The sequence below is a fragment of the Sminthopsis crassicaudata genome, chromosome 4 (assembly GCF_048593235.1).
Source record: "Sminthopsis crassicaudata isolate SCR6 chromosome 4, ASM4859323v1, whole genome shotgun sequence".
Taxonomy (NCBI): Eukaryota; Metazoa; Chordata; class Mammalia; order Dasyuromorphia; family Dasyuridae; genus Sminthopsis; species Sminthopsis crassicaudata.
Window position 1 is genome coordinate 188,783,796 of NC_133620.1, and position 576,716 is coordinate 189,360,511.

The 576,716-nt window shown below is 33.6% G+C and overlaps 2 protein-coding genes, 2 long non-coding RNA genes and 1 other non-coding gene across 7 annotated transcripts; 2 read left to right on the forward strand and 3 right to left on the reverse strand.

Moving 5' to 3' along the window:
* The first annotated feature begins 69,270 nt into the window (after window positions 1–69,270).
* HS3ST5 (heparan sulfate-glucosamine 3-sulfotransferase 5) lies at window positions 69,271–370,389 on the forward strand. 3 transcript variants are annotated; one of them, XM_074310054.1, is made up of 4 exons: window positions 69,271–70,190; window positions 200,873–201,067; window positions 363,550–363,688; window positions 368,619–370,389. In XM_074310054.1, exons 3-4 carry the CDS (start codon window positions 363,582–363,584, stop codon window positions 369,547–369,549), a joined length of 1,038 nt encoding a protein of 345 aa, XP_074166155.1. In that variant the 5' UTR covers window positions 69,271–70,190; window positions 200,873–201,067; window positions 363,550–363,581; the 3' UTR covers window positions 369,550–370,389. The 3 variants fall into 3 exon arrangements, with proteins under 3 accessions (XP_074166155.1, XP_074166156.1, XP_074166157.1); XM_074310055.1 differs by lacking the exon at window positions 69,271–70,190 and adding an exon at window positions 185,314–186,990; XM_074310056.1 differs by lacking the exons at window positions 69,271–70,190; window positions 200,873–201,067 and adding an exon at window positions 356,830–357,057.
* On the reverse strand, window positions 327,270–350,043 carry LOC141566050 (uncharacterized). Its single transcript, XR_012489222.1, has 3 exons — window positions 348,940–350,043; window positions 345,766–345,849; window positions 327,270–327,840 (listed from the first exon to the last, which is right to left on the reverse strand). It is a non-coding gene; the product is annotated as an uncharacterized LOC141566050 (long non-coding RNA).
* Window positions 370,390–505,199: 134,810 nt separating the features above from the next.
* On the reverse strand, window positions 505,200–505,304 carry LOC141541982 (U6 spliceosomal RNA). The gene has a single exon (XR_012481993.1). It is a non-coding gene; the product is annotated as a U6 spliceosomal RNA (small nuclear RNA).
* Window positions 505,305–510,093: 4,789 nt separating this feature from the next.
* Window positions 510,094–563,036, forward strand: HDAC2 (histone deacetylase 2). The gene is made up of 14 exons (XM_074310057.1): window positions 510,094–510,444; window positions 528,488–528,600; window positions 531,219–531,336; window positions 533,872–533,946; window positions 535,169–535,307; window positions 536,089–536,230; window positions 545,157–545,249; window positions 545,337–545,445; window positions 554,968–555,108; window positions 558,044–558,152; window positions 560,411–560,541; window positions 561,335–561,490; window positions 562,240–562,297; window positions 562,650–563,036. Exons 1-14 carry the CDS (start codon window positions 510,393–510,395, stop codon window positions 562,678–562,680), a joined length of 1,467 nt encoding a protein of 488 aa, XP_074166158.1. The 5' UTR covers window positions 510,094–510,392; the 3' UTR covers window positions 562,681–563,036.
* Window positions 563,037–565,686: 2,650 nt separating this feature from the next.
* Window positions 565,687–576,553, reverse strand: LOC141566052 (uncharacterized). The gene is made up of 2 exons (XR_012489223.1): window positions 576,230–576,553; window positions 565,687–566,626 (listed from the first exon to the last, which is right to left on the reverse strand). It is a non-coding gene; the product is annotated as an uncharacterized LOC141566052 (long non-coding RNA).
* Window positions 576,554–576,716: the final 163 nt, after the last annotated feature.

Here is a 576,716-nt window from a genome sequence, read left to right on the forward strand (position 1 = left end):
ATAACCTAAAGAAGGAAATTATGGCTGTATTTTTAGATATGGGAAATAGGAGTTAAGTCCTTTGTGTAGAAATGATTATTTAAAACCAAGAGTTGAATGAAATCACCAAGAGTAGACAAGAAATAATGGGACAAAAGAACCTATGCTTAAGGGCTAATGTAAGTATTATGCTTATTCTATAGTTGACTAATGATTTTAGATGGACTAAATAAGTTGTGGCATATAAATGTAATGGGAAATTATTTTCTATACAAAATGATGAACAGGCTGATTTCAGAAAAACTGGGAGAGACTTACATGAACTGATGCTAAATTAAGTGAGGAGAAGAACTCACAAGAGTACACAGCAATAAGATTATGTGATGATCAATGGTAATGGACTTGGCTCTTTTCAACAATGAGGTGATTCAAGGAAATTACAATAGATATGATGGACCATGGAGACAATGCGGATCACAACATAATATTTTCAACTTTGTTGTTTGCTTATTTTTTTTCTTTCTCATTTTTTGATCTGATTTTTCTTGAGCATAATAATATATGTGGAAATATGTTTAGAAAAATTACATTTACGCTACATCAGACTACATGATGTCTAGGGGAGGGAGAAGGAAAGGTGAAAATTTTGAAACAAGATTTTTCAAGGGTGAATGTTGAAAACTATCTTTGCATGTATTTTGAAAAATAAAAAAACTATTTATTATTATTGTTATGAAAATTTAGATGGGTTAAAAAGCCAAATTGAATATATTTTCTTCCTAATGTATCTAGAGCTAACAGTTTCAGAAAGCAAGAGTTAATTGGCTCCTTATAATTCCTTTTGTCCATATACATTTTAACCTTAAATTGAAAATTCTCTGTCCTCATTTATGATAGAGCTATTTAGGAATCCTTAGACCCTATATAGGTGTTAGATTCTCCTGTTACACATTCTAGAGGTATTCAGCTGTTAAAGAAAAGATTCCTTAGTTTCTTTAAAAAGGACAGTAGGATAGGAGTCAGTACAGTAATAAGATTTTGGAATTTTAAATGGTCCTTGTTCATGGGTCAAATATCACATGGATTTTAATGGTCAAAAGAGAGTTTGTACGCGTGACATCATATATCTTCAATTTGGGGGGTAGTATTTTTTAGTTAAAATATCAAACTCTCAGAAATCTAAACATATTCCTTATTCTTTTCTCTCCTTCCCCTCAAAAAATATAAAATATATATAGTTCTGCTATTGAAACTAAATTCATTACCCTAAAAAAAGTGCCTACCGAATTGCTAAAATCAGTGCACAAATCCTATGAGTAACTTCAAAAGAGAAATCAAAAATAATATTCCTAAATTAATTTGATCCTTCTAAATATTTTCTTCCATGAGAATATAAAATTTTTAGGTACAAGAATTATTTTGGTTTTGGTTTTTTATCCCTGTTACTTAGCCCACTATCTGAAATATGTTAGGCAGTCATTAAATGTTTTTTGAATTAAGTTGAATTGAATTGAATTCATTTGACAGGCAATGTACTATGGTTCTGTCTTTTAATCAGAAAGCTTTAATTTAAGATCAAGCTCTGATATGTGCTAGTTGTTTGAGTCTGAGCATCACTGAATTTCTCTGTGCCTCAGTTTCTTCATCTGTAAAATTGGAATTATGATAATCATTTTGTTACCTTTAGGTTGCATAAAAGGATTACCATAATTCCAATTTTCAGAAAGTCATCTCTGGGCATCAGTTCTTCAACTGTAAAATGAGATGGTTGGACTAAATGGTCTCTAAAGCACCATCCAGCTCTGAATCCATGAAAAATGCTTTGTAAATCTTTTAAGTGTTATATAGAAATATGAATATTGCTAATAATAATAAATCATGACTAGTTATCTTTTGAACAAGGTCATGAATATCTGTCCTCTTTGATATAAGACCTAAAATGATTTTATGCAATATCCATGCATTTTGTTCCAGATTTGAGCAATATATCACAGGAAAAACAAGAGAGACTCTTCCAAAGCATGGAGAAAAGTGGAATGAGATTGTTCATGTAACTTGCAGGTAATTACATCAGCTAACACCCTATACATCCCTATGGAATTTATGGTATGGAGAGCAGCTGGTCACTATTCCCAATGAGGATAGGACAAGGGGAAAATAGGTGTAAATTTCACTAGGAACAATTTAAAGTCAATATTAAGAAGAGTAAATAAAAAAGCTTGGTAATGAACTTACTGATATCTACACAGATGAAAGATTAAGATTCATTCCCAAGTAAGTATGAGAAATATCTTCTAAAAGGACATTGTTGTTGTTGTTATTGTTGTCATCATTGCTGTTGTTAAGAATAGATTAGACAATTTTTCTGGAGTTATTTAAGTACATGACTGCCTAGAAATGTTAGAAATTAAAGGATCTTGATGATTCACTGGTGAGGTGAGACAAAAAAGCTGAAAATTACTCCATTCACATATAGAAATATCATGGCAGTTGCCAGAATAAACTGGAAATTGACACATTGTATGTATTTTGAGCTTTTTAAAAATCTATATTGATATTTACTGGTTTTTTCTTTTTTTTGTCTTTGAAAATATTTTTGTTAAATAGGATGATTTTTATAACAGTTAAAATTTTGGGAATATGTAAAATAAAATGTATTCAAAATTTTAACAAGAAGGTAAATTATTTCCTAAACATTTGCTAGAGGTAGAAATTGATTTCATGAGTAGATGATGTCATTTGACATTTTTTAGATACATATTTCTGGCATTTATACATTTTTACCCACTAATGCTTTTCCTTTCACGTTAATTTTTCATAGCTCAATGTGATAGTATTGCTCATTGGGGCCAAAATATGAATCTAATGTACCATATATCTACAGTTCTGAGATCCGTGAGATATAAGCCACTTTTTCTTGCCTCTTTAGACACAAAGTGTCCTTTGTTAATCTACTTTTGTAATTTAGTAACGGTAATGGTTTTTATAGCACTGTCATAAGTACTATAAAGAATATTAAAAACAATTAGCAGTTACTTCCTGTATGACCTTTAGGCAGGTCACCAGTTCTCTGGACCTCAGTTTCCTCATCTGCAAAATGAGAGGTTTGGAGATGATCTCTGAATTCCTTCCTAAGTCTAAATCTTGTGATCCTATGTAGTAATATAAAATCCATAGAATGTTAGACCTACAGAGAACCTTAAAAATCATCAAATACAAGCCCCTCCTTTTATATTTAATAGTTCATATTCCTATAGTACTTTGTTTCATAAAGCACTTTTCCGATAACAATCCAATAAAGAGCATTTCTTTATCACTTAATAATTAATAATTATACATATGACATATAGTACATGCTTAAGAGAAACATGTCAGTTGATTAAAGGAAATTTAAGTTGTTCTATACCCATTTTATTGTTGATGAAATTAAATCTGAAGTAGGAAAAAAGTATTTTCCCAAGGACACAAGGAGGTTAGTGATGTAGTGAAGACTAGTAAAATTTATATCTTATGAAACCTTGTCCATAGATTTTTCCCGTCATTCCTGCAGACATTCCTTAGAAGCCACAATAACAAAAGACCTTAAGTATTAGTGGCCATGGTAAAGCACTGGGTTTAAACCAAACTTTACCTTGTCAATACTTGTCCATGGCTCTGTAACAAAACAAAGAAAAGGAAGACTCAGGGACCCTTTATTTCTTTGAGAACCATTCAACTTTTCTAATTTTCACATTAGTCAGAATTCACAAACAGCTTGTTTGCATTAAAGGAAAAAACCTGTTTTTATCTGACATAATTTAAAACTGGTTACCCCTGTCTGAATTGATAGCTTGTATCTAATCTGGGGGGGGGGGTTGGTCTCCTTTACATTTTAGTACATTTGTGTCTCATTACCTAAGTAATATTCTGTTTCACTGTCTAATGTAATATGATATGACTATGGTAAACTTGAGAAAAGAAACCATTTGTCATAAAAGGCATCTACTTTTAATGTGGGTACGTGGTATCGCCTATACCAACTGCATGCAACAGTGCCACAGCCAAAGTCAACATCTCTTTTGGAGAGCTTTTTCCTAGAGTTGATGGCTTAGTCTAACAAAATAATAATAATTCTGAACAGCTTGGCACATCACTTTCCACTCCAAAAGTATGACATATGATGTTTTATAGCTTCCAATTTGCTTGGAAAGTCTGTGTTTTTCTTGTGTATCATCTTTTTCTGCCTTGTTTATACACTTTACCACCTACATGGATTCACATAAAAACATCATAGGATTCCTTTTTTTTTTTCCTTTTTTTGTCCTTAATTAAGGCAAACTATAGTCATAAATAACAGTTGCTGGTGGGGGAAGGAGGAAAAGGGGACTTCTGAACTTAGTACTTTCTGAGATGACAGAGGTTGAGAAAAGAATTCTGGTAGGAGGCAGCTTAATTCCCCTCAGTATTTAAATCTAATAATTGAACATTTCTAGCCCCAAGTAACAGAATGTCCATGAATTGCCAAGAACAAAATAAGCCTTTGAGTTACATAGCTGTGCTTGGTGGGATAGAAAGTGGGGGAGGATACAAATCACTATATTTAGAGATATCTTTATATAATTTTGTAACATAAAATGGGAAGATTATAAATCTGTTTTCTGAAGCTTTCAAAAATCTCCAAAAAACAATTCAGTGTTAATTTTATATCATGAGACCAAGGAGAACAATTTCATTATTAAGATATCTAATTATACAGTCTTCATCATTGCTATTTTCTTTGCTATTAGTATTACTATACATTATTTTAATTTGTAATGATTCATTTAGAGTAGAAATGAAGAAGGCTGAGATCAAGTATCCTTTCTAGTAAAAACAATAAATATGTGAAATTCAGAGAAGCTGGGAAAACTTTTGAGAACTGATGCAGTGATGAAAGAACCAGAAAAATAATCAACAATTACTTTTGATCCATTAGTGAGGGTCATTAGTACAGAAGAACTTGTGAAGAAATTCCCTTTATCGTGTCAACATTTAACTAGTTAATTGAGGGTACATTATGCTTCAATATGTGTAAGAATTGTGACTTTAACTTGGGTCTTCCTGATTTGAAAATAAGTTCTATTGGCATTACTGCAAGCTATTTCTCACATGATAATACTATAAACAGAAAGAACAATAAAATGAAGCCAAATGCCATAAAACTACATAATTATATGGATCAAGTTTTGGCAATAATAAATATATGAGAAAAATGTACCTTCCTTCATTGAAGAGATTCAGTACTATGGATGATGAATATTGATCTTTTGTTAGTTTTACCTAAGCATTTTTCTTTGTTACAAGAAAAGGCTCACTGAATAAGGAAGAAGCAAGATATGGAGGGAGAGGAATGTGAAATAAAAATAAAAATTATCAAAAAAATTTAACAACTTAGAAAAAATTAAATAGTCTTTCTCATAGGAGTTGGTAACTATAGATAGTAATAAAAGTGTTTAGAAGAAAACAACATCTCCCCCCCAAAAAAAAAACATCATTTATAAGTCAAAATGTTGATATGACCAATATGTAACTTACAAAATAAGTGAAATAATTTTGAATCTTAACTTGTTCAGTGGCTAAGAGCAATAGGTCATAGGGGAATATTCCTACCTGGTGGTCCCTATAAATAATTATAATGGTGTTCCACTTCCTAAATTAAATGTCATTCACTCTATTATTGATTTACATAGAGTGGAAAAGTGATTTCCATATGGTTAGTAGAAAAAAATTAAATAGATAGATAGATTAATGAATTAAATAAATAACAGCAACAGATATTCTAATGGAACTTTTGTAGAAAAGTTGCTCCATCTCTTTAGCTAAGTATAATTTATATGTCAGAGAGAAACATAAAATAACATATAATACCTAACCTATGAACTATAAAACCATTAGTTTCAATAATTTGGATAACAGTAGGGAAAAGTGATAGGAAAAGTAATAGATGCTTTGAAGTTTTCTTTTGTATTACCCTATAAAATGTTTTTATTTTTTAAATCATTTTAAGAATATTCCTCTTTTTCTGAATCCTCTCTTCCACTGATTCATAAAGTGAAAAGGCCAAGAAATCTAATGAGAGGTGCTGAACCTCCTAAAAACCTACTTGTGTTTTAGGAACTATAAGAATGGGGGGGCTAGAATGTGTACTTTTTATCTATTTATGATCATGTATCTGTAATAGCAAGTTGATGATCAAAAACTTGGGGGCCTATAAAACTATTGATACATTCAAAAATAAGAAAGTTTTTTATTATTTTAAGTATACAGTATAGGAAATCATGCAAAATTTTGCATAATTTGAAAGATATTGATAATTATTATGAATGACACAATCAGAAGTTAAATCTGTTCACTTTTCAAAATTCATTTTTCATGACAGATTTTTTTCACCCTACTATTTCTTTTAAATATTTGCATATTTTTAAACCTATTCCACTCACTACCTTATCTTCTATCACCCCCCCCACTTTCTTAGTAGTGTTTTTTTAACCCATTCCACTCACTATCTTAACTTCTATCAAGCCTTATCTCCTTTTCTTACCTGTTTCTTTAGTGTTTCTACACTCCTTTCTATCCTGCCTCTCCTTTTTCTTTTCCTCTTTTTCCTCCTACTTCTTTTTTTTTTAATTCCAATCCTAATTTTTTATATATTTTAATAGCTTTTTATTTACAAGATATATGCATGGGTAATTTTTCAGCATTGACAGTTGCAAAACCTTTTGTTCTAATTTTTCCCCTCCCCCCCACCAGATGTCAGGTTGACCAATACATGTTAAATATGTTAAAGTATAAATTAAATACAATATATGTATATATGTCCAAACAGTTGTTTTGCTGTACAAAAAGAATCAGACTTTGAAATAGTGTACAATCAAAAATGCAGGCAGACAAAATTAGAGGGATTGGGAATTCTATGCAGTGGTTCGTGGCCATCTCCTAGAGTTCTTTTGCTGGATGTAGCTGGTTCAGTTCATTACTGCTCTATTGGAACTGATTTGATTCATCTCATTGTTGAAAATGGCCACATCTATCAGAATTGATCATCATATAGTATTGTTGTTGAAGTGTAGTTGTGTTGAAAGACCTCTTGGTCCTGCTCATTTCACTCAGCATCAGTTCATGTAAGTCTCTCTAGGTTTTTCTGAAATCATCCTGCTGATCATTTCTTACAGAACAATAATATTCCATAATATTCATATACCACAATTTATTTAGCCAATCTCCAATTGATGGGCATCCATGTAATTTCCAGTTTCTGGCCACCACAAAGATGGCTGCCACAAACATTCTTGCATATACAGGTCCTTTAAGATCTCTTTGGGATATAAACCCCAGTAGTAACACTGCTGGGTCAAAAGGTATGTACAGTTTGATAACTTTTTGAGCATAGTTCCAAATTGCTCTCCAGAATGGCTGGATGTATTCACAGTTTCACCAACAATGTATCAGTGTCCCTGTTTTCCCACATCCCCTCCAACATTCTGCATTATCTTTCCCTGTCATTCTAGCCAATCTGACAGGTGTATAGTCTCCTCCTACTTCTTTATAGGGTTAGATAACTTTCTATACCCAACCAAATTGATTAAGTTGTTCCCTTTTAGAGCTCAAACTGATGAAATCAAGCTTCAGACAATGCTCATAGCCCTCCCTTCCTTCCCTTAATTGTAAAAGGTCTTTTATGTAACAGGTCACAGATAATGGGTATTCTACTGGAACTCTGTTGATGTGTCTGGTTTGGCTCCCCATCCGGGCTAAGGGTGTTTGTGACTTTCTGAGAAGTCAGGAGGTGTGACAACCTGTCTTGTAATTTCAGAGTTATACTAAACTGGCAAAAAAACATCAGTACAAAATAACAAGTTGTCTATATGGTCCCACATGCACAGTATCCTACAGTTAGCACATGTGCAGTGTGCTATAGTTAGGTAAGTATATTAGGCTGAGAAAAATTTGAATAAACAAACTTCTGTTTGACCATCTTCATGAGTTCTGCCCCTTCATATCTCACACATGATCAGGATTTGGTCTGGTAATGAAATCCTCTAGTGAACAGGTTTGGACACTTTTGTACCTCTTCATGTGAACTAATTTTCCCATTATACTTCCTCCTTCCTCTTTTTCCAGTACAGATCTTTTTCCACTCCTTAATATCTTTTTCTCTGATGTCATCACATCACATTACATCCATTCAAAAGCACACCCTCAGTCCATGTGATGCCTCCCTCTGTCTGCCCCAGTGACAGATACAGTTCTCAAGAACTGCAGATATCATTTTATCATTTGGTGATATAAAGAATTTATTTTTGAATAATATGTAGTTTTCTACTGCTTACCTTTCTATATTTCTCTCAAGTTCTGTGTTTTTAGATTACATTTTCTGTTTAGTTCTGGTTTTTTCAATATAAATGTTTGAAAGTCTCTTACTTCATTGAAACTCCATTGCCTCCCCTGAAATATGATGCTGAATCTTGCTGGGTAGTTAATTCCTGGTTGTAACTTTAAGTTTTTAGCTTCTATAATATGGTATTATATAACATGATCCTTAATTATAATATGATACTTCATTATAGAAGCTGCCAGATCCTGGGTAATCCTGACTGTTCTTCCTTGCCTTGATATTTAAATTGTTTTTATCTGGCAGCTTGCAGTATTTTTTCCTTGAGATTGTAGTTTTGGAATTTCGTAGCAGTGTTCCTTCAGATTTTCTTTGTGGGATTTCTTTCCAGAGGTGATCAATGGATTCTTTCAATAGTATTTTCCCTTCTGTTTCTAAAATATTGAGGCAATTTTCTTAATGATCTCTTGTAGAATGCTATCCAGACTCTTCTTTTTAGTCTGACCTTCAGGTAGGCCAATAATTTTTAAATTGTCTCTTCTGAATCTATTTTCCATGTTGGCTGTTTTGTCAATGACATTTCAGATTTTCTTCCATTTTTCCATTCCTTTTAATTTGACTGATTCTTGCTGTCTCACAAAGTCATTAGCTTGCATTTGCCTTGTTCTTATTTTTAATTTGTGATTTTCTTCAGTTAGTTTTTTTTCTTTCTTTTTACAAACTGTTGACTCTCTCATGCTTACCTCTCATTTCTTTTCTCATTATTTATTCTATCTCTATTATTTGCCTTTTAAAGTCTTATATGAGCACTTCCAAGGAGCCTCTTTGGGTTTGAGACCAATTCATATCACTCTTTGAGATTTCCTTGGGGGGGAAGGGGCGGAGCTAAGATGGCAGAGAAGATACACCCGAATTTCTCAGCTCTCTTACCCTCAATACTAACTATTTAATTCAGCCTCAAAAATAATGCTGGATTGGTAAAAATCATGAAGATTAGAAACGCAACTTACCAGCCGAAAAGAATCTGGAATTTTGTCAGAAAAGGTCAGTACTGACAGGTGGAGAAAAAGACCAGCAGCAGGCAGTGATAGACTAAAGGCTAGCATATTGTGCTGATCGGGCTGGGGACGCCTCTGGGGTTAGAAAAGCTACCGAGACAGAGGACTCTGGCATAGGCTGATAGCTCTACTCTGCTTGCAAAATAGCAGATCAGCAAAGAAATCAAGCCACTTAAAAAAAAAATACCACCAGAAACTGTCTATAGCTACCCCAAACCAGAAGTGACTCAGCACAGATCATAGCACTTCTGTGCCTTCTGCTGTCCAGGGATTTTCCTTGGGGCAGTTAAGAACCTGCAAGGCAGTAGGGGGAATACAACCCAGGGCAGCCTCTAATCTCTCAGTGGGGGGCTCGGCCTGAGGCAGTGGAACTTCCACAGCAGCGACTGTGCTTCCCGGGGCAGAGACACTTCCAGTCTGTGTGGCAGGGCTATTCCCTGGTCAGCTGCTAATATCCACGGCCCCACAGGGGGCTTTGGCCTGGGGTTGTGACACTTGCACTGTTCAGCCTCTAGTCTCATGGTAGTAGCTAGGCCACACAGTGGGGGTTCTTCACTGGGCACTCCCACAGCCCAGCCATGCTAACCAACTCTGAATCACTTCTGGTAGAGGGGAAAACTCTCTCCCAGAGCAACTTCGTATTTTCACAGCCTTTACACAAGACAGCTGCCTTCAAAATCATTTCTGTTCTGCAGAGGAAGCTGGCAATTTCCATAGCCTGAAGGTAGACCCCATAGGTTTTTAAAAATGAATAAACAATTGAAGAGAATGATTGACAGCTTCTATACAGAAAAAGAGCGGGTTTCCAAATCCAAGGAGGGTAAGAGCAGACACTCACCAAATAATACCTTGAAGGGGAATGTTACCTGGCCCCCATCACATAACTCTCTCCTAGAAGAAACTATTAAAGACAAAGAAAGAGAGTTAGAAGATAAATGGGCAAAGGAAAGAGAAGAGTTAGAGAGTAACAACATTCTGAAATTTGAATTGGAAAAGATAAAGAATTCACAGAAAGTGCAGGGAAACAAAATTTGTGAATTGGAAAAGGTTTAAAAAAATCACAGGAAAACTAGGATTTATGAATTGGAAAAATAAAATAACTCATTAAAAATTAGTGAAATGGAAAAAAATTTCATAGAGCAAAATAACTCATTTAAAAACTCAACTGGACATATACAAAAAGAAATAAAAAGCAAATGAAGAAAATAACTCATTAAAAATCAGGACTGAACAAATAGAAATGAATGATTCATTGAGACACCAAGAATCAATCAAACAAAACCAAAAAAAAAAAAAAAATGAAAAACTGGAGAATAACATCAAATATTTACTGGGAAAATTGACAGACCTGGAAAATAGATATAGGAGAGATAATCTGAGTATCATTGGACTTCCCAAAAATTATGATGAAAAATGAGCCTACATTCTATTTTACAGGAAAACATCAAAGAGAACTGTCCAGAGGTAATAGAACCAGAAAGTAAAATAGGCATTGAAAGAATTCATCAAACACCTTTTGAAAAAGACCCTAAAAAACAAAGAAACAGACAAAAAAACTCCATGGAATATTGTGGCCAAGCTGCAGAACTATCAGACTAAAGAAAAAATATTGCAAGCAGCCAAGGGAAAAAAAAATTCAAATACCGAGGTGCCACAGTAAGGGTCACTCAAGATCTGGCTGCATCCACGTTCAAGGATTGAAGGACCTGGAATCTGATATTCCAAAAGGCAAAAGAACTTGGAATGCAGCCAAGAATAAACTACCCAGCTAAGTTTAGCATTTTCTTCCATGGAAGAAGATGGACATTTAATGAAACAGATGAATTCCATGTATTTCTAAGAAAAAAAAAAAACAGATCTAAACAAAAAATTTGATCTCCAACTACAAGACTCAAGAGAAGCAGAAAAAGGTAAAAGAAACTCTTGAGAACTAAATTTCTGTTGTGGATATCTAGAAAGTCCACATGTATAACCTGATCTTACTGATATAACATAAGAAAGGGAAGTAGAAATGGAAAGGGGATACTGTCAGAAAATGATAAAAGGGGAGATAAAAAGAGGGAAACTATGTACCAGGAAGAGGCAAAGAAAATTTATCATATCTGAGGGAATTTAGAGAGGGGAGGAAGATTGTGCAAATCTTACTCTCATCAGAGTTGTCTTGAAGAATAAATAATTGACATATTTGTTTTTCAGAGAATTCTCTCTCACCTCATTATAAGGGGGGAGAGGAAAAGGGAAAAGGAAAGGAGTAATAAGGGAAGGGTACAAGAAAGTGGAAGGAAATTAAAAGGAGGGGGAAGGGATACTAAAAAGAGAGGGCTGCGTGACACAAGTGGGGCCCATAAGTTTAATACTGGGGAAGGGGTTCAGGGGGAACAAGGGGAAAACATAATCTGGGGATAATATGATGACAGGAAATACAGAATTAGTCATTTTAATTGTAAATGTGAATGGGATGAACTCTCCCATTAAATGGAGGCAGATAGAAGACTGGATCAAAAGACAGAACCCTACAATATATTGCTTACAAGAAACACACTTAAAGCAGGGAGATACTTACAGAGTAAAGGTAAAAGGCTGCATCAGAATCTATTATGCTTCAAGTGAAGTCAAAAAAGCAGGGGTAGCCATCCTTATCTCAGATCAAGCAAAAGCAAAAATTGATCTAATTAAAAGAGATAAGGAAGGAAACTATATCCTGCTAAAAGGTAGCATAGACAGTAAAACCATATCAATACTAAGCATATATGCACCAAATGGTATAGCACCTAACTTCCTAAAGGAAAAGTTAAAAGAGGTGCAAGAAGAAATAGACAGCAAAAGTATAATAGTGGGAGAACTCAACTTTGCACTCTCAGAATTAGATAAATCAAACTACAAAACAAATAAGAAAGAAATTAAAGAGGCAAATAGAATATTAGAAAAATTAGGCATGATAGATCTTTGGAGAAAACTGAATGGTGATAGAAAGAAGTATACTTTTTTTTCAGCAGTTCATGGAAGCTTTACAAAAATTGACCATATATTGGAACATCTCAAAATTAAATGTAGGAAGACAGAAATAGTAAATGCTTAGTTCTCAGTTCACTATGCAATAAAAACTACATTCAACAAGAAGTTAGGGGGTAATAGACAAAAAAGTAATTGGAAAGTAAATAATCTCATCTTAAAGAATGATTGGGTGAAATAGCAAATTGTAGAAACAATTAATAATTTCAACCAAGATAATGACAACAATTAGACATCATACCAAAATTTGTGGGATGCAGCTAAAGTGGTAATAAAGGAAAATTTTATATCTTTAGAGGCTTACTTGAATAAAATAGAGAAAGACAAGATCAGTCAATTGGGATTGCAACTTAAAAAGCTAAAAAAAAAGACCAAATTAAAATCCCCCAACCAAATACTAAACTTGAAATACTAAAATTAAAAGGAGAAATTAATAATATTGAAAGTAAAAAAAACTATTGAATGAATAAATAAAACTAAGAGTTGGTTCTATGAAAAAACCAATAAAATAAATAAACCTTTGGTAAATTTGATCAGAAAAAGGAAAGAGGAATATCAAATTGTTAATCTTAAAAATGAAAAGGGAGAACTTTTCAACAATGAAGAGGAAATTAGAGCAATAATAAGGAGTTACTTTCCCCAACTTTATGCCATTAAATTTGATAACTTAAGTGAAATGTATGAGTACCTCCAAAAATATAGGCTTCCCAGATTAACAGAGGAGGAAGTAAATTGCTTAAATAGTCCCATTTCAGAAAAAGAAATAGAACAAGCTATTAATCAGTTCCCTAAGAAAAAATCCCCAGGACCGGATGGACTTACATATGAATTCTGCCAAACATTTAAAGAACAATTAGCCCCAATGTTATATAAACTATTTGAAAAAATAGGGAATGAAGGAGTCTTACCAGGTAGGTTGAAAACTGAGAAAGAAATCTATAGACCAATCTCCTTAATGAATATTGATGCTAAAATCTTAAATAAGATATTAGCAAAAAGACTACAGAAAATCATCCCCAGGACAATACACTATGATAAAGTAGGATTTATACCAGGAATGCAGGGCTGGTTTAATATTAAGAAAACTATTAGTATAATTGACCATATTAATAATCAAATTAACAAAAACCATATGATCATCTCAATAGATGCAGAAAAAGCATTTGATAAAATACAACATCCATGCCTACTAAAAACACTTGAGAGTATAGGAATAAATGGACTATTCCTTAAAATAGTCAGGAACATATATTTAAAACTAACAGTAAGCATCATATGTAATGGGGATAAACTGGAACCTTTTCCAGTAATATCAGGAGTGAAACAAGATTTCCCACTATCACCATTACTATTCAATATTGTATTAGAAATGCTAGCCTCGGCAGTAAGAGTAAAGACAGAGATTAAAGGAATTAGAGTAGGTAATAAGGAAATCAAACTATCACTATTTGCAGATGATATGATGGTATACTTAGGGAACCCCAGAAATTCTAATAAAGAGTTATTAGAAATAATTCACAATTTTACCTAAGTTGCTGGATACAAAATAAATCCACATAAATCCTCCGAATTTTTATACATCACCTACAAAATGCAACAGCAAGAGATAAAAAGAGAAATTCCATTCAAAACAACTGTCAAGAATATAAAATATTTGGGAATCCATCTACCAAAGAAAAGTCAGGAATTATATGAGCAAAATTATAAAACATTTGCCACAAAAGTAAAGTCAGATTTAAATAATTGGAAAGAGATTAAGTGCTCTTGGATAGGCCAAGGAAATATAATAAAGATTACAATACTCTCTAAGCTAATCTATTTATTTAGTGCTCTACTAATCAAACTCCCAAGAAGCTATTTTAATGACCTAGAAAATATAACAACAAAATTCATATAGAAGAACAAAAGGTTGAGAATTTCAAGGGAATTAATGAAAAAAAATATCAAATGAAGGTGGCCTAGCTGTACCTGATCTAAAACTATATTATCAGTCACCAAAACCATTTGGTATTGGGTAAGAAACAGACTAGTTGATCAGTGGAACAGGTTAGGTTCACAGGACAAAATAGTGTACAACTATAGCAGTCTAGTTTATGACAAACCCAAAGATCCCAACTTTCGGGATAAGAATTCATTATAAAAAAAAAAAAAAAAAAAAAAAAAAAAAACAATGGGAACACTGGAAATTAGTATGGGCAGAAATTAGATATGGACCCACACTTAACCCCCATATACCAAGATAAGATCAAAATGGGTCCATGATTTAGGCATAAAGAACGAGATCATAAATAGATTAGAGGAACATAGGATAGTTTACCTCTCAGACTTGTGGAGGAGGAAGGAGTTTGTGACCAAAGGAGAACTAGAAATGATTATTGATCACAAAATAGAAAATTTTGATTATATCAAATCAAAAAGGTTTTGTACAAGAAGGGAAGTAACAAATTGGGAAAACATTTTTACAGTTAAAGGTTCAGTTAAAGACCTCATCTCCAAAATATACAGAGAATTGACTTTAATTTATAAGAAATCAAGCCATTCTCCAATTGATAAATGGTCAAAGGATATGAACAGACAATTTTCAGATGATGAAATTGAAACTATATCCACTCACATGAAAGAGTGTTCCAAATCACTATTGATCAGAGAAATGCAAATTAAGACAACTCTGAGATACCACTACACACCTGTCAGATTGGCTAAGATGACAGGAAAAAATAATGATAAATTTTGGAGGGGATGTGGGAAAACTGGGACAACTAATACATTGTTGGTGGAGTTGTGAAAGAATACAGCCATTCTGGAGAGCAATTTGGAACTATGCCCAAAAAGTTATCAAACTGTGCATACCCTTTGATCCAGAAGTGCTACTACTGGACTTATATCCCAAAGAAATACTAAAGAAGGGAAAGGGACCTTTATGTGCCAAAATGTTTGAGGCAGCTCTTTTTGTAGTGGCTAGAAACTGGAAAATGAATGGATGCCCATCAATTGGAGAATGGTTGGGCAAATTATGGTTTATGAATGTTATGGAATATTATTGCTCTGTAAGAAATGACCAGCAAGATGAATACAGAGGCTTGGAGAGACCTATATGGACTGATGCTGAATGAAATGAGCAGAACCAGGAGATTATTATACACTTCAACAACAATACTGTATGAAGATGTATTCTGATTGAAGTGGATATCTTCAACATAGAGAAGATCTAATTCAGTTCCAGTTGATCAATGATGGACAGAATCAGCTACACCCAAAGAAGGAATACTGGGAATTAAGTGTAAACTGTTTGCACTATTGTCTTTCTACCCAGGTTACTTTTACTTTCTGAATCCAATTCTTACCATGCAACAAGAAACTCAGTTTTACCTACATATATTGTATCTAGAATATACTGTAACACATGTAACATGTATGGGATTGCCTGTCATCTAGGGGAGGCGGTAGAGGGAAGGAGGGGAAAATTTGGAAAAGAAGTGAGTACAAGGGATAATGCTGTAAAAAAATTACCTATGCATATGTAATGTCAAAAATTATAATTATAAAATTAATTAAAATTTTTTTAAAAAGAGAGATTTCCTCTGTGGTCATTCTGTCCTCATCTGAGTTTGTGTTTTGGTTTCCCCTGTCATCATAGTAGCTTTCTATGGTCAAGGTCCTTCTCTGTTTCTTGCTCATTTTCTTTTCTTTTCCTTTGTTATTTCCTCTTTTTTACTTTTATGATTGACCTCTGATGTTAAAGTAAAGGGAGAACTGTCCCAAGCTTCCTGTGCAGTTCTGACCCTTGGCTTTGAGCAGAGGTGCCTCTTGTGTTTGTAGGGGGTAGTTTTGCCATCTCTTTTCAGGAAACAGGCTTGGTTTCCCAAGGTTTTCTTTTAAGCTGGGACTTAAAGCTACCCACTTATTTGCTTCTCTACTGAGCCAGGACTAAGGGTCTTAGTTGCTGATTTGCTATGTTTTTTTACTTTCCCAGAATCTAGGTGAGCTGAACTGAACACCTTTTCCCACCCCAGTGAAACTGATTTTTATAGAAGTTTTTTTTTTTCAGTCTGTCTTGAGCTGCAGAGTGGGTTCATTCTGTCTGACTCAGTTCAGAAACTTGGTTTTATGTGGTTTTCAAGAGAAACTGGGAGAGCTCAAGCAATTTCCCGATTTTACCCCGCCATCTTGGCCACCCCCAGATGAACATTTTGATATAAAGTAATGCTTGCAGAAAATTTAAAATAACTTCTTTATTGATATGCCTCCTCAATGATTTGTTAAAAAAGAAAACATAGTTCATATTGAGAAGCATCAGCTTTTATAAAACAGCAATTTTTCTGCTTATAAAAATGACCTTTTCCAGGTAGTAGCAGTTATGGCAATATGCAGTAAATACATGATATTTTACTACCTAAGTAAGTAAAGACCTTTCTGGGCTGTCAGGTTCACTCTACACTACTTTACTAAATTATTACCAGAAAAGAAGTTTATGGTGTTGTTGCAGGAGAATTGAACACTACTCCAAATCATTTCATTCTAAGATACTGAATATGTAATATGTTCTCATGTCATGCTGTTTCATGGTTTAAGTTTCTCTAAATGAAAGAAGTCACTAGTTTTGCCTCATTTTAAACACTAGCATTACTTTCAAGCACAACTTACTGATTTAAGTTTGAAAGAATCCAAAGATAACTTATTCCAACTCCTTTTTAGTATAGATGAGTGAACTTTATAAAGCTCATAGAGGAGAAACATCTTGGACAATATAATCCTTAACATCTCTCTAATCTTAAATGTCTATGAAAAGTGATATACAGAAAAGAGTGCCAATGTTGGAATCAGAATATATATTCAAATCCTCATTGTGCTATTTGCTAGTCTTGTGTTTTGGGGCAACTGTCTTTTCCTCTCTGGCCCTCAGTTTCTTTATCTGTAAAATTAAGAAGTCAGTCTGAATTGTTAAAGTCTATCCTTGATCTAAATCTATGTTCCTATAATTATAGATAAGATAAAATATTTTATGCACCCACATATGCACAAAATTATATGTACTTAAATTGGAAACTAGAATAGATTCCATTATGATTGGAAATAGCTTTATAAAGTTACTCAGTAAACATTAGAACAGTTTTTTTCACTGACTTAGATCATTCTCCAATTCAGCATTCTATTTGACAACAGAAGAGCCCTTTATTATTTTACTTTGGGATTCATCAAAGAGATGAAGGATTTATTTTTAAATGGTGCTAAATCTATAAGTGACTAATATTTCATACCCAAAATATGCTAGCTGAAGGAGGAAAGGGGGGAAAACATCTGTAATTTAGAAAGAACAGTCTGCAATCAAGATACGCGGCAGACTTTTCTTTAGTCCATGCTATATGAGGAACAGTTGACAAGATTGAAGTTCTTTCCTACAATGATAGAAATACAGTTAAATCAAGCAGAATGTTAAAATGAAGTCTTCTTTCTGACTTCAAAAAGGTGTGTGTGTGTGTGTGTGTGTGTGTGTGTGTGTGTGTGTGTGTGTGTGTAGAAATCTAATTTCCTTACAGTCATCTAAAACCTATAAGGAATTAAAACAGAGCTGTTAGATTTAGTCTTCCCCAAGAGATTAGTGGTCAAATAACAGTAACAATTTTAAGGATAAATGTATGCTATCAACAACTATATACATACATACATATATGTGTATATATATATATACATATACATATATATATATCAACAACTATGCATATTTTAAATTCCCCAAACTACTACTAATAAAAAAGAAATACAAATTAAAATAGCTCTGAGATTTCAATACATGTCTGCATAATTGCAAAAGATGAAAATAGTGTTAGGGCAACTATGGTAATATCTAATATAATGTTGATAGAGCTGTGAATTTGTCCATCATATCATTTCACTTGTACAATTCTTTGTTGGTGATTCATTGCAATCCTTTTGATGACAACCATGCATCTCTCTCTTGCTCATTTGGTGAACTTCAAATTCACTTCTTTGGAGAGTTTTAGACATACACCATCATTGGAAGAATATTGACATTAAAAAGATTTCTTTCAGGAACTAAAAGAACTTTGCAATTCCCAAAGAAATACTATATTCCCTCTTTTTGTTTGTTCTAGACTGAGACCATCATACATTCTACATATATAAATTGGGATTTCAGAAATACATATAAAATATAGATCTAATAATTATGTATCTCAATATGTAGTTCATACATGAGATATTTAAATGGATGATTATGTAAATAGAAATATTTCTGATATATAATTTGGTAGTCACTATAAATCAACTATATACACCTAAATATAAATGATAAAAATAGAGATGGATTATAAATTCTAATTGCTTATTATAATTTATATAGTAGGCATTCTTCATCCATTTAGTTTTTCTTTGTAGTTAGTCCAAGCCATTTTGGTGGATTATTGTCATAATTTAAAAGATTTTCCAACATTTGGAGACATTGCAGTCAACACCAAATTATCAACAAGTAGGAGAATCTAGAGATCTTTGCTATTTATAAGGAATCACTATCCTATTTGGATTTTGTCTTGAACATTCTTCTTGAGTGTGGCAAATCCTTTTGATGAACATATATATATCTCGCCATTTTATACTTTCGTTGTTGTTGTTCAACTTGTTTTTCAGTCATGTCTAATTCTTCATAATCACATTTGGTACTCCTGTGATTGTAGATGAGATTGTAAAATATTATATATATGTATATACATACATACATACATACATATATATACACATAAATGCACACAACTATATATACTTGAATTGGAAAATAGAAAAGGCTTCATTATTATTGGAAATAGCTTTGTTAAGTTACTCAGTAAGCATTAGAATATTTTCTTTCTTTGACATGGCTTATTCTCCAATTCCATACTCCATTTGGGCACAGAAGAGCCTTTCATTATTTTGTTTTCAGACTCATCAAAGACATGAAGGATTTATTTGGTGTTTTCTTGGAAAAAATAATGAAGTGGTTTGCCATTGCCTTTTCCATTTCATTTTACAGATGAAAAGCTGAGGCAAATAGGGTTGAATTACTAGCCCAGGGCCACATGGCTAGAAAGTGTCTGAAGCCAGATTTGTACATAGAAAGATGAGTCTTCCTTATTCTAACTTTCCACTAAATCTACTACACCACCTAGCTGCCTCATTTTATACTTACCCTAATACTAATTAATTAAAGGTTAATTGAGTAAAATTATCTCCCTATTGTCCTGTGAAAGAATATCACATCATCTTAATGTACCTATGAAAGATACCTTATTGCAAGAGAGTATGCTAACTAAAAATAAATAATAAAATAAAATAAACATAGTATGATCTGGTATTTTCCACATATTATCATAAATTGTTTGTAAATATGTGATCCATTATGGATTATTGTTCATAAAATCCTGCCTCTTTCCTTCTAATAACATCTCAAGTATTCTCTAGATTATTTAGGTATATGAATTTCACAATTACCTGATTTCTATACATGTATATATTATATGAAAGTTGAACTATAAATTTATAGTTCCTGAAGTCCTCTTGGTCACATTTTATCAATAGAAAGGCATGAGGTTTGGGGATTTTTTTCCCATTCCTTTGGTATTTTTATTTCATTCAATTGAGAATCTCAGTATTATATTACTTCCAACATAGAGCTCATCTATAAATTAGACTAGTAAGATTTCTTTTCCTATATTTCCTTTGTTAGTGATGTTTTACTTCCTCTACAATCCCATTTTATACTGCTATCTAAATGAAATTGTTCCCCTGTCTTTTATTGAGAAAGAAGTTCTCACATTTTTATAGATATTTCCAATTTTTCATTGGTTTTCCTCTTTCTAGTTCTGCCCACTAATGCCCCTTAGGAATGACTTTGCTTACAAATCTGTGAATTTATTTTTTTCAACTATTTATCACTATTTGATGAAGTAATAATTCTTAAAATCCAAACATGTTTGTGCTCTAAACCAATTTGCCTTTGAATACCAGTTCTCTCACTGGGTAAATAGACCAGGAGTTTGCTGACTAAAGTATTTTGTGGTCTTTTTTTTATCTTTTTCCTATGGCATTTGATTTATATTACTTATACTTTCATACAAAATTGTTATAATTTGTATAAAAGTTATTTATTCAATATTTCTCATTTTAAAATTAATAATTTAAATAGGTCAGAAATGTTTTCATTCTATACATTTTTTTAATTTTTATTTTCTTATGGTTCCATATAAAATTTAAACTCCACCTGAAATATCAATGTTATGAATTACAAATATAGCTAATAATAGCTAGTTTTTATATAACACTTCAAGTTTGCAAAGCACTTTGTATATGTTAATTTGAATGTATACAGATGGTTGATTCAGGAATAATTCCTATATCAGTTAACGAGCTGCTGCTTGTCTATTAACATTTAACAAATTTTATTTCTTATAGGTTTATCATTTTCCTTATATATAGTATTCATTGAACATAGATAGAAATTGAGATTCTATATACTCTACAAATCTTTGACTACCTTCCTTATTCCTAAACCTATTTTATAGGGTTGGTTTTCTTTTTTTTTCCTATTCTCACCTATGCTGACCTTTTTTATTGAAAATTCCAATTGCCTAAGTATTTTTCCAGTTCAATTTTGATGATTTTATTGAGTTCTTCATAGAATTTCTCTACCTCTTTATCATTTGCATTAAATATTTCAATTATTTTCATGAATGTCATTTTCAAAATCCTTATCCTGAACACTGTAACGCAAGGTGATTAAATGTCACTTGAAATGATATTAGAATCATTTAATGATTGTTGCCTTTGGTCACAAAAGAAAAACCAATTCTACCAATTACTTTGTTTCTCATAAAACCTATCCTATTTAACAATTTCTTTTTGTCTTCTGGTGTCATTTTTAATAAAAATGTCAAAATTAAAATAACAACTCTTTCATTAGTAGGTCTACATTTTGGTGATTGAATAAGAATATTACAGCTAAAATATCAATAGCTAAGTTAGCAATTATCAAAGGCCCAGTCTAAAATTTACCTCTTGTATCTATTGTCTTCTTTTCTATTATTCGTACTGTATTTGAAGACAATTATGAAGGATTTATGAAAGTGTATTTTTTGGCTTCACAAGTTTCCTTTGGCCAGCTTGCTGATAATAAACTTCTACATACTTACTTAGGTTAGTCCATAGAAAAAAGCTGTTGGTTTCAGGAAACATATGACATGCATTTCCACTATGTCAATAATAAATAATACATAAAAATTGTCAAGACAAGTCTTCTATATCAAACATCTTAAAGGTGGTATATATGAAAATCCCAGGTTACAGATAGCAAGCTTTTTAATAGCCTTCTCAGTTTCAGATTAGCAAGATTATGTTAATTGAAACATAATGTCTTACTCTGATGTTTGGTTTAGATATGGCTTGGATGTGATCCTAGGTACTTGAAGGTTATGCCAACAAAGCACAAATTCTGGAAGAGTCTACAATTTAACTCTCTCTTGTTAGACTATCATCTCATTGAGAGCAGGAACTATCTTCTCCCTTTCTTTACAATACCAGAGCGTGTCATAATGCTTGTCACATCTAAGGTGGGCTAATATGTTATACAAAAACTCATTCTTCCTTCCTTCTGAAACCAAGAGTTCTCCAAGTGCAACATATAATTGGTTGTTAGCTTCAATAAGTAAAGTAATCTGCTGAATGAGGTACTCACTATTGACCTTGTATATCCCTTATTAATGATGAGAGGTACTTTCAATCCCTGTCGAATAATGGCTGTAAGTTTAAACTGATTATTTCATCATGTAAGGCAACACTGTATAGTATATAGAGTGTTGTTCTTGGTATAATAAAGACGGGATCAAATTCTACATCTGATATGTATTATTTTGTATTATCTTTGACCAGTCACTTGTTCTCTATAAATCTCAGTCATTTATCTAGGACTTATATAATGTCTAAAAGTCTGTCATAGCTAAAGTGGCTCCTTATATTCTTAAAGTTATAAATTATTCAGTTACTTTTTAAAAATATTTCATGGTCTACCTTGATTTAAAAATATTCACACTTGTTTATAAAGAACTTATAATTTCATGGGAAAAATAAGGTTAGCAACAGTAAGCTATGCAATCATTACAGACAGATATAACAAAATGATAGATTTCTGACCTTGTTTACAGATGCAATTTCAGTCATTATGGACATAGAGAACTTGATGAAAGTAAGAACTAAGTCATAGCATAGATAGCATTTAGACAGTAAAATCTTCCAGGTAAAGGAAGTACCATATGTCCCTGGACAATGAAACCAGTATGACTAGAGGAAGAGTAATTTAAATAGTAATGGGAAATGTTTTGATGGGGACAAATTACAAAATGCCTTAAAAGTAAAATCCAAAAGTTTAATTTTGATGAAGAGGCAATGGTGAATCATCAAAGGTTTTTGAGCACATGATGAAAATAGTATTTAATTTACTGTGACATTTATTACAAGACACAATGCAGAGAGCAGTCTGATAGTACAGAGAAGCCAGCTGGTAAATTGTTCACTCAATTTTAAAATATTTATTTAATGTCTACTATGTTTTAAGCATTGTGAGATATAGGAAATACAGAACAAAAATAAAAGCATTCTCTGCTCTTAAGGAACTTGCATTCTTCTGGAATTGTTGTAATAATACAATTATGAAGTTAGGATACCTTGCTCTAGAAAGTCAATGATAGTGAAGCTCAGAAAGAAAAGAATGGTTAGGATATATGTTTGTGGGGCAGGGAAGAAATGATGGATTAATATAAAACAGAAAGATAAAGAATTTTAGGAAAGTAAGATAAATTATTATGTGTACTCGGTTGAGAATCATCAGACAAAGGGGTGTACCTCTGCCATTAAATATCTATGTAATTTCAAGTGGACACTGGCCCTCAATTTCCTCATCTATAAAATGAATGATTAGGTCTAAAAATTGTCTAAGATCCTTTCCAGCTGTAAACTTCTGGTCTATAGTTTCTAACTGGACATACATTAAATTTTTCAAATTATATTTAAAATACAGAAATGAAACAAATTCAGCAGAATTTTCACTATTTAAAAAAAAATCATTTTCAGTTTTTTCCCCCTCCCCAGACAACATAATTCATTAAGCAAATTACACCCACAAAAAGAAAGACAAATTTGTTATAAGTGACCACAAGAAGTGTACTCACCAAGAATGTGACCTAGTGCTTCAGTAATGGAGCAACCTCTTTGGGACTTGCAAGGGTTGGCATTTATAATGAGACTAATTAGATTGTGAAAATGCTTGGCTACCTCTTCAGCATACAATCTGAAGATATAAACAAGAATACAAACCATCTCTTTTCTCAGTTTTCAAAGACATCCTAGTCTAAGGGTGATGGTAAAGTTCCATAGTTTAAAAAAAAGAAAAAGAAAAGAAAAAAGAAAAGTCAGAATAATAATAACTCATAAAATAGTGAGTTTAAGTAGTTTTTTCCCCTAAGGTCACATGACTACTGAGTGTCTGAAGGAAGATTTGAATTTTCCAAACTTAAAATCTGACACTCATTATTAATCTATCATAATAACTTTGACCTTTGGGGGATTGGCGAGGGGGAGATAGAATGGGCACTTCCAGCATTTATCCTTTTGAATAATATAGCATTCCCTGATATTAAAAAAAAAAGAAAAAAAAAAAGAAAAAAGTCATGACTATGTCTGTGTGTGTGTGTGTGTGTGTGTGTTAAAAATATAATTTATTATCCTTTCTGTGTTGTACTGGGAAAAGGGCAAGGTAACAACTTGAATTTATGAAGCATTTTTTTAATTACAGTGATTTTAAAAGTACTTCATATGTATCATTGTGTTTGTTTTTATAATGCTTACAGGTTTTTCTGTTTTTTTGTTTTTGTTTTTGTTTTTAGGGGGAGGATAACAATATTCTTGAGTACTGTTTCTGGTTTGCATACTAACCATGTTGGTTCTGAATATTTTTTTTGGTTTTGTTTTGTTTTGTTTTGTTTTTTAAAGAGGGAGGATGACAATATTCTTGAGTACTATTGTTTCTATCTCGCATACTAACTAAGTTAGTGATTTTCAAATTTTTTTTCACCTCACTTCACTGCAAAACATTCTTTGACCGGAGTAATTGTGACACATTGAATATTGAAATTGGCAATATAAGGCATGTGGTAGGAAAAATTCCTTGCTTGAATAGGAGGAGGGATTAGAATATTATTCCTCACTCTAAGTGCACTGACCAGGAGGCAGTGGAGAGAATTAGGGGCCCCTACAGCAACGATAAATAATGGTCAGTGGGAAGAGATGGACACCAGTGAGAGTGCAAAGCAAATCAGCTCTCAACAGCAATGGCAGTCCAATGACAAAAGAGTGGACACTAGTGTGTATAGTGGCAAAAACTAAGCCCACTGTCCCCTACTGGTTACTGTAACTTAAGCATTACATTAGATTACCCATTTACTTATCCATACTGGTGACAATACAATATCCAGTAATCATTGCACAACCTGCATGAAGAAAGAGGATGGAGTACCAACAGTTGACAATGTTGGAAAAGAACTTGCCAAAGAATGGTACTCACAGCACCCCAACACCCACAAAAGAAAAGGGGTACCTAAGTAAATTCTCAAGGGGCAAATATTTTTCTTTTGCAAAATCACAAGTTCCTAGAGACTCTCAGAGAGAGAGAGGTCTTGATGATGATCCAGGAAATATTAAATGGGTTGTGATACAAGGCAATTCTCCCTAACTTGTGATGAAAAAAATGTTCTGAGTCTTCACCTTTTTTTGTATCCCTGATGCTCTTGATGCTGTTCCTGCTTATAGTCAGCTTTTTTGCATTGAGCCATCCACTCTGAATGGCAAAGATTTGATATTACTCATCACATTTGCCTCATAATTTGGACCTAAGACTTGGTTATTTCTGCAATTCTGTAAGATTCAGTTGTTTTTATCCATTCTTAACAACAACCCTGATATCAAAGAGGTGGTGCCCTGACAAACAAGTGAATTGAATTTAAGTGAAGGAGGGTTATGTAAAGTCACGAGCCTCATTTTCTCCTCCAAAGCCATTTGAGTCCAGTGGCAAGATATAAATCAGAAACATTGGAAATGGTCCTCAATGCAGTAAAAGACCTTGATCTTTTTTAAGAACAATTATTTAATAAGTCTCAGTTTTGGGGCAGCTAGGTGACACAGTGAATAGAGCACCAGCCCTAAAGTCAAGAAAACTTGAGTTCAAATTTGGCCTCAGACACTTAACTCTTCCTAGCTGTGTGACCCTGGCAAGTGGCAAGTCACTTAACCCCAATTGCCTCAGAAAAAAAAAAAAAAGTCTCAGTTTGATTGAGACAAGACCCAATTGGTAATTAAGGCTAGATAAAAATTGAGACAGAAAATGATCTTTTACTTTGTCAAAAAAAAAAAAAAAATCAATCTGGCTTTCTGGCCAAAATAGAATCAATTACTATTTACATTCAACCTGAGTCAATCAGGACCCAAACAATGATCACGAAGAGCTTACTCTGGGTTGCAATGGTTTTATATATATATATATAACACAAGAAGATAAAATCATTCATTTGATAAATTAACTTATTTGTTGTTACTTGGTATTAGCATATTGCTATTTGAGTGTTTTTGTTGTTGTTTTGTTTTGTTTTTTTCTTTAGTGATGCCTTTATCAGACTTTTTGAATACCAGGGGTCAGGGTTGCCTGTACTAGACCTAAAGTTACATAAATGATAGAAAGTCCCCTAGTAAACTTTAAGGACCTTATACCCAAGGTATGGAATGTGGTAGGAATAATATCCTAATCTTCTGCAATTAAGATAACTTTTGTTTAAAAGATATGAAACATTTTTTGATACTTGGTTGGTTTAAAGAGGTTAGGGCTCATCTGCATCCAGAAAGAAAACTATGGAGAGTTAATGTAAATCAACACATACTATGTTCATTTTTTCTTTTTTTTTTTTTTTGTTTTTTTCTCTTATAATTTTTCTCTTTCATTCTGATTTTTCTCTTTCAACATAATTCATAAAGAAATATATATTTAAAAAATTAATGTACATACATAACTGGAAAAAATAAAACAAATTTTAAAGAGAGATTAGGGCTCACTCTATGCATATCACTTTTTTTACTAGATAAGTGCAAAGAAGCCATGCGGAATTGAAGAATCTCTCAAATGCTTGGCTGCTAATCATAATGGGAGCCTCACTCAGCTGAGTCAACTCAAAGAGTTTTCAATATCTATCCCACAATGACTAATCAAATCTTTTTTTTTTGTTTACTATTGAATGACCCACGAATATTTCATTTTGTTCCAATACTGGAATAAATAGGTACAAATTAGCAAACATTAGAGCTGTGTCTTTGAAAGGGCAGATTGTGGGGGTTATCACATTTCTCTTTCTCTTCTTTTTTCATGTTATTCCTTATCTTTAAATATATAAACATTCCAAGCTATTAATCTTTCTTCTGACTCCTTTCCATTCCTTTTTTTTTTTGGTTGTTTATAAATGTATTACATTGTTATCTTGAGTCTTTGCAAAATAATTGTATCAAGTTATCAACTACAAAACTGAACCCTGCTTCATGACAAAAACAATTAAAGTATAAACATCCAATACACTGACAGCATTTTGGGATGTGTGTCATATAATCTATCCTAGCAGCCCTCTACCTCTTTATATGGAATAGGGTAGGTTTCATTTTCAGTGGTTTTTCCATTACTTAAAATTTTACTTCTTTTTTGTAAATGGACCTTTCAATTTTAACTGAACATTGCAAATGTCTCACTCCAAAATGATCCTTTCTGTAACTGGGTCACAAGAAAACAGATGTCATAAATGTTTAGCCTATAAGTGGCAACACTTGTACTTTTAGTTTTTTGGCTCAGTCCTTTAATTGCATGAGGGAGCAATTATCATTATTATTATTATTTATTTATGAATGCAACTATACTGTTACAGAGAAGAGATAATAATTCAGATTTATATAGCATTTTGAGATTTACAAAATCTTTCCATCACAATAACCTTGTGAAATAGTCAGCACATCTATTTTTTCTGTATTTTCCACATTAGGAAACTGAAGTTCAGAATTCTAAGTGACATACCCACAGTCACATAGCAACTAGAGTCAGGGCTTCAAGTTCTTTTTTCTACCTCTAAGACCAATGCTCTTTGCATTACATTCTAGAGATTCATATCTAATAAGGAATTCCCAAACATAAATAAAGCATTCTCTATGTATGAGGCACTGTACTAGCTCCTAAGAATTCAGACAAAAAAAGGAACAATCCTTTGATTAAGGAGCTTACTGTTGGGGGAGTCAAGAGTCTCTGTCTCTGTCTCTCTCTGTTTCTCTCTGTCTCTTTGTTTCTGTCTGTCTCTGTCTCTCTCTCTGTATATATGTGTATGTATAGTTATAAACACATGCATATACTGTATGTCACGTTATTAATTTCATAGCATTTTAAGAGAGAGAGATACCAGTAACTGAGTGTTCAGGAAAGTTGACACTTGAGCTAAACTTTGAAGAAATTAAGTATTCTAAGAGCAGAGGCAGAAATTAATGAGAAACTAGAGCATTCCACACAAGGGAGATTCTTATGCAAAGAAGGAAAGTTATATGTGAAGCACAGGAAGGTCAATTTGGTTGGACTGGACAGAGTGAAAGAAAGTAAGTAATGGGGTTGGAGAGGCAGGATGGATACAGATTGTGAAAGGTTTCAGTACTAAACTGAGTGGCTTGTATTTAATCCTTGAAGTGATAGAAATTGATTAAACAGGGAAATGCATATGTATAGAAATATAATGGTGGTAGGTATGTGGAAAATAAAATGGAGAGGGGAAAGGAAGAGAGATCAATTTGAAGGTCTTTGTAGAAATCCAAGTAAAAATTCATAATGGGTAATTTCATTTATAGAAGACCTCCATGAGATCCTAGTATTCTGCAGAAAAGAATTTGAAAATAGCCCAAGTTACACTGGAGCAGGTTGGGCTTTTGTTTCCATTATCCTAAATAGAACCAAAGAAAACATTGAATGTTACATCTAGGCATTACATTTTAATTCATGTACTCAGTATGTCTGTGTAAATTCCTTTGTAACTACAAAAACATATATTGATTCGAGACAAAAGCTGGGAATCATTTGTGAACTGCTGCCAAGGAGCTAAGGTGTTAAAGAGAGGTTAATTTGGAAGAATCCAGGTGAATCTATGAGGATATTCCAAGGAAGAATAATCTGCATTTTCCCCCTACTTAGGTTAAATTTCCATAGATTCTATATATGTATCACTGCAAAGAATGAAAACATATCTAAAAATTTTTATTTGCATATTAAGGATGGTTTTGTTTTGTTTTGTCTTTTCACTTTGGAGACAATAACTATTAGGGGAACCATAAAAGGAAGAATTAAGGAAAATGAGCTTACAGAATATTTGCCATGCTGTTCCCATTTCATCATAAAAGACAAATATTCACTCTGGTCTTCCAATGAGATTTTACATTTTCTCATTTGGATTACATTGTTTCTATCCATTCTTTTAAAACAAACTGAGAAATGTCTTTATGCTGTAAAGAGAATAAGACAAAGTCAAAATTGTATTCCTCTCATTTTTCAATATCTTTGAAATTTATTTTAAGTTTTCTAAAATTATCCATTCATTTCTGCCAATGTCATTTTCCTGTGAATTTTATATTTCTCATACTCAGCTTTTCTAACTCCATAGATTTAGATATTTCAAAAATTTACTCAGTTTGGAAGGAACAGTCCTTGATAGGATGTCAATGTACCACCCAAATGATATTTATCCTTTGTAGCCAGAAATATTACAATGAAATTGTCTCTACTCGTGATCTCCTATTATAGAGAGTTCTGTAGCTCTGACAACTCATGACATTATGATATACTCCTGTTACATGGTTAAGGCAGACAGAGAGTGCAGAGTTCTCAGCAGAGCATAAGTAAAGATTTATAGACATGGCGAAAGAACACTTTGCTTGCTCCCTTCTTTAAATAATTATGACTTTCCATGAATCTCTTTCTAAATCAACTGCAGAATGACAAATATCTGGGCAAAGAAAAGGCCACAAAAATATCACTTACAATAAGCAGCAGGGAAGATTTTAGAATTCTCCTATTGAAGTATCTGTTGAACATTCTATATATGATTCATTGCAGAGAAGACCCTGTACTTCTTCATGTATTGTATATTTCTTCCATTATCATTCAGAAGGCCAAAAAAATTCTCCCTTTTCTATCAAGCTTTTTTCTCTTCCCAAAAATGGAGTAAGGAAAGAAATCTTTTTCAGTTTATATTTGAACAAGTTATTAGAATATTATTATTGTGTGTTATAATATTATAGTGGGATTTGCAAGTTGGAAACAAGAAATTTTTACCACTCTCCTCAAAAAAGAATTCTAGAGAATTACTAGGTGGAAGAAGAAGAGGACATTGCTTATTTCCTATGGGAGAGCTGTTCCACTTAGCTGAGATTGTTTGAAGAAAGGAGATACTTTTAGACAATAAATAAATAAATGCCTTCTTTTAACTGTGTGCTATGTACTAAATAAAAAATGGAACCTGTCCCTGACCTTCCCTCACCTCCCCAGACCTGTGATTTTATCAGCAAAGGAAATCCACTACAAAGGAAAATTGACAACTTCTCAGCAATTAATAGTATTAGAAAGAAATCTAGTATGAAAGGCAGGGAGGACTCTGACCTAGCACAGTCTGCTAAGTTAACAATGTCTCATTACAGATATTATATTGTTTATGTATAGATGGGCAACAAAGTGGCACAGTAGATAAGAGTGTTACACTTGAAGTCAAGAAATCTAGATTCAAATCTTGTCTTGGACATTTACTATCTTTGTGACACTGGACAAAATTACTTGATCTTTCTCAGTTTCCTAAAGCATAAAAGCATCTTTTTGTATGTATTCATATATATATATATATATATATATATATATATATCCACATGTATATGTATTATATAATTTATAGAAAAATGGAGATAATAACTTGCCTCACTGAATTATTGTTAGTAGCAAGTGAAGTTAACACATGTAGAGTGCTCTGTAAAACTTAAAAACATATAAATGATACAGGTTATGGATAGTTCTTGTACTTATTTTATCATTGACTCCCTCTCAATTTTTTCCCTTTCAATTTTTAAAGCATAATTTTCTTTACCTGAAAGACTTTCTGGGCCAGTGTAGAAACAAATTTCAAAATAGCAGACGGATTCTTTAAAAGGAGATGAAATCTAGATTCTGCATTTTATAAGAAATAGGGCAGCTTTGTAGATTTTCTTTTTGTGTCTATTTATCTAACTCTTAGGCATCAATGGTGTTATCCTGTGAGGCAAAACTTCAGATTCCATAGGCCAACAATAAATTGGATCTTGTGACACTAGCTGCCATGTGAAGTTCACCTTTATGTAGCCTAAGGACTATAAAGATTATGCTGGATCAGTAACAACGATTACCTGATTCAAGCACAGAAAAACCTTTTATGACAGTTGCAATCCCAAACATAAAAAAAAAAAAATCTGTGACCTCAATTAAGGGGTAACAGAGTGCCTCACAGTGGACAATCCTCTTCCTTATAATAATTCTTAATAAGACTAGGTTGGGGGCATTTAGAAAGAATATTTGAATTTACTCTGCATTTGGTTTAAATCTAGTCTCCTTTTTCTTACTCTTTGTAGGGACATACAAGCATTGTACCATATATTTTGTTTAAATAAAAAAGAAAGTGAGAAATTTATAGCATTGCTCTCTCCAAATTTCATCCTCAGACTCTGATCTTCAAGAATTTAAGGGCATTTATTAAATGCTAGCTGTGTGCAATACTACTGTCCTCAATACTACTAATGCAAAAATTAAAATTGACATCCTCTCTTCAAAAGAAATTTATCTAATAACCAAATGCACCCAAATATATGCACAAAAAGTAATAAAACAAGGCAGAAAGAAATGGAGCAAAAGAGTAATCCAAACATGTTTTAAAATGTAGATCACTTACAGCTGGGACTGGGAATATTACTTTACAGATGAAATATGACACAGAATATGGATAGAGGGAATAATGTGAATTGTAGGGGAAAATTTTAATGATGCCTAAATTATGGTATCATTAACTTATTTAATCTTAAAATTGGAAGCAGCCTTCAAATTCATCTTGCCCAATCCCTTAATTTTACATATGAGGAAATAAAGGGACAGAAAATTTAAGAAGCTTATCTAAGGTCACTTAGATTTTAAATGTAAAAATCAGGAATGGAATCACTTTACCCTGACTCTCAGTTTTGTATTCCCTTTTATGCATACTCTCAACTTGAAAAAAACATTTAAAATGGTAAAAAAAAATGTTGTTATTTAGTGGGGAAATAGAAAAGAATTGACTGTTTTAGTAAATCCTCTGAATTTATTATTCTGGGTCTATTTCCTAATTCACAAAGTGTATTTATTATTACCTATAGCAGTTAACCTCTGAGAAGGCAGCTACTAATAAACTGATGGAGAGGTGTGGATTAGATAATAATACAGAAATTTAAAGAAATAGCAGAAGTAAAGGTACAAAGAAGAAATGAGCCATCACCAATAGAATCCCTAAATCTTGTACATATAAATTGTTGTATTTTGTAGGACAAAAATCACCAAGTGGGAGGGTGCATAAATGGGAAGAGTAGAGGTAGAAGACAGAAGGGAATATGTGATGTTATCTTATCTAGTTCATAGATGGATGGCAAGGAAATACGAAATCCTGTAACCTTACAGCAATAAGAAGTGTTGTAATAAGAAGGTAAATGAAAGAAGTCACAGAAAAGATGAGCCAAAACCAGGGAAATCAAAGGGAAAATGTATCATCCCAGCAGGGTGGGATACTATTTTGATGGAGGAAGCACTTTGATGGAAGAGGAAATATATGCTGATAATAGGAAATTAGGATTTTATAAAGGATTCAATCTGAGGCAGGTTGATACAGTGGGAGATTACCCTCTTTGAGAGGGTGAATTATTTCCTTGAACAACATATACCAGGAAAAAAAAGGATATGAAAGCTCATAGAAGAATCTGGCCATATGTTGGGGACTATGAAAGGAGTGGGGTGTAGTTAGGAATAGAAAAACAGTAACATAGAATCAGAGGCAAAATTTCACAATCAGTAGGAAGGAGACTAATCTTGGGAAAGATAGAAAGTCATTTAGTAGATATAATTTGTACCATGAGAAACTGCTTTTATATATATATATATATATATATATATATATATATATATATATTACTTCTTTCATGAATTGATTCTTCTTTAAATTAGGCACAAAAGAAAATAAAAGGACAATGAGAATAAGATCTACAAAAGCAATAATTCAGAAAAAAATGGTTACAGAAGTCTGTTTAGTTAGAAAAAATATGAGTCATAGCACAAAAATTGGAAGTTGAAATCACCCAAACCAGGGATTAAGAAGTTTTAGATCCATGAGGAATATAGAGATTAAAGAAAGAATAAATAAAAATATAGACCAAAAATCAGATAATTGGTCTCAAGAAAGAAGGAAAACTTGAGTATAAAGCAAATAAATTCTTATAAAAAAAGTACTAACAAGCAAAATAAGTTGAGAGGGAGAGAAAGAATGATTTTGAACTAATCACTTAAGTGAGAGAGGGGAAAGAAGGAAAGATAAAACAAAAATATGGATTAGTGAATAAATAAAAGATAGGGGGAATTAATAATATAAGCAAAATCCCCCAAATAAGAGGAAAGTTGAAATGGGAATGGAGAGTTAGGGAAGAGAACCTGTAGGAATAGTTACATCCAAATAGTTTAAGCAAAAATTATCATGAGGACAAAGCATTTACTTTATTTTGTGTAATTCAATTTTATTTTATTTTCAGTTTAGATAATTCCTCTTTCTTTGCCCCTTTCCCCACTCATTGAGAAGGCAAGAAATACAAAGTTTATTACAAATACAAGGGTATGTGAAAGAAACTTCCACATACTCCATTCTATCATCAACCCTTCCCCCCCCCAAAAAAAAAGAGAAAATAAAATATGCTTCATTCTTATTCTGAGTCCATCAGTTTAGAGAGGAATCAAATTTTTCATCATAAGACCTTTTGAATTATGATAGATCATCTAGGGTCATTGAATCTTTCACAGTTAATTATCTTCACAATATTGTAGCTATTGTCTAAATTGTTCTAATTCTTCTTACTTTATTTTGCATTAGTTGATCTAAATCTTCCAGGTTTTCTTATGACTTGATAGCATTTCATTATATTCATATAACATTAGTTATTCATACATTCCCAATTGGTGGGCATATTCTCAGTTTTTAATTTTTGCTACCACAGAAAGAACAGCTATAAATATTTTTGTACATATAGACTTTGTTCCTTTTTCTTTGATTTCTTTAGGAGTATAGACTTAGTAGTAGTGTTGCTGGCCCAAAAGTATGTACAGTTTGCTAGTGAAGCATTTACTTTAAAAAAAAAAAAGCAATCTTTAAAAGCAATACTAAAGATACAAGTACAAGGAAAAAATTAAATGAAATTTCATAATGTTAAGTGTAAATGGACAAAATAATCCAATATGATAGAAAAGAGTGGCTGGGTAAACAAGAATACAAAAATGTATAATTTTCTTTTTTTCTATAGCTTTAGAATGAGCTGAGGCAATCTCTTGACATTTTCTGGTTCTTTGGAATGGTAACCCAAATCTACCCAATTTATAAGAAGCACATTTGAAAAACAAAAACATATGTATCATCAATGTGAGAAATTGAGGGGAAAAAGTAGCTACATCCAAAAAAGCAAGAGTTGTAATTGTATTATCAGATTAAGAAAAAAATATATAATATCAATTTAGGAATCATAGATGATGGCTAAAAATGAATAGAATGATGACAGGGAATAATAAGTAGACCTATGATTTCTCTGGGATATGAAATTCCTAGGTAAGAAATCCATTATTCTATTCTCCCTAGTCTGTAAATGTCAATATTTTAATTAAGTCTTGACAATAAAATTATATTATCCAGATAGTAAAGCAATTAACCTATAAAGGAAAAAATTAACTTACTAAAGAGAGAGAGAGAGAGATAGCAAGATCATTACAGAATCAGATGGATTGGAACTAGTTAAATGACCTGATTCAAAGTTATTAAAGAAAATATGTAAAATGTTAGGACATTTCCAGAAGATGACCCCATAGATCTCTACTTGGTCCTATATTATTTAATATTATTTCCAGTGACTTAAGACATAGTTTTGGTTTGGTTTGGTTTGGTTTCCCTGAGCCTGACATACCAGTCTCCTGGGGAATTTATGTTCAATATTGGAATGAAATTAAACACTTGGAGTTCATTTAACATTTAAAAACAGAGGATTACTTAGTCTTAAAAGAAGAAAGATATCAATAAGGATATAGCTTGTTAAACTGAATCAACTAAGAGTAGCTACTTTGCCAGAGTTGCCTATCACAAAACATCTGAATATGCCTGGAAATTTTCTGGACTGTATTATAAGTCAGGTGACCAGGAAGTGATGTCAATAATGCTTAAACAAATCAAACATCCTTTGTTTCTTTAAGCCCTCCCTAAGGAGAAGTTACATAGTGATTGCTTTTTTTTTTTTTTTTTTTTTTTTTTTTTGAGGCAATTGGAGTTAAGTGACTTGCCCAGAGTGCCACACACAGCCAGGAAATGTTAAATGACTAAGGCCACATTTGAACTCAGGTCCTTCTGACTTTAGAGATGGTGCTCTATCCACTACACCAACTATCTGCCCCTACACAGTGATAGCAAAGGTCTACAATAGGCCTTCATTTGTCCTCCCTACACATTAGTTCCCACTGGCCTGCCACTGTTACCTTGAGCAACTTATTCTATTTCTTTGTCTCTGAAGCCTATGTTTTGACCACTGTTTTCCAGCCACTGTCATTGAGGTCCACAATACTGCCTCACACTTTTAGAGTTAACTGCTACCTGGTACCAGGGGCTGAATTTGACCTCAGTTGCTATCACTGCTCCCCATGCCAATGCAAAACTACCACTTTTGAGGTCGGAGCTTTGCTGCCTTTTGATGACCTCAGAATTTTCCCCTATGCTGGGGATTGATTCTTTTCCTTATTTTGGGATGTAGTGTTGCTGTACATCTGCACTGCAAGTTCTGGGTTCTGACTCCATCTCCTATATCAGAACTGATACCAACTCTGTGTGAGTCATTTCTGAGGGCCTTCACTGCCTCTGTCCTTTTGCTGGACAAGAGTTCTGAGCATTTTATCTGCTGCTTACCTTCCCAAGATGAAGTTGGGTGCTATAAAGTACTGTTCCTGAGATCAGGAACTGCCACAAGAGATAGCTCAAGCAACTCCAAAGGATTATAGTCCATTGTATGAGATCCATCTTTCAGTAACCTCGCCAGAGCAGGAATTTATTCCTTCTGCAGTTAGTTCCCAGTGCCAGACCCACAAACTATTGAAATTTTGAGCTCACAAAACTAACACTAATATTAGGAGTGTACCACTCAAAATGATCCATCTAGGCTCAAGAGGGAAAAAAATGAGTTAGCACATACACATGCAAACAAATCTAGAGATGATTCTAAGCTAATAAATGAGTTCTGTTTCCCTATTTCTATTAGTGGGGAGAAAGGTTGCCTGGGTCCCGAGTTCTACAGGGACTTCCTCACTGGAAGTTCAGAGATAAGAATTCACAGTTCACAGCTTGTGAATATGATTCCCCACTTATTGGCATTCCCCTATGACTTGCACCAAAGAATCACAAAAATATATATATGACCAATTCAAATTTATCTCTTAAATATAATTTTTAAAAAGCTGAACTCATTCATTCTCTTAGCACTGTCCCAAAGATTTGGTTTTTCTTGGTTTGCTTTCTTTCACTAAAAGTACCTCAGATTTCACTTCTTAATGAGCTGGCTATCTTCATATAGAGTTATAGCTATTAGATGTTAAACTCCTTGAGGTCAGGGATTATCATTTAACTCTTTTAGTATCTCTAGTGCTCAGTATAGTACCTGTAACATAGTATATGTTTAATAGGTTTATTGATTTATTATAGGGCTGAGGAAGGTTTGTTCAACTGCATTATCATTTCTAAAAAATCTTCAAATCAAAACAGTTATTTCTCCATTCACATGCAAATATGACTCCCTTAAAATCTAGAGAAGGCAATTTTTTTTCAGTAAATCTCCTCTAATGAAACCAGGTGATGATGCCCATCAGCAATACAAAGGCATCCAACCCAATCAAAGGCAAACCATGCCTCATTTTTTTTGGTATTTGTCCTTTTCTAGTGAGAAGAAAATCACTTTCAGCCCCACTAAATTAAATCCATTCATTTTCTTTGGTGTAAACTGAACTCTTAAAAAAAAATCCCAAAGTACAATTTAGAACAGGCTTAAATTACCGGTCTGGAAGACCCAGGGACACCACATAAATGGGCATAAAAGATCATTTACTACAATTATCTTTATGGCATAATTCTTAAATATATAGAACTGATTCACATAATTCTGTCTTTTCTGACTAGTCACAGGCCATTTGCTCTCCAATCTTCCATGAGTCAGAGGTCTTGAGACTCTGGATATCTTAGAATCAGCCAGAGTTAGGATAAGCAAAAGTCTTTATTCTTGGTCTTTTGGGATCCCCTTCAGGAGATTAGATATAGGAATCTCCACACCTCCTTCCTCTCTCTCCACTACCAAAAGAATGATCCTCCTACTCCTACTCCACCAGCTGATCGATCTCTCCTCCCTTCTCTCATCACACCCACAGATAGAGCTAACATAGATTTGAGTAGGGTTATCCTCCAAAAATGTTAATTGAGAATTGTCCAATTGATAATTAGCCTTAAGTGCTAGGTTAAGTGCATCTGCTCAATTCTAGCCTTTTACACAGAGGTACTTCAATAAGCTACCATCATCTTTTGAGGCATCACCAAAGCATTGCCAAAAGGGTGAAAGTCAATTCAAGCTCACCTCTGTCTACATTGCCCATACCCTACTCCAAAAAGATCATTCATTTCTTATTCTACATAGTTACAAGTTTTTCTGTGCTAGGTCAGATGAGTCCCCTGGTAGTTTATTTTCAATATTGAAATAAAATAAGGTATCCACAGGTCAACCAATTGGCATTAATTAAAAATGACACTCACTTTATGACAGAAACTATGCTATTCAACATTTTAAAAAAGAAGATTTATTTAGTCATGGAAAAAGATCTTTAACAAGGATATATGTTGAGGACACTATGAGTTATTTCAGTTATGTATAGCTCCAGTGATAGAGTTGTTCATTGCTTACCAATGCTTCCCACCCAAGCATTGAAGAATTCTTGGAGCTCCTCAAAACTGTTCTATACTCAGAAAATGATGTCAACAGTCTGAGCCTTTAATCTCTGGAGCCAATAAAGTTTTTTAGAATATTTCTAATATATTTTGAAAAAAGAACTAACAACTCTCATAGAATTACAGGTTAAGATGTTGCTCCTACCATATCAAAGATATGATCATCCAATTTGCAAATGAAACAAAACCAACCAAGCTAACATGCCATGTGATTGAGTCAGGATTCAAAATAATCTTGACTAAATCATTAGCCTGAGTCTAATTTTAACAGACATAAATGTAAAGTCTTATACTGGGATATGAAAATCAACTTCATGAGCATAAAATGAAAGAGGTGTTGTTAGACAGCAGTAGATCCAAAAAGATCTGTGAATTTCAGTGAACCTCAAGCTCAATTTGAGCCAGCAGCATGTTGTGGCAGCCAAAATAATTAACACAAACTGAAACTGCATCATAAGGGACATGGCTTACAGGAAAGAAGAAGTAATGATTTTACTATATGCTTTTCTTATCTTACTTGATTTGAAGTATTCTGTTTGGTTTCAGGACATCATGATTTCAAGAAAGACACTAGTAAGCTGGAGAATATCCAAAGGAAGGCAAACAAAATAATGAAGAGCCTTAATTTGATGCCTTATGAAGTCCATTTGAAGGAACTGCAAATGTTTTGCCAAAAGAAAAGACTCATAGAAGGAGATGGAGAAGGAATATGTTAGTTGTCTTCAAGTAATTGGTTAACCATCATGTAGGAAAGAGAAAAAGGTTTTTTTATTTGTTTTGTTTTTGTTTTTGTTTTTGTTTTGTTTTTCCCTGTTTATTTACAAACGATAGAACCAGGAGAATGTATAGAAGGTACAAGAAAGTGGTTTAGGCTTAATGTTAGGAAAAAATTCCCAACTCTTAGTTGTCCAAAAGCAATATGGGCTTCCTTGAGAGTTGGTAGGATCTCCTTTCAAGTCTTCAGGCACAAACTAAGCAACCACTTTAGAAATATGTTATAAGGGGGTTTTCTTTCACATATTGGTTGAATTAAATGGCTACTGATGTACTTTCTAAATATCAAATTTTAAAATTCTATAACTATCAGTTTTTTGATTTATATCACCCATGCTTAGGATAGTATTTGGCATGTAGATAGCAATGTTTTATTTTTTTTTCTTTCATTCACAAAATTATTATACGGCTCAAATTAGATAAATTATGTGAGGTATTATATAAACTTTGAAGTCATATACAAATCTAGTATTCATTAAAATTGTAATTTGTTAGAATTGAAACAATTCAGTACTAGTATTGAACTTTTATGAAATAGCTCTTTAAACTTACATAGTTTAATCCTTTTATAACAGATACACCATCTATCCTTTGATCCACACTGAAAGATATTTTCACATAGTATGACTTGTCAAAGTTAATTCTCCACTTTGGCATGAGAAGGCTTTATGAAGAGTTTCAGTGGGAACAGACCCTTCTATACTGTAATTTTTTTTCTTAGAGTGTTCTTTATAAATGAATGTCACTTCAAATGCTGGAGGGGATGTGGGGAAATTGGGACACTGATACATTGCTGGTGGAGTTGTGAAAGAATCCAGCCATTCTGGAGAGCAATCTGGAATTATGCCCAAAAAGTTATCAAACTGTGCATACCCTTTGACCCAACAGCGCTACTACTGGGATTATATCCCAAAGAAATACTAAAGAGCGGAAAGAGACATATATGTGCCAAAATGTTTGTAGCAGCTCTTTTTGTTGTAGCTAGAAACTGGAAGATGAATGGATGTCCATCAGTTGGAGAATGGTTGGGTAAATTGTGGTATATGAAGGTTATGGAATATTATTGCTCTGTAAGAAATGACCAGCAGGAGGAATACAGAGAGGCCTGGAGAGACTTAGGTCAACTGATGCTGAGTGAAATGAGCAGAACCAGAAGATCACTGTATACTTCAACAACAATACTGTATGAGGATGTATTCTGATGGAAGTGGAAATCTTCAACATAAAGAAGATCCAACTCACTTCCAGTTGATCAATGATGGACAGAAATAACTATACCCAGAGAAGGAACACTGGGAAGCGAATGTAAATTGTTAGCACTAATATCTGTCTGCCCAGGTTGCATGTACCTTCGGATTCTAATGTTTATTGTGCAACAAGAAAATGATATTCACACACATGTATTGTACCTAGACTATATTGTAACACATGTAAAATGTATGGTATTGCCTGTCGTCGGGGGGAGGGAATAGAGGGAGGGGGGGCAATTTGGAAAAATGAATACAAGGGATAATATTATAAAATATATATATAATAAAAAAAAAAGAATTAATAATTAAAAATTAAAAAAAAAAATAAAAAAAAATAAATGAATGTCACTTAAAGAATATTGAGAAATTATAATTACCTTCTGTATGGCAGTTAGAATGTATAAAAGTGTCACAAGAATTACTGTCCATTACATAAGTCCAAAACGTCCCCTTCCATTTCTCAGAGGAGTGGTATGATATAAATATTATAATTCTTACTCATGTCTTTCCCTTGTGGTTTATTCTGATAGAAAATCCCCGGCCTGTTTGCATACAAATGATGTTTTCGATAAATGCTCTCATGCTTATGTTCTCTCTGTCCCTCCTCTCTCCTCCTCTCTCTTCCTTTCTTCTCTCATGCACACTCTCTCATGCTCTCTCTCTGTGTCTCTCTCTGTCTCTCCCTCTCTCCCCTCTCTCTTTCCCCCCTCTCTCCCTCCTCTCTCTATCTTGTGTCTCTCTCTCTTTCTGTGTCTTTCTCTCATGCACACTCTCTCATGCTCTCTCTCTCTCTCTCTCTCTCTCTCTCTCTCTCTCTCTCTCTCTCTCTCTCTCTCTCTCTCTCTCTCTCTTTCTCTCCCCTCTCTTTCCCCCCTCTCTGTCCCTCCTCTCTCTGTCTTGTGTCTCTATCTCTCTCTTTCTGTGTCTTTCTCTCATGCTCTCTCTCTCTCTGTCTCTCTCTGTCTCTCTCTGTCTCTCTCTCTGTCTCTCTCTCTCTGTCTCTCTCTCTCTCTGTCTCTCTCTCTCTCTCTCTCTCTCTCGTAATTTTCTCCAATATTCAGAACTTAAGGACTAATTCATAGGCAAGTGCCATGGAAATGTGATTATTCCACAAGATTTTCCTCCTTAATAGGAGGACTCTCTGCTAGAGAACAATTTATTTCACATAATCATGGACTTGAATAACTGCTGTGCTGACACAGTCCATAGCTCAGTCACACTTTAGTAAAACTTCTGTTGTCAAATAGAAAAGAAAAATCACCTGATATCCAAACCTATGGTGCAAAGTTTCTCCAAACTTAGCTAAGCTAGTTCTATATGACAAAATACACATGCCAATTATATTCCTAAAGGACAGGATATATATTGTCTGATATATTCTTAAATTCCAATGGATCCCTATTGCTTTTAGGTCAGGAGCTTTTATCCTATGATTTATAACTCTCCCAAAAGTCCATGGATAGAGGTGGAGTTTGTAAATATATAGGAAAAATATATCTATATTTCAGTATAATTGGTTTCCTTTGTCATCCTACATATTTTATTTTATGCATTTAAAAGTATTTTCTAAGAAAAGGTCCAACTTGCTTCACCAGTTTGTCATGGATTCATTACACAAAAATGGTTAAGAAGCTATACTCTATGATCAAATACAACTTTTTTGGCATTTAAAGCTTTTTACAATGCTACTCTATCCTGTATTTCCAAGCTTATTATACTCACCTTCATATATTCTATGGTCCAGACATAGTTGTTTTCCTATTATTACTCAAGGACACTATTTCATCCCAACTGCATATTTGTCCTGGTTTCTACTACTTTAGCATCTAAATTGACTGGTTACTAGAGACTAGGCCTAAGAAGTCCAAGAGAACCTAAGCCATTGTGCCCCATTCTCTGATCTGAGACTTTATTTTCTCTTTCTGTGCTGCTGCTTAATGTATCTCCCTATCCACATCCCCACCATTTTTTTCATCTTTTGCTTTAAGAATTATCATCAAATCAACACTACCTCTGCCTTTAGAAACATTATCAATCAACTTCCCTATTGTTTCACTCACCATCCCTGTGACTTTCCAATCCAAAAAACATTCCCTGGTTACCATTAACCTCCTACATGTGTTGTCTCTCCGTTACAAAGTAAGCTTTTAGAGGCAGCTAGATAGTGCATTAGATAGAATATTTGCCCTGAAGTCAAGGGCTCCTGACTTCAAATTTGACCTCAGACACTTTCTTAGCTGTGTGACCTTAGGCAAGTCACTTAACCTTCATTGCCTCACCAAAAGAAAAAGAAATAAGCTTTTTAATAGAAAAAAACATCTGGCATTTCTTTTTTATGTTAAACACAATGCTCAGCTCATAGCAAATACTTAATATATCATTGTTGATTGAATGATTGTTGACCCTGTGCTTTTTACATTTCCAACTTGGTAGAAACTTGCCAGAATTTGAATCCTATTCACATATGTTTGAGAATCCACAATCATTTCCACATCACAATGTAATAGGTAAAATTCTACTGAAGATAATTTAGATACTAGAATTTAATTATTATGCTAAAAATAATCTTGTATTCAAAAAGTATTGTTCATCTGAAAAATTAACCTATATTTCCATGCATAATTTGATTTTGTTGATAGTGCTGATATTGCATTATTTCTGTATCTACTATGATCAGCAATTTCAGTTCCTAAAAATTAAGTGTTTTAGGATTATAAAATCATATATTTAGAGTTGGATGGAAATCATCAAGTTATTTTAAAGAATTTTTTAACAGATCAGAAAAATTATGTACAAAGAGATTAAAAAGGGTTATACAGTGAGAAAATGTTTTGGTAGGATTTGAACCCAAGTTTTCTTGATTCCACATCCAGTATCTTATCCAATGAAATGAGAATCAACTATAGCACCATTATTAGGTGATTGACTATTAGGTTTTGAGATAGAAAGCAATTGAAAATTCATCTATCTGGCCATTTCAACATTCACATTTTATAAAACAAGCTGAGAGATCTACTGATTTATTCAAATCTGTGATAACTGAGTTAAACGTCACCTCAAGCCTTGTCTCCAAATTCAATGCTCTTCCCAATACACCTGAGTAGTATTATTTCTAATCTTTTTTTTAAGCCTATTAATCAAAATCAATTTGGTACTTAGTTTGGAGAAGCTCCCAAAATGTCATTGTCATTAATAATTGGTCATGCAAGGAATACTGAATATAGAATACATAAATCACTTATGGCAAAATAATGCTATAATGCAAAATAATACAATAATAATGTATTGCATATATGTATGAAGGTTTAGAACCAGTAATGGCAGGAAAGGGTTGAAAGTTACAACAGATGAATAGACTGTTAGAAGTTGGTTCATTGGTTATTGTCCTTCATTTTCAAAGAGGACCAAAATGACTTCCCTATGTCAGATTCGAGTTTCACTATGTCAGATTCAAATTACACTGTGTCCAATTGTGGCTGATCAGACCAATATGAGCTCAGAGTGCTCTGTCACAGATTGGACACAAATAGTCCATATGAACATTTGGAGTACATTCTTTAAATCGTGCATCTCATCTTTCTTTTGAGCTACTCCAGTTCTGCTTTGCTCATAGAATACATACCCTTCTTTGATGCAGATATGTCACATTGTGCCATCCTTTGTCAATGTCTCTATAAAGTTAAAAGAAATAGATTGTTCTGTGACACTCACAGGGTGTCTCTCTTAGTCATCACTGGCAAAATTTTTGCTAGAATTCTTCTAAATAGGCTGATTCTTCACCTAGCAGATGGTCATCTACCTGAAGCCTTCAGAAAGGGTCAAAAACCAGTTAATATAATGTTTGCTTCCTGACAACTTTAGGACAAATGCCAGGAGCAGAACAATCTAACCAAGGCCTTTGATTTTGCCTGTCATAAAGGCTTATGGAAAATTATATCAAGATTTGGTTATCCAGAAAAGCTTATCAGATTGTGTGTCAGTATTTAGTAAGTATCAGTATTTAGTAAATATCAGTATTTAGAAAGAAGTAGGATGGATATTGAAGTTAGAGAGAATGCTCCTGTGAATCATTTGGGTTAGAAAATGAGTTATATCTCTCTCAAACATTAAATACTAGCAGACTCCCTAAACCTTCTATCAGTAGAAGTAAATATGTTCAGTTATCTAAAGAGGACTAAGAAATAAGAAACAGAACAGCATGTATATCCTGGAATCAGAGAAGGCTGTAGAAAAAAATATGGATTCACTTCTAAAGATACTCTGATTCAAAATATTCATAAGAGAAGATATGACCAAGAGCTTGTGTACAGTAGTGGCTTATGTTGGAAGAACAGGAACTATCTAGTAAAGTCTCACACCTGCAAGAGAGAAAACAAAAGTAAAGATAGGAAGCCAGACTAACCATGATAGCATCTCATTCAACTGACACACCTCCATCTCCAGTCCTAGTTAAACTTTAATGAGGAGCCTTTGGTTCCCTTGAGAACCAAAGTCTATCTTAGCAAAACATGTCACTTGACATCCCTTTATTTCCATTTCTCCATCTTCAAGATGAGAGTCATGATACCTCATGGGAACAGTTCAAAGGATATTTGTAAAGTGGCTTGAGACTCTCTGATGAGAGCTAGTATATAAAATAAAGAAGAAGTGGTATGATCTAACTTCCTTGCAACTTCCTGTAACTTTCATTGTTTCTTAAAATTCAGCTATCGGGGTTGACCTTGCTTAGCTTGCAATATAGCATTAGTTCAGCCCTTCTATTAATAATTTACTCATTTCTCATTTACATTCTGTTATGTTTGTTTTCTTAAGGAAGCAAAAGTATTGATTTTAATTCCCACACTATGAAGCAAATTATTTCTGACCTCTGTATTTACAGAAAATATGCACTTAGGTTGAAACTCTTATTGAACAATAAAATAAAGGATTTAGCACACCACTGAATAATGACTAATAAGAAGATAATTTCCCACCTTTATTCTAAATACCTACATTTCTAATTCCTAAAATTAGAAAAAAAGAAAATTAATTTATTTTGATGGGACCATCCAGGTATTGGAATCTGAGTCCAGGGGAAAGTAAAGTTTGTTAAAAACAAACAAACAACAACAAAAAAAACCCTCCATATTCTTGTCTTAATTGTGACTTTAAAAGGACTGAAATATCAATGATGTGTTTTTCAGGTCTTTAAAGAGACCACGAAGATCTAATATAATATGATGCTGCGGCAAACTAAAATTAATAAGCTTCTCTGAGCTTTGTTTTTATTTTGCTTTTGTTTTGTTTTCTTAGGAGAGATCAGGTTTTCCTTTTAAGCCTCCAATTATAAGTTTCTGCATAGTGACATCCATTCCCTAAGAACTGTAAAATCTTGTTATTGGATTGCTTCTCCTGGAAAGTTTAACTAATAGGAATAAATACAAAGGGATTTTATTGCTGGAAATGATTATTATGACATATTTGTGTAATGAGATTTTTTACTAAAAATTATGGCATCCCAACAGTTATTTAAGAGTTATCCTGAAAAAAAAAAAAAACTTCCTAGAGCTCATTTTAACTTTTATATCACCCAAATACTATCATTTATGTGTTTTTACACATAAGTTTCTTTTAAAGACAAAGTTTTTAAATTTCACTTATTTTGATACTTGAAAACATAATTAGTTTCTTGTAGAAGGAAATATAAATGAGTCTTGAAAAAGTAGGACCAAAGTATCAAGTCCTGCTTTTCTGCCTGTAGCTCCATCAAAACCATAGATAAATAATTCACTAGTCACAAAGAAGACACTTGATATAGATTTATAGCTCTCTGTTAGCTGTTAGGCATTATAGTTGCAGATGAAATAACCACTATCACCTGTTTGCTAACACATTGATCATTCAAATCTTTCTCTAACGTTTCTTAATTAAGCAATGATGTATTTCTTAAGCACTTACACTGGCAGGCACTGATAATCCTTAGACACAAAGACAAAAGTAAGATAATTACTTGGCTTTAAACAGCTTGCATTCTATTTGAGAAATACAACTTTTTTTGGGGGGGAAGTAAATATAAGCTATTACAAAAACATTTTTTTAAAATTTTGCTTAGTTCTTTGAGACAATACCAAACAATTTGGCCTTTTTATACTACTGAGGAGTAATGGCATATTTCTTTTTGTTGGCTCACAGAATCCACTAAAATAGCTTTTATATATGCACATATAAATATATAATATATACAATGCTTTAAGGATTACAAGATATACAGTCCTAGGACACTCTAGTAGTCCAATAAAAACTTGCTGAGTGGTATTATTTATCAGAAAATTAAAACTTAGATTTTACATAGATCAACATAGATTATCTATTTGTACTGGGTTTGAACAGCTTATTTCAGAAACTAGAGAATTCTTCATTTCATTCTTCAATTCTTCAGTCTTTCCTATTCATTTGAAAACAATAAGCAGCAGAAGTTCTCTAAATGGATAGTTATGTGACAAGTGATCCCATTGCCCCACTAAGAAGAAAAAGTAGAGCCTAATTAATGACATAAATATTCAAGTTGGATTTATTAAAGAATAAAGCATCACTGGCTAGATTCCAATGTTACATAGAAGCATGTTAGAATAGACCTATCTCATCCACTCCTATGTCTATGAAGGGCAGGTAGCAATGCCACTAAGAAGTTCATCTTCAACAAAGTAAAATTTCAGTAGAATTCAACTTGAAGTTTGTCCCCTTATTTATATAGCAAATAAGTTTGACTTAAAATATGTTATCAAATAATTTTTATTTTTGATCTGATTTTGAAGATTTAGAAAATAGTGATCTATGAACTATGCCTGGACTCATGAAAAATCTGGAAATTCATGTTTAGTCTTTTGGGTAAGTTAGGTTTCACAGTGGATCAACTCTTTTTTTTAAAGATTTTTTTTCTTTATTAAAGCTTTTTATTTTTCAAAAATATGCATGGATAATTTTCAACATTAACTTTGCAAAATGTTGTGTTCCAATTTCTCCCCCTTTCTCCACCCTTTCCCTAGATGGCAAGTAGTCCAATATATGTTAAACATGATAGGAATATATGTTAAATCCAATATATGCATACATATTTATACAGTTATTGTACTCTATTAGAAAAAAAACAAATCAAATAAAAACAAAAGAAAGAAAGGAAGAAAGAAAAAAGAAAATCAAATGCAAGCAAACAACAAAAAGCATGAAGGTGCTATGTTGTGAACTACACTTAGTTCCCACAGTCCTTTCTCTGAGTGTAGATGGCTCTCTTCATCACTGAACAATTGGAATTGGTCTGAATCATCCCATTGTTGAAGGGAGCCACATGCATTAAAATTTATCATCGCATAATCTTGTTGTTGACTTGTACAATGATCTCCTGATTCTGCTCATTTCATTTAGCATCAGTTCGTATAAGTCTCTCCAGGCCTTTCTGAAATCATCCTGTTAGTCATTTCTTACAGAACAATAATATTCCATAACATTCATATACCATAACTTATTCAGCCATTCTCCAACTGGTGGGCATCCACTCAGTTTCCACTTTCTTGCCACTAAAAAAAAGGGTTGCCACAAACATTTTTGCTCATATGAGTTCCTTTCCCTCCTTTAAGATCTCTTTGGGATATAAGGCCAGTAGAAACACTGCTTGATCAAAGGCTATGCACAGTTTAATAACTTTTTGGGTGTAGTTCCAAATTATTCTCCAGAATAGTTGGATCCATTCACAATTCCACCAACAATATATTAGTGTCTCAGTTTTCTTACAATCCCTCAAACATTCGTCATTATCTTTTCCTGTCATCTTAACCAATCTGAGAGATATGTAGTGGTTGAATCAACCTTTTAGGAAGACCCAAATTCAAATCTGTTTGCAGACATTTAATTGGGTGTGTGACTCTGGGCAAATCATTTAACCTCTATCTTCCTCAGTTTCCTCAAGTGTATGATAGAATGATAATAGCAGCGCACCTACTTCCCAGGGTTATTGTAAGGATCAAGTAAGATAATATTTGCAAATGATTTAGCAAAATACCTGGAATGTGGTGGGTGATTAATTAATGGTGTTTTCTTTCCTTCACTTCTTTTAGACAATTTTAGCCTTGGCATATAATCAACCCTCTCAGTAGCTTAGACACAATTTAACTATTATTTAAATAGTTCTATATAAAACAATTTCTGAAATTTTACCTAAGAATAACAATTTGTAAATCTTAAGGGAAAGCTCCTATTTTGGGGGAGGTACCTGAGGCATTCAAGTACTAATTAGTACACTGATACTTGCAAAAGGCTATAGCTATGGGAACATTCAGGAGAAAAGGGAAATGACAAAGTCTGAGCAATAACATTTCACAAAGGCTGATAACTGTGAAAGGAAATCACTAACATATAAATAAAAAGTTACAATGCATTCTATGAAACAAGAATGTTTCATTTTGTTATGAAGGAAACCTTCCCTAATAATGTTTTATTTGTTTTTTCATCACATAATAAGCAATACATGAATTCAATTCCATGAAGTTGCTTAGAATACCATTTAATTGTGACCATAAATTGATAATCATTGGTAACTTGAAGGTAAAATGGTCTATACCAGTGACATAAGATATTGGTCAAGAAAAACTCTACCTGTCATATAATTTCTCATCTGTTTTCTTAAAAGCTCATAATATTTTATTATATAAAATATAGTGAAACTATAGTGAAACAGAAACCTGCTTTTTATCCTATCCACAATTTATACTTGGAAAGAATATTTGATTATAGGAATATGGTTATAAACATTAAATATATGTTTCTGCATTTCCTTTTGTTTCTTCATATCAGATCCACTTATGAAACTATTAGAAAGTGTATTGGCCTTGTAGGTCAATATCCACAAGTGTCCTGATACTGGCTCTCCAGTCCTGCACACTACCACTATTAAGAATACCATTTGAACCATTATCTGAAGACTGTGTGTGATGCCTCCACAACAATAAAGCAGAAATCAAATTCCAGCAAACAAGATAGCACCAAGAGTTGCCAATTTCTTGGCATCATTGTCTAATATGTGATTTCACAGTTAAGGGTCCTCTTCCAGTTGGTCATTAATACAGGCTTTGTGAGGTCTAATTAGTTTCCAAATCTAAACAATTTGTACCATATGGCTTACAAATACCCATAACCTTGACAAATTAAATTTTCAGAGACAGGGCATTGACCAAAATAGCTTTAAATATTATGATAGTTATTCTTTTGAAAAATTTCATTTGATGGTTGTAAATGAGGGGGTGAATCAATACATAGTTAAAATAAATAGCATCATTAATACACAGGCCTAACAAATTGTGTTTTCTGCCTACTCAAGCTCTTGACAAGAAGATAGCCCTTTTTGCATTATCAATGTTAATTTTTTTTTACTTCCTAGAGGTGAAACTATACAAAGAATTATGTCATAATCAATCAAGTAAGATAAGAAAAATATATTAAGTCTGGGCTATGAAGGAAAATCTTTTATGTGCTTATGATCCACCTCCATTTAGACTTACTGATATATAATAGATATCAAGTACTTCTAAATGGTTGCCTGGTGTTAATAATTACATTTGGGGGCTATACTTTATCAAATTGATGCTCTACATAAGAATTTTACTACCCAAAAGACAGCATTATAACTGGCACTTCTCTTCCAACCAAAGACATTCTATTAAATATACCATGATCAAAATTTCAGCTCTTCCTGAAATAATGTTAAGGACATTTTGGGGGAGGAGATGGGTAAGTGTTTCAAATATAATTAGAATTTTAATATTCACCCTTTCATAGAAAGAAAGTGAAATGGTAGATATATCTCAAAAAATGAGTATATTTCCTTAGGATATTTTTAATGTCTTATGCCTTATTCCATCTGTGTGAATACTGTAATATCCAGCATGTGATGCAGGGTCAGGGAAAATGTACAATCCTTTTTCTCCTCCACTCTATATTACATTTACACCACATGCCTCCCCCAGATTTTGTATAATTAAACTTGCTACTTTTGACACTCAAGCAGAAACCATTCAAAAAGTGATGGTAACTGTTGTGTGAATGGAAAAGGGCTATTTGTCACCATTCATTATGTCAATTCAGCCATGATAAATTAACACGAAGGGAGCATTTGCCATATTTTTTACTCTGACTTCACTTTAGCTGTACGGTGAGCATGTTGAAAGGCTGTACTCTTTAGGGAAATGGTGTGCATAATGTGGGAATACTTAAAAGCACTTTGCAGTCTGGAGCCAGAATGGCAATGATCTGACTCATCTCGATGTCAAGTTTGTTTGGCATTTGGCTAATATGTAATTTTGTTTTGACATGAATCAGTGCAAAGTTACACCTGTTAAACTAAATATTTGGACCGTACATGAAAATATTTTTTCATTCTGAAATATGATCTTAAATCCTTTTTTGAAAGTTCTTTGACTAAACACAAAATTAATTTTAGATACTGGCATCAGAAATTCCCAATCACTCTTCGTTGATGAGGTTGGCTATGCTGACATTGTATGCTGACACATTCGTGTTTTGTTTGCAACTGGGGTGAGGAACTTTTTTTCCTGCCAAGGACCATTTGGACATTTATAACATCATTCACTGGCCATACAAAATTATCAATTTAAAGAGTTCAAACAGTAGAAGGTTGTTGTCACCTGTGATTTCTTCAGCAAGATTAAACCAAATGATTCTATGGGCCTTATATGGTGGATGTTCCCCTTCCCTGGTTTACAACATAATCAGAACTCTTCCAAGGTGGACAAGGTTTACACAGAATAAAGTAAATTAGAAAGTTAGCATTTATTTGATGAATTCAATCAGTTTAGGGAATTTGAGAAAATTTGAGAAAATTCTGACCTGAAATTTAATCAAAGTTCTATTTCCTAATCTTTATTCAAATAATTTCCTGGAGTCTCTATGTTATCTATATGTATTATCAACCATTTTCTTTGTCAAGTCTAACTAATATTGATTAGGGAAATGTAAAGATTGAAATTCTAATTTGTAAGTTTTTATGAAAATACTGACAATGATATGGGGAAAAGGTATAATGACCTCTGATTACTTTCCACATAAATCAGTAAGATATTGGCAAGAGCTTTATAAATATAAAAACACTCTACAAATGGTAATTGTGATTATTATTATTATTACTACTTATGAAGAATATTGTGAATAAAGAGGTGATCTGCTTACTTACAGAAAATGTTAAATGCAGTAGCTTTTCAGTCAAGTTAGTTCACAATTCTAAATTCCAGACATTACATATCAAATCAAATTGGGCTCAATCTTATTCCATGGTTGATATTATTAAGGGAGGAATTCTTTATATATTATTCTATTTTATTTGACTATGACATCTTACTTTGAACTGGGAATAGATCATAGATCAGAGCTAAAAAAGATTTTTAGAGGTCAAGTCCTACACCTTCCATTTCACAGGTGAATGATTGAGAAGAGTGTGTGTAAGTAACTTGCACAAATCCACACATACAGAATTGGGAAATAAAAAACAGGTTTTTTGATTCCAAATCCAGATGATTTCTCACAGTACTAATATTTCATCCTTTGATAGGCTGTCCCAATTACATTATTAGAGACACGTGTCCATTTTAAATTATCACAATGTAAATAAAAACAAGAATTTATTTCATGACAAACACATAAATGTTTTACATTTATGGAGATCAGGACTAGAGTGAGATATTAGATTATATAAGTTAGAAAGGGGAAAGGATTCAGTATTAAATCTGTTCTATAAATGATAGTAATTTTAATTGTTTGTAACTTTTATCTCTACAACTCTGAGTAAGCAAATTTGAATTATTTTTTCATATTAAAGGAGGAAAATAAAGAATGAGTAAAGAGAGGAAGAGGGGAAGGAATATTGTATTCACAGTTGTTTGGCAAGTTCACTACTGGTGAAAGGAATGAGTTCAGAAAGTGTAATCATGGTTTACAAGATGACGAAAACCTTTTCCCCTGACAGCTGCTCAATTCCCTCCTGCAGAGATGATTTTTTAAAATGTGCCCTTTTGCACTAAATTGACCTTTTCCCTGGATAGGTCAGCCAGGTGCAGAGCCACCAGATGTGGCCTTCTATAGCCTTATAAGCCTCAGGAGGTTGTTTATCTGGTTTATTAGATAGGGCTCAACATAAATAAGAAAAAAAATATGAAACCATATTTTATTTATAGACTTTCCTTATTTTATATTTTTTACCCTAATAGAAAAAGTACCCTTGAACATAACAGTCATGTATCAAAGTATGATAGTAAGACCCCAACTTATTTGACCTTACTTCTTTTGTCTAAATAAAAAGTTCAGTATTTGATGAGAATTATGAACAAAAAGTCCAAATTTCTTAAAATATACATATTTACATGACATTATTTTCTTCTTTGCTATTCCCTAGATTTTCACCTTTTTTTCCCCCATATTAAAAGCAAAGAAGAAAAGAAATTTTAATTATCCAAGTGGACACTAGAAAAGGCAATCAACAAAATTCAAAACATTTTCTTAAATCACTAGAAATTTTGATGAAATATAGGGTCAAACTTGGACAAAAAGTCCATCAGATACATTCGATTCTTACTCTTTCTTCAGGGTTCACTCTAGGCTTCAGTCTACTGATCAGAAGCTTTGTTCCTTTATAACACCTTTGTTACTTCCCACCCAGTCCTGGACAAACTCTCCCCCCACACACAATGAATTTACCCACAGTAATACCTCATCCTTCCCTGGGGCCTCTATGTGTTTTGAAGTTAATCTGATAAACTGATCCCTGCTAATGTGCTTGAGGGTCTGCTTCTAGGTAACATATGGGCAATTGAACCTTCTGGGGATAGTGTCCCAGGCTTTGTTGTCTAGCCCATTAATGACTTTATTGGTGAGGATTTCAGGCTATAGTAGGCTTCTTAGTAAGATAGTCAAGGGTTGGAAAGTTCAACCCCACAAATTGTACCAGGATGAAACTTATGACTATGCATATTCTAGGACCAATCTTTCTAAACAACATTGGAGAGCAGGATTAAAAGTAAGAGAATAACATTTACCTGTCAGTTATTCTAAAGGCCAAATTATATAAGAATTCTTTTGTCACTCAGCACAAGAGTCCCCACCAGATAAAGTTAATTCTAGAATATTGTACCTTTCAAGGAATGTGGACTCGGAAGGGCATTTTCATTTGGAAGAACCAGGAAATGTACATACTACATTGAAAAATTACTAAAGCAAAGCCACTTCTCAGGTGAAACATAATAGCTATTTAATAGTACAGCAAATCATTAAGTGACATAGTGGATGGCAAGAGAGTAGAAAAAAAAATAGGCTCATTAAAAACACAACTAATGACCTAAGTTAGAACCTGGTTCATTTGCTACCATGAGAGGAAAATGTACATACTAGTTATAATAAGCTCAGCAAAAGACCTGATATTCACAGCTTCTTCTCTCCTATCAACCAAAATACCTTTTTTATAACCTTTAGAAATCTTTTCTACAAATTACCAGCTGTGTAACCTTGGGAAAGTTATTTCAACTCTCCATACCTTGGTTTCTCCATCTTAGACTATGCAATCTTTAAGATCCCTTGCAATTCTAAATTCTATTAGAACTTCATAGAAAAGTTTAACAATTCAGTGTATCTTAAAATTCTCTTGACAGAGTTATGTCCCAATACAGAAAGAAGGCATTGCAAATATCTAAGTTTCTTAACTTAGGATACAAGGAAATACTAAAGAAGGGAAAGGGACCTTTATGTGCCAAAATGTTTGTAGCAGCCCTTTTTGTAGTGCTTATAAACTGGAAGATGAATGGATGTCCATCAATTGGAGAATGGTTGGGTAAATTATGGTATAAGAATGTTATGGAATATTATTGTTCTGTAAGAAATGACCAACAGGAGGAATACAGAGAGGCTTGGAGAGACTTACATCAACTGATGCTGAATGAAATGAGCAAAAATAGATCATTATATACTTCAACACTGTATGATACTGTAGGAGGATGTATTCTGATGGAAGTGGATATCTTCAACATAGAGAAGAGCTAATCCAATTCCATTTGATCAATGATGGACAGAATCAGCTACAACCAGAGAAGGAACACTGGGAAATGAGTGTAAACTGTTAGAATTTTTTTGTTTTTCTCCCCAGATTATTTTTACCTTCCGAATACAATTCTTCCTTTGCAACAACAACAACAACAAAATTCGGTTCTGCACATATATATTGTACCTTGGATATACTATAAGATATTTAATATATATGGGAATGCTTGCCATCTAGGGGAGGGAGTGGAGGGAAGGAGGGGAAAAATTCGGAACAAAAGGGAGTACAAGGGATAATGTAAAAAAAAAATTATCTATGCATATGTACTTTAAAAAATGTTATAATTATAAAATTTTTAAAAATCAAAAAAAAAAAAAAAAGACCTTAGGATAAATATAAGTTGAGTGATTTCTCATTGCCTAGAAGAGTGAATAGGCCTGGGTTACCAGTCAGTGAGTTGCGGAAGAATAAAGCAACCTTGTGTCCTTCTGCAATAACAGCAACTATACAGACAAATCATGCAAGTACCTCATTTGGATTATCATAAAAAACCTTCTATTCTATGCCACATGATATTTTTATAGCTGGAAATGACATTTTTCCTATTCCTTAGGTTCTTCTTGTCTCACTAGACTTCCCTCCTTTTAAATTATTGTAAACGAAATATTTCATAGTAAGCATTTAATAAAAGCTTTTTTCATTCATTTTTCTCATTTATTAACACATTCTTGAAATAACAATCTCATCTTCAGTGTAGCCCAGGATCCCAGGTATGAGTTCACATGGATTACATCCAATCTTAGGGAGTTTCCCACAAATCATCTTTTTGGCTATGTTCCAACCCTAGGTTTCTATGGGAAGCTATTAATATTGTTCATTTTAACCTCTCTCAGGATCTGTCCTAAGAATGAACATAAGAAAATAACTTGAGTTTGGATTTCTATAGATGACATTGAAAAGAACTCGGTTCTTAGGGAAGTACTAAAGCTAATAATACACATTGGCTATAGGACAAGCTTTATTTTACCCTTCAGAGAAGTGAAAAAACAGTCAAGAGCCATTATATTTCCTTCTCTGTGGTATCTTCCCACCCCAGGGAAACATATATAGTCCTTCAAATTTATAAAGCCATATTGTTACTCTGTGGTTGATACTCTTCTGTCACAGAAATGCACTTGTGGTTAATACAATGACATCCCTTATTCTCCAGTGAATTTTCTCTCCTAATAACCATCCTCAAAAGCTATGGTTCTAAATCAGAAATCTTAGAATTTGAATAAAAGAAATTTTGTAGTTGGGTTGCTGAATCATCAAATCCCTTTCCTGTGGAACTTAAATAGACCCCACAATTCACTGTAATAGTAAAAGACAAGGTCTCTATCTGTTCTTCAACATCACCTGTTTGCTGCTTCTTGTGCTCTGGGAACACATGCTTAGTCCTGACCTTTCATGGAGTCTAGATCTAGGAATTCACAATTGTCACATAAAATCCCCACTTTTTGCCCTTCACCTAGGGGTTTGGTGGAACAACTTGTACTTCCTGATACTGTGTCTCCATAAATACAATCTCTAGGGCTGTTTCATCTATTATATCTAAATACCTGAGATTTTTGAAGCTGAGAAGTTCTATATATGGTGTTGTTAAGGCACTGGATTAATTTTCACTATCACTCTACCAGGTCTTCTATCCTCTTCTCTGGGAGTGTGTTCTCAGCCAAGCTCCAAGCTGATTCTTTATTCTTTCTGCCAGAAAAGTTACTAAATACCATGGGCTCTACTCAATTCTGAATAACAGTGACTCAAATCAATTGTTTTTAAAAGGCAGAACTCAAAAATACTATCAACATGGTATTTTTTTAAATGTCTACAAATTCCACAGTGAAATGTTTATAATGAAGAAACAAAGGCCTAATCTTTTAACTTTATCAAATCAACCAAGATACTTATTTATACACCATTGAAAGATAATCAATCATCTCAGTGCAAATTTCTATACTCTGTATAAGAGCATGTCTTCATTTCACTTTGATGTAAATAATGATTACAATTATTTTTGATGAAATTGGATTCCAATTTATAGTAAATACTTTCCTAAATTCATAAATATTATATATCTTTAAAAATGTGGTTTTTTTCTGATTCAGGAGGAAAGACAATCTATCAACTCTATTCTCCTAATAAAACTGTGTTTTAGTAGACTGTGGAATTATTTGGTGGTATGGTAAATGTTGGGGCAGCTGGGAGCAGTGACTAGTGTGCTGAAGTTGGAATCAGGAAGGCTTAAGTTCAAATTCAGCCTGAGATGCTTACTAGCTATGTGACCTGGGCAAAATCATTTAACCCTGTCTGCCTTTATTTCCTCATCTAGAAAATGAACTGGAGAAGCAACATATCAGAAAAGAAAAATCAGAACACAAGAGAAAAAGTGTGAGAAAGAAAAAAAAAATAAGGAAAAAAGAAAAGAAAAAAAAAGGGTGAAAATAGTGTGCTTTGATCCTCATTCAGTCTTCATAGTTCCTTTTCTGGCTATAAGTGGCATTTTCCATCCCAAGTTTATTGGAATTTCCTTAGACCACTGAATTGCTGAGAAGAGCTAAGTCATCAATAGCTGTTCATCATACAGTCTTGCTGTTGTTGTGCACAATATTTTCATGTGCACAACAGTTCATGTAAGCAAAATATTATATTTCAAGGAATCAATATAAAGCAATAAAAATAAAAATAATTCCGTGGTTGCCTCTTTAAAAAAATAAACTAAAATGAAAACTTCCAATATGCCAAAATCTTAAGCATTCAAAAGGCAAAAAAAAAAAAAAAAAAAATACTTCAAGCAACCAGAAAGCATGAATCCAAGTATTGAGTCATAATCAGGATTATACATGATTTAATAGCTAGCAATCCAAGAGAGGAAAGTTTGGAATGTGATATTTTATAAGGCAAAGATCAAGAATGATTTACCCAGAAAAATAAGTATAATCCTGAAGAGGGAAACTGAATCTTTAATAAAATAGAGTACTTCCAAGCATCCCTGCAGATAAGATGAGAGATATGGAGTAACTTTGAAGTTCATGCTTAAGAGTAAAGAAAAACATAAAAAACTAAACACAAATGAACAAGGTGAAAAGTACTAAACAGGAATAAACTAATAATATTCTAATGGGGAGAAATGATACATGTGTTCATTCTGAACCCCGATCATCATCTAAAATAACTGAAGGAAGCTAATTAGATAGAAGGACTAGAACTGGTTCTGTTGTTATGATCTTAAATAAGTACAGAAATGGCGAAAAAGAGTAATACATTAGAGAGGAGTAGGAAAAAGTAAGGTTAGAAGAAATTACCTTATATAATTTAAGAGTACAAATAGATATCTATACAAACAAGTTGGAAGAGGTAATGGGAACAACTGACTTTCGAACCTCATTTTCATATGAATTAGTCAAAGGAGGGAAGAATTGTGTGTGTGTGTGTGTGTGTGTGTGTGTGTGTTTCATTTGGGTATAAAAATACATTTCACTCACCAGGGAAATAAGGATGAAAAGGATAAAAGGAAAAAAGAAAAATTGGAGTCTTGAGTTCAAGTCATTTAATCCAGATAAGTTAAATTTTCAAGTGTGGGAAGAACTAATGAATGGGATATTTGTTGAAGCATAATCAGAGATATTTGAAAATTTATGGGGAACAAGAGAAATACCACAGAATTTAAAAGGCCAAAGGCTCTTATCTCCCATCCCACCCCAAAATGAAGAAAATGAAATTTGCCAACCAAAGGCAAATAGACTTTAATTCCTAGTAAATTCCAGAGTGCAGCACTAGAACTATATGTGAGAAGGAGCTTCAGGACTTCAGGGATACAAATATCTTCATAGAATCCTAGAGAATTTGGTCTTTGTCATATGTTGTAGCACTTGAATACTACTAGATGCTGCTCCAGTTGGTGCAGATTCAACATTTTCTCCAGTCCTCATTGTCTTCAGCTTTAATATGATAGCTGACATAATGGCCTAGGACATAGTTACAGAATTTTTGAAAGAACTGGACCCTACACCCTAAGACCAATGGTAGTCTTTGCTCATCTCTTGAGCCAAGTTATTGCTCCAGAGAACTCTAGCCAACTCAATCCTTATAGTTTCTAAACCTTGATGATAATCACATGATAATGATCAACAAGATCATCTCTTTTTCCTTTAAGTACCCTAATTCCCATTAACCCACAATTACTAAGAAAGGTGATTTCATTGTCTTTACAATGATTCCTGGTCTTTTCATATGTAAATAGAACAAGTAATCAATATTTTAGACCCTTCCCAAATAGGAGAATAAGTCATTCATAATAAGTAGGAAAATTCATGATGTATTATTATCAAACTCCTTGGCCTGGCATTCAAAGCCATCTACAATCTGGAAACTCCTTTACCCCTTTAGCTTTGTCTCTTAAATTACTTTCCAGAATTAATGGACTGCACTATCAGTTTTAAATATATCTGTATTTTCCTGTTTTTATACTACACATTTATTTCTGTTATTCTGGTGTCTTGATTTTCTCAGTCTTTATACTTCTTGCTATTTCTGTAGTCTTAGACATTTTTTAACATCTTTTAATTATATGTATATATATATATATACATATATATATATGTGTGTGTGTGTATGTGTAATGTATGTATGTATTTATACACAAAAATATATACATACATACATGCATATCTAATCTCAGCTTTTTAACTCTATTTTCCTCTAGGTCCCCTAAGGCCTATTTGACTTCTAAATATCCTTTCTTATTATATCATCCCTGCTTTGTTAATTACTGTATATGTCCAGAGATCTTTATCATTGATCCTCTTCAGTTTTTTTATGCTTATTTCATCGGCTCCTGTGTATTCATTTGAATTCAGGTTTTCCTGACTCCAGGAGGGCCAACACTCCATTCACTGTGTCCCAGATATTCTTATGATTTTTATATAGATGACTCCAAAATTAATCATCAAGTACTTGTATGACCACCTTCAGGATTATCAGGATGTTCCAAGAGTTAGAGTATCTTCTCAAAGGATTTTTATTCAATAATTCATTCTGGCACATTCTCTTCAATATCAACTGCCAACAACTGGTAGCCCAATTTAATTTAAACAATTAACATCAAATAACTTTTACAAATGGATATGTATTCAGCAAGAAGAGAAACAGACATTTCTCCATAGCAGTTAGAGGTACACTCTCCTCTAGACCACTCAGTCTTTGGGAGTATGAGTTTAAAATTAAAGCTGCTGTTTTTTATATATATATACATATATATATATGTGTATTTTTTTTTTACCATCACCAAATTCACTTCCAAATTCAGCCATATACATCAGTGTCCTATCTTAGCTACTGCTGGACACAGATCCTACTGCTTAAGGCTACACTGATGCCTTGACTTACAACAAACTCTGATCTTGACCTCCATCACCAGAATTGCTCTCCCAACTTTTAGGAGCTCACAAAGATAAAGCCATATCCAGTACTCCCTCACCTAAAAGTGGAAGACAGAGCAGTGGAAATAAAGCACATATAAAGAGGGAAAAAAGAAAGGCCATTCATGGGCTTAGATGGGTAGATTAAGACTTAAGGCTTTTCTCTTCCCACCTAGAGGCATTCAAAAGCATATCTTCCCTCACTTACAACCAAGCAAAGGGAAAAGAAAATTAAACACAAAAACCATCTTTGTCAGTTAGTGCCTTGTGAATGCATTTTCTGTTCCAGTTCAGTAGCTCCTCTTTTTAATATATCAGAAACAATAGGAATTGATTCAATCAAGCATGATGTATATGCTCACAAAAGCTGAGATAGGCCAGACACTCTATATACACCATATGTATATATTCACATAAGTATATATTGTCTCTCTCATTAGAATATAAATTCCTTAAGAATAGAGTCTATTTATCACTTTTTTATCCATCAGTTAGGACAGAACTTCACATATAGTAAATATTAATAACTTGTTAATGATTGATTAGTTTGATAATAGGACAGTCAGGAAAGGTGGTTATCTCTGAAACCAATGGAGGAGAATCTATGCAATGTAGTGAATTGATTGATCAACAGTGTCAAATACTGCAAAACAGTCCATTAGAATAAAGACTGAGAAAAAAAAAAAAAAGGTCACCGAATTTTATGATTAGAGAGGCATGGGAAAGATAGCAAAGTATCAGGAAAAAACACACCCAAGATTTATCCCACAACTCCTCCATACAAATCTAGAAAATGTGCCAGATGATGTTCTGATTAGGAAATTAAAGAAAAAAAATCACAGTGATCCATTCTTCCACTCTAGGTGAGCCAAGGGGAAACAGAGAGATCAGTGAACACTGGAGATGGTGTATAGCCAAGAACAGATTTGTTATAATGTAGGGAAAAAATGGAAGGAGAAAAGTATGGGAGATTATTGGGGAGAGAAGGATGGGAAGATAATCGGAGGGGAGAAGGAAAAGTCTCTAATCCAACACAAAGGACACAAATTTCTTCAGGGTATATGAATAGATGCCAATTGGCATGTCTGTTCCTCTTTACCCAGTTCCCAGTCACAGATTCAGGGTAAACTAAGGAGGGGAATTGCGCTGATGGTAGCATTCCAAAATAAGGAGGCCTTAGACTATGCACGAAGCAGTAAACAAATTCAGAAACAAGCAACGGCTATTTGGCTCTAATCTGAGGAGTGAGGCCTCAGGAGACTTCAAGAGGGTTTTACTTCTGGCCCACAAATTATTCTGAATTCTACAACAGAATAAATAATGTTATAATACAAGACCAAAGGGAATCTGCATTGTCAAGAGATTGTTTCTTTGCAAAATAATTTTTATACATTTGTTTTTTAAATTTTTGAATTCTAGGTTCTCTCCCTTGCCCCCACCAACAATTCAGAAATCACCTGTGAATTTATCCAAAACATTTCCATAAAACTCAAGTTGTGAAAGAAAATATAGATCTTCCATCCTAATGAAAATAAAAACCCTCAAGAAAAATTAAGTTAAAATTTATAGAAAGGAATAGAGAATGTTTCAGTTTCTATTCAGACACAATCAGCTCCTTCTCTGGGTATGTATAGGATTTTACATAAGTACTTCAGAGTAGTTGTGGATGATTATACTACTAAGAATAATAAGGTCATTTGCAGCTGGTCATCCCAGAACATTGCTATTATTTTCTATACAGTATAATTCACTTTGTTCATGGAGGACTTTCCAGGTTGTTTTTTGTTTTGTTTTGTTTTGTTTTGTTTTTTTCCCCTGAGAGCATCTTGCTCATTGTTTCCCAGAGAACAATAATATTCCATCAGAGAAACTTGCTTCATTTTTTTTTTTTTTACTGTCAAGAGATTTCTTGCTGGTTAATGGTGGTTGATAGTGGAAGACTTCTAAGAGAGCTCTAAATAAGGAAAAGACAACAGATATTTTGTTTAGACCAAAATCCAGGTCAGAAACTTTCAGATCCAGATCAAGGGATTAGTGATAAAACTTTTTCTCTAAATCAAACTATTTTAGAAGCATTTAAAGTCTACAAATCCCCCAGCCTGAACTGTCCTAGAGATGTTAGAATAACAAAACACACTTTTGAGAAAACACTGTTTTCAGAGTAGGCACAAGACTCAACACAGAAACCCCCAAAAAAGAAAACCACTTAAAAGTATCTACAAAGCCTGAAAGAAAAATGTAGAGGGAATGATAATTAAAATGGACCAAATAGAAGATAATAGCTTCATGAGAACAAGAAATATTAAAAGCTAAGCCAGAAAACAGGAAACTAAAAGAAAATATTGAGTATATCATAGTAAATACAAGTGATCTGAAAACATATTGAGAATAAAAATGTAAGAATCATTGGACCATCTATTCTAATAATCAGAAAGACAGAATTTAAGTCATGATTACACATGATTTAGCAGTCACCAATCAACATTTAAGTGCCTAATACATGTTAGACATTGTGGTAAGCACTTTGTCTAAAAAAAAGGCAAAAGACATCCCCTGATCTCAAGGAAGTCATGGTCTGATAAGAGAGAAACATGCAAACAGCTATGTACAATTAAATTTTCTACAATATAAATTTATAATACCAACAAAGGAACAGCACAATAATGATCATAGGGAGGGCAGAAGGTAGAATTTCATTTGAGACTTGGAGAAAGCTGGGTAAGTAAGTATTAAAAAGTGGAAAATTTAGAATATGTTATTCCAAAAGACTAAGGATATGGGCTTAAAGTCAAGAATAACACCAAGCAAAACTGAATATAATTATAAAGACTAAAAAGTCTGAGAGTTGTAATTCTGATTAACACAACAAATAATTATGATTCCAGAGAACTTGTGACAAAACATGTTCCCCATCTGATAATAGAGAACTGGACTCAGAGTACCTGTTCTTTGATTATAAGGAATGGGGATTGAGACCTGTTCTTTGATTATAAGGAATGGGGAAACTTGTTGTGTTTAAGTATAAGTGCTTTTTATAAGAAATTTTGTTTTATATATTGTATCTAGGTTATATTGTAACATATGTAAAATGTATGGGATTGCCTGTCATCAAGGGGAGGGAGTAGGGGGAGAGAGGGGATAATTTGGAAAAATGAATACAAAGGATAATATTTTTAAAACAATTACTCATGCATATATACTGTGAAAAAAATTATAAATAAAAAAAATAGGCATTGTAGTGTTAAAAAAAAAGAATTTTTGTTTTTCTTTTTTTCTCATTTGGGTCAGAAAATTGTTGATTAAAAAAAAAATTCATTTTGAGGAGCAGCTAGCTGGCACCACAGTGGCTAGAGTATTGGCCCTAGAGTCAGAAGGATATGAGTTCAAATACAATTTTAGACACTTGGCACTTACTAGCTGTGTGATCCTGAAGTCACTTATCTCTGTTTTGTAAAAATAATGATTGTCATTGATCCTTTGAAAAATTAGTTTCATTATAGTAATGAAGGCTACTCAAGGATTTTCTCAAGGATTTAAGAAAATGAATCATACAAAAGTGGTAGTTTTAGGCCCTATTTCCTGAGATTTCATATAAAAGGCAGGGGAAAAAAAAGGATGATAAGTTAATAGTGTCAAAGAATGCTGTTCTCTACTTATCTTCATGCTTTGTCTCCTCTGAGAGACACAGCTTCTATACTAGATTGGTCCAAATTAGCTAAGTTCTCCATTAGCTTGTCAGTTCCAGACCTACCATGCTACCTAAAGCTCTCTAGGCCATCTTCATTCAATGTCATATGTCATCATCTGTAGCTCTTTAAATATTAAACCATTCTTTAAAAGTTCATTCAACTAATTGCCCTATTGTTGCATTTGCTATCTAATGAATTCCTAAACTGAATGATTATACTCTTTTTTGAATTTTGAATTCCAACTCTTTCCCTCTCAATCCTCCCCTACCCACTGAAAAAGCAAGTAAAATTATATCCATTATATCTGGAAAACCATCAAAATATATTTCCACATTAACCATGTCACAGAAAGAGAGGGGAAGGGGGAAAGGGGAGGGAAAAAAGAAAGAAGGAAGAAAGGAAGGAAGGAAGGAAGGAAAGAGAAAGAAAGAAAAAAGAAAGAAAAAAGAAACTAAGAAACAAAGAAAGAAAAACTATACTTCAATTTGCATTCAGATTTCATCTCTTCTTTCTTTGAAAGTGGATAGCATTTCTTCATCATGAGTCCCTTGGAAATGTCTTGGATCATTGTATTGATCAGAGTAGCCAATTCTTTCACAGTTTCATCATTACAACTTTGCTGCCACTGTGTTGGTGTACTTCAATCTCCTGGTTCTTCTCACTTCTTTGTGTTGGTTCATTTTGTTCTTGTCATGGCTTTTCTGAAACCACCCACTCTTCATTTCTTATAGCACAATAATATTCTAATACAATCTTATGACACAACTTGTTCATTCATTTCCCCATTGATGAACATCCCTTCAATTTCCAATTCTTTGTCACCACAAAAAAAAAAAAAAAGTGATTTTTTTTTGTACATTTAGTTGTTTTTTTTTTTCTTTTTCTTTTATGTCTCTGGGGTACAGATCTACTAGTGATATTTCTGTATCAAAAGATATGCACAATTTGATAGTCCTTTGAACATAATTCCAAATTGTTTTCCAGAATGGTTGAGCCAATTCACTGTTCAACCAACAGTTAATTAGAGGAACTATTTTTCCTCATCCCCTCCAGCATTTAACATTTCTGATAGGTCCTCGAGGTAGTACCCTATATTTTTAATTTGCCTTTCTCTAATCAATAGTGATTTAGAATATTTTATGACTATAGATGGCTTTGATTTATTCTTCTAAAAACTATCTGTTAATATGCTTTGACCATCAATTGAGTAATGATTCTTTACTTTTATAAACTTGACTCAGTTCTATTTATATGAGTATATGAATATACACACACAATGATTTACATGTATGAGAAATAATGTCATCACAGAAACTTACTATAACAATTTTGATATTACTATGGTATCTTTTAGCAAAATGTAGTTTCCTGATTATCTCTTTAAATTAGATCTATTTTTGATTTGTCTGAGATCATTTTTTATTTTAGTAAAATAATAGATTCTCTTCATAGCTCTGTGGAATGAAATCCCTTTATTTGAACTCCATGTGTCTTTCTGTTTCAGGTTATGACTTAAAAACAACATATTGTTGAATTCTGATTTCTACTTCATTCTACTACTTTCTTTTGTTTTATGGATGAGCTCATTCCATTCATATTATCTTCTGTTTATTCGTCTCTCTAACTACTGCCTTTCTTTTATTATCCCTTCCCCATCCCACCCCATCTACATACCCCAACCCATGATGCCCTATTTATCTCTTATCCATTCCCCTCCTATTTCCCTACTGAGCAAGATAGTTTTTTATACCCAACTGAGTGTTTGTGTGTGTGTGTGTGTTCTATTTTCTTTGATCCAATTCCTCTGAGAGCAAAATTCAAGCATTCTCTACCACCCTACCATTTTCTTCTTCACTAAAAAAAGCTTTTCCTTGCACTCCACTTTTATGTGAGAAAATTTTTCCTATTCCACAATTCTCTTCCCCTTTCTCCTAGTATAACCCTCTTTCTCACATCTTCATTGTTTTAGGTCATTCCAACATAATGATCTCATACTCATGCACTTGCCTCTGTAGATTCCTTCTAAATTCCCTAAAGTTCTTTGGAATTACATGTAGCATCTCCTCATACAGAATGTAAGTAGTTTTCTTTCATGTTTACCTTTTTATGTTTTTCCTAAGTCTTGTGTTTGTCAAATTTTTGTTCATTTCTGGTTTTTTCATCAGAATATTTCTATTTCATTAAATTCTTTTTTTAATTAAAAATCAATTTCCTCCCTAAAAAATTCTATTCAGTTTTGATAGGTAGATTATTTTTGGCTGGGATACTAGTTCCCTCTGAAATATCATATTCTAAATCTTTCACTCTTTTAACCGGAAAACTGCTAAATCTTCTGTGATCTTGACAGTAGCACCATGATATTATAATTATTTTCTTTCTGGATGAATGAAATATTTTCTCCCTGACTGGGAGCTTTGGAATTTGACTATAATTTTTCTGGAAATTTTCATTTTGGATTTTATTGCCACAATATTTCTTGCATTTAACTCCTCTTTATTCAGACAGCCTCCACTTTACTTCAGATCCTTATCACCTTTCATACAAGTTGCTGAAACTGCTTCCTAATTGGTCTCTCTGATTCATCTATTCTCACTTCACTTTGTCTTCTACTCAGCTCCTTAAGTCTTTCTTTTCTTTAAATGCAGCCTGGCCATGCTACTTCCCTATTCAAGAAACTCTAGTGTCTTTCTGTTGTCTCTAGGTAAAATATAAATTCTGTTTAGCTATTAAGGCCATTCACAACCTTGACCTATTTTTTATCCCCATTACACATTACTTCCTTTCCACACCCTGCAATCTAACTGAATTGACCTCTGTTTCTTCACACAAAGAACTCAATCTCCAATCTCTGCTTTTCACTGACCATCAACCTCCCATTCTTGGAATGTGTCCTCTCCTTATCTCTACTTCATAAAATTCCCTTCTTAGGTCAAATCAGAGTATCCAAACAATTTCAATAACATGCATTTTCACCTAACTGCTAGTCCACTCTTATTTATAACTGTTTTGCATTTGGCTACTTTATATTTATTTGAAGTCCTTTTTAAGATTTATTCAGTACATACACAGACACACACACATATATACCCAAATATATATCAATGCATGGTTTTTTTTAATTTTCTCATTGATTTTGTGAATGAAATAATTGAACAACTTGTAGTTATTTTCTAAGTTATATTTTTAAAAAATTAAGGATTCTTTTGAAAAATTAAGTTGGGTAGTGATTTTCTCTTGTATTTGTTTTTCTTTAGCTTATATACTTAATATTTCTGTAGTGAGAACAAACTTGTTAAAAATAAAAAATGTAAGGACATCAAGCATATTCTAAAATATCCCAATTCTAGGAGTTGACAAAGAATTGTACCCTCAAAATCATCTATATCATTGATCAGAGGAATTGGGGACAAAAGACTAGGTTGGGGGAAGGGAATGAGACAATTGTTTTTAAGTACTTGAAGAGTTATCATATGGAACATGGTTTTCCTTTTCCTAGTTGGTTCCCCTGGGAAGAACTGGGAGCAATGGATGGAAGAACCAAAGAGGCCTATTTAAGAATAAGGTAAGGAAAGATATCTTACTAGTTAGTACATATACAAAAGCAGAATGAATGGCTTTAGAAAGTTCTCTCTCACTGGAATTCATCACACAAGTCTTCAATTTGTTACTTAGTAGTCGGATATGTTGTAGGAACAATTTTTATGTATGTACAGTTTGGACTAGGTGGCCACTTCTGTCCTTTTCAATGAGGATATTCTGTGATTGATACTACTCTTAGACACAAAAGTGAAGTAATACCTTACACATGGTAAATGCATCACCAGGCCAATGAAACCCACAGAAATGTGATCCAGGGGTGGTTAATCCAAGAATTAACACAACCATGACCATATTGCTTTCTACCAGCTATATTTCAGGGGATTCTCTTCAGCTCAGTTTGCTGAGGAAGCACAGGCTATTATCAATGCTTCAGCAACTGATTCTCCAACTTAACATCAACTTGATGGTGTAGGGGAATATATAAGAAAGCTCACCTTCCCATTTCTAGCCCTCAATAATTTTCCAGGCACAAGAGCAGGGGAAGAATTCAATAAAAACAATATAAATAAATATTTAAAATAAGATTTATTGGTGAAAAGGACTGATAATTTAAGTAATATATATTTCATAAATCATTGTTATGCCTTTGTGGACTTTTTTTTTTCCATGAGAAAATGAATAGCAACATTTGTTCAGAAAAAAAGCAAAATGTGTTCTTTCCTTCCTTATTACTTTTATTGTTCAAAGCTTCTTTTAGACTATAATGTGGCATTGTGTATTTGAGTTGGGGGAAAAAAATCACTTGTCTTTCAAACATAAGAATGTGATTGTATACTATTGTTGCCAACAATGAGCTAAAGAGGTTAATGGATCACATATCTGGCAAACAGCCACTCTGCCTCCTGCTCAATATATTAAACAATACACATTTTGTTGTGGCTGAGCTCACTATTCTATTTGAATAGTTAGTAAATAACTTTAGTTAAATTTCTAAGTTCTTCCAGAAGCCCCAACAGTTTTGTTTGTTTGTTTGTTTGTTTGTTTTGTCATTAATTGTCATTAACTATTGGAGACTTAATTTTAAAATCTTGGGGACTGAGAAGTTAGGGATAGACTACAATGGAGTGGGGAGGAGTGGGTTTTGGTAGGGGTTGAGTGACGTGTTTGCACTGTATACTAAACAATTCCTTTACAGCATGTTTGCAGATCTTTGGTTTTCTACGTGTCTAGTTTCACTTGGTATGTTACTTTTTTTTTTTTTTCCCTTGAAATTACCGGGGTTTTTTTTTTGTTTGTTTGTTTTTTTGTTTTTTTGAGGGGAGGGGGAGCGAAGCCAAGACCAAAGGACTGGAGAAAATATGCGGTCCTAAAAAGGCTCTAACAAAACACTGATTTAACAACCTAATCCTTCCTGAAGTCACAATTCGATTCCCCTTTGCATTGTTTGACCACTTTTTTTTTTTTTTTTTTTTTTTTTTTTTAAGATAATCAAGCAATGGAGTGATTCCTGCCCTACAGGGTTCTTTCTATATTGCAAGTGTACTATGGAAAGTTAGCTAGAGACCATTAAAAGCGCATTCCGTTGCCTGCAATAGATGTGTGTGAATTTTTTATTTAATTTTATTTTTAAGCAGAATTCCCCCTCCTCCCCCAAGAGACAGCGTTACAAATGATATGCTACTAATGTTGTTTTCAGAGAAACTTTGGTTGGAGATCAGCAGTAGTGACTACGGGCTGAAAGAGGTAGGAGCCTTACAGATGGGGAAAGGAGATCAGCAATAGAAAAGTCTCCCTGGAATCATTTAAATCTGTCAGCGAGTAAATTAAATAACACACCGACACCGTTTCGCGGAAGAAACGAGGTGGAGATAAAGGGGATGCACAGAGGCCAACTGAATTAGAAACGTGAGCTAATCTCTCTGATTAGGCATTTTGGAGGGGTTAGGAGAAGACAAATCCTTCCTAGAGGGGTCGCTTCCCCACAGTGTCGGCAGTGATCGCCCCCTACAATTCCCGCTGAGCACCGCAGGGGATCTGAGGACAGATTCAGGCAGTCATTGCAGCAGCCGGGGAGCGCTCAGCGTTCTCTGCTACCACAGTCCGGCACTCCGATGATGCCCTCCACTTGCAGTTTTGCTTCTACCTTCTTCCCCCCCCCCCCCACACACAAAATGAAGTGACTTCAACTCCTCAGTGATCTGGTCCCCTCGGACTTTTAGCTTTTCGGGGCCGTTGACTGCTAGGATTCACGCACCTCCTCACCCCGCCCGGTAATCTCCATGCCCCCAAAGAATCCTGCTTTGCCCTCAGATCTCCCCACTGGTAGCTCACCGGCTGCTCCCTGGAGCTTGGCGGGCAGCGCCCAGGGTAGAGGACGCGATGTAGCTCCGCAGCCTCAGGTCCTCTGTGGCGGCTGCCGCCTCCTCCTGGTAAATTCTCCTCCTCCTTCTCCTCCTCCCAGGGCCCTGCCCTCCCCCTGCAGCAAGCTGCTCTTTCGGTGTCTCGGTGTGCCTGTGTCTCTCTACTGGAGACACCTGCGCTTCCCAGCCCTTCTCCTGCTGCTTCTCCTCCGCCCTTTTTTGCTATTACCGAGTCGCTGTCTTTGGGGACCAAGGAGTCGTAGCAGCAGGAGAAGAGGGAAGAGGAGGGTTGGGGGCGGGGTGGGTGGGGAAAGACTTAGGAAGGGGTGTGGACAGCAGCCACTCTGCAGCTGGCCGCCTGGGACCCCGCTTCCCTCGTGTGCCCCTCCGAGTGATGGAGAGGAAGAGACTCGCTTAGACACGCACGCAGCTGGGCGCCTCTCCGGGAGGCGATGGTGGCGGCGGCCGCAGCTGCTCTGCTTACAAGAGGGAGCGGGCGGCGCCTGATTCAGCTCGGCTCTGGCTGTGCCACGGGGAGTGCCCCGTAAGCCTAGAGCTGGCTGAGTGGCTCTCGGGCGCCGGCTACAAGCGAGAAGAAAACCACCCAGAAGCTGCTTTGGCTGTTGCTCTTTTTTTGAGAGGGTGGAGGCGAGATCTGGGAGGGCGCTCCTTCAGCTGTCACTGCGGAACAGGGTCTTATCCCCTCCTAGCGCAGGGTCTGGGGACAGCGCAGGGTACATATGCGGAGATGAGAATGCGCACCTTCTCTGGCGCACAGTCACAAGGCATTGGGAGAACTGGAATTGGGACTCAGGAGCCAGCTTTTGCCGTGTTCTAGCCGCGGTAACGCGCCCAGCTGCACCTGGCCTCTGCCTCTCTGGGAAGTGCAGGAAACGCATCCTAAACTCCACTACTTTCCTCCTCCCGCTCCTCCCACCTTCACTCCTCCCTCCTTTCCGCCTCCCTCCCTCCCCAATATTTCTCTGCCTGCGTGTCTCTCCCTGCTCATACATACACACATCACCACTCGGTCACTCACTGACTCACTCTCTCAGTCTCGCGCTCTGATGAACTGAATTCCCAATCTCAGAAACAAGGCACCAACTTAGGAGCCTGGCCACAAAAGCCACATATTTGCCCTCCACCCAGACGGCCACAGCATTAGTGAGTCCTTCGCCCGCCTGCCTGTCCGCCTGCCCGCCTTCACCTCGGATTTCCTTCAGCGGCAGTGGCTCAGGATGCCCGGTAAGTGAGTCAGGCTGAGACCACTAAGTCTCTGCCAAGCAGTAGCTAGCTAGGCTGGGTCGGCTAGTTACACCATTCACCATCCCTTTGAAATTGGGGAAAGGTACAGCAAGGAGGGAATAGTGACCAAGAAAAATCCCGAGAGATGAAGGGGTCTTGCAGACTTTAATTCCGCGGCCCCTTTCTGGGGGCTGGTTTCCGGGGGCGCTGCCCAGGAGAGGACTTTTAGGCAGGTTTCTCTGTGGCTCGAGTAACACAAGTGCAAGAGAGAAGGGCGTTACGCTGTGTACAGAAGGTACTGTTTGCTAGGTTTGGGGTTGTTTGAGGAAAGGTTTGCTTGGAGACTGATGTAAAAGCGTGATACCCCAATCACAGTTGGAACCTTTGTGGGTTGTTTGCTCAATATTATTGCAGAGGAGTTTCGACTTCGGTTCTTTAGGGAAGAAGTGAATTCTCAGCTTTGAGATAGAGGACAGGCAGAGGGCAGAAAAAAGAGGCAAATATCTTCACCCTCACACACATATCCACGCAACCACTGTCCATAACCCCCAATCTCCCCTAGAGACTGGATTGATGGCTGAAGAAATACCATTGCATTTTATTATTCCTGTCCTCATGAAGGCTTTGGGAAGAGTTGATTGAAAAGAGCACTAGGGCTCTGGCTCCTGTGACCTGAGGGAACAGCCTTGCTTAAGGTTTGTAGTGGAAGATGTAGAAAAGGGAACACCGAGTCTTGGATGTGTATGCATTTACCTGAGGATTCCCACTGAAACTTCCCAGTTTGGCGGGCAAGTGCTTCTTCATCAACTCAGGAGCCATCTGACCCTAGTTGTCCCTACACTCTGGCAGCTCGCTCTCTGCAAGTCAGCCAGACATCTGCTGTTCAATGGAGGATGCTCCACTACCCTCGAGAGCCTTTACTCTCTCCTTTTAAACATAATAATAATAATAATAACAATGCCAGTTTCTCAGTAGAAAATATTGATCCCTTAAGGGTAGCTTTAATATTTGCAAAGTGCTTTAAATCAAATTACATCAAGAATACATTTAATTGCGCTGTAACTCCTCTCTGATTTATGTGAACTCTACTGAGTAAATATCAGAAGGGACAAGTTGGGGGCAGGGACTAAGGCTACAGTAGGATAGGTCTCTTTTTGTGAAGGTTGTCCTTTATAAACTACTCTACTTGATTTGTTGGCAGTAATCTAAAGCTAGTGATTGCTGTTGATTCTAAAATGGCTTTGCTCAGCAGTTTTAGTATTTTTCAGGGCTTATGGGGAACAACTGAGAAATGTTATCCAAGTTACAAATTAGTTCAAACATGATTCCTTTTGAAAAGAATAGAAGATGAAAAAATTAGAAGACATTTACTGATACTGGGTAACAAAAGTTTTTGGCTTTGTTTTGTTTTGTTTTGTTTTTTTCCCCTTGTATTAAAAAAAAAAAGGTCTATTGGATATCAACTGTCTCTTTGCCAAATTTCATTTTAGTTATCCAAATATTTCTTCCCTGTGACTCATTAAAGAAGACAAAGTCCCAAATATATACTCTTCCTTTCCTCAATTGTTTCTAAGATGCCCCATGTTTCAATTAATTATGGATTACCAGAGTAATCATCTGGTGCTTTTCCATTAAGAAGTTATAAGTTGGTTATTCAAGGTACTAGAAGATATTGTCAAGAAATCTGAGTTGTTGGTTGAACTTTAAGACAAGTTAGTTTGGAGAGCCTTAAAAGAGATCGAAAACTCTACTGGTATCTTTGAAGTTACATGTGGACAAATTTACAGGACTCTTTTTCAATATGTATACAAATGAAACATAATGTTGCTTATTAATAATTTAAAGGAATCTTTTCAAATAGACTACTAAGCAGATTTCATGGAAAATTGTGAGGGTTATAGTAAATGGAGGTTCACAGCTTGAGCTCAGATTACAGTTTTTTTCTAGGTCAAGTATGACCTCAGTATTTAAATTTAATGTCTTCAACTAGAATGATCTGTTTATAGTGTTTTTAATATGTGTGAATGAGAGTCATAGTTGCTAATAACACTACTTAGTTACTTTTGAATGAACCATCTTATTATTGCTCCCTGAATTTTTATTCATTCAATGATTTTTTAAAGTATCTACTATATAGAAAGCACTATTCAGGGTGCTGTGAGAGAAACATTAAAAGTTTTAAAAGATGGAAGTTTTAAAAAAAATCTCTAGCCCTTTTCTCACTGAAAAATGCCTGAAAATGGATTATTAACATTATAATAGATACACTACTTTGGGGAAAAAATCCTCAAACATTCCCCTGACTATTAAACACAGTAACTGTCCTTTACTAAGTGATTAAATGTTGAATGAATGAATACAAATCATTCCTGACAGATCCTGTTCAATTTTGTTTTCAATATTAAATACATGTTATCATTCTAAACTTATACTATATGTGATTCAGTTTCAGAAAATTAATTATATTTCTTTGAAATTCATGTTTGTGCTCATTTTTTATTCAAATAAATCAAAATTAAATTATCATGTATTAAATTCTTATTTAACATTAAAATATTTAATACTAAACATTTACATACAAACAGCTTAAGCTGGTACCCATAAACCCTATTCTGAACTGCCACTGATCCAAATGTGTCAATTGTTCTCATTTATGAATAAATTTGTGTTCTAGTTGCATTGAAAAATGAAGCTCTAAAGTTGAAAAAATTACTCCTTGTCTTTTCTCATCTCTCGGCAATTTCAGAATGTGCATGTTTCCGTAAGATTTTAAAGGTTATGCAATTATATGCTAATGAGTAATCTGATTTAATGGGTATTGTTTAGTATTTGTTAGAGGAGGAAGTACTTACAGAAAACTAATTGAAGAGTCTTTGGAATCTTTCTTTACATCTTGCCTGTCAGGATTGGCTCTATTCTAAGAATATCATTCATGAATAAAATTACTCCTCAGGGTAACATGAAAGTAAGAAGCACCTGCAGAATAGTTTCTTCCTTATTAGTATATATTAGGAACTTGGGGGAGAGGAAGGTATGGTGATGGTTTGTAACAATTATTTTTCAATTACTCCTTATATACTATAAATAACAATCCTAGTATTGGAACCTAGAACTGAAGTTATAATACAGTTATAGATATACCACTGATTTGTTTTTCATCTTTTATAATTGGGTTTCTTCACAAAATTTTATTCTAGAAACTTCTAAAATTAAGTGATCACAATTTCATTAGGATTAGTATGATTTAGTATGAATGGGGTTTTCTTTAAACTTTTATTATTATTGTTTGTACCTGCTGTTATTAATTTTAAGGAAATGTAAGTACTTTCAGAAGAGAGAACTTATAAATTAAAAGTTGTAAGAAAAGTATTCATTACAAATCAACCCTTTCCTAACTCATGGCCTGCCTTGTTAAAAGGGGAAAGAGAAGGTTTAAAAGTTTGTTTTAATTATATGCTAATTTGTGACAAACTGAGAAACTCTGATATTGTAGTTTCCAGATTATAAAGCCACTACAGATAGCCAAAGTTCAATCACTCTTTAACAGGAATCTAGTACACAAATCTTTGTGGACAAATTTTGCTGACTCTTGTTCTCATCCTTGTTAGGATCAATCTTTGTTTCTATGGATTATGATGATACCTTAACCTTTAGGGCAGAAGCTCAATAAAAACAAGTTATTAAAAACCACATTTGGAAATCACTGATCTAAGGACAAAGATTTTAGAGTAGATAAAACTCATCAAAAACATTGTATTGTCAATTGTGGGCTCCATGGTAAATAAAATTGTCTGGATTTCTACATAATGCACAAGCAGAAGTTCAACAAAACAAAAGAAGATTGCAAATCCAATTTGCTGTTCAATTGAAGGGTTATTTTAGCAATGTTATTGTTGTTTAACATTTGATAACGTGTTAATTTTCCATTATTTATAAAAGGGCTCTAAACAAAGGAAAGACTGAATCATGGAATGGCAATGCTAGAAGGGAATTTAGAGATAACCTAGTTCAGAGACGGCAAACATGGACTTATGTGCTACTGCCACATCTGTAGTACCAAGAACCAGATCAAAATGTAATTGGGAAATATTGAACAAAATAAATTGAGTATAACAGAACATAGATAATGTTAAAATGTAGTTTTCTAAGTCAATCTGCATCCTGCAAGGATCTTTACATATTTTTTGGTTTTATCCCTCCCTTGTGTGTGCAGTGTTTAGAGATGACATACCTCTGGTGTGAGGGCATTTTTCAGGATTATTTATCCACCTTTAATGTCTACCTGGCACTCAATTCTCACCTGCAGTTCCAAACCACGGATGTGCTGCATCCACCACACCTAGGTAAAATCATCTTAGCAGATAGGCTAAAGCAGGTTGACATAGCCAACGGGCCTTAAAAACTACTGGTGAATCATGGGGATGTCTATTCTGGCAGAATAAGGCAACAAGTACAATTTGTTCCAGCAGCCATAAAGGTGGCTAAAGTAGGCAGCTTAATCAGACATCAAAGAAGATAAGGTCACCCACTGAACCCCAGTCTGTCACCAATTGTCCTAAGTTTTGTCTTGGCCAGTGACTCTGGAATAGAGAGGGAAAAATGATGACTTTTTCAACTCTACCTCACTTAAATCCATATGTGATGTTCTTGGTCTTCTTTAAATATGCAGGACAAACAATAATCCCTCCCCACTTCATTTCTATTTAAATTTAACGGCATCGAATTTTAGTATGATTCTCTCATTTCATTAAGAAAGAAGCTGAAGCTAAGATCAAAGGATTTTTGCCTGTGACAAGTTAGTGAGAAAATAAAAGCAAACTGATTTGAAAACCTTTTCTTGAGTACCCACTATATGTTAGATATTTGTGCTGAGGCAATAAAGGAAAAAAAATCATAGCACATGTTCTCTTGGAGCTTACTTTATACTGGAAGGGTGTGGTGAAGAAGACATTAAGCACACAGATAAGATATGCAAAGTTTAAATCAAGTATCCTTCCTGCCTCCCTTCCCCCTCTCTCCCCCCTCTCTCCCTCCTTCCTTTCCTTTCCTTTCCTTTCCTTTTTCCTTTCCTTTCCTTTCCTTTCCTTTCCTTTCCTTTCCTTTCCTTTCCTTTCCTTTCCTTTCCTTTCCTTTCCTTTCCTTTCCTTTCCTTTCCTTTCCTTTCCTTTCCTTTCCTTTCCTTTCCTTTCCTTTCCTTTCCTTTCCTTTCCTTTCCTTTCCTTTCCTTTCCTTTCCTTTCCTTTCCTTTCCTTTCCCTTTCCTTTCCTTTCCTTCCTTTCTTTCCTTCCTTCCTTCCTTTCTTCCTTTCCTTCCTTCCTTCCTTCCTTCCTTTCCTTCCTTTCTTTCCTTCCTTTCTTTCTCTTTCTTTCTTTCCTTTCTTTCTTCCTTTCCTCCCTTTCTTCCTTTTTTTCCTTCCTTCCTTCCTTCCTTTCCTTCCTTCCTTTCCTTCCTTCCTTTCCTTCCTTTCCTCCTTTCCTTCCTTCCTTTCTTCCTTCCTTCCTTCCTTCCTTTCCTTCCTTTCTTTCTTGCTCTTTCTTTCCTCTTTCCTTTCCTTTCTCTCCTTCCTTCCTTCCTTTCTTCTCTTCTCCCTTCCATCCTTTCCTTTCCTTTCCTTTCCCTTTCCTTTCCTTTCCTTTCCTTTCCTTTCCTTTCCTTTCCTTTCCTTTCCTTTCCTTTCCTTTCCTTTCCTTTCCTTTCCTTTCCTTTCCTTTCCTTTCCTTTCCTTTCCTTTCCTTTCCTTTCCTTTCCTTTCCTTTCCTTTCCTTTCCTTTCCTTTCCTTTCCTTTCCTTCCCTTTCCCTTTCCCTTTCCTTTCCTTTCCTTTCCCTTTCCCTTCCTTTCCCTTTCCCTTTCCCTTCCTTTCCTTTCCTTCCTCTTTCCCTTCCCCTTTCCCTTCCTCTTTCCAATATTATAGTAACAGCAATCAAAGCTTTCTTACAACATGATTGTGGCACTAGTTACAATTCTAAAAAAAAGCTCTTACCTTTTGTTGTGAACATTTGACTACCTTTAACAGTAAATATTTGGGCTGTACATGAGTTTGGGAACTCAAAAAGTATGGGGGAGATGAGGAAGGAGTATGCTAACTTTTAATTTCCAAAGAACTGAGGTGGCTGATCTTTTAGCCTATAATGAGGTTTTTATAGACGACTCATAATGAAGAAATGACATTAGTAACTAAGAATGAATAGAAGGCAGTAATCCTATAACAATGTAATCTTTAATGTACTATACTATAGATAATTTCCTAAGGTTCAACTTCAAGTTTTAACTTTAAGGACTGGTCCCATTTAGTAATTGTTTAATAGTCTAGAATCTTAAATAGTTAAGTGATATAGGATATTTTACATTCCCAATAATATCCTCATAATGCATAATTTTCACTGGGTCATAACATATAATAATAATTCATCTATAATAAAAGTACTTGCTGAGAAAATTTGCTGTGTCACAAATTAAGATAGAACATTTACCCTCACCTTATGTTGTTGGTATCGCTAAACATTTCCAATCAAGGTGAGAAAAGCTCAAATTGCTATGTAATGGTACAGGCTTTCAGATTTGGCTTATATTCAAATGAGCACATTCCTTTAAATTGTGGTCATATCATTATGTAGTTAAACTCTACAAGGATAACATTTTATGAGTTAGAGGGCCTAGACATAGATGAGAGGTGGGGAATGAAGAGAGACTGAATAAAATGATGAAAAATTTTAAATTTAGAAGTTAGTAGCAAGAAGACTGCTCCTAATTATGGTTTTTGGTTTTTTTTTTTTTTTTTAAATCATATGAAGAAATAATTAACATTAAGTAACTGAATCTTTTAAATACTAATGAGAAAAAAACAACTGTGCTGTCATAAATATTAACAATACTGCTATATGAGTACAGTTTGCAGAATCTATTTGGGTGGCTGTTAGAATGTCACTGTAATGCTTTTTATTGTAATTCTAAATGACTCCAACTAACTAATTCAAGTTAATTAGAAGTTTCCAATAATTCTGGATGTGGATCTACCAAACAAAAAAGTTTAAAAAATGTGCCATGAATCTTTAATCAGGACTGTTAGTTCTACAATTATAAAATTAATTTATTGGAAATTATTACAACTAGGAGGAAAAAAAATGTTTTTTAAATTTCTTCCAGATTAGAACTTAGTAAAACAAGAAACTGGTGTTATATCTAAATTCTTACACTAAACATTAGAGTGTATTAGTTATTCTGGATATTTAAAAACAAATCTATAAAAAACCTGAACCATACTCTCATCTAATAACTGATTATATTCTCAAATAAAATCTCATTGTAGTCATTTTGGGGTTCTCAGATGAATTCTCAGTGAATTTCAAGTGCTTATGGTATCAGACAAGCTAGAAAGATTGAATATAGGCCCAGTGATGGGTCATACATCTGTTATGTGAGAACTAGCATATATATGTTTGGAGAGACTAGATGCAAAGTTCTGAATGTTTTGGCCATAGCAACTCTTGAAGACCATCTGCTAAGTTAAAAAGGAGTTCCAGTCTACATCAATAGAGGGAGTACTGGCACTGATGAAATGGCATCCATAAAAAGTAGCATGTTATATTGAAAAGAGATCAGATATTTACTAGCTCTATGATCCTGGAAAAGTCACTTATCCTCTCAAATTTCTTTACCATATAAAGGGGGGCTGTTTATAAGAGTAGTGTTATTTTAAGGATTAAGTGCTATTTTTGCAAGCTTTACAATGAACTATTATGATTAATATGTTAATTGAAAGTTCTCAGATGGAATTTGAAGAAAGAAGGATCTGAAAATAAGCAAAAAAGTTAATATTTGAATCTTACATTTAAATTTAAATGAGTTTTGGACAAGTATTCTGGCTATATTTTTCTAACATTTTAATTTTCTCATATAAAATAGAAGAAAGTTGTCTAGTTTAAATGTCTTACTCTGCTTCTAGTAGAAAATCAAACTCACTGGAATTAAACAATGGCAATTTAAGTCAGAAATTCAAGTTTCCTGTAGAATTCATTTTTCTAAAGTCCCCCCCAAATGAATAAACATATAAAACAATAGGTAGCCAAGCTATTTTCATCACTTTTGAAAAAATTGCTCTTGTGTTTTTATACATGATTTTTTCAACTTCAAAGAGTTGACCTTTGTACTGTGATATTCCCTTGTATGCTACCTGTGGCAATAATCTCTTGTCATGAGAAAAATGCTTCTTAGCAGAAAAGTGAAACTATAATTTGTTTTGACAGTTTATTTAAAGGTTAAATATTGATTAAATTGAATTAATAAAGTTGAAGAAAGACAAGAGATTACTTTTAAATGAGTTGCTGATCCCTTTTAAAGGGAAGGACATGATAACGTTTAATCGATTTCATATATGAATTATTAGTTTACTCTGATCAGTCATTTTGATTTTAATATAATTTTCTCATTTAATGAAATTTTATCCAGTGTTCTGAGATGCCAAATTGTCCTATTTTCTCAGAGCTGAAATATGTTCAATAGGACAATAGGTCAAAGAAAATTGTTATTCCCAAGAATGCTTTAGATCACAAATCTTAACTTTCATCTAGTTTAATCAATTCATTTTCAAGATGAGGAAACTGAGACTTAAGTGACTTATACAAGAGCACACAGATAATAATTTTCAGTGCTTAGAATTTAAACCTACTCAGGATCTCTAACTTTTATGACTTCAGAGCCTGTGCTTTTTGAACTACTGAAGCCAGTTTCTATTTCAGGGAAACAGAAACATTGAATGCAAAAGAATGAAATATTTCCATAGATCCTTGAAAATACTCATGCCCATCTTTTGTTTGTTTGTTTTTTTCATAGACTTTATCCAACTAGAATCCCTTTGCTGGCATTTTCTTCTTCCCCTACATCTTGGTTAGGCTAAGATTTCTTAGGCAAAAAGGAGTTGCGAGTGGGGAAAGTTTAAGTAACTGGGAAACTGAAGAAACTAGAGGTTAGATGTTCAATCTCTCTTATATTTCAGGAGAGAGGTGATAAGAGTCTGGAAAAGGGTTTTGGTTATTTGAATGGTGAGAATAACAGGGGTAGAGGAAGAACTATTATGGAGAAAAAATTGGTAAGGCTTGGTAATTGGTTGGATAGATGGAATGTGTGACAGTGAGAAGTCAAGATTACTCCAAGATTACAAAGGATGACTGGTCCCTTAAGAGAAATTAGAGGAGGATTTGAGGTAGGGGAAAAGGGAGAGGGCTCAGATAAAGCTAATAGTATTTTTTTTTTGGACATGTTAATTTTGAGCCTTTAGGACATTCAGATAGAAATGTCAAATAAGTAGATTTTGAAGTAGGATTGGAGCTCTGGAGCTTGAGAGGTCATAGAGCTTGATATACAGACCTGAATCAAAATGATAATTAAACTCATGGGACTTAATAAGATCATATAGAGAGATTATATAAAACAAAAAGAAGAGGACCAAGGACAAAGCCCTGAGGAACAATCATGTTTAGGGAGTGGGATTGGGTTGACGCTCCAGCAAAGAAAGACTAAGGGAAGGACTAAGGAAAAAACTCAGAGAAGAAAGTCTCCAAAAGAAGAGGGTAGTCAGTAGTACCAAATCTTTCAATCAGGTCATTGAATGCTTTCTCTACATTTTTCCCCACCACCCAACCATTTTTGAGTTATTTTTAATCACTCCCCTCATCCCTTCTCCTTGTTTGATCTTCTTTCTTTAATTCTCTTTCTCCTCTCCTTTTCTCCTTTTTCTATAGGCCTATTACTAAGCATAGATTGAGCAACTTGAGTCAGGCCAAGATATGCATGTAGATTAAGTGACATGCCCAGAATCACACAGTTTCTGAGACTATATTTAAACTCAGGAAGATGGGTTTTCCTGACTATGAACCCAACATTATCTACTATGCACTTGAAGAACAAGAATGTAGCTTTCATTTATACATCAAGAACAATTCCCCAGGAAAATGAGCCAGAGAAAAATATTAATTTAGTTTATCATTTAACAACCCAATTAATTTGATTCATTCTAATTATTCATATTAAAAACTGAGATTGTTGTAAAAAATTGTTATCTCGAACTTCAATGAACTATAAAAGGGAAAAAACAGTACGTAATTTATACCAAAATCCTCACATTGGAAAAGCCTAGATGTCTCTAGAAATTAAAGTACTCATGAACCACTAGAATTAATACTTTAGCAATTGGAGATAGATTTTTTTCTATGTAGAGGAAAGATATGTTTTAATGTAGGAATATTCACCTAATTTAAAAAATATATTTATTTTGATTCATGACCTTTAAACAAAGATAAATTATTATAAATAAGATAACTTTATCAAAGTATTCATGAAATTGACACTTAAATAACACTATTTTGTTTTTAATGCTATATTAAATCTTGGCTTTAAAAAATTCCAAACTCAGTGTATGATAGATTTTATTAAATATTATTGGCTGCTTATCCTTTTAATTGGGATACCTGTCTCTTTCAGTTGGCTGGGGAGGAGAAGGAACTAATTTAACATCATAATGTATTATTCATTGTTTCTTTTTCAAAGTACTTTAGAGGAATTAACTAACATTCCATGTTAAAGTATACATTTCTATATCCATTTCATAAATAATAAACTAAAAATTAAGCCAGGAATAGTCAAAGCCAGAGTCAATTCTTGCTCCTTTCAGTCCCACTCTGAATTGAATTTCTTATATTGCACAAAAAATTGACTATATCATGTATTTTTTAGATTTCAGACAAGCCCTTGAAAGTGAGTTTACATTTTATATCTGGTTCCACATGAGTCTCAGTAGCTTTACCTTCTTTTCGCTAACATTAGTACCATTATAGTTTCCTAATTTCCTATTTTTAAATTAAAATATGTCTGTTGGTCCTTATTTTCTTTCTAATTCATCCCTAATCCATTGCTACTCTGGCTTATATGTGACTTCTTGATTTTTCACTTTATATAATCTGTTTAATGAGGAGCTTCTTGTCTCTTGTAGCTGATATTTATTGAGATGCTTAAGCACTTGAAAATTCCACAAATATCATCATATTTAATAGAGCATGGAATGTATGTACATTGACATGCTTTGGAAATAGTCACTATTCTTTTCATTATGATGAAAAGAGAGAAGAATGTTAATTTTGTTCATTCCTCCCCCTACAATACCTTTATTTACCTTCACAGAGAACAAGGAGAAAAAAAGAATGCATAAGCTAATAATGTTCTTTTCTCCCTATTTATTTACAAGGCAAGATTAAGAAACACATTCTCTAATTTTAAAATTATTGTGCATTTGAAAAATGCTTTTCAGTCATGAGCTAGCAAATCATTAATTCTACTTAGGCAGTAGTATTCAGAAGAATAACTGCCAAATTTGTTGGGTCCTCTAACAAGATAATTAATTATCAGGTAATAGGAGGACCATTGGAGTGTCTGATGTAAAACAGATGGTGGGGGAAGAAAGATGAGGCAGTTAGAATGTTCTGAGGGGTGTGATAAGTCTTTTTAGCCAGTGCAATGAAAAACCACTGGTATGTCCAATCTCCCATGCTTTCCATAGGTGGTCACTGCCTGTTAGTGTTTCACTCGATCTTAAGTGTGCTGGGTTCCACCTCACTAAGCCTATCTTCCTGCTCCTGCTCTTCTTCCTCTTCCTCTTCATTCTCCTACTGAGGCACCTTTTCCTTCTCTTTCATCTCAAATGTTAACTGAAATAAATGAAAGGAAGTGGATAAAAGTCTCCTCTCATTAGACACTAAAAGTAATATCTGCATCTGGGGCTGGAAAAGTTGCCTTTCCCCTGAAGAAAATTCAACTAGTTGTATTTTTATTTTTGACATTGCTTACAACAGATGCATATACCATTCTTACAAGCATTGGCTTTCGTTTCAGATAGAGCTAAATGTAACGAACTGTTACAAGAAAAAATGAATAATTTCATTTGTAAATTTAAGAAATTTAAATTGAGATCCAAAAATCACTCCACTAGGAAGAAAACTTTGCTGAATCATTAACAAAAGAGTCAAAAAACAATGTTCTCTTTAGTCATCTTTTCTTCCTTTCAAAAGGAATCAATATTTGATCTCTCTCTCTCTCTCTCTCTCTCTCTCTCTCTCTCTCTCTCTCTCTCTCTCTCTCTCTCTCTCTCTCTCTCTCTCTCTCTCTCTCTCTCTCTCTCTCTCTCTCTCTCTCTCTCTCTCTCTCTCTCTCTCTCTCTCTCTCTCTCTCTCTCTCACTAATCTCCTACATCCTACATATATGAATCCAACATTGTGGTTTAAAGAAAATTTTTAAGGAAGCAGAGTCCAGGTTTTGTAAAAAGAAAAGTATCTAAATTTTAAAAAGATAAGATACTCATTTGCTTTGCACACTTAGTGAGCTATAGCTTTCAATGAGAAATCAGAAAAACTAAATGAGCATCACGCCTATTCTAAGAAAAGGCAGACTGGCTCAATTTGGATGTGGTGACTGTACCACTGAATAGTGAACTTTCTTGTTTATCTCAAATCTGGCAAGTATTTGCTCTAAAGAAGTAAGCAGTCACCTTTTCTATCCCACCCTCTCGGTATCAGGCCCATCTTTTCTCATTTAAAGTAGTGTTCCCTAAAATAGATTACACTGACAAGTAGTAATTACTGACAGCTGCATCTAATTAGCAAAGAAGATTCCTGCTCATGACAATAAAGTATTATTACATGTTTAGCATTAACACTGGCAGTAAGAGAGGTGACTTTGATAACAGAAAATCACAAGTGTAAAACTTACATTTCCACAAATCCACTGGAATAGGAATTGAACTTGTTTTGTGTGAAACATCTATGGTTTTCCAAAAAGGAAAAAGGGGTCACTACCAGAATGTTTTTCAGGAAAGCACTAATTCAGGAAACTAAAAATGTTGTAGTTCAATTAAAAAAAACTGATTTAATATTAGGGGGTGTGTGCACATGTGTGTACATATGTATGTGCCCATGCAAGCATTTACGTGTATGTATCCAAAAGAGTGCTACAAAAGATCTGCATTTGACAAAACAGGTTATCAATCTAGCATCTCATTGTTAAATAAAAATGTAATTTTAAGTTACATTAAGTATTCTAACACTGCTTTCTCCTTCCTTACTTTTTTTTTTTTTATTACATTCTACAATGCTTTCTTGTCTAATAGACATCAAAGTCCATCTCTGAAGAATAACATTTCCTTTTCTATTTTTAAAATCATTTTATAGTAAGCATGAACCAAAGCCTCTACTAGAGTTCTTAAAAAGCTCTATCTCCACTTTTGGCAAGTCTTGGACTGATAGTTCTAGTTATTGGCTCCATTACAAATATATTAATTTCATTTGGCTAACTGCAGTGTTGGCCTATTATTTTTCAATTCAAGAAGTTGCTGCTGTGTGTATGTTTTTTCTTACTCTCATAAAAATATACTCTTTTATCCACTAGATAGTAGCTATGTTTTTATTTTCAAGTTGTTGTAATATTTTATTTATTTATATCCTATGTTAAACTGATTCCTTTTGCCTTCTATGCTTGATAAATTTGGTTCAACTAGACAAAGATTTATAGAGTATATATTGCATGGGCACTATTGAAGAGTCCAATAGGCAAAAGGTTGAAGCAGACTCCTTTGTGTCCCAATCTCCCTCCCCCTTCTATTCCTGTGTTCTCCTAAACTATTAGACAATCCCAAGCAAAGTAGGAAATCCTCAAAGACAAAAATATATTACTGTGAGATCAGCCACTAAATTTCTTTCTCACACTCCATTCAAACCAGTCCACAATCTAAGTACTCACTGTGCCTACTTCTGGCAACTTTTGACATGAATAATATATAGTTACATAACATTTATGTAACATATTAAGGTTTACAAAACACTTTACAAATATTGTATCATCCGATCCTTACAGCAACCCTGAAGGATAAGTGCTATTATTTATTATCCCCATTTTACAAATGAAGAAACTGAGGCAGAAAGGTTAAGTGACTTGCCCAGGGTCATGGAGCTAGTAAGTATATGGGACCAGATCTGAACTCATCTTCCTAAGTATAGGCCCAACATTTTATCCTTTTCTCAAAACTAGATTATTTCTGCCTGTGGGATATTTATTTCCTCTGAAGAATACAAATAAATGAAATATGTTTGGAACGAAGAAAAATATTTTTCTATTAAGTTTTTTAAATTATTGACTAAAAGTCAAATAACAAAACATGTAGAGAAAAACTTGAGACTAACATGGATTAGTAAAACATCCTAAAGTATCAGAAGTTATGTTAAATTTTATGACTTTACACAATGACATTTGCTAATGGTCAAAAGTGACTGTGTATTATAAATGAAGGAGAGGGGAAGGGGAATGATATTGCTTCTATAGAACTTCCTTATTAGACAAATACTTAGTTTGACTGACTTCATATTTGCTCTCTTAATGATCTGGAAGTCATTTGTTTTGCAAATATGTGAAAATAAACTCAATATAATATAATGTCATCCTCTAGCTTGCTCTATCCCTAAATGTCAACTTCCTAGTAACCAGGGTAACATGGGCACAAGGATAAGGTGTATAAAGAAATTCAGTCAGTCCTTTAACTTCCTCCCTCCCTCTACCAAGTACCATTCAGCAAATCTCTTTGATTCACACAATATAAGAGAACTTGGAGAACATCCAATTCAACCCTTTCATTTGACAGATAAGGACACTTAGTACCTGTTAAACTTCTTTACTTTATTTTTTTTTCTACTGTGATGACTTTCCCCTCCCCTGTTCCTCCTCTACTGGACACACTAAAGAATAGTGAAGTATTCAAGAGTGGAGTCAGAGAATAGAGAAGGCACAAAGAATAGAGATAATTCATAAAATGGATTGTCAATGGCAAAATATTTATTGAGCACTCACTATATAAAATATACTGAACTGTGTGCTAAGGGACTTATGATATGTGGGAGAGAGGATCTCAGAACTTAAGGTACTTTCATTTCAGTAGGGAGCTTGTAGGAAGGACTTAGAACAAGTTTTGTGTTACTTTCTTTTGAAAGTTTATTTTAAAATTATACTAATAAAATATCTATAGAAACAATTGTAGAAATGCTTAACTTACTATTTGGTCTCAATCCCATAACAATTGTTTTGCTTTTAGTAATTTGCCAATTAAACCTGGTTTTTAAAAGTCTATTCTGTCTAAAAAACTATTATGCTACCTTACTAATTAAGTAATGATTCAATATGTGTGTGTGTATATATATGCATATAGGTTTATTTTATTTTATATTTTGAGACCCAATTCTGGAATAGAACAATTTACTCCTCTTCCTAGCAAAAAAAAAAAAATTAGTATCATTAATAAAAAGGTTGTTATTAGGTGATTGTGTTCAGCCATAGAAACTAATGAAACTCACTTAACTAAAACACAGAAGATTTGTAGTATTCTGAGCACCATGATCTTCCTTTCTCAACCCCTACTTCCAAGTTCCTTAATTTATGAATGAAAGAAAAGATGGTAATTGAATCTAACACAAAACCTGGAAGTGGGGATTGGAGGAGGAAAAGCATCATGATAGTTATCTATAGATTTAAAAAAAAAATCTATGTTGAAGAATGATCAAACTTATGCTTCTTGTTTTTAAAGGGAAGATAAAAAGCACAGAAAAAACTCTCTCATCTCATAGCATAGACTTCCTGAGAAAGTCACGAGAGACAGCATGGATATAGAGTGGTGGATTTGTAGTCTTAATGAAAAGGTTTCAAATCCTACGTCAGACATTTATTACTGTGTGAGCCTAGGTAAATTGCTTAAAAAATTCTCTTTGCCTCAGTTTTCTTATTTACAAATAAGGATGCTGGCCTGAGGTGTCCTGAGGTTTCTTCCAGTTCTATATTTATGAATAGACTTTTAAGCAAAAGTTGAAGAACTACTTGTTAGTACTATTATAAAGGAATTCCCTTTTTTTCAGGAAGGTGATCTCTGAAGTCCTTCTATAATACAAGCACCATGCATAGGATACATATTTATGGACAAATGATATCATATAGTGCCAAATGCTTGATTTTCTCAAGACAATACTTGTTGAGATTTCTTACAAATTAAAGTTTCACCATTATTCAGCTACAAATATTTAGCCTTCAAATCTTTAGCTTTCATCAAAAAGTTTGTGATGGAAATGGGTCCTGTTCGGTGCTTTGGGGTTCCAGGGTCATATTTTTCTATAGTAGTGTGGTGGCAGTAATAAGGTACAACAAGAAGATTAGTTTCACCAGAATATATGTAACTATGTAAAGTTCTTGAGTGACATGATCTTAATCTCTCAAGCTAGGAAACCATGAAGAAATTCCTCTTTTCCAACAGCTGGATATTAGTGAAAACTAGATGTTTTGTGAGATTTTACCATGCTGGAAGAGCTGTCAGTGTTGCTGATACAACACCTTTTCAAATTCAAGCTAAGATGACAATATAAACCAATATTTTTTGACACTAGAGATATTTCAATTGAATTATTTCCACTAGCAAAACCTCAAGGTATATGGTGAGTAGGTCTAGCATGGTGACTTTACATGCTAAAAAGTAGCATCCCAGGGCAAAAGCCAAAATTTTTAAGTAACTTGATCAAAAGGTCTCAGGAGCTGGTAAGGCTCATGAGAATGTAGCTCAGAAAAAAATCCATAAAATTCAAATCATTGAAATGCACTATATTTTCTTTCTTTAAGTTTGCAATTTTTTTGAAGAGGTGGGGAAGTATGATTGTGGAATATTGGCCTGACTTTCCATGATCAGATATGGTCAGTATTTTGGTTTTGTTTAACTTTTTTAAAATATTATTTTATGGGAAAAGGTGATATGAGCTGAGAAGATAACCTAAAGAGTAAAGTACCAGGAAATGGCTATGATATTAAAAACAATAAAATCTTCTTCTTTCTTTTTATTGTAAATTGCAATGCCACACTGCCCTCCACATAGAAGCAAAATATTAATTTTCTCTCTTGATTGGGTCATATAGTAGGTTTTTCCATTTGCAAAAGCTCTAACTTTACTGGTATATTTTGATTTTTTATTTGGTGTGAAATATTGTTAATATCATTTGAGTAATTGATCTGTGGGTTAGAAAGAAGAAGTTACTGCCAGTAAATCTAACATTGGAGTCAGCATCTTTTCCTCTTTGAGACTGCCTTTAGGTAGCTTATAAAAACAGAGGCTTGGCTTCTGGACTAGTTAGGCTAGTCTGATACAGGAGTAGTGTTTTGAAAGAGCAGTACTGTTCTCAGAAGGCTGGTTACTTGAGTCATTTTAACCTAACTAGTCTTGATTTATGTTCTCCCATTGTGTGTCTCTGGGGAAGATCTCTCTCGTGCAATGGGTTGTAAGTTACTCGATGTCCTGGCCACACAAAACACTAAAGAGCTGTATAGTAATGATTATGTGATGTCACTAGGTTAGAGACCTGGTGCTATGTTGTTGATAACATCTTCTTAGTTCTCTCTACCTTCAGAGTACCTGTGTCAGAGGCCATGGAGCTCTGACACTTGGAATGTTTCAGTCTCTTAGTAAGATTAATCTTTTCTGTAACAAGTGAAAAAAATCCTTAGAGAGAGAAAAAAAAGTTGATGGATAAAGGTTTTTCTCCAGTGTTCTTCCAGCCACTAGAAGTGGCCTCTAGTCATACCTGTCTTTTCAAAAGCAAACTATTTTCAGAAGCAATTCTAATTTTTTAAAGTAAATTGCCATCAATATCATCAACTGGAATTTATAAAAATAACATTATGGTTACAATATTGCTTTCAGAACAATAAGAGCTAATTTGGAATTTGGAATCATCTTCTTTAAATAATGTCAATTCCACAGTTGAATAGATGCAGATAATAACTTGAAGCACAGAACAAGAATGAAAGCAGAAAGACCATCTGTCTCTTTCAAACTTGATTAGGAAAAGTCACACAAGCAATATTTTTAGTATGGTCTTAAAATTAAGGTTAAGCTGCTCAAATTCCAGTTTACTACAAACAGCAGATATATTCATTTTCTAAGTTAGGAAAAAGCATAGTAGAAACATATGTTTTCTAAAAGGAATATACTGCTACTTGTGAACCACATTTATTCTTTTGACAAATGAAATCTACTTTTAAAAGTATGGGTCTTTTCATTTTGCTAATACTGGTGATCATGCTTTTCAATTGGTTAAAAAACATCAGCCTGTCATTGAAAATATTAAATAATCCTAACAAGAATCAAACATGTTATTGGGGAAATGCCTACATACTTGATTAAGCACTGTAAAAGTGCATAAAATTCTGTTACATCAATCTAGAATGACACTGATATAAGGAAATAGAGTGTGAAGGTTGGAACACATGAAAACTTAATTATGTGAAAAAGTTGGATTTCATAAATTACCCTGAATGATTTGTTTGCCAATCCATGAAATTATTTTTAGTTGTACTAGTAGGATAGCAATCTTCATCATTAGAAGGAATATTTATACTAGTTAATTTTAATAAAAATAATAAAAATGATAACTTACATATATAAAGCATGTAATATGTAATATTTCATATACATTATCCTATTTATTTAGATTACATATATATGCTACAATAAATTTAATCATCAAGTTATTCATTCAATATACATTAATTATCTGATATCGGTAGAGAGGGACAGCTATGTGGTATAAAAAAAGTGCTGGGCCTGGAATCAGGAAGATTTATCTTCCTAAGTTTAAATGTGGCCTTATACACTTATTAGGTGTGTGACACTGGGCATTTCATTTTACCCTGTTTGCCTCAGTTTTCTCATCTATAAAATGGGCTAGAGAAAGAAATAGCACACAACTCCAGTATCTTCGCCAAGAAAATTCTATTTGGGGTTGCAAAGAGTTGGACATGATTGAAACAATTGAACAATAAGGCAGCAGGAGTAGTGGGGAGAGAAAACTGTTCTAGGGGCTTGGAGAGATATAAATATTAGAAAGATATTGTTTCTTGCCTTCATAGGCTTAGAATCTAGTAGGGCTGGGCTATAAGGTATGAAAACAGATAACTATTTTACACAATACCAAGCAAGTGTACTAGATTGCTAATTAAATAGTTTCTTTCTGTTTTGGAGTTTTGATTTTTAACTGTAAGATTATCTATTTTAATTCTGATATTTTAGAAAAGAAGAAAGTGATGACTGAAAAGATAAATGACCTCTCTAAGGTCATAAAGCAAGAATGAGAGCTAGGATTAAATGGAAGTCCTTTGATTAAAAATTCTACATTATTTCCAATTCACCATGCTACCTTCCAGCAAATTGAGTGCTTTTGAGGTTCATTATGTCCTTGTGAATTGGTAATACAAGGATTAATCCCAGATAATCCTAAATAAAAGAAAACGAAAACTATAAATATAAATGACTCTTCCATGATCATTTAGAAAATGATAGAAATAGTAATTGAAATTTAACTCTTCAGATTCTAAAATCAATTGTCTTTTCATTATATCATACCATCATATGGTATAACAAAGGAGATTAATTTAATTAAATGTGAAAAAATGGAAAAAAGTAAAAGTGGGTTTCACAAACTTTCAAATATTTCATTGTAATAAAAGAATATGTACCAAATGAACATAAATTCAATTATCCTCTAGATAAGATTAATTAAAGTTACATATTCATAATATAATAGATCATTTCTGTTTTATCTAATTGAAATGTAGCACATATATTTAATATTATATTACTATTTTGAAATGGCTAGATAGTCATTAATTCATAATGTATGAATTAAATTTGTTCTATTTTCAGAGAATCATTGAGGAAACAGTGATGAGTTATCCTTTGCCTCAAATGTTAATAAACCTAATAAAGGACTTAAAGATTTAAAGTGCCAAGTAAATATACTACAAAAAGTAATCAATGAGTGCAATAACAGTGAATATATAAAGAATGCTACAGTAGTTCAGAGGGTACAGGGATAAAATATCTTTGGGTGATATGATCTAGGGAAGCTTCATAAAAGCAAATACATCTCACCTGGATGCTGAAAGATCAATACCATTCCCCGAGGCAGAGAGAGTGGTAAAAGCATTTCAAGTCAAGGTGATGAAATGAACAAAACATCAGAAAGAAGGAAAGATAACTTGTATGATGAGACTAGTTTGTTAAATAGTCTAATTTGTTTAGATTATGTACTCATATGTTAAAAAAAATTGGTTGACCATGGTTGGTTGGTCTTTGTTCTTGATGAGAACTAAAATGGCATCAGGATATTGGAGTCAAGGTATGGTGTGTCCAACTGTGGTTTATCAGACCAATAGGAGCTTAGAAGATTCTGTCACAGTTTGGGCACAAATAGCTCTGGATTTGAAGTGGAGATGTCTCTAAATTTGCACATTTCTTATTTCTTTTGAGCTACTGCAATGCTGTTTTACTCAGTATCTTCTTTGTCCCTTGCTAATGTCTCCCATGTCGCACCATGGAACCCAGAATTTTTCAAAGAGAACTTGAAAATGTCCTGTATCGTTTCTTCTGACCACCATGTAAGCTTCTTCCTTGTATGAGTTCTCCATAAAATAGTCCTTATGTAAATGTACCTTTGGCTTTGAAAACACTATATTAACATGTAAGAAGATTTAAGAAGACCTTGAGATCAGGCTAAAGACTAGTTTATTAATCAGTAATATGAATGAAAAGGAATTTATTAACCATTTACTACATGTTAACTATTGTGTTATATGCTAGAGATACCAATCCAAAAGCAAATATTCCCTACCTCTTGGAGCTTATATGCCAATAGCAAAAGAAAACATATATATGGAATGAGTAGTAAAGGAGGAATATTAAGGTTTGGAAAGGAGATGCTGGAGCCAGCTCACATACTGTAAAATTTTCAGCATGAGCATGTAAACCCCCCAAAATGGCAAATGCCATAAACTAAGGACTTCTCTTAATGATTGTTGACTCTAGTCTTAGCTTATTGTTGGATAGAATGTTCATAATTCAAATTAAATTTTTATTTAAGGAAAGTCAGTTGTTAAATATTTATGAGCACACTCTTGCTTACAGAAATGGTTAATGGAGCCATTGGATAATAGAATGACATGCCTTTTCAAGAAATTTCAGTTTGAATTTTAGTATGGTTTTAGAGTTAGGAATTTCTAAAAAAAGGATGGGAGGAGAGCTGCTGAGAAGATGGCTTGGGAGGTAAGTGAAACATGGATGAGGCTAGCCTAATATAATAGGCGAAATGAGACAAATCACCACTCAGACCAGTAGCAAAAGTTGTAGACCTGAAAGTATTATGTATTTTGGGTATGAACTTATATGGTTTGCCTTTAATAAATGGAAAACTTTAAAGTTTATAGACTGCTCTGTGTGTGTGTGTGTGTCTGTGTGTGTGTATGTGTGTGTGTGTGAGAGAGAGAGAGAGAGAGAGAGAGAGAGAGAGAAAGAGAGAGAGAGAGAGAGAGAGAGAGAGAGAAGAGAGAGAGAGAGAGAGAAGAGAGAGAGAAAGAGAGAGAGAGAGAGAGAGAGAGAGAGAGAGAGAGAAGAGAGAGAGAGAGAGAGAGAGAGAGAGAGAGAGAGAGAGAGAGAGAGAGAGAGAGAGAGAGAGAGAGAGAGAGAGAGAGAGAGAAGGAAAAAGTGTGTACCAGGTATACATACCTAGTGAAGTAAGTTTTGTTATCATTATTTTACAGCTGAGGAAACAGATTCAGAGAAATATAGTGTGGACTCACTGGCAATCCAACTAAGAGTCTAAGAAAGGAGAAATTAAAACCATATGTCTCCTGACTCTCAGTCTAGTTCTGCCACTGTACCACACTGCCTCTCTAGATAATGAGAAGCCATCTTTTTTTTTTCTTTTTTGATTTTTGACTTGGAGATGTCATGGGAAAAGATATTTAGAAAGAGGAACCTATTACACTGTGTATCCATTTAACAAATGCTAATGACTTACTCTGTACAAAACTTTGAATAGATGCTATTGTGGATATAAAGGAGTAAAATACAAAAGTCTTACCAAAAGTTAATTGTCTAATTGGGAGATTATACTGTGAGCTCCTTAAAATCAGTAACCAATTTTTTCCCCTTTTCTTTGTATCCCTAGTGCTTAGCACACTCTATAGAAAACAGTAGGTTTTAAAATAAATGATTATTGATTAATTAATATTGTCTCCACATGTATAGGTCTGATCTTTGCAATACACATCTTACCTAAGGAAGGTAAGATGTATGAACATGAAAACAATATTAGTAGATGAAATTCCTCTTTTTTTTTTCAGTTGGAACTATATAGATAGTATGTATGAGTTCAAAGAAGAGAGAGCAATATGATATGGGAGGGTGAAGGAATGCTTCTGGAAGATGTGAAATTTGATCTGAACTTTACAAAATGGTTAGATAAGAAACATAAAAGTGGATTGTACTTAAGATATGAGCAAATTTAAAAGTGCAGGAAATCCTGTGGGGAAAGGGAGTGTAAAATGAAGTTAGTCTATAGCTGACATGGAAGATTTCTAGAGGTAATAGTAAAATTTAAAGACAAGAAAAAAGAATCAATTTATGGGATACTTTGAAGACCAGACTAATGGACTTTATCTCATATGTAAGAGAATGCAATCAAAATATTGCTTTAAATAAATTTAAAAAACATACATTAAATACCTATTACATTAAGTACTATGTTAGTTGCTAAGAATAGGAAGACAAAAATGATACATTTGCTGCCTGCAGGGATATTTGTATACAAATTAAATTAGTATGGAGGATATGCAAAGCCCTTACAATATTTGAAGGGGGAGACAGTTCCAAAAACTGGGAGAATCACAGTGGTTTTGTGTAGATGACAGTTGAGCTGTGCTTTGAAGAAAGCTAGGAATTATCTGAATTCAGGAAGGAAGAAATGGGATATTTCAGATTTGGGGAGAGGAATGGTATCAGATGATAAATTATGATGTACTGGAAACAGTTGCCAAGTCTATTTGTAACAAAGAATGTACTATGAAAGTATTAATATGAAATAACAGTTTAAAAGTAAATGCAAGCCATGTTTTTCTTTAAACATGAGACTGAAGAGTTTGCATTTTTTACTAAAACTAAGAGGAATTCATTGATATTTTTAATAAAAGAATGATGACAGAGGTGGTATGATTGAAAGAAAGAGACTAATTAGGATATTGCAATGGTCTCAGTCAGAGGTAATGAAGATCTAATGTATGATAGAGACTATGGTCAGGGAATAAATGCAAGAGATATTACAATAATAGACATGGTGATATCTGTCAATTGGTTGGATATTGGCAGTAAGATGGTTGCAAGATTATGAAACTAGGTGACTTTAACAGATGGAGAAGTTAAAGGAAATGAATATTGGGAGAAATATAATGAGTTCTGAACATCATATTTTGGTCATAATGACTTTGAAATGCCTATATGACCTTCAGTTAAGCTTGTTTATGAAAAATATTTTGAATAAAGAAGAAACAATATTTAATAAAATTTAGTGACTGGGTATAGTAGCCAAGGAAGAAGATAAAATTAATTTTTAAATATTCTTAATGCAACTATCTTAGCTTAGATCATTATCACATTTACTTGGTGTGTTATAATAATGCTCTAATTGGTGTCCCTGGTTTCATCCCCTCTTTCATGTAATTTATCATGTACACTGTAGCCAGATTGCTATCTTGAGAAGTCTTTGAAATCTTTCTCAAGAACAGCAACTCCTCTGCTAAAAATTAAAACAAAAGTAAATTAATGATATTTCATGGTTTACATTTCAAATACTTCAGTCTTATATAAAAAACCTCCATAATGGGACTTCAACTTCCCTTTAGCCTTGTCTTTAAATATTCTCTTACTATTTCACTAACCCAACTAAACCAAACTACATCAATAATCCTCCCATAAACCCTGCATTTTCTCACCTTTGATTATCCCATATATTATATCCATGAATGGAAGGCCTTACTCTTTGTTGCATTTCTGCCTGTTGAAACTCTTAAAATACTTAAAGGTCCACCTGAAATGTCTAATCCTTCATGAAATTTTCCTCTTCTAACAATCATGATCTCTTCTTCATCTGACTTTTAAAATATTTTAGCATTACTATAAGAAAAAAAAACAAACAAATAATCAGCATCATGGCCAGAGGTAACAAGAGGCAAATTCAGCACCAATGCTAGGAAAGCTGAAGAGTATGTTACCATTAGGATAGTTGTTGCAACATGTGGCAGAGATATTTGAGGACAAAGAAGAATTATTTCCAATTGTTGTATTTAATTATATTGGAAATTTTTGCTTTCTTTATATTGCTTAAAAGAGTGAGAATCCAATCTTGCTGAGCCCCTGAGACTTAGGAAAAGGTGTCTGGTGTAGGGCTTCTGAAAAGATTCCCTATCAAAAGTACATTCTATATATATATATATATATTTTTTTTACAAAGAGTGAATGAATGGGAATCTATTTGAGAATGAGTGAAGAAGCAAGGAGAATGTATGATTTTGTGTGTCCCTTTGTGGGAGATCCCATGTCTCATGGCATAGAATAGACTATGATGATTAGGTCATTAAGTAACATCTCCAGCTATCTGACAAATGTCTGATATGTTAAGATGTACTTAAAATCCAGAATGAAACATTTGGCTTATACATTTTTATTTACTTATGTAATATCATGTATTACGGTTATTTGTGTGCACATTTAATATTCCCTATTAGACTATAAACCCTTAAAGATGAAGATTCTTGCAATATTTCCAATACTTTATGTTCATTTTTTTTGCCAATAATATACCTTCCACATAGTGGCTAGGCAATAAGTATTTGGTAAATGAGTTAATTAATTAAGTGAATGTAAAGAAAGAAGAATCCATGTAGAACAGTGATAAGACAATTTTTGAATTAGAAGACTTGAATTCAAGTTCTGCCTCTATCACTTTCTCCCCATGTAGCTCCCCCCCCCCCCCCCCGGGGTTAAGTGACTTGCCCAGGGTCACAAAGCTAGAAAGTATTAAGTATCTGAGGCCATATTTGAACCCAGGTCCTCCTGACTTCAGGATTGGTGCTCTATCTACTACACTAACTAGCTGCCCTGCCCTTAGGCAATGGTCCTTAACAACTCATGATGAAAAATGTTATCCTTATCCAAGGACAGAACTAGAGCATGAATGCAGATGGAAACATACTATTTTTCATTTTATTTTTCTTGTGATATTTTTGTTGTTATTTATTTTTGGGCTTTTTTTTTGTCTGTCTTTTTTCACCAGACAAATATAAAATTATGTTTTGTGTGGCTAGATATGTTTAACCTATATCAAATTGCTTTCCATCTCAGGTAGGATAAGAAGAGGAAGAGATGTAATTTAAAAATTTTAAAGTGTTAAAATTGTTTTTATATGTAATCAGGAAAGAGAAAATATTGTTTAAAAAAGAAAAATAAGAGAGATGAGCTAGATGGTTTCAAAAAATCCTTCAGATTTAAATCTATAATCCTATCATCGTAAATGTAGGAAGATGCATTCAATGCAATAAACACATTTGATTAATTATGAAAAAGAAAATAGAAAATTAGCATTTGTATTTCCTGTGTAGATATATTTATTGATAGTTATTGTAATTCTGCACTGTAAATTAATTATTTGCATTGGTGATTAAGGTCAATTAAATTAATTTTCTGATAACTGAATAATGGTTTAAAATCTCTAAATTAAAACAATGTCATTGTTACACTAAAATTTGCCAATTTTTCTTTTTTTCTAAATTGTTTTAATAAGCTTATGTTGTAATATTCATATCAATTTCATTTATATTTGATATATCTAACATTTTATGCATAGCTAAGATAAATTATTCACATGCAAACGTGTGTATGTGCATTTGTGCATATGTACATGTATCTCTATGCATTCTTTTGTTGTTGTACTAGACCTGTGATTTCATTGGTTTAGAAAAATTCCAGTATGGAACTTCTTTCATTAATACAGGCCAATAAGTTGCTTTTGTTATTACCTTTTTGTTCTTTAAAAGCACTGCTTTTAATATCAGTCTTCTTGTAATTCAATATGGTTTCAGTACAAATGTACATTATACCAGTCATGAAACAGAGGATGCAGGAATGTTGTATATAGATTGTTAGCAAATTTTAGTATCTTATGCAAATAGAAGTTCATTTTAAATGCATATAAATAAATATATGAATTTATAAGTTAATAATTAGAATATGCATGCACATAATTTTATTACATATTAAATATAGTTTATATATTTTACAATATGTAAATTAACAAGTTTATGCTATTTCATCTTATTTTTTCCTTTATGATGAGATACCTTTTTATTTACGGGACCTATACATTCATAAGAGTCTGATTTTTTTTTTTTTTGCCAATCACATCCAAAGAGAGAACTATGGAGATTGATGGTGGGTTGCAACATAGCATTTTCCCTTTTTGTTTCTTTTTTTCTTTTGATCTAATTTTTCTTGCATAATGTGACAAATATGGAAATATTTTTAAAAGGATAGAACATGTTTAACCTAGTAGATTACTTGCTATCTTGGGAAAGAGGGAGGTGAGGGAGTGAAGGAGAAAATTTTGAAACACAATGTTTTACAAAAATTAATGTTGAAAACTATCTCTATATGTATTTGGGAAAATAAAATACTATTGAGAAAAAATGCAAAAAAGAATTTTAATTAAATAATATCTATAATAAATAAAAGAAATTGATTTTCAAGGACGTTGTACTTTTAAATTAATATGTATAGCTTTGGTTTTAAAAAGTCATAGTATCTGAGTTCTGGCCAAAGATGTATATGTATCACATAGCTATAATAAAATGGGCTTAATTATAAATAGCACCATCATACTACTATTTGGGGTTCATAAATTAGAAGGTAATACAACACCTGGTATAACGATCACTTAGGATCATTAGAAATGTCATTAGCCCTTTCTGATATATTCTGCATAATTTTTCTAATGACTAGGGTATTTTGTACATAAGAACCATAGTAGCTTAAAAGAATGAATACATCCATAAACTATCCAACTCTTAATAATAATAATAATAGGATGGTTGTATTTAGAGGTAGAAAGACCCTTAGAGATCATTTAATCAGTCCTCTCTCTCTCTCTTTTTTTTTTCTTATTAGTAAAGAACAGACTCTATTTCACTTCACAGAAAATTCAGAAGACCCAAGGGATGCAGGGGAGCTATGAATAGAAACTAAAAACACATAAAGCATTCCCAGTGCTTCCTAAGCTCCCCTTGGATGCATTTGGGGCTGCTAAACACAACACAAGCCTGCCCTGCTGCCCTCTGGTCTCTCATCTGAACAAGAAAAGTCAAAGAGGAGTTCACAAAGTGAACACTCTCATTTCACAGATGAAGGAACTGAAACTCAGTATTTACACGACTTGTTCAAGGTCGTTAAGTGGCAGAGAAGAGATTTAAGCCCATGTCTTCTGCCTCTAAATCTAATACTCTTTCAATTGCACTACTCAGCCTTTCTCCAGCAGCAATGATATAATGTGGGTAATGCTTTTCAGTTTACAAAATGCTTTCCAAGACATTGTCTCAGTTGATCTTCAGTAATATTCCCATGAGTTAGGCAGAAATGAGGACATGTAACTTAACTAAGGTCATTTAGTTAATAAATCATGGTCAGGATTTAAACTATTTCTCCTGACTCAGTTCTTTTTACCAGACCTTATTCATTGATAAATATATAGCCTTTTTTTTCTGAGTATGTATAAATAGCAAATTTTTCTTGGAAAATGGATACTTTGGAAACAATTTACATTATGTTAGCATCAGTTTCAAAGTACAGTAACACTTCATTCATAAATGTGTGTGTGTATATATATATACATACACACACACACACACACACACACATATATATATATAATTTAGACAGAACACTCAAATGAGAAGTGTATTGCTTTCTTAGCAGCCTCCCAATTTTCCTTCAAAGGGAAGCTTATGAACTCCTGTTGCGTGTACATACATACACATATTTAAACAACAAAGTGTTCCACAAGAAGTAGTTCTTTGAATGTAGCAGGGCATGGACAGACACGTACTCATAGGATTAATTTGGACAAGCCTTCTGTGAACTACTGTTCTCAAGACAAAGTGTGAAATTTCCTGTACAAGATATATTCTGATCTGTGAATTTTCCTTGTTATGTGTAGTTATGGCCTTTTGTTGTTTAATAAAGTTACTCATAATGGCTAAAAGAGTTCTGTACTTGAGCAGGGTTAGACCTTTAAAAGGAGAGCACTCACTGAAAAGGAAAAGAGGCTAAGGGAAATATATGCTTCCACTCCCTGGAAGAGAAGGGATTTTCATAGTCGGGGAAACAAAGATCCTTCCATAAGAAAAAGAAATAGAATAAGAGTGTGGCACCATACTCAGAAAAAGCAAAAGACCCAGACCAGACCCACAGACAAGGAATGGAGATACTACAATAAAAGGGGAAATATAAGGCACAAAATCAAAATGGACTGGATTCCTCAAAGAGAGAGACTTGTATACTCTTGTAGGTATTGGAGGACAAGAAGAACCGAGTTTTCCAGGAGGAGCAATCTTAATCTATCCCTCTGCTGAGACTGTGGGTTGTATGTTCTGTATAGGTCTCTGGAGAAAGAGAAACCATAGATATTTATCTTAATGTTTTATGAGCTTAAATTTAGTTCTTTTGAATTTTCTGCATTATCCTGTCCTGAGTATTGAGTTTCTTTAAGTCCCTGCATTGCAACTCAGGGCCTTTTTCCATCTCCTTTCCCCTTTTTCTCCCCATGAGGCAATCCTGGATACAACCATGAACCAGAATTACTTATAGCTATTCATAGAGAAACCTACGGGAATGAATTTGTTCCATGTGATCTCCAAACAGAATTATATTTATGAACAATAAGTACTAAAAAATTGCCAAGTGATAAAATTGGCCATTTTAATCATTTTTATGAAAGTATTTCCAAAATTGCACATATCTTAGTCATATCAATTAGATTATGCTAAACTTAATTTAACTTTTCTTTGCCATTATGCTTCTATTAATATTTTTCTCCAATTCTTGATCATGATGTGAAAGCAATTTTCTGGCTTCTCAAAGGCATAACCTCTAAAAAAGAAAGAACTGAGAACATATAACTTAACCAAACACTAAACAAGAAAAGCTTCAAGTATAGGCCAAATGGTAAATAGTGTGCCTATAACCAGAAAATCAATCAATCACAAGGCTAATCACTAAAAGTTTAGCTAGAAGAATGATTAGAAAAATATATAATCTGTGAAATCATCCAACAAAATTTTTAAGACACTACCACACAGGTGTTTGAGAAATAAAATTAGCCTAATCCCTCCCCATAAGATAGGCATTGATAATACAATTATATGTTGAATGATAATATTATGAATTTTATATTTCTTAATGAAGAAAATATTTGCCTAAAATATATTTTCAAAAATTTATCACTTCCCTTTAGTATTTTTCTGAAATTTTTAAAGAAAAATTTCTATAGTTTCAATAGAAATATTTTTTAAAGTTGTATCAACATATTTGGATTTTACATTACATTTACCAAGCATTGCACTTCTCTGGAGTTTTCACAAAATGAGACACTTTAGTAAAATTAATAATGCAATTACTTTATCTGAAAGTGGAGATAACATTTAACATCTGTAGCTCTTTTGCTCCTTCTCTATCAAAAACAGATTTAAAAAATGCTGGCTCCTCTCTTTCCCATCACTCCACCTCACGGGGGGGAGGGGGGAAGGGGGGAAAACAATTCTTGTACTAAAGATTCATGGTCAAGTGAAACAAGTTTCATCAGTAGCTGAATTATGTACCCTAAACCTGTCAATTGTCTGTCACAAATAGGATATTTTATCATCTATCTTTTGGAATCATGAATGGTTGTCGTATTGGTTATAGTTCCTGTATCTTTCAAAATTCTTTGGTTTTTTTCATTGTTGCTAATGTATAAATTGCTTCTATTCATTTTATTCTCCATCAATATATAAAAGTCCTCAAAATTGTCCGTATTTACAATATTAACATTACAACACAAATTTTTCTTTGGGTTCTGCTTACTTCACTCTATTTCAGTTCATATAGTCTCCTTTTAGTATTTTGTTAATTTAATGGAAATTGAACCAAATCTCCAATTAAGTGAGAGACTAATGAAACCATTCTTCTTTTGTTCAAGAAGCATATGGAATCCAAACATCATACATTTTGTGGCTATGTCTGTTGTTCAAAATGGTAACTGTTAAGACTCTCTTCTAGAATGGCTTTCACAACTAGTTTTAGCCACACAAGAAAAATAGTTTTTATAATTGTTTATGAAGTATGAATATACTTGCTCTCATACCACATTCTGTTGTGTCCTGCTTTCTAGAGCCCCCACATTGGGTGACAAAATGTACCACTGCTTTCTAGAGCCCCCACACTGGGGTGATTGAAATATCCCTTCCTAGTGGAGAAGTGATGAGGCAGGACTCCTGAGGATGGTGGAAAAATGGAGTCCATTTATTTCAAGGACTTTCCCCTTCTTACTGGGACCAGTATTATATGACTCAATCACAATGAATAAAATAATTTCCAGAACCTAGATGTTCTGTCAAAGGGGGACACTAATAGCAAAGATGACTTGAAGTTAGATCATTACTCTACACCTTAAGAGATCCATATATCATGCCTGCCTAGAGGTCAAGTTGATCCTGGAATCTGTAACAGGATAGAATTTAACCTATAGGTGTTGATTAAGTGACTACAAATGGAGAAATGTCAGTTTAGGAAAACAAAGATTGAACTAATAAAATATCTTTAAAAGTATTCTAAAAGAAAGATTCCAAAAGTATGAATAATGACAACATAATCTTGAAAAAGATGAGTATGTTGATGGGAATAACATTTTTGCATATATTTATTCTGGAACTTTATTTTTGATGAAATCAATCTTATTACTTAATAGTTATACTTCAGTCAATTAAGCTAAAGACTGATTACAAACACCGTTTTGCCTCATTCATTCATTTTAACAAGTGATATGAAATGCCTCTGTGTTTATCTCTCTTAAGATTTGGAAGTAGCCAACAACCACATCAGTCATTTCTGTTAGCGATTTTCTCCTTTCAGAAAATTTTTTATTTTCAAGTATATTTTGACCTTTTGTGTATGTAAAAAATTAAAGAGTGAATTTAATATTCTTTCTCTTCCTTAATCTTCTGAAAAAGATATTGGGCTTGACTAAGTCAGAGGCAAAAGCACTTAACATCATCCTACATTTTTTTTCTGAGGCCATTGGGGCTAAGTGAGTTGCCATGGGGCACACAATCAAAAGTCTTAAAGAACTTTTCCAACTTAAGGAAATATTGAAAGTTTTATGGTAATTATTTAGAAAATTATATAACAATGATTATGGTTTAGAAGGAACAAACAAGAAGCAATTGAAGAAGAACATTCAAGAGTTGAGATAATCTGAGATTTCTCCAATATCAGATCTAATATCTTTGGTAATTTCACTGAAATCATTCAAAGAATACTTAGGATATGAAAGAACTGGGAAATCTCATTGCTAAACTACTGCCATTAATTTTTAAAGATCGTGGAGAATTTGAAAAATATCCATTGGAAAAGGGCAAAATGTCTTAAATTTTTTTTAAAGGGAAGAACAAAGGAGCCTCCAAACTATAGCCTATTTCGTTTGACATTAATTTCACACACACACACACACACACACACACACACACACACATTCAAAAGAGGGTGATGTTAAAGAATTATTATGCCTTGTCAAGAACAAATCATGCCAAACTAATCTGATTTCCATTTCCTACAGGAAATTAATCAAGAAACTGCAGTAATCAGTTAATAAATATTTGGTAAGGGCATACTGTATGTCAAGTACCATGTCGACCACTGGGCATACAAAGAAAGGAAAAAGATGTTGTGAGTTCTCAAGTGGTTCACTAATAGGGCAGATGGCATGCACATAGCTAGACATAAACAAGCTCTATACATACACACATGTTATAAATTGAAAATAATGAACAAAGGTAGGGAATTAGAATTAAGCAAGATCAGGAAGGGCTAATTTTAGTAAGTGGAATTTTAGCTGGGACTTGAAAGAAGTCAGGAGATGGGGGAAATAGAGAATTCCAGGCATGGAAGAAAGTGCTTGATATTGGGAGATGGTGTGAATTATACAAAGAAAAGAAATACAAAGAAAATGAAATAGATAAAGGGCAGGTTATTAAGTGTTGGAATACACGGGAGAGGTGCTAGAATACATGGGAGCCACCTGACAGTGACTGCTGGAGATCCAACCCAGAATGGATCTCTTCTTGTGAAAAAGATGATACAAGGAGACTGAGAGGCAGTTGCTGTTCTCTGACCTCTCTCCTCTTCCCTGTGCCTCCAGTTTATCTCATTCTCAGTCCACAACACCTGTGTCAGCAAAAGCTGCCCTGCATCTCCTTCAGATGTTATGATCCACAGCTGTGGATGCTCTCAGAGAATTGACCTGTTCCTTAACAATTAAGGACTTTAAAAGCCAGACAGGATTTTATACTTATTCCTATACATGATATGAAGAGAATAACATAGACCTGTGTTTTAGGAAGATGATTGACTATTAAAAGAAGGGTGGCCTGGAGTACATACTCTTGTGACTGGGAAATCAATTTACCAGCTGTTACAATAGTCCAGATGGATCAGGATGATGACAGTATCAGAGGAGAGAAGGGATGTTGTACAGGTAAAATCTACGGATCTTGACAATAGATTGAATAGAGGGGGTGAGAGAGTCAGAAATTGAGGATGACACCAAGGTTTCAAACCTCAGAGGCTTGGTAAGTGGTATCTTAGTAACAAAGAAGTTAGGAAGAGGAGAGGATTTGGGAAGGAAAGACAATAAGTTCAATTTTGGACATAATGAGTTGAAGATATTTGCAAGACATCCTGTTAAAAATGGAGATAAGAGTGGAGAGTAGCAGAGAGCCTGAGGTGGATAAGGAAATATAGATTATCTAAGTCAAAGTAAAATATTTAATAAAAGCTTTCTTTTTTTTTGTAGAAAAGATGGAGAAATTTAAATTAAATGATAGTCCAATTAGACATGAGTAAGAACTGTTTGAACATTGTAATTTCCACTTGAATAAAATTTTCTAGTGGTATGTTCCAGGGATGTGGCCTTGGCCTTGTACTTTTAACATTTTTTTGTCAATGACATACAGAACAAATGGGACACTTATCAACTTTTCAGATGAAGCAAAACTAAAAGAGAGAACTAATAAACTGTAAGACAGTCACAATTCAAAAATAGTTTGACAGACTAGTACACTGCTTCCAGTCAAATTAGATGAAATTTAGTAGGGAAATGTAAAATCTTATACTTGCAAAGCCAATTTTGACTTTTATACCAAGAACAAGAGAGGAAAAACATAAGTAGACAACAGTTATGGGGAAAAATCTGAGTCTTGTAGACGACAAGCTCAGAATATGTCAAAAATGCAATAACCCAATCAAGAAAACTAATATAATCCTATGTTGTTGATGGGTATGTTACCCCAAGGTGGGGAGATGATGATAATCCTGCTAGATTCTGCCAGGGTCAGACCATTTCTAGTGTACTATTTTCAGTTTTGAACACTATGTTAAGGAAGACATTAAAAACTGGGGAACTTTCAGAGGGAAAAAAAACCAGGATGATGAAGGACCTGAAGAACAGGACATATAAGAATTAGTTAAGAGAACTAGAACGTTTTTTCAAGCATGTAAAGGACTGCCACATTGAAAAAAAAAAAAAAAAAGAGTAAGACAGCTGAGTGAGGAGTACTGCTTTGAAATTAAAATGGAAAAATTTAACTTAATATAAAGAAAAAGTATTCCCTAATTATTGGTTATATTCAAAATAGAAGTCAACTCTTCCCTACTGATGGTATTCAACTGGAAGTTTGATAATCAACAGTTGTACTAGAAGCCCTTTGAGATCCCTTCAATCTCTTATCTATGATTCTAAGTGATTTTTCAATGGATTTTTCAAAGAGATCTGATTAAGTATGCCAAATAGAAAAAGCTGCATGTAAAAGGTAACAAATTATTTTTGACCTAGAATATTGGTATAGCTAGTTATAACTAGAAAAGAGAAGTCCCTAATTTCCAAGAGTAAAGGATAAGAGGTACAAAAGAAACAACAGAAATATATATTGTCTCAGGGGAGGGTCAGGTCAGTGGCCCATATACAACCAAATTGACTAGTTTTTTCCAACTTTTATAATCATGACAAAATAGAATATTTTAGTCAAAGAACTGTTTTCTTGTTGAACCTCAGATGATAATGTGGAGGTGGGGGGCAAAAGGAAAAGGATAGGGAAAAAGAAAGGGAGTGAAAGAGGAAAAGGGAGAAGAAAGAAGAGAGAGACCTTTCAAGAAGAGGATATAGGATTGAATTTAAACAACTGAAAGTTTCTTGTTGGTTGGTGTATGCTCAGTATTTGTCCTTATATTACAAACTATGATTAAATTTAAGCAAGTATTAGCATACTTCTTGTTTTTGGTTCAGAGAAGATAGTCATAAGTAATAAAGCTATTAAAAGATCAGAATTAATGTGTCCTGGCAGACTACCATGGGGATATGCTTCTGTGACAGTTTGTAGTATATATATACATACACATGTAGGTATACATATGTGTGTGCATGCATTATGCACATTTGTGACCTAAAATATATGTACTAATAGTACAAACTCGGTCTAATTTTCATAAGAAGCACTTAATCATGTTCCTGAGTATTAAAATGGTTTCATTTAAATAATAATTAGTTGTTTGTACAACTCTTACAGTTTGGTTATTTTTATCGGAATTAACTATAATTTGTAACAGAGTCAGTTTTTCCTCTTTGTGCATAGGTTTTTGTGTCATGTATATTTCTCAGACTTTGAAATCTGAGAATCTCCACTATAGGATTAATAAATATGAATTCCTTGTCATATTGAATGCAGTATATTTCAAATGCAATGTCATCAGCTTATATAATGTCAAACTTGCCTGTCAATAAATAAGAATAATTTTTTATATTGTGTTGAACATATATATCTATATCTATGTGTATATGTATACATATGTATGTATACACAAATAAATGCACACATGCACAAACATTATATATGAATAAAAATATTAATATATACAAATATATTGTCATTCATTATATTTAAATACTTGAGTCTAAATTCTGTAGGAAGATACATTTTTTTCCTGAAACTATTTATTAAACATTAACCCAGATGCTGAAGAATTAGTTATTTTATTTTGAAGCAGAGGCTAAAATGTGTTAACATTATAAATATGCCATTTGTAAACATGAATACCAAGCTAAAATTTTAACATGACATATTCTAAGAGTTTTATTTCCCTAAAAAAATGCATTATTAGTTTTTACTCTAAAACAATAAAGTTGAATATAAGCTTGAAAAAGAAAAAAAAGTGTTTACCAAAAGTTTGCTATATTTATTTAGTGCCATTAAAATCAAGTAATGATTCATTTATATGCTTTCTCTCCATGTAAAATGAACATATCCTATTGTGTTTTCCCTTGTATCATTCATTGGACAACATTTTAAGGAAGTTAATAATGTCGAGAAAAAGAGAGGCTAGAGGTGAGGAGGTGATTTATTTTTTTATGTAATCAAAGCTCACAAATACATTGAGTTGTCATGACACAGCAGTGGCTCTGAACACGTTAATCTAGCACAAGTTGACCTTTTCCTAACAGTATTTAACCTACCTACAACACACAGCAGCAGTATTATTTAGAATTTTCAGGTCAGATCAATGTCATAATCTAGCACATGTAATGTGAATTACTGCTACTTTGAAAACCTTTGCTTTTATGTTGGTTTAGCTCCTTCATTTACCTTTTTAACTCAAATATCTTGGAAGATATCACTGTGTTTCTTAATTCTTTTCCAGCCTCCAGAACACCTCCCCTGTCCTCCCAAAAAGAAAAAAAAATGCTCTCAATTTAATTTCAATGGTCATCTGATATGTGATAAAATAAACAAAGCTGGATGAATCCCAGGTTCACTAAAGAGTTAATGCCATCCCTTCTTCAACAGATGGCCAGTGTACGGTGTTTTTAATAAGTCTGTAGCTCTTTTCGGTTTGCCATATCATTGCTTCATTTCAACTAGTAGTATGATGGTTTGAAAAGTAATTTCCACAAGCAAATGAAAAAAATTGTGTTTTACATAAATAATTGTCTGTGTACAAGTAAATTAGTGAATTTTTAAAAATTACTTGAATAAAAGTAACTTATTGAGTATGGGTTGCTTGTTTACTGATGGCCATATTTATTTTGTATTACAATAAATTCAATAATTGTTAATAGAAGAAGTCACATGTTTGCTTCCATTTATCTTAATGGCATTGCAACATTAGATTGCTGCATGAATGAAATGATGTGTGTTTTCTAAGCCTTGGAAGCCTGCAGTGACCTTCAGGAGAAATGAAATGCTCTGCTGGCTAGGGAAACAATCGAGCTGAAACCAGTGAGGCGCAGGAAACTCTGAGATAGACTTTCCAAATTAAAAGCTGTTAGCAACAGCTCAAACAAGTAGAGAAAGAAAAGAACATCTCTTTACAGGGTGATTTTATGTAAAGATTAAAATAGGAGAAAAAGAAGAATGTTCAGATAAGAGAAAATCTGCATTATGTATCAAAGAATGGAAAGATATCTACTACATCTTATGAAGAAATACATTGTACAAAGTTCATAACCTGTTGGAAAAAAAATACAGCAATAAATATAGGCCATAGACCTTTTAATGCATTGTGGCACCAAGTATATTAGCAATGGCCATAATTTTTATAATCAAAATGTTTTCCATGCAACTTTAAGTTGCATAATATATCAGTCAAGAGCACTTATATATTTGATATTTGAACTAGCCTTTTGACATTTTTATTATTATATGTGAATACTAAATCTGCTCCTTAAATCAGCACATTGTGAAGTGTCATGATCATTTGCGAATATTTTTCACAAAAAATGCCCAAAAATGACCTTGTCAAATGATCTAATAGAAATAAGAGGTCTAGAACTCTAAGTACTTAGGTACTGAATAATGAAGATGATTGAAAAGACAATTGGTATCTTTGTTGTTATTGTTCAGTTGTTTTCAGTCATGTCTGACTGGTCACCCCATTTAGGATTTTATTGACAAAAATAACAGAATAATTTGCCATTTTTTTCTCCAGCTCATTTTATAGATGAGGAAACTGAGGCAAGCAGGGTTAAGTGATTTGCCCAGAATAAGTATTGTCTAGTAAGTATCTGAGACTAGATTTGAACTGATTAAGATGAGTCTTTCTGATTCCAAACCCAATGCTCCATTCACTGTGTCATCTAGCTATCCCGATTGTTATTAAGATAAAGCAATAACAAAAAGAAAAGTGATGGAGTTGAGGAAAAGAAGACCATCTTCTAATACTGCTGTGTGTTTATTGCATATAAAGTATATGCAAAATATGCATATCTATCAGGACTGTGGTAGAGAAAATCTTTTTTTTTTAATTTTTGAGTTTAATAATTTGGCCCTCAGGGTCTTTCTATATTTAATATTCTATGATCCTGTGCTCATAATGAATGCTAGCTCTAATATGTTTTAAAGGCAGGCCTGATTCAATCTAGTACCACTTGTTCAGTTTCAATGTTGTAATGAAATAAGATACTTTTAGACCATTCAGTAATTAATAAGAGATTTACTTAGCCATACCATTAAAAAAAATTTACTTAGGATATTCCAGTATTTGGCTTAGATAGATGCAATACATCTATCGTACTTTATCTCCATATAGAAATATGTCTGGTCATCAGGATAGGGTATGTTGACTTGTATATACTCCTGAAATGTCCACTATGTCTGAAGGGTCCTGACTTTACCTGGTTGGGCCTCTAGGTGATCAGGAAGCCAAATCAATATACCTTAAGGCTTTTAGAAAACCATAAAAAGAAGTGAAGCTTCAATCTAGTCCTCTAAGCTAACCAAATCTCAGGGATAGCGCTATTATTTTTAAAGAAAAGTATTTTTACATGCATTGAAGAACAGGTTAGGATATTTCTCCCAACACATAATTATTAAATAATATTATAATTTTAATAACTATATATATGTACTTTTTACACATGAAAAATTAAAGAGAGAAATCATTACCTTGATTTATATAAAAATAGCTATCTCAGAAGCATACATATTTACATATTTGGTCAATAGATCACTGAAGTTAGAAAACATAATTATTGTTTTAAGATTAGTTTTTCTTACTTTCATAAAATGGTCCCATTCATGATGCTTTTTGTAAGTTAGAATGACATAAAATGAACATCCCATATGTTTGTGTTCATATTTTTTTTTTAAATTAGACTTCCAGACCACTAACCCGAAGCTTTCAAAATAAAACTACATTGAAACATTTACCCAAGAAACTCCTTTAATACTTCTTCATCATTGTTAGTGACTTCCATGACCCTAGTCTTAAACTTAATTGTTCAATGTGCTCACCATGAAGAAATAATATAAGTTTAAGATTATAATACACCAATTTACCTTATGCATAAGAAAAAGAAATGTTGCTAGAGAGATGAGAACTTGAAAATATAGACTAGGGGTTTTATATTATTCTTTTGAGATACAAAATACAAAGAAATAATGGAACATATATAAAAATAAAATATATCAAACATTTGATGCCATGCCCAGGAAACTGAATAATTAAGGTTCACATGTATTAAAATACTTTTGTCTTTAACATTTAGTTCTGTACCATACCACAATACTTCTATCTGTAGAATAATCAAAACAGTTATGCCTAACCTCTTATTTTCAGCTGCAGTTCTATTTATTTTTATCTAAGGAACTAATTTATTTCTCTTCCTTAAAATTAATATTCACTCTTATCTTGAGATACTTTATACCAATGTTTCCATTACCAATTAAGTCTCTTTTTCATTTCTCTCCTTAGATTTTTGGTCAGAGGTTCCATTAGACTTTCTTCTCAATGTTTCTGCCCAACACATCTCATTAGCTTATATGAATATTAAGAAAGAATCGAATTGTTCCTAGGGAATCTATGCATAATCTACACATAATAATGTTTTGCCTAAGCATCTAGTAGAACAAAAAGGAAACTCTTCATATGAAAAGATACTTGACTAGAGAGGTAAAACTAAGGAGCATAGTAAATGCCAATAGATTATGTTCCACATTCATACTCATATTTAAAATATCACAAATAATGGGTTTATTTGTTTACATGTCTATTAGTATAAATCCTATTTTCATGAAATGGACTCCTGTGTAAATGTTAGTGGGTTGATTTTAGAGTCTAAATTTCTACTCTGCAATGTTGAATGCCATAAAGGGTAAGAAGAGCTATTAATATATTAAGAGTTCAGCTAGACACTTGGGTGAAAAAATCTGTTTAGTAAGAGGTACTTAGCATTGTTGGCTTCTTGTAGGAATTGAGAAGTTCCCTTTTGGGGATGAAAAGTTATCTTATTTCACAGACATTTCATTTGTAGTTATTTTAACACTATGGTTTCAATCCATTAATTTTTAGTTTAATAAATATTTGATATGTTGTAACTGTTTTAAATAATTGTCATCAGTAGCTTTTATTAGGCAGCCTCTGATAAAGGCTTAAGTCTCATTTTGAAATTATGATAAGAAATATTTATCAAAAGAAAGAGATTTTTAACTCTAATCTTTTGAAAAGTAATTTTATTTGAAATCTGTCCTTCCATGGGAATCTAGAGCTATAACTAGTATAATAGACAATATCCAGAGAAGTATCCATCTTTCCTGTGATAATTTCCCATCTCCATAATTATTTTCCCACTTCTTTCATTCCCCCATGCACTATATGATATAGTACCACTCATCACAGGTCCCTTGCTTTGGTGCCCCTCCTGGGAGCCCATTTTTGCTTAAAAGTCACTTTGCAAAGGAGGAAGTTATATGACACAGTGGACAGAGCACCACCCCTGAATTTAGGAGGACCTAAGTTTAAATGTGGTCTCAGCCATTTAACATGTACTAGATGTGTGACCTTCAGCAAATCACTTAACCCCACTTGCCTCAGGAAAAAAAAAATCACTATGCAAGTGACTCCCTCTTCTTAAGTGACTAAAATCTCAACTTATATCTCCCTAGTTCAAGTATTTTTATGTTTTTTATTGTTTTTTTTTCTGGTTTTACATGTACATTAACTTTTTAATGCAATTTTTAAATTAAAACTCTTTTTTTGAATATATAGATGAATAATTTTTGACATTCACTTCTACAAAGCCCTGTATTCTAGTTTTTCCCTTCCTTCCTCCCAATCATCAAGTGATTCAATACATGTTAAACATGTACAACTCCTTTATACATATTTCCACAAATATCATGCTGGACAAGAAAAATCAGATCAAAAAGGAAAAAAATGAAAAAGAAAACAAAATGCAAGCAAACAACAACAAAAAGAGTAAAAATACTATGTTGTGATTTACATTCAGTTCTCACTGTCCTCTCTCTGGGTGCAGATGGCTTTCTTCATCACAAGACCATTGGAAGTGGTCTGAATCACCTCATTGTTGATGAGAGCTATAACCATCAGAATTGATCAGCACATAATCTTGTTGTTGCCATATATAATGATCTCCTGGTTCTGCTCATTTCACTTAGCATCAGTTCATGTAAGTCTCTCCAGGCCTCTCTGAAATCATCCTGCTAATCATTTCTTATACAACAATAATATTCCATAACATTCATATACCATAACTTGTTTAGCCATTCTCCAACTGATAGACATGCACTCATTTTCCAGTTTCTTGCCAGTACCAAAAGACCTACCATAAACATTTTTACACATGTGGATCCTTTTCCCTCCTTTATGATCTCTTTAGGATACAAGCCCAGTAGAAATTCTGCTGGATCAAAGGGTATATATAGTTTGATAGCCCTTGGGCATAGATCCCAATTGTTCTCCAGATTGGTTGAATCAGTTCACAACTCCACCACCAATGTATTAGTGTCCCAGTTTTCCCACATCCCCTCCCACATTCATAGTTATTTTTGCCTATCACTTTAAGTAATGGTACCTCAATTAATGTCTTAACTGGTATTTCTCTGTTCAATGATTTAGAACACCTTTTCATATGATCAGAAATAGTTTTAATTTCTTCATCTGAAAATTGCCTATCCATATCCTTTGACCATTTAAAAATTAGAGAATGGCTTGAATTCTTATAAATCTGAGTCATTTCTTTATATATTTTAGAAATGAGGCCTTTATCAGAACCCTTGAATGTAAATGTTTTTCCAGCTTATTGCTTCCCTTCTAATTGTGTCTACATTGGTTTTGTTTGTACAAAAACTTTTTAACTGAATGTAATCAAAATTATCCATTTTGCATTCAATAATGTGCTCAAGTTATCTTTAGCTATGAATTCTTTCCTTCACAGATCTGAGAGGTAAATTATCCTTTGTTCTTCTAATGTGCTTATAATATTCTTTATGTCTAAATCATGGGCCCATTTCAACCTTATCTTGGTATAGGATGCTAAGTATGGGTCAATGCCTAGTTTCTGCCATACTAACTTTCAATTTTCCTAGCAGTTTTTGTCAAATAGTGAGTTCTTATCCCAAAAGTTAGGGATTTGGGTTTGTCAAACACTAGATTACTATAGCCATTGACTATTTTTTCCTATGAACCTAGCCTATTCCACTTAGCGACTATTCTATTTCTTAGCCAATACCAAATGGTTTTGAAGACTACTGCTTTATAATACAGTTTTAGGTCTGGTACAATTAGACCACCTTTATTTGCATTTTATTTAATTAATTCCCCTGAAATTCTTGACCTTTTGTTCTTCCAGATGAATTTTGTTATCATTCTTTCTAATTCTGCGAAGTAATTTCTTAGGAGTTTGGTTGGTATGGCACTAAATAAGTATTTTTTATATAATTTAGGTATTATTATTTTTTTATTATATTAGCTCGGCCTATTCATGAGCACTTGATATTTTTTTCCAAGAAATTAGATCTGATTTTATTTGTGTGAAAAGTGTTTTGTAATTGTGTTCAAATAATTCTTGACTTGCCTTGGCAGGTAGATTTCCAAATTTTTTATATTATCTACAGTTATTTAATAGAATTTCTCTTTGTATCTCTTACTGAAGAATGCTGTTGGTAATATACAAAAATGCTGATGATTTGTGTGGATTTGTTTTGTATCCTGCAGCTTTGCTAAAGTTGTAAATTTTAGTTAATTCTCTAGGATTCTCTAAGTATACAATCATATCATCTGCAAAGAGTGAAAATTTGGTTTCCTACTCACCTATTTTATTACCTTTTGTCTTTTTTTTCCCTTCTCTTATTGCCAAAGCTAACTTTTTTTATACAATTTTGAATAGTAATGGTGAATAGTGGGCAATTTTGTTTCACCACTGATCTTATTGGGAATGGTTCTACTTTAACACCATTATATTTGATGCTTGCTGATAGCTTTAAATAAATGCTATCATTGTAAGGAAAACTCCATTTATTTCTATGCTCTCTAGTGTTTTTAATAGAAATAGATGTTGGATTTTACCAAGTGCTTTTTCTGCATTTATTGAGATAATCACTATTTTTGTTATTAGGTTATTGATATAGTTGATTATGCTAATGGTTTTCCTAATATTGAATCAAATTATACCTGCACTCTTAACAGAGACATAGTTCTTAAGAGTTTTTTATTTTCATCTTTTTATGTTCCCCTTGAGTTCTATATTTGGAGATCAAAATTTTGTTCAACTCTGGTCTTTTCATCAGAAAAAAATGAAATTCACCTGTGTCATTGAATGTCCATCTTCTTCCCTAAAAGATCTTGCTCAGTTTAGCTGGATACTTGATGCTTGGCTTCAATCCAAGTTTCTTTACCCTTTGGAACATCAGATTGCAGGCCCTTGATTCTTTAAGGTGGAAGCTGCTAGGTCCTTGGTAATCCTGATTTTGACTCCTTGATATTTGAATTGTTTATTTCTGCTGCTTGCAATATTTTTTCTTAGGTCTAATAATTCCAAAATTTAGCTACAATATTCCTTGGAGTTTTCATTTTGTGGTCTCTTTCAAAAGATAATCGGTGAATTCTTTCAATGGCTATTTTACCTTCTATTTTTAGGATATTGGGGCACTTTTTCTTGATGATTTCCTGAAAGATAAAGTCAAGCCTTTTTTTTTTTTTTTTCATCATGGTTTTCAGGAAGTCCAATAATCCTTAGATCGTCTCTCTTAGATCTATTTTTTTCAGGTCAGTTCCTTTTCCAAATAGGTATTTTACATTTTCTTCCATTTTTTTTTCATTTTTGGAGAATTTGTTTGACAGATTCTTGATGTGTCAGTGAGTCATTCATCTCCATTTTTTCAATTCTAATTTTTAGTGAATTATTTTCTTCAATTTTAAGCTCCTTTTGTATTTGGCCAATTAAATTTTTAAATGAGTTGTTTTGTTAAATGGATTTTTTTCCATTTCACAAATTCCATTTTTCAAGGAATTGTTTTCTTTTTCCATTTTGTCAAATTTATTTTGTAAGAAGTTACATGCTTTTACCATTTCATCAAGTCTATTTTGTAAGGAGTTATTTGCTTTTTCCAGTTCACTAAGTTTATTTTTAAGGAGTTTTTCTTCAGATAATTTCTGTTTCCTTTTCCAAATCCTCTTGTAATGTTCTCATTCCCTTCCCTAATTTTTCTTCTAACTCACTTTTTAAGATCCTTTTTGAATTATTTCAAGAGAGCCTTGTGAGATGAGGACCAATTCATATCACCCTTGGGGGGCTTCATCTGGGGATGCTCTGCTTTTTGTATCTTCAGGATTTGAAATCTGTTCTTCTCTTTCTCCATTAAAAACTATATATGGTCAAAGTTCTTTTCTGCTTTTTTGCTCATTTTTTTAAATGTTGAGGTCTGTTTTTAGGGTAAAGGGGAGAATGTTTAAGTTTCCTCTACAGATAACAGTGGCTGTGCTGGGTTGGTGCTAATTTCTTGTGCTGGATAGATGTGACCTGATCCCACATTATTCTGGTGTTTAGGAGCTCACCATTTTCCTTTTGTATTTGTTTGGATATCTTGCAGCTAATCTGCTGATCTACTGGTTTGCAACCAGGACAGAGTAACCAACACTGCTTTCCTCTAGTTATATTTCCTAGCTTATGGCCCTGGGTCCCTGTGTTTCCCTGCACTGTCTCTCCTTCCATGCCTGATTGAAACAGACATTTTCTGAAGTTCTTACGAAATATCTTCTGCTAGAAATTTGTTACCCTTCAAATATTTGTGGGTTCTGTCACTCCAAAATCAGTTTAGAAGCTTGATTTGTTATTGATTTGAGTGATATCAGGGAGAACTCAGATAAAGACATATCTTCCCTCTGCCATTTTGGCTCCACCTCATTATTTAATACAAATTCTTTATGAATCTTTTATGAATCATGTTGGGAGAGAAAAATCAGAATAAAAAGGAAAAAAACTGAGAGAGAAAAAAAAAGGAAAAAAAGAAAAAAAGTAAACATAGCATGTGTTGATTTACATTTAACTTCCATAGTTCTATTTCTGTAGGTAGATGGTGTTTTTTATCCTAAGTGTATTGGGATTGTCTTGGGTCAATGAACCATTGATGAGAACCAAGTCTCTCATAGTTAATCATCATATAATCTTGCTGTTACTATGTACATTTTTCTGGTTCTGCTTTGTTTCACTAAGCATCAGTTTGTCTAAATCTTTCTAGGCTGTTCTAAAATCGGCTTGTTCATTCTTTTTTATAAAACAATAAAATTATATTACCTTCATATACCATAACTTATTTAGCTTTTCTTAAATTGATGGGTATCTAATCATTTTCCAATTCTTTGCCACCACAAAAAGAGTCCAGCTTTAATATTTTTAACCTAAGTGTGGGTATGTATGTGTTGGCCCTGGCAAGTCACTTAACCTTGTTTGCCTTAATCTACTGGAAAAGGAAATAGCAAGTAACTTCTATGTCTTGGCCAAAAAAAACCAGTATGATCTATAGTGATGAAGAGTTAGACACAACTGAATAACAACAACCTAGGAAAGCCAGAATTTTGGAGTAAATCTCTATCTGTGTCTAAATATCTATCTATCATCTTTCATTTATTCTTTTAAATAAATTTTCAGTAATTCAAGATTATTCTTATGTGTGAATTTATGAACATCAACCCAGAGACTTTGGTAAAAGGAATGATCAACTGTATAAGTAAACATGGAAAGTGTATTTTTCTTCTTTTTTTTTAATATAAGAAGCAGAATGGTGTAATGATTAAGAAGAGAGTGAGATATCCTTGAAGCCAAGAAAAATTATATTCAAGTATTCCTTTAATACATACTGGCTATATGATCTGGTTAAGTGGGTTTACCTTTCAGTGTTCTGGACAATTCTGTATGTTGCAGGGGAGATAGTACTATATGGCTTCTCAAAGGCTATATCAATAAAAATTCAATTCTGCAGCATCCTCAAGGCTTCTGGGAATCAAGAACAATCTTAGTTGACAACAGTGTGTTTGGTATTCTAAACAAGGTTCATCCTCGTATCCAAGTTTAGGAAAAATTTTGTCCACCATATCTACTGTAACATAAAGTGGTTATAAGATTTACTTGATAGGAAAAAATACTCATGCCAACAGAATCATCTATCTTTAAAAATGTTAAATGCATTTCACAAGGGGAAGATATTTAAAGATTTTTATATGAATTCCAATGTATAGGCTATATAATATTTTAAAATAGGCAATGTTACATTATTAAATAATATTTTGATAGGTTATTGCCAAGCATTCAATCTAGGTTCTGAATTTTTAATCTCATAGAAAATTTAAAATTTCTACATTATCAAGTATATTATAATCTTGAATTATGTTAAGCACATTGTTTTTAATAGTAGCTGAACGTACTTTGTGCTTTTTCTGTATATCGACCACGGAATCAAATCTATTCTCTGTTCCCTAGAAAAATCTGCGGTTTTAATTCTATGGTAAAGAAATGGAGTAAAGTATATATACAAGAAGCCTCTGTTCATTCCTACTTGGAGAAAGGCCATCATCTGAAATTTTATTATGATATCTAGTCATCAAAAATATCAATGTTGATTTCAAATGTACCCCCAACCCCTTTCATAGAGTATAATGAAAGAATTATCTTTACAATACCATTTCCTCTAAAGTACTTTTCAATCCTAGATCTTTGATCCTTTGAAAAAGAGTACATGGTATTAGACTAGGTAATTCATTCCTTCCCTACTTAATCCTAGCTTATGTATCTTTTTTCATAGAATCATAAATCCAGAGCTGGAAGGGAATCTAGAAGTCATCTAGATCAAATTTCTAATTTTACAGACAAGAAACTGAGGCTCAAGTGAGTTTTAGATAGTGATAGTTTTTCCTGTCCCTTCACATCAGTGTTTTTCCTCTAAAATTATCTTCAATTTATCCTCCATATAGTCTGTTTATACACAATTTTCTGCATATTGATTATGAACTCTTTAATAACAAAGATTTTTAAACAATTTATTTCTATCTGCCTGGCACATAGTAAGAGCTTAATAAATATTTTCCAACTTCTCTTGAATTCCTGGGGAAAATCAGAAGAATGCCAATACAAACAAAAAAAGTAATGCATAGGGAAGGAACTCTTCTTCTCCAAGATGCTTAGGTAAATATACAGTAGACCTTGATAGTAGTTGATGTTGGATTCAGCCTATTCCCTGTTAAAGTTATCATGGCCAAAAAAAAAAAAAAAAAAAAACCCACAAAACACAAACCCTTTCCTTATTAGAAAACTACATAGTGATAAGTCACTCTGTACATTACTAGATTGGCCTACAATTAATAGAGTTATTTGAGTCTATGCTGAGCTGACGTGATTTTCAAGAATCCAGGATCAGCTCCATGACATGATGAGGTATCAGATTAGTATGTTTTAATTAAGTTCCTACTATGTGTTGGACATTGTGGTAAGGATACAAATACTAAAGTGAGACAGTTCCAGCCCACAAAGAATTTACACTTTAGTTATCTTTTTAAAAGTGAAAGACAATATTTACAATACAATGATATCCAGTCTTCTAAAGCTGAGTGAATTAATTTGTTGGGGAGGGAGTTGCCTTGGTTCTTTCTGTTAGTGCATATTTCAATCTATAGGCTGTTATTCCACAAAACTGCAACAGAGATTTCATTCAATCAATTAATAATGTGATAGAAATTGTGCTGGCACATATTTGTGTCTGCATGGGCATGTATACATGTCTGCACACATAATCGTGTGTATGTTGTGTGTGCCTGTATACATGCATATAAATATAGATAATTTATTAAGTGCTTACTTATGTCACTATGCTAAGTTTTGGCAATACAACAAAAGCAAGACTGTTCCTTCCCTCAAGGAATTTATATAAATAACATGTAACGGAATCGTGGAAAGGGGGAGGGGATCAATAAGTGTATGGTATATGAGTTTGGAGATAAGGAATTAGAAAAGTACATGAAAATCTGGGAAAGATAAGGTAAATTTCATCTATTAAAATAAAACATACTAAGAATAAAATAATCTTTCCTATTAGGAAATTTACATTCTAATATAAAAGACATGTACATATATAAATCTGTATAGCATAAACATAAGGTAAATAAATACACACTATATGGATATAGATAGTTGTTAAATACAATGTAAATTAGGAAGGAAAGCTAATAATGTTCTTTTGAAAGGAACATTAAAGGCTTTAGGTAGAAGATGGCACTTGAGCCATGTCTTAATGAATGATGGGATCTCTGAGGCAAAGATAAAGAGGGAGATTATTCTTAATGCACTGGCAGTCTTTCTCTAGGTGTTCAGGGACCTTTTTACATTGAATACCTAAGCTATTTTTATGTTATTCCTTGTTCCCTCTGAACTACAGAGAAGCTTGGACTTGTTAAAATGATTGTACAATTTCCCTTCTTTCTTCCTTTTCAATTTTGGGCTTAAGTGATTATCCATTCACAATCCCTGTCCACATATGGACAATGCACTCATAAACACACACTTGCATATACACATATAGAAAACACGTACACTATGAACTTGTCATCTAGGTGGGTGTCATAAGCTGAAAAATGGGAGGCTTCATCCTCCCCATGGGGGGTATTTTTTTCTATAAGTATTGTTTGGTCAAACTCTTTTAAATACCTAACAATGAAGAGTTTTAACAATATTATCATTCAAAAATTTCCCTGTTCTATTCGAACTTATGTATTTTTTACTTGACATTATCAACCACCTTTAGTGAGCATACAACATTTTCTTTTACATGTTGCTTGATATTAATAATTGGAGGTTCTTTAAATACAATTTTCTCTGTTTTTAAATTTATTGGTGAATCTTGTACATTGTAAACATATGCATGAGAAATTGATGTCTTAGTAGTAGAGATCCTTTAAAGCTATCTGTATCGTATGTAATGCTGTATGTATATAATGTATGTTTAAATCAACAACTAACATTGTATGGTCTTATAGTCTCTGCCCCTTTGTATCATTTGTGTAAATTTAAATATGTAGATCCTTGTAGAAAACTGTTTTCACAAGCTTAGTCATTCTCTTATCATTCCATCAAATATACCTGCAATATGGATGCCAAACAGTCTCATAAAGATTTTCTGAAGATCAGAAAGTAGGTATATCACTCAGTGGTTAATAATATCCCCCCAAACCCACTGAGAGAATATCAATATCACTCATAATATTTTTTCCATTCTTTGGGTATCTTCCTTTCACTGAGATGTTTTACAAATAAATATGCTAATCTATCAAAATTATGTCAAATCCATCACAGAAGTTTGATAAATGTCATTACAAAATTATATTTGTCAGTGCAACCATATATTTGTGTACCCCCTCCCGACAAATAGATACAATAAAATTAACTGAACAGTGACCCATGTTCTAAAGAATATGAAAAGCATGTAGTAAGATAGGCATATGGTACTCTTTTTATTCCTTTGTTCATCTTTTATTTAAGCGCACTTTACAAATTTATCACAATTCTTTTGGAATATTAATTGAAACTATCCTACTTCAAGTTCAGTCAATGAATACTGTAGTTGTCTTTCAAATAAATTGTTTTACAATTCACTTCTAATATTATTTCTTCACATTCATCACGTGCATATTCCTTTTCTTACTGGAATTTCAGCTATGCTTGATACGAGGCATTAGCTGATTCATTTAGAGTTTGGATTTTGTCACTTATTGATAGTATATAACCTGATATAATTAAAACAGATTATTCTACTTGAAAATAATATAGGGACTAGTAAAGTAGGATGCTTATAATTAAAAATAAATTCAAATTCATCTCACATTGTTATTAATTAAAATGGTAGTTTCTGCAATTTTCTCCCTTATGTCGGCATCAATATTTTATTATCTGTTTAAAGGAAAGTAAGTCACCTCTCACAAGTAAATGCCAATTCATCTCTTTTTTAAATTTAAATGCAAATTCTTTGTACCTTTTACCTTTTACATAGAGATAACAAGACAAAGTAGAATCTGTCTATGATTTGTATTGGTTAACAAAACTCTTCAAAGCTTAAATTATTTTATCACTATTGTCTAAAAAAAACCTTCTTTTATACTTAATATCAGCAAATCCATATTTTAACTTTATTTTGGGCTTTATATTTCATTATGAGTACTGTGAAGTTCTTCATTCTGTGTAGCTTTTTGAATTTTTTCTTCTTTTACTGAATAGGAGTTATTCTGGTTGTTATGAAATCCTATGTATTCTTCATGAAGCAGATTTCAATTAAGAAAGAATGAGAATATTTGTTAATACATTATTACATTATAGAGGAAGCTTGCTGGCACAGTGACTAGAGCAATGGAATTGGAGTCTATTCTTGCCTTAGACACTTACTAGCTGTGTGGCCCTAAGTCTCTGGCACATAGTAGGTACTTGATAAATATTTATTGACTAACAAGTTCTGTCTGCCTTAGTTTCTTCATCTATAAAATGGTATAAATCATTAAGAGAAGCACTGAACATCAATGAGCCCCTTCCTACCTGATCAAATCACATCTCATTATAACATTGTTTTCCTAGATTCAACATGGCATTTCTTTCACATTCCCATCCTAGTATGTTAGGGATATCAGAGGAGATAGTGACAGCAACATAAGAAGATCCATCAGGGAAAATTGGATACCTTTCAATGGAAAGAACTTATTTATACAAACAAGCAGGAGACACAGGGCTCCCAAAACATTTATAGGTAATCCCCATGACTCTATGACCGGTAGCACACATTTGAAAAATTCTATAAAATGAGATTATTATGATAGCACCTATCTTTCATGTGTTTTGTGAAGATGAAATATGATTAAATTATTAGTAAAGCATTTTGCCAACCTTAAAATGTTGTATTTAAAATATAGAAGGTTTTCATATTTGTTGTACAAGAAATGCTATCTGTAATAACTACTTATGATTACGTAGCACTTTAGAAGTGATTTTTCTCATGGTAATATTGCTACTTGATCATGTAGCTATAATTATCCCTATGATACACATGAAATAAATTGAGTCTGAGAAAATAAGGGAATTGCTCAAAGGCACATTACTACTAAGTGATAACAGAACTGAGACTTAGACCCAGATATTGACTATTCTTTCCTCTGCATCTCTTGCCTTCCCTGTGTAGTATTAAGCCATTAAAATATCATATGTATAATCAACACAAGGTTCTTATTTGTATGTATGTAATGAACCATGGATTTGTCATTTAAAGTTTAGTGATATTCTTCATGACTATAAATTCAAGAAATAACCTTTCTCTTAGGAGCTTCTTTAATACCAAATATGTTTCTAATTCCCATCAATATAGTGAAATAGAAAGAGCTCTAATTTGGGAATTAGGATCTCTGGGTTCTGATCTTGAACAAATCACCTCCCTGCTCTAGGATTCGTTTTCTTTATGAGTAAAATTGGAAGATTAAACCAGTGATCACTGTGGTCTCCTCTACATCCAGCACTTTTATTTGTCTATTAATCCAAATCCCACATTTCCTTAAAATGCAACTCTTAGATCATAGGGACACCCATGGATGTTTTCCTTGATGGGTTTCCTTATGTTGCTGTTACTATCTCTCCTGAGATCCTTAGGATGTGATGCCTAGACCACATCCCATTATAGGATAGGGATGTGAAACAAATTTCATAATGGGTCTTGGGAAACAATACTATAACAAGATGCGGTTTGATCAGGTGGGAAGGAGCTCATTGATGTTCATTCTCTTAGTCACTTAGCAGGGTACAAAGAGGGTTAACCTGTTTCTCTTCTCAAAATGTATCAGGTACATGGGGTTCCTGGATTGCCAAGTGCTTTAATACTCTTTCATTTGACTTAGGTACAGAAATAGCATCTCTCTAATAAAGCTATTTTTATAGCATCCACACCTGCAGCTGGTAGAGCCATTTCTTTTCATATTTAGGTCTTTTTTTCTGAACTCAGATTTATAAATGAATTGAGTTTTTAGTAAATAATCACACTGATGAGCAAAAATTGTACATTGTAATATAGTACATTGAAGGATTATAGATGTAAAATTTGGGACTAAAATAATCTAATGAGTTTCAGAAATATGGCAATATAAAAATGAATTTGAGTTGTAGTTTACCATGCTATTAATGTGTAGGCAGAAATTATGTATCCCTTCTATAATTTTGAGTCAAAATATGTCTGTGCTTTTGGATCAATCATGTTATGATTCATATGTATATATGCATATACACATAAATATATATACATATGTGTGTATACACATATGCATATGTGTATGTGTATATATTCCTCTTTGAGCAGTTATTCAACTAAGAAAGCAAAAATGTCAAGGCAAACCTTTTTAAAAAATCATAAAAGGATTATTCAAAACATTGACATCCTTTTCATTCTTAATAAATCATAATCTTTCAAAGTTCACTAAATTTTCTGATTAAAAAGTACAATAGGGCTTTGGAATTTTCCGTTACCATTAGGCTAAAAAGACCTAAGTAAACTCAAAATAAAGTTTTAAAGATTCTACTTTAGCCACTAGAGGGAGCTTTTATTTTGTGGAAAGGTAAAATGAAAAACTATTATTAAAAATTTACATGGGGCAAAAATGAATTGTAAACATTGACTCTGTCATTAAATGTAAAATTTCCAAAAAAAAATCACAAGTTTCTGGATAGCTTATTTCTCTTCTAACCCTTTTAAATGGTTTAATTCTACTATAGCTTTAAAGTTTTCTATTCCTAGAATATTTATGAAAAAACATGTTTAGATTCTTAAATGTTAGCCAAATACTGAATATTGTAAAGAAAATATTTTATATTCTTCCCCTAAATCAGTATAAATTACAACTCTTAGAATAGAATTCTTTTCCCAATGTGCTTTAAAATAATTATTATTATTGATATATAAAATATCTGTTTGTTATTTATATTTATTGACTTCTTTTATTAGTCTGTATCACTTTCATGGAAATGGCTGTGCATATGAAGCAAAGACTAAAGCTTATCATTCTTCTTCTCTTTTCTAAGGTTCACAAAGAAATGATATTGTAAGAATGACCAGGCATTCCTGTGTTTCATGCTGTTTCCTGCAATGAGATCAGTATTTTATAATAAGTGTTAAGCCTCTGTCTTGTCTTCTTGCAGTTTTGATGGAGAGGACTATATATCCTAACTGTTGAGAGAGAGATGCATGTGTTCAATAGCTATAGCTACTGAACTCTTTTTTGCAATGACTATATAAACAATTGGATATGCAGCTCTTAACATACCAGCATGAACCACAAGCAATGGAAAAACTAAAATTTGTTGCCCCTGAATTCAGTGTATCTTTTTAGCCCCCCTTTTTTTTTCAGTGTGCCACATAGGCCAATTGTCTATCTGTCATTGCATAGTCATTTTGCAAGATTTATGGGTGTGATGAACTCTGATTTGGGGAGGGGGAAATAAGACTCACATATGAAAAGATTCATCTTCATCTGAGTGTTTCCTTCTCAAGGATGCTATTCCCAATTTGTTTTTCTCTTAAACCAACAGGAAGCCCTGTGGGAACTGACCTATTCAGGGTTCTCGTTTTGTGGATAAGAATCTAGGAATAATACTCATCAATCATCCTATTTATATCGGTATCAACAAAAACATTCTTAAATATCCTTAAAGACCTCTAGTGGCAGGTACAAAATCTATGTGTCTTTCAGTGAAATGTGATAGGGATCAAATCTGTTAGAAATCATGTGTCTGTGTACTGGGGTCAACAGCTAAAACTCCAGATTGAGGCTTAGTTATTTGTATTATTTGTGGCCATACTTCCTATGGCACACTAAGGTCACTATTCATGGAATTACTGAGTTCATTAAGTATGCAAAGGCCAACTAAACTTCCAGTTTTTCTATGCTGATTTAAAGCATCAAAACTTAGCTCAAGAACTAATTGCTAATAAATAAATAAATAAATAAATAAATAAATAAATAAATAAATAAATAAATAAATAAATAAATAAAACAAGATAGGAAGAGAGAATACATCTTGGCCAAGTTCAAGTTTTCTTATGTCTTCAGTTATGCATGCTTAACATGCTTCTAAACTATGAGCAGTAGGAGAGAAAATGAATGATAGATTATATCCCTTCATTCTCCTGGAAATTTACCATAGATATTTCCATGGATAATGGAAAATTCCACATGTATTTAAGGAAAAAAAATTACTGTTGCTTACAGAGAAATTATCTAATTATAATTTGTTGATTGCAGAGATAAGTATATTATGACACAGAATTATGTCTATACTATGGCCATCTACAATTCCAATATATTTGTGAAGGAGAAAGCCATCTGCATCTACATAGAGGACCATGGGTCTGAATGTGGATCATCACAATGTAGTATTTCCATCTTTTTGTTGTTGTTTGCTTGATTTTTTCTCATTTCTTTCTTTTTTGAGCTGATTTTTCTTGTACAACATGATAAATGTGGAAATATGTATAGAAGAATTGCATATGTTTAACATATATTGGATTACTTGCTGTCCAGGGAAGGGGATGGAGGAAAAGAGGAAAAAATTTGGAACACAAGATTTTGCAAGGGTGGATGTTGAAAACTATCTTTGCATGTATTTTGAAAATAAAAGGCTATTATAAATAAATATACTATGGCTGTCTGGATTCTTTTTATCCAATTTAGAGACACATGGCATATTATATAGAGTGTTGGATGGCATGTGTGTCAAATTCTGCCTCTGACACTTATCAGTTGTATGACTTAGTTTCCTCATCAATAAAAATGAGGATAATAAATGTATTGCTTTCATTAATACATTGTTTTATGACTCAAATGGTATAATGCATGTAAAGTGTTTTGCAAATTTTAAAGCATCATAAATATATCAGCAGTAATTGCTATTAATCAAAACAAGCTATAGTACTCATGAAACCTTTCATGACCTTCAATTCAAGAAAAAACATTTAAGCTTTCTACTGTTAAGTAATGAGGCTAAAAAGAAAATTCATTAGTCACTGCTCTCAAAGAGTTTGCATTTCATTGTAGGGGGGAGAATATGTATACATATAATAAGCAAAAACAAAATTTACATGAGGTAAATACAAAGTATTAGAAAGAGGAGAGAAAGGATCATGGTAGATGTTATAGAAAATGGAAAATGAACCAAAACTTAAAGGAATGATAAAAGTGGTGGTGAAAACATGACTAATGTGGAAATATGTTTAATATGATTTACATGTATAACATCAGTGGTACTGAGGAGTAAAGGACAAAGGAGGAAAAAATGAAAATCAAAATCTTATAAAGTAAGTTTACTTGTTATTGGAAAAAACCAAAATACTATTAATTGAAAAAAAAAGTTGTAGTAAAGAAGAAGAGCATCCCAGACAAAGGAGCAATCTCTACAAAGGCTCAGTGGTGGGAAATGAATGTCAGGTACAGAAAATAACAAGTTGACCAATTTGATTGAATTGTATTATGGTAGTGCTGTATCAGTTTGGAAAAGTAGGTTGGAAATGGTGAAATAAAGCAGTTTTCATTTGATGTTACTAATCCCTTAAGCTTTGTATACTGTGAAGTGACATAAAGTCGTCCAGTATGGTAGATATGTATATGTCTGTATAGATAGATAGAAGTCAGATATAATATGTATATGTATATTTGTATAATTATGTATAATCATGAGAATTCTAGAAAAGCATTCACATAATGGTTGGCAAAATTACTTTGGTACTCAGTGATTACGACTAACCATTTAAATGTTGGGTATTGATTTGGTATTCAAAGGGATTTTATGTATATTCAGTGCACTTTCTTTTTAGTTACTATATGTTAAATACATTAATTAAAGGGGATTTATATGTGATAAATTAGGAAAAACAATGAGTTTTCAATGCTTTGTTCTCTACTTCTGATTCAGCTTCAGCATTTTGAGGAAAATGTAACCTAGGTTATGAAAAATTCTATATATACATATATTCATATGTATACCTACATATATGTATATGAACTGTGGAACATCATTCATTATTTAACTTCAGTCTAATTTTTATACTACAATAATAAACTTAACCTACTATTGGCATGGCAATTGCTTCCATTCAATCTGTGTTCAATTTGTTTGATTCGAGTATAACCCATTAATTAATCAAGGATTTTTCGATCATTTTCAAATGTTCTAAACATTAATATTTTATATAAAGCAATCAGAGTAAGAAAACATCAGCACCATCCAGGACAAAGATTTGCTTTATTCCATTAAATTTCCTGCAGAAGGAATATAATAAATCATAGACAATTTAATGTAGAGGTTCATAAAATGATGTTCTAGCTGCTACTCCCATAGAAATGTGCTAGATGTCTATAGCATTTCTTTTCTGTATCACTAATTTCATCACTTAATGTTGTCATTGATACTTTTTCTTGTTCTAGTATAGTTGAAAGAATGCTAAAGTCAAAGGAGAAGAAATTTAAAACCCTGGATCTCTAGTTCCTGAATGTATGACTTTTTCAAGTTATATAACCTCTGTGAGCCCTCATTTTCTTTCTTTACATGTATATGTATACACACACACACACACACACACATACATATATAGATATATATTTGTAGTATTCCAAAAGTCCCAGTGCAGTTTTAATTCTTTATAACTTGACAACTATAAGTGCTAGGAATTTTAAATGTTAATTATATATATTTTTTAAATATTGATTTTTTAAAATTAAAATTCAATATGGCAACTGTCTTGTGCTATACATTGTCCTTGTCAATTTTCAAACTCTAAGAATTTCATCAGCTTCTGCTCAGTGACTTAAAGAATTGCTTTGGTAATCCTAGCCTTAAAATGATCCAAAAAAGCAGACTCTTGTGACCCACAAAACTAAATAAGGGGACAAGAAATACAAATAATTAAAATTTTAATAATATTTTATTTGTTTTTAGAATTTATAGTCCTGAAGTTATGAAAGCTTAAAACTGAACCAGAAATTTTGGGGGAATACACACACATACAAATAACACACACACACACATATGTGTGTGTGTGTGTGTGTGTGTATATATGTATATATATATATATATATATGTATACACACATATATATATATACACACATATATATATATATACTACATAAATATATGTGTGTACATTTATAAGAGAGAGAAAGAAAGAGTGAGAGTATAAATTGAGATTGGCCCCTATGGTGGAAAGCAGGCTTTTCATGCAGCCTATATTCTACCACTCTGCTGCAGCTACTTCTCCTTCTGACTCAGCTTTTTTCATCTCCCACTGATGAGTTTCTCCTGGTATCTCTATTTTGAAGAATTTTCCCAAGATTTGCTCTCTAAACTTTGCCACTACAGATCAATGATGCTTTTTCCTCCAACCCTGTTCCATCATTCTCTCATTTTCAAGCCTCTTTTATACGTTGTTTTTTTCCACATTAGAATGTAAGTTCTTTGAGGCAGGGAATGTCTCCACCAAAGACATAGTTAAGCAATTAAAAAATGTCTCTTGGCATGATTTAATTGTGATTGTTTATTAACTAGGGAACCAATATAGAATTTTGGAGATAAAAAGGATTTGTGAGAACTAAATAATTTAGAATGAACAAATTAACATGCTATAGTATTTCTCTCCTTTAATAGAAACAATAAGCATAAACTTTATAGAAGTTGCTGAGGATAGATAGTATTAAGCAGTTCCTAATAACAATATGCACTATAGCATCCAGTAAAACAGTAGGGTGTATATCTCAGTAAATACAAGTTATGATAACTAATTAGGTCTATGGCACATGATTGGCAAGCTAGTTGATATAAGTATAGTTGACAATGAGTCACATTTACTGTGAATTCAGTAGAGTGTGAAAGTCTTCCCTTAAGCAGTGATAGGAAAGAAATGTTAAAGTAGTTCATAAACAGTAAAATAATTTATTGTTGTCCATGCTTTCTAAAACCAAAATTAGGAATTAAAAGTTCATGAATGGTGCTTTTCCATCAAGGGCAGCCTGCTTTGAAGAGATTTACTCTGCCTCTGTGTGAGAGTGCACACACACACACACACACACACACACACCCCATTGCTGACTTCATCAAGACTATCTGCATGGCTAGCTACATGGAACACTGAGAGACAAGAAAAGTAAGACCTATATCTAACAAAGCTACATGATAGATGCACACACATGAGGCTTTCTAAATAATTTAGCTCATCTTTATTTATTCCTTTCATTCTTATATGGTCAGTGAAAGAAGCACATGATTAAGTTTTAGCAGTCTCTGTGCAATTATTTTTACTTTTTGTAGAAAACTACCTTTGGAAAGAATTAAAGAACACTTTTCCTAAAATTATTGAAGGTTCAGGTAATAGTTGCTCATATGTCTTTTTTGGGTTATTCTTTTTCCTTCTTAATTATACATCTTACTTTTTATGTTCAGAAGTGTCGAAATAAAACTCTAATCCTAACCTTAACCCTTTTTTATACTTACATATTTAAGGTTGTATATGTGTATATAATCAACACATAAGCTTCCAGTAAGTCATCATGTGATTATTAGAAGCCTTAATGAGTATACAAATGAGCTACATGTCCTCATAGAAGCAATAAAAAAACAAGAGCAACTTTTCCATTCATATTTTTCTCTGGAATAAAGTTACCTTGCTTTTTGAGAATCACCAGTAGGCGGAATAAAGTTACCCTGCTTTTGAGAGTCACCAGTAGGTGGTATAAAGTTACCCTGCTTTTGAGTATCAACAATAGGTGATGATTTAGCTGAACTACTCAATTATATTCAAAGCATGTTCAAAAGATTATGTTCAGTTCTGGAAGCCCACATATGAGGAAAGACATAGATTAGTGAGAGAACATCTAGAGGAGTGCTTCAAATTTATGTTATATGGGTCTAGATTGAAGAGACTGACTGGTTATGTTTATCCTGGAGAACAGATGACTTAGGGGAAATATAATAGCTTCAATTAAACAAGCTTATATTAAGCCTCAACTATATGTCAAGCACTATGCTAGGATTGCAAAATACAAATACTTTCACCCTCCAAATACCTACCCAAAGCAAAAAAGGAAACAATTCCTGCCTACAAGAAAGCTATATTCTAGTAGGGAAAAATAATTTACACATATAAGTAAATATAAAATATTTATAAATTAAATGTGAATAAATGTAAATGTAATTACCTAGGAGGAAAAGGAAACAAACAACTGTAGGAAACTGAGTAGACATCATGTGCCTCCTCAAAAAGTAGAGGAATTCCCATTTTTTGAATGTTTTTAAGCAAGGGCAAAATGACTGCTTGCATATGAGAGATGGTACTTGAATGGAATCTGGAAAGAAACTAGGAATTCATAACATGACTCAAGAGGGCTCAATTCTAACTTGTACAAAAGACTAGAGGTTTAGAGAGGCAGGCAATCAAATGTAAAAAAAAAATCTATTATCTACATATTATAAATATCTATCGAAGAAAGATAGTCAGATAGATAGATAAGGAATAATAAGAATGCTTACTTGTCTAGACTGTAGGATGTGTGAAGGAGATTTTAATGTGAAAGCCAAACTATGAAGAGTTTTAAATACCTGTGGAGTTTTAATTTTGCTCTGGAGGTGATAGAAAACTAGTGAAATTTATTGATTCAAGTGATCAATGGAACAATATAGTCAGACTTTTGCCTTAATAATATAAACAGTACATTTGAGTAGAGGATAGATTATAGAAAGAGAAACTGGAGGGAGGAAGACCATTTCAGAGGTTTCAATAGTACTCCACTTAAGAGCCTGAACTAGGGTAGAAGCAGTGCAAATTGAGAGAAGAAAGAAAAAGGAAAAATGGTGCAAAGCTAGTATTGACAAGATTGGCAAATTATTAGATTGGAAAGGGAACAAAAGTGAATTTGAGCAACTGAAAGGATGACAATATCCATACTAAGAATGTAGAATTTAGGTAAAGTGATAGGTTTCACTATGGACACATTAAATATATATCAATGAAGCATGTAAGGTGCACGGGAGGGAGATGAGAAAAGGATGTATGTGTTTGAGAATCATCTTCAAATGATCATTGAACTCATGAGGGCCATTGTGAAGGAAAACAAATGCTAAGATAAAGTTTTGATTTCCATCCACACATGAGGAATATGACTCAGATAATTATTTGGCAAATGAGACTGAGAAGTATGAAGATAAAAATGCAGAACCAGGAGAGGTGTGTTACAAAACCCAAGGAGGAAATCATGTCCAGGAGGTGGAGGCAGTAGCCAGTATGCAGCATTGTATAGATTTAAAAGACTCAGCAAATCAGCTAGGAATTAAAAGTTAAGATACATTTACAAATTTGGAGAGACCAATTTCAATCACATTGTGGAATCTGATTATTTCTCTTGGAATTTTTCCCCCCAAAAAATAAAAACTATTCTCAGTTATCATACAGATTTGAGGAAGACTATTTTTGGACTTAGAAAAGAGGTTCTTAATGTTTTCTTTTCTCACTGCCTTATTAATTATATGATCCTGGCTCTTAACATATAAATATTTATTCATGGGATTAAGCTTCTCTAACCAACAGGAGCACTATAATCCTTTAGCATACAGAGGCATTAACCCTCAGGTACCAGGTTGATACTAGGAGAAAAACTGAGAGCCTTAAAGAGACATATGCTGTTAATGAAGAGCTTCAGAAAAATAACATCATTAAAAATTTTATACAATATCACTAAGTTTAATACCACAATAATGTATTGCATCAAAATCATCTTGCAGTTATTATTCTTTTATCAAATAGAAATAATGCTTCAGTACTTACTAAGTTTAAAAAATGTACGTTCAAAACCATCAGAGACTCATCAAATTTTGATTGCTGAAGATCATTTACTCCAATATACCCCCCAAAGGCATCAATCTTCTCTCCAACTTCTTTGTTTGCACATCATCTAGTTAGTCTCTACTTGAACAATTGCAGAAACATTTTGGAGTTCTGCAAAGTTCAGCACTTTATGACGCATGATATTTCATTGTTGGGTAATTCTAATTAGTCAAAATTCTCTAATTAGCCAAAGTTGTGTACATGTAACTTTCACACCCTCATTTTGCTTCCTAGAACCACAAAAATTCATTTTTAAAGCTTTTGTAAATATTAAAAGAATTATCATTTCTATCCTTTCACTTTTGTAAATGTTTATTTCTTCAACCATAACTCAAGTGATAAGATTTTTAGACATCTTGATATCCTAGTCATCTTCCTTAGAATACTTGATTTTGTCAGTCTTTCTTTAAAAAAAAATAACGTTCAGAAGCGGACACAATACTCCAAATGCAATCTGGACAGTATAGCACAGTGTATTTGCTTCCTTTCTTGATATGAACAATGGATTTCTATTATTGTAACTTAAGATTATCTTAGGGTTGTTGCAGTTGTTTTAAGCAGCCATATTGGAGTATTAACTCATATTTTAGTAGTAGTCAACTTGAATCCTCAGCTTTGTTTATTGCATAACCTACTGTAAAGGCAGATCTGCCCGTTCCATATTATGTATAATCATTCTTGAGTTTTAGTTTTATCCCAATTAAATTTTATCTTACATTTTCTTTCTGCCATTCCTACCTATTAAGGCCTTTTTGAGGTTTGTTTTTGCCATTCAGTGTATTAATTATCCCATGAATCTGTATATCATGATACCACTTTTCAGATCTAGAGGGTCAACAAACTATAAACTTATCTGCCTGTATTATGATTTTCATTATGCTTTCTCCATCTTTTCCAGATGGATATAATGAGAGATTTTATCTAATTTTGTGTTAACATCAGGATATACTATGAATCCAGCAGTATCTAGTAGTATAGAAATAAATATTGAACCTCTGAGTTCATTGAATAAGGAAGTCCCAAGGAAGGAAATCCCTCTTCTAATGCTAATCAAGGATTTCTCTACAACTTAGTCTTAGAGAGTTTTGTTAGAGCTCTGAGAAAATTAAGTGATTTGCAAAGGGTCACCCTGTCAATATGGGCCAGAGGTTAACTCAAGGCTTCTAGCTTCCAAATCACTTTCCTCTCCATCACACCATACTGCCTTTTTTCTAACTGTATTCAGAGAAAATGAAATGTGCTTTATTAAGTATGACTTATTTATTATTAAGTCTTTATTTATTGATTGATGTCAAATAGAATAAATGCTAAGTATGATTTTATAATATGTTCCTAAATTTAACCTTTTTCCATATTATTTAATAAGGCATGTTTCTTAGGCAATAATAATGATCATTCATAATTATAATAATAATAATAGATATTTGTATAATGGTTTAAGATTTGCAAAGCACTGTTATATCTATCATTCCATTTGATCACTTCAAGAATCCAAGAGATTAAGTATAGAGATAAGTATCCCAATATTACACAACTCTTACATGAGATTAGCTGATAATGTGGAATCAAAGTAGGAAGCTGGGTGGTACAATAGATAGAGTAATGGACTTAGAATTAGAAAGACTCATCTTTGTGAGTTCAAATTTAGTTTCAGACACTTTTAGTACTGTATGATCCTGAGCAAGTCACTTAACCCTTTTTGCCTTAGTTTCCTCATTTGTAAAATGAACTGGAGAAGGAAATAGTCAATCATTCCAGTATATTTGCCAAGAAAAGTTTAGATGGTGGCACTATGTCAGACATGACTGAAAAATAACAATATCATAAAGAATCAAAGAGCTAATAAGTATTAAAAGTGACAATCAAACTCTGGACTTGTTAGCTCTGGTTTTATAAGTATAATCACTACAATGACATGTACCTGAATTTGCATAGCAATAACAACAACTCTTTTTCATTTAGTTGGTATTTCCAGTGGCAGTTAGCTATTAGCTCATTTGGCAGCTGATTAGTGAATGTGCCACATAACTGTGAGAAATTAGACTAGACCCAGCTATTTTGGAAATGTTTTTCTATGTTGGTGAAAAGTCCCTATGCACTAGAAGAAAATGATCTCTGTTCTAACTCCCCTAGAGGGTGAGCTGAGAGTGAGATTTCAAAACACGATGAAAAAAAATAATAGGTATATGGCTGCAACCTACATGATAATCAGGAAGGAAAAGTAAGAAAATATTAAAACCAGTGGCAAAAATCTTTTGTGAAATATTCTCATATTCTCTCTCTCTCACACACACACATACATACACACATACATTTACAACAGCTTCATTTGTGACATTTTATGCATAGAGGCAAGTAATTTTTTTATTTTTAAAAAACCACATATATCTCCTGTTTTAAAAAAAAATTTCCTATCATATTATCTTTTATGCAAAGGCTTTGACAGTACCAGAAGAAGAAAGAGCACTTAGTAATTACAAATAGTTATTTTAGAAATAAAAATACATTCCCAATGAGCTTACATGACAAAAGGAAGATTTAGCAGCAACAGATATATACCATCTGGTATTCCAATCTCCTTGAGGAAAAAAATAATGTGTGTAGTAGTATGAATTCTCCTAGGATTTCACTGGGTGAAAAATAGAGCTATAGAAGTCCACAACCTTGAAGAAAATATAATCTCTTTCAGTATTGCATTTTCTTGTGTGTTATCTTCCATTTAGAACAGTCTTCCAACGTTAACCTGATCTTGGATAGAAATGCATCATTTGTTAAAGGAGCTTCAGAATAGAACTTCATTCAGTTAATGTTTTCACAATAGTATCTTTAAAAAGCTTCCCATCCACCCTTTAAACCTAATCAACTGCTAATTATTCCAGAGCTCCCAAAAAAGAACAATGGTTTGAACTATTTGTCTTCTTAAGCTTGCCATACTGAATGCAATAGTCATTCTCTTTGGTACAGTGCACACTTTAAAAGCTGATTCATGCTGAGTTTAATGTGGCTTTCAAAAGACTGCTTTTGGCATGTTAATTAGATTCTAAAAATGTAACTCCAAAAGAGTTTTTTTTAAACCTTCATATTCAGTTTATATGTTTTACTTAATCATTTCAAAATTGTACATAAGAAGGAAACTTCCACAAAACCTCATGTAAAATGAAGTGTGGCATTCCATCAACTCTGGAGAATAGCAGTTGCTAAAATAACCCAAAGCTGCCAGTCTTCTGCTACAAAGAACTTATATGATTGTGACTAGTTAAAGAGATCGGTTACTTGTTATTGTCACTTTTAAAAAGCATCCTTGCTGAAGTGTTAACTAGTATTGCACTAGTTTCAAGCTAGCAAGTATAATTTTAAAGTTTATGTAAAGTAGACCTTTCAAAGGATTTCTTGTTTCAGTGATAAAAACTGATCCTATTGATTTTTCTCAAGCACTAAAACAATGATATAGACTTGGTAACCAGAACCATGAGAATAATTGACACAATAACAACAGCATTGCAAAGACAAAAAACTTTAAAAGATTTAAGAACTCCAAATAATGACCACTGATGAGGATTCAAGGGAAGTGATGATAAAACATGCTCTCCATATTTCCTGACAGAGAGGTGATAGACTGAGTTCATGATGAGACAACTATAGTTTTGGACACGACCAATGTTGGAATTTGTTTTCCTTGTTTTGTGCATATTTGTTTTAAGAATTTAGTTTTTCTTTATTTTATTTTTCCAATAAGAGTGGAGAGGGGGTGGGAAGTAAAGAAAATAGATCTTTGTCAATTTTTTAAAATTAAATAAAATCTTAAAAAGAAAAATATGGACTTGAATTCATAGACCATATTTCTAAAAGAAGCTTAGAGGATTTTGTTCATATGAAAAACATTTATAACAAGTGATAGTATCCTCAATTGATGTATAATAAAATTAAAACACTGGTTTGACTTATAATTTGATAAAGTGGAAAAGGGGGCAGCCAGGTGGCACAGCAAATAGAACTGGGACTGGAATGAGGAAGACTCATTTTCTTTCATGAGTTTGGCCTTAGACACCTATTGACCTAAGTCTCTAGTTCTTCATCTGCAAAATGAACTGGAGAAGGAAATGGCCCCCAGTTCTAGTATCTCTGCCAAGAAAATCCTCCAAAATGGGGTCAGAAACAACTGAAATGACTGACCAAAAACAAAAATTGGAGAGATCACTGGCTTTGGAATGAGAGGGTCAGGGTTCAAATGCTACTTTGGGTGTTTAATACATACTAATTTTGAAAGACATTTTACTTCTATGGACTTCACTCTTATCTGGAAAATGAAGGACTGAACTATATGACTTCTAAATTCTCTTCCAGCCACAAATCTATGATTTTATAGATTTTGCACAAGGTCTCAGCATTTCTATGTGTAAAACAGATGTCAGAAATAGTTTCTGTCTTGCTTGGAATGGGGAAGGGGAAAGAGAAGGAATTGGGAGAGAAACAAGAAATCAGTGAAATAGGCATTTGCCTACTATTTCTCAAAATAGCATGAGGCTATGTGAGGTGATAGAATAAGTTTAAAATTTTAACTGTTTCTTCTCAGAGAGAAAGGTGTTCAAGTTTCTTGGGTTTACTGACTTTTACTCTATTATTTCTTGTACTTGAAGCTATTTTAATACTTTTTTTCTGCCCAAAGAACAGTTTATAAAAAGCCCTGGTTAGTATCCAGTTTTTCTAAACTGATGAATGAATCATCTCTTGGGAGGATTCTTCATTAGTGAAAAATTTGTGATTTTTACATTGGATTGTAAATTCTGTGATGTCATTTTAAATATATTTAAAGGCTGAACTATTGTGGTAATGGAAATGATGGATTTAAGAAATGAAATAACTGAAAAAAAAATGAAAAGCATTTATTGAGTGCTTTCTGTATACCAAGCATTATACTGAGTATTAGTGATACAAATATTTAAAAAGACTGTCTCTATTTTTAAACAACTAACTTGCTAAAGAGAAGACAATATATAGGGGAATAATAGCCATGGAAGGGAGATTTGGACTAAGTCATCAAGATGACAATTAAAACTATAGGGCAATCTATTGATTTACCCTTTCCAGAGAGAATAGATGTGTTAAATTAATTTTAGCTCTCAAAGGTAATTCAACATAATTCCAATAGACTTGTGATGAAAAGAGCCATCCATATCCAGAGAGAACTAAACCAAGCTTGGTTGTTGTTTTTTGTTTCTTTTTGATCTGATTTTTCTTGCATATCATGATGAATATGGAAATATGTTTAGAAAAATTGAACCTGTTTTAACTTATACTGGATTGCTTGCTGTTTAGGGGAGAGGGGAAAAAGGAGAGGGGGAGAAAAAATTGGAACACATGGTTTTGCAGAGGTGAATGTTGAAAATTATCTTTTCATGTATTACTATTACTTTTGTTAAAAAAAAAAAAAAAGAATTTGGCTCATAGAGTAAAAGGTGGAAAGGGGGGTGGAGGAGATAGTGTATGCTCTTAACAAATTAAAGAAAGATGAATATTCATGGCTCTAAGATATACAAAGTCCAGTGACTTATGTCCTCTTAACTATAGTCTATGGTGATAGAAGTTAGAGATTTAAGCCCTGTTCATTACAAATATTATTTCATTTGACCTTCACAACAACCCTCAGAAGTAGCTGCTATCATTATCCCTATTTTATATTTGAGGAAACTGAGGCATACAGATATTGTAACTTGTCCAGGGTTGCACAGTTGCTAAATGTATGAAACTTGATTTGAATTCAAGTCTTCCTCACTCTAAGTGCTTTATTCACTGCATCACTTGTTTACCCAAGAGATGCATCCTCTAAGTAAATAAAGAAAGAATGCCATATTGGGGGGGAGGTGAAGTCTTAGACTTAATAAAGAAGAAAAAAGAGAGAGAATGACTGAGAGAATACAAATAATTGCCAATCCATACACTCAGTTTCCAAACTATGTAAAATATTTGTGAGAATACTATATAAAAACCCAATGAAGGCATTCTTGATATTGATGTTAGAAGAAAACAGACAAGCACTCAAAATCACTAATCCACAATAGATGATATATTTACAATTTCATAATTTCTAAAAGGTAAAGAAATTAGAAGATCCCACTGAGATTATTGTTTATAGACTATAAAAATTAGATTCAGTAAGGCAGTATGCCTTAAACATGTATAAGACATTTAATAATTGTTGAGTTGCTGAATTGTAAGATAATGAAACCTATTAAGTTATTTCAATCCAATATCATAAAGCCTCTGGTCAAAATGAATTAAGTTCTATTTATCCTTCTTAATTTTCTCACATCTACCTTTTCCTTTCTACTCCTCTTATACCACATAGTTACAATTTTTATTATGTCGTTCTTAGATTATTGCAGTATGCTTCTCATGAAGCTCTTTCACTCATCTGTTTTTCAAACCATCATGTCAAATTTATCTTCCTAAATCAGTTTGCATTATTTCACTCCTTTCCCTAAAACTTTCAATGTCTCTGTAATAACCTACAGATTAAAGTTAAACTTTTTAAGCCTGGCATTCAAGGTCCTTCACAATCTGACCCCCATCTTCTTCTTTCAATTTAAGCTATCCAGAATCTCAAGTCAGGCTGACCACACACCATAGTCTCACTCCAGTCATTGTAATGTCCGAGCTAACTTTTTTGAGGATCTCTGGACGGGCCTTGTTCTTAGCAGGAGAGTCATCATGAGGATGGTCAAGGTCTGAGCTCCAGCTTACACACACTCGAGTCTGCTTATTTCAAGTCCTCTCAGCCCTTAAATCCCTTAATACAATTATATCACTACAGCACACTGAGCATGTGCCAACTGTAGAAACATTGCATCACCATACAAAGCACTAAGTATATGTGAACTAGAGAATCATTATCTCATCAATCACATTGAGTAAACACCCTGCTGTAAGTATTTTTACTTCAAATATACTTTTCTCAGAGTTCCCCAATATCTGCATGACTCTACAAGTCATGACTTTTTGCTCCTGCCTGAGGTAACTCCATAAATCAACATCTTGATCCCCCTACCCTAACATTATTCCACAATCTGGTTTCTGATGAGCTTGCACTAAACAATATAGTTGAGACAAATTTAACCTAAAGCTAAGTCTTTTCAAAATTGCCCCTAAAGCTTGAAGGTGCAAAAAGGAACATGTATATGCCAAGAAGTCTCCCATTTAGTAACATAACTACAGAAATTTCTTTTGACTTCCTTTCCACTTGAACCAAAAGCTCCTTTTCTAATCTCCAAGATTACATCATTTCTTGTACCACCACCCCAAAACAAAATTGTTTTTAAGCCAAAAATAGCTAATCTTTCATTTCCCTTACTCTTTCTCCTTCAGTTCTTTTTGGATAACTATCACTGCTTCAGAGAGTTTGAAGCTAGCAATAAATCACAACACTCAGGATACAATTACTTGTCTCTCCCCCAACTTCTTATTATGTGGATTTTTATTGATGTATTAGACCCTGCTCAGACCATATTCCTCCATGAAATATTCTCCAGTCACTGTTTCCCATAGTGATCTCTCCTTTATCCAAATCTCTTTGTGTCTCTTATTTGATAATTAACATAGTCTGTTTTTTTGCTTTTCATTTTTAATATTTATGCACTTTATTTAACCATCCAGATTGTAAACTCTGAGGGCAGAAACTGTTTTATCTTTATTCCACTAATGGAGTCTGGCAGATTGCCTTTTAACAAGTAAACTTAATTAATAATTTTGAATAGGTGAATTAATTAAATCAGTAATACTTATTTTAGTAATACAAGGAAGGGAGAGGAAGAATAGAATAAGCATTTATTAAGCACCTACTATGTTTCAGGCATCATACTAAGCACTTTCAAAATATATCATTTGATCTAACAGATATTTTCTGAAACAGATTATAATATCATCCACAAACAATAAACTTTATGATAGATAACATAAAACAGCAAACCTACAGTCTACTACTGGATCTGTCCTTGCAGTTTTTTCATTATGATAAGATTTGCCAAACATTACATTGTTCTGACATGAATTTTGAGAACTTGGAGATATATCCATGACTTGATGAGGCATCAGAACAGGATTTCAGAAAAGATGCATGCTGTTATCACTAAAAAATTACTAGAAGCATACATTGAAGAATTTATTTTGAAAACTTTTCATTTGACTTGTTTATACCAACAGAAAGGAGTTCATACATTATTCCTTTCAAGAATAAATATAATCTGTTATTAATTATACTAGCATCATTAATAAGTAAGTATCTACATATCCTAGATAGGTATCCTTTGAGAATGAAGTGGACTTTAAGTTCTATATAGACATACTGACTTCTCAAATTTCTCATATTGTTATTGTCTTTTATTTTTATTACTTTTTATTGTCAGGATGTATTGAAGCATATTTTAATGGCTACCTTACCCCGATCCCTCAATTCTCCTTCTCCTTTGTTTTGGTTCATTTTTTAAAATTTTATCATTTTTTCTTTCCTTCAGTACATCATCTTCAGCCATCATAAGACTCCTCAATGCTTATAATGAAAATAGCAGTTTCTATTTTAGTATTCATGTTTAAAAGTGCATTCGCAGAATACTGGAATGATGCAAGGAAAAGGAAAATTGTTAATTTAATAAATACATCTATATGAATACAACAGAAATCTGAGACATTATAGAGTATCCATGATCTATATATAACTGGAGTACCTACTCATTTTGTCTGGATGGATAACTTTCTCTGAAGCCATGGTTTTGTGAGGTAGGGAAAAGATAAGATCACAGATGAATCAGACAGAAGTTGGAAGCATCACTGTTCTTTTTCCAGGAATCCTAGAAGGAGATGTGAAGATACCAAAAAGCATTTAAAATGTCAGCAACTACTACCGTGGTTAGAGAATTCTTGCTTTAATTCATATTTATCAATTTTAGATCCAAATAATTCAGATTATCTATGAAAAATAAAAGAATTATTTCCTGGCATATGAGAAATAGTAAATATTCCTTCTTTCTGCAGTTAAAGCAATCTAGGAATTCGTTTTTAAAAGTATTTTTTAATTGTCTCATTTCCAAAAGTTGCATCATCTTTTAAAATAAGTTGAATTCTCCTTATCTAGCAGTTATTAATTCATTTGGGATTTCCATGAATTCCATGTCATCAATGTCCATATTTGACATCACCTCCCATCCCTGTTTTTTTGTGACAAAGTAAATATGAAAAGTGGTGACATTGAGTTGATCTGATTTGCATCATGGGTATCAATATTTTATTGGACACCTAGGTTTTATATGACAATAAATATGCAAAATAATGGCATTGAATTGATTCTCTGATTTACATTTTAGGGCAGAATGTGCAGTGAGGAGACAAGTCCCTGAAAGCAGTTTTGTGATCTGATAATTACTATTTGGTTACATTTAAGAATTATAGTGAATATAAAATGTAAGAATAGAAAGACCCCTTGGAGAATGTATTATTGAAGTTTCTCATTGGAAAAGGGGTGAAATTCCAGACAGAGCACGCCTTTTATCATATGTTGTTAATGGAAAAAAGAACTATTTCAACCTAATTTGGCCCTGGAACTCCCCATTACATATTGTTAGGCAAACCATTTAAATTATTGACATTAATTAATATAGATGTTTATAATTTGCAGTAGGCATGGTCATAAAATTATGTGTTTCAATAAGCTACACATGAAACTATTCGTGCTTTATAATCATTGTATGTATGTATGTGTTTTAAAATAATTCCTTAGTCTCAGTAGGAAAAAATGTTAAGGATTATTCCTTCTAATATTTTCAGGTAGATAAAGATGAGAAACTGGGCAGAGGAGAAAATTTCATGCTATTTTGCTGTGTCACACAATTAGGTACTTTATGGGGGGTTTTATGTTTTTTGCTAAGAGAGCCAAGATTGGACCTTCTCAAAAACAGGCTATTGTACTGTTCAGATCATTGGTCTGTTCTGCTATGGTAATTTCAATGTGTCTAAAGTGTGTAGTGTGAGTTTTGTTGTAGAGTTTGAATTTGAAAAAATGTCATAAATAGATTGCATTCTCAGCTTTGCTTTCTTGAATCCTACCATGCCACATACAGCTATCTAAGAATCTTTTAACTTTTAAGAGAAGACATCCTTTTAAAAACCATAATAGTGTTTCAGAAGCCCCTTGGGTCTTAACAGACACAGTACAATTCTTAATTATACTTAAAATTATTTGATTTTTTAAAAAAAGATTCTTATTCCAAACTCTTAAAGTGATGCAAAGTACATGCAAATAGAGTTTATATTTATCTCAAATTTAAGCACTCATAATTTACCAATAGGACAAAATTATATCTAATTATGAATAATATTACCTGCTTTAGAAATGATCAGAGTTGTGACTTGCCCAAGGTCATATTAGCTAGCACGTGTCTGAGATTGGATATGAGCTTAAGTTCTCCTGATTCCAGGACTAGTGTTCTGCCCACTGAACTACCTAGCTCTTCCAGTAACTTTACTTTTTGATATTATCTTGGAAGAAAGGCATGCTATTCAAATTTTTATTTTTGAGTATAAATTGATGATGTACTCTACAAATTTTATTAAAGGAAAAATTTCCCTTTTTTGTATATTCATGGATGAAAAGATATGCTGCTTTTCTTCCTTTGACTCTTTTTCTAGAAAATTGTGTTTATGTGTTTTTGTTTTATATTACAAAACTATACAGATAATTTCCATTTTATGGGAGGTTTCTTATAATAAAATTAAACTGTTAAGCAAAACTAATAATATATTAACCATATTTTAAAGAGTATGAAACATTTCAGTTATGTAGTATTTCTTCCACATATCTATTTAAAAGCAGAAATTAATAGAAATCTATTTTCTTTCCTCCCAAACCTCACACCACTTAAAAAAGAAAAATATATATATTTCTTATAACACGCATATATGTAAATGCAAAATAGATTCCCTCAATTCAAATGAATGTAAAAAATATTTCTCATTCTGTATTCTAAGTTTGTCTCATTATAATAATATATACTAATTGATTAGATTACATATTTCATCATCAGTTATTTGGAAACATGAATAGCCATCATATGACCATTGTTCTTAAAGTTTTAAGAGTTATTTTATAGTGTTATTATATAAATTATTCTCTGAGTTTTGCTCATTTCATTATTAATTAGTTTATAAACTTTCCCCAAATTGTTCAATATTGATGTCAAAGTAAAAATTGCTCTCCTGATTCTACTTATTTCATTCTGCCTCAGGGTATGTCTTCCTCAATTCTTATAATACCATGGTCCTTAGTCATTTTCATATATTACAATTTATTCAGCATATTCTTTACCTGGGCATTGACTTAGTATTCAGTAGTTTTTTGTTGTTGTTTGTTTTTTTAGGGAGGGTCCACCACAAAAAGAACTGTTCTCTGTGTGTGTGTGTATGTGTGTGTGTGTGTGTATGTATGTATGTGTGATTTTATACACAAAAGACTTTTTCCAATTTCTTTGATCTGTTTTGTCCTACTCTCAAAAATGGTTCAGTGGGACCAAATGGAACACACTGTTTAGTAACATTTTTGTATATAATTCCAAATTGCTTTCCATAATTGTTGTACTCATTTGAGTTCACAAAAAATGAATCAGTAGTGTGCCTGTTATCTTGTAGCCTCTCTAACAATTTCTCATTCTTATTTTGTTTTTATAACTATTGCCACTTTGATGGATATGAAGTAAAATTTAAGAAATGCTTTACTTTGCATATCTCAAAGTTATGTGCAGCAGTTTTTCATTTAGCAATAAATAGCCTTGGTTTCTTCTCTTGAGAACTAACTGTTCATATCCTTAGATCATTTGTAAAATACCCGCAGAAAGAGAGAAATTTCATTTAAAATTATTGTGGAATAAATAAAATACTTGGGAATCTACCTTCCATAATACATTCAAGAACTAAAAGAATACAGCTATACAGAGCTGGTTTTAAAAAAGTTTATTAAAGCTTTTTATTTTCAAAGCATATGCATAGATAATTTTCAACATTCACTTTTGCGGAACTTTGTGTTCCAAAATTTCCCTTTCCTTACTCCACCCTCTCTTCTAGACAGCAATTAATCCAATATATGTTTAAAATGTGCAATTCTTCTATATGTATTTCCACAATTATCATGCTGCACAAGAAAAATCAAATAAAGTAGGAAAAATGAGAAAGAAAACAAAATTTAAGCAAACAACAGTTTTTTTAAAAACTGAAAATACTATTTTGTGATCTACATTCAGTCCTCTAGTTCTCTCTCTGGGTACAGATGGCTCTCTTCATTACAAGACCGTTGGAACTGGCCTGTATCACCTCACAGTTCAAAAGAGTCATGTGCATCAGAATTAATCATCATATAATCTTGCTGTTGCTGTATACACAGCTCTTTACAGAAATAAGTGGGATCTAACTAGGAAAATAATAATTGCTCATGGGTTGGATGAACCAATATGATAAAATGACAGTACTGCCTAAATTAATGTATTTATGTAGGGCCATACTAATCAAATTACCAAAGGATTACTTTATAGAATTAGAAAAACAACCAAATTTATATGGAGGAAAAAAGGGTCAAGAGTATTAAGAGAAATCAGAAAAACAAGTATGAATGAAAAGAGTCTAACTGCCAAATCTCAATGTATGCAATAAAGCTATAATTATTGAAACAAATTGTACTGGTTAAAAAATAAGTGTCAATAAATAGAACAGATTAAGTGTACAACATACAGAATCAAATGCATTATTTTGTTTTTGTTTTTGTTTTTGTTTTTATCAGTAAACATAAAGTCCCAAACTTCCAGTACTATTTGTCATTATTTGATAAAATCTCCTGGAAATATTGGGCAGCAATATGGATAAAATTAGATTTAGACCCTCACCTCACATTTTAAACAAAGATAAGCCCCAAATAGGTATGTGATCTGGATTTTAAAATTCACATAATAAACAAATTAAAGAAATATATTGGGAAATACCCTATCAGTCTATGGATAGAAGAAAAAGTTCATAACCAAACAAGATATAGAAATCACTGAAAATAAACTGTTCATTTTGATTACATACATTTCTTTTAACAATATATAGATTTTATGTAAATAAATGTGATAAAGCTAATATTAAAATGTGTAGCCAGTTTCTCTAATAAAGTTCATTTGGCAGAAGGCCAGTTTTTCTAATAAAGTTCATTTGGCAGAAGGGGGAAAAGGAGGAGAATAAATTAGGGGAAAATTTGTAGCCAGTTTCTCTAATAAAGATTTCATTTTCAAGATATAGAGGAACCAATTCATATTTATAAGAAAAAGAGTTTTTATTCTTTGTTAATAGCAAATAGCATTTATATGATTCTTTCTATGTGCCAAACATTGAAGTAAGCACTTTACCCTTATTATCTCATTTGAGATAATCCTCAAAACAATGCTGAGAGATTGATGCATTGTTATCACTTTATTACAGATGAGGAAATTGAGATTAACAGACATGATTTAAATTTTTCAGGATCACACAGCTGATCGGATTTGAACTCAGGCCTGCCTACCTCAACACCCAGATGCTCTAAGCTACCCCAATTAAAAGTAATTATGGGGAAGTTTTAGAGCCACATGGCTCAGCACTCCTTGGAAGTATATAGCTTATTCTTACCCTTTCCACGCTCAGATTTCTGCTTTTTTTCTTTCTTGCCCTGAGAATTGTATTCATATCAATACTATCACAACATATATACCTTGACCTAGATGTTGTGATGTCATTTTGCTTTTCTCTGAATATGAAGGACAATCATCATTGCTTCTGAAAAGAATATGTCAATTGACAATCCTCAAGCTCCTCTCACTTTATAATTTGTCTGACCATATAACATCCTTCTCTAGACTCCATTCCACTATGTAAAAGATATGTTTAGCCCCATTAAAATGTAGGTTGTTTAAAAGCAAGAAGTTTCTTGCTTTTTTATTTTAATCCCCAGCAATGACACACAGTGATTAATAAATACTTCTCATTTTTTCATTCATTAATTCTTCTTCAGTCTCCTCATTTTATAAATGAAGAAACTCAGGCCCATGAAAGTTTAATGACTCTACCAATGCTACAAAGTGCTTTAGAAAGGCAATTAAGACTAGAAACCAAATTTATTGGTCACTAGACCTGCTCAATTCTTTAACCCATAGAAAACCTGTTGGGGGAAGAATTATTTCACAATTTGATCCTGATAAGGAAAAAGAAAATTTATTTTTATAAAAAGACAACCATAAAAAACATTTCTAACTAAAACCCTTAAAATCCCTACATTTAACAGGAAGATTTTAATATTTTTTTCCATTTTCAAATTTCAAAATTACTGAGAAATAAAATATATTTTTAATAAAGTATATCTTGCTAGGATAGAGAAAGAGGGATTTAAAATATTAAATTTTAAAGTCCTTCTAGCTTGGGGGGGTACTTGATTATGTAACCAGAATCATTAGATCCTTCAAAGGAACAATCTAGATTTTTCACAGAGGTTCAGTTTGTAAGAACAGATCATTGGAACTATACAAGTATTTACTTTTTCACAATACAAATTTGGCTTCCTATACTTAGACATGTTCACCCAGCCTGAGAAGTACCCTTTTTTCAAACTTGTTAAGAACCTGGAATAACTTGATTTTATGTGCAAAGCCATTTTCTATCTCTTTTATTCTTATTTTCTGAGCATCCCAGTTTAATTTCCAATAAAATATCAGGAAATAAGATGTACATTTCTCAGAAGTCCCAACATGTTGTGGAAAAGATTTGTATAGTCAGTCTTTTTAAGATACTTTGGTAACCTTAGGTTCTTTTTTCCTATTATCCCCCTTCTAAAGCAGATGATTAATTTGTAGAAAAAGTTTTTAGAAGGCAAAAGAACTCAAATGTAGGTTATAAATCTTGTCTTTGAGTCAAAATGGAAAAAAATCTGAGAGCCTTCCAGAAGTGCTGTTAGTAAATAGATCCATAACACAAAGGTAGCATTCTATGATGTGTAGTCTTAATGCTAAGCCATTATGAGTATCTGAAGGAGACACTAATAAAAAGACAATTTGACAATAAGGGGAAATGAGAGAATTTCCATTTTAGATGTATGCTTAAAAATTCAAGGCCTTAAATTTTGGGTGTGTAAACATAATAGGTCATTAAGCTGCATTCATATAGATTGCAACTCTTAGTAAAGATGATGCAGAAGGAATTTTTCTGATTTCTCCTCATTTATACTTTGGATTTGAAAAATACTTTAAAAAAAATCCCTCACTCTACAGAGATTCTAGTGACCAGAATACCCAGAACACTCTGCAGAAAGGCCTTTTAAAAAATGAGTTTGAGTTGAGGAACCCATAGAGATTGCATTGCATTTGCGTGACTTCACCTGAATAGACTGTAACAAGTCAGCTGTGCCATGTTTCATCAGTGGCAGAAAGTCTAGAGAAAAACAATTTGCTCTTAGAATAAGGCTTTTGCTTGCCACCCAGAAGGATGGGGGTAGGAAGGCAGAGAAAGAAAGAGAAGAGACAAGGGTGGTGAGACACCGGGCCCAGGTGCTCTCCAGCCAGCCAAGCAAAACAGATACAGACAGTTTATTAACATGGGCTTGAATAATTCAAACTTCTAAACCACAAGAAGAGGCTTTCCGGTGGGAGAAAAAGTCCCCATAATTAAAGCTGCTAGGCTACACAGAGGCAGCTGTATCCTCCGACAGACTGAGAAAATTGGACATGGCCTAACAGCCTTTGAGAACAATGATGCTAGAGTGGATGGAGACTTGTTTGAGAAGTGGTAGGTTTACATTGGTGTTCTCCAATTATAAAATCAACTCTCCAGATACCAGCTCCTTTTACATATTAATGGTCTCACCCTTGGCATATGGCAGAAAGACAGGGTTCAACTAAGAGATTGGTTATATAAGCAAGAAAAGGAAGGAAGGAAATAAAAAGGAAGAAAGAAAAAACTGGGAGATTTTAGCTACCAGGTAGTTGCATTTTGAATGATTATCTTTTATAATAAAGATATTTGTTTTTTACATATTTTCTACATTGATATGCAAGTATACTTAGCAAATGAATCTTTTTAAAGCTATACCACAGTTTCTGGTATATTAAGCACAATGGATAAAGTGATGAATCTAGAATCAGGAAGATCTGAGTTCAAATTCAGTTGCAGACACTTACTAGGAAAGTCACTTAACTTCAATCTGCTTCAATTTCTTTATCTGCAAAATGAGGCTATAATAGCACTTAATATTGTTAGGATCAGATGGGATAATATTTGTAAAGTACTTTACAGAACTTAAAGTTAATATTTTAAGAAATGAAAATGTTCTTATTTAAAATGTAACCCTAAAAGAAGGAAGAGCAGCTGTCTGTTTGCAGTTGGGACTGTTAATGTTAAAGATTTCTCCAAATATGCCTTTCTCTGCCCACCTCTTAAAATGTTCAGAAAGCTCATTTCATTTTAATGTATTCTAATGCCAAAACTCTTCAGTACCTTCTCTTATAAATGATATTTTTTCCTCCTCTCTATTGCATATACTTCATATTATTTCCTGCCTTTCCCCAGTTTCATCAGGGAGGAAACTAATTGGCACGCTTGTTTTCCAGGCTTTTATTCCAGCAAAGTGGCGTATCTGTAATCAACAATTCAATGTATCACTAGAGGCTTTGTCAGACATAGAGGAACTGAAACGTATTGTTGAGGTCCCCCTTGGGCATTTTATAACACGCCTAGTCTGAGGAAGGTAGAAGAACACAATGGGATCAGCAGTAATTCTTGCTTTTCTTGCTTTTTGCTATCAGCAGAGTTAAAAGTTTACCTGTGTCTCCAGTGGTTTTGATTATTTCCTAACCCCACCCCCAACATCAAAATGAATTTGAGCTGTTTTTCAAATGATAACAAGGAATAGAAAAATCAAGATGAAAAAGAATCTATTTTCCTGAAAGGAAAAAGAAAAGTTTAATGTGTTCACCATTTTGAAAGCTGGTCAGACAACAGCATGTCTTTTCAAAGAAACGATATGCCACTTTGATGACATCTTTTAAAAACAATCTTGTGATGCAAAACTATATACAACCTATGAGGCAATGAGATGCAAAGCTGCAGCACAATACTTCTTTAAAGCATAAATTTAGGATTCATTTCAGGTCACTGAACTTTGATTCAGGAATACCTTAATTCAAACCCAAATTCTTCCTGGCTGTGTGTCCCTAGACGAGTTCCTTAAGCTATGTTTGACTCAATTTTTTATCTATAAAATAGATAAAGAGGTGTTGTGAGAATAAAATGAGATGTTTGTAGAGAACTTTGTAAACCTTAAGGTACTATATAAATGTTTGCTATTATTGCTATTATTCACAGTTAATAACTGTGTGAGATTGGATAAATTGTTTACTCTCTCTAAACATTAATTTCTCACAGGGAAAATAATGGGTATCTCACTCCTATTACCTATCCAACTGTTTTGGTATTAGGAAAATGCATTATAAATCTTAAATATAAGCTGTTTATGATGCTATGGTAATTCCATTCATCAAATAATTGAGAGCCTACTATTTGTCCGTCATTACTAATGAAAGATTCCTTAAGAATTAAAGTGAGAAATTAATATATGCTTGAAAATAGTGCTAGAGTGAAGGTGTAATAGGATGTGGTGCAGTAGAAAGAGTGCCAAGGTCTGGCACAAGGGATAGGGTGCTGCCAATCCTGAATGAGGAGGACTCCAAATCTAGCTTCACACACTAGTGTGAAAGAAAGTCACTTAATCCTGTTTGCCTCAGTTTCCTTATCTGTAAAATGAGCTGGAGGGAAAAAATGACAAAAATCCCTATAACTTTGCCAAGAAAACCCCAATTGGGGTCAAGAGTCAGACATGATTGAAACAACTGAACAACAAACATAGTAAGAGGACTGAAAACTTGAGATAAGGCCAAGATTTTTATCCATTCTCTTAATCCTTGTGTGACCCTGAACATATATTTAATTTCCCTGAACCTCAGTTTTTTCATCTATAAAAAAGAGGATTTGAATTAGGATGGTCTCTGGAGTCCTTTCTGCCTCTAAGATCCTATCTGTATTCCTTGTATTGAGTGTTCAAATTTGGGATTAATACTATTGTTCTGAGAACAATTAGACACTTTCTGATTTTATAATAGATTAGATCCTTGTTTTGTTTTCTCTTAAAGTCGTGGCCAACCCTGTGATATGCCATCAACTGCTTTTAATTCTTTATTGAGCAATAAAACAAACAGTTTGACTTTGCACAGTGTTCCCCACAAATGGAATATAGCTTCCTTCTAGGGTGATCTCAGATTATAACTTCTAATTTGAAGCAATTATATGGCAGAATAGGTGGTAGACCTGTGCTCAGGAAGCCCTAAGAACAAAGTGGATTTCAGACCCTAGTTGAAATCATCTTTTCCATGCCTTCTAATGCAAAATTCTAGGGTCTCAAATGATTATTTGTCTAAGCACATGCATATATTCCAGGCCCTCTTTGAGGAAAAAAAGGTGGTCCTAACTCTAGGTACCTCCAAGCCATCTCCATTGAGATATGAATCTATAATTTTAGCTCTTGATGAGGTTAAAAGAGATAGCTCCAGACACAAATGATTAACAGGAAATTCCTGTCTTAGAAGAGGTTAAAGGAGATAACCTGAGACACAAATGAATTAATAGAATTTTACATCCTTAAGAGAAATTCTTGTCTTATTTACAAATCTCTACAGAACCTCTTTGATAGCATCTCTATATCCAAAGGACAAACTTTGTTTTATGACCCTGATTGTGTATAAAATGAATCTCCAAAATTCTATTCCTTGCACTTAATTTTTCCTTGCCTTGTGCCTGCCGACTTGGCTGTGGCATCCCTGTCCCCTTTCAGGAAGTCTGGCCTTTCTCCCTGGAGGCCAATTGCCTGCCTATCCCTTTACCATCAATAAAGATTTTGTTTTAACAAAACATTGAGAGGCAAATTAATTCCCTAAATGGACCCAGCCTTGATACTTAGGAGGAGAAGGAAGCATTGAGCCATCTTTCCCTTTGAGCCTCAGATTCGTCCTCATCTGCTCCTATATCTCATTCATGTCCAAATGTGGTATCCAATATTCTTACTAATCCATATCTGAATCATATAGGTCCTTCCTTACTTAGGTCTAAAGAATATTGGCATTTTCTCAGAGATTCCAATCACACAATCCCTGTGTATTATGCAAAATGCATACTGCAAAAGACTTGCTCAAAACATATTCAGTCTATTAGACAGATAATGGTGTAATAGATATGTTGACTAATGTTCTTCAAAATTCTAGAAGTTGATCCCCTTCATTCCATTGAATTCCTTCATCAAAGAAACTATACCAAGCCCATTTTAGTTTAGTTCTCCACCAGAACTACTTCCTTAAGTGTTCATGTTAAGGCCTTATTTTTTGTATAGTTGATGGTAAGAGCTTCACTTAAGCACATTTCTATGAAATCATAATAAAAGATATTACCCATTATCTTTGGAACTCACAGTTTAATGGAGAAGACTAGATGCTAATAACGATCTATCAACAAGTTACATACCAAGATAAATTATAAACAATCTCTAAAGAAAAAACAATAGAATTAAGAGGGAACAATAAAGGTTTCCTTCAGAAGGTAAGATTTTAGTTGGTACTTGAAGGATGCCAAGGAAGTTAAGAGATAGAAATGAAGAAAAAAAGCTTTCCAGGAATGAGGGACCGCTATTGAAAATCCTCAGAATTTGGAGATGGAGTGTGACATTTATATAGTTCTCACTGTGTGCCAAAGCACTGTGCTAAATGCTTTAGAGCTATTATCTCATTTGAACTTCACAACACCCTGAAAGGTAGGAGTTGGCTGTTATTATCTCAATTTTACAGATGAGGTAACTAAGGCAAACAGGTTAAGTGATTTGCTCAGGTTATACAACTAGGATGTATCTGAGGCTAAATCTGAAATCAGCTGTCCGTGTTCCAGGAATAGTTCTCTATCCACTAAGCCAGTGAGGGAAGACACAGGGATGTTTGTTGGCAATAAGAAAGCACCTAGTAGACAGGGACAGATCAAAGCCAAGGACTTCAAAGGGATGCTCTATAAAACCAACAGCACTTTAAAAGGTGTTATATGTCTATATCTATATTTCAACTTAATTATATTTGATTGAAACTTTAAAATTTTGATGTAAAAAAGGTAAATGAGAGAGTAGGAATGATATAAGGGACAAACTGCTGGAAGATAATGAGATGTAATTGGATCATTTGGATAGATAGGTAGCTAGTAAATCACTAAGTGAAATAGTATAAAAAAGAGAAGAAGGTCCAGAACAAAACTCTATGGGACATCTATTGTTGCTGGTGTAACCTAGTGAAGATATAAAGGAAACCAAGGAGTAGTTAGATAGATGTGAAAAGAATCAAGAACAGTATTATCATGAATACTTAAGAGAGTATGTCAAGGAGAAGAACATGATCAACAGTATCACAAGCTTCAAAGACTTCAAGAAAGATAAGGATTGAGAAAAGGTCATTAGATTTGGCAGTGTAAGAGATCATTTGTAACTGTGGAGAAAGAGCAGTTTCAGTTGATTGATGAGATTAAAAGCCAGATTTTTGACAGTAAAGATAAGTGAAAGGAAAGGAAGTAGGGTTACACATGAAAGATGGCCTTATCAAGAGATTTAAGCCTAAGGAGAGGAAAGATATGGATGATAACTAGTTAGGATGGATGGATTGATCACTTGTACATACAGAGGTTTCCTCTGATTCAGCACTAAGGAAAAGAAAAGGTTTTCTTTCCAAATGAACACAAGAACTTTCTCTTATTGGATCATAAGGATTACATAATTCTATATGTTTCCCCTTTTATTGTCACAATCTGAACATACAGAGCTAAATTCAGTGCACAACTCCAATAAATCCACCCCAGACAATTAAAACAAATAAGAATAGCATATATTTGCAACATATTTTATCTAAATCTACTGGAGGGAAAATATTTATTGACTCATTTTATTTACAAGATATTCCATAGATATTAAAAAAGGTTACCCCTATAGATAGAATTAGAAGCATTTATTTTATCTATTTTATTTTTAGATATTTTATCTAAATATCTAAAAGTAGATATTTTACCTAAATCTACTGGAGGAAAAAAGAGTTATTGACTCACAAGCAATTACCATTTTACTTACAAGATATTCTATAGATATTAAAAATTAATTAACAGCTACCTTTTATAGGTATTAGTGAGTTTTTTGTTCTTTTATTTGTAATTGTCCTATTTTATTGAGAAATCACTTTGTAAGTGGCCTCAAATCTTTCTCAGCAATAGACAGGTAAAATTGCTGGATGGATACCAAGTCAAGAATATGACTAGGAGCCAGAAAATGATTAAAATAATCTTGTGAGCAATCAAAATAGGTATCCCAAAGTCATTGCACCATAAGCATTCTCTATTCTCAGGAGCCTTCCATCAAAATCTATTCGTTATTTGTTATACATAGGGATAGGGGCAAGGTCTGGATTTGTATTTTCATTAAAAGATGTGAGGAAACTCTATCAATGCATATTGGCACATTTAAAAAGTTACTTTTTGTCCTAGCTGCCTAGAATACCAGGATAATTGAAGACTTACCCAGGATTATCTGAGGTGGTGACTTCCTGACTTCAAGACCACTTCTCTATCCACTTTACCAGGATGTCTCTTAACTCATTCAAGATTTTAGTATGTATTTAAGGTGGGGTGCAAATTTAAGTTTTCCTGACTCTAAAATTGTTAAAATGAAAAACAAAATACTGGGATAAAAGAGATAAACTTTATCTTTAAAAAATACATTTATCCATAATGATAATCCCTGAGGATTTTGGTTAAATGAATTATTTCAATTCTAAGTTCTGGTGAATTAAATATTTGTAGCTGTATTTGCCCATCTTATCATAATTCTTTATATTATTTCTATGAGAAATGTATTCCATTTTGGTCAATGAAAAGAGAGTAAATGAGAAATGTCATATTTTGTTTTCTTTCTTTGCATTTCTAGAGACCTACAGTTAGTGAGAGAAGAGAATACTGTGGATCAATAAACACTTCTAATTCTATCTATAGGAGTAACCTTCTTTTTTAATATCTATGGAATATCTTGTAAGTAAAATGGTAGTTGCTAGTGAGTCAATAAGTCTTTTTTTTTCCTTCAGTAGATTTAGGTAAAATATGTTACAAATATAATGCTATTCTTACTTGTCTTTATTAAATATTTTGACCACTTTCAATGGTAGGTTTTATTTAATCATTTGTATTTTTATCCACAGTGCCTAGAGTAATGTTTGGAAAATAGTAGGTATCTAATAAATGAGTATTGATTTATTAATTGACAATGAGAACAATGGACATTTTAAAGGAAGATAGATGCTGCTGATTGCTTATGGCTTGGAGATCGTGGCATGGTTGTTAATTTAATGGAATTGGAGTCAGAAAAACTTGAATTTGCATTCCACCTTAGAAACATTCTAAAATCTTAATGAGACAGGTTACCTCTCTGATCCTCAATTTCCTCAAATGTAAAAGGGGGAAGGGAATAAACATTGATTAAATGCTTACTATGTTCCAGGCAACGTGCTAAGTGCTTTACAAATATCATCTCATTTGATGAGGGATAAAATTGAGTTCATGATAGTATCTACCTCATAGGGTCATATGAAGATCAAATGAGATAATGTATATAAAATGCTTTGCAAACCATAAACTGCTATATAAATCTGAGCCATTATCATTATTGATCCTCTTGAGGAGTATCCCAGTTCCTAGAACATAAAAGAGCTGAGCCCCATCATGGTTTTGACCCTTGGTAACTTGTTTTCCATTCAGTTTTACACTTTTAAACCCAAGTTGTTCTCAATTCACACAATGCAGCACCCAGACTAGTTTTCAGAACACAATTTCAGCTACAGTTTAATGAAGAATTTGTCTCAAGAGAATAGTCAGTTGTCCTTTTTTACTGTAATCAATACAAAACAATCCTGAAGGTACCTTTGCCAATATTATCATGTGCAAAGTTAGCATTTAAGTCCCTACACTGAATGAAAGGATAACTTAATATAATTTAGAGGGAAGAGCCTGCTGATATAGCATCTAGCTAAAATCCTGATTCCTCAGTTTCAAGCCTGCCCTCCTTTAAAAGGGAAGAGAAGCAGGTCAGAATGAGAAAAGCGCTGAAAATAGACTAAAACAGGGATACTTTGAGGCTCCAACCAGAACATAAAAAATTCTCAGAATAGAGGGCATCACTGCCTGATGTTTAGAACATCTTCTAAATCTCACTTCAGTCTGAATCTGGGGCAGCTCCTTTCCACATTGTCATTGCACATTCTACATTTAGAAACTTGGATAACTTCCAACGGAAGCACAGATTTCACCTATTTTTCCCTAAATAGAATGAACAGGTTAGAGTTAGAGCTGAAATTATGCTTTCATTGCAGGACCCCATAGAGCAATTTTCTGTAGCTTCTTGGATTTTTCTGTTCCACATTACTAGGTTAAGAAGAAGCATGGCTTATGTTGTCCTTCCTGAAGCAGCACTTTCATATTTTAACTCTATCACATGTAGATTCTTCCTTCCAATTGTGCTGACAGGAAAGGAATGTTAACAGCTTCATAAACTACAACGTTTTACTCACAAATTCATACCACTAAAAAGTAACAAAGATGGGTTGTTTTCTTTTTCCCAAGGAAATGAATGCTGATCCAAAAGATGCCTATGGTTTTAACACGTTTAATTATTTTAAATACTTTTTAATTGATAAAAGAGAATGTCTGTTGCTTATTAAAATTGCATTCCGCTCATTGGAACCTCTACTTAGTAGAGTCTCCATATAGTGGAGTCTACTATATGGAACTGTTTTCTTCCTCTAGATTGAATCAATGTGCTGAAAGTAGGCTATGAGTAGCCAAACTTAATTTGGAACCTTTAAGCTCTATATAAACATGAATTATTGGAGTAATGCTTCATTCTTTCTCAAGATCTAGAATTTTGTGTTTTTTCCCTACATTGCTGAATATTTCTCTTTCTTATGTCTGTCATACTTTGTGAAGAATATTTCCATCTAGATTTCAAATGGAATCTTTTTAAGGAGTGGGTGTGTGAGTGAAGTGTGTGTGTGTGTGTGTGTGTGTGTGTGTGTGTTTGTGATTTTTTTACATAAGAAAATGTTTTAAATTTTCCAGTCTTTGTCTTTTGTATGCAATATCTTTTAGAGGTCCATATTAAGGTCCATATTAATTTTACATCTACTATTCATTCTCCCTTAGAGTGGTATTTTGTCAAGACTTGCTGTACTCATTCTGAATTGTATGGAATTAGTGCAGGAGTTCTCAAACTACAGCCCCGCAGGCCAGATGCGGCCCACTGAGGACGTTTATGTGGCCAGCCAGTTATGGCAAATGGCGGAGACAGAGTGTGAGGTTTTGTTTTTACTATAGTCCAGCCCTCCAACCGTCTGAGGGACAGTGAACTGGCCCCCTATTTAAAAAGCTTGAGGACCACTGCAGTGTATCAGCTTTTGACTTCAGAGTTTCAACAATTAAAACTTCAGAGATTTAGCTTAAACATCTCTGTTCTCACCGGGTTAAGAAAGGTTCACAGTTATTAAATGGGCAAAACATCCACAAACTGCCTGCATTGTGCAGTGGTTATGAGAAAAGCCTTTTGCAAACTGCATAGCACTATATGAATGTAATTATTATTCTTGGGTTCAAGGATATAAAAGTGTTGAATTTTCAAATGAATGTAGAAGATTTGGCATTTTTAAAAAATAACTAAAACCATCTCAACTTCTACACCAAAACATTTTTCTTCATTTTTTTTTTTTTTGGTTTTTGTATTTTTGGACCAGTGACTTTGCAGGACTGTTAAGCTTGAAAGTAGAATTCCATATAAAATGTAATAACCTAAACCAGAAAAATTAGCAATAATGACAAGGAAAAAGAATAATGCTTTAAATTGCCTACATTCAAATTCAAATAGTATGAGAATTGAACAGCAAGGGTTCTTATTGATTTTGGCATTTATTTTTTTATTGCAGCATGGTGTTCATTTATGGAGCTATATAAATCTCATAAGAATAATTGCATAGTGCAGTGTAAATCTGCTACCTTGCCCCTTTTAGGTTTCTTCTCTCATGACTTACCATGAGTGTTAGAAAGCAAATAGCATTCATAGGCGACTATTTAGAATATTATTTCTCCCACTAACCTACCACCCTCTCAACTCACCACCAATTGGCTTTCACCAAAGTTAGACAAAAGGACCCATGCAAGTCTATCATTACTGAGGAACAAAAGAAGCAATTTCCATGTTCAAGGAATTTTTTTTTAGATATTTAAAATACTAGTTATAAAATAAAATGCTATTGAACCATTTTAGTTTCAATGTACACATTTTAATCATGACAAAATTGCTTAGGAATGTTCTATAGGATTCAGTCTCTGAAAAAAATACCTTCATTTTTTATTAAATCCATAAATATCATCATAACTTCTTATTGAAGTCAATTAAATTTCCATGTGTGTGTTCAATCATAGAACAGTTTATAATGTATTTTCTTATCAACAACTATTTCCTGCTTTCCTTTTCCTTAGAAGACCATGAATCATTTTTTGGAACAATAAACATCACAGTTCAGAAACACATCTATTTATTGATTAGCAGTGATTAAATTACAATAACAAATAAGAAGGAGGAGGACTTTATTTTACACAGTTTTATTATCTGAAAAGTTATTTTACCTTCTGTTAGTAGCTGTAAGAAGGGAAAGGATGGTTAATTCATATTTTTTTCAGTTGGTAGAGTTTTCTATCAACCAAACTGTAATTCATCTTTATGTTGCTTTATATATATATATACATATATATATATACATATATATATATATTTTTGGTATATTTCTATAGAAAAGGAGTTTCTCTTTAAATCTTTAGGAAAGGAAAATTTGTTTAAAAAAAAAAAAAAAAAAAGAGTCCCAGGCCTCTAGTAGGTGGAAAAGAACTCATAATCAGATATCATATGATAGGGTGTCAGGTGAGCAAGATCATGGATCATTCCTATGTCATTGACTACATGGTTCAGAGAAGTACCCAGTAAATTTTCAAATCCATTTATTGGAGAACTTTTGTAACAGAAACTTTGCTTTATATTGTTGGACATTCCCCTGATATGTTGGTCCTTAGAACCAGTTTGTGTGTGTGTGTGTGTGTGTGTGTGTGTGTGTGTGTGTGTGTGTGTGTGTGTATGATACTCAGCACTTAGCCCAGTATGTGGCACATAATAAGTATTTAATAAATGTTGAATGATTGGTTTCTAAACTGCTATTATCATAGTGTCTCCTGAGTCTATACTCTTGCACAGACCATCCCATGTACCTAAAACCCATGGACTTCTCGCTTTTCCCTCTGACACTTCCCTTGCTCCTTTCAGAATTCGACTTGTCACCTCTACATGAGGCCTTTGCTGATATTCTTAGTTGCTAATGCCATTCCCCTCTATATTTCTTTGTATTTACTTTGTGTGTGTATATATGTATATATGTTTATATGTATGTCTTAAATTTATGCATATCATATTATAAGAGATAGACATACATGTTATATTTTATGTGTGTTGTTTTCTTCCAATAAAATATATGCTTCTTGAGGGAAACCATTGTTTTATTTGTTTTTGCATCAGCAATGACTAACACTAATCTAAGCTTAGTAACATTTTCTATGACCCAGAAGAAAGTCACTTTGAGATAGTAAAGAGGAGGAAATTTCATTACTTCCCTTTATATAGTGCTATCATTTAGCCTCTGAAATGCAAGATTTGTCCAAATATAGTCAAAGGATCATGTCTTATAATAAAATCCAAGAGAGCATGAGAGTGAATGTTGTTCCCTTGACTTATTTCTCTCTCAAGTAAATAGTAAGAAATAGATAGGAGCAAAAAGATCTATTCAAAGTAAATTAAAAGCAAAAGATCAAGGAGAGGCAAGTGAACAAATGCATATATTTGGAAAATAGGACTTTCTGTGTCCATTAGTATCTGATTTTAGTTCTAGAATTGGCACTTTATTTTATGAAAGATTGATAGTCAAGGGAAAAAAAATAAGAGAAAATCCAGTGCTGGTGCCTTCTAATGTATTTCACCTGGCAACTTTTCCAGCAATATTTCTTTCTTTATTTTGCAAATCTAGTTATCACCTACCACAGGATAACTCATCTAAATGGAATTTGTATCAGGATAAAAATGAATGTTGTTGTTTTAAACCTCTCATAGAAAGTCAGAAAAAGACTTCTATACTATATAAAAATAGAAGTTATTTATTGGGTTTGATGATTATTTAGCCTTTTTTAAAGTTGAAGGTTTTGTTGTTGTTGTTGTTGTTGTTTTGTTTTGTTTGCTTGTTTGTTGCTAAGGCAATTGGGATTAAGTGATTTGCCCAGGGTGACACAACTAGGAATTGTTAAGTGTCTGAGACCATATTTGAACTTGGGTCTTCCTGACTTGAGGACTGGTGCTCTATCCACTGCGCCACCTAGCTGCCCAAAGTTGTCTTAACATTAAGATAAAATACTACATGTTTAGTAACATTATCCTAGTTTCTATTTTTTTTTTTTTTAATACTTCATTTGTAAGATAATGTGTTTTATTGGGGGGGGAACTAGATTTGAATTTAGATAATGAGTTCAAATTCTGGCTTGCCAGTAACTAGCTTTGTGATATTGGGTAAATCAGTTTGTTTTTTTTTTGTTTTTTTTTTTCCTTAGAACCTTAGTTTACATGTCTCTAAATGAAAGGTTGCAGTTGATGATCTCTGAAGTTTCTTACAGTACATTCGGTTTTCTTGTATGATCCTATGATTCCTTAATTAAGTGTAAATAAAGATGTCCAAAGTGCTGCATTAGAAACTCAAAAAGACTGCTTTAAATATGGAAAAAAAAATGTTGAGCAATGGGAAACAGCAATTGTTTCTGACCCTCAGTTATATAGCTTTAATTGTATTCCATTCTCATCAGGAATCAATATTCTAGTAACAAACAGAACTTCTCTATAACTATGTTTTATAACCACAGAGACTTCTTTAGACATTCTTGCATACATTCACCTTGAATGTAGTCCTTGGTACTGATGAAGAAGATGGGAATCACAATGCTGAAGCTTGTGGATTATATGAATTCAGCAATTCAGAATTTTAGGAGGTCTAAAGCCATTGGAGTGACCTCACCAAGTCCAGCACCAATATGGGGAATCCCTGAGATCCGAGGTCCCCCAGGTTGCCTAAAGAAGATCAAAATAGCTCAACTCAAAAACAGAGTGTGTCAAAGCTTCTTTATTTGAACATCACTGTGGTCACGCTATGAATGGCCACTGTACATCCTTCCTTTGAGAAAGAAGACACAATCTCAAAAATTAAAAAAATTAAAAACTAATAGAAATCACTGTGTAGTACAGTTAATATTATGCAAAGGTTCCAAAAGCTTACAAACTCAAGGAAAATGAAAACAACACATTATCACATATTAGTCCCTGGCATATATTTAGAACATTCTTTCCCTGGAATTATAGCTAAGGCGTGACAATTTGAAAGAAAATAGAGAACCCTTGAATTTTTTACACTAAAACTTACATGTTTTATGTGGTCATCATCCTTATTGGAGCAATACTGGACTATTAATCAACCAGAATTTATTATAATTGGATACTATATGCTAGATATTATGTTAGGAGAGATAAGTGAAAACAAGCATTTATTAAGCATCTACTATATGATAGATGTTTTACAAATGTTATTTCATTTGATCTGAGGACACTGAGTAAGACAAAGCTTGATTTATTTGCCCAGGTTTACATAGCTAGTAAGTGTCTAAGATCAAAATCTTCTTGACATATTATATATGTGTGTGTATACATATATATATATATATATATATATATATATATATATATATATATGCATTCTGTTCAAGACCACTGAATTAAGGAAGGCAATTGAACAATGACTCTTCCTCTGATCTAATCTAGAAGTAAAATATCTTGTCCTTTAAAGATCTTCCAGGCTCTGTCTCACAGTTTGAATTATCCAAGGGAAATTGGGCTGACTCTAGTTTAAAAAAATTCATTTGACCCAGCTTTCCATCAAAGAAATACAGATAACCCTCCATGGGTCTATTCTCTGATCAGAGTTTTATTCTGCTGTGCTTGTGAAAGCCTTCCCTGTATTCTGGGCCCACCTAGGATTCTAAACTATCTAGTATCTTGTCTCATGTATTCTGAATAGCCTGATGGTCTTTCTTGCCTATAAAGGATGGGGATTAGGAGACTGTCTCTGTCTCCTGATTTTTATATCTTGTCTTATGTTTAATCTTCCTTCTCCCAAATTGGCCATGCCCTATAGGGCCAAGCCCTATGTTGAGCTCTTCAATATACATAACAAGCCCCCAGTGGCTATTTTCACATAAAGCTTTATCCCACTAACACTTGAGTCTTGCTGAAATTTTCTCCTCCCAACTAATTCAACATAGACATACAATTAGACATAGACATTCAACATAGCAAATCCTTGATTAGAGTAATTAGTGCATCAAATGAGTTAACATTTGTAAAGTGCTTTATAAATCTTAAAGAACAATATAAATGCTATTATTATTATTATTCAAATATACTAAGTAAAATTCAAACATTTTTATTTACTAATACTTCTAATTAAGGCAAATTCAATTAAATAATTTCATTAACAATCTCTAAATGTAATTAAAATACTTGGGTTTATTCTGTCTTTGTCAATTTGGGAAGGTAAGTTTCTTAGCTATGAGGCAAAACAATTATCTAGCATTAATTTAAGGACAAAAATTATAGCATTTTTACTAACAATTATTCTTTTTCCCTTATGCTCTCTAATATTTAGCTCTCCATCAACAAACTTTTAAAAATATTTTTCAGGAAGTGAATAATTTTTTGCTGAATACCTATAAAATTTGAAGTTAAACCATGTACAACCTAGAGATAATCATTTTTTTAACATCACTTCAGAGGGAAGGACTAAAGTTATAAGAAAACAAATTCTAGTTCAAATCATTCTGTCCAAAAATGTAATGTGCTGCTTTGTAAGATATTGGGTTCCTCATCATTGAATGTGTTTAAGAAGGAATTGAAAGGTAATTCTTGTACTGAGTAAAAAATTTGATTAAATGACCCTTAAGCTTTTCTGATAAGCAGCCATAATATAACCTCATGGAGTATGATACTTAGTTATTTTTCTGTGTTCATAGATTCTTAGAATCCCAGAAGGTTAATATTTGATGGAAATTTAACTTAGCTACATCATTTTATAGAATAGGATGTGCTGGTGCCTCACCTATAACTGAATTACTATTTCTACATTTTCTAATTTAGCCTCCAGGTAAGGATACCCCATACTATTATTTTGAATGTCACTGATTTTCTGAATATAATTTTTTTTTTATTATCTGATACAAGCACACTGATTCACATTGTTCTAAAATGGATTTTTTATAATGCAGTCTTAAATTTCATTTTCTTTTTTAAAATCTAACATAATAGTAGCTCAAAGGGCTTTACATGGGAATTTTAAAAAATGTTTTTACTTTTATCAATGAAATTGAAATCAACAGAATCATTAGACTTTCAAATAATGGTGTGGGTAGAATTGTTTCCATCTCTAATAGAGTCTAATTAAATTACTGATGTTATCATTGTAACAGGATTCATATTAACAAAACTGACAAACTCAGATTCATTTAGTTGCTTTAGTGAAGCCTGTCTTATTTCTTCTGACTTACTAATTCGATATATCAGAAACAAAATCATTATTTGAAATCTTCCTGATGTCATCCACAGAGCTTCCTGGTGCCAGGTAACTGTGGTGCCACCTTCTAATTTATGATCTGATTATAAAATTGATATACACAGATAAAAATCTGGCTAGACAAGAGCCAACATTTCAATGTGAAGCCATTGTTTGAGTGTGATCATCAAGGTTCTCAAGCAGTTTTCTCATCTATAAAATTATAGTTTTGGACTGGAAGATCTCCATTCTAATTCAGTATTCTGCATGTGCAATAGTCCATAGTCCCTGGCAAGTAGCCAGCTAGTTAAACACAGCTGATGAATAGCTCAGTTCAAAACCAAAAATGAAACTTTTCTGCATGACTAAGTCTTTATCTTAAAAGAGCATTGAAATGGAGCTGTAGTGAAGCACTACCCACAGCTAGCATCTCTAAAATGTATTCTATTAAGTTGCATTGCTATTTAACTCCTTACTTCTAAAGTTTCTACCTCTAGTCATCTATCATGTGAATGTAGTGATCATGATCTTGTGACTTTGGGGAGTTAACATATTTGATTTCTTTTTAGCTCTATCGGTGGGTACTCTGTACCTAATGCATGTTTTATAATTTCAGTTGTTCTTGTTCAGTCATTTTTTTTTTCTTTCTTGTTTTTTGTATGACTCTTCCTGACCCCATTTAGAGTGTTCTTGACAAAGAAACTGGAATAGTTTGCCATTTCTTCTCCAGTTCATTTTATACATTGAGGAGATTGTGGTAAACAGGATCAAGTGACTTGCCTAGAATCACACAGCTAGTGATTGTGTATTGGCAGATTTGAACTCAGAGAGGTGAGAATTTCCTCATCCAGGCCTGGAACTCAATCCACCCTTTTATAAATTGAATTTATTCAAGTTGGGGCCAGTGAATGTCAAGTATGCTAGACCAGGGATGACCAGGACCAAGAGAATATACAGACCACAAGCATGGAGCTGGTAAACCCCAAATATCTTAGGAATAGACTAAAAGGAAATCTAGACCATAGTTTGGAGTACTAGGAAAATGAATAGCCAGCAATATAGGTTAATCTAAGCAGATATAGTTGATCTCAAGGGAGGTTTAATGATGATTAAAAATGGAATGACTCAGAACAGACAGATAAATCACTGTATTCAGTGCAGAGCAGAGATTCAAGCAGGTCAGTTGCAGTCTACTAGAGTTTGGAGAACCAACCACAAAGGCTAGGGCTTTTGATAGGATTTCAACAGGGAAGAACAAAGCAAAGGCTTAATCCTAGCCTGTGTGAAATGAGGAAAAAGGATGAATAAAAGATTAATGGCTAAGGACAGAGTTTGTTCTAAATCCTTTGGTCAAGTCAAGGCTGTTGGTAGAATTAAGACCCCTTCTCTGTCTTAATGGTTTTGTGAGCAATCAGCGAAACCAGTCCTCCTATGGATGATTATTCTGGGGGAAATGGTGATAAGGAAAATTGTCCAATAGGATTTTCCAGAGCTCACATCAGGATTTATCTACTATCTTTCCTTTTATACAATTTTGCTTCATGATTTTCTCTCATCAATCTTGTGACCTGCTTACTTGATCAGCATAACATTTATCACCAATGTGGAAAAGAGCAAGTAAACAGACATATCTAGGGGTGGGCTGAAGACAATTTCATGAGTGCTATAGCTTATGAAGGCCAACTTTTAAATTTTCAATGTATCTATGCCTCAGAAATGAGCAAATTCTACAAATCAGGATTTGATTTGTTAATTTTTTGGTTGTCTTTATTTTTTTAAAAAGTGGATAGAGAAAACTGTTAATACTGCAAATTAAACTTCAAAGATATCCATATATACATTTCCTTCAGAAAGTCACTTATTAAACATTTACCAGCACACCCTGCCTATACTGAAATGGTGAAATGCAGTTTCGTCACTACTCCTCTGTCTTTAATCTGTTCAAGCTACTGCTCTTCTTCTCCTCAGAACTCCTTATCATGGATTCCTTCAGAGCCAGGTAGTGTTACATATATCTTACTTCTTCCTTGCCTTGCAACCATTGAAGTTTATCCATTCTGTGTCCCATTGATAGAGAACATTGTACATCACTAGAAACTAAGCATGTATATATTAGCTCAAATTATTTAATCCTTTCCATCTAACATTAGAGTTTAATCAACTGTCTCCAATGATTATAAGTCTAAAAAGTGAATAATCATGAAAAAAATCAAGAGCTAAGGACAATTGTGGAGATATATATGCTTAAGGCCTATTTTCTGATATCTAGGGACAAAAAGATAGAGGGGGAATGGTTCCTATAGGAAATTCAGTTTAAGATGTTCAAGAAACAATTGGTAAAACAAAACTGGAGCTCAGCAGAGACACTTGAGCTGGAAATACAGTACTGGGAATCTCCTGCATATAGAAGTTAATTGAACTCATGGGAGCTGATGAGATCACCAAGTGAGATAGCATAGAATAAAAAGAGAAGGGGGCCTTAGACAGGACCTTGGGGGATACTCATGCTTAGTGAACATGACGTGAATGAATAACTGAAAGCTGAAAAGAACAGTTAAACAGATATGAGGAAAACCAGGTGTGAATTGCCATGAAAAGCCAGAAAGGAGAGGAAAACTAAGAGGAGATTGTGCTCAACAGTATCATATGTTGCAGAGTGATAAAGGAAAATCAGAATTGAGAAAAGGCCATTAAATACAACAATTAAGAGAACATTTGGTATTTTAGATTGCAGATGCTTTAGAAGAGAGTGAAAGACAAGTAAATGGAGGCACCAGTTCTAAATGGCTTTTTCAAGGAGTTTAGTCACAAAGGGAAATATAGGTTAATTGCTAGTGAAGATGATGATATCAAGTGAGATTTTTAAAGGGTGAAGAAAATATGGGAATGTTTGTAGGTAGCTAGGAAGGGAAGCTTATAGAAGGAGATATTGAAGAAAAGAAAGAGAATGGGAATGATAAAGGATAACATTTACTGAATAACTTATTCAGTATTAACTTATATTGGGTGGGTTGAGATTGAGTATTTAGAGAAGTTTTGATTTGATAAAGAGAAAGCCTGCTTCTTCATGAATGATGAGCTAAAGATGGATATAATGGACAAAGGTATGTAACTAATATGATTAAGAGGAGGAGAGAAAAGAGAACTCTTGGAAAATAGTCCCTTTTTTTTCAATGAAATGATATGGAAAGTTGAAAAGGAAAAAAGTTTTTGAATAAGCACTATGGGGACTAGGATAGCAAGTCAAAAAGGGAAAGAGGATGTTTACCTTGCTATAGAGATAAGCTAGTTGAATTTATATTATGTAAATTTATAAATTTATGTCATATATTATATATATATGTAAATAAGATTTCATGATTTCCTTCAGCATCATCAAGCAATGCATGAATAGGAGTGAAGGATGTAGATCATGACAAAAGTCCACAGTTGGATTTTGACAAGATGCAGTCTTCTTCCTATTCCTCATATACAGCACATTTCCCATTACCATGGCCTAGCATTGGGTATCCCCTAATGTCTGGGATATATTTCTTTCTTACCTCCATATTTTAAAATCCTTTACTTCTTTCAAGATTCAAATCAAGAATTACCTTTCATATGAAGCTTATTCTTATCTGCCAAATTGCTACTTCTATACCACTCAAAATTACCTTTTGTTCATTTTTGTTAATATTCTGTATTTAGCAATATTTAAGTTGCTCATCCATTTGGAGCTATGGTAGATGTGAGATTCTCTTCTGAAGCTATTTTCTGCCAAATTTCATTTCTTCTAGTTCTTCTTGAGTAGAAAATCCTTCTGAAAACTTAAGACTGAAAATATATACCAGGATCTTCTATGTCTGATAGATCTCTTTCAGAACCATCTTCCTGAACTTTTAAAGTTTTAAAGAACCTTTAATGCTGGAAATTTTGTAAGACCTTATACTAGATTGGTTTATTTTACCTCTTAGTCTCCACTTATATGTAAAAATACTAACATAATTATGTGACTATAAGATTTCAAGCTAGATGGGGTTTTAGAGAATGAATCCCATTCGACAGAACTGGAAACTAAGGAAGCCCATGGAAGATAAATGACCTGACCTGTTCAAAGTCACCCTGATAATGAGTGGCAGAACCACAGTTTAAATCCTGACTTCAAATTCCAATGTTCTTGATATTTTACTGCATGCTATCTAATTGTTGCCCATTCAAGTGATAAATGTGGGGTTCAAGCTAGTGCTTATCCTTTCAGACCAAATTATTTTGGTATGCAGTTACTAATAATCGAGATCCTGTGATAAAACCACATGCATGTATATAATGATGATGATAGCTAGCATTTATATAGTGCCTACTATGGTTCAGGAACTGGGTTAAATGTTTTACACAAATATTTTTCCTTTGATCTTCACAATAACCCTGAGATATCAGTGCAATTTTTTTTGGCCATGTGTACAGTTGAGGAAACCGAAACAGAGGCTAAATGACTTTGCCTAAGGTCACACAACTACTTTGTGTCTGAGGCAGCATTTGAACTGAGTTCTTCCTGACTCCAAGTCCTTGCGATCCATGATTGCACTAGCTGCCAACATATGCCAGCATTTTCTGGGCACTCGTAGAAATCAAACAATTTCTGGATCCTAAAAAACCCATAATGAAAACAAGCAAGCAGAGATATTGATCTCACTTAGAGCTTAGAATTTTGATACTTCTATCACCTTTACAATCTACTATATTAATTAGAAGAAAAGTGAGTCAACATATTATCCCTAATTTACATAAGTTATGATGTCTTCTAAGTCCAACCATTTACATTCTCTGTTAGTATAAGTATTTTTTTTTGCTCGTTTAAACTGTTTCTTATCATTTGTCTAATTTGGAACATTGCTTGTTTTCCCTTAGCAAATATATACCACACAGCTACTGTGTACATGCTTTGTTAGTCATCTGCTTTATTTCTAATTTGTATGTTTTATATTTTTTGTTCCTTTTGATCAATAGAAATTGTAGCAGAGGTTTTCTGAGGAAACAGATCTTATTTGTCTCCTTGCTATAAATATCTCCTTTCTAGTTATTCTCAGCTAGCTGTGAATGCATTGACTTTTATAAAGTATTCCACATGACTGTATAACACAGGTATTGATAAATTACTCTTCTAGAAACTGTATAATTTCAAGCATTGGATAGGCTCAAATAAATTGGTGTGCTTCTGAAAAAGAAAGCCAATCACTGCATTTGAAAATGAAAAACCATGCTAATAGGAATTCACTGTTTCACACATCTCCTCATGGACCATCTTAACTTTTAACTAATTCATGCAGGATGTGTGAAGCACTGTGAATGCCCATTAGCATTCATTTTCATTTTCAAATGACACTTCAATGTGAAGTGTCATGATGCCAGTGTCCTAGATCACCTAGTGGTCCCCTACCCCCCAACCCCTCATATTCTTCTTCTGAAACAAAAGCCAGGAACAGCTCAGATACCCATGATTCAGATACTCTACAATGGATAGAATCTGATCTTAAGCCTTTCTTTACTGCTCACTCCATACTAGCATATGGTATATGAGGAAGATCTGCCACTAGATCACAAGGTCCTATTTCTGCAAAAAGCTGTAAGTAGCCATTTCTATACCTTATGAATGTTGATGGGAAAAGGGGAAGGAGAAGGAAAAACATGAGGAATGGGGGGGGGGTGTATCAGCTCCTCTGAGTTCTAATGAAGAAGGAAGTTTCTTGGGAAGAGACTGCCTTTGTTAGGAATAAAGCAATCAAGGAAGGAAGCCAAAGGGGCCTCCTCCTGTTCTCTGAATTTACAAAGTCATCTTCCACTTCCATGTTTTTCCATAGTCTACCACTTATGCTGGAATTTTTTTTTCACTTCAGCTTATTAGAATCCCTGGCATCTAGCTATCAAGGCTCAGCTCAGGGGTACTATTCTCCCATGCAAAACCTTTCTTCTAAATATTTTTGTTCTCTTTCTTCCCTTAAACTTATTCAATCTATCTATGTTATATTTTGAATTCTTCTTGTACAATTCAATTAAAAAATATTAAACACATACCATGTGCTAAGTGTTGATAAGCAATGGCTAAAACAAAACAGTCCCCAATTTCAAGGAGCTTAAAGTCCACTGAGAAAATATAACATGTGTACATGTATAAATATAAAGTTTATACAAAGTAATCATGGGGACAGGAGTTTAAATTTAGTCAAGTAGAACAGTAATTTTCTGTCCATATCATTTGAGTTTTGTGAGGATCACTAAACTCATTATATTTCCCTATTTACTTTTTAAAAATTTCTTTCTGTGTCATAAGCTCTTAGCTAGTCATCTATATTGAAGATTCTGATGTTTTCTTTGATTCTTCCCTTTCTTTCTTCTATTGTATGCTACCAGTAGAAAAGCACTGTTGGTTCACCTCTTTAGCTTTCTCTCCTTTCTTCTCCATCTCCCCTCCTCTCCATTTCTTTCAGTTTCTACTTTTCCTCCTCTTCCTCCTTTTCCTGCTCCTCCTCCTTCTCCTCCTTCTCCTCCTTCTTCTCCTCCTTCTTCTCTTCCTATTTCTCCTCCTCCTCCTTCTTTTCCTTCTCCTCCTCCACCTTCTTTTTGTCTTATTCTTCTTTTTGTTCTTCTTTTCCTCCTCCTCCTCCTTCTTCCTTCTTATTCTTGTTCTTCTCCTTCCTCTTCTCCTCCTTCTTCTCTCCTCTCCTCTCTTCTCCTCCTTTTCCTTCTTTACTCTCCTGGTTTTGTTCACTTCACTATGCATCAATTCATGTAAATCTCCAGATTTTTCTGATGTCATTGTCTTTTTTCATTTCTTATATATCACAGTAGTATTCCATTACAATCATATACCACAGCTTATTTAGTCATTCACCAATTGAAAGGAATCACTTTGATTTCTAATTCTTAACCAACACAAAAATAACTGGGGGTAGAAGAGAGACAGAGAAAGATCCCAAGAGATAGAGAGAAGGAGGAGGAAGAAAGGGAAGAGGGAAGGAGAAGAGAAGATAGGGCAGGACAGGAAAGCACAGAATAGGAGAAATAAGAAATGAATATATCAAAATGCTTTTAAGACTAGTTCAAAAGATTTTTGATATAAAAGCAGTAAGAAACAATGGTTAACAGGAACTAAAATATATACTAGTTCTACCTTTTCCACTAACTAGTAATGTGCCATTGGGGAAGCTATTTTATTTTCCTAGGTGTCACTTTCTTCAACTGTAAAATAGAAATCATAATAGTTGTGATGCATAATTTACATTATTCATTGAGAGAATAAAATGAAATCCCATATATTTAATGCTTTATAATCTTTAAAGTCATATATAAGAATCAGCTATTATGATAACGATTAACTCTACAGCTTCTTCTGGTTATATAATTATATTGCCCCATCAATCAGTCAACAAGCATTTATTAAATGATTGTGTCCCAGGCAGTATGCTAGGGACTGGAAATAGAAATAGTTCCATGCATCTTTATGTAAGAGCTTGATGACTATTGGTATTTGTGGTCATGTGATATCTTCAGGTTAGTTTCCAGAGAAAATTGGGTCATATTTATTTTGTGCTACTTTTTTTTTTGTTTCTATTGCAAGAACTACAAATGACTTTCTGTATCCATTCACAAGGGTTTAGCTTTTAAAATGTTATCTTAATGTACAAATCATCCAACTAAGCAGACTTCTTTTATTATAGAAGAAACTCTTGCTCAAAACTAAAAACAGCATTAATTTTTAAGAAATTCTTGAGGAATATGTACAGATATAGATTCTAATAAATATTAATGCTTTTTGCTCCATGGACTGTCATATTGCCCATATGAGACATTGGAATTATTCATTAGACTACATACTTTAATGGGTATTATAAACAACTTTCAACTTTCAAGTTTTGCAGTTATTATTTCTTGCAGTCTTTTTATGACAGCATGTTATAATCATAAATGTAAATAGAGCAATTATATTTTCAAAACATTAAAACTACTTTTCTAATAGTGGTAATAATAGAAATAATAACATCTCCATTCCTGACCTGTTCTGATCATTTGGGTTGTGGGGATTTCATCAGATCCTGGTCAGAGATGATAGTAGAACCCAATCTCTGGAAGGTCCTTCCAAACTGGACGGGGTTTGAGTGTATGATGAGCTAACTATGTGGTAGCTATTGCAGTTATATTTTCAAAACAATAAATCTATTTTTTCTAATAGAAATAATAACATCTCCATTCAAGACCTGCTCTGATCATTTGGGGTGTAGGGATTTTATCAGAATCGAGGAAGGGATGATAATAGAATTTATCTACTGGAAGGGCCTTTCAAGCTGGACAAGTTTTTAGTGTATGATAAGGGAGTATATATTAGCTATCATAACTTAACCAGAGACTGACTGATGCCAGATGATAATTTATTTTAATCATTGCTCCTTACAGGGATTAATTAGTAATGTGTAGAGGGACTGCCATCTCTACTGATTTTGCCACACTAATAAAATTTTGCCTCTTTGAAGTAAACATACTAATTCAACTTAATAATTATGCCTATGCATATATATATGCTCATAGAATTTAGGAAAGGAAAAGACATAATAGATTATCTAGTAATGTGAATTTCTTTTGCTTTGAGGGGAAAATAGATTTAAAAAAGAAAAGAAAAGCAGTCTGCCATGATCACATTTGATCCTCAGAACAATCTTATATATGCCACAGAAGCTGCTATTTAGAACATAGAACATTCTCTTTTCTTTATATAAATAATCTTACATATTTTCTGAATGTGTTTTGCAAAAATGTGGTTTTTTTCTATGAAAAATCAGAAGGAAATATAAGACTATATCTCTCTCCACAAGAAGTTTATAGTCTATAGAGAGATAACATATACTTGCAAAATTCTAATAATAGGAGGCAATAAATTGGATATTTTAGATATGCCAAGTGACTGATTTTATGGAACATTAACATGTATAGATTAATATATAGTTCAATGTCTGCTATATTCTAGAAAGGCAAAATGGCAGGGCAGATAACTAACTTAATGAGTTCAACAAGACCCAAAAAGATCCTGATAATGCTACATATCTAGATTCAATTTAGGATTAAATATAAAATCTTATAACTGGGTTCAAAAATTAAAATAGAAGATTGGGGGGGAGGGAAATGGCCATACAAAATTTAGTCTGTAAAACAGCTGGGATTAGGAATGTGTAGTCATGAATTGTAAATTTTGTGTAAATCAACAATTTGTGATGCAGCAATCAAAAAAGCTGACCAATCATAGGCTATAATAAAAAGAGAGCCATAGCTAGAGTGAGGGAGGTGATAGTGTTATTTTTTTCTTCTGCTACAATCAGACCACATCTAAAGTATTACATTTATCTCCAAATATCTCATTTTAGAAAGGGTACTGATAAACGGGTGGACATATATAAGCAGATTAAAAGAATGATGAAGGTCCTAAAGATTATTCTATATAAGTATCAGTTGCAGAAATGTTGTTTGGAAAAGAGAAGATCCATGAGAAAGGGGGCATGATCATTTTTTAAAAGTATTTAAAAGACTATCATGTGGAAAAGGGATTAGAGAATTGCAATTACTAGTAGTTTCAGTTTTGTCTTAATTTAAGGAAAACTTCTTAGTGACTACAATAATTTAAAATTAATAGAAAGGGAATGAAATAAGGTTGCCCACTATCACCATTATTATTCAATATTGTACTAGAAACGCTAGCCTCGGCAATAAGAGCCAAGAAAGAGATTCAAGGAATTAGAGTAGGTAATGAGGAAATCAAACTATCACTTTTTGCAGATGACATGATGGTATACTTAGAGAACCCCAAAGACTCTGCTAAAAAGCTATTAGAAATAATTCAGAACTTTAGCAAAGTTGCAGGACACAAAATAAATCCACATAAATCCTCAGCATTTTTATACATTACCAACACAATCCAACAGCAAGAGATACAAAGAAAAATTCCATTCAAAATAATAGTCGATAGTATAAAATATTTGGGAATATATCTACCAAAGTGCTCTTGGATAGGCTGAGGGAATATAATCAAGATGACAATACTCCCTAAACTAATCTATTTATTTAGTGCTATACCAATCAGACTCCCAAGAAACTATTTTAATGACCTAGAAAAAATAACAACAAAATTCATATGGAAGAACAAAAGGTCGAGAATTTCAAGGGAAGTAATGAAAAAACCATCAAATGAAGGTGGTCTAGCTGTATCTGATCTAGAACTATATTATAAAGCAGCAGTTACCAAAACCATTTGGTATTGGCTAAGAAATAGACTAGTTGATCAGTGGAATAGGTTAGCTTCACAGGGCAAGATTGGCTATGATGACAGGAACAAATAATGATGAATGTTGGAGGGGATGTGGAAAAAACTGGGACACTGATGCATTGTTGGTGGAGTTGTGAAAGAATCCAACCATTCTGGAGAGCAATCTGGAATTATGCCCAAAAAGTTATCAAACTGTGCATACCCTTTGATCCAGTAGTGCTACTGCTGGGCTTATATCCCAAGGAAATACTAAAGAAGGGAAAGGGACCTGTATGTGCCAAAATGTTTGTGGCAGCCCTTTTTGCAGTGTCTAGAAAATGAATGGATGCCCATCAATTGGAGAATAGTTGGGTAAATTACGGTATATGAATGTTATGGAATATTATTGTTCTGTAAGAAATGATCAACAGGATGAATACAGAGAGGCTTGGAGAGACATCAACTGATGCTGAGTGAAATGAGCAGAACTAGGAGAGCACCATACACTTCAACAATGATACTGTATGGGAATGTATTCTGGTGGAAGTGGATATCTTCAACATAGAGAAGATCTAATCCAATTCTAATTGATCAATGATGGACAGAATCAGCTACACCCAAAAAAGGAACACTGGGAAATGAGTGTAAACTGTTAGCATTTTTTGTTTTTCTCCCCAGATTATTTTTACCTTCTGAATCCAATTCTTCCTTTGTAACAACAACAACAACAACAAAATTTGGTTCTGCACATATATTGTACCTAGGATATACTATAACATATTTAATATGTATGGGAATGCCTGTGATCTAGGAGAGGAGGTGGAGGGAAGGAGGGGAAAATTTCGGAACAGAAGGGAGTACAAGGGATAATGTTGTAAAAAAAAATACCTATGCATCTGTATTGCCAAAAAAAATGTTATAATTATGAAATTAATTTTTAAAAAAAGAAAAAAAGGTAAAATTAATAGAAAGGGTTGATTTGGAGATAATAGGTTCCCACAATCCAAGCAAAGGCTGCATGACAACTTGTTTTGAACATAGTAAAGGCATGTCTTTAAAGTCCAAGATGGCTTTTAAAGTCCTTTCCAAATATGTGATTCTGTACATGTTATTGAAATTAAGAAGAGGAGCAGAGGATTATAGAGCTGAAAAGACCTTTATAAACATCTAGACCAATTTTCTCCTTGTGCAGATAAGGGAACTGAGTTTCACATGTTATGATATAATGGCATACACTTGGTATCCCAAAAGTCCTCAAAAATTTTAAGCTATTAACTATGTGTAGGCTTTGATAATATCCTGCAGAGAATAAGTAGCAAAACCAGTATTTGATCCTAGATTCTCCAATTCCAAGCCTGAAGCCCTTTCAATTACATCTTTTATATAGGAAAGGTAGTAGAATAAATAATGGGTAGAAATAATAAAATATAGATTAATAATATATAAAAGAATAATGTATGGAACTTATTTTTTGCAACTGATATTTATATGACATGGTCTCCAGGATCTTCATGATCCTTTTTATCTGCCTCTATTTGCCCTCCATTTTATCAATGCCTTTCCTACAATGGGATGTCTAGAGATGAGTGATATATTCTAGATGTGCTCTGATTAGTATAGAGTACTTTTTCTGGATATCATATGATCAATAACTAAAATATCACTTGGGATTTTGAAACTAAGTATCCTAAGAAAAATTAGGGAGGAAGAGAATACTTTCAAATGGTGAAGAGGAATCAGGAAGAACCTGAGAAGAACCTTGAAGCTAAAGATGATAAAAACTTAAGATGAAAAGAATGAATTCCATCAATGGAGGACAACCAGGCACAGATTGTCAGAGATACTGGGTCAAGTTCAGATTAGTAGGTGTTTTCCTATTGAATAGAATATAGGGAATATGTTTCTTTAAAAGAATATATGGAATTTGACAGAACATAATGAAAAGCAATATTGATGAGATAAACTGTACCTAAGTTACAGAGGACCTTAAATACTCTACTGAAAAATTTGTGTTTTCATCCTGGAGACAATAGGGAATCACTGAACTTGTTTAAGTGAGTGAAGCACAAAAGTAGTACAGTGGATGGAGTGATGACCCTGAAATCAGGAATGGAGTTCAAAGCTGATTTCAGATGTTAACTAGCTGTATGGCCACAGACAAGATACTTAATAATACCTACTCTCCAAAATTGTGATGGGAGAATAAAATGAGATAGTATTTATAAAAGATAAGGAAAAAGGGAGAGAATGTCTGTATCCCAACTTGCATTCCAACTTTCTAAGTGAGCCACTTTTATTTATGTATCAGAATATAATTTCCCCAATTGAAAAGAATGAATGCAAAAAAGATAAGGAATCAATACATGAAAATTCAGATTTCAGATTAGTATTGATCTATGTTCAGCATTACTTATGCTGTATTTGATTCTGTGTACATAGTTAATAGAATTTAGCTTAATCAGAATGCAAGTTTCATGAAAGCTCTCAACCTCCAGAAAGAAAATCTCTTTGTAGTATGGAGTAACGACAGCATACCTGAGGAATAGCAAAGATTTAACTTAGGTACTCCCTCACACACTGTTTGCCACTTGAACTAATTATTTCTAATAACATTGAATGCATGATTGAGTAAAATAATAGACATTTGTTGATACAGTAAAAGTACAAGTAATAGGTTGTTGATAGACTAGTAGAAACATGTAAGAGGCTTCCCACAGTGTCTAAAAATTTAATTATTGAGTAGTGGTATGCTTAGAGAATAGCAAGAAAGTCCTAGAAATCTAGCAGGGGATTTCTAAAATTTGATATTCAAATAAGAGATATCATTTCTGAAGTAGGAGGAACAAAATAACAAGGAAAATTACAAGGAAATGACTTCATGTGTTTCACTGTTTAAATGGGCAAGTCTTGGCAAGACTGTTGAAAAGCAGGATAAGATTCCTGCTGCTATCAGCAGGGATCACTCTAAGCATCACAAATGTCATCATATATTATGTCTAAGAGAAACAACAAAAAGGAGTCAAACACTGAATAAACATTGCCGTTAAAGGCAAGCTTCAAAGCCAGTAAACTTGAGTGTTTGGTAATAGAGTATAAATCCCATTTGCAGTATTATATCTTAAATATTCTCACAATTATACCTTTTATCCCCAAGATCCATTAAATTCCTTATGTTTTCAATGTACTTATGATCCTGCAATAATGTATTTCCAATAGTTGGTCCAAAACAGGATGGCAAAGCAGAGTTATCTATACACTGTATAATTTAATCAATTTCAGCAAAAAATATATATTAAGTAACTGCTATGTGCAAGACATTACATTAGGTTGGGGGGCTACAAATACTTCAAAAGCAACTGTTTCTTCTTTGGAAGGGATTATAATCAAATTGTTATTGTTGATCAGTTGTTTCAATTATATTCAACACTTTGTGGCCCTATTTTGAGGGTTTTTTGGGGCAAAGACACTAGAGTACTTTGCAATCTCCTACATTAGAAACTGGGGCAAAACGAGCTTAATAACTTGACTGAGACCACACAGTTAGTAAATGTCTAAGGCCAAATTTGAATTTGGTCATACTTGACTTTATATCTCTATCCACTGTTCCATCCAGCTGTTTCTCAAGATAAATATAAAGATCCAGGCAGTGGGCTGTGACAATTTTGAGAAAGGAAAGTTCACTTTCATTGTTCAGAATGAAGAAAGTTAGGGAAAGCTTCCTGGGGAAGGGTACATATCAGCTGGGTCCTAAAGGATTTGAGGGATATCAACAAGGAGGGAAAAGGATTTTGATGGAGAAAAAAAGAGGAGAGTTCGATTTAGCACAGATGACAGCATGTAAAGGCATTCAGATGGAAGAGAACAAAAGAATAAGAGGAAGAGATTCTATTTTGACTAAAACTTAGACTATGTGAGTTCATCCTTGAACCCTCAGTCTTTCTATAACATCACCAACAAATGTGGAGGAATTCTCTTTACAACTTATTCCCATTGTTCCTCATTCTTTCCTGGAAGACAAACCAGAATAAAAAATGATCCTTCTTTCACATTTTAGTCCTTTCAATACTTGAAGGTAGCCAACATTATTTCATTATCTTCCACTCTCATCCCCACACATAAATCAGGAAGATCTGAGTTTAAATGTGACTTCAAATACTTCCTAGCTATGTGATCTTGGGCAAGTCATATAACTTTTATCTACCTGTTTCCTCAGCTGTAAAATGAGTATACCTTTCAGGATTATTGTGAGAATAAAATGGGATAATATTTGTAAAATCCTTAGCACAGTGCCTGGCATATTTTGTTGTTATTGTTGGGTCATTAAGTTGTCTTTGACTCTTCATGCCATGGACTATAGCACACCAAGACTTGTCCATAAGATTTTCTTGGCAAAAATAGTGGAGTGGTTTGTCATTTCCTTCTCTGATTAAGGCAAACTGAAGTTAAGTGACTTGTTCAGGGTCACACAGCTAGGAAGAGCCTGAGGCTACATTTAAACTGAGGTCTCCCTGATTGATAGTTCTCTAGCAACTGAGTCACCTTGCTGCCCCTAACAGCCTAATGCATATTTAATGAATATTTCTTCCCTTATTTCCTTCTCTACAGCATCTTTAAATCATATAGTTTCATTTTAATTCAGTTTAATAACTAAGAGTTAGAAGTGCCAGGCATTGTGCTAACCACCATTGATACAAAGACAAAAATTATAACAATTCCTGCTTGCAAGTAACTTAAATTCTGTTAGAGAGGGGAAATCATAAATACAGATTAATGAATTCAATTATTTACAAAGTGATTTCCAGTAAGGTAATGGGATATTAGCACCTGAGGTGGGGGAGAGGAAAAGTCTCATGCAGAAGATGGCCCTTGAACTGAGACCTGACTAAAGACAAAGATTCTGGGAGGTGGAAGCAAAGAAATATGGGGATAACCTGAAAAAGATAGGAGATGTAATGCTATAACAACAAGTGAGTGGAATATGGTGAAGAAGAAAAAAGTTCAATAAATACGAAAAGGTGAATTGGGGCCAGATCTGAAGAGCTAAAGAGAAGAATTTGCATTTCATTCTAGAGGCAGCTGGAGTTTCTTGGGTAAGAAAGTGACATAATCAGACTTGTACTTTAGGAATATTAATTTTGGAGCCATATGGAACATTATTCAAGGAGAGAGGGAGGGATAGAGAGTGAAGGTAGAAGAGAAAAAAGAATGAGGGAATGGGGGAAGGAAATCTAAAAGGAAGCTATTGAAAAAGACATTTATTGGGAAATGGGAAAACAAACTGGTAACGTTAATGTGATAAATTAAGCTTGTGTCATAAGAAATGATGAATATGAAGGAGTTAGAGGTGCATAGAAAGACATAGAATCTGAACCAGAGTGAAATAAATAGTATTCAGGAAACAGTATATGAAATGACTACAAATGGAAAAACAACAAAAAAAGTGAAACTGAATACTGCATAATTATAATCACCAAACCACCCAGAAGAATTGCAAATGATTTCCATCTTTGCCGAGGTGGGAAACCATGGGTATAAAATATTTTATATACTGTGAGACTTTGTTAACATGTTGGTTGGTTTTGTGAAATTATTTTTTTTCTTTTTCTTTTTAAAAGTCCTTGGCTTGCTGGGTCAAGGAGTATGGATATTTGGAAATGAAGGAGATTTAAAAACACATGAGTAAAAATTGTAAAAAAAGATATTATTGCATTAGTTCAGGTGAGAAGTGATGAGGAGTTTACTAAGATGTGAAAGCTGTGTAATAGAGAGAAAGAAACAGATGTGAAAGATTTTTGAAGACAGAATCTGCAAAAAGTGGCAACTAATTGGATATAAAGGGTGAGAGAAATTGAAAAGTCAAGGACAATGCTCACTGAAAATCTGAGGTGACAAAACTAGGTGCCTAACAAAAAACAGGAATGTGAAGAAGAGAAGAAAGGAGATAAGATTCTGTTTTCTACAATCTAAGCATTGTTAATTTTTAAAATAATTGTTACATACCATATTTTCTCATCTTTTCCCCATCCTGGTTGTCTTTTGGAGAGATTAGCTTATCTTTTAATTTCCTACAATATGTTGCTCCAGATTTGAGCAAAATATACCAGTTGTGCCTTTCAATGCAACCTAGATGATGTTAGCCTTTTGGACTACTATGTCATTTGCAAATCTCACATGAAATATGTCCTCCAATCCAAATCATTGATTAAAGCATTGAACAGTTACCTTATTAGCATATTCTTAGGAAATAAAAGACTTCAACCCAACAAACCTAGATAAGGGTTTTGACCATAGATTAGGTAACTTTCATTTTAAAATTATTTGTCATAGGTAACAAAGGCTAACTCTGTACATATTCAATTTATGTAATTGTTGGAAGATTCAATAAATATTGAATTTTTTTATTAATCTTAAAATGCTTAGGTTAAAAAAGTCTTCTAAATTGATAAATTTCAGTTGTTAAAAATGTCTGTTGCAATGAGGTGATTCAGGATGATTGCAATAGACTTGTGATGGAGAGAGCTATCTGCACCCAGAGAGAAGATTGTGGGGATTGATTATGGATCACAACATAGTATTTTCACCTTTTTGTTGTTATTTGCTTGCCTTTTTTTCTTATTTTTTTTCTTTTTGATCTGATTTTTCTCGTGCAGCATGATAAATGTGAAAATATGTATAGAAGAATCGCACATATTTAGCATATATTGGCTTACTTGATATCTGGGGGAGGGGTGAGTGGGAAGGTAGGGAGAAAAATTTGGAACACAAGATTTTACAAGGGTGAATGTTGAAAACAATTTTTGCCTATATTTTGAAAATAGATATTATTTTTAAAAAATCATTAACTTCAGTAAAAAAAAAGTCTGTTGAATCAAAAATTTTCTCTAGATTAATAAGACATAGTCTTATAATTTAAATATATATATCACGCCTAAGACAAGTTTCAAACTGTGAACAAATATTTATTGAGGCAGCTAGATGGCTCAGTGGATAGATGCCTGGGCTGAGCCTTAGAAAGAATTGAGTGCAATGTAGCTTCAGATAGAGCTAGTCTGAACCCTGAGCAAGTCACTGAATCTCAGTTTGCCTCAGTTTATTCAAATGCAAAATGGGAATGATGATACAAACTACCTCTCTAGGTTGTTGTGTGGATCTTATACCATATTAATAAAGCTCTTAGCCAAGCACAACATATTGTAGGCACTATATAAATGCTTATTGCCTTTCTCCCCTTCATGTTCTATCAGACTCCATTAACAAATGTATAAAATTGAAGGCATGTAAACATGAAATACATGATAGGGGTAATGAAATTAAAATAAGGGTAACAGTATGGATTAGGGAAGTCATATGAACACTAAGTATACATCCTTACATGTCAAAAAGCTTAACAAAGTTTGTTTTTGTTGTTGTTGTTATTTAGCTAATAGTCTCTCCATATTACAAAACTGAAATGAGGATTCAAGGAATAAATAATAATTTATAGGGAAAGCCATGAGAAAAAGACATGTTCATTTGAAATAGTTTATATCAATAAATCATTTCCATTGATCATAATAAAGAAAATGAAGTGAAAGAAGAGACATAGCAAAAAATGAGTCTGTGCTTTTTGTTCTTCTAATGAAAAGATTTTTTGAATAGGAAAACTATGGGGCTTATTCAGAAGTTGTTTCTGGGGTAATAACATTTTAAAATGCAAGCTAGCAAAGATGTTTCTCACCTTACTGGTGCCTTTTTCTTTTTCAACTTAATCATGTTTCATTTTTTATTATACATATTTATATATGTGTCATTTCTTCCTATTTAGCTCATTTTTAACTTCCAGTAATTGTCTTTTTGTTTGCATCTTCCTTAGTACTTAGCAGAGTATTCCACACAAAGTGGGCACAGGACAAACAGCTTTATTAAATGTCAAAGTTCCTAGAGTCAGAATCATAAATTAAGTGTCAAGACTGTGCAAAGCACTGCATATACAAAGAAAGGCATAAGATAGCTCTTACTCTCAAGGAGCCCACAGTCTAATGGGAAAAACACATGAAAGGAAGCTCAAAAGTAAGGAGGTGAAAGGAATGCTACCTAATGTAGGCAGGTAGAGGAAGGGGAGGTGCATGATGAAGTCATTCAGCCAGCCGAGGGGGAAATATTGTGAGAAAGTTTAAATTTCGGAATTGATTTCATCTTACAGAATTATGAGTTTCTGAAGATGATAAAGTCTAAGAGAAGAATTAGGTAGAAAAGGATGATATAGTTTCAAAACTTCCTTTCCTTTGGATTCTACATAGGCATACTTTTCAAGATATGATATCCAGCTTTCTGCCCTTGGGTCTATATTCAGACCTGAAGACCTGGAAATCCAGGATCCCTTACCTTTATCTTTTTGTAGGGACTTTTCAGTTCACCTCTGAGAGAAATATGGTGAATGCTGGAAATCAAGATGTTAGAATTAACTCAGATCCTGTTTGACTCCTCTCTACCATTTTCCTTTCGCTGCTGTAAGAGAAAAGGTTACCCTGGATCAATCCCCAGTTGCTGATCTCCAAACCCATCTTCAGGGACCTCATCTTTCTCCCTTATGTTTATTTCCTAACTCAGAGTTAGACTGGAAATGAAGAGCTGGCTGATCCTGATTGAAAGATTGTCCTTAGCCCCTAGTGGTCCTTCCTCTAGCTCCTCTATCAGTGTCCCCTGATATTTTTCCTCCCACAATCCCTTTCTTAGCATAGAAGCAAAGTTGTTCAGAGCAGATATTCAGAGGATGGAGTAGGGTCTTCTCCATTTCCCAGATAGTGGCTTTATGTATTTTCCTAGTACAAGGAAGAAGTTGGCAAATAAACTAAACCACCTTCAAAGAACGGGGGTTCAAATCTTGGCTCTACTATTTGCTGATTACATGAGTGACCATTTTCAATTAATCAGCCATATAGCATTTAGCATTAGATACTTATCAAGTATCTAATATGAGGCAACATTGTGTTAGGTGTTAGAGATACAACAACAAAAAATTAGAAAAAATATCTCTTTTCAGGAAACTTCTTTCCTTTGGGCCTCAGTTTCCTTGTCAGTAAAATGAGGTAGCCTAGATGGTCGGTCAATCCTTTTTAGTTTTAAGCCTACAATCTTATGAATTGCTATTCATGCAGAATCAAGCATGTTTTTTTCAATTACTGCAAACGATGCAAATATCTTCTCCATCCTCCCACACCCCCTAAATAATTAAAGGTTGTTTAGTGCCTAAATGAGTCTAAATTTGCTTAGGAAGGAAAAGTTGCAGTTCTAAGAGGGTAGGATAGAAAGCAAGATCATGAGGTTTCTTTTTTGTTGTTATTGTTTGTTTGTTTCTTCTTCTCTGAAGTACAGAATGTTTTTATTCCTTAGATGCCCTATAAAGTACTTTGACTTGGATACCTGAATTTAGGATTTTTGTGCATCATGTCATAAACTTAGTAAAGTTGATGCTAAAATCTTACTGATGAACTTTTACTTTAAGGACCATATGTAGCCTTTTGACAGATAAACTTCTAGATCTTTTATCAGAAGACTGTCTGAATTCCCTCAACTCTTAACCAGCAATTTTTTCTATCCTTTCTGCTTATACAGGTAACATCTATGGTTGATGGATTTGCTGCAGCTACATAACAAGACCTCCTTGTGACCCTGCCTCTTAAATTCCCTCTGCCTCACACTTTGGCACAAATAAGTGCCATCCCAACTCTGTGACATTATAGGCTGATATATCTTTCCATTATGTTACCCAGCAGTCTGTAGCTGCCTATGCTTCAGAGTAACCCTGTAGATTTTTGGTTTTGTCCTCCTAATTTGGTATTGTCCTCTTTCAACTGTCCAAATTATATTAGCATAACTAGTCTGATTTTCCATTCTTCATGTATGCACAGTCCTTTGGAGCTGTCTGGGTAAAATACTTGCCTGACACCACAATATATTGATGGGAACAATGACAAAAAAAATCTTGTTCTATAGCTATTAGTTCAAAAAATATGTATTTTGCCAAAGACCACAAATGTATATAGAAAGAAGGGAGAGAGGAAAAATGGAGGGAAGGAGGAAATGAGAAAGGATGAGAAGGAGGGAAGGAATGAAAGAGGAAGAGTGGGAAAAGGGAAGGAGGGAGGGAGAAAGGAGATAGAAAAAAAAAGAGAAGAAAATTCCTTTCTCTCAAAGACCTTATGTTCTTCTGTAATTAAAGGTAGAGGGGAAACAACTTCTAACCAAATAACAAGGGAATTTATAGAAGGTAAGGTAAACAACTAGAGGAATCACTTAAATTTTCACAAGGGAAATGAAGAAAGGTAAATTTCTGAGAGGAGGCAATAAAAACGTCCATTCCAAATATAGGGGACAGTGTTTGTAAATAAAAAAAGGAGGAAACAAAATGTCAAGGTTGGTTAAAGTTACAAGTGGTCTCTGTTTTAATTGAAATAGAATGCATAATGAAGAATAATATGAGATAAAGCTGGAAAGATAGGTAGGAGCTAATTTGTAGAGGATCTTATATGGCAGGCTAAGGAATCTGTATTGAAGTTCCTGTTTACATTGGGAAATGAGATGTGCAAACCTGTTTAAGGAAATTTATTTTGGTATCTCTATGAAAGAGTGAAAATGGGAGCAAGAAGTTAAATAAAAAAGACTTCCATTATTTAGGTAGGAGACCATAAGAGCCTAAACTAGAATGGTGGCTTTATGAATGGAGAAAAGGGAACAGATACCCAAAGAACTGAAATAAAATCAATAAAAATAGACAACTGAATGAAAGATAGAAATTTAGGGTTTGAGAAGAGATGTAAGGATAAAAATTGTTCTAAGCTGCTTCCCCCCAGTATTAAATTTTCTTACCCTAATATTATAAAACTAAAAAAGAATGTGTGATAGGATATTTAGCAGTTTTATTTCTTTATTTGTTACAGAAATAGAAGAGTTAGGAAACATATTTGGGGAAAACAATGAATTTCTTTTTAGATACACTGATTTTAAGTATATCCCATTGCCAATAGGATGTATAAGTAGAGAGGACTTACTGATTAGTGAGGAAGGATCATAATACAAAAGAGAAATTAGGGCTGATTAAGTGTATATGTAGATTATAATCCAAATTATAATTTAGTTTTTGAGAACTAAACCACCTAGAGAGCATGTAGAGTCAGGAGGTAAAATGGTCCAGGATTGACTGTCAAGGGACTTTGGGGGATTGGGATAGATGATAAATGAGGAAAGACTAAAAATAAGCAGTCAGATCAATGGAGACAGAATTGTTAGATAAGTCAAGTGAAGAAAGATTTATGATGAGAAGAAACGGCTATCATCAATACTCTCAAAATCTGCAGTGAGGTCAAGAAAAACAGTGCCATCAGATTTATCAATTAAGAGATAATTTGAGATAATAGTTTAAATAGAATGACCTGGGTAAGTGACAAAGCCTCTTTGCAAGAGTTAAAAAGTGAATAGTTAGTGAGAAATTGAAGTCAGCAAGAGCATCCAATCTCTAGCAGCTTGGACTTGAAAGGAACAAGATATTTCTTGTAGAGATAGCAAAAATAAAAAGATTTTTGTTTTTTAAAGAATGAAGACATGTTTATATAACTGTCAGGAAAAGACCAAGTACAAACGGTTGGGCATGGATGGTAGTGTTAAAGATGGGAATAGAGAGAGAAAGAGATGGGTAAGTATTTGGGCTAATTCCATAGGAGACAATATGATATAGGATCATTGACATGGGAAATGCTTTTAACCTTCTCAAGGAGAAGAGCTTGTCTTCTTTAGAAGATGCTGTCCATAAGGAGTTTTACAACCTATGACTTTTTTTTCCCTTAATCTCATTAAAGAAGAAAGAGGTTATCTGCTGGAAAAGAGAAGATTGGAAGAGAGAGTTTAATAGAAAGTCAATCAGAAGAAAACAGTATTTTCCATGCAGTATTAAAAGCCCAGCTGAGTTAGATAACGTGAATTTATGATAGATTCATTAATTACATTACTTTCTCTAATGGACTTCAACAGTAAAGAATTAAGTATGAAGCAAAAAATAAGGAATTAGGCTAATGGGATGGGATGATGGGGGAAGAAGAGACATCACCTTGGGGAAAACATGAAACTAAACAACTGACTTCACTTTATCCACCTTTCTCTTCTCCTGGATCTTTTCTCTAGCCAGTTTCTATCCCTGAACTCCTAAGAATCACTGGAGCTTCCTACAATAAATAGTACAGTCTCTTCTAGATAAGGTGATTTATTTTTACTGGCTCATCATATAGTTAGGGCTGAGGAACTTTACTCTGGAAATGCATTTAAGTCTCTATTTTGATGTTAATCTTCTATCTAAAGGACTTGTTGACTTCAGTCTACTTTTCCACATTACATTCAATCTCTGCATCTCTGAGTAGCAAAATAACTACCAATGGAAATCTTAATCCTGGAGTTTCTTACTGATCCCATGCTTCTCTGGGATTTCTATATTTATCCATCAATGAGATCTGGATGCCATCTGGTGATTGACTGGTTGCATTACTAGTATAAAGTATGTCACCATGAAATATTAATCATCTGTCCTTTAGTAATTTAAATGTTTTTCAAGTTTCATTGATGAATAATACTGTTTTGATCCTAGGTGTGCGTGTACTATCTTCCTATTAACCTAGACTACTTGACTTGTGTTTTGTGGTTGTGAAATCTTACTCTTTCTTCCAATTTTAATTTAATATTTGTAGTATGAACCAAAAATTGAGCCTTCCCCACTCTGGTTCTTATCAGAGATATCTGATAACAAAAAAATGTACCCAGTCTGCAATGAAATTTGTTATTTGTAGGTCGTATGATATCTGTCAATGGGCAATTGATTCAATATCAAGTTGGAGGAAACTGTTGTGCATTAACTGCAGTTGCTAAGAATTTAATTTAATCATTATATGTGAAAAATTGTATTTTCTGTATCAAAGTTTCTGCATTTGATTTATAATTATGTATGATTTACATTTTATGTGATACCATAATTAGTTAGAAAAGAAGGAAGATATTTTCAACTTTTTCAATTCCTTGAAAATATTTTCCTAGATTTGAGCTTTTTTGCTTTCACTATGAACTGAAATCTCCCATGGTCAATTTCTAGGATTAATTTGTCTCATTTTCTCTTTTGGATAATTATTGTTCTAGTTGCATAGAAATTTATTTGTGAAAAAGGGTGGGAAGGGTTATAAGGCTTCTGGACATTTTTGGAAGCTTGAAAACAATTAGCTGTTTGACTGCAAAAGTTATAAATGAAATTGAATTTCAAAAAAAGGAAAGTCTTTGCAGAGGAGAGTCAATCTCATTACCATGAGCTATCCACCACAAAGTTTGGTTTCTGAGTTAGTATCAACTCCAGATCTGGACAGCAGATACAAAAAGACTATTTTCCTTTCTGCTGACCTCATTATCTCATGGGTTGCTAATATTACCTCTGAATAGTTGCTTCCTTTATATTGATTTTTATTGATTTTCTATCCCAATATAGAATTCAACAAATATGCTAGTTCAGGGAGATTTTTAAAAGGTATCCTTTTTTAGCCTCTTTTCTGTTTAGCATGATCATTGTATCACTAAAGAAAGTTAACATATCCAAGTTGTTGCAATGTTAATATACCAAGGGAGCATTTGCTAAATAAATTTCTAAATTGTGACCTTGGTTTCATCATGTACAAAATGATAATAATAATACTTTTAATACCTACTGCATGGGATTGTTATGAAGAACAATTGGAATAATAGATGTAAGGTGCTTTGTAAACCTTAAAGTACAATATAAGTATCAGCTACCATGGCTAGGCAAGATAAGAATACAACCAACTCCAGATGTTTTTTATAGCCAAAACAATTGAATGAGAATGTGTTCATTCGTCTCATTGTGTTATAGCCAAGGAAATGTTGTCCTTGAAGTGGGTAGAGATTTGTACCTAGACCCTAGAATTCTTATGCTCTTTCTTCCAACTTCCAAGATTATAGAGGATTCCTACACATCTAAGGTATTCCTTTTGGCTCTCCTATCCCTAATCATCATCCCTCTTTCATATTTCTCACCTGGACACTTTTTCTTGGACTTATTATCACCACCATTCCTTCTTTCCCTTATATTCCCCTAATTCCCTTTCCCTATACCCTTCATCCATTCAAAGCCAGACATGACTTATTCAGGTTCAGGATAATTAACTAATCTGGTAAATTCATTATACTTATGAGAAATAGTGGCTATACCTAAAGTGAGAATAAAACATTGGTTCAAATCCTGCCTCAGACAATTATTAGTGATGTGAACCCAGACAAGTCAACTAACCTCTCAGCTTGCTTCCTCATCTCTAAAATAAGGTTATATTGAATGATCTCTGAGGTTCCTTCAGCTCTGCTTCTAAGATCCTATAATAATATTTGCTAATAGAAGAAGGAAATAGGAGTTCCTCAAGACTCTCCTTATAATTTCTAAGTCACAAATGAATTCTAACAGGGACATTTTAGAGACTATAAGATAGTATAGTGACTAGAGCCATGAATATGGAGTCTTCTAGACTCCACATTAGGCAAGTCTCTTCACTTTTTGGGACTCAGTTTCCTTAAATACAAATTGGGTACAATGATAATGGCACCTACCTTCTAGATATATTGAGAAAACAAAATGATAATATATAAAGGGCTTTTCAAACTTTAAAGTATGATATAAATTCTAGCTATTGTGCTATTTATTCTAGCTATAAAGCTACTATTTGGTCTCCCTGAGTTAGAATAAATTGAATAGAATAGTAAAATTGTCTAAAATAATATAACTGAATTTGTTATTCAGTCTCATGAGCATAAATTGAAATATGGGGGTCTTGGAGAAGGGTTTTACAGCATAATTCCCCCATCGAAGACTTCTCTATGTCTCATAGGCATAGGCAGTGTGGAGGTGATAATGTCACCATGGTATCACCAAACCATTTCAAACTCTTGAAAATTATATCAAGCAGAAAAACTTCAAGTCAGGCTAATTGATAGCAATCCTGTGACTTTCATCTGCTGATTAACATAGCAAACTTGAAAAATGCTCAACTATGAGGGAATGACTAACTTTTTTTTAACCAGCACAATTTATGGAATTGGCCTCTGTGAATAAGGAAGCTATCTATCATGATGGAGGAAGTACTCATACTAACGAAATCACCCTTCTTTTCAAGTATCTTCAGAAAGGTAAATTCCAACAATGTTATCCCCAAATGACCTTTCTCTCTGATATTACTATGTATGCCCTGCCTTAAGAGGAGGTTTTGATTTTTCTAATATTCACCAGAGAAGATCTTTTAAAAAAATACTAAAGCAATTATTGTCCTATTGAAGTTTAGTAAAGGATACTAGCAAGAATGGGAAGATAAGGCATTTTCTCTAGGGTATAAAATATTTCTGATGTTTTAAAATAAATAGTTTACAGAACTGAAAACATTTTTTTTTAAAAAACCATGAATTACCTCAAAACTTCTTTTTTAAGTCTCGTGCTGCTTATTGTATATGCTTTCAGGAGTGATTCATTGCTCTGACTTTTCAGTCCATTGATATCAAAACCACTTTGTTTAAATGTTTCTCTGTCCCATTGTTCAGCTGGCAATATGGAAAGTCCTGTGATAGCATTTGAAATAATGTGCCCATGAACCTGGAATGTCCTTAACTTTTTCCCTTCCTGGTGCAGTTGATACATACAGTCAAGCAGCAAATGTTTTAGGATTGTTTATGAACCTTCTAGGTCCCTTTCATACAAGGATTTAACAAAGAGAGTCATAAGCTTTGAAATGCTGTTTTCACTAGAGGATATTGCAATCCACAATTGTGTTTGTGTTTCCTTTCTAGTTCCTTTAGAAAATGACTATAATTACATCAAGTAGAGAGTCCAGATTATATGCACAAAGGGCTTTTTGCATTTCAAATTACAAAGACATTTTTGTCTCTAGTTTTCTTTTATGTGTTTAAGTTAGAATGGCAGTTTTAGCCTTCATTCCGTAGTGAAGGAACATTTAAAATCCATCCTTCTCTATCATGCTATATTCAATTCATTTGTACCTAATACTTTATGTTGGTATAAACAGTTGTTGTGAGGTTTGAGGTAATTTGGAAATGTTTATGTAGGAGGTTAAAAATAAACCCACCTTAATAGTAATAGTAAATTAAATTAGTAACTAATATTTACATAGCATTTTATGGTTTTGAAAAGCACTCTCCTCTCCAAAGCCCTGTAAGATGGGCAGAATAATGATCTGAACCACAAAAAAGTTACTTCTATGAATTACTTAATGTAAACTCACCTCTGAGAAAGATAACTGCTCAAGAGATCAGAAAACTGTTTTTGGTCAAATCTGATCAGAGTTCTAGGGTAATAATTACTAGAAGCTAAAATTTATATAGTGTTTTAAGGTTTGATGCTACAATCTTTGTGAAGTAGGTGCTATTATTGCCCATATTTTAACATATGAGCACACTGAGACTGAAAAAATGTAGTTACTTATGTTACTTACTTCTCTCAATCTCTCTCTCTCTCTCTCTCTCTCTCTCTCTCTCTCTCTCACTCTCTCGTAACTAAGGCAATGTTTAAATTTGTATTTTGCTGAGTTCCAAGTTCAGTACCACATTTTCGGCGCTATCTAAATGCCTTCCAAGACCTAGAAAAACTAGGCAGGAAAGAATTTTCTTCCTCATTGACAAAGGAAACATATGAGAGAAAAGGCTGTGCTCAGGTTAAAGATAAAGACAGAAAAAGACTAGAAAGTGATAAGGGGCCAAATCTGTTAGTAAAAGGAACTAAATATTTTAGGAAATGCAGCTAAGTTAAGTTCAGTGAATAAAATATAAATGTCAATTCATCTATTTCTGAGCATGAATGTGAGATCTATAGATATAAAGGATAATTAGCTTTCCCAAGGTTACATAGGCACTTAAGTGGCAGAGCTAGATTTTCAACCCTGATTCCTGTATACTGTGCTGCATGCTCTAAACTACTTATCTATATCTAATATATACCCAGAGACTTATTCAAATTGCAGCTTTGTGCCATGATGATAATATCTACATGACCCAGTACAGAGTAAAGTTTCTGGAGAAAAATAAAAACCCTGATCCCAAGATCTCAGATTTTAGATAAATAACAACTTTGAGTGATGATAATGTAAAGGTTCCAAGAAATTTTCTGTTGGAAATATTTGAGTTAATTTTATCACTCCTCTTTGTTTTTTGTTTTTTGTTTTTTGGGGGTTTTTTTGCACATTCTACCTAAGCTTTATTGCAAAGTATACAGTAATATTTCAGGTAGTTCTTAATGGTCACAAACTATCCTCTTCCCATAGGAGAACTTATTTAACCATTTGGCGTTAGGTATGACTATGCATAAAGAGAATAAATTATGTACATGATATATAAAGTATATATATATATATATATTGAGAGAGAGAGAGAGAGAGAAAGAGAGAGAGAGAGAGAGAAAGAGAGAGAGAGAGAGAGAGAGAGAGAGAGAGAGAGAGAGAGAGAGAGAGAGAGAGGTATACATTGGAAAGAAGAGTGAATCTTAACTTATTGTTTCATTAGCAAAAAAATAACAAGATAAAATCTTCCTCCATTAATACAGAGCATATTACTCAAATTAATGTTTAAGTGCATATCCTAAAAGAATGCAAATATATTATTATTCTAAAGGAAATAGAACTAACATGGAAAATTTGATATCTAAAGTTTAAATCATAGATTTTCAAAGTGAATTTTTTTTTTTATCATCCTGTCTTTTGATTTCATCGTAGTTTCCTCTGAGTCCTTCAGCATAAATAAGAGCTGACTGCACAGGCTGTATGTTATTAACTAATTGTATTAATTGATTAACTGATTGTATTAAAGTTGGTTTATAAGTGAAATTCAAGATGCATTTCCTTAGAGAAATAATGTTATAAATTCTAGTTGCATTTTCAAGTCAACCCTTAGAATTCTACACAATGTCACTAACAAGATTATTAAATACATGAAAGAAAACTGTGATTGGAAAAAGCGCTTTGGAAAATATAATGTGAAAATATTTCACAATACTCAAAGTGCTATATTAAGGTCAGTTTGTAGTTGTAGTCGCAGTAGTATTAATGGTGGTGGTGGTAGTAGTAGTAAAGTAAATAACAATAATAGCCTTCATTTCTAAGTCTGATGCAACAAATTATATCTATTATATGTTGAAGAACAACCCCCCCAAAAAAAGTTCCTGTACAAGAATCTTCTGAACCTGAGCCCTAAATCTTAGGACTCTCTCCAACACTGAAGAGACCAGCAAGCAGAATGGGAAGAGAATATCATTCAGTAACAAAAGAAAGCCTGGACAGCTTTCCTGGTTCAGGAGGTCAGCCCATAAATAGTGTCAGAAAAAAGCTCTAATCACAAAAATAATATATTAATAATGTTGACATTATCAAGCACAAAGAGTTGGAGCATAAAAACATAGACATCATTCGTAGATACGCTGCATGTAATAAAACCACCGATTTGTATTTAACCTAGGGATATCCATTTCTTTGAGTGATTTAAATCTAAGTTATATGCACATTATTTTGATGAGGAAAGGGAGCTCACTAAACTGTTTTCCCAAGAGCCACCTTTACTTTTCCTTTGTCCTCCAAAAGACAAGATTATGTGATTTGAGTAGCCTGGACAACTTAAAGGTGGCAGCTGAGGTTATAGCAAATAGCAGTGGCTAAAGCTTTTTTTGGTATAGGGCCAGCATCTGTCTGTACTATCTCAATATTTTCTCTTCTGCTATAAACTGAGTAACACTTCTTCTTCTACAGTATGTCATTTCTTCCTAGTATGGGATGTTAATGATGCTTCAAGGAATAATTGCAAGGAGAGACTATATACTTGCCTTTAGGAGATAATGAAGGATAGAAAAGCCTGGTGTACCATAGTTTATGGAATCAAGAAAAGTCAGATGTGACTGAACAACCATAAAAGTTTAAACTACCAGAGAAATCTTTTTAACATGCCAGAATAACTAAAATAGGCTAATGAAATTAATTTCATCTTTTTTTTCTGCATATGAATGAAACAGAACATTGACAGTGTATAAGACCTAGGCTCTCAGAGTTTTACTTTCCCCATCGTAATTATCAGAGCTCAAGTTTGAGATGTTCAATTCAATCATGGAACATCATAGCTGATTTTGGAATATGTAACGGCAAAGTCCTAGATGAACAGGACTCTGAGAGATTCTTCAAACTTTTGAAGATCTGAGAGATTAAAACCTATATCTATACAGGCTGATTTTGTGATTCTTTTCATTAATTTTTATTTGGAACATTGAAAGACCTGAAGAAGGAAAAAAAAAAAAAAAACAGTGAGTACCAAAGATCCATATATTAAGGATCCTAATCAGAGAAAAGATAAGAAATTCTCACAGTGAAATCTATGAGATAATGAACTTATAGAAACCTATAGACTCTATTCCATTTCAACAAAACAACTGAGATTGATGAACAATAATTCAATGAGAAGTCTGATCTGTTCTGCCTTTAAGATGTTTTCCAATGTCTTCCATAAGGATTTTCTGGGTCATTTTCTTCCTTTGGATAACTTGCATGTGAGGTCTATATTTTTCACCTTTAGAAAATAGAAAATTTAGAAAATTATTCATTCAATTAACAAATATTTGAGCATCAACTATTGTTGCCTTAATTCTTATTATATTATGTTATTATAGCAGTGATCAAATTCTAAATCCCTTAGGTGCTGCCATAATTACTATCTGTTGGCATTTATTGTGGGACATGAGTGAAGAACAAATAAAGAATAGATCTAATGTCTTCTCTTAGGAAATTTACATTCTGAGGAAAATTGGACAATTTAAATGATCATTCTGTCTCCTTTTTACTCTCCCCCCTTCCAATCTTGTTTATGTTTTATCTGATATTGAAATTATTTGTGCATAAATCAAATAAGAAATTTCGGGATCCAAAGCTGGAACCTTAGAATCTAAACAAACCTGGAATCTAAACAAACTCAGTTATTTTGCAGATAAAGAAACTCTCTCAGCGAGTCTAAGAGACTAACCAAACAGCACAAAAATAGTGTTAAAAGGCTAATCCAACAGGACATTAGTAGTGAGTGTCACAACTGGTCTTTAAATCCAGATCCCTTAATTTCATACTTAGTACACTTTCCATTGCTATATATTGTAACTGGATGTAGAGACAAAAAGACCTAATTTGAATTCAAATTCTGCTACTTAACTATCTCTGTGAACTTGAAAAGTCTCAGTTCTTATTAATAAAATAAGGGAATTGGACTAAATGAACTTTAACTTCCTAGAATTTAATGAAATTTGGAATTGTATATGATTTACCAAACACTTGGAACATATTTTGAGAAACACCTTTCCAAGACCTATCATGTCTCTTCAGGTATGAAGTCCCCATTCACGGCATTATTTGTTATTCAGTCAGTTCAGTTGTGTACAGTTCTGGACATGTAACACCATGTAGTGTTTTCTTTGCAAAGGTACAAAATTAGTATTTCCTTCTCCGGATCATTTTACAGTTGAGGATACTGAGGCAAACAGGATTAAGTGACTTGCTCAGAATCACACATCTAGAAAGTGTTTGAGACCAGATATAAATTGAGGTCTTGCTGACTCCAGACCTGAAGTCTTTCCACTGTGCTACCTATTCAGCAAACGTATTTTTCACTGGCAGGTAATGGGTCTCTCCCTGGGGATCGTGTTCTTTAACCTTTTTATGGAACATACTTGAAGGAAAATTTAATGCATTGAGGTAACAAAGTAATATATCGACTTCTTACATTTTCCAGAATAATTTACTTTCTTGCCTTCATCTTTTCCCCAAGAGTAATATAGAGCCTTTGATTATTGTGAGCAGTTTTTGAAGTACTTTCAGAGAGCTCATTTTCACACAAATCAAAAAGTTATCATCTTAAATCATTGTACAAGTACCTTTGTGATAGGTGTTTTAAATGTAGGTGCCGAAAGTATGTAGAACTGAGCTGGAAAAAGTAGTCAAACATTCTGAAATAAATGTGTTGATAACATTGGCCTGCAATTGTCAGTGTTGCAGATGCAGGCACTTCAACATTTTTTTCATCTTTCATGTCAATCTTCTGTATATGTATGTGTGCATGAGAGTGTATATCTGTTGAATCCATCACCATCTAAAATATTTCAATCCAGCATAAAATTGCTTGAACAATTTTTACATGACATATGTTTTTATATGTGAGAAGTTTTTTTTAATCTAAATGTGATATGCCTATATCTGAGATATTTTTCATCTATTTTGCTTTTGTCAGAAAGAAATGAAAATGATACAGATAAAGACCAGTTAGAGAACTCTATTTTGAAGTCACCCAGACATCATCATGTATAAAGCATGTACTATTTGAAGCATTGTGGGAAGAATTGGGCAGGGGAAAAAGTGAGAAAGTCAAAAATGCAGCTTTTGCTTTCAAAAAGTTCAAAACTCCAAAGAGAGTAAAACTGAAAAAAAAATATCAAAATTTCTACCTCCTTTCTCCATTTACTCATCTAAGGGCTTTGAACTATATTATCTTGGGGGGGGGGAATGAAAACAATCCCCAAGAATTCTTTTTTTCTTCTCTCTTCTTCCATCTTTCTGATGTCTTTGCCCACTATCACCTCCTTCACTCCTTCTTTCTTGCCAAGGCAAGTACCATTCTGTTTTTTCTTCTCCAGAAAACAATCCCTTCTATGAATCTCATTTTATCACCAATCTTCAATATCTCCCTATCTTTTGACTGCTTCCTGCTGCTATTAAAGATTCCCATTTTTCCCTATCCAAAAAAACTCCCCAGATTTTTTTGCATAATTTAATTACCCTGATTACCTGTCATAGTCTTTCTATCTCTCCTTTCCTTCATAACAAAATTCATTGAAAAAGCTTTCTATAGTAGGTGCCTGAATTTCCTCTCCTCTCTCTTCCTTCTAAGTCCCATCATCATTCAATATAACAATCATCTCTTTATTGCCAAATGTAATGGCCTTTTCCCAATCTTTATCCTTCTTGAAAAGTCTTCAGCTTTTGACATTTGCTGGCATCTCCTCCTCTATATTCTCTTGTATGTAGATTTCCATTATATAGTTATCTCATAGTTCTTTCCCTACTGTATTACTATTCTTTTTCGTAGTAATCTTACTCTAGGTCATGCACACTAACTATAGGTATTCCTCAAGCGTCTATAATGGATCCTCTTTTCTGTTCATAGTATCTTGCTTGGTGATCACATCAGATTATAAGAGCTCAATTACTATATTTATGCATCTGATTCTTGGATCTATTTACTCACTTGAAACCTTTCTCCTGAACATCACCAACACCCTCTTGAATATTTTGAAAGGGATATCCTATAGATAGCTCAATTTTACTTTGCCCAAAACAGAACTCACTATATTTCTCCCCAAACTCTTTGCCTCTTTTTAACTTTTTTTGTTAAAGGCATAACCATCCATTGAATCTCCTAGACTATCATCCTTGTTGTCATCCTCTACTCCTTACTCATACTCACGGAAAATATCCTGTATGTTAACAAATCACTTTGCTATAAAAAGCATTTCTCATTTATGCCTCCATTCTCTCAACTCACACAGTTGTCACTTTGCTATGTGCCTTCATCACCTCCTGTGTGCTCTATTGCAATCGAATTCTCTCTCTTCTCTCTTTAATACAGCCTATCAAAGTAATTATCTTAAATCACACATCTGACTGTCAATTCCCTCTTCATTAAATTTTAGTGGTTTCTTATTACCTTATTATTTCCATGATTAAATATAAAATCTTAGTGCCTATACTTTATTCCTCTCTATGTACTGTATGATTAGCACTGTCTTTATTCTTCCTCACACACAATATTCCATCTCTTACTCTGCCTTTTCACTGGTTGTTGGTCCCCCATGAAGAAGTCTTTCTCTTCATTTCTGCCTCCAAGCTTCCTTTTCTTCCTCTAAGATCCAACTCAAATCTCACTTTCTATATTTTCCCATCCCATATCCCTATACCATTGTTAGTCCTTTATCACTTAGATGGAAAAATGTTTGTCTTTTGTCTCCCCCAATGTAACATAAACTGAGAATGTGGACCATGTTTTCTTTCCTTTCACTTATTATGAATGACAATTTCCCTCTATGTTTAATATTCTATATTACAAAGATTTTTATTGTATATTACAAGGCAATGGCAGGTAGGTAAGGCAGTGAGTGGAACACCAGGCTTAGAGTCAGAAGATCTGAGTTCAACTTCAGCTTCAGACACTTAATACCTTTGTAATCCTAAACAAGTCACTTAAACTCTGTCTGCATTATATTCCTCATCTTTAAGATAGTTATAATATTAGCACTTGGTTGTTGTGAGTATCAAATGAGATATTATTTCTAAAGCCCTTATCATAGTGCCTACCATACAGTAAGCAGTATATAAATGTTAGCTATTATTATTATTAATTATTTCTTCAAGGAAAGGAGACTCACATTAGACAAGTTTCTTATTTTGCTTGAAAGTGATTTGTTTAGTGAAATATTATTCATTATTTTCTTAAAATATCTTCACCTATCATGGAGAATAAGAATAATATTATCTACTCTGATTTTTCTTAAGGCAACTGTGCTCATTTTCAAAATGTATATCATATAGAAGTGGTTTTTTTCCCCCACAAACCCACTAAAACACTCATTACTCTGATAGAGTAAAACTATATATTTATATATAACCAAACAAGAATTCTGTAAAATCCCAGAGGAAATTGCCTCCTACAAATGCCTAAGGCACTTTGCAGCTAGTTTTCAAAAAACATTAGAATTGGGCTGCTCAAAAAAAGCTACTCAGTTATGAAATATGTATTGACTTCACCTACAGTGACCAGTTCCCCTTGCTTCACATTCTAGCTACTCTTGCTTCCTTCTAATGCTTTATATAGATTGGTAGACTGAGGAAACCTATTAAAATATATTAAGATATTAAAATTATCTATTTTTAAAGAATGGGCTAATTAAAATATTTTCAATTATGAATTTAAATTGTTACTAGAAAAAACAGTATACTGACTGGAAGTCATCAGGCCTTGGTGGAAGTCATTAAATCTGGATGTCACTTATTAGTTATCTGACCTTATTAAAGTTTTCTGGGTGGAAAAAAAAAAAACTTTCACACAAAAAACTAGAAAGTTTTGTATGAACTGTATATGATGTATGAACTGATACAGATGTGAGTGAACAGAACCAACTATATGAATATTATATCAATATTGTTTTAAAAATCTAATTGAAAGAGTTAAAAACTGATTAATGAAGTGATCGATTATGAGAATCAGTGATAAAATATGCAACATATCTCCTAATAGAGAGGTGAACTATGCAGAATGAGACACACAATTTGTTTTGCTTGTGTATTTGTTAGAAGACTTTTGATTCTTCTTTCTTTTTCTTTTAATGAGGCATACAGAGAGGAAAAAATATCCTTGGTAACATTTTTAATAAATTCAATTTAATTTTAAAAAGAGAAAAAATAATTTCTTATACTTTTTTGGCATTAGTTTCCTCATTTGTAAAAAGGGAGTAATAATACTCCAGTAATATCTCTTTTAGGTGTTGTGAGAATCAAAGACAATACATGTAAAAGAAATCTTAGGTGGCACAGTGGATAGAGCACCAGCCCTGAAGTCAGGAGGGCCTGAGTTCAAATGTGTTCTCAAACACTTAATATTTCCTAGCTGTATCACCCTGGGCAAGTCACTTAACCCCAATTGCCTCAGCAAAAAAAGGAAAAAAGAAAGAAAGAAACTTTATACACAGTGAAGTTCTAAAACTCTCTATAATAGTAAGGTATTAATATTTATTCATAGACTTTCATTTGCATATAAATAGTCCTGCTGTTTAATTTATATTAGGTTCTAGCACATCCTCAGGGGCAGTGTGGTATAGTAATAAGAGCATTAGTCTTACAATCATAATAACTAATAACAATACTTAGTGTAATTTTTGTATCACTCAGGAAAAGTTCCTAATTTCTCTCTTTTCTTATCTGTAAAGACAACATGATCACATTTATATAAATTATCTCCTACTGTTGTCATAAAGAAAACACTTTTTAAATCTTAAAGTACTTTGGCATCGTTACCATCATCATTAATTAGTCACAGACTGTCCTAAGGGAACTGTTTTTTTGAGTAATGTTATATAATATTGAACTTTACAGTCATGCCTTCCTTTGCATCATGAGAGTAGTCTTTGTTATATTTATGAAAATCCCCAGTAGCTAAAAATTTATTCATGCTAACTTTTATTATTTCCAATTTCAAAGATCATCTGCTTTAGGTGACTTTAATTGTTTAGCTTAATATTTCTTGAACCAATATTTGTATTTTTCTAAGAACATTTAGAAATAATGAACACTTATGTGGTATTAATGAAAAAGATATATACAATACATTAAATGTCAAGTTTATGAATTTCATGAATCCTTATATGTAAAACTAGGCATATAATGTTACTATTTGAAATGTTCCAATAGTTTTCTGCTGTCATCCCAGTAAAGTTCAATGTTTTTCTGGCATTCAAAACCCTACCTACCTTCCAGTCTTAATTTCTTTAGACCCCATCCATATAGTCTATCTCTTTTATATATCCTCTACTTTTTTGACTGTGTATCTTTGGTCATAGCATACTCTAGACATAGAATATTTTTCTCCTTCAAATTTATATCTTTGTATTGCCCCTCCTACTTTAATGTCAAATTCAAAGGTCATCTGTTCCAAAAAGCCTAATCTAGTCCCCCCAATCAAAAACACCATCTAGCACCATCATGACTTGTGCCTCCTGGGAACTTTACCCAATTCAAGAGTAGATCTGTCTTAAGAACCGGAGGCTAGGAATTTTGCTTAAGTTATTTGTAAAAGACCTGTTTCTGGGCTAAAGTTGCATAATTGGGAGAACACTAAGTGCATCCCTGTGATCTATTAAGTCTGGCCTTGACATATCCTTTTTTTATTTAACATATACTTTTAAATAACATTACTTGAGATAAGAAATGGTCTAGCATAATAATTCACAGTATGTCAAAAGACAGTAACGATTAATTGCTGAACTAATTGTACAGATGCTTAAAAGACAAGAAAATATAGGCTGGAATTGGGCCGCAAAGGTTTTAAAGAGAAGTATCAGCTGTGTGATGGAGGATGAATAGCCATTTGGAAAAGTGGAGAGTAAGCCATTGGCATGAACAAAAACAGACAGAAAAATAGGTAACAGTGAGTAAACCTGCTTATCTAAAGTAGGTGGTTTATAAATTTGGAGAGATCCGTTTGGAAAACTAACCTGAACTCATATTTGATGAAAGGTTTGAATACTAGGCTAAAGAACTTTGGCTTAATCCTGTAGACAACAAAAATTATCAGCTGATGAGCAGAGGAACTGACATAATGAAAGTGATATTTGGGGAAGCTAGGTGGTGCAGTGGATAGAGCACTGGCTCTGGAGGCAAGAGAACCTAAATTCAAACTTGGCCTTAGACACTAGCTGTGGGATCCTAGGAAAGTCATTTAATCCTAATTCTCTTTTCAAAAATAAAGTTTAAAAAAAGAAAGTGATATTTTAAAAAGATGAGTTAGGATGAATTAGAAGAGACAACACCAGATGCTGGCTGACTATAGAATGCATGACCTCAAAGCAAACAGTTTACTATATAGGTTATACAGATTTGGAAGAGATCATCTAGTCTACTTTCATTTTATAAAAAAGGAAATGAAGCTGAGATCAATGAATTTAATTCGTCTAAGGTCATCCAACTGTTAAAATCATAGAAAAAAAAATCAAGAAAGATCCTCCAACTCCAAATCTGGAACTTTCTCCACCATGCTATCCTGCTTCATTAAGTTAGGGAAGCTTTTCCAATAATTTAGGCATTAATTGACAAAGTACCTATATTAGAGTGGGGTCAATGGAAAAAGGAAGAGGCAAATATGAAAAGATTTTGAAACAAGAATCACAGTGGTTTTGGTTAAAAAAAAAAAAGAATTATGCTAAATATTAGAATCTTAAAAATTTACAATCAGATTATTCTTCTGCAGTTTTTGATATCATAATGGTCTAGAGGCAATAGTGGAAGAGTAAATAGAGTCCTAGGCCTAGAACCAGGAAGTTCTGGATCCAAATACCTCCTTTGTCATTATTTCTTTGAGAAAATTAAAAGCTTCTTATGAGACAAATACCTAACATATGTCATATGTGTGTTATAGGTTAGGATCTGGGTTAGTAGAAAAAGATGCTAAACTTTATAAAGTCACAAGTCACACTGCTAAAGGGGGTTCCCTTTCCTTATATTGGCAAAACTATGTTAATCTATACTATCCATAGTAGTGACAAAAAGTGACTACACCACCCTTTTCCTGCTACAAAATAAGAACCCATTATCCACAACATTGCTCTAAGCAGTCATTATCATCACTATTACCTAAAATCCATTTGCAAATTTTTCTTTGCATACAGTTCTCTTCCAATGTCATCAGGCATGTCTACTAGGGAACATTTTTTTTTATCATCATAGATGCAGAATTGGAAGGAAATTTAGAGATCATCTAGTCCAACTCTCTTGTTTTATTAATGAGTAGAATAAGAGCCAGAGGGACTAAATAACCTGCCTAGTAAGTGACAAAATCAGATTTCAATATCAAGTTTTATTAGTTAATGTTGTTTTCACTACTTCAGATAGCAACACTTGCTCAAGTTAAAAAGGAGACTATACCCCACCTACTTCAATTACTACTTCCTTGACCTTGATTTGGCTTGAGTTTACAAGCACAGGGCACATTACAGGTAGACTACTTGTTCTGATTAATAGAGAAGGTACTAACTTTACATAAATTTGAATTATGCAAATTCAACTTTAAAGAATTCTGAAAGAAATCTGCATTCCAAAAAACAAACAAAAGTTCTATGTTAACTTTACTGTACAATTCTGTACTCCCTCCAGTCTCATGCCTGAGTTTGATATTTTGCGGCCTTTCCACCACCCCACTACCACCATAAAAATAAATAAATTGAGAAAAAATATTAAAAAAAACAAATTCTCCAAATGAAAGCAGTAGACTGCCACTGAGGATTGACTGAGCCTAAGACTTGATGCCTCTAGATGGAGAAAGCAGATTTTTGCCTCACTTGGCCCATCCATCCAAGTGTCAGACTTTATTGTGAATCTTTCTTACGTGACTTCCAATATTTCTGTCACCCCAAAAAATTTCCATTTTCTTCCTTTCCATTTCAGTCAGGCCTCAACCTCCCATTTCTTCATTCTCCTGCTTCACTCTTGTAGTCATTGAAATCTATGTGCTTCCCCAAATACGAAGAGCAGCTAGATACTTGATTATCAACAAAGATTTATTTTCCTTGTCAGGCATTGTACCATCTCCTACATAACTCATTTAGTGAAGATGTTACCATTGCTGTCTCCATGTAAGAACTGAAGATGGATTTCAAAAAAAGTTACTCTTGTTTACATATGATTGTTATAGTAAATACTTCTGAAGTAGAAGAAAATACTGTTGCTATATAAATACAGAAGGATTAAAGAAAATATTATGTTATAGATGCTTTATTTTTGCTTAATATGGTATAGTATAGCACTATCTATATGACTGAAAAGTAAATTTTAAAATTTTAAATTTTAGCCTTCTTGATTGGTAAGAAGCATTACACCACAGTTTGTCAGTGTGATGTCAGAAATGATTTTTATAATATATATATATATATATATATATATATATATATGATAATATAATTGATGAGAGAAAAATAAGGGGGAAAATGACTTTATAAAAGCATCATGACTAAAGTCCAGCCCCTCTTTAGTCAGCTTTTCAATGCAATTTTGACTTAAATGTTAACCGAAGTTAACTGAATTGTTAACTAGAGATGAAATGTTAAAAGGTAGTTTTGGTAAGCCAAAAAAAAAAAAAAAGACTAACTTTAAATTTACTTAATGAACTTCTTCAAAGTAGGTTCCATCCCGATTTCAGGTAACTAATGATTGGATTTTTGTTATTGTTTTAGACTTAACAAGTTGCTGATTACCCCAGCAGTGATGCCTCTGTTACTCAGCTGCATTCCTGGAGTCACTTCAGTAGTCTCCTAGGCAAGTCTTGAAGCCTTTGGAATTAAAGACAGGATCCAAGAAATCCATTCTTCTTTGTATGTTCCCACGATATAGATGTGCAGGATTTTCCGAATGATCATACGGACACAAAGGTTAGTGAATTATGTAAATAACTCATTCTCTAAAGTGCTAAACTTCATTACAGTGAATACTTAGTGTATATTAATGAAGTAGTCCCAAAGAGGAGAAGGTTATTGAATAGTGATCTTTAGAATCATGGAAAAAATGGCCCCATTTGTGCATTTCCATAGCATGGTAAAAGAAAGATTAGAAAGAAATAAAGTGATTTCTGTCTACTAAGTTGAGAATACAACTGAATAAGGTAAAAAGTGCTTTCATTAGTGTTAAGACTAGTCCCTACATCTATTTTACTGAACTAAATGCTTCTGATGGGACCAAACTATCAACTTCTTTTTTAAAATTATTGTGGCCAGATAATTCCCAAATATTTTATCTCTCCTTCACAATTAGATTATTGAGTCCTTTCCAATGAACACATCCAAATGATTATTCTCACTTTATTATCCCCTGACTAGTCTACCTTGCAGGGTGATTTTGTTTATTTAGACATTTAATGTAATTAGATCTACTTCTGAAAACTATTTTGACTAGACAAGTGTGGTCCACATCACTGATTGGCTAAGAGTGTACACATTTTAGAAAACTTTGCCCCTTTGTTTGAAAACTCAGTTCTTTGTGCCAAAAGGATGGATTATTAGTATCTATAGTCTTCTCTTCACAGAAAAGTACTTACAAAATATGTGATGTATTTAGAGACATGCTATAATTCTATTCACTAAAAACAATAAAGGCCATTTCCACACATGTTTTATTGACTATCAATTGGTTCTATGTAAAATTTTCTGAGTAGCAGTATTCTTTTTCTCATTGTTGCCTAAAGATGAGCTAAAAAATTAAAATTAAGTTGGACCTCAGACTTGCAATGATATCCTGGTGTTGAATGTGATATTTGTTGTGATGATAAATGGTCTCATCAAGACCCTTTGATTTTAGCACAACCTTGTAAGCATTATCTTTCTCTCAATTCACATAAACAATTCTTCATATTTTATAATGTTTCTTGTTTATATGGAATTAGGAGTCAGAAACCAATCTTCTCTAAAAGAGAATTGATATCCCCAAAGCACAAATTTATAATAGTTGATGGCATTTATAAAATGCTATAAAGTTTGCAAAGCTGTTTATAAATATTCTCTCATTTTATCATCACAACAACCCTGAGATGTAGGTGCTATAATTATCCCTGTTTTATAGATAAGGAAAATAAGACAGGGAGTGGTTAAATGACTTGTCCAAAATTAAATAACTAGTAAGTGTCTGAGTCTGGTTTTGAACGTTAGTCTTGATGTTTCCAAGTCTGATAATCCATCCACTGAACAATCTAGGAGCACTTTTACAAATAACAGCACCATTACAAATATAGGAGGGAAATCAAATGTATCCCTGTTTTATAATATATTTTATATATGCCTGTTTTCATCAATCAAAATGAATGATGATATAGTACTCAATTAACAATGCAGATTATTTCTCCTCTGCATGTGTTAACAGAAATATATACCAGCTCTGATTGCAAAGTGTTTTCAGACAAGATGGTATAATATGGTAAAGTCTGAGCAATTTTTCACATACTGATTTATTTTGACTTTTTAAACTTCAAATAAGTCTGTGTTGCAATATTAAATGTAATTCTGCTGTATTTTTCAATGTCAGAGATGTTTGTTTGTTTTTTTTCTTTTTCTTTTTTTTTCTCCAAGAAAGCAGATAAAATAGAGGTTGAGACAACATCCTCCCATAAGCAATGTTCTTTATTATCAGTGCCTTTTTTTCAGACTGTGTTCTTAAAATATAGTTCCCTAAAGAAAGCTTACTAAGTAATTTCCATGAATTTGATATGTATACACTCCTTGACTGCTTAGTAAGTAAAATCTGCGGAAAGTAAAATGAGTTAGGGTTTTTTTTTTCAACAAAATTGATCACAATTTTTAAAAAGATACCTATGTGGGTATTTGAACATTAATTATGGAACATATTTCAACCTTTGAAATCTTCTCACTTAGGTAGACAAAATGCTTTTTGGACAGGAATCTATAGGTATGAGGTGCTAAACATGAATAAAAAGAAAAATGAAAGGTATATGATTACTTCCTTCTAGAAATTTATAATCTAGATTAAAAACAGTTAACATACAGATTATATGGCTCAAAGCCCAATTCATATATACAGAAGAAAGTACATAGATTGTATGTGCATATATATATAATGTGAAGGAAAGATATGCATTGCTATCAGGTAAACTCAAGTTTCTATCTTTGAAAGATTTTGAAAGCTAAGAATGTAGGGTTAGCTCTTGGGCAAGGCCATTTTTGCTATGATTATAGGTTGAAGAATACATTCTGTTGAAGGCCACAACAACAGTTTTTGTATATTTGTATTCTTAGAATTTCTCTATGGATAAAAATATACAAAAGAGGATAATAATCTCTGTTTGGTTACTCTTTACAAACATAACCAGTGAAGTTGAAAGTTCATTTTCTTGTGTCTTGAGAATGTTGGAAAATTAAAGAATTGAATTTATCATCCTCTCCTGAATGTTAAATTGGAAACTGAGGAAAGAAATTATCCTTTTTTAGGTGAACCTTACCTGAGAGGAATCCTCTAATTTTTTCATCCTAAAGCTAATGAAAAAGACCCATATTTCTTCTATCTCTTTCTGTCTCTCTCTCTTACATATGTGTATATGCGTGATTGTGTGTGTTGTTGTGTGAATAGTTAGATACATGGTTTGTATCTTTGGGATTAAAACGATCAAGGCAAATGTATCCATAACTTTCATTGATAGGACAAATTAGCCATTGGATGATCTGAACTTTTGCTCAAAAAAAAAGAGTAAAAAAAAAAAAGAAAGAAAGAAAGCTGCCTCTCTCTTGGTTTAGTAGTACTTGGACTCTTTCTACAATAGAGGTATAAATACTTGGAAATCAGACTTTTAGCAATCTCCATTCTGGTAAACCATTATGAACCTAGAAAAAGAAAAAGAAAAAAAGAAAACAAGTAGCTTCTGAGCAGCCAAAATCACTGTCATGGAGTCCATAAACAAAAGCCTGTATTTTCTACCCAAAATGCCTGTAGATATATATCATCTACCAACTTTTTTAAAAACAGATTTGTGATATCATTGGCATAGGGAACACTGACACATAACTTTAAGAGAGTTTTTTGACAAAGCAAGAGGTTAGGTGACTTATAGATATCTATATTCTATGTCACTTTACCTGAATATAAAACAATTTTGGATATCTGTCCACAGCAAATTAGAAAGGGTAGAACTGGAGGATATAACAAAATGGAAGTAACAAAATAGAAGATAATCTGATATTATATATGGAAAAAGGAAATAGAAAATCATTCTAATATCTAGTTAACAAATACCACCTATTTCACAGGACAAAATGAAATGAAATAATACTAGTAAAGCACTTAGAACAATAAATGCATGTAATAGGTTGTGGTTGTGGTTAAGTTGTTTCATTCATATCCGACTCTTTGTGACCTCATTTGAGATTTTCTTGGCAAAGAAACTGAAGTGGTTTGCCATAATTTTTTTTTATATTATACTGATATATTACATTGACTTGGGGATCTATCTATTAAAAGTCATTTGTTGCACATTATAATAAAGGACTGAAATCACAAAGATTTCCTTTTCATTAATCAAAGATAATTTTGAATTATCATGATCAATTACTTGAGAATTTTATGCTAGATAATTCCAATACAATATCAAGAATTCTCCAACTCTAATTAGTTTCTTTCATTTAAAGGATAATTTCACATGTTTGGTTACATTAGTGTTAATTTGCTTTTGTTACTTCAAATCTCCAGTGGAACATATAGTTAGTCTCACCATTATTACTACCAGCTGTGGTTGGCCTGTGATTTTGTTCATTCTGTCTAAATTCCAAAGCAATTAGCTCTTTCGTTTAATGACAATATTTGTTAATGAGTTTTGGGGGCCAAATTCTGCTAGTGGACAGTAGGTGGTGAGTCTAAAGATAGACTATGGCCCTTTTGTTCCAAAGTATAATCTGTGTAATTTGAACTTAAAAAAAATTTCCTGAATATCTTTTTGGAAAATTTGAAATTATTCTGTCTTTTGTGGAAGTTTCATCACTATTTTAAAAAAAACAATAAAGGAAAATAGTCATTTACAAGGTAACTGTCTTATCCTATAACTAAGTCCCTTAAAAGTGCCATGTTATAAATATTCTGAATTATGAATATAATAAGAGTAAAAAAAATCATAGATGAAATTTATGGAATCAAATAGTCCCTACCTGATCAATATTGTATGTTTCTTGTCGTCTAATTTTGTTATTAATCTTAACTAGAAATCTATCTAATACAATGAATCATTGACAACTCTTTAATTTTGAATTGTTTCATTGTATTAAAATAACATTGGAAATTATATAGTAGAAATAGTTATCAATTTGAAATCAGAAAACCTGGATTATAATTCTGATTGGGACAACAAACATTAAGTGGCTTTTAGCAAGTTGCTTAAAATAATATCTCATAATTTTAGCTTCCTTATCTCTAAAAGCTTGGACTATCTAAAGCTTGGAATTGGTATTAGCTAATATTTTTCTAGATCTAAAATTATTGTGACTATAATAGACTGAGAGACTCATGGCTTTAAATAATTAAGATTCTAAATACCATAAAGGTCATGAAAATTTTAAAAAATAAGCCCAAAATAGGTCTATTGAAAAGTATTTGAACTGGTATTTGAACTGTTAAGAATTTTGCTTTGGTGATTGGGTGTTTGTAGCCAAGAGAAGAGAAAATTTAGAGTAATCTTGATAGTTATCTTCAAAGACTGATGTTTGAAAGCTTTGAGAGAGAATAGACTTTTTTTTGTTATTCTGGAAACAAAATAAGAGAATGCGAAATAGATGTTGGTACAATATTATAATAATAACTTTATATTTCTATAGCACATTATAATTTGCAAACATTCCTCATAATAACCATATGAATTAGCTCGTATAAATATTTCCCCTATACTCACTTACCAAGAAGCAGCAACAGGCCTCAAATGCAGTTTTAATTTCAAGTATACAGGTTTATCTACTATACCACACTATCTCCCTTAAAGGAACTAATTGTCCTTTTATATTATTATAATTGTCCATTGATGGAAGTCTACTTTGAAGAGCCATTATTCCCCAAGAGGCACTTTATGCCTAAAAAGATAATGAAAGTACTAATGCCAGACAGATCAGAAATCAACCTGAATCAACCATTTAACCTAATCTTTCTGAGCCTCAATTTCCTCATGTATAAAATAAGTTTGATGATACCTGAATAACCTGTCTCACAGTATTGTTTCAATGTAAACTACAAACTATAATGTAAACTACTATAGAACAGATGAGATACTTTATTATTGTGATACAGAGTAATAATGAGATACTAGATATAATAGGCATTTGTGTTTGTGTGTGTGTATATGCTATCTTTCTTTTGGATCTGAACATGTTTTGATTCCTCAGATTGAGAACTGATGCTTCTGCAGAGAAGAGACAGTCTTTAGGCACTGAGGTTTTCATCTCAAAAGAACTGAAGGTCATTTCATTCTATATTTGTGCCATTTTTGCACTGAAATACCTCCCTTATCAACTAATTATGTTGTTGCTTTCATTCATTTCTATAGATCTTTACAAAAGCTACTTTGTTTACTTCATCAGTATTTCTCATGGTGGGAACATAGACAGTGATGAGAAGTTACTTCCTCTATATTGTGGCTAGATAAATCACTAATTCCTCTAAAATTTGGGAGCTTTGAGACAAATGACTGTCCTTATCTACTTGGAAATACTTTGAGATAATGAGATTATTTATTGACAGTTTGAAGACTAATTCAGTGCTTTATCAGACTTCATTATCAACTTGGTCAAAAATATGGGATCACATTTGCAGATAAGGTAATGTGCCCAATGAGGATGATTATGCTGGGGATAGTTAGACATATGAAAGAAGTATTGGGTTAGGTCATTGATATATAGGGTTCTAATTGGTTTTTACTGAATCTATGAAATTATCATTCCAATCTTTTTTGAGCAAAATGCATGTGAAATACTGCCTTTCCACAATCTTACTGTCTAGTTGGGATTCAGTTTTCTTTCTCATTGCATTGATGAACAAACTCTTACCTTTTCATTAGACTTAGTGATTGGTTAGCATACAAGTAGACTGTAAGTATCTCAAATTGCTTCAGAAAATAAACCTAGGAATTTTTCTATGTTGTTGTTTTATACTCATCTTCCAGTTTGACAATTCTTAATACAAATTCAATTTGTTTTAAAGATAAAGTAGTTTTCTAGTAGATAATGGGGAAATGTTATACCTATTATGAAATAATTGATTTAAGGATTGGTCAGAGACTGAACCTAGTCTAAGGAGCATCCAGTGAAGAACTTCTACCAGGATAGATCAGCACATTTCCTGCAATTCATAGTCTGAGAAGGTTGTCTACCCCCAAAAGGTAAAGTGACTTACCCATTGTTATGTACTAAGTATTTTTAAGAGGCTAAACTTGAAACCATGACTTTCTAGCTCTGAGGCTTATTCTCTGGCCATTATGCTACATTGTCTATCAGTAAATAATTAAGAACATAAAAATTATAAGCAAATCAGTTTTTCTTTCTTTTCATTAAGAGGTAATTAAAAATCTGTTTCTATTAGAGAGAGAAGTAGATGGAGTAGCTTTCATTGAATCAGGCATTTTATTCAAGAAAAAGTTATTTGACTTAAAGAAAGGTAGGAAATCTTTCTCCACCCCCCAAAACAGGTATTTTAACAGCAGGATGTAATTTCAGACTATTTGCAGTCAAGAGGTTTCTGCTGAGGAAAATGCTCATTCAATTTAGGAATGCAGATTATAATAATTTTCCTATCTTCCTCGCAGCAGGTTTTCTGCCATCATTTTGCAGACTCATAAGTTTGGATATGATATAACTAGGTGATTTTGGTTCCAGGTGACATACTTCAAGCAAATTCATATTAGTTCAAATTAGTTATGATGTAAAATTGCTTAGCTTTATCCAGTAAAATGGAAGACAGTTGAGTTGCTTTACTAATGTAGGGCATGTTTGTAATATATACAATGTAGTTTATGATGACAAACTTCACAGAATGAAAAATGAGGGAAAGAAAGCTTGATTTCTGACTGCAATTGTCAAGAGATTCATATACATATTATATATATATGTACATATATATATATATATATATACATAAGACTACTCTACTGAAAATAAAAAAGAAAAGCATCCAATGCTTCTTATGTTAATTAACTTAATTAAGTTATCATGCTTTAGATGTTAACTATACATAATTAGACTATATATGTTTTTTTAAACCCACATAATATTTATATACCTTTCCACCCACATCCACACATCTACACAAACACACATGCACATGGATCAGTACATATATAGACAGATAACAAGAGTCAAAAGTACATAAAAGAGTCAAGAGTCAGGGAGAACTGAGTTCAGAGTCCACCTTTCATTCATTGATTTGGGTCAGTTAACCTGGATAAATTACTTAACAGCTCAGTGCTCCAGGTACCTCTAAAACAGAAGTATGAAACTGATACTACCAACAAAATTTCTATGTGGACTGAATGGCATAAAAATGTGATTAGAAAATATTTAACAAAATACATAAAAATACAATGCAATATAGATAGTTAATTTGAGGTTCACTGGATCAATATATGACATGTAGGAAGTAAGTTTGATACCACTACTCTAAGATCATGAATTCTTAAACCACTGTAGGTCTATATTCATAGAAATAGTTTTCTCAGCTACATAGAGAATTTTTTACAGTTGTAAATTCAGACAAAAAGAAAAAAGGAAGGTGCAAAATTCTATAGTTTTTCGATATAAATATTTTAAATAATGGTAAGTTCTTGTTTTCTGTCACTCCTATTCTCTTTTCTATTAGACCCTCACCAAAATATAGTTTATGATGCCTTTATGTAATCTAATAATTAAGATCCTCAAGCTTTCACTCCATTGTAAGAAGTTGTCTTTCTTCTGGGATTGGATTAATTCCATCTTTGGGGATTATATCTATAAAACTCAATCCATAAAGCACAGCTTTGAGACCTCATTTTATAGATAAAGGAAATTAAAATAGGAAAACTGAACTGAATTTCCCCAAACCACAGGGGGTCTGACAACGTCTGAACTACCCTCAAATTACCAACAGTTCTGATCCTTATGTCTAGTGCCAGGACACTAATCCAATTCACTTGTGCTGGAAGTCTACCAGGTTATGTATATACAGCAAGTGCATTTTTTTCTTTTCTGATAAACACTGCCAAACCTGATATATGGATTTTTTTTAAGAGGAAGCCTAAGTATCCAACTGAGCCCAATGTCCAAAAGAAATACTTTTACCAATTTGTTTTATCCTCCAAGTGCAATTATTGTAACCCAAGCATCAAAACCCAAACCTTAATCTACTGGTGCCATGAATCCTGGAGTAATTTGTTCAGACACCTTAGAATTGCTTTTAGATTCAATGACATTCTCAAATAATACGAATGAATATTGGAGTCTAGACAGAGATATTGTTACAAAGATACTCTACTAACATGATATATCCCTCATTAGTGAAAGTCCAGTAAGATGTGGATTTGAAAAGTTATTTCCATGAGTGTAAACTGTTAGCATTTTTTGTTTTCCTCCCCAGGTTATTTTTACCTTCCGAATCCAATTCTTCCTTTGCAACAACAACAACAACAAAATTTGGTTCTGCACATATATATTGTATGTAGGATATACTATAACATATTTAATATGTATGGGAATGCCTGCCATCTAGGGGAGGGGGTGGAGGGAAGGAGAGGAAAAATTCGAAACAGAAGGGAGTACAAGGGATAATGTTGTAAAAAATTACCTATGCATATGTACTGTCAAAAAATGTTATAATTATAAAATTAATTTTAAAAAAATTTTAAAAAGTTATTTCCAGTATAATTATTTTATTTCTTTTCCATGTAATTCTCCCCCTAAAAATGCATTTAAATTTACTTTGTATAGCCTTAGAAATCTTTAAGATATTTTATTAGAAGTAGAATCTATAAAAGATAGAGACTTTCAAAGAACAGTGTAGAATTTTCAAAGGGAGTCAATGTCCTTCTTCTATACTACCTTGTCAGATTTGTCTTTCATCTATGTTCTTCATGGAACAATTACTGCTTACACTAATATTGATACATCTTATAATTTATTTTTGTAATTTATGCAATAAGAGGTGCTCTAGCATCATAGATAGTAAGCCTCAGGGTTGAACAAGGGTTCAAGTCCTATCTTTGATGCCAACTGTCTGTATGACTCTGGTCAAGTCATATAGTCTCTTTATTCCCAAGCAATTCCTTAAGAGTATAAATTGAAGTTCATTGATAAGAGTTTCTTCATAAGAAACATTATTTTGAAATTACAAATGTAGGCAAAATAAATTTACAACTAATATTACAAAGAAGAAGCTCTAAATAATTATAGATGAATAAATAATTATATGATGAAAGATATAATAATTTAAGAACTTAATTTGCAAAGTAGCAATGTTTGCAAATAAACTAAGATTTTAAAAAACTTTCTTTCCCTGGAAATTTTGTCATCTTTTCAATTTAGTTCTAAATATGAGAAACAAACTAATAAATTAGACTCTTACTAATTGGCATTAAATTTGTGTACTTTTGAGTTAGCAGAAAGCAAATGCAACAACAATGCTAGGAATTTTTAACTTTCAGTATTAAAAAATAAAGTTTCCATTTAAAATTAGTAAATAATAAGTTCAATAGAGAATCTTATGGGATAAGCAAATCAGTGACAAATCTAAGTAGCTAATTTTTTTTTTCTCTCTTAGTTGTTTAACAACACTATCAATGGTGCTGTTGTTATTCAGTCATTTTAATTGTGTCTGACTTGTGACCCCATTTGAAGTTTTCTTAGTAAAGATACTCCAATGATTTGCCATTTCCTGTTCCACCTCATTTTGCAGATGAGGAAACTGAGGCAGACACACTTAAGTAGCTTATTTAGGGCCAGTTAGCTAGTAAGTATCTGAGACTAGATTTGAACTCAGGCCAGAATTCCAACTCTATCCATTATGCCATTTAGCTGCCCTACTATTGAGAGTATTCATGATATTTTGTTCCTTAAAGTACATGAAGAATTTAATTTATATAGTGATATATTATTAAAAAGCATTAATTTAGGTAGCATTATCCTCCTGAATCCCCCAAATTTACTAGGAAATTACAGGAAAAAAATGAGAATACAGAAACTTTGGTGGGAAAGATAAAACTAAATGGAAAAAAAAAATTTCCTCACAAATTATATTGTAGTAGAACAATTCTATACAAGAAAAAAAATAAAAAGTAATAAAATAAAATTTGGTGGGCTTAGATAATTTAAACTAATGCCCTATGTATAGAAATGTATGCTCTATATGCAGATTATAGATGTTAATGAATTTTCTATGACTGATTTATTTTCATATGTTTATAATATACCTTAAAACATTTTCTTTTCAATTATAAGTGTTACATTTACTAATCCTTTGACATGTCTGTATGTTGTTGCACTAGAGTTGGGGTTGCCCATTGTACAAAACCAAGTTATTATACAACTTATGTAATATATATATATATGTATATTATATATAAATATATTATATTTACATTATATTTTGATACTTGAATCGATCTAAGATTTAACTAATACAAATTTTAATCTTCTTAGATTTTTTCTATATTTTCATATGAATTCTGCCTTTTGGATTTACTAAATGAACTGGACTTTGTCTTTCTCCCTCTTCTGTCTCCCTCTTTCTTTGTCATAAGTATATTATATTATAGAACATAACATATTATACATATATTAATCAGGGTAAAAATATATTATTAAGACTATTGCTTTACATTATTACCTAATCATTCCACTTCTTTTTCTCCTGATATGGTAGTTTGATTTCAATTGTGGAAAAATTCCAGAACTCACTATTAAAAAGGAGAGTTAATAAGTACTTGGAAAGAAAAACATGAAATACTTATGAAGAATATGTCATGGAATTTAATTTTTATCAAATTTATTCAATCAGTAAACCAAGAAATATGAAACCATACACAAGGATTTCAGCAAGATATTGAATAATATCTTTTGTGTTCTCCATTTGGACAACATGGAGAGATGTGAATAGAATGATGATTCATTTAAATAGATTTACAATGATTGGAATGACTGGCCTTCAATAATAGTAATTAATGGATTGATGTCAATCTGCAAAGGTATCTCTAGTAAAATGCTATCAAGCTCTGTTTGGGATGGTCCTGTTTTGTCCAATATTTTTAATCAGTGACTTAGATAAAAGAATAGATGTCATATTCATCAAATTGGAAGATGAAATTAAGTTGGAAAGCATAACTAATACATTGGATAGCCCAATCAAAAATAAATTAAGCTCTTAACAGATTAGAATAAGGAAATAAAACCAATAAGATGAAAATTAATATGCTTAGATGTAAATATTATATTTGCGTTAGAAAATTTAATTTCATAAGTAAAAGATACAGATGCTATAACTTGACAACAGTCTACATAAAAAAATTCTTGAGTGTTTTATAAAATTGCAAACTCAGTTGTAAACTGCAAAAAACAAAAATGAATAAACAGTGTGACCTGGCTACAAAGAAGATAAATGTAATCTCAAGTTTCTTTAATAAAAACAAAGTGATGAAAACAAGAAAAGTTATATTTTTAATATTAACCTACCTATTCCACATCTTGAATATCAATTCTAGTACCACATTTTGGGAGGGATCTTAACAAGCTCAATCATATCTAGAGGAAAGTCATGAGAATGATGAAAGTATTAAAGATGTCACCATATAAAGATAAGTTAAAGAAAGTAATAATGTTTGATTTAAGGAAAAGATTTAAGGATTACATTACTGTTATCTTAATAGATTTGAAGGGATACAGCTTAGTTTGCTTGGTCCCAAGACAGAACTAAAATTGCAGGCAAGCAACTCAGAGAAGTTTTCATCTTGCATGAGAAATATTCCTAAAAATTAAAGCTCTCTAAATGTGGAAAGAGGGAAACTAAGTGGCACCATGTATAGAGTATTTGGCCTGGAGTCTGGAACATTCATCTTTCTGAGTTCAAATCTGACCTCATATACATTAGCTATGTGGCCCTAGACATTCCTGTTTTCCTCAGTTTCATCATCTATAAAATGATCTGAAAAAGGAAATGCCCAGCCACCCTAGTATTTTGCCAAGAAAACCCCAAATGGTGTCACAAAGAATTGGACATGACTAATAATAACAACCCCCCCCCAAAAAAAAAAAACATAGACATTGTTATCTGTTGTGACTTTTCCATCTCTGAAATGTACTTCAAGGAGAGGCTGATGAACATTTTTCATTGATTTTATAAAAGGAATTTCTTTTTATATTGAACTAAATGACCACCAATATTTTTCTAACTGTGAGCTTTTATTGTTTTGTGCTTTTCACCATGTCTTTTATAACACTTCAATAATTTTAAAAGTTGGTAAATATTTACCATATTTATATGACACCATCTATGTCCTCATAGAGACAAATAGAAAAATAAGACACATATACATATAACTCTAATATATAATAGTAACCAATTAGCTATTAGCTATAAAGAGCTACAAAATAAAGTGCTTTGTGAGGTCTCTGCATGAAAATACTATGGAAAAATACTTCTATCTTACATTTGAGCTGAGATGTAAGAGGTAGAGATGAAGCAAGCAAAGAAAAGAGGAAAGAAAATTCAGGTACATAGAAAGCAAAAGCAGAGGCATACATACTACTACTGGGCTTATACCCCAAGGAACTACTAGAGAAGGGAAAGGGTCCTGTATGTGCCAAAATGTTTGTGGCAGCCCTTTTCATAGTGGCTAGAAGCTGGAAGATGAATGGATGTCCATCAATTGGAGAATGGTTGGGTAAACTATGGTATATGAATATTATGGAATATTATTGTTCTATAAGAAATGACCAACAGGAGAAATACAGAGAGGCTTGGCGAGACTTACATCAGCTGATGCTGAGTGAAACGAGCAGAACCAGAAGATCATTATACACTTCAACAATGATACTGTACGAGGATGTATGCTGATGGAAGTGGATTTCTTCAACATAGAGAAGAGCTAATCCAATTCCAATTGATTAATGATGGACAGAACCAGCTACATCCAGAAAAGGAACACTGGGAAATGAATGTAAACTGTTATTTTTACCTTCTGAATCCAATTCTTCCTGTGCAACAAAAAATTCGGTTCTACACACATATATTGTATCTAAATTATACTGTAATATATTTAGCATATATAAGACTGCTTGCCATCTGGGGGAGGGGGTTGGGGGAGGAAGGGAAAAAATCTGAATAGAAGTAAGTGCAAGGGATAATGTTGTAAAAAATTACCCATGCATATGTACTGTCAAAAAATGTTATAATTATAAAATAAAATAAAAAATTAAAAAAAAAAAAAGCAGAGGCATAGATTTGGGATAGTGAAAGACAGTGAATTAATGAAATAGCTGAAGTTAGTGCTGTTAATTTTTTTTCCTTTTTACTAATATATGCAGCTTTGTTAAAGCAAAAAATCTATAAACTACACTTACATCCAAAAATACTTGAGAAGTGGCTGGATAACGTGAAATACCTATTAATGGGATACTATTGTACCATTAGAAGTGTCAAATATGAAGAATTTTCAAATTAAAAAATGATACAGAAGGAAGAATATAGAATTGCAACAATAATCATACTAACTGTGGTTATAAAAAGAATAATAAAAACAGAACCCAAAAAATAATCCATGGAGGGGCAGAGATCTCAAAGAGGCACACAAAATATATATATATTTGTTTTGTTAAAGTTAATTAGTGCTTTTAAAAACAAATAGTAAACAGTTTGGAATTTATAGTTTTATGAAGGAAAAAAATAAGTAATAAGAAGGAGCTTGTAGGATATACAGAATTTAATAACTAGATATGAGAATTGAGAAATAAAGAAATCAAAGTTAACATCAAGTAGTTACCTATGGGAGACTAGTTGAATACTCTTTCTGTTAATAAAAAAATTTTTTAAAAAATAGTAAAGTCCAAAGGAGGAGCAGGTTTGCACAGAAAGATAATATGCTTGGCTTGGGATATAGTGACATAAGATAGAGTTGTGGAGATGTCCTGGAGGCAGGAAGGGAGACTTGTAGAAACAGATTCAGAAGTCATATACATAGAGATAATATTTGAACTGGAAAGGCAGTGTAATAAAATAGAAAAGGTATTAGATTTGGAATCAGAGTGAAAGCTTAGCTCTGATTCTTAATACCTACGTGTAACTTTATATCACTATATTCCTGGTTTCAAGGTCCTCATATGTAAAGTGATCTATAAAGTGAAATGACCCCCTGCTATGAAGAAAATTCAAATGTGATTGCCAAAGCAGATTAAGAAGGAGGAGAGAGAGATGAAGAGGGCATCTAGTCCAATGATTTCATTTTAGAGATAAGGAAACTGAGACTGAGAATGATTAAATGACTTAACCAAAATAATACATAGCATCAGAGGAAAGATGTGGACTCAAACATTCTGAATCCAGAACTTTTAATTCTTTACATTGCACCTGACTTCGATATTTTTTTATCTTCATAAGCTCATAAATGAGCTGTCTTTTGGGAACCCATGGAGATTATAAGGCTAATTTCTGGCCACAGATATGACTTTGTTGCCAAATTTGATCTTACTTATATAATTCATACACTAATATGCCTCTAAAAAAGTTATAATTTTATGACCTCTTAAATATTGAGTTGGAAGGGACCTTAAAGGTAATGAAACATCTTCTTTCTTCAAATGAGAGAATGGAAGGTCAAGACAAGTACAAGAATTTACCCAAATTTACAAAGATTTGAGATTTAAGTCTAGGCTTTCTGCTTCCTAAACTAATATTCTTTTCATCATACCACATTTCTTCTTATGAATTAAGATAATTGGTTATCTATCTCTGCATTTATTTTCTTTTCTTGACTCTCTTTTTTGTGGTGATAGCTTTTTTATTTTTTGAAATGCATACAAAGATAGTTTTCAACATTCATCCTTGCAAAACCTTGTGTTTCAAATTTTTCTCCTGCTTTCCCCATCTCTTACCTCCTTTAGATGGCAAATAATTCAATATAGGTTAAACATGTGCAATTCTTCTAAACATATGAATGCATTTATCATGCTTCTGCATTTAATTTTTTTTAAAGTTTGGACTTCAGAATTTCTGCCTAGTTTCATTTATGCGGTCATTCTTTCAAGTAGTCATTATACAGCATTCATTGTATGGCTTTAAGAATAAAAAAAAGTAAATATTTAATGAACACCTACTATGCACTAGGTAGTGTGGGGGATACAAAAAATCATAAGACTGCTTCACCTTCAAAGAATTTTCTATATAGGACCAGGAACAAAAAGAAAAATAAAAGAAGGATGTGAAATTATATACAATTTCTATATGGCCAAAACAAATTTTTCTTCAAATATTTCATGTATAAATTTTAATGTGCATATAGGTTTAGGAAACTATTTTTTTTCATATATGTACATATACATGTACATACCTGTATTTAATTTGATTCATATTTGGACCACATGTTGCTCTTCCTCACAATTATAACCTTGAACAAGAAGACACATCATTAATGAGTCTCTAAAAGGAATCATATCCAAACCTTCACTATGTCTAATCAGAATAGAGAGTCTCCTGTCACCACAACATCAATCTTCTAAATCCCAAATCATTTGAAATTGCTAACAAGTTGATGCTCACCAGGAAGCTTCCATCTTATCCCTTCAAGCACCAGACAACCTGAAAGTCTCATTAGCCTTTGAATCCAAGTTTTCCTCCATCCATAAGAAAAGAACATTTTTCATGACTGAAATGTTGTTTTATTTTATTTTAGAGAGATATAATTTTTTTCATGTATTTTTGTTTTGGAGTATCAACTTAAAACCTTAGAAAATTAGAGATATTCTAGGAGTGCTTCAGTAGTTTGGGGGATAAAATCAGTTTCACCTGATTAAAAAATAATAATAACTACTCTTGGACCACCACTGCAATTAATTATCTAATGACAACTTCTAAATCATATTTTGCAATAGTGAAGTGGGGTTAACTAATTTTTTTTAAATCAGTGACATTGTTTTATTTTCAAAAGGAAAATATTACAAGATATACTTTTTAGGAACTATTAGGGGTAGATTTTTCATAGCTAATGCTGACAGTGCCCTACATTTCTACTGTTAATACACAACGTTTATATATTTATATTTTAGCTACAAAGTATTTTCTAATTAAACATTTCTTTTTAAATAAAATTTGTTTTTAATTAAAAATCTATTTAATTAACAAGTCTATTTCCCCATCCCTACCATAATGGGGGAAAAAAGGACGAAAAAAAAAAGCAAAAATTTTGTTACATATAAAAAATTAAGTGAAACAAAGTCCCTCATTAACAATGTCCAAATGCATATATTTATCTTTCTTCTCTCCTGAATCCATCATCTCCTTTTTGGTCTACTGGAGTCATGTATTATCTTTCATTGTTCATTGTTATAATATTACCATTTTAATAATATCTTATTTTACCTCTAACTATATGTAAAACTTATTTTGACTTTTTTAAAAAGTTTTGATTCTGAATTCTATCCCTCCTTCCCCTTTTCCCTCTCAGAGATGATAAGAAACTTGATATAGATTATATATGTACAATCACGTAAAACATATGTTTCTGTTATTATATAAATTGTTCTTTTTCTCCTTCATTTTGGATTTATTCATAAAAGTCTTCACAGATTTTTTTGAAATTATCTCTTTCCTCATTTTTTACAGCACCTAGGTAGCATAGTGACTAGAGTTCCAGGCCATGAATCAGGAAGATTCATTTTTCTGAGTTCAGGTCTGGCCTCAGTTACTAGCTGTGTGACCTTGGGCAAGTTACTTTACCTTGTTTGCCTCAGTTTCCTCATCTGTAAAATGGCCTGAAGGAGCAAATGGAAAACCACTCTAGAGGCTTTGCCACAAAAACCCCAAGTGAGGTCAAGAAGAATTCTTTTTTTTTACAGCATAATAATATTCCATTGCATTGGTATTCCACAATTTGTTTAGCCATTTCCCTTAGTTTCCAGGTTTTTGCTATCACAAAAAGAGCTGCTGTGGCTTATGCTGTTACCTACTCCCCAAATAGAATATAAGTTCCTAGAAGGCAGAAGTTGTGAATTTTTATTTCAACTGCCATAAATCTACTTAATAAATATCCATCAAATTGAATAAAATTGAATTATACATAATATATATATATTTACATCTCATGAGTGCTAGCCTCTGAACCTCATCTATAGTAAAATATCAATATCTCAATTTTGCAGGTAAGGTTTAGAGAATATGTAGCACTCACAATTCTGCAAATCTGTAGTTTTTGAAAGTTCCAAACTTACTGTCTCATAGAAATATACAGCAATACTAGTAAGGTCTTCTTTCTAAAATCTCATACTGCCTCTCTAGTACTCTTCCCCTACAGTAAAAATTAGTTCTTATAAGCATGATAAATGCTGCAAACCTCAAGTTTTGTTATAAAGGATATTAAAAGTTTAACTAGCTTGATGGTTGGTCTGCTGAACTTTATCAGGTTAGTCTGTCACTTGTATAAACATGGTTGGTAACATCTTATTAAGTGTTGCATTTTGACCCATCCAAAATATAATGCCAACAAAATATTGCTTGAAATATATTACAGTTAATAGTGAGGTAAGAATTTTTAGTAAAACATTCAATTGATGATTTAAAAAAAATCTATTATACAGTTGGAGAAAGTGAGTCATATTGTTTTGAGATATCAGTTGTCCATGGAGCCTATATAATCATGAAAAATCCAGTCCATAATTATTAGCCATCTCCATTTTAAAATAATAATAACTTTTACCTTAAACCTTCCCTGTTACAAAGCACTTAGAAATTCCATACTCATTCTTTTTCAATTCAGAAGCTTAGAGGAAGATTTTTAAGGAACACAGAATTTATATCTTTCAAGAGATTACGTAGTAATAGCTTTTGCAGTCTGAGGGATGGTAGAGGATTTCAGTATAACATTTATATACCTTTCTGGGTAATTACATTAAGTTTACCTTTTGGGCAGGGTCAATAAATCCATCCATGACAACTGACTGGCTCTCATTTAAAGTTCTCTTTTACCAAGTACTTATAGACAAGTGAAACAAAGGATGCAGGATGCTTGTATTGTGTGTGTCTTTATTTTTTTCAACTTGGATAAAAATGCTTTTCTAACCAGACTTAGCAGCATTGTTTGAATGCCTCCCTGTTGCATCAGTGGATGCTTGCTTACAAACATTTTGAGTTCACAAAGTGCAAATAAAAATTGACAGGCTACCATCATAATGGAAGGTGCATGCCTTCATGATGTGCTGATTTTATTTCTGCATTGTTGTGTTGGGCTTTGCCAGACATTGTGAAGAGATGAGACCATTGCAATTTAACAAGTCACTTGGCTGCATGCATGATTTGATTTACTCCAGGGTCTTGCCAGTGCATTCAGCTTTATTTGTTAACGTAGCAGAACATTATTTATTAATGAGTTCTTCATGCTTTATTAAGCCTAATGTCAAAACACCTCTGTGGGACTCTAGGCATGCTTTCTCTTTGTGCTAAGACCTTCCAAAGAAAATGAAAAATTATGCAGCAAGGCTCCAGTAAAAACCCAATAGATATCAATTCCATTACTCTTGATCTTGGCAGATGATATTTCTGAATTTTGGGGAAAGAGCTGAATCTGATCCTGTGCTAAGCTGAAATTAAAGAAGCTGCACTCTCAAATGTAGGTAATTAGGACACCTTTGAAACTCAGCAACACTTTTGTGGCTAAAAAGGATGAGTAGAATACTCAGTAGGGAGAAGCTAACAAGTTCAGCAGGAGGGGAAAAAAGTATAGAGTTTTTGCATTCACAGCACTACAGAGGGAAAAGGGACTTTTGCGAATGTTAAAATCAGTATAAAAATAGTAACAGAGAAATTGAGAACGTCAGCATCCCTAAAAACTACCTACCTCACAGTAAAACTGCTCTGGAATTTAGCAGTGACCTCCTCTTGAAACAAGGGAAAGAACACTGGATTTGTAACAAAGAATTTATCCATGTGACCATTCATAGGTTATTTAACCATTCTTGGTCTCAATTTCTTCATTTGCAAGAAAGAGGGAAGGAGTATTAGAAAGTGGGACTCAATGACATCTAATCTCCCTCTGGCTTCAATTCCAAGATTCATTCAACTCCTTTGCTTATAATAATTATTCTTAGCCGTCAAAGACCAATTTAGGGTTCTCCAGTAAGTGTAGATCTGTTTCTCTCCTCTGGATTCTAGTAGCAAATGAAAATTCACAAATTTTATTTCTCCAGTGGTCAAGAGAGAGTTAGTCTTGTCTCTCCACAACTAGATTTTAAATTTCTTTAAGACAAGGCCTATCATACATCTGGATCCAGTGGCCAACTACAGATGAGGAGGACTGGAGATGGGCCTCAGTGAAGCGGGATACTTTGGCCTTCTTAATCTTAGGTCTTTAACAGGTCTCAGTTTGACTAAGGCCACACCCATTCAGTGATTAACACTAGGTAGCAATGAGGCAAACAATAGCCTCTTTTACCTATTCAATCAATTAATCAATCGAAAAATAAATGTGAGAGGGAAATTGGCCAGCTATAGGTCCCAGTCCAAGTCCCAATTGGTCATTGTTTGGATCCTGATTGACTCAAAGTGAGTGTAAATAGCAATCTTTCTGTTTTGGTGAGAAAAAAAAGCTACAGTTTTTGATTAATTTAACCTCCCTGGGCTTAGTTCAATTGTGAATAATTGAAATTTGCCCTGTCTTTCTCTTAGGATTGTTGGGAGAATCAAAGGAAATTATGCACAATGCTTTGTAAGTGATAGGATAATGCATGTCATATAACATTTTTGTTTTTATATATCAATGAGTAATAACCATTAAAGGCTTACTAACAAATATTTTCCTAGACTTTAGGGGTAAACATTTTTTAGTGTTTTGCTTCATGTTTTTAATAGTCACAATAGTTTCATAAATGTGCAATGATGATTGAAATCAAGTTCCTTTTCAAACTACCTGTGAAATTGCATATAATTCTTACTCAGGTCTTGACTGATTGAATTAAACAATATTCAGATTCAATGTGTTTAAAATGAAATTCATTACATTAATCCAGGAACTTGTTATTTCTACCAGCCCATGTCCAATCGCTTGTTTCTTCCTCTGTGCTATATATATCCATCCTTTTTTCTCCACTCACATAAGTTCTACTCTTGCTCATTGTCTTCATCGCCTCTTGTCTAGACTATTACAGTAACATTATTCTTGGTCTCCTTACTTCCAGTGTCTCTGAGCATCTCTAATCCATTCCTGCTCCTACAGTTACAAATTAATCATCCTAAATATAATTCTAATCAAGTTAATCGTGTACCACTTTAAAACTCTCTTGTGACTATTACCTCTAGAGGAAAAGAGAGACTCCTAAGGCTGACATTTAAAGCCTCCATAATTTAACTGCCGTCTACCTTCTTTCTCAGTCTTATTTTATTTCTCCTGTTGTATTTTACACTTCAGTCAAACTGCTCCATTTATTGTGATCCATACATGACATTTCATTCCCTCCCTCCATAACTTTATGCAGGTGTTACCTCATATCTTGAAAGGACTTTCTTTATCTCTAAGGACTTTTTCTGAATTCTTTCTTCACCTCTAAAGATTATTAAGTTCCTTCAAAGTGCAACTCACAGAGTAGTATTAGCACAACAAGGTCATTCCTGGTCCCGATTATTCATGACCTTTCATTGTTTAAATTATTATGGGTGATTTTTATACTTGTATACTATTTTATGTATTTATATATAATGCATATTATATATTTATATATAGATTATATTATTTATATATTATATGTATAATATATTTACACATAACATATTTGTATATAGTATATATTGCATATTATATATATAGTTACATGTTATTATTTAATGTATTATATATATATTTATATACTATTATCTCTTTATAGAATGTCAGTTCCTTTGAAGACATGGAATGTTTCATTTTGGGTTTGGTACCTCCTTCATTATTATGGTACCTTACATATAGTAGATTCTTACTGAATATTAGGATTTTTTGAATAGTTTAGAGTTTGAAGTTGGTTGTTATATCAATCTTCATAATATTTGACCCTTAAGAATGAAATACTGTAAAAATTCCACATCCACTTGCTTCTTCTAAGGTGATCAAAATCCTGCCATTGTAATCATTTAGATCCTTTCTTTTAGCTACATGTTAAGAATTTCTTGTTGAGAAATCCAGATTCTTGTGGAATCCAGAAAATGCCACTTTTAATATAAGCATCAAGTTGTTCCCCAGGGTCTAAGAAAGATAAAACATGAGAGGGAGGACTTTGTTAAGAGGAATTCCTCCCTTTTATAATAATACTCCTAAGCAGAATAGGCTGACACTCTCAAGTACTCTGAATAAGCAGTGCCAGGACTAGACAACAATGTGAATCAAACTTTTATAATATCTGACAAGTTAGGGTCAAGTTCCTGGCTTAGTCCAACAAAACATAGATATATTCTTGATCAAAAATTTAGCTAGGACATATATACAAATACATAAATATATATATACACGTATATATATAATATTTAGTTATACACTAAATTCATGGAAAGAAACATTAGGAATCCATACAAACACACATAAAGAGTAGAGAAGGGAAGAAAGGAATAAGTACATAGAACCTACTATATATAGCTAGGTGACACAATGAATAGAATGGACCAGAAGTCAGGAAGATTAGAGTTCATATCTGACCTAACAATTTACCAGCTTTGTGATCCTGAGCAAATCACTTAATCTTGGGTCCATCAGTTTCCTCAGCTACAAAATGATCTGGAGAAGGAAATGGAAAACCAGTCTAGTATCCTTGCCGTTAGAAAACTCCAAATCATACAAAATGATCATAAAAAAAAAAAAATCAGACACCACTAATTAACTAATGAACAACAGATCCTTTCATTTAAGGAGTATCTAAGTGGCACAGTGGATAGTGTGTCAAGCCTGGGATCAGGAACACCTGAGTTCAAATCTGGCCTCAAACAATAACTATGTGACTAAGCAAGTCGCTTAATCCCGTTTGTCTCATTTCTTCATTTTTTAAATGAAATGGAGATGGAAAGGTGAACCTCTGCACTATCACTGCCACCAAAAAAACACCCCAAATGGGATCACATATAGTGGGACATGACTGAAGTGATTTAACAAAAACTTCCTTATTCCAGGCCCAATATTCTATTAAGTATACTTAATTACTTAGAAATTCAAGATTATGATCTGTACTACAGGAGGTCAGTGGTGGTCCTAAGTTGTGTGGGCTCTTCAGAAAAAAAAAAAAAAAAAAAACAAGTAATGTGTGTTAGTGGTCATTTTGATGTTTTTTAGTAGAGACTTACTTTCAGTGGTAGTCATGGGTATGTGATTAGAAGCATGTTGGTCCCAAGCCCTCATCATCGTTCATACCTACACACTGACTTTTCCTGTCTGTTAATCCCCTCGGGTTTATGTTTCTGTAGATAGGCAGTACAGTATAGTAGAATTGATAGCTACACTATACTGGATTTGAAATAAGACTGGGGTTTGAAACTTACTTCCTATCCACACTATTTTGGGCAAATTAATTTACTTCTCTGAATGTCATTTTCTTCATATATCAGATTAGGAGGTTAGACTAAAAGTCACTATGGACCCTTAAAGCTCTAAATCCTGTAAAGGCATTAGCTTAAAGGTGGGAACACCCCATTGCCAGCATAATTGTCTTGTAAATATTTCAGGCATAGGTTCTGTTCTCCTATACTTGTTCAGCCTCATTATGTTCACTGTGGCACAATATAGAAGTCAGGGTACTCTCCTCTCTTTTAAAGCCCATGAAGAAGAAAAAGAAAAAAGATATGTTTCTCATTTATTCGTAATGAAAACTGCAAATAGTAGTGCTTTCCAGAAGTCAAAGGAGAAAATAGACATCTTGAACTTGAACTTATTTTTCTACTTATATTCACTGTTTTTTTTCTCTTATCTACTGCCTTGTTATAAATAATTCCTATGTAATCCAGGAACTGGTTAATTAAAGCTGATGTTTTAAAAATTGATTCCTAAAGGAATAAGATCAAATAGCTATCTAACTTGACAGATGATCAAATTCTTTATTTTATGGAATTTGAATTGGTTTTACACCTTATATTCATGAAACCCAATTAGTTAATAAAGATCTTGTGGTTTATTATGTCAGAAATCATGAAAAGGGAAAATACATTTCATTGGGAGGGGGGAGAAGACAATATAGAAAAAGCATCAATTTATGAGATATTTTTTCTAGGCTTATATTTCTTTCATCAAAAAAAATTATCTCTAATTTTATTATTTTAAATCTCTTCTGGATCCTAAAAATCAGGATCTCACAACAGGTACTTTGTAAAATCATGATCTGGATTGATCAAAAATGATTTGAGCATAATTTGGGTATAATTCATGTTCTTTATGAGTCTATCAAATGATCCATTTGCCATCTGGAAAATCATTGCAGCATCAGTTTAACTTTTACAACAAAGCCATTTAATGAGGGCTCTAACAGTCATTATTTGTGCAGATCAGTTAATGTCAATGTTAGCTGGCATTCAAGTAGCTTCTACTTCTAGCGACTAGGCACTAAATGTTGTCTTGTCCATCTTTTTCTTACAAAACCAGACTGGAGAGCAGATGCTGTAATGGCCTAAAGTATGCAAAAAGTCCCTTAAGACATTGATTGTGATCACAGATTTTTAATGCAATTTTTTGCTCATGTAATTGAGGTCCAAGACAGTAGAATGTTTTTGTGTTCAAATTATGCAGTGAGAATGTAGAATATACCTAGAGGGGTATGCAGATGAATGGAGCTACAAAATCACTTCTGCTCATATGAAATTTTTATTTCCTAATTTCAGTTTGTAATTACTATCAGTAATGAATATTTTATCTTAGGTTTTTATCAACCTCTCTATTGTTTTCCATCTGGTTCATTCATGCTCCAGTTTCCATCCCTACTTTGAATGAAGTACAAATTTTATTATGTTGGCTTTTGAAAGAAAAATTAAAGAATATGAACAGATGAAAGCTAAGGACCACGTAGGTGTGACATAAAAGTTGTCCTGAATAAACACAAAAGAAAAACATGGAGATGGGAGATGCCTTAGATGCCTTCTATCTATACTTGCTATAGATCATAACTAATTTCAGAATACATGCATACACTAACTCCCTTTTTACCTATCCAAGATATTTTAAATTATACTTTTTCTATTTAGGGGAATAATTTGGTTTGGAACCAAATAATAATCCATATTAGTATACCAATGTATAGCAATAGGAACTCGTAGAAAATTGTGCAATGTTAGTGAGGCAGCATTATGCCAGTGATTATTCATTGAGTCAGCAAGACCTAGGTTTAAATCTCAGTTCCAATCTTTGGGCAATATATTTAACCTCTCTGGGACTCTCTTTGTCCTCATATGTAAAATAAAAAGTTGGAATTGATGACTTTTAAAGTTTCCTTCCAATAACAAATCAAGATATGGAATTTTTTTTCATCTTTTCCCCTCTTAGATTTTTCCTGCGACTTAGTTGAAAAAGTAACCTGAATATGAAAGCTGAGTATATAGTCAGGTAGCATTTAATCTGCGACTAATCAAGTTAGAGAGAAGAAAGAATTTATTTTCAAACTGAAATAATTTTGGTAGGAAGAGAAGAATAGAAGGAAGGTGAATCTGAAAACTATATTAAGAGAGAATAATTTATCAAAGATTGCCAAGGTAAGAGTTTATCAAATTATAAAAGAACAGACAAAATATGTGTATAGAAAAGATGAAGTTACATTGTTACTAGGAAAATTATATAATCAAATCTTCTTGGTGTCCACCTACCTACATCTTAGTGATTACAGTTGCAATATTTTTCATGTGTGTATTTGTTGTCTACATCTCTCATTCCTTTGGCCACCTGTTATAATCTTATTTTAACATCAGCAATGAAAAATTTAATTTTTTTAAAGTTACTACAAATATTGCCTTACTATAGATTTTTCATGCCTGTCCTTTCCATTTCAATTTTCTTATTATCACTGCTTCCATCATTTAAAAATATTTCCCAATATCTGTTACCAATAGGTCTAAAATAATAGCTAATATTTATATAGCTTAAGGTTTACAAAGTCCTTTACATATGTTACTTGATTTGCTAGATAAACTGAGAACCATAAAAGAAAGTAAAGAGTCATATTTCTATTTTTCAAAGGTTTACATGTCAGCATTTGTCAGTTATATTTGGGGAATTAAGATGCTTAGATTTTGAGTCACATTGCAGTATGGTCTGGGCAGTCCCAGGAAGTCCCAGGAATTTGGTGTTTTCTAGCCACTTATTTTTTGGTTTAAAGCACAGTGAGCACCATTGTTACAATCCTCAATGGATGCTATTTGGCTGAGTTAATACAACTCTTTCTGCTTTTCTTTTTCTAATGAAGTGCTTTGAGACCCTGTGGCTGTGGCAGAGGCAGCATCACTTGTGTTTTAAAACCAAGTGGTACCTTTGACTGAGCTGGAAAAGTATTCTGTTCATATTTATCACCCGCCTTCACAGTCCTTTTGCTTTGGTGTTAGGAGGCTTCTTGCCTTACTCAAGTTTCTTTATTCAATTTTTATTAAGAAAATATTAGGAGAGCAATAATATTCTATATTGTGGAAATGTGGGTGTGAGGTTTGAAACACTAAATTTTAAGGACACTCTGTGGGACAAAGGTTTGAGACCATAGAAAGAAAATAACAAAAACCTGAGAAAGATAGGTTATGGGGGAAGTTATAAGTATGATTTATATGGCTCAGGGAAATTTTAAATATGATTTAGTAGGTTTCAGAATAAATTGTACCATCCTGCCAAATCCTGAGGAAAATTAAAAGTGAATGGCAATAAACAATCATTGGAAAAAATTGGATGGCACATTATTCATCCATCAACTGCAATATAGGAAAATTTCCTGTTAATTGAAGCATTCAAACCAAAATAACCCAATGACTAGCTAATATCTAATATATTTTAAAATTCCCCTTTTGTAAATGTACAGCAACTTTCTAAAACCCAATTAGGTGGGTGGAAAGTCAATCTGGACTTCAGTTCTTCATTGTTCAGAATTAATAATATCTATGGTTAAATATTTTTCTGTATGTCACTATTATTGGGACAGCTAAGTGGCATAGTATATAGAGTACCTATCTTGAAGTCAAGAAGGCCTCAATTCAAATCCAACCCCAGACACTCACTCTGTGACCCTAAACAAGTCACTTAACCCTGTTTATCTCAGTTTCCTTATCTGTCAAATGAGCTAAAAAAGGAAATGGCAAACCACTCTAGTATCTTTGCCAAGAAAACCCTAAATAGGGTCACAAAGAATTGGACATGACTAATCAACAAAACAATAAATCATTATTACTTATCTCTCCCATGGTTTTTCTCTTTTGCTCTGATTTTTTTTCTCCCAACATCATTCATAAAGCAATGTTTGTTAAAAATAAATAAAAATTAAAATAAATCACTATTACTCTGGGCTTTTTAGAAGTGTCTTTTGTATATTTAATATGAACTTAATATTAGATTTTTATATGGGATTGTGAGGCAATATATGGGATAGTGGATGGCAAGGCTTGAATTAAAGGTTTCTGTTAAGTGTTACTTCTCACATATGCTAGATATTTCAAAGTTGGCAAAGTTATTTATATCCTCTCAGTGCCTTCAAAATTTCTTTAAGATTGTAATTATCAAGTTGTTGGTCTATAAGATTAAGATCCTTACTTTGATGAAATCACAGATCAAGATCATAATCAAATATATGTGTTTTTAACAGCATTTTAAAGTTTTCAAATGACTTTCATGTACATTATTTCATTTGAACTTTACCAAATCCACTTGAGTCAAAGCAGGTATTATTATTATTACTGTTTTGCAGATGAGTATGATGGTGATCTATTGATGATAGATCAGATCTTCTGCCTCCTAATCTATATTTAGTATTTTAACATGAGGTAATCAGCGTTTTGCAGTAATGATTTCATTTCTATCAGAGTTCTAAGTTATGTCAAATGCTTATGATTGGCCAATGTTTTGACTAAAATAATGTTGTTCTTCTAATAGATTCTCTAATAGTGAAATAAATTTTAGTTTGCTAAATTTCTATGCATTTTTGTAGAAAAATGTTCTTGGGGGAAAAAAAATTAGATCTTCCCTAGATCATGGAATTGATTTGAGCAATTCCTTGTACCACAGTCTAAAAAAAATTGAAGCTATCACCAGTCAGATAAAAAAGTTTACCCATAAAATTACCTATTTAAAGACCAAATCCCTAGGAAATGTAGTTAATATTTAATTCCAGTCCTTGATCCAACTGTTGTGTGTATGGACCTAATAATGAGGCTACTATATAGTGGATTGTTCTCAGCTTTGCTTGGAAAATAAAAGACTACATTGCAGTTATTTTCATTCTCCTTTATCAAAATAATTTATGAGAATTAGAAGGCTAGAAAAGCCCTCCTGAGGCCTGGTTCATCTTGCTGCCTCCAGGCAGATTTCATCCAAAGCTTCCCAAATAGATATATATTCTACTTCTAGAACTCTCCAGGGAAGAGATTTCATGACCTCCTTCAGATACCTATACCTAATTTTAATACTGTCCTACTGGTTATTTTCTATATCTCAAAACTAGGTATTTCTTTTTATTCTTTTCTCTCAGAGGTAAAGAATAATAATTTGTCTTTACTCTATGTAATAATACCTTTAAATATGTGAAGACAATTGATAAATCATTTCCAAATCTTTTTTTCCCTTTCAGAATGGCAAATAATCTAAATTCCATACTATTGATGTCTTATATTCCAGTTTTTTGTATTCTTCATATTCTCATTTCATTCTTATTTTCTTTGACCTCTCTGTATCATTCAAAATTAGACCATTCCCCACCTTTTTTATTTTTTTTAAATTCTTGGTTTGCTAGACTTCATGGTCTTATTGTTACCTTTTTACTCATCTCCCCAATTTCATGCCTTTCATTGGCTATTCCCCATGTATGAAATGATCTCTCTTCTCATGTCTATCTTTTAAGATTTAGTTCCTTCAAGATTTAGTTCAAATCCCACATTCTAAAACATGCTTCCCAGCTCATCATCCTATTCTATCTACTGATAATAACTTTTCATTTATCTTGTATATATCTTATATATACATGGTTATTTGTAATTTATTTCCCCTACTAGAATGTGAACTCCTTGAGAGTAAAAGCTATTTTTGCCTTTATATATATATACATATATATATATATGTATATATATATATATATTCAGGGCTTAGTAGAGTCACTTGAACATAATAAAAACAATAAATAGTTCTCAAATTAACTATCCTTTAGATCACTCCTCTTTCCATTTTCATGGTTCCACACCTTCCTTCAATAATTTAAATGAGAGTGTATGTGCAAGTTTATTTTCTAAGTCTTCATATTCCTATATGTTTAATTGTTTTTCAGTCACATCTGACTCTTTTTTACCTCTTTGGAAGTTTTCCAAACTACTGGAGTGATTTGCAGCTTTCTTTTCTCACTCATTTTATAGATGAAGAAAATTAGACAGTTAAGTGACTTAAGAATCTGAGGTCAAATCTAGAAGAGTCTCCCTGACTTGAAACATAGGACTCTCTCAGCTGCACCATCTAACTGCCCAGTTTTCTATCTCTTGATGGTCTGATCCCAGCATATATGATCCCAAATGACAAATAGTCCCCAAATTTAAATCCATATCTCACCTACCACTCTTTATAGTCCCAATGTCATATTTCTAACCTTCCAATGCATATTTCCACCTAAAATGGCTTATCAGTATCCACTGTCAAGATGTCTAAAATTTAATTAACCGCCTACCATATTGAAGAGAGATGAAGTTAAGAGTCAGGAATTACTAGCTCTGTGACTTTGCCTCAAGTCATTTAATCTATCTTTGCTTCATATTCCTCATCTGTAAGATAAGAGAATTGGATCCTCTAAGAGTCTTTCCATCTCTAAATTAAGCCTCTCCCTTTTCCTAACTTTTCTAGTTGTTTTACTAGTACAACAATCCTTTCAATCACCTAGTCTAATAATCTTGGAATCATCATTGACTCCTCTTATACTGTCACTACAGACCTCCCAAAACATACATTGCACATCTAGACACTGAATATAAATCAACACGTTTTATACACTTTTTTCTTGTTTATTTTTCCTCTCATAGTTTTCCCTTTTGTTCTGATTTTTCTATCCCAATATGATGCATAAGGAAATGTGTTTCTTTAAATGAATGTACATAATCAGAAAGAAATTTTTAAAAAACATATACATTGCACATCAATCAAATCTTGTTTTAACTTTCAGAATATATATATTTAAGCTGGTCTCTTCTCTCCAAACTACAATTAGTTTCATCTGTTCCACATTATTATAATACTTTAATTGGCTTTCTTCCCTCTAATGTTTCCTCTCTCTAATCAATCCTCCAAACCACTACCTGAGTAACATTCCTAAAACATCAATACATAACTTATCTATTTAAAATCTTTGAATGTGTTCCCCATTGTGTGTTGAATAAAGTGTGAATTCCTGGCTCTGGGATTCAAAGATTGCCACAATAGAAGCTTTTCCACAACTCCAGTCCCTGGAATGGAATCCCACTCTACATATTTCCATCTGCTAAACTCTTTCCTTTCTTTTATATCTTAACTCAGCTGTCTCTCCTTTCACTGCTGAACCCTTAGCTGAAATTAACCCTCACTAGCTAAAAATGATCTCTTCTTCCCTTCTATAATTTTTAAAAATATTTTACCTGGACACCTTCCTTTCACTCATTTCACTCTAATACTTCAATTATGCATGTGTTTTTTTTTCCCCTCAACAAAGTGATAGTTCTTTATAAGGAGGGCCTATGTCATATCTATCTTTGTAGCCATTAACATGGTGTCTTGTGTGTAGTAGGTGATTAATAAGAGTTCATTGAATTAAAATAAAAACAGAAAACTTTGATTTATATTAGGATAGGGAGACCAATGTTAGGATTCCATTTGATACAATGGGATCTTGCTTCTATATCCTTGGCTTCTATTCTCCTAATTAATTAGTCATTTGTCTTCCTAGATTGCATTGTTGCTGTGTTACTTTTTTGATATTTAGTTTTGTACATAGGGATAGGGATAGGCCTATGATTATCCTGATAGGGAGAACTTTATAAGTTCAGGGAACCTTCTTGGACTTTAAAGAGTACCCTAGTGCCCTTGGAGATTTATTGACTTACCCAGGATCACACAGTCAACTAATGTCAGTGCTAAAACTAAGTTCCCTTTTGGCTTCAAGGGGACAGTTCTTTAACCAGGATTTCATATTGTTTCTCAATCTAGTAATTAATGCCATTTAATTACACTAGGATACTTATTATATTCCAATTAAATATCATTTTATTATTTTTGGGTTGTTTTGTTTCCAGCATAATATCATTTTTCAATGATGGCATCATTATTTTGTGGCCAGAATACTTACCTCTATTTTCCATAATTCTTCAAATCTGCTGCTTCTAGTGTTTCACTAAGTCCAGGTACTTCATAGGGATAAATCTGGAATACACCTGTGATATTTGCCACTGCATAAAAGGTCCGCAGGTGGAAGCTCCCTTATTTAGGTTAGTATATTCCTTCCAGATTCTCTGCTTGCTCTTTATATACCTGACAGCAGATCAACAGTGATACCCATTTATAGATGTATTAAGCTTTTAAAAGACATTTAAAACTGAAAGAAGCAAATATGAATCTCCATCTACTCCTTAATATCTATTCTATATGAAATATAATTTCATTAAATCAATTAAATTAATAGAACATACTTTGGTTCATCTCTAATTTCTACCTATTAAAATATGATATACAAAATAGAACAATGTTTAAAATAAATATGCATTATCATACCTTCCTATCTCAAAACTGACTTTGTCTAATCTACATAGCTTCCCAGGACTTTTTTTTTTTACAACTGGATTATTTTTCTAGTTTACTCCTGCCTGCCCATTAGACAGGAAGTGATTATTTCCTCCTGATTTCTAGTCTTTCCCTAGCTTCCTCAATTAAAATTGACTAAATTTTTTATTTAATTTCTTTCAGGAAAGACTACTATCCCTGATGTTCTGAACTCTCACCCTCTTCATATTATCTTTCCTCTGAGCTAGAAGAATGTATCTCTTTGAAAGAAAGATCCAATAACTTTGTATTTCAATTTTACTCCCTCCATATCTGTAAATGGCTCCTTTCAAGACTATTATAAATTTTTTTCTCTAGAGCTGACATCTGTAGTATTCTGTACTTATATCCTTCCCCTTTCCCTAATGTGACACTGCCATGAATAACTCCAACTCATGGCCACCTGTTCAGTTGACTGTCGTTTAAAGCCAAGGGCCCTATTTTGTATATTCTTCAGATATATAGAGTAAATGCTCTAATTTTACCAGATTGTGTTTTAATAAAGACTTAAAGATTTAGGCATGAGTTCAATTTCTTAAATAATTTTTAATAATTTGTGCATTTATATTTATTACTGTGTGATTAAAAAAAAAAAGCTTATAAGTAATCAAAGGATCCCCATTGTGTTTGAGCACGAAATGTTAAGGTTATTTCTTTGGGGAAAAAATTTTTCTCAATATAGGCAATGCAATCCCTTCCATTGCTATGTGCTTCTATGTTTTCCCATGTCTCACATTTGCTATATTTAATGTTGTTAGACCACCATTAAGTCTGGACCAAGAACATTTGTCAACAATAGATGCCATTTTCTGTTTGGCCTCATCTGCAGTTTGAGGTTATTCATGATGACCCTCTACTTAAAGGGCAGCAATAAAGTGACCTTCTCCATCCCAGAACCTATTCAAACAACTAATATACATGGTGAATAGAAATAAGGACAGATGGTAGTATCAGCAACAAAGGAGCTGTTTGTCAGAGGAGAAGACTGGTATGCAGTCCTTGTGGAGTGTATCAGACCAGAGATGCTATCTCAGTGATTAGAAATTGAATAATTGAAGAGAGTTATAGATGGTAGCAGATTAAAATGGACAGAAGTTTTTTTATGTTATATATTTCCTTTCAAGGTGGTAAAGTTTCATTAGTTCATACTATAGAGTTTTTGTGGCATTTTGAAGGTAGAGTGGTCCATATGATAGTAGTTATATATTAAGACATAAAGCAAGGAGATTCAAGAAAAAGGTGGTGGCCCAAGGTAACTGCAAGAATTATCCTATGGCTAATTTTTTTTATTTATGGCAAGTTTGGTCATTAGGAATATAGGTTTAAAGTTACAGGGGATCTTAGAGATCACATGGTCAAAATCCTTCATTTTATAGACAAAAAGACTAAAGCCCCGATAACTCTGGTCAACGCTTTGCCCAAGCTCACATCCCTCATGAGAGAAAGAATCAGGATTCAAACCCATGTCCTGTCACTCCAAATCCAATGGATGCTTTTTCCATTGTACTAAACTAATCCCTTTAAAGTGTCATATGATTTGTCATTACTCTCTCCCAGATATAGTTGATTAGCAAGCAAAGATAACTAATTAGTAATGAAAAGGAGAATCAATCTCTTTAACTTCTAAAGGAATTTATGCAAAAATACATTAATTAGACTCTAGCTTACTGTTTAATCAGTGAGGGAAAAAACATTGCAAAACACATTTTTAAATTTTTAGAACTTGTATTTTGTATTGTATTGAACAGCATGTAAATACAATCAGTTACACTTAGAAATATTTTCTTTAAAAATAACTGAGGATCAATTGTCATAAAAATATAACCAAATGTTATATTGGAAAGGGCCTTAAAGCTAAATGCTACCTGATATGTTTTTTTTTCCAAAATTAGATGAAACCTTCAAAAATTTAGTCAGATTCTTAATATCAATATATACATTCATGGTTTTAAAGTGCATATAATACATATACTTACAAGTTTGTGTATATTTAATTTCTATGATATTTTACTGCCTTGAAACATGTGACATTGCTCATAAACACTTGATGAATTTCATAAGGCAATAATTATATAGTAAAGAATACAACTGAACCCAAAAGCAAGGGAAATCAGTCATATAATAAAGAAGGGTTAAGTTGCACTATATATTATTATATTTTCTGAAGAGGGAAAATCATTCAGTAATTTCACTTCACTCTAGCCAGAATATTTGTAATTGTTCTAGTGATGGCTAATCCAGATTCAAATCAAGGTCATGAGCACATTTACGTGTCTTACCATGATATTCCCTATCTAGGTTCCACTGAGCTTCTACCATAACATTCTGAATTATGTGACAGTTTAAAGAAACCGTGGAGGTCAACAAAATCATTGAGGTATTGAAGAATGACTATAGACAGAGTTTAGCATCTCCTTTTTTTTAATGTAAGGCACTTTCTGATGTTGAAGTTCGTTTAAGAAGTCTAAAAAACATGGTAGAAAATCAGGAAAATCTGTTGAGATTCTGTTTGAGGCCCTATAAAATTAGATTCTTTAACATTTTTTTTGAAACAGGAAAATGGGTTTGACATTCTTTCAAGAAATCATTGCTGACATTTCTTTATAGTTTGCAAAATATTTTGGTTATAATAGATAATCAAGGAGGTGATAGCAATATTAATAACATTTTATTTACCAAACTTCAAAAGCAAGAGGGGAATTTAGAACTCATCTACTCCAATCCCACCCCCATTTCTAACCCCACTTTACATACGAGGAAACTAAGGGCTTGAGTTAAGAAGTGATTTACTCAAAGTCCCACTCAGAACTTTAATTACAGTAAAAAAAAAAAAAAAAAAAAAAAAAAAGACCCATTATTTCATGAGTGTAGGTATTTTCTCCCCTGATACAGTTCATGTTTGAACAGATGGTCTTTAAGACTTGCTGATCATCAGACAACAAGAATTCACAATCTGTTCATCCCATTGCTGGCTTGGGAGCCTGTATCATGTTGGTATAGCCTTTAGTAATAGTAAAAGCTGACCATGTATAATACTTTTAAGATTTACAAAATATTTTTCTGTACATTATTACATTTGATTATGACAACATTTTCTTATGATAAGTATCAACTTTTCTATTTCTCCATCAGGAAAATAGGAATGATTCAGTAGTTTATGATAAATAAAATTTAAAACTATGTGCGAAAGTGCTATGTAAACATAAGGCATTATTAGTATTACTTTGAACATATCACTGAAAGATTTGCTATTTATATTACTAGTAGTCTGAGCAGTTATAATGATTCACTTAAAAACTCCTGTTTTACAAAAGTAAAAATTATTTTTATCTTTATTGAAATGGTTTTCTATCAGTTCCAGCATTTTGACATCTTTAGATTTCATCCAGTTGTCCTTTCTAAGTGCCAGGGATCTGTTGGAGTCCACTCGACAAAATTAGGAGAAAATAGGATACAATTTTTCTACTTCTAAAAAACTGGATAATAGATAGAAACATGAGGAACTTCTTTATAGACTTGTATTTCCTCCAACAAAGAGCAGGCAGGAAAGGGATAGTGGAAGAGGAGTGATTAAGAATCTCAAAGGACTCTGCAAAGCCTAGAGCATCCATGAGTTTGGTAAATTGACTTAGCAGGCCAAGTGCAAGGAATAGATAGAAGAAAAAAAAACTGGAGAGGGCACAATTTATTCTCATTTTACAGAATGGGAAACAGGTTTTGCTACCACCCATCATTTAGTAAACCTATGCTTCAGCATTCAGGTCTCAAATATCCTAGTCTGAGAATGATATAAACATTTGTATTGGGGGGCAAGAACTGGCCTGCAGAGTAGATATCTAATTATCATTTTAGAATTATATAAATATGCATGTGCATCTCTTAATTGTCCTTGGTCATAGAAGACAGCCATGGCATAGTACCAAGAATGTTGGCTTTGGCATCATAAGACATGGAGCAGAATTATGAATCTGCTACTTATCTTTCTGACAAGTCTAAAAATCCCTGAGCCTCCATTTCCTCTTCAGTAATTTGAAAGTGTTGAACTAGATTATCTCTAAGATTGCTTCTGGCACTAATCTCATGATTTTAAACATAATGAAACTGAGACTCAATAATCTCAAGTAGCTTGTCTGCAGTAACAGTTTTTAAGGGAGAAATTTTGACATAGTACCCTAACTCCATTGATGACTCATCTGAGGCATCTGCGTTCTTTAGTGACAGTTGTCATAACCAATATCCTTATAATACTTTACTTTTTATCTACTGATTCTTTATTTCCTAATCTCTGCTCTTATATTTGGTCACCAGTCATTGCAAGAGGACAAGAAACCAGATAGTTCTATTTGCCTGTGTTTTTGGAACAGCCCTGAATTCAGTATGCCAAAATTTAGGAATCAAGTCTCTGCCCACATACTTGGTTGAGGGAATATTAACTTTTTATCACAGTGGTTAGAATGCTGATCCTGAGTCAGGAAAACCTAAATTCAAATCTTGCCTCAAATATTTAGTGGTTGGTTGTGTGATCTGGTAAGTCATTTAACCTATTTTTGCCAAGGATTTCTTCAACTTCAAAATGGGGGTCATAATTGTACCTACTTACCAAAATTGTTCTATAGATGAAATGAGATAATAATGGCAAAGCACTTAGCAAAGCACTGCCTGGCATATGGTAGGTACTTAATAAATTATTCCTTTCTTCCTTTTTTTCCTTCTTTCCTTCCTTTCTTCTTCAGCATGGCTCAGCTATGAAATAATGAATATAGTTTTGGACTTGAGAGCTAAAAGACTTGGATTCAGATGCTAGCTATAATACTTAATCAGTTGTATGATCATTTAATTTCTCAGTACCCATTTCCTAATCTGTAAAATTTTGGTGGAAAGGGAATTTCTACTTTTTTATGCTACAGGACCCTAATTATGGGTATAGGTATTATTTTATTTTCAGTAGTTAAAATTAAATTCAGAGTATAAATAAATCTGTAGAGTATTTATTTCATTGGGTTTTTATGAAGTTTGAAAAAGATGATGCTTGTAAAGCATTAAGAAAGCTTTAAAATTCAAAGTATGGAATTATAATCTTTATTAGAAAATATGAACAGTTCCTTCAATATTTATATTTTTAATTGAATATGCTTATTTTATTTCTGAGGTACTAAAGCAAAAGTAATTATAGAAATTCATTGGTAGGGGACATAAAGAAGATATAGAAATAAAATCCATCAGGTAGAACAAGTATTTTTTAAATTTCTACTATGTGCAATACTATGTGGATACAGAGACAACAATGTCACATTTGCTGCCCTTAAGAAACAAGCACAATGGATCCAGAATTCCTAGGTACTCTAATTTTATGAGAGAATAGCACTGTTTCCTTCCAAATCAAGTAAAGAGTTAAAGCAACCCAGTTTGCAGTCTTCATAATGGACAGCTTCTATATTCTAAAGAAAACACCCTTTTTTTACTTATATTCTGTAGCATGCAATAACTGCCCTAGTCAACTTGTATTCCAAACAAATTTCTAAACTCAAAACATAAGAGGCTAATGACCTAAATAATAGTAATATGTGAGCCTTAAGCATTAAATAATCACAAATATCCCTAATTCTATTAAGAATCTAGCAAAACAATCTGCTCTATTTATATTAAATAGAAGTGAAAGATATTATTCAAAATTAATGATAAAGATAAATATTACATATTATCACATAGATTTATTTATACTCTGAATTTAATTTTAACTACTGAAAATAAAATAATACCTATACCCATAATTAGAGAAGACTGCCTGGGACTTTGTCCTGTAGCATAAAAAAGTAGAAATTCCCTTTCCACCAAAATTTCTCACTTCTCTACCAGCAATGTAGAAACAATTGAAAATAGCATATGGTTAGCAAAAATAATTAGTTAACATAGGAAATGATCAGAGCACTTCATCTCAGAGACTAGGTGTGGAGTAAAGGCCTCTTTCTAACCTTCATTCCTAGAACCTTCTCCAACCATGGTCTCACAATATTCTAGGCCTCTGTACCATCCCTAAACTTGATATCTCTTTAAAAATTCATGAATTTGAGGATAAGTTCCCTCACCCAATGTGCTTTGCAAGAGTTTTCCCAAGTATCAAAATTTCTAATTACAGCTCCAACAATAACACTCAAAAAAAGTTTGGCACTATATAGATAATCCATAAAGTGTTAAACCTATCTAGTTGATTAATAAAGCATTCTTGTTTAACAAAAAGCTATATGATAATAAATGATATTTATAACCCTGCCCTCCATAGACCAAAAGTCATGTAAAAGATGTAAACCATACACGACAACTTTGTTGGCCTAACATAAGTATTCCAGGACAGGCTATGTATCTGTATTGCTACATATCTTTTGATTTGATCTGAGAGTACTTTGGTTCAGAAGTCTTTGATATGACTTTTAAAAAGCTTACAAAAAAACTCAGAACTTCATAGCTTAAAACTAAAGTCTTTGAATAAGAAATTCCCTTTTTAATAGTATTCCTCTGTTAAAAATGACTGAATGAATAAGTCCAGAGCAATTCACTTCACTGCCTATCAACCTACTACAAATGTCTCATTTCCTAGTTTTTACAATTTATTTTTCTTAAGGTTTCAAAATGCATGTTAAAGTTTGTAGATTTCTTTTGAACGAATAACTGGTGAGTGTGTGTGTGTGTATGTGTTTTCCTTCTTGATGGTATTTATAATTACTAGACTCAGATTTGACTAGAAAAATGGATTTAGTACTTACTAATAAGCCATTTTTCATATTTTAAAAAAATTCCACGATTGATAGGCATCCCTGAGTTTCCAGTTCTTTGCCACCCAGTGAGATACTTGCCATTCAGACAGCAGTAGTGATACCATTTAGTAGTATGGGTTATCCCTTTGTTGCTTTAAAAATATGCCTTTTGTTTCCTTTCTTTCAATATTGGCCATCACGTGTTTACATACAATAACAAATTTGAACAGCAAAGGAAAAATCTGTCATCTGGTTGTCCACTATTATGTGCTTGAAACAAAACACCACACTCCCCAAACTACTAAATGTGCATGTTTGGGTGAAAGTGACAATGAAGATGATGTTGTGGTTAAACACCCACCATAAGGGATGCCAGTAGAAAGCTGGAATGGCTCCAGAGTTTTAGTATGCTAAAAAAAAAAAGTAAATGTCTTTGAGCTCAGCTTATACATCTGTGAATACAGTGTGCCTTTTTGCAGAAAGTGTTTTTCTTTTCTCATCCCATTGTCTTCCTAAAGTATTGTATACTTACATTATAGAGAAAAATTGTTTCACAGAACATTCTCCTTTGAAGGTACATTTTGAAATTTCAAAATACTTGTTAATAAACATTGCCTGCCAAATAGCACCCCTACTTAAAGGAGTTTTTTTTCCTTTAAAATTTAAATTTAAACTTTTAAGGACTAAATGTTGTGTTATTAAGACAAATTCAAAGCTGAATGTTTACTTTTCTTAGAAATCATATGACTTAAGGCTCCAAAGCAATCCTTTCTGTCTTTATAGTAGGAAACTGAGGTCCACAAGGGCAAAGGTATTTGCCCAGGGTTAACTTAGGTATTTAAAAAAGGCAATATCAAATCCAGGTTTTGTAAAGCTAATTGCAATATTTGTTCAATACTTTTTCTGTAGCATATTAGCTTTCATCCTCCAAAAATTAAGTGAAGAAAAGCACCACACACAGTGAGTCACTATCATCTAGACAGAAAGGGAAGGTCAAGTCAGAAGACTAATTTTCCATGTAAGAACACCTGGGATCAAGTTATAATCCTGATATCCTGGCTGTATGACCATGGGCAAGATACTTAATCTTTCAATGTTCTGGGCAACTTTCTAAAACTAGAATTATAGAGAAGTTGGTAACCTTCATAAGTAGATAGCGTTTACATACCAGGAGTTCCTAATCATGATGGACTCATAAACTCATACCAGAAATCAAAAAAGGTTAATCATTACATGAAAGAGTGATTATTCTTTTCAAAAATTATTTATAAACATGTATCTCCATAGTGGACATGAATGGTGTCATTTAAGTATCATTAATATCTCAGAATCCTAGCAAAAGAGAGAGAGAGAAAGAGAGGGAAACTGGAACTGGGGATAGATAAATATATTTAGATATATACACACTCATATACATATATCTGTATAGTTGCATACAAATAAACATACACACACACACACATATATATATATATGTCTATAAATTCCTCATTAGAATGAATTTTTAAATTTTATTTTCATTTGCTAAATTGTTTTCATACACTAGAATTTAAGAACATCTTTTGAACAAATAAGTTATGTTCTCTATTAAAATCTAAATTAGCTATAAAGGACATGAAGAAAGAAGTATATATAGAATAGTTTTACATAGATAAATATACATTATACACTCACACACACACCATATCTATTTGTGCCTAATGGTAGTCATCTAGAGTGGGGGTGGGAAGAAGGGAATAAAAAAATTTACAGGATAAATTTGTTATATATTTGAAAGGAATAACAAATTATGCATAGATTTGCAGTTTCATGTACAATTTTCTTTTTTATTGTACTATGTTATGGAAATGCTTGTCTTATTCCACAAATTAAAAAAAATTATATCTATAATGTCCAGGTTGTCTTTTTTATGACAGATGACAAACATTAAGCACTGGTTTTGTGCGAGGCACTGGGCTCAGTGCCAAGGATACAAAGAAAGGCAAATATGATACTTACCCTCAAGAAGCATACATTCTAATGGGGGAAAACAGCATGTAAATAACTAGATACATACAAGATATATAGGGAATAGACTGAAGTTAATATCAAAGACATTAACAACTGGATCAGGATAGACTTTGAACTGAGACTGGAAAGGTAGAAAGGGACCAAGTTATAAAAAGCTTTAAATATCAAATAGAAGACTTTACATTTGATCTTGAAGGTCTTAGGAAGCCACTGGAGTTTATTGAAATTTTGATTGAAGGTTACATAACCAAAGTTATACTTAAGAAAAAATCACTTTGACAGCTGAATGAAGAATAAATTGAAGTTGCAGAAGGTTTGGGTAGAAAGACCAAAAAGAAGATTATTGCAAAGAGAGAGAGAGAGAGAGAGAGAGAGAGAGAGAGAGAGAGAGAGAGAGAGAGAGAGAGAGAGAGAGAGAGAGAGAGAGAGATTATAAGAGCCTGAACTAGTGTCCTGGCTGTAGAATTAGAGAAAAGGTGATATATACATGAATTGTTATGAGAATAGAAATTATACAATTTGGCCAGGGTTGTTTATGTAGTCAGGGGTTCTCAAACTATAGCCCGCGGGCCAGATGCTGCCCACTGAGGATGTTTATGTGGCCCGCCAGGTTATGGCAAATGGGCTGAGGGGTGGAAACAGAGTGTGAGTTTTTGTTTTTACTATAGTCTGGCCCTCCCACAGTCTGAGGGACAGTGAACTGGCCCCCTATTTTAAAAGTTTGAGGACCACTGAGTAGGTGATACAGGAACAAGGAATCAAGAAGAGGAAGGATCATTGGGAAGAGGAAAGATAATGTGTTCTGCTTGAGATACACTGAGTTTGAGAAGTCCATAAAATCTAGATGTCCAAGAAGTAGTTCTACAACTGAAGCTCAGAAGAGAAACTTGGACTAGATTGTAGAAATCTGGGTTTCACATAGACACCTGCTAATTGAATCCATGAGAGTTGATGAGATCATTAATGGGATTATTTAGAATGAGAAGAGAAAGGTGACCCGGACAAAATTTTAGGGAACACTTTTTGTTAGTAGGTATGACTTGCATGAAGATCCAATAAAGGAGATTAAGAAGTGATCAGCCAACTAGAAGAACAGTGGCACAAATCCCTAAGGAGCAATGAGTATTCAGAAGAGGTTGAAGGGTACTATCTGACATTGCAAGGAGGAGTGAATATCCAGAAGAGAGCAAAAAGCACTATTAGACATTGTAAACATGTGAAAAGAAATGGAACGAAAAACAACGTAATTTAAGTTCCAAGAGATAAAGTGTAACTCAATGTTTCAGCTTAAGGGAGGAGAATATAGAACATTACTTTAAAAAGTCTAGCAGCTCATACAAAACAGGCATGACAATTTACTAGTATGGCTCAACACACTACCTAATAAGCAGTTGTTGGATTTGGCATGAAACACGTAAAGAAGTACCTAACTCTCTCAAGTATCTTCTACCTCTCAGTTAGCTAATTTACCCCAACTTTCTGTCAGACTGGCAGATCAGTGGATGGTCACCCAATACAACTCAGGAAACTCTAGTGTAGGGTGGCAATATATTTACTACTAATACCTAAAGCACCTGCACTCTCACTGCTATGCCATACTAAACAAATCAGACTATCTGGTACTATTAAGTCATGAAACATTCATTAGAAAATGAAAAGCAGAAATAATCACGATATAGCCATATAAATTATAAAGCTGGATAATATTCTCTATGGAGAAGAGCAGGCACAAATTTACAGAAAACAATAGGCACAAAGTTCCCTAGAGTGGGAAAATTCATATGCCTGAAACAAAAACTCATAACTCTTTTTTTTAATTTTATAATTATAAAAATTTTTGACAGTATATATGCATGAGTAATTTTTTATAACATTATCCCTTGTAGTCATTTTTCCGAATTTTCCCCTCCCTCCCTTTACTCCCTCCTCTATATGACAGGCAATCCCATACATTTTACATGTGTTATAGTATAACCTAGATACAATATGTGTGTGTAAATCCAATTTTCTTGTTGCACATTAAGTATTAGATTCCAAAGGTGTAAGTAACCTGGGAAGGTAGACAGTAGTGCTAACAATTTACATTCATTTCCCAGTGTTCCTTCTCTGGGTGTAGTTGTTTCTGTCCATCATTGATCAACTGGAAGTGAGTTGGATCTTCTTTATGTTGAAGATATCCACTTCCATCAGAATACATCTTCATACAGCATTGTTGTTGAAGTGTACAGTGATCTTCTGATTCTGTTCATTTCACTCAGCATCAGTTCATGTAAGTCTCTCCAAGCCTCTCTGTATTCGTCCTGCTGGTCATTTCTTACGGAGCAATAATATTCCATAACCTTCATATACCATAAGTTACCCAACCATTCTCCACTTGATGGACATCCATTCATCTTCCAGTTTCTAGCCACTACAAAAAGAACTGCCACAAACATTTTGGCACATACAGATCCCTTTCCCATCTTTACTGTTTCTTTGGGATATAAGCTCAGTAGCAGCAATGCTGGATCAAAGGGTATGCACAGTTTGATAACTTTTTGGGCTTAGTTCCAAATTGCTCTCCAGAATGGCTGGATTCTTTCACAGCTCCACCAACAATGCATTAGTGTGCCAGTTTTCCCACATCCCCTCCAACATTCATCATTATTTGTTCCTGTCATCTTAGCCATTCTGACAGGTGTGTAGTAGTACCTCAGAGTTGTCTTAATTTGCATTTCTCTGATCACTATTGATTTGGAACACTCTTTCATATGAGTGGATATAATTTCAATTTCATCATCTGAAAATTGTCTGTTTCATATCCTTTGACCATTTATCAATTGGAGAATGGTTTGATTTCTTATAAATTAGGGTCAGTTCTCTATATATTTTGGAAATGAGACCTTTATCAGAACCTTTAATTGTAAAAATATTTTCCCAATTTGTTACTTCCCTTCTAATCTTGTTTGCATTAGTATTGTTTGTACAGAAACTTTTTAGTTTGATGTAATAAAAATCTTCTATTTTCTGATCGATAATGATCTCTAGTTCTCTGAATGTCTTTCCAATTATTTAAATCTGACTTTATTTTTGTGGCAATTGAAAAACTCATGACTTTTAATGACCTTGTTCTTATTGGGAAATAGTCTGTACCAAAAGTCACCTGCTAGGTGAAGTCATTTCTCTACTAGCTGTTGTATCCAGAACTCCTTGGGTTTTAAGGAAGTATTATGTTCTTTTAGCAAAACATGGGACCTGCTTTCTTGAGAGGATCTCTCTCCCTATGTGTTTTTCTTTAAAGGACTATTATCTCAGAGGTTTTCAGGAATAATTATCATTCCTACATCATTCTTTAAAGAAAATTCCTAAATAAGAGAATGATACCAGCATATAAAAATAAAGTTAAAGGTTTTTATAAGTGTGTGTGTATATATAATATATATATGTATGTATATAAATTTAAGTATATATGTGTAATATATATAGTTTATTAGACTATATATTGATTTATATGAATTTGAAATATTTTATATTGTAAAATGATCATTTTTTCTTTACTTTTAAACTTCTTGATGTAATTTTATATGTTTCTGTGATTAGTTCAAATCTGGAAGGTAAGTAAGAAACATGTTGTTGTTTTTTTAAATTATTCCTGCCAGCCTCCTCCTTCAACATACATTTACCAAATATCTATCATAGTTTTCAGTGTACAGTATTCAATCTGTTATTAAGTGACATTTCCTTCCAAGTCACTGAATGGATCCCCTATTCTAATGAGTTCTTTTAATCCCCAAAGGGATTGATCAATAAATATTTATCAAGCACTATGTCCCTAGTAATGTAGATTCATTATGACCCTTCTTTGATAATATAAAATAGAATCCTCTTTTGTACATGTACTGGCCTACCAATATGGGAGAAAGGAAGAAACAAAAGGAGAAGGGGGAAAGGAGAGGAAGAAGAAAGAAGAAGAAAAGAAGAAGAGAGAAGGAAAGAGGGAGAGGGAGAAAAGAAATAAAGGAAGGAAGGAGGGAGGGAGAGAAGAAAGAAAAAAAGGAAGGGGGGAGAGAGAAAAAGAAAGGAAGGGGGTGGGAAAGAAGGAAGAAAGGAAGGAAGGAGGGAAAAAAGAGGGAAGGAAGGAAGGAGAAAAGAAGGGAAGAAAGGGAGGAGGGAAGAAAAAAGAAAGGAAGAAAGAAAGAGAAGACATTATCGTCAATGACGGCAGTAGTGGTGATGAATGAGATTAAAATTTAGGGTCAAGGGTAGTATTTGGTTTAAAACTACAAAAGGTATGAAATTCAATTGCCTCAAATGGTACCAAGTAATTTTCCTTCTTTCAGGTATAGTGATAGAAGTATAAAACATAACCACACAAACAGAAAGAAAAGTCTTCCCCCCCCTTTTTTTTTTGTTCTACTTTTACTAAGAGGTAGCCCAGTATATTACAAACATTTAACTTGAAAGTCACAAAATTGACATTCAAAGCCTTACTCTGCTGTTCATTTGACCTGTCTCTTTCCTCTTCTGCAAAATAAGGATAATAATATTTTACCAACTTCACTGGTTGTGAAGTCAATAAATTATAAACTTTGAAATTATGCTTATGAGTGTTTATTTTAGTCACTAAATAAATTGGGGAAATCTATCACTTTCCATGAGAATAGCAAGAATTAAAAAAAATCATAGATTTCAAATTGGAATAAACCTGAGAGGTCAGTGTCACCATTTTTACAGTTGAAGGAATCAAGGCCCACTGAAGCTTCAAGTGAGTTAGCCAGTGTCAGGTCTGGAATTCAAACTCCCATTACCAAATATGATGTTCCTTCCATTAAAATCTGTTGTCCTTTCAATATTAGTTGTTTTTTTTTTTCCTTCAAGCTTCAAATTCCAACCGGTATTGTTCATAGAAGAACTTCAAACTATAGAGATGAGGGGAAAACATTCAGGGAATTAATTTAAAGTAGTATCTTTTTCTCTCTTTCTAACTCCAATATTATTTTCCTCCAATAAATCACTAGTTTTTTAAAGTAATTCACAGCAGACATAGTCTATATTTGTTTAGAAAGCAAAAATATAATAGCAAAGTTAGATGATAATCATTTCAAATGTTTTATATATAAACAAACCATTATACTAAGTACACAAGTAAAATCCCTGTAAGCTCTACAGAGAATCCAAATTATTCAAAAATGATCAAATTTTATTAAAATAAATATCTTTCTATAGTCCTAGGAACTTTTCAGAGATATAGGTTCTATACAGTGAATTAGCAAATAAAAAGACAGGTTCTAAACCCAGCAGGAAAAAGAGAGAGGTGTCATGTATATACCATTTTCAGAGTTGGGTTTTTTCCTATATTGAATAGATTTGATGACTGATTTAAGAGGTGTTTTTTTACAATAATAATTTTAGTAAGACATTATGGGGTAAGAGAATGTCTCAAAGCCCTCTGAATTTTAGGCTAGTTGCATCTTCATACAAAAAGGTCTACAGTGATTAAGTACATAGTAGAGGCAAAGACTTGGCACCCCAGTTTTGTTACTGTCTGAGCCTTTCCTTTGGACATTCATTTAAATGAAGAAAAAGAAGATAGGATTTGAAAAACTGTGAAACCTCTGATGCCTAGGGCTACTTGGCAATTACTGGGCAAAAATAAACATTATTTGATTTATAGATTAAAGAACTATATAGGCTTAGGAAATATACAGAGGAATCATCAGAAGCTAGAATAAGGTTTCTTAGAGGCCCAAGCCCTAAATCACAAATAGGGAATTTAAATAAATGATTCATCTTAAGGCCTAGCTAGCTGAAGCTACTAGAGCAGTGTCTTTCAAGCTTTTTAATCTTTAGGCAGGCCTCTTAAAATTATTAACAGTCAGAGACTTACATGAACTGATGCTGAGTGAAATGAGCAGGACCAGGAGATCATTATATATTTCAACAACATACTGTATGATGATCAATTCTGATAAATGTGGCTATCTTCAACAATGAAATGAACCAAATCAATTCTAATAGAGCAGTAATTAACTGAACCAGCTACACCCAGCAAAAGAACTCTGGGAGATGACTATTTTGATTTCCTTCACAGGCTAAGTGTACACTATTTCAAAGTCTGGTTCTTTTTGTACAGCAAAACAATTGTTTGGACATGTATACATATATTGCATTTAATTTATATTTTAACATATTTAACATGTATTGGTCAATCTGCCATGGGGGGGGCAGAGGAGGGGAAAAATTGGAACAAAAGGTTTGGCAATCGTCAATGCTATAAAATTACCCATGCACATATCTGGTAAATTAAAAACTATAATTAATAAAAATATATATTAGCAGTCCACCAAAAAAGTTTGTTTTTAAAACATGGGTTATGACTATTGAGATGGCTTTACCTTGAGAATTAATAGCCTAGAGCAAAGCTTTTTAAACTGTGGGTCATGATTCCATATGAGTTCATGTAACAATATGGGGGGATCATAAAATTATGATTTATTATCAGTAAATGTTTGATTTGTATCCCTACTTTATAAACTTATATATCCAGAATCATGTAAAAATTTCTTGAGTAAAAAGAATTGGCAAGTGGAAAAAAAAATTTAAGAAGCCCTGATCTACAGAGTTTGGAACTTCAGGGAAATGGTCATCTCTTACTAAGAAGATAAGGGGCCTCAGTGGCCCAGACTGAGGACATCTGACAGGAAAGTCAGTCTGTTGGTTCTAGGGCAAATGTTTTTCTGCTTATTCTAAAAGAACTGGGAGGAAAAGTCTACATATAGTCTAGAAGCTAAGAGGACATGGAAGTATCCATTCTTCTAAGACACTACACATCTGAACAAAGTATTGTCTAATAAAGATTCCTGTCCAGCAACAACAAGAGCAAGTTGAAGACATCACTAGAAGACATCAGCAACATTACAGTATTAGAAGCTTGAGTTTCATCTCCACTCATATTCTTCACTCACAAATGATTGCCATATCTATGAATTTCCTTCTCTTCATGTTTGTTCCCAGTACATATCCACTTTTCCCTATGATGTATGTATATGTGGCAGCTTCCACCTATTGGCATAAGGGAGAAATAGATTATTGTTCTTTTCTTCCTCATGAAGAGCCTTTCATTTGAACTAGTTGGGTTCTATGGGTTACTATTAAATATAAACACAATAGTGAAATTCAGGAGATGTCATTTTAGGGGATTTGGATCCACAGAACACTCTGGACCTGGTGAAACTATTCCATGGAGAAATATACCCTGTCACTTGGGAAATGCCTCAAGAATTGCAATAATTATAGGACTTTACCAAGCACTTTGTGCATATACCTCATTTGATTTTCATAACAATCCATTGAGGCAAATAGTACAAATATTATTATCCCCTTTTTACATAACTCACTTATGATCACACAAGTAATAAATGGAAAAGTTAAGTGTACAACTCAGGTCTTCTGACTCTAAATCCAGTAATAGGAAAATTGCTACTTGGAAAAAATGCAAAAGAAGTATAAAGACCATAGCTACAATTCAAGTCTGCACTGAGAATGACATTTTCATCTAGGACCAGAGAAAGCATTTCTTATATCAAAAAATTTTAATGGTTATCTGAAGCTAGATAAAGAAACATCAGAGAAATAAAATTTGATATATAGAATCCTTAATGAGATGTTATTCATTTTAATTATTTTCTATACAACCAAAAGGTTTATTTATACTCTTTATGACTTCTTTTTTTTTTTTCTACTTGTCATTAAATTTCATACAGACATTTAATAGACATTATTGATTGGGTCTCACTCATGGGATATGGTCCTGTAGGATTTATACCTATAAATAAGTAAATGCATGATGCCGTGTGTAGACAAAATACAAACTGTTTTGTTATTTTGAGGAATAATCCGTTTAGTGAATAATCTATTTTGTCCTAATCCATGGATAATAGGACAATTATCCATGATGTTTTGGGGATTTATAGATAGACTTTTAATTATTATACATCAGTTATTACTTTCATCTGTGTTCTACTAGATCATATACACAGAGTTATAAGAAGCTTAGAGGTAATCTAATGCATTTCCCTTCTTTATGCACAAACTGAAATCCAGCAAGGTCTTAAGGGGTATGACTAGGACTATCCAAGAATGGCAAAACTTGGATTTGAACTGTATCTGCTTCTTTGGATAGTGTAGTGGAAAGAACGTTGGATGTGGAGTGACGAGTTTATGAGTTCAAATCCCAGCTCCATAACTTACTAGTTATGTGACCTTGAAACACATAACCCCTCTGGGCTCCAGCTTTCTCATTGTTTTAAAAAAAAAAACCTGGGTGGGGAAGGTGAGGAGGTTGAATCAGGGTATAAAAAAAACTCTTTAAGAAAAACAATGAGTTATTGCTGAGGAACATTTGAGGAATGGCCAATGTATTCCAAAATCTACTTGGATTTAAAATATACTGTCAGAGAACACAAATATGTTCTATAAACAAACATTTATTATCCTTGAAATTGTACTCTCCTGTTATCTTGTGAGATAGCCCCAGGACAGCAACAAAAATTAGCTAATTCAACTAAAATATTTTCAGGCAACTTGATGGTAAAATGGTAGAGTGTCAATGACAAGGCCATGAATTAGAAAGACCCAGGGTCAAATCTGATGACAGCCATTAAGAGTATGACCCTGAGCAAGAAATTTACTTGCATTTGCCTCTATTTCCTCTTCTGTAAAATGAGTTGAGATAGAAATGGGGAACCTGTCCAGGATCACTGCCAAGAAAACTCCAAATAGGTCTAAAGCGTCATGCACAAATTAATAACAAAACCAAGTATTTCATCATGAAGATTTGAAATAGGAACCATCTTGACAAAAAGATTAAGGAATAATAAATGAAAGTTAACAAAAAGGCAAAAAAAAGCTATCTTTTTAAATATACAATCACCTATCATGTTAGCACTAATTTGTTTAATCTGTAGAATTTATGTTAAATAGTTTAGGTCAACAAGAAAATTGTTTTCATATAATTTTACTATCTCAGGATATTTTTATGAGATGTAAAGAGGTTAATCAAGAACTAATGTGAGGATTTACAAAATAGGAGTTGTGGCTATCTCCTTCTAAGGAAGTTTGTGGTTTTTTTTTCTAGAACCTCTTTCCATTCCCTAGTTCAGAATAATCTTTAAATTAGGAGGAAAGGCATTGGGATGAGCTGAAAGATTGATATTGGATTTTGAATTTAATCAGACTTAATGTTTTTCAAAGACTAATCATTAAACTATAGAACCATGGATTCAAGTTGGAAGGGACCTTAGATGCCATGAAGTTTAAATTACTCATTTTACAGATGATTGATATACCCAGGGGGTACAGTGGATAGAGCACTGGGCCTGAAATCAGAAAGACAGTTTTCCTGAGTTCAAACCATCTCAGATACTTCCTTGAACTTCCAAGTCACTTGACCCTACCCTGTTTGCCTCAGTTTCCTCATCATTTAACAGATGAGGAAAGAAAAGAAAATGACAAATCATTTGCCCCCCAAAAAAAATAAAGTTATGGAGAGTCAGACATAACTGAAATGACTGAACAACAGAAATGTGACATGACCTATTTACCCAAGGTCACATAAATATCAAGTGGTAAGTGGCACTAGGATACAAAAGTCTAGTCCTATGACTCCAGATCCAGTTTTTTTGACCCTTATATCATGCTACTTCGTAAATGGATTTTTAAAAATTCTAAGAAAGATATTCTTCAGAGTTCTTAGCTTGAATATGGAAAAAAAATAATCCTAGAAAGTTTACTGGCTTTTGATGATCACAATTCAGTTATCCACAGTTGAACTTAAGATGTATAGTTAAACATAAGTTCTCTTCAAAATGATATTGATTACTCTTGCCCCAGATTAGCTTTTATTGATATTCATAAGAATCCATATCCTCAGCCCCTTATATACTAGGATGATTAACAACTCAAATGAGGACTAATTTCCATTTTTGATAGAAATAGCCTCTAATGACCTCAAATGTATTCTTAAAGTTATTGTTGAACTGTGAAATGATTCCACCTCAAAATGTTTGCTTTTATAGCACTGAATAGTATGTAAATACTGTCATAAAGGAAACGTAGAAAGGGGGAAGAGCAAGTCTTACTCAAAATTCACTTTATTGAACATTCATTGTCACCATTTCAAACTGTCAGTAGGCATCGATTTTCTTTAAAGTAATTTTTGAAGTCAGATATTGAAATTGCTTGCCTTTAACTGACCTCCGTAGCATTGGTTCTTCCTGCATAGACAAGATTATGAACCCTGGATTTATATATTAGCCTTACCTGAATTGCTTTCTCAAAGTGATATCCTGTAAAGAGAGTTTGATCTTGAGGTTAATGTTTCAGTAGTTAATTTGCAAGTGCAACAAACAGGTTTTAGTGGCATCCTGAAAATATAAGATTCCTTGAGAGTTGATTAGAAAAAGATTTGATTTCTCTACTAGCACTGATTTGTAAGTCAAGAAATGCTAAACCTGCAGATATCATCTTCCTCCACAGATTTGGTAACGTGTTAGAAAAATATTTTATTGATGAGCTCCAGTTTTCTTATCTTACTGGCTCATCTTTATCTTCTCTGCATTTTTCAAGCAGAAGCTGATATAATTCACAAATGTGGGGAACTCAATGAGAAATAGAAAAAAAGTAAATAAAATTCAAACTATATAGGGTTGCTTTGGAAGGGACACTTTCCTGAAAGTTTATTTCATTGCACTGTAGAAAGTTGCTATAACATTGCCTCCTTTTTTGTCTATAAAAAGAAGACAAGCCATAGGAAGGTAGCAGAAAATGACACTGTCAAAAAGGTCTTTCTTGGGAAAATGCTTTGAATAAAAATGTTCTTGAAAACTATAACTAAAAATACTCTGCATTCAAAAGCAATCACATGAAAATATAACACTCTTGGATCTACAGTCTGTCAATCACAAGGACTATATCCTGTTGTTATTCTTTGCATACAAAACATCTTCCTCTAATTATCAGTTTATTCTATTTTAAACTATGATTTGATGTAAAATAATTAAAATAATTCTAATCCCCCTCAGATGGATGTCACTTTTTCTTTTTGTTTCCACACAGAAAGTACCTAATAAATATCTGTTTAATAATAAATATCTATTTAATTGATTTGAATTATGATTCAACTTGCGTTGTTTTACCCCAGAGGGCAAAACTGCAATGATAAACAGATGAAAGCAATAAAAGCTGACTTAAGATCAATAGATGGAAAAACTTCCAAAGTGAAATGCTCAAAAATAGAACAGTCTTATTTAGACATAGTATTTCTTATATTTGAGACTTTGGGGGAATATTGTAGAAGGGAATCAGATTTTAGGTATTAATTCTTTAATTAATTAATTCTTAGTTTTTTTTTTTTTCACTATTAGTCCTAGTTGCAAAAACAGTGTCATAAATGTGAATTAACAATGCTCTTATGTGTTCTGAGCACCTGTTGCTATTAGCCACATAATAATGGTAGGTCCCTAAAATATTGAATTAAAATACCCAATAGTTTCCTTAAAGAGTTGCCATTCTTTTTGTCCTTATTGTTTTCTAGTCATTTTAAAACTATTTTGCTTAGGGGAAGAATGTAGTAGGGAAGAAAACAAAGGAATAATAAGTAGTTTAAACAGCCTTAGATGAATTTATAGATTTATGTTTTATTTCTTTTGCTCTTTATATATCTCCTTTTGTTGCCTGAATAGTTTTTTTTCAGTCCTAATTATTTAGATCCAAATCCAGATGTTTGAAACTTCAAATTATTAATGTGGTTAAGAAAATGAGGTATCATTTAAATGCTGAATGAGAAGTAAATTGTTAATTAGTTATGGGTAACCTTTTCAAAATGCTTTAATTTTCTCCTCTCTAAGCAAAAGTAATTTCTTTATTTATTAACTATATCTTTTGCAGGGAGTATACCTTGGTCAACCTTGATAGTGAAAGTACCATATTTCTTGAAAACAACATCTAGCACAATTACAAGGTTCAGGGGAAAATGTGAAAAGAACTGTCTTTTGGTTTTCTCTAGCACTTTGGATAGTGCTTGGCACACAGAGGGTAGTTAATAAATGCTTATTGACTGACAAATATTATACCCTATAATAATACACAATACTGTTCCATTAGTTCATAGAACATAATTTCATCAATGTGATCACTTGCTTAACCAGTGACAATAGCTTTATCATTAGATAACTCCTCTCCCAATTCTTTTATAGTCTTTGTGAATTGTAGCCTTTTTAGTAGCCTTTTAGTAGCCAGCTGTTTAAAGATAATCTTTCAATTTGGCTAGACAGGTCCTTAGATAAAAGATATAGAATCTGCTGGACCCACACTTGAAATATTCAATATAAGACTCCAGTAGCAATGAAAGGAAAGAGATTCTAAAGTATTTGACTTTATGTGAATTCTGGATCCAATGTGAAAATCCAATTACTCTGATTTTTCTTATTCCTTGGAATCATCTTGAGGGCAATTGATGAAATGAGGAAACAATAGAAACCTACTCCATAAGCAACAGGGATGTGAAAATTGGTCCATGATGCTAAAAACTCATATTCTATAATGTTTCAGAAACTATATGCTTCAATATTTTGATAACTCTTTGATCTCATGGATATGGTTCTGCTACAAATAGAAACAATCACAATCTATCTATATCTCAATGTGTGTCATTCTAATCTCCAAAGGGAATCTGGTCAACTTCCTTCTATGTATTTTATTATGTTGTAGATATCAGTGTAGCATTCAGGCCATATATACCCTTCATTACAATCCCATCTTAGTTTCTTTAATAAATAAACATTTTCTGGTTTATCTCATGACACATTTTATATACACTTTATCAGTGATATTGTGCTACTGTCTACTTAATGCCTACTTTGTGCCATTGCCATTTGAAAAAGTCACACCTTTATTTAAAGATTATCTTTTCCCATGGTTTATAGCTAAATAGCAATACTGAGTAGTTATTAATATTTAAAATATTTTTTGTATCAGGGTACACAGGATCATTGAAAATGCTACTTTATTCTTTAAATTCAATTCAATCTGCTCTCTTCCTTTTACCAATTTTATGTCTGACTCATTGTCAATCTCTACTTTTTAGCTAAATCATATGTTCTAGCAGAATAATCCAATGACTCTTTCCAATCCCACTTGACTTCTCCTAAATAATTATTCCTTCTCTTACTGAGGAGAACCTATATTATATGATTTGAACTGATACAATGGCATATACAAACAAGAGCAGTTGAAGCAGTTGGAAGACCTTACTACATATAGCAATATTTCTCATCCTAGGGTTAAATGTGTGTGTGTGTGTGTGTGTGTGTGTGCGCGCGCGCATGCACAAGAGGGGGAGAGGCAAAGAGAGAGAGACAGAGACCGAGACAGAGAGAGAATATTTGATGATGCCATCTTCTTTTCTTTGGGGGGTAATAATTATGTCAATAATTTTCCCCAATAATTTCATAGCTTTTTCTTTGCAATATCTTGAAAATTAGAGTGTGTTTTCATGTTGCCACAATCAGGAATCTCTTGAGTAGGTAATAAGCCTATTCTAGATAACATTCATCATGTTATATTCTATTTTTCCTTATGTAACACAATGGGTACTAAAGTCATAGTCAAAAATCCAGTGATACCACTACACATGAGAATAAGATACAAATTGATTTAATTTTCTGTCTATATCATAAATTATCACCTCTGAATGTGATAGGGGAGATAACTAGAGAATGAGAGTTATGAAGCAATTAAACTGTTCATAATCATTCTACCAACATAGGTTCATAGCAACACGCCTAATGTATGTAAAAATAGCACCCTCACACTTTTTCTCTGGGCTGGCTCATTCATCCCAATCTGCCCTTAAACTGGCAGGTCTAGACCTCAGAAAAGAATCCTCATGATGTAGCTTCTTTCAAACTCTCTCATGATCAACAAAGTGACAATTTTGTGAGGAAATACACTTTCCTTACAGTTACATCTTTTGAGACCTTACCAGTTGGTTTCCACTTACACAAATCTAGTCACTTCCAATGATATTATGTTTTATGTTAAATATAATCATTTCTTAATTCAGTAACAACAATATTTCTCAAATAAGATAAAAAGAAAGAAATGAATGTGTCATATTCAATACATAATGCTAGATTATACTTTTCAACCAAACTCATTTTCTATGAAGAAAAATTGGTACACAATTAGAGAAACCTGGCAGAGATGAACAATTAACAAAAACTCATATGGAATTTTAAATTCATTGTCTTCTTTTTGTCTAAGGAATCATTTATAAAATTTTCTTGATAAATGTAGTTTCTTTGTTATGCACAAACATTCCTTTTGCTAAGCTGTGTTGATTCTTGCTGTGCTTATCTAACAGCTGATTAGTCATAGCATTTCCAAATTGTTGCTCTATAGAATTATTTTTCTGCATTCTTTCATACTTTTTCTCCACTGAGATGGACATACTTTGCAACACCAGTTTAACTCATGCTTTCAGTTGAAGTAGTGTTATGCCATTTTAGGAAAAGTCAATGAAGTTTTTCCTAATATTGGAAAAATAAATTCTCCAACTCCACTACTTTGCAGGATTTTTCTCTTCTTTTTTCACCTTCAGGAACAATATATAAAAGTATTTCCCATATTTTCTTGTCTAACATCACTAGAGAGAACAAAATGTGCTACCCGTACTCCATTTTCCTCTCAATAGAAAATCAAAATTTAGAGGATATTCTCTTTAACTCCTTTTCAGCAACAGGTGGCAGTAGAGAATACTCCAGAATTTCATTGGCCAAACCGTCTGCCTAGCAACAAAGGATAATATACAGAGAAAGTCTCTCTTTTTAGAAAGTTCTGAAATTGGTCCTATATCTCTCATCTTTCTTGGTTCAGACTCTAGGTCTTCTCTGTGAATACCTCATCTCTTTTAGCTTATGATGAGTAGTCAAATTCTCATCTGTCTAAAATCAAGTAAATTACACTGATCCCGTAACAAAATCAAAGAACTTTTCTGTTGTACATTTCCCCATTTATCAATCTAAAATTTAACCACTTTTTCTTAGGTGAATCACTGAAATATAGTGTTTTCTTAATTTGCATCAGCATTTGAGATTTCATTCAAATAAACAATTGCTATCTCAGAACTCTAAATCAGTAGTTTTGTACTTGCTTCTCCTCCAGATCTAAACAGACTTATGCCCCAGATAATTAAACTGTCAAGACAGACATAACTGAGAAACTGCTTTTCTTAGAAGCAAACTTATACCTTCAGGAAAGTGAATTATAAAGGGTAACTTCCTTAGATCACATATTTGGTCACATAGCAAGTTACTTTTTTGAGATGGGATTTGAACCCAGAGCTCTTTCCATAATATCACAATGCTATAGGAATAGGAACCACTGTTGCTAAAGATATAATTTTACTTATTATTATTATTATTATTATTTATTTTATGTTATTTATTATGTATTATATAATATTTTATATTATTATTGTTATTGCTATTAGAGCTACCATGTAGTCAGTACACTTTCAGTTATTACTATAAAAAGGATGTATATAATTAATCATCTTTCCATATTTTGGGAATAACTAGTAGGGTAATTTGGAAATGTAATGTTATTTTGATTGTAAGAATAATTGCTTACATTCAGGTAACATTTTATAATATAAAGTGATTTCCTCACAATAACACTTAAATTTAAATAGTAGCATTTCCCTTTTTATTGATAAGGAAATTAAAATTAAGAAAGATTAAATGATTTGCCCAAAGTGTTGGGCACTGTTGAAAGTCAGAGCTAAAAGTAGACCCCAAATATTCTAATTCTAAACTCTACTATCCTGATGTGGAACATTCATTGATGTAGCCTGCCCCTGATAAATGTACTCCTAGATATAGTGTAGAAGTCACCAGTTTTCTTAATACCTTTTTAAGTCCTCTCAGGATTTAACCCGCCACACATAGAGATAAAATGGTTTGGGGATATTACCATGTCTCTGTTAGGTCTTTTTTTGCCATGGTCGGTTACTTACTGTATTGATTGGTTGGAGCAAAAGTTATAGTCAGAACATTTTGAAGTGTCATTGTGCTTCAGGCCTGTTGGCACAGTCACAAATTCTGTAATTTGTAAAACTAACCTGTAAGAAAAGGTTCATCATACTAAAGACAAATCCTTGTGGTTTAGCCCTTGAGAACAACAGAAGTTCTTAGAAAGTATATTGAAGTCCAATTCAATTTGCAAAACTTAGAAGTCAGCTTCAAACATTTAAGTCCTTTATTGAACAAGAAATGAAAAAGTATAACAAAAATGGAGGAAAATGGTTGTATTCCATTTGTATAATCATCAATGCTATTGCATTTAAAATATTCGGTAGTCAACAGAAACAGCTAATCCATGTAAAGTCTCCAGTTAACAGCAACAAAAACAAATTCATCCATTTATTTTTAAGACTGTTAACTTCATACCATATTTGTGTCTTGTTTTATAAATTAGTAGATTAGAAAATGTTTGTGGGAGTAAGGTTGAGCAAAAGCTAATTATTGTCTTGCAATTAAACCTAAATAAACAGTCAACATAACCATTTTAATTAAATACCAAGCTCAGGCAGCTAATCAGTAAGAGTGAATTAGCTAGAATGAAATTTATCATGCTGAGCCCATTGGCACCCCATTTGTAATGAGCCTTTTCCCTCTCTAAAATGAAAGGTTAAAAGTAGCTCGCCTCTGTGGCAGCTAGTAAAAGATAACCCTTTCTCAGGTCACGATTGCCAATTTGTTATGAAGACAGAGCAGGAACGCTGTTCCAGCCTTTCCTTGGCTCTATGGATTTACTTATTGCTAATCCGTTTCAAACTTATGCTTCAGATCTGTGAGCACTAAAAAGGAAATCACTGACTGTGGGATTATTTGCTACCCCAACCAAAACAGAGTTTGTGAAAGTTGTGATTATTTTATTCAACATTGCATGTTTCTTATCTTCCAGCTGGTGTCCCCAGTGACATGACTTTCTCAATGCTGACATTTATTTTAAAATTATCTATCCAGAAGTATTGCAGCTTTGAGTTCTGTGTCCTTCAATATGCCTCTTTTTTCCCCTCTCAGACTACTTTATAAACAAATAAAAAATGAGAATAAGGAAAAATTCTAACAGATTTTTTTCAGTTAGCTCTAAGAAATAGTACTTGAATTATCTATACTTTATAAACTATGCAAATGCATACTGCAAGCTATGCAATTATAAGGATCACTAAACTGTTTAGAAAATAATGTCATAGACCTAATTCTTCCAGTTCAATGAAATTCTTCTTATCTTGGCATTTGAAAAAATAATATATCATTATGATGCAGTGGACTTCTTTGTTTGAATAGGGTAGGATTTGTGTGCCCATTTCTTTTTCTTTTTTGTTTAATATCAGCAAAAATTTTAATAGAATGATACTTTCTTGCTAATGCTATGATATGTAGATTCAATCTACATAATTTTCAGATCTCAGAGATCAGAGAGATATATTCTTCAGCTCCAATTAAGTAGATTTTATTGGAAAGGCAAGGGAGAGCCACATATCAGCAACAACATTGAGTTTTACGGAGCTTTACACTATCTCATTTGATTTCTGGTGAAGCACATCTATAATTATCTTCATTTTTCAGTTGAGGAAATAGCAGCTTTAAAATACAATATACCTATCTTCACACAGTCAATAAAAGTCAGATATTGGATTTGAACTCATAACACATTCCCAGCAGCAACAACAAATCTAGTACTGCTTCACTATATGCTCCACTTCACTGCTTCATTTATTTATTTATGTTAAGCAAATGGGGTGCTCTTGAGAACATTATGTCCTCAGTCAGTGGTACATGGGATGGATAGGAAGAAGGTAGTAGATACCAGAGATAAGGAAATCATTTGAAGAATATTACTATTTTCTAAATAAGAGATAATGAGCACCCAACCAAGGTGGTGGCCCTAGGAATAATTGATTGTTTGGCTGGCTGTTGTCCTTCCTTCTCTAATAGGACCAAAATGGCATTACTATGTTAGAGTTGAATTACATTGTATCCAGCTGTGGCTGATTAGACCAATATTAGTTCAGAATGCTCTGCCCCAGGTCAGACACAAATAGTCTCTATGAACATTTGGGGTAGCTTCTCCAACTTTGCACATTTTGCATTTCTTCTAAGCTAATTCAATTGTTTTGCTTACAAAGCATAGCACGTTCTCTGGTGAGAATATGTCATACTGAGCAGTCCAGTATCAGTGGCAGCCCTAGAAATAATAAAAAGAAAGGGATAAACATGAGAGTTATTCTAGAAGTGAAAATGAGAGGATTTTACAATTAATCAAATGGAAAATATGAAGAAAAGGAAACTAAGCTAGTTTTGAGCCTGGATGATTTACAGGAATAGTGATGATATTCATAGAAACAGAACATTTGGATCCAATCCAACCCCCAAATCAGAACTAAGTTGGTAGCCTGAAATATGGTTAATAAGCATGAGATAATAAAAATTGTTGCAGAAATATAAATGGTCTGAGCTGTATCACAAGTGTCATATCAAAACCAATCTAAGCAGAGACAGGTCTCTATGTTTAAATCTGTCCAGGGGCAAAAGTACCAAAATGTGAAATTTATTCCACTCCAAATACTTGTTATTTAGTTACAGGCTGCCTAGGAAGAAGTTCCTTTCTCTTACCACTTCCTGTACTCTCATTTCTATTTATATTAATCCTATCCCTCTATTGTTACTCTTCTACTTTGCCCTGTTCTTCCGTTGAGTCTTGTGTAATGCCCATTTTATTGCTAATTACTCTTCATATTAAATCTCTTCCTCTCATATTCCTTTAATTTTCTTGTAATCACGGAAACTTGACTTCTGCAGAAGGTACTCTGTTCTTGGCCACACTTTCCAGTACTAAATATACCATCTCTTATATCCCCCCAATGTAATTGACTAGAATTGAGGAAGAGTTGACTTCTTTTTCCTCACTGTTCTCTTTTTGATTGTCCCCTACAATTACTTTCTTAGTGAACGTTTTGTAAATATCTTCCATGCTACAATATGTAAATCACATGTTCTATGAAATTATGTTTTCCGATGCCTTTGAATATATTATAAGTCAATTTCATAAACAACAACAAAAAAGAAGTATGAGAGAATCTTGACAATCATTTGGAAGTTTATATTTCAATAAACAGTGTGATATGAACTTATGATATAAAATATGAATGTGATATGAATCTCTGTACCTTGGTTTCCTTGCCTTTCAAAAAGAGGTAACATTATTTGCCCCACATACATCACATTGTTGATGTAAGGATCAGATAAGATAACATGTATAAATGAAAGCATTTAATTTTTTAAAATTTATTTACAATGATAAGTTATAGTCTTTTCTTGGACCCAGGTTCTGGGAAGTATGGATTAAATGGGACCTGGCTATTAAGACTATAGAATGCTGTGGTGCATTTATTCAACAAATGTTTATTAAGCTCTTACTATATGTCAGATACAATGCTAAATACTAATACTATAAGGGGGGAGAAGGGGAATACCTATCCTCTGGGAGTTTATATTCTAATTATATTCTAATTATATATAAGTGAAAGACGATAAGACGATATAGAAAAACAAGATAGAATATAATTTCAAGGGGAATAAATTTATAGCAGATGGTTGGAGAGCTGGACTGGGAAATATTTTTTATAGTTAGTGGGTTCTGAGTTGTGTCTTAAAGGAAAACTGGGAAACTAGAGGCAAATAAGAAAAGGAAGAGCAATCCAGGGAAAGGACATAAACAGTAAAAAGGCAGAGATAGAAAATAAGAGGGTTTTTTTGTTCAAGAAATAACTAATAAGCCAATATAGCTGTATCACTGAATCTCTGGAAGGGAATAAAGTCTAAGAAGACTGGAAAAGTAAAAAGGTTCATGTTGTAAAGAGCTTTAAATGTCAAAGGACTTTTTTATTTGGTTCTAGAAGTAAAAGAAGACATTAGAGTTTGAATTGGAATGGGAACCAGAAGGAGGAGGGAGGAGTGCTGAACATTAGTTATACCTACACTTAAGGAAAATCATTTTGGCAGCTTGGATATATAGCAAGAGTAAAAATGAGGATGAGACCAAAGGAATGGCATCAAGCTTGTGAATCTTGGCAACTGCAAAGATGGTAGCCCTGTGACAATAATGAGGAAGTTAAGAATAGGGAAAAGTTTGGGAGTGAAAGATAATGACTTCTCTTTTGGATATGTTGAGTTTGATAGTCATACAGTTCTTTTTAAGTTTTTTTTTTTAATTAAAGCTTTTTATTTTTCAAAACATATGTGTGAACAATTCTTCAACATTAGCCCTTGCAAAACCTCCCTTCCCCCATACCCTCCCCAAGCTGGCAAGTTAAATATGGTAGAAATATATGTTAAATCTAATGGAGTCATACAGTTCTTGAACCAATTATATAGTTCAAGATTATTTTTAATTTTTTTTGCTGATGTAATTAAGGTTCAGGGACTTGCCCAGGGTCACACAGGTAGGAAATGTTAAGTGTCTGAGGTCAGATTGAACTTGGACCCTCCTGACTGAGCACCTCCGGGTGCTCTAACTACCGCACCACCTAGATGCCTCTAGTTCAAGATTTTTTTTTATGCAGTTGGTGATTCATTACTGTAGATCAAGAGAAAGACATGGGCTAGATATATAGATTAGGGAATGATCTGATAGAGATTATAATTGAATCCATAAGAACTTGTAACATGCACTCCTGGCAGTTACAATTACTAGTCTGCCCTAGGCCCAACAGAGTACCTTTGACCACTGACCTTTGCAGTGTCAACTCTACCCAGCTCGCCTCCTCTGAGGCCTTCAAAGGTCTCTGGCCACAATCTCTTGAATCTATAGTTTAATAGCCAGTAGCACGCTCAAGAACAGCCACATGTAATCTTAAAAGCCTTTATTATACCTACTCACATAATGCCCTGACTTGATGCCCTGACTTGTTGGTTCCCTAGTGAACACCTGGTCAGAAGACCCACGTGTTCACTACCAAACTCCTTACCTCTCTGGCCTATCCATCCGCTTGGCTCAGGGAGCCAGGTTAAAGAGAGTGACTTCTGTCTTCAGTGGGCTTACATAGGGCCTGTGAGGTCACACACACACAGCCAATCAGTGAGAGAGTCACCCATTACGAAGCTATCTCAATGTGGCCAAGATCCCAGCCACTGGGCAGTCCTAATATCCACAGAGATTACTTCGGGGCCTCAATCTCCTGTTGCACTATGGCACTGCCCATTTAAAGGGCCCTTACAATTCCCTTCTCTTGTTTTGCGGGAACCGCATCCTTACAAGAACTGATGAAATTATTAGTGATATAGAGGAAAAACAGCAAACCTACGACAGAACTTTGGAGGATATACATATTGGGTTGCAACATAGATAAAGAGGCAGCAAAAGAAATGCCATGGAAACCCACAGAGGAAAGAGTACTCAGAAGTGAATGATCAAAAATGTTAAATGCCACAGAAAGGCCTAGACAGTTAAGGATTGAGGGAAAACAATAATTTGATTTGCTAAATGAAGTATCATCACTAACTTTGGAGAGTGCAGATTTAATTGAATGATGAGATGGAAACCATATTGTAGAAAGATTTGAAAAAAGTAAAAATAAGAAGTAGGAATTGGAGAACTGAAAAAGAAGAAAAGACTGAAAATGCCTTGCCTAAAGACCTAAATGCCCAGGCCTCCCCATGGTAACTATGGGTTTTCTAATCTGAGGCCTAGGTGTTCAAACCCTAACTCTAACCCTAGTTTACTATGTAAAACAGAGAGCCCTTATAATGCAACATTGCCAAATAATATTACCAGATTGTCAATCCTTCCAGTAGTATTTTGAAATGTACATCCGGAAGTTAGATTTCCCTTAGAGTTATTACTTTTCAAATTATTTATCTAGTGTAATAAAGCAGGGCAGTATTTCAATGAAAAGTTATCCTGTACTTCAAAATAATATAGCCTGAAATTTATGTGAGATCTAGTCTTCTTTTGAAAAGAAAAATGTAGATCAAAAAACAACTTTTTCTTTAACATTCCAGCACCTATCCCAATGCCACATAACTTTTTAGGAGTTAACATTAATGTTAATAATGGCTTCTGAGTGAAGAAATTTGTGAGGCAGTTTTTAAAGAAAGAAACATCATAAGCTCACTGATTGTCATGGATGATATAAAATTGGTATAGATTTTTAGGAAAATAGATGTATTTGATTAGTTATTAAATATGCTTTACTTAATATGGTAATGGAAACAAACCTGTCATATAGACCTGAGGTGTCTCCAGTTTCTCAGCAAGTTAAATTGCATTCCTTCTGGGTGTAGAAAATAAGTCATTAATCTGAACAACAAAGGGCATAATGGATTTATTTAGAAGTAAGTGAATGTGTAGCATTTCATTCTGGTTTTGTGCTCCTGTGATAAATCATGGGAACACATATGGCCAGTTTTCAAAGAGGATTTTTAAGCTAGAAAATTATGAGCAACCTAGAAAGCAATACAAAGTGGCATAGTAGAAAGCAGGCCAGACTTCAAGTTAGAAGACCAACATTCAAATCCCACCACCTATTTAGCTGTGTGACCATGGATAAATTCTTATAATTTTTATTGTAAGCCTTCATCACTCCATCTGGCACAAATGAGAAAAATGATATTTAAACAATGCCTCAAGAGGTTTTTGAGATTTTTTTTTTCTCAACTAAAACAGAAACCCACTGAAGGAAAATAAAATAACAGATTTAGTTTAGCCTTTAAAATAAGATGAAAAAGAACACTACTTTCAAGATATATATCTAAAAAACCTGTAGCCCCAGGCTTAATTTCATGTTGTCTAAAGAAAATATTTCTAAACATATAGAGCAAAGAGAATATTTTTTTAATTCTTCTTAATTATATCTTATTTTTGTAGTCCATCATTATTAAGCCCACAAATATGTTGATGGAGTAGATTGTACAATAATCCTTACATTAACATAGTAGAAATTGATTAATTTTTGAATCTCAGACCTGGTCTTAAGTTCTTGTCTTTTACTGACTATTCCCCTTCTTCCATATACCACCTCCCAGGGTCATTAGATCAATGGTATAGGGTAAGAGAGAGGATTTTTCCATCCAATAGTGGCAACACATTCATGAGCCCCAGTAACTACAATATAGTGTCTCTGAGAGAAGAATAGAAATAGGTAATGAATCTGTAATTTTTTACTGATCGATGGAACTACTTCTGCCAATGTAGGTGTGTACCTTCCCTGCAATTTACAGATTTAGAGAACTGCCTAAAGCAGTGGTGTCAAGCTCCATTAGAAACAAATCACTGTAAGCCACATGGTGGCCTAGACTACAAATTAATATTATCTTAGTTGTTTTATATTTTTGTATATATTTTGTTAGATATTAACAATTCCAAACTGATTAGGGATGTACTTTGGAATTTTCCAGGATGGGTTTAACATTTCTGGTCCAAAATATTAAAAGATTAAATCAGTTGCTCAGGGTCATATAAGGTATAATATGTCAAAGTTGGAACTTGAATTCTGGACTTCTTGGATTTGAAGCCAGCTTTCTCTACATTCATCCATCATGAGCAGACTGTTCATAATAAAATGAGAGAAGTGAGAGAGTAAGAGAAAAAGAAAAGTATCTAAGATAAACTCATGTAAAATATCAACATCATTACATTCAGGGAAAAATTTAGAAATCCTTCAATTTTGCTGGTCATGTATCTTTTTTCCCTCACAATTTGTTATTAGAATAACTTTCTGGTATACTTGAAAAATACAGAATTTTGGTTATGAAAAACTTTAAGAAAAATTTCTTTGTATTTCATTCATTTTTAAGTAACTTATATTCCAGTTTTGTCTGTCTAACAATTAGATAAAGTTTTGGTACATCTTATCATCTCATCTCTTATTTGTGAATCTAGAATTTCATTAAGAAAATCAAAATTAAAGATCCTTTTTAATACTAAGGTCCTGATATTAATATTGAAATTGATGTTGAATCAGCACTAAAAGCTACTAAAGCACTAAATAACTACTGTTAGGTCAACAGATTTCATTTATTAAAAGACTTTCTCATCAGGGAAAAAAAAAAGTTAAACAAACCAGTTTCAGCTTAACCTTCCCATTTTCAAAAAGACATTATAGTTTGGTTGTTTATCCAACAATACAAAAATATTTTACTCATCAAATTGATGTTTTGTTATAGCTTCATTAATGATAGTTTGCAACCGCAAAAGCTTCAAAGCTACTGTGGGATGCTTCTGGGAAGCTGGAGGATCAGGCATCGAGGTTCCATAACCTAGCAAAAGCAGCTGCTGGCACCATGACAACCAGAGGAGGTATCCCTTCTAATCAGAAGCAGCCTACTGGCTTGGAAAGAGAAGCTATGATGGCTGCAGAGAATGAATTGGATTTATACAATATACTATCCCCAAAGGCAGCTGCAAGGACTAAGGAAGAGCCCAACCTGCCCTTCCAGCACAAATAAGAGAATTGTGGGCTGTATCTAGGACTACAATGGAGCATTTGTTTTTGACTTCACAAAGGCTAGACAGAGCATTGTTCTAACTGTGGAACCCAATACAAGCTGGTACCCCACCGTTTGAAACACTGAGCCCCTGGGTTGGCTTATTTGGGGTGTGGTGTAATGGTTTCTTCTCTTCTCAATGGGAATTAGCCATTGTCCTGGTCCTCCCATTAAAAATGTAACACTAATGAGAACTTATATTCATATAACACTTCATGGTTTTTAATATTGTTTTTTACATTTTTATACTATTGAATTATTATTGTGTGTGAAAGAAGAAATCTAGGCACTAAGGGAAATGCAAAAATGAAAAAAATTAGCCCTGACCTGAAAGAATTTATATTCTAAAAGGAAAAATATAGTACATGTACATAAAATAATACAACATGGTACACATTTCTCTCTTTACATAAATTTGCAATATGTAAATTTGACTATACATAAAATCTGTGTTAACTTTAATGTATGGTACTGTGTTTGTGCTTCTTTGTCTCTCTTTCTTTCTCTCTCTCTCTCTCTCTCTCTCTCTCTCTCTCTCTCTCTCTCTCTTCTGTACATACTCAGGTACAATATTCTATATATGACTCCCAAATGTCATTCATGCTCTCCTTTCTGTATTAGTGTCTAGCCCCCAAGTAGTTAGCCCTAGTCCCTATGTATTTTTTTTAATCCTGCTTCCTCTTCTCTGTTCTGACACCTCAATTTTGGCCACTTCTCTGCCTCTCTGCCTCCCTTTCACTCTCCCCTGAGGCAAATTCACATTGTGTAAAAAGTCATTTTACTCTAGAGGTCTGCCAAAAGGTCCACTTTCATAAAGCAAAACTTGTTTTGTATCTGGGAAGTCCATAACAGAGGTCGAATCATAATGCTATGAGCATTCAGACAAAAAAAAATATATCACTTCTACCTGGGGTAGTCAAGGAAACTCCTGGAATGAGTGACACTGGAGATAGACCTTTGAGGTAGATTATCCCTGTTGGATAGATGACAAAATTGAAATTCATATAAATTAAGTGACTTATCTAAGATCACCCAGATAGCAGTATTAATACTTGAAATGAGATCATTTTACTTAATCTTGTGCTATTTTCCCAGTACCATGATATACAAGGTAGCACTCTAAATAATTCTAAGAAATAGAACACAATATCTTACCTCAAAAAGTTTTCAATCTAGTAAAAAAGTTATGGTTGGTCTCAACAACCTGGAAAGTCTTTGAGAACAATGCCAATGATAGGTGGACTTTATGTATGAGGTGTTTTGGTAAATTAGATATTCCAAAGCTGTATATAATGGTCAAGTGAATGATAAAAGTAATGAATTAGTGAAAGGAAGAGATCATCATGGATTAAAGTAGTCATTAAAGGCTTCTTGGGGGGAGGGAATTAAGTTGAGCTTTGAAAAATGAATAAAAGTTAGATGCTCAGAAAAGAAGAGTGTTTGAAGCAGGAGGAAATAGTGTGAGATAACATTTAAAAGCAAGAATGTGTGATACCCTTGTGGGGAAAATGAGTTGAGAAGCACGAGTTAACTACACTAAAGAATTTGTATAGTAGAAATAATGGGATAAAAGTTGAAAACTGACCAACAATAAATGTGTTAGACTAGATTTTGGATTAGGGAAAGTCAGTGAAAGATTTTCCACTGGACAGTGTGATGAAATGCTTTAGAAAAGTATAGGAGAGATTGTAGCAGAAAAGATATGAAATGGAATTAAATCAGAAGGGGAAAAGCTATTGCTCTAGTTAAATTCAGGAATAAGGTGATTAAGGTCCCGGTTAAAGGCAATGGTGGTAGAAATAGAAAAGGAAGAATTGAGAACAAAAGTTACTATAAATAAGAATGAAGTAACATTGAATCATATGTTAAAAATCAAGTATATTAAAGTTTCCTCATAACTACTTAACTCCAATTTAATTTTTGAACGTTTATTTTTAAATTACACTGAATTGCTGCTTTCTTACATATGCGATATTTCTTGGCCTAGTATACTGTAAAATTCAAAGCTTTTGTTTTTATACCTTTTATATTTCTCTTAGAAAAACTTCATGAAGAAACTTTGCATTCAAGCAATCATAAATTCTAATTATGAAAATGGCAAAAAGAATAGATAGCATTAGTACTATGTCATCACAGTAATAAGCTTAATAGTAATAATATGTTATAGCTATATTATGTTCATATAGTCAGGCAAAAAATTAAATTCATATTATTACAGATTTTTTTCTTTTCAAGATTTAAGTTGCCAGTTTACTTTTAAACATTTTTTCTCAATTGTTTTTATTTCTATTTTTTCCTCATTTTTCACTGTATCAATCAAGTAAATCCACTAGTCATTCTGATGCTAGGTAAACACTGATGTAATCCTGTCTCTCAGGATTAATATAACTGTTTTCATGATTTTGTGAGGTAGACCCTTTATTTTACAAATGAATAAACTAGGGTATAGAGAAAGTGACCAATTTATTTATTTGGAGCTGAAGAATCCATTGATCTTTGAAATCGACTAAATATACAATCAGATTAACAAAAATATATTATCCCACAGAAATTTTTGCTGACATACAACAAAAACACAAATGACCACTCAAATATAACCCTGTGCAAAGGAGTTCATTGCATTATTAGGACATATTATCATATTTTCAAAATGCAAATGTCATTTTAGTATTACTTAGATGCTGTTCTTAATGCAATAAGTAAAATATACTTCAGTATCTTGTATTTATTCATTCTCTACTTAGTGTTGTTAAAAAATATTTGTGATATGGTACAAAGCATAACTCATTGGTATCCATTTCTCTATGTTTGTTATAAAAAGCTTTCTTCAGCTCTGTGGTATATAGAAATATTGTCAAAGTTTGATGGTAATTTATATTGTCAGTCCATTAAGTTGATTTTATGGCAGCCAACACAACTATTGTCCATTTAGGGACAGCCTGAGGACTACTCCAGGGCCTTATGAAGGCCATTTGATACCTGCCCTCTTATATAGCTGACCTTGAGGGGACTCGAAGTTTAGAAATTTATGGCAAAGACCATCTAGGAAGACCTATTTGCAAGATTCACTGTCATTTAATGCTAAATGATCATTCCTGAGTCCAGAGACAATCTGAAGTACTGACAGGACAATCCCATAAAAAATATTGCCTACCCACCCAGGTGTCCTTTCCAATTATCTGGAGTAGAAATTAATACTTTTAAAAGCTGCTAGTTTTTGAAAGGTTATTGCAATTTATTCCAGTGGTTTCTTTTGCACGTTATGATGAATTGGTTTATTACGCCATTATTTTCCATGTCAGCTCTTTAGAAGATTGAACCATAATGTTGAAACATTAGCATGAATGGCAAACGTACTATTTTACCACAGAGTAATATATTTCTTTTAGAAAAGTGTGCTCAGTTTTTAATAACAGGTAATTTTATGTTTATGCTCCTTAATGCTGTTGTCAGACATTATTTATTTCTGTTTAGTAGGGACTGGAGAACCTTCTTTCAAAATGTTAATGATAGTTTGGACAGATTTTTAGAGCCATAGAAAGAATATATTGCTTAGCAGTACAATATATAAATTTTAAGTGTTTCTGAAAGCAGGTATTTTCTAAGGTTTTCTCAACACCAACTTGAAATATAGAATAATTCCTGAGATAGAAAAAAAAAACTGTAGCTACTCTATTTTCCCTTAACTCAGCAACAGGGGGAAATTTTCTTAATATTTTTTTATCTAAATCTCACAATTATACAAGGTTTCCTTTCTTAAAAAGTTTATCTGATTATCTGATGTTGATTTGAGTTCCTAAAATCGTCTTTCCCTTGTATTACAATAATGGTCCAACTGAAAACCTTATTTTGAACTAAATCTAACTTGAAAAAAAAACCTGAATGTGGAATACAATTGCCTTCATTTTTTAGTGTATGACTATTATACACACATATGCAAATGTATGTATACATATAACTGTAGATGTATCTATGTGTGTATTCTTATTCAAGATATTTTATTTTGAGTAGAGAGGCATTATAAATAGGAGTATTTTTTTATTTTCAATAATATGTTTTTGCAGGTTATATCTAGTTCAATAATGGCAAACATGGGAAATTCAATACCAAATTCATATAAAATATTTGAACTATTTTGTGACAAAGAAAAATTAAAGTTATTCCAAATAGTGTCCAAAGTGTCCTGCATACTATTCAGAAAATAAATTTTGTATATATTCATCCTTTTATTTTATCCATGAACTTTCTCATTGTCCTGTTGACATTATTTTTATCTCTATTTTTTAAAAAGACATCATGATTAGTGAATGTCTTGTTAGTAGTTGGGTTTTTTTTTCCATTAAAATAATTATCTCACTAAGCAAATGTTTTTAAAATGTAGACATTTGTTCCAGTCAAGGTGATTCAGACCAATTTTAGTCGTCAGCAGGCATTTATTAAGCACTTATTATTTGTCCAGAAGTACACTAATTGCTGTAGATTCAAAATAGAGTAAAAATACAGTCATAACATCAAGAAGCTGACATTCTAATGGAATAGACAACACCCAAATAGTTATGCATGTAGAATATTTACAGTGTGAGAACAGGACTCTTATGGAAGGGAGAACTCTAGTTGAGTATTTAAAACCAGAGAAGCAACAAGTTGGAAATGGGTTAGAAAGGTGAAAGGAACAGGAGACAAATGAAAAAGCACAAAGTTAAAAGATAAACTCATGTGCTAGAAATAAAATGTAAGACCAAAAATATAATAAGGGATAAGCTAATAAAAGGCTTTTAAAGCCAAATAGATGACATTTTATCCTGAAGATAATAGGTAGTCACTTATACCAGGACTTCTTAAACTTTTTCCATTCACAGACCCTTTTAACCCAAGAAATTTTTACATAACACCGGCTATATAAATATATAAAATAGGTACACAAATCAAATATTTACTGATAATAAAACATAATTTCACAACTTCCACATTCAATTACATGTCCTTTTTTGGGTCACAACCTACAATTTAAGAAGCTTTGGTCTAGAAGACTGAGAGAACATGTTATTTCACTTAGTTCACAAGTCAAACATAACTTGAAGAGATATCTTCCTGACTCCATGGCTAGTTCAATTATGTATGCCATCTCATATATGGGAGATAGAAGCATTAATGACACAGGGAATCAGGAAAGTCGTGTGCCTGGGTTAAGCTTCACAGTTAGAAATTCCAAAGGCCTCCAACGCAAGGCATGGAAATGGCAGATGGATTACTATGTCCAAGGAACAACCATATGGCTAGGTTAGTTGAAACATGGATCATGAGGGGATGTATTAGGCTGGGAAGGTGCAGGTATTAGATGCCAAACAGAGAAGCTTAATTTTTAACATGGGAGTAATAAGGAACCACAGAAACTTCTTAGCCAAGGTAATTCAAATCCTGGGCTTTAAACAGTAGCAATTATGTGGAGGGTGGATTCAAGGGGAAAAGCTAGATGAAAGGAGAAAAATTGTAAGACTTGCAATATTCTAGATAAGAGGTGATGAGAGGGGAATGAAATAGACTGTTCACTGTGTAAATGTAGAGAAGAGGAACAAGTGTAAGAAATATGGAGAATTGGCAAAACTTAGCAACTGACTGATATAGTAAGAGCAATATTTAGCAGCTTAAGAAGAGATTTTAACAACTAAGAAGAGCTTAAGTAATATTTTAATATTTTAAGAACATTTATTTTTAAGTATTTTCATAGAACTGAAATTTTATATACCACTTTACTTTAGAGCATGGAATTACTCAGACCAAGATACCTTTTTTGATCCTTTTACTGTCCATTTAGCCTTAGTTTACCTTGTGTCACAACCAAGTACAAGGTGTCCTAGTGTGGCCATCCTTTTTTATAAATGAAAGCCACTGGCTTCTTGAGGGATTAAGGAGGAAATACAGATGGATCAATGAAAACAAATCACTGGTTTTCTATGCTTTTAAGTTGTAAGCAAATGTCACTGTGCATACTGTGTGTGTGTGTGTGTGTGTGTGTGTGTGTGTGTATGTGTATTTCTTACAGTTTCCTATAAGGACCTTCACCATCACTTGAATCTTGAAGTCTAATTATCACATTATCCATGAAGCCTTCTGTCACTGTCTCCAATTGGTAAGCTCTCACAGGATTTTTTTTTATCTTTTTTAATGTATTTTACATGTAAAATTATGAGCTATCTATATTGACATCTCCTCCTTGTAATTAACTGTGTGTATCTCCCTGTGCTTACTTCTGTGCTCTGGACTCCATAGATGTTTGATAAACATTCTGTTTATTCTCACTTCCTTTCCTAACTTTTTTGAACATACAATCAAACATCAATCTACAACACTAAAGTTGTTGTTATTATGGAGCATTATATTTAGAACTCTTATCATCTCTGTCTCTCTACTTTTCTTCCACTTCCAACTCAACCCACCCAATGGCAAAGGCAGAGTGTTTCTACTATTGTAATATTCAGAACATGGATTATATCTCCTTTTTTTTGGGGGGGGGAACTGCAAACAATCAGAAAAGAAAAAGAAAGAAAAGGCTGAGGACAGCTAACACAAAATTGACTTGTTTGTCAGTTTTCCATGGACCTCTTCATTTATATTTTATTCTGAATAGACAAATAAAAGCTGTAAATGGGCAAATTGCTTTTGTTCACTAAGTTTTTGTTCAGTAAGACTCTTAGAGAATGGAAGGTATATAGTAGAAGATAGAAATAATCTTGGATTGATGGGACCAGGTTTCAGATCTGGATTTGAGTCCCATCTGTGACATACATTAGAGTATATGATCTTGAACAAGTCATTTAATTGCTCTATCTGTTTATTCATCTGCAAATGAAGTTAATAATACTTACGCTATCCACCTTACAAAGATGTTGTGAAGGTAGTAATTTTAAAGCCACAAATTTCTATATAGAAATATATGTGATATGTTAGCATTATTATCTATCAGCATGACTGGAAAGACTATTCATAAAACATATCTTATGCATGTCATCAAATGTCAGTTTTGTCACTTCCATAAAGCAAACAGTAACAGACTATTGCCTGGTTGTGAGAAGTTCCAAGAAAGCAGTAAGCCTTCTCCTTCCCTCCTGACCTCACTTTGAGCATGAGGCAGAATTACAATTAAAAAAAAAGTTATGGGGTTTTTTCAATGCTCTTCTACATCTTTTTTTGTTCTCCACTTTTCTCTTGCGATTCCCTCTCACCTGAGGCTAATGTTTACATGCTCTCAGACCACACATGCAGACAAGTGCCATGACCCTCTTGAACAAGCCAATATTGTTCTTTGTTACTGTTATTCAGTCTTTTCAGTCATGACTCCATTTGGGGTTTTCCTGGCAAAGATACTGGAGTGGTTTGCCATTTCCTTCTCCAGCTTATTTGACAGATGAATAAATGGAAGCCAAAAGGGTAAAGTGACTTGCCAAGGTCACATAGCTAGTAAGTATTTGAGGCCAGATTTGAACTCACATTTTCCTAACTCCAGACCTGGTATTCTATCCACTGTGTCATTTAGCTGCCTCTAGCTGCCTTGCCTAAGGTTGCAGAAAATAATACATAGCAGGACTTGTTCCTTAAGCAAGGTGTTCTGACTTCAATTCTAACAGTTTTAACTCTACCAAGATTTTTCTGATTTACTTTTTCCATTAGTTAAAAATTATTATCAATTTGATAACAAAAAAGAACATATCAAATAAAAAGAATAGAAAAAAGATTGTATATGAAATTGAATTTATTATAAATCTATTGAATCTATTATGCCCAGCTTATTTTTAAGTATATATTAAATTTAACATGATAGTATAAGCATTGCTTTGTTTGTCTATGTCTCTGTCTATTTAGTATCTTTTAAATGTTCATTTGTATTCTTTTCTGTCCTTTTAACCATGATACTGAGTAGTGCAATGCCTAGAGTGCTGGTCTTAGAGTCTCATCTTCCTGAGTTGAAATCTGACTTCAAATACCTATTAGCTGTGTGACTTTGGGCATATCATTTAACCAGTCTGCCTTACTTTCATCATCTATAAAATGATCTGGAGAAGAAAATGGGAAAAGGAAAGGGAAGCTTGGCAAGAGAGTCTGGAGAAGTCATCCCATGAATTTAAAGGCAGAGTGGATAAAGAGATCAAATCATTGAGAAATAAAATTAGTGAGCTGGAAAAAGAAAACAACTCTCTAAAAAATAAAATTGATGAAATGGAAAAATGGAAAAAAAAATTCCATAGAAGATAAAAACTCAATTGGACAATTACAAAAAGATATAAAAAAGTGAGTGAAGAAAATACATCATTGAAAATTAGACTCGAACAAGTAGAAATGAATAACTTAAGGAGAAACCAAGAAGTACTCAAGCAAAACCAGAAAAACGAAACAATTGAAAACAATGTCAAGTACCTTATTGGAAAGACAACAGACCTGAAAAACAGATCCAGGAGAGACAATTTGAGAATAATCGGACTCTCTGAAAAATGTGAGGAAAAAAAAGAGCCTGGACACTATTTTCCAGGAAATTATCAAAGAGAACTGCCCAGACATTTTGGAAACATTAAAAGTAATTATCATTTTCAATATCTTTGTCAAAAAAACAAAAAATAAAAAAAAAAACAAAGGGGGTCATGAAGAGTCAGATGTGACTCAATAACAACAATTTTGAAAGATAACATAGCTAAGAAATATTAATTTCTATTTAGATATGCTGAAAGAATAGATATTTCTGAGGAAGAAATTATTTTGAGATGGTTTTGCCTGCTCTATATCACACTTCTCTTCCTTTACATGCTAAAGAACAAAGTTCCGAAATTTGGTATCCCGTAGCTCAAAAGTTATCAACCCTGTTATACATAAAAGCAAAACAAATTCTATTTATGTGTTTATATTTCTTAACAAAAAGAAGCATATTGTACAAAAGAGGACACATTAACAAAAAAAAAAAAGAAAGCTAAGAGAAAGTGAATGAAACTGTGGGTGGGTGAGAAATAAAGAGTAAAAATAGAAAAGAATGAGTAAACTGACAGAAGAAAAATATTTTAGAACAGTAATCTCAAACTCAAATTACATGTTTGTTTTAAGTCGATTTCAACACTCTATTTGCATATTGTTCTAGTTTTTATTTCTCTCCACAAACACTAGCTTATGCAATTATATATCCATCTGAACAAAGAATAGCTAGCACATCTATAGTGCTTTAAGATTTACAAAATGTTTTTACATATATTATCATGTTATCCTTGACACAAACCTGTAAAATAGGTCCTAAAAATCATATCCCCATTTTACAGATGAGGAAATTTTAAGTTCACAAAAAGCCTACTGCAAACTAGAAGTGGTATCCAAAGCTAAAACTCTTCTGACTTTAAGCAAAGGGACTCTCAATATGATTTGGGAAGATTGAAAGCTGCCATAAACTATGAATTGTAAGTTTAAAATAAGTAGAAAAAGAGGAGAGTTAGTAGAGGAGTAGAAAGAGAAAATGGAGAAGCAGTGTGCAAAGTGAAATAGGATTCCATTATAATAGAATCTTAAAACTTTAGAATTGCCAAGAAGTCATCTATTCCAACTTTTTCATTTTAAAAAGAAAAGCAGCGCTTAACAACAGTTCTTGACAAAGAGCACTCCACTAGTAGAAATAGAACTAGAATCTTAGGCTTCTAACTCCCATATGAAAAATTCCAACCTATGACCTTCAAAATCCTCAGAAAAAATCCATTTTGGATTCTAATTTTTCTGACACAGTCCATAATATAAGATGAAAATAAGTGGAAACATCAAATAAGTATGTTCAGTTGAAAATTTGAAAATCTTCACTGCTTTAAAAAATGTTCTTCCCTTTTAACCTCAGTAGCTAACTGACTGAACCTATCTGTCTGAAAATTCACATGTAAATGGATTTCAGTGAAGAAGATCCAGAAGTTTCAAAGAAATACTTGAGTTTAGATAGAGGAAGTAAGAAATGCAAGTGTGTCTGGGGGGAGGGGGAGAGGGAGGAAGGAAGGGAGAAATGATAGTAAATATATTCTTACAAAAATGTGTACTGTGTGAATGTTCAGTGAAGAAAAAACATAATTGTATGTTGAGAATTGTTTCTTTTCTTTATGTGTTTAGTAGGAAATTAAAATTAAATTTAAGTTAAGCAACTCAAAGGTTATTTAAAAAAAATACCATTCTACTATTAACTTACAGTAGCCAGACTATAAAAGGACATAGTTTAATTTATTATATTGCAAAAGAATGAGCTTATCGATACTAAAATAAAATCTTATCATGTGCTATTTTAATTTGTATCTTGAAAGGTATGCCACAGTCTTCCTCATTTTATGTAATTTGATTGCAACCCTTTGTTCAAGCAGGCTTGGAATGCATTGGAATACATTGAGCAAATGGCTACCCATCTATTTATTGGCCTGAAGTGAATGATATTGTTGGTTCATTTCGGCAACTGAAACCCTGTCTATGAGAAAGCTAATCAGCAAGATGGCTAGTTACATTTATGAGTGTTTCTTTTAGAGGCATTTGGTTACAATTCCACAGATGGTCGCTTCCCTCCATTAGCTTCCCAGCCAAGCTTCTCTTTCCTATTGTACTTAGCAGAATTACTATTGCACAACATAATTATTGCCAATACAGGGCAACACACAGTGGGACTAAAATAAAACTGTGTCCTTACAATTTAATCCCAGCCCATCTTCCCGTTTCCTGGATCAGTGAGCAAACACCTGCTGAATTTTGCTCCATAATGAGACCATCTGAAAAATGGGCATCAAAGATATCCATTTAGCACACACTAAAGTAGGAACCTCAATGATAATATAGCAAACTCCCAGAATCAGGGTCTAAATACCATGGAGTGCTTAATCTGGAGTCTGGAACCTTTTTTTGTTTTATAATTTGACTATTTGAATATAATTGGTTTCTTTGATAATTGTATTTAATTTTATGCATTTTATAGATTGGTGGGTTGATCACCTGACCATACACAAAGAAGTGCAGAATACAAATAAAATTAAGACTTCTTGGTGCAACCCCATTCCCCTAACCATAGCAACTACTGTCACTGTTTTACCTTAATTTAATAACAAGGGAAATTTATTTTATTTTTTCTCTAATCTCAAAATTATGCAAGGTTTCCTTTTAAAAGGTATCCATCTGATTACATGCTGTTAACGAGTTCTAAAACCTTGATATGACATAGCTAAATTGTAAGGTACAATTATTATCTCAGTGCCAGAATTAAAATATCTATTTACTGTAGGAATTAACCTATCCCTAAAGAAATACCCACTGAAAATCTGAGTGAAATCACGACTGACCACAAGACCTCTCCTTTGCAGATATTCTTCCCCCACACCTTAGACTGAAAAATGATGAAACATCAAGAGCAAAATATATTACTTCCTGGTTATTTAGGTGAATCACTATCTGTAAAGATCACATACCATAATACAATTTCAGTGATATTAAGGAAAGATAAATAACAAAAATTCTGTATTTGTAGCTCTGAAAGTTACTCAAATATTTTTATATTTATATGATGAATGAACAAACATGATCAAGAATAATGGCTTATCTCTCTCAGAAGAATGTTAGTTGCTGTTATAGAATGTTTTAGAAGGAGCAAAGAATGGTGAAAAGAATACTTAATTTGGAATCAGAAGAACTGCATTGTAATAGAAAAAAAATCAAATCTTACTTCATATTTGAACTGGGATAAATTATTTAACCTCTCTGAATTTCAATTCTCCCAACTATATCATAAAATCAAAGACAGCTCTGTGGTATCATAGATAAAGCCCCAAGCCTGGGATCAGAAAGACCTGAATGCAAATCCAACTTTGGACATTTACTGGTTATGTAATTCTCGGCAAGTAATTTAATCTCTGGCTGCCTCAGTTTCCTCCACTATAAAATAGGTCTAATAACAAATAGCACCTAACTCAGAGTTGTGATGATCAAATGAGAATATTAGTGAAGCACTTAGAAGAGTGTTTGGTACATTTTAATAAATGCTTGTTCCCCTTTTCCTTCATAATTCTAGAGATTAAAGGGACCTTAAAAATTACCTAGTCAAATCCCCTCATTTTGTAGATGAAGAAAATGAAATCAGGGAATTCAAGTGACTAGTTAAGGTCATATTAGTGGTTATATGTCAGAAGCAGGATTTGAATGCAGGTCCTCTGATTCCAGAACCCTTGCTCTTTTGTCTTTTTGTCTGTTTTGCTCTTTTTGTCTGCTCTTTTATCTTGCTCTTTTGTCTCTGCATGCTTGTGATGCTATGATGGATAACTCTTTTGAATCATTTCTTTGATCCCATATTTTCCACAAAATATTTCCTAAATAACAGAAATATAAATAGTAATTTTTCTCCAGCTTCCCATGTTTGAGAAGTTTTCATATCTACTGTAGTTTATCCTACATTCTCTAGGATGCCATCAGGTCCCTTTGTTATATATTGTCTGTACATTTTTGCTTTTATGTATTTGTTAAATACACACTATTGCATCTTCATAGCTTTTTCTGTTTTTACATCAAATTTTACTTGTTTATATTATTAAATTTCAAAGTGAAGAATTTTTCATCTGAGTTACATTATCCTATGTTCAGGCAGTACATTCATGAATGGGTCCTGATGACAATATGTTTATTGATGATTAATCAATTTCCTTTCTCAGTTTAATAAACTTCCCTCTTCAAGAAGGTTTAAACTAATTTTCCTTTGTTGGTAATACTATTTTCCTTACTCAAATTATTATGTTTACACTTATCATGGGTATATCCGACCCCAATATAATGCAAACTTCTTGAAGGCAGAGATTATTTTTAATATTGTCTTTATGACCGTAATACACAGTGCCTTACACTGGTTGTTCCCATTGTTGTCAGTTGTATACAACTATTCTTAATCCCATTTGACAAGGATGCTAGAGTGGTTTTCTATGTCCTCCAGATCATTTGATAGATGAGGAAACTGAGGCAGAATTAAGTAACTTGCCCAAGATCACACAGCTAGTAAGTATCTAAGGTCAGATTTGAACTAAAGTCTTTCTGATTCCAGGCCTGCCATTCTATCCACTGTACTACCTAAGTTGTTTGCTATGGATTAATTTCTTAGAAGAAAAATGCCTTGTGCTAGACACTGCAATCCATGATTTATTGGCATCAAATACAAGAAGATTTTAATGATTAACAATAACTTCATAGCAAACTCCCCAAATTCTTTCATCTTAGGGGCATTGTGGTTAAATGAATAAGTTGCTAAAATTGTTATCTTTTGTATGAAGGACATGAAGATTTAATAGATTCAATTAATGAGAAATGCCTTAGATCCATTGGAGAAAGGAGAGAAATACTGATAAAGTGTATTTGACCATCTGTTCTTTTTGAAAACAGTTTTAATTACCATATTATTTGCACACTATCCTGAGCTCTTCCTTCTCCAGGCACCCAAATCTTTTTTCTGACTACAATTTTTTTTCTCAATAGAAGTTTCGATGGTAAAATATTTCATATAGGATTAGGTAAAAGGAATGGAAGGATAATTGCAACCTGATGGCATGACAAAAGCCTAAACAACTCAGTTCTCTTCTTGACTAAAATGCAAAACTAAAATGTCAACAGTTAGTTTTCTTGAGGTGTTAAATGAACAGAGGCCAGAGGGAAGCACATAGCATGACTATTCTTCCTAAAGAATTCAATTTAGCCAAATCAAATAAATGTTGTTATTAAGAACTGTCTTCTAGGATGTTAAATTCTTCTGTAAAATGTAAAATGTTACAATTTTACTTGGGAAAAAACTTGCCCTGCGTCCTGGTATAAAATGTTTTATATGAGACAATCTTGTTATCTCTTCCTGATGTCTTTCTCTGGCATTGATAATGTCTCTGTAATGGTTCAATTCAACAAAGACTTTTTTATTATATATATGTATATATACATATATATATATATATAGTTTTTACATCATACTAATTTCTAAATATGATCCCCTTTTATGCGGTGAGTCATTCTTTTTAACAAAGAGAAAAGCAGGGTGAGGATATGAGGAGAAGTAGTTTAGCAAAACCAACGTAAGTCACTGGATTTAATAGTATATGAGATATTTCATATCCATAGTTCTTCCACATTTTAGTAAAACGGGAAAGATATATTTTCTCTTGTAGCTTTTAGAACAATACTTGCATAAGTATAAAGTATTATACTTTATATACAATTATAAAGCATTAAGCTCTATTGCATTTTCATTTTAACAAAAAATTACTTAACAACTACTATATGCTTAATAGAACTATATAAGCAAGGAAGGAAAGAAAGAAGAAAGGAAGAAAAGAAGGAGGGAGTAGGAAGGAAGGAAGGAAGGAAGGAAGGAAGGAAGGAAGGAAGGAAGGAAGGAAGGAAGGAAGGAAGGAAGGAAGGAAGGAAGGAAGGAAAAGAAATAAAGAAAAAATGAAATTCTGCTCTCAAAGAGTTTACATTTTATTTTTTTGTTGGTGAAGTGAAAAGCTCCAGAGAAGTAGACCAGAGTAAACAAAGAGCCAGAATAAAAAATCTATATACAATTATTGCAATAATTTAAATGGAAAAATTAACAACCAAAAATCAACAAATTTGAATAAAGGAGGAATTATAAACACTGAGATTGGCCCCAGAGATTAGATATGATAAAATACTTCCCCATCCCTTCTCAAAGTAGAGCACCTTAGAGGAGAAGGATGACATATAACCCGGATTTTTTTTCCATATGTTGAACAGTTTACTATTTTTTTCTCTTTAAAAAAAAAAGTCTTTGTTATAAAGAATGGCACTCTGCAAAGGGGAAAATCTAAAGGAGATGGAAAATATATGCAATGTAAAAACAAGAGACATCATTTTAAAAACTTAAAAAATAAAAGCTCTGGAGGACAGAAAGAATATAGTTGCTAGAGAGAAATGAAAAGGTAAGAAGCTAAAAATATAAAGTAAATTTTGATTGGAGGATCCTGTAACATATTTGTGAGTGTGCACACATATTTATGCATTTGCACACACAGATGCACACATGACATACAGATACACTCTCTCTGTCACACATAAACACACACACACACACACACACACACACACACACACACACACACACACACACTCCTTTTAACTCCTAAACCCAACCTCTTGGGAACTTTTCAGCAATAGAGGTGGCAACTGCAATTATCAGTCTGCCAAAGGCATTCCTAAACCAAGTTTAGGTGTTCTTGGACTAAGCCAAATATTTGAAACAAATTCAACCTGGGAACAATACACAATAAGGAATAGAATCACAATATGGATGGTCAGGCTTGACCCTTGACTTTCAAAAAACATTTTTCAGTGCCTACTATGTGCCAGGCACTCTACTAGCTCTGGGGATTTTAATATAAAAACAAAACAGTCCCTGCCCACAAAGGATTTATATTCTATTGGGCAGATACAACATACTCACACATAAATATAAAATATATCTTGTATTTTTATGGTGCAGTATAGAGCCAGTTCAAACTACCTCCGGAGAGCCAATTGTTAAATATTCAGTATTAGTATTCTTCACATGTCAGCAAATACTACAAATAAGAGCTCAACTTACCAGTTTAATTTGTTTTTGTTGAGAAACAAATGGAGAAATGTTACAGTGAGGATTAAACATTAAAATGTTTCATGTGTAATTTTTTGAGAGCCAGTTCTGTTAGCCACTTACAGAATACCTTTAAATATATATATATATATATACATATATATATATATTTCTATATATATATATATATATATATATATATATATATATAAACACACACATACACACAAAGTTTTTTGAAGATTAACATAACAACTAGAAGAATCAGAAAACCCCTCTTGTAGGACATGGCACTTACACTGAAACTTCAAAGACTGAAAAAGTTTCAAAGAAATGAGAGAAGGCATTTCAGTCATGGGGGGACAGATTGTACAAATGCATAGAAGTGAGAGATCGATTGTCACATATTGTTTCCCAGTTGTGTCAAAGCCTTTATGATTTCATTTGGGATTTTCTTGATTAAGATACTGAAGTGGTTTTCCATTTCCTTCTCTGGTAGAATAAGGTAAACAGAAGTTACATAGCTAGTAAGTATCTGAGGCTGGATTTGAATTCAGGGCCAATGCTATCTAATTTGTCACATAGGGACCAGCAAATTGTCTGGTATGGCTGGAAAATAAATCACCTGAGGAGTATTGATCAGGTGAGCTATAGTCAGACTTCAGGAATATCAATTTGGCAGCTATGTGAATAAAATAGATTTGAGAGGGGTAAGGATTATATGGGAAGATAAATTACTGCAATATCTAGATAAGAAGCAGTGACTTGAACTAAGGTATTAGGAGACAAAGGGGTAGATGAGACATGCTATAAATGGAGAATCCAACAAGACAGCATCTGGTTAGATATCAGAGCAGAGAGCCTTGAATGATTTCTAGGTTAGAAATTTGGGTGACTAAAAAGATAGTAGTACTCTCAATGTACTGAGCAAGTCTGGAGAATGAAGCAGATATTCTTTTGATCTCCACTTATTTTCTTTTATAAGGGATGCCATCAAGTGCCATACTATGAGTCTTTAGGAAATTATAGGGCCCTAGGAAAGTAAAGATCAGTCTAGCAAGCTGAGCGCTTTTTTTCTACAGAAGGAGCCTTAAGCAAGCTAATAGTCTAAGTGTGGAGATAAACTATATGGGCAGTGGGAAGATGGAGTTCACAGAAGGGAATACTACCCTGAAACTTTTCTGATTGTCATTAATTCTAAGGTGGCAACTATAAATCTAAAATAATTGTCTTGATGGTTTATGGGCCCAGGCACAAATCTGTCTTCTATAACATGAAATAAAGCTTGCCTTATATTCTATTTCCTTTTCACTATTATATGCATTATTACTTTAAAACTATTCATTCCTCCGAACATTTTTCAAAAAGAAAATCGTCAAAATTCAATTTGACTGAGAAAATTTAAATTATCTCCTTTCTCATTTATTAATGCTATGTACCCTCCTCACCCACTACTCATTCTCAGTTTCCCATAACATTAAGTAAATTGAATGCAAATGTTAGGCTATATCAAATACATTCTGAGTTTCCCATTTAACACTGGTTTCCAAGAAAACCAAATGAAAAAGAATGAGAAAGAATTTGATCCAATGGAACCAAACTCTGCTCCAACCCATCCAGCCATCTATCAGAATTCTTGGGCCTGGCCATTAAGGGCATCTTGCCATCTATCCTAACTATGTGCAAAGACTGTCCTGCTTTCTTTGTTCTTTAATGTAAATTATGTCATAGTGTTTCAAAAGAAGACACAAACATTAAAGTGATTTCTTTAGTACTTCATCACCTCCAGCATACTCAGAGTTTAGTACTGTCCTTTACAGTTAAAATGTATAGTTCAGTTCTTATAATTTAGCTTTAGACATTAAAGTCCCAGCAAAACATAAAACAAATTTGAGTCTCAAAGTACAGGTCTACTGTACTGATTTAATATATTTATTTCTCCCTGTATAGAATTCTCTTTTATCTATTGAAATGCTTAGCCTCAAATACATGCAGCCATTGTAAATACTGCATGAAATTTTGAGAGCTGAAAAGTAAGTTCCTCAGTGCTAATGCAAAAGTATAATAAATAAGGCCACTTTATTGACAAGATAAAATCTTAGTAGTTTTTCTCATCCATCCATGTCAGTATTGCCTTAGTGTTTGGTTCTGTATATAAATGTGTCTGTGAAGCTCATATCAGATTATCTATGCTTTACTTCCTAGTAATCTATATGCTTTGTCCCCTGTTTAGATCATTATTTTTGGTAATCATAATCTCTAAGAGATCATTGATTTATGAAAGGACCTGTGACCACTTGACAGGAGTATGCTGGAGCTAGTTCAAACCAGCTAATTGTTAAATTGCATGAACATTTACATTGCAGAAATTAGCATGTGCTACAAATTGGAGCTTGATTTATTATTTTGTTGATTGTCTAGACTTAAGAAAGTAATGAGAAAAAATGTAATGATGCAGATTAAACTGAAAGGTGGGTTGTACATGTGTGTGTATGTATATGTGTATTTTTCTCCCAAAGAGTCAAACATTTACCAGCATACCATAACTTTTCTCTTTAAAACATGGGCTGTACTTCCAAAGTTCAAAATAAGAAATTCCATTCCAACTACTATTCCCATTGAGTTTGCATAGTTCTTAACTTCCTTTCTGCTGATCCAGATGATTTTAAACTGCTTAAAACTGCTCTAAGACTTTTGGGACCCTGCATAATCTACTTTCCCCATTTCCACTCACTCTAGAAGTACTATGAAAGGGATCAAAACTTGGAGGATCAAGAACTAACCTTAAAGTAAGAAAGACCCAGGGCAAATAGATGGCACATTGGCTAGAGCACCAGGCATCAAAGTAGAGGACCCTGAACTCAAATTTCATCTCAGATACTTAGTAGCTTTGTGACTCTGGGTAAATCACTTAACCTGGAAGCACCCAAAAATTAAGTTTAAAAATGAAGTAAGGAAGACCTCAGTTTGAGTTTTATCTTTAACATATACTTGCCATGAGACCCTGGAAAAATCAACCTCTCACGGTTACCATAGGCAACTCCATAAGTGTCAGAGAAGATACCGACTTTCACTGGTAAATGGACTTTCCTCATCAAAGAGTTCCCTATATCAATAATATTATGATCTATTCTTTTTTTTTCTCCCCTACTACAGAAATCTGTATCGTTTCCTTTAAAAAGCTATTAGAGCTTAGTTACACCATGCAAAGGTTTGATGCTGATAAATGAAGGTGCCAAGAACAGTCTGAGGTTTTTGTTTTCTATTTGCCTTTGTAGTAAAATAATACAATCATAGAATTTCAGAACTAGAAGTTACTTTAGAGATCAGTTTTATAGGGGAAAAAATTGAAATCTAGAGAAGTTAAGGGATTAGATCTCAGAAATGATGACTGCCAAAGTCAAGACCAGAACCAAGATCACCTGAATTCTAGAATTCTTTCCAATATGCCATGTCAATTCTCATGTTACTTTAAAGACCAAGGTGGTTACTAAAAAATGTTTACGAAGTTAAATATATCATTTGTGATAGCTGATCCTAATTTCTCAATGGCCACAATTATTTTATTGCCTGTGGGACCTTGAGCTTTATGCATTTACATAAAATAAGAATTGAGTTGGACTAAATGATCTTTAAGATTCCTAGCACATAAGATGACAGGAAAAGATAATGATAAATGTTGGAGGGGATGTGGGGAAACTAGGACACTAATGCCTGGCTAGTGGAGATATGAAATGATCTAACTATTCTAGAGAGCAAGCTGAAATTCTGCCCAAAGGGTTGTAAAACTGTGCATACCCTTTGACCTGGCAGTACCATTACTGGATCTTATCCTAAGGAAATCATAAAAGAGGAAAAAGGACTCACATATTCAAAACTGTTTTTGTGGTGTCAAAGAATTAGAAACTGAGTAGATACCCATCAATTAAGGAATAGCTGAATAAGTTATGCTATAAGAAAGTAATGGATTATTAATGTTCTATAAAATTATTTTAGAAAGGCCTGGAAAGATTTGCATGAACTGATGTTGAGCAAAACAAACAGAATCAGGAATACATTGTACACAAAGTAACAGCAAGATTGTGCAATGATCAATTATAAAAGACTTGGTTCTTCTCAGCAGTTCAGTGAACCAAAGCAATCCCAATAAACTTTGGGTTGAAAACACCATATGCATCCAGAAAGAGAACTATGGACACTGAATGTAAATCATCACATGCTATGTTCACTTTTTTCTGTGTTTTTTTTCTTCTCATGGTTTTTCCCTTTTGTTCTGATTTTTTTCTCCCAGCACGATTAATAAAGAAATGTGTTTCTCTTTTAAAAAAATAAAATGTACATATATAACCAAGAAAAAATAAATATAAAATTATTTTTAGCACAAAATTTTATGATTGTTTCACTTTATGGAATGGATTTCAAATAAATCAGAAACTGTATATCTCTTTAATACTATACTGTAAACACATTATAGGGTAGCATTTTGTTGGGGTTTTTTTTCAACCACATAGCCAGATGGGTGATGGACAAGTAACAAAAAGAACTGGTGACTAAGTCAAAAATAACAGGTCACTCTGTGGACCATAAATTCATTTATTGGCTTTTCCAATTATTTGTTCATGTGACCTTGGATAAATTTTTCTATGGCCTTTAACAAAAGAATCTGCATTAGATGACCTTTGAGGTCTCTTCTGTAGTTAAATTCACGATTCAGGGAATAAACCACCTCTTTAATATTTTGTGGCTCTTCTTTCTAAATGCTTAATATCTTTATCCCTTTGATTTTCCTGATGTGCTAAGCCTCTGGATTCCCTCTCCCAGAGTAATGCTAAATAGCTGTCTCTTCTATTCAAGGTGATAGGATTATGTCTGAGGAGGTGCCTCTTCTCTAATGTTATCAATTCATAAGCCCATTCCAGCATATTCCCTATATAAACTATTAGTCATCAATAGTCAATGCCTAGGCTACAATTGCTACAATTACTTTTAACCTGTTAACTTGGATTAACTTTTGCAAAGGCATATTTACTCCAAAAATAAAATAATGATAAATATAGGAACATTTCTGAATTCCAAAATGTGGTGCCTCCTTTTCCCTGTAATATCTTGGTCTCTGAAGGAGTGTAAATTCAAATAAAAAAAAAATTGTACATAGCATTCACCCCACCAAGTTTAATTAAAAATTCAACATAGCATATCAATCAGTGAGCCTACATCTCTGCTATTGCTACAATGGTTTAAGGAGATCATTTGAGATTTGGTTTCTCACTACTTGAATTCCAACAAATCCTAGAACAGTCATCAACTCTCACACTTCTGAAGGTTCATTCTCTTTACCTTTTAAAGTCCACAAGGTTCTAATTATATTTATCTAAAAAAAAAAAAAAGAAATATAGACAAAACATATAAAGAGGCAACACCTAAGCCATGTGCTTTAAGATCATATGTCCAAATAAGGGAAATAAATTCTTAAGGTCTCTCTTCCCAATGAAGGCTTAGTCCTTGCCTCAATTCCTAAACTATAAACAAAAATTAAGACCAATTTGGCTGATTGGAGTCTTTTGAGTGAATATTGGTTCCAGATCCACAATCAATTAAAAAAAAAAAAAAATTCTCTTTACCACATTGTTGGTAGACCAGAACCAATTACCACAGAATGTTCAAACATGCTCCAAAGTCCAAATAAGGACTGGCCTCAAAGACCAGTCTCCCATTACTCTAGACTAAGCTATCTTGATTTCTAACATTATAATATTCTTTATCTTATCTTTCTTATAACAAATGTTTCTAAATTGTTTTTTAAAGGGGGTGTGCATAATGTAAAAGAGGCAATAGGATAAAGTGAAAAGGCAGCTGTCCTATGAACCAGAAAAGCCTGGGTTCAAGAACTTCATCTCATATATACTGGCTATGCTGATGATTCAATGACCTCCAGGAAGCTTCCTCTATCAGTTCATATTCTATGCTTCACTATTAGCTCATATTACCTTATCAGCTTACAAAACTGAGACAGTGAAAGGCCCTGGACCTGATCCAGAGGGAATGAGACAGGGACAAGGGAGAAGATAGATTGTTATAGCAGATAAAAGACTTAAATGGATAGGAGGTTGCAATGTGTACAGGCAGGAAGGCAGGTCTAAATGAAGTGGGAATCCTACATCTATAATAGGATGTGATTTTTGTTCTGTGAGTGAGCAAGGAGAGGTAAGGCAGGATTCTCAGAATATCAAAGGCATTGGGAAACATAATAAAGATGAAAAAAGGATGATGTTAAGGAAGAGAAACTTCAAATGCTTCATAGTTTTGTTGGGAGTATTTGCTTATTTTCAAACTACCAAACCCAAACACATAACTTGATATCATATCCATATTGGGTCCCTGAATCCAGTTCTCTGTATGACTTTAGTTGCTATTTTCAGAATCTGTAGCTGTTTAAGTCAGGCTTTTCACCTTGTGGCTTAGCCAAGACTTTCCACTTGCACTAGGGGCCCACACTGCTGAAGACTGCTGTTGCTACTCTTGAGTCCCAGCATTCCATATATAGGTCAAACCATGAAAGGAGTGTGTAATCGTTTGTATGGCCACTAGTAAATCTGTGAATATGACTACAGTTTGAAGATTTAGTCTACTACTGGCATGAGCCTAGACTTTGCATGGCTTTTTTAATTCAATACTTTTCTCACCAATTGTTTTCTCCGTAAAAGGAACTGGAGTTTTTCTTATTATAAGCTGCTATTGTTTTTTTTAAAGGATCAATAAGAATCCTTAATTGGTATGTCTCCAGGCTTTAATTGCAAGGGAATATCTTATGAAGTCTGACACTAACTTAAATATTTTTGGAGCATTACTGTTCAGGATTTATAGGGGTAAAACTAAATATTCCCATTTACTTGATGAAGATGATCCTGCAGTTTGGTATCTCTGAAACTACAGAATTGACAAGCTATGAGACTTCAAACAAGACGTTCTATCATGCTAAAAGTAAGGGATTTATTAATTATTAATTAAATATTAAATGTTAGATGTATTTCCCTTAATACATTTATGTTTAGAAAAATAATTACCAAAATTAGACATTTTAAAGTGTATTTCATAAGTGATGCTGTTATTATCTTTTTTAAGTCACACTATCACAAAAATAATCATTTAGCACAAAGAAGAAATGTATATAGAAATCATGATTTTACAGTAAACTGTCTTCAGATATCTTGGATTTTATAAGTATTAAATTATTTAAAACACACCAAAAAAAACCAGCAATGGTCTTTCAAATCATTAATCTTAAGCAATACAGAAAGAGAGAAATTAAGGGACCAGGAGAAAAGAGATATTGCTAAGCATTTCCTTACTGCATTGTTTTCTTAAATATTTCCTCATCAGCTATTTTCCATGATTCCTGCAGCGATGCTTAAACAAATGGCCCACATTTTAGAAGAGAGAACAAAGAGAGGCTATTTTCTCCCTTCAGGAGCCTTTTGAATCAGCAGAAGAGAACAAGACCAGAGCCTTGGGGCTCTTATGTCCTTGGTATAAATCTTATGATAGAATTTTGAAAAAAAAAAACTGTTAAAAATAGTAGAAAGATCTCAGTGTTCTAGACATGGGTTTTGGTCCTAGCTCTGATATGTTTGTGGCATTGGGCAAATTACTTCATATGTCTAGGCTATAATTTCCTCTTCTATGAAATGAGGCAGTTGGATCAAGTGATCTTTGATGCAACTTCCAAATTTAACATTCTGAGCTGCTGTGTTGCTAATTATGATTCTGGACTAACCCTATTGGGATGAAAAAACCATAAGATGAAAAAACCACACAAAAACAGAAGGATATGGTAAGGATTAAAAAAATTAGAGATGCAGGTAAAGTATAGGACCATTATGAGTTGATGACATTTTTTTAAAGAGAAATAGAACTTGAGTATAGCCCTTGGAGAAGGATTTATTCTTAATGATAAGCTGAGGGTAATATATTAAAACACAAATGAGATTATCATTTTTCTTAGTTTCTATAAAAGAACAAATAAAATTAAAAATAATTAATGGCAACATTTAAATATATGTGGTTATGGCTAAAAATATAAGCTGACCATATTTTATAAATTATAAGAATTTTTAAGTTCAAAGATCTCTATAGAAATGAAACTTACAGAGTTGCATGTATGGAAAGCAATTTTCATGTGGAAAAAAGTTTCCCACTATTAAACTTCTCAGACTTAAACTCGGATAAGAAAATGAAAACTCTGATCTATCATAACTCATAAGACTGAAAGAAATATTTTAGATGTCTTTAGAGAATCATATTGTTTCTCATGGGTTATATGGACTATATAAAAATGATGTTATCTACTAGTAAAAGGAAAATATTCCTAAAAATCAACTATGTTCCAAAATGAAATTGACTTGATGAATGTTGGTCAGAGTAACAAATATTTTTAACAAGAACTTTGAAGAACAAAGTAGAAAAGTGTTCCATATGAACAGATGTTAAATACGAGTCAGTCCTCAGAGATGGAAAGGGTAGAACTGCCTACTTTCTGTCACTAGTTTTTTTAAAGGAATGAATGGATGATCAATCATCACTCAGAAATGTTTTGAGGATTGTTGTCTTAGATGGAAAATGGGACTAAAGTATAAGTAAGGCCCCTTTAAATTTAAGAAACTAACTTGATAGTTTTAATTCTGATAAGGTTTATATATGTCCCCTTGTGACTTATTTCCCAATATTAGAAGAACAAAAAAACTAATCCCATGTCTTGTTATTTCATGGAAGTGACCTTGGGATCAAAGTCTATAGCAGAGAACTGTAATCTTTAGCAGTTTCTTACAAGCTGGAAAGATTTCAAATATGACCCTAACAATAGACTTTGTGTCTACATTACATTGCAGCTAAACTAGATGATGTACATTTTTGACCAGAAAGAGTTACATAGATTCTTTGTGCTATCCATTGAGACTTCTAAAATGTTTAAGCATTTCTTTAAAGTCTTTAAGTTAAAGTAGTTTTTGTTTTTTGCTTTTTTATTTGCAAATATGTGTATTTAGTGTTGCAAGAACAAGTCTTCCCATTTCTTTTTGGCTTATTTACAAATTGGATTTTTCTTAGATGGTAGTATTCCATGATCATTTCTAAGAGAATAGCAAGAAACTACAAATCATTAAAAAAAACTCTTTGCTTTTTCCTCCTCTAATTCTATATTCAGTTCATTGTCCATTGGCAGTACCTATACATATATTAATGTATTGATAGATTCAGTATATACCCAACTGCATTTCTTAATCTGATCAATACATATTTTTCATCTATGTTGTTTTTCCAGAGTGACTGATCAGTCCAAACAGTTTCAAATAATTATGGATTTCATTGAGAAGACTTTGAAATATTTGAGGACGAAGCATAGTAGTATGATGTCATCTATGAATATGAAAAGAAATATTTGAGGGAAACCCTTAAGTTTCTACCAAATCAAAATTTGTTTAAATCAAAAAACAATAGGCACAGTAGCATCTTCCATGTACTTTTCAGTAAAGGGTATGGCTATTAAAATGCTATTAAAAATATTAATGAAAGCTTAATTATTTCCTTTTTGTGTTATCACAGTGATCCTTAATGTATATAGACCCCATTTTATTTTTTTTAAATCAGAAATTTTAAAAATAGATGTTTAGATTGATAGTTGCTAGTGAATTTTCTGTCACTTTTAAGTACTATCATAATCTTTTAGATTCTTTTAGAATTCTTTTTAAGATTTCTTAATATTTATAGTATTATGCTTTTAAAATCTTGTTACCAATCCTTTTCTGTATACATTTGATCAGGTCTAGACTCCCTACTCATTTATCTTCTTAATTTCTATTGCCATTTCCTCACAAATACAAGGTCCCTTCTTTAGGGACCTTCCTCACAAGTAAGGAAGTGAAATAGTCCAATTAAAGTGGTTCAGCTCTAGGACCTAATTAAAATGGATCACTTTCACATGTATTTGTTTTCTTTCCTGTGTCATCTATCAATACTTTCAAGGTGAATCTGACTTAGCTGAGTTTCATGATAAGTTTTTTATAGATTTATTTTTTCCTCAATTGCTTTTTTTTAGGTCTTATGAAAATACCACTTTTATACTTCTGTTATCTTCCTCAGAAAGGTTTTACAAATGAGCTTGTACTTTTAGTTAATGGTCCCTGGTCCTGCCATGTGTCTCTCAGAACTTCCTTGGCTAAAACAATTTCTGTTCTCTTTTATCTTCTTTGCAATGACAACTTTTTATATCATTTAACGGTCTGTAAAATTTACTGAGAGTCAATTTTCATATTTGCCATTTTTTGAGTTGACAATTTCTATAAATAAATGAGATTAGAGATGCAGTAATGATGCATGATATCTTCTTTCAACTTTATCATTTCTTCTAGGTTTGATATTGATCATGGCACTTGCTTTTAACTAGTTGATCTGACTGCACTGACAATGATTCTGAAATGATCATTATATCAGTAACTAGAAATTTCTGTCATATAATATATTTAGTCTTCATTTTGTGATGATTTTCAGTGGTTGCCATGTCTGTGCTTTCACTTGTCCTCTATAATGTATGATATAATTGAATAAATTGTCATTTTTAAAAATATTGGTTTATTTGCCTTAACTCCTTATGAGCACTACAAAATAGCTACTGAACTTATATTTCTTCTTGCCTATAAAGGCACAGTGAATCTAATTCCTTAAAGTCTTAAAGATTTTTAGTTCTTCAGGAGCTCACTTTGAAAATGTAGCCATACTTGGAATAGGTTAAGTGATTATCAGGCAATAATTCATCTGCAGAGAACAGATGTTGCTGTTGTTGATGATGATGATGATGACGATAATGATGATGATGATGATGATAATTTTCAGAACATTTTCCAAAATTGCTAAGGCAATTTTGTTGCAAGGTGGATAGTAAGTGCAGAATAAAGTAAGGATGGAAAACTGATAAGAAGAGAATTCTCCAATAGAAGGCAGGACACACACACATACACACACACACATACATACACACGCATACACACACACACACAATTAACAATCAAAACTTCTCCAAGTCTGTCCCTGTTTGGGAACATCATCTCATATACTAAATATGATATAATACTATAAACTAGAAAAGGATCAACCCTTATGGATCACTGAGTCCAATGACTTTATTTTGAAGATGAAAAAAATGAGAACCCAGAAAGCTAAAATTTGCACAAGCTTTTTTAGGTAATAAGTAGTTAAGTGAAAATTCAAATCTCAATCCTCTAACTTCAGTGCTCCAAATTGAGCACTTTTGCCACTATTTTGTTGTTGTTCAGTTGTTAAAGTTCTATCCAATTCTTCCTGATCCCATCTAAGGTTTTCTTTGCAAAGATACTGGAGTGATATGCATTTCTTTCTTCAGTTCATTTTACCCATGAAGAATTGAGGCAAACAGGGTTTTAAAATATGGAATGGAAAACTTCAGATGGCCTTTGCTTCCATAAAAATCCCTACCTCCCTCAATCCTGGAGGTCTTTGTAAAAAAAAAAAAAAAAAAAGGTATACCTGGCTTTCTTTTCCTCTCAATGTACCCAGGGAGTGTTTCTGAAATGTTGTTTCTTATTGGAGTGCCCGGAGGAACTGATGATATTAATCTTGGGGAGGATAGAACAAGAATATGAGATCCCTGCTGCTCTTTGATTAAACCCACTTAGATAGAATTTTACCTCGAGAGCTTTGTTGTTTTAATGGCCTCCTGTAGGTATGTTCCTGAGAGGTCTCTGTGGCTTTGTTTCATAGCCTGATGTAATATTCTCTGTCAGCTCCTGTTCTGTATATATTTACTCTGTCAGCTTCCTTCATGTATGTTTTGTGCTTCAAAAGACTGACTACATAATTTCCCTATTTCTTCATCTATAGAGTCAAACAATGTCAAATACCCCTTCTACGTGCTAATGAGGTGTGAGCAACTTTGACCTGTCAACCTTGTGCACTAATCTGCTATATTTTAGAAGCTATATAATCATTTCTCTCTTTTCATCACCTATACTCTGGGAATTGATTAATCAGAACGAGTTCAATTTGTGGCCCAATTTTTTTCCCAGCTTGCTGTATTAGTGATTTAAATTGGAGAATGATGTATGAGGAACCTTTATTGGAATAAGTTGATACTGAATTCCCAATGGCTTTCCTCCTGCCTTTGATGTGGGTAATAGTAGAAATAAAGGGCTGTCTGATCTCCCTGGATGTTTAATAACTTTAAAACAAAAACATAAAGGTTTAAAACTGGTTTGCCTAAATGCAGTCATTCTTTTGTCAAACCAAATTCATGCTGCTTCCTATATTTATATTTATACCTATATTTATATTTATATTTTTCAACATAATGATATCATTGTGTTTGGGAGCAATTTTCCTCTAAAGCCCACAAATATATTAAATGACTTTTTAAAATACACTTACATTTTAAAATAAAAATTGCCAAATTGTATGCCTTTTTCTTAGTTCAAAGTGGGAACTACAAATATGTTCTTGATAAGGGAAAAATTTAGAAAAATTAAGAAAAAGCTCATATTTGGTAACCTTCCAACTCTGGAAATGCCTGTGTAAATGTGTGTGCATGTGCATGTGTGTGCGTGTGCGTGTGTGTGTGTGTGTATACAAGATGAGAATACAAACATTTGACTTAGTGCTTTCCATTTTCCATGTTTTAACTGGATTTCACATCTGCCAAAGAAAAATCAATTACATTTTATTTAGTTTTCCACAGAATGGACTTAATGTTCACCTGAGCTACATAAGCCTAGCCTAAGAAACCTCCCATTAAGTTTTAGTGGCCACAGCACCAAATTGGTTTGCCCACATGGCTCTGATCAACCCTGGGGAGTATCAACTGGAATTCCACATCATGAAATAGGCCATCTGACTTGCTCATTTTGTGGAATGTTTCTTTTGGTTAGCACTATCAAGTCTTTTGCCTAAAATAAATATCTGACATGACTCAAACAATGTAAATCTGAAAATCAATAGGTGACTGTTAACAATGTAGCCTTTTCCTCTGGAAGAAAAGAGACATTTCAATTACATTGTCTCAGATGTATCAAGAAATATGGATAATAAAGTAATTAAACCTTAGGGGGTTTTGGATTTTTCTTTTTCATCATCACAGTTCATTACCTGAGGCCAAATGGTTAAATAAAGGACTATGTTTTCTTACTGTTCTGACATAGATTTGTTCATGAGCCATCTGCACGTAATTCCACACACACACACTCACACACACACACACACACACACTACACACATATGGTGTGTATATGTATATAGAGAGACATAGGCATGAAGTGTGGGGGTGTGGTGTGCACATGTATGTGTGATCTTTGTATATGGAGCTGGGTGGTGGAAGAAGTACCTCAGGAGACCCAGATATTTTACCAAACCATGTTTAGTGCTGCTATTTTAGCACATCAAATTATGCAAATCTGAGCCTTCAATCAATGCAACATTCCCTCACTAAGCCATGCAAAAATTGCCAATTTGATAGCAAAAGAATAATATTATGAAGAAAAATAATAATAAACCAATGCATGTAACAAGAAGAAATTGAATAATGGAGTCAATCTTTACCACCATGCATAAATGGATGGAGATTCCTTTAATCCTGAAGTAGTGGCTAGGGAAAAAACTAGGGGAAAAATTATGGGGGAACAAGAAAATTGTTCTCTGTATGTAAACAGATAGGGTGAGAAATTTGTCAATTATTTCCATCTCTTTTCAGCATGTTATCAAGGGCCAGAATATATACAGGGACAAGTTGGAAATTGTTGAAGCTTCTTACTTTGACTACATTCATCAGAATTTTGCTGTAACTCCTGGATTTAGGAATACCATAACCCTACATTTCCATGTTTTCCTCCATTTTGTCTTGCTATCTTTACATCAGTCTGGAACTAGCTTTTCTTATTTCCATTCTAATCAGTTCCAGAAGATATTAGGAGTTTTCTTGGCAACTCTTCCTTATCCCATTTAGGGTTTTCTTGGGAAAGTTCAGGGTTTCCCAAGTTTGATCCCCAAACTTGCTACTTTTTATTAGCTACATAACCTTTGACAAGTCATTTAGTCTAAGTCTCAGTTTCTTGCTTTATAAAATGATTATACTAATACTCCTACATATCTTATGGTTATAATGAGGTTCAAATGAAATGTTTTTGAGGTCATATAAATATCAGTTGTTGTTGTCATTATTATTCAATGAAATGTGTGGCTATCAGAATTTGTACTCTTTCTGGGTTCCTAATTTCACAATTGACTTGAAACCCTTCTTGTCTATGTTGAGAAACCCTGCTTATAGTTTATAATCTCCTTTTCTCTGTTAGGGCTGAGTTCTCTTAAAATTGTCTACTGCCCTTACAATTTATTTCAACAAACATTTATAAGTGAATCCTTATCCTGCTTCAAAGACTTTAGTTCAAGTATGACTTCCTACATAAAGTCTGTCTTGATCCATCAAATTGCAAGAATCTTCCCATTTCCATATCAAGAAATTATTTTGTCTTTTCTTGTGTGTGTATGTATATGTATATGGTTTAACCCAATAGAATGGAAATTCCTCTAAACCAGAGACCATTGTGGTTTTTGTCTCTCTGTCTCCAATTCCTGGCACTGTGCCTATAACATAGTGGATACTTTAAAATTCTTGCTGAATTGACTTCAATTAAATCAAGTTGAACTGAATATGTTGGCCTTAGGTGGGAAGGCAAAGATAGAAAAAAAGCCATCCTTTGCAAGGAAGAGATAGGAAGAAGTGGAATCAAAACTTACTCCAAATCCTTACTCCAGTCTTCAGTCCCAAAGATCCATTTAGGACCAGGTAGGATTCATTTACATCTCATAAGGACTTTTAACTATTAGTCTTCCTGATAATAATCACCATGTTTCAAGTAAGATAGTCATCTTTTCCACTGAGTAAGACTGAAGCATGCCCAGTAAATAATTTTGTAGAACAGCCTTTTAGTTAGATACTGCCTTTTCCATGGACAGGCACAAAGTGTTTACTTTTATAATTACAATAATTATAGTGAGCATTTATAGTTTCTCGTGTTCCAGTATTCTAAGTACTTTACAAATATTTTATTTGATTCTCAAGTAACTTGAAAAGGTAAATTATATTATTCACAATTGAGAATACTGAGGCACTCATAGGTTAAATGACCTGCCCAAGATCACACAGTTAGAAAGTATCTGAGGGTCATATTTGAAATTAGGCTAGCTGCGTATAAATCAGTTTTATACTTGGTCACAGACATATTAAATGCCATTAAAACTCCTATAAATTGCAATATTATATTTCATAGGTACTGGGTTCATTCTTCCTCAGTGTATTCTTTCATTTTATAGTTGTTTTCCAGATTTGAAAAGGTCTAATGTGTTTCTGCTGTTCATGGTAATTTTATCAGGTCTTCAGTTTATATGAATTAGTGCCTATGGGAAAAAGGTCTTGTCATTTGAAATATCCCAATAATCTATATTTGCCCGTGCTCCTCATAAAATCTTTCACAGCTATGATGTGATATAAAGAGTACACTAAATGGGGCAGCTAGGTGGTGCAGTGGATAGAGCACCAGCCCTGAAATCAGGAGAACCTGAGTTCAAATTTGGCCTCATACACTTAACACTTCTTAGCTGTGTGACCCTGGGCAAGTCACTTACCCCCAGTTGCCTCAGGGAAAAAAAAGAGTACACTGAATTCAGAATTAAAATCAATCAATATTTATTGAATGCTTACTATAAGCCAGATACTATTCTAGGTGTTGGGGAAACATATACAAATGTGAGGTCTTAATAACCTCACATAAAAGATCTTAATAACCTTACCTTATAAGTAATTTACATTCTATAGCACCTTAGCTTTGAATACTAGAGCTCTTAGGAAGTAGTTATATAGCCTTGGATAAGTTGCCTTATAAACATCTCTGAACATTAGTTTTCTCATCTAGTAAATGAGGATGATCATACTTATATTACTTAGCGCAAATGGTTTTTTCCAGGAAACTGCTTTGTATGTTGTAAAATATTACAAATTGAAACAGATTGTAGGTATTTCATTCAAATTCAAGCCTACCTAAAATCAAAAGGGCTCATTAACAGAAGATTCATCATCACATGACAATTCTAGACAAGGGAGAGTTACAGTGTAATAATAGAATACTGATTTTGGTATCAGAGAACCTAGATTCAAATAAAAGCACTGCTGATAAATTATTTCTGTGACTTTATCACACAAGTCACTTCACATAGGATTACAGAATTAGAACAAAAAGAATTTTAGAATTATTTAATTTAGAATTCTTTTTAATTTTAGAATTCATCTAATACAAATTCTCATTTTACCAATAAGAAAATTGAGGACCCAAGGGTTTTTATTATCACAGAGCTAGTGAGCATCAAGGTAAGATTTGAATCCATATTATTTCACTCAAAGTTCAGCATTCTTTCCTTGTACCATGTTGCCTCAATGATTCAAACGAGCTTGATATGGCTGATAGAATTCTAGGATCAGACATTATTTATATGTCCACACACCAAATTGATGGATTTTTTTGAGATTTTGGGATATTGAACAAAACAAGGTGCATCATCCCATATTTGGACAAACTCTATCAAATTTGGAGAATTGTTTTGCACTTATTGCTTATTAATAAATTATAATATCAGAGATTGGTAAACTATAGCCTAAAGACAAAGTCCAGTCCACCACTTGATTCATGAGCTAGACTCATTCTTGGATTGCAAACTCTACTAAAACTGGTAATGTATTGGATTTGACCCACATCCATAGTCTGCTGACCTACCCCTACTCCCTGACCCTAGGAATTCAGTTTTGTTTGAATCAGGTGGTCCTGCCAACTGAGCCATTAAATCAAGTATCAGAGATAGCTGTTTTTGGTGGTGATGGCAGTTAGGGATCATTAATCATAGTAGACTTATAAATTCATGCTTTAAAAAATACTAAAGTCTATAGGATATAAGAGAAGACCTGACAAACCTCTTTTTGTGGTTCATTTCTAAGAACTTCCTTGGCACCTTTAAGACAAGTCTGTAGCCTGGCCAGTGATTAGAACCAAGAAGCTGGGGCTAAAAATCCTGGAGCAACAATCATGCTCTCTGTATCAGTGTAAGAAATATTCACACTGAGGATGAAATCATAGGTTCTTGAAATATAATTTTATCCAATAACTGTAATTATTTAATTGTCCTTTAAAAACAGAAAACCATAAGTAAAAGGTGATGTCAGATACTCATAAAACTAAAATATTTCAGAATCAATCACTTACATGTTAACATTTTTCTTTTAGATTGAGCTGAATCTATTCAATTTTTAAAAGTTCTCCAATGAAGATAATGTTTTTACATATTTAAGCAACTTTTAAAACTTATTTTGATAAAATATGATATTTACAAATAATTCATTCATTGGAAATAGCAAAAAATGTGAATCTTATGGAAAACTGTATGTTCATATTTAAGACAGATTTCTATTTCACATCTTTTTTTTTCTTCTGATTACTTACTGTCTTGGATCAGATTTGTTTGACAAAAATAAGTACAAAACCCAATTATTCTGTTTCTCACTCTAAGGTCAACCCATTTATCAAACTCGATTTAAGAATTAATGTAATCTATTAGCATTCTTGCAATGTATCTGTCTCCTAAAAGAGAGAAAAACCCAAATGAGAAAATTTATGGAGGGACTCGGAAGAGTCACACAGAATAGCAAGGGATAGCTGAAATGTAATCTGAATCATTAGAAGGAATCCCATATCAGTGAAATCACAGATCCATTTGATTATAGCACCTCCTCTTGGATTTGTCCAATTTCTTACACTAAAGGGTTGACTACCTAGAGGGTGACTGCCTACTACTTTCCTAAGTGATCTAAGAATAAATTTAAGAGGCCAGATATCTAGCAGCATGTCTTCTAAGGCTTCAATTAGTATGTTCCCCATTATTAATCAATTGTTAATAATTAACCAATTATTAACTAATCAATCATAACTAATTAAAGTGGGATTTTGTTAGCTTTTTAGGAGATGGATTTCTTGAAAAAGTATAACAAAAAAAAAGTTGTTACAAAAATAGTTCCCTACCCCTCCTCACCAAAGCACATGCTCCTCTTGAACATACAAGACCTCTTATTAAACTATCATCAGTGGTTTTGATTTTTGTCTTACCATTGGACTCCAATGACTCTGGAGGAGAGAGTGAGGCTAAGAACTTAGCAAAGCTTTAACTCACTTAATCCCAAATCATTCTCAAGTCATGCTATCCCCCTTATTATCATAAAGTTCTTATTATCATTGGTTCTCTTAGAGAATGAAGGATAAACAACAATAAATAAATTCCCTTTCACATATAAGGTGGGAATAGGTTTAAGCTAAGAATAAAAAGTTTGTCAGGTATACATGTTGAGAATAATAGAGCAGAGGACTACCTTGAACTCATGAGTACCCTGATAGAGTCCTCCTGAATTTCCTATTAGATGTATTTCTCTTCTGGGCTCTGAATGATTCTAGAGCCCATAGTCATAGAAAACTCTTCTTTATCACCAAGCTAGCAATCCCTCAAGATGCTGCCATCTTTATTATTATTATTATTGACATGAATGTGCTTTCTTTGTCATTCACCACTACTATTGCCTTTTACGGACTCCACAGCCAACTTTCTTAAGAGTGGGACCTCTGATGACTTTTTGAAACTTTGGAAGTTCACAGGGTCTTAGCCTGGTCAGTTTCATCAATAAATACACAATAAAATAAGAGAAAAGTAAAAAAGAAACAAGGATTTCTTATAGCTATGGTGAAGACCAGCTGGGAATTGGGGCAGCCAGTCTTTCTTCCCACCTGGCATCTCAAACCAGTTCTTATTTCACTCATTGCCAGGAAACAGAACACTGAGACTTGAGCCAACTGTCCTTTTTTTATATAAGTTTAGTTCAGATCTAGCACCTCCTGACTCTTTGGTTCTTCTGGTTTCACATCAATTAGGAGACTATGCCAATTACTCATGGTTAGAAACTGGCTCCCCAAAGTACTATAGGTTGAATTAGAACCATAAAGGGAATAGCTGTATGTGCTTTCTATAAGCCACTAATAAAGGAAAATCAGAACATTCTCTAAGGTTTGGGAACTCATCTTCTAGTCTTCCCTATTCCTCCAGTTATACAGACTTGAGATTCAATAATAGCTATATTATCACCACCAAATGTTTCCTTATATCATTTACTAAAAATGACTTCTGAATTAAATATCTTTTAAATGTTTCCATAGAAGTTATTTCTGTCAACAAGATTCCATCAGTATTCATGTATCATGTATTTTTCTTGGATGTAGAAGACAGTTTGAAAGGAGGAGCATATACTTGGTAGGATTCCTGGGAGTTATGTTAACATTTCATTGTGTAATCTACTTCTGTCATGTATTACTATTGAACAGATTTAGGTGAGGAATGTCATGTTATGTGATTGATATTAGGAACTTAGGAGACATTGTTATGTGCTGTATTAATTACTGGGCAGAACAACAATACAGAAAGAATAATAGAATTGGAATAAGAAACCCAAGCTAATTTAAAAGAACTGACTTCAGATTTATAGGCCTAAAGTACATTAGTAGCTGAACACTTTTTGTTTCCTTTCAAATCTACATTAATATTTGGCTGTAAGTTCCCAGTTAATCAATTCAACACTGAAGGGTGCAGTTTTTCTTTTAGAAAAATAAAATTAATTTGTTTATTTGGCTTGTAAATAGCAAGACATCATTCTCATGCCAAATGTGTCCTTAATTACCGGTATGCATTAGTGACTTCTGAAGCAAGAAGATGCCTGACTCTGGGAAGTCAAGTAATAAAGTAAAAAATAAATAAACTTGTTATGAGAAGAAAAATACTGCTCTTGGCTGTAAGATTGCAAAAATCCTAGTCAGAGAATGCAAGTAACTATCAGAAGGATCTGGCTATTTGCACTAATAGAGGCCTCTCCCAATATGTCAGTTTTTTTAAATTTAAGTTTTCTACATTTTCTAGGTAAAGAGGCATTTTTATACTTTTTGTGTGGTTTAGTTATCAAACTTCTCATAGTCTATAAGTACCCACAGGCTTGTTTGATTATGTGATTGTCTAAAATGCAAGTCAGACAAAAACATGATGCTATTTAAAAATAATTTTCAATGTCTATATACTTTAAGAAGCATATACTTTAAAATGTAGTGGTTGTTTTAATGTGCAGCATATCTTCTTGAGCTACCTCTACCAACTTACACTTGCATATTGAGATACCGAGAGTCTTACCTACATAACCAACTTCTAGAATGATAGTTTATGAACTCTATGCTCCACATTCATGAGTTTGCATCCACTTGACGCAATTCATTCAAAACAAGAATATTTATTGAAATGGCATAACACAAACATACATACAAAATAATGTCAGCATGAAAAGTAGGCATATGCATAAAATATGCTAGTAGAAATATACATATTTAGGAAACACACATGGTTAAAGTGATACATGCTTTTTCTTTTTTTCATGCTGTCTCATCCTATTCCCTTAATCATGAGCAATCAATTAATCAATAAATATTTAGTAAGCACCTACTCTGTTCTAGGCACTGTGTTAAGTATTGAAGATACAAATAAAGATAAAAGAAAGGCCTTGTCCTCAATTTAATAGAACACATCATCTCTATTAGCTTTTAGCCTAGTTCCCCAGATCTGTTCTTCTCTGCCGCTTAACTCACAGCCATCATTGCTAATAATTTCTATCCAAATAGATTTTTTAGGTCTGGTCTTCACTAAATGCTGCATCTCCTACTCCATTGCAAAGCAATGAAAATAGAAGAGAAAATCCCTCTCACTCATCCTTCTCTTTTCTTCTGTCAAAATTCACTAAGAGTTATCTAATGTTTTTCTAAGATTATCAGGGACAATCTGATTATCACTAGATTACATATATATATATATATATATATATACATATATGTATATATATGTATATGTATATATATATAAATTAGTAAAAAAAAAAATCACTATAATAATACTCAAAGGACATAGATTCACATCTTCTTCTCCCTCATACTACCATGTGATCTTGGATAAACCGATTAACATCTCTAGTTCTCAGTTTCTTCATTTGCAAAATGAGAAAATTGGAGATGACCTCAAAGATTTCCTTCCAGCTCTAAAATTTATCATCCCTCCTTGATCTATGATCCTTCAGTTATTTCTGTAATATAATTCCATTAAGAAGTTAATTTAAGCACTACTTCATTGGTCTTAAAGGAACAATAAAGTAACATTTCTTTACACTTCCTTCAGCATCTTTATAATTAGTTGTTTCTGTTATCTAGGATATGCATCCTATAATTTCATCAAAGGAAAACTTAATTTTTTTGTATTTATAGTGAAGAAGAGTTAAACAAAAGACCCCTATTTCTCTACCCCATTCAAATGCATAAAATTTTTAGCACAGTCAGAGTTGTGAGAAATCTTGGAGATCATATAGTCCAACCTCCCAGCAAATAGAGGAAGAAATCCTCTCTATATCTCTCAAAGATGGTCACTTACACCTCACACAATGACCTTCTGGTCACTATTTCAAATCATTTTCTGATAAATAGACTCTAATTTGTTATCACTTTTCTTAAAGTAATACTATGTTCTGCTCACTGTTAATTATACTAGATATATTATCTTTTTTTGGTTTAAATCCTACATTTTTATTAATACAAACTTAAAAGAGAGCACATTAACCTTTTTAAAGGGAATAAATCATCATATTATTCTATATTGAGTGTATTATCAACTAAACTATATAGCTCTTTTTCACGTGACCTATATAATGTCAATATGTGTTTCTCCTATTCAGATCTGACAATTGATTTTTTTAAGCCAAATACAAAAATCTTTCATTTGTCCCTGAAAAATGAAATTAAGTGCTACTACTTTTCAAACCTCAAAGAATTAAGAAATTATATATATAACAAATTGATACTATTAATAGTAATAATAATAAATCCTTCTTGGACCCACCATTCCAATTAGTGTAGAAATTTCAAGAATTGTAATTCTATTAACTATATGATTTATTCCTTCTGTATTTGTAGTCTACAAATATAATAAGTTTGTCTTTTCAAGAACTTGAGTCCTGTTGACAAACCACCAGCAATCTTTCTTTTCAGGTTAACATCAGTCTGTCAATGAATATTCTTTTGGTATGATTTTTCAACCAGCTTTGAATCTAACTCTACTATGTTCACAACTTCCATACATTTCCTTCAAATAAATAAAAAGATCCTTAGAGAACTCCAAATACATAGCATTTGTAGTGCTCCCTGATTTAATAGTAGTTATTAGCAATCTAGCAATTCTATTTTAAAAAGGAATTAACAGAAATCTAGTGTGTTTTCCTTAAAAAGAACCTCTTTCTTTCCTAAGACTCTATAAGTACCCATTTAATGTTCTATTTTTAGAACTTTGCTGGGCATTCTACTGCTAGTTTTCTATTTTACAGTTTCTAGAATCTGTCTTTTTTTTCTTTTTTAAATAAGCCATCTCCAATTTTCTATTACTTCTCCTTAACAGCAGTTGTCCATGTACATTTTTCCATATAAAATTTTTCAGTGCCCTAAGATGGAATACATGAAGACTTGAAATCATTTAAAGCACCTTGTTTTTGGTAATCTAAGGGCAACTAAATGACACTGGATAGAGCACTGTGCCTGGAGACACAAGACTCATTTTCATGAATTCAAATCTAGCCTCAGATACTACTTGTGTGGCTTTGATTAAATTGTTTAACCCAATTTGCCTCAGTTTCCTCAAATGTCAAATGAGCTAGAAAAGAAAATGATAAGCCAATTCATTATATTTGCCAAGAGGATCCCAAATGAGGTCATAAAGAATTAGACGTGACTGAAAAAACAATATATGCTTTTTTCAATTTCAGTTCCCTTTAATTATGTTTATCCTATCCTGTCATTCTTCCTTTTTATGGAGAAAACCAAAACCAAATCAAAAATGAATAGAATTCCTTATTCTGAATTTTTGCTTAAATAAAAAAAGAAAACCTGGAATCTCCATCTCAGCTACTTGACCTTGAAAAGATGACTTTACTCAATAGAAGCCTTATTATCCTCCTTTTTAAAATGATGTTTTCCTCTGTAAAATGGGAGTATATTATGACTAATACTATTCTTTAATCTTAAAGCAAATGCTGGCTGTCCCAAAATTTTTAATCAAACTTTAAATTTTAGTAGCTCTCTACCACTTGTTTCTATATGTCCTATATATGTACTTTTCCTTTTATCTTTTATATGTCAATTTTCTTTTTTTTAATTTTTTTTATAATATTATCCCTTGTATTCATTTTTCCAAATTATCCCCTCCCTCCCTCCACTCCCTCCCCCCGATGACAGGTAATCCCATACATTTTACATGTGTTACAATATAACCTAGATAAAATATATGTGTGTAAATACTATTTTCTTGTTGCACATTAAGTATTAGCTTCCAAAGGTATAAGTAACAGTAGAGCTAACAATTTACATTCACTTCCCAGTGTTCCTTCTCTGGGTGTAGTTATTTCTGTCCATCATTGATCAACTGGAAGTGAGTTGGATCTTCTTTATGTTGAAGATATCCACTTCCATCAGATATATGTCAAATGTAGCGAGCTGTTGTCTCCAGAAGCTGCCGGATCGCTCTCTGGGAAGAGATCTGCTGTGTCTACTCAAATCTTTCAGACAGATTCTTCCTCCTGTAGTGAACCGTTGTCTCCAGGCAGTTGCTGTTAACTCTTGTCCTTAGAAGTGACTTCCCTTCCTGCAGAGAGCCCCGTCAGGCCTGATGTAATGCAGAGAGTCTTCTTCTCTTCCTGGAGTGCTGTCCTCTTTATCCTCCCAGAGAATGGGCGTGGGATAATGCAAGGGCTTCTGGGAAGAACCACTTCAGCCAATGGGCTTGCTCCTTCTATCAAGTCAACCTGAGTTCTCACCTTGTAATTGTCCAGAAAACCTGAATTCTCACCTTGTCACTGTCCAGACAACCTCAGTTCTCACTTAGTAATCCTAACATCTCCCCCTTTCTTTTGATTTAGAACATAGGACAGTCATGACCTTGAAACATAAATCCATCAATATGGGAAGTATTACAGATAATTACATAAATGACCTTGAAACATAAATCCATCAATATGGGAAGTATTACAGATAATTACATGAATTACATAAGCACATAATAACATAGTAACATAACACATGCTAGAAGTATATAACATAATCATAATCAAATAATCATAAATTGAAAATTTATAAATGTCCATAAGTCCATTGTCCATTAGTCTCATCTTGTGTGAGGAAGTCCAATGATTCCTGCTGGTTTTTAAAGTTCTTTAACAGTCTTCTTATTATCCATGCTCTTTCAGTGTCAGATGTTTCTTAGATCTTCTCCTTTATTTTGAGGTCTTTCTCTTTTTCTGTCTCTCTCTGATGGACAAGGCGAATATGACTAGTTGACACCCATCTGATTCCTTCTCCTGCTGAAGAAATACAAGCAAACCCTCTCCCCCAGGCAGTTAACCTATCTAATTACCTTCTATTTACCACTTTCTAAATCTCTTCTCATCATCTGGCAATTACATTGGAATTGTTTGCACTGGACACAGCCCTGTTGGTTTAAAAGGCCTGTATTCTCCCCAAGTGTAATCCATTTTTGCAATCTGATTGCCTTTTGACTCACTTATCAGGTAATCCCTTTCTGCCATGTGATTGCTTTTCTGCTGATTGATTAAATCAGAGTCCTGGCCTTCTAAAGGTTCTTTGGGTGTAACATCAGCTGCCATCATGCCCCAAGTCTTTTTTGCCTGGGGCCCTGGACCTGGGCCCCTCATCCCATTTCCCTGAATTATTCTACACTCTGATGCCCAATGGAGTCCTCTGTTGCATTTTGGACATGGGGTTTTAGGTCTTCTTTCACCCTGTCTTCTCACTGTATCTCCATACCTACACTGAGCTCTTAGATGCCCAATTTTTCCACATTGAAAACATCGCCGAGTTTCTCTAGAAGGCCCTTGCCAGGAGGGACCCTGTCTTTCCACATTCATCATTGTCCGGGTGTAAAAAGCATTTGTTCCCACTGTAGCACAGCGTCTTATGATCTCCTCTAAAGGAGCATCTTTGTCTAATCCCCATATAATTCTTTTGCAAATTTCATTGGCATTTTCCTTAGCCAGATGTCTGGTCATTATTTCTGTAGCTGAATTTTCTCCAATAGTTCTTTTGACAGCAGTTTGCAAACGTCCCACAAAATCTGCAAAAGGTTCATTGGGACCTTGCTGTATTTTAGTGAAAGCCTCTCCGCGATCTTTCTGTCCAGGGAGGACACCCCAAGCTTTTATTGCAGCCTTAGCAATTTGTTCATATATTGTCATGGTATAATCAGTCTGTTCTGAATTCTCTCCATACCGACCTTCACCAGCCAAGTGCTCAAAAGTGAATTGTGTGTTAACTCCTATTTCCAAATTGCATCTGACTTGAATTTTACATAATTCATGAAATTCTGAAAGCCATAATAAATTTTCTCCAGGTTCCAGGCATATCCTTGCTATGGATTTCCAATCATTCGGGGTTAGGACTTCATAAGACAAACCATCTAGTAACATTTTAACATAAGCTGATGTAGCCCCATAAAGGGTACAACCTTTTTTCAAATCCTTAATTGTATTCAAATCTAAAGGTGCATATCTTCTCCTTTTTTTACCTACAGGGTCAGTATTTTCAATCACAGGATATGCATGTATAAAATCACTTATATCCTGTCCTTCTCTCTTAGCTTTAACCAATGCTTTTTCTAATCTTGTCATAGGCTTAGGCTTCTTCACAGGCAATTCTGTTTGTGTTTCTGCCTCTTCCCCTCTTTCTTCCTCCATCTCTGAAGGTGGGGTTGATGTGGGCCTGTCAATAATCGGTTCTCTAGGCAGGGTTGAAGCTTCTTCAAGAGAATCATACCATAATTCCTCATTTAAATCCTCTTGCTCTAGGGAAAGATCTTGATCTTTCCTTTTTTCCTCACACTTCCTCCTCTGTTCATTTTTAGAACTTTTCCTTTTCCTACAACTTGCTTGATAGTTTAAGGCTAATTGAACTATGTTGTAGATATAAAATACTTCTGCAGAAATTGAACGAGGCCCATTTTTTGCTTGAAATTCTTTCATTTCATATCCCACTAGCTTCCATTTATCTACATCTATCTTTTCTTCCTCTAAGAACCAAGGGGATGTGCGTCTTAATGCAGCCAAGAGTTTAGCAATCTGTACCCAGGTTACAAGTAAACTCTGCTCCTCAATTATGTTGATTATACTCTCTATAGTACCACTCCTGAATGGGGGTGGAGCTGAGGTTGCTTCTGGGGCTGGGGATGAGTCGGCTGAGGTCCAGGGATTGAATATAGCTAACATCTGCCCCATTTCAGCTATAAGAGATTCCTGGTTTAGCCCTTAACAAGTTAAGTTCCTTATTTATCTAGTAGCACACTCACTTAATCTTTAACAAAGTTTCCTCTTTACTCACGGTTCTGGGTCAGAGAGACTGAGATCTGGATGGGAGGCTTTTCTACTGGAATCAGGACTGTGTCTGTCCCTGTTCGGGTGCCAAATTGCGAAGGTCTGGTCTAGCTCTTCTTGTCAGGATAAGCAAATGTCCTTGCCCCACGTGTGGATGCCAAAATGTAGCGAGCTGTTGTCTCCAGAAGCTGCCGGATCGCTCTCTGGGAAGAGATCTGCTGTGTCTACTCAAATCTTTCAGACAGATTCTTCCTCCTGTAGTGAACCGTTGTCTCCAGGCAGTTGCTGTTAACTCTTGTCCTTAGAAGTGACTTCCCTTCCTGCAGAGAGCCCCGTCAGGCCTGATGTAATGCAGAGAGTCTTCTTCTCTTCCTGGAGTGCTGTCCTCTTTATCCTCCCAGAGAATGGGCGTGGGATAATGCAAGGGCTTCTGGGAAGAACCACTTCAGCCAATGGGCTTGCTCCTTCTATCAAGTCAACCTGAGTTCTCACCTTGTAATTGTCCAGAAAACCTGAATTCTCACCTTGTCACTGTCCAGACAACCTCAGTTCTCACTTAGTAATCCTAACAAATTTTCAAATATTTTTCAAATCAAATGATAATGTTTGTATAAATGCTCCCCAACTTTTTTCCAAACAGATTCTTTTGTGATTATATAGTGAGGATTTTGTCATAGTCTCCTTCACCTCCTCTTACACAAACCCTTTCCCTTTTTTATAGGTTAAGCCTACAGATCTGTATTTTTTCTCTAAAGTTTTTGAAATAAGCTTTTTAATTTATGATAGATGTTTGATTCTGTCCAAGATAACTTTTTCCCAAGGTTCTTATAATTTCCATTTCACTGAACAGTTCTTTGTTGATCAAAATTAAGTCCATTGCTTCTTCTACCTCCTGAGACATGACAGCATCAAAGGTCAAAAATGTTTCATTTAGGGGCAGCTAGGTGGCGCAGTGGATAGAGCAGCACCCCTGAATTCAGGAGGACCAGAGTTCAAATCTGGTCTCAGAAACTTAACACTTCCTAGCTGTGTGACCTTGGGCAAGTGACTTAACCCCAGCCTCAGGGGGAAAAAAATGTTTCATTTGTCCAACTTTTAACAGAATATGAATCCAAACTAATGTCCATATTGGTAGAGCTCCCCCATTGTAGCACTATCATATCTCTCTTCCTGTTGTGATGTATTTTAGAAAAACTTGATTACTATCTTCTGCTTATTCAAGAGGTGTATAATATATTCTTATACTTCAACATATTTCTATTCCAATCAATCATTCACACTCAAAATCATGGACTTGAAATTGTGTATGTCACCACCCTTTTGTCAGATCTTTTCTTTTAGAAATGTTTTTTAAGAGACTAGGTCTCTCTATTTCTCTCAGTATGGCAAAATAGTGGTCATTCATGAGACCAGGAATGTACCTTATTTTTGACTCATATGGTGCTTATACTTCCTCAGTTATTTTTCATCAGAACCCTTAAGAAAACATGCTTCCTCTTTAGCAGGGTTTTTTAAACTTTTTCCACTTCCAATCCCTTTCCACCTGAAAAGTTTTAAGATATAAAGGTATATGAAATATGTATACAAGTAAAGCATTTACTGATAATTAATCATAATTTCAGGACCCCTATATTCTGTTGCATGAGCCCATCTAGAGGCACAGCCCACAGTTTAAGAAACTTTGCTCTGTGTGATATTTGTGTAGTTGGTGTCCACAGTAAATTTAAGTGTCCAGAATTAGTCCCAAATTAAATGTATCTCTATTGAATTTTATCATTTAACTATCAATAGTTTAAATAGGAATGTCTAAGCCAGCAAGAATTTTATTTGTTTCTTTTGTTGATTATTACACAAGTTTGACCTCACAGAAGCACCTCTAGCTTTTGCTACACTGCAGAGTGGTAAATCTGAGTATGACAAAGATGACCCATGACTAAATGAGAAAAAGATTGCTACAAAGAAGGCCTTCTGAATGTTAATATTGACCTTAACTCATTTTACTGAGTTAAATCACTTAATTTTTGACTGTCATTGTCATGATTTTTTTTGATCCAATGATAGCACTAACATTTAGGATTTTTGTGAAGCAGGATTTATAAAAGTTATTGTAAAGTTATTTATATTTAGACTACGAAGTCATGTGAAAATATCTGAGAAATTACAAATTTTGTGTAGATCTGTTTTGCCCTATCAAGATAAATTTTCTGAACAAGTAAGCTTTATATAGCAAAGGATCAGGCACTGGACTGTAAGTGCTTTATTTGTATTATCTCATTCAATCCTTACAACAACTCTGGGAGATATTATTATTATTAATTACAAATTAAGGTAACTGAGGTAAACAAAGGTTAAGTATCTTGCCTAAGATCATATAACTAAGCTTCTGAGTCCAAATATTAACTCAAGTTTTTCTGATTCCAAGCCCAACACTCCATATGCTGCAACACTTTATAGTTATAGAGGAAGAAAATGAGACATAAACAGGTAGCAGGAACTGATGGTCTGAGATAGAAAATCTAATGTTCCATCATACTTCCTCTTGCTTGGACTCTTACTTTCTGGAAAAAAAAATTCATTCTTTCAGATATACAATACCAGGAAACAGTTACATTTTTTAAAAGATTTCATTTTTACAATAGGAACAGACATATTTCATGTCTGTTAGCTGTGAAATATTTCACATTTGCTTCCCTTTGTACAGTCTTGTTCAGCTTTCTTCTGAGAGTTTGAAAGCTATTTTTTCCCCTTTGGATAAAAATAAAGTTGCCTAAAATTACCCTAACTGAACATTCTAAACTTCAAGCTTATTGAACCCTTAAGCTATTCATCATATTACAGTTCAAAAGATGCCAGGCAATTATTTTACTCTTTAGTTTTCAGAAGAGAATTACTTATTGTTAATGAGAGCTGTAGGGCCAGCTCAAGTGTGGTGATAAGTTCAGAGCATGAAAGATCATATATCACCATAACCTTCCTAACCTTCTCTGTACCAAATGACAAACTGCTAGAAATAGCCTTTGGATCAGGTCACAGAGACACTAAAATACTTGTCCTTCAGCAGAGAACTCTATTGAACTCAATATATCATTTACCAACTTCAGTCACTGTGACTTCCATAAATGCTAAAAAGTATTTCAAATGTAAAGTAGGACTTAAAAAAAACTCTCTTCAAATAGCTCAACTCATAAACCCATGCCATAAGTACATTTAGCATTTTTAATGCTTCATGAAATGGAGAAAAATGTTAGGGCATGTTATACCTCTGTATTCTATATTTACAAGCAGTAGTTTTAGCACCAACCGCCTTTGTGCAAATCATTATAATAGGAGCTTTACATAATGTAGCTCATACAAACTGTTTCTGGAACCCCATCAATGCTAAACCCATAAAGGAAAATGCATGGCATGTCATGCAAATTAAATGAAACTATATTAAAATAGGAAATGACATGAATTACTTGGCCATGACATCAAGTTCAGGAAGTGTCTAAACAATGCAAGAAAAGTAAAAAATTCAAAATCTGCTTATTTTTTCTTCCTATTGTCAACTATCTGATTTTATTAGTATTTATGTGTCCAGATAGATAGGTAAATCCATCCATCTATGATGTAGATAAAGGTAAAAAAAAACTAAATCTGGTCTCTTATATGGATCCTCCCCACCAAGTATTCAGTAGACTGCTATATACCAAGCAAGAGGTCAATAGTTGCCTTGAATAGACTGCAGTTCAACAGGTTTCAAGAAGATTCATAGAACACCATTTTTTACTTTTCCTCAAATGTTTCTTTTTCTCTCTTAGATAGAAATATTTGAAGAGAAACAAAAGAACTTATACTGACTCTTACAGATAATAGGGGTTGGAGAAAAGAGACCTATTGTTCCATTTCCCAGGAGATAGTTCGTTTATAGTCCCTAGTTTTCTTAGCATACAGGGAAAACTTTCATGACATTCTGAACAAAAGCCTACAGAATTATTTGAAGATTGACAATGGAAGCAAACAGAAGGGAAAGGGGGGCAAATGTGTCAGTGTCTGTTCAAGTATTTCTGCAACTGAAGACTCCAGGCTTAGCTTTCCAATCCTGTATTGTGAGCATTCTCCAGTGGTCTATCCTTGGCCTTCTTGCCTACCTAGCTCTATTCCTTGGCAACCATATTCAGAATTACAGAATTTCAGAGCAAGTATGGACCTCAGCAACCATCAAGTCAAACTTATACTTGAAAGGAATACCTACCATAAATATACTCAGTAAATAGTGACTAAGATTATTTCCAGTTTAAACTGCATGTCTTAGTTTTTATATCTCCCCCATTAGATGGAGCTCTCTAAGAGTAGGGGGATATTTTTGCCCTTTTTTATATCTCTAGTGCTTTTCACAGCATCTAATATATGGTAGGTGCTCAATAAATGCTTACTGACTTGACTTGATCACTCAATCTCTGAAGACTCCTCCTAAAATGCATATCTATTTTTATACAGGTTCTAATTCTTACAGAGTTCTTCCTGACATTTTAATTTCTGTAGCTTCAGTCATCACCTTTCGCAAATGATGCCTAACTTTGTTTTTCTACTTAGACCTTTATTTTGAGTCCTAGAATTACCACTAAAAGTATTGCCACCTAGATATCACATTGGTACCATAAGTTTAAAATATTTTTAAAACAAACAATATTCATTACATTAAGTGATAACACTATTTTGGTGCTCACAACCTTGTTGGGATATTGAATTTGCCTTCAATTTTCAGGTTTTGTTCATTACATCCATACAATCTCTCCTGAATCACATCCCCTCTTCTCCATTGCCACTATTACCAATCAAGTTCATCCAGGTAATACCCTATTACTACCTCCTTAGGTTAAAGAAAAAAAATTTTTTTCCAAATCTTACTCACCTCTGCTTTCTTTTTGCTCTTCAAATTTATCCTTTATCCCTTGGTAAAATAATTTATTTTGTGCCTACATCTATTCATGTTCCTTTCTTCTTCAGTAGTTCTCTAATGCCTACTGAGTAATGTTCAAACTCTCTTTTTTGGCCTGACACTCAAGGCCTTTCAAAATTTAATGCTAATCTTCCTTTCTAGACATTCCATATGACTTCCCTCCACAAACTGTATATTTCAATGAAATTGCTCCCCCAAAATATACTGTCATCTCAATTCTTTGTACTTTTTCTCAGGCTACTTCTTGTTTCTGTAATGAATTCTTTTTTGTCTCTTGAATACCTACCTATCTTTTAAATTTCCACTTAAATGCCACTTCATCTATGGAGCTTTCCTTGACATAAAAGATAGGTTAATAATCTTCCCCCTCAGACCTTTCATATACTTTCCAATGTAATTTTGTAGTAGTATTATTATACTTATTGATCATATTACTTGTCTGTGAGCCCCTTGAAGACAAGGACTTTTTATATCCTCTATTTCTTATAACAATACTCTGTACACATTTGGCATTTAATAAATATTTCTTTTGATGATGATATGAGCTACATTAAGCTACTTGCTAGCATATGATTGTTCCTTTTTCTTACAGAGTCTAATCAGATATATTTTAACCTTGCTTAACCCTATTATTATTAAGGTATTTTTTATTGGGGGGGGAATGGATTGGACTTATGATTGATTTAGGGAATGTACAGTGAGGAAACTCCTTCTACCAACCTCTCAATCAGTGCACCAATAAACATGTATTACAACAAACAAGTATGACTAATGTTAATGGAAAATTGTTCAAATGAGAATTTCATGGAGCACTGAGAAATTAAATACAGTCATACATTCAGTATGTGTCAAAGATAAAATCTGAAACTACTTCTTGTCTCCAAAGTCAACTCATCTACTACACAATGGCTAATTCATCTATTATTCTTGTTACTACATGAAGACTTTGAACTATGACTCTTTCTTATAGTTATTATTAAACACTAAGCAAATAATATATGATAACTTGAGACAGGTTCTTCTAAGACTATAAAGTACATCAATATTGTCAGACTTCCCAAAATGCAAAAAAAAAAAAAAAATCATCATAGAGAGTGCAAACCTCACAGCCTGTACTCCACTGTATACCAGTGTAACAGAGTTGGGTGAGGCTGGTCTCACCTCTTTCATGTTTCCACCACTTTTCTGAACATCAGAAAAGCTGAATTTTTCACACAGGAAGAGCCCTGGGCAAATCAATTATAGCTATGGAACCAGAAGAACCAGGAGTTCATATTCAAGTCATAGTTATTCCAAGTAACTTCACTAAAGCTGATATGTTCTTGAAAACGGCTAGGTTTTGAAGAGCTTCTAGTATTTCTGTTTTCTCTAAGAGCTTTCCTGAAATGTGGCATAAAGTTGTATTCTAGGAATTCAAAACTTTATGAAGCAGTAAACCTAAATTTATGCCTTTAATAAATAATATCACCAAGCCCCTTTGGGAAGTTGCCACCCCACCTTTTGGAAGTTCCCAAGTACTACAGGGGCTGCTTGAATCTAAGCTAGATTTGTAACTTTCCTTTTTATAATTGTGGCTTCAAGCACTTTGGGCAGATCTTAAAGTCTGTGCTTTTATATAACATCCTAAAACATAATAGTTCCTTAATTCAGGTAAGAAAAGCCATTAACATGAGTTTGTTGAGTGTTTTAAGTAATCCTCTAAAAAGTGTTGAATAAGAAAAGTAAGCTTAATGTCATCACATAACTCAATGCTTATTAGAAACTTTAAAGCATAAGAACATCTAATCTTACATTCTAGCACGTAATATCCTCAGGATACATGCATCCAGGAAATGTCCTTACAATAAGATCCTTTTTCAGTATTTCAAGAACCAAAATTCATAGAATAAAATCTAACATAAGCCTACACTGCATGGAATTCTCTGTTGAGAACAGCTATAAGGTCCCAGCAAAGGACTTGTTATTGAAACAGAATGTTAAAGCTATAAAGAACCTTTAAAAAAAAAATCAGTTCTCTACAACTCCTCTCATTTCACAAATGAGTTAAAACAATTTGCTCTAGTCCTTATACTTAGTCAGTCAGTGACAGTCAAGGTTAAAGTTAAGATCTCCTGACTGCCAGTAGTGTTCTTTATACTACACAAAACCATAGAGCCACAAAATTTCAGCACTTGGACAGAACCACAGAAACCATTTAATTCTGAAAAAGGTTGCTTTCTATAATATATCTGAAGAACAGTTATCCAGTAGCTCTGTGAAATACCAATCAATAGCTACACTATATACTAATCACTTGTCATTTTCTTGCCATTATGCTAGGGGAAAGGAGGGAAGAAGGAAGGAAGGAAGGAAGGAAGGAAGGAAGGAAGGAAGGAAGGAAGGAAGGAAGGAAGGAAGGAAGGAAGGAAGGAAGGAAGGAAGGAAGGAAGGAAGGAAGGAAGGAAGGAAGGAAGGAAGGAAGGAAGGAAGGAAGGAAGGAAGGAAGGAAGGAAGGAAGGAAGGGAGGGAAGGAGGGAGGGAGGGAGGGAGGGAGGAATACAAGCATTTATTAAGCATTTAATGTATGTAAAGCACTATGCTAAGCACTTTACAAATATCTCATATGATCCTTACAACCTGATAAGTATGGGATGTTGATTCCCATTTTGCAGTTGAGGAAACTGGGGCTGGCAGTGGTTAAATGATTACTCCAGAGTCACATAGCTAGTAAGTGTCTGAGGTTGTATTTGAACTCAGGTCTTCTTGCCTCCAGATCCAGAGTCACTGGATCTACTCTGTTACCTAGCTGCCTTGGAACAAGTCAGGAATACCTGAAAAATGAATCAGTGTGATCCAAGGGAGAAAACCCTATATTTGGAGTCTTTCATCACCATTTGCTAGCTCAGTGATCATCAACACATCAATTAAATGGAAAGCCTAATATTTTATGGCCAAAGAGTAGGCAGATTTATTTTAGACCTAGTTACTAGCTTAGAAAATTGTATTTAAATGATGCAAAGTTATAGGATTAAATATTTATATTGGCCAGGTTAAAAGAAAAAGCACTGTAGGAGATACCTGAAAAAAAAATTAGAAAGAGAAAGAGAAACATGTGTTGGACTTCATGATGAAGTTAATGAAGGCTGTTTGTTAAAAAAAAATAATTAAAAAACAAATAAACCAATCTCAGGGCTCCTCAGAAAAGAATGATTTTTTTTTTCATTTGATGGAGACTAAATTAATTGTATATCATGTCCACACAATGTGGGAGAAGCAAAAAAACAAAAATTAAACATTTTTCTAATTCTCCATTTTTGCAAACTAGAAAAGTTGCACTTAAGTACAATACTACTGACCATGATGGAAGATGAATTCTTTATCCTGAATCATAGATAGTATAGAAAGTTACCATTTCATGACTGACTAACCCAGTGAAAGACAACCAAATAAGAATTGTATTTTGCTCCTTGACTCCTTTGTTCCTTGGTATTTTTCCTTTAGACTAAAAGTACCATAAATCTCAAATTCTAACCTCATCCTGGCTAACTCTGAACTATGCAAATGCCCAAGCCTCAAAAGATAATGAGTGCTCTGTACCAGAACATTTAATAAGAACAAAAGGCCATGATTTTTCACTCTTTTGCTCATGACCCTAAAATGGCCCTTGATTGTCTACTGTAGATAGATTCAGCCTCCAAATCTGGCTTTCAAGAAGGCTTTCCATCCATAATCCAGTTCCATCCTACCTTCCCAGACTAACTTCTAAAATTCTAAGATGTATTATCCCTTCCTGCTGAAATGGTTTCTTCTTTTTTCTCTCTGTATACTATCCTTATTCCCATCTCTAAGTATTTTCTTGTACTCAACAGGTTTGAAATTTTTCCCTATTATTTCATCAATTATTGCTCGGGTTTGCATAGTATTTCACATATCTTTCCTCCTTTCTCTCAACTCTATTAAGGTGATAATGAAAGTATTATTATCCCTATTACATCAATAAAGAAACTAAGGCTCAGAGGGATTAAATTGAACCTTGTCCAATGTTATCACCCAAAATGAAAACTCCAAGTCCTATATGTTTTCACTGTAACATAGTGCCTCCCTTATCACCTAACCTCAAGTCCTATCTATTCTATGGTATTCATCTATAAATTGCTGATAACATAATTTTTCAAGGTTGATATAATGATCATATGAGATGATACATGTAAAGAGCTTTACAACCTTAAAACAATACAAATATTAGCTGTTTTAGCATTTACTGTTCTGATTGTTTTGTAGAGTTTAGTTTCATAATTAGTTTTATGAACTTTTTTGAGAACATGGATATGGTTTATGCCACTTTTAAATATCCTATATAGGACCTTGCACAATCCATGGTACATCATTCTCAACTTCAAGGTTGTGTAATTTTGTTGGTGTAGATGCCACTTCTGCCACTTCTGGCTGTGGCTGAAAAATTCTTCTCCTTAGAATCAGTCTGGTGAGGAGTTTTTCCATATTTAACTAAGCTGGTCCTTAAATAATCAATAGGCAACTAAGTGGAGCCATAAAATGAGCTAGAATTAGACTCATCTTCCTGAGTTCAGATACTGCTTCTGACACTTTAATAGCTGTGTGACCCTAGGCAAGTCATTTAACTCTATTGGCCTCAGTTCCCTCATATGTCAAATGAGCTGAAGAAGTAAATGGCAAACAACTTCAGTATCTTTGCCACAAAAACCCCAAAATAGGCTCATGAAGAATTAAGACATGACTGAAACTACAGAACAAAAACAACCAACAAAATGACAGACTGCTGCCAGTCCTTTCCAGCTTGATCAGATCTACCAGAATCTGGGTTGTTCTTACCTAGCCTGTGGTAAATTACGAACCATGCAACCAATCTACATGTGAACAGCAACAACCATTCAATTTATTTACTTATTGTGTATTTAGGGTATCTACTATTCTTCAGGGCACTGGGCCAAAATACATAATAAATAAATAAAATTGAAAGATATTTTTAAATCCTTCAATTTAGATTTTTTTCCTAGATTACTGTTCAGTTGAAAACATGTTGGGATATTTCCTTAAGCTATTTTAAAATATAAACTAAATAAAAACATAGAAACTCACAGAAATTAAGTCCAAAATCACATAGATTGTAAACATCATAGACAGGTTTGAATTCAAGTTCTCTAGAGCAGGCTTCTTAAACTTGTTCCACTTGCAATCCCTTTTCACACAAGAAATTCTTACCTGATATATAAATATATAAAATATGTATACAAATCAAACATTTACTTATAACAAAATCATAATTTTGCCATCTTCACATTCAATTATAAGACCTATATAGGGTCACAAACCATAGCTTAAAAGGCAATGTTCCATTGATATTAGAATTGCTTTTATTTTGGGATCATGGCAACAAACACAGGCAGGAAACAGCAGCCCCACAACTCAAACCTTCATTCTTATACTTCCCAACTATTAGCCGGTTGTGACTACAGTCAAATATGAGATAGGAAGGGAGTATCTGTGCCTGGCAACTGTGATTTCAAATTGTATGATGAATTCCCAGTGTAGAAATTCCCTCCTCCATTATCTTGTAACTTATAGTTTTAGAGAAATTGGCTAGAGGCATAAAAGTAACTTGTCCAGGTCATACTACTAAGTATTATGCCAATAGTTAGTCTATACACGAGACAAGATTTAACCCAAAATCTTCTGATTCAAGTCTAATCTCTTTCAACTAGGTTGCATTAATAATCTTGAGATAAGTACTGAAAGCAACTGTCCTATTTTACCATAAGGAAGGGAACCAGGTAGCGATTGAATAATCTGCCCATAGTAGCACTTAGTATGTGACAGTGTCAGTATTCAAATCCAGGTCTTTCTGATTCAAATCTAGCTATGATTGTCCATCAAAAACACAGAAAAGAAGATGTCATCTCCTCTCCATCATCGTTAGGATATCTCCCCTAGAAAGAACTATATTGTAGGTAAAGGACTCACTGTCACAATAATATTTGTTCTTTCAATTTGCAGAAAAGGAGAGAGGGAAAAAAATTATGTGGTAATGTTTTTCTATGTTATCAAAAAGATAGAGTTGGAAGTAGAAATCTTAGTAAATATAATAAAGTCTACTTAAGTTCTTTACTCAATTTTAATACATAACTTGCATGCTGAGAATTATATCTGATATTCCCAGATGGTCTTTTAAGGTCTTTTCTAGCACATGTCTATGTTTCATGCTCTTTTTTAAAGTACACTTGGTGAAATGCCCTTTTGTTGATGTGCCATCTGATGATCTCTACAATTAACTACAATAAACATGGGATAAATTTAGCAAAATAAATAGTACACTTATATAGTCTGTGTTTTATTTGGTCATTTTTCTCCAAAGAAATAATTTACATGCCATTTTATTTTCCTTAATGGCTATTTTAGGTATATAGATGATGTTGCAGCTTGCTTTCAGAATACCAAATGTTGGCATTCAAGTTTTTTGTAGAATGTAAAATGTCAAGATTTATAATTACTATTAAGAAATGGGGTTTAATTCTGGGTGAGCAAAGAAAACTTTGCAAAGAAAGCCCTGGAGCGGACCCAGGAAAATTCTTCCCACAAATCCTTTCCCATTTCTTTAGCCTCCAAGCACTGCTGACTACACAAGCGATAAACTGTGTCTATGAATGCCATTAAAGTGTGAATATATAATTTTGAACCTACTGCATGAAGTATGTGGATGGAGGCAGTATATTTAAAGCATGTCCTGCTCAAGTAGAAAGATTTCAAGTGCAGATCCAGAGATGGATTGTTTGTCTGCCATCTCATGAGCTAGCTAAGTTCAAAGAGGTTAATTACAAGAAACCATCAGGTGATTAATTTTTTTAGCCATAGGAATCTTCACTGATTGAGGGAGTATCTACACTAATGAATTCATAGCCTTTTGAAATTTTCAAGCAGAAATATTTTAAATGCATTTTGAACTTTGAAAAATTCATGATTTCCTTAGTAGAATTTCATTTGCTGATTGAAATCAAAACTTTTCCCTTATCTTCTCATCTTAATGTAATTCTTGTCCATGATTTTCTCTGAATCATCCAAAGATATCTTCACAGTTTGCTAGTTCTTCCTCTTGTTCTTTTAATATCTCAGGGATACCAAGATACCAAGATATCTCAGGGATACCAAGCTATATTTCCATCTCTTCTCTCCTCACTACATGACTGATCTACCTTTTCTTCCAGATTTATATATACTCATTAATGTTTTAAGCACCGCTTCTGACATACAAACATTATGGATAATATTTTGCCACGCAAGTTTACCACCAAGTAATCTCATTCTTATGTCTAATAGGCTCCCCTTGAATATGTTGATGGTAAAGAGATAATTTTTCCCATAGTGAACAGGCTGAGGTTTCTGGAAATACAACACAGTTTTCCCAATTCAATCTAGTCTGATCTTATTTCTTGTGGGCCCATTGTCCCCATTGCCCATGATGCACATATTAATAGATTGCTGCAACAGATTGCTCACTCAGTAATGTGTTTTTATGCTTTCTTTTTTCTGGATAATGGTAATTGTAATAATAACTACCATTTCTGTGGTACTTCAAGATTTGCAAAGCATTTTACAAATATCATCTCATTTTATCTTTACCACAACTAGAACATCTACAACAACTGGAAGCTAGACACTATTATTATATTTATTTTACATTGAAAAAACTGATGTAAACAGAGATTAAGTGATGAGACATATAGTATCTAAGACTATATTTGAACTCAAATCTCCCTCACTCCAGGGTCAATACTTTAAATCTCAATGACAACATACCAAGTTTTTGCTAGACTCCTTTTCTAAACATATTTTTGTTGTTGTTGGTTTATTAGGGTATTGTGGATTGTTTCATGTGATTGTTGCTGCTTACTGTGCTTTGCATGTAGCCCAGCTCTCACCTATAAACATGGCTACTTTGAAAACTGCCCTCGATTTAATGACTGCTTTGAGTCAATAGCCATTCAAAACCATAATTTTCAAAGCCATTCCAATTTCTTTACTGGACCAAGAGAATATATTACCTAAAGCAAAAGAAACATAGCAAAATAAACAAGAAAAAATATTCCCATAAATGTGGGAATATATTTACATACAAAGCACCAGGCTACTGATGGAAGAAAGAACATACATAAGAATGACACTGTCCAGGAATCATGCAAAAGAAAGAAGATGTATAGGAAACATGTGAATGCAGTGTAATTTGTGTTCACTACCCTAAATCTCAGAATTTATGATATTGATTGATGCTTGCTACTTCCTCTGATGCTGTCCACTGCTGTCAACCATTGGTCATTTATTGAATTGCATCTGGGGCTTTTCACTTCTTTTGTGAAGTCCCACAATGCTCCCCAGCCATCTAGCAGAAGTCTACAGGCTTAAATTTGTCTTTTGAATTCCTTTGCTTCTTTCTCAGCATCCATTCCCTGAGCATAATCTATTATATATCCCTTTCAATTCCCCTCATGTCCTTGTCACTGGCCTGCATCCCTCCAGATCAAGCCAAAGCTTTGCTTAATAAGACTATAGGTGTAGATGTCTTATATACATATAGGCACCAAAATAACTGCTCTCATTTCATGCAAATAAGTATATATTCTTCACCATTTTATTGCCTTTGAGTAAAACATCTTTCAGCTTGGCAAGAAAATAAAGAACCTGCAGGCAAAGGCAATATCTGAGTTCTTTTGATCTTATAGTAACTGTTTTACATCACTTAAATGTCTTTGGGAAATGCTAATGGAGTCAGAGTCTTCTTTTATCAATTTCCCAATTCTTGAAGTCATCACATTATTTAAGCAGGTCATTCAGGGGCTGCTTTCATTGCAGGTAATACCTTCTCATCCTGATTTTTTACTTTAACTTTTGGTCTTACTGTGTCAGGGGCCTAATTGCTTAAGCTATAGTAAATGTCATTTTTTATGGTGCTGTTACATCTTTACTGTATATGATATGTCTTGGGTTGTTTTTCAAAAAAGTATTTAAGAAAGTCTGCTATGTTATTTGGGAGCATTATATGTATCTGTGTCTGTATATATATGTGTGTGTTATGGGAAAGACAGTTCAGATCTGTGATTTATGCCATGTGCAGACCTCTCCTAGTGTGAAAATTCTCTCCATTAATACAGATTTTTGAATGGTGTATAACTTCTGGCCTTAGAGAGTTGCCTGGGTCACTGGACAATTATGTGATTTGTCCAAGGTCACATTGTGATTATCTTTTTTGTATTTTAATGAATGGTCTAATGGAAGCATTTTTCTGGTTGTTTTTCTTTGTTTTTGCCTTTAGAGTAAGTTCTTTTCATCAAGCAAAGGAACTGAGAATCATTCCACTGATATTAGACAAGGTGCTGTAGATACAATACTTGACACTTTGTTAATAAAAATCTGAGCGATTTTATGCTTCATTAGAAAGCCATGAAAACAATGACCACAACATTAACATTAGCACTCTAACAGAATCGTTAAGGCAGTTATAAGACAGTATTCTTAATAATTATACTTTGCCAGTCGTATAGATATAACTGGAAACTACTTGAATGAAGGTAATAAAAGCTTCAAAAATCGAGCCATGGTGTTAATCAGACCATTTGGAATTAGTGAACAACCATGTACAAAAAGAAAAAGAGCAGGATTGACATTTTTAATGGAATGTCAAAGTTCAGTAGACATTTTTTTCCTTATAAAAGAATACATGAACTTAGACATATAGATTTAGCATTGGAAAGGACCTTAGAAGTCATTTACTTCATCCCAGCTCACCTATTTTACATTTTAAGAACAGAATCCAAGAGAAAATTGTATCTTGGGCAAGGGAATGACAACACTTAAGTATCTGAGGTGGGATTTGAACGCAGATGTCCTGGGTTCTCCATTCAATCAGATGCTTTAAGATTCAGAAATCTTTGATAGCTTTATTAACTTATTCAAATCACCTGCTCTTTAATATATGCTCAGAATAGAGCTGAACATAACAAAGAATTCAGTGCTTTCTTTGTGAATTCAATTGATTAGCTGGATCTCATGACTATAATTTTAGATTAAGTCATTGCTGAAGTCCACAGCAGGCCCACAGGAAGCTATAAATTGAGCCTGTGAAAATCAGAAACTAGGTGGAATAAGGGTGAGGATAATCCTTTGAAACTCCTGAAGAGTTATCCTGGCAGGATTGTGCCTAAGAGAATCCAAAGACTCATAACTGACTTAATTCAGTAATTATTCAGTAATTCTCAGATTAGACGATTACCTAAAATAATAGAAAGGAACCTACCTAATAAGAAGTAATAAATATATATTAAGGGTTTACTATGTACCAGCACTTTACAAATATGATCCTCACAACAACCATGGGAAGTAGATGTTATTGTTATTCTCATTTTACAACTGAGAAAACTGAGATAGAAAATGATAAGTGAATTAACAGCTAGAATCTAAGGCCAAATTTAAATTCAGGTCTTTCTGACTCCAGGGTCAAAACTCTATCCAATACATCTCCTCACTGTCTCTAGGAATAAGATCCAGCCAACTTCTCAAGCTACAATTCTGCCCTGATGCAGGGCCTTCTCCAACTTCCAAGCTCCAGAAACCTATCTTAAGACAAGACTTTACCCCTATATCCAACTACTTACTACTAGCTTGCAACAATCATTTCTTGGATCTTTTCTTGATAAACCCCAACTGTGGATTATTACTACTATCTGTCTCCTTCACTCCTATTCACAGTGCTCCTGAATGAAACCAAAAGAAATCATAAAATCAGTGTACAACAAAGTTATATTATCTAATTTTAATTGAGTCCAGACTGATAAAGCAGTCCTCCTGACTCTACCCTGATCAGTTCACTGTCCTTTTCTCAATAGTGACTGTTCTGAACCTTTTCATCTTTCTCAAGCTTTCCATGGCAGTACCTCCCTTCAGTCTCTTTGCTGAGAATTGCAGTTCATATTTAAACGAAAAAAATTAGACCATTCCCTGACAGTTCCTCCTTCTCCCCTCTGTTCATTCAGTTCATTCAGACATCCTCCCTCATTATCTCTTCCTTCACTCCAGCCTCAAAGAGGCTCCTTGCCTAGGCCAACAGCTCTGTATGTATTCTTGATCCTATCTATGTCTATCTTTTTCCAACAGATTTCTCATTGTCATCCACACTCTCTCTTATCTTCAATCTTTCCTTATCTAAGAGCTGATTCCCTGCTGCCTACAAAGACATCTCTTTCTCCTATCCTTAAAAATCCTCACTTAATCCCACCATCCCAGCATATCATCCTATATCTCTTCTTTCCTAAATTAAACTCAGCAAGAAAGCTGTCTATACTTAGTATTTTAACTTCCTCTCTTCTCACTCATTTCTAAACTCTCTTCAGTCTGTTTTTTAACTTCATCATTCAACTAAAACTGCTGTCCCGAAAGTTACCAACAATTTCTGAATTGCCAATGTAAGTAGCCTTTTCTCAGTCATCATCCTTCTTGACCTTTCTGCATGATGTGACATAATTGATCACGTCTCTCCTTGGTTATTCTCTCTTTCTTTATGTGTCCTTGGCACTGCTGTCTCCTGGATCACCCGCTATGTGTCTGACCACTCCTCAGTGTTTTTTTTTTTCTAGTTTTTCATCCATATCATGCCCCTAATTATGAGTGTTCTCCAATATCTTATCCTGGGCCCACTTCTTTTTTATCCCTGTACTATGTATCTTGGTCATTTTATCAGTTCCCATAAGTAAGAGATGATTAAGAGAGACAGAGACAGAGAGACAGAGATAGAGGGGGGGGAGAGGGAAAGGGAGAGGGGGGACGGAGAGAGAGAGAGAGAGAGAGAGAGAGAGAGAGAGAGAGAGAGAGAGAGAGAGAGAGAGAAGGAGAGGAGGAAGGAAGGAAGGAAGGAAGGAAGGAAGGAAGGAAGGAAGGAAGGAAGGAAGGAAGGAAGGAAGGAAGGAAGGAAGGAAGGAAGGAAGGAAGGAAGGAAGGAAGGAAGGAAGGAAGGAAAAGAAGGAAGGAAGAAGAAAGAAAGAAAGAAAGAAAGAAAGAAAGAAAGAAAGAAAGAAAGAAAGAAAGAAAGAAAGAAAGAAAGAAAGAAAGAAAGAAAGAAAGAAAGAAAGAAAGAAAGAAGGGAAGGAAGGAAGGAAGGAAGGAAGGAAGGAAGGAAGGAAGGAAGGAAGGAAGGAAGGAAGGAAGGAAGGAGGAGGGGGGGAAGGAGGAGGGGGGAAGGAAGGAAGGAAAAAGAGGGAAGGAAGGAAAGAAAGGAAGGAAAAAGAGGGAAGGAAGGAGGGAGAGAGGGAAAAAAATAAAGATATATCTATTCCCTGTCTTTTCTGAGCTACTATCATCAGCTGACTGGACGTTATGATTTGGATTTCCTGTAGATGGCTCACATTCAACATGTTCAAAACAATCCCTTTCCAGGATTTAAACTTTGGTACCACCTCAATGTTACCCTTACTTTTACTCACCTGACATACAGATTCCCATTTCAAAAATTTTATCATTTCAGCCTTCAAAACATCTCTCTCTCTCTCTCTCTCTCTCTCTCTCTCTCTCTCTCTCTCTCTCTCTCTCTCTCTCTCTCTCTCTCTCTCTCTCTCACACACACACACACACACACACACACACACACACACACACACACACACACTTACATTAGAGTTGTATATGTGTATCCCCAATGCCTGAAATCTATCTCTGTGGTAATTCCCCATTTCTCTGAGAGGCAATAGGGAGTCACTGAAGTCCATGACTCAGGGGAAAAGTGGTCAGACACAGTCATATGTGTGCTTTAGGAACTATCATTCAAGAGCTAAGTGGAGGGTAGACTGTAGCAAAGAAAAAAATATATATATATAGTCAAAGAGGCCAACTAAGAGGCTGATAATAGAGCAGCTTAAAAAGTCTAGCAAGGGAGTTTGAATATGATATATTGTGTCAGTCACTTTGCCTTGTGTTATAATAATGTACTGTTTTAAAATATCCTCCCTCTGCCTCCAAATAAAATTAAGCTTCTGAAGACAAGGACTGTTTTTCATTTTGCTTTATATCCCCAGAATTTAGTACAGTGCCTTACACATAGTAAGTGGTTTAAAAATGTTTGCTTATTACAAACCATTTAAATAAATCTCATGTTTTAAAAGTAAGCTACAACTATAAAAATGCTATTTATTGTGTGGCACCTAATCTAGGGTCATGTTTATATCTACCTTTAAATCATTTGAAAATGAAATCTGGCCTCTGACTAGGTTGACTTCACTTGGAAAAGTCATAACTAAGGAGGAAAAGGAAGAAATGTTCATTTGAATACAAGTCTGTAGTCCATGTCCTGGGTAGACACACTTAGATTTACGGTATCATGAATTATTTTGTAAATGATTATCTCAAATCAAAAGATGATGGTGATAGTGGTTTGCAATGTCAGAACTCTTCACTTTAAATAAGACAATAGCTGAATCCTTCCAATAAAAATCTTTTAAAAATAGCTTTTTAAATGCCTTCTACTAATACTACCAGACCACAAAGAAATGATTTTAAAATACAGCCTATCTTCAGATCAGTTTATTTTGGATCTAACAATATTAAAAAGAGCCTACTTAGTGAGATGAATATGACTGTTTTATGACTGTTTGCTATCAGTGAGTGTTTTATAATTGGAAACAAAATTGGATCCAATAATTCACCATGTAAGATGCTTGAAAACAATTTTCGTCGTTTTTTTTTTTCTTTTGCTTACATATGCCAGTGTTTTTGGAGGTTGTTTTAGTTCATCACGATTTTCGTTAAGGGAAAAAAAAAGTTAGAATTCTGTTTCTAAATTGACTGTGGTCTGTTCTCTATGACTGTTGGCTGTGTACCATTTTATCAGAACCATGCAACTAAACTTTTTAAATTTGATAACATGTAATATGCCATACGTTAGCATGACTGAAAATAAAAGTGAAGATCACTATCACTTATACTTACTTCTTCTATATTTAAGATTTTATGTCCAAACTAGGTTAATATCTGTTTCATTGTTGATCTTGGTTGTTATCACCAAATTAAAGTCTCTTCATATGTCCCATTTTGCCCATTTTTTCTCAATAGGCATTGATATTAAAAGGTACAATTTTCAAATAAAAGGAAATCCACTGAAAATACAAATAGACAAGGATTATTTTATGTATACTCTGCTAATAACAGATTATAATCTTATATAATTAAGCAACTTTTATCATTTGTGTCTCTCAACAATTGATTATAGAACAGTAAGAAATTAACTTTTTAGACATGTTATTAAGTTTGACTAATCTCTAATGACTCTCTGATCAAATGAGATAATGTATCTAAAATACTTTGCAAATCTTAAAAATTAAAGAGAAATGTTAGCCATCACCATCATCTGCAGTAGACAATATACATGATGTCTACAAATATATAGCAAAGAAAAGGGTGTGTGTGTGTGTGTGTGTGTGTGTGTGTGTGTGTGTGTGTGTGTGTCTGTGTCTGTGTGTGTCTGTGTGTGTCTGTGTGTGTCTGTGTTTGTGTGGGTGGGTACTAATTGTTTTTTTTTTCCTAAGGAACCTCTTAAAGTCCTTCCTGGAACCAGAGTACCAAGGAACACAGTCTAAGAAAACATTGTTCCTTTTTAACTTGGACTAGATATTGATAAACATTTCCCCTTCTTGCAATAGAAACAAGGTTAGAATCTTTCGAAAAGAACTTTTAATAGGAAACTAAAACAAAATACAAATACAAAAAAATGAGTTTTTATATAATGAAAATATCTTATTCTAACATAACCTCTAACCTTAGATAAATTTGGCTGGCAGTTTATGGAACAACTTGATCTGATCCCTTTTTCTCACATAAACCTTCTCATGAAAAGTGTGCTTTAGGGCTTTCTTTTTTAATCCTGTATTGTTTTCTACTAGTGCTTCAATCATGGGCCTCTGTCCTCCACAGAAGAAAAATAAGATGGAGTTCCCAGTATTTTCTATTATATACAGGAACAGTTGATTGGGATCATCCTGGAATAAAAAGAAAAAGTCATTATTTCTGCAAAGATAAATTTTCTAGATGCTCCATAATTTGGTTCCAACATACCTTTCCAGCTTTATATCATCTTCTTTTTATAAATTCTAAGTTACAGAAAATCTTAGTCATTCTCCATCCAGTATTCTCAATATTCCTCCTCACACCCATACTTCTGGGCCTACTGTTTTCCATGTCTAGTATGTATTTTCCTTCTTCCTGCCATCCTTCTCTTTCATCACCTTCTCTTGAAGTTTCTTCCCTCTTTCAAAACCTAAATCAGCTTTCTGGATGAAGTCTTCCCTGATCCCCTACAAGTGAAAATGAGTTTTCTTTCCTCAAATCTCTTGTAGAACTTTTCCTGAACATCCTTTTGCATATATATTTCTTTCTTATATTATATTCCTTTACTTACTTTTCCCCCTCCTTCCCTATTAGCCCTATTAGACTATATACACTTGAGAATTGGGCTTATACCAATTCAATTCAGTCAGCATTTATTGACTCCTCCTTACTATGTGCCGGGCACTACTGTGTGTTAAGTACTACAGCAAAAAATGGAACAGTGTCTGCCTTTAAGGAGCTTGCATCCTCTGTATCTGTATATCATTTTCCAGTGCCTGAAATAATGCATAACATATAATTAGGGTTTAATAAATATATATTGGATTAAATTAGAGTGAATTTAATTGAATACATTTAGGTAGCAATATACACAGTTTACACTGAGGTGACTGCATCCCACTAGTGAAAGGTAAAGTCAGTTGTTTCCTAATGCATATCTCTGACACTGCACAGTTCTACTAGCTTATCTAAAGTACATAAGGGTTTCTTTCACATAAGAGTAACAATATAGAAGTCATATTCTTTGAGGCTTGGCCATAAATGAATTTCCATAAAATTTCAAATCTTGCACAGAATTATGATGCAGTTATCTATAAACTTTTAGTATTTTTTAATACTCAGCATAAATTTCAGATAAAGGAAGGATTAAACACTTACCAAAAGTAAGCATCTATTTATTGCCCCAATGTCATTTGATGGGCCAAAAGCAAATTTTGTCTCTACAAGTCTCCCAACATCATCTTTTTATTCCTTTTTTCTTTTCCCCTTTCTTTCTTCTTATTTTTATACTTGCTTATTCTTTTTCTATCCTCCCCTTCCTCCTTTCAATATTTTTTATTGTTCTCTTCTTCCTCTATCATTTTTCCTTTTCTCCTGCCTTAGGCCTGTCAAGGATGCCCCTAGGAATTACTTAGACTCAGAATTAGCAATGAGGCTAAAATGAAGCTGACTCCTTATTTAAACTAACTTTCACCCTCCTCAGGCATTTTTGTTTTCTTAATCATGGTTGGCTAAACTCTGTAAAGAATATAATTAATAACTGTTCAAAAATGATATATAAATGGATATTGCATACTATAATACTATGTTATCATAAAACTTGCTTTCAACTATATCATCTTCTCTTTCTTTTGTGGGGGAGGGAATCCAATAGTGGAAACAGGAATAGGAAACATCAAAAGACCAAAAAATGAAGTTCCAGAGAATTTTTTAAAAATATCTTACAATCTGTCTGCATGATTACCCAATTCATATTTTTGCAGTCCAGATCTAACTATGTCAATTACCTACTATGAAATCTTCAGTGTCCTCCCACTTCCTGTAGCATGCCACCCTTTCTGTAGAATGTCTTCCACTTCCTCTTAGATACAAATTCCCCTATTTCACAGGACCCATGAATTTTTTTAATATTTTAATAATATTTCAACCTAATTGATTTCCTTTGTAATCCTTTGTATTTTATTTTAAGCATAATTTTAAATATTTTACATTATTCTGAGATAGGTACATAGGCTTATCATACTTCCAAATGGGTTCATGACACCAAAAACCATTAAGAACTACTGCTTTATTTTATTTATATGTTATTCACTATTTATTTATTATATTTATTTTATGTTAACATATTTATAGATAGATAGATAGATACTATATTATAGATATTATATTACATTATGTTTATATGTGGCTAAAGTCTTTCCTAATCTGACTCCAAACTCTCTTCCAAGACTTACTTCATGTTATTCTCCCTCATATGTTCTACAGTTCCAGTTGTCCTACTTTCTCTTCTCTGTATATAACATTCATTGCATCCCAATTTCTCGCTCTTATGTAGAATGCTTTCCTTCCTCACTTGTACTTTTATGAATCCCTAGTTTTGTTCAATCCCAGCTTAACTCTTACCATCTAAATAGGAAGCTCTTTCTGATCCCTCAAGTTATCAGTATTTTCTCACCTTCATCCATGAAATAAATTTGGATTTGCAATGTACTGAATACATGGATATATATATATATATATATATATATATATATATATATATATATATATATATATATATATATATATATATATATATATATATATATATTCCCATGTATATTTATGTTTAGGGAAAGTTAGATAATTCAATGGATAGGATGTCAAACCTGGAATTAGGAAAATATGAGTTCAAATCTGGCCTCAGATATTTCCTAGCTATCAAGTTACTATCCCTGCTTACCTCAATTTTCTCAGCTATAAAATGAGCTTGAGAAAGAAATGACAAACCATTCCAGTATCTTTGGATAGATCCCAAATGGTGTTGCGAAGAGTCAGATATGACTGAACAACAATAAATATCTGCATTTAAATATATATCAATGTAGTGACTTCATATTATTTCTAGAATAAAATATCAAGTCCTCGGGCTAGCTTTAAAAGTTCTTTGCAATCTGGCCCCGACCTATATTGTGAATATCTTTGGAAATTACTAGTCCTCTAAAATACTATGTTCCAGCTAAATTGGCTTTCCCTCTTTTCCTCGCAAGATAATTGTTGAACTACTCCAATATCTTTGCCAAAAAAAAAAAAAAAAAAAAACAATTAGGATCACAAAGAATCAGGCACAACTAGAAAATGATTAAGCAACAACTTTTTCTTATAAGTTATGTTTCCCTTTCTATTTCTGTGCCTTTGCACTATCTGGTATGTACCTGAAATGTCTCTTTTTCCTCACCTCACCTCTAACTCTTTAAGAAGTAATTCAAATACCATATTATGTATGAAGCCTTTCCTTATCCCTGTTACTGCTAAAATTGAATCCCATTTAGTACTTCAAATATCCTTGTATTTATCACTTGTTAGTTCTAACAAGTATTATCTCCTTCATTAGAATATAAGAACTTACAAGGAGGAGTTGTTTCATTCTTTGCATTTATATTCCCAACCTCACCAACTATACATTAAGCATTCATTGAAATAAAGTTGATGACATATCCTGCACTTGCTTCTTTCCAATTGAATTTAAGTTCTACAAGGACAGAGAATGTTTTGATTTTTGCCTCTATGTCCCTAGTATAAAGCAAATAATAAGTTTTTAATAAATTCATGTGAAAGCAAATTGGAATACTTCATTTTGCAGCCAAGGAAATTGAGTTTAATGTTTGCTAAGGTACCTGATATAAAGTGTCAAAGCCAGATTTTTTTCTCCAAATTCAATTCATTATCTTAGATAAAGAATATAGGTATCTTTTAAAATGTAGAATCTTAAGTAATAGGTGAGAGGAGAAGTAAATGTCAGGAATATGCAATTTTTCCTCCAGAAAAGATCACTACTGTATACTTTGATGTATCATTTGTTGGAGGGCTCATAGTACATGTACTTATTTTTAAAAATAATGGTCCTATTTTTACATGCTTTGGAAATTATATCAGTACTGGGTTCTTTGGAATTATATAGATCAAAGATGCTGAAAATGTGTGTAAATTATTAGTTGATAAAAAACTTGTTAACACCTTATGCCTTGATGTTGTGCCTTCTGAATAATAGAAGAATGAGGCTCATTATTTCAGCATTTGAGTAGCAATAATTTTTAATATATATAGTCTGGCATGTTTTTCATCCAATATCTAGTTCGGCTAGCTTCTGAGAAATTTACCAGTAGAGTAAAAAATTAATTTTTCAGTCATTGAAAGTCATGAAGCTTGTGTACTAAGATATACATGGGTTTGTAATATGTCTAAATGGAGGTATACTTCACTATACTGATGAAATCGTGGATCTTTGAAGGGTTGATGAAATATATATGTGCATCATTACAATTTGATATTGAACTTTTGTGTAAATAGCCAATGTAGCTAATGTTATTTAAAAAAAAAAGAAAGAAAGAAAGAAAGAAAAAAGAAAAATACAGCAAGGTCATCTGATCCACTGATCCATTTTCCAAGGATTATTATCCCAACTTTATTCATTAAGGAACTCAGGCTTGAAGAGTTAATGTGACTTAACTGAGTTTATATAATGTCAGAACAGAGAGGAGAAGCAAAACTCAGGTCTCCAGGCTTTTTTATATACTATAGCAATTTCAATTTAAACTATGGATAAATAGATGAAAACATACATACATACATACATGGATGTTGCTGTTCAAAGATTTTCAGTTGTGCCCTGCTGTGTGTGACTCCATTTGGAGCTTTCTTGGCAAAGATAGAGTAGTTTGCCATTTTCTTCTCCCTCAGATGAAGAAACTGAGGCAAAAGGATTAAGTGACTTGTATAGAGTCACACAACTAATTAGCACCTGAGGGCAGGTTTGAATTCATAAAAATAAGTCTTCCTGAATTGCTCAGCACCATAACTACCTAGCTGCAGCTAGATAGCTAGAAGAAAAGGAAGGAAGGAAGGAAGGAAGGAAGGAAGGAAGGAAGGAAGGAAGGAAGGAAGGAAGGAAGGAAGGAAGGAAGGAAGGAAGGAAGGAAGGAAGGAAGGAAGGAAGGAAGGAAGGAAGGAAAGATATATATATATGTTTGTATAAAAATGTATGTATACAAACACACACACATACATACTTCTTAAGTTTTTTTAATGCTAAATACTACTGTGTGCCTATGCTCATAGATATAACTATTTTTTATGAAAAGACAGATTTATTGATACAGTCAACAAAAACACTTTTTGGAGTGATAAGATTTAGAGAAATCAGCCACATTTAAGGAATTAAAAGCTTGAATAAGTAAAACCTGTTTTTGAGTTTGACTTCCAACACTTATGGCTTATGTCACTTGAATTTTTACATCTGGCAAACAAATATCATACTTACACAACTTACTCCTCAGAGTAGCTCTATGAAATTCTTCAAAGAAGAACTTTTTGAAGAGAACTTCAAAAATTATAAAAGGCAGCATCAATATATTATTATTTTTGTGAGCACACCTTTACTTGTAAAACATCACCACAATGACTATCCAGTTTCTAATAAATAGAAATCTAGTCCACAATGGATTTAAGCTGGACCCAAAGTTAGGAAGACTCATTTTCCTAAGTTCAGATCTGACCTCAAACACTTACTGGCTGTGTCACCCTGGGAAAGTCACTTAATCCTATTTGCCTCAGTTTCCTCATCTGTAAAATAAGTTGGAGAAGGAAATGATAAACCACTCCCTATCTTTGTCAAAAAAAAAAAAAATGGGGTCGTGAAAAGTTAGACATGAGTGAAAGGACTGAACAACAACAACGAACATATATGACATGGCACCAATTGTAAAGACATTAACCTAAATATATTTTAGAACTAGATAATTCTTCTTCCCAGGAACTTCTGCTCCCTTTCTTTTTAGAACATTGCATCCTGCTTTAAATGCATCCACTCTAAGTATAAAGTCAATTGGTTGTAAATGGTAATGAGAATAATATCATGTGATTAACTATACTTCAAGTTATCCTAATTAGTAACTCAAAAAACCATGAAACTTTTTCCTTAAGAAAGTGTGTTAAAGGGCAATGGTCTGTCTGAAGTCCAGTAGGAAAAACTAGTTGAGCAGTGTTAAAAACTGGCTATTGATTTGTGCCCCCCCCAACTGAAAGCCATGCACTGATGTAAATGAAAATATGTCGAGTCAATATTGATTTTTTTTTAAATCAGACCATCTCTGGGGAAATACTGCTAGCCCTACTGCTACACTTGTCTATGAGTGAAATAAGAGTCCTTTCCACAAGACTACACATGTCCAGACATCACATTCTCTTCCTTTAGTGGAGCTATGGTAGGTGCCAGTCGATTGTCAGCAATCGCTTCTTGGAGAAAATCATCCAGAGACCATAGTGTGAAAAGAATAAAATATGAAAAAGTGTGTTGGGGAGAGGGAGCAGTATCTGTAAGTTTCAATATAATTTATATTGGTTACAACATACATATACAAAGATATATGTATCCCAGTAAATAATCTTTAGCACAATAAAAGTATCTTTGACATAAGAGTAACATTGCAAGCAACAGGAAGAAATAAATTTCAGTTCTGAGGTTGTTATATGGCATAGTGGATACTGTAGTTTTGGCAGCACATAAAGAGTTCAGAACTTCCCTCTAATTAGCTTTGTGATACTGGGTAAACCACTTTACCCTCTAGGACTTATTATGGAAAAGTTTCAATCTGCATTAGTAGAGACAGTTACCATACTGGGAATTTTCCATCATGAAGAAATCACAAAATCTTTCAGGTGTTAAAAGAGAAATGAACCTCTATTTCTTTCCTAGCCCCCAATGAAAACTGGCCTTGTTCCTCTCTTCAGAGAAACTCTCTGAACTATAACTATACTAGCATATTGAGGTCTTTGACAACTGCTCAGGGACAATATAAGGGACTGCCAATAGTCATGAATATATATGACTGTGGTTGAAATCCATGGGGGCTTTCTGTGGACAGGTAAAGTTAGACTTAGTGATTTAGCTGGGATGTGGCATGTTCTCTAATGTTATCCTTGGCCAATTAGAACAGAGAATTAGCATGGAAGATGAGAGGAGGTCATCACCTGCCAACACATATAAATGATCAGAAGCAAACTATTGGGATTAGAGCAAATCCTAATAAAGTGATGATGGAAGAGATCATTCCCTCCATGAGAGCTTAAACTGCTAAATAAATCTACTTAGTTTTATTCAGTGGCCTCTAGGCACAGACAACTGATTAAAACTGCCCATTACAAATTGATTAACTTTTTGTTAATTATTTAATGACCTTTGAGAAACTGGATTATGTGATTGGCCTCTGTCCTCAAGTTTTTTGTTGGGTTTTTTTTTTTTAAGAGCAGAATTAGATTTCAGGAGAAAAGAGATTAATATGCCAAACTAATTTTATGTTGAATCACCTGAAATAAAATGAATAAATATGTATCAAAAACTTTGTTAAAGCTATGAAATTGTATATATCCAAAAAGAAAGATTATAGTAGTAGCAAAGGAATTTCAGAGTGACCTTAAGATAAATATCTACAGTGTTTTGTAGATTATGAGAAATAATATAGCACTTTTGATGTGATGAAAACTGGTTTACCAAGAGGTTCTCTACACAATCTGGTTCATATTTATTTGCCCTTTAACAAGTAGTAAAGTTCTTGAATACTGAGACCCTTTATTTTGCCCAATGTATTGAAGGCTCCAGAATAATCTGAAATAAAAAAGAGAAGCAACTCACAACATTAGAAATGGAAATACTTCTGTAACCATGCCTTCTACCTCTTTGCTCACTGTTATTTAGTTCTGCACATTTTATCACTATTTTCTCAACTAGAAAGATTATAAGCTTCTGAAGACAAGATCCTTACTTGTTTGAATTCTTCACATTCCTAGAATTTGGGTATATATTTTTGTTGACTCTTTGAGACACCATTTGGGGTTTTCTTGGCAAAGATACTGGAGTGGTTTGCCATTCATTCTCCAGCCCATTGTACAGATGAGGAAATTGAGGCAAACAGTTAAAGGGTTAAGTGACTTGCCCAGAGTCACATGGGTAGTATGTATCTGAAACCAGATTTTTAAATCATGAAACTGGGTCATTTTAATTCCAAATCCAGGATTCTATCTACTTCCCCACTTAGCTGCCTCCTCCATGCACAAAGGTGTATTCATTAAGTCCTAGTTAAATGAATAATGTAAATGAACAACAATTAGTTTCATGCCAAAGAAATGGAAAGAGAATTCTTCTAATTATTGAATCAATTTCACTCAATAAGTACTTATTGAAATAGCCCATAAACTGTTGCTTCTCTGAAGATCAGCCCAAATCAAATCAGAAATGATTTTTCAAGATAAAGATAATGACTATTTTCTTTATTTTCTTTTGCTAAAGGTTTTATCTCCTCTCCAGTGCCTAAATCTAATCAAGTAATTCTTAGTTCTCTGATCTCAAGTGCTCAATTTAGTTCTAGATTCATAAAATAATTTATTGAGTATATAGCACTATGTTGTATTATAGAGACAAAAAAAAGTTTATATAAGACATCTTTACTGCTCATGGAGCTTATAGTCTAATAGAAATCTTTGTGAGCCAATGAAATACTTTTAAAATGTTTAGAATTAGTTGCATTGGCCAAATGATTGATATTCTTTTTAGCTTACAATCATAAGTATTTACATCACTAATAGTTTCAGTTTAACAAGCTAGGCAATTTCATTCCAACACAAATACTTAACTTGAAAATAAAGATTTTTTTAGGAAGATTCAGTTTTTAGCAAGATATTATCACAACCCAATGTGCCCAGGTCAAGCAAAGATTGAGAAATAACTTTATCAAACTATTCATATCCTTATTAGAAATTTCAATGTTGGAGGGGATGTGAGAAAACTGGGACACTAATACATTGTTGGTGGGGGTTCTGAAATGATCTAACCATTCTGGGAGAGCAATTTGGAACTATGCCCAAGAGGCTATCAAACTGTACATAACCTTTGATCCAGCAGTGCCACAACTGGGTCTATATCCCAAAGAAATCATAAGAGAGGGAAAAGGGCTTACATGTGCAAAAACATTTGTAGCAACTCTTTTTGTGGTGGTAAAGAACGGGAAAATGAGTAAATGTCCATCAATTGGAAAATGGCTGAATAAGTTATAGTATATAATTATGGAATATTATTCTTCTAATTTTAGAAAGCCCTAGAAGGATTTGATGAATTGATGCTGAGTGAAACAGCAGAACTAGAAAAACATTGTACACAGCAACAGTAGGATTGTGTGATGATCAACTATGACAGACTTGGTTCTTCTCAGTGGTCCAAAGATGCAAGGCAATCCCAATAAAGTTTAGATGGCAAACACCATCCACATTCAGAGAGGGAACTATGAGACTGAATGTAAATCAGCACATACAATGTTGACTTTTTTTCTATTTTTCTATTTTTTCTTTAACTTTTCCTTTTGTTCTGATTTTTCTCTCCCAACATGATTCATAAGGAAATATGTAAAAAAAAATACATTTATAACCCAAAAAAAGTCATTTTTACATGTTACTGGGGAAAATAAAATTTTTAAAAGAAAATTAATTAAAATTTTAAAATAATAATAAAAACATATAAATTGCTTTAAAAAATTTCAGTATGGTTACAGAGTTTGTTGAAGGATATTTAAGTTCATCTTTAGTGCTAAGAAATTCCTTTGAGGATTCATTGCCATTACCTTTTCAAATAAGAAGAAGCAAATCAAAGAAATGCTGTATGTAAATACATGTACAATACACTAAAAGTCCTAAAAATAAGAATTGAAAAATTCAAAGTGGAGGTGGGGGACATAAGCAGATGGGAAAGGAAAAGGTTATGTCAAGAAAAAAAAAAAACTATCTCAGGCCTTAAAAAAAAAATTTTTTTCCTAGGCAATCCTATCCAAAGATGGCAAATTAGAAACAAAATATTACCAAACTACATTTTTTGTTGCTTTAACTGAGAGAGAAGGTACTAAGTGCAAAGACTGTTACATGTGGAATCAGCAAGACATATCTCAACTCACTACTCACTTACTTCCTGCATGACTATTAGCAAATCAATCTATGAAATGAGAGAAGTGAATTAGATACCTTTTCTAAAGTCACTTCTAGCCAGAAATCTTTGATCTTGATTCTGTAAATGTATTATTTGACATTAGTTAGGAAATAACTTAAAAGGCTAAGATGAATATGTATGGATTTTCCAAAAGAAAAAAAAAAAAAAAAAAAAAAAACAAGGAAGAAAACAAATTTCGTCTTAGAGTCCTGATCAATTAGACTCAAAAAGGTATTATACTTCGAAGATGTTCATTTAGCCTGAACATTCATATCACAAAATTTGACACTAAAATAAAATAACAATACATATGCAACTGAGGGGATTGGGAAGAGAGAGAATATATAGATTCCAATATACTGTACCGTATGCTAAATACCAAGCATTTTCCTAGACTAGAAATCACACTGTAGGCATAAATATGATTTAATGTGCTGCAATAACAAATTCTGAACCAGTTTCAAATCTGTCATTTGTTAGAACAATAAGTGAAATATATCTAAGGACTTCCATTGACTTTAGAAAAAATGCAAGTATGCAGGGCTAAATTGGGGCATAAGAGGAAGGGAAGAATAAAGTGTGAAAATATTCTAGCAGTGGCAAAGCAATGGTATATGCAAGGTTTGGGATTTTTATTCCTTGAGCTTATTTGAACTATATTAATCACTTTGACATCAGAGCACAATTCCTAAGTGAAAAAAGTAATGCTAGAAAATATTCATGTTTCTCAGTTTTAAAAATATATTATTATTGATTTAAAATAACCATAAAACTGACTAGAATTCTTGCCTTTTTAGTGCACAAAAGAAATTGGGTTCAGAAAAAACATTCTGCCTTATTCCTCAGCAAACAGATATTTACATTTGCATTGTAAAATTATTTACTATAAATTGTCCTGTGTTTTAATGATCAAGTTTAAATACATTTTGGTTCAAGCAGATTTTAAAATACAAAACTTTAATTTTCAGGAAGCTATCTAAACAAGACAATGTTGATATAGGGAAAAGCATATTCTTTAAATTCTAGAATACTTTAATTCATGATTCTGTTAGCCCTGAAACAAGCTTCAGGCAGGCAGCAGTTTTTGTGGAAGATGGGGGAGCCCCCTAGTGGCCCATCAGTAGACTAGTAGATTTTAAATAATACTTATGACAGAATAGTAGTAAATAGTGAGAGTGATAATAATAACTAGCATATATACAGCATCTAAGTTTTTAAAAGCACTTTGCACATATTTTTCTAATTCTATACATGAAGTTAGTGCTATTATATTTAGAAACTGCTTTGTTTTCTACTGTTAGATATTACTATGGGAAAGTAAGTTTCTTGTGACAAGAGATTATTTCATTCTTGTGGGGGTTTTTTCTCTACTACCTAGTATTCCATGAACAGTGAGGCATTTAATAAATACTTGAGTAGATAATTGATCAAATTTCCATGAACCACTTTAAAGCTTTTTATTTATGTTCCCTTTAAATAATACTCACAGGGTTTTTCTTTCCTTCCCACCTTTTCCCTTTTCACAATAATCATTACTTCTCTTAATTGAAACTCCAGTTGTTCCCAGTTCAACATTTATTCATTCAATAGTTGTTATTCAATTTTCAATTGTTTCCAACTCTTTGTGACCCCATTTGGAATTTTCTGGGCAAAGATACTGGGATATTTTATCATTTTTTTTCTCCCTCTCATTTTACAGATGAGAAAACTGAAACAAACAGCTTTCCCCAATCAGACAGTTAGTAAGAAATCTGAGGCCAGATTTGAAATCAGGCCTTACTGACTCAGTTTTAGCACTTTATGCACTATACCAGGCCCAATGTTTTACCTACTGCCCCACCTAACTACCCATTCATTTAATAAGCATCTGTTTAATGTCTTTTGTATACCAATAATGTGCTATGCTAAGGGGATGACCCCCCTCATCTTCAAAAGACCCTTCTTCTCAAGGAATTTTCATTAAAGTAAAAACATATATGTGCAGACAATTAAACATAAAATCTATAAAGGAAATTTGGGCCAAAGTGGGGAGTAGGACTAGCAACTAGAGATTTCAGGATAAGTTTAATGTAGTAATTCTTCATTTGAGACTTAAAGAAAGATAAAGATTCTAGAAGAGAAAAGTGAAGGGGAAAGTATTTCAGGTATGTGATATATGATAAAAATGAGAGATGGAATGTCTTAAGGATTCTCTTCTGACCTTCCCTAGCTTTGCAAAAACCACAGAAAGGTGAACAATGGAGCACATTCCCCCGAGGAATTTCTTCATTAAATGAGGAAAAATGCTCAACCACCTTGATAAGCTATAGTTTTACTAATATTATGGCCTCTATAGAATATATTTCCTAATCCTTTTCCCAGGCCAAAAGAACTTTATATATGAAATGACACAAGATTAAAGAAAAGGGGTACAATGAAGACAAATAATACTCTCTGAATATTGAAAGTGGTTTAAGATAATAAGCATTGAAATATTTAGCATTTTCTAAAATAGATAAATGTTATGTCAGCATCATTTTTCTCTTTTTGAAAAAAATATGGCCATTTTGTATGTAGTTATGTTATATTGTCATGGAACAATATTGAATTATGTATTTAAATAGCATCCCTTTACTTTAGGAAAAATATTTCTTTCATTCCTATAGCCTTACATTAAAATAAGCAAGAAATATGCTTATTTATTTTTGCCCCTTTTTTCAGATGAAGAAGCTAAAGAATTCTTTAAAGATAAAAATAAAATTTCAGCATTATTAATAAGTGAGTTCTGATCTCTGGATCAACACCCGTTTCATAAAGGAGGTATATTCATGTCATTGTAAAGAGGAAAATATATAAGGAGTTAAGTCTCTAAGTATTACTCTAAGTAAATTAAGAGAGAAGGTAGAGTCAAAGAACAAGATGAGATTTTGTGAGTGTGTTTATGCAGGTGTGTGTATATATGTGCATGTTGTGTGTATGTGTACAAAGTTCATTGTTTATTTTAGTCAGGACCAACAAGGGGATTTTTTATTTACTATGTATATTTGTTACAAAGATTTGTTTTTCTTTTCAGTGAAGAGGGAAGGGAGGTGTAAGGGAGAAAGAATAGGTTTTTATTAATGGAAATAAATTAAAAATAAATAACAGATTTTTAAAAAAGGAATAGAATGAAATAAGACAAGGTCTAAAAGTTCATATTCACATTACAGCTAAAGGTCTGAAAACAGATGAGCAGACCGGAGTATATAGTAGAATTTGAATGCAGGTTTATTAGTCCAGAACAAGGTCTATTTCCATTCTACCATGTTCCTAAAAACTAAAGGAAAATAAGTGGTCCAAAGTCTAAAACAATATTAAAAACAGACAAAACTATTGCCCCTTCTGACCTGCCTGACCCAAATCTACTCACCTCCACAAAAAAAATGAACAAAAGAGGGGAATCTTAGGAGCTTAAAGGACCTGGAGGGGGAAAATGGCAGAAACTAAATGTAAGATTCCAGCTGTAGTATCAAGAAAACCTAGATAACTGAGGCAACTCTCTGCCTCAGGCCTAGAGAGTTTCTTTTATTCCTTTTGTGGTAAAACTATTCCCTGCATAGTAAACCACAGCCCAGCAAGCAGAGGCAAGAAAGTAGAGCACCTGGTTTGAGTGAGGAGAATGTGAGGAATAACTTATAAATGGTATTTACCCATAGCTCCTACCCTACCTGAACCCTGTCCAATTTTCATGATACAACTTAAAACTCAACTCTTGCATGACGTCTTTCTGAGTTTCAGACTTTTTCTGAGCATCTCTAGTGGTTATAGTTTATACCCAGGATTTCAACACCACACCCCTGGACCACTTGGGCTTGCTTTGCAATTTGCCAAGTTATATAATACATCCATTTTTCCTTTGTTCATAGGAATATATTAATTTCATCAGCAAATCTCTTATGATTAGAAACAGAGATTAAGAGATTAATGCAAATATGTTAGCAATAGAATAGAAAATAAAGACTAGATTTGTGATTTCATTGTTACTGCTCCCTCTACTAATGTAAATCCTTCTCTGCAAGTTATAGAGAGCTATGTAGATGTGAAGAGTTTAAATGACTGGCCAAGCATAATTCTGAGGCAGGCCTTTCTGACTTCCCTATAGTTATAACATACTGCTTCTGCATAAAATTAAATTATGCATGTGTTTGTGTATATATGTATATGTAAATTGAAGTTTAATTTAAAATAAGCATGCACATTGAATCTACATCCATTGAAAAAAATAACATCCTCTAATTACTTCAATAGAGACAGCTGGGTGGTACAATGGATAAAGTGCTGGACTTGAAGTAATGAAGTCTTGAGTTCAAGTCCAATTTTTAGACTTGTACTAGTTGTGTGACCTTAGATAAGTCACACACCTTTGGCCTGTTTTAATTTTTTAAATAGAATAATGGTACCTAATTCACTGGAGTTTATGAGGTTCAAATGAGATTTAAAGCATTATATAAATGCCAAGTGAACTATGAGATAAAGTCTTCTAAGCTTATATTGGTTTGATTGGCCAGTCAGACACACAGTATCTTGAGCCCAGTATAATGAGGTCATTTGGTCCTCTTCAAGAATGAAGAATAACAATCATAAAAATGCTATTGTTATTATTATTATTACTATCATAATATTATTTGTGCACATGCCTTATTTCTCTAATAAAGTTTGTTACTTCTTCATGTGAAAGAATAGTGTTTTATACTTTTATTACTTTGATGAACATTACTGCTTAGATTTAAATAACAAAATGTGGAAATACATTGGAAGACTTAGGAAGTTAAGAATATTTATTTACTGAAGGATACATAGACAAGATTGTTGTTTATCCTTCGTTCTGAAAGAAAACCATGATATTAGGAAGGTGATGCTAGGACATGCAAGTGAACTGAATTTAAGTGAGAGACAAAATCAGATACAAATCAGCAGCTTTAGATCCATTCTCTCCAGTCTAGGTGGTATAATAGATAGCGTACTAGTCCTGAAGGCAGGAAAATTCATCTTCCTGAGTTCAAATATAGATTCAAACACTTACTAGTTGTGCCTCTAGACAAGTCATTTAACTATTTGTTTCAGTTTCCTCATCTGTAAAATGAGCTGAAGAAGAAATTAGCAAACTATTCCAGTATCTTTCACAAGAAAGATCCAAATAGAGTCATAAAAAGTTAGACACAACTAATTGACTAAATAGGAACAAACATTGCTGAAGCATCTTTTTACATATCTGGACCATAGTATCCCAATTCTCTCTACTGTTCTAAAGATAACAAAGCTCAATAAATATGTGTATGAGTTTTTGATAACAGGTCCCAGTCTCCCTGCTCAAGTTCTGACTAATAAATAGAGGTGAATTTTAGAGCATTCTACCCAGAGACTTTGAAAGCTAGAAGGGACTTCAGAAAGTATTTTACCTTCATTTCACCCATAAGAAAGCTAGGGTTTGGAAAGAGATTACAGTAAACCCTATAGAAGTTAGAGAGACTTTTTTTTTATTTCTCTTTCTGAGGAGAAGTTTTGCCAATATGGGAACATAACTATTTTGAAAGTGAGGGAGGAGATGAGGGAAAGATTAAGAAAGGAAGATAAGAAAAAGGAAGTGACATAAAAATTAATCAAGAATACATTGAAGGGAACTGCTGTTCATACTTCTCAACATGAAGAGAAATTCTAATAGAATCTATTCAAAGCATAGATCCATAGAACCAGGGCAGCCATTTTAAGCAACCTTATATAGGTTTTATTTACAAGGCAAGCATGAGTGTGGCAGAATTTTATAGAGGATATGAGAAGGTAAAGATTTACATGTCAAAGAACAAATATAAGAAAAGAATATCAACATCAGATAAAATTATAAATTAGTCAGTAAACACTAGGGATAAAGCCGGAATTAGAAATTACTCTTTAACACCAGAGCTATAATATAGTTATTTGACATGTTTATTTTAAGTAAAAAAATAATAATAATAAAACTGAGCCAAAAATACTCAGCTACTCATCTGAGTTTAAGTTTGGTGTCTTAGCTAAATTCGACAAGCTCTAGATAGTGAAGTGACTTGCCCTCTTAAGAAATGATGATAAAGACGACATGAAAAATTCTCTTGCCATGGAAGGAAGGAAGGAAAAGAGGGAGGGGAGGAAAGGAGAAGGAAGAAGAAAGAAAAGAAAGGTTGTAGTTCACAAAACTGGACTCTTATTGAATGAGCAGCTGATAGTTTTTTAGAAACTGTAATTAATGTCTTTCTTCCTGTACCAATCCAGTACAGGCTTACAGAAGCACATGCCACCAAATAATCCCATATGTGCTGCCAATGCATCACTAGGAAACCAGTGTTGTAAAATATTGCTTTAAAGCTGCATTTCACCTATATCAATTCTGCTCTTGGAAGGATATATACACCAGAATAGAAAGCAACAGTAATGATTTTGGGGGAAATGCAAAAATGTGGCTTTGCTCTCTTCTCTGCAAAATTAAGAATAGTGACAGCAATATCTCAATACAACTCTTTCTTGGATCTGTGTAGAATTGTGTCTAGATGATTTTGTATAAAAATGTTCAGGAATCAATTCTACTGGACAGGAGTCTGAAGAGTGAATCGCTTGAATCAAACAATTAACTCAGCACTCTCTGGGGCTTGATCCATAGAATTTTGCTTCAAGATTAGAGTGCCAAGGTGAAGATTAACACCTCTGGGTCACTGAGGTTGATGAGACATGACTTATTAATCCTTCAAGAAAATCTTAATTAGACACTAGAGTACTTCTTGCTTCATCGTTAAATACTACCAAATCCCAGGATAATTGGAAAATAAATAGTGACTATGATAGAAAGTGGTGTTATAATTAGGCCCACTGAAATGAAAGGAATGAATTTTTTTTCCACAAGGAGATTATATGTCATCTTTCCCTCCTTTTAAATAACTCAATATTAACATTGCAAAAAAAAAAATCCAACGTAAATATATTATCCTAGACAAAAATCTAGACATTATGGAAACAAGGTATAATGACTTACCAGAACATTTTGACTATGAATAATATTTATTATCATAATGCAAAAACTTTAATATTTTTCAAGTAAATATTTTTCTAAATTTTATTGATTTTTTTTTTGTTTTTATACCATAATCACCTCTAATAACATCTCTCTTCCACCAAGAATCATCTCTTATAACAAAGGAAAATAATTAAACAAAAACTTTGCACCTCTGCCTCATAGCACATGCCCCATTAGATGCCAGTAGTCCTCTACTTCAAACTAAGTAGATGAAAGATGTTTTATCTATGTAGTTAATTAATACACTATCGTTAAATTATGTTTTTTAAAATTTTAATGCTTTAAAAAATTAGTATTTTTCCATGGACAGACATCTTGTTTCAGCTGTAAAGTTTTTGTTATCCAATGTAATAGATTTGAGTTTATATAGCCAAAAGATTTTACTTTTGGAAATGCTTCATTTTTTTGGTATTTTGTACATCAGCCCACAAGGCACTTAAAAGGGGTTGCAACTGAAGAGGAGGGTGGAGCTGAAATCCATTCAAGATTACTAGGACACAAAAAGGAAAAATATTTTACTTGAAAGTATGGTTTAAAAAAAAGGGGGGGGGGAATAATCCTATGTTTGATGGTCATTTTTTAAAGTTGAAGGATAAAAGGAAATCTTTAAAAAAAAAAAAAAAAGTTAAGGAAATCTCTGACTCTTTAGCTTACCCTCTCTAAGCAAGTCTCCTTCCAGTTAACTGTGATAATTATTGTAGGCATTTTTACATAGTATTAGCTGCAAAGTGTACTAGTAAGCCAAATTGTCAAATTATGTCAACCAAGTCTACCATCAACAAATAAATTGCTTTTTGCAGAGGAAAAATGTATAAGGTGGTGGATCTCCAAAGAGTAATAAACCACTCAATCTCATTTATTAATTAGTTTATTCCAACTTTCATATTTTGTTGGGGGTTTTATGGATATAATCTACCCTTTGCAGTCAGCTTCATAGCTTCAATTCTTACCCAGCTTTAATCACTGAATGGCTATTGCCTCAAACAAACTGAGATCTGGGAAAGACTTTACCTTAAAAAGGTCAAGGTATCCCACTGCTTCTGGAATCATCTTCAGTCGTCCTGATCTGTATCTTGGCACTATGCCCAGATGGTCCTGGAGAAGAAAGTACGGTTTATGACTACACAGTCCACTCTGCCTTAATTTAATTTACTTGCAAGTCAAAACATCACCTTCATGAAGTCATTTATCGTTTTTGAGAATGATGGACAAACAACAATAAACAGAAGTAGCTCATCAGAAGGAAGCTTTTTATGGCAGAATAAGCATAAAACTGATTCAGAAAACCTAGGTTCAACTTTAATACTAACAACAAACCTTTGAGGCAGATCCCAGTTTTGCAGATGAAGAAACCGACAGGTAGCAAGTATCTTGAGGTGGAAATTTGAACTGAGTTTAAGTCTAATATTCTATTTATTTTAATACCAGTATGTTATGGAAAGTACGGAATTTCATTACCTTCCAAGAAAAGTACCACATTATCATAGAATCATACATCTAAAGCTAGAAATAACTCTGAAGGTGATTGAGTCTAACTCCTTTATTTTTTAAATGAGAGATCCTAGGCAAAGAGAATTCAAATGGCTTGCCCTAGTTCATATAAGTAGCTGAAAGGGGATTTGAACTTGGGCTCCGATGGCCATTTCTCAATAGATAGGTGTTGGGCAACATTATAGAGATCCCACCTGCTGATGTTCACATTTAGGAGTGCCCCAACCATCATGTTTTTCAAATACCAAATCATCAGAGCTTTGTTCTCTGCTGAATGATTTGAGGGGTTTTTTGATCTTTGAAGTTAGAGCTCTAAAGAGAAAAGAGCAAAGGTGTACTGATAAATGTTTAACAACCATGCTTCAAAAACCCATGACATACTTTTATGTTTAGTCTATGTTGTTCACATTTTCCCCATCACTTTCTTAAGCTTAGACAAACAACAAAATAATAAATCAGACCCCGATTTGTAGCTTGCTGATATCCAAGATAAAAATGCTCATGCTAAAAAATTTAACAATTGGCATGAGATGGTTCTGAACACCAGAGGAGTATTGCAGTTTCTTACAAAACAGAGACGCATATATTCCAGGGTGTGCTAAAAGTTGGTGATAATGAAACTAAGGTTCTCCGCTGAACTTTACTTGAACACTAAGTAAAACTTAGGCCACTAAGAAACATTAAGACCACACTTTTCCCTAGTCATAATCAACTATGTGACTTTAGACACAAAGAAGAGCAGGAAAAGTCTTCAAATTCTGTCCTATACACTCAATATCAATATGATCCTGAGTAATTAACTTCACTTTTGTCTGACGAGTTTTTTACATCTGCAAAACAAGGATATTAATAGCAGCTGCCTCCCAGGACTGTTGTGAAGATGAGGTAATATTTTTAAATATTTAAATTTTAAACCACTATATAAATGCTGCTGTTGTTGTTGATGATAGTGTCCATAATTATAATTGATTGAAAAAAACAATTGGAAAATGTATGTAGCCTATTGTGAATCTATGAAGTTCACAGTATTACATGATTAACAAGCTTTGGAAATTGGCAAGTATAAAGAGAAGAGTAATTCAGCTCAGCATATTTGCATAAACCTACCCTGTGTTCCAAAACTGGGAAGTGATATGTACTGATCAAAATATACCTAAAGTGTTCAGTTCTTAAGGCAACATTTGAGGAAGAGTATTTAAAAAGCTGAAATTCATCCGGAAAAAGTGGGCAGAATGGTGGAGGGACTGGAGGATGTGTTGTATAAGAATAAATAAAAAGAACTGAGGGTGTCTGGGATGGAAACATAGGCCAGCTAATCCAACCTCTCCCTCAATTAAAGATGAAGAAACAGGAAATTAGGGAAGGGAAGTGGACTGCCCAACTAGAATATGCTATCTATATTCAAGTATTTGAAGAATTTTAATATGAAAAAAGTTGAAAATTTGTTTTACTTGGCTTCAGAGGGTACAACTTAGAAGTAAGAGGTGATGGTTGCACAAGCAGATTTTGGTTCTAAATGAAGAGAAGTTTTCTAACAATTGAAGTTGTCTAAAAGTGGAATAAGCTGTCTCATTAATAAGTTCACCTTCAATAGAAGTCTTTAGGAAAAGGCCCAAAGGCCATTTGTCAGAGAATTTATTTAGGGTATTCTTAAGTCTGAATGATATTAGATCAGTGCTGTCCAACAAACAAGACATTATCTTTCAGCTCCAAGCATTTTCTCTGGCTTTCCCCCATCCCTAGGATGCTGTCCCTTCTCACCTCCAAACCTCTGCTGTTTCTTTTAAATCCCAATTATAATACTACCTTCTCCAACCTCACTTAATTCCTTCTATAATTATTTACTGTATTTACTATATGTATCTTATTTTGTATATATCTGCTTGTGTGTTGTTTCCTTCATTAATTATAAACTCCTTGAGGGCGGGGACTGCCTTTTGCCACTTGATCACCACTTGATTTAATAAACATTTATTGATTGATTGAAACTCAAATAGAAATAGGGGCCACTAATCCATGCATGAGGATTCCTGCCAGTCATATATTAACTTAGCTTTAGAATGTAATATTATCTATGTTTTATTGTGTTTTTATTATTTTGTTAAATGTGCCCCAATAGCTTTTTAACTTGGTTCAGGTTGTTCTCCAAAGTGTTGTGAGCAGCAATGCAGCCTATATAGGCCATGTATTTGACCACTCTGTAATAGATGATATCTCTATGGTTCCTTCAAATTTTGAGAATCTATTATTAGCTATTAATAATTTCATAAAATATGCCTCCTAATTCTGTTCCTATTCTCTTTGTACTTTCCATTCTCTTTTCCATACTGTAACAGAAAGGATAGTATTGTAGGGACTAAAACACCATGTTTTAGTCAAAATTCTTTCACTCACTATGTGTCATTGATTGTATTAACTTTATTAAGTTTTATAGAAGTGAACTAAATGTATCCTGGCCCTCTTTGGCAGGTTAGTGAAGTTTGTGAGCCCTTCTCAGAAAAATGATTTTTTTTTCATGCATAAAATAGAATATTTAGGATTACAATGAAAACCTCTTATTATGAAATATAGGTGTCAAATAATTTTTAAGTATGTTCATAAACCCCAAGTTAAGAATGTTTGGCCAAAAATAATTAACTTAGGCCAAAACATTTGAAGGAATTTGGGTACATATTATTTATATAACCCACTTACCAGAATTAGATTCACCAGGTAGTTTCAACTTCTCCTTTGACTGCATAAGCTTGACCAAATCTGTAGCATCAGTTGGAACATAGGGCAAACACACCATGCACACACCCAAAAAACTCCACCTAGGCACATAGTTAAGTAATAGGTCATCCAGCTTTGGAGTGAAAAGAGATGGGCAGAAGGATTCAGCCTTGGGGAGGTAAATAAGAAAACCTTCTCACATATTAGAACTAAGGATATTGATTTGATGTCAGATATAACGATCTGCATTTTCACTAGAAACATTCACCATTCTCCTAAAAATGGCCTTTTCCTATTATCTCCTTTGTTCAAATTGTGTACAATTGCTGCTGTAACATATCTCCTGAATGCAAGAACATTAACTCTTCTTGTGCATTTAGAAGTAACTTAGAGGAAAAAAAATGCTTGAAAAAGTCATTCCTTGTATATGTGTATGTGTGTACATGTATCTTTGTACCTATAGATGATGGCCAAAATACCACTGAGCAGAAACATGTTCTTTGAATATTCATATCTGAGGATATTTCAAAGAGAACTAGTTTGTGATTCTTATAGAATCTGTTACAAAGAAAGAAGCTGTTACAATTTCCCAAGATGAAAGAGACAACTCCTTTGTACCAGGTATCTGAGAGGGGACAAATGTCCCTCATAGCAGGATAGCTGATTTTATAAGTAGAATAGAATTCTGTTTTGATAAGCCACTGTATGTTTTTTTCAAAAAGCAAACCCAAGAACTAGAAATTCAAGGGGTCTAAGGAGTCATATGTTCTTTTTAAAATCTTTATACCTTGGGGAATTTTAATTTTAAGGAATGAGATTTGAAATACCTTTCAAAGGCAATGCATTACTATATTTATTCAGGCCATGATTGTATTTTCCATGCTTGTTTAGCCAGACCAAAATGAAATGTGTGAATCAATATAAATATGAAGTCTGGAGATACTAACACAGTGTGGTAGGATTGTGGATTTAGATGTGGAAAGTCATAGAATCCAATCACTTAATTTTACAGATGAGGAAAATGAGGTACCAAAAAATAGGTGGCTTTCCCAGAATCATAAAGATGGTAAATGTCTGAGGTAGGATTTGAATATAAGTTTTCTTGACTACAAGTTCAGGATCCTGTTTGCTATGTCTTGGGAAAACACAAATTCTTTATTCCCTAACCCTAGTAAGGATTTTTTAGGATCTTTTGGGGGCTGGAGAGGGGAGCAGTTTCTAGGAAAAGAGTGAGACCTTGTATTATGCTACTTTTCTACAATATCCTTAATAGACAATAAGTATTTCTCAATTTTTGAGAATATGTGTAAGTGCTAATAGCAGAACAAGAGAAAGAAATTGAGAAGTTATTTGAAAAATCTAGTCTTTGCTTAAATGCCTATAATAAGAAGAGCTCATTACCTCCTAAGGCAACCTATTTTCCTACTGGATGGCTATATTCAATAGAATATTTTTTCCTTAAGTTTAGCCAACATCTGCCTCTTTGCAATTTCCACTTATTGCTTCAAGTCCAGTTCCATGCCAGGATAGGACCAGAAGAGGCATTGTGCATTAAAAAAAAACCCAAGGGGGACCATCCACAAACAAATATTCAGCTCCCCCCCTTCTTTAAAGCTTCATATATAACATTATAGGGAACTAGCTGTATATAAGTAAGGTAGCACATGTAAAGCAAAACTCAAGACAGGAAAAACATCCTGCTTTCCCTTGCCATATTTCTGTCAGAGCTGAGGATTATACTAGCATATTAATGCCTGTAACAGCATGAGAGTCAAGCCAGAGTGCTGTTCAGGAATCTCCCATTAATGAATGGTTGTTACAGCAGTTACACAGAGACTCCCAGTCCCACTGCCAATCTCTGAACCTTTCCATCCCTCAGGAATGGAATTATTCCTAATGGGAAAAACAGTTGGAATTAAAGTAAGAGGTTGTTTTTTTTTTCCTTTGAGAGTTCAAAGAAACTGAAGAATTAGATTACAATATTTTGGCCTGGTTTGCCTTATTTTTTCCTAACCTAATGTGAAAAGTGTATAGACTATAATCTAGGGGATAACAGTGCCCCTGCTCAGCAATGTAATACCTTGTCCTTAAAGACATTTGGTTTGATTTTACTTTTCTCCCTGGTATCATGATCAGAAATAGAGAAGTGGTAATTATTCAACTTTATAGAGTGTATTTTTTATTTTAAATAAAAATTTTGTCATCTTTCTTAGTGGTATTGTTTTGAGGGGGTAAATTATGCCTTCTCTTTTCTTCCCAATACTTTCCTATTTCCAAGTGACATTAGTGGAAAATACCTGGACTGGACCACCCAATTCTGACTCTATTTCTTAAGAACTATGTGTCTCTAAGTATGTCCTTTAAGCTGTGCAAACTTTAATTTCTTATCTGAAAAGGGAAATCATTAACATTATATAATGTTCAAAGTCCTTTTTATGTTATTTTAAGATTCGATGATGCTATGACTCTACCTATATCACTCTCTATATCCAGTGACAGATTAGACATAATATAGGAAAAGGAACTAAAATGAGACTCTAGAGGGGAAACACATAGTACACACTGCTGAAGTATTTTCATGAGAGAAGTGGCCACATTTATTAAATTCTTATGATGCTCAGAAAGTTAATATATAATGATAATGACTTGTTCAGTCATTTTCAGTCTTATTCAATTCTTTATTACCTTATCTGGGCTTTTTCTTGGCAAAGATACTAAAATTGCTTGTTATTTCCTTCTTCAGCTCATTTTACAAAAGAGGAAACTAAGGCAGACAAGGTTAAATGACTTGCCCAGGCTCACATAGCTAGTAGGTATCTGAGGTTGAATCTGAGCTCAGGTTTTCCTGATTCCTGGGCCTGGCACTCTATCTCCTGAGACACCTAGCTGCCAATAATAACAATACTGTTTCTAAAAATTACCAAGAGGAATTAGATCTGAGATCATGTTTTTCCCTTGGGCAGATTTCCTGAAAATATATATATAACTGGACCCATTAGGAGTCTTAAATATCTTGGATATTTTGTTATGAAACACTCATAAAAGTAGATATGCCAGTGGTATCACTAATTACCTTTTTAATATTAATTAGCAGTTTTAATATTAAAATCTGTTACCATCTTCAGTATTTACATTAGGAACAATAAGAGGGACCAAAAAATGATAAAAAGTTCATATTCCAAAATAATAAGGAAAAGAATGGTCAAGTAGAAAGTAAAGTATGAAACTTAAAATGACATTCAACTGGTAATGAAAAACAACATAGGTATCTAACTTTTAAATGAAGGTTATTTTAAAAACAATTGCTTTCGATTATAACTGGATGTGGCAAATGGAACTAAAATTACTTTAAAAAATTATTATTATGGCTATGCACAATGGAGAATGAAAAATGTGACAATTATCCCATCAATATAAGCACTATGTGTGATCCAGTCAGAAAGTACAGGCCCCAGACCTCTGAACTATTTAACTTGACCATTTATACTGCTTCAATTTGTTTTCTAATTTTCAGATGGCTACTTCATGCTTTTACCATAAAACATGAAACTAAAGTATGTAAAGAAAGAATCCTTCTCTCAATTCTCCAGCATGAGGGACAATTCTCTAAAGCTATAATGACTATTTTATTAAGTGATAGGAAACCTTAAAGAAGTAACCCCCCTACTTCTTATATAAACAGTAGTTACATATTCCAATGAGATAGTGAGATTAAAGAAGTAATTGGGATTCAGGATCCGACCAAGATTCAATTCACATTTCTGTCCTTAAGACATCATTCTGCTAAACGAAAGCACGAACAGAAGCAGAATTAACTGGCTCCTTTTAAGTAAGATAATTGCAAATGCAAAATGAATATCATTCTGCAGCCAGAGAGCCAGAGGACAACTTGAGCCAATGAAATAATGGTAGCTGTGATAAATAATGTATGCACAATATCAAAAGCTGAATGAGAGAAAGAAATGGAGAACCCATTTGAAAATTTGGAATTTGCTCAAAGCTGCTCCTAGAGTGACTCCCAGGAGGAAAGGAACAGATCAGTAATAAACTCTGTGGCTCTGTATAATTTATAAACTTTCTTCCTTTTCATTTCTAACATTGACCCTTTATGACTAACCAGAGAAACAACAAGCTAGATAGCTGCCATAGCCATTTGATGGAGCAATTTTAAACGAACTAATGAAGTCTCTACTAACAAATGATACCTATTTTCTTGTTAAGCTACATACCTACATTCCCTTTCCCCCACATTAAATTTGACTTAAGAAACACCAACTTCCATGCCCTCGTTCACATGCCCTTCTTCATTTCTTTCATTTTCATTATGGCTCTCTTAACCAACCATTATAACCAAAGAAAAGTTAATTCTTTATGACAATATTAGATTGCAGCACTCAGTTAATTTTTAAAATGGGATTCCCGCATGTTCCCTGACAGCAGGGCAAATTGAAAGCAGATCAGAAAAATCTTTTCTCAAGTGCCAGTATCTTTCCAAAGAGATTTCATATCTTACATTGAGAGGATTATATTTTTGCTTTATTAGATACTGTATATCATGCAACCATATTGAAAGAGGTCAGGTCTGTTTATAAAAGTACATGGATATAAAAATAAATAAATAAAAGTAGACAGACATTAACAACAACATTCATTTAAAAGACTAGATTATTTTCCCCCACAATTTTCTTTTGGCATTTTCTGAATCCACTCTTCATTCTTTTCATGACCATCAGTCTCCTAAGCCCTCGCTGCTCTTCTAGGGCACTATAATTCTCATTTTACTTCTACCGCTTTATTATCAAGCTTGCAGTGAAATATTGCAATCTTTCCTTTTGCTGTTCTTACCCTGCTAATTCTCAGTTTCTGTCTCCACTGTCTCCACTGTCTACTCTTACTTATGAGCCATCAAGAATTGATGAGGTTAATTTAAAACACACACACACACACACACACACACACACACACACATATATATATATATACACACACACACACAAAAAAAAAAAATTATACTAGCTAGATTTAATATAAATTCATACAATCTAACCTAAACTCAATCCTCACTGCTAAAGTGATTTTTCAAATATGGTTGTTTTTTCTAAAAGCTAAAAAATTTAAACTATATAGATCCTGTGGTGGAAATATCCATCTAGATGTCAGAAGACCAAAGTTTTAGTCCTAGCTCTAATATTTATTAGACACATGACCTTGGATAGGTCACAAGCCTCAATTTCCTTTTCAGTGAATTTTTTTTTAAATTCCTGTTTCCTTCAAAGGATTCTTTTGTATTTTAAATGAGATAATTTATGTAAATAATTCAATATTCAAAGAGTCTTTGATTTTTGTTGGATATTTCCTCACATTGCAGATTTCAACTTCTCTCTGACTGTCTTGGAGAGTTAGTATGATCAAAAACAATCCATCAGCCTGTAATCAGTCTGACACTGGGGCCTTTCTGAACTTGGATAACTGATTCTTAGAAAACAGGAATGCAATCAATCATTGTGCCCACATTTAAGGCTTCCATTTGGGGAACTTCTAAGAGCCTGCACTCTACTGGAATAACCTTTGATAAACAAGCATCACTTCCACACTCTGATGAGACATTAGTTTAAGAATTTGGAGAAGATAATTTGTGTATATATATATGAAAGCAGTTTAAAGTTCTGAATCCTGTTAGATAAATTTTGGATAAATTCAATCAATATTCATTGAATTAGATGTCCTTCCTAGTAGAATCTATGACTGGTGAATGTTTGGTTAGAGTTTATTGGGTTAGAAGGTTAATGTTACACTAAAACATAACGTCATTTGTCTTTGGTGTTTACCAATCTTTAAAATGGGCCTGATTATTATTGAATGAAGGAAGAGTTTTAAAAAAATTCTTTCACATATTCCTTCTCTTGGCTTTCAATTAGGTTCCCCCTCCTCTGCTCAAGTATGTACCTACTTAAAAGCATCTACTACCTCCCCCTTGTTTTCATTCTTTCTTTTTACTAGCATCTAAATAATAGATGAAATGATGAGAAATGTAAAATTATGGACTATCTAGTTATTTTCATAAGGCAGCTCTGAATTTTGAGAAAAATTATTCCCAGATATGAGTAGAAAGTCAAGATATTCTAGTGAAACTAGCATTTTTGCTGACCTCTTTATATATTCTCTCTAGAACAATATAAAAGATGCACCAAATTCTGATCAGGGAAAACTAAGAAAAAATCATAATGAGTCACTTTTTTCCAGCCCAGGGCAGCTTAGGAATCTAGAGTGGTCAATAGACACTAGGGTAAGAGCTAATGCAATATTGGCTGTAGTCTCAGGCAACAGAAGTGGCATACTTTTTCCTTAAAATTCTTCCCTTAAGATTTTAAATTGTTTTTAATGTCTGAGGAAATAGTAATTATCCTGATTTTTTACTGGCAACAAGATATTTAAAGACTGAAAATAAGCAAAAAAGAAACTGTTCTAATTATCCTTTTTCAGTCTTTTCTGTTAGTATCCCTTTTCTCTTCCCCAAGAAAAGTTTTTTTTAACCTTCAAAATTTAACTATTGTGAATATTACTGCTATACTAAAAGATTATGAAATCATTCTTTGAATGTGTAGCCTTACTTAAATTCTTTTGAATTTGGAATTATCAAGGCAATCAGCCTTCTTTGTCCATATGGGATCTTAACATTTCCCTGGATATGGGACTTCTGTGTGGAAAATAGGCAATGTTCTTCCACTTGATCAATTTTGTGTGGATAATTAGGACAAACATTTAAATGAAAGAAGTTTGGCAATGGCTAGAACTTGATGTAATCAGCACAATATCATCCATACCTGAAAGCTTCAATACAACCCCAGCTTTTGAGACTATTTTAATGGCCTGTTTCAGCATTTTCTGATATTTAAGGGGGAAATAAGGTGACCCCTTGATGAGCTGAATTGATTCAGGCTAAAATAAAAAGGAATACAAAAATAGCTACTTTTAGTACAACAGCAAAATCTCTTTAATTTCTACTTCCTGAGAGTGTGAACTCTTGGCAATGCCTATAACCAGAGAGAAAAACTGAGAAACCATCAGTCCAAGTTCCATAAAGGGCCAGTAATATGAAAACCAGAATCGATGTTGTTTTATAAATCATGTCACCCAACTATATCCAGGTGAATATGGATTTACTAATCCATCCAACAACCACACCTTCTAATCTATTCTACTTGTTCTTAAAAGGTCTTCTGTCTTCCTTGTACTTGGGCTGAGATGCTTGGTTTGGCTTATTGCCTGTAAATTTGTTATCCCAAAGGGCCCAGTGTTCTGCCTGCTACAAATACCTTCTGCTAAGCAGGTGAAAAAGGATAATGGTTGATGGGCTGAATCAAGTGAACAAATTCAAAAGTCCAGCCTCCAGTTGCAAAATTCTTGAAGGTCAGCATTCTGAATGGTCTGTGAACTTAAAAATAAAATCACTAAGTAATTAAAAATAAACTTACATTTGTTTTTCAACACAATTACTTTATCAATGACAGCTTTAGCATTTATTTTATTTTTTTCTTCTTCAAAGTCTATTGCAAAGAATGACTAATTCTTCTAGCACCCTGAAGGTAGATATTATTATCCCAATAAACAAATGACTCACTCCATTTCTGTTCAGGTTTCTGCCTCCACTGGCCCCTCACTCCAGTTCATCCTGTATTCTGCTGTCAGGATAATCTTTTTTCAAACATTCTGAACAAGTCAAGTCAATAGGTATTTATTAAGCACCTGTGATGCTAGGCACTATGGGAAATATAAAAAGAAACAGAAGATCTGGTACCACCCTTGGAAGAATTTGCAATCAGTAGAGGCAAGGAGATGTGCCTATGGGGAAAAAAAAATCCAAGTCAGTAAATGATCAAGTGGAATGTGATATAGCAGCCCACTATAATAAGAGCTTGTATGTGGAGGAGGTGGAGCTTAAACAGGACCTTCAAGGAAATGTAGGATTTGGATTGGTCAAGTAAAATGAAGAAGTCATTCCAGACAGAGGGAAACCCTTGAGAAAGAGTACCAAAGCAAGATTGAACATGTAGGGAACCATAAAGAAAGCAACTTGACTGGAGTGGAGGGTTCATGTTGGTAAGTACCTACAGATAACATCATTCTCTGATTGTTTTAACTTCCCAGCTAAAATATAAGTTCCTTTGGGGCTGAGTAAAATTCTGATACAGAGCAGGCATATTACCAGCTACCCACTTTGTACTTTGTAAATGAAGGGGATTGGTAAATGAAGAAACTTTAATTGAGAGAGGATGTTATCCGGAAACTGTTATATCTACTCTTTAGCAGAACAATAATAGAATAAAAATAGGATTTGTATAAAACTAATTAAGGCAAAATAATTAAGAAGGTGTGATAATAGAAAATGAGCTTACAGGTCAAGAGAATCATAAGATCTAGTGCTGGCAGAGTCTGAAGACATGATCTATTCAATATCTATCTCTATTTTGTAAAGAAGCAAACTAAAAAAAATAAATAAAAAATAAGTAGAGAAGCAAACTGAAGAACAGAGAAGTTGAATCACCTGCCTGAGGTTAGATAGCCATTAAGTAGTAGAACTGGAATTAGAAATTAGGTCCTCTGATTGAATTCCAGTGTTCTTTATCCTATCTGAGCTTGCCTTTTAAGGAAAAATCATAGTTTGTTGTTTTTTTTTAAAGAGTTGGAGGAAAGCAGAAAAGTCTTCCAGTATAAGATGATTATTTCCCTAGAAGAGAAAAAGTAGTAGCATAATCTAATAAAAAGCAAAGATTGCAACAAAATCAGGATTTTAAAGTTTATAAAATGCTTTCCTCAAATTAGCTCTCTGTGAGATAAGGAATGAAAATATTCTCCCCATTTTCCAGATGGAGAAACTGAGTCAGAGATGTTAAATATTGTAGCCCAAGGCATACAGATTGGTATTCAAACCCAGTTCTTCTTCAGGAAGGGGAACTACATAAGCAAAAACTAAAGAGAGGAGATTGAACCAAATATACATGGAAAGTAATAATGAATGACTAACTGGAGGGTGTGTAAATAGATGTAAAAAACAGAGCTAGGTAAGAAAGGGATAGGGAAAGAGAAAGGACTGGATTAATTAACCAAGTCCGTTTCTTATTAAGCTCCAACATAAACATTTACTATCATAATATTATACATTCGGTGAAATTTACATTTTATACCACCAATCTCTCCATTTTTTTATTTGTAATAAGCTTTGACTTAATGGTTTGGAGACCAATATAACAGCTTTCCCATAATGGATACTGGAAACCATTATTATAATATGAGACCTGATGCTCTTGAGGCCTTCATGACATCCTTTCAATCTCTCCCCTCACCCTCCTCTCCACCTTAAGGAAGGGTATATAAGATTACATTTTGCTCATGGACAAGCATGGACAATTTATACATATACATATATATGTTTCTGTGTATAAAATATTTATACAAATACTGTTTGTATTATCTATGTATAATATATACTATATGTATAATTATGTATATAAGTATATGATTATATATATATTTATATATTAATATATTTACATATATATTAGTTTAGCATAGCTATATACCTCAAAATAATATCTTTCCAACAGCTAGCTTGTGTACTACCTCCCACCTCCGCCCAAATTCCTGGTGTGCCCTGAATCTTGACAGCCCCAGACAACCACCAAAATCAGGCTTTAAGGAAAGAGAACTTTGGAACACATCTCCCTTCCCTGGGAGCACAACCTTAATATGGGACTAAGCCCTTTACTCCCCCATTCAACACCACCCTTTTGTTAGTTTTATTCCAAGTTAGTGTGTATGTCTTAATTGTGCTTCAGATCCCTTACTTTTTCTTTCTTCCACTTATTTTCCTTATTGGTTGCCTAATCACTGAATTTGATCTCCATTATTTTACCTCCTATTTTCCACATCTGAATTCATCAAGGGATGTATTTTCTGCAAAGTGTCTGCTTAGCTTATGGGCCTCTCCCTACGTGAATTGGCTGATCAGACAAGAACTTCACCTATTGACAGCTAAACCTATGCTAGTGAACTTAGATGAACTCTTTTCCCTCCCAAGAGGGCAAAACTTACACTTATTAATGTATAAAGTATTGATAATAATTCAAAGTGTTGGCTGACCAAAAGATTTTTATCATAACAAGGATCAACATTCATTTGCTAACATTTATAAATGACTAGTATTAAATAAATATTATTAATATAAATTTATCATTATAATAATAAGACCTAGTTTTTCTGTAGTGCTTTAAGGTTTGCAAAGCTCTTTACATGTTATTATATTTGATCCTTAAGAAAAAAAATTTAGAAAAAAATAGTATGTGCTGTTATTATACCCATCTTAAAAATAAGGAAGCTGAGATTTTGAGAGGTTAAGTGACTTGACGAGTCATGTGCCTAATAGGTGTTTGAGGAAGGATTTGTGGGAGGCTATTTTTAACTCCATGTCTGATGCTTTACCTGCTATACACATGACCTTCCTGCCTAGTTCTCTATTTGTTCAATATGTGCCCAACTTGATTGTCAGTTCTTTAAGGGTAAAACTCATAACAGCACTTTATGTAGCCCCTTTAGATTATTATCTAGAATTTCATTAAAATTGCATTTTAATGATTTCTGAATTTTTCTGATAAAGAGAATACAAATTTTTTAGTAATAAAGACTAAATCAGAAGCTTTACATGTCTTCCAAAATTTAATAATAACACTAGTAAACTGACAATTGAATTGAAGCAATTCTTATGAATAATTTTAGACAGAGGGACAAATCATGACTAATTTATTCAATTTCATAGAGATCCAAAAAATTCCATAAATAGAACCATTAGCCTAAACCTGTTTTTTTTTAATATGATCTATAAAAAGAATAACAAGAAAGGGAAATCAGATTTCTTAAGAGTGAGCCTTTTTAGATCCATATATATCTGATAAAAGTCTGAAATTCTAAATATATAATAACTAACAAACACATGATGATTAGGAACCAATCATCAATCATAAACAAGCAGTTCTTAAAAGATTTACAGAATTCTAATAACTATATGAGAGATATTCACAATATAAAGACTTGGCCCTGAAGCTAATTCAATCTGAATTCAAATCCTAGCTCTGCAACACAACGACTATGAGAGTGATGTTGAGTAAATCACACAACCTCACTAACTTCCTAAGTTAGATAATTTCCTAAGACAATCAATTAGTTTCAGGGAAAGTTCCAACTTGTTTTGGTAGAAGAAATTTCCTTACCTGGGAGTTCCCAATTAAAAGTCTGCATAAATATCCCACAACCATATGAAAGAATTAGAGAATTCTCTAAATCACTAAAACTAAAATAATTGCAAATCAAAAATCTATCTCTGAGATCTCACCTCATACATAATCAACTGGCAAAAATTACACAAGAATAAAATAGCTAATATTATTGGAACTGCAGAAGATAGGAACAGAAATTTATTTTGGGTAAAGTAATATTTTTTTCAATAATCCTAGAAAATAACTTGGAATTATGATTGTTTTAAAAAATAGATAAAATATCTATACCCTTTTATTCAGAGGAACATATTCCAAAGAGAGAAATGAAAAACAAAGAAATTTCCATATACACCACAAATTTTATAGAAGCACTTTCTGGCAAAGAATTGAAAACAAAGTACAATAGATATTCATGGCTAAATTAATTGTGTTGCAAAAACATAAATGGAATGTTAATGTGCCATAGCAATAAATATGAAGACTACCGTGAAGCATGGAAAGACAAACATTTATGCATAATAAAAGAAAATAATATACATCATGATTACAACAAAATGATGAGGACAAAAAATCCTGTATTTCATAGTTCATAGGATTTTTTTTTAATTTATAAAATAAAAGCCATTAAAATGACAAGAAAAGATAATGATAAATATTGGAGGAGATATGGGGTTGTTGGTAGAGTTGTGAACTTATCCAATCATTCTGGAGAGCAATTTGGAACTATGCCCAAAGGACTCTCTAACTGTGTATAACCTTCGCTCCAATCGTAAATCTACTGGGCCTGTATCCCAAAAAGTTCATTAAAAAGGGGAAAGTGCAGAAATGTTTGTGGTAGCCCTTTTATAGTGACAAGGAACTAGAAACTAAGTGGATGCCCATCAATTGAGGAATGGCTGAGTAAGTTATAGTATATGAAAGTTATGGAATATTATTGTTCTATAAGAAATGATCAGCAGGATGATTTTAGAAAGGCCTGGAGAGACTTCCATGAAACAAATGCTAAGTGAAGTAAATAGACCCAGGAGAACATTGTACACAGCAACAACATAATTATGCTATGATCAATTCTGATTGACTTGGCTCTTTTCTGTTAGAATAACAGACCTGTGATAGAGAGAGCTATATGTAGCCTTAAGGAGGACTGTGAGGATTGAATGTGGATCACAACATAGTATTTTAACCTTTTTTGTTGTTGGTTGTTTGCCTTTTGTTTTCTTTCTCATTTTTCCTTTTTTGATCTGATTTTTTTTACACAGCATGATAAATGTGGAAATATATATATATATATATATATAAGAATTATGCATGTTTAACATTTATTGGATTACTTGCTATTTAGGGGAGGAGAGGGGAGAAAAAATGGAACACAAGGTTTTGCAAGAGTGAGTGTTGAAAACTATCTTTGCAAATATTTTGAAAATAAAAAGCTATTATTTTTTTTAAAAGCCATTGCCCACTTGTAAATACCCAAAGTTTTCAAAAGAATGAGCTATCAACAGCCGTATAAAAAAATGCTCCAAAAAACTAATAATTATACAAAATCAAATTAAAGAAATTCTGAGATTCTAACTAATGCCCATCAGATTAACGAAGTTTATAAAAGAGAAATGTCAGTTATTTTAGGAGTTGCAAGAAAATAGGTATGTTAATCCATTATTTGTAAAGTGAATCAATTTGAACCTATGCCCAAAAAAAGTCATTATGTGTTAATCCTTTGACCTAGCAATACTACTACTATGTCTCTTGCCTTAATGAAATCAAAGAACTAGGAAAAAGACATACATGTACTAATATTTTAGTTATGTTTTTTATAAAGAAATACCATTCATTTGGAAGAACTGATGACCGAATTATGGCATTCAAATTAATGATGCTACAAGAAATGATAAATTTGATGATTTCAGAGAAATCTAGGAAGATTTATATGAAATCATGCATAAATCAACAGAATGAGGAGAACAATTTATATGATAATAAGATTCTAAAATAATATTTTGAAAGACTTTGGAATCTTAAACAATATAGTGACCAACCAGTATTCCAAAGGACTTATAATGAAGACTCCTAACTATCTTTTGACTAAATGGGAATGGATTCAAGGCAGATTTATATGTTATGTGTGTGTATGTGTGTGTATAAATATATAGGTTTTTTTTTTAGATGTGGTCAATATGGGAAGTTGATTTTACTTGACTATGCATTTTTGTTACAAAGATTTTGTTTTTCATCAATCTATTGGGAGTGAGATAGAGAAATTAGTATTTTATAAATTAAAAATTAAAATAAATAATTTTAAATGACAATATTAATTTGTCCCAAAAGAAGAAATGAAAATTCCAGTTGTGTCCATTAATTGAAGATATTTGAGGATATGAATATAGGAAATTGCAGATACTTTCAAACTCAGTTTATACATTAGTTTGGCTAAAGTGTTTTTTTCTTCTCTTTTTAAAAAAAATTTGTTAAGAGAAATAACTTGCTAGATGTGGGAATGGAGGAATATGTTTGGAAATGAAAAGCAATATAAAACAAAAAGTATTTTAGAAGCTACAGGGGGGAAAGTTACTTTTCTTAACTAGCTATCAAGGCAACCCTATGTAAATTGCACTGAGAATTAATGAGATGTAATAGAAAGAGAATGAGAACAATACCAGTTTTGGTTGGCTTTGCTGTGTGACCTTGAACAAGTCATTTGCCTTTTTGAGCTTCTATTTCCTTACCTATAAAATTAGTGATCTGCACTGTATGACCTCTAATGTCCCCTTTTATCTGGAACATCCTTATTCCAGTATATTGACGCATTTTCTTAAAGTTGACACTGTTTTTTTGTGTGTGAGTCTTCCCTTCTTTTCCTTTTTTTTTTATTAAAAATATAATTAAAATAACATGGCTAAATAGGAATTTATGTTTTCATGTTTATTCTATTCGTTTGAGATAAAACTATCAAATGACAGGCAACAAAGCCATTCAAATCTCAAGTTGTATATATTCTTTTTTCTGACAATATCCTTTTACTTGAATTGATTTAGAAGAAATTATGTGATTGCTCCACATTGTCATTTACTATGGACATTGTTGAACAGTTTCTAACTTGTTCATTTTATTTTCTATATGGGTCTCCTAATCTTAAATCACCAAGTCTTTTTTTCTAAATCTTTGTAAAGATATAAATTAAGTTTGGGTTCATTTTCTTTTTAGTTCAGGGATGGGGTGAACATTCCTTCATCATACATGAGAACCAGTTGACTTCTATTAACCAATATAAATTGATATATCACCACTTTGCTCTTGGGGGGTTTCTATATTTTGGTCTATACAGATTGAAGAAGTCCTGAAGATTGATGGAGGGCCATGCTATTCAAACAGCAGGCGTTGCTGAGACAGAAGCTCTTTGTGCTGGGAAGTCTTGCTATTGGAAGTCTTCTATATCTAGTTGCCAGAGTTGGGAGCTTGGATAGGTAGGTTGAATACCCTACACACATGCTCACACATATGAATGCACATTTATTTAATGTGTATACATTACACATGTTTGTATATATTCATAGATGTGTTATGTGTGTATATACATGTATGTATCCATCTGTATATATATATATTGTGCTATGGAGTCAATATTGATTTATGTTTCTATATGACATCTTTTTAAGCATATCCATTTATTTTCTTTGTCCAAAATTCCCATGAAATATATCTTCTGCAGTTCTGAATAATGAACCTTCCTATGGAGCAGGGGAAAAAAGAAGAGAAAAAAAATTTCAAGTAGCCCAAGTCCTGATATTTGTCCATATGCATTTGTATTCTGCAGGCACAGGCAATTCTTTGTAAAAGGAATATAAAACAGTGTATGGTAAAAATGTAATTCCAGTAGCTCATTCTGATCTGCATGCATCTGTATTGACCTCTAGCCTTAACAAAAACAGCGATGATGTATTTATGTATCATCTCCAAATTTATGAGTGGGCAATTAATGTGTTACTGTAATAGTTAAAATTATGTATGAGCTTGCAAAGGAACTCGTCAAGTTTGGAAATCCTATTGCACTTGAAAGATGGCTGCAGGCTTGGAGAATTTTAACTATGTTAATTAACTCCAGCTTTCAATCAGGCTCTGAATGTACCAGGCAAAGAGCCTATCTTTCTGAGAGATTACCCTAGAAAATCCAAAGAAAAGAAATTAGTAGAGGCTAAGGATATATCTCTAAGCAGGCAAACACTTGAAATGTTATCAGGGATATGAGAGTCCCAACACTACCAAATGGCTTCACACTGAATAACTTAGGAAAGTCCTGGATTCTCAATGATAGGGGAAGAACAGAAAAGCTAATTTCTGAAATAAGAATAAACTGAAAGAAACTGGGGTCCCCAAAGGTTAAGGAAATATTGGTTGAAATAGACAAGCTGTGCCATTCTCACTTCTTGACTCTGTAAAATCCATTTCCTCCACTGGAAAGATTGAAGTTCTGAAATCCTGCTGCTTCCTCTCCTAACCCAGTACCCATTGTTCTGAAAGTGCAGCCGGGCTTAAAATTGAAATGATAGCCAACTTTCAGCTTTCCTTCTCTAACCAAGACCTGGAACAGGATCTATATGTCTGAGTCCTCAAAGTTTAAGCAACAAAAACTTTATGATCATCCAGCCAGAGCAGAGGTTGAAATTGTATAGAGAGTCCTTTTGACAATTTAATTCCGAATGCCTAACTAGGCTCCCCACTAATTAGAAACAAGTCATGGCTAGTGATCCTATGAGCTGCTAAGGGACAGTAGTTTCACAAGCTGATGTTTGCCTACCAATAAAATAGCATAACCTGAAGTTTGGCTCTCTAGCTGCATCATTGCTTTCTTATTATTAGTTGCTCCTAATAATTTGCCTTTTCCCCAGTCATTACTTCTTTCATCTCTTTTTTTCTCCCTGATGCAAATAAATCTGATCTTTTTTGTAAGGGTTTGCATTGCCCAGTGGCCTTCTCCAGAAATTTCTGCTTGAAAATGTGGCCAGATTATGCCTGGGAATAGTGAAGTTTTTCAGAAAGTTTCTTTCTTATCAATAATCTAGATGACCACATTCCATAGTATATTAACATATACTATAAATAGTATATATAAACATATACTATAGTATATAAATATACTATAAATATATAGTATTTGAGGACCTGAATCCTGAAATATTTTCTTTTAATGAAATAATATTATATTTCTCCCATTGCTTCTAAGAGAACAGAATATCCATGCTACTATTTTTGATTTCTGCATTTAACATAGGATTTACAGTCTGAAGAGGCTTTCAGGATCATCTAGTTCAAGTCTCTCATTTTTCAGATGATGAAGCTGAGACAGAGAGAGATGAAATCATTTTTTCCAAAGTCACATAGATAGGTAGTTAGCTAGTTCTTAGCACACTGAGGATTTGAATCCAGGACTTTTAACTTCAAACCTAGTGCTCCCTTTTTTATACCCCACTACCTGCTTACAAAGGAAGAGCAAGCAACATCCAAATGTTTGCCTTTTGAGAGTAATAAAGTAAGGATGGCTCAAGAAAGGCTTTACTTTAGCAGAGTGATTAAAAACTTCATTCAGTAGGATGTAATTAAATATGTTCATATGGCCAACATTATCTTCTCTTGAAAAAGGCTTAACCTGATTTGTTAGGTCAACTTGAGAAAATTAAAACTGAATTTCAGAAATATACTATACCCTCAGGATAAGACAATTATTGGATTATAGGATCACAAGTTCAAAGTTGGAAGACATTATAGAGTCAGTCATTCAATAATCATGTAAGTGTTTACCAGCCCAGGCATCCTGTTAAAATTGGGTATACAAAGAAAGGGGGGGAAAAAAACATGATTCCTGCCTTCAAGGAGCTCACAGTCTAAAGAGGAATAGATAATTCAAACAATTATGTAAAAATAATATATATATATATATATGAATAATATATATAAATATATATATGTATATATATATATAAATAAAACATAAAACGGAAGATAAATTTAGAGAGAAGGAACTAGTAGAGAAAAGTTGGCATGCATGATTACCTAGGACTTGAAATGAATCTTGAGGGAAGTCAGGAGACAGAGATAAAAAGGAAAAGAAAATTCCAGATGTGGGAATAACCAATGAAAAGGCACAAACTGAGAAATATCATGTCTTATGCAAGGAACAGAGAGTGGAATAAAGCATAAAAAGACCAGAAAAGTATAAAAGGCCAGACTATGAAAGGCTTTAAAAGTTCCTCAGTAATTATCTAATCTAACTGACTCATATTATAGATGTAGAAATTGAGGCCTACCAAGAAAAATTAACTTAGTCTATGATCACATAGGTGCAAACAAGCAAGGTCAGGGTTTTGATCCCTGTCTTTTGCTTCAAATTCAATTCTCTTTCCATATTACCATCTGCCTTTGCCATACCTTGTGAAATTGTTGATCTGATCAAATTCTTTCATCAACCATTTATAAAGTATTTATTATGTTCAGTACCCAGTATATACTCAGTCTCTGTTCTGAGAAGCTTTATGTAGTAAAGAAAGAAAAGAAATATGAACACAAATACCTATGCTACAAAGTAGGCTGTGCTCAATGCATGGGAGAACTATATGATAAAGTGTTAAGATATGAGATCATATTATCTCTTTATAGTGATCATAATTTCCTCCTTCAGCAAAGGTAGTTAATCATTTTGCAGAACTGTCTAAGGAGAAAGTTTACTTTCATACTCTATCCTTGTCATTCATTTACATTCTCTTGGAAATATCAGCTAATAATAATAATATCTCAACCTGTGACTGAAAAGCTCACAAATGTAGACTAAACCAAGTTAATATGTACTTGGGAAATATTTCACAAAATAAATATAAATATAATAGAACATGGGTAATGTTAATTTGTAATTTTCTAAATCAATATGCTGTCCTGATTTGGGGGTAGAAGTAGGGGAAAAGGAAAAAAGAAATTTACGTATTAACTTTATTATGTATTTAAAAGGAATACCAAGTTTCATATGCAAACATCTTTTTTCTTTATCCTGTTATGAAATTTTTTTAAAAAGGAAATTAGCTTAATTTCCCCTATAACTTAGCAGGAGAAACATGGAACTATCCAGCTCCATCCTCGGACTAGTTGACTGCAAATTTGCATAGGTACTCAATGAAACATATTGCACTTGGCTGTTGAAAGTTAATTTTTTTTAAATGTTCATACTTTGAGGTTTAAGAAACCTTATGGAACGGATAGAGAACTAGTTTTGAAACCAAGAAGACTTGGATACAATTCCTGCCACTGACACATTCAGACTGGTTCAGTACACACTCATGAGTTTTGCAGTCATGTGTGAGACACAAGTTTGACATTCTACTTTAGATAACTATCTAAGATCTTAAGTTGGGAAGAGTCAATCGGCATTAATATAGATAGCTTTATCTACAACAGTAAAATCACAAGTCTAGTTAGTCAACTAGAATTTATTAAGCTCCTGTGATGTGTCAGGCATTATGCTAAACGCTGGGGATACAAAGAATGGCCAAAGGCAGACTTGTCCTGAAATAGCCTACAATCCCATGGTGGAGTTTACAGTCTAATCATCCTATCTTTTCTACTGAATCACAAGGTTGAGAGGAGGGGGAACCCTTGATCTCTTTAGATAAGTAGACACAGAGAAGCAAAGAATGCCATACATACGTCTGCATATTCCTCTACATGCTTAAGTACAAAAATTGTCAAGTTTACATGTACTGGAGGACTTAGTAATTTTTAATATTAGTAGATTGCATGTTGTTGCAAATAATTGTAGGTGAGACCTAGGATTGTTTGTGTGTGTGTGTGTGTGTGTGTGTGTGTGTGTGTGTGTGTGTGTGTGTTTCATCAGATGTCAAAGCTTTTTAGAATGTTCAAATACCAAAGAAGTACAAGGAAATTGAGCATCCCAAAAATACTCATCAAAGATTTTAAATCTGCCACATTTGCACATTTTCCAAATGATGCTAACCAGCAAGCTATTTAAAAAGCCATTATTATGACTGATATTGTTCGTCTATCTTTCACTATAAGCACAAGTATATGCTGTAGTTAATTAAGTGCCTGGTGAATAAAAAAAAATTTTTAAGGAGCAATAATAAAAAAAGAAAGCTCATCAATTATATGTGCTCTATTAAATATTAAGTTCCCTAACATAAAATTCCTCAAACATAAGCTCTTTGTGAATTTCAGCAGTCTGAGAGGGAAGTGAGTTTTTTGTTTTAGTTTGTGTGTGTGTGTGTGTGTGTGTGTGTGTGTGTGTGTGTGTGTGTGTGCTTTTAAAAGTCTTTGCTCACTCAGTCTTGAAAACCAGGAAAGTGAAGAATTAATTTTAATAAGTGCCTTGACATCTCCATTTGTTGCTTGCAGACTACAACCCATTTGCCCAATTGAAGGTCGATTTGGAGCCCGCAGTCAGGCTGAGATCCCACTTCGGGCACTGCAATTCAAACGTGGCCTTCTCCACGAGTTCCGGAAAGGCAACGCCACCAAGGAGCAGATTCGACTCCACAACCTGGTCCAGCAACTCCCAAAAGCCATCATCATTGGGGTGAGGAAAGGAGGTACCAGAGCCCTACTTGAGATGCTAAATCTCCATCCTGCTGTGGTCAAAGCCTCCCAGGAAATCCACTTTTTTGATAATGATGAGAATTATGCCAAGGGCATTGAGTGGTACAGGAAGAAAATGCCATTTTCATACCCTCAGCAAATCACCATTGAGAAGAGTCCTGCCTATTTTATTACAGAAGAGGTACCAGAAAGGATTTACAAAATGAACTCATCTATCAAGTTGCTGATCATTGTCAGGGAACCCACAACAAGAGCTATTTCTGATTACACTCAGGTGCTAGAGGGGAAGGAGAGGAAGAATAAAACCTACTACAAATTTGAAAAGCTGGCAATAGACTCTAATACCTGTGAAGTGAACACTAAATATAAGGCTGTGAGGACCAGTATCTATACAAAACATCTGGAGAGATGGCTGAAATACTTTCCAATTGAGCAGTTTCACATAGTAGATGGAGATCGGCTCATTACAGAACCACTGCCAGAACTCCAGTTAGTGGAGAAGTTCCTCAATCTTCCTCCCAGGATCAGTCAATACAATTTATACTTCAATGCTACAAGGGGGTTTTACTGCCTGCGGTTTAACATTGTCTTTAACAAGTGCCTGGCAGGCAGCAAGGGACGCATTCATCCAGAGGTAGATCCCTCTGTAATTACCAAATTGCGCAAATTCTTTCACCCTTTCAATCAAAAATTCTACCAGATCACTGGGAGAACATTGAACTGGCCCTAAATGAATATATTCTACAACACTGAGTGTTGCGCCAGGAGGGACACAGTGTCTTCTTTAGATTCAAATATGCACTTTTCCAAAACACAGCTATCAAAGTCTTTTTTTTTTCACCCCATGAATACTTGTACATATGCAGTGTGTGACCAAATAAACAGTGGGACCCATTTTTTTTGTACTGAGAAGTAAACTGAAAACAATTTAATCTCTACATAGTTGTATCTTTTTTTTAGGCTATTTAGAAAAAGAAGAGGTGGTATTTGAGAGTGGTAAATGAATTCAGCTCTTCTTCAAAGAGTTAGTCTTCCTTTGACTCAAAGTTATCACTTGCCATTTTCATAGATCTAAGCCAAATGATAATATATGAAAATATACATTGGGTTGTGAAGCTTCAGGATAGATCAGGAAGTATAGGATGAAGAACAAATAAGATATGCATATTTCTAAGGGAATACTGACTCTTTCATTCAGATGCTGAATTAGTGCCGTAAAACTGAGTCATATACTGTTTTTGTCTTTTTTCTAAGAATGTCTTATCTCATAATAATTTGACATCGTTCCAAAGTTCCCATAGTGAGTTTGCACTATTGTTTTTTCGTATGGACTATTGTGTCACCCATAGCATGTCAATCACATGTCCAAGAGTCCAACCTTTTATCCTCTATGTTGTATGTCAACAAAGAGAAATGTTGTGTACATAGTGTACATTGCTTGTAAATACTGGTTTCACAATAAGTAATTCTATTTTGTAAACTGAATATGGCTATTTAATTTATTGTGGAAATTAAATTTATTGTGGTATTTAAAAAGGGAATGGATTAAAATGACTATATGTGAAATTTCTTTTCCATTTATTTTCCTATACCTCCTGCTGACTCCATAGGTCATCAATGTGTGTCTGCAGATGAAAGGGTATAAGAAGTATGTACACTCCTCCTTTTAATATTTTACCCTTGAGGAAATGTATTTGTGAAGTGAAGCAAAAAATCTCAGCCATCTGGAAATCAAGTCTAATAACCATCTCAGAGAATGCTAGTGCTAATCAGCTACAACTTTGCAACAATTAATTCATTCCCTCGCATTTGCTTCTCTTGTGCTAGAAGAGCAACAAGGAACATATGAATAGAACAAGGCATAGTGTTAACAACAAAACATTTTCCTGGATGCTCTAATCAAAGTCAGCCCAGCAGAGAAATTAGATCAAATAAGATGAGACCATTTCTACAATCTGTTTAGACCAAAAGCTGCTGATGTTTCAGAAAAGAAGGCGAGATTTCAGTCTTCACTCTTTGAAATGAAAATATATTAGACTGCTCAAAAATGATCAAGTTGCAGGCAGTGTAGTTATTACCAGCATCAACATATGGCTCATTTTTTTCATGCAGGGAAATGAATACTAAATTGTGTGTCTTACAAACATTAGACATACTGTATTATGCTTAAATATGTATCAGAAAAACAAGGAAAGAGGTGTAAACAAAAACAAACTACATTTCCATGGTTTCAAAAGATCTCAGATGTAGTCAGAACAGATGAGCTCTACCTTTTTTTACAGGTAAGGATACTGACACTCACAGAGATCCACTCAGTGTCATACAGGTAATAAGTGACAGAGGAGGAATTTGAATCCAGGTCCACAGACTCTAGCTCCAGGACTCTTTTTCTTGCACAGTTTTGCCTCTCTCAAAAGCTGTACAAGAATAGATGTTTTAGAGAGCATGGACTAATAAGATATTGGTAGACACGATAGAAATAAGTCAATTAAAAGGCTACAAGAAGTTTGTAGTTCCCCAAAGAATGTTTGTCCTGTTCCATGATTTGACAATGTGCTTTTATGAATAAGTGGCTTTTCCATTTCCAGTAATACTCCACATTGCTAGTCTAGTTGTGACATTTTAAGTACCTATGCAAGTTTAATTAACAACAGATGCCATTTCTCTGTGTCAGCATAGACATGTGTAGGGCTAAGGGCTCACACTATATATTCTGCTAAGAGGATTCCAGGGTGACATTCTCAGATCTAATGTATAAAAAAAAATTCCTCTTGTGTGATAAACAAAGTCAGATTAAAAAAATATAGAGAGTCTAATTCTTCCTAATACCCAAACATAGGAGAATGATTTTTGAGCATGGAGGCCTTGTTGATGTTTTAATCAGTGGATCCATCTTTCATCCTTCTATATTTCACTAACATATACCTATATTCCAAAAAAAACAGGAATTAGGTATCTATTACCACAATTATAAAAGTATTTTTAAAAGTTTGCTGGTAAAAGATTAAGAACCAGCTTACTGTATGTATATATATATATATATATATATATATGTATATATAAGCATATATATATGTATATATATAAGCATATATATGTATATATACACATATATGTTTATACACATATGTAGATATGTGTACATGACCGATTTTTAAGTTTAACCTGCACTATTAACATTTTCCCATCATTTTCTTGAGCCTAGACAATCAATGAAAGAAAAAAATCAAATTCTGATTTGTAGTGTTGGTCAATTTTCAAGGTATAAATGCTCACAGTGAAAATTTAAAAATCAACATTCATGAGCCAGTAAGAGCTGATTCCAGCACATTCCTGATTTCTTTGAATAAAGAAGCTATAGTATCATAGCTAGCAAACCAATCTTGAAGCCAAAACCAACCTTGGTTCAAGTCTTATCTCTAAAACATACTTACTATGTGACCCTAGGCAAATCTATCAATTTCTTAGTGCCCTCAGAAATTCCCTAAGACTATAAGTTTCAAAGAAGATACCAATTTGGTTCCTTAGAGGAAGTTTCTTCTCTTGTAAATTCTTTATAGCAAGAAATCATAACAAGAAATTCGTAAAGGTAAGAGTATCATCTCAGTGAGTTCACTGTCATGGGAGGTCTTCAATAAGTGATTGGGTGATCATGTGTGAGGAATGTTTTAAAAGAGATTCTGTTCAGGTGTATTAAATGAAATCAGTGATATCAAACTCAAAGAGAAATAGGAGCTCCAATCCCTTCATAAGGATCCCTGAAGATTGCATGCTGATTTAACTTTAAAATGTAATATGACGTGTTTTATTGTGTTATCATTCATTTTGTTAAATATGTCTAAATTACATTTTAATCTACTTCAGGCTACACTTGAGTATTATAGGCAGTTGTGATTGCTATTTTTGACATTTCTGAACTAAATGATGTCTAAGGTCTTTTCTGACTCCAAGTTTCTTAAGTCTGTAAAACTCCTACTTAATATAAATTTGGAAAATAACATTCCCTCTTTAGTAATGCTAGCTGATTGGGTACTGTTTCTGATCTTGTTACTTCATAGAATCCTGCCACAGAATCACATAGTTGAAGCCTGGCCTCATTTATGTGATCTGAGTAAATATCCGATTTCACTTAAGATACAATTATATCCTTTTGCTCAGAAATTCAAACAGGATAGGAAAGATTTAAAATGTGATATAAAAGCACTAGAGCAGCCATAAAGGAACTTCATCCAATCCAACTACCTCATTTTATAGACTAGGAAACTGAGGCCTAGAGAGGAAAAATGATTTACTCTAAGTCACACAGATATTAAATGGAAGAGATGGTTTTTTACTCTAGGTCTTATCATACTGTACCAAACTGGCTCCCCCAGAGTTCTAAAGGACAATTATTTAACAAAGCATTTCTTGCTAAGGTTACATTGGATTATAGAACCACAAAATTTATAGACAAACCTTAGTGAAACCTTCCAAGATATTATAGCAGCATGCACAGGATGTAAGAAGTTGCTTTTAAGGTCTGCTGAAGAATTCTCTCATATCTGTGTGATCCTAAGCATACTATTTAACCTCTTTGTACCTCAATTCCCTCATAAATAAAGAGGCTGAATTAGACAGATGATCTCTATGGTCCCTTCAGTTCTAAATCTATGAAGAGAATCCTACAAACTATTTTGCAACCTTAGGTGACATTGGAAGCCATTCGAGTGTGTACAAAATACCAAAAATATTAGATGAAAAGGGAAAAATTCAGAATCACAAAATGTTAGAACTGGAAGAGACCTTAAACACACTCTAGTCCAGGGGTCCTTAACTGGGAATCTGTAAACTTATTTCTTTCACATTTTAATTACTGTGTTTCAATATAATTGAGTTTCTTTTGTGTCCTACTTGTTTGATTTATTTTAAAATATTATAGGAGTCCACAGGATTCACCAAAATGCCAAAGGGATCCATGACACCAAAAAAGATTAAGAATCTTTGTGTCTAGTCCAAAATTCTTTTATAGATAAAGAAACAGGCACAAATGTCTTCAAATACAATACTCTTTCTACTACACCAAACCAAGTCAACATTATGTTTCCAAATATCTATATAACTGAGTCCTTTCTTTCACTATTTAAAAGGCTGATTGGGCATGCTAGAGTTATAATCTATTAGATCCTTAGTCTAAAATAGGTTGCCAAATAAATAAATAAATAGATTATGGTAACAATCTAAGAGAGAAAAATGACAAAATTATTTCCAAAAAGAAAAAGTTAGCAGTTGTATCAGTTCTAGGCTGAAACGTATATTTGAATAGCTCTCATCCTGAGTATTTCATCATGGGAAACATAAAGCAGCTTCTTAAATCTAGATGAAATTTTCAGTGTCATATTTTAACAGTGAAAAGGTTATCTTTTTTGTTGTTTTTTATCTGCTCTTGCATTGTAATGTTTATTCAAGTGCTGTTACTTGCAATTTGTCATTCCATTTGAAGGTCTCCATGACACTATATATATACATATATTTTGTCAAAAGCTGGAAAATTAGACATCATTCTAGATTATGTTATTATCATCAATTATATTGATTCTTATCTTTTTATACATTGAGCATTATCAACAGAAGAAAAAATAACACAAGCTAAACAAAGAAAATTACTTCAAAATGTTCTTCTTAATCATTTAATATAGTTAAATCCCAATAATTTGGCCTAACCAAGGGAAATCTGTCTAAATCAAGAAATGTTTTTTAAAAGAACATTCATTTTAATTGCTTTCAAGTACATGTGGAAACACAAATGGTGCTAACAAAGTGTTGGAAATTCTTTTCCAGATTTGTTTTAATACATAAATTTAAAGTAACTGCAATAAACCATTGTATTTATGCAAATTGTATAAAATGCCTCAAAATAGTTTTTCTCTAAATCAAGTTCAATAGATTCTCTTAAGTTGTGTTTCTTTAGAAATACAGTACTTTGGGTCATACGGGATCACCAAATAACTGAATGTCAAGAGTTAGAAGGGACTTCAGAGTTTATCTAGTTCAAATTATACCTGAAAAATAATTCTTTCTAAAACATACTCCAGTTATCCAATCTTTGCTTGAAGACTTGTCTTGATGGAGGATCCATTGCCTTCGAGGTATCTTATTCCACTATTAGGTAGTTATAATTATTGTTTGTTTATTTTTTCCTGATATCAAACATAAAATGTAACCCACTATTGTTTTCCCTTTCTGATGTACTACAAATGGAAAATTTAGGTTGAGTAAGCACAAAATGGGGGCAAAGAAGATTAAGGGATATTTTATAAAGTGAAAACCTTTTACATCTTTGACCACTCCTAGATTTTTTTAAATTATATTTTCATTAATCTTATGAAAATGATAACACTCTTTCATAGATTAGAAATGTCTTGGTAATGACATGCATTCCCTTTGAAAACGGTTGCTTCCTATCCCCCCCCACCAAAAAAAAAGAACCTCTTCTTTAAAATCAGGTCACTGGGGATAGAGTTGCCTTTAAACAAAATCAAAACTTGTTTTGACACTTTGTGATTAATATATCAGTCTGCTGCAAACATGAGTATAACCAATTTTCATGAGCAATCTATAAAGGATTCTCATTATTTATGAACACATGTTAACTGTGTATCTTCCAAAGTGTACTTATTGATGATAGAACAACAAAGTAACCTACCATGGACATCTTCATCTATTTAGACCTCTGTACTTAGTCATTAAAAATATATATAAAAAACACAGTTTCTGGTAATAACAAAATACTACTGGTATTTAGTAAGAATCTGGGTTTTTAAAGCCCTTCTGTGCTAACCCTTAATCCACAATTTGGAACTACAGGAATTAAAGAATGGTTAGCAGGTAAGGTTCTCACCTTTAAGGTTAGCACCAGAGAATGTAAGTAAATTTAATAGAAAATATTTGATGATGAATTCAAGAACCCCCACAAAATTGTTAGCAACACTATGATGGGATGTAACCGAGCCTAACAGAGATAATGATAGCTGCCAATACACAGAAGCCTCTGGAAAGTCTTTACTACTGATTGGCATTATCTTTTGCTTTAAAAGAGAACACTTACATTCCTAGTTTTCATTTCTACAGGCTCTACAACTGGTATAAAAGAAGGACAATCAAGATAGGGAAAGGCCTAAAAATCATGCCATGTGAGGACTGGTTGAAGTAGCAAGAGATTTATGACCTGAAGAAAGCTCAATGTCACTACATGGTCGCTGTCTTCAGGCATTTGAAGGGCTGTCACATCAAAGAGGGATTAGACAGATGGTAGAAGTGGCAAAGAGGCAAATATAGATTTGATGATGTCAGAAAAAAACTTCCTAGCAACTGAAGTTTTCAAAAAGTAAGACAGACTGCCTCAGGACATAGTAGGCTCCCCCCTCTGAGGTCTTTCAGCAAAAAAATGGATGACCTTTTGAGGGTATGTGAAAGGTTGTGAAAAAGAATCTTTTTAGAATATGGGTTGTACCCAATGACCACTGAGTTCCTTTGCAATTCTGAAATTCTGTGTTCTATAATCACTCTTTAACTTGACTTTGGGGCTTGTTGTGGCTGAAACCATCCACATCCCCACATGGCTCTGTGAAAAGTTTTGCTCTCTTTTACCTTGAAGCTAAAATTTGTAGGATGTCTTTTACAAGCAACTACAAGTTTAGGCCTAAAAACAGCTATAACTGTTGGCTAGTACCCAATGCTCTAGGCCCAGAGAGAAAATAGGTTCAATCTTGGAAACAGTGTCCCCTGCAATTATTTCTAATTTTGTCCTCATTGGAGTTGCCTCTAAGAAATCTCAGAATCTAGCTTGTATATATCTTCTGTCAAGGTCTTCATACATGTGAGGGAAATGGTCTCCAGTTCCATGTATTTAGTAAAAAGCTTCATCAGATACAGGACAACCTTTACTCTACTCAACAGGAAATACAGAAAGTCATAAAGGATTCCTGGTCATCCATAATCAATATAATCAATATAATTTCCCCCTCCTCCTCCAATAATTCTTTTCTTCCAAAACAAATAGTATCTTTCTCATGTTTATGTTCTCCTCAGAAGGGAAATGAACTTGAAGTTACTAGAAAAACCATCTCCCCATCATTCTGATAAGTCTCATTTTCTTTTCTTTGGTGGCAATATTGGTTAAGTAAGTTGTCAAGGGTTACACAGTTAGTAAGTGTCTGAAGCTAGTTGAACTTGAATCCTCCCAACTCCAGAGTCAGTGCTCTATCCACTGAATTAGATAGTTACCTCCTGGTGAGCCTCATTTTTACATAGGATGCACACAGGACACTTCCCTTATTGGGGCTGTCCTAATTCTTGTACTCTCTCCAAAACTAAGACAAATCAGAGAAATAATCATTGGACCTTCACTGTCCAAAAAAGCTCATTATATCATCAGCAGACAGTTGAGATTCAGTACCACTGTATTATAACTTAGTCCTTTGTGGTCCCCCCAGTTTCATGACCATATATATATAGGACCTTTCTCTTCCCCTCGTAAGAAGCTTAAAGTTGCCTAGGAATGAATGGCTTTAACTCCCTAGAAAGTTGGGGTTTAGGAACTCCTATCAATCAGTCATGTGATTGCTATTTCCATTCTTCATATCCCTCAGACTAAGAAAGTACAGCTAGGATTAAATGTTTAGGGTGAAATAATTCTTCTAGGATCATGTGATAGAAAGATCTTCACAACTGCCTCTTGCTATCTGCCACTTTTCAATTTATATGGGTGAGAATATGTATAATGGCAATGAGCATGTACAGGCTTCCCCTGCACTCTCTCAGTATCTCTCCAAAAAGAAAAAAGACCTCTACAAGGGACTCTTTTCATTAGCTCAAACATAAAAGCCTGAACCAACCAATTCATTCCTAATCAATCTATGATAGATCAAGATAATTGATTCATCTCCATCAATGAAACTTTAAAAGGTATCTTTACCCTCAAAAATCTTTTTTAGGCATTGCCCAATAGATAATTCCACCACCACCACCACCAATGCTCTTAATGAGATTAATAATCACATGTCCATACCCTTTATATGAAGACACAATCAAATCCTCAAACATTAGCTCAACAAATTAATCAGATCACTTTACTGATCAACTCTCTACATAACTATATAGCACACTTCTAGAATCAGTTTTCAATGATAATTCTCTCTGGCCCTTTGCATTTTTTTAGAATATTTTGATAAAGCTATCCCTCTTCAAAAGTGTAGAGGAGGCAAAGTTGGCAGTGCTCATTCTACATGCTTCTTTGCCTTAAACTTTTCAAAATGTAGTCATGTTATATCCCCATGATGTCTAAAGACCTGAACCTCTGACTTGCATAGCCCACATTTACCTAATTTTTTTTCTTTTTGTTGTTCCATGCCAAACCCCAAGCCATCTAATACTGTCATCATGATGGTTTCCATGCTCATTCAAAATTATCTGGTCATCACACTAGAACCAAAGCCAATGTATTTCAATTCAATTTAATAAGTATTAATTAGATACTTCTTTGACGCATGCTTCATGCTAAGCCCTGGGAATACAAAAAAAAAAAAAAAAAAAAAAATAGTCCCTCCCTTCAAGAAGCTTATATTCTATTGGGTAGATGTAACATATATACAGATAATGATCTTCCTAAAACACAGTTCATATTTCCATTCTTTGTCCCCAACACAGCTCACTTTTTTCTAGGACAAAATACAAACATCCAACATGTCTAACATATCCATAATATTGACAAAGATGACAAAAAAATGGAAAATTTGAATTGTTGGAGAGCCTTCAGTAAAGCAGATACAAGTTGTTTTTTTTTTTCCTTTCTCTTTCTTCTCTAAGTGCACCATCTCAAGTCCTCCCATACTATTCCATTCTAGTTTCAAATAAACTCAAATTTAGAGTGAAGGTAATTTAAATGATTATAATTATTTCCTCTAACTTGAACTTTCACCTTGTCTGAATCTCAAAGCTTCTTAAAAAAAAAGGATCATTTCTAATTATCCAGGAACAATCAAATAATATATATGATAATAACCATGAATTGAAACAATAAAATATTTAACCAGAGCAGAATAAAAAAACAAAGGAATAGAAAAGATATCACATCATCCAGTACTAAGTTAAGATTATAATTTCTGTCCTTCCCTCCCCAAGAATAAATGGAAAATAATCTCATCCAAAAGCCATATTTAAAAAAATAAAAATTTGACATAACCAGACCGTGTTTGGCTAATATTACCCATACAGGTAAAGGTTCTGTACTCATTGTATCACCTGATATCAGCACTCCTTCTATAGAATGAATATCATTATGTCCAAAGATATACTCTCACAGAAATTATAGTCCTTAATATTTCTGTCAGTAATGTCCTTAAAGGACAATGCCTTATGGGAAAGTAGTCCTGCCCTACTTTATCACCATGAGCTATACTCCTGATCCCACCATCATGCACAGAAAATAAGAAATTAAATAAAAAGTGGAATAGTTCCTTAATCTGTATTTTATACTTCAATAGTTCAAATGTTCCCTAATTTTAGTAACATCAGTTTTACAAGTAGAGTGATCTACAAAAGGCAAAGCACATTTACTTCTTCCCTGGGTCTGTGCTCTAAGCTTTTCTAATATATTCCAATCTTTTCACTGCTTTCCATAACTTAGGATCATTTCCAAACAATAATGAGGCATCAGATAGTGCTTTACTAGAGAAATGATTCTATAGAAAATTATGAATTAGCCAAATAATATATAGAGAGAGATTAAACATTCAAGAAAAATGAACAGTCTGTGCCTGATAGAATTTATAACATTGATGAAAGTAAACATTCAACAATTAATATAACTGTTCTCTATGAGGATAATTGAGTCCATTTTTTTTTGTCAGTGGTTACCTATCAAGTTTCCCCAGCTGTCTTTTTTCAAAAATTACATTTTAAAGACATTGTAGGTCAGCCAGATGTGCTGAATGTGTGAAATAAAAGGCATAAAAAATGCAAATCATTAACATTTCAAAAGCATTAACAACCAATTTGCAATACTTTGGTAAAGAAATATAGTCAGTGTAATTAAAGTTTCAGCATTCCTAAATATAGCATAAGTCTCAAAAGAAAAATATATCTGTCTTCCTAATTCAATTCATTTTAAAAAAAGAAGATAATAGAGCATTTTTTGCTGTTTTTATTCAATGAGCTGTTATGTATGTCTTATTACTTCCATCACAGTGTACCCATCCCTGAGTTTGTGGCCTTGGCATTGCACTCAAGATTCTCTTACATTATCTGAAAGCACAATTAAATTTGGAGATGTTTACAAATGAAGCATTTTCCAGTTATCATTATCTGTATACTGTGCAATGAGGTCTACTTTATTAAAGTGGGATATAATGAGCACACAAAATCTAATCTTCAATCCAGTGGTACTCAAAGGACATAGAATTAATAAGTCCCTGGAGATTTTGTAATGGCCTTGAGTAATGTTCAAGCGGAGATCAGAACATCATTCAAAAAACAAATGGGTGTTGCAGGTGAAGGGTTTACCAAGGTCAGGAGCAAATGACAATGGCAAAACCTGGCTTCACCCAGAAAACCTCCATTGACAAGCAAACCTGTAAATAGATAACTGCTTATCACATTGGCAGGATACATAGGCATACATATAAACTTGAAAAATCACCATTTAGATTCAATTAGCTATCCCTTTCAATTGAAAACAGTTTATCAAATTTGCCCATGTAATTGGTTACCAATCAATGGTTTTCAAAATTTCTTGTTGCTTAAGTTCAGCTAATTTCCTTTTCCAAAAACCAGTCTGTATAAATAAACAAGACTGATGTTTGTATTATTTGGGGCAAGATATTATATTAAGTTCACATTTTCTCAAATTTCATCATATTTTGAATTGTCAATAAAGTCCAATTAGTAAAATACAACATTGGAAAAGGAAATTCTATTTTTAAAAACTGGAAAATGCATAAAATATTTGGAAGTCAATTTACTCAAATATACTCAATCCTACATAAATTCAATTAGAAAGTGTTCCTGACAGAATTTTTTTTTAAAGTTAAATAGTTGAAAGAATATCTAGTGCTTATGGATGGAGTTTTAGTGAAGTTAATTCATTTAGTGAAGTTAAATTACATATTTAATGATATCCCAATCAAGTTATAAAAGGATATATTACAGAAATTATTAAGATAATAACCAAATTAATTGGAAGAACAAACGATTTAGAGTATCAAGGGAAATAATGAGAGAGGAAAGGTAGAAATTAAGCTTAAAATTTAATACAAATCAGCAAAATCATTTGGTATATTTGACAGTGAAATAGCACAGTGGACAGAGGATTAGGTTTGGACTCAAGAAAATCTGATTTCAAAAATGACCCCACATTCTTACTACCTGTGTGATTCTGGGCAAGTCATTTAACACTCTACCTCAGTTTTCTCATCTATAAAATGAGGAAAATAATAACATTTAACTAGAAGGATTGTTATAAGGATCAAATAAGGTAAAACATTTTTAAAGGCACTTCACATAGTGTCTGGAACATAGAGGTACTATATAAATATTAGCTAGATTGTCATTAGCTAGATATAGAAATCAATGGAAAAGAACAGATAAAAGAGACTCAGAAATAATGGAATTCAATAACCCAGTATTTGATAAACTAAAACGTAAATTACTTAGAATTGCTGACAAAACCAGAAAGCAGTTTGGCAGAAATTAGGCCTAGACAAATAACTTATATTATATTTCACAATATATTGAAAATGGATACATGACCTAAATATTAAATACGAGAGAGAAAGACATTATACCTTTAACAGTTATGGGCAAGAGATTAATTATTAAGCAGATAAGCAGATAAGGGATAGAGGCAATTATAAAAGATAAAATAGATCATTTTGCTTACAGGAATCTGAAATGCTTTTGCACAAAAGAATTAATGCATCTTGAATAAGAAAACAATTTATTAGCTGGGGGAAATTTTTTGTATCAGATTTCACTGAAAGGGATTTGGTGCTCCAGATAGATAGGCAATTAACAGAAATATATTTAAAAACAAAAAGCACTCCCCAATAAATAAGTAGTCAAAGGATATAATCACACAGTTCTCAAAAGATAAGATACTATTAAGAACTGTGTGAAAGAGTAATGTGAATCATGAATAATCAGAGAAATATAATCAAAACAACTCTGGGTTTTCTGTTAATATTCAGAAAATAGACAAAGATGACAAAATATGAAACTAGTCATTGTTGGAGATGTCATGGAAAGAAATACACAATAATACATTGTTGTTAGAACTATGAATTTCAAAACTATTTTAAAACAATGAAATTTTCAAATAAATTGACCTAGAGATTTTTCTATTAGGCATGTATCCCAAGGAAAACAAGTTTTGCCTAAAGAAGAGATATGAAAAAAACATATCCTCCTAAACTTATTGCAGTTGTTTCACAAATATGAAATACTGCATATAATGTCATGTTTTTTCAATGTATTAACCAATTTTGCTAAGGTTTTTTTTTCTTCATTTCCTTTTTTAAAAAAATCTTTGTCATAAAAGATGGCTTTCTGCTAGTGAGAAGGAAGAACGACACTGAGTATAACACAGGTTGCCATTAAAAAATAACAATTAAAGACCTAATTTTAAAATAAAAGATCTACCAGACTTTATGATGCATGCTTATAATTCCAGTTATTTTCTAATGTGAACTACAATGAACTATGAACTGCAGATCAAGTGTCTAATCTAAGTTTGGTATCAATATACTGAGAGCCAGAGGGGTCACCACCTTGCCTAAGAAAAGATGAACAAGCCCAAGTGAGAAATAGAACATGTCAGAGTCTCTGTCTTGATCAGTGTGAGATTGGTTCATGAGAAGACCCTGCTCTTCCAGAATATGAGCAAGATGTGCCTACTAGGGGTCAATAAAAATTGGGGGAGGGGGGAATCTAACTGTAAGGGTCATGGATTAAGCAGTAAGACATTTGAACACCTCAAGTCATAGAATCACTTATTTTGACTTAGAGGTTCCTCAAATGTCATCTAATCCAGCAAACTTATTTTACATTGGGATAAATTGAGGCCAAAGGAAGTTATTTGTCTTGGCCAAACACATACAGGCAATAAGCAGCAGAGGTGGAAAATTCAGAGACCTCTGACTCCAAAATCAATGATATATACCATACTGCCTCCCTAACTCTGGTAAACAAATAGAGATATAGTTTATGGTATCTAGGTGCCCATGTTTAAGACACATTTCTTCTATCCCTGACCTGTCACTATAAACTTCTAGTGGGAAAGGACACATCTAGATAAGGCAAGTGTAAAATATCATTAATATCATTATACTGATTTTTCAAATCAGTATATTATTAGAATGAACAGAACTGAACATTTTGGAAAGTCAATCAGTCTAAACCAAAACCTTCCTTTAACCAATGAGAAAACAAGCCCAGAAAGTTGAAATAGCTTACCTCCTTGGTTCCCTAGATTGGTCCATTCTATCAAGCTCAGATTTTAATTGTCATTTGGCTCCCTAATAAAAATTGTCCCTCATGTGAACAGATATAAAAAAAAAGCCCAAATATCCAACTAATTGTTATATTCATAAGGGCAATTGCAGTGCTATGATTCATCTCTGTTTAAATGCATACAGGAGGAAATCTGGATTGCTCAGTCATTGATGAGACTTATAGAAGCCTACTTTATAAGAAATGTAGTCTGAATTCTGCCTGTTTCATCAGTTATTTGCATTTTAATGGACTCAGTCTGTGAAAGTGCAGACCAACATATTGAGCTATTCAAAGCAGAAGTGGGAAATTCAGATGTTCAGGGACTTAAGATAAAGATAAGAAACTTCAGATGTATGAGTAATACCTCTTCAAGGTAGGATTAGGAGAAATACTCAATTTTATTTGCTATGAGAACAGGCACTGGTGACTGTACTGCAGCCTACTCAAAAAAATACCAGACATTACTCTGTTGTCCTTTTGCTTGAGATATCTTTTTGATTCTTTGGAGATTGGGTGTTCCATAATTCACAACTAGTTAGAATCATCAGGAGAATATCCATGAAAAAATAATAGATAGCTTGTGGCTGCTGCTCTTTGTGCTGTTATTTAGAAAAAAAAAGTAGAGGGGTAGGGATTTTTGAAAGCAAGCCAATTTTTTTCCAAATAAAATCTGGACTACTTTCTCCCTCTCCTTCATTTCTGGGTCCAACTTATCCAACATCATCTATTATTTGCTAAACCTTGTTGCTTGGATGTCCTGTTTTTCTTGCATCCTACTTGCCCAAAACAAATTTCATTATCTTCCCTACCAAACCTGATTCTCCTACAAATTTATTTATATCATGCTTCCAAAACATCATGTTCATATCTTTGGAGTCATCCTTAGCTCTTCTATTCCCATCCTACCCCATCTCTAATCCATTTCCAAGTTTTATCAATTCTATCCCCACAATATCTCTTACACCCCTTCCCCCTTAATGCTAATTCAGATTCTCATGACCTCTCAAATAATTTAATACAATTGCTTCCTAAGTGAACTCCCTCTTTTCATTCTTTCTCCTTTAAACCCATCTTCCAAGAGAAGGAAAAAATTGTTTTCCTGTTAGTCATGATGGTGATTTGATCTGTCAAACATAAGCAGATTCCTATCTCTCTTTCCCAAGGTGTCTTGTTGCTCGAGCTGAGAAGTCTTCCCTTTCCTACCCACCCCTAATGTCTATTGCTTGGTAGCTGGTAAGTATGTTGGACCTGTTTCCTCAATGAGGGCTAGTAGTTGGTCTGGAAGCAGCAATGATGGTTTGAGGAGATACTGCTACTTCTAAGGCTTATACATATATGTGTGTGTGTGTGTATATACACACATATACATAATACATAAATATGTTTCATATTAAAGTATGGGGAATTAGCAAAATATCATTGAGAAACAATTAGAACATGATGGAAATTAATGGTCTAAGTAAGACTATATTTATATAGATAAATTCAGAGAGAGGAATTCCTTAATCAATATGATAGGTTTACGAGGGAATGAACCTATGTTTGGCAATGTTTGGCACTTTGTATCTTCCTAAGAAAGATGACTAAATGAGAAGAGAGTAAGTTGAGGGGAAAAAAATTACAGATTTTTTTTCAAGGAGTTTTGATGAGAAAGAGAGGAGAGACACAGGATTATAAGGGACAGTCAGAGCAGATATAATGAGGTTTTTTTAAGGATATATAAAGTAAATACAAAGTAATTTGGGGAAAAGAGGCTCAAGCATCTGAAAAAATTAGAAAAAGTCTCATAGGAGGTACAGCTTAAACTGATCTTTAAAGGAAAATAGGTAGTCTAATGTAACACTGGGATGGGCTTATGAGGTTCTAGGCCTATCTCCTCAGAAACTAAAGAATGTAAGGGGAAAAGATGCTTGAATAGCAAGGAACATTATTGTGCTTTAGTTTTTGCTAATTTTTTTCAATAATTATGTTCTGGTAAAGGCTAATTGATGTTAATTAGCCAATAAATATAGAAGAGAAACTGATTAAATTGATATTAGAATGTTAACAATCGCATCAATGATATTGAGAAGTTATTAACTAACACTAAATGATCAATATTGAAGAGAATACTCCTGAATAGGGAATCCAGCCAATAGCTTTAGAGAAAACCTATCCTTCAGGGAGAAATATAGCCAGCTCTGGAGAGCTGACATTGGATAAAGTCTATGACTTTGGATAAGGATTCTCAGAGTTTATATCATAATGCAGAGGTAAGGAGAGAATGCATTCCAAGAAAGGGGGACAGGGATAGCTTGTCCAAGGAAAATGAAATGTCAAATATGAGAGATAGCAAGTGGGCTAATGTCACTGGATATGTGTGAAATAGAATGAATTCTATCTTTATCTCACTTCTTTTTGCCTGTCCTTGTACATTTTGCCATAAAAAACAACAGAATGAGACCACATGGGTCTGAAAAAAAAATAATAATACTCTTAACTAGAGTTAATACCAAATGGTGGAAAGTGCACTAATACATATTCCCATAGAAATGCTCTGCTTTCAATTTTCCTTTTGAAAAATGTAGCACCTCTAGCAGGTTGGTCATACTCTAGGAGGAATTAGGCTTGAAAGATAAAATGAACATCAAAAGTCTAGACTACCACCTCTCTGTGGTAGACTGGAGGTGCTAGATGAGGGGTAATTTTTCAGATACAGTCAGTGTACTGATTTGTTATGACTGGCTATATGCATATATTACAAAAGCAGTTTGGGAGATGGGCTGAAATTAGTAAAAAGTAACATTGATGTAAAGAAAAGATTATCTAAAGAGAAGAAAAAGAGAAAATGGAAGAGCTAAAATCAAATTGTGAAGGTTTGAAAACACTAAAAAAAAAAAAAAAAAATTGGTAACTATTCTAGAAATGATAAGGCACTAGGGGAGCCTTTTCTTCTAGGGAATATTGTCAGACCTATTCTACCCCTATAGAGAAAAGACTAAATCACTAGGAACATTCCTTAAGTATCTTAAGGAACATCCTTTGAAAAATTCACATAAAGGATAGCTAGGTGGTGCAATGGATAGTGCACCAGACCTGAAGTCAGGAGGACCTGAGTTCAAATCTTATTTCAGATACTTAACACTTCCTGGCTGTGTGACCCTGAGCAAGTCACAACCCCACTTGCCTCAGCAAAAAAAAAAAAAAAAAAAAAAAAAAAAAAAAAAAAAAAAAAAAAAAAAATATATATATATATATATATATATATATATATATATATATAAAGGAAAAATTCACTTAAATAGGAAAGCAGGAATGTTTGCTAGATTAAAAATGTTGACTTGAATATCTATAGTACAATATTCATCAATCACAATGGATGATACCATTACCTCCTTTTGATCTATGTATATCAGCAAACAGATAATTTTTATACAAACCAAAGTAAATAGGAAGTACTTATTATTATAAGGCCATGAATCTCCAATATCTAGCATAAACTAAAAGGATTCAGTAACTTTTCTCGAACAATAGTTTAAATAGACTTGTAAATCTCCTAATAGCATTAAGTCCAAATAGAATGAAAGCTATCTTATCTCATTCCTTTTGCCTGTCCTTGTACATTTAGCCATAGAAACAACAGAATGAGACCACATGGTCTGAAAGAAAGAATAATACTCTTAACTAGAGCTAATACCAAATGTGGAAAGTGCAGGAACACTAATCCATATTCCCATAGAAAATGCTCTGCTTTCAATTTTCCTTTTGAAAAATGTAGCACCTCTAGCAGGTTGGTCATACTCCGGGAGGAATTAGGCTTGAAAGATAAATGAACATCAAAAGCCAAAATGAAAAGACCAGACCTTAGTCTGTGAAGGGCATTCAGTAGAGAAAATGGATTTAACTCAACTTTCTTAGCATATTCTAACTCCTCTTTGAAAATTTTTAACACTTCCTGAGTTGCTGAAAATTTTCCCGCCTATGACATCTTTGATCAGAAAATCATGAAATAACAAAAGATTCTTTTAGATAGAATGGAGTAGGGGCAATTTGAAAGTGAGTTAAAATAACTCGCTTTTTATTCCTACTATACTTAGACCTGCTGTAATTAATGCCTCTCAAATCATCTCCAAGAAACTTTCTCCAACCCCATATTAGCCTTGCTTATAAAACAGAGATTCAGGTTATATGTGAATCACTGTAAGGTCAAATCCCAAAAGAGAATGAGAGGGTGGTCAGTTTCCCACATTATGCTTCTTTTTCAACCATTCACCAGCTAATTACCAACACATCTATTCACTTACAAGCTATCTAGGGAGTAGAAAACTAGAGTTTTATTAACTGTATGCTGCAGCTAAGCATTTTAACAATTACACAACTTGTCCCCTAAATCACTAGAATCTGCCTCAAAAAAATGACTATGAATATATTTTACCTTGCAGGAAAGTAGGAGGGGAAGGGGATACAAAAAGGGAAAAGGGTGATAAAAAAGGCTCATTGGAGAAGGAGCTGGTCAGAAGCAAAACACTTTTGAGAAGGGACAGGGTGAAAGGAAAAAGAATAGAATAAATGGGAGGGGGGCCATATACAGTTAGCAAAAGTAGTTATGAAAAGAATTTAGAAGCAAGTTTCTTTGATGGAAACCTCAATTCTCAAAAGTATAAGGAACTGATGAAGGCCTCATTTATCAAATGTATAAGCAATTGAGTCAAATTTATTTATAGAAAAAAGTCATTTACCAACTGATAAATGATCAAAAATATGATCTATAGCCAAAGGATTATAAAATCATGCATATTCCTTTAACCTCACAATACTGCTACTAGGCATGACTCCCAAAAGAGATTACTTAAAAAAGGAAAAGAGCTCATACTTATGAAAATATTTATAGTAGCTTTTTTCTCATAGCAAAGAATTGGAAGTTGAGGAAATGCCCATCAATTGGAGAATGGCTGAATAAACTGTGATATGGGATTATAATGGAATACTATTGTTCTATAAGAAATGATGAGCAGGATACTCTTATAAAAATCTTCCATGAACTCAAGCAAAGTGAAATGGACTTTGTACAAAGTAATAGCAATGTTGTGGGATTATCAGCCGTAAATGACTTTGCTTATTGCCTGCAATACAATGATCCAAGACTATTCTGAAGAATTTATGATGAAAAGTGCTATCCATACACAGAGAAAGAACTGAATACAAACTGAAGCATATTTTTTCTTTCTTTTTTTCTTGAGGGCTTTTTGAGGGGGTGTGGGATAGAGATATTTGTTTTCTCTTGTGACATGACATTTATGGAAATTTTTGCACAAATCACCTCCCAGTGGAGAGGTGTGGGGAGGAAGGGAGAGAATTTGGACCTTAAAATTTTAAAAGCAAATATGAAAAGTTGTTTTATCTGGGGAAAATCAAAATATTAAAACATTAAATTGTGTATGACTCTTTGTGACCCTATATGGCGTTTTTCTTGGCAAAGATAGGAATGGTTTGCCATTTGCAAACAAATTAGGCAAAAAGAGTTTAATAATTTGCCCAGAGTCATACAGCCAGTGAGTGTTTGAGGCCATATCCCCCCCCCCTTTGAGGCTGGGGTTAAGTGACTTGCCCAGGGTCACACAGCTAGGAAGTGTTAAGTGTCTGAGATCAGATTTGAATTCTGGTCCTCATGAATTCAGGGCTGGTTCTCTATCCACTGAGCCACCTAGCTGCTCCCGAGCCCATATTTTAATTCAGATCTTCCTGACTTGAGATTCAAGCTCAATCCACCACAATACTGAGCTGCCTCCAAAGTACCAATACAACTTTTTTTTTTATTGGACCTATGATTATATTAATTTGGGGAACCCCCACTGGGAAAGTCCTTCTAACAAAATAGAACATCACCTTCTTCAGATCTTGGCCCAGTCCTGGGAACATAGTAGGTACTTAACAAATGTTTAATGAGTGACAGACTATTGCTTAATATGCTAATTTAATTTTAATTCACTAATTTCAATACATAATATGTGTACCTTTTCAGTCCTCCTCCCCACTTTTGTTTCCTTCAAGACTGTCCATTCATTTCCCATGTTTTTTGCTATATGTAATGTTAGTGTTACTCCATTTTTATCCTGTTTTTTGTTTGCTTGTTTTTGCTTTGTCTCCCCAGTGGCCTGTGAAATTCTAGATTCATAATTAACAAGTTTCTTTTGATCTTAACACCACTTTCTCTCTTGTTCCTTCCATTTTCTGACATTCAGCAACACCCAGCCCTAGGAGTGGGGTTGGTATTTTTAAATAAGTTATCACTGTCTTCAGATATGCTGGAGCCAGATGACACCTGCTGGAAAGCCAGTCATTAAATTTTCATTGTAAGCATTTACACCTCAGAAATTAGCAAATATTATAAATCAAGGCATGATTTATGGTTTTGTTAAAAATCATATCTAGCCTAAAAAATTCAGGAGAAAATACTAATTAATATATGTTAAACTTAAAAACTGTATAATAGAGACATTATTTTGGTGGCAATCTGACTATAAAACATTTCCCAGCATGCCCTTGCCCACCTCCCTCTAGATAATACTGAATATGTTCAAGCTGAGCCTGATCCTGAGTGGTCTGGTACTTTAGACTAAAAATTAGAATAACCTGAGATACTTATAGACCATCTAACATATAACAAAAACAGGCTTATTTAAAACCATATCATGGAAAAGACTTCTTATGGAGGATACAGCATGGTTGTAATTGAGCCTAACTGTGCTACCTTGTGTTAGTTATGTAGATACCGCTGAGTATGCCTGAGGGAAAGCAATTCCTGCCTTCTCATTGGCTGATTTTTGTATTCCAGGCAGCAGGAAGCTATGTCAACATCTTTATCTTGGTCTCAACAACCAATTAAGTCTCCAGTTTGGTATCAATAGTAAACAAGAACTAAGCCTTCTTTCATATATTATGCTGTGTTTATCCACGACAAAAAGTTAAATAGAGGACCACAGTGACCCTCCAGTAGCCTTGGTCTTATTTCTCTATTATAACAATAGGGGCATGTGGTTTTCCTTGAGCCCTATTCACTTATCTGTTTCTGTTCCTACCCATCCCCTATTGCTAATACATATAGGGAAACACTTTACCAACTTGCTTATCCAGAAACAAACAAGTTTGCTAACATTTAACCATATAGTTTTCCAACGATAGAATTTGATTTTCAAATGGTCTCTTTAAATATTTTAAAAATCATATTTTTATAAAATATTTTTATTCAAGTGAGTTTCAACTCAAAAACGAGTTTCCTCCTCTTCTTTCAGTGTCTGAGTTAAAGGAGTGACTGTTTTGCTGAGGCAGTGGATAAATCATTGGAACAGGAATAAGGAAAACCTGAGTTCGAATCCTAACTCAGATATGTTCTGGCTCTGTAACTCTGGGTAAGTTACATAATCTTTCTGTGCCTTGGTTTCTCTTATCTATAAAATTCATAGAAAAAACACCTATTTCCCAATGTTCTTGTAAAGGATAAAATAAAATAGCATTTGTAATGAAGTCAGGAGAGCAATTGTGACTTTGAAACAAACATCTGACAAATTCACAATGGTCATTCTCTTTGGCAAAAGGCAAATTTATTTAGGGGAATAGATTGCAAACAAAAATAAAAGATAAAATGAGTACCAGGAGTGGCAAATATGAAATAAAATTGGGAAAGCATATAGTTATCAAGGAAAAAAAACAAGTTCTCCAAGGGAGCTTACAATTAACCAGGAGAAAGTAAATACTTGGTGAGATGGGAATAAGCTATTGACTGACAGGTTAAACTAACCAGAGTTAGTTAGGATAAGGAGAAAGACACCATTAACAGGAAGACACATATATGATTTCATGTAATCATAAAAAGATGGTTATATCTTTATGAGAATAGCCTTCCACAGACATTTCCTTCCTGATGATAGTTTTCTTCTTGGAGACTTAGGTATCAGGGTCAATCATCCCAACCAGTTATGTCACCCATAATTGGAGTAAGTAACCTGTCACAAATAAAGATGCCTACCACAAAAGTCAGCAATAACAGAGATATTGAAATGAATAGACAAACAAATGTACTAGCAAGAGATGGGTGATTAGGTCAATATTCACTTTAGGATATATGACCACATTTTTTTTGAATGCTGTTCATGGCTTCTACTGACCATTTGTCCTGATTATAAAAACTTGCCATTAGAGAAAAAAAAAAAAAAAGCCAGGACATGATAGCATCAAAACAGGTCCTTCCGGCCTTGACCTGAGAACACATACATGATACAGGATAAAGCATTCTTGACTCAGTTTTACTTCAGTTTAACTGTCCTAATTTTAACAATTCCACCTTAAGCCGTATTCAAGAATAATCAGGTGAGTTCTTATCCAAAAGAACACTACTGGGAAATTGAGTCAGAAGGATCCTACCTTAAGCAGAGGCCAAGATTGTCCTTCTAATTTGTTCCCAGATACTAACTTCCACCTGTAACAATTTTTTTCTGAGTAGCTTGTGGCGTATTCCTTTCAGATGGTGGATCACTGGTTTGATGATTTATTAGACAGTTCTACTTGAATTTAAAATTCCAAATAATATCAGCTATTGTCCCAAGGGATTTTATCTCCAATAAAGGCTCAATCAAGGCTCATGTATCCTAAAAAAGTATTGACTATAACCTTACATTGAAACAATAAAAGATTCATCCTAAGAAGGTTCACAGCTTATCTTTCATATCTAAGTAGATGGTTTTAAGTTCAACATTACATAAATCATTTTGCTTTTTAAATACATAGAAAAATTCTAAATTACATATTGTCCATAAAAGAAACATGTTCAAAGGTACAAAGGCAAAAACTATTATCCTCAGAGTCCCTTTAAATAATGGGTGCAACTTTAAGATGACTTCATGCAACCAATTAAAACTCATACAGAATATAGGATATCCTGGTTTCATATAAAACATTAGAGTTAACATTAATGATTTTTTTCATTAAAAAGAAAAGAAAAGAAAAGAAATGTTCATTCAACTTCCTCCAATTGAGAATTTCTCCAAACTTTTTTTTCTTTGGGGGAGGTGGTATAAGTAACAGGTACAATACGAATATTGTTAAATATTCCTCTAGGCACAAACATTAGCATTGCAAAGTCACTTTTAGATATTATAAATTGTCCTTAATAGACCATTCATTCTTGAAATTCCTCTTCAGGTCCTGTAAACCTCGTGTTCAACTTTCAGACTGCAGTCTCAGTCATCTGTCAAGTCTGGAAAGGTCCTTCCCACTCTGCTTCTTCCAGGACTTAGTAAATGCTCACTCTCCTGAAAACTGCAAACTCCAAATTGCCCAAATCAGCAATGCTTGTTTCCTAAAGGCTAAAAAGGGATTAGGGCATAGCCAGTATATAATTCCTTAAAAACTTATCCTTTGTTTTAAAAGAGGATCTTTCTCTTTCTTCTCCCAAATAGAATAAACCAGTCTTATATGAGGAGAGTCCCAGGTCACTTCTGGGGATAGCTCTAATTCTTTAACAAAGCAATAGGCAACATTTGGTCTAAGGCAATCTAGTCTCTAAAGTCAATTTAGTAATCAGTTTCTTAAGAATCTGATTCATTCTTTCACTTTCCCAGATGAAGGCAGATGCCCAGGTGTACAGAATTGCCACTCAATTTACAATCCTTCCTTATTGTTTCTTATAAAATCTTAAAAGTAAAATGTTTCTTTATCAGAATCCATAATCTCTACCAATCCATATTTAGGTATAATTTGTTCCAATGTTATTCCACTAACCCCTCTTAGCAGCAGAGCAAAGGGGAAAGCTTCCACCCATCCCCTTATATCTGTTTCCCCACTGGTGTCATTCCATTAAAGCCTAACTGAAATATTCTGGAGCCAGGCTCCATCTCTCTCCAGGGTACACCTCCTCAATAGTTCTTATTTATTTTTAGACATGTTACACACCTTTCAGATACAATTTGTTCTACAATTACACATATTGCTATATGCTAAATTTCCTTGCTTTTACAAACTTTAAGATTAATATTCTAAATAGCCTTGGATCAAATTTTACAAAATTTATGCCACATATCTAGCTGGGCAGACAAAATGTTAAAGCACAGCTCATATACAATTTAGCAAACAATATAGTAGCTTAAATATATTTCATCTAATTAGGAGATAACAAATATGTGCTTTCTTTAGGTAAGTTCCTAGAGAACCAAAATGTTTAACTTAAAATCAAATCAAATACAGATATAAATTTCTAGTAACAATACTTTAATATTAATGCACACATTTCTAAATTTTTATACCAGAATAAACAAGTTTGTACTTTTAGAGTTAATATATCTATCCCCTACAATGTCAGAATCAGAATTCCAGTGTAAACACACAATCCCAAAATTTAAGGTAACAGAAAACTGCCCTTTCAAATCTGACCACAGGACTTTAAGAAATTGATAGATAAGATCCCAGGGGAAGGGAGTCGAGAAATTTGGACCTAGGTGTCCAGCTACAGTCTATAGCCCAATGGCTGTCTCACACCCAGAAATGCTAGGGAGAGGGCCCATGTCAAAGATGTTGGGGGCACCAGTGCAAACCCCAGACGAATTCAGGTCATCCATGGACACTTCCTTAGCCAAGATAGATTGCACAAACTTAAAAAGCTTGGAAAATCCTGAGAGGGAGCAATTTGGCTTTTGTTTTTTCCCCCGTGGGCAGTTTTCCTCAAAAGGCTTTTAATCATATAAATTAGGCCTACTTGAAAATACAATAGACCAACTCAATTTGTTGATAGAATCAAGTAACTTATTCTCAAAAATTCCAGAAAATCTGCTAAAATGTTTTTGTTTGTTTGTTTGTTTTTACAGTTCTATAACAATTATTTCTGCAGACTTAAATTGGCCAGTTCTGGGTCCACAGAAATATAATTTTTCATTTCATTAAAAATTTTTTCCATTTTCCCAAAAGTTCTCAAACTCTCTAATCCCTTTCAGTCTATGTTCTTCTCATTCATACACATTTAAGCTTTCTCACTAACCTTTCCATATAGAGTTAAAGATCTTATCTTTACAACTCAGTCTGATCTTTTCCAAACTAGCAACAGAAGATAACTCCTTGACTCTCTCACTCACCTTTTAACACAGAACACAGAATGCAAAGCAGACACACACAGAAATCACACAAACACACAGATGCCATGTCCAATTCCTGCCACTTGGGATTTGCCACGGAATTTACTACTTTACTGACTTTCATTTTGCCTTGAGTCTCTCCTCATGGGGCCATTTGACCTTGGAAGCAAGTAAAAGTCCTGGAAGTTCCCAAGTTGCCTAAAGCAAGGCAGGACGCTCTCCTGCTAGCTCACCCACTCACCAGGCCATATGATCCTAGACAAGCCCCGTAAACTGTATGTGACAAGATCACTGGCTCAAATAAATTAAGGAGATTTCTCAAGGCAAAAACAGAAAGGAATTTTATTATGATCTCAAGAGAAAGGGCATCTCCTTCTCCACAAGCACTTAGGCAAAGAGAGGATTCCCATATTATCCTTTTCTATAGAATAATTTTAAATTAGAGACTATTATTAATTCATCCATCCTGTCTCCAATCCAGTTAGCATCTTTAACGACAGTTACAACAAACTTTGAGAGAACCTTAATGATCACCATATGTTAAGAAATTATCTTTCCCTTACTATCTTGACTGGCATATCTTTAGATAGATTTGTAATCTGGTCTGCTAGGTGTATTCCATTTAGCTCTCTGACCCTCCCTCTTGAGTTCCACACATTTGTACCTGGGAATCCCCAAGACTATATTTCCCCTGTAAAAAAATCTGGTTATGATGATCTTTGCTAAATCATTTTTAGGACTTAGGTCACTATGAGGTTACTCTTTCTTCCTTTTCATAGTGCCTTCCCTCTAATAGCATCTTTCTCCTTACTCTGGCTAATTTTGGTTAGTCTAACTATATCTTCTCCCAGATCCATTTCATATTTACCACTCCTGGTGTCTATTGTATCCCTTTACTTTGTCTGTAATCTCTTCCCCTAAATAAAACTACCTTTTGCCAAAGAGAATGGCCATTATGAATTTGTTTCATTTTATTTGAACTAGATATTGCTACTCTAACCTCAACAGCACCACTTGCTATTCCTTTCAAATGTACAAGAAAATGAACGTGTAAATTTCTTTATTTTTCTTCCTTATCTCTTATCCCACCCTAGACCATTTTTTGTGCCAAGGCTCTCTTTGTCAGTATGGTAAAATCTAGGAAGTCTTTCTCAAAACAATGTTCTTAAATGCATAAAAAAAACATTGTTTTTAGAAAAAAAAAACAATTATATTGAAATGCAATAATCAAAATGATAAAGAAAAAAACAAGGTTCAATAACCCCAAGTAAAGAACCTCAATTTTAGATGCTATACAGAATGTTACAAATGCATAGTAAGTTCATATATCTTAACCAATTCTGATTTCTCTCAAGTCACATGATCTCCCTGCTCACAGAAAATAAATTCCTGTCTTTTTTTACACAATAGAACTGTGGGGTTTCTCCAATCCCAGAAAATAAAAGGCAGCACAGTTTGTAATCAGAGGATTTCTCTCTTCTGCTCACTACCTGAGTGACTCTGGGTCAGTCACACAACTTCAGAACACACAGCTAGGGGCTGCTCCTGCTAAAAATAAGAGGTAATAATTGGCTCTACAATCTCAGCTAATTTCTCCACAGTTCCCTTCCAATTACCATAATATACATTTCATTTACCACCAGGACCAGCTCAGAATGATTCTCATTGTGCAATAAACTGGTATTCTATTGTTCTGTCTTCTGACATTTCCAGAATCAGAATGACCAATAAGAGCTGGGTGAAAATTTTACAATCAAAGGAGAAGAGCTCCCTGCTGACTGGAAATTTAATTTCAGTAGTTATAAATGGATTTACTTTATATATAGGACTCAATTAATTGAAAACCCATGTAGGAAAAACATATCAGAAAACCACTGGGGTTAGGGTTATCTATAAGGATTCAGTGTACTATCCTTTTGTTTCTGAAATTAAAGATCTTATAACATTGGACATCCTCTTTGTGCTAAAGTGGAAAGTCCTTTTCTTGGATAGGGGAGAGGCTGCTGGGATAATTACCTTCCCTTTGCTTATAACCTCAATCTCAAAAGGAGAAAGTCTTTTTACAATTTGATGCAAGAATCTAAGACTGAACACTTGGACACTTAACAGAAATGTTAGTGGTCAGCAGCAACTAGTAATTTCCCTTCTTGGCAGATACCAATAGCTATGGCATGCTTGTCAATGTAAAGTACTCTTTTTGTGACAGTGCTACCTGCAAAAACAGTTGCAAGTTGTGTCTCCATAAGGATTGCTTCCCAAAGTGATCACTTCAGGGACTAGGCTAAAAATATTACTATTCTAAAGGTTTTTGTGCTTAGGGTCTTGAACTGTCTCCATCAGGATCTAGGGGTGGTTAAGGTGATACTGATGATTTCATTTGTCCAACACATGCTGCCTCTTATCTCTTCATCAGATTGCCTGGGTTATTCACAGTGGGAATTATTTTGAGCACCATCCTTTCTGAGATCCTGGTTTTAGACATCACTGACCAATGAGAACCTGACATAAGTCTCAACCTGAATAATTCCTGCTGTTTTGTGGCTATGCTGAGAGTTCTATTGTGATTCTGCCTGTGTGTACCTTGCCAACTTACTGTTTAGACAATCTTACACACATTGATTGGCCTATAGTTAAATATAGACCAAGTCTGCATACAGAAAGCAAAAAAAAAAAAAAATAGCTCCCAACAAACATGGAATTGCCAGAGGAATTAGGATCAATTAAGTTATTGCTCACTTACCAGTCTCACTACTCTCGGGCTTGATCTTTTGTCCTGTGCTAAGGAGAAAGGCAATGAAAATACCCCTCACCTATAGGTCATGGAGTTGGGCCATTTGCAATCTTTTTAGGGAGTTTATTCAAGCATCTCCTTAATAAGATTAGATGCAGATGATCTAGTGAAGCTGAAATTAGCTTAGTCTCAGACTGGGTTGGTAATATATAGCAGTATAGGAAAGGATTGTACTGCTATTATTTGGGGGTCTCTAATGGGTAAGTAAAATATTTAATTTTAATATTTATAGACAAGGATATGAACAGAGAAATGTACAAATGCTTCTTAACATATTTTCAATCTTGGTCTTTAAAAAAAAAAAAAAAAAAAAAAGTTTCCATGAATCTAAATGAGAAACCAGCAAGACAGGGCAGATCAACTCTGAAAAACCTTCTTAGGGATTTAAAAAGAGCTGCTTACTTCTATTCAGTTGGTGCCAAGATATTTTGAAAAGGAGCAGTCCAGGGCCATGCTGGCTTCAATTAAGCTTTGGAATCTGAGTCACATAACCTTTTAACTAGAAAGAAAGTTCTGTATACTGTGTTTTAACCAAAATCTGCCAGAAATCATTTCTACTAGTGGGAGGAAACTGTCTGTTCAGACCTCTCCATTAACAAATTGTCTAACAGAAGCTGATTAAAATATAAAGTATAGAGTTTTTCTTCTGCACCATCTAGTGGTGACAACTTTGAATTATCAGCAGCTTGGTCACCGAACTAGAAAGCTAATTCAAAGGAAAATGCATAACTTATACAAATGATATGGATGTGTGGGAAAAGACTGTTACACTTCTGTCATATCATCATCTAGCAAAGTATCTAATACATGGTTATGTATTAAATACTTAATACTTGTCCATTGACTGACAGATTTATTGATATGTATTTGTTAATAACATTTGTATACATACATATGTTATTATTGTATATATGATGCTACAGTTTTAAGCTTTAACATCCTAAAATTTAAATAATAATAGTTATTAAAGATTAAAATTGCACTGATTTTTACAACACCCTGTGTGTATGTGTGCAGGTGTGCATGTGTATGTATGTGCGTGTGTGTGTGTGTGTGTGTATGTGTATGCACTCTTTGTGCCAGGGCACCAAAATTGAGAAGGCTCCAGACAGCACCACCCCTTGGCACTTCCTTAAGAGGGCCACACTTCAAGTGAGCTCCCCATTGTCTTTGTATTTCCCTCTATCCTCTTCCCACTAATCCTAGACACAGATTTCTATTTGGAGCTCTATGTGTGTATAATATACACACACACAAAAAAAAATTTTACACAGACACAAAAGCCCATCAGCTTCACCCCGGGCATCTGTCAGTGCCCCTCAGCCCAACTTTTTCAAACTTAGTGGCAGGGCGCCTCAGTACTTGGTGGGCGAAGGCTTCTAAGGGGCACTGAGTGTGGCGCCATCCCAGGCAGTGGCAAGTCCCAGACAGCTGGTGGGTTTCAGGGAGAGGATGTGGTGGTACCAACACCTGGAGTGGCTTGTTGGCTGCTCCTAAGGACAAGCAATGAGAAAACCTCAAAAATAAATAAATGAAAATAAAGAGAGAATCACATGTCCATTCCCCACCCACATATTGCGGGCCCAGTGTGCGAGGGAAGGTAGGAAGTGTTAATTGATTGATTATGAACATAATTATGCCCAGACTACTATTCCTACATCTCCTTTTTTTTTTTTTAAGATCACCTACAGTTTGCAAAGGAGAAAGGGAAAAAGGCCACTTTATAATCTCTTTGAAAAGCAGGCCAAAAATTGCTTTTCAAAAAGCTAACACCAGAGAAATCAATAATATTGAAAGTAAAAAAAACTATTGAATTAATAAATAAAACCAAGAGTTGGTTTTATGAAAAAGCCAATAAAATAGATAAACCTTTGGTAAATCTGATCAGAAAAAAGAAAGAGGAAAATCAAATTGTTAGTCTTACAAATGAAAAGGGGGATCTTTCCACCATTGAAGAGGAAATTAGAGAAATAATAAGGAGTTACTTTGCCCAACTTTATGCCAATAAATTTGAAAACTTAAGTGAAATGGATGACTTCCTCCAAAAATATAGGCTTCCTAGGTTAACAGAGGAGGAAATAAATTGCTTAAATAGTCCCATTTCAGAAAAAGAAATAGAACAAGCTATTAATCAACTCCCCAGGAAAAAATCCCCAGGACCAGATAGATTTACATGTGAATTCTACCAAACATTTAAAGAACAATTAGCCCCAATGTTATATAAACTATTTGAAAAAATAGGGGATGAAGGAGTCCTACCAAACTCCTTTTATGACACAGACATGGTACTGATACCTAAACCAGGTCGATCAAAAACTGAGAAAGAAAATTATAGACCAATTTCCTTAATGAATATTGATGCTAAAATCTTAAATAAGATATTAGCAAAAAGACTTCAGAAAATCATCCCCAGGATAATACACTATGATCAAGTAGGATTCATACCAGGAATGCAGGGCTGGTTTAATATTAGGAAAACTATTAGTATAATTGACCATATTAATAATCAAATTAATAAAAAACATATGATCATCTCAATAGATGCAGAAAAAGCATTTGACAAAATCCAACATCCATTCCTACTAAAAACTCTTGAGAGTATAGGAATAAATGGATTATTCCTTAGAATAATCAGGAGCATATATTTAAGACCGTCAGTAAGCATAATATGCAATAGAAATAAACTGCAACCTTTCCCAGTAAGATCAGGAGTGAAACAAGGTTGCCCACTATCACCATTACTATTCAATATAGTACTAGAAACGCTAGCCTCGGCAATAAGAGCCGAGAAAGAGATTCAAGGAATTAGAGTAGGAAATGAGAAAATCAAACTATCACTCTTTGCAGATGACATGATGGTATACTTAGAGAACCCCAAAGATTCTGCTAAAAAGCTATTAGAAATAATTCAGAATTTTAGCAAAGTGGCAGGATACAAAATACATCCACATAAATCCTCAGCATTTTTATATATTGTTAGGATTACTAAGTGAGAACTCGGGTTGTCTGGATAGTGACAAGGTGAGAATTCAGGTTGGACAATTACAAGGTGAGAACTCAGGTTGACTTGATGGAAGGAGCAGGCTCATTGGCTGAGGTGGTTCTTCCCAGAAGCCCTTGCATTATCCCACGCCCATTCTCTGGGAGAATAAAAGAGAGAATCCTAACAATATATCACCAACAAAACGCAACAGCAAGAGATACAAAGAGAAATTCCATTCCAAACAAATGTTGAGAGTATAAAGTTTTTGGGAATCCATCTACCAAAGAATAGTCAGGAATTATATGAGAAAAATTACAAAACACTTGCCAAAAAAATAAAGTCAGATTTAAATAATTGGAAAGACATTCAGTGCTCTTGGATAGGCCAAGCGAATATAATAAAGATGACAATACTCCCCAAACTAATCTATTTATTTAGTGCTATACCAATCAGACTCCCAAGAAACTATTTTAATGACCTAGAAAAAACAACAACAAAATTCATATGGAAGAATAAAAGGTTGAGAATTGCAAGGGAACTAATGAAAAAAAAGTCAGATGAAGGTGGTCTAAGTGTACCTGAGCTAAAGCTATATTATATAGCAGCAGTCACCAAAACCATTTGGTACTGGCTAAGAAATAGAACGGTAGATCAGTGGAACAGATTAGATACAAAGGACAAAAAAGGGTACATCTATAGCAATCTAATCTTTGACAAACCCAAAGATACCAACATTAGGGACAAAAATTCATTATTCGGAAAAAACTGTTGGGAAAACTGGAAATTAGTATGGCAGAAATTAGATATGGATCCACACTTAACACCATATACCAAAATAAGATCAAAATGGGTCCATGATTTAGGCATAAAGAATGAGATAATAAATAGATTAGAGGAACAGAGAATAGTCTACCTCTCAGACCTGTGGAGGAGGAAGGAATTTATGACCAGAGGAGAAGTAGAGATCATTATTGATCACAAAATAGAAGATTTTTGATTAAATCAAACTAAAAAATTTCTGTACAAACAATACTAATGCAAACAAGATTAGAAGGGAAGTAACAAATTGGGAAAATATTTTTAAAAACAAAGGTTCTGACAAAGGTCTCATTTCCAAAATATATAGAGAACTGACCCTGATTTATAGGAAACCAAACCATTCTCCAATTGATAAATGGTCAAGGGATATGAACAGACAATTCTCAGATGATGAAATTGAAACTATTTCCACTCCTATGAAAGAATGTTAAAAATCACTACTGCTCAGAGAAATGCAAATTAAGACAACTCTGAGATACCACTACACACCTGTCAAATTGGCTAAGATGACAGGAACAAATAATGATGAATGTTGGAGGGGATGTGGGAAAACTGGGACACTGATACATTGTTGGTGGAGTTGTGAAAGAATCCAGCCATTCTGGAGAGCAATTTGGAACTATGCCCAAAAAGTTATCAAACTGTGCATACCCTTTGACCCAGCATTGCTGTTATTGGGCTTATATCCCAAAGAAATACTAAAGAGCGGAAAGAGACCTGTATGTGCCAAGATGTTTGTGGCAGCTCTTTTTGTTGTAGCTAGAAACTGGAAGTTGAATGGATGTCCATCAATTGGAGAATGGTTGGGTAAATTATGGTATATGAAGGTTATGGAATATTATTGCTCCGTAAGAAATGACCAGCAGGAGGAATACAGAGAGGCTTGGAGAGACTTACATCAACTGTTGCTGAGTGAAATGAGCAGAACCAGAAGATCGCTGTACATTTCAATGCTGTATGAAGATGTATTCTGATGGAAGTGGATATCTTCAACATAAAGAAAATCCAACTCACTTCCAGTTGATCAATGATGGACAGAAATAACTACACCCAGAGAAGGAGTACTGGGAAGTGAATGTAAATTGTTAGCACTACTGTCTATCTACCCAGGTTACTTATAACTTCGGAAGCTAATACTTAACGTGCAACAAGAAAATGGCATTTACACACATATATTATATCTAGGTTATATTGTAACATATGTAAAATGTATGGGATTACCTGTCATGGGGGGAGGGAGTGGAGGGAGGGAGGGGATAATTTGGAAAAATAAATTTAAAAAAAAAAAAAGAATTCAAATTGCAAATACTCTTATAATAAAATGGCAAGAAACATAAAAAAAAAATGTATGGGATTACCTGTCATGGGGGGAGGAAGTGGAGGGAGGGAGGGGATAATTTGGAAAAATGAATAAAAAAATTAAATTAAATTAAATTAAAAAAAAAAAGCTAACACCAAACAAAAGGAATGGCTTGTCTTTTTAGTTCTAAAAGTTCATTAATTAACTGCAGTATTTTAAATAGAAACAAAAAAAAAAATCTGGGTTTATACAAGTATACAAGTTAACAAAACTCCTCATGGCTACTATACTACAGATTGTTTTCTACCCTCTTCACATGTAATTTAACTTTTTCTCTCTCTTACTCTATCTTTGTGTCCCCTTTACCTCTCATCTCAGCAGGAAAAAAGAAAAGGAAGATATAAGAAAACTGAAGATCAAAGAGAAAGTGGGGTAGGAATAGAGATAAAAGCAGGAGAGAAAAGGAATATGATTGCCCTTTAAAGCAGAGGTTAAGGGAAGAGCTATATTGTGAGTTATACTGAGATTATGATTAAAAGTAATAGAATTTTCTGAATGACCTTGGACAACTAACCACCTCACTGGGCCTTTTTTCTAATCTAAAAAAAATGGGAAGGTTGGACCAGATAATCATTAAAGAGCCTTTCTAAATTCTCAGATTTGAGGCATATTTCACACAAGAAACACACAAGGACACGCCAACTAACAATAGAGGAAAAAGTTCCTCAGTAATAATAGTTTTCAGAAGTCTTTGATTCATTCATTCATTTGTTGTAATTTACTGGATTTTTTTTTTAGGCAATTGGAGTTTAGTGACTTGCCCAGGGTCAAATAGCTAATTAAGTATTAAATCCTCCTGACTTCAGGGCCCGTGCTCTATCCACTGCACCATCTAGCTGCCCCAATTTACTGGATTCTTTAACCAAAGACATTGGTTTGTTCTAAATCTAAGATTTGTTTCTTAAACTATCCATAAGAAAATTCCCTTAAAATAAAAGTAGGATGGAAAGTTCCAACATAGTCATGTTTCACTCTTGTTGACTGCCTTTGGGATTTTCTTGACAAATCTACTAGAGTACTTTGCCATTTCTTTTCCTTGCAAATGAGGAAAGTGAGGTAAAAAAAAATATTAAATTATTTGTTCAAGGTCATACAACTAGTGACTGAGACCAGATTTGTACTCAAGATTAGACATTCTGTCCACTGTGCCGTCTCCCTGCCCAAATTCTTCCTACTTCACCTTTTGCCTAAAACTCACATGATGAATATTGGTTAGCATTTTTTTCAAAGGATAAACATAAACAAAATTGATAGAACTTCCCATTTATTATTTATAACCCTAAACCTTCAAGAGGATTATATTGTATTAGCATTGTTGATCCTCTTTGGGAAGTCCCAGAGAAATCAGGAACTGGACATGGGTCGGGACACTGTTCCCCCACTCTACACTAGCTATCAGTTGAGGAACATATATTGCCACATCAGTTGAATATACATACTAACAACCCAACTATAGCAAGTGGCATGCTGATAAATATTTAAAAAGAAATTAAATAGAACTTCCGGCCAAGATGGCGGCGTGGAGGCAGACAGCTGCTTGAGCTCCTCGTTTTCTCTCAGAACTTACTTCATGACAAGCCTCTGACTTAATGCTTGACCCAGAAAGAAATCCACAAATTATCACCAAGAGAAGACATCCTTGAAAGTCGCCAGAAAAGGTCTGTGTTTGCTCGGGGGAGGGTCAATCAGACTGGGAGCAGACTGAGGGCAGACAGCCAGAGCAAGACAGGCAGCTCACACAGCTCAGACCGGAGGGGGAGGGGTGTGATCTCTGCCGTTTCTGTGAAAGGGCTTTTGCCCCAGTGTGGATGCTCGGTCTTGGCAGCAATCCAGGAGCGGTGGAGAGGGTGTAAACACTGGAGGTGAAGATTAAAACCCCAGAAAGCCAGCGTCTTTCAGAGCCCGGCCACCCCCAACCCCCACCTGGACTGACTCAGTGCGTTCTCGGAGCCTCAGAGCGCAGACTCAGTACAGTCATTGCTGTTCTGTTAGTGGCTCTCTGCTGCCCTACCCCCAGTCTGTAGAGGAAGCCCATTGATGCCATCCAGCCCCATCCCCCGCAAAACAGACCAATTGTTTCTCTTGTCAGTTTGTTTTCTTTGATTCCTGCTCTGACAAAATGAACAAAAAATTCAAAAGGGCTCTAACCATTGACAGCTTCTGTGTGGAGAGGGAGCAGACTTCAAATGCTGAGGAGACTAGGAACAGACTGTCCCCAGATGTATCCCCTGGGAGGGATATAAGCTGCTCCTCACTACAAAAGAACCTCATAGAGGAAATCAAAAAGGCTCTCACAAGAGAGCTGGAAGAGAAATGAGAAAAGGAAAGGGAAGCTTGGCAAGAGAACCTGGAGAAGTCATCCCATGCATTCAAAGACAGAGTGGATAAAGAAATCAAATCATTGAAAAACAAGATTAGTGAGCTGGAAAAGGTAAACAACTCTAAGGAAAAAAGGATTAGTGAGCTGGAAAAGGTAAACAACTCCAAGGAAAACAGGATTAGTGAGCTGGAAAAAGAAATCAGCTCTCTAAAAAATAAAATGGATGAAATGGAAAAAAATTCCATAGAAGATAAAAACTCAATTGGACAATTACAAAGAGATATAAAAAAAGTGAGTGAAGAAAATACATCATTGAAAATTAGACTGGAACAAGTGGAAATGAATGACTCAAGGAGAAACCAAGAGGGAGTCAAGCAAAACCAGAGAAATGAAACAATTGAAAAGACTGTCAAGTACCTTACCAGAAAGACAACAGACCTGGAAAACAGATCCAGGAGAGACAATTTGAGAATAATCGGACTCCCTGAAAAATGGGAGGAAAAAAAGAGCTTGGACACCATTTTCGAGGAAATTATCAAAGAGAACTGCCCAGACGTTTTGGAAACAGAGGGTAAAATAGACATTGAAAAAATTCATTGATCACCTACTGAAAGGGACCCTAAAATCAAAACGCCAAGAAATATAGTGGCCAAGTTCAAGAACCATCAGACAAAGGAAAAGATATTGGAAGCTGCTAGAAAAAAACAATTCAGATATGGAGGATCCACAATAAGGATAACCCAGGATCTAGCAGCGTCCACATTAAAAGAACGCAGGGCCTGGAACATGATATTCCGAAAGGCTAAGGAACTTGGTATGCAGCCAAGAATAACTTACCCAGCAAGAATGAGCATCATTTTCCAGGGAAGAAGATGGACATTTAACGAAATAAATGAATTCCATCTATTTTTGATGAAAAAACCAGACCTACATAAAAGGTTTGATCTTCAAATACAGAACTCAAGAGATTTCTAAAAAGGTAAAAAGAAATCTTGAGAACTATACTTCTGTCAAAAAAATATGTAAAGAACATATGTACAATTTGTCTTAGAAACTAGTGGTGGAAAGGAGATTATATCATAAAAAAGTGTAAAGTGGTGGTACTACATCTCATGAAGAGGCAAAGGTAACCTATTATATCTGAGAGAAAGAAAGGAGGGAGATGAACATAGCGTGTATCAATAGACATATTCGATTTATGGTGAAACTTCTTCCACTTCATTGAAAAGTGAAAGGGAAGGAGTAAGCTAAGGGGAAGGAAAAGGGGTAAAATAAGGGGAGGATCTTTAAGGTGGGGGAGGGATCCTAAAAAGGGAGGGCTGTGAAAAGCAAGTGGTGTTCACAAGTTTAATACTAGGTAGGGGGGTAAGAGGGAAGGAAAGGAGAAAAGCATAAGCAGGGGTTAACAGGATGGCAAGCAATATAGAATTAGTCCTTCTAACCATAAATGTGAATGGGGCAAACTGCCTCATAAAGAGGAAGCAGTTAGCAGACTGGATTAAAAGTCAGAATCCTACTATATGTTGTTTACAGGAAAAACACCTGAAACAGGATGAGACATTCAAACTAAAAGTAAAAGGGTGGAGCAGAATCTATTATGCTTCAGGCAAAACCAAAAAAGCAGGAGTAGCCATCCTCATCTCAGATCAAGCAAAAACAAAAATTGATCTAATTAAAAGAGATAAGGAAGGGCATTATATCCTGCTAAAGGGAAGCATCAATAGTGAAGCAGTATCAATATTAAACATGTATGCACCAAGTGGTGCAGCATCTAAATTCTTAAAAGAGAAATTAAGAGAGCTGCAAGAGGAAATAGATAGCAAAACTATAATAGCGGGAGATCTCAACCTTGCACTCTCAGAATTAGATAAATCAAACCACAAAATAAATAAGAAAGAAGTCAAAGAGGTAAATAGAATACTAGAAAAGTTTGATATGATAGATCTTTGGCGAAAGCTAAATGGAGACAGAAAGAAATATACTTTCTTCTCAGCAGTTCATGGAACCTATACAAAAATTGATCATATACTAGGGCATAAAAACCTCAAAATCAAATGCAGTAAGGCAGAAATAGTAAATGCATCCTTTTCAGACTATAATGCAATCAAAATAACATTTAATAAAAAGCCAGGGGAAAATAGACCAAAAAATAATTGGAAACTAAATAATCTTATACTAAAGAATGATTGGGTAAAACAGCAAATCATAGACATAATTAATAACTTCACCCAAGAAAATGACAATAATGAGACATCATACCAAAATGTGTGGGATACAGCCAAAGCAGTAATAAGGGGAAGTTTTATATCTCTACAGGCCTACTTGCATAAAATAGAGAAAGAGAGGGCCAACGAATTGGGCTTACAACTAAAATTGCTAGAAAAGGAACAAATTAAAAACCCCCAGACAAACACAAAACTTGAAATTCAAAAAATAAAAGGTGAGATTAATAAAATTGAAAGTAAAAAAACTATTGAATTAATTAATAAAACTAAGAGTTGGTTTTATGAAAAAACCAACAAAATAGACAAACCCTTAGTAAACCTGATTAAAAAAAGGAAAGAGAAAAAGCAAATTGATAGTCTTGAAAATGAAAAGGGTGAACTCACCACTAATGAAGAGGAAATTAGAACAATAGTTAGGAGCTACTTTGCTCAACTTTATGCCGATAAATTCGATAACTTAGATGAAATGGAAGAATACCTTCAAAAATATAGCTTGCCCAGATTAACAGAGGAAGAAGTAAGTAGTCTAAATAGTCCCATCTCAGAAAAAGAAATAGACCAAGCTATTAACCAACTTCCTAAGAAAAAGTCCCCAGGACCAGATGGATTTACAGGTGAATTCTACCAAACATTTAAAGAACAACTAACTCCAATGCTATGTAAACTATTTGAAAAAATAGGGATTGAAGGAGTCCTACCAAATTCCTTCTATGACACAGACATGGTACTGATACCTAAACCAGGTAGATCGAAAACTGAGAAAGAAAACTATAGACCAATTTCCTTAATGAATATTGATGCTAAAATCTTAAATAAGATATTAGCAAATAGACTTCAGAAAATCATCCCCAGGATAATACACTATGACCAAGTGGGATTTATACCAGGAATGCAGGGCTGGTTTAATATTAGGAAAACTATTAGTATAATTGACCATATTAATAATCAAATTAATAAAAACCATATGATCATCTCAATAGATGCAGAAAAGGCATTTGATAAAATCCAACATCCATTCCTACTAAAAACGCTTGAGAGTATAGGAATAAATGGACTATTCCTTAAAATAATAAGGAGCATATATTTAAAACCTTCAGTAAACATCATATATAATGGTGATAAACTAGAACCTTTCCCTGTAAGATCAGGAGTGAAACAAGGTTGCCCACTATCACCATTACTATTCAATATAGTACTAGAAACTCTAGCCTTGGCAATAAGAGCCGAGAAAGAGATCCAAGGAATTAGAGTAGGAAATGAAGAAATCAAATTGTCACTTTTTGCAGATGACATGATGGTATACTTAGAGAACCCCAAAGACTCTGCTAAAAAGCTATTAGAAATAATTCAGAATTTTAGCAAAGTCGCAGGATACAAAATAAATCCACATAAATCCTCAGGATTTTTATACATTACCAACACAATCCAACAGCAAGAGATACAAAGAGAAATTCCATTCAAAATAACAGTCGATAGTATCAAATATTTGGGAATATATCTACCAAAGGAGAGTCAGGAATTATATGAGCAAAATTACAAAACACTTGCCACAAAAATAAAGTCAGATTTAAATAATTGGAAAGACATTCAGTGTTCTTGGATAGGCCGAGCGAATATAATAAAGATGACAATACTCCCCAAACTAATCTACTTATTTAGTGCTATACCAATCAGACTCCCAAGAAACTATTTTAATGACCTAGAAAAAATAACAACAAAATTCATATGGAAGAATAAAAGGTCGAGAATTGCAAGGGAACTAATGAAAAAAAAGTCAGAGGAAGGTGGTCTAAGTGTACCTGATTTAAAGCTATATTATAAAGCAACAGTCACCAAAACCATTTGGTATTGGCTAAGAAATAGACTAGTTGATCAGTGGCATAGGTTAGGTTCACAGGGCAAGATAGTGAATAAAAATAGCAATCTAATCTTTGACAAACCCAAAGATCCCAAATTTTGGGATAAGAATTCATTATTTGACAAAAACTGCTGGGAAAACTGGAAAATAGTATGGCAGAAACTAGGCATGGACCCACATTTAACACCACATACTAAGATTAGATCAAAATGGGTCCAAGATTTAGGCATAAAGAACGAAATCATAAATAAATTGGAGGAACATGGGATGGTTTACCTCTCGGACTTGTGGAGGAGGAAGGAGTTTGTGTCCAAGGGAGAACTAGAGACCACTATTGATCACAAAATAGAACATTTTGATTACACCAAATTAAAAAGTTTCTGCACAAACAAAACTAATGCAAACAAGATTAGAAGGGAAGTAACAAATTGGGAAAACATTTTTACAGTTAAAGGTTCTGATAAAGGCCTCATCTCCAAAATATACAGAGAATTGACTTTAATTTATAAGAAATCAAGCCATTCTCCAATTGATAAATGGTCAAAGGATATGAACAGACAATTTTCAGATGATGAAATTAAAACTATTTCCACTCATATGAAAGAGTGTTCCAAATCACTATTGATCAGAGAAATGCAAATTAAGACAACTCTGAGATATCATTTCACACCTGTCAGATTGGCTAAGATGACAGGAACAAATAACGATGAATGTTGGAGGGGCTGTGGGAAAACTGGGACACTGATGCATTGTTGGTGGAGTTGTGAAAGAATCCAACCATTCTGGAGAGCAATCTGGAATTATGCCCAAAAAGTTATCAAAATGTGCATACCCTTTGACCCAGCCATACTACTACTGGGCTTATACCCCAAGGAACTACTAGAGAAGGGAAAGGGTCCTGTATGTGCCAAAATGTTTGTGGCAGCCCTTTTCATAGTGGCTAGAAGCTGGAAGATGAATGGATGTCCATCAATTGGAGAATGGTTGGGTAAACTATGGTATATGAATGTTATGGAATATTATTGTTCTGTAAGAAATGACCAACAGGAGAAATACAGAGAGGCTTGGAGAGACTTACATCAACTGATGCTGAGTGAAACGAGCAGAACCAGAAGATCATTATACACTTCAACAGTGATACTGTACGAGGATGTATGCTGATGGAAGTGGATTTCTTCAACATAGAGAAGAGCTAATCCAATTCCAATTGATTAATGATGGACAGAACCAGCTACATCCAGAAAAGGAACACTGGGAAATGAATGTAAACTGTTATTTTTACCTTCTGAATCCAATTCTTCCTGTGCAACAAAAAATTCGGTTCTACACACATATATTGTATCTAAATTATACTGTAATATATTTAACATATATAAGACTGCTTGCCATCTGGGGGAGGGGGTTGGGGGAGGAAGGAAAAAATCTGAATAGAAGTAAGTGCAAGGGATAATGTTGTAAAAAATTACCCATGCATATGTACTGTCAAAAAATGTTATAATTATAAAATAAAAAAAAAAAAAATTTATAAGAAATCAAGCCATTCTCCAATTGATAAATGGTCAAAGGATATGAACAGACAATTTTCAGATGATGAAATTAAAACTATTTCCACTCATATGAAAGAGTGTTCCAAATCACTATTGATCAGAGAAATGCAAATTAAGACAACTCTGAGGTATCATTACACACCTGTCAGATTGGCTAAGATGACAGGAACAAATAACGATGAATGTTGGAGGGGCTGTGAGAAAACTGGGACACTGACGCATTGTTGGTGGAGTTGTGAAAGAATCCAACCATTCTGGAGAGCAATTTGGAATTATGCCCAAAAAGTTATCAAAATGTGCATACCCTTTGACCCAGCCATACTACTACTGGGCTTATACCACAAGGAACTACTAAAGAAGGGAAAGGGTCCTGTATGTGCCAAAATGTTTGTGGCAGCCCTTTTCATAGTGGCTAGAAGCTGGAAGATGAATAGATGTCCATCAATTGGAGAATGGTTGGGTAAACTATGGTATATGAATGTTATGGAATATTATTGTTCTATAAGAAATGACCAACAGGAGAAATACAGAGAGGCTTGGAGAGACTTACATCAACTGATGCTGAGTGAAATGAGCAGAACAAGAAGATCATTATACACTTCAACAATGATACTGTACGAGGATGTATGCTGATGGAAGTGGATTTCTTCAACATAGAGAAGAGCTAATCCAATTCCAATTGATTAATGATGGATAGAACCAGCTACATCCAGAAAAGGAACACTGGGAAATGAATGTAAACTGTTATTTTTACCTTCTGAATCCAATTCTTCCTGTGCAACAAAAAATTCGGTTCTACACACATATATTGTATCTAGAATATACTGTAATATATTTAACATATATAAGACTGCTTGCCATCTGGGGGAGGGGGTTGGGGGAGGAAGGGAAAAAATCTGAATAGAAGTAAGTGCAAGGGATAATGTTGTAAAAAATTACCCATGCATATGTACTGTCAAAAAAAAGTTATAATTATAAAATAAAATAAAAATTTAAAAAAAAATTAAATATATTTTAAATTTGTATTAGTAACACTTTCTTAAGTCTAATCAATAAAATAATAAATCTATCCATCATATGTGAATGTTAAGAATTCAAAGCACAAATATTCACACTAAAAAATTTAAATAGGGCTTGAGCTTCCAAGTTGGTTAGAGCTAGTTCCAGGACACTCCAGATAGTATCACAATAGGAAGAGTGATTAAATATTCAATTGAATTCAATAAAATATTTATAATGCATATGCTAAGATATCTGCATGGCCATCTAATACCAATATTAGGAAAAGAAGGTTTTTTTTAATAAAAGAGGGTTATTTACCTGGCCTCCTGATAGACCACTTGAATGTGGCCTCCATTCTTACATCTTAAGCAATCTTAATTCCCTATGCCTCCACAGGCCAGTCTTATGCCCAAATGAAGGATATGTAAATCTCCTTCCGGTTTCTGCTATAGAACAGATAGACAGTATTCCTCTGCCTAAAAGTTCTCTATACTAGGATACCCTCCAACTTTTATTGCTAGCCCATCATTCAATTCCAAACTTGTTAACTCTGCTCCCTCATCCACCCACCCATCCACCCCCACCACTTCCTAGCAAAGAATTCTGGGCTCAGCATACACTTAATGAATGTTTGTTGAATTCAGTTGAATATGTAACCTCTCCTCCTATTGCAACGATATTCTTTGTCTTTAAATTACAAGTTTCTTGATGCTATTTAAGCCCATTTCTGCTTATTCTGTCTTCTGTATAAGAGAAGAGCATTTTATCCTCCTACAAAAAAGAATTTGTATTCTTGAAGCCTATTATTAAATAGCCATACAGAATTCTTTTCATTGGCTCAACAATACCAATTCCATTCTTTTTCACAGTTTCTTTGATTATTCTAGACCTCTTTTGGAACTCTTTCTGTTTTCTATAAACTTTGTAAATTTTGACCCACAAAACTAATTTCATACTTCTCAAACTCTAGTAAGCATGATCGAGCAGAGGGTTTTCAGATCACTAATTTCAAATTGGAGGGAACCTTAATATTCTCCTAGTCCGTAAATTAAGGTGCAGATTATATAGATTATTCAAGGTACCACAAATAAATAAGTAGCAGAAGCAGGATTCTAATCCAGGTCCTATTACACAGGCTTCTTTTCCCCGTACTTCACTGAATCACACTTACATGAAACATAGCTTGCTTCACACATGCAAAATTTAGTTTATCTGCCCCATTGTTTGCTGCTTTCGAAGATTAACAAAGCCTCTATGTGGTAAGTATAGATTCAAGATCCATAGCCACATCAATATTTATCTCACAATGTTACCATAATTTTCCTGTGTGACTACGAGGCATTTCTTTCACCTTAACAAGAGAAGACCAAGTTCCTAGATGCTACATGCTTATGATAGATTAATACCTATGATTTCAAAAGAAAGTTGCACATTTCATGCAGATCAATCATTTCATCGATTGTGACTTAGCTGTTAAACTATAATCTTAGAAGTTAAAGTTCAGGAAAATTAAACGACTTCTCAGAATCACAACATAGAAAATATCAGTGGCATTAAATGGTCCAATAAGATACTTCAAGGTACTAACATCACAGAAATGAAGGTCATTGAAATAATACATTTATATACTTAGTAGCTTACAAAATACCTGTGAAAATATCTCTCCTTTAATTTTTACAACTTTATGAATTATTTACAGATGAGGAAATTGAGGGTCTGAGAAATGTCTATACCTTTTTGCTTAGTAGTAAATATTATAAAAATGTAATAAAAATAACAATTCATATCACTCTGTCAATAAGAATTAATTAAGCACTTACTTTATTCTAGGAACTGTACTAAGCACTGTGACTATAAAGAAAGGCAAAAATAAAACAACTGCCCTCAAGGAGGATACATTCTCATAAAAGAGACAATATGCAAAATATACATGCAAGATACAATCTAAAGAGAATATAAGTTCAGTGGAAAGACACTAGTAGTGAGGGAAACAAAGGAGAAAAATCTCCTGAGGAGGGTGGAATTTGAGGTCAGCCTACAAAAAAAAGCTAGAAAAATCATTCTCATTTTGATTGAGGGAGGTCAGATAAAATTGGAACAAGTCACTATCCTGCTATTTTCCTTTTATATTTAATGCTCTGCGGACTGTTGCACAGGTAAATAAAATTTGTAATTGGGCAAAAATATTATGATGAAAGCTCAGCTTCTGTCCAGGAAAGGAGCATAGAGGGCTGTTCCAAAAGGTCCAAGATCACGAATGACTTTTAAACAGGAAAAAAAAAAAAAAAAAAAAGCTATTTATGGGGCCAGCAAAGCCTAAGACACAAACCAGAAGAGAAAAATAACTCTAAAGAAGATAGTAGCCAGTATTAAAAATTATTGTCAGAAAAAAGAGAAACAAGCCTTTAAGCTTTTGCCTCCTGTTTTACAAATATCTCCTTTTATCCTCAAAACAACCCTATGTGGTAGATGCTATTATCCCCATTTTATACTTCAGGAAACTGAGGCACAAGGAGGCTGGCTTGCCTAATATCATAAGATATTATATACAATCTGTGCAACAATTTGAGATTGGATTTGAACTCTAATCTTCCTGATTCCTGGTCTAATACATTATCACTGCTCTATTATCTAACTGCCAGGAAAAGCTAGTGAGTAGCAAACAAAAAATTTGAACCTATATCTTCTGATTGGAGATACATTATTATATTAACTTGAATTCCATGTAGAATATAATTACTAATATACAGATGATAATAGTATGTCTAAATATAGAAAAACCCTTCTTATCCAAGGAATTGAAATGCAGCTGAGATGGATGCCTGTAGTAGGACACAGAATTGATCAGTGTATTATGATCCAATTAGAGGCTATGATTATGCCTGAAAAGGCAGTCTCCTCTCTTCATCATAAAGAAGGAGGTGAAAATGAAATGAAAAATGAACAAATGGGCTAGCATTAATGGTTGTGGTAGACTGTTTTCTGAGAATGAAAATAGTACCACTCTTACTCACTAACCCTTACATCTCTCCAACTCTAACTTGTATTCCTAATCCTTATAAGAGGTTTTTTTTTTCATTTTTGATATCTGCCATGTGCTCTCAAAAGAAATTGCTTTCTCCAAGATATCATTATGTTTGTGTCTTTCTCAGAGGATTTAAATGCAGATGAGGAAGGTTATAGTCATCTAGCTACAGAAAGAAACAGAGAGACAGAAACAAATAGAGAAGCACAGAAATATATTTTATTTCTAATCGCCAAAGTTACCAGGCAGGGAATTGAGATGAACCAAAGATATATTACTGGTTCATAATTACTTTTCTGAAAAGCAGAGAAAAGATCAAGTGAATCCAGAACAGGATGAGCCAGCAGTCTTTTGGTGGGAGATTTGATAAATAGGCAGGAATCAGTCCATTGAATGAAGAACCACAAAGAATTTTTCTTCCAACCTCTCACTCAAATACCCAAAATAGGTTTTAAAAAACTCACATTCCCTCTCCCTCTCTCCTTCTCCCTCTCTTTCTTTCCTTCTCTCTCTCTCTCTCTCTCTCTCTCTCTCTCTCTCTCTCTCTCTCTCTCTCTCTCTCTCTCTCTCTCTCTCCCCTCTTTCTGTCTTTCTGTCTCTGTCACTTTCTTTTTCATACATACACACACACACACCCCCCTCAAATTCCAGGTTCTTGATCAAGAGGAAAAATCATACTAAGGAGAAGGGAGAAACTGTGAAAGTAATGACAGCACCCATAAAAGGGCAGAGGCCATTAGTATTTTATGCTTTATAAAGCATTTTCCCTTCAGCAATCTTGTAAGATATTTATCACATTTGACAAATGCCAAATTTGTGTTTCAGATTGCTGTTTTCCTTCCCCTCCTCCTACAAAAAACATCACTGCCTTTAGTATAAAAAAAAAAAAAATCATTAGACTGCTATTCAAAATCCTGATACCACCTAATTTTCTTACCTTAGCACCCATTATCCACTGACCATCAAAAACATAGCACAACAAGCTGATACCATAATACATGGAATTCTGGGAAGCCTCATATTCTGAATCCAAATTTTATTTCAGACATTTACCAGCTACATGGCTCTGGGAAAGTGACTTAACCCTGTTTGTCTCAGTTTTCTCATCTGTAAAATGAGATGAAAACCACTCCAGTATCTTTGTCAAGAAAACAGCAGAAAGGGGTCATGAGGAATCAGACACAATTAAAAAATGGCTAAAAATCAAACAAAAATACTCTACTCAAAAAGGTCCATGCCATCTTTTAAACACTATAATTTACTCTCTGTGCCTTTGTCTGACCCCTTTTTCTCATTTTCTACCTGTCTTACTCATCCCACAAAGCTCTTTTGTCACTCTCAAAAACCCTTCTGAGATTAAGCAAATTCATAGTGATTTCAATTTCCTCTAAATTCATAGTGTTTAGTGCTTTTTTGCTATAGTAATTAATCCATTATCATTTTGTGACACAGAAGTCAATGCAATGCTATAAACACTCATTAAGCACCAATACATGCAAAATTCTATTCTGGAATAAGAACTGGAGCAATCACCGATCACAATGAATCTTGGAATATTAGAACTGAAAAGCATTTTAGTCATAATTGAATCCAATATATTTTCAATAAATATTTGTTAGCCATTTGATTCTGTACCACATTATGGTGCTTTAGGTTCTTCAGGCCTACAAAAGCAAAGTCTGTTTACTTTTGCACAGAAAAGTTAATGCTTGCCCATGTGCACACACTATAAAGTAGCTTATGGTCTAGAAACTGGCATGTCCTTAATTAACATGATTTCATCAGAAGAATTTGGGTAAATGAGCCTAATATATATGAGAGGCTGTCCCAATCTATTTTTGTGAATGTTTCTATAATATATTCCCAAATGTCACAACTCATCATTGAAAATTAGCTATATTAAAGTATCCACGTCAGTAATGTTTGGAAAGTTCTGATTTCTAAGAGAAAAATAAAATGTTAAATGATAAAAAAAAAGATATAGAGGTTTAAAGTAAAAATGAGTTATTCAGGACTACAAAGTGACTAGAGCTGTCAAACCCTAAAGGGAAAATGTAACCTACCTACTTTCAATATACATTGCTTACTAAAATTTTCAGCAAACTTTTAAGGCACATAGGGACTTTGCGACTAACAATGGAAATAGGTAGAAATGGCTTTTTCACAGTCATAAATCATATTTATTGATCCAACAAAGCAAGAACTCAGGTGAAACATCAAAATTACCTGATGAACACATCTAATGTGTTTCAAGCCTTGGGGAATAAGAGGCAAATGATTCTGTGCAAAGTCAAAAGATATTGTTCAATTCATTAGGAAATTTAGAGCACTATCATCAATGGGGATTGTAAATTATATTTTAATGCACTTTTAGTAAATTCAGAAAAAAATTGTTAAGCAGCATAGAACATAAGTTAGGTAGCAAAACCAAGACTGAGATGTTACTGAAAATTATAGAGTAGTTAGTTTAATTTCAATTTTATAGAAAGAAAGACCCTATTTTTAGAAGTCAGGAGCATAAAAAGACAACACTTACTTTGATTAAGAGGAACTATCCTGGTTGCAGAAAAATAGTCATGTTTCACTAACAGGTAATAAGAGATGTCATTTGAAGATATTAGAGCTGAGGTGGACAAAAAGAAGATAACCTGCAATATAATTAGATTTTCACAAAAAATATGAGAGAGTTTCCCACCTGAAGTTAAAGGTTGAAAGGGCAAAGACAAGGAAATGTTAAGGAGACTTACAGCATGCATATATTGCTTGACTTGAAGATAAAAATAAATAGAAGTCACTTGTATCGGTTGGCTCATGTGCTAGTGTCCTGAATATGAAATGATTTCATCTTTATGTGACATTTAATTTTTAGTGTGTATAAGGAAGTTAAAATTTGGCTAGAAACATCTGGGAGGCAAAGTAGTAAAATGGAAAGAATACTAAGCTCTCTAGTCAAGAGGTATCTCCCTTTATTAGCTGTGAGGTCATTGACAGGCCACAATCTTTCAGAGCTTTAGTTTGTTGTTCATCTAGAAATAATAATAAGTACAGTACCTATTTCAGAGTGGTTCTGAAAGCTCAAACAAAATAATATGCAAACTTTATGAACCTTAAAGTCATATTTATTTATTTCTCAACTTGGTATGAGTTAGTAAATTAAGAAGCTCCATGAATGGAATAAGGAAAACCAAGTACGACCAGGAACAATACTTGTTGGTTCACTACTTCAGTTTAGAGACAAGGTGGAATCCTTGGAAATCTCACTGAACTTAAAGTCTGGAGAAAGTATAACATGTTAAAAGTGCCTATGTCACCATTCTCAGATGTGGCCAATGTGTTGATTTATTTTGCTTAACTCTACATACTTGTCAGAAGGGAAGGATATCTAATTCAACTAAGGACATGGTGAAGAGGAATTGATAGTAATAGAAATTTTAAAATATATAATCAATTAACATCTTAAAATGCACACAAAAGGAGCAAAAGAAGCCAAAAATAGAATAATTTTGTTACTATCATATTAAATTAAATATAAGTTGAGAGAACCGGAGAAAACAGTTTCCCCTACATCAACTCCAATAATATCCTAGGAGGGACTTGACCAATTAGTGATCAGGTAATTGAAGTAGAAATTACAGTAAGTCATCTTATCAGCTGAAGATAACAAGACCTATAGACAAACGATCAGGATAAGAATAGTGAAAAAAGAAATGAGTTAAAATCAGGGACTAGGTGCTCAGAGATCCTCACTAGTCCAACAATATGAGGATGTTCAGAGCCCTGAAAAAGCTTCCAGCTAGGCAAACAATGACACATTTCCTAGAGCAGATCACTGAAAGAATGTCTAAAAAAAGAATAGGTTAAGAGCCATTTTCTAGGCCAAGGATGGCCAAGACACAAACCAATAGAGGAAAATAACTCCAATACACTTATAAGCAAAATCTCTCTTTCTCTTCCCTCTCCTCCTGCACCCCCATCTCTCTCTCTCTCTCTCTCTCTCTCTCTCTATTTCCCTGTCTTCTTCCCTCCCTGTTTATATATATAAACTTATATGTATGTTTACATATATTGAATTTGTGTGTGTGTGTGTGTGTGTGTGTGTGTGTATATATATACATATATGTATATATATATATATATATATATATATATATATATATATATATATATATATATATATATATATATATGAGATAAAGAAAGAGCTGGCTAGAAAATCAATTAGAATTCATAGAAAAAAATGATACAAGAAATGTAAACAGTGTAAAATATTTTTACCAAATGAAACAAGACTGATAGAATAAAGAATTTGAAAAACAAATTAGAGCTATGGAAGAGAGATTTAAAGAATGAATTAATAATTTGACATAATAAACCACAAAATTAAAACTTCCAGGTACATTTCAACTGAAATAAATTCTCAAATTCCAGGGGGAATTTTTTTAAAATTACTACAAACTACAAAGAGGAAAGAGTTCAATTTCCTATGAATGTTGGGATCACACAAGATTTAGCAGTTCTCACTACAAAGAAGTGCAGAGTATGGAATAAAGTAGTCCAAAAGACAAAGTTATAAGCTTACAACTTAGAATAATTTACCTGGGGAAAAAATGAGTTTAAGCCTACAGGAGAAAAAAAAAATGAAGCTTTAAGGAAATAGTGAATTTATAAGCTTGACTAATGCAAAACTCAGAACTTACCAGAATCTTTGAATACAAACATGGAATTAAAGAAAAATATAAAAAGGGAAATACAAATAAGCAAATAGAAAAGAGGAAATGTTATTATTCTAATTGAAAGGAGGAAAATCATTCAAATATCCCCTAAGAACTGTGATGAATCTTCAGGAGTTATCAAGAGTAAAATAAAACTGAGGATTCAAAAATGGGTTGGGTTCTTTTTAATGGTTTGGTCTTCAAGGGAGAAAGCAAAGTGGATGAGAAAAGAATACATTAGAGAAGTATAGAAAAGGATTAGTGAAACTGTATTTACCTCACATTGTGGCAGATGCAATAAGAAGTATATACAAACTAGGAAAGTGTAAAAAGAATAAATATCATTTGAATGGCATATTGGATCAATGCAGAGTAAAGTGAGCAGAAGCAGGAGAACAAATTATACCATAACAACATTATAAAAATGAACAGTTTTTAAAAAGAAACTTTAAGAACTCTAATCAATGCGATGATGAATCACAATTCCGAGACCAATGATTTAGAATACTGTCTGCCTTCTGACAGAAAATTGATGGACTAGATATATAGGGTAAGACATGTATTTTTGGACATGGCAAATGTGGGAATGTTTTGGCTGACTATATATATATATATATATATATATATATATATATATATATATATATTTGTGCCATTTTTTTCCAGAAGTGAAGAGATAGAAGAGAAAACCAATGTTTGTTCACTGAAAAAAAATGAAATTTAATTTAAAAAATAAATAATGTGTGTTATAAATAAACATACATGCATACAGCTATGGATATAAAAATTACATGTTTCTTTAAAATAATCATATGTAATTGAAATTATGTAATATGTAATATGAAATACAGAGAGGCCTGGAGAGACTTACATGAACTGGATGCTAAGTGAAATGACCAGAACCAGGAGATCATTATACACTTCAACAACAATACTATATGAGAATCAATTCTTATGGAAGTGACTATCTTCGGCAATGAGAGGATCCAAATCAGTTCCAATTGATAAGTGATGAACAGAACCAGCTGTACCCAGCGAAAGAACACTGGGAAATGAGTGTAGACCACAACATAGCATTTGTATTCTTTTTCTTGTTGTTTGCTTGCATTTTTGTTTTTCTTCTCAGGTTATTTTTACCTTCTTTCTAAATCCAGTTTTTCTTGAGCAACAAGATAACTGTATAAATATGTATACATATATTGTATTTAACATATACTTTAACATATTTAACAAGTATGAGACTGCCTGCCATCTAGGGGAGGAGGTAAAGGGAAAGAGGGGAAAAGTTGGAACTGAAGTTTTTGCAAGGGTCAATGTTGAAAAATTACCCATGCATATATATTGTCAATAAAAAGCTGTAATAAAAAATATATTTTCTTCTAAGACACAGAAAGTATAGAGGGACAAAGAATAAAAGTTCAAGTCTTGCTTTTCTGACAACAACAATAACAACAACAACAACAACAACAACAACAAAGTGCTGCCCAGGGGCCCCCTTGAAGTTCCAGAGACTCCTTCATGGGACCTTAAAGTCAAAACTATTTCCATAATGACATTAAGATGTTTTAATTTTGAATACCATAAATATCAATAGATATGAAGAAACTAAACATCTTCAAGAAAATTCTGAATAATTTTTGATAGTGTAAAAGGAGCCTGAGGCCAAAAAGACTGAAAATTATTAATTTAGAAGAAGAGTTATGGACTAAGACCTAAGGACTAAGGAAGATCTAAGGACTAAGGAATTATTTGTTTTTTAAAACCTATAAACAACCAACTAGATAATATCTACAATTTACTTTATCTTTATGCATGTGTAATTTCTATTCTAAAATTCCCTCTCAAAATTAAAAAGTTTAATAGGATATATTCAATGCAATTGGCTTGTTTTGGACTCCAGTAACAGGCTAGGAGAAAGAGGTCTTGCAAAGGAAGCAGTTAGAAAGACCAAGATCTAGGGAAATAATATTTGATACAATATTTTCCTCTATTTGCCATTGAGTAGAAGCAGCAAAGAGTAAACCTGAGATTCACCACTCACAGGCAGAGCTAGGCATTTTCGTAGTCTAGTTCTAAAATGTCAGCAATAGTAATGCTATTTGGTTCCCAACTGATGCCTTCACTCTAATTTCTAAATCTTTTCTTATATTACCAATAGAGTGATATTTCCCAAATTGAACTGTGACCTGCATTGGGCAATATATCCAGTTTTGCTCATTGGTTATCTCATGATAGAACTGTCAAGGAACTAAATATGAGCCTAAGACTAAACAGGGTTACATCACTTTCAAGTACTATTTCTCACCACAGAACACAGATTGGGCTGTTTCTTTCAGATTTATATTTTTTAAGCTGTGGGTCAGAAGTCAAGTTGTCAAAACCTCATCAAGAAAATCTATGCTTGCATTTCCAAGAGTGAGAGAATTATTTTTGCTCTGAAAGAAATGCCTGAGGGATTTTTATCCTTTCATTGCTCCAGTAGGAACCATTTTTGATTTCTGAAGAAATGGGGAAAGGAACTTGACTTATTTCATGATTCAGATGGTGAGAGACAAAACATTTCCCTTCAGATTTATTAACACTGATGGGGTATCCTGAAGATTGGAAGAATAAAAAGTGACTCATTTTTCCCTAAGGGGAAAGAGTCTGGACCAGTGACTTAATTAATATGGGAAACTACTGACTGGTAGAAGCCCCACTATTGATAAAGGTGAGTACCCTTCCTGCAATATACACTAATAGATACCTAGATCACTGAGAGGTTAAAATGACTTGCCCAGAGTCACATAGTAAGTATATGTCAGAGTCAGGATTTGAAACCATGTGTCCCTGTTCCAACTTCAGCTCTTAATTTATTTTGACAAACTGCCTCTAATATTATTTCTGATAGTCCTAAAACTGTCATTCCCAAAAGACATTTCTTCTAAATTGCATGATGACATTTATACAAATAAGTAGTAAAATATATTTCCAAACAGAATATTTAATAAAGAGAAGCCTAAAATCAAGCACTGTAATTATCTTTATTGGTACTTTTCACCTGAGAGATAGTTTGGTTTAGTGAATACTGAATTGACCATAGAGTTGTAAAGGCCTGAGTTTAAGTCCTCCCTCTAATAAATGTATTTTTTCATGAATGTAAGACTACTAAAAATTTTATATTGTCAAGGCCACATAGGAAAGAACAGTGCAACTAATCATAAATAATATTCTAAAACTTTCTGTCTTCATTTAAGTTTTGAGAATTTTTCTATAGAGGTAAGCTATTAAGCAAGAAATAATGTATGTTATGACCAAGTAATGTTATTTGTAGTAATGTATAGCAAGTATATGCTTTGTCATAATTAGAAGAGAGGATAGATATTTCTTTAAACTATCAATCCTCTTCATCCTTTGGTTGATATAGTAATAGAATATAGTCACACATGATGAAGTTTTAATATATAAACAAGAAATATCAATGCCCTGATCCCTTTATGTGGTATGAATCCCTCCTTTATTGAGTCAAGAAGGAAATTAGTCTAAGAAAACAGATCAGCCATTTCTCTAGGGGCTTTAAATAGCAGTCTTTTAAAGCACAAAACAGTTAAGAGCAGTTGTGGAGACATGATGATGCATGATGAGAGACTTCTCTCTCTTGTTTCCCTCTATCATTTATAGTATCTAGAAACAGAATGAGAAATACCCATCCAACAGTTTGAAGAGTTGGAGATATTGCAAGCTGGGAGCTGCCTGTTCAAGAGGCTCCAATATGTGGAGGGAAAAAATTCCTTTTCTAATATCTCCCTATCCAACCAAACACACATATACATATATAAATATATATATATATATATATATATATATGTATATAGACACAAACATATATACATGTGATATATGTGCATATGTATATATATGTTACATATATATACATATCTTTGAAGAGAAATTACTGAACCAAGAAGGAACAGAAATATACACTACAGATACATAGATACAAAATGACAGGCATCTAAGAAAGGATACAACTTCAAAGAACAGGACCTCTGGCAATCCAAAATTAAACTAAGAGAAACTGCTCCTGTAGAAACACAGACCAGACAATAGGCACTGAATACAGGGGAAATGTGTAAGTACCGTTAGGAGAAAAAGGACTTCCAAACTCTTAAATATTTGGATTTGTGAGTTGTCTTTGCCACATATGTTTTCTTCATGTGTGCCTGACTATCCTTGTATTCCAAGTTTGAGTATAGGTGTTATATATATTTTTGAGAAAAGGTATCCTAGTTTTATGGAAGGAATACTGTGCTACTACTATTCTTGCTTTGTCATTTCAGTAAAAGCCTTTGCAAATAGTGAATTGAGTATTATTAATGAAGAAGCACATCGATGGGGACTCAGCTATAATTAGCAGGAACAATTGTCTACAGGGTTAATTCTAGAACCTGAAATAATAACCACCCTTTGAGGTTATAACGTGAGAGTGAATGTTAGTTTAGGAGAGTCTTTTAAGGCAATACTTTGCCCTTCCTTGACTTTTTTAATCTAAAAAAGGTAAATCTCCTTAAAAATATTAAGTTCCTTCACCTAGCTCAACTATAAACCAAAGAATCTGTCCTTGACTCTGCATTCCATTCCCTCATATATTGTGCTTCAGATGTAAAAAGTTTTAGTAACAGTAATCTGGATCTTGACACTTATCATCAGCTCAAAATTTCACATTAAGGGTGGTCAGATTTCTTTTTTATTTTTTTTTAATTTTATTTAGAATTTTTTTCCACAGTATATATGCATGAGTAATTTTTTTTATAATATTATCCCTTGTATTCATTTTTCCAAATTATCCCCTCCTCCCTCCACTCCCTCCCCCCGATGACAGGCAATCCCATACATTTTACATGTGTTACAATATAACCTAGATACAATATATGTGTGTGGATACCATTTTCTTGTGGCACATTAAGTAATAGAATCCGAAGGTATAAGTAACCTGGGTAGATAGACAGTAGTGCTAACAATTTACATTCACTTCCCAGTGTTCCTTCTCTGGGTGTAGTTATTTCTGTCCATCATTGATCAACTGGAAGTGAGTTGGATCTTCTTTATGTTGAAGATATCGGGTGGTCAGATTATAAACCACAGATTGGGACACATGGTCTAACAATGGATAGTCCTTTTGAAAAGCCTTTTTATAAATGAACTTTCTTTTTCTTTTTCTTTTCTTCTTTTAAAGCAAAGTTGTCCCAGAAAATCCAGTACATGTGATCACTGTCGCTCCAGTCCAAGCATTTTGCCAATCAGAGCATTAAGACATTCTAGCTAGATCAAAAAAGTATCAACATTTTCATCTGAAATCCTAAATAGGGAATCTCTTTTTAGGTCATTTATTCATTAGTCTATTGTCCTAAAGAATGAAATTCTGTCACTCAGGTTTGAACCAAAAAGAAAGCTTCAGAGGCCTGCTATATTTAACACTTTGGATGAATGACTCTCAAGGCCTAGATGGGATTTTTAAAAATATAATTAGTTTTAGTGACACTGATACATAGTGTAAATTCTTCAAAAGGCCATGACACAATCACAGTCTGGGATCTATGCTTAGTGATTTATTGTTTTAAAAATTCAAACTATTTCCCTCTGACATCCTCTCTTTTGATCTGATTTTTTTTTTATTACAAGAATATTTTACAGACACAAATATGCTTTCTACTGTACATTGAAATGATCTTGTGCTACAAATCCTTTTGACTATCACATTGCCATCTTCTGGTTAATACAATGAAATGTTATTACCTTAGGATCAGGGTTGTGCTGGAACCAGCTCATACATGTTCTGGGAGGTAATTATTAAATTTTCAGTAAAAGCATTTGTAGTTTGGAAATTGGCAAATACTACACAGCAGAGCCTGATTTATTGTCTTTTTTAATAGTCAAATAACTTAAGACTAAGACAAGAAAATGATGAAGAAAGAATTAATGATACAGATTAAACTTAAAAGTGAGATAGATATATGTGTATATAAATTTCTTTTTCAGAGAGCCATTTGTTAAACATTTACCAACACACCACTACTTAGAATCCCATTTACTACTTTTTTTAAAAAATTTATAAAAAAAAAAAAGAAGAAGAAAAAAGAAAAACAGAAAAGGAATACAAAACAAAAGAGAACATTGTGCCCAGCAGAATATCAGGAGGATTCAAAAAAATTATAACAAGTTTCTATAGTGAGAATGTTTCTTCTTTGCTAGTTCATTTTTTTTTTAAAATAAGAAGTATTAGTATAAGCGCCTCTAATTATGGGGGGGGGGGGGGGGGAATGATACCTCTGCCTTCACTTCAGCTCTCCCCTCTGACCTGGAATCCCAAATCAAGATCTCCACCTTTCTCCAAGTGCCCATAGCCACAGCATCCCTGCCCTACAACTTTTGCACTCACAGGTGTGCTAGTTCTTTCTTGCCCACAGCCTTGATTCTATATCACAGCTAGGTCTGGCGTTCCTAATCAGCCGAGGTTCCCTCAGTTTTCCCTCACTTAGACCCCAACTCCACAAACAGTCCAGAAGGTGAAAGTTTCTATGGTTCCTGAGGAAGCTCTAGCCACACCCACCTAGCCCCAGGGCTCCCCACTAGGTGCAGACCTAACCCAGAGATGTTTGCAATTAATTCAGGCAAATTCTCAACTTCTTGCATCTGAAGCACAATAGATGAGGGGATGGAATGCAGAGTCAAGGACAGTCTCTTTGGTTTTTAGTACTGGGACTTTCTTCAGATCCTCTCTGGTTGTGTCAGGAGGACCCCTGTTCTGCTATGTTTGCAAATTTGTTTTCTTCGAGGAGAAAATATGCACAACTTGAAATTTACCTACTCTTCCATCTTCCCAGAATCCTCCCCATTTGTTACTTTCTTAAAGCAAAGATCATTCCATATTTATTTGTGGGAGAAGTGAAGAGAAATTTTGACTGCTATTTAGATCCCCCCCCACATAATTAGAGGCGCTTATACTAATACTTCTTATTTAAAAAAAAAAAATGAACTAGCAAAGAAGAAACATTCTCACTATAGATGAAATTGAAAGGGGAACTTCCATAGGATTTAATTGGAAGGGACCTAAGAAATTATCTATACTAATCTTGTTACTTTCTGGTGAGAAAATTGAAGACAAGAGAATGAGACACATGAAATGATTTTTCCAGGATTATAAAGATATTATTATGCAGAATAATAAGTGAGAAAACCAAGGTTTGAGCCAAATTCTTCTGAATCCAGTTCCAGCATTCTTTCCACTATCTTAAGGAACAATACCTAAGAATCTATAATTGGGGGTATTGTGATACTGCAAAAAATAGTTCCTAGAAAACAGGAATTTTTTTTTTCATCCCTCTCTCAGTCCTAATACCATTAAACTAAGAAAATCTTCCTAACTTCTCTCCTTCTATTTAAAAAACATAAGTTTTCTGGTGTTCCAGTTTCACAATCTCAGAGTCGTCCTCAAAGCTTCACTCTCTCCCATTTCACACATTTAATCAGTTGCCAACTTTTATTGTTTTTATCTCTGCATCTTTTCCATCCCCATTAATATAAAATAAAAACTCCTCTGTTGAGCATTTAAACATTCTGACTTCAGTCTGCTTTTCTGGTATATAATATTCTATCATCTTCCTATGCTGTAGGTGGTTCAGTGGATAGAGCACTGGGGCCCGATGTCAGAAGGCCTTAAGTTTAAATCCAGTCTCAGATTTTCACTAGCTGTGTGACCTTCAGCAAGTCACTTAATTGCTTCCTACTTCAGTTTCCTCAGTGTTAAAATGGGAATAATATTAGTGCCTAATTCATAGGGTTGTTGACAACATCAAAATAAGCACTATAGTACCTGGCACATAATAGGTGCTAAATCAGTTTTCCCTTTTCTTTCCTTATTCTATTATATTCATTGTTTCTTAAAACATAGTAATATTCTAGTTGTTCATTTATCACAATTTGTTTAGCTATTTCAAAATGTATAGGCATCCACTTTGTTTCCAATTCTTTGCTACCAAAGTACTGCTATGAAAATTTGGATATATTTAAAGCGCATGTTTTCTCAAACAACTCTGTGGGCTAGATGCCAAATAATGGACTTTTTAGACAATTTTTATGCATGATTCCAAGTTGCTTTCCAAAGTATTTGAACTGATTTACAGTTCCTCCAACAGTACATTAGTGTGTTTAACTTTCTACAACCCTTCAAAAATCTACTATTCCCACTTTTTGTCATTTGTAACAATTTACTATTACAAATCACAATTGTTTTGATGTGCATTTCTTTTATTATTAGTGTTTTAGAATATTTTATCTGGTTGGTAGTAGTTTACAAATTTTGAGAACTGTTTATTCATGTCCTTTGACCATTTACTTCTTGGGGAATGATCGTTTTAGTTATTTATATGTCTTAGATACCAAAGGAGGAAATAAGAGAAGACAATCCCTCTACTCCTTTGCAGAGAAATAGGAAGTGGGTATAGGTTTTACAGGTATAAAATATTGCATATATTATCAAATTTTTGGCACAGTGATTAATTTTCCCTTCTCCCTCTTTTCCTTTTTTTAAATTTTTTAAAAATTCTTTGTGGCAAGGCATAGATCTCTGGGAAGGGAAAAGGAAAAAGAGATGAGGCAAATTTAGGCAGTATAAAAACAACAACAAAAAAGTATCCAGAGAGATTTATTTTTTTAAAAAGAGGTTTTTAAAATTAATTTGTTAATTTTTAAATTAATTTTATAATATTTAATTTATAATAATTAATTTTATAATTATAATAATTTTTGACAGTACATATACATGGGTAATTTTTTTATAGCATTATCCCTTGTACTTACTTCTTTTCCGAATTTTCCCATCCCTCCTTCTACCCCCTCCCCTAGAAGACAGGCAATCCCATACATGTGTTATAGTATATCCTATATATAATATATGTGTATAAAAAAATAATAATAATAATAAAATAAAAAAGAGTTTATGTGTCAGTGTTACAAAATTAATTATTTTGCAAAAATATAAGAGTAGACCTATAACCTTTAAAATTTATGAAGTTCTTTATCTACATCATCACACTGAATCCTCACAATAGCCCCATAAGTAGATAATATTATTATCCTTACTCTACAGAAAAGGACTGAAACTCAGAAGTAAAATGACTTTCCCAGCTAGTTATTTTTTCTTTTTAATAAAAGAAATTTATTAGCTATATTAAGAAAAAGAGGTTCTTCAGTGAACATTAGTCCTCATTGCAATGACTACTGAGTTTTCTCTCTCTACCACTCCAGAGCTTCTCTTGCTTTCTTGAGACATTTCCACTCCTCAAAATATGCTATCACTGTCATCTTTTGCTGCACATCACATCCCCCCAAAAACGTCAATTGAATTTGTTGACTAAGACAAGATTCAAATCAAGATCTTCTTGACTCTTGAGACTAGGGTTGTTAACATCATGGAATCAAGTCATATATGTTAGGCTCTGACCAATTAGACTGGTAACATCAGAGAAACATGTGAATTTTATATTTATGTAATTAATGCAGTTGATTTTTACTCTTCTCACCAAAGTCCAAACTTGCCACACAATCCTGGAGAGTAAGATGGCTTTTCCATTGACTTTATTATTTCATTTTTCTTAATTTTTCAAGTAATAAAGATTTTTAAATTAAACTGTGCCTTCCCTTTCTCTCTCCAAATTGAACAAAAATTTTTTAATCCTTCAATATATACTATGTTGTCTGACAAAAAGCAAAATTCTCATGTTAATCATTCATTATAACTGTTTTGAATAATCTGATAGAGGCTCAGGAGCTTTAATAATGAGATGTAAGAGTGTATCCTGCCCCGTACCTCCCTCCCCTATACTATATTATTTCTAGCTCCATAAAGGAATTTGGGTTGTAGTCAAATGAACGTGATTGTACCTGGTTTTTCATATCTGAGAACTCCTACACCAGACTTACTAGTGTCAGTATAAGTTGGGATGAATGAAGCAGGCCCATGTCAGAGAAGGGGATTATGCCATGTATTTCCCATCCCCAGGCCACATATAATAGTGTCCCTTCTAAAAAGTAGTACTCAAGCTGAACATAATACTCCAGGTATTTTCTGAATGCAACAGGATTATCATTTTCCTGTTCCTAAATAATTTGCCTTCCATAATATAATCTAAGATCACACTAGCTTTAACTGTCCTATCACACTATTGAATCATATTGCACCATTGAAATCCACTGAATTTCTGTCTAGCAAGTTTCTACCTTTTTTACTTGAGTTGCTTTATTTTTCTACATTTTAACACTATTTAATTCCATCTAGTTTATTTTAGCCAAATGTCCTAATCTACCAATATACTTTTGGATCCTGTCTCTGACATCCAGTATGTTAGGTATCATTCCTAGCTTTAAGTCATTTGAAATCTTGTCAAGCATGTTATTGATATCTTTATCCATAATATGATAAAAAGTCTTAAACAGTTAAACAGTACAAGGCCAAGTACAAACCCTTGGGACATGCTGCTGGACATTTCCTTTTAAGATAATATGCAACTACTTAAGCATTAGAGCAGTAATATAGCATTAACAACTACTCTTTAAGTCAAGACACCACCCAGTTCCAAATACAAGTAATTAGTCTATCATCTAGCCTGCATATTTCAACATTTCCCACAATTTGAAGGGATTTTTATCAAATGCTCTACTAAAATCAAAGCCAATCCTATCCACAGGCTTCTCCTGATCTACCAGTTCAGTAACCCTGTCAAAAAGGGGAATGAGGTTAGTGTAGCATGGCCTTTTCTTGATGAGGCCATGTTTATTGAATGAATTGAACAAAAGTGCTTTGATATGGTTGGTAAGTTTGGAAAGAAGGAATACTACTACATGTTCAATCTCTGCACCCCACCATATAATGAGTGAGTGAATATCTTTTCATGAAATAGCCTAATGAAAAAGAACTGTAATCATCTGCAAGAGAAGCAGATTTTGCCCAGTGACCTGCCATAAAATGCAATCAGAGCTTTCCTTTAATGGACTGAAAATCCAAACCAATTAGAAAACTGTCTGACCCAAAGCTCCATTTAGCTCAGACCATGGCAGAGGCTTTTGTCCTTAATATACTTCACCTCTTGCCATGAATCAAGGGCCCACTGCTTTTGAAAAGGTTAAAATTATGTCCACACAGCAAAAAAAAAAAAAAAAAAAAAAAAAAAAAAAAAAAAAAGCCTTTAAAGGAATAGACATCTTTTGATGTCTTGAATATTCTTTTTAGTAGCAAAAGACACAAGACATCCAGGAAACACAACTTTTTTAATGAAGGCAAAAATGACTAAATAGTGGATTAAGTAATTAAATTAAAAAGTAATTTAAGAGGATTCTGGGGACATGGAGGAATACATTGGTAAATTTCAGACTCTCCTGATTTCTCCCACAAATAGAACAAATTTACATCTTGGGGTAGAACCTGCATTCTCCAGATATAACCAGAGAAGATCTGAAGACCTGGGGCTAGGATTAGCTCTAGGATAAGGCACCAGAAACACTATGTGGAGAGCCCTGAGCTCCAAGGAACCAGCATACCCATGAGTGCAGAGGCAGTGGGGCAAGAATGTTATAGACTGTGGGCACTTGCTATAGGATGGAACTCTTGATTTGGGGTTCCAGGGCAGAGGGGAGAGCTAAAGTGAGGAGACTAAAGAGGGGAGCCCAAAACTCTTTTTCTCTGACTTTGGGAATGAGCCATGAGGTAAAGCACTTGAAATTCCTTGAAGGACAAATTCTTCTTGAATCCTGCCACTGTGGGGACCCTACCCAAGGACAAACAGTTTCATTCTGTTATCTAGGTGGGACTAGTTGAGTCCAGAGCTGGAGAATTCCAACCCTATTGAATTAAAGAAAGACTCATTCAATTCTATTCAATTCCAGCTCAAGCTGAGCTAACCAGCCCCCCTTCAAGAGCAACCCCCAGCTTGCAGCCAAGGCTTATAAAATGAGCCAATTTTAAGTTCAGTCCTTGCAGAGGCCCTAATGTGCCGTGCCATACTACGCTAAGGAAATCTCTGCCACTGGAATGATATTCTCTTTCAGTTACTCTCTCTTTATCCTCACATATTTCCCTAATGAAACATTATATCTCTCTATTGGGATTTCGCTACTAGAAATTTTACTTCCCTGCTGGGACCTTGCCACTAAGGAATTCAGCCTTTCTATTAATGCACAGCAAAGGCTGACTTCCCAATGCCTATAATAAACTTCTTGTTATCAGTCTAGCTTTTCAGGTTTGTAAATTCCTTTACAAAGGACCTCTGCGCCACCAGAAGGGGGTTCCCACAACTCCTGACCTTGAGCCAAATGCCATGGGGATTTAGAGGGGCCAAACCTCTTCATTTGGTTCCCTGAACCCCAAACCTGCCACTAACCTTATCATTTCACACCCCATACAGACCACCAGGAATCCTAACCTCATCATTTTGGTCGCTGAATTTAATCTTATCATTTGGTTCCCTGACTGAACGGAACCCCAAAATCTAGACCTCATCATTTGGTGACTTACAGAACCCCAAAATCTGGACAAGGTAAAAAAGCCTTTCTTGTTGCCTTTTCTCTAACAAGCAGAATTCCTTTATGGAGATTCCTGTGGTCTCTCTCTCTCTAGACTTATTGTCTATAGCTAGGACACTCAAACTTTGAGTCATCAGTCTCTGACAATTCTCCCTTGCTCAGGGAGCATTTTGTTGCTCTCCTTCTCTAGAGAAAGACGAAGGAGCTATAGTATCGGGGACTATCTAGAGTCAGATGAGGAGCTATTGAGTTGACAATTCTAAAGCTTTTTTTCCCTAGAAATGAAGGAATTCAGTTTTTCTATGAAGGCTCACTTCCCATTTGGTGGCCATTCCCGAGATGTTTTCCAGCTGAGGTAAGCCCACCACACCACCCTTTATAAATCGGGAGAGACAGCTGGAACTCCCCGGCCACAGTTGAGCTGTCTGGGCACCACGCCCAAGCAGAGTTTTTGCCTGAGGATGCTCATGGCACAAAACTCCTGCGAATTGAAAAAATTAAAGTTTTTGTCATATCTTTCTCTCTCTTAGGGACGCCTATAAAGAACAAAAAAGCTATAGAATTGGGAAAGCTTGGGGCCTGTGCCTCCATCAACATTCAGCTTGAGGAAAAACCTCAAAGCTTGAAAGCTTAAGACGCTGATTAGATCAGCTGGAAGAGAATCAGTCTCTCTCTCCACCCAGGACCTCCAGAGAAAAGTGCCTTTTTTTTCCTCTCAAATACTGAGACCGACCTTCTGCCCTCAGGCAGAAGTGGCAGGCTGTGGAAGTGCCTCTTCCAAAACCGGACCCCTCCCAGCCTAAGGAGAAACCTGGCTACTAGAAAACTTTCAGGGATCCAATTTTGAGCCCTCATGTTTCTCCCACTCTGCTGTTACAAATAGCTGTGGCTCTTTAACTCTCTCACCTAAACTAAAACCTGAAACTCCCAGTTTGTTTGTTTTTTTCTTTTCCTCAGGGCAACTTCTGCCTCCTGGGAAGACACTCAGAGCAGAGGTGCCTCTTAATGCAAAAATCTCCCAGACTTAGGCCAGGAACCCCAGAAGTTCGTGCTGTAGGTGTCATGGAAATGATTCCAGGAGATTCCCCAGTCTCTGTCCTGAGTTTGAGCAGGAGGAGCACTGGAGGGACTGACTTTCCAGCACAGTCAACACCTGGTGGCTGGTATAGGGGTTGAGCTGCTCCCCACAACATCCTGTCCTCTGTTAGGAATTTGGGGGTTAATCAAGTTCCCTCTAGCTCCACCACGACAGCCCGAACACCTGGCAGCTGATAAGATGGGTGGGGACTCTACTTCACTCTTGCTTCTGGCCCTCTGGTCTCTTCCAGCCCTCCCCCATAGAGTGGGATAGCAGGGGGGAGCTCAGGACATGTCTTCAGATCTCTCCTCTGCCTAAGGCAGCTTGGTGAGTTTTCTGGTGAGACCCAACTCTCTTCTCAGACCCCCCCAAAAGGAATTTTTTTAAAAAGCACAAACCTTTAGACAGACAGTTAAGAAATTTGAAGAAACTTAACTGCACTCTTATCTGGAAGCCTAATATAAATCAAGGCCTCCTACTTCACCTGACTTTCTGGATTGTCACACCCTTAATCCTGCCACTATGACTCCACCTCACAGGAGAAATTAGCTTTCCTGGAAATCAGAGTGAAAGGGTGATTTACACCCTAGACTCTAGGCTACTTAACACTTTTACTATAGAGAACTTTTTGCTCCTAGCATTTTCCCTCCTACTCTTTTTTAATTGGCATTCTATGACCCTGCTAGCAATTAACTCCTTAACTACCTTCTGTGGGCACTGGGGGCATTCATATTAGGTGGGCCATCAGCATTCTTAAAGGCAGCCCACAGATGGGACCTGATGTATTCCCTACAAAAGTCCCCATTCCCGAATGTCCCCATCTCAACCCTGGATGACAGCCCACTTTTAATCTGCTGCTGAGATTTGTTTTCTCTAGGCTTCAAGCTTCGGATTTTCAACTGCCCTTCAGCCTGGAGAACATGGGGCGACTGACTGGGACAAACACCTCTTAGTACCCTACTGCCATTTTCAGTCCTCACACCTCACCTCCTGGCATGAATCCCCAAATGAAATAGGGATATCTCTCTATGAATCTTGCCAGCTCAAAGCAGCTACGGAAAAAAGAACTTTCTGCCCTTTATCCCAAATGAAATTGGGGGTAATTGCTTAAAGGCAGAATGATGAGGGGATCCCTGAAACTCTTTCTCTCTCTCTCTGACTTTGGGAATGAGCCATGAGGTAAAGCACTTGAAACTCCTTGAAAAAGAGATTCTTCTTGAATCCTGGTCTCTGTAAAAGACCCCACCTGAGAACAAACAGCTTCATTCTGTTATCTAGGTGGGGCTAGTTGAGTCCAGAGCTGGAGAATTCCAACCTTATTGAATTAAAGAAAGACTCATTCAATTCTATTCAATTCCAGCTCAAGCTGAGCCAACTACCCCCTCCCCCCATCAAGAGCAACCCCCAGCTTGTAGCCAAGACTTATAAAATTTTAAGTTCAGTCCTTGCAGAGGACCTAACATGCCATGCCACACCATGCTATGCCAAGGAAACCTCTACCTGCTGGAATAATATTCTCTTTCAGAGTTAACCTCTCTTTATCTCCCTCACCTATTTCCCTAACAAGACTTTATATCTCTCTGTTGGGATTTCTCTACTAGAAACTTTAATTCCCAGCCAGGACCTTGCCACTAAGGAATTCAGCCTTTCTATTAATGCACAGCAAAGGCTGACTTCCCAATGCCAATAATAAACTTTTTATCACTCTAGCTTTTGGTCCTTTATGAAGGACCTCTGTGCCACCAGAAGGAGATTCCCATAACTCCCAACTTTGTGCCAAATCCCAAGGGGATTTAGGGAGCCAAACCTCTTCATTTGGTTCCCTGAACCCCGAACTGCCACTAACCTCATCATTTTGGTTCCTTGAATTTAATCTCATCAACACTGTTCCCCCTTACCTCAGGATTAGAAGTGCTTACATTAATATCTCTTAATCAAAAAAAATTCAACCAGAAAAGAAAAACTCCACCATAGGAACATATTATGGGAACAGGGAAGACCTGAGTTCCTCTTCTTCTGGGTTCCTCCCCAGAGAGAATTTATAGAATTCAAAAAAGAATTTAAAATCAAATGAGAGACACTGAGAAAAAAATTAAAAATAAAAAACCTTCCAAGAAAAACAAGATTATGAAAAACAAGTTAACCAATTAGAAAAGGAGATACAGAGTCTCAAAGCTGTAGATCCTAACAATTGAAGGAGTTTTAAAGCAGCCTTCATAGATGTTCCTTGTGGATTGGGAGTGAAATAAACTGGAGGCAAGAAGGAAAAGGAGAGAGGTCAGAGAACAGCAACTGCCTCTCAATCTCCTTGTATCATCATCATCCTCTCACATGAAGAGATCCATTCTACAGACCCGAGTTAGACCTCCCGCAGCCACTGGCAGGTGGCTCCCATATCACAACAATATATACCACCCCCACCCCTGACAATGTTCACTGAGTTTCACTTTTTCATCACCAATTGCCTATTGGATATTATTAAACTAAATGTCCCAGAGACAGCTCAAACTCAATACATCAATGTGACCCCAAATCTACCTCTCTTTCAAATTTCACTATTTCTGTCAAAGGCAGAAATAACCATTAACCACTCTTACAGGTTCATAAATTTGGCAGTATTCTAACTTCCCTTACTCTCAGTCACCCCCATATATCCAGTTACCAAACCATGTGACTTCTACCATCACAACACCTCTCATATTTTACCCTTTTTCTCCATTCATACCACTTTAATTCATGTCCTCATTAACTCTGACCTGAATTATTGTTATATCTTCCTAAATGGAGGAGGCACATTTTCTTTAAATAGAGTTTCATGGTCACTATCTTACTCAATGGATTCTAGTGGCTCCCTATTGCCACTAAGATTAAATATAAATTCATGTCTGGCTTTTAAAAATCTTCAGAAAATAGGCCCAACCTATTTTTCTGACCTCATTGGCTATTATTTCCCCTTTCTCAATACAAGTCTTCCCTTACTCCAAAATTCAGACAAACCATTTTTCTTTCTCTTCTTCATGCATGATATTTCATCTCTCATTTCTGTGCCTTTGCACTTGCTATTTTCTATTCCTAGAATACATTCCTTGTCACCTCTACTTTTAAATTACCTCTCCTTTCATGATTCAGCTCAAACACCACCTTTTACCCAAGCACTATCAGTACCTGCAACTACATACATGTATATGGGTACTTGTGTTCCAGGACCTAGCATAGTGACTGGCTTCTTATGAGTACTTAATTTATACTTGTTAATTGATTAAAGAGCTAAGTCAACTTAAAAGCTTTAAGAATGACACTTCATTGGTCCCTAGCAAAAAAAATGTTAGCTTTAGAAATGCTCAAGCTTGAAACTAGTGAAAATGTCTCATAGTATTAAGAGCATAGCAACACTACAAAAAGTGGAGTTTAAGACTTTCCACACTGAAAGAAAAGCTATAAAATGCTTCATTTGGCCTCTGGAGATAATGTCTTTCCTGATGTTGTTCCTTTCCTTTAGAATGACTCTGCTTTCATCAATCTGAAACTGATTATCCCTCACCAACTCAGGCACCACTTACACTATGAAGATTTCTCTGATTATACAAGCTTTCATTCATTGAATCTTTTATTTATTAATGTATTCATTCATTTCATTGTTTTAACAGTTATGAACATCTTGCTATATTACAAAGCTTCTGTCTACTACAGTCATATTTAAAAGTCTCACAAAGGAGTAAAAGTGACCTTGGTGTCAAAAAGTCAAAATAAATAAAGTACCAGCTTTGGCAGGTCCTAATAAACTGAAAAGACTTTGGCTATAGGCCTAAGAACAACTTGTATGTAAGTCTGTCATCTGAGAACCATCTTGGCTAAGCTTCAAGAGATTTGTTACCAAAGTGTGGGTCATGAGGTGATTAATTTTTTCCATCACAGCAACTCATGCAACTGTCCATTACTGTAAGTCATGTAGGGAGTGGCAATCTGCCATGTTTGAAATATTAGAATGTATAAAAAACACTGTGATAGCTACTAAGGAAATATAAAAGTCATCATAATGTAGTAGAATCTTCATGAGGTTTGCAAAATAGGAGGTAAGATAGCACATATGGGAGCAGCTAAGTGGTGAAGTGGATAGAGCACTATCCTTGAAGTCAGGAGGACCTGAGTTCAAATCTGGTCTCAGACACTTAACATTTCCTAGCTCTGTGACCCTGGGCAAGTCATTAACCCCAATTGCCTCAGGGGAAAAAAAGAAAATAGTACATATGCTAATATACAATATTATTATATTATAGAACTATATAATTATTAGTACTTCATCACATTCACATGAATACCACAACTTATTTTTGTTATTGTTGTTCAATTCTTTCATTCATGTCTGACTCTTTGTGAGTCCATCTGGGATTTCTTGGCAAAGATTCTGAACTGGTTTGCCATTTCTTTCTCCAGCTTATTTTAGAGACAATTAAACTAAGGAAAATGAAGTTAAATGGTTTGCCCAAGGTCACACAGCTAATAAGTGTTTGGGACTGGATTTGAACTCAGGAAGATGACACTTTGTGACTTTAGGTCTGGCATTCTTTCCATGGTGCCTCCTAATTTACTTATTCCTTAATTTATGAACATCTCCAGTTTCCATATTTTTGCCACCATAGGAGAAAAAACAGTTGCTATAACTATTTTTACACATGAAAGATTTTTTTTCTTTCTTTGAACTCCTTTGGGTAAAGACCAGCAGTGATATAGTTGTGTCAAAAGGAATGCGAATTTAGAAATATTTTGTTTATAATTCTAAATTGCCTTCTAAAATTATTGTATCCATTCACAGGTCCACCAACAGTACATCAATATTCCTGTTTTCTGACAAATCCTCCAAATTTTATCATTTTCCTATTTTGTCATCTTTGTTGCTCTGATCAGAATAAGATAGAATCTCAGAATTCCTTTAATCTGCATTTCTTTTAGTAGTTAAGATGTGGAACCTTTTTTCATATGGCTATAGTTAGCTTGGATTTTTTTCCTTAAGAACTTTCTTGCCAAATTCATAGGTCATTTATCAAACAGGGAAATAGTTCTTTTTCTTATAAATTTGAATCAGTTCCTTATATACCTTGGAAATAAAACTTTTATCAAAGAAATTAGCTACAAAGATTTTTTCCTATTTACTTCTCTTTTAATCTTATGTTTATTAGATTAATTTGTGCAAAACCTTTTAAATTTTATGTAATCAAAATAATTTATCTTCTGTGATCCTTTCTATTTCTTGTTTGCTCATAACTTTTCTCTCACCTGTAGATCTGATAGGTAATTTTTTCCCTTTATTTTATAATTTATTTATAATATAACCATATAGCTAAGTTACATATACCTAGTTGGAGTTTGTCTTTTTATAAGGTATGAGGTGCTGATCTAAATCTAATTTCTTCCATATTATCATTCAATTTTCCCAGAAATATCTATCAGATTCTTACCCTTATCCCAGTCCCTGAAATCTTTGTGTTTATCAAATCCTTGGGTACTAGATATAAAACTAATTTGCTTTACTGACATAATAATTTTATTTTTTAAACCAATACTAAAACAGTTGAATAATTACTTTTCTATAGGATAATTTAAGATCTGGAACTATTAGGACCTATTCAGTTTCATTTCTTTCCATTATTTCTCTTGAAATTTTTTACCTTTTTTCCCCTCCATATTTTGTTTAATTTCTTCCTCTTAAACTAAGTTGTTTAATTTTTCTATTTCTTGTTCTATTGATTTGAGAAATAGGTGACTTCAAAAAACTAGGAAAATGTGACATATGAACTGATACCAAATGAAATAAGCAAAACTAAAAAAAAAAAATTAAAAAAAATCTATTTTCTATGCTGATATTACAAAATCGAACAATTCTGAGGACTTTTGTAAATGAAGAATAAAACAAACAGAACCAAAAGAACAATGTATGGAATGACAATACTGCACAAATCAACAACTTTGAAAACTATAAGAACTATGATCAATACAATGACTATTCATGATCCCCAAGGACCAATGATGAAACCTGCTATCCATAACACATAAATGATGAATTCAGGGTGTAGAGACATAGAATTACATAGCTAGATGATAGATAGATAGATAGATAGATAGATAGATAGATAGATAGAGATATGTCATTCCAAAACAAATCTCTCAATAACTGTATACAAATTATATATGTATATGTGGACTTGTACACATATGTATGTGTGTGTTATAGGTACACAAACCAAAACTTTCATTTCCTTTTTGTAATATTTTATTTTTCTTAAATTAACTTGTGAAAATATTAACATTCATTTTTTAAAATTTGAATTCTAAATTTTCTCTCTCTGTTCCTTCTTATTCCTTCCCTGAGATGATAAGCAATTTGACATAAGTATGTTCAGAGGTTATTTATTTCATTAATATAGGGAGTTCTTGATAAGGAAACTGCCCCCTACCAACATATATAGGCATCTACTTGGTCATTTATACTCAGACAGTTGCCTGGGGCATTGAGAGGAAAAGTGACTTATCTAGAGTCACATAACAAGCATGTGTTAAAGACAGAACTTGAATTCAGATTATCATATCCCCAAGAATCTATTTGTTATGCTATACTCTCTATTGCTACTAACATAGAGGCATTTATGTATAGGAATAGCAATATTTCACATTTACATTGCTCATTTTTATATGTGCATACACATTTCTAAATGAGCTTCAAGAATAATTCATAAATATGTATGTCTACATACTTGCATTCATATATGTTAAATTTGATCTGGGAACTCTTTTGCATTGTGTTTGAAGATCCTGGCAGGGGGTTGATAGAAAGTTGTAGTATTATACAATATAATACTACAGATGTACCTGAAAGTGTAATTCTTTGCCTAAATTTTCCCAACAATTGTGTACACTATCTTGTGTAGTTGGTTTACAAAAGAACAAGTCAGTTTAAACCATTCTCTGCCTCAGAGAACTCTAGCCTTTTTCAGCTAGTCATTTGAGAATGTTCTACCTGCCCTAAAAAGACAAGCAATAACCATTCACAGACAATACAATGTTTAATCTTAACATTTGCTCTGACTTGGCAGTTGCCTTTCACACAAACCATATGTTCAAAAATCACCTACCTTTCCATACTGTTAACACACTGGCACCACCAGGATGTCTTGAATAAATGCATTAATTAATCTAAATCAGATGCAATATGCATCCATGTTATCACTCTTTCAATGGGAAAAGGACCAATCATCAATGAGCATTTAAATTAAATTCTGTCAGGAAAATATGCTTCTTTGATAGTGTAGACATTTGCATTTTATACTCTTCAATTACCATCTGCTAATGGCAATTTAATTGTTCAATAAATAACACCAAAGAGAGTAAACATTAATGAAGAATGGAGAAATTTTTCATACAATGAATCATTCCAATTTCATTTTCAGATGACTACCACCATATTCAGCAATAAAAGAACAATCATCAATCAAAGACAGAGGACAATCAGGAAAGATTGTAACTATGGTTCTGGAATATTAGATGACCAAAGGAGATAGCTAATTCTTTTTAATAACTAATTTTAAAAGTGGTTTGGGGGGAATGAGAAGAAGAAGATAAATTGATCTGCATTTTATTTTGTGATCTAATGCTGGTAAAATTAAGTCAGACAAAGGGGAATTGGATTCTAGTTCTGGCTTGGCTGCTATATAACTTTGGTCAAATCTCTAACCTCTCTGGGTCTGAGTTTCTACTCTATAATATGAAAAATTCAGCCTAAGTAATAATTACTGACATTTATATATAATGTTTTCAAGTCTGCAAAGTTTCTTATCTTATTGGAGTTTCCTGACAACATTATGATAATGTAACAAAAATGACAACAGCCACATTAACAATAATAATAGCCCTTTAAAGTTTTCAGAACTTTTTTGTATATTCTCATTTGACCGTTACAGCAACTCTAAGAGAGGAGGACTATTATAATTCATATTTTACACATAGGAAACCAAACACTATTGATGTTTTTATCTCTTCTTCAAGATAGAGAACTGTGATGATTTCTTATAGTCATAATGCCAATACATGGCAGAAGTAGGATGCCAGGGATTCCTGTCCTCCAAATCAGCATGTATCTACTCTGCCATTTCTAACATTTCCAGAAAATATGTACCAGATTTGTATCTAAAAATGAACTAATTTGAGTTTCCCTGATGCCCACCGCTATGGCATAGAACAATAATTACTACCCTCCAATACAGGTTAGGAGCTGATGGATAAAGTGATCTTGATGGTTTTTTAAAGGTTTCTAAGAAAGAAGCAAAGAAGCATTATTACCTATGAATGGTTATTGCTTGTCTTTTTAGAGAAGGTAACAGTTTCAAATCATGACTAGCTGAAAAATGGTTAAAGTTCTCTGAGGCAGGAAATGGTTTAAATTGAATTGTCCTTCTATAAGCCAAGTACACTAAAGAGTAGATACAGTTGTTGGGAAAAATTAGACAAAGAATTGTCTCATTCTCATAGAAACCTTTGACTATGGCAGATCAAGGAGCAAGTCTGGCCTTTGATTTGGGACCCATTACTCTTTTGGTGTCCCAAGTTATGACTAAAATTATAACTGCTGAGGCAGTTTTTCCTGCATATCAATGAAATCAGAGAGAGAACCTGGAAAGAGATGAAGAGACAATGAGAAAAACAGACAGATAGACACAGAAACAAATAGAGACAAACAGAAATAGAGAGATAGTAAGAGATAAGGACAAAAAGACAAGAAAAAAATCTGAGAGAATTTTTTTTCTCCTTTCTAAATGTGTCTCTACCTGACAAAGTAAAAGCAGATTTGTAGAATCACCCAAGTGAATGATTCAGGTCAAAAGAAATGCTCTTTGGAGCCTGAATTATCTGGTTCATGTGTCTGCGTTGATCAAAATAAATTGGATAAATGGCTAATCTTCATGTCATGCTATGTGGTCACAGCCCGAATCTGTGCTGTTTTCCTTGAAAAATGGTTTCTAGTGCTTGTGAGAGTCATTTGACTAGAGAAGCATGTCCATGCTTTGCCTCAGCTAAGTTGTCATATAGGGAAAATTCCAATCCATTAAAATCTACCTCCTAAACCATGCCCAGGAGAAACCTTTTCCCCCTTTGAAATCCATGTACTGTATAGCAATCTGGCCTATACATAGTGCTTTTGTCTATGAGTTTTTGTTTTGTGTTAAAAGAAGGGACAGCTATTATTTATTGTTTGTAATGAATCCTACCTAAGTCACAGGGGTATTGAGAGAATTACTGTCAGGTTTTGTAGAGTGCCTTGAGCTCTTCATAGGAAAGGTACTATATATGATAATAAGAGTAATAGCAATAATATCCTTGCACAACCCTGACACTGTGTTCATCTTTGTCTTAAAGAGCAAGATGGTTCATCTCTGGGCCTTGTGGGGATTACTGAACTCACTCTGCTCCAGGAATGCTGAGACAGTTGAAAAAGATGCTCATTATACTCGCTGTCTGTGATTTGTGAACTGTATGTGAATGTGCCAAGCTGAGTTGTTTTCAACTTTAAAAAAAAAGTGGAAGAGAAAAAAAAATAGTATCATTTGAGTGTGTGTGGCATACCTAATGTAAATTTGAACCATGACAGTTTATTTAGTAAAAAGTTCAGGAGAGTTTGAATAGAAATATCCTCACCCAAATCATCACAAGTTTACTAAGAGTTGAAATATGAATTTGTAAGAACCTGTCAGCGCACCCACAAGAAAAGCCAGAAGCAAAGGAGTGGTGTAGAAAAATATAAAAATGTTTGTAAATATGAATAATCATGAAGTTAACAAGAACAGAGGCTCTCCCTTACTGCCCAATGCCAACAGATCATTAATCTAGTACTGGCAAGGACCTCAAAAAACACTCCTTTTTTTCACAAATGAGGAAAAGCAGCTAGATGACACAGTGAATAAAGAACTGGCCCTGAAGTCAGGAGGATCTGACTTCAAATACAACAACCTCAGACACTGAACACGTTAGTTGTATGACTCTGGGTAAGTAACTTAACTCCACTTGCCTTGCAAAAATAAAAATAAAAATAAATAATGAGGAAAAGGAAAACTTAGACTGGTTCAAAGTCATATAGGCAGAAAAAATTCAAAAGGAATATTTGACCCTTCATCCTGTTTCTTAAAAGAAGAGCCTATTCCACTATACAACCTGACAGCATTTCCTCCTTATCTGCCACTAACCCATTTCTTTTCAGTCAGACAACCAATAAAATTTAGATTTGGTGTTAGAAGACCATGGTTTGAATCCATGCTCCAGTACATCACCTGAATGACCTTTACCTTAGAGCAGAATGTCTATGGCCCACTTTTAATTTGTATGAAATGAAGGCTATAGACCAGATCATCTCTAAAATGTTCTTCCAGCTTTATCTCCTGTGTTCCTCTCATTCAGGCTCTTGAACAAAGGTGTCCATAGATATAAGTGAGATAAGAAAGCACCTTTGTTCCCAGAGTACTTAGGGCCTGTAGCACCCGTGTCCTTTTTTAGGCTAGAAGAGACTCCTGTCTCTGAGGATGTAGAATCCATTAAGTCTGAAGTTTGATTAAGTGTGAGCCTCTTTTCCAAGCTAACAATCCTACAGGAAAAAAAAAATCTATAAAAGATTCATAGTTAACGTTATTTGTGATGTGAAAGAAAGCTGAAAACAAAATATGTGCCAAATAATCAGAGAATGGCTGAACAAATTATGGTAATGGTATTGGTAGCATGGTGTTGATAGCAGCAGCAACAGTATTTATATAGTGTTTTAAGGTTTGCAAAGTACTTTACAAATATTACTGCATTTTATCCTCACAACCATGGAAAAAGAAGTGCTGTAATTATTTCCACTTTACATATGACAAAACAGGCACACAAAGGCTTCATGACTTGTTCATGACTTACTAATAATTAGCCCAAATTTGGGCTTAGATCTTTTCTGATGAGGTGGTTGGAGGTCTAGTAGGTGTAGTAGATATAAAAATGTCTGCATGATATAAGAATAATAGAACATTTACATTGATCAATACCAAAAATTCAGTGGATTTGTAGTAGTGATGCTGAGTGAAAAAAGTACAACTTTAAATACATACACACAATCATTACAGCAATATACATAACAGAAAGGCAAAAAAACTGATCATACTGTCAAAGATAAAGGATACCATTTCTTCTTTCTGTTTACAATCCATTGTTTGTCTTTCAGAGCATGTACCTTTGGGGAGGAAGTCTGGTTATTTGTAGGGAAATATCAAAATAAAAATTTTCATTAATTTTTTTTTGGTTAGAATAGCCAATTGGTAGGTTATCCCAGATAATAATGCCAGTGTGTATTTTTGATGGTTTTCCTCTAAACGATGATAGCATCTATTAGATTGGACAAGAGACATATAAGAAGATAAAGTCATCTGAGTCATTTCTAAACAATTTTCAGAAGCTAGTCAAGATTGAATTAATGACCAAAATCACAGAGACACAGATAAGGCAATTTGTAGAAGCCAGACTAGATAGGCCTCCAGACTATAGGTCCCTTTGTTTATTTCAAAGATATGATAAGCTCTCTATTCTTTGAAGTCTGATTCTGAAATTTATTGGTTGAGCCCAAATCACACTCAAAATTCTAGTAAATTTCCCCTAAAAAGCTGTCCTAATCCTGCCTTGGCAGAATTTTTTTTTTATCAAATCTATAAACACTTCCGGTCTCTGGTGTCACAATTTCCTCTCCCCTTCCTGAATTCTCACTTTCTTCACTCCAGTTTTGGTCCAATGAGGCAACCCTGTTCGTTCTCCCGGTAGGAAGCCTCCTGTTGGCACTCTTCCATTTCTAAAATTTCATTTTTGAATTGCTTTCCTGGATTTTACAACTCTTCACCAGTTTGCTCCTCCCTCTCTTTCCAAATGCATTTCCCCCTATCTTCATCAATCTGTCACCCTCCAATCCCACCCCCTCACTCTATTCCTTGGCTTGTCAAGCAGTTACAGTTTGAATGAGGAGGCTGAAAATCTCATTTATCACTTTGGAAAAGTCTTGCAAAAAACATATTGCAAAATCCTCCCTAACAGGAGGGAGATGCACCGGGAAAAAAAAAAAAATATATATGAATTTCTGAAAGAGGGAGTAGCCCTTCAGTAGAGCAAGACTATAAACTGCTTTTACAATGCTTTCTGGAAATCTAATGCTAGCACCCTCCTCTACACATTGTTTGTAAAACTCTCAGTGCAGCAACTTTTCTCATATTCCTGAATTCTGTTGTTTTTTAATGGCTTATTGATGCCTTTAGTTTTGACAACACAGTCATGTCCTCCTACTACTGCTCACTTCGAATGAGTCCCCTTCCAACAAAGAAAAATAGTTCAATAAAACCAGCCAATATCATGATCCCCATTTAATAGCCTATAAGACACAAAATTATATATTTTTTTAAAATGAAAACCCTGTTCACACTGAGGCAACAAATCCCATTGAAGTACCTACAAATATTAAAAGGCTAGGCTGACCTAATATCTATTAACTTCTTCCTAGACCCAAAAATACTCCTGAAGAGTTGATAAGATAGCTTTTCTGAGGCTTGTACTTGTCCTCATATTGTGATTTACTCTATTTTACTCTCCACATTGGAACCTTCCTCTACAAACCCAGCAGATGGTTGAATTATTAACAGCCTCAGGTGACATTTAAATGTTTGAGACAGAAACTGCCTCACAGGGCAATCACCTCTTTTTACCCCCAGGCAATTCTATGGTGCAACAGAGGGGGAGGTGTGAGGAGATAGAAGGGGGTAAAAGATTCTAAAGAAAATTAGACACAAATATCAAAATTTTCCAGATGCCAAAAACAACAGTCAATGGGTGTGCTGTGGGTCTGTCAGGCTCAAATATCTTGAGTGACAATAAACAAAAGAGAAAAAAAAAAAAAAAAAAAAACTAGGTTTCTGAAATGTTGGACAAAGTGAGTTTTTTTTTTTTTAAACACCTTATTGCCTGTTGTTTTCTTAGATGTGGCTCAAATTATAATTATAGTACAACCAATGTTATATAAAGTTCATAGAATCCCTTCCTTTCTTTGGCAGACAAGTTTAAGATTAGGGGAAATCTCTCTAGTAACAATCAATGTGACTCATTCTGACCAATTTAGAAGTGTCAGATTGGTAAAATGCCCTGGACAGATGAAGGCTGTTGGAAGCTGAGTCTTTATTTGGAAGCATTCCTCCCACAAGGACAATCGCTTGCTTTAATAATAGCACAAAAAGAGTATTTCTAAGAGATTATATACCATTTAGTCACCAATATAGATAAGATGGGCACATGAATTCTACTTTTCTCAAGAGAGGGATTCTGCTTTGGTTTATTAGAAGATTTCATCCACAAGACTGGCATCAAGAAGGGGAGATGAGGCCAGAGATAGGGTCAACCTCACTCCTCTAATAAACTTTCCCTTGTCCCATTAATGTTTTCTATAATCTTCCTTTCCCATAGTGTTCTGGATTACTAGCTGGGATTGGCAGAGAGAGCTTAAAGTATTGATAAAGTATTGATAGTTTTGATAAATTACTCTCTGAGACAAGCAGGTAAGAGCATTGATGGGGATCAGTTTTACCTTTTAATCCTACCCTCTATGAAGGTCATGGGTAGCCCTACCTTGCTGTGTCCAGCCAGAAATCCAACTTACATCAAACCTCTGAGGTTAAATTTCCCCTATAAATCTGTCCATAGTTCATACAATCTTTGCTGAACCCTTTTGGGTTAAGCTTTCTGAAGCCCTCTGCCTCATGATGACTTTTCCCTTATGCTTCCCTCAAGCCAATGATGATGTTCTAGTGGCAGTCAGAGAGTTGTGGGAATCTCCTTTTGATCAGAGTTGCAGATCCTCCCCAAAAGAATTCACGAACCAGAATTAAGTGGCAAAAAGGGAAGTTTATTGTTGGATGAGAAGTCAGCTTTGCTAGGAAACTGACTTCCTCAGAGGCAAGAGAAATAACAAAAGTTGTTTCGCTGAGAAGAGGGTCTCTTCACAGCGGGCAGCAGTCCTGATAGGCAGCTATGTTAAGGGACAAGGCATAATTTTGCTTTGGACATTCTGCAAAGCAAAGAGTTTAAAATTGCCCTTTAATAGGAAATCTGAGACTTAGGTTTCAAACTGAAAAGAAAGCCAAAGTCCCCAGGCTTAGATGCTTAACAATATCAGGCCTAGATCGCCAATTGAATGGAAATCACTTTGAAGGTTTCCTGAATGAAGATCCATCTACCAATGGGAAGGGAGATATATGATTTGCCTTAGAAAAGGCACCACTTAACTTTTCTGGGGAGATATGCTTCCCAAGAGGGCCTGAGACTTAAATCTCCTTTCTTTACAGATCAAAGGGTACACAATTTCAGAGTGTTAATTTTACAGCTCAAAAGGGGACACAGTTTTTTGCAGAATTCACCTGCATCATCAAGAGGTATTTTTCCTCTCATTCTCCCACTATACTTCATGGTGTCTTTTTCCTTATCCCATTTCCACCGTGCTTCATGGTGTCTTTCTCCTTCCTATAGCTAACTCTTTTAGGGTCCTAAACTCTTCTATGGATTTAGTCTTTCAATTAAGAGCATACTCTCACTTCATAGACTATTCCCTTTCTCCTAGACAATGGTGAGTTCCATTAGGGAACTTCTCTTTTTCACTGTTCATTGTTTAAACCACTTTCCTGTCTAATTACATGCTTTATTTCATATTTACCATCCCTGGTGTCTATTCTATCTCTTCATTTTGTCTGGAACCTCTTTTTCTAAATATACCTACTTTTTGCCAAAGAGAACAGTCATTGTGAATTCTTCACAAGACCAAACCCCAACATTTGGTGCCTATCTTAATCTCATTATTTGGTGTTGAAACCTAAACACATCATTTGGGACTAGGAATTGCTCCCCTGAATACATCATTAGTATCCCAAGAAGAAGTTACAGTTAAAGTTGGAGATGTAATATCTTACTAAGTTAGGCTGTGCTCTTATGTAACAATCAAATTTTTTTTTAAACCATTTATAGTATACTTACTATGAGGTAGGCATTTTGCTATTCATATGTTATGAATATAAATACAAGAATGATGCAATTCCTACTATCAAGGAGTTTACATTTTAAAAGAGACAAAAAAATTATATGAATATGTACATGAAGAAGAAATATAAATGACTGGATACAAAAGAGTTCAATACAAGGTAATTAGGGAAGAACACTAGCGTTTGGATGGATCAGGAAAAGCTTCATGTAGAAGGTGATGCTTGAGCTGCATATTAGAGAAAGAGATTCCATAAGTCAAAAGTGAGAAGAGAGTGCATTTCAGATATACAGAATAGCCAGTGCAAAGTCATGGAGTGGGAGATGGAGAGTCATGTGTGAGGTACAGATAGACTAGTTTGGCTATATTATAGAGTTTAGGAAGGGGAATGGTGTACAATTAGGCTGAAAAGGTAAATTGGGACCAGTTTGTAAAGGTCTTTTAGTGTTTAACATTTTTAATTTACTGTTTCCCTTTCAAGGGGAATACAAATCACAGGAAGGTACTGTGATTCTAAAGAACTATATGGGTCCTGAAGGAACGGTAGATCTCAATGGAAAGATAGAATTATGTCAATTCTTTATTGGTTACTATGAGTCCTTAATGTAATTTTTACAAGGGGTGCAATAAAGTCTGCTTTGTATCTAATATGCATTGTTACCTTAAGTGTTTGTATGGGTTCTGGGTATCCTTTGTCAAGATGTGATAGAAACAAAATATATTCAATCAATAGATATTTAATCAATGGATATTTCAGCTGGATATTTGACTCTGGATAGAGTCAAAATAAAACAAGAGATATGATTTTTGTAGCCACTTTAAGATTAATAAGTTCACGTCAGACCAAAGCCTGGAGTGTTGGGCTATCCACAGAGCAATATGGCCCTGTAGAGAGAGTATTGGACCTGGAGTCAAGAAGATCTGAGTCCAGATCTGGCCTCAGACACTTATTAGCTGTGTGATTCTGGATAAGTCACTTAACAACTGTTTGCTCTAATCCTCTAGAGAAGGAAATGGTAAATCACCCCAGTATCTTTGCCAAGAAAATCCCACGGATAGCACTGACAAGCTTCCTATTTTTGTTTTGCATCCTTCAAAATGACCAGTGGCATCATGAGAATGGAATAATGAGTGATATGTGAATTTGATTTGAGTGCAGCAGAGTTGCACAAGTCATCACTTTCTCTCTTCCAGAGTCATTGAAGTGGCAAAACAAAAGTCCAGACAACCGACAATGGCCTAGGATGCAATGAATGACGTTGGCATCTTTGATGTGTAGCTAAGCTCTAAGAGTTCCCCAGTGCCTGCTTCATTTGCCTCCATTGATAATGGGAAAAAAATGTTCTCATCCACTCATTCTGGTTGGTGATATAACTTTACATGCTTGGGGAGACATCTTCCAAATTTGCCAACTGATTTGAGACCCATTGGTTACCCTCAACCTAGTTTAGTCTGTCTGCTGAGACAGCTTTATGGGGGGTATGGCCACTGCACATGCAAAAGCTTGTGACCTTTTGGAGCCACAGGTGAAAGCTAGGTGATAGAAGGATACCAAAGGTAGACAAGAAGTCATACAAAGTGCTCAGCAGCCCTTCATACAAGAGCTGGTACTCCTCCCTATAAACCCCATATACCATAAATTGGTGTACTATGGTTCACAAAGTCATTAAGAATCAGACACAATTGAACAACTGAACAAATTATAGAACTCATAGACACATAAAGGGATTCTGATATTTGGGTTCAGACAGAAGTCACTATAGTCTGAAGCCAAGAGATACTTTTTGTTTAACCTATCTTTAAGTAAATAGACTCTTCCCCCAAATTTCTTGCCTATTATAATTGTGGCAAAGGATATGGAAAAAACAATGCTCCAAAGAATTATATGATGTGAATGAATGGATGAATGAAAGAATGACAGAAAGAATGAAAAAATTTATTAAGCAATTACTATAGATCTGTGGTTAGTGTTATAGATACAAATACAAAAGTAAACAACCCTTAGGGAAATGGGTATTGAAGGGCAACTTTGGTCTCTAAAGTTATAGGGATAATGAATATAGCCATAGAGGAGTGGACTGGTAAACTCTATATAGAAATAAGGGCAAAGTTGATTTGGTCATAGATTGTGGTTCTAGAAGTGAAATATGGGAAATAGATAACAATTGAAGGAGTTAAAAGAAAACAACTCACCAACAGGATGACATCTATGAAATGTTGACCAAAAAGAAAGCATTATTATGAAAGACTGTTACACATCACTAATAAGAAGAAATACTCAATTTAAAGTATTAAGTTTTCATTGCATACCCATAAAATTGACAAAGGTAACATGAAAGTAATAATGAATGTTACTTGTTTGTGATGGATTTCATTTCACTCCTTTTCCCAATAATCACACTCACCCCCAAATCAGGATTCAGGAAACCCAGTGCATTAATATATACTTGATGGTGCTGTGATTTGGAGGTGCAATTTCCAACTATTCTGGAAATAATTTATTGTTGTGTAGGGGAAAAATACTGAACTGTTCATCCCTTTCAACTCAGAAACTCTTTTGTTGTACTTAATCCCTAAAAAGCTCAAAGACAGAAAATTCCAATGTGTACCAAAATATTTATATATTTTATAATAACTAAGAACTGAGGAACAGCTGAACAAATTGTGGAAGTGAATGGAATGGAATGTTATTGTACCATTAAAAACAATGTATATAAAAAAAATTCAGAGAAACATGGGTAAATTTGAATGAAAAGAATCAAAGTTATAAAAGTAGATACAAGAAAACAATATACACAATTACTACAGTGTAAATGGAAAAAAAAAACAACAACAAAATGAAGCCAAATGTTACATAATTATCATAATCTTTCTTGGCCCTGGAAAAGAAATTTTAAAATGTGCCTCCTTTCTTTCATTAGAGATGAAGGACTGGGTGTAGAATGTTTCATCTGCCATCAAATATAATAGATACACAAGATGATTTCATTTAATTGGTTTAACTTTTTATTGTTTATTAAATGTTTTATTAAATGGAGTGAGGGAAAAGGTATTCTAGAAATGGCTGTAACTTCTTTGATTCTTCATGTTTAATTTTATTTTTATCACCAAAGAGCCATTGTCTTCTAAACATTTAAAAAAAATTTATGGAAATAATGTTTATTGTCAAAATATACAACTACAAAGTATGATAAAGAAGCAAAATTACTGGGCTGGGACTCCACTGATTTCTGTTCTAATCCTTGGTCTATAAATTGTGTGAGTTTAAGCAGGTCATTGAAATGTTCTGTACCTTAAGTTTCTTCCCCTGTTAATTTAAAAGGTTAAATTAGACAGTCTCTAAGGACTCATACATACTTGGAGGGGAACATAGCTAAGGGGATGTAAATCAATGTCTTTTACCAGAATGCCAGAATGTTTTACAACAGGAACCCCTCCACATGGTTTATATTGTAAAGGGGAATGTGTATGGGGCTAAAATTTATAACAAAAAAGAAGTAAAAGCCATAGTCAGTGAAATTTGATACTGCCACTAAGACTCAAACATTGCTACTAAGACTCAAAAATTGCTATTTCTACTACCAGATAGGCAGAAAGATGTGGGCCAAAGATTGTCAGCATGAATTTTTGTGACACCTGCAAGTCCTACCCTACTTTTGATGGTTGTCTTCTATATTTGTGATTTCATGTATCATGTATGACATATTAGCTGAAAATTTCCATTTTGCTCTGAGCTGTGGAAACAACATATTGAGACCTTTTTTTGGCACCATTTAGTAAAGCCAAAAATATTAATTTCACTAAAACTCTGCTTCCATATTATCTAAAATTCAATGTAGAATAATGTCTTGAGTTAACACTGTTTAAAAAAAAAAACAGGAAGAGTCTGTACCTTTTGTGGTTTTTGTGGCAACTGATAAGAAGATGGAAGTTATTCCATTTTCGTTTTCATTAAGAAACTGCTTTCTAGTTTTGTTGGGCACTGATGAGTTTACTTTTGGTGGACACTAAAGTATTTTATTTGTATCTAACATAGGAATATATGAAAGTATTAACTTCTTGAAATTTCTAAAGTATTCACTACTCATGTATTAGAGTCTTTAAATGATTTTAATTAGTTGACTTCAACTCCACCTTACCTTCCCATCCCAAGTTTCTGTTTTGACTTTCCATTCCATTTTCCTGAGCCTTTTACAAATAACTCTTAAACTGTTCTATCCCTTTGCTCTCCTCATTTTCCTGATCATTCTCTTACTTGCATTCCTTTCAGAATTTTCTATTTGCTTATATTACTTGGGGAAATGGTAATTCTTTACATATCAAGCATGTAGTATATGAATTCCAGCCCAGAAATTGTAATGTCTGGAATTTTTCAGTGGACCACACAAGATCTGGGTGGAATTCTACTTTAAAAACCAAATGTCTTTAATTTTATTTTGGAATCAAAATCAATTGTGTTGTCTTTGGGAAACTCTTTTTTGGTAATAATCTGCCAATGCAATACCTTAGTTCTGGGAATTATTTGCTAATTCATTTTACAGAGTCTAGAATTTTTAAAAGAAAATTCTATAAATGCTACAAAAATAAGATCTCAAAGACAAACAATATCTTATTTTTGAAGTCCGGAGAACTTGTGCATTGTTCGAGGTGATGCAGGTAGGTCTGGGTTAAATATTTGCTCCTGAGTCCTCTGAATTCAGGACTGCTGTTCTCTTCACTGTGTCATATATTTAGCTGCAGAGATTTAATTGAATGGCATAATGAAGTACAAGAGAAACTGTCTCTCATAAGGTACTCCACCATCATAGAGAGAGAATACATGCAAACCGAGTAACTCATGCAGCTAGATGCCTTGTCTTCTTTCTTGGACCTCCTTTCTCTGCTTACCTGGTGCCTCTGTAGATTTTTGGTGGGCATCTCCATTGAGCTATTCTCTGCTGCCATCTGCTGGTCTGCTAATAAGTGATCTTTCTTTTCTTCTCTCCTCCCCACCCCCATTTAGCAGAGGTATCAGCTATTTTTGCTCATAGTCCCAAGAAGAATTTTAGTCCTTTGTAAAATGTAGCCTCTTCATGGGTGCATGCAATTAGAAATTCTTTTATGCACTTAAATATGTTTTTTGGACTCTGCTTCTCTGCTTCTACTCAGATTCACTTTAATTTCTTATTTGAGTAATGGTTAGAAAATTCCTTTTGATTTCTTCCATATTCCCTTGGAAAGTTAGGTGGCACAGTGAATAGAGTGTGATAAGGAAGACTCGTCTTCCTGAGATCAAATCCTGCCTTAGATACTTACAATGTAATCTTAAGCAAGCCAATGAACTCTTTTTGCCTCAGTTTTCTCATCTGTAAAATGAGCTGGAGGGAAAAAATGGCAAACTATACCAGTATCTCTAACAATAAAACCCCAAATGGTGCCATGAAAAATCAGAAATGACTGAAAATGACTGAACAACAACAAAGAAAAAATTCTCCTAGTTGCCTATAAAATTAGGAATTCCAGTTGGGGGGGGGGAGAAGTGTTCCTTTCACTATTAAAATATTTTTTAAAAATGTTCTTTTCAATCCTCACATGCCTCTGGTCTATGTAAATCACTTGCTGAAGTAAGATTGAAAGAGATTGGATGAAGTGAGTATTGTCAATTATTTTTGCTTTATTTCTGCCTAGCAACCAAATCATTTTGCTTCCTACATTTAGTTTAACTTTTTTTTTTCCCATGGCAAGACCAAAATAGGACTTGGTGTTTTTAAGAAGTAGGAAGCTTGCTTGTAAAGTACAGTGAAGATCAACAGCAGGAGGAAAGGCCATTTTATGAAAAAGGAATATCAAAGCTATGAGGCAGATAAAGCAGGCTTGCAGAGCTCAACCTAGCAGGAGAAAATAAAAGTAATCTTTCTTAAAAAGGGGTAGAGTGACAGATCTGAGAGCTTGTACAAAGAACAAGAGGGCAGTGCTAAAGAGGTAATTAGGATCTTAACCCAAAAAGTTAGTAGCTAAATTTGTGGAAAGAACCTGTGATGAAAGACCAATTATTATTAGCTATAGTAACATAAGAAAGTAGCAATCATAATGCTTAACTTTTAATTCTCAGTTGTATTTTCTTTTAACTCTTGTTTTTTTCTGAGGAATTAAATTATTAAGTGGTGGTTAATTAATTCTTTTTGCTACATTGATTTTTTTTAAGTTCTCACTTTGGAGAAGATATAAAAGCTGGCCTTGGAAATATTTGGGTTAACTACACATTGCTCTGATTGGCTAAGATGACAGGAAATGATAAGGATAAATGTTGGAGTGGATGTGGGAAAACTGGGACACTAAAACATTGTTGGTGGAGTTGTGAACTAATCCAACCATTCTGGAGAGCAATTTGGAACTATGCCCAAAAGGCTATCAAACTGTATATATATGCATGCTTTGATGCAGCAGTATCTCTACTGGATCTATATCCCAAAAAGATCGTAAAAAAGGGGAAAGGACCCACATGTACAAAAATTTTTGTAGAAGCTCTTTTTATAGTGACAGGAAACTGGAAAGTAAGTGAATGCCCCTCAATTGGGAAATGGCTGAATAAGGTATGATATATGTGTGTTATAGAATATTTTTGTTCTATAAGAAATGATCAGCAAGATGACTTCATAAAGGCCTGAAAAGACTTCCATGAACTGATGCTAAATAAAGTGAGCAGAACAAAGAGAATATTGTTTTTACAGCAACAAGATTATATGATGATCAACTCTGATGGATGCAGCTATTTTCAACAACGGGGATATCCAAGCCAATTCTAATAGACTTTTAATGGAGAGAGACATCTACATGCAGAAAACGGACTATGGGGACTGAATGTGGATTGCAACATAGTATTTTCACTTTTTTGTTGCTGTTTGCTCACTTCTTTCTCACTTTTTCCTTTTTAATTTGATTTTTCTTATGCATCATGATAAATTTGTAAATATGTATAAAATTATTGCACATGTTTAACATATTGTGGATTACTTGCTCTCTAGGAAGGGAGCAGGGCAAAGAGAAGGAGAAAAATTTGAAACACAAGGTTTTGCAACGGTAATGTTTGAATGTATTTTGAAAATTAAAAGCTATTATTTAAAAAAAAAAAAAAAAAAAAGATCTGGGTTCAAGTTCTATGTCTTACACATGATAGCTATGTGACACTGAACAAAGTTAAATGACTTGCCCAGAATCATACAGCTGGTAAAGTGTCTAAGGCAAGATTTGAACTTAATTCTTCTTGATCTGAATCCCATACTCAATTCACTGGGGTCACTTAGATGCCTCACCAAAAGGGAGGGATCTCAAAAATTAGTCATAACCTCACAAAGTTTCCTACCTATTACAAGCTGTAATATCTGGGCTAGGTCTCTGGAGGGCCTCAGGTTCAGTCAGAGTCAGGATCAGTCAAAGTCCTTGGTCTTTAAGAAGAGAAGTGAAGGACGAAGGCAAGCTGCCATGTGGCTCATCAAAGATGGATCCTGGCCTCTGGAGTCTGGAGTCTGAAGTCTTCCCTGCTGAGCAAGCTGTGGCAGACTCTGACTCTCCCCCTCAGCCCTCCACTCCTTCCCTATGATTACCTCACCACAACACATTCAGCAAGCGCCAATAATGAGGAGAGCTATCACATCACCCTATCATCTAAGTATATGCTTATAGAGCCATTATAGGTACTTAGCCTTAAGTGCTCTGCTGCCTTAGATTCAAGTACACCTTTTCAGAGTTGCATCTCTCTGCAATCTTCCAGCCCTCTTCAACAACCCATCCATATTTTCTAATTCCCAAGTCTAACTCTCATAACAGATTCTCCCAAAAATTTCCCACAAGGGTTCCACCAAACTTTCTAAAAAGCTTCCTTAATTTCTCATAATAGCAAGAGAATAGTTTTGGAACAGTCTAGCCATTTACCTGTGGCACCTCACTTGCCAACTGATCAATCCATCTTCTCTTCCTATGAATAGAATGTGAACTCCTAAAGAAAAGGGACTGCGATCCTTTTTGTACAGCAAAATAACTGTTTGGACATGTATACATATATTGTATTTAACTTATACTTTAACATATTTAACATGTATTGGTCAACCTGCCATCTGGGGGAAGGGGTGAGGGGAAGGAGGGGGGAAGTTGGAACAAAATCTTCTGCAATTGTCAATGCTGAAAAATTACCCTGCATATATCTTGTAAATAAAAAGCTATATTAAAAAAAAAAGAAAGAAAAGGGACTGTTTGGGGTTTTTTTGCTTTGTTTCTACTTCCTTTGAATCCCTAGCATTTACCACCATATCTAAGGCTTAGTTGGCAATTAGTAAATATTTATTGACATCATAAAAAATTTTAGTGACATCTTTTCCCCAAGAGTTACTCACTGGTTATGTTAGAACATTCAAATCACTAAAAAAAAAAAAAAAAAAAAAAAAAAAAATCAAAATTCATCTTTCCTGTTCTTTTTGTGTGATACTTCTCTTTATTTCTTCAAAGGCAGTGAAGTTCTAGTTTTTGTTGTAGTTTTGTTACTGTGAAACAGTAAAGTGTTTCTTTTGGAAATATTGTCCTTTGCTTTCATGAGAAGTTTATATAAAGTAAGAAAGTTTTTCAATGTTCAGAAAGCACTGATTGTCAATCTTTACTATATATCCTACATATAAATACTGCTGGAAAAGCTCTATATGTTATTGTTCTAGATTCATGTGGAAAAGTGGGATTTAGGAAATCTAAGAGATAGACATTCTTCATCCAATTTGTCTTTTCTGTGTGGATCAAGTAGCCAAACTCCTTTAAGTGATTACAGATTTCTTTCAGGAGACTTTTATGTTTGAGGATTTAATGTTTTCAACATAATATAATTCAAAAATTAGGAACATCTAGAAGATCTCAGGTGGTGCACTAGATAGGGCACTGAGCTTGGGAGTCAGAAAGAATTATCTTCATGAATTCAAATCTAGTGCCAGATACTTACTGAGCAAGTCACTTAAAACCCTGTTTGCCTCAGTTCCTCATCAATAAAATGAGATGCAGAAGGAAATGGCACACGAGTAACTTAGCAAAAACATTTTTTTTTTAATTAAGGCTTTTTATTTTCAAAATATATACATGGATAAAAAGTGTTTTAATTTCTTTTTTCCCCATCCCCTCCACTAGATGGCAAGTTATCCAATATATGTTAAATATGTGCAACCCTCTCTGAAATCATCCTGCTGATCATTTCTTATAGAACAATAATATTCCATAACATTCATATATCATAACTTATTCAGCCATTCTCTGATAGGCATCCACTCAGTTTTCAGTTTCTTGGCAAGAAAATTTTAAATGGAGTCATAAAGAGTTGGACATGATTGATACAATTCAATAATAACAATAACAAAAGACCTCACTGTCCATTAGAAATCCCTCCTTGATTTGGGATCTGCCCTAATCCTCCTCTATCTCACTCCATGGAACCCTTTTGAGAAACATGCATCTAGTCTTATGCCTTTACTGATTACTATCAGAGAGTCGTAAACTGGTTAGGTCCAATTATTTATATGTAAAGAAATCTGAGCTAATCTGTCTTGTGACCTTACATGAGTCACTTAATTTCTCTGAGTCTCAGTTTTCTCTTCTATAATTTGAGTGGACTTCAAAATTCCTTCTATCTTGAGAGCTATGATTCTATTATTTTTGTTTAGTTTTTTAGTTCATGGCCCCGTTTGGAATATTCTTGGCAAAGTGGTTTGCCATTTCCTTCTCCAGCTCATTTTACAGAAGAGGAAACTGAGGCAAACAGGATTAAGTGACCTATCCAGGATCATACAGTTATTATTAAGTTATTGTTTGGAGTTGGATTTGAACCCAGGTCATTCTAACTCTAGGCCCAGTACTCTATTCATTGTGCCATCTATAGAATCCTATCATGCTTTACACTGTTCAGCTATTGGTAACCTCCTACAGTTCTGGGTATATTCAAGATAGAATTAATTTACCTCTTAAAACCTAGCCCTATACCTTGTGGCATCTTGTTTGTTGTTGGTTAAGAATCCAGAAATCTCTGAATTGGATGTTCTTTGGGGAGGCTCCCATTCCCTAGCTCCTCTTCATTGTTGTCCAGAAGTCACCTTTTTGGAAGACAGTATGTCACAGCAGCACAAGAGAAGCACATTTTTTTTTCTGACATTAGACATGACAGATTGACAGATTCCAAAGCGAGCAACTGCTGGTGGCAATTGCATTGACATAGGAAAAGGAACTGAAAATGGATTTTACTTTAACTCAGTTTGGAAAATGTCTTGAAGTTCTTTTTGAATAAGTTACTTTGCTCAAAATGAAAAAGACAGTTCTTCCTCCTTTCAGCAAATTATAGTTCTGTTATTGGAGTCATTCCTACAGATACCAACCCACAAATAAATTTGAAAAGATGATATGGGAAAAGTAAATTCTTTCCCACTGGCTTGCAAAATACCTTCTTAATATGCAAATAATTTAGATGCCCAAGTAGACTTTCAAATTTAAAACTTGTTTCTGGTCAAATAAAATAAAAAGGCATTTTTAAATGGACATACAAGCAAACACACAGAAAATCTCTTTCCCCAAGAAGAGATTGTTTCTATTGCAACTTTTTCCTAGATTTAGTGATTGTATTCCAAATGTAACTGGCTCAGTTCATTAGGCTTTCTGCTCACTTTTTTTTTTTTTTTTTTTTGGATACAGAAATCTTTTTTTTTTTTTTTTTTTATTCATTTTTCCAAATTATCCCCTCCCTCCTTCCACTCCCTCCCCCCCCCATGGCAGGTAATCCCATACATTTTACATGTGTTACAATATAACCTAGATACAATATATGTGTGTAAATACCTTTTTCTTGTTGTTTCTGCTCACTTTCAAAGAGTATTTTGAAAAAAAAAAGTATGATTTTGATGAGTTCTTGTACACCCTTTTATTTTTAAATTACTCATCCTTTGCTTTTAAACAATATACTGAGAGAAATTTAAAAACACTGATTTTGGGTTTATGACCCATGGTTTTCCATTTTATATATATTTTAATTTTTACAGAAAATTTAGTGACAACCTGATTGTTATATTTTTTTTTTTTTGCTCATAATGTGGACATATATTAAAACCCTTCTTATTTTCCCTAGAAATATTAAGAAATGATATTTCCCTGGTCTAATCATTTCTAGAGTTATCTACCTCACTCCTCAAAAGATGAATTAGGTTAAAAAAAACCAGGCGACTTTTCCTAAAGAAACAAATTCAGGATGGAAACTAAATTCTGAACAAAGAATATCTTAGATCATTGCCTTCTTCACTCTCTGAAGCAATTGGTCTGTTGACCTAATTAAGGGCAGTCTTTTCTTTCACTGTTCACTAAGAGGATGATACCATGACCCGCCCTTCTCTATTTAGAAAGTATGATACTGATATCAATGACAGGAAGGAGACTCTTTTCAATCCTTGAGGAAAGTGGTCCAGGAAGATATGGGATAGTGATAAATTATTAAGACACTATTCTGAAAGGTTAACCTAAATTATATGTCATATTCTTTTCATAGTTTAAGATTTCTATAGGTTACATTATCTTGGGGAGAAAAATGTTTGAGGGCATGAGCAGACTATGACAATTTATGTTTCCCTCTCTGAACTGGAAATTATTGGTTATTTAAAACAATGATCAATTAAGTAAAAATATTTCTAACAGAAATGCCTAAAACACAAAATATAGTATTAATGTTATTTTTCTTCAATAGTAGTATCTTTCTGCCTGCTGGGAGACTAAATAACTTTTTTACTTTGTTATTTTAATTTTGAAATTTGAGGCTAATGTACCTCAGAACGTTGCATATTTTTAACTTCTTTTTATTGGAATTATGTGCATTCTTTTGACACTGCTTTTTTATAGAAAATTTTGGGAAGCTTCTTTTTCTCTCCAATTTGTAAAATACAATGATCAGAGTCTACTCTTCCATATTTCTTAAGATCCCCATAATTCTGAGTTTCTCTCTCCTTGACATATTCTCCAAAGCTGTCATTTATTTTTTGTTTTTTGCTTTTTTTGTTATTTGTTATTTGCTTCTTTGTTTCAAAATCTTTTTTTGTAGTTTTGCAATTGAGTTATTTTCTAAGAGTAGTATTCAACTTCAGAAAAGATCCTGATTTTAAGAAAGATTAAAATCAAAAGGAAAAAAGGATAAATAGTATCATGTAAACAACGAACATGAACTTGGACAGACTTCAAAAGATAGTGAAGGACAGAAGAGCCTGATATGCTATACAGTCCATGTAGTCACAAAGAATTGGACATGACTGAATTACTGAACAACTATTGACTAGCATCCCCATTATTTCCAATTCTTTGAAACAACCCAAAATGTTGCCTTGAATATTTTTGTAACATGGGTGCTTTTCCTCCTTCTTTGACCTTTTGCAGTCATTGACTAAAGTAATAGTATTATTGGGTCAAAGGATATACACATTTTAGTGATTCAGGGTCCATAGTTCCAAATTGATTTCCAGAAGAGCTGAACCAGTTCATGTCTCATGTATGTTAGTTTTTCTGTTTTCTCTCAACCCCTCCAAACACTGTTATTTTCCTTTTTTGTCATCTTTGTCAATTTGATGATTGTGAGGCAAAACCTCAGCATTGTTTTAATTTGCATTTCTCTAATTTTATTAATGATAGTGTTTTTACATGGCTACTGATACCTTAGATTTCATCCTTTGAAAGCTCATTCATATCTTTTGATCTCAGAGTTGTTTTAATTTGCATTTCTCTAACCACAGTGATTTAGAGCAATTTTTCCCATTTGACTAGAAATGGCTTTAACTTCTTCATCTGAAAATTGTTCATGTCCTTTGACTATTTATCATGTGGGGAATGATTTGTTCTTATAAATTTGAGTCAATTCTCTATATATTTTAGAATTGAGGCCTTTATCAGAAACACTGTAAAAAAAAAAAAATCCCAGCTTTCTTCTTCCCTCTAATCTTGGCTGGATTTGTTTGTGCAAAACATTTTAAATTCAATGTAATCAAAATTCTCCATTTTGCATTTCATAAAACTCTCTAATTCTTTTTTGGCCTTAAATTGTTTCCTTCTCCACAGATCTGATAGTTGGATTATCCCTTGCTCTACTAATTTATTTATAGTGTCACCTTTTATGTCTAAATTATAAACTCATTCCAACCTTATCTTAGAATAAAGTATTAGATAATGGTCAATGCCTAATTTCTACCATACATTGGAGGATGTTAACTGATCTAAGAAGAGTAAATGAACAGATGGAAACTATGGGAACTCTTCAGCCTGGACTTCCATCTCCAGACAGTTGCCATTAACTCTCTGTCCAGAGTAGTGACTTCCCTCTTTTATCCTCCCAGAGAATAGGCGTGAGATAATGCAAGGGCTTCTGGGGAAAATTACTTCAACCAATGAACTTGCTCCTCCTAAGCACGCAAGCTCTTCCCCAGGAATTCACAAGTCAAACTCCCAGGAAAGGCTGGAACTAGAAAATTGTTGAGTACTGATTTAGCACTTAGTAAAAACCTAATATCTCATTATCTCATTAGCACTTAGTAAGAACCTAACAATACATGTTCAAATTTTCCCAGCATTTTTTTTAAACAGCGAGTTCTTATATTATGGCTAGGAATGATATTGTGACAATTCTCAAGATTTGGTTGGTTCAAGAGAATAAGTCCAAGCTCTTGATATCACTTCTTAATTACCTAATTAAAAGCATCCACAAGGATCTCTAAGTTTTTTTCTGATGCTTGGCTAGTGGAAAATGATGGGCAACTTAGGCAAGGGAGCTTCATTGAATCACCTGGAGATGTCCTCAATGCATATTCTTGTTGAATATCCTTTTCCTGTAATGACTGAGCAAATCACATTTTGTTAAATGTTTGAATGAACTACAAGTATCTCATCTATTTAAATATCAAACAAACTACCCAGGAACTGAATTGTCAGTTCTAGACCAAAACACTAATGGAAAAGTCTTTTCTTGTCTCTCTTTTTTTTTTTTTTTTTTTTGGTCAAAATCCTTTAAAAAGCAGTCTACACAAAGTGCCTCTACTTACTTTTCTCTTATACTCTTCTGCAATATGACTTCTGACATCATCACACAATTGAAACTTTTTTATTTCCCCAAGTTATCGTGATTTCTTTATTATGAGGTCTAACAGTCCCATCTCAATCTATGTCCTTCTTGATTTTTTTTGCTACATTTGACACGAGCACCCACTATCCCTGGACACCCTCTATTCTCTAGGTTATTGTGACACTGGTCTCTTCTCATACCTTCTCAGTCCATTTTGCTCCTTTGTCACCCTTATAATGCCCAGTAAATGTAGGAGGGCCTTCAAGGTTTTGTCCTGAACCAGACCCTCTATTCTTTCTCTCACTTAGTGATTTTTATCAGCTTTATCAAGTCTTTCTACAGGACCACCACCACCCCCCCCAGGTGCTAGTTGATAATCTCCCAAAACCACCTTGTATTATTTTTGTCTATATAGCATCCCCTTAACATTAGGACTGATTCTTTTGTATAAAGGGCAAAATATGAAGGCATTCACTAAGCAATTGGTGTATTGCAATGGAATAGAAAAAGAGCTCAGATATTAAACATCAAGGCAGAGCAAGGGAAAATGAAGTGGAAATGAAGCTGATTGGGAATGGGAGTGAATCAATGATTATGGCAATTGGGTCCTTCAAGATGCCTCACAGCATATATCTCAGGACAAGAGATTGAACATAGAATATAGATCAGTAGATAGGTTCATCAATCAATAAATAAGCACAGGATTTAGCACTTAGTATATTCTTAATAAATGTTGTTGATTGCTTAATATTAAGATCATAGGATTCATTACAAGCTGAACATTGGGACATGAAGGTAGAAAAGCGACGATGAGCAATGTGGCAGATCTGTATTTCAGTATTAGAAGGTTACAGATACCAACCAGTATAACTTCTTGGAGATAATTTTAGCCTTGGAACAGCTCCTATTTAAACTTCTTTTCATTTTCAAGGCCAAGTAGGCCCCATCTGTCTGATTCACATTTGTTGCCACCACTTAAGTCTTCCAAATGTCACCATAGCAGGAACCCAGATTCAGAAGAGCTAACCTTACCTTTCCATCCCTAAAGGAAGCATGAATTTCTTATTTTCACTTAAAGATTTTTCTACCTTTCGTGTCATAGACTTCTTTTGGCAGGCTGATGAAGCCTATGGATTTCTCTCTACATATATCTATACTTGAGATAGATAGATAATGTGTGCATATGTATTTATATCTATCTTACTATTTTTCTTAATTCACACAAGTCAAGAACCCTTAATTAGTCTAAGGAGTTTTAACTTTAATAATAAGACAGAAGTCAATTAACCACAAAGCACAGTCAAGAAGATATGAGTTCAAATTAAGCCTCAGACATCAGTTTCGTGGTAACTAGGCAAGTGACTTAGGCAACTTAACCTGTTTCCTCTTCCACAAAATGAAGATAATAATAGCATATACTTCACTAAGTTGTTCAGAGAATAAAAGAGATATTTGTAAAAAATAATGTTTTGCAAATTTAAAAAATCTATTTAAATTCTAGCTATTATTAACAGTAATAATTAATGTAACAATAAAATGGCAAAAAAGTAACAATAAAAATTAGATGTGGGAAAAATATTTTTAAAAGACTCAAAAAAAGATGTTCTTGATAATCATTGAATTGATTGCAAATGGAAATAAATCTTTCTTTTATTGGTTATTTATTTATTTCTACCTCTGTGATCAACTCAAATCAACTTATTTACATTCAAAAGGAACTGGGGCAGTGTGCCAGTAAGACTGTAGGATTGCAACTAAACAGAAAGAAAAGGAACTGGCATCCAGATAAGGTTAATTCTATCCCCCTGAAATTATTTGGGGCAGGGACCAAGGTTATGGAAAAGCCAAATTTTCCAAAATGGAAAGAGGTTCAGAAAGTTTTGAAGTCCAAACCTTAAGACATCTTTTATCAAAGCAGGAGTAATTAAGTGAATGATATAGGAATAAAAGGAAAAAGAAAATTACCAAAGATGTCAAAAGGAAGAAAATTCCATTGGAAAAACACGAGTTTATCTAATTGACAGAAAAAGATATTAAAACTCTGAAACATATCTCCTCAGAAGCCTCTGTCCTTTAGTCCCCTTCTTTCCTCTGATGGAAAGCTCCTCCTGGATATAAGGAAAGCTCTCTGAGAATTCCCCTGATAATTTCCAACCTAACTACTTGTAATGTCTGGATAGCTTTCTGGAGGTCCTTCTGAAGGGCCTTGGTCTCAGCAGGATAGACACCATGAGAATGGTTAAGAATAGTGTCTAGAGTCTTTATTCTGGCCCAGTCTACATCTTAGTGGAGGAACAGGAGAGCCACCAGGAGAGGCTCCTCAAAGATAGAATGTCTCTCTTCCAGTCCTTATTAGCCCTTATTGTAATTACATCATTACAGCATATTGATTATGTGTGAACTTGGAGAACCATTACATCACCATACTAAGTACTAAGTATATATGTGAACTAGAAAACCATGATCTCATCAATTCCACTGAATTAACAATTTGTTTCAAATATACTTGTCCAAAATAAAGGCCCTCTACAACTACTCTCCTAGATTTCATGATCTCATCATTCTGCAAGATGAAATCCACTCTGAAACTCTGATTTCCTCAGATCATTTCTTACCTCTACTACAGGACTTTACTATGCCCCTTTTGTTAGGTAACTTCTACCTTTGTCTATCCAACTCTACATACTTTTCAGTTTCTTTTGATGTCTTGTTTTCCCTCCATAAGATTGTAAGCAGAAGGCTGAAACCATCATGCTTTTCTTCATATCCCCAGAATTTAACACAGTGCCTAGCTTACAATAGATGTTTAATAAATGTGTACTGGCTTTATTGAGAAGAAAAAAAAACAAGATATTTAAGCATCAAGATACTTAAACAAGGAAAAACATCTACGAAAAAAATATTGTAAGACAAAGGAAAATGATGAAGATCTGATGAAGCAAAAGATCTCATGGATTCTCAAAAAAATTACGGAAGGAAAACAGTATGTTCCTGAATGGTTTAAGAGAGAAATTAAAATTGTAAAAGGTGTCCACAGCAGAAGTAATTGTCATAATAGAAAACTTGAACTCATGATGTAAAGTCTCTCCAAAGTAACAAAAAGAAGAACAATTGATTAGGAATGCAAATACACAGAAATAAAGCACAATGGTGAAGAAAAAGCAGCAATGTTTAAAAACAACAACAACAACAACAAATAAAAACACGTTCTCCATACAAGTAAAAACACTGTTCTCAAAAACAGGATGCTTAGAGGCAATTTAAGGATTATAATAAATCTTTTAGAAGACCATGACATGCTCAAAACTCAGATCACCATAATGCAAGAAATAATTGTCCAGAACTCCTGGACACAGAAGACAAAGTTCCAATTGAAAAAAAAAAAAATCCACAGACCGTTCCAGAAAAGCTTTCTTGTGCTGCACACTTCAAGACACCTATTAATTAAATTTTAAAATTCTAGCAGAAGGATTCTGGAAAGAAATCTTACTACTTTTTGTGGAGTAAGTTGGTAAATTACAAGCTCTTCCGATTCCCCCCAAAATAGAGCAAATTTGTGCCTCATGGCAAACATAGACTGGTAAAAAATCAACGTCCTGATACATCCATAGAAAATCTGAAGAAAGATCCAGGGGCAGATATACCCTGGTGAAGTGCAAACACCTCCCAGCTAGCTCCTATAGAAACAAGAAGGGAGCCCTGAGGCTAGCTAGGTGTGGTTGGAGCTTCAACTGGAACCACACCTTTTACCTCCTGGACTGTTTGTGGAGTTGAGGTCTGAGTCCAAGAAGACTAATGGAACTTCAGCTGATCAGGAATTCCATGACCAGCTGTGCTGCTGAGATGTGGCCCTGAAGGAGTAGCGTCCAGCGCTCAGTGAGTGCAGAAGAAGTGGAGCAGGGACACCACCGCTAGCTGCAGGTACTTGCTGGAGGGTGGAACTCTGGGTTTGGGTTTAGTCAGAGTGGAAAGCTGAAGGGAGACCAGAATCAACATCCCCCCAAATCCAGGATTAGAGGTGCTTATATTAATACCTCATTTTAAAAAATGAACCAACAAAGACCACCATAAAATGAATTCCCATAGAAACATCGTGGGAATAGGGAATACCAGGATTCATCTTCAGAGGATACTGAAGTAAAAAAAGGTTCTACCCCACAGAGTAAATTGAAATGGCTCCCTCCCCAGAGAGTATTTACAGAACTCAAAAAGGAATTTAAAAATCAAATGAGATACATTGAGGAAAATTTAAAACATAAATAAATAAAAACCATCCAAAAACAAAACCAAAACCAAGATTATGAAAAAAAAGTTAATCAAGTAGAAGAGGGTCTCAAAAATGAAAATAACTCTTTGAAAATTAGAGAATCCAAAGAGAATCCAGTGAAGCTATGAGAGATCAAGAAATATCGAAACATTATAAAGAATGAAAAAATGGAACAGAATGTGAAACATAAGAAAAATGACAGATCTGGAAAACAGATCAAAAGGACAAAATATAAGAATAATTGGACTGTCTGAAAGTTTTGTAGGGGGTTTTGTATGTGTGTGGGTGTGTATGTATATATTTACATATGTATATTTATATTTCTATATACCTATATACAATTATAGCCTGCTTGGGGGTAGAGGAGATGAAAGGGAGAAAAAAGGAATAATGTAAAAAAAGGTGCACAATAGAGAACAAAAGAACCATTTACAAAGAAGTAAAGATGGACTCTCATAAATATAATTTCTTCTATTTATATATATATATATGTGTGTGTGTGTGTGTGTGTGTGTATACTTTCTTGAATTGATATTTATTGTTATATATTTTGAATCCTTCCTGATGTTCTGCTGGGCACATGACAATGTTCTCTTTTGTTTTGTATTCCTTTTCTGTTTTCTGTTTTATTATTCTGTTTCTTTAAATAAAATAAATTTGGGGGAAATTAAAAAAAAAATTCTAATAAAGAACAGCAACTTCTACAAGCAACCAGGAAAAATATAAAAAATGTAAAAAGAAATTACATGTTCGGAAGAGCAAAGAAAACTCAATATACAATATAAAATAAAATACCTAGCAATTCTGGACCTAATCATTAATTTTTTTTAAAGGCATTTGAAGCATTCCTACAAAGACAACCAGACCTGAACAAACTATTTGTTTTTGCAAACATCTTCCTTTGATATATCTAAGATCTTTATCAATATCTACCTTTAATCTCTATCTATATCTTGAATACCAAGCCCATATCAAAGAAATTTGAAACAATTTTCCCCTTTGACTCTTTCCCTTTTTATCTTGGGTGCATCATTTTTGTTTTTAGGGACATTTTTCAATTTCATGTAACCAAATTATCTATTATCTTATTATAATTGGATTAAGATCTCTATTTAGCCCTCTGTTAGTTTGGATACTTTATATTTTTAAAGGTATTCTATTTCTTTTCTGTTCTTATATTTGGTAGCATATAACTTTGCATAGTAAGTTCTATAAATTGTTTTCTACAAGTTTTGTTGTGATTTGTTACCATGTTAATTTGTTTTGTGGTTGTTGATTTGTTTTTTTTAGCAGATTAGTTAAATATTTATAACTTTATTGTTTTTTTCAGAGAACCAATTTTTTGTTTTATTTATGATTTCTATATTTTTGTTTCTAATTTATCTATTTCTCCTCTAAGTTTTAATATTTCCGCTTATGTACTTATTTTAGGTTTATGAATTTCCTAATTCTTTAGAATATATATTTAATCCACTAATCTTCTTTTTTCCTATTTTGTTAGCAAATGTTTTAAGAGATAAAATTTCTCTTTGGAGGACTTACTTTAGCTGTGTCCCAGAAATTTTATCATGCTGTTACATCATTATCATTTTTTTCACATTATTACTGTTTCTATGATTTATTCATTGACATGCTCATTATTTATGATTTCATTTTTAAGTCTCCAGTTGAATCTATGCCTTGTTTGTGCTCTTTAAATTTATAACCATTTTTGTTGTTTTACAATCTATAGAGTACATGTTTACTGTTTTTTGCCATTTTACCTTGTAATACCTCTGGGCCATAATATAAAGTCAATTGTTGTAAAACTTTCATACCATGCTGAGAAATATGTGTATTTCTTTGTTAAAGCATTAAGAAGATACCATGTCATTTAACTCTAGTTTCTCCAGCAGTTTGTTCAATTCTATATTTTACTTCATTTATCTTTCTGTTAGAACTGTCTAAAACTGAGAGAAGAGTATTATAATCTTCCTTGATTATATTAGTTTTTTTCTTCTTGTAATCCACTTAATTTTCATTTATAAGTTTAGATGCTAAGGAATTTGAATCACATAAATTTAGTATTGATATTAGTTTGTTATTTATAGTTATTTAAGTATAATGAAATATACTTATCTTTTTATGTTTTATTTTTTTACTTTATCAGAAAAACATGCTTATAATTCCTGCTTTTTAAAATTCACCTAATATGAAATAATTTTTGTTCCAATCCTTTATTTTTATTCTGTGTAGATCTTTAGTTGTTTTAGGTGTGTTTTTGAAGCAGCAGGTGCGAGGTTGTGTTTTCTTACTCAATATGTCATTCTTGTTTTATTGAATTGTTTAATAGTCACCATAAGAGTTTTGAGAATTGTGTTTAAATTTTCCTAATTATCTTTAATTTTTTTCTGAATTAGCATTTTTTTTCTTTTTCTCTGTAAAGGCAGTACTTTGTTTCTTTAGTTATTTTAGATTAATCTACTTTAAGACAATGCCATTCCCACTGATTCTTTTCATCTTATCCTCTTTTTTTCTCTTAATTAGGTAGTCAAGTAAAATCCACCTTTCTCGCTTTCCTTTCATCTTATTTTTGTTATTAGTTTGTAATTTAATTTTTTGACTATTTTTTAAAAGGACTTCTTCCTTTCATTCTCTTTATTACGTTGTTTGCTCATATGAGTAAACAATATATAGTGAATATTATAGGAGGTAAGGTGAATACTTTTGATTTTACATAAAAACATAAAGCATTTATTTAAAAATGAATCTAGTTATGATTAAAATGGAATGGGGAAGGGGAACTCAATTGTGTATGGATGTGTGTCCTTCAATATCTAAAATAAATAGGTATAAGGGCAACTAAGTGGCAAAGTGGATAGAAAATCAGCCCTGAAGTCAGAAGGACCCGAGTTCAAATGTGGTCTCGGACACTTAACACCTCCTAGCTGTTTGACCCTGGGCAAGTCATTTAACCCTGATTGCCGCAGCAAAAATAAATAAATGGAAATATAAATAAATAATAAATTAGGTATTGATATAGATTGATATATAGCGGTATAGATACATGTAGACACACATGTATGTGTCCAAAAGCCATTCTCCAATAGATAAGTAATCAAAAGAATATGAACAGCTTGCAAAAGAACTGCAAACTATTAACCATCTTATTAAAAAATGCTAAAAATCATAAATAATAAGAGAAATTTAAACCAGAACACATCATGTCCCTAAAATTGGCAAACATGATAGGAAGTAGGAAAAATCAATGTTGGATGGGTTGTGAGAACATTGACACAACAGTGAATCTATGGAACAGTAAACTATTTTGGAAATAAATTATAATTATATAAAGTGAATAAAATTTTCCATATCTTTTAATACAGATATTCTGTTCATAAATTTGTGTCCCAGGGAATTCGTAGATTATGGGGGAGGGAGAATAACAATATATTCTAAAATATCCAAAACATGACTTTTTAAGCTAAAAAAGAATTGAAAACTAATTAAATGCTTGTTGATTGAAAATTTGATTAAAATATATGTACTGAGTATTGATGTTATTGAATATTACTGTATCTAAGAAATGTGAATTTAGATAACCTTGGAAAGATGCACATGAAGCAATTAGAGTGAAAGAAAAAGAGTAAAAATTAGAAAAAGAAAGAAAGGAGAAAAGTAAAAATTTAAAAAAAAAGAAAAAAAGAAAAGTAAAAATTAAACATTTTAAATTACATAAAATAGAACAGAGAGAGGCTCACAAATGAATATAAATAAGCAGGATTATAATGGCACTACCATATTAAGTTTAGCATATTTTTTTTCTTTTTTATTATAGTTTTTTATTTACAAGATATATGCATAGGTAATTTTTCAGCATTGACAATTGCAAAACCTTTTGTTCCAATTTTGACCAATACACGTTAAATATGTTAAAGTATAAGTTAAATACAATACATGTATACATGTCCAGTCATTTTTGCTGTACAAAAAGAATCAGACTTTGAAATAGTGTAGTTATTAGCATATATTTTAAATGAGCTATGATGTAGCAAATTTGCCATTTTACATGTTATCTTCTTATTTTGACTCTGTATTTATTCAATTCCATTGGTGATTGTCAAGTGAATTAAAAGAACATATCTGAAAGTGTAGAATATATCTACATTGCAATAAAAAAAATCATGATTTCATAGTCTCAAATGCTTTTGTCACTCAATCAACAAGAAAAAATAAACCATTTAAAAAAGAATCTAAAAAGTTTACTGCTCATAATGAGTTGTTTCAGATATCTACTAAGATGAAGCATTGATATCACAGAGATGCTAATTATTTTCATTTAAATGCCATTAACTAAAAGGTTTACTGACCAGTATAAATACTTTGAGCTCTGACCAATTCCCAGTAAGTATGGCTGGAACACAATTCTATTTTTAAATCCTTGCACAGTCAAGCCCCTGAGGCAGCTGAAGAAAGTGAACTTGGCTGGCCTAGAGACTCTTTTACCGGAGTTGGCTGGCTAGGAAAAAAAAAAAAAAAAAAAAAAAAAAAAACTGCACTGTGCATAAAAAGTCAGTTAAAGGACATTTTTAACTATTCAAAAGCAGAATCTTTGTATTTAAAAAGGTCTTATAAAACTTTGACTCTAAAGAGTAGAGCACTGAAAGGATGACTAGAAAAATCACTCATAGAAGAAAAAATTTTTGAGCTCTATATTTACAGCTAGGGTAACTACTTCCAAATAGTAACTAGGGCAGATATTGTCTATGACTATAGCAGAATTTATCTGTGACAACTGATAGCTCATTACAATTCTTGTGTCTTTCCTTGAAACTTGCCTAGAATTGTTGAACTTTTATCAATGTCAATAAGCTGTTAAGATAATTCATTTGTGCTCCAGTACCATATTAGACACTAGGCAGACAAAGACAAACTGGTTAATATCATCTATCTCAAAAAGAGCTGCTACAAACATTTTTTGCACTTGTGAGTCCTTTTCCCTTTTGTAATTTCCTTGGGATACAAATCCAATGGCAGCACTGCTGGATCAAAGGATATGCACAGTTTGATAGCCCTTTGGGCTATCCAGAATGGCTGGATCATTTCACAGTTCTACCAAGAATGCATCAGTGTCCTAGTTTTCCCATGGCCCCTCCAACATTTATCATTATCTTTTCCTGCCTGACACTATTTTTACAGAATCATACAACAATTCTTATATTCATCCTCTGTCATCTATGGTTATTTCTACTTTCTGTACATTTTTTAACATCTAATTTGGTTAAGGAGCTCCCTATACAATCAAATCTTCAGACAATTCTTATTTACCTCCTCAATGGAATTGTTACCTTTTACATCTTCAGAATTTCCATTGTCAATTATTTCTCTTTCTTAGACTAATTTCCCCTTTGCACTTTTATTAAATAAGATCTTTACCTATCCTGTCTATAAACTATTTGAAAAATCACTTTCTCTAAATCTAGGTTACATCTCAGATTATATCCACTTTTCCTCACAGAACAAATAATGATTTTCATTGAGCATACCCATCATTTTCACCCCAGAACCAAGTTCTTTCTTGTTGGTGAGAATCACATTCAACAAGAATTTTCCCCTCTTTGTTTCTCTGCTTTTTGAAGGATAAGTTATCCTTCAAGCTTGTAAAGAAATTAACTTATGTTCTGATTTTGGTAGCATTCCAGAAGTTGTCTGGATAATTGAAATCTCCCATAATAACTATATCATGTCTCTGTGCCAGACTTATGATGTATACCCAGAACTCCTTATCTATTGCCTCTTTTATCAAGGTGGTAAATTTTACATCCTAATGACCAAACACTTGTTTTTCTTTTTTTTTTTTAAATTTATTTAATTTTTATTTATTTGTTTGCTTATTTTAACACATATCTTTATGAATCACGTTAGGAGAGAAAAATCAAGCAAAAGAGAACAAGTCATGTGCTGATTTACATTCAATCTCCTTGGTTCTTTTTCTGGGTGCACATGGCATTTTCTGTCCAAAGTCCATTGGGATTGTTTTGAATCACTGACCTACTGAGAAGAATCAAGCCTTTCATAGGCGATCATTGCACATTCTTACTGTTATTGTATACAATTGTATTCCTGGTTCTGCTTGTTTAGCTCAGCATCAGTTCATCGTTGGATGGGAAAAGAATATCTGTAACTGTATTTATCACTAGGGCAAACAGAATAGTGGAGGTATCACATGTTCTGTGTGTGATTATGGATGGTCCCTCATGTGATCACATCAAAAAAAAAGACATTAAGGAATAGAAAAAGAGGTAAGGGGAGGTATTATGGGACAATTACTTCACATGAAGAGATACAAAAGATTTATTGCAATTGAGGGAAAGAATGGAGGGGGATGAGCATTGTTTGAAGTTTTGGCTTTAAGAGAACAATTTAATCATTCAAGTGGGTATAGAAATTTATACAACCATACAAAGAATTTATCCAACCATACAAAGAGGAGAAAAAGGAAAAGAAAAGGGAGGAACAGGATAAAAAGGAAAGCAGAAACACTAGGAAAAGAGGTAAGGATTGATAGAAGATAAGGTAGTGAGTGGAGTGGGTTAAAAAAAAAAAAACTATTAAGAGAAGGGGAGGGGTAAAAAGAGATAAGGTAGTAAGTGGGGTGGGTAAAAATACTACTAAGAGAAGGGGTAAGAGGTAATTGGTGGGATGGGTAAAAAAAAATCACAAGGCTAAGGACAGGGTGGAAATAGAGAACAAAAGTATATACAGAGAAGAAAATAGGGTGGAGGGAAATATAGAGCTGGTAATCATAACTGTTAATGTGAATGGGATGAGCTCTCATAAAATGCAATTAGCAGAGGGTTAGGTTCTTACTAAGTGCTAATGAGATAATGAGATATTAGGTTTTTACTAAGTGCTAAGTCGGTACTTGACAATTCTCTAGTTCTGGCCTTTACTGGGAGTTTTTACTTGTGAATTCCTAGAGAAGAGCTTGAATGCTCAGGAGGAGCAAGTTCATTGGTTGGAGTAATTCTTCCCAGAAGCCCTTGCATTATCCCACACCCATTGTCTGGGTGGATAAAGAAGGCAGCTCTGGAGAAAAAAAGTCAGTCTCTGCTTTAGACCAGTCTTGACGGGGCTCTCTGCAGGAAGATAAGTCACTTCTCTGGACGAGAATTAATGGCAACTGTCCTGTTCTCTACAGGAAGAAGAATCTGTCTGAGAGATTTGAGTTGACACAGCAGATCTCCTCCCAGAAAGCGATTGGCAGCTTCTGGAGACAACAGCACGTTACATATTGGCGTCCACAACGTGGGGCAAGGACTTCTGCTTATCCTGACATGGACTTATTCTGAGCCCTTCAGAGGAGCTAGCCCAGACTTTTGCATTTAAGAACTTATTCTGAGCCCTTCAGAGGAGCTAGATTGCACCATAGCAGAAGAGTGGATTAAAAAACAGAATCTTATAATATATTGTTTATAAGAAACACATTTGAAAGAGAGAGACACATACAGAGTAAAGGTAAAAGACTGGAACAGAATTTATTATGCTTCAGTTGAAGTAAAAAAACAGCAAGGGTAGTAATTCTGATCTCAGATAAAGCAAAAGTAAAAATAGATCTTATTAAAAGAGATAAGGAGTGAAATTACATGCAGATAAAGGTGATCATAAATAATAAAGAAGTAACAATACTAAATGTATATGCACTAAGTGGTAGAGCAGGCAAATTCCTAGAAGATTTTAAGTCAGTTACAGGAAGAAATAGATAGCAAAACTATTCTAGTGGAGGACCTCAACTTCCCCTCTTAGAATCAGAAAAATCTAACCACAAAATAAACAAGAAACTAGGGAAGTTAATAGGACACTAAAAAAATCTAGTTATGATAGACCTCTGGCAAAAATTGAATAGGTACAGAAAGGAATATACCTTTTTCTTAGCAGTGCAAAAATGATCACATATTAGGACATAAAAACCTCACACTCAAATGCAAAAAGGCAAAAATAGTATATGCCTCCTTTTCAGATCACAATGCCAGAAAAATTATATTCAATAAAGGGCCATGAAAAGATGGACTAAAAACCAAATGGAAATTAAATAATCTAAATTTAAAGAGTGAGTGGGTAAAACCCAACAAATCACAGAAACAATCCATAATTTCATTCAAGAAAATGGAAATAATGAGACCATGTTCCAAAACCTATGTGAAGGATCCCAGATCCTTTGTCTTCTGGAATATGGCATCCCAGCCCCTCTGATCCTTTGTTGTAGAAGCTGCTAGGTGCTAGGTGATCCTGACTGTTGCTCCTTGATATTTGAAATTTTTTGTCTGGAAGCTTGAAGTATTTTTTTCCTTGAGATTATAATTTTGGAGTTTAGCCACAATGTTCCTTGGAGTTTTCCTTGTGGGATCTCTTTCTAGAGGTGATCAATAGATGCTTACAATGAGTATTTCCCCCTATGTTTCTAGAATATTGGGGCAGTTTTCCTTAATGACCTCTTGTAGAATGATATCCAAACTTTTTTTTTTTTTTTTTTTTTTTTTTTGTCATGGCCATCAGGTTAGCCAATAATTTGTAAATTGTCTCTTCTGGATCTTTTTTCCAGAATGGCTGTTTTGCTAATGAGGTATTTCATATTTTCTTCCATTTTTTCATTCTTTTTAGTTTAACTGATTCTTAATATCTCATATATAGTCTATAGTTTCCATTTGCCCTATTTTAGTTTTTAATGGATGATTTTCTCCAATTAGCTTTTATATCTCTTTTTTCCATTTGGTTTATTCTAAGGAGTCTGTTTTCTTCAGACATTTTTTCCTTCCTTTTCCAGACTGCATACCTCTTATTTCTTTCTAATTTTTCTTCTAACTCTCTTTATTTGCCTTTTGAAGTCTTTTATGAGCATCTCCAAGAAGTTTCTTTGGAATTGAAACTAATTTATTTCACACTTCTTGAGATTTCTTCTGTGGGCATTCTGTCCTTGTCTGAGTTTGTGTTTTGGTCTGCCCTGTCACCATAGTAGTTTTCTATGGTCAAGGCTCTTTTTTGTTTCTTGCTCATTTTCTTTCTTTTTTCTTTTTGGTATTTCTTCTTTTTTTTTATTTTTATGGTTGATCTCTGCTCCTGTGGTCAAGGGGGTGCTGTCCCAAGGTTCTTGTGCATCTCTGAGCCTTGTCTTTGAACATAGGGGTCCCATCTGTTCATAGAGGATAGCTTTGCCTGCTCTGTCCAGGAAATCTGCCTGGTTTCCCAGAGTTTGCCTTCTGAGCTTGGATTGAAAGCTACCCCACTGATTTGCTTTTCTACTGAGTCAGGACTGAGGGTCTTAGTTGTGTTGATTTGCTGTGATTAAGACCCTCTCACTGGCTTTCTCAGAGTCTATCTGACCTGGGCTGAACACACTTTTAATTGCAGTGAGACTGACCTTTCTTGAAGTTTTTTCAATCTATCTTGAGGTGGAGAGTGGTTTCATTCCATCAGACTCTGTTCAGAGGCTTCCTTTAATGTGGTTTTTGAGAGAAACTGGAAGAGCTCAAGCAGCTTTCTGACTTTACTTCCCATTTTAGCTCCACCCCCAGAATTCCCCTATTTTTGCAATTTAAAGAAATTCTCCTCCCAGATAATATTTGCTGTCCCCAGAAAAATCAACTGAGGAGTTTTTTTTGGGATATTTTTCCATACTGCCAAATCTGGATAGCTGTCTGGTGATATGAGACATTTTACTCCCAATGCTTTTCCAAAGGTACTTGAAAAAGATCAATGAGTCTCAGAAAGGCTTTTTGGCATAGTTCTTCAACAATCCAGAAATTATTAGTCTCTTGAGAGAGTTCAGACTACCAAGTTGATAGGTTTGGAGATTATATATAACCCTAAAAATGTGAGGCAGCTAGATGGCAACAGTGTATAGAATGCCAGACCTGAAGTCAGAAGGATTCATCTTTTTGGGTTCAAATCCAGCTTCAGGAAATTAGTAGTGATATGACTCTAGGGAAGTCACTTAACCATTTGCCTCAGTTCCTCAGCTGTAAAATTAGCTGGAGAAGGAAATGGTAAACTATTTCCATCTTTATTGGACATTGCCCCAAAGGGGACATGAAGAGTTAGACATGACTGAACCCCCCAAAATTTTGGTTAATTCAACTGTGTGAAATTTTATCAATTACCATTTCTTTCTGACTGAAAGAACGTTGTTCTAACCCAAAGGCTTTATTGCCTTTATTTAAGTAAAAGGAAAAAGAAAAATAAGAATCAAAGAGAAAGTGTTCCCCAAAGAACTTCTAACTAGAACAAGGACCTGGAGTTGATTGGAAATAATCCTTACCTTCAGGTGAGAAACCAAAATGTCTTGGGCCCAAATCTCTACCACACACAGGGCATACATCATGTTTCCAATGGATTTCAGCAACACTTCTAAATACATGTCAGAGCTCACATCTCTCTGGGATCAGCAGATTAATTCAAGAAAGAAATAAAGTACATTCAGAAACTACGGAGAGAGGTGTGAGACTCTGAAAAAGGAATTAAGAACGGGGATTGATTGCTTGGAGATTTCTCAGCCATCAAGATAATCGGATAAACCTGGAATCAATAAAGACTTCAGACAAACTGTCTTGCCTCAAGCCAAAATTTTACAAATAATCCACAATTACTCCAAGAGAAAAAAAATTAATATTGATTAGCTCCCCCAGCATGCTTTAGGTATAGTGCTAGGTACCATTGTTCTAAGGATACAAAAACCCACTGCTCTTACTTGTATAAACATATTAAACATGTAATACAATAGATAACTATATTTAATTGAACCATGCAAAATTTATCTCAAAAAAAAAAAAAAACTAGTCCAACTTGTAAAAGAAACATCAGAAAACTGACTATCCAATTACAGTTTGAAAACATAACAAAAAAATTTTTTTTTCTCCAATGGATCCCAGTAATACTATTATATTCAAGAAGGAAAATCTTAGAAAAGCTCAAACAGTAATCTCTCTGCATTCCCTCACCTTCATCTGGTTTCACTGGATTGATCTTCTGACACTCTAGCTCCAAGCCCCTTCTAGTATATTCATTTTTAATAGTCACCCTGTTGATAAAATTAGTTCAGAGCAAAGGCATTTACTACAATAGTATAGTAAGAACAACAATGACAAAACATTGCTGTCTGTGGCATACTTTCCCACATATGCAGTAGTGGGAAGAGTTCACTAGTGGAGAGGCACAAATGTCAAGAACACATATGGCCAAGTCAACACCTATCTCTGGCACTGCAGGGCATAAATATCTCTTCCTATAATGTGTTTCTGCTTCTCTTACTTAATAGACAGTCTACAGCATAGGTCATCCCACTGAACTTCCTGAGTCTATTTCTTTCTGCAGCTCAACTTAATTCACAATAGCATTCTGGGTCTGTTCTCTGCTTAGTGAATTGCTTTGTTCTAAAATGTCATTGATGATTGTGAGCTTAGTTTAAAAAAAAAAAAGAAAGAATGGGTCAATAGGAAGAAAATAAATTAGGTTAAATTCAGGTAAAATTTTGCTACTGAAATGTGGAATAATTTTTATCAAATGTCAAGAATTTCATTGCTCCTTAGAGGCACTTTAAAAGTCGATGGAAATATAAGAAAAATTGCAGCAAAGTGCAAAAATTGAATGACTTAATAGGTCCTTTCCATCTTTAGTTTCTTTGATTTCAAATTAGCTCAAAGACATCCAATTCATCCTATATTAATATCACCTATTTTAGATTAAGTTTCTATGCAAAAAAGTGGGTAGGGGGTCCTCCATTTTAGAAGGAAATTAGTCTTTTTCAAATTTATTCTTCCTGTTTGGAATTAGAATTAGATATTTAATGAATATATACTAAAGATCACAGCTTCCTACAACATTAAAATAGATGAGGATACTCAAGGATGTAAGCAATTATACCTTATCCCTATAATCTGAGTAACAATCTAGCTAAATTTGATAATAAATAAGAATTGAAGCAAAGGGTAAACCAGTCAACTTCTAATTTGGTTACAGATTAATCAGGTTCCCACTCAGTTTTGGAATGAACCTCAGGAAATAATTTAGTAATAGGATAATAAATTTAGAATTGTAAGGAATATTAAATGCTATCTATCTCAACATCTCATTTTACATGTGAGGAAACTGTGACTAAGAAAGATTAGATGATTTACATACAGGTAATAAATTATAGGGTCAAGATTTGAACCCAGTTCTTCCTACTTAAAAATTGAGAGCTTTTTTTATTGCACTATAATAATTCCCTTAAAAATACCTCTTATCCGGCACAGCTAGGTGGTGTAGTGGATAGAGAAGTCAGGAAGACCTGAGTTCAAATTTGACATCAGATACTTAACACTTCCTAGCTGTGTGACCCTGGGCAAGTCACTTAACCCCAATTGCTTAAGCAAAAAAACCCCAAAAAACCTCTCATCCATATATTGTTAAGTGATTGAAATAATTAAAATTCTCACAAAATCATAGCACTTCAACAACTATTTATTATTTGATAAGAACCCAGAAAGAAATTGGTCAGCTGCCTTGGTTCACTAATCATTGAGTAGCCAGTGTCTAAGCTCAAGCTTCTTTCTAAAATGGGGAGGTAATAGGAGACAATTTGAATAGTGTGAACAAGAATAAGGTAAACTAGAAATATAAGGCTAATTTGAATTCAAGTTGGCAGATGTATGTCTTAAGCAACAAAATATCATAGAAACCTATACAGTCAATATGTATCCTATTCTTTTTAACACTATTCTGCCTGGAAACATGTTTCATCTCTACAGTCTTTCTTATGCTGGCAAACATTAAGAATAGACATTACTGAGTTTCAGGGGAAGAAAGGTTTTTTTTTTAATTAAATAGAAAATTTTTGAATTCTTGAAATTATATTTAAAACTATTTTAAATGGAGAACATTCTAGACTGAAAAAATGATTCCTGAAATATATGAAATGCATATCCATTTGTTTTCTCTTATTAAAACAAATATATTTTAATTAGTTATTCAATATAAATTTGAGGTATTGTCCTAAAAACTGGAGTACAACATGGGGGGGGGGAATCTTTTTTTCCAAATTAAAATATATTTTAAATAAAAAATTAACTAAATATTCAATTTTAAGAATACTTATCATTAATGTGGTTTACTTTTCTCTGAATAGTCTCTAGTCTATCAATGCTCTTCCTAAAATGTGACACTCAAAACTGAAGAAAAATCTCAAGATTGTGATCTCAGCAGAGCATAGTGAATAGAAATAGCTATATGATGTAGCCAGATTGTGATGAGTTTTTAATAGCAAACTAAGGAATTTGTATTTTATCCTAGAGATAAGAAGCAACCATAGATTTCTGAGCAGAAAAGTGAAATGATTGGAATTGTGCTAAAAGAAAATTCTTTGGACTACTCTGTAGGAGATGAAGAGGAGAAAGGAGAAACTGGAAGTCAGGAGAACAATTAGGAGGGTATTATAGGAGTATGTAAATAAGATTATGAATCTCTCAACTTGTGTGTAAGCAGAGAAAAAGGATTTGATTTGAAATGTATTAGTAAAGTAGAATGAACAATATTGGGCAACTATAAATGAACAATGCTGAAGAGGAAAGAAATGACTCACAAGTTGGGAATCTGTGATTAGAATGATGGTTCATTCAAAATAAAAAGAGAATTGTTTAAAAGGGGTGATTTTTAGGGGGATAAGATGCCTAACAAATATCTAGGAAAGCTCCAAGTGGTCATCTAGATTTTGTTTGTGGGGGTAATCATTGCTCATTCTACTTCTGGATAGATCTAATTGTTGGAAAGCTTTTACTCAGATTCAACCTAAATTTGCCTCTTGCTCATTGCTCCTTTGCCCTCTGGGACCAAAGAATATATATATATATATATATATCAAACACTCAATGAAACCTATGAGACCTATTCCATCCTTTCTAGCTTCTTTTCTCCAATATAGCCATTTCTAGTTTCTTTTCCCATTTTATAGCATATTCCCAAGGCTCTTTATCATCTTGATTCTTCTCTTTTAACATTTTGTAATTCTTCCTAAAATGTGGCACCTAGAATAGGATTCAGTATTTAAAACATTATCTAACTAAAATATAACAATAACATCTGGAATATAATCTCTCTGGTCCTAGATACCACAACTGTCTTAATACAATCAGAAGCATCAAAGAACCTTGTACTATTTACTCTTGAGTAATTTTATTATTAGAAGTGTTCTTCCAACCAGTCAACAAGCCTTTATTAAGTGCATACTATATATGACAGCATTTTACCAGGGGCTAGGGAAACATATGAAAAAAGCTAGGTCCTTACTAGTGTTAAAAAAAAAATTTACAGAATTTTAACACTGAGGAACCACTGTTAGGCATATAGAGAATGAGATACTGCACCTATTCTGTGAATCCAACCCAAACATGATTTAATAATAGTACTATCCTAGGAATCCTCATCTTTAATGATAATCCTCTTGCTCTTTGATTCATTAAAATCCCACCCTTCCACCCCAGGGATGATTTACTTATAACTTTAGCTTTGGTTATAGCTAACATCTAGAATTTTAAGTAATCAATGTACAATGTTCAAGAATTGAACAGGTATCTTATTCCTATACACAAAAAGAACCTAAACAAAAAAGAAGCATAATTCACATTATTGCACAAAATTAATGGAACAACTTAAACCAAGATTTAAAAATGTAAATTATAACTATTATTACAATCTTTTGGGAGGATGATACTTTAAAAGAATTATTCTAGTTAATGGAACATTATTGTTCTATAAGAAATGATCAACAGGATGATTTCAGAGAGTCCTGGAGAGTCTTACATGAACTGATGTTAAGTCAAATGAATAGGAGATCATTATACATGACAATGACAAAATTAGATAATGATCAATTCTGATGGACATGACTCTTTTCAACAATGAGATGATTCAGGCCAGTTCCAATTATCTTGTCATGAAGAGAGCCATCTACACCCAGAGAGAGGACCATGAGAACTAAGTGTGGCTCACAACATTGTATTTTCATTCTTTTTGTTGTTTTTTGCTTTTGGGTTTTTTCTCATTTTTTTCTTTTTGATCTGATTTTTCTTATGCAGCATAATCGTGGAAATATGTATAGAAGAATTTCACATATTTAATATATATTGGATTACTTGCCAATATAATAGGGGAATGAGTAGGGGAAAGGGAGGGAAAAAATTTAGAAAACAGGGTTTACAAGGGTAAATGTTGAAAATTATCCATGTGTATGTTTTGAAAATAAAAGGCTTGAATTTTAAAAAATGATTCTTTTTTAACTTCAATACAAAAGAAAAAAATTCATGTATACAGCACATTAAAAAAAAAAGATTCAATGAAAAATCACAAATTTCCATTTCATAGTTTATTTTTTTTTAAAGAAAACTATGTAATAAATACCGCCTTTTCCCCCAAAACTATCTTGCTTTTCTGTGCTTCCTTTTTTTTTTTTTTTGGTCTCTGCTATGCACTTTATTTTTCGTCCTTTCTCACCACCTCACTCTAGAGAAGACTACCACTAGACACAACTATGTGTGTTTATGTATATACACACACAAATATATATATATATATATGTATATATATGAAACCATATATACATAATTATATATATCAATTCTTTCTCTGATGTGAATAGCATCTTCCTTCACAGGTCTTTTGTAGTGATTTGAGTATTTATAACATTCAAACTGACTTAGTCATTCAAAGTTGCTCTCAGAATGATATTGCTGTTGCTATGTACAGTATTCTCTTGGTTCTGCTCATTTCACTTTTCATTATTTCATCCAAGTCTTTTTATGATTTTCTAAAATCAAGCAGCTCATCATTTCTTATAGTACTGTAGTACTTTGTCACAATCGTGGATCATAACTTGTGTAGTTAGTCCCAAAGTGAAAAGTATCCCTTCAATTTCCAGTTCTTTGCCACCATAAAGACAGCTGCTTTAAATATTTTAGAACATAGAGGTTCTTTTCCTTTTTTCCTGAATCATCTTTAAAACATATTGAAGAGTGGTATAACTCTTTGGGCATAATTCCAAATTGCTCTCCAAAATGATTGGATTGGTTTAAAATTTCCCCAACAGTGAATTAGTGTCCCAATTTTTCTACATCTCCAAATTTGACACTTTTTCCTTCTATCATTTTAGCCAGTATGATAGGTATAAGATGATATATGAAAGTTGTTTTAACTTACATTACTTAATCAATAGATTTGAGCTTTTATTCATATAACTTTATGTAGTTTTTATTTCTTCTAGTCCATATTCTTTTACCATTTATCAATTGGGGAATGACTCATATTCTTATATATTTGAAATATGATAACTTTATCTGAGAAACTATCTACAAAAATTTTCTCCTGGGTTTTTGCTGTTGTTGTTTTGTTGTTTTCCTTCTAATTTTGACTAAAATTGATTTTATTTGGGGGAAAATTTTTAATTTAATGTAATCAAAATTATCCATTTTACATCACAAAATGCTTTCTACCTATTGTTTAATCATAAGTCTAATAATCCATAAGTCTGATATATGTTCCGTGTTCTTATTTTCTTATACTATATCCCTTTATATCTAGGTCATGTATCCATGATGAATATATATCTTGATAAATGGTGTAAGGTGTTAGGGTTATATTTTCTCTCCCTAACTAATGCTAATCTGTCCTTATTCCTAGGCCTATCAGAGAAAATCTGATAAATACAATATCAATAATAATATCAATCTCACCTCCATTTTGAGGTCTTCAGAATCCTCTGGCTACTATCTCACAGAAAGTAGTTGAAGCATAACAGAGCATCCAAGAGTTTAAATGAGCAGCAATCTTAAACTTTATTCCCGTAAATCACATCTACCCTATGACTTACTGCACATACCTTAGCATCGACTTCCCAGTCCAGGCTCCAGGTGGAAAGAGGAAGGAGAAAAAAGAAAAGAGAGAGAGGTGCTCCTTGTCCCGAGCTTAAATAGAGTCAATGAGGTCACAGACACAAGCCAATCAACGATGAAGTCTACATCCCAAACTTGACCGAGACTTCAGAGAGAGATCTAGGTTCCCGCCATGAGTGGAGGTTCCACCCACGAAGGAAGTCCCTAAGTACTCAACTCTTAAGCACATCCGGGGATAAAGACCATTGGTCCACTTACATCTCAATTGAGCTTGCCTGCCCTTGGACCCTTATAGTAAGATAGTGGTCTATACCCAATTTCTGTTATTCTGCCTTCCAACTTCTCCATTTTTTAAGCTCAAATAATGAATTCTTATCACAAAAGATTAAATCTTTACATTGTCAAACACAAAGTTACTATAATCATTTGCTAATGTGTATTGTATTTCTACTCTGTTCCACTCAACTACTTTTCTATTTTTTAGCCAATACTAGATAACTTTAATAGTTACTACCTTATAGTATAGTTTAAGGTCTAGTAATAGTAAACCCTCTTCCTTTATTTTTATTTACTAATTCCTTTGATAATCTTGACCTTTTATCCTTCCAAATGAATTTTGTTATTTTTTCCTAGCTCAGTAAAATAATTTTTTAGTAATTTAATTGGGATGCATTGAATAAATAGATTAGTTTGGATAAAATTAACATTTTAGTTATATTGACTGTCTATCCATGAATAATTGATATTTCTCCAATCACTTAAATCTGATTTTATTTGTATAAGAAGGGTTTATAATATTTTCATATAGTTCCTGAACATCTTTTCATAAACATACTCCCAGATAGGCTATTCTGTCTACAGTTATTTAAAATGGGGTATCTCTATATCTTTTATAGAATTTTGTTGGTGATATATTAAAAATGCTAATGATTTATGTGAATTTATTTTATGTACTGTTACTTTGCTAAAATTATTGCTTCCATTAACTTCTTAATTGAATCTTTAGGATTTTCCAAGTATATTATCATATCATTTACAAAGAGATAGTTTTATTACCTTATTGCTTATCCTGATTCTCTCAATTTCTTTTCTTATCATTGTTTATTATCAATATCATTCCATTGCTATTGCTATCATTTCTAATATCATATTGAATGATATTGGCAACTATGGGCAGCCTTGTTTCATTCCTGATCTCACTGGGAAGGCTTATAACTTCTACCCATTACAGATTGTGATTACTGATAGTTTTAGCTAGATGCCTCTTATTTTAAGGAAAAATCCATTTATACCTGTGCTTTCACGTGTTTTTAATAGGAATTAATGCTGTATTTTCTCAAAAGCTTTTTCTCAATATGATCAAGATTTTTTATTACTTTTATTATTAATATAATCAATTATGATAATAACTTTCCTTTTGTTAAACCATTTCTACATGCCTTGTATAATCCCCACTTTGTCACAATGTATCATCTTTGTAATAAATGGTTGTAGTTTCCTAGTTAGTATTTAACTTTAGTTTTGCATCCATATTCATTAATGAAACTGATTTATTTTTTCCTTTCTTGTTTTTACCCTGAGAATGATACTTAAACCTCATCAGAACATAAAACAAATTACAAATCTGCTAATTAGGCTATAAACAATCAAAACATCTCCATTACATGTTGTTCAAGCATTTTCAGTTATGTCCAACTCTTCATGACGCCATTTTGGGGGTTTTCTTGGCAGAGATATTGGAGTAATTTACCATTTAATCCTCTGGCTCATTTTACAGATGATGAACCTGGAGCAAATAAAACTAAGTGACTTGTTCAGGATCACACAACTAGTGTCTGCAGCAGGATTTGAACGCAGAAAGATGAGACTCCCTGACTCCAGGCTTCACACTTTATCCACAGTAAATATCTGTTGCAAAAAGAATCAGGCTTAGTTATTGGTAACTATTTTCTTCAAAGAATATGAGTAATTTCTGGAGATCCCTACCTTGCAATCATTCAGCTCTTAAATAATAAAAATAATAATAAAATAAAATAATCTTAAACTCAGAAGATCACCTCCTACACTTGATATGTCCATTTCAAGACAGAACTTCATTCTTCTATGATAAGGAAACAAGAGACAAGCAACCCGAACTCTTTCCCAGGCTTGTCTAGAAGGACATATGCATTAGATGTCCAATGCTTTCAGTCACATGAAGGCCAAGGGAAAAAAAAAGAAGGGTTAAGGAAAACTGCTTTTTTTTTTCCTGGTCTCCCCTACCCAAAACAAAGCAACTTAAAAGAGTCTGACATAAGTTGCACCTGAAAAAGAAGAAAGAGGCTACAGATAAGTACATCTACCTAGTTATGAACTCTTTTGATACTGTAGCAAACAAGGAGATTCTTTATTATCACAAAGTATAAGCCCTTTAGCTTTCAGTCACATATGGCCACTGGCAAAGTCCGAAAATTCCACATGATCAACTGGAATCAGAAATACCAAGTCTAAGCATGCTTCATGGGACAGCCCCTATCAGCCAATTCACACTTTATATCTTGCCTTCTATAAATCAGTTTAGAAAAGAAAACAAACATTTATTACATGCCAAAACTGTGCTAAGGATTTTACAAATGTTTACAAATTGATTCCCATGAAACCTTAGGCACTATTTTCCATTTTACAATTGAGGAAACTGAGAGACTGCCTAGGATCACAAAGATAGTATCTGAGATTAAATTTGAACTTAAATCTTGTGACATTTTATCCAGTATGCTACCTAGCTGCTTCCAAATAAGGAGAAAAATATTAGAGTAATGCACGAGGGGGACACTAATCACTGTTGAAACTAGGAAAGTCCTTTTGAAGGAGCTGGCATTTAAGTTGGACCTTGGCATTAGCAAGGGTAAAAAGATTTAGAAGTGATGAATCAAAGATTAAACTATGCAGAATAGTGTGCAAAGCTGCTAGACTTGAAGCCATAAAGACCTTAGTAGAATTCTACCAAATTTTACCAGCTGTGTAATGCTGCGTGAGTCTTTTAGCCTCCTTCAATCTTAATTTTCTCATCTGTAAAATGGTGAATAATAGCATCTATTTTACAGGATTGTTATGAATAAAGATAATAAGGATAACACATATGAAGCAAACCCAAAAAAATCCTGTAGAAATGCTAGTTTTATGTTATATACATATATACATATAATTATATATTTAGGTATGAGTGTATGTATATATGTATTCCAGGTGATGGGGACAATGAAGATGAAATTTTAGGGACAGGAAATAGAAAGTAGATTAGTTTGACTATAAAGCAGGACAAGTAAATAAGAACAATATGTTGATCATCTTGTAAAGATTAAGTAAAGCCATATTGTGTAAGGGCTTTAAATACAAAACAGAAAATTTTTTTATTTTAACTAAAGGCCATAAGAAACCAGCAAAGCTTCTTGAACATAAAAGGGATAGAGCAATATTAAAGTGTTATGAATATAATTTTGGTAGATGTGAGAATAATGGATCAAGGAAAGGAGAAATTTGAGGTAAGGAAAACAATTTGGAGACTATTGCAGTAGTCCAAAGAAGTAAGCATGACCCAAGATGAAAGTAATTATGTTGTGACTAAAGAAAACAGAATAGGGGCAGGTAGGTGGTGCAGTGGATAGAGCACCAGCTCTGAAGGACCTGAGTTCAAATCTGGTCTCAGACCATATATGGTCTCAAACCATAACACTTCCTAGCCGTGTCATCCTGGGCAAGTCACTCAATCCCATTTGTCTAGCAAAACAACAACAATATAATAGATGGGAGAGATATTAAGGTAGAATAGAAAAAACTTGGCTAATGATTTGACATTAAACCTTTTTAGGTTTAGTCCCTGCTTTAAACTTTTAATCAAGATGTAATAAATTGAAATATAGTTATGCAAATATAATAAAAATGTGAAATATGATTAAGTTGCATTACCTTAGAAAGGGAAATTTCAAAGTAGTACTAGATAGTATAAAGAGCTCTTCAGATATCATGTGCACTCTTCATTAAGATATTGATAGGAAGGTGTCCAGTGAGTTGAGTGAATTATCATGGCATGAATAAAAATGACAGAGGATGAGAAAATTGGGTGCATTAGGTCCAGCTGTATTGTGACAGACACAATGCATTCTATAATGTCTAGGTTATAGCTGGCATATCTCATTATTTATACAAGGGTATGTTTGTTATTTAGGATGTCAAGGTTATAAATGCTAAAATTCCTTTGTGATTGAACTGACAGTGTCTGGTATAAATGTATCAAGGGAAAGCTGTAATGTCCTTGATCAAAAAACCTTATTATCTTTGCACCATAGAACATGCCTCAAGGCTATTTCTCTCAGCATTGGTCAAGTTGTGTAGACATAAATAGAAATGCTTTAGGATATTTGTATTCTTAATAAATATTTTCCTTCTCCCCCTTGTTAATTAATTTTTTTTTTTGCTTTTGACTAATTTGCTTTTTATCCTGAAATAGCTTAGACCTTTATTTCCAAAAGTTATAATTTCATAAATAATTTCCATCTTGCTCCAAATGGAAGAATCGCATACTAGTTCCTAGGAATATAGATAGTGGACTTTCATGTCCTCTTGCTAACAGGCTTTTAACAGAGATAAGAAATATGACTCTTCTAATTTTATATTCAACATCTCATTTACTCAATCAATATTCTAGAACTCCTGGATACCAGAAAACCAGAAATACCATAAATCAAAAATAATACCTCTCCAGAAGGAAAAGTTGGTGAACCCCTTTTGGGACTACATCATCTGGCACAATGCCTGTCCTTTGAGCCATCAGAATCATGTTGCAAATCTCATTTCATGAGGGAACTTCTGCATCAACTCTCTCACCCACCCTTATCCTACTTCACCCCCAGAAACCTCATTTGGTTCTCATTTTATTTCCACAAAACCTTAGGCAGTGTTTCCTATTTTACAATTGAGGAAACTGAGACAGGTTGAGAGACTGCCCAGGATCACACAGATAGTATCTAAGGTTAAATTTGAACTTAAATCTTGTGACACTAAACTTAGCTATATATGTTTCCCATATAGCTAGTGTTTATCTAATTTGGGCTAGAAATCTAAGGAGATAGAACATCCCTTCTCTTCAACTTCCTCAAGCTTTCTACTCAAATGGGTAGAATAACCTTAATAAATACTAGTTTAAAATATAAGTTATTTCCCCTTCTCTGTTATGGAAGTTAACTTACCACAAAATTACTTATATGGAAAAAAAATCTATTAAATAATAGGGGAAAATGAGCAGAAAAATTTAATCAAATGTTGCTCTTCCTTTAGCCGATATTGACTCCAAAAAATTTTTTTTTTCTCATGAAGAGTTTTAGTCCTGGTTCTATTTACTAGTTACCTTATGTCAGTGTAAATCATATACCTTTTATCATTTTCCTCATTTCTAAAATGAGCACATCTATTTTTATCTACCTCACATACCCATTTTATTAAGATCAAATGATCCATAGTCTCACAATTCAAGCCTTCTGCCACATTGGTGTCAAACACAAAAACAATTCTTTGAAAAATACTAAATAATATACAAGGATTTTGGCCCATGGCATATTAATTTGTATAACCACATTATCTATGTTCAATTGTATTTTTATTTATTTTGTTAAATGTTTCCCAATTACATTTTAAGCTGGTTGAGGATACTCAGACATATTATAGTCAGCCACATATTTTGACACCTCCACTGAATAATGTGGCTCCATTTTCTAGTCTTATTTTCAGTCTATCAAATCAACCATGGCTCCAAATTATGTCATTGATTAATTAGGTATATGACATCACAGTAGGGGTGCAGTTTGGGACAGAATGAGCGATGCAGAATTCTTATTTTCAAATGAAATTTTAAAAAAGGCTCTCATTGAAGATTCATTTCTCCTAGCTCCTATTAATCCATGAATTGGTTTCCAACTCAAAAGGCTCTCTTGGAAGAATTCAAAAAGGATTTTAAAAGAGAGAAGAAAAATGGAGAAAGGAAATAGCTTTGCAGGAGAGTTTGGGAAAGGAAACACAGAAATTATCTGAAGAAAACTTAAAAAACAGATTTGGAAAAATGGGAAAAGAATACAACTCTTTGAAAAACACAATTGGTGAAATAGGAAAAAGGAACAACTCCCTAAAAAATAGAACAGGTGAAATGGAAAAAATATAGAAATGAACAAAACAACTCATTTAAAAGTTCAATTGGCAAATGCAAAAGGAGATTTTAAAAAGTTAACTGAAGAAAATGATTCACTAAAAATTAGAATTGAAACAAGTGGAAATGAATGACTCAATGAGACATTAAGAATCAATCAAACAAAACCAAAAAATTGAAAAGAAAAAAAAAAAAGAAGCGAATGTAAAATTCTTCATCAGAAAAACACTGGAGAATAGATCCAAGAATTATTGGACTACTTGAAAACCAAGATGATTAAAAAAAGAGCCTAGTTAACATCTTTCAAGAAAATCACCAAGGAAAATAGTCCTAATGTCCTAGAACAAGAGGGTAAAGTAGCCATTGAAAGAATCCACTACTCACTTCTGAAAGAGACCCCAAAATGAAAACTCCAAGGAATATCACAGCTAAATTTCAGAATTACCACATCAAGGAGATAATATTGGAAGTAACTAGAAATCTGTGATTCTAATACCCTGGAGCCACAATCAGGATTACCCAAGAGCTAGGAATTTCCATTTTAAAGGATCAAAGATCCTGGAGTATGATATTCCAGGAGGCAAAGGAGTGTGGACTATAGCCAAGAATTAAATTAATCAGTATCTTTTAGAGAAAAAGATGGATATTCAATGAAATAGAGGAATTACATTTATTTTTGATGAAAAGGCCAGAGCTGAATAGAAAATTTGATCTTCAAATACGGAACTCAAGAAAAGCATAAAAAAGGTTTAAAAAAAAAAGGAAGAAAAAAACTTTTTTTAAGGTTATATCAGAAAAGATGATATATTTAACTCTTGAGGAGTATATCATTATTAGGGGTATATTTAGAGAGTGAGGATATAATTTGACCTTATTGTGATTAAATAAAAAAGAAGCTAGGGGTGGAAAAGGGATCATACTGGAAGAAGAGGAAAGTGGAGGTAAAATGCAATAAATTACATTACATGAAGAGGCAAAAAAGACTTTTAATTGAGGGAAAGAAAGGAGGGTGATGAACATTATGTGAAACTTAATCTCATTGAATTTGGCTCAAAGAGAGAATATCAGACATACTTAATTTGATAGAGAAACTTGTTTTACCCTTTAGAGAAATAAGAGGGGAAAGGGGAAAGGAAAAGAGAGGGCTAATAGAAGAGAGAAAAGAAATAGGAGAGGAAAGAAATAAAAAAAGAGGAGGGGCTATAAAAAAGGAGGGCTGATTGAGGGATATGTTCATGGGAAGGTGGAGATAATATAATAAAAATGACAAACTACCTAAAATTAATCTACTTATTCAGTGCCATACCAGTCAAACTCCCAAGAAATTACATAGATAGAAAAAAATAACAAAGTTCATCTGGAAGAAGAAAAGGTTTAGAGTTTCAAGAGAATTAATTAAAAATGCAAATGAAGATGGCCTAGTTGCACCAAATCTAAAACTATTTTATAAAGCAGCAATCTCTAAAACCATTTGATACTGGCTAAGAAATAAAAGTAGTGGATGAGTAGAATAGATTAGGTTCACAAGACACAATAGTCAATGTCTATAGTAATGTAATGTTTAATAAACTCAAAGACCCCAGTTTCTGGAATAAGAACTCATCATTTGACAAAAAATACTGGGAAAACTGGAAAATAGTATGGCAGAAACTAGGTATTGACCAACACCTAATACCCTATACCACAACAAGGTCAAAATAGGTTCATGATTTAGACATAAAGAGTGATACTATAAGCAAATTAGAAAATCAAAGGATAATCTATCTCTCAGACCTGTGGAAAAGGAAGGAATTTGTGGCCAAAGAAGAATTGTAGTAAATTACGAAATGCAAAATGGATAATTTTGGTTTTATTAAGTTAAAAACTTTTGTACAAACAAAACCAATACAAACAGGATTAGAAGAAAAGCAGAAAACAGGGGGGGGGTGGATTTACATCCAAGGGTTTGGATAATGGCCTCATTTCTAAAATATATAGAGAATTGACTCAAATTTATTAGCATAGAAGCCATTCTCTAATTGATAAATGGTCAAAGGATATGAACAGACAATTGTCAGATGAAGAAATTAAAACCATATGAAAAATGCTTTAAATCATTATTGATCAGAGAAATGCAAATTAAGACAACTCTGAAGTTCCACTATACACCTCTCAGATTGGCTAAGGAAAAGATAATGATAAATATTGGAGAGGATTGGAGGGGAAAACTTGGACACTAATAAAATGTTGATGGAGTTGTGAACTGATAGAACCATTATGGAGATCAATATGAAACTATGTCCAAAGGTCTATCAAACTGTGTATCCAGCAGTGTCTCTACTGGGCCTGTATCCCAAAGAGATCATTAAAAAAAAAAAATGGAAAATGACCCACATGTGCAAAAATGTTTGTAGTAACTCTTTTTGCAGTGGCAAGGAACTGGAAATTGAATGAATGGCTATCAGTTGGGGAATGGCTGAATAAGTTATGATATATGAATGTTATGCAATATTTTGATTTTTAAGAAACAATCAGCAGGATGATTTCAGAAAGGCCTAGAGAGATTTCCATGAACTGATACTAAGTGATGTGAATAGAACCAAGAGAATATTGTTCACAGCAACAGCAATTTTATAAAATGATCAATTCTGATGGATATAGCTCTTTTCAACCATGAGGTAATTCAGGTAGTAGATTTGTGATGGAGAAAGCCATCTGAAAACAGAAAAAGAACTGTCAAGACTGAATGTCGATCACAACATATTATTTTCTTTATTTTTTGTTGTTGCTTTGCTTGCTTTTTTGTTTTCTTTCTCATTTTTTTCATTTTTGATCTGATTTTTCTTGTGTGGCATGATAAATGTGGAAATATGTATAGAAGAGTTGTTCGTGTTTAACATATGTTGGATTGTTTGCTGTCTAAGGGAGGAGAGAGGGGAGAGAGAGGGAGAAAAATTTGGAACACAAGGTTATGCAAAGGTGGATGTTGAAAAGAATTTTTGCATGTATTTGCAAGAATAAAATACTATTTAGAAAGTTTAAGAAAAAGTTTGTAACAACCCTTTCTGTGGTGGCAAGGAGCTGGAAATTGAGAGGATTGCCCATCAGTTGGAGAACGGCTGAATAAGTTATAGTATATGAATGTTATGGAATATTATTATTCTGTAAGAAAACATCAGCATGATGATTTCACAGATGCCTGGAGAGACTTACATGAACTGATCCTAAGTAAAATGAGGAAAACAAGGAGATCATTGTATATGGCAATAGCAAGATTATATGATAATTTTGATGGATGTGGCTTTTTTCAACAAGGAGGTGATTCAGGCCAATTCCAATAGACTTGTGATGGAGAGAGCCATCTGCATCCAGAAAGAGGATTGTTAGGACTAATTATAGATTACAATATATTTTTTCACCTTTTTTGTTGCTGTTTGCTTGCTTTTTGTTTTCTTTCTCATTTTTTCTTCCCTTTTGATCTGATTTTATTGTACAGCATTATAATTGTACAAATATGTATAGAAGAATTGCCCATGTTTAACGTATATTGGATTACTTGCTGTATAAGGGAGGGGGTGAGGGGAAGGAAGGGAGAAAAATTTTGAACACAAGGTTTTGCAAAGGTGAATGTTAAAAATTGTGCATATATTTTGAAAATAAAAAGCTAAAAAATAGAAGACCCCAAATGAGGTTTGAAACAACTAAACAACCACCACAAATATATAATGTATGTATGTGTGTGTATATATACACACACACAAACATATGTATATATATACACATACATACATATTCAATAATAGTTGTCAAATTATTCAATTTAATCTAATACTGAATTTTTATTCAGGGCCCTAAGGATTAAAATAAAAAGATAAAAAGGAAATTCTGTTGGTGTTCAACACTAATTCTACAAGGAAGATAGAAACATTGTGGGTGTTTAAAGACTACCAATTTTATTGGGAGTATAGAATAATGTACACTGATAAGTTCAATATGTCAGAAGTAAGAAGATAAAGGATAGATTGCATGATGTTCTAGAGGAATTTTTGAAGATGTAGAGAATACTAACAAATGTAAGAAGTATCAGGTAAATCTTTAGAGAGGAGGTAGTACCTGATCTCAGCCTGGAAAGAAGATAAAGAACCTGAAAGTTGGATATAAAAAGAAATACATGATGAATAAGAAAGAAAGACATGAAAAATGGGCTGAGATGTAGCAAGTTAAGAAAATAGCTAATAGTTCATTTAGAAGTCAGCATAGTGTGTTTAGAGGGCAATGTAACTTGTCGTTCAGTGCCCTGAAGATTCAGAACTGACTGGATCCAATGGATTTATGTGGATCCAATCTTGGGATCGTCCACCCTAAATCATAATTTTAGTACATTTTTCCCTACTCGTTGCTTTAGGTAGAAATAAAGCTTATACTATGTAATTGTAATAATATAATGTAAATAACAGTTGGAAAATGTCATGGGGAGTAAAATTTATCATTGTAGTTTTCCTTAGAACTTAATGGAGAAATATAAAAGAATAGCATGAAGCATTATGAAGATACATTAAATCATTAAATCAATTTTGTGACATTATTGAATTATCTTGGTATTCACAATACACTTTTTATTATTGATATTCATAGGACAAAAACATTAAGAAGTATTGGTTCAGATGATTCATATCACCCCACTGTGATTTGAACTCCTTTTGGAAGGGAAATAAATTAGAAGTTGCTGACATTTTTAAACTACACACACACACACACATATATATAAAACTATTCAGACTCATGAAACTTACCCTAAGGGTTTGAAACTCCCCAGAAGGAAAAAAAAATTATGAGGACTATTAGAGAGGGCAACACCTTTTTCATGGCTATCATCTCTTGATTTAAGATTTTTGCCATTGCCTCTCTAAGGCTGTGAGTTTTGGGGCCCATCAGGCTATGTGAATAGGAAGAGCTTCCACATGCCTCTGTACCAAGTTAGCCATTAGGACTTTGGGGGCTGGAGAAGGGAAACTTCCCCAGATTTAGTTTCATTGATAGCACAATGCTCTGTGGTCTGTCCTCCAAAAGGGGGAAAGGTAAAAGGTGACAGATTAACATTATCAAAATATCCTTTTATAGGATTAACACTAAGGGATGACTCTGTCCTATAAGCAACCATCTTGATAGCTTACATATGTGTATGTACTCTCTTTACATGCATTATCTCATTTGATAATCACAACTCTGTGAAATAGAGTATCAAAAACAATAACAAAGCTAATGAGTGGAATTTGAACCCAGACTTCCCATGTTCCATCTACTAAGCCAGACAATTCCATTTTAAATTAATGAGATTCAAACAAATTCTCAAACAAAAAAAAAGCCTCTTCTTCCTACCATTTCTATAGTGCTAGTATTGTAGAATGACCTAGGAGTTACCTGCTCTACTAGTATTATTAAAATAAAGATCTAAAGGTGAGTTGGAACAAGGGTATTGAAGACTATAAATGTCAGGCTAAGGATTTTTATTTAACTTTGGTTGGTTATTGTCCTTTGTTCTCAAGGAGAACCAAAATGACAATACTATGTTGTCGTCAAATTATGTAGTATTTCTGTCTGACTGTAGTTGATCAGACCAATATGGGCTCAGAATACTCTTAACACAGGTTGGGTACAAATAGTCCATGTGAACAGTTGAGATGGATTCTCTAAATTCACATGTCTCTTTTTCTTTTGAGTTACTTTAATCCAACTTTGCTAACAGAACACAGTACCTTCTCTGATGAGGGCATAGCATGCTGATGATTTTGTACTAGTGTTTCCCATGTCACAGAATCGATCCAAAAGTTCTTAAGAGACATCTTGAGAGTATCCTTCCATGTGAGTGCTTATCCTATGTGAGTTCTCCATAAAAGAATCTTTTTGACTAGCATACATTTAGCATTTGGACATCGTGAATAGTCTTTCAAAGCTGTGCTTTCTTCATTAGAGTTTGAATGCTTGGCAGTTTAGTTAGAGAAAGGACCTCAGTGCTTGTTATGTAATCTGCTGGGTGATCTTCAAGATCTTCTTAAGACAATCAAAAAGAAATGATTCCGTTTCCTGGCATGGCAATTGTATACTGTCCAAGTTTCATAGGCATACAAAATACAGAGCACAAAAGCTCAGTTTGGTATTCAATTGAATACTTCTCTCCCACACTTTCCTTCAGAGCCTCCAGACAGAATTGTTCTGGCAATATGTGCATCACCCTTATTATGAATGGGTTTATTCCTGGAAAGTATACTTCCAAAGTAAATGAACTTATCCACAGAATTCAAAAGTTCTCTATTTGCTATAATCAATGGTTCCACATATGTATGGTGTAGTGTTGACTGATGGAACACCTGTTCCCTTGTTATTAACGATTAAGCCAAAATAAGCACAGAATCAATACATACTTACTTGCATCTCAACTTGAGGCTTCATTGAGTTCATAATCATTTGCAAACAAAAAAAAATCACACACCAGCACCTTTCACTTTAGTCTTAGCTTGTCACCTTTTCAAGTTTTCTAGTTTCCCTACAATCAAGGGGAAACACTAAAAGAGCTTTGAACAGTGAGTGACATTACTAGAGAGCTGGAAGGAGACTTCAGAGGCTAATTAGACCAATAGAAAATTGTTCATTTATAAATTCAGCATGTACATAGTCAATTGCCACTAGATTCATGGCTGGGGGCCTGAGAAATCAAGGACATTCTTGAAGATCAGCGATTACTAGAGTATGTAGGATGAATCCTTAAATGAACCTCATTTTATTAAATTCTTTTTAAAATTCTGTCATCTAACATATTCCTGTATTAACTCCAAAACAATCAATCTTCTATTTTCAGATGTTCCTGAGTGGAATATTCTTTGTTACTTTTGGGTTGAATATTTTGTAAAAGCAAGTCCCAACAACATTATTGGCTATTCAAATATTTTCAAGTCTCTTAATTTTCAAGTTTCATTTTCCTTATCTATGAAATCAGGATATTCACATCCCTTCTGTACCTGTACTCAAAAAGCCATATACATGAGATTTATTTTTAGGATTTATTTTCTTTGGGTTATCTAGGTAAGTAAGTCCTCAGACACAATTGAACTGAGCACTGGTTTGTGTAGCATCTTTAGCCTTTATTCTGTTTATACTTTTCATATTAACACATCCACATAGGTCTAAATTCAGTAGGATCAAGTTAGATACAGTCTTATTATTGCTATTGAGTATAACAAATGAGTCACTGACAACATGTATTTTAATTTCCTATAGTAATTACTAATGTATCTTTACCCACATTAAGCATTCCTCTACAAATACTTCATGCTTTGGCCAACATGAACTCCTTGCTATTCTATAACCATGTTCTTCACTTTCCTCCCTTTATAACTTTGTTAATGCCCTGTTCACTAAATTTCCATCTATTCATCTCAGTTAAGGCAGCTAGATGGCACACTGAATAGAGTTCTCAATGTGGAATTAAGAAAACTTGAGTTCATATTCATTCTTAGAAATTTACTTTGGACAAGTCATTTAAACTTGGTTTGCCTCATTTTCCTCATCTGAAAAATGGAGTGATAATACCTACCACTTAAGGTAGTTGTAAGGATCAAATGAGATAGTATTTTTTTTTATTTATAATTTTTTTTCACAATATATATGCATGAGTAATTTTTTTATAATATTATCCCTTGTATTCATTTTTCCAAATAACCCCCTCCCTCCCTCTACTCCCTCCCCTTGATGACAGGTAATCCCATACATTTTACATATGTTACAATATAACCTAGATACAATATGTGTGTGTAAATGCCATTTTCTTGTTGCACATTAAATATTAGATTCCGAAGGTATAAGTAACCTGGGTAGCTAAACAGTAGTGCTAACAATTTACATTCACTTCCCAGTGTTCCTTCTCTGGGTGTAGTTATTTCTGTCCATCATTGATCAACTGGAAGTGAGTTGGATCTTTTTTATGTTGAAGATATCCACTTCCATCAGAATATCTCTTCATACAGCATTGAAGTGTACAGCGATCTTCTGGTTCTATTCACTTCACTCAGCATCAGTTGATGTAAATCTCTCCAAGCCTCTCTGTATTCCTCCTGCTGGTCATTTCTTACAGAGCAATAATATTCCATAACCTTCATATACCATAATTTACCCAACCATTCTCCAATTGATGGGCATCCATTCATCTTCCAGTTTCTAGCTACTACAAAAAGAGTTGCCACAAACATCTTGGCACATACAGGTCCCTTTCCACTCTTTAGTATTTCTTTGGGATATAAGCCCAATAGCAGCAATGCTGAATCAAAGGGTATGCACAGTTTGATAACTTTTTGGGCATAGTTCCAAATTGCTCTCCAGAATGGCTGGATTCTTTCACAACTCCACCAACAATGTATCAGTGTCCCAGTTTTCCCACATCCCCTCCAACATTCATCATTATTTGTTCCTGTCATCTTAGCCAATCTGACAGGTGTGTAGTGGTATCTCAGAGTTGTCTTAATTTGCATTTCTCTGATCAGTAGTGATTTGGAACAATCTTTCATATGAGTGGATATACTTTCAATTTCATCATCTGAGAATTGTCTGTTCATATCTTTTGACCATTTATCAATTGGAGAATGGTTTGATTTCTTATAAATTAGGGTCAGTTCTCTATATATTTTGGAAATGAGAACTTAGTCTGAACCTTTAACTTTAAAAATATTTTCCCAATTTGTTACTTCCCTTCTAATCTTGTTTGCATTAGTATTGTTTGTACAGAAACTTTTTAGTTTGATGTAATCAAAATCTTCTATTTTCTGATCGATAATGATCTCTAGTTCTCCTCTGGTCATAAATTCCTTCTTCCTCCACAGGTCTGAGAGGTAGACTATTCTCTGTTCCTCTAATCTATTTATTATGAGATAATATTTTTAAAGTGCTAGGTGATGCACTGAATAGAGTGCCAAGCCTGTAGTCAAAAAGATTCATCTCCCTGAGTTCAAATTTAGCTTTAAATATTCAGTAGCTGTGTAATCCTGAGCAAATCACTTGATCCTCTGCCTCAATTTCCTCATTTATAAAATGAGCTAGGAAAGGAAATGGCAAAACATTCTATTATTTCTACCAAGAAAACCCCCAAAATGGAATCACAAAGTGTCGGAGAAGATTGAACAACAAAGCACATACATATAGTAAGTGCTACCCACGTGCTTATTTCCCTTCCCTCTCCTTGAAATTCCATATATGCTTAAAGTTCAACTTAAGTATTTTCTCCTTTTTGTATCCTTCTGAGACACATCTGTCTGGAAGTAATTGTTTTTCCTCCTCTGAATGTTTAAATTATAAAACATATTTATTAATTTAATATGATTTAAAGCTGGAAACAACCTTAAGGATTCCACAATTCAATTTTATCATTAATAGTTAAAGAGAATTGCTTGCAAAAAACTTAAATGGCTTTTTTTGTTGTTGTTGTTGAGGCAATTAGGAGTTAAGTCACACAGCTGGAAGTGTCAAATGACTAAGGTCAAATTTGAACTCAGGTCTATGCCCACCTAGCTGTCCATAAATGGCTTTTAAATTCAGATTGGTAGTAAGAAATAGAATTAGGATTTGAATTGAGAACCTATGGCTACAAATTTAGTGCATCTTTTCTTGTATTTCTTATATTTCCACGTAACATCTTAACACTTATTTGTGTATATATCTTCTGTCTCCAAGATTTTAAGTACTTCAAAGACAACTACATCTTACTTATCTCTGAATCTCCTTTAATCTCTTTCAGTGACAGCTAGGTGATACAGTTCATAGAATGCTGGGCTTGGAGTCAGAAAGATCTGAGCTCAAATCTAGCCTCAAACACTTTCTACTTGTGTGTCCTTTGGCAAGTCACTTTACCCTGCTTTCTTAGTTTTCTTACCTGTAAAATAAGTTGGAGAAGGAAATGGCATCTTTGTCAAGAAAACCCTGAATGCGTCCCAAAGAACCAGCTAAGCAACAGTAACAACAGCAACCCCTATCACAATGACTTGTACAAAGTAATTATTTCTAAATGAATACTCAATTCATTTCATGTAATATAGATGAAAAAAACACTTTGAAAACTATTTTACAAATGTATTATTATTAGTTCTTATTTGCATGAAATAGACTTTCTGCAAATTCCTCTTTAATACAGTATTGAGCTAAAGGAGAAAATGCCAACATATGAGTAGACAGATATTACAACAGGAATGCACATTTGTATGCAAAGCAGAGTATATTAACCTATAATAAAACTAAAAAGCAAACCACAACCACAAAAAAGCATGTTAGCACATTATGTTTGAAATATTCCTTGAAAAATGCAACTAATGGTACTAAAAAAATGTGAGTAGATATCATGTGACTAGAAATAATTCTACAACATAGTCAGAAATACTTCATAAGGCAGGCTAGCCAAATTACTATTATTTTAAGCCTTGGCTAGAGCCTTTAATGATCTTAGACCAGTATTTTCATTCATAGAAAAGGGAACAAAAGACATTCTCCCACACCAATATGCAAATGCTTGTTTAATATTCATAAGCATAATAACCTAACTCCTTTACTTCATATAGTATTTACTTTTTTAAGCTTTTTATTTTTAAAACATATGCAAGGGTCAATTTTGATTGACCCTTGCAAAACTTTATATTCCAATTGTCTCCTCCCCTTCCTCCTACCCCCTTTCCTGGATGGCAAGTAATCTAATATATGTTAAACATGGTAAAAATATATGTAAATCAAATATAGGCATACACATGTGTACAATTATCTTGTTGTATAAGAAGAATCAGATCAAAAAGGAAAAAAATGAGAAAAAATAAAATTCAAGCAAACAACAACAAAAGAAGTGAAAATGCTATGTTGTGATCACTCAGTTCCTATAGTCCTCTCTCTGTATGTAGATGGTTCTCATCATTACAAGATTATTGGAACTGGCCTGAATTGTTTCATTGTTGAGAAGAGCCACATTCATCAGAACCAATCATCATATAATCTTGCCGTTGCTGTGTACAATGAAATCCTGGTTCTGCTCATTTCACTTAGCATCAGTTCATGTAACTCTCTGCAGGCCTTTCATATAGTATTTATAAAGACTAACAGTTCTCAAACTTTTTGGCCTCAAGATTTCTTAGCAATCTGAATAATTATTGGAAATCCCCTCAAAAAGCTTTTGTTTATGTGGTTATATCTATCAACATTTACTATATTAGAAATTAAAATGTCTTAGTATAATTATGAAAATAGTTTTAATCTTCTGAAAGTGCCTCAGACATCCAAAACATACATAGACAACATTTTGAGAACAGTTGATCTAGAGAGACCTTTTAAAATAATGAATGGTGAAAAAATGCTGAAACTAAATGCAAGTGTAACATAAAATGGATACATAGCAGAATCTGTTACAACAAATATGAGTATTATTAAGAGAAAGGATGCTGACTTTCCCCATTATTATTTGACATAGTTTGGAAATGCTAACAATAGCAGTAAGACAAAAGAAAAAAATTAAAAGCATAAAGGTAAGTTAAGGAGAAAATAAAATTATCTCTTCTTGCTGCTGCTGATGATATAGTTGAAAAGTCCTAGGGAATTAGCAAAGATACTAAAAGAAATAATTAATAATCAGCAAAGTTGCAGACAACAAAATAAACCAACAAAAATTATCTGCATTGATATATAATAATAACATAATTTGAAATGATAGAAATATCAATAATAAGAAGGGGAATCCTATTCCAAATAACTATAAAAGGCATAAGTATTTAAGGATCTATCTAGCAAAGTATATAAAATTTGATACAAAGATTTTTTTCATATAGATTCAATTACAAAATATTCCTTTAAGAAATGAAGAAAAGTTTAAATTGCTAGCATAATATTCAGTGTTCATGGTTGGGTCATGAAAATATGTTAAAAATAACAATACTACCAAAAGTTAATTCACACTTTCTAATGCTATACCACACTAATCATAAAGAGAATATTTATAGGACTTGATAAAATAATAACAAAATTCATTTGGGAAAATAAAATATCCAGAGCATTATGGGAGATAAGCATTTTCAGACCTCAAATTATACTACAACTACTCAAGCTACAACCATCTGGTACTAGTTTAAAAATAGAGGTTTGGATCAAAGGAACAAATGAGACAAAAGAGAATCAAAAACAATGGAACTTATTCAATAAAGTAGAAAACACAAATTATTTAGGAAAGAACTCCTTATTTGATAAAAACTGCAGGGAAAAGTGGACAACAGTCAGGCAGAAACTAGACCTGGACCAAAACCTTACATCATATTCCACAATACATTCTAAATGGCACCCTTAATAATAATGATCATCAAAAAAATTAGAAAAAAAAAACAGATGGTATAACTCTTAGAAATATGGTTAAGAGGCAATTACCAAAAAAAAAGATAGATAATTTTATTTACAAGAAACTGAAAAGCTTCTGCACTGACAAAAATTAACACTCCTAGTATAAAATTGTCAAATGGGGAAAAAATTCTTTTGTATCAAATTTCTCTGATACAAGTTTGGTCTCCAAGATATATTGAACAGTTAACAAATATATATGAGTGGTTGCCATTTTCCAATATATAGTCAAAGAATATGAACCAAAAGTTTTCAAAAAAAGAATTATAAAACATTCACAAGAATATTGAAGAGTGCTTCAAATCATATTTTAATAGGCAATCAAAATAATATTTAAGTTTCACTTCACACACTGCAAACCAGTTAAGATGATCCCAAAATGTGAATAGTCAGTGTTGGAGGGATGGAAGATAGGCACACTAGGACCTTATTGGAAGAGCTATGAGTCAAAACAATCATTTTGGGAAACAATATGGAATTATGAAAATAAAGTAATTAAAATATCCATGCCCAGAGATTATATTATTGGATATATCCCCCAAGGAAGCAATTGATTAAAATAAAAGCCCTCATATATAACAAAATATTTATTAACAACACTTTTTGAAATAGCAAAGAATTGGGGGAAAAAAGTAGCTGCCTATCAATTGGGCACAGAAATTATGGTATGAAGGAAGTGATTAGCTAATAGCTAATATTGGGGAGACACAAGATGTATCCCTTTCTGAAATCTTATTTTCTTACTATGCCAAGTCAGCATCTGAAAGACATTGCTAATAATGAGATGGGATTAACTTTCTCCTCAATCTTATTCACATCCCATCCATTTGGGGAAGCCCATTGTGTTCTACTAGGTTTGAATGGCAGATAAATTCTTTGATTAGATTGCCATCAAACTCTTATTCTCCAAGCCCTTCATTATACTAGGTTCACCTCTCATTATAATATTCTTTGTCTCTCATTACTTGTTAACTAATCAGAATTATTGGCACTTTCAAGAACATCTATCCTTCCAAGGACATATAAGCTTGAGTAGGTTCTATGAAGAGTCTTCAACATTTGAGAGTGTCATTGATCCTTTTTTTTTTTTTTTTTTTTAGTTATAGGCTAACATGAGTAATAAAAATGGTTAATTACCCAGAAACTATTTCTCTTGAACTTTTTATATATTCCAGGTATATGAACATAATGAAATGCTGAAAGAAATATTGAAAGAAACTACGAATTGCTATTTTGAAAGAAAATATGAATGTAATATAAATAGAGTTGGATGGAGATACATGAATTGATAAAAAATAAAGTAAGCAGGTCAAGAAAACAATATACACAATGACTATAACAGTGGAAATGGGAAAAACTATCACACACAAAAAACTTAAAAGTGAGTTAATAAAATTGTAAAGATCAAATATGGCTAGAAAGGAGAGATAGCATGTATTTCCACTTACTTGATCCCTTTGTAGATGTTGGAGGTCCAGAGGTGTTGTACATTGTACATATTTTCAAGTTTGGAGTTTTTTTGCCTTGGGAAAAAATTACTATTTTTATATGGGGATGGCTCTTTGAGAAGAAGCAGCATACTAGGAAAACTATGATGTAAACAAACAAACAAAAAAAAAAAAAAGCAAAAGGTAACATGTTTTTATTTTAAATAAGTCATTTGAACTATGCCAATTGGGTTCACTAAACATTTATGTTATCTGATCTCAACTGAACTTTCACTAATGCATAACAATTCCTTTTTGCTTCTGACTGACTTTCTCATTCTCAAAGTCAGGCTTTTATTTCACATAAACTAGAATTCCATTCCTAGCTCCCCTAAGCTCTATTGCTTTGCCTATCCAGAAACCAGGCCTTCCATGCCTCTCTGCAAGTCATCTTGTCATGTGTCTATGTTAGTAACCTTTTCTTCTTCCCTTCTTCCTTTCCATCACCCCTTTGTGTGTATCCTCCTTCCATTAAATGTAAGAACTTTGAGGAGAGGGAAAGTTATTTATATTTATATTCTAGGTACTTAGCACAATACCGGGCACATAATTGTTTTGTCCTTTGCTTTTGAGAGTATATAGGAGATAGGTGATACCGTGACATGCAAGTGAATTGGATTAGAGTAAGGGTAGGCTATGCAAAGTCACTTGCCTCACTTTCCCTTCCAGAACCATCTGAGTTCATTGGCGTGAAAAACATCAAGATGACTAGAGATGGCCCTCGATGTTAAGCCATTAATAAATGTTCTTTCTAAGCTAAACTTTCTTCTCTCTTCTCAGGCTGCCTATTGGCAGCTTTTTTGTCCCTCTCAGCAGAGGAAATTTATTCCTATTTTGGTGAGAAAATAAAGCCATCCACTTCAAATTTCCTCTTCATTATCGCTTCATACCCCAAAACTACTCCAATATTTTCCATTTTCTCTTGCTTTACTCCAATCTCTGGTATGCAGATGAGCCTTCTTAAGTTTCTTCCGAGTTGTGCTCTTGATACTATCCCTTACTTTGTCTTAGAGTTTATCTTTTCTTTCTCTTTCTCTCTCTCTGTTTCTCTGTCTGTCTGCTCTCTCTGTCTGCTTATAGTTCATATTTATATATTTATAATTTTATAAATGTAAATATATCTATATTACAAAAATATAGATATATTTATATTTGTCCTATTATATTTTAGCTAGCTCTTTCTTTCCTTTTATTGACAAACGTTCCCAGATCTTCATGATCATTAAAAAGAAAAAAAAAAATTAACTCTCATTCCTTAAAGCTATTGTTCTACATCTTTTCTTCCTTTGATGGCCAAATTCCCCCAGTGAGTTGTCCACAAGTCTCCATTTCATTTCACACTCAAATTTCAGTCTCTTATAATTTGACATCAAACCCCAGCATAAGACTGAAACCACTCTCCTCCTCAAAATTATTAATCTCTTAACTGCTAAATCTGAAGACCTACACTTAGAACTATTTAAAAAACTAATAATGATCTTGGAGAACAAAACATGGAAAATCTCTTCTTTGACACAATGTTGAGAGTATTACACATATTGTCATATTAATTCCTTTTTGTTTTTTCTTAAGTATTTTTTCATTTGTTTTAAAGAAGAATTCATTGTCTGGTATGGTGAGGACAAGAGGATGGAAAGCTTAAAATTGTGTAAAAAAAGGTAACAATAGTACTTTTCTGAAAAAACAAAAACAAAAACAAATTACCTTTACTTAGCCCTTAACCATCTTAATCTATCTGAACTTTTGAAACTACCACTTCCAAGACCTTCTTTTCCTATGGCTCATGTAACAATGTAGCTTACTTTTTTTGTTTATGCACTCTTCATTTTCCTTTGTTAAGTCATATTATCTTTCTTATCTTATCTCATCTACTAAAGGTGAACTTGCTTTTCATTCTCTCTAGGCTTTCTCGTAGACCTCCTCCCCTTTTTTTCTCTCTTCTTAATAATTTCCTCTATTCCCAAAAGGCTCAATTATTATCTCCCTCCTTCCTCTCTTGCTACTTCTCCCTCCTTGAGATAATAAACAATTTGATATAGTTTATAGATGCAAAACATATTTTCATATTCATCATATGTGAAAGAAGACATAGTTCCCAAAGTCCCACCAAAAACATGAAATAAAAAGTGAAAAAAAATATATGGAATGCATTGCAAATTTGTTTGTCATCCATGCATAGGAGCCATGCTAATCTTCTCTGTGTCATTCTAATTTTGATATATGTGTTGCCAAAGAAAGCTCAATTTGATTACTTTTCCCAGAACAAGAGATAGAAAAGTCTGTCTGCCTGTCAGACAAACCACCATGTCAGAAACAGAGGAACTCACTTTTGTTGAATCAACTCAAAATATTCTTGATATATGTCCTTATTAAATGCTCTTCCTCTAAGGCTAAGTTAAGACACTTTTTGTTAATTGTTTTATTTTATTCCACTTTGGGCTTAAACTGAAGGAAAATGGCCTTAGTCAGGCTCAGCATAGAACAATGGGGTAGCTATAGCCCTACCCAGTGGTAGAATATATGGCATGTTGTCCAGGGTGCATGAATGTGAAGCTAGTTTGAGGCCAGTTATATATAGTGTAGTAGATGATTTTTTTCCTTGCTCTCTCACTCATCAGGACAACTCATACCTAAGGCTGAGTTCCAAAGCCATACTAATTTTTCCTCCCACTTTTTGGAACTCAGACAAGTTCCACTTTCAGCTGTTAATTCTGCTGCTTTCTTGTCTCTCTCTGTAAGGGCTGATAGAAAACTCTGGGTCTGGTCCCCTTTTGCTGAGCCATAACAAAGAAATGGCTGTGGTCCACAATAATAAAACAATTAGTCCCCACTGGGTGAGATATAAGATAGATAAAGTTCCAAATAAAGACTCTACTCTGCAAGCTCATGAAAAGTATAATGAATGAATGAACAAATGAATGAATGAATGAAAAGCATTTATTAAATGCTTATTATGTGTGCCAAGAAGAGTGATAAAACCTGGAGACGAAAACACAAGTGTATTTTTGCCATTGTCTTGCCTGAAGTCATGACTGCTCCCCCTACTTTTTGTTGTTGTTGTTCAACTAAAGCATAATACATTTATTTGGCTACATCATATTTTAACTCTATGGAGTCTTTATGTTTCAAGTGTGTTTCTTGTTAATGATATGCTATTAGATTCTGCTTTTTCTAATCCATTCTATTATCCTCTCCATTTATAGGTGAATCATCTCATTTCACACTCACATTTATAATCATTAATTGTGTATTCTCTTCCATCCTATTTTCATACTTTTCCCTCTCTATACTTGCTGCTTCCTCTTTATAAGGAAACAGTCATGAGACAGAAGTGTGCTTAGCACCAAATTTCTATGACTAATGTAACCAATTACTGCTTTCCCTGCTTCCTTCCTAGGAAAACAAATATAAAAGCAAGACAACTCTTGACAACCCCTATAGATAAAATAATAGATCCTTGAAGCATTGAAGTAAGTAGAAGAGATTTAACAATAAGCCTAGAGACAGGCAGATATTGAAGACTATAAATGGTCCAAAGAATTGAACTTGGAGTCAGGAAGCCTGAATTCAATATTTGCCAGTGCAGAATGTAAGGGGAAAAAATATACATATAGATACATATAGGCTTATAGACATCCTTGAGAAAGACAAAGTGATAAAATATCTTGAAACTCATAGGCAAAATTTATGTTTGATCTTTGGTAGTCAGCATTCTTTTCTTGATCACTATAGTACTAATGTGCTAACACATTGCCAATATAATAGGGAAATACTGAGTAAATTGTAAGATTTGGCACTAGGGTGTTTCCCCAAAGTAAAATAGTCAAGAAAAGAATCTTGACAATTGAAAACCTATTTGTTTGAAGACTTATGTTATATTAATAAAAAATGGGATGACTTTACAACACATATGTTATTAGTGCCCCTTATAAATTATATTTATTTTTACAAGTTGCATACTTTCTTATCTGTACATAAATCCTCCCTTCCTTACCCTCCATACAAATGGAAACTCTCTGAAAACAAGGGTTTTAATTTTTGTCTTTAGAAAGTTCCTGGCATACCATAATTTCTCAATAATTGCTCTTAGCATTGTGTTAAATTAAATTGAAATGAATTATGATCAGAGCCTAGTTTTTAGAGCAATTACAGCTATTAAATTCATATTAAGTGTCCCTGAGACTCCTTAGAAAGACATAGTTAGTCACCCAATTCCAAATTTAAATAGGGTTCTCAAAAGAAAAGAATCTAGGTAATACTTTATACATTAACAGATAAGGAAACAGGTTTGAAGAAACAATTGCATAAAGTTAAAGGCAATTTTCAATAATTCAGGGAATGAGAATAATTTGTGAATTGTCCTTTTGATGATTTTATTCTTTTGAACATTTATTATTTTATCGGGTAAAAATTAAATCATTCATTTTGCTGCTGGTTACTCTCATAAAAGGTTTGGTGGTAGATGTTTTTTAACTTGTAGCTTCTCCATTTTTAAAATGCCTTTTATTTGTCCATATTTCTCTTTTTTAGTCACAACAGTTATTTCCTCTTTTAAAAAATTTTAAGTTCAGAATTTTTAAAAATATAGAAAGTGTGCTTTGTAAATATTTGTCGAATTGATTCGAATTCTCCACCTATTTCTTAGGCTTTGGGGCTTTTGCTCATGATATACTTCAGGCTATCTTTAGGTAATATCATGCAAAATTAAAAATTGAGTTGTGAATAAGTTTTCTATTAGTATACTTTAAGTACCCTTACTGTAATCATTGACACTATGTATAGTTTGGAGAGCGTATAACCCCAGTTTATAGAGTAAAGTTTTGTTATTTTTGACTTTATAATGCATTTAAGTAAATGTCTTTGCTTTGAAAAAAGATTAATTGGAAGATAAATTATCTGTTAAAATTTGTGTCCTTTAAGAACAGCTGAATATGAAGAATTCAGAGAAACATGGGAAAATGAGTGAACTGATATACCAGAATAACAATATGTATGACAATAATGCAAAGGGAAAGTATAATAACAACAGCTTTTTGAATTTTATATATTTGTAATGACCAAACTTGATCCCAGAGAAGAATTGTGAAAATTAATCTCCCTCCTTTCCTTGCAAAAATAGGAAACTATGTGTGGAATATTATCTATGTCAGAATTGATTGATGTGTTGGCTGGTTTGGAAGAGCTGCTTATATTCCTCTTTGTTTTTTATTCTTTATTTCAAAGAATGGCTCTCTAGAGAGGGGAGATAGAGGGGATGTATTCAGTAATAAAGCTGTTGTAAAAACTAAAGCTTTTTTTAAAGTTACTCATCATGGGGTATACTTAGGATAGTGTAGTGGTAATGGTGGGGCACAGATTTAAAGAAAAATTAGGATTAGAAAAATTTACTTATAAATCCATTTTGGATGCTTATAGTCAAGATAATGTAAATGAACCCATTGTAAAGGCCCCAAAGATTCAGCAATAGTCTAAAAAAAAGATCACCCCTGTAACTCATCATTCAAGGGATCACAGTGCATGATATTAACAAGGGTCAGATGATTGACATTTGAGTCCTAGGAAGGAGGATATTATCTCTGCCTTCTTCATGTTGACATATACCCACTGAAGACTTTGTGGATGAATCCTGAGAAGGTATAATACTGTCTGCAGCTGTCCCAATGATCATACTATGGAGGGCACAGAATCCTATCTCAAATTCATTTTTTCTTTTATGTTATATCAGGGGTACTCAAACTACGCTGGGGCCAGATGGGGGGGGGGAGGAGCCCCCGCCAGATTAAGGCAAATGGGCTGAGGGGCGGAGACAGAGTGTGAGCTTTTGTTTTTACTGTAGTCCGGCCCTCCAACAGTCTGAGGGACAGTGAACTGGCCCCTTTTTAAAGAGTCCGAGGACCACTGTAGCTATATTCAGGTTTTTGTGCTAGGTGCTGATGGACATTTTGTTTAACTTTCTTGAAATAACTTTCGGCGAAGAAGCTAAATTTCCAACAAATTTGTTTTCTTCCCAGAATATGACAAATTTAGAATTTATTAAAGACAACAAATTTGCTTTCTTGTCAAGGGGGATGCACCGCTTTGTGTAAAATATGACAAATTTAGAATTTATTAAAGAAAATGGAAGAGACAACTGAATGTATTCTATTTTACTTTTTTTTTTTTTAGGCACGTAACCTAAGATTTGGGAGGTCCTAGCCATGGCTTTGTGCATAGCGATAAGTGTTTGCTGAATTAAAGCGCTTTAGAAATAAAATAGATTAAGCATCCAAAAAAAAGTCTTTGGTCCAGCAAGTAACTTTATTTCTGAAGAGGAAGTTGGCGGGGAGGGAGCGAGTGGGGATAAAAAAGGGAGGGGGGGAAGGGCTATGTCGAGGTGAAGGAGCAGCTGCACGTACGAACTCGCACATATATTCATAATTTAATGATTTTTAAATGAGTCAGTAAGAAGTTCAGGGTCCACGACAGTGAAGACGATGACTAGTAATAGAGGATGTGGAGGAGGGAAGCTCAGGTAAAAGTGAAAGGGAAGCCCAGTATACAGCACAGGAGAAGAGTGAAGCAGTGGTCTCTTCCAGCCCCCCGTTTCCCCCCCTCTGGCGCAGAACACGTGGTTTGATCCAGGCGGGTACAAGAAGGGGGGGGGGGAACAGTGAAGGAGAAGGGAGGCGTAGGTGGACGCATAGAAGTCTCAGTGGCTGATGCTTCGGTTAGAAGGAACGGATAAACTCGTAACTGCGCAGGCGCGGAGTGAGCGCGACCATTTGTTCCTCGCCGAAAGATAGGGAAATCTAAGCAGCAGTTTTGAATATTTAGTTATCGTATAAAGATATAGTTCCAGTTTTTCCTTTTAAATTCCTACAGATTGTTTCAAATATTCTTTATCTATAAAATATAGCCTATATAGGGGATTTTCCTACCAAATCTAGAAACCTCTTTGGAGCTTCTTCCCCCACCGCAGACACAATGGGAGCGTCCCCGCCTCCCCAGGCTCCCGGGAGGCGGTGGGGAGTCTTCCCCACCCCCCTAGTGCCGCGAGTTGGCGCTGCTTCTTCCCGGACTCCACTTGTCGGCCCCCTCTGCCGGGCGGTGCCGATTCCCCCTCCCGTCACCCCTCCCTCCTTTCCCTCCCTCCCTCTCTCCTTCCCTCCCTGCCCGCCTGTAGCGCCCCCGTGGCTGCCGCCACCACCACCACTACCACCGTCCCAGCACAGGCCATCCTCCGGCCCCTGCACGCTCCCAGCCAGCCGCGAAGGCGGCAGCGGCGGCTGCAGAAGCCCAGGATTTCGGAGACAGCAGCGGCGGCCGCGGCGGCGGCAACTGGGACTCCATGGCGTACAGTCAGGGAGGCGGCAAGAAGAAAGTCTGCTACTACTATGATGGTAAAAGAGGCCGACCCTCAGCGGGAAGGGGGGGCGCGCTACCGGGGCTCCAGGCCCCCCATCTCCTTCCCCCCACCTTGCACTCAACCTTGGCCTTCTCTCTGCCCCCGCTCCCCCGCGAGTATCCGAAATTGGGATGGTCATCCCCTCCTGCTGGGAGTGAGGGGTGGTCGTTTGTCTCCTTCCCCCACCCCTCGTCCCCGCCTCCGCCCCCGCTCCCGCTGAGTTTGCTGGCGGGAAAATGGGCATCTCTCCTTTTCCCCACCTCCCCAGCCATCCCCATCCTCCTCCCCAAAAGTCACCACCCCCCGGGGAGCCCGCCCAAGCGGCTTTGAGGTTGGGGTAATGGCGAACAAGGCCCGCCCTTCACTCCCACTTGCATGCGTGGGGAGGAGAGTTGGGGGGTGCGAGGAGTGCATCCTATCTCCACTGCCACCCCCGAAATAATAGTTGTGTGTCTAAATGGGAGATGTTCTCCTTTTACACAAAGCGGTGCATCCCCCTTGAGCCGAGCCCCGCCTTCTCTCTCCCCACACTCACTCCTCCCTTTCTCCCTCCTGCTCCCTCTCTTACCCACCTTCAATGCATCCACCGCAGGAGGTGGGAGAGTCTCCCCATATCACAGGGCCACGGCAAAATTACATCAAGCATTCGTATTAAGGAACGATCTTTTCCCCTTAGCCTTTGTCCATCCCTTTCACGGAACCCCACGTTGTCAGGGCCGGTGGGATAAAGAGGGTCCCTTCGGCTTCAATGCCACCGTTTGGGGGGCGACTGAAACAAGGGTTGTGAGCCAGAAATGTTGCCGACTTTGAGGCTTTCGGTGTAGTGGACATCAGAATTCAGCGGAAGGAGAGGTCTCTGGGGGACGGGTTTGGAAATCGGACTGGATGGGGCCTGGCCTCGGGGAAGCCGCTGTCTATCTCTCGTGCCAAGTTAGACGCGGTTGCCGCCCACTTCTTTGTTGCTCTTTGTTCTGCAAGGGGTGTTTGTATGTTGGGGGTGAAGGGGATTCGTTGTGCAGAACCCTTGGTTTCGAAGTTTGTCATTTCCCTTTTGGAACATTTTGTATAGGTAAAATTGGAACCCTGGGGAGGGGCGGTATTCAGCCGCGGTTCCTAAGTGCTGTGTGGATTGTATGAGGACTTCCAAGATCTGGGTAGCCTTTCCACTGGCGGTAGTGCAGCCCTTCCGCATCATTAGAAGCCCTTCAAAAATTGATGCGGCTGAAAACCGGCGGCCAACGTGGGGAAGAGCTCCACTAGCACCTCCTCCCCCGCAAGTGTAGTGGGGCTTGATAACGATTGGGCTGCCCCAGGGAACCCCGAAGTTTTCTCCTCAGCACACGAGGCATCAGAGTAGTGGAGTGGAGAAGGTGCGAATATTTGAAAGTTAGTAGAACGGATTATGATAGAGGGAAAAAATTAGACGTCTCCACCTAACATGCCTTTGAAAACTTGTAAGAAATAACTCATATAATATGAGTTATATAAATAAATAAGTTATATATATATGTTGTAAATAAAATAAGTTATATAAATAATAAATCTCAAATATAAAGTTTCCCTTTATAAGCAGCCTTTTTTTCTAAATTAATTATGTTATCTTTTAGAAGGGATCTTACAAATCATCTATCCTAACACAGAATTATAGTCATACCGAAAAATATATTGATAATTTGCCTTTGGATTTTTTAAAGCAATAGCTTAGCTATTAACATAATGCCATAGCTTTTAACATAATTTTTCTTATGCCTGTTCTGTGAACCAAAAAATGACCTTTTATCAAATGATGTAACATTTCGTGATGACTTTATGGCCATGAGAATAAAACAATAGTTTTGTCTTTGTTAGAAATACAGTCTAGAAGGCTTAATTATTTACTGTAGTTTAAAAGTTATTTATGGGGCATAAGGTGTCTTATCAAGATTTATATTTTGCTTTTTTATACATGTTTTGGGGTGCCATAAATTATTTTGGTTTCTTTAACCAAAATAGACTTTGATTATGTGTGTTAACAAGTGATTCTTTTTATTTAGACATAGTTTTAGAGCACTCTTTAAAATTGGTGTTGGAAGGGAAGGGCTGAAGGGATCAGGGAAACCTGATAACACAGAACACTTCAAACAGCTGTTAGTTGGTCTTGGCAGTGAATTGTGGGCTCTGAATGGAGTGAGCCAGCCTGTACATTTTCTTCTGGTCTTAGTAACATCAGTGGTATCCCAGGGAGAAACTTAGTCCTCTCTCTCTGTGTCGCTAAGGGTGTTTGTTATCTAATGTATCCCTCTTAGGAGAGTGTAAGGTCCTTGAGAGCTGGGACTGTCACTTTTAATTTTTATATCACCAGCCTGCGTGTAATAATGGTTTAAAATAAATATTAGAACTAAATTGACCCTACTAGAGTTCTGAAAATTGTGTGGTTATGGTGACTACTACACTATATCAAGGTATTTTGTTCTGGCAGGCCAGTGCTCCTAGATGAAATGATGGAGTAGAAACAATGAGAATGGGGAGAGAGGTTGATTTTGTCAGTATTTCTTTATTTTGGACTACTTTTGATTAGTTATATGACGATTCTAAGGACTGCCATCAAAGAAGGCAAGAAAATCAGTAGACGAGATGCTTTTTATGTGACACTGGTCTTTCCTCTCTTCTTCCCTACTCCCCACCTTACATTTTTTTCAGCCTTATCAAATTCTTCCAGGCATTTTAGACAGCCAGATCTGCCTACTCCCTGTACCAAAAGAAAGTCTTCTGCTTTTTTGCTTCTTCAATTAGTGGAAGAGCATCAACTCTTTTTTTTTTTTTCCTCTTTTACTATGAATTCTGTTTGAAAAGAATGGCACTCATATGACTTTCCCTAGAAGGGCTTTCCCCCTACCTACTCTGTCCTTAGCTATTTGTGTTTTGTAGTTCTGAAATGGATTTTTGTGAATCATACAGTTAATTGTTTTAACTAAACTTTGCCTTATTGTCTAACATGAAAAGCATAGCTTTGAATGCTCAAGTGTTTGAGTTGAATTGATTTACTTCTCATTTAATCTATGTTCTTAACTTGCATACTTTTAACTAACTTAATATAGGTAAATTATATATTACTTCCCTTTCTCTGCATTCTAGTTAAACTGGTCTACTTATTTACTGTCCCTCAAGACATTCCGTCATATCTTGTCTCCTTGCCTTTGTAAAGATTGATCCAGATTTTACTCCTTCCTCCCCTCAGACTTTTATAATCTCTAAGTTCTTTCAAAACTCAAGAGCCAGCTCCTATGTGAAATATTTCCTGATACCCCCATCCACCCATTACCTTGTATACATTTTGTATTTATTTATTTGTCCCTGTTGTTTCCACCAAACAGTAAAAGATTCTACCCAGTAAGAACTGATTCTATCTCTTTGACAGTGTTGCCAACATAGTAGGCACTTAATAAATGTTTAATATTTGACTGATTTCCTTTAAATTATTGTTGTTAGATAAGCATTTACTGCAATGCTTTTTAAATTTTATCTTTGAAAAGGAGTTGGGTCCCTTTTGTATTTTTGTGCCTTTGTTAGCTAACATTTGGCCTATGATATCTTTGATTTTGATAACTTTATTGTATTTTTAATCATTAGCATTCCTTCATAGTCTTAATCCCTCTCCTATAAATAGCACTGAGATCTGTGTAATAAATATAAATGTTTTGTGTACCTTCAACAGTCTTACAGTTAGGATAATATGTAAGAAAGAATTTTTACCAAATTTCAAAGACTACAGGTAATTGAAATTTGGGCCCCTTAGAAGGAACCTTAAATTTTGCTTAAGCTAGTAAACATTTAAGTGCCTTCTCTGTGCCAGGCCATTCTCCTCTTGAAAATGTCTTTTCTTCACTTTTTTTATGACCTTTTGTTTTCATCCTTCATTTTAAAACTCAGAAGGACAAAATATTAGGAAGAGGAGAAAGAAAAATAACTGAAGGTACACACAGACATAAAAATGCCAATCTTAGTCATACGTTTCATTAACTCAGCAAACTATGTACAAGACTAACATTCTAAGAGCTATTTTCAATAACAATATGATCAGGAACTCATCAGGAAGAAAAAATAGAAGAAGTTTAGATAATTCGCCAACCAAATAAGCAGCATTTATCAAATTAATTTGGCCATAATTCAGACTTCCGAATTTGAGGTCTGTTAATGGTACCACGAATATCATCTCAATCTTTGAGTTTGGAATACCTCTTGAGCAAAGGCCAATTGATTAAATTTAGTGACAAAAAAGGCATAGAACATTGTAAAATGAATGTTTTGCATGTACATAATTTGAGGCAAAATAATCTGGATTTTGAGTCAAAATATTTATGATTAAATTCTGACCTTGCTCCTTATTAGCTGTGTGACCTTTATTCTGTAATTCAGTTTCTTCATCTGTTAAATGAGGTTGATCTGAGTTCCCTTCTAGCTCTGAGTCTACGAAATTTCATATTTTAGAGGGAGTAATGTAGCTATTATCATTTTTCCACCTAAAATCCTTATTGACATCATGTGGAATGAGTCTTTAGAATAGTTGGGAAAATATTTATCTAAAGATAATAAGCAATTTAGCAAGAATTTGAGATAAAGAAAAACAAAGAAATTCTGGGGTGGGGGGAAGAAGCTCCTTATAGTTTGTTAATATATAGGTGTAGATATAACATATATATATATATATGGAAAGAGAGGATGGAATGCATGTTCCTATTGATGTACTAGTTAAATTTTAAAACTGCTCTTTAGTCTTTGGGGACATCCTGTATAAGAACTAAAGACTATAGATGACATAGTTTGCTATATCTGAAATTATATTTACTGTGAGAGTTAAAACTTTTTTCAGTTGGTATAAAGTTTTTATTTTTATCATTTTTCTCTGACATTATTATTTAAATGTTTTACCTCATGGGGCATATCCTCTTTATAAGCCAGTCAGAGAAATGAGTACTTAATTTTGTTCATACAAAGTATTTATACTAAAAAAGTACATTATTGTTAAAAAAAAAAAAAAAAAATTCTCCTTTCCACTGCCCCTTTCAATAGAAGAGTAAAATAAACAAAAAATGTCCTTATAATAAATAAGCATAGTACCAATTCCCATACAGTTTATATGGCCCAAAATGATTGGATCTATCTATATTTTATGTTTATCACTTTTGTGAGGAAGAGGAATAGGTGATTCATTTTAATATTCTGGTTATCATTTACATTAATAAAAGTTTTCAGTTTTAAATTCTTTTGAAGATTGTTTTTCAATAATGTTGTCATTTTATAAATTATTCTCCTAATTCTTTTGAGTTCTTTCTGTATTGGATCATAGAGATCTTTCCATTTTACTTTGAAACTGTCAGTTTCATCATTTTAGTACAATTGTATTCTAGTACATTTACATACCACAGTTTGTTTATCTCTTCTTCTATTGGTTTTCCAATTTTTTTGTCTCTACAAAAAAACTGCTATGAATATTTTTATATCAATTCTTTGATCTGATCTTCTTCAGGTAAAAGTCTAGTAGTGGCATAGTTGGGTCAAAGTTATGCATAGTTGAGTAAATTTTTGGACATAGTTACAAAGATTACTTTCCAAAATGTCTGAACCAATACCCAGATCCACCAGGAGAGCAGTAATGCCCTTAATTTCCTACAGTCCCTCCAATATTTATCATTTTCCTCTTTTGTCATCTTCAACAATCTGATGGGTTTGAGACAGAAACTTCAGAATCATTTTAATTTATTCAGTAATTATTTAGATCGATAATTCAGGGAGAATGGCTCTTAATCTTATACATTTTAATAAGTTCTTTCTATATTTTGGAAATGAGATATCACACAAACTCAGTTCAATGATTTTTTCCTTTCTAATTATAATTACATTAGATTTGTTTACATTAAAAACTTTCATATTTTATGTAATCAGAATTGTTCATTTTAATTTCTGTGATCCTTTTTTCTCTATTTCTTGTCATGATCTCTTCCTCTCTCCATACATCTGAAAGGTTATGTATTTCTTCCTCTTATTTGCTTATTTTGTTACTTTTTATGTCTAAAACACTTTTACATTTGGAGTTTACCTTGATATGTGGTATGAGTGTTGATATATATCCAATTTGTACCAAATACTTTTCTAGGTTTCCCAATAGGTTTGGTCAAAACTAAGTCCATATCCCTGAACAGACAATTCTCAGATGATGAAATTGAAACTATTTCCACTCATATGAAAGAGTGTTCTAAATCACTACTGATCAGAGAAATGCAAATTAAGACAACTCTGAGATACCACTACACACCTGTCAGATTGGCTAAGATGACAGGAACAAATAATGATGAATGTTGGAGGGGATGTGGGGAAACTGGGACACTGATACATTGTTGGTGGAGTTGTGAAAGAATCCAGCCATTCTGGAGAGCAATTTGGAACTATGCCCAAAAAGTTATCAAACTGTGCATACCCTTTGATTCAGCATTGCTGCTATTGGGCTTATATCCCAAAGAAATACTAAAGAGTGGAAAGGGACCTGTATGTGCCAAAATATTTGTGGCAGCTCTTTTTGTTGTAGCTAGAAACTGGAAGTTGAATGGATGTCCATCAATTGGAGAATGGTTGGGTAAATTGTGGTATATGAAGGTTATGGAATATTATTGCTCTGTAAGAAATGACCAGCAGGAGGAATACAGAGAGGCTTGGAGAGACTTACATCAACTGTTGCTGAGTGAAATGAGCAGAACCAGAAGATCACTATACACTTCAACAACAATACTGTATGAGGATGTATTCTGATGAAAGTAGAAATCTTCAACATAAAGAAGATCCAACTCACTTCCAGTTGATCAATGATGGACAGAAATAACTACACCCAGAGAAGGAACACTGGGAAGCAAATGTAAATTGTTAGCACTACTGTCAATCTACCCAGGTTACTTATACCTTTGGAAGCTAATAATTAATGTGCAACAAGAAAATGGCATTTACACACATATATTGTATCTAGGTTATATTGTAACACATGTAAAATGTATGGGATTACCTGCCATGGGGGGGAGGGAGTGGAGGGAGGGAGGGGATAATTTGGAAAAATGAATTTAAAAAAAAAAAAAAAAAACCTAAGTCCATATCCCAACAATTAGTATCTTTGAGTTTATTGAACAGTTATTGTATTCTGTTTCTTTGTGTTGTATACCTAATTTGTTCCACTGATTTTCTTATTTTTAACTAGTACCTAATTGAGTAATTTTTTGTAGTAATTCTGATACTAATAACCCCCCCCTTCTTTCCCACTTTTATTTTTCATTATTGCCCTTGTAATTCTTGATCTTTTTGTTATTCCATAAAGATTTCACCATTTTTTTCTACTTCACTGAAGTATTTTTTTCCTACATTGGTAATTTGAAATAAATTAATTTTAAGTATTGTTGCCACTTTTATTAAATTGAACCTACTTATGAATAATTGATCCAAATTATGTAGGTCTTTCTTTATTTGGACAAAGAAGATATATTACCAAATCTTTTATATAAGAGTACCTACCTTTGACTTGATACAGACAATGATTTTTTGTTGAGAAACATAACCTGTATTGGGAATGAATATAGTATGAAGCAGTTACTGAACAGTCTAGTACAGGATAGTGTTCTATCCAAAACTCGTTCTTTTCTTGTATTCTACTTCTCTTGTCAAGCTCATCAACTCCTGTGGATTCAATGTTTTTCTCTGTAGATGATCCGTAGATCTCTTTATCCAACTCTAATCTTTCTCTTGACCTCCATTTGTACAACACCAATTGCACATCTCCAGCTGAATATCTCATAGACATCTTAAACTCTTTCTCCCTAAACTCTATTCTTCCTTCGTATTTTACATATTATCATCGAGGTTGCACCACCAGTCACACAGGCTCAAAATCTAGATATCATCCTTGGTTCCTTACTGTCACCTTATCTTTATGTCTTTCTCTGTCTGTGTCTCATTGTCTCTGTTTCTGATTGGCTGTCTCTTTTTATGTCTATCTCACACCCATGCTCATGTGCATGCGTGAATACACACACACATAGACACACATATATCTAGTCTGTTGCTAAATATATTGGTTCTATCTTCCCACTGTTTGTCATCTATGTCTTTTTCTCTTTGATACTGCCACCATCCTAATGCAGGCTCTCATCATCTCATATTTGGACAATTGTGTTAGCTTTCTTCCTGCCTCAGGTTTCTCTCTGCTGTATTTTATTCTCTAATCAGCTAAAAAAGTGATTTTAGTAAAATGCATCTGACCATGTCACTTCTAATTTATCTTGTGTATGTGTGTATGTAATTTGTGTGTTGTTTGTTTGTTGTGTGTTTGTATGTTATTTTCCTTTTAGATTGTGAACTCCTTGAAACCAGGTATTATTTTTGCTTTTCTTTGTATGTCAGGTATTTAAACGTAGTTGCTTAATAAATACTTGTTGCTGATATATGTGTTTAATAAATACTTGTTTACTTGATTTCATTTAGGCTCCTGTGATTATATAAAGCTTCTAAATCCTTGGTAAAACAGTTGCTGTGATTAAATTTATTTATGATAGATTTTTTTGTTACTTCCAAGAAGATCCAGGAGGAATTCTACAAGTTTTGTTATATCACTAATGTAAATCATAACTTTCTACACCTAAGGGAGTAGAGTGGGGGGGAATCTTTATGAGTTGCTGTGATTAAAACAGCTGGTGACCAGCTATCTGGTGATGACTGAACTAGGTGCATACTTGGCAATTGCTGTCTTAGACCTAGGAATGAACAGATATTATAATGACTTTAAAGAATCCAGGATCACTTGTATTCCACTGTGGGACATCTGGGAAAACTTTAGTGGAAAAGAATTCATTGATTTAGAATCCAATTAAATCAGTTAAATAATTTCAAACACATTTAGGCATGGTATAGAAGCTAAATAGTAGAAAAGGCAAATTGATTTTCTGAACACTCAGAAATTGAATTCTTTTGTTTAACTTAAAAATTGAAGTTTTCTCTAGAGAGCAGAACCGGACCAGTATGTGGAAGTTGCCAAAAGGCATTTTTAGTAACATCATGTAAGGAGAATTTTTCTAAAAATGATTAGTTAGATATATGGACTGACAGTCTTCTAACAGAGACTGAACAATCAAACATTTGTTGGAAGTTTTATAGAGAGGAGTCTTATTCAGGTACTGGCTTGACTATATAGTCACTGAAGTCTCCTCCAACTGATAAATGCTAAATATTTTGTATTTTTGATAGTTTTTTACATTCTTTCTTAGCAATTAAAGATGTCTGAATATGGAGAAAAATTTTAAGCACAGTGGATTGCAACCTTGTAACTGAATATGGAGATCATAAAATTATGATTTATAATCAGATGTTTGATGTGTATACCTATTTTTTATATTTATATACTTGGGGTCACATAAAAATTCCTTGGGCAAAAAGGGATGGCAAATAGAAAAAAATGAAAGAAGTTCTACTCTAGAACATCATTTGTCAGAAGTCTTGTTTAATAATAATAATAGCTTTATTTTTCAAAATACATACAGAGATAGTTTTCAACATTCACCCTTGCAAAACCTTGTGTTCCAAATTTTTCTTCCTCCCTCCCCATCTCTCCACTCCCCTTAACAGCAAGTAATCTAGTATAGGTTAAATATGTCCAATTCTTCTAAACATATTTATTTCCACATTTATCATGCTGCAAAAGAAAAATCAGATTCAAAGTGAGGATTGGAAATGAGAGGGCGAAAAAAATGAGCCAACAAACAACCACAAACACACACAAAAAGGTGAAAATGCTATGTTGTGATCCATTCTCAGTTCTCACAGTCCTCTCGCTGGAAGCGGTTGACTCTTTTAACATAACAAGTCTATTGGAATTGCCTTGAATCACCTCTTTATTGAAAAGAGCCAAGTCTGTTACAGTTGATCATTACATAATCTTGCTGCTGTGTACAGTGTTCTCTTGGTTTTACTCACTTCACTTATCATCAGTTCATATAAGCCTTTTCAGGCTTTTCTGATATCCTACTTATCATTTCTCATAGAAGAATAATATTCCATAACTTGTTCAGCCAGTGGGCATCTATTCAGTTTCCAGTTCCTTGTCACTACAAAAAGGTCTGTTAAAAACATTTTTACATGTGTAGGTTTTTTCCCCTTTTTAATGAACTCTTTGGGATACAAACTCAGTAGAAACTCTACTGGATCAAAGAGTATGAACAGTTTGATAGCTCTTTGGGCATAGTTCCCTCACCAGAATGGTTGGATCAGTTCCCAACTCCACAAACACTAATATAGTGTTTGATGTGTTATTGTCTTTCTTCTGTGAGTTGGATTAGGTGAGCTCCAATGTCCTGTCTAACTGATAGCTTATGGTTATAGTTCTTTCACAATGCTAATTTTGGGGAAATTTTTTTTTCTATTACTTGAGTTCTTATTTCCTAACTTATTATTTGGGGGAAGGGGAAGAAGGGACTGTCAAAATGTAAAGTTAATCTAGCAAAGTTGCAGAATTTTGAGATCTCTTTGTTTCCTCTCTGCTCACAATTAACCACTTCTCTCTTCTCCTCAAAAAGCAACCTAAGTAGCCATGCAATTGAAGGGAAGAAAAATGGCTTTTGAAAGATTAAGAACAATATAGTCTTTTCTACTTATTCCTTTTGCAGCTTTAACCTTTAGGATGTTTTAGAAAATTTTAAGTGGGAGGTGGCAGATTCTTGAAGGAATCCTTCTATAATTTGATCACAAATATTTTAGTGATTTTTCTTTTAGTGAAACATTAAGTTCTTTATCCACTGTATTGCATAGTTCCTTGTACTTATGTATTTGCATTATAAATATTTTTGAATAAAGAATTAAGGAAATTTCCTCAAATAACTGTTTGTAGATATTTTATTATTGTATATTTCAGCTATCATGGATCTTTGGTGTTAATAGTAGAGTTAAGAAAATGTAAAAATATATGAAATTACTGATTTGTAATCATACAATTTCAAAACTGTTTATTTGCCTTTCATTTCAAAGTAGACTATTGACCACAGGTGATATATTAACTTGTGAGTGAATTGGATTTAAGTGAAGCAAAGTTGTGCAAATTAGTCAGCCTATCTTCTTCCTGAGTCATCCAAGTCCAATGGCAGGACAAAAGTCAGTATGATTAGGGGTGGCTCCTTGAATGGAACTTTAAACATCATTTATCAATGAGCATTGGAAGTTCTTTAATCATTTTCTAAAAGTTCACATTTGGAATCAGTTGTTAGGGGATTGGCTCCAACTTGTTGCTCTCTGACAATTTTGTAGATACATTGTTTAGTAGCATCCAACTATATCTTCTTTGTTTATAGGATGAAGTTACTGTTTGATTGAACTGACATTTTATTTGCCTTTGTAAATACTACACAATTACAACACAATTATAACACATTTCTAGATAATTTATGAATTGTGGCTAATAGAGATCAATAATTATTATTACACTTTTATTTTCATAGAAGATAATTTTGCTTTCATAACAGTGACCTATAGGTTTGCTGGTCCTTGGTGATGGAACCTGGAAAATAGAGGTTGCTAACCTTTAATTTAAATATTCCCTAAATGCCTTTTTTATTAATTTGCAGAAGAGAGTTTCAAAGCTAGAAAAAGAGGGGGGAAAAACAATAATAATAGATCGAAGATGTTCTGTTTCAAAATTTAGCTGAAGTTAGAAGTTTCAACTATGAATGCTTTATCAAATAATGTGTTAATGTCTTTACAAACCTTAAGGTGCTAAATAAATGTTAATTATTACTTTTGGAAATATAACTGCATTTTAAAAAATGGACAGTTGTTTTGAAATGATTTTTTAATGACTATGGCACAGAAACAAAGTATATTTATTCCCAGAATTTTCATGAAATATTTTATAACTAAGACATTTAGAAAAGCTGCTCTATGCTGAAAATGGATAGTTGACTTTATTAAGAAGCATTCAATAGCTTATAATACAAGAGAATTACATATACTATTGTATCAGAAAGCTTCAACCCATTGAGAATACTTCAACATATAACAAAATCATGGTTATTTGCATACTTTATTCCTTTTACATTAAGAAATAACCTTTCATCCATTTACTTAATAATTTCAAAGAAATAGATAACCCAGACACACCATTAAAAATGAGGAAGACTTTAAAACTACTTTCTATGAAATGTACAGGCAGCATGACAGTGGATAGAGAAAAGTGTTAAAATCAGAAAACCTGAATCTAAGTCCTACTTACAAAAATTGAGACAAATTGCAGAGACATGATCTGAGCAGTTCACCTAAAGTCTCTGCTGAGCCTACATGATGCAAAATGGTTATTGATCTGCATTGATAGGGGTTTTTTTTTTCTTGTACCAGGAGTTCCTCCAAACCAATGAAAATATGAGTTCTAATCAAAAGAAGGGGGGATACACACACACACACACACACACACACACACACACAAATACATACACCAGAAAGCTTCATGGAATGTTAAATTCTCACCGAATTGGAAAAATTAAATGAACTTGAAGCATCAGACATTTTTGAATAACTTGAATTTGTAAAATGTAATATGATAGATAAAAATGACTTTGAAAACAGTGGGGGGTTTGGTTTAAGATTTCTAACATCATCTAAAATGTGTAAAACTTATTTAATCTTAAATATTTATCACTAAATTGAATATTTAGAAATATATATTTAAATTTTTAAATTTATTTTTTATTTTTAACATTTAAAAATTTTTTTAGTACAAAATTTTCTCAAGGAAGAATTTCTTTGCTGTTCACTGAGAAGATAGCTAATAAGATTCCCATTACACATGTGAAATCATGCAAAACATTCCCATATTAATCAAGTGACATCCCCCATCCCCCAAAAGCAAGAATTGAGAAAAAAAAAGTTATATTTAAATATCTCCTCATCAGTTCTCTCACTTTTCTCCTCTCTCTCTCTCTCTCTCTCTCTCTCTCTCTCTCTCTCTCTCTCTCTCTCTCTCTCTCTCTCTCTCTTCTCTCGAAGTAGTTAGTAATTTTCATCATGAGTCCTTCTAGATTGTCTTGGATCATCATATTAATCACAGTAGCATCATACAGTTAAGTAGTGTAATGGATAGAGTCTGGGTCTACAGTCAAAAAGATCTGCCTTCAAATCCAGTCTCAGACACTTAATACCTCTGTGACTTTGGGCAAGTCACTTAATCCTAAATTTCCTTCAACTGTAGATGAGTTGGAGAAGGAAATGGCAGACCACTACAATATCTTTTCCAAGAAAACCTCAAATAGGGTCATGAAAATTTGGGCATGACTAAACAACAAATCTTTCACAGTTAATCATCATTACAATATTGCTGTTACTGGGTACAATGATTTTGTGGTTCTACTCACTTATGTTGATGTAGGTCTTTACAAGTTTTTCTGTACCATCCCTCTGATCATTTCTTATATCCTATAGTTTCCAATAACAAAGATAGGCCACAAATTTTTAAGCCATTTTCTTAATAATAGACATCTTAATTTCCAATTATTTTGCCTCTGCAAAAAAGAGCTGCTATAATATTTTTGTACATTTAGATTGTTTTTATTGGATTTCTTTGGGATATAGACTTCATATAAGATAACTTTTTAAAAAGTTTTGTGAATTGGTCTCATCAAGCAAATACATGAATGTACCTGTTTTGTTTTCTGGTTCCTAGGTGTTCATTTACTTGTCTAAGAAATGGACATTAAACAGTGTACTTCCTTAATAATCAATTATAACTTTCAGGACTATATATGAAGCTGTGTTCATCATAAATCCTGTCAAATGGTGGTATGTCATTGTGTTGATCAGAATTATTGAAATCTTTTACTGTCGACTGTTTACAATATTGCTGCTACTATATAGATTGTTGGTTCTTCTAATTTCACTTTGCATAAGTTCCTCTAGGTCTTCCCAGATTTTTCTGACTTTAATTCCCTTTATCATTTTTTAAAGCACAAGTAGTATTTTATAACATTCATATATCATATAACTTGTTCAGCCATTCCCCAATTAATGGGCATTACTTTAGTTTCTAATTCTTTGTCATCACAAAAAGAGCTGCTATAAGTATATTTTTTAGTAAGTATGAAAAACATGAATTTTTTTCATCTTTTGGGGGAGATGAAAGACCAGGAATCTCTTTTGGTTATAGCCCTAGTTACCAGTATGTCTACATCCAAAGTTATACACTATTTAATAGCCTCTTGGACATAGTTCCATATTGCTTTTTTAAATGATTGGACTATTTCACAGTTTCACCAACAGGGCATCCCCCTTCAGCATTTGCCATTTTATTTTTTTGTCATCTTAGCCAATGTGGTGGTTGTGAGATGGTACTTAAGTAATTTAAATTTGCATTTATTTATGATTTTTTTATTATCAGTTGATAACTTCCTCTGAAAACTATCTATTCATATCTTTTGTCCATTTATCATTTGAAGAATGTCTTATAAATTTGACCCATTTCCCTATATAATTTAGAAATGAGACCTTTATCAGAAAAACTTGAATCCACATCCCCACCCTGTTTTCTTGCTTTTATCATTTTAGCTGCTTAGGGGTGTTTTGTGCAAAAATTTTTAAATTTCTTATTAATCAAGATTTTAAATTTTGTCTTCCTTGAATCTCATTATCCCTTGTTTGATCATAAACCCTTCCCGCATTCATTGGTTTGATAGGTAAATTTTTTTTTTGCTCTACTGATTTGCTTATGATACTATTCTTTATGTCTAAATCATATACTCATTTTGAACTCTTCTTGATATAAAATTTGATGTATTGGTCATTGCTTCATTTTTACTAATCTGCTTTATAGTTTTCTTTACAGTCTCTTTGCCAGTTAGTGATTTCTTGCTCCAATAACTGGGATCTTTGGGTTTATCAACACTAAATTACTATGTTCATTTGCTTCTGTATCTGGTATGCCTAATCTGTTTCATTGATCAGCCTCTTTTTTATTCAGTAGCAAATTGTTTTCATAACAACAACTTTGTAATTAAAATTTTAATTTTGGTATTACAAGGCCACCCTTCCAGTTGTTGGTTTTTTAATTAATTCTTTTTATATTCTTGATCTTTTGTTTCTCTGTGTGAATTTTATTATTTTTTCTTCTAACTCTATAAAGTAATTCTTTGGTAGTTTAATTGGTGTGGCATTTGATAAGCAGGTTAGGTATTATTGTCATATTTTTTATAGTGGCTCAATCTATTTATAAGCAATTAATATTTTTTTCAATTATTTAGATTTGTCTTTATTGTATGAAAATTATTTTGTAATTGTATTCATTTATAAACTCCTAAGTATTTTATATTGTATTTAGTTATCTTAAATGGAGTTTCTCTTTCTGTCTCTCTGCTGGATTTGTTGGTAATATTCAGAAGTGCTGTTTATTTATTGTGGATTTATTTTATGTGAATTTCTTTTATCTCCTGCAAGTTTGCTGAAGTTGTTTCAGCTTTTTAGTTGACGTTAGGTTCTCTGAGTAAGCCATCATATCATCTCTAAAGAGTGATAGTTTTGTTTTCTCACTGCAGTACTGATTTAATTTCTTATCATTGCTACAGCTACCTTTTCTAGTACAATATTGAATAGTAATGGTGGTAATGTAATCCTTGCTTCATGAACCTTGTTCTTATCCCCTCCACCAGTAATATTCACTCTTGATTTTAGACAGGTTTTATTTATCATTTGATGGAATTCTCTTTTTATTCTTTTGCTTCCTAGAGTTTTAACAGGATTGAGTTTTATCAAGATTTTTTCAGCATCTGTTGAAATAATGATAATTTTGTTATTGATGTCGATTCTGGTCATAGTATGTGATTTTTGTGATATTTTTGCTATAATATCTTTGCTAGTATTTGTTTATTTTGTTCTTTTGAAACTTCTTTTTTTTTTTAAAAAAATCCTCTTCTAAGAATTCTTGTTGGGTTTGTGTTTAATCTGTATTTTTTCTTTGAGATTGTAGATATTTTCAGGTCATTGTCTTCTTTCATGTTTGTGTCTTGAGCTTCCCTGTCTCCATAGTAACTTATTATTTTTTGTTTGTTTGCTTATTTTTCCAGATTGCTTAGTGTTTTAGACATTATGTTAATGTTGATCTCTGCTCATTTCTGGGAGGATGTCTAGCTTGAGCTTCTGTCCTAGGGCTTGAAAGGTTTTGTAAAGGGATCTGGAGAGAAGTATGTTCACTGCCTTAGTGGTTTAATCTCTGCAAGTTCCTGACCGAGGTTTCAGTTTGTTGACTTATGTGTAATTGACTTTCAGTAGACTACCCCTGGACTCGATCACTATTAGTTCCCTAGGAGCTTTGGCAGGTTCAGAACAGCTGACCTGCTGACCTGCTGACTCCATTTTGTTCTTGATTCCTGTGTGTAGGACTAAAGGCTAAAGCTGAGTCACCCCTTGCTGTTAGGCTCAGAGCTACATAGCTATGGTTCTAGAACTTATTCCTTGCTCTGTACCCAGGGAGGTGTCTGCCCTAAAACTGTAACCTGAAATAGGATGATGGCACCAGTTGCCAACACTAGTTCAAGAACCCCTGAGAATTTCTTCAGTCCCTGTGATTTTCTGCCCCTTTAAAATCCTTGGACACTAAAATGTTCCCCATCACTGTTCTTGCTGCCTCCCTTGCTGTTCCTAGCCAGCCTCCAACTCATTGTCCATAAACCTTTCCATCTTCCTAAGCTTTTCTAGGCTGGAAAAATGACTTAATGCTGTTTTTTAAAATTATTGTTATTCTTAGCTTTCCCAGTTTGGCACATTTTCTAGCTTGTAGTGGAACTATGTGTTAGGTGAGCTGTGTAAAAATGCTGACTCTAACAGCCATTTTGACTCCACCACCCTTCCCCTCATAAGATTTTTATATCCATACATATGTGAGTGATTAGTTGCAGGCATGTTGAGTCTCCAGACTCATCAGAGACATTTTAAAACTATTATTAGGTTTTTTAAATCTGATATTTCTTTTAATATAGTAGGAACAATTTTATTTTCTTTTCTTTTTCCCAGGCAATGTAACTCTGATATTAACCCAAATCATTTGGGTATGTTAGACCTCTATCCCCTACCCCATATACTCCAATAATGCAGAATGGTATAGAACATTCAACTCTTAGGCCATCTCCCAGATTGGGTCTATTCATGATTATGTTCATCTTTATAGACACATCCAATTTGGGTATCACAGTAGTCAATAACTCATTACAGACTAAAAGGACAAGTTAAAAAAAAAAATTGTGATTCCAGAAGTGAATTACCAGTTTAGTGTGAGTGTGGCCATACCAGATTATGACCCCCATTAAGGACAATTTTCTTTGTGTTTATTCATCTTAAAGTAAGAAAACTGAAAGGTATGCTAATTTTCCTTTGTCAGATTTATCAAGAACATAAAGAACAAGAATAATTTTTAATATAATCATTTAAGTTTCTTTTGTCCACCTGGCTGAAAATTGAAAAAAAAATACGTATTTCATTTCTTAAAGCTACTAAATGTATTTTTGGTATAAGGTAAATCTCTACAAAGTGTTAAGATAACTGGTGTAGTTCAGTGAAACATTTATTTAAATATTTAAGATATCTTGTTAGTGAAAACTGTCCTAGAAAAGCCCCCTCATCAATAAACTGTTGGGTTAAGAATTGTTTTACTTTTCAGTGATTTGGTAATGATAGCATTTCCTGGAACTCTTAGTTTTTTTTTTTTTTTTTTTTCCCCAACTAGAAGGAAATTAAGAGATTAATTCTATCATATTATATATAAGCACATTAGAATGCAATATAGGTATCACACAATGAATTGGTAAAAGTTGAAACTGAAGTAGGGCACTATGTACTCTGTGATAATTGTCTAAGCTAAATGTGGTTTGTTTAACTCATGATATTGCTGTAAAATGCTGTAAATTATGTAGGATAGGTCTAAATAAATGGTATATTTTAAAATGCTTTTCTGTAAACTCTAAAAAATTCTTATTGGAATTATTGATTGTACATATTTCTTCTTATTTCAGGTGATATTGGAAATTATTATTATGGACAGGGTCATCCTATGAAACCTCATAGGATCCGCATGACCCATAACCTGCTGTTAAATTATGGCTTGTATAGGAAAATGGAAATTTATGTGAGTATCACTTTTTCGCAAGAAAATTCATAATTGAATATATAATTAAACTGATACTTTGAAATGAGCAGTTTTGACAAAATTAGTAGTATTAACAATGGTGAGTGAGAGAAAAATATGTTAGGGTGTTTTCTTTCTATCTTCAATCTTCTTGGAACATCTGGGTCTTAAATAGTCTATTCTCTCGTTTTTAAATAATCCCAATTTGATAGCAGTCCATTAACTTAGTTACTTAATAAAATGAAACAGAAAGAAATAACAACAACAAAACCCAAGCATGTTTGTCAAACACTAGCTGCTCTATATATGCATATGCTTGCATAGGGTGCTGAGGAAAATATGAAAGAAGTGAGTCCCTGCTCTACTGCAACACATTGTTCAATTAGGAAGACAAGTCAGAAGGGCAAAATTTGAGGCAGAAGATCTACACCATCTTCATTCAAGCCTTTTTTTTTTTCCTTTCAGGTTAGTAAATTAAGGTTCTTAAGGAAGTGACGTGCCCAAGTTAATTGGTGGTATTGGATCCCAAGCTTCAGTTTCTATGTTCTTCTGTGCTACATGACCTTAAATCCTTGAATAATCTTTTCTTGTTCACCCCATTGTTACTATATAAAAACTCACATAGACTGTTAACATTGGAAGGAACCTCAGCATCCATCTAGTCCATATTACTTGAAAATGAATTTGTAGGATAATATATACAATTGCTAATCATCTGTCCTCTACTTGAATACCTTCACTGAGATGATACCCACCTCATTTCACTTTTCAGGTAGTTCTATTAGAAACTTTTACTGATATCAAGCTTAAATTTGCCTTTTTACAAATCTCTGTTGTTTCTGGCTATACGCACTGGAGCCAAATGGAGCAAGCCTAATCCTTATTCCATTCAAGGCTCTTTATTATTCTAGATGACCAACTTTGTAGACTCTTTTTTATCATTATTCTTCTTAAACTCTTTCAGATATGGTCTGACCAAGGAAAAGTATAGAAGAACTATCACTTCCTGAATACCTGTCTGACTTAATGTAGCCCAAGATTACATTAGCTGTTTTTGATGACCATATTCAATGGTTCATGTAATTTTGTATCTATGAGGTTGATTTCTTGATCCTAAAGGTAAAACTTTACATCCCTATTGAATTTCATCTTTTTAGATTCAGCGCCATGCTTTAGCTTATCAAGAGGTGGTTTTTTTTTTTGTTGTTGTTGTTTTGTTTTGTTTTTTGTTTTTAATCATTCATTGGTAGTCATTCTTTCTCATCTTTTATGTCATTTGCAAATTTGATAATGTGCCATCTATATCTTTATCCCAAGACATGGGGATAAATAGGACAGGGCTAAGCACATACCCTCAGAAGATTTGATTGAAGATTTCCAAGTTGACTTACACATTAATAACTTCTCTTTGAATTCAATCATTCAGCTGATTCTGAATCTAATTGTATTGTCCTCTATTGCACAGAGAATAGTTTGAATCTCTGTATCTAATATTTTACTAAAATCTTTGTAAACTCTGTGACATCCTCTTCCCTACCAGTTGAGTAATTCTATCAGAACAATGAATGCATCTCTTTTGGTATGACCTATTTTGGATGATATTATGCTGGGTCTTAGCAAAAATTATTTCATTTCCTAGATAGTTACTAATCATCTCTTTAATGCTCCCTTGTAGAATTTTCCTAGCAGTCAAAGGTAAGCTCTTTGTTTTAAAGTGCATAGGCATTTTCTTTTGAAAATCAAAGCATTATTCTTCTCCAGTCTTTGCAGTTCCTTCTCCAGGCTTGCTTTCAAATATTGACAGTGGTCCAGCCATCCTACTTCTTTTAGTAACAGTACATATAGTTAGTTCATCTGAGCCAGGTAACTTGAATTTAGTCATGGGTACTTCCTGAGTGCTCTTTTACTTATCTTGGTTATCTGCTCCCTGTTAGTAATTTTTGTTCGAGTATTTCTGTTGTAGAGATCACTTCTTTAACAGAGAAAACATTCATGGAAAAGAATTGAGCATTTCTGCTTTTTCAATATTGTCTTTTATCATCCTCTAGGACTATAGTATATTAATATTTATCTTTAATTGCATTGTCTTGCTGTGATCTTTTGGATATATTCTTCTATAATTTATCATTTGGTTAGTGAATTCCATGTTCATTCACATTGTTTTCTTCACAGCACCTATTTTTTCTTTTCATTAGAATTGTTTCCTTTTATTTTCAGGAATTTCATTTTGAGTGTTTCCTGACTCTCCTGAGCAGATTTCCCCTGTAGAGTTTGTTCATGGGATCTGGCTATCCTTCAGAGCCCTTAACTTGCTCTCCCAAAATATAAAATGTATATCAGACTATACCTAGTTTTTCTCTCCCTTATTATACATATTATTAGGAGGAAGTGGTCGCTTCCACTCAGGGTTCCCATCAGTTCTACTCTAGCAGCCAGTTCCTCTGTTCAGTTGTTTTTGGAATTAAATTTCCCCTTGTTGTTTTCTCCACTTTTTGAATGACAAAAACCATCATAAAGGTAAGTAAAAAAATTTACTAGCTATGCTTTTTTGGCACAAAGAGCTGTAGCAGTCTGCACATCTGTATCATGCCTCTAAAATTCTTGTTCTTTTCCTACAGAGGCCCCACAAAGCTACAGCTGAAGAAATGACCAAGTATCACAGTGATGAATACATAAAATTTCTGCGCTCAATAAGGCCAGATAATATGTCTGAGTATAGCAAGCAGATGCAAAGATGTGAGTTTGGATATTAAAAGTAAATGTTAATATTGTTTCATAAAATTACTGTTTATATAGAGACTTTATATATAAGTTTATATAAAACTTAAATGACCACAAAGTATAATAGGATAACATTAGTCTTATTTCTCACTCTTTATGTATTTTGTCATTGTATATTAAGATATTGACTTTTATGGAAAGAGGTGCCTAGATAACAATTTTTGTCTTTTTTCAGTTGCTTTTCAATGTTGTTTAATGGCAAATGATAGTAACAGTGACAACTAATATTTATTTAATACTTTATAAAACACTTTAAAACAAAGCACTTTCTCTACAGTATTTCATTTAAGCCTGATGGCAATGTAAGATAAATTTTTGCCTTTCCATCTTGCAAATGGGAAAATTGAACTCTGATGTTAAAAGTTACTTTCTCTGGGTGAAATGAAGTAATGATAGTCTGTAGTCACTTGGAAATTATTAAAATGACATTTAGTGTGGCTTAATTATGCTCTGATGGCTTTTGTCCTAATTAACAAAGGGTTAACTTAGGAATGTAAAAGTAATGTAACTAGAAAATTCCAGGATTTAAAAATTGAGTTACTGGCTTTTATTTCTTGGTGTTAGAGACTTCTAATGGAAATGAACTTTTAATGGGAAACTAGCATATATTGTTGAATTCCTGATTACTATCTTATTAGTGTCATCTTGAAACCAAGACTGTCCTTAATCTTCACCAGTAAAAGCAAAAAAAAATTGGGAATAATAATAACAGCACCTACCTCACAGGAGTGTTGTGGGGCTCAAATGAGATATTTATAAAGTCCTTAGCATAGTACCTAATATACAACAAACATTTAATAAATGAATAAATAAAATTTAATAAATAATAAATAAATTTAATAGATCAATTTTGTCTCTACTTCTTATAACCATTTTTATATATAGGGATCTCTTGTTAAGAGGGGAATGCATACTTGGAGGGGAATGCATAGTTAGTTCTCTAGTAGTGGAACAGGGCCAACTCACATATATAATTTAGGTATTGTTATTACACAGGTACCAACTTGTGTATTCTAACCCACAGTGAATTAGTGCTGCTTGCAAATATTTCTCTAGTTCTTCTAACAATATTTTCTAGTCTTTTATCATTTTTGCTAGTTTGGAGAGTATGATTTCTATTTTACTTTTGTTTTAATTTTCATTACTCTGATTATTAGTGATTTTTCAACATTTTTTTTGGTGTGGACAACTTGTATTTCTTTTGAAAACTATACTTATTCTTCAAAACACATGTCCATTATGAAATGTCTCTAGTTTTATAGATTTGTGTCAGCTCCTTATATTTTAGATGTCAGATATTTATCAGTTCTTATATGCAAAAGGATTTTTTCCCTATTCTATATAACATCTTATTCTAGCTGAATGAATTTCATTTGTACATTAGCTTTTTAATTTTACATTATCTTGATTGTCTGTTTTGTCATATGTTATCATTTCTATCTTGTATCTAGTAAAGAATTTTCCTTCCTTTTTTTTTTTTCCTATTTTCAAAATAGTTTGACTTTTTTTTTTTTTTGACTTGTTTATTTAGATCATTTGTCCTTTGGAATTTGTTGTGGTAGATAGTAATAAGACATTGATCTTAATCTATATTTCACCAGTTTTCTGAGCATTTCTTCTTGGCTGAGGAGTCTACTTCTTAGTAATTAATTGTTATTCTTGGATTTATTAAATACTGAGTTAGTGTTTTTGTTTCTTTAGGAGTATTATTTAACTATTCTCTTTCACGGAGCATATATATACACACACACATATATATGTACATACATACATATATGTGTATATATATATACATATATACATATATATGTGGGTGTGTGCATGAAATAACAGATAATTTTTTTAATGATTGTTGTAATTATTTGACTTGAGTGTGATCTGGTAATCCCTAAGCTTCCATAATTTCTGCCTTTTTCAGTATTTCTCTTGAAAAATTAATTTTTATATTTTTTTCTAGTACAATGAATTAGTGTAGCACTGCTTTTCATTTAGTCTGTTAAAATTTCTCTTCCTTTTATTAGCAGTGTTTCCTTTTTCTGTCACAAAAAGTGCTTCCATGTACACATCTTATTGCATAATATTACTTTTCAGAAACCTTATTTCTTTCTGAATAAAGCCTTGACTTCTTAGCTTCTTGTTCAAAGCCCTCTACAGTCTGGCTGTAATCTACCATTCCATTCTTACACACTACTCCCTCTCAAACTCTACTGTCTGATAAATATGAAAACTTTCCTTCTCTTACTTCTAGCTGTTGAAATAAAGAAATATTCTCTGAAGCAAATCTCCAAACAAAAACAATCTCTCTTCTTTGGAATCTTGTAACATTTTGTATGTCTTTATATTTTTGTGTACCTACATTTTACTAACTTCTAAGTTTCTTCAAGGCAGTGACTAACTTTTGTCCTTTATAGAAAGTATTTAATATTTGTTGTGTTGAACTTTTTGCATTGATTCAATAGGGTAAATTAGACTTGGTATTTTTTTCCACAGTTAACGTTGGAGAAGATTGTCCTGTGTTTGATGGGCTTTTTGAGTTTTGCCAACTATCAACTGGTGGCTCTGTTGGTATGTAATCTTGATTTAATCCTGTATCCAAAAATTTCAGTCATATGAAAAGATGCTCCAAGTCATTATTAATCAGAGAAATGCAAATTAAGACAACTCTGAGATACCACTACACACCTGTCAGATTGGCTAGAATGACAGGGAAAGATAATGTGCAATGTTGGAGGGGATGTGGGAAAACTGGGACACTGATGCATTGTTGGTGGAATCGTGAATACATCCAGGCATTCTGGAGAACAATTTGGAACTATGCTCAAAAAGTTTTCAAACTGTTCATACCCTTTGACTCAGAAATGTTACTACTGGGCTTATATTCCAAAGAAATTTTAAAGAAGGGAAAGGGACCTGTATGTGAAAGAATGTTTGTGGCAGCCCTCTTTGTAGTGGCCAGAAATTGGAAACAGAGTGGATGCCCATCATTTGGAGGATGGCTGAATAAATTGTGGTATATGAATATTATGGAATATATTTGTTCTGTAAGAAATGATCAGCAGGATGATTTCAGAAAGGCCTGGAGAGACTTACATGAATTGATGCTGAATGAAATGAGCAGGACCAGGAGATCATTATATATTTCAACAACAATACTATATGATGATCAATTCTGATGGACATGGCCCTCTTCAACAATGTGATGAACCAAATCAGTTCCAATAGGGCAGTAATGAATTGAACCAGCTACACCCAGCGAAAGAACTCTGGGAGATGACTATGAACCACTACATAGAATTCCCAATCCCTCTACTTTTCTCCACCTGCATTTTTGATTTCCTTCACAGGTTAATTGTACACTATTTCAAGGTCCGATTCTTTTTGTACAGCAAAATAACTGTTTGTACATGTATACATATATTGTATTTAACTTATACTTTAACATATTTTACATGTATTGGTCAACCTGCCATCTGGGGGAGGGGGTGGGGGAAAGGAGGGGAAAAACTGTAACAAAAGGTTTTGCAATTATCAATGCTGAAAAATTACCCATGCATATATCTTGTAAATGAAAAGCTATAATAATAATAAAAAAGAAAGTAATAGAAAAAAAATTTTCAGTCTTCTCATTTTTAAAAGTACCTGGTAGACACTTATATACTTCTTAACTTGAAAATCAAGACCTGAAATTTCTCCATCTCTTATGTAATGAAAAATTATGCTATATTCTTTATTTTAACCATTGTTAGGACTAACACCTTTTTTTCCTTTTTAAATTTCTCTTTCTTAGCTGGGGCAGTAAAATTAAACAGACAACAGACTGACATGGCTGTTAACTGGGCTGGAGGTCTTCATCATGCAAAGAAATCAGAAGCTTCAGGTTTCTGCTATGTTAATGATATTGTCCTTGCCATCTTAGAATTGCTAAAGTAAGTTCACTGATGGTTACTTTTTTGATAATATAATTTTATTGATAATTCCACATATTAGTGAAAATACCCATGTTAGCAAAAAAAATTTTTTTTAATTATTTTATTTTACTTGAGTCTTGACTTGGATTCATTTAATCCAACATTGAGAGGTTATTCTTAACAATTTCTGGAAGAGAAGAAAGTATTAAAGGTACAAACTCAAAATTAATGTCCTGTCATAATTTTACATTCCCAGTTATGATTGGGAACATTTAAGGATTCTTTGAAGATGTAAGAAAGGTGAGGAAGGAATAGACTTTCACTAAGTAATCAGTGAATAATTATATGGAATGGCCAACAAGTTTTGAAGGGTCCTTGTTTTAGAAGGCATACTCAGGATCTGATGTTTTCTTTTCAAGGTTGCCATTCTCAGTATGGTTTCAGGGTTTTTTCACCTTTGATTTCATTCTTAAGGGGATAGAAGGATAGGACAGCGATTAGCACCCAGGATTTCTCCTTACCACTTTTTCGATTTACCCTAATTGTATTTCATAATGAGAAAGTCTTTTCTTATAATTATAAGAACTGGAAACACTGGCAGGTACCATGTTATATATTAAAACAGAAATGTGTAGGAAGACCAGAACTCTGCCTGAATTTTTGTAGTTCAAAGGATCATTGATGATCACTTCATATAGCTTTTGGTATTTTATGAATTAGATTCTTTCTTAACTAATATGTTTTATTCTCTATGTTTATTTTTCTTATAAATATTCATTGCCTATGAATCTGCTTGTAGGTACCATCAGAGAGTCCTGTACATTGATATCGATATCCATCATGGTGATGGGGTTGAGGAAGCATTTTACACAACAGATCGTGTAATGACTGTATCATTCCACAAATATGGTGAATACTTTCCTGGCACCGGAGACTTGAGGGTAAGTCTGCTAAGCTTTTTAATTTGATTTACTTTATGGGGAATTGTAGAATTCATATGTGACCTAATTAATGCATTTGCCTTAAATAATGTGCATTTTACATACACAGTATATTTAGAGCTTTCTGTGACCTAGACCTGAATTTTAATCTTCCTCAACAAAATCTTATTAAGCATCTACAAGAGGTACTTTTCTTCATGAACCACTGAGTGACTGATATAGCCATAAGGTTTTTGTTAGTTGAATTGAAATAATTGTAATTAACTGTTTTTAATTTTCATTTTTTTTTTCATTCCTTTCTCTTTCCTTCTTTTTCCTTCTCTGTCTCTTTCTTTCTTTCTCTGGATGGGGTGAATATTGTTATTTTTTTTACTAACTGTATTTAGTACAGAAACCTTCAGCCAATTCCCATGTGCAGTCTTACTGGGTTATCCAGTTTGAATCTTAATAGTTTCAGTATCACAGAAAAATATATTGTTATTTACAACTTTATTAATAATAAAGAAGAATCAAGTTATTTTAAAAAGGAAAATGAAAGTGCATTTGTTTTTAATAAGGTTTTAGTGCAGTTTCTGAATATTCAGAACTCTGGTAACTTTAGCTTTCCCATGCACTTCTCTTATGTCTTCAAGTGTTTATAAAGGTTGATTACTATTATAAAATGATTAGTAGAATTATATTGTCAAGTATTTATATAAAGACTAGTTACTATTTAGTATTATACTATAAAATGTATGTTATTTTGCATTTTGGCTGTCCAGTAGTTGAGTCTTCCATTTTTAATATTGAAAGATGATTTAGTAAAGTAGAAAGAAGACTTGATTTGGAATCAGAACTGGATTCAAATTTCAGCTTCTGCTACTTATGATCTAGATGATTTTGTTTACTTAGAAGTTAATTGGTTAGTGAGTAATTAACCATTCAAATTTCCATTATTTATTTTTGGACAAAATTAAGGCATTGGAATTGGTTTCTCTCTCACATCACTTAGAATCCTAAATCCTTTGACCTAATTAATATCACTTACAAAATAGTGCTTTTGTGGAACTAGGTAACTTTAAGTGGAATGCAATGTTATGTTCAGGGGTAAAGTGTGTTTTGTTGCTCAAGCAAATTTTATTCCTATCTTTTCATTGATAACTCATGTATGAATAATGGAATTATTTCCTCTAAAAGCATCATTTTAGTAGCAGAACTTTATTTTTTGGTTATGGAATAATGAGTCTGTATCATTTCATTGGTGTAAATAGTTCTCTCAGCCAATGAAGGTCAGCACTTCTGCAATTTATAGTTTTATGGAGATTTCAGATGTATTAGGAAGAAATAAGGAGACAGAAGGAGTGCACAACCTTCAAAGAGCTTATTTTTTTTTCAAAAGTTTAATGATAATGCCTAAAACTCACATGGACGATAACTGCTGAATTCTTTTAACTGTAAAACAATTTTTCCTAAAAATTCAACTTTGTTTGCAAAGTATTTCTATGAGGTTTGCCATCAACATGCCATTTGTTTCATACCAGTACTAATTAATTTTCCTAAGTTTGCTTACTGAAATAATTTCATTTGTTGCAATAATTTTATTGCATACTTTTTCCCTTTAAAAGGTAGCATTTAAATATCACCTTAGTATCTATTTTTTAATGAAGTCATAATATTTTACTAACTTTTTTAAAAACAGAAATCTGCCACCAAAATCCTGGCTATATAATAAGAATAATAAAAATAGAACTTTAGTAAGCTGGGTTATATAAGTGTTCTACCAAAAATGATATAAAAATTTTTTAACTACATATGATTTTCAATTAAATTCTATGAACTTTGGTTTTTTAAATTTACTAATGAAATTTTGGATTACATTTTTTCATTATTCACTGGAATAGTAATAATGACAAACTTTGTCATACGTTTATTTCTAATGTTTTAAAAGAAATTTTATAGTAGTTGTTACAATTATTTTTTCTTCTTTTGAATCTAAATTATCATCATTAATTATCATTTTTTTCTTGTTTGAATATCATTCATCAGTTAAACATCTCAGTGTTCTTGACTGTTTATTTTTGCTAACAACTTTTTTTGGCCCCACTAGATTTTAGGCAGAAAAGAAATCAATCAAAATACTTTTAATACAGCAGACTAAATTAGTATATTGAGTGAAGCTTTTTGTTTTCATAGAATTAAATCATGAGCTATTTGATAAGAAAAAAAATGATATTTTAATAGGCAATAATAATTGCTTATTAAATGGAGTATCTCTAAGGCAGTTGCTATATTGCACATATTATATTTCAATCTCCAGGACCTTCTACAGTGAGTGCTTGATAAATATTTGTTGAATTTAATAAATTTTAAACCAAATCTATTTTGTTCTCCTTTTTTCATGAATTTGAACTGTTTAAATGGCATATTTGGGAGTCAAAATAATTAGTATACATTATTTCATTGTGATTGGAAGTCTTCAGAAATCTAAAATTTTTCTTTCTAGATATGATTTTTATTTTATCTCTCCACAAGATGGTATTGTTTCTTTAACCCAAAAGTCATAAATGGTGAATTTTTGAGAATATTATCTTCTTTTGAAAGACAACTCAGTTTTTATTATGTGTATATATATATTATGTTCATATGTGTGTGTGTTCATGAGAAATTTTGGGTTTATTATAATTTAATATTTCATAGTCTGCAATAACATTAGTAGGGTTTTTTGCTCTCTAGTTTGAAAGTTTTTTTTTAAACTGGCATGACATTTTTCACATTATATGTAGAATTCTATATCACTTGTATAAATGACTTTAAAATACTTTGTTTGATATAAATTTGATTTGACCAAGACTGTATTTGTTAGTACTACACCTCCTTGTTGGCTTAGATCTTTCTATTTTCTTTTTCCTTTTCTATGTTAATAGATCAGAAAAAAAAATGTTTGGAGAATATCTGAAATGCCTTATTCTCTCAAAACATAATCAGAAAATTAAAGGAAAATAGATTTTTTTTTTTAATGGAGCATATCTGAACTAATTATTTTCTCAAACTCTATTCCTTCCCTCCCAAATCTGCCATGTTAGTGTCCAAGGAATACACAGCCTCCCAGTTCTTCAGGCTTATATCCTAGATTTCATCCTAAATGCCTTACATTTTCTCATATGTGTTGTTACCAACATTTATAATTAGTTGATAAGTTCAGTTGATTCTGCCTTTCCAAACTTTTTCATATAGAATCCCTTCTTTCCTCTGACATTGCCGTTATCTTAGTACAGGCCCTCCTTTCCTTGTGCCTGGACCACTGCAGAAGCCTGCTCATTGGTGTCCCTGCCTCAAGTTTCTCCCTACTCAAATTGTTCTTCTCACTATTGTCTTTTCTCACTATTTCAATCTCCTATTCATTAAATTTGTTATCTTTAGGATCAAATAGGAAATTCTGTTTGACTTTTAAAGTTTATCATGACGTTACCCCTTCTTACCTTTCCATTCTTATTTCTTACCCCCTTCCAAATATTCTGCAATTTAACACCATCACTTTGCTATTTCTCATATAAGACATTTCACTTCCAATTCCCAATTCTTTGTATTTTCAGTGGCTGTCTTTCTTGCCTGGAATTCTTTCCCTCTTCATTTGTATCTCCTGGTTTCTTTCAAGCAATTCTCTGCAAAAATCCCATTTTCTAAAATGTGCCTTTCCTAATCCTCATTCATAGTAGTGCAAAGGTGGGGAACTTTTTTCTGCTAGTTTATTATCAGCAAATTATCAGTTTACAGAACTCAAAGCAGTGGGAGGTTGTTGTATCTAGTTTGTGGTTGCCCTAGCAAATGATATTGTGGGCTATATATAGCCTGTAGGTTGGATGTTCCCCACTCCTGCTATGTCTTTGCCCTGTGGATTAAGTCCAGTTTGTTGTATCTATATTTTGTTTGCTCATAGATGTTTGCACGTTATCTCCATCATTGTATTTTTAAAAATTATTTTTGTATTTAATTGTTTTGCTTTTTTTGATTTAGTTTTTTTAATAGTATTTTATTTTTTCAAATACGTGCTAAGTTTTCGGTGCTCATCTTTGCAAAACTTTGCATTTCAAATTTTTCTCCCTGTCTGCTATCTTCAAGATAGCAAGTAATCCAATGTAACTTAAACATGTTCGGTTCTTCTAAACATAACTCCATATTTGCCATGTTGCACAAGAAATATCGATCCAAGGGGGGGAAAAAACCCATGAAAAAGAAGAAAGAACCAAGCAAATAATGAATGGTGAAAATACTATATTGTGATCCACATTCTGTCTCCATAGTTCTCTTTCTGAATGTGGGTATTACTTTGCATCATAAGTCTATTGGAATTGCCTTGACTCAGCTTATTGTTGAAAAGAGCCAAATGCATCACAGATGATCATCACATAATCTTGTTATTGTGTACAATGTTTTTTTAGTTCTGATCACTTCACTTAGCATCAGTTTATATGAGCCTTTCCAGGCTTTTCTGACAACAGCTTGCTCATCACTTCTTTTAATAGAACAATAATATTCCATTACATGCATATACAACTTTTTCAACTTATTCAACTATTCCCCTGTTAATGGGCCTTCATTTTCCAGTCCTTGTCACTACAAAAAGGGCTGCTACTACAAACATTTTTGCACATGTGATTCCTTTGCCCTTTCTTATAATCTCTTTGGGATACAGACCCAATAGAGACACTGTTAGATCAAAGGGTATACATAGTTTTATAGACTATTAGGCATAGTTCCAAATTGCTCTAGATTGTGAGCATTTTGAGAGAAGGATATGCTTTTTTAAATTAAATTCCAAATGTAGGAAGTGTGAGCTAAGCAAGCATCTTTGAAAGAAAAGAATTTATATCAGAAAGTAAAAGAATATCAATTTTCAAAAATCAACTATAATGTCAAAATAAAAATAACTTTAAAAGAATTTTTAATTGTTTCCAGGAATTTGAAGATTTCTCTTTTCTTAGAAATTAACATAATTTCACTCTACTCCATTTTAATAAAGTACTTTCTCCAGCATGTGGGATTTTATAAGATTATGGCCTCTGCTTTCTTCTTTACTACCAACTTAGCCAAGAAAACTTTTTAGTAGTATCTATAATAAGGATTTCAAGAACTTGAATTGAAAGATTTATCTCATTTTTAATGATTAAAAATATCTGCCAGGAAAACAACCAGTGAATAAAATAATTTCTTTCAGTGTTCCCAAGAGTGTGTTTTCTGTTTCTTTCAGCTGCCCTTGGTTCAAAGAAGCACATCAAGACTTGTCCTCTTGCAAATATAGTAGAATGGCACTTCATTTTCTGTTCCCATTTTTAGATGGATTCTTTTTAAAATATGATTCAAAGACCTACTTCTGATTAAGTTGGCTATTGACAAAACTTCTTTCAAGACTTGTTAATGTATATCAGTGTTAAAAGCAGTGAACAACAGTGACATGAAGAGTTTGCCTTTTTAGCTCAAATAGCATAACCAGATGCATTACCAAGGTTTGACACAGCTCCATCTGTACGAGACTTTTCTTCCAAGGTTTTTAAATTGACCACTCCACTCCCCCCCTTTTTAAACATTTTCAAAAACATTAATGGACTTTGTAGTTTCCAAAAAGGATTCACAAAGTGTTATCAGCTATTTTCATCCAGAAATGTTTGTATTTTAATCCATACTTCTATACTTTCTAGTTCATGAACTGATGATATAAGATATCCTTTCATGTTTGCTGCAACAAATATAATGATGTCATGCCTATCATGTTCATTAATGCATGTGAAACCATATTAATAAGTAGTTGTTGCTCATTATTTCATTTTTTTTTCATCATTTTTGCTTAAATTGGGATTATAGCTGTTTTTTAAACTCAGTATTTTTGTATGGCTTTTAAGTAACTTGTTTGGCAAATTTCTACATAGAAATAAATATTTTATACATTGTCATTAGGCATTTGTTAGTGCCTTACTATGTGCCATGCATTGTGGCAGGCTTTGTGCTAACAAAGAAAGGCTAAATCAATTTCTGCTCTCAAAGAGGTCACATTCTAGTTGTGGAAACTATATAAAACTGCATTTACAGGATGGATATTGGATAAATTCAAGGTGATCAAGAAAGGGAAGGCTCTGACAGTAAGGGGAACTAGGAAAGACTTCTTACAGGATGTAGGATTTTAGCTCTGACCTTTTAAAGGAAGTCAGATCCAGAGGCACAGTTGAAAAGGCAAAAGATTCCAGAAATGGGGGAGAATCACTGAAGACACAATGTTGGGAGTGAGAGTATCTGATTAATAAAGGAGTCTAGTGTCATTGTATCACAGAGTAATATGAAAGAAAGTAAGGTATAAGATAATTGGACAGGTAGAAAGTTCTACACTGTGAAGGGTTTTAAAAGCTAAATATAGAATTTTATATTCATTTCTGGAAGTATTAGGGAGCTATTGCAGTTTAATGGATAAAAAGTGAGAATTTTTTTTCTTTATAATCTTTTTACATATATTTATGAAGTAAAGATATTTGCACACAGGATGTTATATTGTAATGCTAGTTTATTTATTATTCCATGAAAATAACTTACATTTAAAAATTACTTTTCAAGAAAACTGAATTAGGTCAGAAATTAGAACCATTATTTCTAGAAATGCATGAAAATAAATCCAAATTCCAAGAGTAATATGATTCCTAGGTTGTAGAAGTATTGAAACTTTAGTTAAATTTAAAAGCTGGCCTTATTTTACTTATTATAAAAAGTAATTGAATATCTTGTATTTTACTTAATATTCTGGTAACTTTTTTTTTTCCATATCACTTTATTTCTAGCCTTATTAAAATATCCAGTTTTTAATCTTTCTCTCCTGAAATTCATGTCTTTATGCTAGGGGAATTCAACTTACATACTGATACTCTCTCAAAACATCCTAACTTCTGAGTTCCTCACAGCTCTACCCTACCTCAGCTACACTGAAGTGGTCTTATCCTTGAGAGTGCCATTACCCACAAGTGTTCTGCACTTCCTAGTTCACGAAATGAAATTTCTGTTTATTCTTCCCTTTTATTAATATGCTTTTGAAAGCATTGAAAATTGAAAAAAAAATCCCAAAGCTATACTTACTAGTTCCATAGATTTACATTATATAATGTTATCTAAGGCCATTTGCTAAAACTTTTTTTCTTCTCATCTCATATTACTCAGGTGCCTTTTGTCACTATCTTTTCCTTCATCCCGATTTCTGATGAAGAGGCAGCCTTTCTCTTAGGCAAGACAAAGTCCTTTACATGGAAAAACAGATCTGAGTTCATCCTGCATTCTCCAACAGTTTGCTCCTTTTTATCTTCCCCACTCTCTCACTAATCTTTAATCCCTCTTTGTAGTCATTTCGCACCTAAATTTACCCTCTCCTTAAAAAAAAACTTATCATCTCTGTAACCTCATTATCCTCATCTTCTCTGTTTACTCTCTTTCATAGTTTTGAGAAGCCTGTTTGTGTCTTCATTTCCTTTTCTTATAATTCTCTGCAGACTGGCTTCCAGCTCCATTCTTCAACAGAATTGTTCTCTCTAAAGTTAATTACAAAATCCAGTGGCCTTTTCTTAATCCTCATTTTCTTGATCTCTGCCATCTCTCATACAGCTGATAGCCCTCTTTCTCTTGATACTTTCTTGACTTTTAAATTTTCTTTTTGCTACTCTCTTCTGCTCTCTTCCTGTTTAACTGTTCCTTCTCAGTCTTTTTTACTGCATCTTTATCTGGGTTACTTTAGTAAACATGAATCCCTCGAGACTCTGTCTTGGGCCCTCTTTTTCTCTTTATTTTGCTTGGGTGAGTCTCAGTAATTGATCTCTTCTATCCTCGCAATCCATCCCTCTATTCTTCCTAACTTCACTATTGCTGTTAAGGGTGTTGCTGTCTTCCCACTCACCCGGTGTAGCAACTGAGGGGTCATTCTCAATTCTTTGTTACCCACCTATGTCTAATCATTTGATGCACCTAATCAATTTTAACATTTCTCACGAATATCCCCATTTTACGCATAAATCTTACAAGATGGCACAGGAGCTGTATCATTGCCTAATTTGTTAGAAGTTTAAAGAAAACCAACTTTAAATTTATAGAGACACCTCTGTGGTGTTGGATCTGCAATCAGGAAGAATTGAGTTCAGTTCCTTCCTTGGGCAAGTCACTTTATCTTTTCACCTTGATTTCTTCAACTATCTTTCTCTAACTTCTAACACTTTCTTCTGTGTTTTTTGAATCAAATGAGATATGACACAGGTAAGGAATTTTGCAATCTGAAAGCACTATATTAATGGTAGCCATTATTAAATAACAGACTTCAACTGTTGCTTCAACTATTAGACATGTTGGAACTTTATCTATACTCGTAGCATGGAGCCTGTTTGTGTTGCTAAAGGCCATGTGATTATAATTCTCACTTGAACTGCTGAGTTTTATACAATTTTATCAAACAAAATGACATGTCTCCTTCCATATATTGATCTACAAACAATTGTAGATAATAGTAGAAAACTGCATTATATCTAGGTCACCAGTATGAGAGTATATAACTTTATTTGGTGGTGAATGGCTCCTTGGTGCAGACTTGCCTAATAACTGGCCAGCTGTATCTTCTAGTGACAAAGCCATGAATATTCATACTACTACTCTGGTTTATTACATCCAGCGATAATTGTAGTAAATGCCAAATTTCATCTAGATTTTTTTTGTTCATCATTACAATCGTTTACTAAGCTTTTGGATGCCTAGATGCTGGGTTTTTCCCCCACGTCCTATGTATACTGATATTTGTTAGCAATTATGTCAAATTTTAATTTTGTCACTTTCTCCTTTAAATAGACATTATGAGATTTTTAACAATTAGTTTGATGCATAAGTTTAATAGTGTTTGTTTAGAAAAATTTTCTAAGTCTTAATTATGCATTTTTAGGACATTGGTGCAGGAAAAGGCAAGTACTATGCTGTCAACTTTCCAATGAGAGATGGTATAGATGATGAGTCCTATGGGCAGATATTTAAACCAGTAAGTATTATTTATGCCAAATCTCATCCATTTTTTTTATTATGTGTTGAAAGGGATTAATCTTTGATATCCTCTGTTTCCATGTAGATAATATCAAAAGTGATGGAGATGTATCAGCCTAGTGCAGTAGTGTTGCAGTGTGGTGCAGATTCATTATCTGGTGATAGACTTGGATGTTTCAATCTTACTGTCAAAGGTAACTATTTTAAAGTACGGTATTTCCATATAAGGATGGGAGGGTAGTTTTCACATTTATACGCTTATACATGCATAATATAAAGTAACAACCATTTGGTCACTAGACTTTTTGCCTGTTGTAATTTTGAAAATTAGTAAACTCACTTGGTCATAGTGTGAAGATAATGCCAATGGAATATAATCTTTGGTAGGTGTTATCACCTGAGACAGACTTGGATGTTTGGTATTTTTTCTGAAGTCTACCTTAACTAAACTTGAAAGATGCTCATCCTTAAATTGGCTGCAAAGGAGTGAATTTTTTAACCACAGCATCTCTCAAAGATTGTTGGAGGGTACAGCTTTAATGTCAGCACTCTTAGTTCAGGTTCAAATTTGAGCACACAAAAGTCATTCATAAATCATTAAACAAAAAGAGGTTTACTTTGCCCTAACATAGTAAGGATATGCAACAAGGATACAGTGACACTAGTCTTCGGCTTTGGTAGAACGGGCCTCCCTCACCTCCTCATGGAAACTCATCTGATCACCAGGTCATCAGAGTATGGTCCTAGGCACCCATCAAAACTGAAAGACCCAAATTCCACATGACATGCAATTTTCAGTGTTATTAGTTGACCGTGAATCTGCAACATGGAATCATGTTCTTTTGTCCTAGATGTCCCCCAAGAGAGAGTGTCATTACTTGACCATGAATCTCCAACATGGAAACCAGGGCAAATCAAGTCTCAGGACAGCTTTTGTCCTGACCTATCTCAAGAGAGGGGTGGGAGGAAAATGAAACATCAGAGAAGCAGGAATTAATCACTTAAGCCAATCAAGTTGATTTTATCTTTTTAAAGTAATGTTCTTCTTGTTTTGGATGGGAGGAAAGAAGCTATGCAGGAAAACATAACTGCTTGGTTTCAGGGTCTTAAGGATCTTCTAGAGGACCTTCTACCATCTAATGCTTATAGGACTTTTGCTGCACAGTACTAAAGGGCAAAAGGAAAAAGAGGAAGAAAAAGAAACAAAAACATGGAGGTAAACACTAACAAGAAATCCTAATCTCTTCCTCCTTCCTTCAGGAAGATCAAGTCTCAAGTTTTAAAATCTGATTCATATTGTGGGTACTCAGGAATCCCTTTCTACCTAATAGTTATGAATACTCCATTATACCATTATAGTGGTGGTATCAGTTCTCCAATACTATTAGAAAGCAAGAATCCTTCCAACACATCTATCTCCTTCCCAGAAAGAGCTGCCCAAAATATCCCAGAGGAAGGAAAGCCTGCCAGTTGAGGGGAACATAAGCTGCTTCTCAAGAGAGATATGGTGTCCTTTGAGGAGGCAAGGACTTGAGTGAGACCAAGGCATTTCTGCATCAGGGATGCAGAAGATCAGGGAGAGTTAGTTGGGAGAAAGTCCATTCTTATTGGGTAAGTCTTTTGGAATTTGGATCCCAGAAACCCACTGGACTAGAACTAGGGTATCATTGAATTATTATAGACATAGTTAGACACCTCACTTTAGCAATTAGTTAAATAATGATTCAACTGTTGATCCATCAGAAGCAAACTTCTTTTCCCTGAGAAGGGAGAGTTGGAGATCAGTTGCGTGTCACTTGAGGCTGTGCTCCTTGCTTTGTTTTTAATTAAGGAGAACATATAGTCCTGTGCCCTACATAACATGGAATCACTTCCCTGGTGTTTGAGTTGATATGAGACCTATTCCCAACCTCTGCTTTTCTTATCACAGTTTCACACTGGTGATTTAGCATATAATGTCTATGATGAGTGGTGATATCCCCCACAAATAGTTGTATGCAGTGGGAGGATTCCAAAAGGGAAAGCTTTTGATTGTCCAGACCTATGCAGATTCCAGACAACTTGATCAAACCTGTGGTCACCACCCAGAAGTCAACATAGATCAAGATTCTTGCCTACTGAATGGACTTATAAGGATCCTCATTATCTGAGGTGTTTTGTGTTTCAAGATTAGGGGTTGCAGAAATCAATTTGTAGATGGCTCTTGTAGCAGATAGAGGCATTGGTCTTTTTTCTTTCTTTTTTTTGGGCTGAGGCAAATGGGGTTAAGTGATTTGCCCAGGGTCACACAGCTAAAAAGCATTAAGTGTCTGAGGCCAGATTTGAACTCAGGTCCTCCTGATTTCAAGGCTAGTGCTCTATCCATTGCATCACCTAATTGCTCCACAAAATAGTTTTCTTTGAGTCTTCATAGGAAAAAGGCCAGAATTTGAAGTGAAAACTATACTAGTCTTTGGTATAGTCATCATTCACTTTTGAAGGACTCTCACATCCGAGGGTTTCTAACAGACCATTTCCATTTAGCTCTAGAAGTCTCTTATTAAGAGGCACTATTTTGCATCTCAATTAGGGGCTAGAAAGAAGCAAGCAGCTGACTTTAAAAAAAGTGTTGTAGTGACCAGATTCCCTAAAAAACTTCGTGTTCCAGAAGTCAAATAGTCACTTATTCTGGTCATGTCTTGATATCCACAAAAAAGTTCTGTTCATCTTAATCTTCAGGGACAGAGACCTCCAGAAGCATGAGCTTTTCACAGCTATAAGGACCCAAAATATAAGCTACTTTGTTTTATATCTTTCCGGGGATGTGGCCTGCTTGGAAATCCATTTGAAAGAGGCAGATTTACAGGCGACTATAAATGGGGGAGAGGGAGCATCAAGATATACAAATAGGAAATATAGATTCTCCAAAACTTGAGAAGTCCAGTAAGATAACAGCTTTGTTTTTAGTTCATATAAAAGCAAGTGTCCATATCTTATTCCAGAACCACCTGGAAAACTGGTTTTTTGCTACCTGCTGTATTCCCCAAAATTCAGCTGAGCAGTCTGGACCCTAGATTACCTTATGGTTGATTCTCACCCCACCTCTATCCTCTTTGGGCTTCCTCTGGTCCTATGAACATTACATCATCAATGTAGTGGTGATCACCAATACCTTTTCAGACCTTCATATGTCTTTGCTTATCTCAGCATGATAGGATGAGAGAAAATGAAAAAAAGCCTAGGGGAGGATGGTGAGTTTATATTGGACTCCTCCAGATGAAAGGAAATCTCTCTTGACCAATCTTTGTCACAGAAATAGAGAAAAGAACATTGGCAAAGTTGATTACTCCATGTCAGTGATCACCTTGGTCCTGAGGAACTCATCTACAACACTGATAGGGTAGGATGTGGAAATGGGTTTGATAACTTTTTACCTGTAAGCTCCCAGCTTATCTTCTACCTTCCTCTAAAATGATACAAGGCTGTGTAAGGGGAGTTAGTTTAACAAAGTGAACCAGCTTCCTTAATCTCTATCATTTGAGTAGAAATACCTTTCACTTCCATTTGCCCCCTTGTGGACCAGATCCATTGTGGTCGTAACTACATGGGTGCAAGTAATTAAACATTTTCATCGACCTTACCCAGGGTAAAATGCCTGCAGATTGCTGAAAGGATTTGCATAGGTACTGAAGTTACAATCCCCTTCTATACGTAGTCTGTATTCTTCTGTAGCCTCACTCTCAATAATCTTATTGAGACAAGTGCTTTAGAGGATACCTTAGAGTGGACCTGAAGGACTGTTGGTACCTGTTTTCTTAATTTCCTTGAACAGTTTTGTTGAAACCACATTTCATCAGTTGCTTTCTTATCCTCATGTTTCAGGAGCTTTTCCCAAGCTCCCTCTGAGGATAATGTTATTTCTTCTGCCTACCTAGGCAGGGTGATGGCCTCTGATACGACCTCAATTCCCAGTGTTCTTATTTGAACTAACAGTATTGCCTGAGCCATAATCTCTTCCAACCTGTTGCTTAAGTTTCATCAGGTGATCAGCCAATTTTTGTGTGGTTATGAGTCTGGGGAGACTCCTAGCTAAAATCTGAGGCCTTCAAGTGAGGTTCCACTGAGAAGGTAGGATCTGCTTTCATTTGAGACAGGTTGGGTATAGTATTCCAGGAATTCCTTAGGTTTATTTTTGAATTTTTGCAAATACTCCAGTTCATGGGTAGAAAAAATTTGCTCACTACCAGCTGCCATAAGGTGAGTTCCTAGAGGGGGCTGACAAATCATCAATCTTCATTCCCATCAGGAGAGATCATTTTGTTTAATTAGATTGAGCCTTGGCTTCCATTTCATGGTTCCTAAAAGCTTAGAATTCTTTCTAGCCACCTAATTATTCTATTTCAGTTCACTGTCAGTCTTCTGCTGGTAGTCCAACTTAGAACAGGGGATTTGGGGCTTGATTTACCATTCCTGGGCAAACTTCTTTAGCATCCACTGATCTAGTCCCTTTGCATAATTAGGAGCTTGCTTCCTATAATATATAGAAATACATTATCAGAAAGGCTCTTGAAACAGAGAGCCCCACAGTAGCTCAGTCACCTCCCATATATTTGCAGGACTCCTCCCAATTTAATCTAAACTCATCCCAGTGTACTGAAACTATTTTCTTTCTGGTGTTCATCTAATACCAGCACTCTTAGGAAGACTTGTAAGCCATTGAACATTTGACAAAAAAAATTTCTTTTGCCTTAATACAGCAGAAATTCACCTGAATCAGAGAGAATTAAATTCCACATGGCTGAGACTTTATGCTTTTAGGTTACCATGAACCTGCATCATGGAAGCTGGGATCAATAGCAAAGTTTTGTCTTCTTATAGGTAAAGCCTCCCCATATTGGTGAGGAAAGAAGCTGCCTCAAGGAAACGGCCTATTACAGAAACCTAAATTTAGAAGGATTGCAGTCTGAATCATTGGAAAGATTATCCACATAGATTTCTAAATTTTTTGGGTTAATAAAAACAAAAAGTTTTCTTAAAGACTGCTACCAAGAAAACATTAAAGCAGTAATATCCATTTTTATAAGAACATGTAATCTGGGTTTATTAAAGTATATTCAAATCACACATCAATATTCTTTGTTTATACAGACTTATCATAGATTCACTTTTTCTTTTGAAAATAGTAAATTTAGTCATATACTATCTGATGCTGAATCTCTATGCTGTAGCTACCTATCCTTTTGAGAGTAACCTCAGGTTATTGAAAAAAAATTGTTTTGGGATGTTTTGCACGTTGGAAATATTAGATACATAGAGCAAATTAGATGTGCTGTCTGAGAACCAGCCTACATATAGGAGGCTGAACATTAATAAGTCTGGCCACTAGGTTTATGAATTCTTTGAAAAAGGTGAGGCAAATTTTTTTTTTTTTTTAGATAAATACTAATTTTTATTTTAGGTGTTCAGAATTCAAGATTCTTGTCAAACAAAGTAATCAGTAGTTTTTCATCTAATAGAGCCATAAAAAATCATTTCATGAGATTCCTGGTCATTTTGCTTTTCCATGCTTATGATGCTTATAAACAAAAAGACTACTAGTATAATTGCAGCATATGTACCTCAAATTATGTCATGAGCATCCCATTCAAAATGGGAGTTAAAAGAAAGGATAAGAGAAAATGGTCTCCATTTATAATGGTCATACCTGAAGTATTCAAATGAGCTATTTAAGCTGAAAAATTGGAAGTTTAGGTGTCTAAACATCCTTATCTTAAGGAATACTCCAAAACTAGAAAATGGAGTAACAAGAGTAATTAAAGAACCCAATGAAAATGATAGATGGTGCAAGAAAATAAAACCTCAATCTTTTGCTTCAAGAAACTTGTTTGTAAAAAAATATATTGCATTAGGCAAATTTCCAAACATTAGGAGCTGTGGTCATGCTTTCAGACAAAAGTAAGTACATTGGGGGAAAATTAGCAAAACTAAATTATGCTAAAAATTGTCATAATTATTATTAAACTAATGTGCTTCAAATAACTTTGTATTTGAATTCAAAAAAGAAAAATTGATTGCACTGCAAGAGGTCATAGTAACATAAGAGCCAAAACATTTTTAGATAAACTTAAGAGAGAAGTGAAATGGAAAATAGAAATTGAACATTTAGCTGGAAAAAAACAGCTAAAAGACTAACGTGAGTTCTAAGTGCATCTGCTAATGTACATACATATTTCTTACTACATTAGGGCATAGAGATATTGCAAATGTAAAAAGTGATACAGTATTTATATACCATAATGTGATAAAAATCAATTCCAAGACCACAGTACAAAGCCAACTGGATATCACAAAATCCTCAAGTAGGTTAGGAAAGAGAATATAAAATGATTTGCCAAAATTTCTGGGCTACAGCTGAATGCAATACTTGAAGAAAAATATTTCTGAAGACAAAGTAGAAAGGGAAAATCAATAAGCTAATTCATTTTTGAAAGTTAAAGCTAAAATGAATATACGAGATACCCAAATTAAGCTGTAAATAAACTACAAAGATAGTATAGGAATGATCAAACTGAAACTTGGTTTTTTGAAAAGATATATAGATTGGTAGAGTTTTAGCCAATCTGATTAAAAAGAGGACAGCAAAAATCAAATTGACAAAAAAAAAAAAATAAGTGAAATTACAAATCAAAATAAAATGTTAAATTGATACATTAGAAGTAGTGTGCTTAGAAAACAACACAAAAGAAGCAGGGGTAGTTACTAAATTAGGAAATTGTTATTCCTGTTCATTTCTTTAACAGGAAATCAAATAGTGGTTTTAAACAATTCCATCTTAGAAAATAGGAGTAACTGCAAAGGAAAAAACTTCCTTATGGATTTGCATATTTCTCTCACCTTTGTAAAAAACCATGTTACTTCTCAAAATTGAAAAAATATCCTACCACATTTTTTTTTGTTTTTGAAAGAACTGAAATACTAAGGTAAATCAAAAAAGGATAAAGCAATAATAGAATAATGTTGTTAGTGGATATTGATTTTTTAAATTTGAATAAAACCTAATCAGCCATACTCCATTGTTTTATCTAAGAAATCGTGATGGAATTAGATTTACAACAGATCCAAAGGTGTTCTCAACATTAGGGAAAGACTTCATAATAAAAACATTTAAAACTCCACATTATTAGATGTGAGAAAAGCCTTTGACAAAGTACAGAATTCATTTATACTTACAAAAACTTTTACAAATGGCATAAAGAGTCTTTTTAATGTCATAAAATGTTCAAAAGTAAGCATTATAAACAACAGATTTTTTTTCAAAGTTTTCCAGTTAAATACAAGATTGTAAAAGTGGTATCTACTATTCCTACTATTATTTAGCATAGTTTGGAAATGTTAACATTGGCACTAAGGAAAACTTAAAAGCATAAGGATCCCTATTTACTGGTATCTCCAGCTAGGTGGCGCAAGAGAACCAGTGCCAGCCTTGAAGTCAGGGAGACTCAACTTCCTGAGTTCAAATGTGGCTTCATATTAGCTCTGTGACTAGACAAGTCACTTAACATTGTCTCAGTATCTCATCTGTAAAATGAGTTAGAGAAGGAGATGGGAAACCGCTTCTGTCTCTTGGCCAAGATAACCCAAAATGTAACCATACTAAGTCACAACTGAATTGACAGACCATCGCTACCCAAGGGTTCAGCAAAAAGAGTAATTGAAACAATAACAAGTAAAGACTCAGATTAAAAAATCAACTGTGTTTCTGAATAATAATAAGTCCAAAGAAGTTACAAAGTATCTGGGGATCATACTGCCAAAGCACACAAAATACTTGTATAGGTTCAATTACAAAGTACTCCTTTATAGTTAGAATGTTAAGTATTGTGCCAGTGTAATATTTGTCACCAGTTAGTTTACAGTACTAATGAAGTTATCTAAGGGGTACATTGTGGGACTCAGAAATCAATTCTTTTTTCTAAATTATTTTATAAAATTAAGGGAGATAAACGGGCATAAAGAGGGAGTAGCACTTCCACACTTAAAACTATCTTATAAAGAAGCTGGTTTAAAATAGGAGTACAGTGAAACAATGTGAAAGAATCAATCAAACAGTAGAACACAATAAATCTGTATTTGTTAAATAAGAAAACAAATTTCTTAGGAAAGAATTCCATACTCAAATTTTTAAAATAATCTGGGGAAACTAGAAAGCAGTTTGCCAGAAATTAGATTTTGACATTATATTTCATGGTATATACTGATAAGCAGATTGTATACCATTCACAGCTATGTATAACAAATATATATTTTACCCAAGATACAGTGGTCAGGACAAAAGATGAAATGATTAACTGATTATATGAAGATGAAAAACTACACACACAGAAAATGCATCTTGGATCAATTTAGTGGGCAAATAAGAAACTGTCAATTTCTTTGATAAAGAGTTTGGTCTGAGATACATAAATAGTTGGCATATACACCTCTGAACATAAGTAAGATCAAAAGCCATTTCTCAAAAGATAAGTGGTCAAAAGAATTTCCAAATAACTGAGAGTAATCCAAATAATTAATAGTGGAAATGAATATCAAAACAATCCTGGTTTAGTTCACCCTTCAAAAATAACAAAAAAATAAGAAAAGATGAGAAGTTAATGTTAAAGGAATTGTGGGAAGGCAGTACATTGTTGGAGCTGTGAATCAATATAGCCCATTTGGAATGAAATTGGAATTGTGTTAAAAAATATCAAAAAATGTTCATACTTTAGATCCAGAGAGTCTACAACTAGGATTGTGTTTTCAAGGTGGTTATTGATAAGAGAAAAATACTTATATACACTAAAATAATTATAACACTTTTTGAGAAACTGGAATTGGAAGGGACAAGGAATTGGAAATCATGTATGTCTGTTGATTAGGGTTTGTGAATATAATATTAATCTTCTGTAAGATGACATGTGAATTCAGAGAAGTGCACAATGGTATACATAAATTGATGCAGTCAAGCAGAGATAAGGGGGGGGAAATGCCTAATTATTAACAGTGAAGATGTAGGGAGAGATGCTACCAAAAAAACCCTCAGAACTAGGAAGAGCAAGAGAAACAAGAAAATATTCTACTTCCTTTTCAAAAATAGCCTCCCCTAGTATTATGTATTTTCAAACATTTATTATGTTGATCAATTGTGCTGACATTTTTCCCCTGTTGGCAGGGAAGGTTTTTTTAAAATACTGTTATAATGGGATACGGAAAAGATGAAGAAGTTTAGATACTAGGAAAAACTATGGTCATATTACAGGGGAAAAAAGTGCATAAAATATATCAATAAGAACTTTGGTAACATTCGCAAACCCCCAGTTAAGAAATCCTGGCCTAGTAGCAGTGGAGTGTTCAATGAAGTGTCAGTATTTTTCCATATAAACAATACAATTTCTCATTGTCCCAAAGTCAAATGGAATGCCTTAGTCATTTATAGGAGATGCTGTTGAAGGGGTTCCGGGTTAGATACAATTTGGATACAATGTTTGGGGGTACTTTCACCTCTGATTTGAAGCAGTAGAAGTTGCTTCTAACATATGTATGTTTTTGAAGTATTTTAAAAGAACAGAAAAATCCCATAAGGTCTACATAACATTTGACAAACATTTTGATTATTTTGGTTGTTTACATTTTCTTTAAATAATGTTATGTTTTATTTTGTAAATAAAACTGCTAATTTATGTTTTCTGTCTTTGTGTTAGGTCATGCTAAATGTGTAGAAGTTGTAAAAACTTTCAATTTGCCCCTTTTGATGCTTGGAGGAGGTGGATACACAATCCGTAATGTTGCTCGTTGTTGGACATATGAAACTGCTGTTGCCTTAGATTGTGAAATTCCAAATGGCAAGTATTATTACCCAATTTAACAGTGAAAATGAGAAAATTATTTATGATTAATCTTTGTACAGGACAAAGAGGAGGATGAAGCCTTTAGCTCTTAGAGCAGGGGTTCTTTATCTTCTCTGTTATAGACGTATTTAGGAGGCAGGTGCAATGGATAGAGTACCAGCCCTGAAGTCAGGAGGACTTGAGTTCAAATTTGGCCCCAGACACTTAACATTCCTAGCTGTGTGACCCTGGGCAAGTCACTTAACCCCAACCACCCCAATAAAAATAATAAATAAGCTTGTAGATGCCTCAGAAGGACATTTTTACATGTATGAAGTAAGATACATAGTATTACAAAGGAAGTCAATTTATTGAAATACAGTTATCAAAATAGTAAAAGAGAACAAGTTCACAGATCTCAAATTACTCTTGAGTTAGAAGGTGAATATGACTGAAGAGTTGTCAGTGTGGTGTAACAGGAAGAATACGAATTTGTTTTGCCATTCTCTTTACTATTGATAAAGGATGCCAGAGTGCTGTAGAATTTATTTGTAAAATAATTGCCAGTAAGAAATTATTTTTAGTAAACAGAAGAATATAGGAATGAAGCAAAATTGGATTAAAAAGCAATTTCTTAAATGAAAATATACATACATCCTTTTTGCAAACCTTAAGACATTATGTAAATGCAAATCATTATTTTGTTTCCTCCTCTTCCCAGAAATATGAAAATAAGTAGGTACGTTTATTTATATATACATATATATAAGCATTTACTCTATGGCAGGATGTTCTAAACACTGATACAAGTACAAAAGCAAAGCAAGTGTGTATCTTCAAAGTAGGTTAAATTCTAATTGGGTAAAATAACAAACATTTAGGGGGGACCAGTGGTAGTTTTTTTGGTTCAAAATGTTAACTGGGATGGTAAGTGGGTCTGTAGGGAATATATTAGCACAACCTTTATAGAAACAGTGGCAGAGTTTATTTGATGTTCATTCCAGGAGGAATTGATTGTGGAGTTGAAGGGCTAGGTTTATATAAAATGGCCCAAGATTAAGAAGTTCACAAGTGCAATTGAATGCAACACTGCACTTGGGGTCAAGAGGACCTGAATTCAAATCTAGAAAGTGTTTCACATAAAAGAATGGGAATTATTAGAATAGGAAGAGAGAAAAAAAGTGGAGCTAAAGAGAAACAACATTTCAGACTGGATATGTGAGACAACTTGTGGAAAGGCTCAGAGACAGATGGAGAACAAATATGAAGAATAAGTTAGTGTGTTTAGGTTATAAATGGGAGTTAAGTATAAGAAGATTCTAAAAATAGAAAGGTCATTACCCTCTCCTACGTATTTTTCCTGAGCTTTCCTAGTTTCTCCTGACAGTTTTTCCTTTTCTCCTACTGTCTGGCTTATTCTCAATCTCATGTGGTGAATTGTCTCTTGTGTTCTACCCCAAAGTTCCATCTTGGGTATCTGTCTCTGTTCCCTACTCCTTTGTAGCCTGCTGCAGTCTCCTTTCTGGCATTATTCATCATTCCCCTTCACATGCTCTTTGGACCAACTAAACTGATCTTGGTCTTTACACATGTCACTTAAACTTCTGACAGTGCAGTGGCTAAGCAACAGGTCTCACATTAGTAGGTGAGGTAGGAGGGTGTCTATCCCAAGGATGTGAAGATTCCTTGGCAGAATGGGCAGATAAGAACAGTTTGTTTCACTGGCCAAGAAAGAGACTGAAACACAAGTACTGTGGAAAGCTGAGTTAGTAAGCATCAAAGATACCAAGGTCATTCACTGACTCCCAGGCCATTGCCAGTCATCTTAACTTTTGTCTGCCACTGGACTTGAACAACTTTGTGCAACTCTGCCTCCCAGGCAAATCAAGACATTTTAACAACTCATCTGTAAAATGAGGGAGTTAGATAGTCCTTTCATGATCCCTTATGTTTCTGTCATTTCTCTCCCTGCCTTTGCACAGGCTGTGTGTACTGTCCCTGGAATGTACTCTCTTAACAGCTGTGCCTCTTAGAATGCCCAGCTCCTTGCCAAGCTCAAGCACCATATCCTACTCTGATTTCCTGTTGTTGGCTACCCCATCTCTTGTTACTTTGTGTTTATTTGCATATATTTTATGTATTCTTCTGTGCATGTTGTTTCTTCCCTGCACAAGTTTAATAAATGATGAATGATTCATAGTGTTGGATGTTGTAAACTGTTTTGTAAATTGTGTTGTGGTTTTGTACTTTGTTCAATGAAAATAATATTGTGTTATTACATTTCAAAATATTTTGGGGATTTTTAAAATTTTATCTTTATATTCCCAGACCCTAACAATGACTTGTACATAGTAAATACTTAATTGATACTTTTTGAACCAAATGTAGTAATAGTTCATACTCAAGTTAACTTGCAAAAAAGGGGGGGGGGATAGATGAAAGAAGGGATGTATTTTGACAGTGGCTAAAGAGCTGACCTCAAAGTCAATAAGACTAAATTCAAACCATTTTTCTTGATACTCACACAATCAGAATGTAAATCATTTAATCTCTCTAACTATAAGCTTTTAGGCAACTGAATTGTTAAAAGTAGTTTTCTTACTAAAAATACCCTTTCCTAATGAAATCATGTCTAGTCTCGCCTGCATCCTTTTCTCTTTCTCTCCAATATCCCAAATTGTTCAAGTTTTACTGATATTCCTGAGTTGAAGAGGAATAGTGACTAAAGTAGCTCAAATTTCTCTTGATGGAAGATATAAACTTTGAAATTAATTATTGTTTTATTTTCTATACTTTTGCATTTCTCTTCTGTGGTCTTGTTTGGGACTTGCCTGCTGGATGTAGTCCTGATTATTCTTGTAACTTTCTAAAAACTATTTTTAAATTCTAGGTTTGGTGGATGTTCACTATTTCTGTCTTATAAAATAAAATATTTTGTTGTTTTCAATAGAGTTGCCATACAACGATTACTTTGAGTATTTTGGACCAGATTTTAAATTGCACATTAGTCCATCAAATATGACAAATCAGAATACTCCAGAGTACATGGAGAAAATCAAGTAAGTAGTGATGGAAATAGTTTATTTTGTTAAATATTTGATAAAATAAAACTTTTGGCACATATACATGCAAACATTTTTGACAGTATCTTTTGTATTGTTGTAAAACCTAGGCATCAGTTAATGAACTGTGTTTATATTTCCATTTTTTACTTCTCCATAATATATAATATCATTAAACTGTCATTCTAATTTTTTTTTTCAGAGAATCTTAGAATTGGAAAAATCTTTAGATCTAGTTCAATCCATAGTAAAATAAAAAAAAACCCTTAATAACATATCTGACAAATGGGTGTCCAGTCCATACTTAAAGATGTTATTTTGACTAAATAACATTGAGAATAATATTATCTTTCTCAGGTGGTTAAGCTTTATTATTAATATCAAGGTAACCATGAATCTTATGTTACTTTTTAATATAATCTGGCAAATAATGCCTAGTCCAATTTTGGATATGGCAACTATAAGTTCTAACTTCTTGGTTGAATTAGGTCCAGGTTTTAAGATCTTTGAACCTCATTATCTAATAAAGCATTGATGCATCAGTTGATACATTGTAGTACCCTAGACTACATAAACAGTTGAGGAAATGGTATATACATTGTGTCTACATGTACATTTAGAGAGAGAGAGAAAAATACATATGTGTATATTTTTATATATAAATATTGATGGATAGATATATAGCAATATTGATAGAAGAGAGAAGATGTGGGACTGACAAATCAAGGGCAACATTTAACTATGAAAAACCAGCAGATATCTTGAGGTATATCTAAATGACTAGAAAGACTTTTGACTTGTTTTATCTCTTGCTAGAGGCAAGAACAATGGACAGAAGTTGCAGAGACAGAATTACACTTAACAGCAGAATCAACTATTCAAACCTAGAATGAATCCTATCAGAGGACATTGCTTTCTTCCTCACTCAGTGGTTAGATGCTTACTTCTTCAGTATATTCTAAAGGATTTATGTTGAAATACAGGTTTAACTATTTCTTCTGAGATTGCAAATGTTGAGATTCTAGCTTTCAGATAGGACCTCTCTGTGTAAATTCTAGCAATTGTGAATTTAAACACTGAAATATCTGAAATGTTTAAGTAATATTAAGTTAACTAGACTTTACTATTAAACTTAGAAAAAAGTAATTCCAAATATTGAAACATTGAAATTTGAAAAATCATTGAAACACTAGTTTACTTGAAGTCAACAAAGTTCAGTAAAAATTTTACCACCGTAATAGATTTAAATCATTATTTTTTGTTTGTTTTGAAACAATTTCAGTGTTTCATTAGTTAACATTCTTATATTGTTATAATTTTGATGTAAACATTATGAAATTGTTTCCTAATGAAATTCATTAATGAAACAAACTAATGATTGCTTTTTGATGGTAAATACTTCCCTAATTGTCACATTTTCCCATTCTCTTTTATACTATTTTACACTGATAATATTAGCTGCAAATATAACTGTTTAGTTGAATTCATGGTGATAATTTTCTTATAATTTTATTATTTTTGGTGTAAATTCCACATAATAAGGATATTAGAAGACCAATAAAAGAAACTTTTCAAAAATTTGATGTTACCTTGTTAAGAAAGCCAATTCTTGATGTAGTTAACATATAATAAATCTGAATCTAATTTTTAAAGAATATGCTCCAATCTATAAATGTTTATTTTGAATATTACCCATAATATTGATAGCAAATATTGGGTAATTCTGTTTTTAGCTTCATCTTGAAGGCTTTTAGTTGAAAAGATTTTATTTGTTTTAAATTTTATTTAGTTTTGATATTTTTTAAAATTATTGGATTTTAGACCATGGGACTAATCACACAGATACATTGTTTCTTCTTTTTCTTAAATAATTTGAAATTCCAAGAATGAAATTATATATTAATCTAGCAGTTGGATTATAGCTAAGTCATTCAAAAAGAAGGAAAGAAAATTAAATAAGTATTGACTTGAACTCGGGTATTTCGAGTTTCCTATTTGTAACCTAGTATGACTCTTATGTGTACAATTTTTCTGCATACTTTGAATGATTTTCTATTGAAATTTGAATGCTAGAAAATTTTCCATTTTGGTAGAAAAACATAACCATTATAACTTCTACATATATTTAGTCCGTGAATTTATAGGTATCCAAGCTTTAAAGGATTGCATATTTTCTTGCTCAAAATTGTTTTGAAATATATTAGGGACTAGTGAAAAAATGAATTATTTGAATGACTGTTCCCTGTACAATATAGACAACGTTTATTTGAAAACTTGCGCATGTTACCTCATGCGCCTGGTGTACAGATGCAAGCCATCCCTGAAGATGCTGTTCATGAAGACAGTGGGGATGAAGATGGAGAAGATCCAGACAAACGAATTTCTAGTAAGCTACCACTATCAAACGTTATGAAAATTGTATTCGGTTTAGTGGTTTTCTTAGTTATTCAAGCAATTATTAATCTGTTTGAAAGTGGCTTATATACCAAGAACTTTGATATAGACTGAATTCTAAAATATTTTTCTTTCTTAGAAAAAAATAGCTTTCTTCTTATTGAAAAACTAAGCTGTATTATCTTTATAAAGATTCAAAACTCATTTAAATAGAATTTATGCTTAATTAGAAAATAGATGTTTTAGCAGACTATTGTATATTTTTTTTAAGATTTTAGATGTTCAAAAAGGTTTTCTGCTGCTAATCTTTTAAATATATTTTTATATTGAGGATCTCCTTTTCTGATTTCTAAAGCTCCTCTTGGCATTATACCTGTTTGTCTTTAGGAAAAAAAAAAAAAATATATATATATATATATATATATATATATATATATATATAAAATAGCTGGTGTGGCATAGCAATGTAAGAATATTTCTCATTGTAAGCTATATTTTTAAAATCTCTAAATTTTTCAGATTTCTTTTTGTTCCCTTTAACTGTTTTCTCCCTGATAAATAAAGTATGTTTTAGTATTTATTGAGAGAGAAACATGGCCCAATTCTGAAATTTCAAGTGTCCATTTTGGCTTTAGCTTTAGTATAATAGGTATTTTGTGTTATTTATACTTTGGGTAGAATTTAGATTAAAATAAAATCTGTACATGGTTAATGAAATATAATAAATACAAACTTTATATTGCTCTTTGACAAAATGTAATATTTATCTTTACATTGTGTTTTAGTTAGAGCATCAGACAAGCGGATAGCTTGTGATGAAGAATTTTCAGATTCTGAGGATGAAGGGGAAGGAGGGCGTAGAAATGTGGCTGATCATAAGAAAGGAGCAAAGAAAGCAAGAATAGAAGAAGACAAAAAGGAAACAGAGGACAAGAAAGCAGGTTAGTTGTTAGTCTTCAAAATCTAGCAAATGATAGCTTGGCTAAGGAGTTATATTTCATCTTTGAAGTGATGTGAACATAATTACAGCAGTACTTAAATAGGGCATTGTGTTCAGTAAATAACTGGCCAAAAAGTGTGGTGAATCTCTCTTAGCCTTTAAAGAATCAATATTTAAGGAAAAAAAAAACAAAAAAAAAACCCCTATAGATCATCTCATTTTAACAACTCATAGTCTCCAAAACCAAAATAAAATGAGAAATTGAAACAAATCAATAGTGTATATTATTTGTAGAATATTGGCATGATGATAGTGACTTAACATTTTACTCTTTATCTTCCACAGCACAATTTTTTTTTAGCTCTTTTATTTATTTTATTTTTTGATCACCTGAATGGAATTGTTAAGTAAGACATAGGTGATGTGGGGCAGCTAGGTGGCGCAGTGGATAGAGCACCAGCTCTGAAGTCAGGAGGACCTGAGTTCAAATGTGATCTCAGACAGTTAACACTTCCTAACTGTGTGACCCTGGACAAGTCACTTAATACCAAATTGCCTCAGAAAAAAAAAAAAGACATAAGTAATGTAGGTATAAAAATTGTGAGATTTCAGCTGCTGAGAACTTTAAAAGTTTGTATTTATTCAGTGATAGTATTAAGAGGCCATGGGATTGTTTTCTTTCATTTAAGATCTGGACTTTCATAGGCTATTTGTATTTATTGTATATTTGTTTTAATCTTTTATTTTTAGATGTTAAAGAAGAGGAGAAGTCCAAGGACAACAGTGGTGAAAAGACAGACACCAAAGGGTAACCCAGTACTAATTGAATCTCTTATGAGTTAAATGTGGTTAAATTTCAGATAACCTAGCCAAATTAATATATTCTAGGAATGATGAATACAACTAAGGAATTTTTAGTGTCATATATTCAGAAAGCATCTACATCAACCATCAGCTCTCGATGCTAGACTTTACAAAATGAATTGCTATACCAAATCCTAGCTTTCAGAATTTAATGAGAACTAAATGAACAAAAAATAAATAAAGATATTTTCTGCCACTGTAATATTTGTTTTGTTGTATATAGTTACAAATGTTAGTTTAGTCAAAGTGCATTTAAACTAAAATTGTGCCACTTTTATATTTTGCCTTTTGAACAGAACCAAATCGGAACAGCTCAGCAATCCTTGAATTAGAGAGCCTCACACCAATTTCAGGAAAAAGTTTAAATTGGGAAAATATTGGGAAGGAAAAAAAAAATACAGGTTTCTTTTCAAAAGAGACTGCTGACTTCATTTTGTACTACTTGGCATGGACCGTATTTATTTTCAAAATGGCTTTTTTTTGGTTGTTGGCAAGTTGTATTGTGAGTTTTTCTAATTATGATGCAAAATTTCTTTCTCCACCATGCTTTATGTGATAGTATTTAAATTGATGTGAGTTATTATGTTATGTCTAAAAACTGATCTATTAAAGAAGTAATTTGCCTTTCTGAGCTGATTTTCCATCTTTTGTAATTATCTTTATTAAAAAAAAATTGTACTTGGGTTGTCTTTCGTTTTTCATTGTAATATGTTGTCAAATTTGGGTAGACAGGGTAGAGTACAAAGGTTACATAGAATTTGTATATTGGGTTTCATTGGGGGTGATGAGATTGATTGCAGTTGATTTGAAAATTTCTTGGGTATCTTACTGAGTTCATATACCTCAAATTGAACTGACCATAGTATGATATAGAAGTACCTGCATTATTGATTTTAATGAATCCCCTAAAAATCATTATTCAAATACAGTAGAACTTTTTTTAAAATTTGGTATCCAGATTGTAAAAGTATCAGTACCTACTCTACATCATTTGATAAACTTTCATAGACAAATTACTTAACCTCTCTATCTGATCTTCAGATAACTCTCTAAGATGTCCCAATTCAGTTAAATATGGTATAAGGTAATCCTAGTTGAAGCTAGTTGTTACACCAAAGAAATAAACCATTCATGTATATCCATATGTCATAATGAACCATGTAAAATATACTCTACGTGAGTAGATTTATTTTTTGATTTGTTTATTGGATTTTCAGTGTGAGTTTAAATTAGAAGTATTTTATCTCCTTCATACAACACTAAAAACATTTGAAAGTGAACAGACCTCTAAATCCATCCCCTAACTTTTTGTTTTAGAATTAGAATGCAAATGTGTAGAGTCAGTAAAAAGGGAACCAAGAATATAAGTGGACTTTTTCCAATCTTTCACATTATTGCTAAAGCTGCTAGTAATCTTTCTAATTTGATTACTAAGATTAGAGATTTATTTAATGCTGTCATCTTCTGTAGTAAACCATTTTGATTTGTGATTTTTTACCCTATTATTGACATTCGAAAGAAATGTTGTGAATTTAGTCATTTTATTTTGTATAGTTTACAGTCATCTAGAACACTGTCTTCAGTAATTTAAGTTTTTTTCCAATGCTTCAGAGATTTGGTTTAATAACTTTGGTTTATAGTTCAGGTAGTAAATTTAAGTTGTTGATGAAAGTAATAACAAACTGGACAATAAAACATTTGAGTTGGAAGAATTATTTCTGAGGCTTATCATTGATAAATTGGATACCTGAAAGTATTGGAAAATAAGAAATACTATCAAAGGGGGGGTAAATTTAAAAATTTTTAAGAGCTACAATTTAAAGATTTGCATGTTTTTGGTAAACTCCACTGAGTTGTTATCTTGCTTCCTTTTTTTTTTTTTTTTTAATTTAGTTTAAGATTATGGAATGTAAAGCCACCTAATGAATGGTCTAACCTCAGTTCTTAACTTGAGGCTTATGAATTTAATATTTTTATAACTATTTTAGTATGGTTGGTTTTCTTTGTAATCTTGCATATTTTATTTTATAAATTTAAAAATGTTGTGAGAAGGAATCTGTAGACTTCACTGGAATACTAAAGGGGGTTTCTTGACATACATAAAAAGTTTAAAAACTCCTAGTCTAAAATGAATTTTTTTTTCTGTGTCAGTGTTCAAGATGTATCATATTAGCCAACAATTTTTATTACCCTTCTCTGCCATCCCTCAACTGGCTTCATTGTCCAGCCTATTTTTTTTCTAGATTCTTTAGTTTTCTATTCTTCTTAGTCCTGTGTTTGCTTTCATTTCTTGAATTCCCAACCCAGCTCCACAAACCCTTGCCAAAGGGGGGAAGATTTAGTCAGTAGATGGTCTGCTCTGTATTGTAATAATTATTTAATAAATTGTTGGTGAAATCAATTATTAGTGAGAAAACAGCCTAATAACATAAGAGAGTTTGTCAAAATTATGAAATTGTATTTGAAATATAGATGTCATTCATGACACATTGACTTAGTGACCTTGCTTTACTTAAAGTTCTGCCCCAAGTTACATCCTGTCTGACTTCTCTAGATCTGGCAACAAGTAAATCAAGATCAGACATTTTTTTTATTTTTTTATTTTAGGTTCCTAGAGTTTGTCAGTCTTTCATTTTTTAGTCTTTTGGGGAGACTTTTCAAATCTCAAACTTTATGTAGTTACCAGTTTTATTTTTCTTAGCTATGAAGAATTTTTACCTATTGGGAACTGTTCATAATTTTGATAGAATGGGTCTGTGATTTCAGCCAGTACAGATCACAACTCATCCACTTTTGTTCCCGCTTTCCATTAAGCCTCTGTACTCATCATTTTAGGAATCTTTGAGATTTCTGGATATTGCATTTAAACAAATGAACCATACAAACAAAGCACTGATTACACTGATTTGGATACATATATAGCTCGTTTCTGATAATCTCTCTAATATCTTTAATACCCCTCCCTCTGTATAATTCTCTATAAGTTTTTGTGAAATGGAGATGTATTACATAAATCACAAAGGGGAAATCTTAAAGCATTAAAATGGATTGTCATCAAAAAAAGGTCAGAAACAAAATATGTCCAAATTTTGTTTCTTATTGTCATGATGTGAACTAGATAAGAAGAGAGTGCAGAACCTATATTTTATTTCTATTTCTATTTGTGTTATTAGGGCTACTGCCTTAGGAGTACTGCATGTTAAAAACAGCTGTGGGACACAAATCAGGGCAAGTTGGTGGGATTTAACAAGAAATTAAAGTTTATATGAGCTCTGGAATTCACATATGGAAAAATATTGAAAATGAACAATTTACAAACAGATGTTTGTCTTGATTGTTAAGAAACAAGGCAGTTTATTGGATTGTATATATTTTTAGGGATTTTGGAAAGAAGTCACAAGGGAGTAATGGAAATAACATGGACTGCATTCATTGTCAAAAACAGCTGTAATGTGAGCAGAACTGTAGAAAGAAAATACTCGTTTCCATGCAATTGTCTTTTCCTTTTCTTACCACAAGATGTCAGCTTTCCCTCTGTTCAGTTGTCTTAAAAATAAATACAGAATGTCTGTGTCCTTACCATATGTATTACTATTTAGGGTTCCATAGTAATTCATATTATTGTAAAAAAAAAAAAAAAAAAGAATTGCACTAATTAGAAAGTTAAGCTGTGTTTTTTTTTTATCTGCATTTTGAAAGAGAGTGATATGAAGAGGGTATATTATATTGGTCTTGATCTCTTCAAGTAAAATATATTAATCTCAAAAATTTGTATCCAGGTTTTTAAAAAAAATGTGTTATAATTCAGGGATTTAAGATTGACTTCTCATCTTCTCTGTAAAACTAGATTTTATTGAATCAATCAGCAAAAATTTACTAAGCAACTACTACATTCTGCTAGTGGGGTACAAAAGCAAAAAGAGAAATACCCTTTTGCATTATTTTTTTAAACTTTTTATCACTTAGCTTGATAATATCAGAAAAGTAGAAATTGAATTTGTTTTTCTCCCAATCCACACTATTGAATATTACAATCTTGATAATTACCTGGAGCCTGCATCTTAGAACCTCATCACTACTATGTACCCACACTTTGACTCCATACAATTAAACACTGTGTCCAAAGGCAGGCTGAGGTAATAAATACCCTGTTGTGCAAGGTGAGCATAGTCTTCAGAGTCAAAAGATCAGGCTTCAAATCCCAAATCTTCACTTACTACCAGTTAGACTTTGGGCAGGTTGTTTTAACATTTCTGAGCTTCGATTTCTTGATCTATAAAATGAAAAAGTTGAATTAAACCAGAGATTTGATGGACAGTGCTCCCAAGTGGATCCAAACCAGATAAATATGTAGTTAGAAAATGTTTTTTCAAAATAAATAGAAAAATAATAGAACATAGTTTATGTTAATAAACTATTTTTTAAAAACCCACAGCTTTTTTTTTTTTTTTTTTTTAATTTACATACAGCCCTAATTCAGTCTCATTACCTAATCAATGAACTTTGTGCTGGACATTTTCATGTGGTCATCCCATAGTCATCCCAAACTCAACATGTTCAAAATGGAATTTTTTTCCTCTTTTAATCTCTGAGAAATTTTCTCATTTTTAATAATAGATTTTTTTAAAAGAAGTATTAAAGGAAGAGGGAAAAAATTAGCAAAACCAATCATTACATTAAAAAAGATATTTATGTATTTGTTCTATGCAGATGAGGAGGAGGTGGTTTCTTCTCATCTCATTCTTTAGAGCCAGGCTTGTTATTGATATTTTTGCAACTGGCTGGACTGCTCAGGAGTTTCTATGCAACTTTGCCAAACCATGAAATGCTTATGAAGTTGCTACTGCACCATGTCCATATGAAGATTGCTATTGTGTCGTCTTATTGCAGCAGATGCTGCTAATGGTGAATTCTGCTAATATTTCCAACCATTGATTTGAATTAATAAAACAGATGCTTCTATTCATGTAGGACCCACCTCAAATTCTCCCTACCATAGAGTGCTTTAAAAACTTTAAAGGTACCTAAAATGCCTAAATTCACATGGTTACCAGGATACCCCTTTTTAAAATACTTGTTCATCTAAAACAACAAAAAAGATACTATATGGTCAAAGAAACAGTGTCCTGGTGTAAGAAGGCAGATAGCTGCCCTTTCACCTGCCTGCTTATAACCATAAGGAAAAATCTTGAGAACTGGTTAAATCATACCTTTTATATACACACTGAATTCTGACCCAACAATCACAAGTTCTTCTGGATTCAAAATTAGAAAAAAATCATGCAGTACAGACTCTGAATAGAAGAAGCTACTCCAAAGTTTCCATATAGTTGGGTTGGAAGCAGACAGTCTCAGCATAGTTCACTATCCTTATTTATTTTTGAGTTGGGAAAGTTATGATAGTGTTTCTTAAAAAACAAAATATTATCAATGAAGCTTTTTTCTTAATTCCCCTCTCCCCCACCAGAGGAGATTTGTGTTGTCAGTCTTCTTTTTCTGTTCTTTGTATATAGGGAAATGTTCATTTGTCTATGTTTCTCAGGTTTGTAATAATGGTCTATCTTCTGTTCATAATAAAAAATCTCTGGTTTTCTTAGAAATTTTCATTTATATGACACTTTAAAATTTGCAAAGCACTTAATGTACATTATTTAATCCTCATATCAACCTTGTAAGTTGTTTATTCCTTTTATCCCCTTTTTAAAGATGGGTTCACATAGGTGTCAGAAGAGTTGTTCAAACCCAATTTTCCTGACTTCAGCTCTAACCTTCTGTCCACTTTGCCATTCTTCTACAGTGACATATGAACAGAAGCCATCTGTCTTTTTTCACATTTTACAAGTAAGGAAATAGGCCCAGAGAGATTGTCATTTTCCCAAGGCACACAGTATTAGAGGCAAGATTTGAACCAAGGTACTTTGACTCCAAAGTCAGTACCATGTGTACTTTCAGTATGGAGTAAAACTCTTAATTCATATTTTGAAGAACTGAAACACAACATCCTCAATACTTTAGGTACCAGGGACAGATTTAAAAGTTAATGAACTAAGGAGAGAAAAACTGATATAGAACAATGATATCCTACTTCACCTTTAGAAGTTGAACATTTGGACACTGTCTCTCTGCAAGAAGGTATGTTACAACTCAGGAGGACTACTTAAAAAAAAAAAAAAAAGAAAAGAAAATTCCAAAGGCTTAATTGGGAACTAATTTGGAACCTCATAGGCAAAAAGTGCTTTTCAAGAGGCATTTGTTCTAGGAACTTCAAATCCATTTAAGGTTAATAGTATTAGGGGTAGTGTGACTTCTGTCTGGCATCTGTCAGTCCCAGTCATAAGTAAAACTGAAACAGATAAGCTTTGTCTTTGTTTCCTCCTGTCTCCTTTCACACTGCTTTCCCACCATTTCACCATCTTGTATCCTTTCCATTCAAGATCTTGATCTCTCCTGATTTGAGATCAATGGGTATAATTATTAAGATATTATTTATTGTGAGTTAATAATAATGCTGACAGCTGACACTCAGCTGTCCACAGTAAATGGAATTTTTAGGGTTTTTTAAGAATTTAACATTTTTAAATTTTTAGTATTTTAAAAAGAATTTAACTTAGATTTTAAAATTTGATCCATATGCCAGGCCTGCCAAATAGAGAATATAAGTAGTAGTATACTGTTTTACAAATAAAGAAGTTGATGTTGAGTGACTTTCAAACAACTAATAATAGGGTTAGCTAGGTGGCACAGTACCTAGAATACTGAACTTATAGTCAGGAACACCTTAGATTGAATCCTACCTTCATTAGTACCAAGTGTGATATAATACCTATGTGATCCTGAGCAAGTCAACAGGTTTGTCTCAGTCTCTTCACCTATAAAGTGAAGATAATAGCACCCATTTTCCAAGGTTGTATTATATGCTTACACATTTCTATAACACACAGCACATAAGCATATTATTACTTTGTCTACTTGCAAGGCCAGCCATGTCTATGATTTACCTTATGATTAATAATTTGCCTACTAGGCTCAAGAAATTCAACAGAACTTTGCTTTTATTGAAAAAACTATATTTGCTATTCCTCATATTCAAAGATTATTCTGCTTATTATGTGTTAGGTATTGTCCTAAGAACTGGAAATATCAAGAAAATAAAGTGTCTTCATGGAATTTACATTCTAATGGGAGAGATAATATGTTAATAATTAGGTACATACAAGAGATATACATAGTAGATGGGAAATATTCTTAAAAGTAATAATACTAGCAGATGGGAGAACCAGGGAAGGCTGCTTACAGAAAATGAGATTCAAGCCAAGACTTAAGGAAACTTAGGGAGAGCATTTAAGGCACATGGGATAACCAATATAAGGTTATGGAGTCAGAAGGTAAGAGTATCATGTCCAAGTAAGCCAGTGTACCTGGTTTACAGGATTCATAGATGGAAGCAAAATAGGAAAAGGAAGTTATGATGAGTTTTCAATTCCAGGGAGCCACTAAAGTTTATTGATATGGTTGTCTGTGGAGAAACTGGGGCAGGGGAGGAACATATAATGTGAGGGAATTTGCAATTAGGGTAGGGAAATTAGCAACTGAGAGGTTGAATCTGAGTAGGGAGACCCCACTCTAAGGAATCCAATTAGAAGGCTGCTGAATGAATGAGCATTTATTGTGTGCCAAGCATAGTGCTCAGGACTGGGGATACCAGAAAAAGAAAAAAAAGACAATCCCTATTCTCAGAATTATTGATCATAATAAAAAATAAAATGGGTATTTAATTTCAATTTCATACAAGTCCTAGCATTCTTTGTAGCTCCATTTTCTCACTTATTAAGATGAAATAACAATCCATTATATTCCTATACCATAATTTGTTTTACTATTTTCCAATTAATTTCGATCATGGTTTGTTTCCAAGTCTTCGCTATAACAAAAGGTGCTTCTATGTGAAATAAGCTAATGGGAAAACACCTTTTAGAGAAAGTTATTGCTGTAAGCCAATTGAAAAAGTCTCAGCTGCACAGGATGCAGTGCCAAAGCAAATGGCCATTTTTCTTTCATGTCATTTTCACTGATCAAAGCGATTTGTTTTTGACACCAAACTATTTGACAGTACCAAGGACTTTGGACTAAGGCTATAGTTAAGTTGAGCAATGATGATGACCTAAACTTGGATGAAATCAGATAAAAGATGTTTATAAATTTTGGGAAGTTAGAATGCCTTTCAGATGGCTGTCCTTCAAGTAATTGAAGATATTCCCAACTTCCATGCCTGCTGAAAGTCTTCTGGGCTAAATATTACAAATTAAATCAATCAGTCCTTGTATGGCATCTGATCCCCTGACCTACTATTTTGGGAAATTTAATCCCACACTCCAGCTTCTCAGTGTTCCTCCTAAAATTTGGAATGACCATTGATTAGGGAGTGGTAAAAGTAAGAAAGGTGTCAAAGATAGTAAGGATCGAACACAGGATAGTTAACACAGACAGAAGGTAAAGTCAGAACAATCAATTTTGAGAGAAAATATGTTGTCTGAAATATCCATGTGAACATATATCCTAAACATAGCTAGGCAGAAGTTGGCCTAGAGCTGCTAGAGAAGTCAGGTTATAGGTAATGATTTGGGAATCACCAGCATAGAAGTGGGAATTGAAATCAGCAATTGCTAAGGAGCAATAGAGGAGTAAGATAGAAAATGATTCATGCAAAGGAAAGAAAAAATGCAGTGAGGGATATAGGAGAACTAGACATGTATGGTACTTACAAAGCCCTTAATCAAATAGGAGAAGATGGTCAGCAGAATCAATGAGGTAGCATGGTATCACTGGCTCTGAAACCGAAGGACTCTTGTTCAAATCATGCCTTTGATGTTGCTTACTAACTGTATGATCTAACTTGGTCATGGGCAAAGTTTCCTCATGTATAAATTGATGCAATTGGACTAAACATCTGGGATTCCTTGCAGCAATAAATCTATGAGCTTATGAACATGCCTGAAAAAAGAAGCACTAAACCTGGACATTGGGAATCACTAGCTATCTTTGAGAGAATAGTTTCAATAAAAGATAATAATGGAGAAATGAGTTGCCAAGGGGTTAAGGCATTGGAGTATTAGGAACAGAGGTAAAACTTCTTCAGGAATATGTGCAAAGAATGGGAAGAAATCCTAGTTCTATAAAGGAGAAAGTCAAAGAAAAAGGTTTATTAGTTTCCTTTGAAGGTTAAAGAAATCTGAGCCTAGTTGCAGATAAATAAATTCCAAAAGAACAGTCTAACAGCAAGGCTTTGAATGTGGGACTCAGATGGAAATAATGTTGACACAGAATAATAAAGTCAAAATGAAGAGCTCAGCAAGAAAAATACAAAGGAAACAAAATATAACAATTACTAGAGGGAAGAGGAGAAAAGTGAAGTAGAAGGACAGAAAAACAGCTTAGAAAGGATATGTATGTATATGTATGTGTATTTCAAAGACCAGGAAAATAAAAGTGTGCCATCAGCTAGGGAAATGAATATTTGAATGTAATGGGATATTATTAAGCTATAACAAAGTATGGAAAGGATGCATTTTGAAGAATTGTTCATTATATTCATCAGTTGCTTTTCATTACAGTGGCATAGTTATATAAATTATCCTGCTGATTCTGCTGATTCTGCTGTGTTAGTTCATATAAATACCCTACACACACACACACAAAAAAAAAAAAACCCAAACAAACCTGATACAGAAACTGAGGCACAAAGTTCTAAGCGTGATCAATTTATTACGATAGCAAATACCAATAAATTGGATCCAAGGTGCCTTGGTAATCAAAAATGAACCTGACAGCAGTTCTTTTATAGCATTTACATAGTAATGCTAGAGGGGTATTTCATTCCTGATTTGCTGGTGCTGCTGCACCATCAGTTCCTCACCAAGTAGACCAACATTCCCTGACTAACATCTTTTGGAAAGTTCCATATTAGGCAAATATCCTATTACCAGGTTTGACTCTTCTTTCACCTTGATCAGCATAAGGTCACATATTAGAATTTTTGTGGTTGGACTTGAACCTAACAGAAACAGGGAAATTAAGCTCCTAGAAATTTTTCTAATAGGGCCTGTACAATTAAGTCTGAATTTGATTTACAAATATTGATTCTGATTAAATTCAATTCTCAATAATTAATCATAGAATATAAAATTCAAAGTTTACAATAGACAAATGAAGTTACAGGCTTTAAAGAGCTCAGACATAAAGAGAGGATCAACTAATACATAGTGGATTGATCATAATAAATTAAAAATAATATAAATTAAAAGGGAGTATTGAATTTCAATTTCATACAAGTCCTAGCATTCTCTATATCTCTCCATTTTCTCACTTATTAAGATGAAATAATAATCCATTATATTCCTATGCCATAATTTGTTTTACAGTTTTTCAATTAATGCCCACATGGTTTTGTCCCAAGTCTTTGCTACAACAAAAATTACTTCTACAAGTATTTTATACCTATGAATGCTTTCCTTCTTTGTTGGAATTCTTTGAGATAAAATATTAAACATAGTATTGGGTCAAGCTTTAATACTTTTCAGATGTAGTTCCAAGTTTTTTTTTCCCCCCAGAATAATAGAACCACTTCAGAATTCTCCTAACAATGCATTAATGTAGCTCTCTTTCTATATGTTTTCCAATAATTCTTTTTCTTTTTATATCATTCTTATAATGGAACCTCAAAACTGTTTTAATTTGCATCTTATTATTAGCAATTTGGATCATTTTTATATGTATGGTTATCAATATGTTGTATCTCTTATTTTGATAATTGTCTGATACTTGTTCTTATATATTTGAATGAATTACCGGATCTTTGTAAAAGGAAAAAAAATTAGTACAAAAACTTTCCCAGGTAACTATTTCCTTTATAATTCTAAACTGCATTAATATTTTTTGCAAAAGCTTTTCAAATTTATGTAATCACAAATCCACTTCATTTCCTGGAATATAAACAGAGATACTCCCTTTGTTCAGTGTTTGCCAGAAATTTTCTCTCTATTCATAAATGTCAAAAGTATCTCTTTCCCATTTGTCTATTGTGTTAATGATGGGACCTTTAAATCTGAGTCATGTAGATACAGATAGATGACAGGTGATATATTAATCTATTTGGAACTTGCTGCATATAGTGATGGTTTAAAATTTCTACAAGATTGTTTTACTTCAGATTATTGTGGGTCCTTTCATTCTGAAATCTTGTTAGTGTATTGTGATTTTTTGAAGATTTATCTGTTCTAAAGATCTGTGTTCTGGAAAAGGACCAGATAGAGACATTGAGTGACATAGTGTTGAGTGATGAACCTCAAGTCAGAAGAGCTAAGTTAAATCTGACTTCAGACATTTACTAGCTATACAACATAGGGTCAGCCACTTAACCTTGATCTGAGGCTGATCAAGATTTCCTCTTCTGCAAAATGGATATAATAATAGCCCCAACCACCCAGGATTCTTGTGAGGAAAAAATAAATTAATAAGTAAAAATGCTTTCCAAACCTTAAAGCACTGTATAAATGCCACTATTATTAGAAAGTAAATCCAAGGTCCCAGTTTAGAACTCTGGACATACACATTTAAAAAAGAAAAAAGGACTTTGTTTTTCAAAACTTTTTAGCCCTAGAATTTAGAGTATAATGGAACTTGACATGGGAGTGAAAGGGAGATTTCGGGTATGAGAATATGAACTTCCTCTAGAACGCAGCTGCAAGCCTCTGGATTCCAAGACTTTTAAGCAATTATGCATTGTATTTATAAACTCATTCCAGGTGGATAGTTTTATGTGCTGAAGCTAGAGTTGGCTTGAAAGCACTTTGAAATAGAGCTCAAGAGAATAGGTGTGGGGAAAGGACTCCCCTCCGCCCCTGTTAATAGATAATATGAGTTGCTTAAAATTTTTTTCCCTTTTAAATCCCCAGCACCTAGCACTGTTCATAGCTCATAGTAGATTCTTTATAAATGCTTGTTAGTTGATTGACTAATGACATGAAACAAAGAATATGAATTGTTCCTTGCTGCCTGCTACAGGGGAAGAGAGGAAATAATTCAACCATGAGGTAGAAGGCTTTACAGTTTCCAATTGCTTTCGAATTTCTTGATCTCCATATCAAGGAGACAAAAAGAAGTTTAGCCCAAGATTCAGTTGAGTGATCTAGCTGTATGACCTTGTACCATTCACTTGGCTTCTGATTATCAATTTCTTTATTTTGAAAAATTTAGCCTATACTGACTTCTTTTTTCTTTTTCTGAATTCCTCTAACACTTAGCATGGCAGAATTTAGGTACAATTTTCCTGTTATTTTTATCTCCTAGTGTAGACTGTAAGCTCTTTGAGAACCATGCCCTGTTTGTATGTTATCTATTATATAATCTTACTGCTAAGCATATACTTCAGAATCAATACAACTTTATTGATTGGCCATCAGTTATGGTGTAGGAAAGTCACTGGAGTTAAGCTGATGAGAGCTGAATTTAATGTTGTCTGCTGTTACTACTACTATTTCTACATCACTAATTGTTTTCATCATCATTGCTGTTTGTCCTTTGTTTTAGAAGATGATCAATGACATTGTGGGTAATATCTTGACTAGTGCAGGAATTAAATTTAAATGAGGCAAATTGCACTTATGCCCCATAATAATAATAGCTAACATTGATAGAGTGCTTCAAGGTTTACAAAACACTTTGCTTATAGAATCTCAGTTAATTCTTGTACCAACTCTGTGAAATGGGTACCATTATCATTCTAACTTTACAAGTGAAAAAACAGAAGTTGGTAGTCTTGCCTAGTCATACAATCCAAAGTGCCTGAGACAAGATGTAAACTCTGATCTTCCTGAATACAAGTCCTATACCCTATTTATTATGCTACCAAATTTCCCCAAAATCACATAGTATTAGAGACAAGATTTAAACACATCCTCTAATAAAAAAGCCATCACTGTAGTGATATTGAGTTCACACTTTGGCTCTACCACTTAATACCCTTGTGTTTTTTGGGGGTTTTTTTGCTGAGGCAATTGGGGTTAAGTGACTTACCCAGGGTCACACAGTTAGGAGACCAGATTTGATTGAACTCAGGTCTTCCTGACTTCAGGGCTGGTGCTCTATCCACTGCACCATCTAGCTGCCTACTATGTGATGATCTTTGAGCAAGACAATTAACATCTCTTGGTTTCAGTTACCTCTGTTTTAAAATGAGAGGTTTAGATTTTTAAGACTAGGATTTTACCAAAAAAGAAAAGGCTCTGAAAATCATCTCAGATCAGGTACCAAGAATCAGGTATTGTAGGTTTGACTGTGTTCTACTTTGATGTCACAGTCAGAAAGCTACTGATCAGCTAGGAAATTTAAGGTTTTCAGTTTAGGGAGTTTGTATGAGTATGTTGAGGTAGAGGGAAAGATGGATAAGGGAAGTAAGGAAAAAGGGAAAATGTTTCAGAAAAAAAAACTCAGAAGAAAGGGGACTAGACAGAAGGAGGGGACACAAATAAGGAATAACCCATTGGACATAAATTAGAAATAGAGTGCCTATACTTTGAGGTGGCCACAGTGCCAAGGCTTGCTTCTTAAGTTGGCAAGAATCAGAAATTCAATTTTACCCATTTACCCAAGGCAGCACCTAACAATATAGAAAATGGAAGGAAGGAAAAAGGATCTGATCTTGGACCCCTATAATTTTAAACTTAATCATGGCTATGCTTCATCTTTAGAAGTCTGTAGTCTTATTATATTTTATAGGCATTTACTCTCAGGAATTCCAGAATCTAAAAGTTGGGTGTTCTGTCCAACTTGAATTTGAACAAGAATCTCTTTTCTAATATCCCAGCCAGTTTGAACTCACCTCTATTTGAAGACATGCAGCTAAGGTGAATAAAGTACTTCCAAAAGTGACCCATTTCACTTTCATATAGATTTCTGAGGAAGAATTCTTCAGGAAGAGTTTTGGATGAGTGTCAGTGGAATCCAACAGGAGAGAAGCTATTCCTCAAAAACCAATAGGAATGTGCTCAAGATAACCAACTGAAAACTGAAAGGCAACTGTGGTAACATGAACAAAAGGACAAAAGAATCTGCTTCTCAAAGCTTGAACTATGCAAAGACAAGATTATGCTAGTGATATCATAGTTAAGGTAAATAATCAGAAGCAGGAAATCCTGGATCATTGTTTGAGTGACATTTGGGAAGAGGAAAGGGAGGGATGTGCCTTAAATATTAAATCTTTTCATTCTTGAAAAAGGAAAATTTTGTTCATCACAAACCTCCCCATAACTGGCCAGCTAGAGACAAATAAATCAATAAAATAGTTAGATAAGTCCAGATCCCACAAT

Excerpts from the sequence above, each read along its gene's own strand:
- HS3ST5 (XM_074310054.1), top strand. The coding sequence starts at position 363,582 with ATGCTATTCAAACAGCAGGCGTTGCTGAGACAGAAGCTCTTTGTGCTG. Across the intron at positions 363,689-368,618 it reads AGAGTTGGGAGCTTGGATAG|ACTACAACCCATTTGCCCAA; the intron begins GTAGGTTGAATA and ends TGTTGCTTGCAG.
- HDAC2 (XM_074310057.1), top strand. The coding sequence starts at position 510,393 with ATGGCGTACAGTCAGGGAGGCGGCAAGAAGAAAGTCTGCTACTACTAT. Across the intron at positions 536,231-545,156 it reads CTGGCACCGGAGACTTGAGG|GACATTGGTGCAGGAAAAGG; the intron begins GTAAGTCTGCTA and ends ATGCATTTTTAG. Across the intron at positions 558,153-560,410 it reads GAGTACATGGAGAAAATCAA|ACAACGTTTATTTGAAAACT; the intron begins GTAAGTAGTGAT and ends TGTACAATATAG.